The sequence below is a fragment of the Schistocerca piceifrons genome, chromosome 1, assembly GCF_021461385.2.
Source record: "Schistocerca piceifrons isolate TAMUIC-IGC-003096 chromosome 1, iqSchPice1.1, whole genome shotgun sequence".
Taxonomy (NCBI): Eukaryota; Metazoa; Arthropoda; class Insecta; order Orthoptera; family Acrididae; genus Schistocerca; species Schistocerca piceifrons.
This window is the reverse complement of record NC_060138.1, coordinates 408,768,401-409,298,397: the sequence shown is the minus strand read 5'-3', so window position 1 is coordinate 409,298,397 and position 529,997 is coordinate 408,768,401. Positions and strand designations below refer to the sequence as shown.

Genomic DNA, 529,997 nt, shown 5'->3' with positions numbered 1-529,997 from the left:
AATCCATTTTTTTGCCGAGGACCATACCCCAGAATTTCATAAGGAATAAAAGTTTTCCATGAATGACTTTTCTATCACTTGCAGTAAAACTGTACATCTTTAAGAGAATATAACACTCAGCATTACATTTTTTGTTTATTTTAAGCATGAGAATTTTGTTCACATCCAAGCAATTGATAAACATGCCAAGAGTTAAACATTGTGTGACATTCAACTATGTACTAGCCCAGCAGCCAGAGTGGACACTTGCCTCTTCTGGTTATTGCTTTCAGCAAATGAACTATCCATTTTCATCTCACATTACTTTCTCTCAGCTTCAATTTTGTCAGGACCTGTATCCTATTCTACAAACTGCTGAGTTCTGCTCCTTATGCTGCTGACTTAAAACACTGTGGAGAAAAATTATGTTGCATTGTATGATTCAAGTACAACTTAGGATTGCTTTCAAGAATGATTATGCCACAACAGCATCCAATCCACAGGAGAGTGAAAGTTTCAATCCCTTGTATCAAGAGTGTCTAAACCAATTCTGCATACAATAATGCCTCATCATATTCTTTAATATAGGTGCCACTTCTCACAAGTTTTTTTCTATTCTTTGATTAACCTCTGCTTTATTACTTGTAAACAAGTAGGAAGCCACTTTCTGTTACATGATCGCTATTCTATTTGGCAGTTGGAGAAATTGCAAGAAAACATCTGCAAAATGTGTTTATAAACTCACACCTGGCATAATTTTTCTGCTTTCCATCAGTCGGTGACCTCTTCTTCCAATTGTTTGTCAGAGTGAGTATTAAGGCTACATCTTTGAGTGTCTTATTATACTTCAGAACCTCACCATGAATTTTTTTCTCTCATTGTGAGGCATATGTGCAATGCTTAACACCAGAGTACCATCAACATATCACATCATATTATGTCACAGTACAGGATAATGAGTACTCGAGTAATGAAAGATGAAAATCTAAAGAAGAAAACTGAAAAAAATTTAGACTGGTCAAAGGTTGGCCCCTGTTTAACAGTAACTAAGTAAATACCATGGAAGAGTCCAAAACTAAGGTATGCAATAGTGCAATATTCCAGGAGGAAAAAACTTTCAGATGAAGCAACTATCAAATTATATCAAAACATGAATCCTCGAAGTACAAACATTTAAAAAACAGCAGCCCACAAGTGTCATTACAACCAAAGAATAAGCTTCATCATTCCTTTTTCTCAACACCATTAAGAAGCGAAAAGGATGACTGAATTAAGTAACAAGGAGGACTGAAGATTAGGGTTTAATGTTCCATAGATGACAAGATCATTAGAAATGATATAAACAACAAAATGGGTAGCAGCACTTCCAGAGGTATTTTATTGAATTTTTCAAAACAGAAACAGTGTAAACACTAATATTCAATGAAGGAAGTGGAAGATTTATATTTATTTATTGATGTTACAAACTAGACCTAATGCAAGTTATACAAGAGGATAGGTACCCAAGATATTCATGGAGCCCAGAAGTTAGCTTTTGGCCCTTCACTGATGATGAAAGGAAAAAAAGCCAGGAACAAGACAAAAGGAACAATCCAGTGGCCCAGACAGCGTGGGTGCTAAGTTTTAACAGTGCTGTTGGAGTCTGTTCATCACAGAGATCAACCAAGACTAACAACATGAGAGGATTAAAAGACATCGTTTAGGCCCTTAGGAGGGCATTGTGATCTGTTCGTGTAACAACTCAGTCACAAACACATGTGAGTTGTCCAGCTTTAACTGGATTGACCACTTAGTCTCACATCCCACAGTCAGCCCAGAGACATCAAACTGAAAAATTACCCACAAATTGACACTGAGCATTGCACTTATATGTTTAGGGTTCTAGAACAAATTATATGTAAGGAGAATCTTGTTCACATATGACAACTCATTAACACAATCTATATTAAACATTCTTACAAATGGTTGTAGTATATACATTTAGCCCACAGTACATCATTCTCAAGGAATACTTGTGGTTCCAATACGGCAAATTATTATCACATTCTTATAATAAAACTATCTACAGAAAATGCAGACTCAGTTTAATTAATAAATTTAACCTGACCTTAGTAGACATCACATCACATCTTGAAACAAGGGCATAGCTAACAGCAGCACACAATCCAGTGTCTAACAGCAGTAGAGAAACCCCACACGAACCCGAACTGCCAGTGAATATGAAACACATTTCGCCAGAAAGGGTGTCATTGCCATGAACAAGGATGCTTCCCAAACAGCACAGTTAGCGAACAAGTGCGTAAAAAAGTTCATGAACTGAATATTACGGTAAAGAAAACCAAAAGGCAAGGTGAAATGTCCACGGAAGCAACTTAGCAAAACATGGTATTCCAGAAATGAGACCGAGAAGGGATTCAAGAAAGTAGTAGTAGCAACGACTGCACAAGGCAAAACTCCTTTCTGTAAAAAGAAACCGCTACTAACGTCAAAGATTATAAACATTAAATCAGAAGACATTCATAAAAAGTTAATTGTGAAATCGTGGGTAACAAGCCGGCACAGATGTCATGAAGTATTGTTCTAGTTGGTACACAAACATTTGAAATGTAAACATTTCGATTACGTGCCGATCTAGTAGGGCTCAAATTTCACAACTGACTCACGGTTAGAGCCCGTGATACATGCGTAATGGGGCACTGATCATTCTCCTGCCGATGTTGGACTACATCTAAAACGCCAATATGATCCAAGAGTCACCTAGAATACTTGACCTCAATCTGCTGGACTTTTCCGTTTGGTATCATCTCAGAAGTTGGTAAGGATGTAGAACTTGAGTAGCGAATTTTACGATCTTGTCGAGATGATCCAGGGGTGTCTGAATGCCGCCTTTGACAGTTGCGCGCATACCGTCATTTGTTGCATGTAACGTTCTGAAGCAGTATTATATTTCTTGTGAAGGTAGTCTATGGCTGAAACTAGAGTCGAATTAGATGAAGAGGTAATTGAAAAGTTTTTGTTTCAAATATGTTTGTATTAAATAAGACAATAGTTCATGTTGAGGCCAGTGGAGCCTTTTTCCGGAGCTTTTAGACTGATAAATGACAGGATTGGTGAACAGTATGAAACAAGCCTTGCAAGGAAACACCATGAACATGACTACGTATTCTAAGGAGAAGTAAACACACTAGCAAGATTCAGCACCAACAGTCTACCCCTCGCGAAAATTTGGGCTGTAATTTTTATAGTTCGCAGTTATGACGTTATGAAAGTACAGCTTCTAAACATTGCGTGCGCCGTTGTTTGTCACTCGCTGCTTCCCACTGCAGCCGCCTAATGCCCGTTTGCGATGTACTGAATAGCGGTCGTTCTTCATAATTGCCGGCCGGTGTGGCCGTGCGGTTCTAGGCGCTTCAGTCTGGATCCGCGTGACCGCTGCGGTCGCAGGTTCGAATCCTGCCTCGGGCATGGATGTGTGTGATGTCCTTAGGTTAGTTAGGTGTAAGTAGTTCTAAATTCTAGGGGACTGATGACCACAGATGTTAAGTCCCATAGTGCTCAGAGCCATTTGAACCACTTTTTTCTTCATAATTTCGGTGAACAACGCAGACAAGATGACTGGAAGGCAATTAACAATATCGCAGACAATGTATCGCGAGCGTTACGTGCGGCATACAAACAGGAGAGACCGTATGCTAGAATAAGACAGGCTCCACATCTGACGTTCGCAGCTCGTGGTCTCGCGGTCGCGTTCTCGCTTCCCGAGTACGAGGTCCCGGGTTCGATTCCCGGCGGGGTCAGGGATCTTCACCTGCCTCGAGATGATCATTCATGACGGAGGCGAGATTGGACTGAGCAAAGGTTGGGACTTTGTACAGGCGCTGATAACTTCGCAGCTGAGCGCCCCACAAAGCAAACATTCTCATCGTCATCCACATCTGACAGATCAACAGTACATTGGAAACGACACCGATACAAACATAGACACGGAATCGGATGCTTTATCACACACAGGAAGTGAAGACGAGATAAACATAGCAAAAGTAAGCTAAGGTTCTCCAACACTAAATCGAATCATTCTGAAAATGTAACACTCTATGTAACTGGTTGTTATACCATTTCATAGCATGTAACACTATCTGAAGACGTGACATTTCTTCTTCTTTCTTTGCATCAGGTGTGACTGTCTCGAAGTTTTACCGAGTCCTCTCACTTGATGCAGCTTACTATGACATTTTACATCATCTCCCAATCTCCACTGTTACCTTAAGTTCGGAAACGCGTTGTAACCTAATTAATCAATACATTATTAGTTAAGTATTACCACACAGCATATGAACAGACAGAACCATACACATAGAAGATATAAAGGGAAGAACTGCCGTCACTTGTTTCTTCCATTAAATATACCTTTAATTTTAATTTAAAATACATCCACAACCTATAATGTTTTTTATTGATTATCATTAGCTAAGTTAGCAACAAGTTTAAACAAAAGTATGTAAATGAATTTGTATATATATATATATATATATATATATATGATCCTTTTGTAAAATTTTAAAAAAATGTACCAGTAATAAAACTGAATTTGTATGATACAACACGTAAAATCACAAAAGGTACTACCTGCTATATAACAATAACAATAGGCAGCAGGTCTCTTTACCTGAAAAATAAATAAATAAGAACCGAAACGCGATAGTGTCAAGGCCGGCCGGTTTGACCGAGCGTTTCTAGGCGCTTCAATCTGGAACCGCGCGACCTCGGTCATGGATGTGTGTGATGTCCTTAGGTTTAAGTAGTTCCAAGTCTAGGGGACTGATGACCTCCCATAGTGCTCAGAGCCATTTAAACCCTTTGATAGTGTCAAAGTGTGCTGTTTCCGAACTGTACCGGGTGTCAGAAACCTCTCTGCGTTGAACGCTTTCATGTTGTGTTTCACCAAATGCAGCGTAAATTAATAAAATGTATGAGTGCATCGTTAAAGAAGTAGCTTAGCACCATTTCATTATCAACATCGTTTTTTGCGTTATTTTCTTTGGACTGAAAAACTGATAGTGCTAAAATGAATGAGCTGCGTTATTCTTCACCGTGACTGGCATGATTAAATTGTAAATAGGAGACCCTCACTCCATTTCCTAATAACTCGTCAGCTGCTTAGGTTTCTTCATTTTGATTTTGAAACGTAGTTTTCAGCTTAACATGTGCGTGAGTTTCACGTAGTACGTACTCTTTTTCACGTTAACCAAAGAAACAGTGCGTTCTCGAATGAGGTTTCAAAGCACGTTCGCCAGACGTCTTTCCCGACTCCCTCGCCTTCAGCATCCCGCGAATAGGAGTGCGCTGGCTGTCACTTCGCTGTACCGTACTTGGCGCTCGAGCGTTAGGCGGCTGCAACGGGGAGGAACGAGTGACAGACAACCGGCGCGTGCATAGTTTAGAAGCTGCACTTTCAAAATGTCGTAACAGCGAACTGTCAGAATTACGGACCTAATTTTCGCGCAGGATCGATTCCTGGGGCTGATATCTTGCAAGTGTGCTTCATTTTTTTTTCTCCTCAACCCTTCGAGTCCCCAACAACACGATAAACAGTATGATTTTAATGTATGTATGTATGCAGTCTGAAGCGACCAATGAAAACTTGTACCATTTACCTGCTCACTAGGTAAATGCGCTAGCGATTACGCTAGCACAGTGGCTTTACAGAACTGCACGGGCTACCCTGGTAAGCCTTCCTCCTCAATCTAATTTCCCATTCGCGCCTCAGCTTACTTGGTATTCCCCCCAAACTCGAATACAACTGCAGGGGCTCTCCGAACCGTGTTGGAATAGCACCTCAGCATCGAACGAAATGAGGGCTATTGCCTGAAACGCAGACACAGGTGCTTTGATCAAATGAAACTGTATGTGACTTTCTCAGGTCTGAAACATCTATGATGTACATACGCAGACTGAAGCGACGAATGAACATTTGTACGAAGGCCTGGATTCGAACTCGTGTCTCCTGCTCACTAAGCAGATGCGCAAACCACTACGCCATCGTGGCACAGTGGCTTTGCACAGTTGGACGGACTATGCTAGCACACCTCCCTCCTCAATACAAGTTCCTATTCTCGTCTCATCCCTGTTTCGTTCGATGCTGAAGTGCTATTCCAACACAGTTTTAGAGCCTCTGCAATGCTGTTCATGTTTAGGGGAAATACCAAGAGGGCTTAGGCGTGAATCGGCATTTGGAACGAGAAGGGAGGTGTGCAAAGTGGTTAGCGCATCCGCCTAGTGAGCAGGAGATACAGGTTCGAATCCCAGCCTTAGTACAAGTGTTCATTCGTCGCTTCAGTCTGCATATATACATCACAGATGTTTGAGGCTTGAAAAGATCTCTGGAACCATATAGCTGCATTTGAAAACCATTTTAAGTTTTCTTTTACAAAATTAATGTTTCTTGTCATATTAAGCAACGAACACAGGAATAAGTTGGCAAAAAGTAAACATTTGACTGCTTTAGAAGGATAGTTTCACTTGGGAGCAACTGGGACATACAGTTTCCCATCGTTCATCATTTCATGTGATGTATTTGAAAGCAGTTTCGGCTCTTTGCTAGACACAAACCACATCTCGAAACTCCCATGAGCTCATAATACCTGAAACAAATTATAGTCCTAAATAACAAGCAAAAACGGGCCTAAAATTTAATAAATTTATATCAAAAGTACATACTACTACAGTGGTTTCATTTTGAAACCGCTCATAAAAGCAGTAGTAAAAACTAAAAATTACATTATTACGCTATCGATGATTTCCTCAATAAGATCACTACCAGAAAAGAATTCGCAAGCTCCTACTACCACACAGCACAATCTCTGCGCCAACTGTTGCTTTGCACTGTAGATGACTGCAATAGTGCACTACGTCTGCACAAGTACCTCAGTGTACGATTAGATGTCATTGTCTTGCAATAGACTCGGCGGTTTCGTGCGAATGCATTGGTACTTCAAATAAAAAAACTGATGTAGTCTGAGGCAGAATTCATTGGTACGCAAGTTTTTGGTGTTTCCTCGTCATTGTTGTTCATCGAAACGGCATTCTGTCTTCCCAATATTTATTAGTATACGACACATGAAAAACTGCATTATATAGGGGAGACCGGGAATAGTAGTCACAGCGGCGGGCTGGTATTCCAATAGTTAATAAGTAGGCCATCAGATGTCACGCTGTATTGGAACGATTTTGTTGAGAGTGGCAGCATTAACTGAATCTGTTGTGTGAAGTTTCAGTTGTTTCCGTCGAGCGACCGAGGAGCCATCCACATTTTTCTGTTACTAATGCGAGTGAGCAAAATTTAAAGCATTATTATCGTTCGATTTAACTACAGAAAATTTTGTTAAACTGATTATCGGATTCTACAGTCATGTAGCCTATAATTCAGTATATTATGTAAAGTCTTTCTAAACTGGTATAAAGCACACTGTGCTGGATACTAGCTAAAGTTTTCAAGATAGCGTTTCGGACTTGCTTGTCACACAACCAACGGCGATGGCTGTCACGCAGGGACAACCATCCCGCGAAAATATTTGCGTCTCAAATTCTGATACCATCCTATCTTTTTGTTCTTTTCAGCATCAAGAAGCCTAGAAATTTCGAAAGAAAAACAGATAAAGGTCTGACATCCTCAGACACTATGCTGAAAGCGCCTCGAATGGTGAAATTGGAAAATAAATCCATATTGAGTGCTGCCAAAGATTACAATATAAATTACCGGACACTGGCTCGTAACTGTAAAAAGTTTTCTGAAGACCTGCCCTTCACTGCAGGTAGACTACTTTTCTAATAGACTTATTCTGACAAATGCTCTTGAAAATTTATTGGCAGAATGCACCAAACCTGCGTCTGACTATATTTCGGTATCAGCCCAAAAGAAGAGTGAAAGTTGTTTTACGAGTTAGCTTTTCCTAATGGGCTAGAAGTACCTGCAAAATGGATGGGAATTCGAGGAGCTGGGGCTTACTGGATGTCTGGGTTCATGAAGAGACACAAGGAATCGTCAGGTACCAGTCCTGAAGCTAGCAGTTTAGCCCGAGCTCCTACCTTCAGCAAAACAAACGTAGGCGCCTTTTTCAATATCCTAGCCTGTAAAGAAACGATACGGCTTTGAACCGAAACACGTTTGGAACATGGACGAGACTGGCATTACAGTTGTCCGAAAGCCAAATCGAATTGTGTCACGAAAAGTTTTCAAGCAAGTTGGGTCGGTCAGTCTGGAGAATGAGGTAGGCTAGTTACCTCAGCTGCTGCTGTTTCTGCTAATGGAAATTCTATTCCACCATTCTTCATTTTTTTCCAGGTGCACTTCAAAGACCATTTTATTCGTAATGGACCAGTGGGCTGCCGTGGAGCGAGTAACCTTTCTGGTTGGATGAGGGGAGAACATTTCTGTAAAGTTTTGAAACACTTTGTTGCTAATGCACAGCACTCTAAACAAAGTCCGTGCTTTCTTCTCCTTGATAATAGTAGTTCTCATCTGTAGATTAATGCTCTCAACTATGGGAAAGATAACTGTATTATTTTTATTGTCATTTTCTCCGCACTGTTTCCACCGATTGCAACCATTAGATCGGACAGTATATGGACCACTGAAGAAGTACGTGAATACTGCTAGTGATTCGTGGATGTTAAAGCACCAAGTTTCCACGATGACAGTATATGACATTACAGGTATAGTGACTTCAGCACATCCTTCCCGTTTACGCCATAAAATATCCAAGCAGGACCCAAGACTTTGGCAACCATGCATATGCTCCTGCTTTGGTAACAGATCTACCAAATCCTGGTAGATCAACTGCTTCAAGTGCTGACACGATAGAAGATTGAGACAATCAAATTCAAACATTGGAGGTCTCCAAAAACCAAATTAATGACACAGGAAAGCCGCCTGAGTCCCAGATTTCTTGCAGTGGCTTGCAGAGTGTTCACTGTAGGCCTACTATTGTTTCTCCAAAAGATCTCAAATCTTTCCCTAAAGATGGAGAAAGAAAACAACAAAGGAACACCAACATCACGGACACTCTTATTGAATAGAAACTCAAAAGGAAAAAAAAGCAAAATTCCACGGATGTCAAGAACTGTCTTTTCCCAGCTGAAAAATATAAACTAAAAACCAGAAAAACAAAAAAAGCTCGAAGCAGTAATAGTGAAGACGAAGACTCTACTTGTATTGTATGTCGTAATTTATTTCCCAACTGCAGGTCAAGGAAAATGTGGATACAATGTACAGACTGCAAGAAATGGCCACACGAGAAATGTACTTTAGGAGGTGCCCATTTTGTATTTAAAATTGCCAGATTAATTTTTCAGATTAATTTTCTAGAGTTATAACATTTTTTTATTTTAGAGCCGTTATCAATGGACAATTTTTACTGTAGGCCATTATTGTAGGCCCATTATGTTAGCTTTTATGACATTTTTCCCTTGTTTATGTTAAATTGCTGACCTTTTTGTGTACAATAATCAGAATTATTTTGTTTGTCTTTACGTTATTAGGGTTATGTTTTAATCTTGAATGGTCCTTTGGCTCCAAGTGATTTACACGAATACAGGAAGGATTCTGTTTCTTCAAACACCAGTATTTTTCACAAAATATTAACATGTGAGAAGCAACCTCAATCCTTGTGACAAACATCACAGTCCCAGGAATGCTAAACATAACCATCGGATAATAGAAAAAGGAATGCTAATTTTACCACAATAATTATGAAGTCATAAATTATTTTTATAAACCATCTTAAAAATATAGACTACCTTTTTGTTAACAAAAAGTGCAAATATTGATGTTGGTGACGGTGTAAAAAAATTTAAATAAAAAATTTGACAATCATACCTGATCTCCCCGACACAGCCCCCCAAAAATTTTTTTAATGCTTCCTACACTTTGTCAGTCAAACGTCACTAATTTTTGACTGATAAAAATGAATATGATGAAGGAAAAACTTTATTGGTTCTAGTTTCTGTGATCTACCATAGGTTGTACTACTCTAATGGTTTAAAAGAAAGTGACACATAAATAACATATACCAACAGTATTGAAAATCCATTTTACTTTTTTTTTTAAACAGTTACATCAGTGGGGGAATACGTGGCGGTTAGTTGGGTGGAAAGAGAATTTTGTGATGGCTTTATGAGATCGTTGTCTATTGGTTTGGTTTTTGTGAGAAAGTTCCGGAGCCGCCCTCCACACACAACAGCAGTAAAATGTAAATGTCGTGTGATTAGGGCCTCCCGTCGGGTAGACAGTTAGTTGGGTGCAAGTCTTTCGATTTGACGCCACTTCGGCGACTTGAGCGTCGATGGGGATGAAATGATGATGATTAGGACAACACAGCACCCAGTCCATTATAGGAGAAAATCTCCGACCCAGCCGGGAATCGAACCCAGGCCCTTAGGACTGACATTCTGTCGCGGTGACTACTCAGATACACGTTTCTGTGGCATTTTAATTTAACAAATTTTACACTTCAAAAATCACTTAAAACCCGAAATTGTGCACTAATTACGACATAAACAATATAAAACTCAGTCACAGCAACGCTAATAATGTTTATTACATACATACAGCTGCAGAATATAGTGTTTTTACATTTAAAACGAGTGACAATTGCAAAAACAAAATTAGTCCCAAACTAAAAGTAGACTGGGAAAAATGACACGTCATTATGTCTCCAAGGCAAGAGCTAATCACTCTTTTTTATGGTGATTTTTGAATTCAGAAGTCAGAAATACATGAGCATCAAACATTTTCATTGTTGGGCAGTGATATCAACAATGTTCTACGGTTGTAATGAACAGTGCATGTATGTAGATAGAGCAATTCGTCAGGTATACAGGGGGAATACTAATCTTTTGCCAAACATTATAGAAATGTTTGACAGTGGTAGAGCAACATGCGACACAATAAATGCCACAGAACTAATAATGCAAGATAGGTATACAACCAAGAGCGAAGTATGCAGCAGTAATTTGGGTGATAATAAATAGTAAAGTATTCGTAACACAAATTTTGAAACAGAATATAACAGAGAAAGTGTGTGTCAGATACAGTGAGACACGATAACTGGTTTCCAACAATACAATAACAAATGTAGAAATAGAAACAGCATATAATTAATAATAGATAGGGGAAGTTTTGTATCCTGGGACATTCTCATGTCTAGCCAGCTCTGTAACAAAAATTTAACGTATTTCCTTACTACATTTTAAATGATAGCATTCGGTTTTAAAGTGTTGCAGACTTTTTTCTGAAATTACAAAAGTTACTCAGGGAAAGAAGGGTTTTCCAAATGCAAAAAAATGGTCCATCATACAAAATGCACATGTAACTAGAACAACTATATATGCTTTTGTAAAAGTGCTAATAGCAGAAGGTATAAAGATAACTATAAAATTAGTCAAGATAATTTGAAATAACTAAATGCTACGGCTCTTTTCCTGTTGTGGTAAAGGAACAGCCATTTGTGTGTGGAAAAACGTACCATAGGAAAACAGCATATAGCGGTTTGGTAGCAATCTAAATGTTAGAGCAATAGTATAAAAAATAAACGAAGATAATAAAAAAATAATATTATAGACACTGCAAACTTAATTTTGTGTTCAGAATAAAAAAAGAAAGAAAGAAAGAATGAATGAAATATACATACATCAAAAAAAGTTTTGTATCAGCCTGGTTCGCAGAACTGAAGATAGATGTTGACTGTGGATATAGTATCACAGACCCAGTCCTTTTGACTGTTCACAGATGTCTCTAAACCCGCCCAAAGATGTAAACAACCATGCATGAGCAGCGCCTATTAGGCGAAGGGGGTCCGAGAGCCGAACAGTTCCAGTCATTCCACCAGGAAGGAGGTACAGACTCATGTTGCCCGTAGTTCAACCATGCCTAGACGGTCAGTACCGCGGTTCGATCACATCCGCTTTGTTACTTTGTGCCAGGAAGGGCTTTCAACAAGGAAAGTATCCAGGCATCTCGGACTGAACCAAGGTATGTTGTTCGGATATGGAGTAGACCAGAGAGACAGTAACTGTCGATGACATGTCTCGCTCAGGCCGCCCAAGGATTACTACTGCAGTGGAGGTACAGAGTACAGATTATGGCTCGGAGGAACCCTGACAGCAACGCCACTATGTTGAATAATGCTTTTCGTGCAGACACAGGACGTCGTGATACGACTCAAACTGTGTGCAGTATGCTGCATGATGCGCAAGTTTTTTTACCGACGTCCATGGCGAGGTCCATCTTTGCAACCACGACACCATGCAGCGTGGTACAGATGGATTCAATAACATGCCGAATGGACCGCTCAGGACTGGTTCAAATGGCTGTGAGCACTATGGGACTTAACATCTGAGGTCATCAGTCCCCTAGAACTTAGAACTACTTAAACCTAACTAATCTAAGGACATCACACACATCCATGCCGGAGACATTTATTAATTTATTCTTTATTAAAAATAATGTATATTGTAACGAAACGTACAAGACAAATTGAAGCCCGTTTGCTAAAATTACGAAGCGTAACCGTTCTGAATCGAAACAAGTACGGGAGAGTGTAACACCTTAAGGACAGTGTAGGAATCCATGATGATCTGAGCTCAGTTTTCAATCTAGTGGCGCATTTTAGAATCAAACGAAGGAAACTAGATACCGTCATAGCCAGTTTCGGCATTTTCTACTTTTTTTGTTAGTGTAAGGCAGGAGGTTGTGTTGAACAAACCATTTACAAATATTTTGAATTATACACATTTAAATGATTTATAATACATTGTGTAATTGGAGTATGTGCAGATATTTCTGTTGGTGACGAGACGGTGCACTGAACAACATTACATCAGTATTTACGTCATTTGCAGACTAATAATTGTAGCTATTAGAGTCGTATGTTTTTAGGCTGGCTAGTACCTCCAAGTAGGTGTAGCAAGAAAAAGCTTATTTCTTCCTAGGGAGAATATCAGGTGTTGACATGTATATACATGTGAACAGAAAACAGTGAATATGTACTGACAGGCATAGTGCACTTAGTGGTGCAATTACGACCATGCAGAAAACATCAGGTTGTAAAGCTTGTGACGTGTTTGTGGGAAGAGTGTTTGACACAGAGGAAAAAACAACCAACACACTGATGTGTGTACATATTATAGTCCGACGTATAAAAATATCTGCACTTACATCCGTTACATGCTACACAGGGTGAGTCACTAACTATTGCCACCTACAGTAACTCCGAAAGTATGATAGCTGAAACATTTGTAGGACAAATGTTGCATGGGACAATGGGGGCTATTATATGACATTTTTTTTGTTCTAGGTGGGGTCGCGTCAGAGGTATGAAGGTGAACATTGTTTTTTTTTATGGATGCTATAGTTTGGTACTTATTTTCTGATAGCGGTTATCGAGACGAATCCAATGATGTGTAACAGTAAGGTATTTGAAGATCAACGAAGGTCAAAAATGTGTTATGAACGTCCATTTACAGAATGTGTTCAGGTAAGTTTACCTGAGAGTTCACGGCCCACTGAACGTTGGCTGGAGTGAGGAAGCACGCTTCTGACGTTTGAGCTAAGTACAGCTATTGACATGGTACACATGTCAATGTAACCATGGAGTAGGTTAGTTTGGATGCAGGGATCCTTGAGCAGTATGCCACTGAGCTTTTTACTGAACATTTTATTTTGCCAAACGAGCAAAGATAAAATTTTCTGTATGTTGGTATATGAACAATAAATTCCGTTGGACCATTAATACAGGGTGTCCCACTCAAACCTCCCTGATTTTAAGGACCCAGGAGAGAAAAACCACAGTAGATACGACAGTGAAAAATGCATCACATTATAGAACATCTCAAAAAATTTATACTCCCACGTCAGAAGTGCCAAATATTGTCGCTAGAGTGCAGCATGCTCGCATGAAGTGAAAATGGCGACTCCACAGCCGCGCGCGCAAGCAATAGTGTGGTTTGCAGAAACAGAATCGTCGATTACTGTGCAAAGAAATTATCGTCGTGTGCATGAATGAGATCCACCTGATGTGAATACAATTAACGAATGGTAGAGGAAGTTTCTAGCATAAGGAAATGTTCTGAAACAGTCTGTCGGTGCACGTTACGGAGTTTCAGAAGAGACAGGGGAGAACATCAGACAGACGTTTCTCAGAAGCCCATGTAAGTCAATTCGTCAATCATCTAGGCACCTCGATGTATCTCGATCAACATTGCATCGTGTAGTTCACCAGCGTCTTCGTGTGTGTGTTTAGAAAGTGCAAATTATGCAATATCTGACGCCAAACGACAAACCATGCCGACAACAATTTTCTGCGGATATGCTGCAGCGTATTGATATGGATGCCAGTTTCCTGGAAAGATGTTTATTCTCAGATGAAGCAACCTTTCAACTATCAGGAAGAGTTAATAGGCATAATGTTTGGATTTGGGACTAGCAAAATCCTGAAGTTGTCACTGAAGATGTTCGTGATAGCACTAAATTAAACGTCTGGTGCGAGCTAACGCACCAATGGATCGTTGCAGCCGGCCGGAGTGGCCGTGCGGTTCTAGGCGCTACAGTCTGGAGCCGAGCGACCGCTACGGTCGCAGGTTCGAATCCTGCCTCGGGCATGGATATGTGTGGTGTCCTTAGGTTAGTTAGATTTAATTAGTTCTAAGTTATAGGCGACTGATGACCTCAGAAGTTAAGTCGCATAGTGCTCAGAGCCATTTGAACAATTTAGAATCGTTGCACCGTTCTTCTTTGGGGAAGAAACAGTGAATGGGTCAGTGTATCTCGACATGTTGGAGCAGTTTGTGTAACCTCAGATGCAAGACTTGCGACCCAACATCATTGTTCAACAAGACGGCTGTTCGCAAGTTCCTGGATAGGAAATTTCCCAATCGTTGGATCGGACGCGGAGGTTCAAAATGGTTCTGAGCACTATGGGACTTAACATCTGTGGTCATCAATCCCCTAGAACTTAGAACTAGTTAAACCTAACTAACCTAAGGACATCACACACATCCGTGCCCGAGGCAGGATTCGAACGTGCGACCGTAGCAGTCCCGCGGTTCCGGACTGAGCGCCTAGAACCGCTAGACCACCGCGGCCGGCCCGGACGCGGAGGACCCATTGCCCGACCACCCCGTTCACCAGACATTACGCCGCTTGATTCCTTCATGTGGGGATTCGTCCAAAGTCCACCAAAGTGGACGATATTCCTACCTTGCGTCATCGTATCACTAATGCGATTGCAACAATAACGGAGGAAATGTTACAAAGAACTTGGCAAGAAATTCGATACAGACTCGATATTATTCGGAGGTTTGAGTGAGACCCCTGTATTTTCAAATACATACCGTGACACGGCTTTGGTCTCCAAACAGTTAACAATTTAAACAGTTACCAAAATTTTCAAAGGTGTCTTATGAAGGGACTTAAAACAATTAAGAATTTAAATAGTCACTAAAAAAATTTGTTTTTGTGTAAGAACTCTACACATCTGTTCCAGACTTGCAATAAGAAAACTCTTTGGGCATTAAGTCAAAATTCAGTTATCTACACTACTGGTCATTAAAATTGCTACCCCAAGAAGAAATGCAGATGATAAACGGGCATTCACTGGACAAATATATTATACTAGAACTGACATGTGATTACATTTCCACGCAATTTGGGTGCATGGATCCTGGAAAATCAGTATCCAGAACAACCACCTCTGGCCGTAATAACGGCCTTGATACGCCTGGGCATTGAGTCAACCAGATCTTGGATGGCGTGTACAGGTACAGCTGCCCATGCAGCTTCAATACGATACCACAGTTCATCAAGAGTAGTGACTGGCGTGTTGTGACGAGCCAGTTGCTCGGTCACCATTGACCAGACGTTTTCAATTGGTGAGAGATCTGGAGAATGCGCTGGCCAGGGCAGCAGTCGAACATTTTCTGTATCCAGAAAGGCCCATACAAGACCTGCAACACGCGGTCGTGCATTATCCTGCTGAAATGTAGGGTTTCGCAGGTATCTAATGAAGGGTAGAGCCACGGGTCGTAACACATCTGAAATGTAACGTCCACTGTTCAAAGTGCTGTCAATGCGAACAAGAGGTGACCGAGACGTGTAACCAATGGCACCCCATACCATCATGCCGGGTGATACGCCAGTATGGCGATGACGAATACACGCTTCCAATGTGCGTTAACCGCGATGTCGCCAAATACGGATGCGACCATCATGATGCTGTAAACAGAACCTGGATTCATCCGAAAAAATGACGTTTTGCCATTCGTGCACCCAGGTTCATCGTTGAATACACCATCGCAGGCGCTCCTGCCTGTGATGCAGCGTCAAGGGTAACCGCAGCCATGGTCTCCGTGTTGATAGTCCATGCTGCTGCATCCGTCGTCGAACTGTTCGTGCAGATGGTTGTTGTCTTGCAAACGTCCCCATCTGTTGACTCAGGGATCGAGACGTGGCTGCACGATCCGTTACAGCCATGCGGATAAGACGCCTGTCATCTCGACTGCTAGTGATACGAGGCTGTTGGGATCAAGCACGGCGTTCCGTATTACCCTCCTGAACCCACCGATTCCATATTCTGCTAACAGCCATTGGATCTCGACCAACGCGGGCAGCAATGTCGCGATACGATAAACCGCAATCGCGTTAGGCTACAATCCGACCTTTATCAAAATCGGAAACGTGATGGTACGCATGTTTCCTCCTACACGAGGCATCACAACAACGTTTCACCAGGCAATGCCGGTCAACTGCTGTTTGTGTATGAGAAATCGGTTGGAAACTTTCCTCATGTCAGCACGTTGTAGGTGTCGCCATCGGCGCCAACCTTGTGTGAAAGCTCTGAAAAGCTAATCATTTGCATATCACAGCATCTTCTTCCTGTCGGTTAAATTTCGCGTCTGTAGCACGTCATCTTCATGGTGTAGCAATTTTAATGGCCAGTAGTGTAAGCTGAACATCGAGTGTTATTCCATTACTCAAAATTTTGAAACCCGGAAACCAATTAGCAGACCATAATTATAAGTACGGCCTGCATCCAAAGTTCGCACTATCTGATCAAGTTTTACCAGTTTAAAAAAAAATATTGACCCAAACTGTTTGTAATTAACAACAATGGATAAAGTGTAGAGCCAGGCAGAGAGAGCGATTCTGCTGAGGCTGGAGCTTCTTCACATGTTCTTCAATTGCTTTCCCGCAGACGACAGCAGCCTCCTCGATGACAGGGTGGAGCAGGGCCTCGTACAATGTAACGTCGAGGTGTGGAGGTCGGGCTAGAGCTTGCGTAAACGGTTTCGTAGCTTGGATGTGCTGGTACCAGGCAAGCGATGATCCAGTGTTAAGCAGAGGCAGCACGCCGATGGCCCCCAGGGGGCAGGGCTGTCGCCGACGTCGACAGGCGGCAGATCTTCTAGAATTGCACGAATTGTGTCTTCGCGCCGTTGAAACTGAGACGTCACTTGACGGTACACCCTGCGAGCGTGTTGGTGGCGATCTGCAGTCGTCGGCGGAGGGTATCGGCGTTCATGCTCTTGTTGTACAATACCGTATCGTCACCGGAGAGAGCTAGCTGGACACTGTCAATCCAGGGCGTGTTTGTCGTATAAGGCGTGCACAGAGGCGGCCTTAAACCGGGTGCTGTGGAACGCCTGCTCCCAGGTAACGAACTGTGCGCAGTCCAGACTCCGCCCTTACATGGATGGTCCTGAGTCTAGGCATGAGCCAGCAGTCTCTGCTCGAGTAGTTTGAACGGGAGGCTGGTGTGCTGCAAGCTTTCAAACGCTCGCGAAACATCTGAGAGCACCGCACCGAAGTACTAGTGGCGTTCCATCGCATGAAGGCATCTTCATCCAGTCGCAGAATTTGATGTTCTCTCGAGTGGCTTCGGTGGAACCTGAAACGCTCCTCAGGTAGCAGATCTTCTGTGGCAACATGGTATTGTAATCACTTGCGGTAGACACGCTCGGAAACATTGGTGAGGGCCAGCAGTAGCCTAATGGGGCGGTAACTTTGTGCAAGAAGAAGTTCTCTCACCATCTTCGGGATGGCAACTACCTTGGCGAGTCTCCAAGTCAGTGGGAAGTAACCAGTGCGGATGATCTCATTGAAGGTCGCTACAAAGTGAGCAGTGGCTGCCGGAGGCATTTGCCTGAAGATGGCGTTGGATATGTCGTCAGGGCTTTCCGCTTTACTAGTGTTTAGCCTACGCAAGATCAGCGAAACTTCATCAGCTGATGTGACATCAGCAGAGTCGTATTCATCCTCCTTCTCAATGTAGCGTGAAAGTCTGTCAGCGACGATTGCATCACGGGCAGTTTCCACTCCATCTTCCATCGACGTAAAATTTTCTTCAAAAGCGTTAGCGAGGACTTCAGCCTTTGCATTAAGCTCGCAAACACTCCGGTTCACCGCCGTGTGCGGCGAAGAAAGTACACAATCAAAGAAAGTTTTGCATCACCTCGGTTCTGAGAGTTCCGGAACCCTTACAGAAAATTGGAATAGAGATCAACATAAGCATTATTTGCACCCTTTTTATTGCTCATGAACCCCACACATTGCATGTTGTACCACTATACAGCTAGACCACCAGCGTGGTGGTCCAGATTGCTGTACACACCGGTGCCTCTAATACCCAGTAGCACGTCCTCTTAGATTGATGCTCGACCGTATTCGTCGTGGTATACTGTCCACTAGTTCATCAAGACACTGTTGGTCCAGATTGTCTCACTCCTCAACGGCGGTTCAGCGTAGATCCCTCAGACTGAATGGTGGATCACGTCGTCCATAAACAGCCCTTTTCAGTCTATCCCAGGCATGTTCGATAGGGTCTGGAGAACATGCTGGCCACTCTAGTCGAGCTATGTCGTTATCCTGAAGGAAGTCGTTCACAAGATTTGCACGATGGGGGCGCGAACTGTCGTCCATGAAGACGAATGCGTCGCCAACATGCTGCCGATACTGTTGCACTATCAGTCGGAGGATGGCAGTCACGTATCGTACAGCAATTACGGCACTTCCCATGGACACCAGCGGCGTACGTCGGCCCCACGTAATGCCACCCCAAAACAGCAGGAACCTCCACCTTGCTGCACTCGCTGGACATTCTGTCTAAACTCTAAAGCGTTCAGCCTGACGGGGTTGCTCCCTGACACGTCTCCGACGATTGTCTGGTTGAAGGCATATGTGACACTCATCGGTGAAGAGAACGTGATGCCAATCCTGAGCGGTCCATTCGCCATGTTGTTCGGCCCATCTATACCGCGCTGCATGGTGTCGTGGTTGCAAAGATGGACCTCGCTACGGACGTCGGTAACAAACTTGCTCATCATGCAGCCTACTGCACACAGTATGAGTCGTAACACGACGTCCTGTGTCTGCACAAAAAGCATTATTCAACATGGTGGCGTTGCTGTCAGGGTTCCTCCGAGCCATAATCTGTACGTAGCGGCCATCCACTGCAGTGGTAACCTCTTTCTTGGTGGAATGACTCGAACTAAATGGCTGTCGGACCCCCTCCGTCTAATAGGCGCTGCTCATGCATGGTTGTTTACATCTTTGGGCGGGTTTAGTGACATCTCTGAACAGTCAAAGGGGCTGTGTCTGTGATACAATATCCACAGTCAACATCTATCTTCAGGTATTCTGGGACTGAGGTGATACAAAACTTTTACTGATGTTTGCATTTGGTCGTCCGTCAGCTCCGAACCATCGTCGAAGTGGATTGTGCAGATCTTTTTCACCCACTTCTGATTTTTGTGTGTCTCAAAGGCCACCTTGATGTCCTGTCGGAGACGATTCAGCAGCCTCTTGGTGGCGGGAAGTCGCGTACGCTGCCATTCCGATACATCCTGTACTTCTCAGTGATTTTGCGTCAGGCTTGCCAGGTGGCAGCTGGCGTGTGCAGCTAATCGGACCGCCGTAAACCTAGCGTCGGTGAAGTGCAAGCGAGCTTCATCGATGCCCGTTTCCGCTGGAGTTGGAGGGGCGGCGAGTGTTTCCGTCATGGCTCCTTGAAAGCTTCCCCAGGTTACTCCCGACAGCGAAATTCCTCGCCGTGGCAGCTTTAGCTGATCCAGATCGATCTCAACTACGACAGGAACATGATCAGAGGGGAGATAATTCCTCGTGGAAGCGGTGATCGCTTGCAGGATGCGCCGGCCGGGGAGGCCGAGCGGTTCTAGGCGCTACAGTCTGGAACCGCGCGACTGCTACGGTCGCAGGTTCGAATCCTGGCTTGGACATGGATGTGCGTGATGTCTTTAGGTTAGTTAGGTTTAAGTAGTTCTAAGTTCTAGGGGACTGATGACCTCAGAAGTTAAGTCCCATAGTGCTCAGAGCCATTTGAACCGTTTCTTGCAGGATGCCCTTAACGACTGCGACGTCAGTGACGTCTGGCTGTCCATGACGGTGGGGAAGATAGTCGGGTTGTTGGGTCCCATCACGGTGGCTTCATGATGTTCCGCTGCTTGCAGGAGGCGACAGCCGTGTTTTGAATTGAATTCGCCGGCAATGAAGAATTTTCTACTGACTGAACATGCCGGATCCAGGGGGTGGCCTGCTATGAATGTGATGGAGCCCATCAATGTCCGCACGGCGAAGCCAGTAGCCTTCACCGAGGCCAAATGCAGTACTTGCAGTTGTAATGGCGAATATATTTGCGGACATAAACAGCAGTACTACCACATGTCGTCAGCTTGTCCGTCCGGAAATACAAGAAGTTTGTTGCTTTGATGTCGACTCCTGGTTTTAGGTAGGTTTCAGTTTATCAAGCATCAGAAACAGTAGCGAAGACATTGGAGAGGTCACTTGGCAGCGACATGGATAACTAAGTGCATTCTGTGGGAAGGTCTTGGCGACTTGACGAAAACATCAGCGTCGGGACTGGGTGTCTGCTTCATCTTCTTCTCTCGCGGTGAACGTCTGCCACCAGTCGGTACGATCGAGGCCCTTCTTTTATTTGTTGGCCTGTCCTAGAGATGGTGGTGTAGTGGACTGCTAGCATTCTGCGTCAAGAAGCGTTGATACCAACGAGTCCTAAACCATGTCCATCGTGTTCCTCGTAGCCGCAGCTTCATTCATCGTGAGTGGGAGGAGCGGATGGGGCTGCGAGGTACGCGAACGCCGCTGGACTGGGATCCGCCACACCCTTCGCTTGTTCAACACACTGGTTCTCACTCGTCCTCGTACATCTCGGAATCGCATGATGACGTTGACGACTGACTCTTATTATCTGGCGACAGTTACTCGTAACTGAACTGTTGCCTGTTGGAGATTGTGCTTCGCCTTCCTCCAGCAGACGTGATGTCTGGATGGTACTTATTTCCTTGATAGCAGCGCCTTCTGTTTGTGATGCCCGCGCTGCTCAGAAGCGTAGCTGGTGACCTCTACATGCGCCTGTAACAGACAGTGAGTCAACGAGCTGTTTTTATACAGTATTGCATCCGCATTAGTCGACCACAATATTATTGCACTTGGAAGAGTGCTTCGGTCTGTTTATCGTGAGTTTTTAATGTGATATTTCACGAAGACACTCTGAACCAATTGACTTTAGCTACAAAAATGTCTTGGAAGCATTCACCGTGCGATGCGTTTTTCTTTATCACCACTGTACCTGTTTACCGTAGCGTCATCGCATGTTCTCCACAACGGCCACTGAAGGCCCAGTGCTATAATAGCGTGGTCGGGTAATAACATGAGATGCTCGTGTTGTATCACTAAATGTTGTGCAGAGGGGAGGCGCCTAAAGGCATTGGGTAGGCAAACTCTCAGGGCAAATTCGTCGGACTGGCAGCGTACGTAGTTCAAAAGGTTCAAATGGCTCTGAGCACTATAGGTCTAAACATCTGAGGTCATCAGTCCCCTAGACTTAGAACTACTTAAACCTAACTAACCTAAGGACATCACACACATCCACGCCCGAGGCAGGATTCGAACCTGCGACCGTAACAGCAGCGCGATTCCGGACTGAAGCGCCTAGAACCTCTCGGCCACAACGGCCGGCCCGTAGTCTTCTAAGACTTTTTCGTCAACATTGTCTCCAGATTCGTTACGGACGGAGAAATTTTCTCCGCGACCGGAAGTTCCCAGTTTGGTTTTCTGAAATTTTTTACAATCTTAACAAATGAATACAGTGTTATTCACTGAGCGAACCTAGTGACGCAGTATTTTATCAGATTATGGTGCTTAGTCATCTCTCCTCAGGAGATTTCCTAGTCTCGGACCTACCTATAAGCTGACACGCTTCTAAGTGTGACGTCTGTATTGGACCTCCCTCTCACCTGTTAGATACGTGGGTTGCCAGGAGGATTGTGCTAATATAACTGCGGCTCCAGAATCAACACCAATTAAAATAAGGTTACCATAGAGAGTCAGACAAACGTGCTTCAACTTTTCAGTGTGTACTGATATTTCATCACAGTACTGAACGTACATGCTGACAATAAATTATCTGGTATCTGCAGTAATAACGTCTACGGCTATGGAGTCCTCATCACTCATCTGAGTGATTTTCGTGTCTTTTGATCCGTTTGCTTGAGGCTATTACTGCCGCCATTGGACATTTCTATTCCGTTATGACTTGAGCTGTTGTGGGCCTGTTAGAAATTCTTCACTGCACTAAGGTTCCTACACAAAAATTGACATCGAATTTCTCTTGTTCCGACAGTTTCTGTAAGTCACGTAGCACCATCGCACTGCGCATTGCATTCCATTGCGCTGTTCGAAATGGCTGTATGATGGGTATGGTGAAAGTAAAAATGCGGCCGTGATTTTGTATTATCAAATGTCATACTTCTACTGTTGTAAAGCTGTTCCAAATCAATTCCTCTTCTCTGCTTTGGCATACTTTTTAAATTAATTCAGTAAGCTTATCCGCGTTAGTCGAAAGGTTCACTTTTTTTTAGTTGAAACTGTCTACTGATTTGGGAACCAGAAAGTGAATTACATTTTCCCATGAGCTATCCCTCACACAATGGACGGCTCAGGGCTATATTTAGAGTAAACCTCTTCTTTAGTCTAAACAAACTGAGCACATCGTTATAGCTACAGTCTTGGATCGCTTAGATTTCAAACAAGTAACTGTCTGTGTGCCGCTCATAATGTTAACAAAACCGCGTGGCAAGTGATGAGATTACTTTCCACTTTTGTGGCGAACAGTTAACTTTGATGATTACAAGTCAGGGCGAAATACCATTTTAATTGCAACTTGCCATAGAGGTCGCCTCTGACCTGCTCATAGTGCTGTTTGTGACAGGGACATTGTTATTATTATTATGCTTACTATCAGGAATATTACTGTGTTTGTGCGCGTGAACTTTTACTGGATATATTAATCAATTAGAACTTAAAACTTCTATTTATAGTCATAGTTCCTGATCCCACTGAAGTAAACAGGAAGTAGCAACATTTCTTTCAATGAGTACATGAAGAAAGTGGACTTGCAGAATGGATATTATGGTCAGTATATTCTCCATCACTTTCTGGCTGACCACAAAAGAGTGTTTAGTCTCTTTTAAAAAGACGGCGAATAAATATAAAAAATTAGTTACCCACCAGCCACACCATTTGAATTAATACAAGTCTTGGTTGCAGTTTATTCTTTTATTCAACGCATTTCACTTTCTTGGGGATTCTTGAAATTATCTTTTACAGCATTTTAAAAACCATTAATCGTCTCTGTGCTAGACTGAAGCAAGCATAGAACCAAATGAACCCACAGCGACGTTGTCAGGCCTGCTGGTGCGACTTTATTAAGGTCTCTGCTGGTTCATCTGATTCGACACGTGCTTCAGTCTAGCACAGAGGCGTTTTATGGCTTTCAAAATGTTGTTAGGTCTCTGCGGGTTCACTGAACTCGACGCATTCTTCAGTCCAACACAAAGCCATTTTACGGTTTTTAAAATGTTGTAAAAAGAAAATTTTGAGATAATCTGAAGATACCCCAGAAGGACGAAACGTGTTGTTGGCAAAAGAATAATTTGTAGCCAAGACTGTTTTTAACCAGACCCACCTGTTAATCTAGTCTGAATCCATAATGAATGCAGTATGGGCCGAATTCCTCTCGTTGCTAAATAATTTGATTCATCTAACCATAATTTATAAAATAATGGTATTTCCTGAACCTTCTTTACTTCTAGTCCGTTGTCAATTATATTGCTACCAATTTCATTGTAGCCATCATCATCGTTTGTAGTTATCTCTACGTCCTTCCCTGAATGATGTGGTTTGAGCTGCTTGTCATCCCTGTGACTTTACATATATTCCTTTCGTTTCTTGTATAACTGCTGATGTCTGAAAGAACTAAAAATATTTTAATCTTTAGCTGTACCAGCGAGTACTGCACATTGAATTTCGTTCAAAACATCCTATTATGCCCAAAGTTATTGATACCTATTATTATTTCCCATGGACTGTACTGTGTTTCTTGTTACACTACTGTCACTACTATTGTCGTTAGTTAGTTTTCATAGCCTATAACTTACTCCGTCAGATTAAGCTGTATCTTATCTCACTTCCCTTGATTTCAAGATCAAATGAGACTGGAAAACGAAAGAACATAAAAGAACTGAAAATTTTCGGGATATCTTGATACACAGGTGGAGTTAGTCATGAACCAAATTGTTCGAAATAGGTGTACGGCGTTTAGAGGTTAGCGATGTTTTACACTAACAGTTGTTCATGATGCTATGTCGTTTTATTTTGTGTGTTCCTTAGATGGTTGTCTGTAAGTGGCACTCCCTGCAGCTATCTCTGGATGGCTTAGCATTAGTTACGAATGTTCAAATGTGTGTGAATTCCTGAGGGACCAAAGTGCTGAAGTCATCGGTCCCTAGACTTACACACCACTTAAACTAACTTATGCTAAGAACAACACACATACCCCTGTCCGAGCGAGGACTCGAACCTCAAGCGGGAGCATTATTTACGAGTAAAAATAGAATATTATTGTCATTGTGTTCTTTTCTGGTATATTTAACTCTTGCTTTTACCCCAAACCGTAAGTGTTGCTAGTATTTTACTGCAATTTGGTGACATCCTTTCCACTTGAAATTTTTCTTTATTCATGATGTTTGTCTCTGATCTAAACCGTTCGCACATTCAATACTAACTTAAGCGCCAGCCCACGATGTTATATAATGTCCTTGCTAATGTTCTGTTCGTCACTGTATCGCATTTAACCCATGTATTGTCTTATTTCATTATCTACAAATCACTTTAAGCAGTATATTTCTTGTTGGGAAGATTAGATGAGTAATGAAGGGAGAGAAACCAAGGAAAAAAAATCGTGAATTTGCTTTCGAAGCAAAGTTTATTTACATGCGTGGTAAAATGCTATATACAAGCTGAGCGTTTGGCAGTATAGTTTTTTTCTGTGGCGGGGTCGTCGTCATCATGGTGGTAGCCGTTTCCGCTGTCGTCGTCATCACCTTCTCCGAGTCCTCAATAAGTACGCTGCAGGTTGTGGTCTCCACGGATCGTGTATCCATAGCCAAAGCCGTCTCCTTCCTGTAATCACAGACACCAAGCAGCAAGTCAGCAGAACTTCCATTCCACTTCACTCTGGCCAATGTATGGTCGATGTGAATTACGTCGTACAGTCTAGAACCGCGAGACCGCTACGGTCGCAGGTTCGAATCCTGCCTCGGGCATGGATGTGTGTGATGTCCTTAGGTTAGTTCGGTTTAAGTAGTTGTAAGTCCCATAGTGCTCAGAGCCATTTGAACCAATTACGTCGTAACCTCGTTGAAAAAAAAAATGCATCATTTAAAGGAGAGTTACATAGCGCCTCTATAACCTCCTCGCTCGAAAAGAAACGAGTAACATATAAACAGGAAACTGAAGCCCGGTAGCGTGTGGTTTGGACGCGTCGTGATGTAGACTGGGCACAAGCTGGCACAACAAGTTCGTTGATAGTGTCGATGTGTATATTTCATCCTTTACGTAACTAAGAAGAATTTAGCGCAAATTTTCAAAAAAGAACTTACGTTACGTGTGCCTCATCAATAAAATTATTACCACACGTGTTCATAGACGCTTCTGAGAGCAGAAGGTATGACAAAATAGCGGTGCACGGAAACGGATTCTCGATGCTGAAAGACTACAGGGAAGTAAACTCAGTTATCTGTCATCTAAGTCAGTGGTTCCCAACCCAGGCATCATTACGCACTGAGAAATAAAATGTTATTTTGTGATGGGTAAAAACAAAAGGGGTCAATTGAGTTTTCATCATGAATCTAAATTATTTTTACAAGATCATAACTATTATCAATATTTCGTAAGGCTGTAGCACTGATTACGTAAGTATCAATAGTTAAATTCTTTTTATTTCAACTACTAGCATTAACGCAAGACAAAATGCGATGGAAATTGCAGCTAGTGAAACGAATGAATGTTCATCTTCCTCACAAAGTCCAACCATTTCGTATTTAGCACCATGCTTCTACGACAGTAAAATTGAGAGACGTGCATCACATACTCTTCAATATTTCGTCAAAATACCTTCTCCGAGTTGTAGGTAGTTCCCAAATAAACCAGAAATTGCTTCATTATTCACTTCCCATCAATAAACGAAATTATTAAGAGCACAACGTAATAGTTACTATCCAATGGCTACTAAACTTCTGTAGATCCTACACAATATTATTATTACTATTACTGTTACTATTATTATTATTATTAGTGAAAGTGGTCAGACGCAAAGCATTGGCAGACTGAAGTCTTCCAATTTCTGACAGTTCAACTTAAGGAGCCCAGGAATAGTGTGGTTTTCAAGCAAGAGACCTAAGTGTACTGCACATCGTTTAATTTGGTTTATTTTTAAATAGGAGAGCGGGGCGTGGGTGAAGCAAGTGTCGCTGGGGAGAGGAATGGTGAAGAGACCGCATGTTTGTAAAAGTGTCCACCCTTAGTGTGGATAATTAGCTTTCTTTTCTGAGGCGTATTTTTAGCTAACAGTCGGGATCCAGTGAGAATTGCTTCATCATTCTGTAAAAAAAATGTCATTAGAAATAAGAGGTACCAATATTTTCTCATTGACTCATTAGTTCATGGTACAATAAAGCACATACAAAAACTAAATGTCATTTATCTTTCATCATTTTAAAAATAAAAGTGTTCATAGAAATTTTTTGTCATACTAAGGGCGCTAATGTAGATAATGGGGGGGAGGGGGGGTAGTACTAATATCTGATTTCACTTAGGGTTAACGGTCACCGAAAGATTGGGAACACCTCATATAAAGGAATCAGTATCGATATTAATGTTAATCTATCATAAACACCGACATATCCTCTAGTTCATCTGAAACTCTTGTGATTTCATGATGCGTCCATGACATAATTGAACAAACTACATGTGAAAGTGCCACACCGCCTATTAGTACGATAGTTTACTCCTGCATAGCAAGTCACTGAACGCTTAAGTATATAAACAAATCTGATGAGGCAAGAAAACAGAAAAACATTTATCCAAGAAGTTCTCTAAATTTGCCCAGAAAATTTTATACAAAGATTTCCATTTAAGCTTCCTAAATAACTCTGTTATTGTAAGCTGTGGGCTGTACCGAACAGTATTGGTAGTAGCAGCACATTCCTGAATTCCTTCGACGTCTGTTTGCGGGTCTACTTGATGGAGACTAAAAAAACTGGAACAATACTCTAGAATGGGCCGCACTACCGTCTTGTGTGCAGCTTCCTTAACTGATGCACTGCGCTTTCCCAGAATGCTCCCAACAAGATCAAGTCTTCCGCAGGCCTCGATTGATTTCATGTGTGTGTCTCACTCCGTATTTGTTCCTAGTAGCATTACCTCGGCTATTTAAGCGCCGTATAACTGGCTCCAGAGGTAAGCGGATAACGTTTTAATCGGATGATATGTGATTGCTTCACTTGCTCATGGGCTTTCTTACCACACTCACTCTGACATAAGTTTTGTATAAACGTTCTTGGCTCTAAGAGACAAATTTCTGAAACTATTCGTTGTAATAGACACTTTTTCTGACAAAATTTACTAGAATATAGCGCTTCCCAATATGAAGACATAACTAAATAAAAGAAAAGGTAGCGCAAAATATCATTTTCCTTCACTTCAATAGCACAAAGCAATTTCTGGAGTCCATGACATAACTCGATACGTGAAGTGATATCCAGGAGTTTCCGAAATTATAATTTTGAAAGAGAATGTTTATAAGTGCATCTAAGCACCGCTATACGTCTCCCTATACAACGTTCTTGGAAAAGGTACCGGTTTGAATGGTTAGCTTTATCTTCCGTGCACGTTTATTTACTGTAGTGTTTTATAGAAAGGTGAATAGAAGAAGTTTTCTCTAAGTTTTATTGTAAACGAAGAAAAACAGCTACAGAAATGCAGAAAGATATTAAAGTAAGGCACTGGTGAGAACATATTGGACCTGAAATAGATTAATTTTAAAGCTAGATCGGGAAGACTGTCAACTAGCATCACACCTGAAACTGTCGTTAAAGAGACGGATCTGATTCCGAGAATTCGCAGGTAGGCTGTCCAGGAACTGCTTGACACTTTGGGATTAAATTACGGTATTGAGACTAATTCTGTGCCGCAACTGCTGCACGATTAACAGAAGAATAACAGACAAAGCCTCGAGCATCATCGTTTATCAGTCAATAAAGCAACTTCAACAAAAGCTTCTGCAGGATCCAAACTATCGAAGACTGCAGAGACGAAGCTGGGTTTATACTCGTACATGCGATCCTGCAACAAACCAGCAGCTGTTGCAGTGGAAGACCGGTTCGTCAGCTAGATCCAAAGAACCAGTATAGGCGAAAAGCTATATAAAGTCTCTGCAGATCTGCTGTCCGATACCATGGACTTTGTCCCTCATGGTCAGTCAATGAACAGTTCCGTAAAGTTGTTGTACGCTGTTCTTAGGGACGACAAGAGGACGAAGTGTTAAATGAAGTGAAGCAAGTTTATATCGGTACGCACTACAGCATACTCACGATCTATAAGCTAAAAGCAGAACGACATTTGTCCTATGTCTGAATGAAACCTCGGTTTTCACGGCATGTCATGTCGAGCTTTCGACAGCTGTCTTCAGCATAGTCATCGGGAATAACAGCTATTAACTTCCAAGGCTGGAGGGGCACCGACAGGAAGCAAAGAAGGATGCTTGGAACTTGTAGAGTAGAGGGAGCAGCAGTTTCATATCTGACGTCATCTGATCTAGCAATCGTGCCGCCCTACCAGAAGCTACACAACTCCCCTTCCCGTACCTGCATTTTGACGCTACTCTGGAAAGTTCCGCCGGCCGGATGGCCGTGCGGTTCTAGGCGCTACAGTCTGGAACCGCGCGACCGCTACGGTCGCAGGTTCGAATCCTGCCTCGGGCATGGATGTGTGTGATGTCCTTAGGTTAGTTAGGTTTAAGAAGTTCTAAGTTCTGGGGAACTGATGACCTTAGAAGTTAAGTCTCATAGTGCTCAGAGCCATTTGAACCATTTTGGAAAGTTCCAGACGGTGATTCCCTTTTTTTCGTGACAGCCCCGGCAGTCAGAAGTTTATACTCCTTATGACGGTGACGGAGACAGCTGCCGAAAGCTCGAGGATTTCACCCCGAATCAACGTCACTTGAAAACCGAGGAGAACATATTCAAAATATAAGTTGTTTCCCAAGCAAACAATTCACCAGATTTAACTCCTTGTGAGTTATTTACCTCTCTCAAGGTGAAAATTGCGTTGGTCGAAGAATATTCGATCCAGTTCAAAAAAGTCAAGGAGAAACTTCGATAGTGTCAAGTAACCTAAGAAAGAGTTACACCTGGGCTGCATTTCAAATGTGGCAGCAGTGTCAAGATCAAAACCCACGCAGATCAAAAATGACTATTCAATAGAAAAGATCACATTTACGCACGGAAATACGACCCCGAAACGCTGCTGCATATGAAAGAGGCTGCCGCAGCTTTGAAATACGCGCTGCCTACACGAGCTGATTATAGCGACGGGCCACGGCTATTTTCGACGGATTCTGGAATACCTAAAGGTCCTGCCTGCCAGTTAGTGGATACACAACCTGCATGCAGTTACCTGCAGTTTTCGAAATCAGCGATCCCGCCTCCCCAGCTGAGAAAATACAAGCAGATTTCTGCGACGGTCCACGTTCAGAAAATCAGTGATGTTCTCTTGTTGTTTTCAGGTGACAGCAAGTTTCAATTGCTACAAGTACAGTAAAGGAGTGGGCCAGTGACTACATGAGAAACTGATACAAATTTACCGCGAAAAACCTCGTTTGTGGAAACTGACACATGAACATTACACAAACAAGGATGTAAAAAAATAGGGCGTACAAAGTGATGGTTGAAACATTTCTAGTAGGTATTCTAACTGTGGGGCAAAGTGCAGTAAAATTTAAAATACAAAATTTGAAATCAAATTTCAGGAAAGAACACAGAATAATTCAGGCCTCTGAAAGAAGGGAGAACGAAGGAGGCGGGGGTTGTATTATATGTATTATTGTACTGCTCATAGCCGTGTTACGTCCATTATTCTACAGGTATTGGGAATTACTGTACATTACAAAGCATCAAGAACGCCCCCTTCCCAGTACATCGAACCTTGACAGTACCCACAGGAGGGCCAGCGATTCTGAAGTAGACATGTATGCCTGAAATGTTGCCTTTTTCGCCATCTATTTCTTGAACCATTTTCTGCGATTTTTCTTTCGAAACATGTATGAGTCCATATCGTAGATATTAACTCCCTGTCGACTATATAAACGAGTATCAGAATCCAAAAGTGTACTAAAAATGTTGCACTGTGCTGCGTACTTTCGGCGAGACGCTGTTGCAAGTACTGAAATCCGTTTGTCTGTTGCCTCTGGCCTGTCGAGCGTGCACCGCAGTCCAGGGTTCACAGTTAAATCACGAAAATCCGCCGGTACACCTACTCACACACAAAGAGACCCCACCTCCAGGTAGACGTGAGAGACTAGATACGACGGGCGATGCATGCCCGTTAGTGGAAAAAGACGAGCCCGAGATGGGCGGGACAGATCCCTCAGAAATACCCGCGGTACTGGGACGCCGCAGAAATCCGCTCGTGTGTGGCCACCTGTTCGATAACGCGACAAGCGGAGTAGCCGCGCCGCAGCGTAAGGCGAGCAGCGGGTCGCGGGATCAAGTGTCGTCGCTTCCCACAGCCTCGTTCCGTTCGCCGATTTCCGAGGCACCGTTAACTCCCGCCAGTGACGTAACCTAGCGGGCTCACATTTCACGCGGCCCAGTCACCAGTGATTTGCATAGTGTCAAGTAGTCGGCAGCTATCAACTCCTACAGAGGCAAAACAGCTCGAATTCGGGACAACTTTTGATCGCCCCACGTGCACCCACCCTCTGAACATTTTTTACCTTCTACCTTGAGCAAATCGAATGAAGCCAATGAAAGTCCAACGAAAGCAGCGGAGTGGTCATCCTGATTTTCCGAAAATGCCATACTGGTTTCTTCAGCAACATTCAGAACGACCTAAGCTAGCGATCAGACTTTGATCACCTCGACATCGACGAGACTATAATGTCTAACTTTCCTTCACTCCGTGCCACGATGATTACTCCATTAAAGTCAGGGTCCATTTCCCCGTCTGCAGCTCAAAAGATACGCTCTTTCAATTGCCTAGGGAAAAATGAAAAAAAAAAAAGAACAAGGAAGGAAGAAGAGACCTAAACTTTCAGCAGAGGTCTTTAAATATTGATTCGAGAAGGAAATCAGCCGTGGCCTTTCGAAGAAACCACCCCAGCATTTTCCTTAGGGAAATCGTTTAAAAACTAAACGAAGTCTCGGAAAAACTGCAACTTTATGGCCGGACAGGGGGAGTTAAACCGTCGTCCTCCTCATTGTCAATAGTTGTGTGTACGTGAGAAGGCAGGCGGCAGGGAGACGTGCAAGAACATTGCATAGTTGATGCTCCAGCTAACAGCATCATTCTGCCGCATCTGTCTATAGCGTGCGATTCGGGTTAAATGATAAGTATTCAGCGCTGATTTTCGTGTTAGATTAACTATAGTGAGGGTACTTTGCCACTGTAGTGTTCATTAAGCATAGCATCGAGCGAACACGATAAGTATCATGTGAACAAGTGGAAGTGATAGTTATCCGAACCTCGGTTTTTGTCTGTGGAGAGGCATAAGGAGAAACAGAGTCCAACATGGCGCTCTCCCCAGCATCGCCAGTTACCAGAATAGACAATGGCTGGAGGGTGTGCGTGAGACAGTGACAATCACAGCACACTATCGACAATGCAAAGTATGCTCCACCTCTTTCTGTAAAACGTAACCTCCGTCCACAGGCACTGGCGGACCCATCAGTACTGATCGACCGCCGTGTTATCCTCCGTCCATGGTGCCATTGAAGGCAGTATGGAGGGGCGTGGAGTCGTCTCACCATTTTCCAAGCGGTGTCGGTTTGGCGACCTGGAGCTGCTGGCCTCAGTTGGCATCACGGGACTTAGTGCACTCCGTTCCATTCCTCCCATCAAGAAAAAAGTCGCTGGCAGTACAGGGAATCGAACACGGGTCCTCCGCGTGGGAGTCAGCCGCGCTGACGACTTGCCTTTTTCTATACAGAACACCTCATGAAGCCGCCTCCTTATCTGAACCCCACTACAGAGAACTTCCATCCGCAATATGTGACGTCCAAAACCTGTAGTATCAAATTTATACAGACGGTAAGTGATCCTAGAGCGAAAAGGAAAACAATGCTCGGAAATAATATTTCCAGCGGTGCAATCTCTTAAGCGAACAGTGCGTGTAAGGTAGGTGTTTCTAAAATGCTTACGTTTGCGTTGCTGACGCAACATTGAAAAACATTACACAGTTGTTTGTGGTGTTTCCACGGCTAACATCATCACGGAATTATCCTCCAAATACATAAATCTATATCTCCTGCGCTCTAAAGCGTCGCTGGATGACGTTTCTAGACATGGGTTCCTGCTCAAAATATTATGTACTCACTCCCCTCTACAAGTCCCAGAAGTTTGTAAAGGGAATTCCCGAACACCCTCTACAGAAGAGGGCTCAAGTAGAGAGTTTTTTGAAGAAATGAAAAAGACACGAAAGTACTGTAATGAACTGAACAAATAAAAACAACAAGTAAATATAAAAATAGAGAAAAACTCTTAAAATGTATCAGTAGACTTATAGGAGGTAGCTATTTTCAAAAGTCAGCTTGGATTGCAGTTGAAATTCGTGTAATTCATTCTAAATAATACACTGTCAAACAGAAACATTACGTGGATAATATGAAAGTCGGATAAAAGAGATTAAAACTTTCAGAACATGATATTACTAAAAGATAGCTACAGCTAAACCATCAGATTAACTATAAATTGAAGAAAATTAATAGACAGGACACGGAAAGAAACGGTATCTCTCGAAAAACCTTATCGATAAATGAAGTATATGGTAACGAAATTCGAGAGAAGAGCAGTTTACATGTAACCAAATATTGACGAAGATAAATTTGTTATATATTGCAGAGAATATTGATTTTGGTAGGCTTTCAGAGCCGAACAGATTATCTGCGAGTCCTCCTTCGATGCTTTTTCCGAGTGAGATGAAGCAGTGGTTAGCACACTGGACTCGCATTCGGGAGGACGACGGTTCAAACTCACGTCCGGGCATCCTGATTTAGATTTTCCGTGATTTCCCTAACCGCTTGAAGCAAATACCTGGATGGCTCCTTTGAAAGGGCAGGGCCGATTTTCTTCCCCATCCTTCCCTAACCCTAGCTTGTGCTCCGTCTCTAATGACCTCGTCGTCGACGGGACTTTAAACAGTAATCCACCACTCGATGTTTTTAACTGCTAGGATGAAATAAATGTCACTCGGCCTCCAGTGAGCTAAAAGCTTTTTATCGTTGCATCACTTTGGTGGCTCCCGTATCAACGCCATTACTAGTTTACTGAAGCTGATTCTCATTTAGCCTCACGAGGCTGAATACAGCTTGTTCCAGAGACTGACACCACAGATAGTCACTGTAATTCGATCCTGGTACCTTCACAAATGCATCCTACGCTACCCACTAACCACGCATCTTTCAGAAACAGCAAGTTATTACACTCGTATGATTCACTGTTTCGTAATTGCAGCCGGATAATGAAGTCATTACCCAAGTCATTTACATGCAACATACTATAACTAACACTGTACTCAGATGTCTGCGTTTGTGCAGGATTCAATATCCGACCAAGGAATAGCCTGCAACTAGCTAGACCGTATCTTCTCCAAACACATTAGAGATCCTTCTACGATATAAGACTGGAATAAGACAAACATAGGTAAAGCGTGGAGTTTGGCATCTCCACAACCGTAGAGTTGTTACTGAGGTAAGAATTTCTTCTGCTATTTTGCAGAGCCTCTGTTCCCATACTGCACCTAGTTTTAATATGTCACGTGTGAAGAACACAGCGAATACTACGCGAAATGATATAAAAATTCGATCTCAATAGTTAAGCTAGAAACCTTGCCGTGTCTGTGCAGTGGGTATCTACATCTACATCCACGCTCTGAAAACCATTTTGAAGATACGTCCCGTTTTACTCTGTATTAAAATTTATTTCTTTTCCGTCGCTAATGGAACCCGATAAATACCGCACTATAATTAGTCTAACCTTGTATTCATGGTCCCTCCGAGAGGCATATACAGGATATCCAAAGAGGAATGGTAATACTCAGGGATACGACAGCGACGGTTATTAGAAGCAAAAACGTCTAGTAAACATGGGCTCTAAAATGCATACCTTAATAGCTGCTAGCATTTCTTCATCTTCGATACTATGAAACAAATCTCTTCTACTTCAATCTCTTTGGTTTCCTTATTTTGAGAGCTGGTAGTTCGGACAAAAACAAGAAAAAAACCGTCTAGTAATGATGGGGTCTAAAGAGCATACTTTAAGAACTATGAACACTTGTTCTTCGGTACTGTTCCATTGAACAAATTTTTGTTAGACAGGCAACCTGCAACTGAATTTGTGCACCATGAACAGGGTTAGCCGTTTAGTAATATAGACACAACAAGCAGAAGAAACGCGCACTAACAGAATCTACGTAAACCTCCACACGCCCTACTGGTCTGCAAGCCAGGAATCTGATAATGGTTAAATCTCGGATGATCAGCCGAATCTCGGGTGATCATCCGAGTGGCGGCTTCGTCTTGTCGTAACATTTCAGTGGATATCGTATCCATCTTCTTCAGGCGTTTGAAGATGATGGCCTCGTTGAAACGTTGCGATAAGGCGAAGCCACCACTCGGATGATTACTCGAGAAGCCGAGAAAGCATGCAATCAGAAGAAGCTGACGCTTTGTCGTCCTGAACGAAAGTTATGGTGCTTGTCCGGAAAAGGCCGGTTCCCTCACCTCTAGGGCTCTTGAATTGGACTATAGTAGAAGGAGGGGGGGGGGGGGTACTTACAAAGTTGACAGAGTACTCCTGCCCAGGCAGCAGTCCCTGCGTCTGCAGGGAGCGGAACTCGGGCCTCGAAGCGTCGTACGCCGCCCCCTGCTGTTGGTAATCCTGCTGCTGCTGCTGTTGGTACTCTTGCTGCTGCACCTGCTGCTGCTGCTGCTGCTGCTGCTGCACTAGGTTGGCACGGGCCGCAGAGTAGGGCGTGGGGAGTGGATAAGGGCCCGGGCGGAAGTCGGCCCTGGAGGCCGCCGATGACACGGTCTGCGCCTGCGACGGCTGCTGGCGGTACTGGTACTCGGTAGAGACCCCCTGGTAGGAGGTCCGCTGCGGCTGGCGGTACTGGTACTCGGTGGCCAGCGGCTGGTAGCTGGAGGCCTGCTGCTGCAGCTGCTGCTGCTGCTGGCGGAAGCGGTAGTCAGCCACGAGCGCCTGGTAGGAGGGTGTCTGCAGCGCGCGCCCCAAGCCGGACGGCCTCATCGGCTGCGGGCCGGCCGGAGCTGCGAACTCGCCGCGGCCGTCACTCACCACCTGTGAGCATCATAGTAGTCGCCGTTCACCCGCACAGCTTCACGGCATCGCTCCAGTTCGTAACGTGACAAAATCGACAGATGTAAACGTAATTTTCGGAGTACCCCAAGGGACTCTTATAGGGCCGTTACTGCTTACAACATCCAGTGGATAATGTTGGATGAGTCATGGTGTTATTTTCGGACGACGTTGCTGCCTGTAAGAAGATTAAAAATTGAATTTCGTATGGCATTATTGGCTGGGAAATCCTACGAGGTGGGTTCAGCTGCCTAGTCGGAAAGGGTATTCTTCCTCAGTGCACGTTGTCTCTTCCTTCGTGATTATGTCTGAGCTGAATCGCATATGAACGTGTGTGATTGGATACGTGTTTAGTGTAGTGTGGTGGCTGTTATATGATTATGACGACGATGAAAAGGGTGAGGGTGAAGCCCAGTGCTGGAACATACTCTACTACTCCCAAACTGCACCAAGAGAGCTGCAGAGCTCAACGTTACCATCTGACGGACGGATCACCACTAACAGCGTCATTGCATGATATACAGAGAAGAGGTTTGGAATTTAAGCCAGGGCATTGGTGCAAAGACTGGTGATAAGGATCCTTACGCCACCACCTCTCCTTCCCTTGCAGGTCAAATACTGGCAGTGAAAAATTCGTCCACCAACAGGATTCGAACTGGCTTACCTCCAACTCGAGTGCCATCTTTCATGTGTGCGTTTGCGACCTCGACTGCGGAGGAAGGTTGCAGCGCCAAAAGACAGTAGCGGAATGCAGAGGCTCGACAATTAGCGACTAAAAACGTAAATAAATGTAAAGTACTGCCCGTAAGTAGGCAAAGAGATGTACCACTGTTCGGTTGCGCTGTTGGCGACAAAACACTGGAAACACTAACTACCGTAACGTACCCACGACTAATCACCCGAAACAACGTAAAATGGAATGACCAGAGAAAACAAACAGCAGAAAGCAGATGGCGCTTAGAGATTCGTTCGCAGCGTCTTCAGGACCTTCATCAAGGAAAGAAGTAGCTCCTTCACCCAGCTCTTCACCATTTTTCATCAGTCTGGGACACTTATTAAGTAGGAGTAATACAAAAGCTAGAGAAGATCCGACGAAAAGAGGCGCATTTCGTCAGGGAATCTCTAAGTTGGTGCGAGAGCATTACGGATGTCCCCAACAAACTCCAGCTGCAGACGCTACGAGGCGGGTGTTGTGCATCACGGAAAGTTCTGCTGGTGAAATTTCGAGAACGTACCCTGCAAGAAGAGTGGGGCAACATGTTACTTCCTCCCACGTACGTCCTGAAAAATGATCACGACAAGAAATCTGTAAGAATTGTAACGAATACGGAAATTTACCGACAATCATTCTTCTCACGCGTCATTCGCTAACGGAACAGCAAAGGCGGGAAAAGATAGTGGTATAACAATTATCCTCCGCTACACAGCTCCAGGTGAATTACAAAGTGTAGATGTAGACGTTAATGTATATCGAAAGTGCTGTAAGTTACGCATTTCGCAACGTTGAAATTTAGTAATACCCTTCTTCAGTTTTCTATTGGACTTCAGCGTCTCATGACCACAGAACTTGATAACCAAGTGTTCGAAACCAGAGGGTAGACTTTCCTAAACTGAGTACTTCAAGAGAAGGAAGGTCTTTTATCGTCGTAAACAACTTCACTGTGATTATGTCGTACCTCATTAGTACGACATAATCACAGTGAAGGGTTCAGCGATCCAGTGTACTGAAACAGAATTTGTAGCATCTATCTTAGGATTGTTTATTTTATTTGATTACTGGTTTCGATTGTGTAGAGCTAAGGATTCCCCGTCAACCAGATTGGAAAAAAGTGTCTGAAATTCTACCATCTTGTTGTAATATGGGATGGCTGCCATGTAAGTTCTCGAGGGAGGAGGAGGAGATTAGTGTTTAACGTCCCATCGACAACGAGGTCATTAGAGACGGAGCACAAGCTCGGGTTAGGGAAGGATGGGGAAGGAAATCGGCCGTGCCCTTTCAAAGGAACCATCCCGGTATTTGCCTGAAGTGATATAGGGAAATCACGGAAAACCTAAATCAGGATGGCCGGACGCGGGATTGAACCGTCGTCCTTCCGAATGCGAGTCCAGTGTGCTAACCACTGCGCCACCTCGCTCGGTGTAAGTTCTCGAGTAGTATGAGTTCAGGAATGGGCAGATCCAGGGTTAGTATGGCAATATGGGGCTACAACAAAGAAGTCTCAATTTCGACTCTGAAGATCAAACATTAAAACATATGCTTCAGTGTCGACTCTATCCAAACAACTACGCGGAAGATGGCACTGCTAGAAGTGCCCAAGTTTTCATCAAATTCTACATAATGTAATATTTGTTAATTGTGTAAATGTGTACAACAATGACTAGTTTCGATCAGTTACGATCTTCTTCACAGCGGCTGCATATGAACCGTGAACGGTGTATGCAACAGGCGACTCCTGTTGGCCTCAGCTCTTCAGTTGCCCGTCCTTGAGCTGCAAGCGCACTAGGCCGACTTTTGCCCATGCAGGACAATTTAATTTATCACAGCTCAGCAAATTTCTACGAAATATTTATAAATTTATACACAATATTTCCTCGTGAGTCGATCTAACTATTAACGGAAACTGTATCAAAATCGCTACAGTCGTTCCTGAGATAAGCTTTTGCATACAGGCAGAACACGCGGTGGTGGATTCTAGTTTAGTAATATGTACATGTTCTTCCCCCATATGCTGCTTAAGAGTGGAAGGGTCGAGAAACAGTGTGAAGGTGAAACTTCCTGGCTGATTAAAACTGTGTGCTGGAGGGAGACGTGAAGACAGGACCTTTGCCTTTCGAGGCAAACCGAGCGACTCACACCCCCTCCTCACAGCTCTGCTTCCGCCACTCCCTCATCTCCTAGCTTCCTACCTGCACGAAATTCTCCTGTGAAACATGTGGCACTAGCACTCCTAGGAGAAAGGACGTCGCGTAGATAGGCTTTGCATAGCCTGGAGGCTCAGTATCGGAGTGTGCGCTGATATGAAACTTCCTGACACACAGTTTTAATCTGCCAATAAGTTTCACATCAGTGCACTCTCCGATGCCGGGTGGAAAAAATCATTCAGTCCGAAAAAAGAAAGTGTGAACTGCAGAGTAGTGATGTAGACGTGTTACCTGGTAGTCAGCCTGCTGCTGGCGGGCGGCCTGCTGCTGGAAGTCTGGGCGGCCCCTCACAGGTGGCTGGAAGCTGGTCCTGGCTGCCACCACGGAGTCGTCCTGCAGCTGCTGCAGCTGCTGTTGCAGCTGCTGCTGCTGCAGCTGCTGTTGCAGCTGCTGCTGCTGCAGCTGCTGCTGCTGCTGGGGGAAGGCCTGGGCCTGGGCTCGCGCCTGGAAGTCTGCGCGGGACGGCTGCGGGGGCAGCGGCGACAGACGCGCCGACGCCGCCTCCACCTGCGAAAGGCGGGCCGACGCCGCCTCCACCTGCCATGGCACGGACGCTCACTCACTCTCGAGCCACCCAGCAACCACCGTAGTACACAGCCGTGTACTACCCTGTTACACACTTCGTATCGGGAAAAATTAGATTTATGTTAAATGGTCTGTGCATTTCGAGACCATTAGAGATGTAAATAGTTAGGATTGGACGAGAATGAGGAATTGCTGGGCCGAAATTTAAGAATAGCTCAGGCATTCAGCTTAGAAAATCTAAATAGCATTGAAGTAGCTCTCAACCCGAAAGTATCCAGTTCGAGTAGTAGTAGTGGTATTAGGACACTGGATTCATATTTGATATGAACAGCCGACATTGTAATTCTGTCAGAGACAGCAAAGGACCTGGAAGAGCAGCTGAACGGAATGGACAGTGTCTTGAAAGGAGAATGTAAGATGAACGTCAACAAAAGCAAAACGAGGATAATGGAATGTAGTCGAATTAAATCGGGTGATGCCGAGGGTATTAGATTAGGAAATGAGACGCTTGAAGCAGTAAATGAGTTTTGCTATTTGGGGAACAAAATAACTGATAATGGTCGAAGTAGAGAGGATATAAAATGTAGACTGTCAATGGCAAGGAAAGCGTTTCTGAAAAAGAGAAATTTGTTAAAATCGAGTATAGATTTAAGTGTCAGGAAGTCCTTTCTGAAACTATTTGTATGGAGTGTGCCCATGTATGGAAGTGAAACGCGGACGATAAATAGTTTGGACAAGAAGAGAATAGAAGCTTTCGAAATGTGGTGCTACAGAAGAATGCTGAAGATTAGATGGGTAGATCACATAACTAATGAGGAGGTATTGAATAGAATTAGGAAGAAGAGAAATTTGCGGCACACCTTGACTAGAAGAAGGGATCGGTTGGTAAGACATGTTCTGAGGCATCAAGGGTTCACCAATTCAGCATTGGAGGGCAGCGTGGAGGGTAAAAATCGTAGAGGGAGACCAAGAGATGAATACACTAAGCAGATTCATAAGGATGTAGGTTGCAGTAGGTACTGGGAGATGAAGAAACGTGCACAGGATAGAGTAGCATGGAGAGTTGCATCAAACCATTCTCGGGACTGAAGACCATAACATCAACAACAACCAGCAGCCGATGGTCATTTAGTGAGTTTTCTGATGTCTCGTCAGTACGAGAGACTGGCATTGTCATAGACTTCCCAGTCCGCCATCAACAATGGAGCATGAGTCTGTCAATGCTGAGCAGTCAGAAAAACTACTAAACGACATCATCCGGAGATCCTGAGATGAACTCCAAGAGGAAGCATGTTCATAGGCGTCCGCAAGTTGTAGGGTGACGAGCGGGTGGGGAGGGGGAGGAACACAGGAGGGGCACTTACCCCCTCCTCAAATCTATCTTCATTCTAATTATATCATTCTCGCGCATTTCTACCAATGATTGTCTGTCATTCTACTAAATCGCAGATGTAGCATCGCCGAGTGCCATGGGAAATATTGTTGTTTTTAAAATTTAATTCTGATTTTGCGCTTTGAGGGATAATAATTTGGCATTTATTTCTGATTTTTTTACAATTTTTTTTTCTGTACAATTGGATTTTCTCAATGATTTTTTTCTGTTTAGGATTTTTAATTTTTGGTGAGTTGCTAACATTATTAACTTATTGCCTTTTGACTTCTGCCTCGGGATTTTCGGCCAACGCTTGTTTAACGATTTTCCTGACGTTTCGGCAGCACAAGTGGGTAGTACTGACGGAGGTTCACGTTCCATTTCTGGTGGTGCATGAAAAAAATTTTTTGGTTTGTAGCTCGTTGAATGCTATCTATGTATTTAATCTTAAGAAGGGTGCAATTTTAGATTGTTGAATCAAAAGGGTGGCGTTCACATTCATACATATTAATAATATTAAAATGTTTATATATAACATTGAAATATGGGTACCATTTCGGTATTAGATTCATTTACCTAAAAACATTGAATGGATACCAGTCAGTCGTTTGAGATACAACAAGTTTCTTGTAGTTCCCCTCGAATTTACCTTTTGTGGAGCTATCCGTTCTCAACTTGGATAAATTTCTGGGGACACCCACGAACACGCTACTTTTGTTTGTTGTAAGAATTAATTGCAAGTTTCTTGAGGGAGAACGTTAAATCCCAGTGTACGTATTTGTGTTGCTACTGGCTGTCTAGCTGGATGCAATTACTTAGAAACATGAGATTTCGACAGTGTCCGCTGCCGTCATCTTCAGCTAATACTCGTTAAATGGCCGTCTTTGCTGTATCGCGCCTTGAGTATAAGCAGAGACGTGATGTATGGAAGACGCTCATTTTACGGGTTTCGCCTGAAGATGACGGCAACGTACGCTGTCGAAACGTCGTACTTCGTTAACGACTGTACCCGGTGGGACGCCCGAGAACAGTTGATTTGCCGCGAAGACATAAGATGACCGTGTTGTACCTGTTGGTGTGCGGCGTCGAGGGCAGTGGCTGTAAGCGGCTGCGGCGATGCCCCGGGCAGTAGCACGACCAGGCGGCTGGCCGGGGCGGCCACGGGAGCAGCAGGTCCCGCCGGGAACGGCAGCAGCAGCTGGTAGCTGGGCAGCAGCGCGCCCGCACCGGCCGCCGTCTGCCACGCGCAGCACCACACCGCCAGCGTCAGCACCTGCGGCGCAACAGCAGCCCGCTTTTATACAGCTGCACACCTGTACCTGCTGTGCGGCCTCCCCTCACGTCACTCAGCTAGGATGACGTCACCACGACGCAAAAGCTTCGTTCAGTTTACCATAGCCCCCAGGGTTAAATAACAATTTATTCAATTGCCGCCGGCCAGAGTGGCCGAGCGGTTAAAGGCGCTACGGTCGCAGGTTCGAATCCTGCCTCGGGCATGGATGTGTGTGATGTCCTTAGGTTCGTTAAGTTTAAGTAGTTCTAAGTTCTAGGGGACTGATGACCACAGCAGTTAAGTCCCATAGTGCTCAGAGCCATTTGAACCATTTTTTTATTCAATTGCCCACAGGTAATGAGACGCTCTTGGGCATGAAGGCAGTCCTAATATAACCAGCCGTCTACGGTTACAGTTAACTTCCCTGGAAGCATACAGTATGTCTACATCTACATTTATACTCCGCAAGCCACCCAAAGGTGTGTGGCGGAGGGCACTTTACGTGTCACTGTCATTACCTCCCTTTCCTGTTCCAGTCGCGTATGGTTCGCGTGAAGAACGACTGCCGGAAAGCCTCCGTGCGCGCTCGAATCTCTCTAATTTTACATTCGTGATCTTCTCGGGAGGTATAAGTAGGGGGAAGCAATATATTCGATACCTCATCCAGAAACGCACCCTCTCGAAACCTGGACAGCAAGCTACACCGGAACTGCTCTTGCAGAGTCTGCCACTTCAGTTTGCTAAACATCTCCGTAACGCTATCACGCTTACCAAATAACCCTGTGACGAAACGCGCCGCTCTTCTTTGGATCTTCTCCATCTCCTCTGTCAACCCGACCTGGTACGGATCCCACACTGGTGAGCAATATTCAACTATAGGTAGAACGAATGTTTTGTAAGCCACCTCCTTCGTTGATGGACTACATTTTCTAAGCACTCTCCCAATGACTCTCAACCTGCCACCCGCCTTACCAACAATTAATTTTATATGACCATTCCACTTCAAATCGTTCCGTACGCATACTCCCAGATATTTTACAGAAGTAACTGCTACCAGTGTTTGTTCCGCTATCATATAATCATACAATAAAGGATCTTTCTTTCTACGTATTCGAAATACATTACATTTGTATATGTTAAGGGTCAGTTGCCACTCCCTGCACCAAGTGCCTATCCGCTGCAGAGCTTCCTGCATTACGCTGCAATTTTCTAATGCTGCAACTTTTCTGTATGCTTCAGCATCATCCGCGAAAAGCCGCATGGAACTTCCGACATTATCTGCTTGGTCATTTATTTATAATGTGAAAAGCAATTGTCCCATAACACTCCCCTGTGGCACGCCAGAGGTTACTTTAACGTCTGTAGACGTCTCTCCATTGAGAACAACATGCTGTGTACTGTTTGCTAAAAACTCTTCAATCCAGCCACACAACTGGTCTGATATTCCGTAGGCTCTTACTTTATCAGGCGACAGTGCGGAACTGTATCGAACGCCTTCCGGAAGTTAAGGAAAATGACATCTACCTGGGAGCCTGTATCTAATATTTTCTGGATCTCATGAACAAATAAAGCGAGTTGGGTCTCACACGATCACTGTTTCCGGAATCCATGTTGATTCCTACAGAGTAGATTCTCGGTTTCCAGAAATGACATGATACTCGAGGAAAAAACATGTTCTAAAATTCTACAACAGATCGATGTCAGAGATATAGGCCTATAGTTTTGCGCATCTGCTCGACGACCCTTCTTGAAAACTGGAACCACCTGTGCTCTTTTACAATCAGTTAACTTCCCTGGAAGCATACAGTATGTCTACATCTACATTTATACTCCGCAAGCCACCCAAAGGTGTGTGGCGGAGGGCACTTTACGTGTCACTGTCATTACCTCCCTTTCCTGTTCCAGTCGCGTATGGTTCGCGGGAAGAACGACTGTCTGAAAGCCTCCGTGCGCGCTCTAATCCCTCTAATTTTACATTCGTGATCTCCTCGGGAGGTATAAGTAGGGGGAAGCAATATATTTGATACCTCATCCAGAAACGCACCCTCTCGAAACCTGGCGAGCAAGCTACACCGCGATGCCGAGCGCCTCTCTTGCAGAGTCTGCCACTTGAGTTTGTTAAACATCTCCGTAACGCTATCACGGTTACCAAATAACCCTGTGACGAAACGCGCCGCTCTTCTTTGGATCTTCTCTATCTCCTCCGTCAACCCGATCTGGCACGGATCCCACACTGATGAGCAACACTCAAGTATAGGTCGAACGAGTGTTTTGTAAGCCACCTCCTTTGTTGATGGACTACACTTTCTAAGGACTCTCCCAATGAATCTCAACCTGGTACCTGCCTTATCAACAATTAATTTTATATGATCATTCCACTTCAAATCGTTCCGCACGCATACTCCCAGATATTTTACAGAAGTAACTGCTACCAGTGTTTGTTCCGCTATCATATAATCATACAATAAAGGATCCTTCTTTCTATGTATTCGCAATACATAACATTTGTCAATGTTAAGTGTCAGTTGCCACTCCCTGCACCAAGTGCCTATCCGCTGCAGATCTTCCTGCATTTCGCTACAATTTTCTAATGCTGCAACTTCTCTGTATACTACAGCATCATCCGCGAAAAGCCGCATGGAACTTCCGACACTATCTACTTGGTCGTTTATTTATATTTTGAAAAGCAATGGTCCCATAACAATCCCCTGTGGCACACCAGAGGTTACTTTAACGTCTGTAGACGTCTCTCCATTGAAAACAACATGCTGTGTTCTGTTTGCTAAAAATTCTTCGATCCAGCCACACAGCTGGTCTGATATTCCGTAGGCTCTTACTTTGTTTATCAGGCGACAGTGCGGAACCGTATCGAACGCCTTCCGGAAGTCAAGAAAAATAGCATCTACCTGGGAGCCTGTATCTAATATTTTCTGAGTCTCATGAACAAATAAAGCGAGTTGGGTCTCACACGATCGCTGTTTCCGGAATCAATGTTGATTCCTACATAGTAGATTCTGGGTTTCCAAAAACGACATGATACTCGAGGAAAAAGCATGTTCTAAAATTCTACAACAGATCGATGTCAGAGATATAGGCCTATAGTTTTGCGCATCTGCTCGACGACCCTTCTTGAAAACTGGAACTACCTGTGCTCTTTTACAATCATTTGGAACCTTCCGTTCCTCTAGAGACTTGCGGTACGCGGCTGTTAGAAGGGGGCAAGTTCTTTCGCGTACTCTGTGTAGAATCGAATTGGTATCCCGCCAGGTCCAGTGGACTTTCCTCTGTTGAGTGATTTCAGTTGTTTTTCTATTCCTTGGACATTTATTTCGATGTCAGCCGTTTTTTCGTTCGTGCGAGGATATAGAGAAGGAACTGCAGTGCGGTCTTCCTCTGTGAAATAGCTTTAGTATTTGAGCTTCACGAGTGTCATCCTCTGTTTCAATGCCATTATCATCCCAGAGTGTCTGGATATGCTGTTTCGATCCACTTACTGATTTATCTTATGTCACGGCAATCGAATCACGACTGAGCAATGCAAATCACTTTCCCAGCTATTTAGTCTGGCTTTCAATTAGGCATTCTACATCTACACTTACATATATATTCCGCAAGCTACCACAGGGCGCATGGCATAGAGTACTGTATACTACTGATAGTAATTCTCTTTCCAGTTCCACTTGCAAATAAAACAAGGGAAAACTGAGTCTGTGTGCTTCCGAACGAGCCACGATTTTTCTTGTTTCGTGGCCCTTGCGCGAGATGCATGTTGGTGGCAGTAGAATCGTTCTGCAGTCTGTCGCATATACTGATTCTCTAGAGTTGCCCAGTTTCTTCCATCCAGGGACTCCCATTTGAGTTTACGGATCATGTCCATAATACTCGCTTACTGACCGGACCTATCGGAAGTGAAGCCACTGAATTTTCTTTAATCCGACCTGGTGGGGATCCCAAACATTCGAGCACCGCTTGAGAATGGGTCGCAAAAGTGTCTCCTTTATTGAGGAGCTAGACTTTCGTAGAATTCTCCCAGTAAAGCAAGGTCGACCTTCGTCTCCCCTACAACTGAACTCTTGTCCTCTTTGCTTTTCGTGCCACTTTGCAACTTTAGACCTAGATATTTACTCGGTCTGACTGTCTCAGTGGCGTACTTTGTTCCCACTTCTAACAATTAAATCCCATAATGTTTCGATTAATATAACAATGTGAAAGACATTTCAACGAATCAAGTCAAATCTACCACTACAACTCACTGCAAAGCATTTTATGAATATCACTGACACCCCTTACACAGAAACTCCGGTCTGAGAATCGCCAACTCAGTCATAGAGGCGCAACAACTGATGGGTTAGACGAACTGGAACGAAATAAATTATTATTAAGGGAAATAAACTCCTGTTGACGCCGCGATCACGATGACCTTTAAGAATAACTGCAGTTTTAGCTAAAGGATTTTTTTAATAATATCATTTTGCGCTGGAAGATTCGGCTCTTGCTAACTTTGAGCACAAAAAAATGGTTCAAATATCTCTGAGCACTATGGGACTTAACATCTGAGGTCATCAGTCCCCTAGAACTAAGAACTACTTAAACCTAACTAACCTAAGGACATCACACATATCCACGCCCTAGGCAGAATTCGAACCTGCGACCGTAGCGGTCGCGCGGTTCCAGACTGAAGCGCCTAGAACCGCTCGGCCACACCGGCCGGCCAACTTTGAACAAAAAGGCAAAACTTCATAGACAAATAACATTGTCAATATATCCGAATCATATGCCACACCAAAACATATAGTTTCGAGATACGTTTCGTCATACGCTGAAGAAGAATTTTGTTCCCGAAGTTATAAATTTGCGTCCGAAAATGGCAAAAGCTGAAATTCTAGCATGAATCTTTAAGCTGTCCAGATCGAATTATTTGAAAATATATCGATCGCAATTTGAAGGAACCGTCGAATCATCCGTGTCGAACGCTAAATCTGGAAGACTAGATAGAAGTTTGAGCCCCACTGGTTCTAAATACAGTCCGGTGCATTAACCAATGCATCGTCTCTCTGGGTCCTGTGTTTTCGTGTCTGACTGGTTTGGAAACAGAACGAGAATTAAAGTCAAGAAATCCTTGACATCCTATTTCTTTCAGTAAACTAGTTTTTAAAATAAAAAAATTTGTAACTGGCATTTGGCTACTAGGACTTACAGCCAGGTTACAAGCGTTGAAGATTCAAACAGTCTTTTCTCCCAACATCCTCCTATCTCTCTCCTTCTCTCTGCCTCCCCCCTCCCCCCTTCCCTCGTTGTTTGTACTATTTTTTCCATCAGGCTTCTGAATGGTAAAATACGGCCCACCGCAAATTCCTCTCTTGCGCCAACTTCCTCATCTCAGACTAGCAATTGTACCCTACATCCACAATTATTTGTTGTATACATCCGAATCTATGCTTTCCCATGTAGTTTTTACCCTCTACAGTCCACTTTACTACTGCAGAAATCATTCCCTGATGTAGTAACACATACGTGTCCTAGCAGCCTGTCCTCACTTCTTGTAATGTTTGCCATATGTTGCTCTCATTCACCGGTCCTGTAGAAAAATCTCCTCATTTTATTTCTTGTCAGTCCATCCGATTTTTCGACATCCTTCTACAGCACCACATCTCTAATGCTTCGGTCCTCTTCTTCTACGGATGTCTTCCATGCACTCATTTTACATTAACGTTACATTTATTTAGAAAAAGGGGTCATTGTACCGTCAGCAGAATACACTGATCTTGCACTACGAACTTGTGAAGCAAGCACAGTACAGATAAATTATGCTATTGATATGACTGGTTTCTGAGCGAACTAGGTCATTTCCATACCTGCAATACGCAGAGGAGCGCAACTGTCACAAGTACCTGCGTAGAGTAAGCGAAATATGCTTGTTACCTTTATTCTAGTTTCCATATTTTATATCTCGGGATGGGATAATGTGGCTGGATTCTGGTTAGAGACTTCATCTCTTTTCTTTTCCGTTTCCAAGCACTGTACACACACACACACACACACACACACACACACACACACAAGCACACATCTAACCATTTCTATCATTTGATTCTTATACTACAGAGAGCACAAAAAGCTTACAAGCTCAATCTCCGAGAGAGTCAAACACGAACCATCCGTTTTACGAGAGGACGAAACTACTTAGACGTCACTCAGGCCGGTGCTTCTTGTGCCTGGATGGCGGAGTGGCGAGCAGAGGTAGAAGCAGAGGAAACTCTGCTGGTACTCACCAGAGATAGAGCCATCACTGCTTGTCCAGTGAGCAGGAATCGAATGGTGCCCTGACCAGTGGCCGGCACCTTCTTATAGACGCCCGCCGGCGGGTGTCGGGTTGCGGTAAGGTGATCCGCGGCAAGGCGATCGGGCGCCGAGACGCTCTGGCGGGCGCGGTGGGTCCCGTTTCGGCTGTCTGGCCCCTCTGCGGCCTTCAGACGGCGCGATTTCGGCACCGGTCAGCGGTGCAACGGGGGCGTGGCCGCGAATCGCTGTGCAACGGGGAGGCCGCGCCACTACTGTGCGTCAATCTCTGCCACTAGGCATGTGAAGGAAGGAAGATTCTCAAGCGGTACCTATACGCAATCAAGTTATTATCAGCATGTACGAGTATGTGCTTATACACTGAAGAGCCAAAGAAATTGGTACACCTGCCTAATACCGTGTAGGACCACCGCGATCACACAGAAGTGCCGCAACACGACGTAGCATGTACTCGACAAATGTCTGAAGCAGTACTGGAGGGAACTGACACCATGAATCCTGCAGGTCTGTCTACAAGTCCGTTAGAGTTCGAGGGGGTGGATATCTCTTGTGAACAGCACGTTGCAAGCCATCCCACGTATGCTCAATAACGTTCATGTCTGGGTTGTTTGATGGCCAGCGAAAGAGTTTAAACTCAGGAGTGTTCCTGGAGCCACTCTGCAGCAATCTGGACGTGTGGGGTGTCGCATTGTCCTGCTGGAATTGCCCAAGTCCATCGAAACGCACAATGGACATGAATGGATCGAGGTGATCAGACAGGGTGCTGAAGTACATGCCACCTGTCAGTGTCGTATCAAGCGCACACGCCTCACACCATTACAGAGCCTCCACCAGCTATAACAGTCTCCTGCTGACATTAAGGATCCGTGGATTCACGACATTGTCTCCATACCCGTACACATCCATTCTGCTCGATAACATTTGAAACAAAACTCGTACGAGCAGGCAACAGGTTTCCTGTCACCAACAACCCAATGTAGGTATTGACAGGCCCATGCGAGGCATAAAACTTTGTGTCATGTAGTCATCAAGGGTACACGAGTGAGTTCAAAATTGGTTCAAATGGCTCTGGGCACCATGGGACTCTGAGGTCATCAGTCCCCTAGAACTTAGAACTACTTAAACCTAACTAACCTAAGGACATCACACACATCCATGCCCGAGGCAGGATTCGAACCTGCGACCGTAGCGGTCACGCAGTTCCAGACTGAAGCGCCTAGAACCGCTCGGCCACACCGTCCGGCCTACACGAGTGGGTTTTCGGTTCCGAAAGCCCATATCGATGACGTTTCGTCGAACGGTTCGCACGCTGACACTTGTTGATGGCCCAGCATTGAAATCTGCAGCAGTTTGCGGAGGGGTTACACTTCTGTCACGTTGAAGGATTCTCTTCAGTCGTCGTTGGTTCCGTTCTTGCAGGATCTTTTTCCGGCCGCAGCGATGTCGGAGATTTGATGTTTTACCGGATTCCTGATACTGACAGTACACTTGTGAAATGGTCGTACGGGAGTATCTCCATTTCATCGCTACCTCGCAGATGCTGTCTAATCCCTCGTGCGCCGACTATAACCCCTCTTCTGAACTCACTTAAATCTTGATAACCTGCCACTGTAGCAGCAATTACCGATCTAACAACTGCACCAGACACTTGTTGTCTAATATAGGCGTAACCGACCGCAGCGCCGTTTCTGCCTGTTTACTTATCTCTGTATTTGAATGCGCATGCCTGTACCATGCTTCTTTGGCGCTTTAGTGTATATATAACAGCATGTTTTTTTGGTTAGATGTATAGTATTTACTTATGATATAAGGTCTTAAATGTTATTTTTCAATTACGATCTACTTTTGTTTTATCATATATGTGTATAACTGCTACAATAAGGTAAGGAACCCTGATATCGTCCCCGCTCCTAATTTCGTCCCCCTGGGAATTTTCGGGTTCTACAGTTGATAATAAGTAGTAAGCTACGCGTACATGAATGACCTTTGTCCATTGTACTGTTGAGAGTGTTTTTTGTGTGGAGCGTGCGTATCATGCGTATACGAAGGAATTCTGTTGTAGTTTCGGTTGTGTAATCGCATAGTCAAGGGGTTCTTCAATGTTGCTGGAGCGACAAATATAATAAACCTGGGGATGTTCGTAATTTCGTCCTGATTTTATTTGCTATTTATAAAGATTACTTTCCTTTTTTGCTAAGGGAAAACGCAAAAGGAGAGTTGTGGATTCGTTGCACGAAATGATTATTTTGTTATCACGTAATGTGTTGTTTATCTACATAGAGAGCAGATCCATACGATATACATTTTTGGAAAAAAATTTGCGTTCGTTCATGATATTCAAGTGAGTCGTGGTAGTGAAACTGCCTGACAATGTTAGAAAGGAAAAATACATTTAAATTAATAGTACTTTAGAGAATTTTTGTGGGAGACGAAACTACGAACACTTTCTTTATATTTCTGTTTTTGTAGTGTTAAGTTTCTGTCATATTTAAATGGTACTTACCTTCAAGTGGAGCATAAATTCAGGGATAGTATATATAAGAATTTGTATTTTTTTCCGTAACCTTTCAGGACTGATACAAGTCCTAACGAACTAAGATGACGAAATTTGGACCCCTTAACTCATAGATTTATGTGTCAGAGCTGTGGTACTTTATTAAATTTGAATTTTTGATTAAAATCAATTTCTATCGTATGTAAGGTTCGGAACTATATTTTGTTCTGAGTTCTATCACCTTCAAGGATTTCGTCGAGCTTAACATATTTTTATTTCTAAGTTCTGTTTGTTCATTTAAAACATTAGTTGGATTTTTTGACAAATATTTGCAGATTTCTATTTCTTCTAAGATGTTAATATATTTTTCTTTTTCTGTTTTGTGAAGAATAGATAGATTAGTCCTTATGTCTAATGTAGTGTCGATTTTGTCGAAGATGTATTCTAAATGTACAGATATTGTTTCGCTTTTTCTTATATGTGTTTTGTATCTTGCAGTGAATTTTTGCCCTATTTATCGGTGCAGACATCTTACAGTCACTATATTTAATTTTATATCAGATACCTATAATCATACAATAACTGCATTACCTTATCTAATATGTCGAGCATCTTCGTTGTACCTTTGCATAACCTAAATGTTTCTCCATCTCCCTCTCCAGCTCAGCCATACCGCTGTGGAACAAATTACTCTGCGTCTTATCCGAAACCACTCTACATTAAAGAGGAGATTAAAGCTTTGTTTTTCGTCTCCGGTGTACCTTCTCCCCCGGCATATTCCAACTTTTTCTTTCTATCCAACAGAAGACCAGTATCTCCGTTCCACTGTACACTATCTGTGCTTTTCTCATCCCTTTCTAGTTTCCTCTCTCTCCATCTCTCCAGCTAACCTTACTTAATTATTTCATGCTCTTCGTACGATCAGTCAGCTTCTTCTCTTCAATGATTCCTTGAATACTGTTGGCATTCCTTTCTGTTAGATGTCACTACTTACATTCGCCAAGAAAGTAATGAGGCAACAGCTTAATGTTAACAAGAATAAAATTTCTTAAATGCTATATTGTCATTACCATAAATATTGTTATTATTATTGTATATTGTCCATTTACATTACAAATCATAATATTTACTTATTAAGAAAGTCTGGTTAGTTGTAAGAGAAGGTCTTAATCGTACTAGGTGAAATAAATGCATAAACAAAATAAATAAATAAAATCATTTACGTTGAGACATTTCACAATAAGCAACAATGTGTCATCAAAGTAACACCCAGTGCAATTACACAGTTAGGTGAGGAAATATTCTATTTTTTACATTGTCTATGCAAAATTATAGCTTTATTCTTTAGTTATTTTTCAGCGATGCATTTTCACTTTTTTTCAGTGATATGCAAAAAGCAGAATGTATAGCATAAAAAACGATATTTTCTTAACATTGGAGAGAGAACTGATGTTGAGCAAGGGTATGTATATTCAGTTAATAGGCGAGAGTATGTAAACGGTAGTGGTGTATAATGGTGGTGCTCAACGAAAGAGATACGATAATATGTTGAAAGGATGAAAGAGGCCGTTTAATGCCACGGATATTAATTACAAAATTTTACCAGGGATTCTGTGAAGGAGAGGAAAATGCCAGTCTTCCAATTTAATTAGGGTACTTCGACAATTTGGATATCCAGTAACACAGGTAAGTGCAGCAAATATTGTCCGCCCCCACTAGCTGAGTGGTCAGCGCGACAGAATGTCAATCCTAAGGGCCCGGGTTCGATTCCCGGCTGGGTTGGAGATTTTCTCCGTTCACTGACTGGGTATTGTGTTGTCCTAATCATCATCATTTCATCCTCATCGACGCGCAAGTCGCCGAAGTGGCGTCAAATCGAAAGACTTGCACCCGGCGAACGGTCTACCAGACGGGAGGCCCTAGTCACACGACATTTACATTTAACAAATATTGTGAAGAGGCAGCTCTCGAAATTTCTTCTATGACTTTAATTTTAAAATAAAGCTTTGAGGATCGCCTATTACACTATGATCCTTACTAGGAAAAGTGTTCAAATAAAAATTCGATGTCCGTGTTAAAGGTCACGCTCGGCACCTTGAAGTTTGAAAATAGTGTAGACATCGACTAATTCCTTTCGAAAGTAATGTACTTATTCTCATCACTTCCGTTATTTTGATATTCTAAGAGAATTTACAGAGACATATCAATGCTACTGCAGCACTTGTTGGAAGTTATTCTAATTTTTTTTCCTGTATTACCTTTATGGCTGTTCCCTCAATGAAACAGATAGCCTTGATCTAAGTGCTAATGTTCTAACTAAAATGTAGAACTGTCTACACAATTATGCTTGGGTGAAACATGGCTTTTAAGAGACCTTATTACAAATCGGCGGAAAAAATAGTTTTTTACCAGCACAAAATACGTTACTGAGGCCCCAAACCTTCAGATGACCGCGTATTATCAATCCGCTATGGCTCCAAACGACAGAATTAAAATTAAAATTTCAAAGAATAGGTAACTGTTCTACCTTATAACGTCATCTGTGATTTTTCTTTGAAAATTTTACCTCAATTTGTACATAATATATCTGATGTACACACCCATTTCCCATCTGTTCCCACATATTTAATGAAATACGGGGCGCAAACAAATGCAGTCATCAGTTCACTTTAAATATTAAGCAATGACCGACTCAGTGCAACTCAGTGTTAACAGTCACTTTAAAAAAAAGTCTGTCATATATAGAAGTTGCTTCGTCGTGTTCTATGACCATACTTCACGAACTCCGTCATAGCGACGTCAATTTTCCAGGTTCTCACACTCATTTCCCAGGTATGTGTTTCTGGGTGACGGCTCGGAGGTTCATTCGTGGCCAGAAACATTGATGTACGCTCTCTCGTTACAGTTTAATGTTTTGTGGGAAATAAAATCAGCGTATATAACATTACAGTTACAATGTGAAAAATTTAAGTAAAATTATGTTTTCGTTAATGATGCATACAGTCTCCGTTAGACAACGTGTTCTTATTTACAAGTTCTGGTGAACTAAGCCATATTGTGAACGAACAGAAGTGGAACAACATTTTTTTCCGAAGATAGTATTAGTAGTATTTGGGTATTCTTTATGCTGTACATCAGTGTCGCTAAAGTTTTGAAGTTCCTGGGGCACAGCACAGTGTTTAAATCGTACTGTGAGCTACCGAAAGAAACTAGAACAGAAATAAGAACTTTTTCAAAGAAATTTACATTTGTTTATTGCTCCTCAATTTACATTCTAGTAAATATGAAATTAATTTTAATTAAACTGTATACAAGAATGGAAATTAAATTGAATTGTACACACGAAAAAGGTGTATTGCAGTTAACAATACATTACAAATGAAGGAACAGGTATTTTATCACACTTATTAACTTTAATGAGAAGGATGGCACTCTTCTTCTCCGTCAATAATTTTTTGTAATGTTTGGGAGAGCAGGTAGTAGCTGCCTCTCGAATAAAGTTGTTCAAGTGTTCATCAGTCAGTCCGCCAGCACTTCTTTAAAAAAAATCATATTGGAGAACGAAACCTTAAATAGATATGTCGAGTTAAACATTTCCTTCGATTTGAAAACAACCTAGACCAAAACTGTGCATTTTTCTTTAGGAACAAGAGGACAAATATTTTCAGAATTTGAAGAAAGTGATTTTAAACATACATCATTTTGGAAACCAATCACTTCCAACTCCACTGCAACATTATCTTCTCGAAAATCTAAATGCTTCATGACACAAGTGGAGAGCTCTTCAGCATCTGTCTATTCAAAAGGCGATTTGACAAACTGTGCAACAATGGAAATGCTTTTGAAATCCTGAAAGCATCTGTTGAACTGACTTCTCAAATCTGGCATAATTTTGAGTATTGTTTGCTGTTATAAAGAGGTGTTGAAGAGCCTTGCTTGTCAAGAGTTTGCTTAGAACAGACGAAGCGTTTGTATTCATCCTGAGTGAGATTTTTTCCCCATAGTACCAGCATTTTTTGAGAATGATTCAACATTTGAAATTGTTCCCCGATAACTTTATACTTACGTTGAAGCTGCAAGTTAGGAACATTTACTTCAAGATGATGTCTGGAGAAAAGCTAACTCCTACCGACAAATCGGATCCTCTAGTTCACGTTCTTTCATAAATTCTGATAAGACAGGAAGCAACTTTTTAAAATGATATTTATCTTGCCTCTACTAAGCCAACGAATTTCCGTATGAAGCAGTAGATCACCATACAGACAACATGTTTTACCAGTCAGTGGTCTAAACAAACCTCTTTGAATTGCATGTGCTCCAACTTCGTTCGATATTTTTGTACTGTTTTATAACTGTTCACATTTAAAAATTTTCCACGTTGTAAATGCTGGAGTATTACGCGATGATAAGGCAGAAATTTCGGAAAGCTGTTGTCTTTACAACACAAGGGTATGGATCCCTTCTCTCCGAACACCAGTGCAGAAGCTCCATCAGATGCTAAACACTTCTTTATAGGAATATTTTCAGAGTTGATACGATCTTTAACTGCTAAAAATAGGTCCTGTCCTGTAGTGCGTCCTGTTTTTGGTCTAATCTTTACCAGCTGCTCTCTTATTTCGAATAATCGAAAGCAATTCTCGCAATAATGACCAACTGCGCTACATCAGCTGTGTCAGTCGATTCGTCAAGTTGAAGGTAAAAAACAGCTGCGACGATCAAAGTCAGTTTTAAGTTCTGAAATAATGTGAGCACTCATAATCTCAACATTCCTCATTAGTGTATTTGCAGAAACCTGTTCTGATTTAATAGCAGACATTATCTCAGTTTTATTTTTGAAACTATAAAAAATGGAGCTTCAGCTTCCAAAAATTCAGTTTTCTTTAATTCATCGCCTTCGTAAGGATTCTTTTTCTGGGCAAAAGCGTTTTGAAACGCGGAATAACGTCTCAGTTGCTCCTTTATTCTCATGTAATGGTTTCAAAAAAGTTGATTGTTGAGCAATAAGTGAGGAGTTTTAACCGTCTTACAGTTTTGTGTTTTTAGAGCAGAATCCAGTAGGAAATCCTTTTCAATCCCTGAGTGAAAATTTTTATAATGACGTTCGAAATTTCCTTTCCTCCCAACTGATACACTCGCATAGCACAGTAAACACAAACATTTCTCCTTTAGTTGGGTAAACAAGTAATCGGATTCCCTATACCGAACGAAAGTAATACTTTTTTTTAATTTTTACTTGAACACTCCATCATTTCAAGAAAGCTAGCTTAGTATCAAACTATTCACGGCAAACCTCAAGTGTATACAGTCAACCATGAGGCTGATGATGTAGTATTCATTTGTGGCAATGACAGCTGCGTCTGAGAAATAAGCTGCTGTTGTCGCGAGCGTGGTCTGAGATAAGGATCAACTCAGGTTAACGAGCCTAGCATTAGCAACCTAGCTACCAAAACTGTTTCCGCGAGATCATAATAGCTCGTGATCGACGGTTTAGCTATCATTGCTCTACACCAACGATCTGCAGAACTGTTTGTTTCGCAGTTTAATCTTTCATGGGTGTTTTATTGTAATCTTGGATCAGTCTGGTATATCTTTTTGCATACAACAGTTCTCTTCTCATTTTTTTTTCAATTTCATTTTTGTGATCATAATCGTTCTTTCATGTTGAGGAATCTTTATGGAGGAAGTCAATGCTCATAGAAAATTTCTCGAGGAAAATGTTTGCATGAAAAATTACAAAAGACGAGAAATCCATATTTGCAAAGGAAAAAAAAACTTTGATGTAGGTTCACTTATCTGGTTTATTTATTTATTTATTTTCCTTTTCCTCTTCTTCACCTTCCTATGTTTGTAGTATAGTTTACGCATCACTTGCGATAACCTCTGTTCAAATATCATCATCATCATCATATTGTGTTGATGAAGATGCTGATGAAGATACAAGTACATTTGACAAACAAAATGGTGAGATACAGAGTATTGACAAGGGTCAGTATTATATTCTATTTTATGCAGAAATCGTTACAACATGAAAAAGTTAAGAAAAATTATACTTTTGGAAATGATGCGTATAACCTCTCTAAGGAGTTATTTCCTAGAGAAGGTCAAATAGTATAGTAGCAAAAATCTAGCGAGAAACTGATTTTAATCCCGTCTCGGAGCGACACATTAAGAAACGCAGGGAGTTTGTGATACGAAACAGCATCTTCATAACGCGAAAGGGTCACTACAGGTGTACCACATGGATCGATATTGGATCCACGCATCTTTGTGATACTGGGTAGTTACAATTAAAGTACAGTCACTCAGGGAGGTCCAGTGTGGGATGTAATTATTGTACAGCAGCGAAGCTTGGTAGAAATGCTAACACATTAATGCGGAACCGAACTGCGCTGGAAAAAATTAGTTTCCATTTTGCCCACGAGGTGCAAATTTGGCGCTGTACGAGTATAACGGTATGACATTCACGCAAGCAATAACGAAAGTGAACAGTACGGCTGTGGAGAAGAGAGACCTAGTGCTGTTATTGAAACTGTTTTATGTGAACGGCAGTAAGTACAGTACTGGATTGAGAGAGCATCGCCGGCAGCAAGATGTGAGGAGATGCCCGATGTCAATAAAGGGTGTAAAGAAGATGATCACGAAATTCGAAAGCACGTGTGACCTTGATGTGGCATCTGTAAGAGACAAGCGCCCTACCCCGCTAGAAGTTATTGGCGAGGTTTCTGTTGCTGTAACTGACCGTGCGTAACGTGCGCCGTGTAGTGCTAGTGCCCGTGCTCGTGAGATGACCAGACCTCTAAGGTCGCTTTCAAGCATTTTTAGGTGCTCCGTATTCCAGGCACACTTGGGCAATGTGGTTCCATTTATTTTCCTCGCCACTGGTATGTTCTGATGTGGAACTAAGGTCGACCCTACAGAGATACGTCTTGAAGCTCCGATGATTAAACTTCACACTTGCAATAACTGTTGTGAAATTTGTGATGTTTTTGTTTTATGATGCCATGGCACAGCTGAAATTATTTGATGTATTAACGTGTAATAGATAGCTATGATTTCTGTTGTTCTTCGCCATTCGTCTTGCCAGTTCACTGACAGCTGGTTTCTGAATATGGGAATCATATCCGTTACCGGGTTTTTCTGAAATTGAAGAGTCTCGTTTCAGACGACTGTTTAGTAAGAACGTCTACGTTTGGTTGCCTGTGGATTCCAGAGTGGCCTTTCGCCCAAGTAATTACGAGTTTTCGATGGTTTCTGTTGATTTAGAACATGATATCAATGAATGCGTTACATGTTGAATTTATATAACTGTTGTCGTGGTTTCTAATTAACTGCAGAGTTGTCGTCACGTTGGATGTTGCACTATTGTTTCCTTAGTGGTCGTCTGCGCAAATATCAAGGGTTCCGATATTGCCATCAGCTCAGCTGTCGTCACAGCAGAGCATGGATCCAGCTTGCACAAGCCTTGTTTAGTTTTTGAGGCCACTATTTGACTTGAACTCATCTGTGTGTATTAGGCAAGTCCCTTTTCTTTGGCAGAGGAATTACAGTTGTTGTGTTGCTGAGGTCGAGTTTCCATGTGGTCTGTCAGAGGTCGGGAAGAGAGTAGCTTTCCTCACGCTGTTCCTTACCACTTGTCACACATATTCGCATAAATACAGCGTCAGAAGGAATATCTTGCATAGAAATGTTCGTTAGTGTTTTAAATGTGGTTTAGGGACTGATGACCTTAGCAGTTTAGTCCCATAAGACTTCACACACACAAATGTGGTTCATTTGTTTTGAGAGGCTCCGACCTGTGGGTAGCCCCCCCCCCCCCCTTCGTTTTTCTCATTTATTTCCTTAATTAGTACTAATTTTAACTCTGATCATTTTTATTAACGCTTGTTTGTTTTTGTGGGAGTAGTGAGTAACATAGAGATTCATATCGCTGCGCTAATGTCAGTCGTGGTCGAGGGAAAGAGAAATTTTATAAAAATGCAGTGAAGGCACGGTTGGGTGGAACGGCAGCCTGGAACTTGGACGTCGCAGAGTCTGCCTGAAAGAGAGCAGTGACAGCAGTCTGCAGCAAGTCCAGGATGGGCTCGGTTCCACTCGAGTCTACGGGCCACATTCACTTCCCACCTGGTGTACTGGGGTCCGGGTGAGGCGTACACTGTGGCAGACGCAGCAGTGCTGCAACAGTACCAGAGGTGGCGGTGGCTGTTGCCATCCGGCAAGCACCACTAGCGGCAGGTTGCGACAGGAGGGCGCGGGTTCGAGTCCAGTCCTGGTATGGGAGCAGCGGCGGCCCGGGGGCCATGGGTGACCAGTACACTCACCTCTGTCAATGGTCGGCCAGAGCAGGCCAAATGGGGCAGAGGGTGGTGAGGACCAGGGACTGCAGCGGACAGCAGTGCGGCGCAAGTCGCAACGCATCGGCAGGCGGCGACCGGGAGAGCGGCGGCTGACTTCCTTCAGCGGGCAGCCTTGACGACAGTAGCAGCGGTGTCGGCGTACCAGGAGTCTGCTGAGCCGGCTGGACTCGCAGGACAGCGCATGGACGGCATGTTGACACTACGCTTCACCCATAGAGTGCCGTAAATTATCGAAATAAACAAATGTTATCGAATACTGCTGTATCACTCTGCACTGCCCCTTGACGCTCTTAAACTTGCTCGGCCTCATTACAAAATACGGCGCAGTCGGTCCCGGCTTCAGCTCTGGCATCTGGAGTCCCGGGTTCGACCTATCGATCCCTCAACAATGTGTATTTGGTTCTTTAATTTGTTTTCTCTAACTATTTAGTTTCATCTCGAATACGTTCTATGCATGACATTTTTAATTTATGAAATTATTATTAACCTTCTATCAATGCAACAAGTATTGACGGTATGGCGGAAGAGGCACAACAGTGCTCAAATAATGAATATTAACTAACAACATTGTACTGCTTCGGGCCACGCTCAGTATGTGTTTCCCAAGTAATCTGAGATGATACAGCGACCGTTACAGGAGCGTTCCATGCTCTAAAACCATTCACACATCTCGGTGCACGGTACTCTATCCCTGCCTTGCTGCTGATGAATGTTCTTGTGAGACTGATAGCAAGAAGAAGTAAAATAAAAATGTTATGTGGACAAAAAATGTGGCAGAGTCGACACACATTCTACAACCAAAAATTTCTTATAAGGTTTTCCGGATTTTCAGAAAACTTTAGAAATTTTAAAATAGTAAAGTAACCTCCAACCCTACTATAGCATTATCTTCACTGTCACATTTTAGGTCCTCACTATTTTATTCTCAACACTGAATGAACTTCTCCCTATTGTCGAAATTACAATTAAATAAATATTTATTTATAACCATTTTTGGCTCCTTGTATTGTAATACAAATTGAATTTGCGTTTAGTAAGATTTCGTTTTGATATACACTTGAAATAATAAAACCTTTTTGATTTTCAATTCACAATACCTGCACAGAACATTTACTGGTTACATATTTTGTGGCTGTTCACAGAATCTTTTGTTGATTTACAGGTGATTCATGTTCGTAATAGCTGGCATCAATATTCCATAGCTCTCATACAATTTAGCTACAGTAACATACATCAGACAACATAAAAATTAGATAAATAAAGCAGACATATTTTATATTACAATGTTCCTGAAAAATTACCCAATTACATAGTTTATAAAAGAAAAAAGAAAATTCTACTATTATACGTATATATTTCATATTTAATTATATTAATTTAATTAAAGATATTTTCCGTTAACTGTGTTGTTTATGAACTTTGGATGACATCTTACGACTTGACGCAGATCGTATATAAAGCATCATCCACATTCCTCTACACAGCGATACAGGCGATCTTGTCATTCCACCTGAAATGCTTTCAGTTCAGTGGCCCAAGCTACATTAAGCACCTCTCAGAACTATTGTTTGCCGCTGGGCTAAGTTTTGTAGTCCAAGCTGCATTCTTACACTTCATCATTTCTTTCATTCTTAACATAACATAAATACGAACTATGACCCACGCACTATTGTACAAACACAGTGTTAAAAAAATTAAATTGGGATTATTCTTTTCCACTATTTACATTACTTATTATCCTTATATTATTATTGTCCCCTGAATCAGTCAGTCTGCCAGCATAACAATAAAACAAATAATGTTCTGTTTACAAAAATTCTTGAGACATACAGCATTGTAGACACCTTTTGACATGTTTATTATGAGAGTCGTTAGTTCTATAACATTGTGAAGAGCAACGTGAACAATTTTAAATGGCCTCTCGTAAATTTCATAATTTTTTTTTTAAATTCATTATTTATTCTTGAAGACTCGGTCCTTGCCTTGACCAACACAATGTCTCCTTCTCTAAATATTCTGGCCGTCTTCCGTCTTCCCTTTGTTATACTTTTCTTGGCCCTTTTCTGCTTTTTATTTTAACCTATTAAGTATTAGCAGTCTGATGTCATCTAATGTCATTTGTGTCTTTGGGGGAAATGTAATGATCTGTTCAAATGTATTTGATGGCCCTTCACCAAAAGTACCTTCATGAAGTGACAGTCCAGTAGTCGAATGTGACAAAAATTTTTTGCTTGCTCGAAATTCTTTACATATTTTCGCTGGCTTGTTTCTTAGCACAATAGGCTCTGAATAAACGACCTATCTCCTTCATCACTCTCTTGGCCATACTTGACAATGGATTATATATAGATCATAAACAATACAGTTAACGGAAAATATTTTTAATTGAATTAATATAATTAAATATGAAATGTATACATATAATAGTAGAATTTTCTTTTTTCTTTTATAAACTATGTAATTGGGTAATTTTTCAGGAACATTGTAATATAAAATATGTCTGCTTTATTTATCTAATATTTATGTTGTCTGATATCCACAAAGTACATATGTTTTGGAATTAAAAATAAATAAAGTATTGGAAAATTTTTTTATTATATACCGATGAAAGCCACACTTCAATACTACTTTTCTACATAGTTGCCATTTAAATTAAGGAACTTATCGTAGCGATGGACGAGCTTGGAAATTCCTTCGTCGTAAAATTCGGCCGCCTGCGCCTTCAACCACGTGGTTACCTCTTCTTGAAGCTGTGCGTCGTCATCAAAACGCTGCATAGCCAACCACATCTTCATTGCTGGGAATAAGTGGAAGTCGCTCGGTGCCAGGTCGGGACTGTACGGCAGATGAGGAAACAACTCCCACTTAAAAGATTCGAGAACTTCACGAGTGGCATTTGCCGTGTGGGCCCGGCCGTTGTCGTGAATCATCAAGATCTTTGAGCCCAACTTTCCCCTGCGCTTGTTTTGTATTGCTCTTCTGAGGTTGTGCAGAGTTTGGCAATACCCTTGAGAGTTTATTGTAGTGCCTCTTTCCAGGAAATCCACAAAAATCGTATTTCTACCGGGTTACTGATTAACCACGTGGTTGAAGGCGTAGGCGGCCGAATTTTACGACGAAGGAATTTCCAAGCTCGTCCATCGCTACGATAAGTGCCTTAATTTAAATGGCAACTATGTAGAAAAGTAGTATTTAAGTGTGGCTTTCATCTGTATATAATAAAAAAATTTCCAATACTTTATTTATTTTTAATTCCAAAACGTAATGTACTTTGTGGATAGCCCTCGTATAATTTGTCTGCTACAGATGTGCGGATTAGCCGCGACAGCAGCTAAAACACCTACTTGGGCATCATATATATATCGTGACTGGGCCAAATATCTCACGAAATAAATGTCAAACGAAAAAAATAACAAACAACGAAACTTGTGTGTGTGTGTGTGTGTGTGTGTGTGTGTGTGTGTGTGTGTGTGTATGTGTTAGTGTTATATTCTACGTTTAACATATACTGCCATACTTTTGGCACAAATTGAGGTTAATTATTACTAATCGGATTTGAACACGAAGCTCTGATGCAACTGATGACACTTTTTTGCGGGTATGTAAGTTTCATCAGTTTTTAACAAGGGGTTTAATTAATCCTGTCACGTTTGTGACTTTTCCAAAATTTTTAAAGTAAACTTTGTTTAATGAAACATGCTATGGCTTTTCCGGTACTCTTTCTCAAAGTATATAGTTTCACACACTTAGATACAACATCTAAAACTACTAACATATAATATTGTATTGTCCCATAGTTGTGGAAGGTCTCTGTTCAAGTCCATGAGAATTATTTACAATACAGAACTTCGAATAACGCTATGTGAAAGCCCTTTCAACTGTTGATTTGAATCTTTAGTTCTCTGGCATAATTCACTGAAACTACAGAACAATACCCCGTCCTTAGTTATGTAGTGCTTCCACAACTGATCCTCATTTCTCATCCTCATTTAGTCTTAACCAGTCTTAGAAGAGATCTTTTAAAACTCTCTTCATATAGTTTTCCAATGGAACATTTTAACACCACTTTTTCATTGTTATCCTTACAGTCAACTTTATCCATATCAATTGGTAAATGAGATAAAGGGTCTGCCAAAACACTTTCCTTTCCAGGTTGGTACCCAATTTCAGAATTATGCACATGTATTAGCACAGCACACCCTTTAAATCGACCATGAGACGAACTACAGTCTTCTAAAAACGACAAAGCTTTGTGAACTGAGTATACTGCTCAACAAACAATCTACAATTTTTTTGAAATGCCCAAACAATGGCTACAGAATATTGCCTTTTCCGTTTATTCAGTATTCTACCCTCACAACTAATTGTCTTTTGTTCACATTCGTCTGTGGTCTTTATTCTCAGAACATTTTGGCTACAATTCCATACTCTAAACTATCTGTAACATTGTTCATATTTTTACAGAAATCTGGATGAGCTAGCTTTATTGTTTCACATAAAGTTTCTTTTATATTCAGACATTGCTGTTTACATTGCGCTGTCCGAACCCAAGGGGTATTGTATTAGTTCAGTCCCTTAATGCTTATGCATTTGTAGCATGATTATTTGTAAATTTTATACAAAAATTACGTAATCCAAGGAAAGCTTTCACATGTATTTTATTTCTGTTTCTGGTGCCTGCTTTATTGTTTGTATCTTTTCAGGATTCATCCTAATACCATCTACTTAAATGACATGCCACAAAACGTAATTGCTTTTCGTCCAAATTCAGATTTTTAATGTTAATTTTAACATTATTATCAGAAAAAGTACATAACACCTTATCCAAAACTTCAGTGTTCTTTCCAACTATTTGGTAGAATCAGTACATCGTCTACCCAACACGTCATTTTCAGTATTAATTCCTGTCCTAGTACACCATCGAACATCCTGATAAATGCTGATACAGAAATATTTAGCCCAAGGGTACCATATTAAAACCACAAGGTTGGCCCAAGTAAACTAAAGCTATGTGTTTTCTACATTCTTCAGCCAGAAACTGCCTGTCAGATCAGTACTAACCATTATCTGAATATCATTAAACTTTTGTATTAATTACTAGTCTATCCACTTGTGGTTTAATAATTTTGTTTATTGCTCTCGTATCCAGCGTTATTCTTACAGATCTATCTTTCTTGGAGAGCTATACTACACTGACCCTACAGAATAATACCACATCCTTAGTTTTGTAGTACCTCCACAACTGATCCTCATTTCTCATCCCCATTTAGTCTTAACCATTCTTTTGTGATCTCTCAATGATGTTCCAGTCCAATTCACATTCCTGCCGCCGTTGGATAAGCAGCTGCAGCAGCAAGTCGTATACTCCTAGCTCACTCATTTGTTACATAATTTAATTCTTAATTTCTTTGCGTGTTTTTGGTACTTGCATTGTTTAATTCATAAATTTCGGGCGTATTATAGTATTTGAGAGTTCTAGCATCGCGTTTTAGTACCTGAATAGTGTAAAATCGCGTAGTCTCCTTCCGCCGCCGAGCAGTGTGTCAGCAGTGTGCAAGTAGCAGCATTACTGCATTTACTAGCCAATTTTGTATTTTAATAACCGTTTAAATTTTGTGTCGATTTGTTTGCGCTCTCTGTAGATTAGTTCAGACGTTCTTTGCACAACAGTTTTTAGCATGGATAGGGACTGCAACTGCTGTGTTCGGATGCAGACTGAGTTGGCATCCCTTCGCTCCCAGCTTCGGGCAGTGTTGGCTTCAGTCACACAGCTTGAGGCTGTTGCTAATGGGCATCACTGTGGGGGTCCGGATGGGGGTTTGTCGGGGACGGCCAGCTCGTCCCACGCATCCCCCGATCGGATTACGACTGTGGTTGCCCGGGATACTGCCCGCATTGAGGCTGATCCCTCACCTGTGGTAGAGTGGGAGGTCGTCTCAAGGTGTGGCAGGGGGCGAAAGACATTCCGGAGGGCTGAACGGAAGGCCTCTCCAGTTTGTCTGACGAACCGGTTTCAGGCTCTGTCTCAGGCTGATACTGATCTTCGGCCTGACATGGCTGCTTGTCCTGTTCCAGAGGTTGCCCCTCAGTCTACAAGATCCGGGCGGTCGCAGAGGGTGGGCTTACTGGTAGTTGGGAGCTCCAATGTCAGGCGCGTAATGGGGCTCCTTAGGGATATGGCAGCAAGAGAGGGGAAGAAAACCAATGTGCACTCCGTGTGCATACCGGGGGGAGTCATTCCAGATGTGGATAGGGTCCTTCCGGATGCCATGAAGGGTACCGGGTGCACCCATCTGCAGGTGGTCGCTCATGTCGGCACCAATGATGTGTGTCGCTATGGATCGGAGGAAATCCTCTCTGGCTTCCGGCGGCTATCTGATTTGGTGAAGACTGCCAGTCTCGCTAGCGGGATGAAAGGAGAGCTCACCATCTGCAGCATCGTCGACAGGACTGACTGCGGACCTTTGGTACAGAGCCGAGAGGAGGGTCTGAATCAGAGGCTGAGACGGTTCTGCGACCGTGTGGGCTGCAGATTCCTCGACTTGCGCCATAGGGTGGTGGGGTTTCGGGTTCCGCTGGATAGGTCAGGAGTCCACTACACGCAACAAGCGGCTACACGGGTAGCAGGGGTTGTGTGGCGTGGGCTGGGCGGTTTTTTGGGTTAAATGGCCTTGGGCAAGTACAGAAAGGGCAACAGCCTCAACGGGTGCGGGGCAAAGTCAGGACATCCGGGGACCAAGTAGCAATCGGTATTGTAATTGTAAACTGTCGAAGCTGCGTTGGTAAAGTACCGGAACTTCAAGCGCTGATAGAAAGCACCGAAGCTGAAATCGTTATAGGTACAGAAAGCTGGCTGAAGCCAGAGATAAATTCTGCCGAAATTTTTACAAAGGCACAGACGGTGTTTAGAAAGGATAGATTGCATGCAACCGGTGGTGTCGTGTTTGTCGCTGTTAGTAGTAGTTTATCCTGTAGTGAAGGAGAAGTGGTTAGTTCCTGTGAATTATTATGGGTGGAGGTTACACTCAACAACCGAGCTAGGTTAATAATTGGCTCCTTTTACCGACCTCCCGACTCAGCAGCATTAGTGGCAGAACAACTGAGAGAAAATTTGGAATACATTTCACATAAATTTTCTCAGCATGTTATAATCTTAGGTGGAGATTTCAATTTACCAGATATAACTGGGACACTCAGATGTTTAGGACGGGTGGTAGGGACAGAGCATCGAGTGACATTATACTGAGTGCACTATCCGAAAATTACCTCGAGCAATTAAACAGAGAACCGACTCGTGGAGATAACATCTTGGACCTACTGATAACAAACAGACCCGAACTTTTCGACTCTGTATGTGCAGAACAGGGAATCAGTGATCATAAGGCCGTTGCAGCATCCCTGAATATGGAAGTTAATAGGAATATAAAAAAGGGAGGAAGGTTTATCTGTTTAGCAAGAGTAATAGAAGGCAGATTTCAGACTACCTAACAGATCAAAACGAAAATTTCTGTTCCGACACTGACAATGTTGAGTGTTTATGGAAAAAGTTCAAGGCAATCGTAAAATGTGTTTTAGATAGGTACGTGCCGAGTAAAACTGTGAGGGACGGGAAAAACCCACCGTGGTACAACAACAAAGTTAGGAAACTACTGCGAAAGAAAAGAGAGCTTCACTCCAAGTTTAAACGCAGCCAAAACCTCTCAGACAAACAGAAGCTAAACGATGTCAAAGTTAGCGTAAGGAGGGCTATGCGTGAAGCGTTCAGTGAATTCGAAAGTAAAATTTTATGTACCGACTTGACAGAAAATCCTAGGAAGTTCTGGTCTTACGTTAAATCAGTAAGTGGCCCGAAACAGCATATCCAGACACTCCGGGATGATGATTGCATTGAAACAGAGGATGACACGCGTGAAGCTGAAATACCAAACACCTTTTTCCAAAGCTGTTTCACAGAGGAAGACCGCACTGCAGTTCCTTCTCTAAATCCTCGCACAAACGAAAAAATGGCTGACATCGAAATAAGTGTCCAATGAATAGAAAAGCAACTGGAATCACTCAACAGAGGAAAGTCCACTGGACCTGGCGGGATACCAATTCGATTCTACACAGATTACGCGAAAGAACTTGCCCCCCTTCTAACAGCCGTGTACTGCAAGTCTCTAGGGGAACGGAAGGTTCCAAATGATTGGAAAAGAGCACAGGTAGTCCCAGTCTTCAAGAAGGGTCGTCGAGCAGATGCGCAAAACTATAGACCTATATCTCTGACGTCGATCTGTTGTAGAATTTTAGAACATGTTTTTTCCTCGAGTATCATGTCGTTTTTGGAAACCCAGAATCTACTATGTAGGAATCAACATGGATTCCGGAAACAGCGATCGTGTGAGACCCAACTCGCTTTATTTGTTCATGAGACCCCGAAAATATTAAATGCAGGCTCCCAGGCAGATGCTATTTTTCTTGACTTCCGGAAGGCGTTCGATACGGTTCCGCACTGTCGCCTGATAAACAAAGTAAGAGCCTACGGAATATCAGACCAGCTGTGTGGCTGGATTGAAGAGTTTTTAGCAAACAGAACACAGCATGTTGTTTTCAATGGAGAGACGTCTACAGACGTTAAAGTAACCTCTGGCGTGCCACAGGGGATTGTTATGGGACCATTGCTTTTCACAATATAAATAAATGACCAAGTAGATAGTGTCGGAAGTTCCATGCGGCTTTTCGCGGATGATGACGTAGTATACAGAGAAGTTGCAGCATTAGAAAATTGTAGCGAAATGCAGGAAGATCTGCAGCGGATAGGCACTTGGTGCAGGGAGTGGCAACTGACCCTTAACATTGACAAATGTTATGTGTTGCGAATACATAGAACGAAGGATCCTTTATTGTATGATTATATGATAGCGGAACAAACACTGGTAGCAGTTACTTCTGTAAAATATCTGGGAGTATGCGTGCGGAACGATTTTAAGTGGAATAATCATATAAAATTAATTGTTGGTAAGGCAGGTACCAGGTTGAGATTCATTGGGAGAGTCCTTAGAAAGTGTAGTCCATCAACAAAGGAGGTGGCTTACAAAACACTCGTTCGACCTATACTTGAGTGTTGCTCATCAGTGTGGGATCCGTGCCAGATCGGGTTGACGGAGGAGATAGAGAAGATCCAAAGAAGAGCGGCGCGTTTCGTCACAGGGTTATTTGGTAACCGTGATAGCGTTACGGAGATGTTTAACAAACTCAAGTGGCAGACTCTGCAAGAGAGGCGCTCGGCATCGCGGTGTAGCTTGCTCGCCAGGTTTTGAGAGGGTGCGTTTCTGGATGAGGTATCGAATATATTGCTTCCCCCTACTTATACCTCCCGAGGAGATCACGAATGTAAAATTAGAGAGATTAGAGCGCGCACGGAGGCTTTCAGACAGTCATTCTTCCCGCGAACCATACGCGACTGGAACAGGAAAGGGAGGTAATGACAGTGACACGTAAAGTGCCCTCCGCCACAAACCGTTGGGTGGCTTGCGGAGTATAAATGTATATGTAGATGTAATTTATTTGTCTACCACTTCCCATTTTGCTGTACAGATAATATGCAGTCTCAATTTAAGTGGACTATAGTGTTTTATACCGAATTGGAAGACATAGCCCCTCCTCCTCAAAGTTTCCTCAACAGTCTACTATCTTATACATTCGACTTGCCCTATTTTGTCAGTAATTATGTCATCAATATTTTTCCGCAATGCCATTAAGTTTAACATCAGCCTACAAATATCAGGCCCACTATTCTCACCAATATTATTTTATAACATTTCTTCCTAAGTAAATATGGTACAAGTCACTGCCGCCCCATCTTCTCCATTTGTACCACCTACATCTTCTACTGTTCCATTTCCAGTTTTCTGAGGGTAATCAAAAAAAAAAAAAAAATGGTTCAAATGGCTCTGAGCACTATGGGACTTAACATCTTAGGTCATCAGTCCCCTAGAACTTAGAACTACTTAAACCTAACTAACCTAAGGACATCACACACATCCATGCCCGAGGCAGGATTCGAACCTGCGACCGTAGCGGTCGCGCGGTTCCAGACTGAAGCGCCTAGAACCGCTCGGCCACATCGGCCGGCTCTGAGGGTAATAATTAACTTTACCTTCAGTACTAAAACTTGGACCTCAAATTATGAACATAGCTTAAACTCACATTTGCAACTGAGGACGTCAAAGACCTTGTTTAACGTTGCGAAGCAAGCTTCTTTCGCTTCCAGTTTTCTTGTGTGATATGTTTTTGGCCTTTTCCCAATTTTTTTTCTGTCTTCTTCAGCACCGTGACTCTCGAATTTAAAGTTGCCTCCACAAAACAACTGTTTGCTAGCCCACACCTTTCAAGCACGTTTGAATGCATATCCTATGCAAGAGTAGCTGTTGTGTAATTCCTGACATTCTCTCCTCTTTGCTCTCTTAGCAGAAGCCCATATTTTACAACATCACGCAGAGTTGCGAGTTCAGAAGACAGCATTTCTCGACCAGTTCCAATGAAATAGCTCTGGTGGAGTGGTAGCTGCCAGTCTTGTCTTTCTCTTACTGGTCATGGTTCCGAATTTTCAAATTCTGCAAGTGGAAGAAACTTTTTGTGTCAGTAAAAAGAAAGACAAGAAAATGTTACTATTTGTACAATATTAATAAAACGACACTCTGCTGCAAATGAATATTGCTAGTTTAAAAAGTTTTATGAGTGGCAAAAAAACGTTTACAGATTTTAAAGTACATTTGTACCCTTAGAGCAGAAGTGCAGACAGAACTAATTATACGAAAACACTTCTTGGATGAAGACAGCTTGCTGCGAACTTTACATGAAACGTCAAAACTGAAGTAGCTGTTTATCAAGCAAAACAAAGTAATTGCCATGTCTTATAAATATAACTGGGAATTGCTAAACAAAACACAGCTTAATGACCTCCCCCTCATTTTTTGGGAAATGCACTCAAAATATTTGACACACCCTAAATTGGAGCTTCCATTATTTTCCTTTTCATTTCCATCGTTTTCTGATTTCTTCGTTTCTGATGTGATCTTATCTTTGTGATCCTGGCACTTCATCTCCAGTAATCCATTTCCATAGCTAGCAGTTGACTTTTTTCTATTTCTTATTTCCCAAACTTCTGACCCATAGATACATATGCATTCTACTATTGTTTTGTGTACAACTTTTTTGGATTTGTTTTTGATCTTATTTCTCCAAAGGATTGAGTTGAACTGCAAATAACGCGTTTCCCTTGTTCACTCTTAGTTTTAATATCTTATACTGTCTTCTCATTCGCATTTATAGTTACGCCTAAGTATATAAAAGAAAATTAACGTTTAGCGTCAAAATTCCCCGCATCTAAATGTTCCTCACAGCCCACTATTTTGTACTAAAGTATTCTTTGTATTTATTTTTAAATCCCACTTGTCATATTCTTCAAACAGCTTTCTTAGCATATAACTAGAGCCGTCACTACCTTCGACAGTTATCACCTGGTCATAAGCGAATGGGAAAGAGTAGAGTTTATCATCTCCCACTGATGTTTCCATCGAGCTATATTTACTTCTCTTTGTCTTTAATACTTCTTCCTGATAAATTTTAAACTGATGAGTCCATGGACAACCTGTACTCCCCTGTCAAAGCATTCTGCTAATTTCCATTTACTCTCACAACACATTAACCATTTTTAGTGAACAGGTGCATCAAATGCATCCACAAGATAATTCTCCAACAGCATTAATGTTTGGTATTAAGAAACCATTTCTGCTAGTTCAGCAAGTACGAAAATGCTATGTACACATGGCAGCTAGGCCCTGAACACGTTTTCGTTATCTTATTTTTAAATGCTTATCAGTTTTTTCTTTTAACAATTACCCATAGAGCCTAGCCACCGTATACATTACATGAATATTCTACAATCCTTTCTGCTTTATTTCTTAATGGTTCAAATGGCACTGAGCACTGGGACTTGACATCTGAGGTCATCAATCCCCTAGACTTAGAACTACTTAAACCTAACTAACCTAAGGGCATCACACAAATCCATGCCCGAGGCAGGATTCGAACCTGCGACCGCAGCAGCAGCGCGGTTCCGGACTGAAGCGCCTAGAACCACTCGGCCACAGCGGCCGGCCATTTCTTAATACGAAGAGCTTTAAATTACTTAAAGATTATATTAATTATAGTATTAACCTAATACACTTGAGACCTTCGTTAGTGACCAGTCCCAGCATTTATCTAAAATTATTATACAAACTGCGAAAAATCCAAATCAAGTTGCTTCACTGATGACGAAAATGGGCCTTTTTTTAGACGCTTCGTCATTTCACTCGATCGCCATCTCGTTCGACGAAAGAGATTAGAGAGTAAGTTTCCGAAGAAGACTAGGAGAGGATGTGGTGTGACCTGACGTTAAGAACTATTTCGCTACTCCCCCATGCTTCGAGCAGCAGCCTGCATCGCCTGGACCGGTGCGATAACATTGCATCATTCACAGCTCTCGTGGATACAGTATCGTTGGTAATCGATACACGCTGAATCAGCACGTAATGCGCTACTGGTTTTCCGTGTCTGTTTGTGAATAGGACCGAGATCTAAATTAACTGGAGCCACTGTCTGTGCATTAAAATTCCAAGAGAAGATATTGAGCCTGAATTCGTAAATCCTTGCCTGAAAATTTGAGCATTTAAAGGTTGGAACATATAGGATCAGATTTGACTACAAGTCAGCAACACTACTTCAAGCTATCAAGCGTTAACGAATTTCCGCTACGGCAGTTCAAATGGTTCAAATGGCTCTGAGCACTATGGGACTCAACTTCTGAGGTCATTAGTCCCCTAGAACTTAGAACTACTTAAACCTAACTAACCTAAGGACATCACACACATCCATGCCCGAGGCAGGATTCGAACCTGCGACCGTAGTGGTCTCGCGGTTCCAGACTGTAGCGCCTAGAACCGCACGGCCACTTCGGTCGGCTGCTACGGCAGTAATTGACATTTATCTTCATTATACATACAGCTGGAATAATTCAGCACGCACTATAAAACTGAGGGTCGAACTGAAAACAAATACGTGGTCTTTGTTTTCGATCAAGCACATGACAGTATTCCTACATTATTATCTGAATGTGTGTCATTGTACTGTTCATTATTAAACTGATATCTGCAATGACCAAAATGCTCATGCCAAATTACAGCCGATAGTTGTGAGTACTTCTGCAGAACACTGTGTTTTCATTAATCTTTATGGCGTCCGTGCCAAGACAGGAAGGAGGAACTCTTGCTACAATAGTGGAACAATTTCCAATTTAGCCTTACCTTGTTCTCGTTTCGATGTCGGTATGACCAGTGTTCGACTGTGTAGGTGACACTCATGTTGTTTCGTTGTGTAGGATTAAAACTTCTTAGAGAAAAAAGATATTTAGCTCTAAAATTCGTCGGACGCATTTCGCACAGCTGTCGTTACCCTCATTTTGATTTTAACTTTAATTCGTCCACAAAGCTTCGATTGAAGCTCTCTCGTTTCGCCGTATCTTTTTACATGATTAATATAACTTTGTAAGTCGATAATCTTGCGTGCATCATACTTACACAGCACGTATTACACATATTTTTGAGTTTGTATGCACTACATATGTTCCTCCCTAAAGGTAAATATTGACTTTCTGGAGGAACATGTAGTGTGAAATGAATCTTTCAGAGCTTTTTTAATGATAAATATTTTCCAATTTCTCAACATTTAGCTGAATAGTAAATTACTGTAGTAGTAAGAGTTTGGACTCTTATCTATATTGTATGAATCTTACCTAACGAATATATCAGTATTTGTAGGATATATCGGGACTTCCAGTGTCGGGAGTTTTTCTATCGTCCAGTGTGTTAAGTGTGAACTAACAGTCTGCACTTGAAAACATGTGCTGTCATTGGTGAAAAATCCTGATTAAATGAGACATCCCTATTGGTCATCCTAACTGGAATGAATGAACTTATCATAACTCATTGTCCTGTATAGCACAGCCCACCTTAAATTAATCTACTGAGCTCAGATACATAAACTAGGAAATGAGGCAATGCAGCAGCACAAACAATTAACACAAACAGAAATGACAAAGAATGCAAATAGGTAAAGCAAGCAGCAGTATATTTAAATTAGCAAAGCAAATCCAACATTACAACTAATACAAGGCAATATGCAGCAAACAAGAAAAATAAATCATTGATAAAACTGACTTAATACAGTACTACAACGTAAAATACAGTAGAATAATGCCTGACAAATAGCAGCAGCAAATGCGATAACTTATACCTTAACATGAGAAAGCCCAAGCAGAAAAAATATTACATTTAAGACAGCAATGCAGATGAAGGAAATGTCTGTTCACATCTTAATGTCTGTCACATCTTAACACTAGAGTGATGCACCACAACAACCCCTTGCCAGAGCGCGAGTCTCCTCTTAAATATGTAGTTCTTGTATCACCTGTGCCAACTGATCTTGTACTTCCCGCATTCCTCTTTTGTACTGTTTATTAATTTGATTCTGATTTTGTTTGAATTTCCTGATTTCCTTGTACTCCTCTGTGTCAGTGAAGGCTACCAGTCTTGTATCATTCAGATCGTCATCTACCTTCTTAGGTAAATCAGTTAGCTGATCCGAAAGTTCGACTACTTTTTCCGATAATGTGCTCATTTCTTCTGTGTGTTTTTCTGAACCAAGTTTTAAAGTATCTACTGTGTCCTTTACGTTTTTTGCAAGTTTTACCGAATCGGTAGATACAACTGAGACAATTTTAGCTTGCAAGGTATCGCTATTTTCGTGCACGATGATCTGCAGTTCTTTTATGGCTGCTTCATGATTCTGTAATGCGTTTTCATGTCACGAAAAAATAGGCTTCAAATGCTCACAAATTTGTGTTTTTACATCTTTACAAACTTTTTGTCATTTAGATTCGATTGTAAGTAACTCAGCAGTTAAATCTTCACGTGTTCGTTCAAGTGTTTGCTCAATTGTGTCTAGCTTTTGAAGCTGTTGCTGTGTTTGTTTCTGATTTTATTCCATTGTGCCTAACTTTTGAATCTGTTGCTGTGTTTGTTTCATTTGTTGCATTAATTGCGATAATATTGCATCAGTGCCTGGGGACTGATGACCTCAGATGTTAAGTCCCATAGTGCTCAGAGCCATTGATCCATTTTTTTTAACCCAACAACTTTCGCCATTGTAGATTCTAAGCTCCCCACCAAACAATGAATTACTCTCACATGTTGTTGTTGTTGTGGTCTTCAGTCCTGAGACTGGTTTGATGCAGCTCTCCATGCTACTCTATCCTGTGCAAGCTTTTTCATCTCCCAGTACCTACTGCAACCTACATCCTTCTGAATCTGCTTAGTGTATTCATCTCTTGGTCTCCCTCTACGATTTTTACCCTCCACGCTGCCCTCCAATACTAAATTGGTGATCCCTTGATGCCTCAGAACATGTCCTACCAACCGATCCCTTCTTCTGGTCAAGTTGTGCCACAAACTTCTCTTCTCCCCAATCCTATTCAATACTTCCTCATTAGTTATGTGATCTACCCATCTAATCTTCAGCATTCTTCTGTAGCACCACATTTCGAAAGCTTCTATTCTCTTCTTGTCCAAATTATTTATCGTCCATGTTTCACTTCCATACATGGCTACACTCCATACGAATACTTTCAGAAATGACTTCCTGACACTTAAATCAATACTGGATGTTAACAAATTTCTCTTCTTCAGAAACGCTTTCCTTGCCATTGCCAGCATACATTTTATATCCTCTCTACTTCGACCATCATCAGTTATTTTGCTCCCCAAATAGCAAAACTCCTTTACTACTTTAAGTGCCTCATTTCCTAATCTAATTCCCTCAGCATCACCCGACTTAATTAGACTACATTCCATTATCCTTGTTTTGCTTTTGTTGATGTTCATCTTATATCCTCCTTTCAAGACACTGTCCATTCCATTCAACTGCTCTTCCAAGTCCTTTGCTGTCTCTGACAGAATTACAATGTCATCGGCGAACCTCAAAGTTTTTATTTCTTCTCCATGAATTTTAATACCTACTCCGAATTTTTCTTTTGTTTCCTTTACGGCTTGCTCAATATACAGATTGAACAACATCGGGGAGAGGCTACAACCCTGTCTTACTCCCTTTCCAACAACTGCTTCCCTTTCATGTCCCTCGACTCTTATAACTGCCATCTGGTTTCTGTACAAATTGTAAATAGCCTTTCGCTCCCTGTATTTTACCCCTGCCACCTTTAGAATTTGAAAGAGAGTATTCCAGTCAACATTGTCAAAAGCTTTCTCTAAGTCTACAAATGCTAGAAACGTAGGTTTGCCTTTCCTTAATCTTTCTTCTAAGATAAGTCGTAAGGTCAGTATTGCCTCGCGTGTTCCAGTGTTTCTACGGAATCCAAACTGATCTTCCCCGAGGTTGGCTTCTACTAGTTTTTCCATTCGTCTGTAAAGGATTCGTGTTAGTATTTTGCAGCTGTGACTTATTAAGCTGATAGTTCGGTAATTTTCACATCTGTCAACACCTGCTTTCTTTGGGATTGGAATTATTATATTCTTCTTGAAGTCTGAGGGTATTTCGCCTGTTTCATACATCTTGCTCACCAGATGGTAGAGTTTTGTCAGGACTGGCTCTCCCACGGCCGTCAGTAGTTCCAATGGAATATTGTCTACTCCGGGGGCCTTGTTTCGACTCAGGTCTTTCAGTGCTCTGTCAAACTCTTCACGCAGTATCGTATCTCCCATTTCATCTTCATCTACATCCTCTTCCATTTCCATAATATTGTCCTCAAGTACATCGCCCTTGTATAGACCCTCTATATACTCCTTCCACCTTTCTGCTTTCCCTTCTTTGCTTAGAACTGGGTTTCCATCTGAGCTCTTGATATTCATACAAGTGTTTCTCCTTTCTCCAAAGGTCTCTTTAATTTTCCTGTAGGCGGTATCTATCTTACCCCTAGTGAGATAGGCCTCTACATCCTTACATTTGTCCTCTAGCCATCCCTGCTTAGCCATTTTGCACTTCCTGTCGATCTCATTTTTGAGACGTTTGTATTCCTTTTTGCCTGTTTCACTTACTGCATTTTTATATTTTCTCCTTGCATCAATCAAATTCAATATTTCTTCTGTTACCCAAGGATTTCTACTAGCCCTCGTCTTTTTACCTACTTGATCCTCTGCTGCCTTCACTACTTCATCCCTCAAAGCTACCCATTCTTCTTCTACTGTATTTATTTCCCCCATTCCTGTCAATTGCTCCCTTATGCTCTCCCTGAATCTCTGTACAACCTCTGGTTCTTTTAGTTTATCCAGGTCCCATCTCCTTAAATTCCCACCTTTTTGCAGTTTCTTCAGTTTTAATCTACAGGTCATAACCAATAGATTGTGGTCAGAGTCCACATCTGCCCCTGGAAATGTCTTACAATTTAAAACCTGGTTCCTAAATCTCTGTCTTACCATTATATAATCTATCTGATACCTTTTAGTATCTCCAGGGTTCTTCCATGTATACAACCTTCTTTCATGATTCTTAAACCAAGTGTTAGCTATGATTATTTTGTGCTCTGTGCAAAATTCTACCAGGCGGCTTCCTCTTTCATTTCTGTCCCCCAATCCATATTCACCTACTATGTTTCCTTCTCTCCCTTTTCCTACACTCGAATTCCAGTCACCCATGACTATTAAATTTTCGTCTCCCTTCACAATCTGAATAATTTCTTTTATTTCATCATACATTTCTTCAATTTCTTCGTCATCTGCAGAGCTAGTTGGCATATAAACTTGTACTACTGTAGTAGGTGTGGGCTTCGTATCTATCTTGGCCACAATAATGCGTTCACTATGCTGTTTGTAGTAGCTTACCCGCATTCCTATTTTCCTATTCATTATTAAACCTACTCCTGCATTACCCCTATTTGATTTTGTGTTTATAACCCTGTAGTCACCTGACCAGAAGTCTTGTTCCTCCTGCCACCGAACTTCACTAATTCCCACTATATCTAACTTCAACCTATCCATTTCCCTTTTTAAATTTTCTAACCGACCTGCCCGATTAAGGGATCTGACATTCCACGCTCCGATCCGTAGAACGCCAGTTTTCTTTCTCCTGATAACGACATCCTCTTGAGTAGTCCCCGCCCGGAGATCCGAATGGGGGACTATTTGACCTCCGGAATATTTTACCCAAGAGGACGCCATCATCATGTAATCATACAGTAAAGCTGCATGCCCTCGGGAAAAATTACGGCTGTAGTTTCCCCTTGCTTTCAGCCGTTCGCTGTACCAGCACAGCAAGGCCGTTTTGGTTATTGTTACAAGGCCAGATCAGTCAATCATCCAGACTGTTGCCCTTGCAACTACTGAAAAGGCTGTTGCCCCTCTTCAGGAACCACACGTTTGTCTGGCCTCTCAACAGGTACCCCTCAGTTGTGGTTGCACCTACGGTACGGCAATCTGTATCGCTGAGGCACACAAGCCTCCCCACCAACGGCAAGGTCCATGGTTCATGGAGGGGTACTCTCACATTATGAAAAAAAATGTGATTTCTAACACTGGGCGGTGTGTTAATATCCACGTACCACGAGCATCACGCACTAATAGCTTCTATCTGCAGAGAATGAATCATTGTGGAGAAGGGTAGTGTTTAATTTGGAAGCGCGTTGAGAACACTTCATCCTTCCACAGTGGCTGAAAAAAGCAACAAACAGACCGACAGTTGGTCTCGGTGACTGTAACGTTTTTTCTCTCACATTCCTTCATTCCCTCACTGACGCATGCACAATCCTGTGCTTCTATAACGAGTTCGAAGTCGAGTTTGAACGTTCTGTGATAGGATCAATCACGCAGACCCACTGGGAGCAACATCCAACAATCAACTGCTGCAAATTTCTACAACGCCTGGTAACTAGCAAAATAACGCAACTTTTCATTGCCTTTCTTGGCGGAGGAGCACGTCCTAGATAGTATGGACAACTTTATCTGTTGAGTGCATGAACTGGAGGTGCTGATGCTCCAGCTACCGACACGAGAGCAGCTGTCAGCAGCCGTAGCATCATTTCCTACCTGCACACAACCTTTAGTTTAGTCATGTTGTTTCGTGCATCTGTGGAGAAGGGTAATAAAACCTCGACTGAGCGCCTGAGCATATCGGCCACCGGCACAACAGATCCGTCAGGCGGGTCCCGAATGGAGTAGGGGCCGGCTTATCAGCCGTCAACCAGGTCATTCCGGCAGCCGCAGGAAGATGTTTACTTGCAGGGAATAAACTATTACGTCTTGAGAATCGTTCCTGTCCGCTGACCGCGGATATAGCAGATTGAGTGTTATCAGTGTTGAGTGCAGTTAATTAACATTTTGTAAAGTTTTGCATTTCTTTCGAGCCTTAGCTTGTGCACGTTGGCTTCTTGGGGTGATGACAGAAGCAATGTAGCAGCAGTACTCAATTTGCATGTAACGACGCCTGGGTTAGTGCTATATTCCTTGTAAAAACGAGCGTGATTTAGTGATGGGTGGACATTGCGCCTGTTGTGTACAGATGCAGGGCGTATTGAACACTGTCCAGAAACAGCTGAATAATGTGTTAGCCGCGATCGACGGATTTGAGGCTGCTGCCCTGGGCTGTTGTAGCGCTGAGACACCTGAGGCAAAAATTCTGCCTATATCGTCGCCTGTAATCTCTGATATTACAGCTTGTACTGTCCAGTTCGCATTCACCATAGCGTAACGGTGAAAAGTGGCAGATTCGAAAACCTCTGAATGGGAGGAAAAAGAGGATAATGGCGGCACGGCTGTTTCTTTAAGCATTAAAATGCGTCCGAAGTCTTACTCATTGCTGAAAGCGTATCTGAGCCAGTACAAGATGTCCCGCCTGTTGAGATGGCGGCCACTCTACCTTAAAAGTCCGAAGAAGCGCAGATTGTGGGTTTGCTGGTCATTAGGAGCTCCAAAGTTACGTGGGTGATGGAGCCACTTTGGGAAACAGCAGGAAGGCTAGTGTTCACTTCGTATGTTTGCTGTGGTTCTTCTCTGAGATGTGGAGGAGGCTCTGTCAGTAGACAACACTGGGTGCACGCGGCTGAAACCTGAGAATCACGTCGGCACCAGTGACGCCTGCCTGCTATCTGCAGTTTCTACAAGCACCTGGCTGCAGTTGTAAAGACTCTAGCCTCGCGTGCGGGTTGGAAGCTGTGCTATCGATTTCCACCATCGTTCCTAGAACGGGTAAAAGAAACTGAAGACTTAAACCAGATGCTCAGACGATTCTGCAACAATACTGGTTGCAGATGTCTTGACCTCTGCTATCTGGTGGTGAATTATAGGGTTCTTCTTTATAGGTAAGTTGTTTACTGCATACAGGAAGCGCTACTAGAGTTGAAGAATACGTGTTGCATGTATATCTCGGTTTTTTGGTATAAAGAAATTCATTGTAAACGAATTACAGCTCAGCTGCAATTTTATTTCTAACACCACGACCAGTTTCAGCCACCAGAGTCTGAGTAAATATATGTAACAATGTTAAAAAACAAGGTATAGATAGAATTTTTTTAAAAAATGGCTCTGAGCACTATGCGACTTAACTTCTGAGGTCATCAGTCGCCTAGAACTTAGAACTAATTAAACCTAACTAACGTAAGGACATCACACACACCCATGCCCGAGGCAGGATTCGAACCTGCGACCGTAGCGGTCACGCGGTACCAGACTGGAGCGCCTAGAACCGCACGGCCACATCGGCCGGCATAGATAGAATACGTTATATGAAAAGAGAAAGTAACAACAAACGTCATCATAAAAATACAGTGTCGTAAAATAAATAACGTATCTCAACTCGTCCAAAATATGAATAGCGTATGAATCTAGGAGCCTAGCGTCGTGCAGTTATACGGATGCAGGCAGGTGAAACATGTGAAGAGGCACTGCTTAACGGGTCCCACATGTTCAATAATATTGTCATACTATGAATATATTGACCATCTGAAAGAGCGTATTTGTGTAATATCAGTACTAGAAATATTGACAAGTAGTATTATTGGACCTCAAAATATTCTCAGTATTGCCAATACATACTGAACCTATGAGGTCAAGTATTGACTGTTTGACAATATTCTTCACTCAGATTCTGCCCCCCCCCCCTGCCCCCCCCCCCCCCACTCCGTCGGAGGTTCGAGTCCTCCATCGGGTCATAGGTGTGTGTGTGTTGCCTTTAGTTTAAGTTAGATTAAGTAGTGTGTAAGCCTAGGGACCGATGACCTCATCAGTTTGGTCAAATAGGAACTTAACACAAATTTCCAATGTCAGATATTCAGAGCTTCATGAACCAGCCACACAGCGTTACTGTGCACTGTATACGTTTTCAGTTCGCCGTTGCGAGTATCATACCCCAGATTCAGCTTTTAAGTACTCCTGTAACACTAAACAACTGTAACTGGCTTATGCGAAGGTAACCATTTTACCTCGTGCACCACTTTATGATTGTTAACGGAAGATTCTCTATAATACTGCTTACTTTATTAATTCGTAAATGTTGCACAGATTGGTGAATTACATAGCAGTTTCAAAAACGCTTCCACTTCGAAAAATACGTTATATAACTACCTGCAACGACCAGTACGAGATGTGAAAAACCCATGTCCATTCCACCAAATTATTACAAAGCTTAAAAAAACGTTTTACGTTAATTGCCTGAACACATCCTTGACAGGCAGATATAATTGCTTCACATTGTTCTACAGAATTTTACTAATTGTGTTTGATGATATAACAGAATTAAACTTCGAGCATTAGAATAATTTGCCTGTCACCAGAAATCTCCAACAGGTCGTCGACTGCAGCAGCTGCAGGTACGAGTATTTTAGAGTCCATAGTCCTCTCCATCCTCTCCACCCCCCCCCCCCCAATCACCCTCGACGTCATCAGATCTCAAAATACGATTTTTCGTAAACGACTCGCACAAGAAACACCACTAGCATTCTAACTTTTAGTTTGTTAATGTCAATAGGCATTGTTCCGTTTAAAAAAGTGTACGTTTGCCAGAAATACACATTCTAAGTATTACTAGTGTCTGTTTATTGGCTAACAGTACGAGTCCCTGGCTGCCAATCCATTCTGTGAAAGCCGCATATCAATAGCACTTTCCATTTCCGCAGTATCTCCGGTGCAAATTTTAGGTGATTCACCCCGTATAGTGTGTTTTACAAGAGTAGCATGTTATTTCTGTCACTGTGTACAAATCTATTACTAAGTTCTATGGTGTTCTGGAGAAGATTAATCAGGTCACAAAAGATGCCGTGCATTATAAGAACGAGTGTAGATCAAGTAAGGGTAGCTGGGATTTAACAAGTTGAGTGCCTGTGGTACATAGAACCGGAAGGTAGGTCTCTGTTATAGCTCCACCACAAACTCCTATTATTTCTCCTGTTATACCTTCAGGCAGTTTGTTCCAATATACGTTGCGGGTGTGGTTTTTTGCATCTTCCTCCCATTCGTTTAGACGGATGTACTAATTCGTCGTGGCTGAGTAGTCTGAAAGGTTTCTGAGGAATGTAGTTCTGATTCTATGCAGGAATAATACAATAATTCACGGTGCACCGAAATTTTAGTGCTTAGGACTGGAGGGCTGGGCTTTTATTAACTGACGAGGCTGAGGTGAATATCATTTATTGGAATGTTTATTTGCGGCAGGTTCAATCCTTCTACACGCTACAGTGGAGCGTCCGTCGAGGCTGTGGGATCACCGGTTTGGCAGGAGGTGCTGGGCATCATAAATGCAACATAAATGCAACATTAATAAATTTGTACAGACTTAAAAATCTAAAATTCACAGATTCTCGTTAAAAAATCAAAACTAATTCCAAAAGATACTATACTCAAAAGACTAAACTTTAATCATGCAATACTGACAAAATTGCGTCGTCTTGAAGAAATAAAACAATTTAAATGGTTCTCTAAAATCCACAGATTATTTTTAAGAAAAAAAAAGAAATAACAAAACCGATTCTAAATGTTAAACTGATTCTAAATGTTATTTCTGAAAAGACTGAATTTTAGTGATGTGTGAATAGGCGCCGGCCGCTGTGAACGAGCGGTTCTAGGCGCTTAAGTCCGGAACCGCCTGCTGCTACGGTCGCAGGTTCGAATCCTGCCTCGAGCATGGATGTGTATGAGTTCCTTAGGTTAGTTAGGGTTGTGTAGTTGTCAGTCTAGGGGACTGATGACCTAAGATGTTAAGTCCCATAGTGCTTAGAGCCATTTGAACCATTTTTTGTGAATACGCACTCAGCTTCTGATTATGTCACTGTTTTTCACTCCACGGTCAAACATAGAACAACTAATGAACCGTGTTTCCCAATCACCACCGGACGCAACTTACACAACACAGAACGACTAGTGCCCAGTGCACCACCTCAGTTGTATGACATGACGCGCTACGCTCTCTGTACCCCAAGGTAAGCAGACCCAGCAATTCATTTCTCATGCAGCGCAATTTAGATAGCTTAGCGCACCTTAAGACAGATTTATTCTACAGCAGATAATCATAACAGCTCTTTGGTTTTCTTCGGTATTCTCATACTAGGGGAATGGAGGATCAGATACAACCAAGAGCTTGAGGAACTATACCAGCAACCCAACATAGCAGGAACTGTCAAAGCCAAACGAATGCAGTGGGCCGGCCATGTGGCCCGGATGGAGGATCACAGATGGCCTCGGAAGCTCCTGGATTTCACACCTACAGGAAAGAGACCGCCAGGGAGACCCAAGAAGCGTTGGAGGGATGGACTCCATGAAGATTTAAAACAAATGTCAATAGATGTGGACGAATGGCGGATAGCAGCAATGGACAGAATACAGTGGAGGGGAAACTTGTAGATGCGTGCGGTCCACTTGGCCTGATCACGTAATAGTAGTGGTAGTAGTAGTATTCTCATACTAGATAACTAATAAAATACACTAGCATAAGGGACAATAGTGCACTACAGTTTACAACGTAAACTTGGTTCAAATGGCTCTGAGCACTATGGGACTTAACATCTGCGGTCGTCAGTCCCCTAGAACTTAGAACTACTTAAACCTGACGAACCTAAGGACATCACACACATCCATGCCCGAGGCAGGATTCGAACCTGCGACCGTAGCGGTCACGCAGTTTCAGACTGAAGCGCCTATAACCGCACGGCCACACCGGCCGGCGTAAACTTAAGATCAGTGGGCGGTCCTATTAAGGCACAAAAAAAATCTTATAATAGTGCTTGTAGTTAAACTGAATACGACATTAAGCAACTGAATACACTACCTGACATTTTTCACCAGAGTGCATAAGGCTTATAATACTTCCACAGTCATTACTCCTAATGAGCAAATCCCTGCCTTTTGTCGCGCGCGTGGCGTGAATTCCAAACACAATAAAACCCTGCCCGATCACCGCACATGCATATATTCTAGAATCAAGTTCCCACACAATGGTATAGAACGCCGCTGTAGAACACCTTCATAGTAGTCAGCACGGAGAGGGAGAATGAACAACCCACAACCTGCTATAAACTCAGGCAAGATAAAGGGAACAACAGCAGTTCCATACAACAACGCTGGAACATCTGACGAGGGCCGCACTCTACGTAAACTCTTCACATCAATTCAGACAACACCGATCTTGCTCCGCACCCTTAGATGGTGCACATGACCCAACACACGAGGTTCGTAATTAGTTTGCGGCGTCTGCTGTCCAAATGTTTCCAGAAAATTCGAGACTATATTTACATGTACATCTATGAGATAACTCTGCAATTCACAATTAAGTGCCTAGCAAAAGATTCATCGAACCACATTCAAGCTATTTCTCTAACGCTCCACTCTCTAACGGGGCACGTGAAAAACGGACACTTAAATCTTCCTGTACGAGCTCTGATTTCTCTTATTTTGTCACGGAGATTATTCCTCCCTATGCAGGTGGGTTCTAACAGAATATTTTCGCACTAGAAGGAGATACTTGGTGACTGAAATTTTACGAGTAGCTCCTGCCGCAACGAAATATGCCTTTGTTTTAATGAGTGCCACACCAGTCCACGTATAGTGTCCGTAGCACTCTATCCCCTATCTCGCAATAATACAAAACGAGTTGCCCTGCTTTGAACTTTTTCGATATTTTCCGTCAGTCCCATCTGATGCGAATCCCACACCGCACAGCAGTGCTCCAGAAAAGAACGGAGAAGCGTAGTATAGGCAGTTCCTTTACTAGACCTGTTGCGCTTCCTGTTTTGCCAGTAAATCGCAGTATTTGTTTTGCTTTTCTCACAATATTATCTATGTGATCATTGCATTTAATGTTACGCATAAATGTAATCCCTAAATATTTAGTTGAATTTACAGCATTGCCGGCCGGTGTGGCCGTGCGGTTCTGGCGCTTCAGTCTGGAACCGCCTGACCGCTACGGTCGCAGGTTCGAATCCTGCCTCGGGCATGGATGTGTGTGATGTCCTTAGGTTCGTCAGGTTTAAGTAGTTCTAAGTTCTAGGGGACTGATGACCACAGATGTTAAGTCCCATAGTGCTCAGAGCCACTTGAACAATTTGATTTACAGCATTCAAATTTGTGCGATTTATTGTGTAACCGAAATTTAGTGGGTTTCTTTTGTTACTCATTTGGATGACTTCACATATTTCATTATTTAGAGTCAGTTGCCGCTATCCATACCTTACAGATATCTCGTCTAAAACATTTTGCTATTGGATTTGATCATCTGATGAATTTACGAGACGGTAAATGGCAGCATCATATGCAAACAATCTAAGAGGGCTGCTCAGATTTTCAACTACGTCGTTTTTGTAGAGCAGGAACAGCTGAGGACCTACTTTGATGAGTCAAAAAGTTGTGACCGCCTGTTTAATAGCTTGTTCGTCCACCTTTGGCACGAAATGCATCAGTGATTCTGCGTATCAGTGATCCGATAGTTTATTGGTAGGTTTATGGAGGTATGTGGCATTAGATATCTACGCACATGTTATGTAATTCACGTAAATAACAGGTCGCTGGTTTGCGTAGGCTGTGATGGCACCAGACAGCGACCCAGCTGGGTCCCATAGGATTTACATCGTCAAAATTTGATCGCCGAGACATCAACGTGAGTTCACTATTATGCTCCTCAAACCACTGCAACACGATTCTGTCTCCGAGACACGGACTATTACACTGCTGAAAGAAAACATCGCCGTCGGGGAAGACGACAAGAATGGAGGAATGCAGGTGTTTTGCAGCTGTCAGCGTGTCTTCTATTATTACGACAGGTGCCACGCAAGCGCAGGAGAATGTCTCCCGTAGCATAATACGGCTCGTACTAGCCTACGTCCTTGACGCACTGCACGTATCGATCAACCGTTCACCTCGATGGCAGAGTTTGTGGAGACGGCCATCGACCTAGTGTAGCAAAAATGTGATTCACCCGAAGCGCCGACGTGTTTCCACTGCTCAATGGTCGAATCCCGATGGTCCCGCGCCAACTGCAATCGTAGCTGACGATGTCGTTGTGTCAGCATGTGAACACGCAGGAGTAGTCTGCTGTGGAGCTACACGTTTAACAATGTACGATGACCGGTGTGCTCCGAAACACCTTCGCGTGCACCAGCTTTTTCGACAGAGACGCCACAGATCACCATCTATCCTATTTTACAGAGCAGACAAACCTCCGACCCCAAGTTCTATGAAGAGCCGTGGACGTCCAACCATTGGCGCCTATGGTAGTTTCATTGTCCTTCTTCCTCTTTCCGTAGATGCTCACGCCAGTAGCACGTGAACATTCGACAAGCTTCTCTGTTTTCGAGATACTCGTTCACAGGCTCTGCGTAATAATAATCTGCCTTTTGTCAAAGGCGCTTATCTCAATGGATTTCCCCATTTGCAGTCCATATCTTCGCCGCTAGGGTGATCCCCCGTCTGCGTCTGCTCCGCTTACATACTTTTGTTATCGCATCATGTGTCCGCAACACCACCAGGCGGCATCCAGCGTCCCGGCTGGAAGTGCTCATGATGTTTTGACTTATCAGTGTATAACACTTACTTGAGAAACGCCAGATATTACTTCTATTTAACTCAATGACTTTCCGTCAGTTTCTACGAACTGTGACATTTCTGATAGGAAACATACGACGATACGAAACGCCAACGCACTCGTGTTACGAAACACAGGGATCCAACATGAGCCGCTAGCAGTGGTGGATGTGGGGAGAGAGATGGCAGAATTTTGAGAGCGGACGATCTGGACGTGTGTCCATCAGGAGGAGTAAATTTGTAATATTGGATATCATGAACTTATATATGATGACTTCTGAACATTATTAAAATTAACATTAACATTCTGAACATTACATTGTTTGTTCTCTACCAAAATCTTTCATATGTTAACTATGCCTATCAGTAGTTAGTGCCTTCAGTAGTTAGTGCCTTCAGTAGTTAGACTCTTTTATTCAGCTGGCAGTATTGGCGCACGCTGTATTGCAGTAGTTCGAGTAACGAAGATTTTTGTGAAGTAAGTGATTCATGAAAGGTATAGGGATTATTGAAAGTCAGATTGCGTTGCGCTAAAAAAAAAAATGTGTGTCAGTTTAGTGATGATCAGAATAAGTAAAGAGAGAAATGTCTAAGTACGTTCAGTTTTCAAATGGTTCAAATGGCTCTGAGCACTATGGGACTCAACTGCTGTGGTCATCAGTCCCCTAGAACTCAGAACTACTTAAACCTAACTAACCTAAGGACATCACACACACCCATGCCCGAGGCAGGATTCGAACATGCGACCGTAGCAGCAGCGCGGCTCCGGACTGGAGCGCCTAGAACCGCACGGCCACCGCGGCCGGTGTTCAGTTTTACTCAGCTGTCTTTGTATCAAATAGCGTAGAAGTTTACTAGCACAGTAACTCATTAATTTTTCTAAGGGGGTGTTTCATGTCTTTAAGTATGGACCTTCTGACGAGCGAGCGGTTCTATGTGATTGCTAAGGACGGAGCATAGTCTGAACAGTTCCTGGCTGATATATAATTCAGACTGGAGTCCTTGCCTTTATTAAGTGGTTTACGCTGCTTTTCTACACCGAGGATATCTACTTCTAAGTTACTCGAGTTGGCAATTGTTCTAGATTCGAATTCTGGAATGTTTGTTTCGCCTTCCTTAGTGAAGAGGTTTAGGAAAACCGTGTTTATCAGTGGCGGCCGCTGAGGCATTCCATTGGTGGTGCCAAAGAAACTTAGTTTGGTAGCATCGAACGTATTACGGAATTCTGTCGATAGTTCATATATTTCATAAGATATTAAATCAAACAAAACATATAGAGAAGCAGAAATAAACACTTATTACAACAGCGCCCTTTTTATGCACAGTAAGAGATCGATATATTCCTGGAGAACATGATAGCAAATGGTTGTATAAGAGAGAGAGAGAGAGAGAGAGAGAGGTTGCTTTAGCTATCTTTTTCGCATGTTTGCATGAGATATAAAACGTAACACTAACTCCGATAAACTCTCTCGCACATACAATTGCACACGCGCGCACTCATATCAACAGCGCAATTCTTCACTACTCACAGGATATGTTCGATCACCTTTACTTGGCAGTCGTAAGAAGGGGATGTTTTGATGTATAGTTGCTTAAGATACCGGTGGAGATCGGGCCTGAACTACCACGTAACGACACTACCAACCTCAGCTAACAATTGCGCTCTAGCCTTTACCAAATGATTTATGTGCTCTACTTTGCTTTGAGCTGTGCTTGCTGGTTGTTTTCTTTTCTTATGTGGAATGAGTGCAGAGAGCAATCTTACTCTGTCACAGAGTTCGAATATGACTCTCACAACACCAGAAGAAATCAGCGATAAATATGTACATTATTACATCGATTGTGCCTCCCCAGGACCACAGAATACGGACGCAGGCTGCCAGCCCTGTGAGAGGGAGACGTGGCTTGTCCCCCCACTCCGCTCTTCTTCCCTCGACAGCCAGAGCTCCTCATTTGTTTTACGTTCGCAGCCGACTGCCAGAAAAGTGTCCGCTACAACGAGAGCGCCAGTGCGAGAAATAATAGAGCATGTATAAATTATTCGAACTTTTGCGAAGAAAAGTCATCAAATTAGCAACATTTAAAACTAAAAGCATTGTACTCATCAAAAGCAGCAACTCCTAGACTTTGGGAAGACAGCTTCAAAATATTAGTAGGAACGATATTGTAAATCGATTCGTCGCTCCTTCTTGTTGGCAAATAAATCCGTCATTTCAGATTGAAATGTTTAATTTTACACACGAACGACTTTTTGCTGGATAGCATCCCTGAGGTACTCAGTCATTCTTGTTTCATGTTGTTTGGTAGGAACGTTTTAATTCTCTTGAGCACTGCAAAGTACCACTCAGCTTATGATGTCGAGATAGGCGTCGTGATTAGCAGTTTCAAAACTTTAACAGTCTCGTCGAATGTGTCACGAAGATCATCCTCTGGAAACAGCGAAAGAAACGGAACTGCTCCATAAACTGCTCTCAACTCAGGGCTAGCGTATAAGAGTTGAAGTTCACCCTTCATCTTTCTTTTTTCCTGAAATGTATATGTATATTTGTCTGGTTTGAGGCGCCATGTTACGGACTGCGTGGCCTCTCCCGCCGGAGGTTCGAGTCCTCCCTCGGGCATGGGTGTGTGTGTTGTTCTTAGCATAAGTTAGTTTAAGTAGTGTGTAAATATAGGGGTCGATGACCTTAGTAGTTTGGTCCCTTAGGAATTCACACACATTTGAACATTTTTTTTTATTAATCTGGAAAATCTGTGATGTATCTGTCAAACTGATTTACATCAAATAAGCTGGCTGCGATTAGGTGTCCAATTAACTTTAAATGTAATTTTATTTCAGAAAATACGGCATCGCACACCTCCAAAACATCTCTTTTTTTATGCCCATCAATAATCCGTGGCTCTTGGCAGGCATCGTTTCGTCATTTTCGAAGCTAATCTCGTTAAGGGTGGAATCAATGTCATCTCTGATGTTTTGCATTATCGCTTCGAAGTTCTGGTTGTCTTGCGTTGCTGTGGTTGGTTCCGTTATCTTCTTATGAAGCTGATTAAAAAGTACGTCTGCACAAGGCATTATCTTATAGAAAAATGATAGCCAGAAAACAAGTTCGTTATCTTACAGTCTTAGTTTGAAGGAACCAGCTTTCTCAGTAGTAGAAGATAGTTTTATGCTCTCACTTGTTTCAGTGACTTCCATAACAGTAATAAGATTTATCCCTGTTTTCAAAAACATCTTTTACTACTCGCGAATGGTAAGTCCATCTCATCATACACACGGGGCAAGCTTTTTTGAATAATGCTATGCAACACTTCCATAACAGTAATAAGATTTTTCCCTGTTTTCAAAAACATCTTTTATTACTCGCGAATGGTAAGTCCATCTCATCACACACAAGGGGGAAGCTTTTTTGAATAATGCTATGCATCACTTTTGATCTTTGTGGTGAGTTAGAAAAGAATGTAGAATTACCTGAAATGTGTGCAAAAAGATGCGGGCTTTGCCATTAACAGAGGCTGCCGTAGACATAAGATTGAACTGATGCGCGTAACGATGGATGTAGTTTGCGTTTGGATATTTGTCTTTAATTAATTTCTGTACCCCATTCGACTTGCCACTCATAACTTTTGCACCATCATAACTCTGTGCTACTAGTTTTGCTCACCCATCGCCAATTAATGGTTCAATTTCTTTCAGAATACTCTCAGCTATAGTTTGAGCATTCTGAGTATCTGGATTAACAAAGTTCCAAAATCTTCCAACACGTTTTCCCTCAGCAACGTAACGCAAAACAATAACCAACTGAAATTCGCAAGACACATCTGTGCTTTCATCCGCGATTATTGCAACATAATCGGCACGTTTTATTTCTTTACGAACTTCATCATGGCACTCTTCCAACGTACATTGCAGTAGTTCATTCTGAACAGTCTTAGAAATGCCTTTGAACACTGACACTTGAATGACATGAACTTGAAGATCTTTATCCAGTTCCGTGCTGAACTGAATCAGTTCGCGAAAAAACCTTGAGAGGCATCACATTCATCGTGGTCCCTGAAGCCAGTTCCAAAGACCACAAAACCGAATACAGTTTACAGTTAAATTCAATGTATATCTATTCTTCGCTACACGTTTGTTGTCGCTATCAATTGTTTGTCTATACTGCGAATCTAATTTCTGCTGAATGTTGGTTTTGCCTAGAAATGAAAAACTAAGCACAATATACATGTGTTGCTTTGACATTTCATGTACTTTTTGTTGTGTTGGCTGAAGAGCCAACACCGTGTTACTATTGGATGCCGAAGTGCACGCGTTTTAGCTCACGCAGGCTGGCGTGAGGAAGGAAGAACTGTACGGACGTGAGGCCTGGAACATGACAAGCGGACGTAATTAGTTTGATACTTAACTTTAATCCATTAAATGATGAACGTCGCTCTTGACGGTACATGATTCACAATATCGGCTCAGAATACATTCGTAGTAATTGAATATGGCGCCTTGCTAGGTCGTAGCAAATGACGTAGCTGAAGGCTATGCTAAACTGTCGTCTCTGCAAATGAGAGCGTATGTAGTCAGTGAACCATCGCTAGCAAAGTCGGCTGTACAACTGGGGCGAGTGATAAGGAGTCTCTCTAGACTAGACCTGCCGTGTGGCGGCGCTCGGTCAGCAATCACTGATAGTGGCGACACGCGGGTCCGACGTATCCTAACGGACCGCGGCCGATTTAAAGGCTACCACCTAGCAAGTGTGGTGTCTGGCGGTGACACCACACTTTTATCTTAGATCATATATGCCCAGTATCAGTTATTCTGGTCTTACACCAAGGAACGTCTCCCCCAAATAACGCACAAGGAAAACAAGTACAGTGTTGCTTTCTACACAACCACAAATCCATTTCTTCTTTTGGTAAATTTCTGGATTGAACTTATGGCTTCGATTTTTTGTTTTCTGCTACAGATTCAGATTCTGGAGTGGCCTACCTATCGTTTTTTATCTGAGAGTCCTGTCGCTAAATGGAGTTTTTAATAATTCATTTACTTTGTTCATGCTTGCTATTTTCACAGTCGACTGAATTTTCCCTTACAGACAACACTGTGAAGACAGCTATATACCTGATCTCGCAATAACTACAATATGTTTGTACAGAATTACATTACACGAACGTAACGAGTATAAGCAGATACTACACCTTTGTTTGGAAAACAGATTCTCAACACGCGGAGAATACGTTAGTTTATTTGTTCTGTAGCAATAGCCGTGGTGTTCTGAAATATACCAATATTGAAATACTGCCTCATAGTTTCAAAATCTAAGGGCATAATTACATTCAAATTACATATAGCTATTCATAACGATATTTAAATGTATTATTTCTGTATTCAATTTAATTAAAATTTAATTTGCACTTAGGGATGCATTAGCATTAACTTGCAGAAAGATTGTAGAACTCTAGCACAAGAAATCTGCGTCCCAATGTATTCTAATACGATCGCTCGACGCATTCTAACATGACCGCTAGATGGTAGCTCGTGCATCTGAAGGTCCTAGAGAGCCTGTATAGGGAGAGAGTGGACAACCGGACGATACGGCGGCCATTTTTCTGCCAAACAGCGGGCGGGACTTTTGAATGGCCAGTAGTGGAGTAGTGGAGTACACAGTCACCGAATCAAAAGCACAAGACAATATGGCGAAATCATTCGTTAAATGCCTTACTTTACAGCTATAATATACTCATAGTAGCCTGCTACGTACAGCACAGGAAAATTTGATACAGTGGCTGTAAAAATTATTCGTTACTTGCATTTATCTTCTTTCAAGTTCGTTTACTAGACATATTGCAATGAAAGTAACGTAAATAAAAAAATATAGTGTATAGCATTTGTTTTGTATCGGAAGTGCATAACGCTAAAGATTTAACGTACCTGTATTACGTCAGATGAATGAAAGTCGTAAGCAGTTGTATATTTGTGACATGCAAAAAGTGTGAGACGTATTAGTACTTCTTGTCACGTCTAGATAACAAACGAAAAAAATTACAAAAATCAGGTAATGTTAAATGTTTAAATGTAGGCTACTGTAATAACGACCAAATATAACAGGAAAACTACTGTATCTCTTCTACCCCACAGTAAGTAGGCCTATTAAAAACTGTCTTCAAGAGTACCTACAATTATTTACTACGAATAATGTTTCAGCAACCACGACAAGTGCGGAAAACGTGCTTACAACTTGCCTGCGTCAACAGTCAGGCAATAATACTGAAACCAAAATAATGCCTACTGTTCTGATTCGGAACGAAATAAAGTCGAATGAGCATGACACAACAATTACAGGAACTTTCCGTTTCCAGCAAGGACTGTCAGATATAAGCTTCAGAAAAGCTTGTGATGCTACCAGTATGCACGAACTGTTAAGGAAATAAGACCTTAAAATTGCAGTAAATTGTGAAGTTCCTGTTTTGCGTGACTAAAAAGATTTTAAAAAACTGACACCTTAAAATCAGAGTTCTCTGAGCAAAGTGAAGAACCAAACATTTTTATAGGTGTTACTAAATAAATATTTCGGATAATATACACCATTAAGAAAGTTGTACCTGGACTTCATTACAAGAGTTACTCATTTCTTCCTGACTCGGCATTTCAGACTGCCACAAGAACTTACAAATTTTGCCAAAGACTACCAAATTAAAGATATTCTTGTTTCTAGTAAAGCAGATATTTGGAACCTCTTTTTCTCACAAATATGAAACGTCAAGTTTCAAGTTTAATATATCAGTAATGAGTAGCAGCCTGCAACCAATCTATGCATTGAATACCTTAGGGATGGCCACGAATTTTGGTCATCTCTCTCTTCTTGTCTCTTAAAAAATGGTTCAAATGACTCTGAGCACTATGAGACTTAACTTCTGAGGTCATCAGTCCCCTAGAACTTAGAACTACTTAAACCTAACTAACCTAAGGACATCACACACACCCATGCCCGAGGCAGGATTCGAACCTGCGACCGTAGCGGTCGCGCGGTTCCAGACTGTAGTGCCTAGAACCGCTCGGTCACCCTGGCCGGCCTTCTTGTCTCTTAAATAATTTGCTAGCCACATGGCCTTTTCCATAAGCACTGAAATATATTCGTTTCATTAGGCCATAGGCCCACATTATGGAGAAAAAGCAGATAAGGAAAGTTCCCTGTCACCAGAAAGAAAAGTCCTTCCACCCATAAATAGTGTGTGATGAAGCACTTCCTGAAATACTTAATTGTGCTGTCCAGCAATAGAGTTACCCTAGGAAACAAAAAATCCTGTAAACATTATACGAATCTTAGAAATATTAAGAACATAGAATGGTTCAAATTTGTCACTTCATTATAACAAAATTATATATAGCATGACACATATCAGTAACAATGCAGGAAATGAGAGACAATAGATTTATTGGATACAATAACTTAAATTTATTTTCAATTAACACATAATTAACAGTACCCATATGAAATAATGTCTATAAAATTCTATAAAAATGAGGATTAGAGAACAGTAGTCTATCAACAAAATGTGATTCATATGCTACTGCCCCAAACACAAATGAATGTCAGAAATTTGTGTGCAATATGGTCATTAAAAAATTCCAAAAGTAACACATTACCACAAAACAAAGATTAGATTAGATTAGTACTTGTTCCATAGATCATGAATACGACACTTCATAATGATGTGGAACGTGTCAGGTTAATAAAAGGTGTCTATACAAGATATTACATTACGCAAAATATTACATGACACTTAATATTTTTAATTTCTTTTTTTTTTTTTTTTTTGGAGTTGGGGAAATTACCCACTTACTATAACCAAAAATTCATCTAATGAGTAGAAGGAGTTGGCATTAAGAAATTCATTTAATTTCCTTTTAAATGCTATATGGCTATCTGTCAGACTTTTGATGCTATTAGGTAAGTGACCAAAGACTTTTGTGGCAGCGTAATTTACCCCCTTCTGAGCCAAAGTTAGATTTAACCTTGAGCAGTGAAGATCATCCTTTCTCCTAGTGTTGTAGCCATGTACACTGCTATCACTTTTGAATTCGTTCAGATTGTTAATAACAAATTTCATAAGAGAATATATATATATATATTGTGAGGCTACAGTGAAGATCCCTAGCTCTTTAAATAAGTGTCTGCAGGATGATCTTCGATGAGCTCCAGCAATTATTCTGATTACACACTTTTGTGCAATGAACACTCTTTTACTCAATGATGAGTTACCTCAGAATATGATGCCATACGAAAGCAAAGAATGAAAATAGGCGTGGTAAGCTAATTTACTGAGATGTATATCGCCAAAATTTGCAATGACCCTAATAGCATAAGTAGCTGAACTGAAAGGTTTCAGCTGATCCTCAGTGTGTTTTTGCCAGTTCAACCCCTCATCAATGTAAACACATAGAAATTTTGAATATTCTACCTTAGCTACCGATTTCTGATCAAAGTCTATATTTGCCGGCCACGGTGGTCTAGCGGTTCTAGGCGCTCAGTCTGGAACCGCGCGACTGCTACGGTCGCAGGTTCGAATCCTGCCTCGGGCATGGATGTGTGTGATGTCCTTAGGTTAGTTAGGTTTAAGTAGTTCTAAGTTCTAGGGGACTGATGACCACGGATGTTTAGTCCCATAGAGCTCAGAGCCATTTTGAAAGTCTATATTTATTAATGGTGTCATTTCATTTATTGCATGGAACTGTATATACTGTGTTTTGTCAAAGTTTAATGAGAGCCCATTTGCAGAGAACCACTTAATGATTTTCTGAAAAACATCATTTACAATTTCACCAGTTAATTCTTGTCTGTTGGATGTGATAGCTATACTTGTATCATCGGCAAAAAGTACCAGCTTTGCATCTTCGTGAATATAGAATGGCAAGTCATTAATATATATTAACAACAGCAGAGGACCCAAGACCGAACCTTGTGGCACCCCATTCTTGATTGTTCCCCAGTTTGAGAAATCACCAGTTTTTTGCATATTATGTGAACTGCTTATTTCAACTTTCTGCTCTCTTCCAGTTAGGTATGATTTAAACCATTTGAGCACTGTCCCATTCATACCACAGTACTTGAACTTATCTAGAAGTATTCCCACTTGATAGATCACAAAAAATCCCAATGGGTGACTTCTGGTTACTCAGAGAATTGTTTTCCACACCGTTTCCCCACCATACTTGAGTTCAGCCTGGATCTGATCTTCCCCAGGTGCCTTATTGGTTTTTAAGGTCTTAATGGCTTACATCACTTCCCCCAGTGTAGGTCCTGGTGTTAAAACCTCTGGTCCATAGTAAGTTAGTTCCACCTGTTCTTTTCGTTCTAACCCTTCTACTTCTGGGTTCAGTAACTCTTGGAAATATTCTGCCCACCTGTCAAGTATTTTATTACTCTCCCCTATCAAATCCCCTTCTTTGTTCCTACACATATTTGTTCTGGCTTGGAACCCAGTCTTTCCTTCTTTAATCTTTTGGTACATTTCATGACCTTGCTTCTCTTCTCCTAGCTGTTCAATTTCTTCCAGTTTTTTCATTTCTACTGCTCTTTTCTTCTGTCTGCAGACCCTCTTTGCTATACGGTGCTTTTCATTATATTCATTCAGATTTGCTCAAGTTGTTCTCTGCAGTAATTTCATTCGTGCTATATTGCGTTCCTCAAGTCTTCTCATACATTCTTCGTCAAACCAATCTTCCTTTCTTCGAGCACGTTCACATCCTAAAACCTCTCCAGTTGCCTCGAGGATTGCAGTCTTACATCGTTTCCACATTACTTCTATATGTTCATTTGATGTGTCGGTCTCATTCTTAATTCTCTCTTCTATTTTCATCTCATATGCTCTCCGTATTTCTTCTAACTTCAGTTTCTTAATGTCAAATTTCTTTTGTTTGTGGCCTTTTTGTTTACTCAATAGTGAGATCCTTTGTCTATATTTAATTCTCACTAGATGGTGGTCTGATTTGCAGTCAGCTCCAAGTTGGCTCCTAACATCCACTATGTCTTATCCGTGTTGTAGGGAAGCAGCCTACTCACGCCATAGTAATTTCACATTAGTCTTTCCATTGTGTGCCAGCCAGTCCGCGGTAACCAGCTCTGACGTCATAAAGGTTGCGCAATACTTTAAAAATCAAGTAAATAACCTAAAATGTTTCTAGCATGTCAGGAGTAATACTAAAGTAATATGTGTTGAATATCAGTTCAATAACTTTAACCATTTTCGAAATTTGGACGTTTTTCTGTAAAAATCATTGGCGCAATTTTATAGAAAAGAGCTAGAGACTTCAAAATTTATAATTAGATTCCTTTTTCATAATTATTTAATAGAAACAGTCTTCTGGATCTCACAAATTAAGATTTTAGTTGAAATTCATGATTTTCTGGTTTTTGTCTTAAAAATTAAGGAAGCAAGATAGATTAAGTAGGCTAATAAATAAGGCTAGGATGTTTATATTTAAGTAGAATGGAGATCCGCTATAACCATAAGGATGTGAGAAGTTTCATTTGAATACCTATAAAACTATAGCGATAGCGTATCTCCAAAGGGCCAGTTCAGAGCTCGTCTACTGCGTGCAGTGTAATTAAAATAATTCTCTCGCCCAAAAGATTTAACTTAGCCACGTCAAATTTTTATTATGATTACTTACCTGTGTGTTGAATGCACATTTAAATTGAGAGCTTCATCGGCCATCAGCAAAAGAAGCTATGATTTATTCGGTAGCTTAATGTGGTGCATTACTAGCCCAGCGGCTAGTCGGGAGAGCCGATTTGATCAGGCGTTCCCTTAGTCGTCCGCACCGCGGCTTTATATATAAGAACGCTGTGCGAGGAAGCAAGGCCCCAGTTCTCTCCAGACGCTGAATAGCACGCCTCTCCATAAATAACATTCTAAATAATGTGGAACTGGTTTAACATTCTACAAACCTAACATTTATAGAAACAACATAAAATTAACATAATTCCACCCGCCGCCCCACATATGGTGAATCGGCCGGGAAGAAACTGAGTAAAGTGAAAGTGATTTTTAAATACTGGGATTCGCGAGTGAAATGCGACACGCAACTGAGTAATAGAACAGTGAAAGTATTACATGTGTATGTGGACGACGCAATTGGATTAACGACGTATCTGGATTGACGGAGCTGGCACTGAGTCTAGCGGCGCTGCCAGCATCGCGAGAAGCCAGTTTCGCCTCACTGCAGTCGTCCGCCGGAGCAGCCGGAGCCGCGCCTGCAGTTGCGGGCCACGCAGTAATCCTGGTACACCACGCCGGCAACGCCATACGTCGTGCTGAAGGAACTAAGTTAAGTGAAAAGCTGTTAAAAATTTTACTAACCTGCACTAAAAGACTGTCGACTATGGAACCGCCAAAAGAAACTGAGGTTAAACTTAAATCAGAACCTATGTCTGTTGAAGGAACTGAAAATCCAGACAACGGTTCAAGTGTAAATATGCATGAAAATAGTAATGTTAAAAAGAAATATGAAGTATTGTCTTCTGACAGTAGTGTGAGAAGGGGCAATGATTCAATAATAGAGACCCCTGTAGTAAAGCAGAAAGCAGAAATTGTTAATTTATTGGATGATAGTTTCTCTGTTGAATTAAAAATGAATCAGTCGACAGAGGTGGTAGTGTTTAAGAAGGAGAAGTTAGATATGACTAACCAATCAGAAGTTTCGTTTAGTTTTGATGAATCTGGTGTTGGAGCTAGTTTTTCGTCACCTGAGTGTGATAAAAAGCCAGCTAGTGAGCAACCCAAAGATGCTGGGGCTATTGATTTAAATGTTATATTACAAGCAATAGCTGCCAGTAATGCTGAATTAAAGTCTGAAATAAGTGAACAGGTCAAAAACAGTAATGCTGAATTAAAGTATGAGATTGTGGCCAGCCAAACAAATTTTAATAAACGATTGGAGGTAATGGACGATACCTTCAAGGCTGGTTGCAATAAGTTGAAGGAGGATCTGGACAGTTTGAACTATAAAATTGATTACAATCATGAGGATATTAAGAAAAAGGTTGCTCAACAATTTTCTGAAATGTATAAACCAGTAAAATCTGAAGTTGCTGAGGTTCGCAGAGACTTCCAAATGGAAGATGCGAAGCTGGAACACAAGTTAACAGAAAAGATCGAGGCGGAATCTGAACTGTGCTTAGATAGGTTTAAAGATGTTAATATAAAAGTAAACATATGTCAAGCAGAAGTAGATGCAATCAAAACTGATACTACTCATATTGTGCAAAGAGTAGATAATGTTGAAATGAGAGTAGAAAATATCAGTACTAACATTGCTAACAGTGAGAGTAAAGTAGCTTCAGTAACTTCTGGTAATGGTAGTATACAACAAGTTGTAGATGCAAACGCCGCTTTTATCGGGTGTCGGCAGTTCCTGCGGTTCGATCCAGATAAAAATATCCACCCGCTAGATTTCTGGAACGATTTTGAAGATGTGATTCCACCAACTTGGTCTGAACGAGAGAAAATCTCATTTATTAGAAGCCATTTAGCAGGTGACGCCATGCAGTGGTCAGCTGATGTTATGTTGAAGTGTAAAACATTAGCGGAGTTTAAAACAGCTTTCATGAATGAGTATTGGTCTAGCAATAAGCAAAATGAAGTGTTGAGAGAATTTTGGAGTGGAAAACGCTTCAATGCAGGCAAGGAATCTATTAAAAGGTTTGCTAGGTCATGGATCTCACGTTTGTCACATTTGGGCGAAAAGCTAAAACCTGAAATGATAATACTAGGTCTTGAAGCCAAACTGCCATGGTATTGGCAAACTAGAATTATATCTGCCCCTAGAGACAATCTGGATCATTTCATTGAGTATTTGGAACGTGTAGAACGTGTTGCTGCCAATGAGGAGCAAGCACGTGATAGCAGAAATGCTAATAACAATAGTAGTAATTTTAAGAACGAGCAGAATGGCAACGTAAACATCAGAACAGTAGGTGTTCGCCATCCTAAGAGAGGCAGGAATTGGAGAAATAATTATCAGAACCAACAATGGCATCCAAATGATAATAATTTTGTTCCAGACAAAATTATGCATGTAAACAACAGTACGGAAAGCAATGCCATGGCAGTTAACTATAATGAAAATAAAGGAAACAGCAGTAGGCCGAGGCAGGAAAACTAGTTCCCGTCTATGAGGACACTGGCGCTCACCAGGCGGTTACTTTTCCTAAGCCAGTAGTTACGGGAATTGGTAAGACAGATCAGAATACTCAGACTGAACATGTGGATGGAGAGTAGGTAGCATCTAAGAATACAGCAGAAATATTAGATCACTCACAGTATTTGATAGATACCGTGTTAGAGACGCTTTCTAAGTGGGAAGAGAAAGAGAAGGCGCAGCAGTGTAACGATAGGGAGGAGCTACAAAATATTGAATTGTCTGGTGAAGAAGCAGAAGAAATTCATGCTTATATTTACGATGAGGATGATGTGCTCTTATCTAAAGTGCCTGTGCAGGATGTTGATAATGTACTAATAGATTTAGGACAGGAGATAAGTGAGAATGTAGAGGGTAGCCTGTTGGGGGTCGATGAACCCAGTAGCTGTGACCAGTTGTCACTTGAGAAGGAACCCGACGATAATGGTGAAAGTGGTTTAGCTGTAACTAGTGTTATGCCCGATCTGGAGGCGCAGAATCGCTCAGACTACAGTAATTTGGGTCATGTTCAGCAAACTAAATGTAATGAAGTCGTGTGGTGTTTCGATTTGAAATTAATAGACCGACTGGAAAAGGCAGCTGAAAATGTAATTCAGGAAACCCCTACACACTTTGACCTAAATGTAATGAAGACAGATGTCGATCGCTTTAGTTGGAGACAAATCCAAAAGGAACTATTGGATGAGTTTGAGGAACCACCTGTACAACCTAGAATAAGCCACCCTATAATAATAGTGAATATGTTGGGTATCAATGTACGTTGTCTCTTAGACAGTGGAAGTGAGGTGAGTGCGATATCTCAGTCCTTCTTTGATGCATTACCTGGTAAAGCCAAGCTTACAGTAATGAGGGTATCAGGACTAAGAATAATTGGTGCTACTGGCAAGGTGTCAAAAATTGTAAAGCAAGAAGCTTTGCTGCCCCTTAACATTAATGGTAATTTCATTGATCATCCATGTTTAATGGTAAACAATCTCAGTATTGAGGTTTTAATTGGCATAGATTTCTTGTCAAAATATCAGAGTGTTGTTGACTTTGAAAGAAGCCAGTTAAAAATGGTCTTGCCGATAACCGGAGTAATTACAGTACCTTTTAGTGATAAACATGTAGTAACTAATGATGAAACTTGGGAGCTTCCTATACGAGTTCTGAAAAATAGGAGATACTGGGACGAAGGTGTTAATCTTAGTACAAGTAAGCTAAACACAGAAGAAGAAGAAGCAATTATTTTGGACAAAATAGAAGCTAAATTGCAGGAAATCGATAAAATTTCAGCTAATCAGAAGGAAGAACTGAGACAGGTTTTAAAAAGGCATCATAAGGTATTTTCAAATCGACCTGTCGTGGTCAAAGGTTATGAATGACTGCTGTAGGGGGGAGGTTGTTCTGTAACCTCTACACAGTGTGGCAGCTGTGCAGTCCCAGCTGTGTGAGATCTTCTTTCCATTTCAGGTCTCACTCATTCTTCATCTTTCCTATCTACAAAAATTTCGACCCCTTCTTTCCAATACGAACATTTTCTGAAACCAATGAATTCTATAGCGAGGAGATTGTTCTGTAACCTCTACACAGTGTGGCAGCTGTGCAGTCCCAGCTGTGTGAGATCTTCTTTCACATTTCAGGTCTCACTCACTCTTCATCTTTCCTATCCACCAAAATTTCGGCTCCTTACTTTGCAATACAAAAATTTTCCGTCATGGCTATCAAGCCATGTGTTCTGTAACCATTCTATCCACCGATTAGTGAAAAAAATACCTAATGTGATAAACCTAACAGTGACATAAACAACAGAGAAGTATGATGTAATTAAGATACAATGTATTTGGATACCAATTATGTATAGAACCCTGGGAATATAGTAAGTACAAAGTGTTGTTTTATTGGAAATGGTCCCACAATAATATTTTAAAAAGATGTACAAATTCGTGTTCAAGCAGGATCTGAAGTGGCAATGAAACCTATTGTATGCTGTAGAGCTAACTAATTAATAGTAAAAGAGATTGCTTAGTGTTATGAAAAGTATACAGATAAGTTGTAAGAATAAACTCACCTTGTGTAGCAAGGAATGGCAGTATAATAGAATTGAGTAGTGTTTGTGGTTGAGACATGAAGGACACGTCCCTGAAGTATTTATAAGGTTGGAGCTGGCCATTATTTGGTGTAGTGTGTGACAGGACACACCTACATGTATTGAGGTTATGAGTTGAAGGCGTGAATGCGACCATAGGTACCCTTATGTTAGATGAGACAGAGCAGCTCATGGTGTCCTATAGGTTTAAGGAATTTAGCATTATGCTCGTCCATAATTACTTGATGCACTTTAGTGGTAGGTCGAGAGAGACTACCTGTGGTTTCAGCGTCCGATCGAGTGGAAATGGATTGCCACGTGAGCAAACTGATCAGCTGCAATACACTATAGATATGAAATAAATGTGCTATCCTATGCTTCAAATTTTAATGGAGTGAGTATTACTTAAGTTCATACACTAGCAAAGTAAATGAATATCATAATGGCAGACGTGAAACATTATTTATAGCTCAGCATAAAAACACTTCGATGAAGTAAGTACATAATTGCAGATGTGGAACTGACACAACAGCAGAGGACCAATAAGTGGATTTAGTAGTCAACTAAACGTAGTGTGTTTTGAACACTCAGAATTGTACTATTACCAAAAGTTACTCTCATGTACAAAGAAGCTGAGAAAACAACCACTAATCAAATATACTCATACTATCTCTAAGAATAAGGTAATCAAAGATGAGTCAGCTAAGTGAATAAAATACAGATTTGTCAGAAATGTACCGAGCATTGGTTCAGTGTTCTGGCCCAGAAATAATAAATTGACATTAAATAAGATTTATGATTGTATGCCTTGAGCATAAATTTTCTCTAGTACGTCACTAACGGCGTTTTAAACCATTTGTTTACCGATTTTATGACAATTAAGTAACCATGAGAGTAATACTGAAGCCGGCCGAAGTGGCCGTGCGGTTAAAGGCGCTGCAGTCTGGAACCGCAAGACCGCTACGGTCGCAGGTTCGAATCCTGCCTCGGGCATGGATGTTTGTGATGTCCTTAGGTTAGTTAGGTTTAACTAGTTCTAAGTTCTAGGGGACTAATGACCTCAGCAGTTGAGTCCCATAGTGCTCAGAACCATTTGAACCATTTTAGTAATATTGAAAAAGTTCTGTTAACTTTGTTCCAGCAAAATATTGAAGGATAAAATGTATATATCCCCATTTCATTGTGACCCACCCATAGATATTAAGTGAACAGAGTCTGAGGCACTCTTTTTGTTTGCTCTACAGGACAAACCAGATAATGGCAGCCTGGTAGCTGCGTGAAAACGTGGAGTGACTTGGACACAACTCACAGTGACCCCTCCCCTTTCCCCATGTAATTTAGAGTGAACGTGAAGGACGCACACCATAGCAACTTCCCCTCCTCTACCCTTGTGAATGGAAGTGTAGGACGCCAGCCAAAGCGGCTACAACCACGTGTGTAAAAATGATTTGTAAAATTCTCTTTCAGGTTTAGAAAAGACTGCTAAGATATAATCATCTGTTTATGTATCATGAATAACTTATTTTCTTTGAATTTGTGTATGTAAAAATGTATTTAATGGATTTAAGATTTTCATAATTTTACATATTTTTATGTGTTTGTTTGTCTAAGGCAATATGTATGCCAAAGTGTTTCATTGATTTTGCTTAAATTTTGAGGGATAATATTGCTTAAGAGGCAGTGAACATGCCCGCAATTTAAATAAGTAAAGTAGGTAATCAGTTTTCCTTTTAATATTTCTATATGTTTACATTTAAATTTTAAATTTTCATAGGGAGTTAAGCTGTACTCTTGCTTCCCTTTTTCTAATTAATTTTTTTTCATTCATTAACATTCAAAAACAAAAAAAATAAGTAGAGGGTGATGAAGGGAAGCAGCCTACTCACGCCGTAGTAATTTCACATCAGTCTTTCCATTGTGTGCCAGCCAGTCCGCGGTAACCAGCTCTGACGTCATAAAGGTTGCGCAATACTTTAAAAATCAAGTAAATAACCTAAAATGTTTCTAGCATGTCAGGAGTAATACTAAAGTAATATGTGTTGAATATCAGTTCAATAACTTTAACCATTTTCGAAATTTGGACGTTTTTCTGTAAAAATCATTGGCGCAATTTTATAGAAAAGAGCTAGAGACTTCAAAATTTATAATTAGATTCCTTTTTCATAATTATTTAATAGAAACAGTCTTCTGGATCTCACAAATTAAGATTTTAGTTGAAATTCATGATTTTCTGGTTTTTGTCTTAAAAATTAAGGAAGCAAGATAGATTAAGTAGGCTAATAAATAAGGCTAGGATGTTTATATTTAAGTAGAATGGAGATCCGCTATAACCATAAGGATGTGAGAAGTTTCATTTGAATACCTATAAAACTATAGCGATAGCGTATCTCCAAAGGGCCAGTTCAGAGCTCGTCTACTGCGTGCAGTGTAATTAAAATAATTCTCTCGCCCAAAAGATTTAACTTAGCCACGTCAAATTTTTATTATGATTACTTACCTGTGTGTTGAATGCACATTTAAATTGAGAGCTTCATCGGCCATCAGCAAAAGAAGATATGATTTATTCGGTAGCTTAATGTGGTGCATTACTAGCCCAGCGGCTAGTCGGGAGAGCCGATTTGATCAGGCGTTCCCTTAGCCGTCCGCACCGCGGCTTTATATATAAGAACGCTGTGCGAGGAAGCAAGGCCCCAGTTCTCTCCAGACGCTGAATAGCACGCCTCTCCAGACGCTGAATAGCACGCCATCTGTGTCGGGAGTCGCGTCGCGTCGGTATCATTGCTACAAACAGCCTCGGATGCCGTATTAAGTTACTCGGAATACGCGTAACCATGAAATCATTTTCAAGTGAAGTGTTAATTCTGGGATGACTTTAATTATCGATCTTCAGTTTGCGTATTGTCGTATTTTCACGTGCCGCCGCGGGACAAACATCTACCATTACTTAGCGTGGCGTTTGATGAACCTAATCATCAAATTATGGCGAGCATTCATTTAAACATTTAATTTGGACATTTATAGTTGCATCAGACATTTATAGTTGCATTAGACTCTGAACTGCTCTGTTAGTTAGATTGTGTGGATTCTTTTGTTTTCATCTGTGACTTTCAGAATACAGAACGTTTTTTCACGACCGTTTTTGATTATAAATCCCAGACAATCTCCTAATTCATCAGAGCTATAAGTTGTAACTATAAGTGTATTCTCAGATGAAGTGGGCACTAGGAATTCTAATTACAGGCTTCACGTTTTGCTAATCACTTTCTGGTTGCCAATATTGTAGTTAGAGAGCCAGTGTTGAGAACGGCGAAAGAGAGCATAAATAACATTCTAAATAATGTGGAACTGGTTTAACATTCTACAAACTTAACATTTATAGAAACAACATAAAATTAACATAATTCCACCCGCTGCCCCACAGTGTCTCCGATCAATCGATACATGGTCTATCTGATTTCTGGTTTGTCCATCTGGTGAAATCCATGTTTCTTTGTGTATTTTTTTGTGTGGGAAACATGTACTGCCGACCGTCATGTTTTTGCTTATAGCAAAATCTTCAGCCCTAAGTCCATTGTTGTTTGATATTTCATGGATGCTATGTCTTCCTATGGTTGACTGAAAGGCCTCTTTTCCTATTTTTGCATTCAGGTCTCCTATTAATAACTTGACATCATGTTTGGGAGCCTGATCATACAGTTGTTCTACCTTGCTGTAAAACTCGTCCTTTTGTTGTTCATCTGCCTTCTCTATGGGTGCATGTACATTTATGAGTGTAATGTTGAAAAATTTTCCCCTTAATCTTAATATGGACATCCGTTCATTGATTGGTTGGAAGCACATCACCACATGTTTCAGTTCTTTAGCGACCAGAAAACCTGTTCCAAAGGTATTCATCCTTCCACTACTATAGAAGATAGTGAAGTTTTCGGCATCCATTATGTCACTCCCCTTCCACCGAATTTCTTGGAGAGCCAATATTTTTATACTGTAGTTGTTTACTTGTGTTAGCAGCTGACGTAGGGCTCCATCTTGGTACAGGCTCTGCACATTCCATGTTCCTATGTACATATCTCTTATCCTTTTTTTGTTTGTTGGGTCGTCATCGAAATATCTGTCCAGCTTATTCCTTTGCTAGCATTCGCAACAATTGATGTTTTACGGGGGGAGATTGTTAATCTTCCGCCCAACCATTTGGGGGGTTGCCCCTTACAGTTCGCAGGGTAGCTAGCTCCATGTTCAGGGGAGCATCCTTAGCCTTTGTTGATCCCTCTACCAACTGCAAGGCAGCAGGTGATTTGTATTGGGTTTACTCTCTTAGGGAGACTGGCTTCACCACGCCTCTAGAGCCCTCCCTGCCCTATGGTGTAGGATGTTAAGAATGATGACAAGGATTGGACAAGAGACAGGAGATAGGTCGTTGAGGGACACACTTCGTCTAGCTCCTCCCCATTGGCCTGTCCGGCATGGGTGGCCCTCCTGGTAGCTACACTACCGCCAGCATAGCCCTCTGGATCCAGAGCACACAAAACCCCCGGCCCGCACGGACAGTGCTACGTTAAGGTGGTGTCCCCTGAGGAGGCAACGTATAATAGTTGTTCCATAATTTCAATGCCAGCCAATGACATAGCACATTGCTTTCCAGTTTCTGTATCATCGCTAAATCACCTCTCCACTACTTTGCAGATACCACATACTAGAGTGCAAACGTTGTTAGATGACTGTGCTTTACATCTATTCGGTCATATATATCAAAGTATACCAGTTGTTCTGTAATTTGAACGCCAGCCAGTGAAATGGTAGAATGCTTCCCAATTTCTGTATCATCACTAAATCACCCCTCCACTATTTTGCAGATGCCATCTACCAGATTGTAAACGCAGACAGACTACTTTGCAGTACATCCATTTGACAATATACTCCAAATTACACCACATAGCTTACTGATGCAATTAGGTTATCTACATATTTCTAATGCATCGATCATCATGCAGAATTTATGATTACAACTAGCTATCTTTCCCTGTGTTGATGGGCATCACAGAGTATTCTCGCATTTGTAGACATGAGAGTGCTGTGGTGATATAACAGATGGTTAAGAAGAAACATATGGTTTATACATAATGGAGCTCCAGATGGATGGAGTTTGAAACATTTCACGTATATCAACCGTGCTATCAATTTTGAAGCGTTATTCCTCTGTCTGGAGTCAGTAACAGGTATGACCATGAGAGAAATGATCATAGAGCACAAACACACAATCTGATGGTTACATGTTTCTGCAGCTAAAAATACTATATTGTTAAAGTATTAGTCATGTGGAATGCAACGCTCTTTGTATTCTAATGCATGATATATTTGTCCAACATCCGACATACAACCAACCTGCACGTTTCCTACCCCATTCACTTCAGTGACAAACTTTAAAATGATAAAACTATTTCCCTCTACACTACTCTGAAGTCCTAATAGGGCATCGTGAGTGTGTATTAACCACTCGAGCAGCTTATGAACCACCTAGAATGAAATCTGGAGATTATTGTTCCATCTCAGGAAATTAATGGATTTTATACATCATTTTAAGTTGGAAATGTACGTATCCTCAATCACACTTCCCTTGTCAGTCATGCTTATCATTAGTAGTCGTAGTATCGGTTTTGATAGAAGCGGCTAAGTCTCACTAGGAAATTGAGTGAAGAGAACCCGACATGAATATTTTATGTAAGTGATTCATTGAGGTACCACCCACACCCTGCTTTACGAAAATGCACATGAAGAAGCAGCAACTTCTTACATGGGAGTAAGCATCACAATCAGTACCTAAGGGAGATGTAACGGTCTTATTGCTGTTTACAGTAGCATCACCAGAGCACTGGTAGCATTCCTCTTGCACTAAGAAGTCCTTTCTGATGTTAGATTCTTTTGCTCATGAGTAGGATAATATACAATTTCGTCCTAACACCACATCTCTCGGGTACACCCCCTCACACCATTAAAGGTGATATATGTGACATTGGTACACTCTCCTATAGAACACTCTTGGGAATGGCAAAAGTCTGATAAACCCATTGATTCTTCTCCCTGATACTTGAGGGATAACATAGTCTGTGAGCATGAGCCATAATTCAGTATCATCTACATTCGACTGTGAAAACACAGTTACGGATTGAGATACATATGTTTTGCTTGCTTTAATATGGCGCCTCTATGTAATACTTATGTCTCCTATGATGGAGTATGTGTTACGAAAACCCACGTAGTTTACAGGGTAAGAGGAGGGTTAAAAGCGAATGCAGCCAGAGCACAATGTTTAAGCATTTCTCGGTCTTCAGTGTCTGGGTACCCCCAAACCACGTAAAATCCCCCCATTTCGTTGTACTTTTTCGCTTATGTTATGTATTCTCAGTCAATTTAAGTAATTTTGCAAGTTTTATTCACGATTTTACATATTTCATCGTATATCCCTTAATTTTACATATTTCCCATCAATTTTTTCATATTTTTTGATATTTTTCCATATGTATAAGGTCATATTGCCGGCATACCTATGCGTTGTTAGATTTTATATGAGGATATTTGCGTGTCCTATACACGAGCCTACTCAAAAAATGCTAAGAGCTCCCCTCTTCTCGATGATTTACATGTAAGCATTTTGGACAGAAAGATCGCGAAAAATATAGGAACACTCGCCTCATGAGACTCATCGAGTGGTGCAGACTGGAAATTCGTAGTCTGTAAACAAATCTGTGTACTGCTATGACACATCAGAGCGCTTGTCTGTAGACTCATGTTGCGATGCACTTTATGGATGCTCAAATTCTGGAACAGTTCTGCACATTTATCTGACTTCCACTCTTCCGTGTAGGGATCTGCAACAGGAAGTTGACCCCTGCTGTTGACAGAAGTACAGTTAGTTGCTGGGCACATGGGGTGAGGTCATCAGAAGGCAGAGCTCCACGATTTGCAGCAGTCAGGGAGACCAACCACCCTACAGCCCTGACCTAGCCCCCTCAGACTTCCACTTGTTTGGGCCATTAACGGATGCCATTTGTGAAAGACATTTTGAGGACAATGAGGAGGTGATTCACACACTGAAGCACAGAGTCCGCCACAAGATCAAGAATTGGTACTGACAGGGCATACATGCCCTTGTTTCGTGCTGGAGGAAGGTCATAGAAGAGGATGGAGATGATGTCGAAAAATAGAGTCTGTAGATAAAATACCATTCTTTCATGTGTGCAATTCTCATTATGTTCAATAAAGAATTGTCGACGAGGAAAAATATGGGGCATTGCCTTCTGGGTGACTGTTGTAGTATATGGTACTCGTACAGTAGTGGAGGGGTGCTTTAGCGACGATGCAGAAATTGGGAAGCATTCTGTCGTGTCAATGTCTAGCATTGAAATTAACGAACTGGTAAAATTCCTAAAACTGATCGCGCTATCAACTGCAGTGTGTATTATCGTACATCATCCCATATCAACAGTGTCTTTGCCATCCCATCTCTCCACTGGTATGCTGTAGATTACCGCATATTGATTGACTGACTCCACTTGGTTGGGATGGAGCGAGCCTTGGCGAAACACTGAATGTCTGCCACTTGTAACTGTGGGGCGTAGAATTAAACACTTTCGGAGAGTTGTTCGGAAGCATTCCTCAATGATGCAGACTCATCCTATTTCCATATGCTGCATGGGATACTCTTTATAGGTGTTTTATTATTCATATGTAAAAAATAGATCACGGATCTTTAGGTTAAAACCTATTTTTTTTCCTAAGCTCCAATTTGCATATAAGTTGGTACTTACGCGTTTCATGACTAACTAAACTGAATACCGTTAGTCCTATAGGACCTAAAATTGCGTATTTCGACGTTGACGTCTAATTTTGCCTATTTCGGCATCAAAATCCTAACAAGGATCTATTTCGTTAATCTGACATATAGAGTTCTTGTGTTTTCAAAGATTAGAAAAAGGAAGTAAACTTAGGGCTTTACGTCTCGTCGAAGGCGAAGGTCGTTAGAGACTATTTACAATTCCTTTGCTTGCCTTACCACCAACAGCACTCGGCACGGTTGAATGGTCATCCATCCAAGTACGCGCCGAGCCCGACAGTGCTTAACTTCGGTGAGCGAATGGGAACCGGTCAAAGATTTGAGTTACACATTAGAATCGAACGTGGGAGTACTAATTGTTATATTTGAAAATATTTCGTTCGTAGGATTCTGGCCAGCTGTGTATTTTCGCAAAGAAACGGTTTCATAGGCGTTAAGCTGAGCACGGATTAAAAAATCACAATGTTAATCGTAGACGCCTTCTATTGCTAAATTACTGCCCTTCGCGCATTTTCTCGCTGCTGCCTACAGGCAGTCCTATCAAACTACTCTGTTTCGTGAAAGGTATTATACGTAAATTTTCCGGTTCGAAAAATAATTTGCCAGCAGTGAGATGTTTTCATCTGAAGCACCGGTAGATTCCATTCGCTTGTTCAGAAGGGGCGGCCATCTGTCTGGTGCCATATGTCCAGCAACGAGTACGGTACTTCCCCTACCGCTCCCATGCACCGCAGAAAAAAAAAAAAAAGTTCTGCAGTGATTTGTGTCATGCACTTGTGGCAGCAAACATCCCCTTTCGGGAACTAGAAAACCCTATTTTCAGAGGTTTTCTTGAGAAGTACTGCCACAGTCTATTCCTGCAGAGTCAACTTTACGTAAGAATGATGTGGATTCAGCTTACAATGCTGCATTGCAAAGAATCCGAGAAGATGTTGGAGAATCCTGTATATGGATTTCTGTGGATGAAACTACTGACAATCTTGGCAGTTACATTGCAAACCTGATTATTGGCAAGCTAGATCCAGATGCTCCATCCAGGGCTCATTTGATTTACTCAAAACAGCTTGCAAAAACTAACCAACAAACAGTAGCACAGTTTGTGAACAATGGGCTTAAGGTGCTATACCCAAATGGAATGGATCAGAATAAGGTGCTTCTGGCCGTCACTGATGCTGCTGCATATATGATAGCAGCGTTTCAAATATTAAAAGTATTCTACCGATTGATGCTGCACGTAACTTGTGTAGTGCATGGGATCAACCGCATAGCAGAGCAAGTAAGGCTAGAGTTTCCTAAAGTAAATAAAGTAATATCTATGGCGAAGAAAATTTTTGTTAAGGCACCATCAAGAATACAGGCATTCAAAGAACAGCTTCCAGATGTCCCATTGCCGCCAGGGCCTGTTGTCACCCGCTGGGGCACGTGGCTGATAGCAGCAGAATACTATAGTATGCATCTCTCAGCTGTCCAGAAGGTGGTTGAAAATATACCGGAGGATGCTGAATCTGTAACTGCAGCAGCGGAGTTACTCAAAGATTCTTCTTTAAAACGGAACTCATCTTACATTAGAGCCCACTACATATTTATGGAAAGAATAATTTCACAATTAGAAGGCTCAGGGAGGCCTCTCTGCGACAAGATTTCCTTGCTTGAAGAAGTGAAAATGAAAATTAATGAAGCGCCAGGTGAAGTAGGGGAAAAATACGGGCAAAAGTGCAAAGGTTTTTGCAGAAGAACACTGGCCTGATGGAGTTGTGTGCAGCTGCCGACATACTTAGTGGAAAATCCAGCACTCCTGACTGCAGCATTCCTGTCCAACATGTGCCGAAACTGAAGTACGCCCCTGTCACATCTGTTGATGTAGAACGTTCTTTTTCAGCGTATAAATTTGTTCTGACTAACAAGTGCCACAGTTTTTCGCTAGAAAACCTAGAAAAGATTTTTGTTATTTATTGTGAAGCCAACTATGGTCAGACTATGTAAACTACGAATGTACACTCCTGGAAATTGAAATAAGAACACCGTGAATTCATTGTCCCAGGAAGGGGAAACTTTATTGACACATTCCTGGGGTCAGATACATCACATGATCACACTGACAGAACCACAGGCACATAGACACAGGCAACAAAGCATGCACAATGTCGGCACTAGTACAGTGTATATCCACCTTTCGCAGCAATGCAGGATGCTATTCTCCCGTGGAGACGATCGTAGAGATGCTGGATGTAGTCCTGTGGAACGGCTTGCCATGCCATTTCCACCTGGCGCCTCAGTTGGACCAGCGTTCGTGCTGGACGTGCAGACCGCGTGAGACGACGCTTGATCCTGTCCCAAACATGCTCAATGGGGGACAGATCCGGAGATCTTGCTGGCCAGGGTAGTTGACTTACACCTTCTAGAGCACGTTGGGTGGCACGGGATACATGCGGACGTGCATTGTCCTGTTGGAACAGCAAGTTCCCTTGCCGGTCTAGGAATGGTAGAACGATGGGTTCGATGACGGTTTGGATGTACCGTGCACTATTCAGTGTCCCCTCGACGATCACCAGTGGTGTACGGCCAGTGTAGGAGATCGCTCCCCACACCATGATGCCGGGTGTTGGCCCTGTGTGCCTCGGTCGTATGCAGTCCTGATTGTGGCGCTCACCTGCACGGCGCCAAACACGCATACGACCATCATTGGCACCACGGCAGAAGCGACTCTCATCGCTGAAGACGACACGTCTCCATTCGTCCCTCCATTCACGCCTGTCGCGACACCACTGGAGGCGGGCTGCACGATGTTGGGGCGTGAGCGGAAGACGGCCTAATGGTGTGCGGGACCGTAGCCCAGCTTCATGGAGACGGTTGCGAATGGTCCTCGCCGATACCCCAGGAGCAACAGTGTTCCTAATTTGCTGGGAAGTGGCGGTGCGGTCCCCTACGGCACTGCGTAGGATCCTACGGTCTTGGCGTGCATCCGTGCGTCGCTGCGGTCCGGTCCCAGGTCGACGGGCACGTGCACCTTCCGCCGACCACTGGCGACAACATCGATGTACTGTGGAGACCTCACGCCCCACGTGTTGAGCAATTCGGCGGTACGTCCACCCGGCCTCCCGCATGCCCACTATACGCCCTCGCTCAAAGTCCGTCAACTGCACATACGGTTCACGTCCACGCTGTCGCGGCATGCTACCAACTGCGATGGAGCTCCGTATGCCACGGCAAACTGGCTGACACTGACGGCGGCGGTGCACAAATGCTGCGCAGCTAGCGCCATTCGACGGCCAACACCGCGGTTCCTGGTGTGTCCGCTGTGCCGTGCGTGTGATCATTGCTTGTACAGCCCTCTCGCAGTGTCCGGAGCAAGTATGGTGGGTCTGACACACCGGTGTCAATGTGTTCTTTTTTCCATTTCCAGGAGTGTATTAATTAAACCATTGCCACATCTTTTTTACAGAGATCTTTATCTTGCAGGAACTCAAAAATATTTGGAGTTATGTTCAACATTAATGTTGTAGATTGCTGTGCTGTGTAACTGTGTAAATATTCATTCTCCTTGTTTTAATGACTAATAAGACGTTCATACTGTCAACACTGTGTATTATAATTTATTTTTATTTTCTCTGCATCATTTTTAATAGAGCCAATTTTAGGTTTTATATAGCCTAAATGAACTACTGAAGGAGCCTGTTTTAGGTGCCTAAAACACACTTTTTTACGACCTAAAAATCCGTGGTCTAGTCATTACATTTGTATAGCTGTTGGAAATGCTCTACAATGTCATGACTCTTCCAGTTTCCATATGTTGCAAATTTCTTAACATTCTTGTTGATGAGAAACATCGCCTCTGTGTTTTATTTCTACCAACCTTTGTGTTGTGGGAGCCACATAGTTTACACCGTGCAATGTTTAGGTTTCTGTGAGAGCCATAGGATCTTAATGTGTTAATGTCAGTATAGCAGCTGACACAGACCTCGCAGTCACGGTAGAAAAACAAAATATATGGTGGTGTACAAATCTGTAGTTGTACGCTGCTTGGATGTGTTATAGCTAAAAAGACGATGTATTAAGCTGCTTATGAAGAACCAATACAAGAACCCTCTCCTGTGATTAATAGTCTGTTGGGTATGATCTTCCTCCAGTACACTCGACAAAACTTTACGCAGATCTGTGCAAGCGACTTCGAGCACTGGCCATGTACTCCCGTGGAGCTGTACGTGTATGTGTCACATCCTCGACGTAAATACGCCGATAGTATTTGTTTTTTCGATATATCGGAAGAGAGAGACACCATAAAATCTTATCGATTGTTCAGTAAGAAGGAGTGATATAACTGATTAAAGTTTGGATGCAGATAGTTGTCACAACACTACACCGATTTTGCTCTTAAAATTGATAGAAATCGGCAGTCATGACTGTTTTTAATATTGTCATTATTATGGCATGTTTAAAAAATAGGTGTTACAGCTGCTCCTGTGTTATTTCATACTTCTTAACAATTAATGTAAGTGGTTGAAAGAGAACGATATGTGGAAGACATCTTAAACGATTTTTGTGTTCTACAAGACAAGCTTTGTTGTAATTATAGTTACTGTGAATGCATTACGAGCTATGTATTTATAATAAAGAAGTGTGTGGCAACTACAACTGATTTCGATTGTAATTTCGGTGTGTGTCCTTAGGGACCACACCCCAAGTACCTCTTTTTTATTTCTACTACCTCACGCATGTTGTGAACAGCACCTTCCAGCAATGGTCAACACTGGAACACTAATCATGTACATGACTGTAAAATGAGGAAACAATGCTCTTCGAAACTGAATGCCGAGACATCTGTTACTCTGTTGCTGTGGAAGCTGAGATTAACTACATATGTCATTACCTTCGGATAGCTGTTGGAAACGCTCTACAATGTCGTAACTCTTCCAGTTTCCATATGTTGCATATTCTTCCACATTCTTGTCAATGAGAAACATCAACTCTGTGTTTTATTTCTACCAACCTTTGTGTTGTGGGAGCCACATAGTTTACACCATGCAATGTTTAGGTTTCTGTGAGAGCCATAGGATCTTAATGTGTTAATGTCAGTATAGCAGCTGACACAGACCTCACAGTCATGATAGAAAAACAAAACATATGTTGGTGTACAAAACATATGAAGAACCAATACAGGAACCCTCTCTTGTGATTAATAGTCTGTTGGATATGGTCTTCCTCCAGTACATTTGACAAAACTTTTTCGCAGATCTGTGCAAGCGACTTCGAGCACTGGCCATGTACTCCAGTGGAGCTGTACAGTGTCTTAACTGTAAGACGGCAGAGTTGCGAGGGGAGTGCGGGGAGAGGAGAAAGCAAGCATTGGCTGGCGAGAGGACAGGAGCCGTTGCGGGGGGGGGGGGGGGGGGGGGTACAAGGCACGCCTACCAGTTGCAGTGCCGGCACTACACGAAAGCAGACGAAAGGCTTGGAAGTGAAACTCGCTTTAAATGTTGTTCGTAAACGAAACTTAAATCGTCATGTACATTAAAATATTCCCATTCGCAGCATTCAATCACACGCAATATAATTTTGCGAGCATCGCTACGTAAGTGTACGTTTACACTGCTTGTGATGCGATGCGACGCGACGCGACGCGATGCGAGGCATAATGGCCAAAGCGATGCACTGCGATGGAGCGTTCAGATTGCACACGACACAGCGCGCCCGCGCACGCGCAATCTGGCCAACAATTGAGCAGTCTCGGCACGATGTCGTTTTTCCTCGACCCAGTAAATTCTTTTTTATTAGAAAACATTGCTCTGAGAATTCAACGCAGTCGTGAATGGGTGCATGAAATCAACAAGGAGAGGAGGGCTTTAGGAAAATTTCATCATTTGTACAGTGACTTGAGAAAAGATGAGGATAAATTTTGGAATTATTTCAGAATGAGTACAGAGACATTTGATTATATAGTGTCGTCTGTTTCAAATAGATTACAGAAGCAAAACACAAATTTCAGAATGGCTATTACCCCTGAAGAGAAAGTTATGATCACCATCAGGTAAGTACACAATATTAAGTTTACAGCAATCATTTTATTATGAAAAATTTACAAATTGTGATAAATTCAAACTTTCTTTTAATAAATTTTGACGTAGTAAAATACATCACAGTTCACTCACTTAAGTATCAAAGTTTTCAGAATCTTGGTGGCTTGAAATAACAATGTCATCAGGTTTAATTTCAGAAATGACTGTTTCAGTTTGCGGATTTCCAGCAATTACGACTTCAACTGGAGTTTCAGGTGCATAGGGTGACATCAACGAATGTGCAGTGGAAGTGGTTGATTGTTCCAATTCTTCCAAAAGAACCTACTGAATTTTTATCCTAGCTCTCAACTGAGCTGCTCGTGATAGTTTTTGCATTGCTGGCAGCAAACTCACTACAAAATGATAGCTGTCATCTTGCGTTTCTGATTTCGATATTTGTTGCTCAATTAGCTTCAACTTCTGCTTCTCTGTATTTAGCAACTCAGAGTTTGTCGATTTCTTGGATCTCTTGTTTTGGTTTGTGTGTAGGGTGGGTGAGGGAGGAGGCATCGAAACGCTACCCTCTGAACTTACAGACAGTCTTGAAGAGCTGGCTTGGTTGGTTTTATCAGGTGAAACACTCTTTCTCTCTGTAAGAGCTGGTGAAAATGGTACGTCTTCGTGTGCGTCGTCGTGTTGCGATGCTGTTCTTTTACTGTGATGAACATTAGTTTTCGTCTTCGGTGGCGTCATTATGTCAGTCAGGAAGGTCATTAGCTCGTACCACGGCCAATTGGATTGGAAAGGCGGCATGCCACCTTCGTCTCCTGAACGTTCAGCACGAGTTTTTTTGAGTTCAGAGCGGAAAGTGTCACGTAGGTTCTTCCATTTATTCTCCAGTACCTCGCCTGAAAATATAGACGTGAAAATATGCGTAAATAATTAAGTGCACTGCATACTTAATACATTTTTTGTCCTTAGCACATTAACTGAAAGTCCTTCGGAGATCCTACACATCCTTCAATTACGCTCATTTCATTCTTTTTCAGATATTTGTCGGTTGGGATGTCTTTCCATGCACTGTCACAGTCGTTTCGGATGGGTCTAACTACAGTCGCACAATGTGTGCATAAAACGTGCGCCACAATATGTGAAATTCTGAGCCCTGTACACCTGCCTTCTCCTACTATACCACTGCTTCAAACCGCTGCAAAACACATGTGTGCCAACTGTAATTTTCCGAATTGTGTAGGGGCCATTGATGGTAGGCATGTTCGGGTTAAATGTCCCCCTCATTCTGGGACAATGTATTACAATTACAAAAAATATTTTTCGCTTGCTTTACTAGCTGTAGCCGATGCTAACTGCAGATTAATAGAAGTTGACATTGGAGGCTATGGCAAGCAATCAGATCGTGGCACATTTAGAGCAAGTAACTTGTACAATAATATTTTGAACGAAACTGAAAACTGGCCTCCACCGAAAGAACTACCAGGTACTTCAGCAAGAGCCCCATTAGTGTTGGTTGGAGATGAAGCCTTTCCACTACTGGAAAACTTAATGCGCCCTTTCCCTGGACTGTCACTGACTGAGGAAGAGAGGTTATTTAACATGAGGCTATCGAGGGCTAGAACGGTAGTGGAACGCACTTTCGGAATTATGGCCGGCAAGTGGCGTCTTCTCCGAAAGGGAATTGAAACTTCTGTAGAACATGCAGACATTATTATTCAGTGCATCTGCGTCTTGCACAATATAATAATCAATAAAGATGGGCCTGACATTTCCCTTCAATTGACTATTGACCAGGACATAACAGAGCACAGTGCTTTAGCAGCATACTTCCAAAATGACAGACCAAACAGCAGTGCTTCAAGAAGAGCGAGGAGTGTCAGAGAGGCCTTCAAAAACTATGTGAACAGTCATTAATGCAAATATATTTCATGTCGAAATGATCAAATACTGTAACTATTGTGAACGTCATTTCATTATCAAAATACTGTAATAGTATCTATAAACAATTAAAATTAGAAAATAAACGAAGTTGTTTGTGTTACTTATTTCTTGGAGTCTTGTAGCTATTTATTTTACATTTTTGTACTTACTGTCTGTTCCACAATCTTCAGCTATTTCATTCCTTGCTTGACGAACAAAATCCCTATTGTGGTAATATTTATTTTTCTGGTCCCACAACAAGGGGCGTTCACGCACATTGTTAATTAGTCTTTCGACGTCCATCGCAAGCAAGCAATTACTCCAGACGCAAGCGCGAACAAGTAATCGCTCCAAACACTCGCGCGAAACGCAAACTCGGTTGCGACTACAGCGGAGTCATCGCATCGCACCGCATCACATCGCTCGGCCCAGCCTGCAGTCTAAACGGGCACCGCTCTGTTGCCACTGTTAAACCAAGCCTGCCCATTGTCACGCGATTTCAGCGCGTCATCGCTCCGCTCGGCTCGGCATCGCATCGCATCGCATCGCGGGCAGTGTAAATTTAGCCTAATACTGGTTTCCTTCTAACCGTAGGTTGGTGACTCCCGAGATGGGCCAGAAACTGCCTCTTCACTCATTTTGATAATGTTTAGAACACTGCACAATAAAAACACGCAGAACAGTACAGCGCAAAACAATAACGAAGCAGACGACAACGGCTACCTTGTACAACACAGTCAGCTATGTAATGTTGGCAGCAGTCGAAACTGCGTTCCTACCGAAGCCTCCCGACGTTTACCGACTTCTACCGATTCAGGACTAGGGAGAGGTCTGACATCTAAAAGTTTACACACTGTACGTGTATGTGTCATATCCTCGACGTAAATACGCAGACAGTATTTGTTTTTTCGATATATCGGAAGAGAGAGAGAGACACACGATAAAATTTTATAAGAGATTCAATACCAAGCAGTGATATAACTGATTAAAGTTTGGATGCAGATATTTGTCACAACGCTACACTGATTTTCCTCCTAAAACTAATAGAAGTTGGCAATAATGACTTTTTATTATTACGATAGCATGTTTAAAATATAGTTGTTACTGCAACTCCTGTGTTATTTCATACTTCTTAACAATTATGAGGTAGACACCACTTGACTTATAGCTCGTTGTGTGACGTAGAGTTTTTCCCGAGATGTGAGTAGATTGAGTGAAACAAGCTGTGATGATTAAATTACTTACAAAACTAGAACGCAAGAATCTACTGTATGATAGAAACTTTACAGACATGTCGGTAGATGTGAGTGATGCATCAAAAATGTCAAATGTAAGCATGCAGATGGTATTGTTTTCGATGTAATGGAAGAGAGAGACATGTGGATAAATCTTACAGGAGGTTCTATCACAAGACGGGCTCTCACGATTTGATTCATAAGCACCAATGTGATATATAATCACATTGGTAAAACGAAATCTGTCATAGTGTACAAAACAGCGAAGTCCTCTTGAATTATAGCATGTTGTTGTCGAACGTAAAATGATTGAGTTTTTTCCGACATGTGAGCTAATGGCATGAAAGATTGTATTCTGTAATGTTAATCACATGTCTGAAATGTCTGTAATACAAACGTGCAAGATAGTTTATTTATAGAGACTGATTTGAACACAAGAGACGCTCTCAGGCCATGTAATTTGTCCATCAAGTTGAAAGAAATTCCTTAAGATGTTCTGTCTTTGGAGTTTAAATTCTCGCATTTTCTTTACTCCGGTTACAGTTTTGAAATAATGTGGACATTCTGCAGTGATCGGTAGTCTTTGCAGCGCAATAGTGGAATTTTTTTCCCAATGTTATGCAGGCTGGAAATGTATTGGCGTCTGCAGTCTGATCATTTGTAATCGGTGGCGGTGCTCTTGATTGGATGTCACAAAATAACGAGATGCGAATTATATCCTGGAGCTGAACATAAAAACTATACCGATTTTGCCCATAAAACTAAAAGAAAATGGACTGTGCCTATTTTGTGGGAAGTCGACCTTTATTATCATCGCGATTGTGCTTTTCTTTTTAATAAACTCTGGATTGTAGTAGGTGCATTGATGTTAAATATAGTTGTTACAGTGAGCTGTTTTCATGGCTGGCACTTGCGTAGTATGGTTTTGGAATGGTCCAGTGTGTACCACTAAATTTCCCGTTTGTGTTAGCAAAGAAATGCTGAATTAAACATCCAGCCATGTGCCCTGCCCTGGAGGTTGCTCCAGCCACAGCTAGTGAAGAATCTGCTCTCAGATATGTCTGGGGCCTTGGCCGGCATAGGCTGCGGAAGCAGTCTGCCTGTTCTCAAAAGCAGTGGATGTTTGGAAACGTGATCTTGAGAGTTCTCCGGAATTTTGTTGTTGTTCCAGAGGGGTACAGTCTTTCTGAGAAATATGTTTAACATATTGCAAGATGGAGCCCCTTTGTCTGTCTGTGACTGATTTCCACGGACTGTAGATGGTACATCAATACCACCAGAAGGATCTCTTTTTAGATCACCAGCAGCAAGATACAACAGGCCTCTATCCACATCTACAGTATCTACAGTGAGGAGAGGGAGGGAGGGAGGGGGAGTGCAGTGGGGCAGTAAGACTGCCTCCAAGTTGGTTAATTCGTGAGTGCTCATTGAGGAGAATGCTCATTCAACTACCGCCCCCTCTGCAGTCTTTTGGGACGACGATTTTCCCCAGCACATGCATTCCGTTATGACCCATTCATTACGAGTGCCAGTTTTTTTCACGACAATTTCGATGTGTAATTAGAACAGTGATGCATTTTCCATCAGTTGTGGTCGCGTGTATTGGCTTTGCTTACCTGGGCTGCAAGGTGAGTGTCGAGCAGACATCTGTAGTGAACTCTAATGTCTAACAGTGATAGATAAATAATGATGGCACCTTACACCAGAGCATTATTCCTGACAGCTTGTAGATGAAGGGTAGAGTTTGAGCGCGCCTGCCACTAGTTTTGAGTGGTCTTGTGAAATTTTTTCCTAGCAGGATAACATCAGTTATACGGCATCGTCAATTTTTGAGATGTATTGCGATTTTTGGTAGTCCTTGTATAGGTCTGATCTTTACTTCAGTTCCCCAACCAAAAGAAATTATACACTAACCTAACTTTTTTCTTCTGCATCTGGGCTGTTTCCATGTGTTCGGTGGTGTACTTGGGCTTTCCACTCAGAAGGATTGGGATTTGAGTCCTGGGAAGTGCAGCACCATTTTTATTTTCTGCAAATTCCAGGGTGGAGGGGGTGGGTTTTGGACTTCAGCACAGACCTGGGAATAGGGTAGGTGGGGGAGAGGGAGGTGTAGAGGTGGGGAAGGTGCAGGGACCCACATGCAGGCTGAGCAAAACGTCATTTAGGAGTGGGTGAGGGTTAGTGGGAGTGGGGATGGGCGTGGTTTGGGGTAATTAATTGATCAATTCACTTAATTTGCATATCAATTTGATATCAAAATTACGCTTGTGCTCCCATCTCCCTACTATTGACAATGAAAATATCTGCCAGACCAGGAGTCAAACCTGGATTTCCAACTTTATGTGAGTGGTCGCCATATCTGACAAATATTACAGCGTATGTTCTAAAAACGCAATATATTATTTTACACCAAGACAAGGCCATGACAATAGTCATGAGTGCGTGCATCACAGCAATTGTGCACGTACAGGACATTGAATGACAGTGACATATGGGAGTTTGGATCAATCATGGAGGTGTGCTCCAAAGGCCACTGCAGTTAAGGTGGGATATCTGTGTTCGTGACCTGGTCCGGTAATGATTTTTACTGTCACCAGTACATTGTGCAGTTGATGTCTGATCAAATTCGCAATTGTGAATTCCTTTTTTTATAAATTTCTGCTATTTACAAGAAGCATGATAGTGATTTTAATAATCAGCTTGTCATCTTTGACAAACGTGGCTTTGAACTTTCGAAATATATCACGTATCTGAAATATGAATGAAATGTATCAGCATCATTCATACCGATTTTATATTTTAGTTGATTTTTTTAAGTGTTATTGTGTAACATAAAAATCGTTTCGGTTTTTAGTGTCAGCATGCCAACATAAAATTTATTGTGGAGGTAAAAGGATATATTGTGTTTTGGTTGGCTGGAGAGCCAACACCGTGTTACTAGAGGAGTCCGAAAGGCACGCGTTTTAGCTCACGCAGGCTGGCGTGAGGTCTGGAACAGGACAAGGAAATTAGAATTTAGAAAAACGGACGTAGCTGGTGGAATACTTAACTTTAATCCGTTAATGAAGAACGTCGGTCTTGCCGGTACATGATTCACAATATCAATGGTAACTGATAATGGCGCCTTGCTAGGTCGTAGCACATGACGTAGCTGAAGGCTATGTTAAACTATCGTCTCGGCAAATGAGAGCGTATTTTGTCAGTGAACCATCGCTAGCAAAGTCACTTGTACAACTGGGGCGAGTGCTAGGAAGTCTCTCTAGACCTTCCGTGTGGCGGCGCTCGGTCTGCAATCACTGATAGTGGCGACATGCGGATCCGACGTATACTAACGGACCGCGGCCAATTTAAAGGCTACCACCTAGTAAGTGTGGTGTCTGGCGGTGACACCACATATTGGTCAAAAGGGGTGGCGAAAATTATGGACACAGCTCGTATCGAAGACCGACACACAAGGACCAGTACCTGCAGAAACTGAGAAATCACCACCCGAGCCAGAAAAGAGGCATGATTAATAGACTCATAATGGGAACAAGACCAATGTGTGAGCTGCAACACCTCAGATGTGAGATGCAACACCTAGAAAGGTTTCTGAGGAACAATAGGTACTCCACCAGTTACATAACAAGTGTCACAGAATCAGTCAGCCTAAATGACACACCGGAAAATGTCAGATAGGCCTTTCTGCCATACATTCTAAGAGTGATGGGCAGAATTGGTCTATATTGTGCAAACACAGTGTAAAGACTATTTATAAACCGACAAAGAAGATCAAAGAGTGTCTCAAATCGGCAAAAGACAAGAAGGACCAACTTGCAATACCGAGAAAGGAAGGAAGATTGGGTTTAACGTCCCATCAACTTCGAGGTCATTAGAAACAGAGCACATGCTCAGATCATGGCGAGGAAGGGGAAGGAAATTAGCCGTGCCCTTTGAAAGGAACCATCCTGATATTTGCCTGGAGCGATTTAGGGAAACCGCAGAAAACGTAAATCGGGATGGCCGGATGTTTGCTTGAATCGTCGATCTCCCAAAGGAAAGTCCAGTGTGCCAAACTATCGGGAATACACCGCATACGCTGTACATGTGGAAAAGTCTATGTTGGAATGACTGTATGATCAATCGACACCAGGATCACTGAAAATAAGTAGCATTGCAGTTTGGGGCAGATAGAGAAATCGGCCATGGCGGAGCACGCGCAGTGAGAGACCGAACACATAGCAAAATTCGCCAACACGATAGACTGGCTCTGAGCACTATGGGACTTAACAAAATGGCTCTGAGCACTATGCGACTTAACTTCTGAGGTCATCAGTCGCCTAGAACTTAGAACTAATTAACCCTAACTAACCTAAGGGCATCACACACATCCATGCCCGAAGCAGGATTCGAACTTGCGACCGTAGCGCCAACACGGTAGATCTTGCTGTAAAGAAGAGCTATGACATCTGCTTGTTCAGGGAAGCTACCGTATACAAACACACAAACATGACAATACCTTCAACAAGAAAGAAGAAAGGAGAGGACCGCAAAAGTAATGACCACGGAAAAGCCCTTGCACATTGGCGCGCCAGGTACATATAATCTGCGTCCGCGAACTCGCTCCAGTCCACCACTGGCTTTGACAATGCCAGACACTCGTGCTTGAGAAACGTCAGAAAAATCATCAAACGTCAGCCAAAGAACCCAGACCAGAAGATAACAGATAATTTGCCAACAAAGATAATAAAGTGTATGTGTTTGTGGTTTAGAGGAGATAAAAAGGATAATACAGGATTTTGTCAAATCTGTACTGAAGTGTGGAAGCGAACGTTAATAATCACTTTCGACAGGCAGGACAGAAAACCCATTTATCTTAAATGCAACCTCAAACCACCCACAGAATCACTAACAGGCAGCAATCAGGAACAAGTTAAACAGAGTGAACAAGATCACCCTTAACGCTTCTGATTACCTGAAAGAGCTAAACAAGTATCATTAAAAAACGGACGCAAAGAAACAGTGGTAGACAACTGCGCTACTATAAAAGTGGCTATTACAGTGACCTACGAGACCAAATTCTCCGGAACAAGTTTCTATTTGCCTCAGAGTCGTTTCTGAAGACTCGATAGCGAATGAGTATTTTATCGGGTTTTGTTCTACGGACAGTACTTCAGCAGAAACGTTATTTGATCTCGTCAAAGACATTTTTAATCCTGCACAAGCTACTGTTCTCAAATCTCAGAAGCCATTGTTACGACAGGATAGCAAACGCATGTTTCAGGATCGCAGTCACGAGCAGGCATTTCACCAGAACCTCGAGTATTGTATGTGCTCATAATCTTAATGTCATCGTGCAGGATGGAACTGAAGAAGTTTTGCCAGCGAGAAAATGTATTGGAATAATGAAATATTTAATTAACCTTGTACGGGACTCACCGAAGCGTTGTACTTGGTTCAAAGAGTTGCAGACTGGAGCTGAGAAAGGAACTTCAGTTTGCCTTCTCTGTCAGCATTGCATACAAAACGTTGCCGGTTTTGTATGACAGTTTTATTGGTAAGGAAGTTGATAGTATTGTGTCGGCCAAAACATCACTATTCTATGATTACTTGTAACGATTCGAGTGCTATTTTAACGATGTTTACTGTAGTTTTTCATCAAACAAAAATTTTAAACACGGAGTTACAGAAGTCAGCCTACGTATAATGGAATCGTGTGAAAAACAAGTAGTTAATGATGTTCCAAGTTCTCGTTATTTTGATACTTGAGGAAATCTAGCATAGAAGTGTTTAAACTGTTGTTGATCTTGCCAAACTTGAACTTAACGCATCAGCACGAAACTCCAACGTCTCAATCAGGATAATAACGAAACCGTCAATTTTAAAACGCCCCAAGAATTTTTAAGTTTTCAGCCACCAGACGGCGTCATTCAGAGTCTGCTCGAAAGTAATTCTGTGTAATTTTTTTAAAGTGTTGGAAAGGTTTACTCTCGGACCCACTGCACACTAAGATGAAATTATAGAATTTTTCAGAAATGATTTTATGGAGAGGACTGTACTGATAAGCAATAGAGACATGTTTTACAGCTTTTGAAGACACAGGCAAAAAATTTTATGGAAGCCTTGGAGTTTTTTTTTTAAAAAAAAAAGAATGAATGCGCCAAAGGACTAATTCCACAGTTTGCGCACTTTGTTCACTTCCTTGTTACGTTTCCTGGATCATCTTGTTTTAATGAACAAAGTTTTTGTTTTTTTACGTCGATTCAACACTTATTTAAGTTCCACAATGTTGCAAAATCGAATCACTCATATCTCTGTTTTGCATGTTTACTTCGACATTAACAGTAAACTTGATTTAGATGATTTGTTAAATATATTTATTTCACAGCATTCAAAGCGCGCACAGTTTTGCACTGTGCAATTGGTTTTTTGTATTGAATAACATTTAAGTAAATAAAAATATGTTAAGATTCATTTTAAATTTTATTGTGATTTTTGCCCCAAAAGTCTCCTTTTATGAATATTTCTTCTATTTAAGTTTTTTGTTTGTGGTCAGGGGTGGGCTGGGAGGAACCCCTTTCTGGACAACCACCCGGTCATAAAAAATATAAACTGCTGAGCCTGATCACACATATGTGTTTATGTAGCAAAATAATTTTGAATCATGATGTATACTAAAGGGGTGTACCACGGACTGCTAATAGCAAGTCATAGTCTGTCACACTGCTCTGGACACTGACAGTCTTTATGTTACAAGCAGAATTTCTTTCACTTCTGTGAGAGACCTTTCGATAAGATTCAGCTATGGTAGTCACTGAGGGATTCATGAATTGCTCTCTTGATCCAGCATCTCTGAATCTATGGCCTTACACTTTGTTTTACTCCCATTGTACAGCAGTCAATCTCTCCTAAGTGTGACATATACTACAGAGAGTCCATCCCATCATGAACAGTCCTACCTACCAGAGTTTGGTCAGCTATTCCTTTAAACATGACAACAGTACTTTAACATGCTCCTCCACAGGAGATACATTTTTAAGAGTTCCTCTTATAGATATATTACAGGATTAGCTCTTTATCTAGCTTACTGAACATGTATATTTTAGCTGCCTTTGTACTTAAATAATTGTTGTTACAACCACCTCATGGTCACTGAATTTTTATTTATTTTGTTTTTTTGAGTCATCAGTCTTCTGACTGATTTGATGCGACCCCACATGAATTTCTCTCCTGTGCCAAACTCTTCATCTCAGAGTAGCCCTTGCAACCTACATCCTCAAATTATGTACTGGATGTATTCCAGGATCTGTCTTCCTCTGTAGTTTTTGCCCTCTGTAGCTCCCTCTAGTACCGTCTGATGTCTTAACAGATGTCCTATCATCCTGTCCCATATCCTTGTCAGTGTTCCCACACATTCCTTTCCATTCTGTGCAGAACCTCCTCATTCCTTACCATATTAGTCTATCTAATTTTCAGCATTCTTCTGTAAAACCATGTCTCAAATGCTTCAATTCTCTTCTGTTGCAGTTTTCTCTCAGGCCATGTGTCACTATCGTAGAGTGCTGTGCTCCAAACGTACATTTCAGAAATTTCTTCCCCAAATTAAGGCCTATGTTTGATATTAGTAGACTTCTCTTGGCCAAGAACGCCCTTTTTTGCCATTGCTAGTCTGCTTTTTAAGTCCTCCTTGCTCCATTCATCATTGGTTATTTTACTGCCACTTCATCTACTTCATGTCTATCAATCCTGTTGTTAAGTTTCTCATGATTCTCATTTCTGCTACTTTTCATTACTTTCATCTTTCTTCGATTTACTCTCATTCCGTATTCTGTACTCATTGTACTGTCTATTTCATTCAGCAGATTATGTAGTTCTTCTTCACCTTCACACAGGATAACTATGTCATCAGCGAACTGTATCGTTGATACCCTTTCATCTTGAATTTTGATTCCACTCCTGAACCTTTCTTTTATTTCCATCATTGCTTCTTTGGTGTACAGACTCAACAGTAGGGGAAAAGAACTGCATCCCTTTCTTCATCCTTTTTAATCTGAGCATTTCGTTCTTGGTCGTCCAATCTTATTATTCCCTCTTGGTTCTTGTACATATTGTGTGGATGATATTTTTTTGACAGTCAGACGGAACATTGCCAGACTCATACATTATACACACCAATGTGAACAGCCATGTTGTTGCTGCAGCCTCCAATGATTTTAGGAAGTTTGATGGAATGCTAGGCATTCCTTCTGCCTTATTTGATCTCAAGTCCTCCAAAGCTCTTCTAAATTCTGATTCTAGTACTGGATCTTCTGTGTCTTCTAAATCAACTCTGTTTCTTCTACTATTAGATCAGACAAAGCTTCCCCCTCATAGGGGCCTACAGTGTACTCTTTCCACCAATCTGCTCTCTCCTATAGCTTACCCCAATTTTTCTCAGAATTTCGAACATCTTGCACCATTTTACATTGTCAAACGCATTTTCTAGGTGTACAAATCCTATGAATGTGACTTAATTTTTCTTTAGGCTTGCTTCCATTATCAACTGCAACGTCAGAATTGCTTCTCTTATGCCTTTACCTTTCCTAAAGCCAAACTGATCGTTATCTAGCACATCCTCAATTTTCTTTCCCATTCTTTTGTATATCAGTCTTGTCAGCAACTTGGATGCATGAGCTGCTAAGTTGATTGTGCGATAATTCTTGCGCTTGTCAGCCCTTGCAATCTTCGGAATTGTGTGGATGATATTTTTTTGACAGTCAGACGGAACATTGCCAGACTCATACATTATACACAACAATGTGAACAGCCATGTTGTTGCTGCAGCCTCCAATGATTTTAGGAAGTCTGATGGAATGCTAGGCATTCCTTCTGCCTTATTTGATCTTAAGTCCTCCAAAGCTCTTCTAAATTCTGATTCTAATACTGGATCTTCTATGTCTTCTAAATCAACTCTGTTTCTTCTACTATCAGATCAGACAAATCTTCCCCCTCATAGGGGCCTACAGTGTACTCTTTCCACCAATCTGCTCTCTCTGCATTTAACAGTGGAATTCCTGTTGCCCTACGATACTTGCTCAATATGAGTTTCTTGCCTACTGCAACAAATACACCAGCTCCATTTCTCATTAGCCTTTGTTAACAATACACAACTTCAATTTACCTGAAAACTTTCATTGCTGTCAATATCAGATTTTAGACAGCATTCTGCACATAATGCAGGGTTTCCCTTTCAAACAGCCCACACTTCACAGGTCCAGAACAAAAAAACTACAACAGATATAAGAACTAGAAAATGATGCAATTTCATTATCTCAAAGAATTTATTTAATAGTCATCAGTACACCTTTACATGTGAACCATTGTTGCAGAAAGAATATCAGGTCTGTAATTAGTTTCTTGCCAAATTCTTTGTAACATTTGCTCTTGTCACTATTGTCATCACATAAGTGATATGGTGCCATAACATAGGAATATTGTCCACTTTGGTAGCATACAGAAATCCAGTAGGGTAATGTTAGAAGAATGTAATGGCTGGGAAAGGGTCTCCCTTGTCTGATCCAGCAATTGGGAAATTTCATATCCAGGAACTTGCGAACAGCTGTTGACCAAAGCAGCAGAGTTATATCTTGTTGAAAGACGATGGTGAGTTGTATATGAGGGTACATAAACTGCTCCAGCATGTCCAGATACACTGACCCCTCACTGTGCTCTCTGCAAATAAGAACTGTCCAACAATACTATCATACATTAGTCCATACCATAAATTCAGTTTAGGCTACCACAAACAAGTTAAATGATAGTGTCTGGATGTTAGGAGCCCAAGATTCAAACATTTTGCTGATTAACTGTTCCTGTTACATGAAAGGGTGGCACATCTAAGAATAAACATCTTTCTAGGAAGCTGGCAGCTGCATATCTGTAGCAAATTGTTGTTGGCATGGTTTGTCATTCAGTATCTCATGTTGCAGAATTTGCACTTTGTAAGCACACAAATGAAGATGCTGGTATACTACATGATGCAACTGACACAGGAATATAAATCCTTTAAGATGCTCTAACATGTGGTGCAATTTCATTATTATATCTACTGTAATTTTTTTGCCTTGTCCTTTCAAATGTGGCAGGTTTGAAAGGGACACCGTTAATTACATAAGATCCACTGATTTTCAAGAGTGCTTCAAATTGTGGGCCTGTGTTGTGAATGATTTGGCACTTGATCACTGGAATTTCAATTGTTTTATCTATAGGAGCCATTTCTTTAAATTTTAACATAGTATTTCGAGATCTCCTATAACGATCATTTTCTGGAATGGATGGAGATTCATCTAGGCTAAAAAAATAAAAAAAAAACATGTCTACTCCAAATTGAGGCAGCCAGATGGATAACAGCTTCTGGCATGTACAACACTACTCAAACATTTCGATGGACCTTACAGTTCTCAAACTTGTGGTACAAGTGCAGGAGGTCTCATCTCAACTCTTCAAAGTCTCTGGTTCAAGCCTTCCACTTAAGTCAAAACACAAGACCCCAATCAGTTACAGGGATAATGCAGCTGATCGTGAGCTTCATGAAACTTCATGATCGCGACTGGTCTTCTCACCCCTCTCTGTCAGTGACTAGAATGACCCAAGTATGACCTTGGATTGTTCATTCCAATATCAGGCCTTGCTCCCACGGTGGCTGCCAAATCAGCCTTTCCAGTACATTGTACAAAGGCTCCAGGCATACACACAAAGCGTACAAAATTAGTCTTCTCATCTCTTGTTGCAATTTTCCCTAAAGCAGGCAAACCAAAACTCACATTCTGGACCAAAGTGAACTGACTGACTGCCATGGAATCCTAAGCCAAGGGCATCACTTGGATGCGGTATGAAGGGGTGGGGGATCAGAACACTCCTCTGCTAGCCATTGTTGGTTTTCTATTCCTTGGAACCACTACTTTTCATTTGAATAGCTCTTCAATTGGCATCCCAAGGTAAGAATGCACCCCGGTTCAATCCTTCCACAAAGGAATAATCCTGCTCAAGAACATCATTCTTAGTAAGGCTGCATACTGATTGGTGCAATGTTTATTTGAAGACTAAATAATTATCCTTAAATTATCCTCACTGATACTGTTTTAATTTCTAGATCTATTGTGTTACAAGGATTGCGGTCTCTCTTTAAGACCTGAAGCAACAACACTCAAGAAAAGTGATATGTGTAAATAACAAGAGAAACACCTGGTGTAATATTAAATGATTTCTGAGAGATACCTCTATTTCTGAATCTTTCGTCAAGGTTATGCTGATAGGCCTCTACAATAGTAACTACTTTTGAGATGGGAAACTAAGTGTGGCACAATATGATTTGTTCATAACACAGAATTGAAACACAGGGTTTGAACTTGTAAGGGCTAAATTTACATAATGATATAAAATTTTAAGCACTGACTTAAAACATGAATGAACAGCTGTGACTGGACTTTGAAATAAACTGTGGTTGAGTGTCATCTTATTGGACTGTAATTTTAGCAGCTGCTTCTTTGGCTGTTAATTCTGGAAACAACTACTTACATGCAGGTAAGAGTGATGACTGCAGTGCTATAAAAATATCAAGATTAAACAAATGATTGACTGTTATACATTTCCAAATCATCACATGTAGCAGATTTTCTTAATCCATTTGTGGACCTGAATAGATGTAGTCAAATATTGGAATTCTGTCTGGTTGCAGGTTTCAGGCTTCCAGCTACCTGCAAGCCTCTCAATTTGACGCCACATCAGTGGTTTCATTGTCAATTTTCACTACTTACTTTATCAAGAAGCTCATCAATTGGTATAATGAGGCTGGGTGAACTTCTTTTAAATCTTTCCATGACAGGAATATGTGAGGTGGTCTGCAAAAATTAGAATCCAGACGACTGCATCAGTAGCTAGCTGGATGGTGGCTGGTTCTCAGTAGCAGTATACGTAAAATGAAGAAATGGAGTGACAAATCTGTTTCCATAGTAGCTAGGGAGGATTCTGTTTGTCTGTAAGACTTCTGAAAAGTTTATAAGCTTATTTTTATGACTTCTGATGTAACATCACAGAGTGCCAAGTCTTCACTGGAGGGAGACCATATACCCATACACCACTCCTGCTTCCAGTTCTCCTGCACTCCATGGGTCTTTCCGGTATTTAAATTTCAGATGTGAGGACAGTCCCCTAAACTTATCCACTGTTCCACAATACTGTCAAGTGATATTTTGCAGAACCCAAAGAAATTCTGTCACATGTAAAGGCTGTTAGTGGCACCAAAGTTAGTGACCAGTCCCTAGTGAATGAGACAGGACTGAAATTAAGGGAAGAAAATCAAAAGCTGAAGTGCTTAACTCCATTTTCAAATGTTCCTTTATGCGAGAAAACACAGGAGAATTGTCTCAATTTAATATCGTACCACTGAAAAGATGAATGAAATAAGTATTAGAGTCAGTGGTGTTGAGAAAGTTATCCACAAAACTACCATCCAATATCCTTGACACTGATCTGTTGTAGAACCTTAGAACATATTCTCAGCTCAAACATGTTGAGGTATCTTGAACAAAATGACAACCGCCAACGCCAACCAGCATGGATTTCGAAAACATCAATCATGTGGAATCCAGCTTGCATTTTTCTCACATGACATGCTGAAAGCTCTGTATCAAGGCAACCAAGTAGAAGCAGTGTTTCTTAATTTCCTAAGAGCATTATCATCTGGTGTATTAAGAAATCTGTGACAGGATTGAGGACTTTTTGGTATGGAGGGTACAGCATGTTAGCACTTAGTAGGGATACGAAATGGAATGATCACATAGGTTCAGTTGTGGGTAAAGCACCTAGTAGATTTCAGTTTATTGGCAGACTACTGGGGAAGTACAAACAGTCTACAAAAGAGATTGCTTACATAAAAATGAGAAATGAGCATGTGGCATTGTTGGCCGGGAGGCCCCATCTGGGAAAGTTCGACTGCCGAGTGCAAGTCTTATTTCAGTTGATGCCACATTGGGCGACTTGCAGACCGGTGATGAGGATGAACTGATGATGAGGACAACACAACACCCAGTCCACGACCGGAGAAAACCTTCAACCCGGCCCGGAATCGAACTTGGACCCATTGCATGGGAGACAAGCACATCAGCACTCAGATAAGATGCTTACAAATTACTCATGAAACCAATTCTTGAATATTGCTCAAGTGTGTGGGACCCATTATCAGATAGGACTAAAGAGATATTGAACATATACAGAGAAGGGCAGCACAAATGGTCACAGGTTTGTTTAATCCATAGGAGAGTTCCACAGAGATACTGAAGAAACTGAACTGGCAGACTCCTGAAGACAGACGTAAACTGTCCTGAGAAAGTCTATTAACGAAGTTTCAAGAACCAGATTCCAATTATCACTCTAGGGATATACTACAAAACCCCTATGTATTGCTCACATATGTATCATGAAAATAGGATTGGAATAATTACTGCATGCACAGAGGCTCTCAGTCATTCTTCCAATGCTCCATAGATGAATGGAACAGGAAGAAACAATAATAAGTTGTGCAGTAGGACGTACCCACTACTGAGCACTTCATGGTGATTTGCAGAGTGTAGTTGTAGATGTAGATGTAATCATTGTGCAGTAGTCTTACATTTTTTCAATAAAGCAAAAGAACTTCATTGACACACACAAGCAAGCAGTAGATGGATAAGAGAAATAACTGGAAAATAATTTTCACAACTGAAATCCTTATATTTAGTACTTATGAGAAGTAAGCAGTCACTCACATGAATGACAACTGCCAAACTTCAAACTAGACCACCTGGTTGCTGAATATGCTGCCCATCACAACACCAACGACTTTAACTGTTACTTAATACCTAAGTCATTTATATCTTCATACCAGCAGCAGCTCCTTTGAACTTCACAGATAGGAACTGTTTCATCAGCATGTGCTTGCAGTGTCTTCACTTAAATCCCCACTAGCCACACTTTTCCACATTCCTTCCCTCACCCTTTCTTTTCCACCCTTTTCTTCACAGTACTACTTTTTCAGCAATCAATCTCAACCTCTTCCCCCCCCCCCCTCCCCCCCCAGTTCCTTCATTTTTGTGATTGTTAGCATAACTAATACTCTCCTTCCCAATGGCACTAAGTGCTAGCAGTGTGGCCCTTCCTTCAACACAGTAGTTCCTTGTCCCTTCTAGTCTCCCATATATTACTTCTCAGTCAGTTTCCATAATAGCCCCCCCCCCCTCCTACAGGGGAGGGAAAAGTGCATAATATCATAATATGCCTTGTGCCTCAGTTTCTCACTCCCCCCCCCCCCCCACTCTCTCTCTCTCTCTCTCTCTCTCTCTCTCTCTGTGTGTGTGTGTGTGTGTGTGTGTGTGTGTGTGTGTGTGTGTGTGTGGTGCGGGGGGTGGGGGGTGGGGGGGCACACATGTGTGTGTATTGTATTTCTCAGTTGTGAGTAGGGTTGTTGTGAGTGGCTCTGTGTCACCCATTAATCAATTGCAGGAGACTGACTGCCTCTCTTTTTTGCGCTCATGGATTATGTTATTAGATGAATAAGCAAAACTATAATATTAGTAACTCTTAGTGTCAATCACTACAGTTGTCATCAAATTAATAATAAGTTTCCAGTTACTTCTACCCACTTTACGAAAAGCATGCACAACTGCTTGATAAATTTCTAAAATATTTTCATTTGGTAGCCTGTCCATGGTCAGGATTAATAGCTTACATATTTAATGCTTTATTAGTATGTCACAGCATGCAGAGAGCTTTTCTATGTAATGGAAGTTCTCTCTGAAGCACCCATTACTGTGATATCTGAAATGACACACAATACATTTCTTTTATATGTGCATGTCCAGTGTAGCCTATAGTAAACTTAACAACATATTAAAATGAACATTTTGCATCCTCAGAACCGAGAAATCTTCGCAACTGATAGAGAATATTTGCAGGATAGGGTTTCAGGTGAATAGGTACAATAAAAAGACAGTTTACTTGAAAAGAAATGTTTGTATTCACAACACAGTCACATATTCATTGTCCTACAACAATGGAAATAATTTGTATACAAAATAATGAGACAATGATATCCACTCCATTAATAACGTCTAGTTATGGTTGTGAAATGGTGAAACTCCATATGACTGAAGCTGCTGTGGAGATCTGCATGAGATAACCAAATTAGTGCTAACTTCAGCTTCAGCCAACACAGAAAAATGTATGAAAAATAATTATCTGCATTACACTCCAGGTTTTACTTCAATGCAATTACTATTGTCATTTTGACAGTTAAATTTCAAAAAATTAATTCATTAACCATTGTACTTTTTCAGAAGAAAATACTATGTGGTGTTACAACTACTCTGTAATGCTATCAGCAGTGATACAGTCACCAGTTATCTGTTTACAGATCTGAACTGGTTTTACTGACCTGATAGCAGATTTCATAAGGTAGTATTCTTGCTTGTAAGGATCAGAAGGCACAAGCTTGTCAGTCTTAATCTGATTCTGGACGACATACACAAATATCAGTTCCTGCACAGTTGTGCCATTCATGCTTTGCACTATACCCTCAAGTGCTGATTGTAAATATAGAAACATGCATATACAGACTTCAATCCATAAAAAGACAAACCACATGATAGAAATATGCTAACTCATTACTGCACCAGATAGACTGCTGCGTAGCAAACTAAAACATTTATACTGCAATAAACAACAGGTATTTAGGTGACTACAACGACTCAACATCAAAGAGTACACACCTTCACGTGCAAGTTAAATGGGCTTATTGTAGTAATGAATGATTAAAAAGAAACATAAATGTCTCAATTTATACATATATACTACAGTACTCCACATTTTATATTAACAACAACTTCAAGGTTTAATGTATTAATATATCTGTCCTTATTCATATGCCACAATGCACTATTCCCTTTAAAGCAACTGCTTAACAGTTCCATTAGATATACTTCAATCACCAACTGATAGCATGAGCTGGACAACAACTACTGCTGTTTATTATTAATTATCATTAAATTTTTATCGGATTTCTAAGTGCAACATTCAGAACAGTTTATTGCTCAACATAATCTTCTACATCAGCTTAATATTACAACCAAATCAAATTATGTAACCTGGGACTGAATCATTTGATAAATGTGAAATAAACAGCATGACTTCATTTACACTCAGCTGTACACTTGTATTTAACCCACTCATTAGATCTAGTACTCTTTGCTCCACACTGAAAGTTTAACTACAAGTTTCTATAAAATCTTACTCTGTTATATGCAGCTACAACATTATATTTGATTAATGTAATGCAGTGAAGTCAACTGCATTGAACTGAGGAGAACTAAATAGAAAATAGTACTTTTTGCATGTGAATTTAGCATTACATTTATACAATTATTACATTTAAATTTCAATCAACACTTTTATATGTAAGCAACAACAAACACTCAGGTTTATCATTGTTTCCAATTTTTATTTCAGTTTTCTTTTTGTATTTCCGTGTTCTGCAGTATTCTGAAACAAATTTTCCCTTACGTAAATGTGAAACATTCTATGGCTTGCCAAGAATACACTTCCAAGGTTTTGTCCTCTGTGATTGTCTATCATATAATCCTCACAATATGAGTCTAATGTAGACTTTTCGGATTTTGTTTTACATTTTATGCTATCTGCAAGCATTTTCACCAATTTTATACATAAAAATGATAACTGAAATATGAAATGTGTATTCTGTGATGTGTTTAGATAACTGTAATAATAAATGCATATTCTGTTATGTGTTTGGAAGTAGGGAAGCAAATTAAATATGTGGTTATCACATCAATTTTGGAAGCAAAACAAATATTAAGCACATTGATTTTGTCAAAATACCACTGAATGCCTTCTTTCACTTTTTCCATGAGCAGATTTTTCATCCACATACCAGTAGTTACTCAGAAATGAAGTGTCTTGCACAAGATAGACTAGCATGGAGAGCTACATCATACCTGTTTTCAGACTGAAGGCCACAACAACAAGATACAAAACTTTCTAAAACTACTGATAAGAACATATACTTGGAGTTACTGCAGAAGGTGTCACGACTTTATCAATTTATAATGTGCTTTGGTAGCAGAATGCTCCAAGTTTCCAAAACAAGGAATTGAAACATACATGCTTCAAACCTATGTGCTATAGGAATGACCATTGGTTTGGTATACCTGGCATCCCACATGCAGTTTTTAACTGGTTTCCCAACATCGTATTGGTAAATATGAGCTAACCCCCATAACAGATATACACAAAGTCATTTAGGTCAAAATTTAAAATTGGGACAATTCACAGAAAGAAGGGATACACAGCTGTCTTTCTCACTTTAGAATGTATGACAATGTGGTGACAGGAATGGCACCTGGTTATAGAAAATAATAACTACAAAATTTTAGAGAACAAGTACAGACACTCTGCACACAAATAATCCCTAGGAAGAGATGGCAGTACAAAGCAAGCAAAATCAAAAGATCACAAAAACTGGAGTTAATACATATGTGTTTCTTAAAACACAGTGAAATATCAACCAGTCTCATACCAATTCAAATCATTAGGTACAAACATTCACAGGTAAGACAGAGCATTAATCAAGTGAAAAGTAATATTATTATCTATAGTGGAAATCGAAAAAATTAAAGACATTTTTGATGCGATGTTAAATGATTTTTTTTTTGTCAAAATCTGAGAAAACAGTAGTTTTTACAGGAACAGTAGACTTTGTTGCAAAGAGATTGTCACATGTATTGAGTAAGACAGCACGATTCTGTTTTATATTTTTCCCACTCCTCCTTCCACCATGCCCCTCCCTTCTATGCCACTGTCTGTTGTTTTTAATGATTCAAACATTTATTTTTATACAGTGGGAGGTCCAGGAAGTAATTACAGCAATATTATGAGAAGGACAGATTACTGCTCACAGTACAGAGTAGGCGTTGACAGACAGGCACAACAGAAAGGATGGTATACATTTTAGTTTTCAGCCCAAAGGTCTTCCTCCAAAGCAGAAAATACACACACATTCACATAAGCATAACTCATACTCATATGAACACTGTCTCTCACCACAATGAACAGAGACAGTTGTCACTTGTGTGTGAATGTGCCTACCTGCACCTCAATGTCTCTTCTATTATTGTGAGCAGCAATCTACTCTTTTCATAATAAACATCTATTTGTAATGTAAAGCACTGCTCTATTTTGTATCTTATGTTGAAAATTTTATAAACAGAATACATTTTAGATGCTCTACACTCTACAGCAATTCATTTGTAAATTTTTTACTTTCCAATGGTTGCAGGTACTCACTATATCTCTAACAAAGCACCAGAAATGATACTAAGGAAATGTGTGTACACTGTATATGAAAACAGTGCACAAACTTTTGTGTTCTACTGAGGCCAAAGCAGAACTTGTATTCACAATCTTTCTGCACATATTTATCATCACAACCAGCAAAGTATCTGGACTGGCAGATCTATAGGAGAGTACCATTGTTTGCCACAGGATGCAAAAATACCGAAAATAGTAAGTGCTATGTAACATTCATTACAACACCACACCTTTAATGAGAAAAGCTGAGCATATTATAGAAAAATCAATTAAACAATATTTAATAACTGAAAACACTAATGCATAGTTCCCCAAGGCATTTGGAGTAATGGCTATCTTCTGTCTTATCTTTCATTAGCAAAGTTAGCACAGCCATAGAATTTCCACTTGGTAAAGGAGATTTTAACTTTATTTCAGTATCACATGTGCAGAACCAAATTATATAAACAGTTCATATAGTGTCTATTAAATTGCCATGAGGTAATCAATTTAATGAGTGGTTTAGTACATTTCTCACATGGTAATTGGATGTTCCTGCAAGGGGCAAAAATTGATCTAACAGTTTTGTATAGTCCCTGAGTGCTTGCTTGGAACGTACATAGTCAGAAAGTTAGACAAGCTATTTGTATGCAACAGCATATATAAATATGCATTTATAAAACTACACCCATAGAAGTTACAGAATGACTGAAATCTGCAATGTGATACACTGCACATGAAACTCTACTGAAAATATTCATTGCCTCAATAATTTTAAATTCCTCCCACACTTAACACAAATTTCCTCTGTGTCACTGTTCTCAGCTGCATGAATGTATCACCGAAAGACAAATTTTCGATGGGATTGCAGCTTTAAGGGCCTATACTGGATACAACTTTCTTATAATTGTTCTCAGTTTGTCATACTTTTCATTTTAACTAGAACAAAATTCATTTGAAATAAAATTTATCTTTTCTGCAGAAAATTTCAAAACTAGGAATCTTCCCTCTATATTTATGATTATTGGAAAAAAGTTGCTAAACAGAATGATGGCTAACATGGTGAATGATTTTCACCAATTTTTTTTTTTTTCAATCACATGCGTTATTTATGTAATCATATATACAGCAAATTGCTAAATATGGATAAGACAAATATATGCAATTTCTGTTATTACATCTGCTCAATTCAACAAACATTTCAAAATCACAAAAATTAATGTATCTTTCGAACTCACACAAAAGTTATTGAAAATGACAGTGAAAAAGTCATTAGGATCTTTACAAGACACTTGATTTCCTAAATATTTCAACATATTTCATAAATAATTACTATGTGAAAAGACAAGAAATTTCATAATAGATGTGACTTTCATTTCTGAAGATGTTTGCTGATAATTCATATGTTGGTTGCCACATGACCTGGCAGGCAGTGCACTCCATGTGACACTTAAGAGTCTATCACTCCTATGGGAGTCAGTAGCAAGAACAGGAAGAAACACAAAACTCCATCAGTTCACTTGAAACAAGTTAATGTATATAATGAATTCACAACTCAAAATAAATTGAGACCCAACAAGTAGATGGAATCTTTTTGAAACTAAACTGTGATGTTCCAGTATCAACAACAGATAAAAACAGAACAGTGTAATATCACGAACTGAACAGATAAAATACTATCAACCTTAAAGATGAAATAATGAGTAACAAAAGAGTAATCTGAACAAAATGAACATTACTTGACATTTTTAATTTCAGCATTGTCTCATATGCTATGGATGTGTGCTCAGTTTGTTTAAGTCAACAAAAGAATTATTTGGTAAAGACTGAAATGTGTTAAAATGGAGAAAACAATGGTGCCTTGTTTCCTTATACACAGGACCTTCACACTTAAGTATAATTTTTGAGCCAAAATAACAAAGATTCTTTCTGTTAGAATTCAACACCAATTAAAAATGGAGTTATCCAAGACAGTTATAACTGGCATGTTTAAGATCTTAACTATCTTTGGATACTGTCAGTATCCTATCAATCAGTCAAGATTTCACCTTTAAAATTAGTACCAATGTCAATTTTTAATACTCTCATTTGTTAATTGTTTACAGCTGATTAATGTTTCAAGAATAACACTGGGTATTTTTGTCATGTATGACCACAGATTCCTCATCAAAGACCACAATGAAAACAAAATCACATTTCTTTGTCTCATAAACGCACTTCTTTCAAAGAATTTGTGACAACTAAACCACATTATAAAAGAAAAAATATTTATTTTAAATATACTTAATGTAGATGTGGTCACTTGGAGTACCTACAGTGCCTAAAGCTGATTATCAACCAGAAAATAATCTGCCATTTGGAACATTATGCTGAAATAAGTTCAAGTAACAACATTATTTTCTTCTCAGATTAATGTAAGGCCACTTACATAAATTACATTTTGTTTCAGTCAGTGAACTGTCAACAGAGACTGGTTTCCAGCTGTAATGGTGGCTGCTACCCTCAATTACCCTCACCAAATTTCTAAATGTGTAGAAAATATTGAAGTGCCAAATGTTTTTACTATGGAAGGCTACCAATGGAAAAATATTGCTTCATATTCTCTACATAAAGTACAACATCTTGCTTGTCACGTACTAAATTTAACAGCTCATTTTTTCTAACCAGGTGATGCATGATTATTGTGCTCAAGCTGTCATAAGATTCTGAAGCTTAAATGGTAATCCAGAATAGTTTAATGAAAACTGTTCAGTCCATACTCAAAAACTTTGATTCTTCTAACAGCTCACTTATTATTTTCAAAGCAATGTGTACACTACATAAGCTCCTAAGCACAATAAAATGGGATATATGATCACCTGCTTTTTCACTATTTTAAAATCAATGGAACCTCAAACATACAAAATCCACTGAATCTATGATTATAAAATAATAGAGAGACATGTCATCCCATCTGCTAATTAAATCTGCAATGAGGTCAAATGATTACCTTTAAAGCTGCTATCCCTTTACATAGTTATGAACCTGTCACAGGATTATTTTTAGAAAATTTAATACAAACTATAAATGTGATGCTGTTATATTATACATTTACCACTGAATTTTATTTATTCTTAAGACATTTTGTGGCAAGCAGCTGTTATAAGAATGATAATTACAGTGTCATAAATCTAAATAAATATAAATTTAAGTAGGTTCGTACACTCAGGAAACAGTGATATCATTTTAATTTCTTGCTTAATTTCATAAAAATATAATTGATTTTGTATTATATAATTTAACAACCACTGATGTTATTCCATTAAAAGAACTTATCTGAAAATATACACGTATCCTTGCCCACATTTTGGGAGTTTTATGTAAAACTGTATTATTGTGCACAAATCCAAAAAATGGCAGAAGGTAAAAATCATTGTGTGAGACCTTTTGTAGCCATAAGAAGTTACCAAAATAATTTTTACATTAATTGCGAGTCACAAGTAAAAAATGCCTTTTCTTAGTATGTCATACTTCACTTGCTGTCAGGTACTGCCTATTAACTGAATTTCGGAGTAATAATTTCATATATTTTGAGATCATTTATCATCAGTGTCATTATCTGGCTTCATTAGCAAACAGAAATCAAACAAGCTAAGAAAGATTTTATGTCAACTGCAATACAATAAATTATATATTGGTACAAAATAAGCTTAAGATAAATATTAATCAATACTTTATAATCGGTGGTACAGTATTTAAAAGTGAAGTGTGGATCTTCACATATTAAGTATCACAGATGCTACAACTATATTCAGAAACTTCTTGTCACAAATTAGTTCAAATTTGTTGATTCATCACATAATATGAAGTATAATGTATGGATTAATTATGACACTTACTACTAAATGCAAGCCTGTTAAGCACCCACATCTGGAGCACAGTTACTGAATGGATAAAATTCGCATGTTACATGCTATGGATGTTACAGAAATTTATTGTATGAGTTTCATAAGCCAGCATTTGTATATATATATAAAACTAAAAAGTAACTGCCAAATACACTAAGAGAGCAAACAATTAATATTAATTAATTGGTGATAAACATCTATTACATCCCAAATAACTTTTGCACAAAAATAAGACACTTGATCTGTTGTGTCATTACTGTTCACCATTGTAATCTGACTGATATTATCAATCCATATTATTTGTAAGGAAACTATATTATTTGTGCCCACAACAGCTGTGGTGTCCTGTTTCTCTGAATTGAATGTACTATTTAAAAGTACTTTTTGTGACACTTTTGCAGATTTTGAAAGCATTAACAAATGATAAAAGAAAGCTTTTATCATCTCTGTTTCAGGTAATAATAGTGATTAGATTTCTTTCTTGTGCAGATGCAGAACTGAATATGGAAGATTCACATTAATATTTCCTTTACAGAGCTAAACAGTGCACACATCAGCTCCAGTTTAACATTATTTATCAAATTCACCACATATGTCTGGAAAATGTTAGTACTAAACAGCAAGATTCCCTGTGTCCTCTTCTGCAAACTTTTAAAAACAAGGTAGTTTGTTTTCATAAAATGAACATATCATAGCATAAGACACACAATACTATTAAATTGGTTTGAGTACATTAGTAGACTTGAGTGGCTGGCAGATGTACTTTGAGAGGTATAAAAACATAGATTTTGTGCTGTTTTGTAACAATAAATCAGAAATATGCTGTTATCCTTCGGCTACAAAAATAGTTGCAAAATTATATGGTTGCAAAATATTACAGCAGCAGCAGTTGATATCACTCCTACATATCTGTTTAAGGAAGAGATTAATGCTTTGAAGTAAAAGAGAGAAATGTACTGGAGCACTGAAATATTTACATCAAGAGTTATCATGAGTAATGTACAAATATTTACAACATAACAGTCTTAACACCAAACAAAACTACATAGAAAAAACAGAGCTGCCCTCTTGGCTAACTTCTAAGCTTGTATGAATAAAGTATTTGCCTCGAATCAGTCTTTCAAGTCATAAAAGTATATAAATCTCTTTAAAACACTGGTTAATATTATATAACATTTCAATGAAATTTAAACAAAAATGTTTTTCAGATATAACAGTTTCCATATTTTAAGCAGGTATCACAAGTTATTCAATATCTAACAATCATGTACGCATACATATCGTACAACACAAAAATGAAACAATGCAATTTAAACTATCACAATTTGTTTTACAGTTACTGGAAAATCTTACAGGCATCAGTTAAATTACCTTTATATTTATGTTTAGAAACAAATAAAAGTATAAATCATCTACAACATGTAGTAGAACAATACATGATAAAACCTCTGTATTTTGAAATATAATATTTATCTATATATGTACATATATATTATGCGCTGTATGATAACTGGAAAGCTGCAATGAATGCTTCACAAGTGAAACATTACCACAAAGCTTGTTATCCAATCCCTTAAAATAATTATTGATGGTTAAAAATAGTAATGTCCTATAATACATTACTGACAAGTGTGTGTAAAATTTTTTTAGACGTAACAACAGATTTCAGAATGAATTACAGTCACTAATATTGTACTGAAAATTCTTTTAAAATATAAAGCTTTTAGATATCAAATTAATATCAAACAAATTTTTAGGAATAAAAATTTAAATTAATGGGTCCTGTATCTACCTTAGAAACACCACTCAAATTAATTTAGTGTTAATTAATAAAATGGGAATTTTACAAAATATATGAAAAAACTGCTGTCTATGTACCAAAAATTCATTTTCTGCATATAAATAATTCTTACAAAAATTAAATCTGCAGACAACCTAACACACATTCCAAGTATAAACCCAATAACACAACTCTTAATGAAGATCTTTTAATATCTGTTATCAACAAATCCTTCTTTTATTTTTCCCCATTCACAAAATAATACACAAGGTATGCTCTGTTTACTGATTCCCCATCTCAGTTTAGCACTTTACAGCAGTTCACCAAAATTGCAGAAGGTAACTCAGCATAACTGTATGTAAAAGTGTTTGTTCAGTTAGTTTGTTAACTCACATCAAATCACTTCATTACATTGCTTCTTTGTTATAGCATCAGCGCAGAGATTCTGTTGTCTGACCTTATTTTCACAGTACTTAAATTTCTTCAAAAATGTTCAATTGGTAGCAGTACACACAAAATTATATGGGCCAGGATTTTATCTCTATAAATGCACTATTTAAATCATATTCTCATGACATTAGTGTAGTAATATCATATTATGAACCCTTTCACTGCCAATTATGTGTAATTTTGTTTAGAACAGCAGTTCTCTCACCACCATGATGTCAAAAATCACACACATTCCATGAACTCTCAACAGTTGTTGAGTAATGAGTGGAACACATAGTCTTGTAATAATTTACAACAATTAGTTCATGGCTTGGTTTTTCTCGTAACTGTTGTGAAATTTCATGGAATGAAACTGAAGCTGACATAGATCTCATAGTAAATTGCAACTCTTTGTGAAGTTGAAGGAAGTGATTAATGTTAGAACCTCTGTTCATTATCTTAGAGTGAGTTGAAGAATTTATCTGAGACTGGAGGGATTGTCAGCCAAGAATTCAAATCAGAAAGAGAAAGAACTTGTCATAAGCCTCCTGTGAAGAAATATCAGATTTCTGACACACAATTATCTAGTTGTAAAATATTACAGCACCAGAAGCTGAAGTCATTTCCACACATCTATTTAAGAAAGAGATTAATGATTTGAAATAAAAGAAAGAAATGTAATGGAGCATTGAAATATCTACATCAAGAGTTTTTATGGGTAATGCATGAGCGTTTGCAACTCAACTGTCGCGCACTCAGTTTGTGAGACAAGTCTGTTACAAATTATTTTTCGTTCCTTCTTTAGTAAGTCTTCTCTGAGTGTATCAATCAGTTTTAAACTTTTACTTATGAACTGTTTTCAGGAAATTTCTTTTTTATTACACACAGTGATGCAAAAGTAGAAAATAAAGAAGACCAGGGAGAAAAACTGTAGTAATTATGAAATGAACATAGAGAAACAGAAAGAGAATTAAGGGTTTGTACTTCTGCACCACCAGAACAGGCAAGTGCAAAATTAGTGGACCTCACAGAATATACCTATTTCACATATTGGGTTTCAGGCGGCAGGTAGTTCACTCCCAATATTAAAGCACTGAAAGAGTTCAGATAACATTACTAAAAACTGAATGCAATATTTCTTCAAACACCAGTTACATTTCCTTGTTCACAGAGTGAGATAATCCACTATATCCAACACCAAATTGCAACACAATAACAAATGTTATTAGGACATGGTTTCCATCTACATCCACACCAATACTCTGCAATTCAAATGGTAGCTGAATTATTTTCATACACATAATTACAATACAGTTCATTCTATTTGCTACCTCAGTAAGTGATACATAAAATTAGCCTCAATTTTCAGAACTAGATAGTTCAACAGACTCCTCCAATTCACCAAGTTGTAAATAAAAAGATCAATGATTTTTGTGACCAGACAAATCCTGGAATCAATTTGGTTTAATTTCAAATCAAGAATGTCACATGCTGGGGCTGCTTTGATGAGAAAAAGGCATGGAATGGGATGGTTCAGGTAGAGAAAGCACGTAGTATGAAAAATGTAACCTTGGATTTACTGTACACAATTGTGTATGTCTCTTGGACTGCCTATTAAATGATATTGTTCTTTTCACTCTTAATAAAAATACTTTTCAAATGGCAATTTAAGTTAAATAATATCTCCATAAACACATTTTGCTATGTGTGTTAACAGCAAGAAGAATTAAAAGAAGATGCAGAGAACCTTTCAGTACTTTAAATAAGAGGGGAAAACTAATTTTGATGGAAAACTACACCATGAAAAATAAGTTCCTCACCATGTTTCTGAAATCACATTTTTTAAATTACTTATACTCCTACACAGAATAAAAATACTTCAATATATAAATTCCAGTGTTTCCTTGATTGTGTTTCCACAATGATGAACGTCAGATTTTCAATTCAAGCAGGTCTGAAGAAGAAGGAATTACATTAGTGACTACTGAGCAATGAAAAAGCATTATTCTATATGGAAACATTAAACTAAGAAAGGGACAAGAAACACATGGTGCACCATGCTGAAATTGAGGCTTACTGCCAATCTAATGAAATATGAACATGACTAGCACAAAATATAAAATAGCAAAGAAGACGAGAAACTAATGCAGCAAATAGGGTGTTAGGTATTGTGCAACATTGGACTGAAGTAGCAAAACGAGAAAATGGAAGACAAGTATTTCTAGATAACGTGAGCCATGGGAAATTAGTAGTCAAGAGTAAAGGATTTTGTAAAACATTTCTGCCTAGCAGAGTTTGCATAGAATGGGATTTTGGGTAATGTTGTTACATTCAGTCTTGTATTTTTTTTTTCTTTCAGAATCATCAGAATTCAAATCTCAGTTAAGAAGGTGCAGAAACGAATCAACTGGATCACAATCATGTAAAAACCTAGATTTCAAAGCTGTTCAGGAATGTACATACATATTTACATATTTAACCAGTCATCAGAAATAACAGGTACAAACATAAAAGCATGTACAAAGTGGACATCAATAATTTCTTTCCCGGTGATTCATATCATCTTGTGGAATTGGGTGTACTTTTGTCTTCTGTTTTCTGTCTTCCCAACACAATATTTCAATGTCGTAACTCGGTGTCTTCATCAGCTGTTTCCTGTGACGGGAAACATCTGGTGAAGATACTGAGTCATGACATCGAAACATTGTGTTGGAAAGATGCTGACCACCAGCAGTACACCCAATTCCATGAGGTAAACACTTTCCAATCTGTGTCCTTGAAAATGAAAGGCATGTATAAATTTTCAAATCTGCATTGTAGCTTCAGCCAAAAGAACAAAATTGATTAGAAACAGACTGCCAATATTTATATGATGATTTCTCCTTGTGTGAGATCATCTGTAATTACAACAAATCATGCTAATTGTGAACTTTCTTCTTCATCTTCAAAACACCAGTTTTCAAAATACTGATCTATAAATATTTGCTGCAGAAATAAAAAGACAAATACATACACAGGATCATTCACAAAACATTTTTTAACTACAACACTCCTTAGAATCTTTCACATTTCGACAGATAGGCATTCAAATATGTGGCAAATGTAATGTTAACAAAGGATTAAGAGTGAACCACATTTTGAACCTACAGAGGCTGTTATTTCTAGGCTCGGCAGAAGCAGTGAAGATGGCCAACGTTCAAAGAATATGTGAGGTAGAGCACAAATAAAGATACGGAAAAACATAGAGAAAAAAGGAGCAGCACTGATAAATGACAGCACCAGCAAGTTACATTAAGGCTGAAACAGAATGGCACTGTACAAGAGTATGCAGATTTAAAACATTGCAGACAAATATTATAGAGGACAAAAAACTTCAAAGAAAAAGTAAGGGATGAACAACAAATGTGTTAATACAACAATTTGGAAGGGAAATCACATCAGAAGTACGTGCACTGTGCAGCACTGTCACATACTTTATGAAATGTGTTAATTATGAATCACATTTGAAGTGATAAAGGGAGACTGATTAAATGACTACTACTGAAATCATAGACAGAACATAACGGTACAGAAATAAAAATAAATGTTCTGGTAATGTATCTCATGCTGCATTTATTATGCTTTCCCTCACCAAGTATTATGCATGCCTTTTGTTGTTGTTTTGTTTTCTTAGTTTCTATTGCTACGCGCTAAAGAAGCAGCTCTGAATTTCAAAATCTTCAAAATGATTAAGGCTGAGAACAGCATTACTTTTTATAACCTACTTCTCTTCATACACAGTGCTTTCTTCTTAGCTGTCCTAGGTTTACTTTTGTCTTACTAACAAGTAATCATCCAAAATTAAACAATTTAAAAGAAGAAGAATTGTCTATTGGTACAGATCTGCTTGCACTAAATTTTTTTACCAGAAATAATTAAGCCTGTTTAAACTGGAGCATCTTTCAGTGATTGCGTACTAAGTTTTAATGCTATGCAGCACATCCTCTGCTTCAGTTTTCCAGTTTCTGATTTTTTCCTTCATAAAAAAGTGAGCCCTTTCTTTCTTAAATACTGAATAATTAAAATATTGTTTTCTACATAGCAAATGGTAAGAAAAAAGATATGGATAGGATCAGAACTACTGACATTATAATTTCATCACATATGAAGCACATAATTCTGCTATCTCATTTCTAAAGTTATACAGTTCTTGAAAAATATGGCATGGGCATATCAAAATTATAAGACCACTGAATTTCAGAGCATAGGCACAGATGTAACTACAAAATAACATGGTTTTCAGGAAATACTTTAATAATTACATATTATGTTCAATCAGAAAACTAAAAGTGTTTATGAAGTTTTGCTAATCTATAGATTTCAAGACATTTTTATACAGAAGTCGAAACTACTTCTAGTTTTGCTATGAAGATACTGAATGTCTGTTACATAAACTATAGCTCTAAAAAGCATCATTCAAACAAACAAAATATCAAGATAATTTTAATCTCAGATTCCAATTAAAACCAATGTCTTTACAGGTTGATCATTTAGTCCAGGAAAACTATACCATAATGCATGTCAGTTTCAAGAGAAATTTTTATATGTCAACGTAAGCCAAAACTAACAATAATAATTGTAGCAACAGAAGCTAAATGCAACAGATGCCTGTAAACAATGGGCAGAAGACACACAGCTAAATCAAGATGTGTCCATGAGTGTTATTAAGTACAAGTTCTCTGAACTTTTACAACAAATTGATACTCCTTTCACTATAACATTAATTAATGCCGTAATTTCAAAAAGAATACTTTTTCCATAATGATTTAGAATATAAGTATTATGGGACACTTCATGAAAATTTTGAATACCCTGTATTAAATATCTCACATGAAACTTTTTGCCAGATCTTATATGTCATTACGATTTGGATACAGGAGGTTAAATAATTATTATACCATTAAAATATTCTTTGTGCAAACATAAATGGTGATGACTATATATGACAAGTTAAAACTTCAAAATCAGATCATTGCCTTTGTCAGGCAGTGTCCAGTCAATTACACCATCCATCACCTCTAACACCAATACAAAGACTCAACTGGTCAAAGTATCTTTCTTTTTTGGTACAATTAATAACATACTGCCTAAAAAAGGCAGGAATCTGAGTTATAATTCTGGCCTGACATGCAACTTTGATTTTGTCACATATAATTGACATAACACATAATCTGTTGAGTAAGAGACTTCGTTCTCATATAATCAAATATACAAAGTAGAATGATAAAAATACCAAAAAATTTATCTCTTATGAATATAGTTACCACAGTCTGATAATAATGATACACCTGAAAGTTAATGACACATTTTGTGCAGTGTTCATCTGATATACATACATTATTTCTGATATATTAACTAAATGTGAATTTCTGTTTTTAGAATTACATGATAACAGTGCCTTACGGTTTGGTGATTTTTGTTTTACAGACATTGGGCCATAGTCCAAAGTGTATTTCTCAGCCTAACATATCATATTCCAATGCTGCAAGACATCATCAGATGCAATAACAGCTCAGATGAAAGCAGTTACAATCTCATACAAGCTCAGCCAGCCTCAGATGACATCTCCAGCACTGAAGATGAAACATTTGGCAGAGAGATATGCCTTCGACCTAAGCCTACCACTTACAAAACAAAAATCACCAAATACACAAATACTGGCCATGAATAGCATAGTTTGATGGAATGTGATATGCAGTATGGTACAGTGATTACTATGTAGCTGAGAGTGTCAGTGAATGGTCTGTACTTCAGAAATAATAATACGCAAAACTATGAATAAGCAATGGATATCATCATTAACGAAAATTGCAGTCAATATCACTTCAGTGACAAGGATATTACAGACGAGTGAGAAAGCAAGAGAATCTTTTCTCATTTTTATGCACATGTTCATACACAAATTTATTGCTTCATAAGATTCCAGAATCCTTATATCCACTCCATTTTGGTTTGTAATAAGTGGTTTGAAACATGAAAATGATGCACATTTTGTGAAAATTTTTTGCACATGTTGAGTCAGTTTTACTCCAAAAAAAGTATTGCTCTGTACAATAGTATACAAATATAACTATACAAACAGCTGTAGTTCACAGGGTTTTAGGTAAAATAATTAACTCAGTCTCTTTCCCAAGAAAATTTCTCTCTTCAAAATGTGGGGAGTTTCATTCTGATGTTAGATCCTGATGCACACTTGTGAATCTGTAGTATGATGAAACACAACTACTTATCACTGTTATAGGGAAATGGGTATAAATTACCCAGTGTATTCTGCAGGTACAAGCAGTTCCATTTTGCAGCTATGTCAAGAAGGTTGAATAAATGTGTCAATTGTCACCATGCATTATCAGCTACAGAGGTTAGAAGCAACAAAAGAGAAACACACTATTTCTACTACAATAAACATGATTTTGATAAGGTGATCAACAAATATACACCATACTTCAAAAAATACAATGCTTCTGATAGTCTGATGATACTATGACAGTGATCAAATTTCTTCATGAACTGTACTTTGTGACATTAAGTCCAACTAAGAATATTTCCATTTAAACTGTATACAAGTTCCACAGCATGGTTAAGACAGAGGAAGAGGCTACTTTTTCAGCAGAAATGGAATTCTTCACACACCATGTACCCACTAAGACATCTCTTTGGCAGAATACAGTGATAAATTAGCTTCACATATGAAATTTTTGTAAATTTGAAAACTGTAAACAGATGTTTATAATCATGTTCTCTCCCTAAGCAGTGCATTATAGTAGAGGAATTGTCACTCATGAAAATCTAAATATTAATCACATACTCCAAAACATGGAGTACCAGAAGTAGTACAAAAAGAGACAGAGATTTCCAAATCAGAAAATGTGAATTATGTAGACCATGTTGCATACTTCAACACTTGCTTTACATTGCACTTAGTTCTAATGACTGAACAAGGCTTATCAGACTGTGGTGGCTCACCAATCAGCAACTATAAGACACTCAAGCATTTTAAAAATACGTATCACTCTGGAACAAAAATCATGCTATTCTAAGGGTAGGTGATAACAAAATAATATAAAATCAGAGTAGCAGACATTCAATATTTTCCTTTGATTACAGTCCTGGTGAAAATGGCTTTAGAAGTACAGAAAGTAAGATATAACGATGGTTAAGTCTTAAAAAAAAATTAAAGTTTGCCTGGCACAACAACATTAATAAATATTTTCTTTCGTTTCTTTTGCACAATCACTATTTACATTTTGAACAATATGTTTTGTGTGCAAGCAAAGACACAGTTTTTATTGTCTTGGCATTAACAGATCCTCGATCTGCATGTTTACTTTAAGGGTGATGTGAAGTGAAACATTGTTTCCTAATTACAAAAGACCTTGGCATCATAAAACAAAGATTGATATAAACAACTTCATCTGAACTGATGTACCACTGTGAATTGATCCATATAATTATGTGTGCACAGACCTGCCATAAGAGCTAACTACTAATCAACAAATATAAATTTTGTTTTCGCTCTGACAATAAAACAAACTATTTTTTAGTCAATTTCTGCGGATTCAAAAGAATTAACATCACAGCCAGTTGTCGCATTTACACAGAGTATTATCTGTTTTCAAACCATATATTATGTATTATGTAACAGCCTGAAAAGTGCATTAATATTATCATGGGAGAATACATCTTTTTGTTTCCACAACTATGTTGACAATATGAGAACTTAAAAGTCATCCAACAAATCGGGTAGGGACAGATGTATCCCTAGCTTCAAATTTTCTTTCTTGCAGGAAATTCTGGCTATGGTGGAGAAGTAACTGCTTTTGCAACTTTCTCATATGTTTGCCTCCCCATATCTAATATATATATTTTTTATTTGTTGTGTACAAACTCATACTGTCAACTGTTCAGCATATTCTTGTTTTACATCAGAACCCATTTCATACTGGCTGCAGTGTTTGTTGTAAAAAACACATCACAATCATTCTGCACAAAATGTCAGATTATAGCCAACAATACACATCATCATGGTAAATCATACTACAGGCTGATCTTTTACAAACTGCCACCATTAATATTCGTTCTCCTACATTTCAGAACTATGAATTCTTTTTCATATTGAAGAGGATTTGAAACATTTTATACCATACCTGAGATGTCATGAAGGCAGCAATAGATATTTTGGAACAAACTATGGACCTAACTAATGATGATGAATATTTACATTTACATTGAATTACAAAATCTTAAAGCTAATAGATGTACACCAAACAAACAGTTTGCTGAACTTTCTACTAAGAGCAACTTTATGAGAATGACTCCACAGACTTAAGTTTGAAAAATGTTGAGCTACTTCAAAGATGCTACAACAAATTAAGCTTGTTGAATGTTTTCATCTGAAATACTCTGCTGCAAAACATGAACTCATTTTGTAGTAAGTTATTAAAAGGAACAAAAGGAACACTGCAACTTCACAAGAAGTACTCCCAAATGATAAAGCTGAATCAATCTTTACATTTGATTTTTCACTTCGGATAAACATTTGAGCACAAGATTACAATGTGTTTAACCTGCAACACAGAACCATGCAATGAATAAGGAAAAATGCAGAACAAAGGACAGACAAGAAATGTTACATCACAACACTCAGACAAGCCCCCAATTCAGTTTGTATGCTATAAATATCACTCATAATTCACTGTCTTTTAACAGTACCATTTCTTCTCTGTTTTTCCTTTGTTAAACACTGCAATTTGCTGCTCTTGATTTCTTCAAGATGTGGTTCACTCTATTATGCTGCCCCATTAGGCCTGTCTCTTAAATATTCAGTTCTGTACATCTAGCACACATACCTAGAGCAAACCACTTACACACATATATGGTACAAGGTAGAGTACTAAAAAATTCTGAAACAAGAGATGAAACACAATGGACAAAGAGGAGCTTCATAATGGTGCGGTTAACTTTTGCTCATCAGCCATTCCCAACATTATCAAAAAATAAACCTATAGTTGGTCTTACACTACAGTGTAACAAATCAATAACATCTAATTCTGAGGATATGTGTAACTCCAATAGTAACAACACTTTGTATTACATGTTATGAGATTTTCAATTTTCCTATGTAAGTAGCAGCCACGGTTGTCTGTAATATATATTTTTGCAGTACTGTGACAAAACTATTAATGCTACACATTATGATACGTAATTACTACATTTTAAAACAAGACTTTAGCTGGAGAATAACAAGTTATTTTGAAAGGATCAAAGAATTTCTGGCAGTATTTTTGTAACTGGGGATGGAAAAAGGTTGTTAAAAACTGTAACTGCACAAAAATGTAAAGTAATTACAACAATTCGAGTAATAAATCCCACATGTACATGAGCATCTTCCAAATGTTTCATTTGTTTAACCAAATGTCAACAGTAAAACTGCATGTCATGAAAATTCTATGAACAATGCAGATACAATTTTAGGAAGCTGCATTTTACTTTCGATAATCTGAATAATGTGCAGACAATGACTGACAAAGGCACGAGATACAGATTGGGTTCGTCACACCATTTACTAGGCAGCTCTGTGTGGACTCCTTCATCGAAAACATGCTTCCAGCATCTCAACAAAGAGTTTATTCATGGGTACCTTTCCCTCACGGTTCACCATGCTCCAGAAGCGTCTAACGACGTGATCTGCTTGACGCAAGGCAGGCAGTAGCAGTAACAGGTGTTGTGTGTGATGTAATGGTGATCCTGGCCTGTATTAAAAGAGAATATTTCTGTCATTATATGAAGAAAAAGGCTCCCTTGCAAAGTTATTTTTATACCTGTGGCTGTACCAACCAGCCCATTATGGAATGGAATAAGCTTTAGAATATTTCTGGTCTGTACAACAACATATCAAAACATGCATGCCAGATAAAAGACAACACATAGGATATTATACTGTGTATTAGAAAGGGAATACAAATGAAAGTTTTTTACTATCTGACAGTTTGGTTCTCTCAGGAAGTACTTGCAGGATTGTGATGAACTTTCACTAATAGTTACCTTCTAAAACTTCCTTGTGAGTACTTTCTGTAAGTGTCTGAGAGTCTTTCTAGAGAGGACATCAAAAGCGTATATGCACAACAGGGTGAAAATGTCAATGAGGGCTGAGAGATCACTCCAAATGAGATTTATCTCTCGTAGTTCTGTGCATGAAGGAAGAGGTCGTGATGGAAGGGCATCAGGCTGCGGCTGCACTTTTGATATTTCAAGTGTCATAGAAAAAACGTAAACAACCATGTTAGTTTCGAATAAGAGAGCAGATTAGGCGGTGGGATGAATTAGGAGTGCACAAGAATCTCATTGTGCAGCTCATGATAGAAAAACCTACAAAAATATCAAAATTTCACAAGAATAGCAGCATTGGTGACAAAAGAAATACTCTTTATAATCGGACCCAAAACTACCAATCTAGATGCTATTGAGAATAATTCCATTAGTGTTAAAGACAGGTTGCTTGTTAAACTAATATTTCCAGCATGGGTTACATTTATTCTCTTTAATATTCAGTAAGGTAACAATTACAATGAGATAATGTTAGGCCAATTTCATCTTGATACCCACAGATATTCAAAAGCCATTAACTCCAAATTGAGTATCTTCAATAACTCTTTTTTTTTAATTTTTGTTAGCTGATTCTTATAATATTTCTATGATGTTATTATATGATATTTGCTGCATAGCATGGTTTAACTCTAGAACTTTCAAAATAGGCTGACTGCTCATGTTGTTCATTTATGAGGTAAAACAAGTGATTTCTTCACTCAGAAATGTGCCATGGACACATATTACGGCTCAAAACACACAGTTTCAGGGATACTTTCATTTAATGCATGCATGAGTACGGCAAAATGTATTACCAAGCTGTGTCAGTGTACAAACTGTGAAATAGGGCACAGATCTGGGACACAACAAGGCCATTCAGCACTCTTCAAGTACTCTCTGCTCTCTTGAAATTGCCGGTACAGTTTTACTTGTCTGAGAGCTATGATGCGCAGCTCTCAAGGGATGGAGGTTGCCGTCTACACGAGACGTCTAATCTCATGGAGCATGATTATCTGAGGTCTCGCCCCACTACTGGACACTGCCAGTGAGCTGACTCTCAGGATTATTTACATGACACATTTACTTGCAAAAGCTCTCTGAGAGTGAAAAACTATCACTGCATATCTACCTTTACAATAAAGAGCAGCAGTGGTGATAATGTTTACACAGAAAGAATAAAACAAAACATGACAGTGATCACAAGATGTTAATAAGGAAGGATAATAGGAGTGAAAATGCCAAAATAAAAGAAAGTTCTGGCAAAATGTAAATAATATAGGAGTAAAAAAGATACACACAAAAACAAACACATACACACACACCATTTGTTACACCCATTCAATTCTCTTCTAACAGAAGTACTAAGCATTTCATCTTCTGCTGGTAAGTACTGCACAGGCATGTCTAGCAATTTAATACTGTAGTTTTCTGAAGTAAATTTTCCTTTTGATACATTCCTATACACATTTACACAGTGATCGAGAAAGCACACAAGTAATGTACCATAGACATTGCAATGCTCCATCATGCAAACATCACCTAAAAACAATAATGTTTTACTGATCTACATACTGGACAGTTTCTAAAAGCAGTGATAAAGGTGCAATAGTTGAAGATTGGTTGGTAATACCTTCACTGCTTCCACATAGCGCTACTCCACTCTAAAAACATATATTGAGACTGAAGTTGGGATTTTCTGCTACCTGGAAACCTTTAAATGGAGCATTAACCTCCATACTCACTATTTGGGGAACAACAAGTGGTTCAAGCAGCACTTTGCAGTACTATTGTCTGATAGGTGTAACATACAACTATTACTCTGATAATGAAGGCAGTCAAGAAATTTTTGTATAGTAACACATATCTTCAAGTATTGTCACTAACCGCACAGACTAAGTTTGTTAGGGAAAGCATCAGACAGTTTGTGCAAATGCTAACAGTTTTATCTTTTAAGAACCATTTTAAGAACGATAGTTCATCTACAAAATGAGGAATGCAAACACAAATTGAAAGAGTCATGACTCAAACATTAATCTCAAATCCAATAAATAAAGGAATATGGGTATGCATAACACACTCACACACACACACACACACACACACACACACACACACACACACATGCGCATATGCACACACACACGCACACGCACACACACACACACACACACACACACACACATACATACATACATACACACTCATGCACAGGTAATATGTCTGTCACAATAAAATGAAAAGAAAGCAGTCTGACAGAAATTTTAGGATTACTGTTAAGTAACATTTGACAAAACTCTGACTGTTGATCACTTATATCCACATCAAATGTCAATTAAGTTAAAGTGAAATAAAGTGCTCCCATTTGCCTCTTGAACTCTCTTTGCCAGAGTGTACATAATATCTAAATTCCTGAATAAACTATAGTATGTTAAATACATATCTGTAACACACAGCCTTACCCAATTTACAAAATTTAATATTGACTATCATATGTTCTACCTAATATTATCTTTTAAAATCAAAAGAGACACCAACATTTTATTTTGTAATTACTTTATAATTACAATATTCTTATTTAATGAGTTGCATAAAGGGCATCCCAGGAGGAATGTTCAGTATTCAGGAGCACACCAGGAACAATCATTTGAAGCAAAAATCTTCTATGGACATATGCCCTATTCTGAAAGGTTTCTGAGAAAGAAAACATTTAATGCACATTTGTTTTTGGGCTAATGGCCTGCATGTATGTATCTCACCACACAACATCGTCGACATTTTATTGTCGCCCTACCTACATTACTGCTTTCAACCTCAGAATGTCTTTCTGCCATTATAGTAACCCGTTGAACACTCAGTTGTCCATGGTGGAGGGCTAGGAGGGGAGGGATAGTATGGTGAGGCTGGGGAACAGTGAAGTGCTGCAGGCAGACAGAAGGCAGAGGAGATGAAGGGGAGGGGGGGGGGGGGGGGGGAGTAGTGGAGAAAGACAGATATAAAAAGATGGTGTGGTGGTGGAATGACTGCTGTGTAGTGCTGGAATGGGAACAGGAAAGGGGCTGGATGGGTGAGGACAGTGACTAACAAAGGTTGAGGCAGACAGCTTGTTGGTTGTCATACCTATATAGAACACAGCGCAGTGATTGCAGCTTAGCTTGTAGATCATGTGACTGGTTTCACAGGTAGCCCTGCCTTTGATGGGATAGGTGATGTTACTGACTGGACTGGAGTAGGTGGCGGTGGGAGAATGTGTGGGACAGATCTTGCATCTAGGCCTATTATAGGGGTATGAGCCATGAGGTAAGCGATTGGGAGCAGGGGTTGTGTAATGATGGACGAGTACATTGTGTAGGTTTGGTGGATGGCGGACTACCACTGTGGGAGGGATGGGAAGGATAGGGGGCAGGACATTTCTCATTTCTGGGTATGATGAGAGGTAATCGAAACCCTGGTGGAAAATGTAATTCAGTTGCTCCAGTCCTGGGTGTTAACTAGTTACAGGGAATCCTTTCTAAAAACCCAGAATCCTAAACCCCTCACCTGGTTCAGATTCATTGAGACATCTTTGCTCTCTGGATCGAAAGTGAGGACACCCTATCCACATTCCTCCAGAACCTCAACAACTTCTCTCCCATTTGCTTCACCTGGTCCTACTCAACCCAACAAGCCAGCTTCCTAGATGTTGACCGCCACCTCAAAGATGGCTACGTCAGTACCTCCATCCATATCAAACCTGCTAACTACCAGCAATGTCTCCACTTCGCCACCTGCCACCCATTCGATACCAAGAAGTCCCCTCCATACAGCCTAGCCACCCATGGTCATCACATCTGCAGTGACAAGCAATCCATCTCGAAATATACCGAGGGTCTCACTGAAGCCTTCACTGACTGTAATTATCCTCCCAACCTTGTATAAAAACAAATCTCTCATGCCTTATCTTTCCAGTCTCTCACCACCTTCCAAAGTCCCACCATCCAGCCACAGAGGAGCATTCCCCTCGTAACTCAGTGCCATACAGGACTGGAGCAACTGAATTACAATCTCTGCCAGGATTTCTATTACCTCTCGTTGTGCCCTGAAATGAGAAATGTCCTGCCCACTATCCTTCCCACCCCTACCACAGTGGTATTCCGTCATCCACTGAACCTACACAATATACTTGTCCATCCTTACACAACCCCTGCTCCCAATCCCTTACCTCATGGCTCATACCCCTTTAATAGATCTAGATGCAAGACCTCCTTTAATAGATCTAGCTGCAAGACCTGTCCTCCCACCACCACCTACTCCAGTCCAGCCACTAACATCACCTATCCCATTAAAGGCTGGGCTACCTGTGAAACCAGTCATGTGGTCTACAAGCTAAGCTGCAACTACTGTGGTGCATTCTATGTAGGCATGACAAACAACAAGCTGTCTGTCCACATGAATGGCCGCCGTCAAACTGTGGCCAAGAAACACTTGGACCACTCTGTTGCTAAACACGCTACCAAACATGATATCCTTCATTTCAATGATTGCTCCACAGCCTGTGGCATATGGATCCTCCCAGCAACACAAGCTTTTCTGAACTGCGCAGGTGGGAACTTACCTTGCAGTACATCTTACATTCCTGTAACCCTCCTGGCCTCAACTTCTGTTAGTCACTGTCCTCACCCATCCAGCCCCTTCCCTGTCCCCATTCCAGCACTACACTGAAGTAATTCAACAACCACACCCAGTCTTTTTATTTCTCTCCTTGTCCGCTACTCCCCCCTCCCCCTCCCCACCTCTCCCCTGCCATCCATCTAACCTGCAACACTTCACAGTCTGCCATCCCCACCATACTATCCCTCCCCCTCCATACCCCAGCCTCCTCCTTACCTCCACCCAGCCGCCACTCCTACCATGCACTGGTGCTCCTGCGCGCAGTGTGGTTTCAGTTGCCTGAGATGCCTGAGACTGCAGTCGTGTGTGAGAGTTGCATTTGTGCATGTGCTTTTGTGTGTGTGTGTGTGTGTGTGTGTGTGTGTGTGTGTGTGTGTCTAGTGTTGATGAAGGCCTTAATGGCTGAATGCTTTGATTGTGAGAGTCTTTTTGTTGTACCTGTGACTCAGCATCTCCGCTATATGGTGAGTAGCAACTTCCCTTCTCATAATACTGTAAACTAGAACAAGGGTTTATTATGGACACCGTAGAGAGATTTAATAACAAAGAAAAACCCTTCTCACTGAAAAATAATAGAACTTTGAAGACACTAAGAAGCATACGCCTGGAACACACAGAGAATAAACATAGTGGGATGTGAAGACCATGTCACTGATAATCCCTAATGAGAGAGGTTATACGTTTGGCATAGCTGATCGACAGGTACGTCTTTGGATATCACTGAAAAGTCACAGGATCTGCTGCGGTGGCTCCTGACCAATCTCTGACTGATGGGCTGCTAAGAACTGGTGTATGAATTGGCCCAGAGCTCTGGTCGAGTGAACTGCCAGCGCGTTGGGTTGCACTGCATTATATAGCCGGGGAATGGAGGAATTTGTGCTGATCCAGTTCCACACAAGTGACACAGTGAAGAAAACAGGTTCCTGGCATGGATGGCCTCTAATTGTGCTTGTCCTACCATCTGTCATCCTTGTTGTGATCATGCAGTATCGGGAGGCAACACCTTGCACATAGGCAAACCAATGATGCTTCTGTCTTCAAGGGGTTCCTGATCCCTTAAGGTGAATGGCTGGTACATGGCAGATATGGTGCATTTTTACTGCTTCTGCAATGGTAGTGGTCCTATTGCAGTTGAAGAATACTATTGGAACTTTACAAGAGATTGAATTCCTGACCAAAGAATGTTTATCAGAGTTTTCAGCACATTGCGTAAAGCAGCTATGCTTCAAAATTCCCATTTTTGTCCTATGTGTGTACTTCAACAACCTGTGCAGAAACAACAGCACACTGTTTAAATGGTGTAGTGTAGTCCTGCTACAAGCATATGATGAATTTCTGCTCATATCAATGTCCCATGAACATTTACCTCACATGCAGAGAACTTGTTCCCATTTCATGTACTGCTTATCCACAGTCTTCACACTGGTGACAATGGCACACAACTTGAATTTTGTCACTGGTTAAATGACAATCATCATATCCTCTGATTAATACTACTCACTGATGAAGCCACATTTCCACAGAACGGAATCAACATCACACATAATAATTATTGATGGACACAGAAAAATCCACACATTACAGTGGAAACCAATTTGCAAGTTCATTTTTTGAGCAACGTTTGGTGCAGCATTATCGGTAACATGTTACAAGGTTCAGTCATTTTATAAGGGCAAATTATGGGAAAGAATTACTTGCATTTTTTGGAAAATTTGTTTGTTGAACACATTGAAGATGTTTCTTTGGCCACATGGGATGCAATGTACTTCAGGATGATGGATCCCCTCTACACTTTACCAGATATGTGACAGAATATCCTAACCTCACTTACCCTTATTGATGGATTTATCATTGTAATACAATTAACTGGCCATCAAGATTGCCTGACCTTATTGCTGTGTCATCCGAACAATGGACAGAAGCCTACTCAGAAGACAGAAGAGCAGCTCTCATGCACTTAGTTATAGATCATCATCCAGGGCTGACTTAGACAGGGAATGTCGTTTAGTGAACTCTTAGAAGTAAATAGACAGTTGTTATAAATTGCATTTGCTATGTACTGTGCAGTTTACCTACAATTATTTGCACTTAGCAATTGAGGGTATTTTTTGTGTTATTTTACAAGCAGTGTTGCAGACTTCATTATTCAACAAGCCATCAAGACAAGTAAACCTCTTTATCTCATTTGTGTGACTTTGTTACTAATTGTTGGAGTGTTGTAGAACCTTCATTCGCCTATCCTGTTATCTGATCCTGGGGGATAGCTGTGTAATAGTGGCAGGGAGAAATTGTCTTAGTGATGTACTGCACCAGAAGCCATTTCACAAACTCACAAATTCGATCTACTGTACCACCAGTAGTGACAAGGCTTTTACAAAACTGGCAACGAGAGTTTACAACACTTATGTCATTAGATATTTGTTTATGGCATTGGGTGAAGTCCAAGGTGTAGAAAAGAAACAAAAGATGAATACACAAGATGGACAGCTTGGACGCATCACAGCACCACTGCCATGATTAGGGAACATTTAGAGGCACTCAGACAAGTAACACAGTATATTCTCCCAAGAGTGCAAAAATGCAATAAAGCTGACAGTGGGGTATTCAGACATTTACAGTGGGGTATTCAGACATTTATTGTGAACTGTGCAATACCTGTAATGTGACATGTATGATAATGCTTAAAGGTGTCTGTATTAAAAATACATTTTTTCAATTGATACTTTATTAAACACACATTGTAAAATTTAATACATGTTGCGTGTATGTACATGTTTAAACCTGACAATGTACTGACTCATAAAGAAAATAAATAAATAACAATGTACAAGGGTAATTTTTAAGTAAGAACTGATAGTGTGTGATGTCCGTGCATCCTGTCATGTGTCCGCAGCTTGTGGTCTGGTGGCTAACGTTGCTACTTCTGGATCACGGGGTCCCGGATTCAACTCCTGGCCGGGTTGGGGCTTTTCTCTGCCCGGGGACTGGGTGTTTGTGTTGTCCTCATCACTTTATCATCATCCTCATTATTTGTGACAGTGGCTAGATTGGAGTGTGAAAAGAAAATTGGACTGTTAAAAAATTGGGACTTTGTATGAGCGCTGATGGCCGCACAGTTGAGTGTCCCACAAACCAAACATCATCATCATCATCCTGTCATGTGAAATCCATCCACAATCTTAGTCAGTCTCTCACTATGCAGTCATTACATTTCACATCTCTGCCATGTTGGTTGTATGGTTATACTGTTTTGCTTGTCACAATATCAATCAGTAATCCTGCTGATTGTGAAGTGCAATCAGTTATTCAGTCTTAAATGCAAAACAGTTTCATCCTGCTGAAATTCACCAGCAGCTTGTTGAAGTTTATGGTGTAGGTATAATAAATGTTGGTAATATGCATAGATAGTGTATGCTGTTTAATAAAGGACGGACAAATGTTCATGATGAAGAATGATCTGGATGGCCTACTGTCACGAATGAATACTTGACGCCAAAAGTGGATGAGGCAGTTTGCCAAAACAGGCACTTAACTATTGAATATCTGCATCAGAACTTTGCACAAGATTCAAAATCATTACTGACAAACTTCACTACAAAAAAATGTGTGCGAGATGGGTGCCAAAAATGTTGAAAAACGAACACAAAACAAACCAAATGGCACATTCTTTGTCCTTTTTGGAGTGCTGTCACAAGGATGGTGACAAGTTCTTGCATCACATTGTGACTGGTGTTGAAACATGGACTACACTCCAGAGAATAAATGTCAATCCAGTGAGTGGCATCATTCAAACTCCCCCAAACTCAAAATTTGGTGTCACAACTTGACGAATGTTTAAATGTTCATGGTGACTATGTTTGAAAGTGAAAAATGTGGATATTGTAGTTTGTGATACAATTTAATTTAGAAATAAAGTTTCTCTTACTCCATTACGATTTAATTCTCACTTTAAAAATGACCCTTGTACATTACTTATGTTCCCCCTCAGAGACCCTTAGGGTAGATGTCCATATGAAGCTTTCTGCTTCAAATGATCATTCCTGTCATATCCCTCAATATTGTCCATTCCTCTTGGGACACCCTTTATAGTAGTCTTAGCTATTATCTACAGACTCTGACTATTATAATTTAGCTGTGGTGATGCAAAATACCAAAAACTAAGCTGACTTTGTCTAATACTATTATTAAATTAGCATGCTATAAAATAATTACCTGATGACTGCAACACAGTCACTCAGTGCTGATAAAATGCTATCACGAAACCTCTTTAGTGACACAGCATCATCCATGTGCACATCCGAATTTGCCAGCACAAGTGCCTTGAGTAGATAATATTCTTCCTTACTGACTGAGACAGCTTGTAGTCGCTCTATAACCTGCATACACTGTCCATCACATAAATAATTTGCTATAAGTTACAAAACTAGGACAACAACACAGAATAAATAATTATATCCTTCAAAAACAATTACACAGCTATCTTTGTATGTACACATCATCAAATAGAGGCATCCAAAATTGTTATTGCCATACAGTTACTGCATTTCCTGGGGCAGCTCATAATAGTTAAACTGCCCTTCCAATGGTTGTGCATGGTCATTTAACTGAAAGATGCTTATTGCAGTTGTTACAGGTTTTAAGACAGATGGAAATGGCTCTATTAAAATTATGTTAAGGTTCTGTGATGAAATGCATAACAACACAATTAAATGACCTGAGAAAGCAGGTGTACTTTGGGGAGGGGGCAGGGGGGGGAGGGGGGGGGGGGAGTTAAGTGCCACTGATCAGATAGAAGCATTCACCTACATTGCATATCTAATTTTTTCTTATTTTACAGTCCCTTTTCCGTGACTCATTATCAACATTACATACTGTGCCACATATCCTTAAATAGTTATTGGACAAACTCATACAGAGCAAGCAACTATCGACCCCATCTACTGAGATACAAAATAAAATAAAATATCACAATTCATTGCAAACTACAGCATCTGAATTATTTCTTGCCATTACTGCCATCCATGTTGAGACACTTGCCATAATGAGATGCCATTCCCAATCTCATTAACAACCTATCAACCTAAATTTCTCACTTGTAAGAAAAACCTCTAGGTGCAAAAAGAGATAAAAATTAATGGTGAGGGAGATAAAGGATTATTCATCAGTTACAGCCTGAAATAAGTCACTGCACTGCCACTTCTGCATGGAGGTAAATATTGTTATGGATAGAGAGAAACAGGCAACCATGTTCCTCTCTGCCCTCTCTCTTAGAAAAAAAGCCACCACACTTCATCATACAACTAGTCTCATTTTTTGGAGTGGTAGTGTCATAACCAATTTTGGCATTATAGGCACTGTATTGTGTATCTAGGAGTTAACCAGTGGGATGGGCACCTTGCCTGTCCCAAGACACCATGCACAGACTTTGACTTTCAGTGATCAGAGCAGGTAGAGTTCCATTTTCCATGGCGAGGACGTGTTTCCACTCAACTGACAGTCTTCTTGTTTTCATGTTTCCACTCAACTGACAGTCTTCTTGTTTTCAAAGTCTAATTAATCACATCTCATCCCCTGTAACAAAATGATAAGTGAAATAATCAGTCTCCTTAGCATACTGTGTCAAAAGCAGTAGTGCGGAGCCCCACTGCTGTGGTCTTCTGTTGTTAAGCATGGGAGCCAGCAGATGATCAGTCTGTCTGGCACAATGTTAAGTAGGAGACACCAGGAAATTTGAGAAAAATTTCACAGCCAGGACCACCTTGCATATCATGACCAGACAGAGTCACCCACTGGGTTCATCATCATACTGGCCCAACTGCTGTTCTGCATTATTTAACTGTCATGTCCATCTCCATACCACTGACAAAATCATATTCTTCTCAATATACACTTCACAAACCTAATGGTGGGTGTCAGTGGCTATTATAACACTGTACATTAAGAAATTATGACCCAACAACCGACTATCAAGCACCTGTGTTTCTGTCATCTTTAACAGAAGCATCTCTGTCCTAGTAATGGGTTCCAATTGTTTGAACTCAAGCACATTGTTGGGGCTGCAATGCAGCAATAGTGTACATTACAAACAAAACTTTCCAAGCCCAATGTCATTACAGACGTGAAATAACAAAGAGCATACATTACAAACAAAACTTTCAAGCCCAATACTATTACAGAAGTGAATTATATTCCTGAATATATGGACATAAATGAAGGGGAATAATTATTAATGGAAGATCTAGTAGTAAAGTGGCAATGGATGTAACTTAATTTTGTCTCACATTAACAAAACATCTATTCTGCACATAATTCACTAGAAAGCCCTTTAGGTGAGTTGCATGTGTATTGCCAATAATCTTAAGTCACAAACAAATAAGAACAGGAAACACTGCACCAGTAGACACAGACATGAACAAATGGGCATGAATTGAATGATGGAAAGTCCAGGTTGGAGCCAGCAGAGATAGTGGTCAAATGTGTGTGAGGTGTACTAGCTAGGGTGAATGTGTGTGTGTGTGTGTGTGTGTATTTTCTTTTCTGAAGGATCCACGGCCAAAAGCTAAATGTGTGAAAATGTCTAACAGTCTTTTCATTTTGCCTGTCTGCAACTCAATTTGTCATCTTTATGGTGAATACCAGTCGATCCTTTTCATAACATTTTCAAGAGGGCACAAAAATATTATATGGCAAAAACAAGGGAGTGTATTAGAGTTAATGGTATTATTAAGGGATTAAGTACAAAAATCACCAACAATATCATATCAGCTTTGAAGGAGATTCAACAGGCCAAGCCTTCTCAACTTACTTCCTGGGTAATGAAAATGACTAGGACACTTTATTTCATATCACACAAGAAGTACTCTTATTCTAGATAATCTAGACTACTTGTTCATGCTTATGGGCACATGCATGTTCGAATGCATGTATGAAGCTCCACATTCCGGCACAGATGGGCAAATCGGGACTGACATACCATCGTGTCATCTTCTGTAAACTGCATCATATGGATGCAATATGGAGGCACATGGGGTCAGCACACCACTCTCCCAGCTATTCATCAACTTTCTGGATCTTGGAGCTGCTATTTCTCATTGAAGTAGCACCTCAGTTGGCATCACAAGACTGAGTACACCACATTACAGCTCTTCTGCTAAGAAAAAAATCCTTGCAGTACCAGAAATTGAACCTGGAGCCTACACATAGCAGCCAGAGAAGGTGACCATTGAGATACAAGGCAGATGTTTACTTTCATGGCTGGTGCAAACTGAGATTTCTTTCTATTACTTATTTAATTTTATTGCTGAATCTTGGACCCTTTTTGTTGTATAGACACTATGGAGCACATTTCACAAAGTCTTCTGTTGTATATATGCAATGATTAAAACAGAAGTATAATAAAAAAAATTTACAAATATATTGCCAAGTTCTTAGGAAAATTTTAAATCATCTTGTTCATTAAATTAATTTAAAATAGCTGTATAAGAAACATATGAAATTAAATTAATTTAAAATAGCTGTATAAGAAACATATGAAATTAAATTAATTTAAAATAGCTGTATAAGAAACATATGAAACCCTGACAGATAGATATGCTTGGTTTCTGGGATTCAGGGAGCCACAATGGGCCCACATCGAATCTATCTGGTAGATTAAAAATTAGGGCTGGTCAGCCTGGAGGTGGGTTTTAGACAGTTTACCACATCCAATTAGGTGAATACTAGGTTGGAGCCCACATCCAGCATCAGGTACAACTTTCGCAAACATTTTTCAAAAGTTCTCATATTTTCACATGGGTAAAACTAGATGCAGAAAGATGAGGTACATAAATTTCATCCATGGGGAAAGGGGTAGTGACATGAAGGGCATTCAGTCATCCGCTATCACTAACACTGTCAAATTTAGAATAACATGTCAACCTAGTGAAGAGATGGGATAAGGCCAAGAAAATGAAGAATACATAAGAAACACATGTAAGGTACTTACATGCTGATAAAGCTCAATGGCACCACAATCACGTGCAGCTTGTTCCTCTAGACTGAAATCCAATGCAAACCTGAGGCGACCACCAGATGTAAGTGATCGAAAGGTCAGTGTTAAAGTAAGGATTTCTGCCCATGTACTCTGAAGTAGCCTCATCTGATCATTCAGTGACAATTCCATGAATCCTAGAACAGCAACATAATATTGTTAATCTTGTATAAAATCTGAAATAATCTGTGAGTAATTAGTAACACAATAAGAATTTGTAGCATCTCAAGAATGGATTATGTAAAATATAATACAATAGGAGAGATTATAAGCCAGCAAGATGATAACTGACACAATAGAAATGAAGCACCTATTGTAGCTTGGGCATTGGATGGTAACAGGTGGCCAAATAAATTTGGACATGGACCCCACAGATGGAAAGGAAGAGAGGGCATCCATCTACAGCATGGAAGGAAGGTAAATAGCATTTTTAATATGATGATAATTCAGGAATTTAAAATAAATCAAAGGATACATTAGGAGAGTGAAACAGCTGCACTAACTAGGTCTGTGTGATATTTTTAATGATAAAAAAGACTGCATTGGTTGTTATGGACCAACATCATTGATAATAGTTTTGATAATTCATGTAAATTAAAACCAAATATATTTCTTTTCCTAGACCTATAATTATAATGTATATAAATCTGTATCTCACTTTGCTGCCACAAAAGTCACTACATTTAAAAGTTACTGTTTTTTTTCTTCAGTTACCATATTCAGCTGCTATGTCATCAATAGCACAGCTGTACATGTTCATTAAAACTGAGGTAACAATAATGGAAATATTTGGATGGAAAAGTACATGAAATAAGGGAACGACAACCACTTACCTATAAAGGACTAATGCAGGGTGCACAGAAACATGTAACAAAACTCAGCTAACACTAGCCTTCAAGCTCTTGCTCTTTTTCTAGTAAGAGTGCACACATTCACACAAAAAACCACAGAGACACACAAATACACACTCGTTGGAGCAGCGAGACTCTGACAACAATTTTTGATAGGAAACTATCATCAATACAAATATGAAGAGTTTTATACAGAAGTACATCTTCTTAAATTTGACGGGCTCTATGATTAATTGACTGAGAATATTCATTCATCTGGTTCTATATATTCCACCACAAAGGAGGACCTTAAGGAATGTGGAATGAGTCAAGGTACACATTAATAAAAGCAGCTTTTAGTAATAGTAAAAAATGTTGTTTAACTGACATCCTTTTTTTCCAGGAGTAATACTCTCGCAAGGCACGCGGGACAATTTATGCAAAGTTTGGAAGGTGGGAGATGAAGTACTAGCACAAGTGAAGCTGTGTGGACAGGTTGTGAGTCTTGATTGGATAGCACAGTTGGTAAAACACTTGTCCACAAAAGGCAAAGGTACCAGGTTTGAGTCTTGGTCTAATATACAGCTCGAATCTGCCAGGAAACTTCAAATCAGTGTAAACTCAGCTGCACACTGAAAATTCACTCTGGAGATTTAACACTATGTGTCACACACAAATGGACTTCAAAGCTGACAAAGAAACTGACAAGGGGAGGACTCAGAATTGGGGATTGGAGAACACAGTGAATAGTGTAGTTTAAGGCGCCAGATATGTCACGCTAAAGCTGCATTTACACCAAGTTTAAAAACCTGTTTCTATTCGCAAAATTGTTTGCAACATGTTGGCAGAAATGTTCATTGTTTGCACTAATAACAATCATTCCTAAATATGTATTCACATTTTCTGCTATGCTGAGCTGGCAGCAAATATTTCGCATTGTGTATGTACATCAAGAGCTACAGTATGACAGGTGAAAAGAAATAATTAATTATATGTGATACTGCATTAATAATACTTGACAAAATAAGCAGATGAAGAAAAAGATGTACTCATTGTTGTTGTTGTTGTTGTGGTCTTCAGTCCTGAGACTGGTTTGATGCAGCTCTCCATGCTACTCTATCCTGTGCAAGCTTCTTCATCTCCCAGTTGATGGACAAAAATATCCGTACAATAAGCGACTGTCCCGGAACTTCAAATCAATTGCATATTGCCTGTCTAATGTCTTTGAGGGGCACAAAAAATTATATTTTCAACATTTCTCATAATTATTGACCAAATTTAAAAATTTATAATGCTGTCATAATACACTCATTAAGAAGTATAATCTGAGATTAAAAATTTAACACAATAATACAAGTATTACAGATAGAAACTGTATGTTTGTATTGAGGCAGCATAACTGATGGCAGGCAAATAATTGGACTTTATTCATCCAATATTTGATAACGAGAGCACTTAGTGACTTCCAGCAAATTTTACACATAATTTCACACTTTTTCCAGATTTCTTTCTTGCTGACAGCCCACATAAAATGATGGATGAAAAATAGTTTATTGCTTACTATATCTTTGCTTTTGCATCAGACATGATGTTTTAATTTATTACTTTTTTTACTAGTACCTTTATTCACAACACAGTTTGCAGACCATATTTACATATACCATTGTACATATCTGCAGGTATGCAGGAGAGCTTCTGTGAAGTTTGGAAGGTAGGAGACGCGGTACTGGCAGAATTAAAGCTGTGGGGATGGGGTGTGAGTTGTGCTTGGGTAGCTCAGTTGGTAGAGCATTTGCTCGTGAAAGGCAAAGGTCCTGAGTTTGAGTTTCGGTCCGGCACACAGTTTTCATCTGCCAGGAAGTTTCATATCAGTGCACACTCCGCTGTAGAGTGAAAATTTCATTCTGGAAACATCCCCTAGGCTGTGGCTAAGCCATGTCTCCACAATATCCTTTCTTCCAGGAGTGCCAGTTCTGCAAGGTTCACAGGAGAGCTTCTGTAAAGTTTGGAAGGTAGGAGACGAGGTACTGGCAGAAGTGAAGCTGTGAGGACGGGGCGTGAGTTGTGATTGGGTAGCTCAGTTGGTAGAGCACTTGCCCGCGAAAGGCAAAGGTCCCGAGTTCGAGTCTCGGTCCGGCACACAGTTTTAATCTGCTAGGAAGTTTCATATCAGCGCACACTCTGCTGCAGAGTGAAAATTTCACTCTGGAAAGATCCCCTAGGCTGTGGCTAAGCCATGTCTCCACAATATCCTTTCTTCCAGGAGTGCTAATTCTGCAAGGTATGCAGGAGAGCTTCTGCAAAGTTTGGACATTAGGAGACGAGGTACTGGTGGAATTAAAGCTGTGGGTACAGGTTGTGAGTCATGCTTGGGTAGCTCAGTTGGTAGAGCACTTGCCCATGAAAGGCAAAGGTCCCGAGTTCTGTGTCTCCGTCCAGCACACAGAATTAATCTGCCAGGTAGTTTCAGCTCTAGGATGGCTGGCACCTTTAGCTGCATCTCCATTCTCAAAGCCCCATCCTCTCATTGTGAGAAACAGGTTTTGAAAAGGCCCCAGAATAAACAAGTCATATGTGTGAATGAAAAATATAATTTCCAAAAAGGCATACTACATTGGATTTATGGCCAAGTAATTTGGATGCAGTATGCAAGGCTGCAGGCCCCAACTGGTAGCTACTGCATACCCATGAATGGATGAATGATTGAAGGATCACTTGTTCAGATGGATTTAAATCCAGAGAAACACAAATGGTGAACCCCTGAAGTCAGTTGGCTGGCAAGTGGTTGGGTGGTGTTCTATGGAGCCACCCTGCAGAAGAATACCAAGAAATCATGATAGTAGTACTTGATTCACAGAGGGGAGCTAGTACCAATGATAGCAGTGCTGTGTATGGCAAACATAGTCGCCACCAGCTACCATGGCAGCTGCTGCAGGGTGATGTCCCACAGTTGTGTTACTGGCAGCCTGGCAGCGCAGCAGCCTGTGGGAAGACACTGTGTGGATTGTGGCTGGACTGCAGGTGCCGTCCATGGTTGCAGCACGAAGGATAGTCTAATTCACTTCCACTTCTAATATTATATTTATGAATATTACTGTTCTCTTCAAATTGTGTTTGATTGTTGACAACAAACTTGACAAGGGATCAAATGTTCTGTGACGCTACTGTCAGTAGGCCCAATTGTTCAAATGAACTTCGTACAAGAGGTGCTGGAATGGAGAGCATATATTATCCTTATTATATGCTTAAGTGCAACAACTCTTTCTTCCTCAGTGGCAAGTTAACTTAGTATATCATACCATAAGACATCTGTGAATGAAGATAGGAAAAGTAAGTTAACAGTTAACTTTCTGGCATTTTTATCTCCAAAATCTGATATTATCTATAAGTGAAAAGCTGCAGAGATGAGACATTCCTGAAGATTGGTAATATCCCACTATAATAGACAGTGTACTTTGAGACATATGAGGGTTATGCTAGAAGGTTTTAGCAGAAATTCATAAAACAATTATTTACAATGTAACTGTTACAAATTTCAAAATGCTCTCCATGACCATTAATACATTTTTCAGTCTTTGAAACCACTTGGGAAATGTCTCAGTCCAAGCTTCTTTATGGAAGTCACTTAAGCACTGTTGTATGCTGTGCTATCTTCTTGATCAGATAACAACTGTTACCAACAATTTTTTCCTTCATCTTTGGAAACACAAGGAAGTCACATGGGGCCAGGTTAGGTGAGTAGGGTGGGTGCAGTAAAATATGCGCTTTTCCCTTCTGTTCTGGCAGCAACATGTGCTGAGGCATCATCATGATGCAGAAGAAGGTGCCCACTCTTCAACTTTGAATACTATGACTGCATATGGTGATGACTTGCAGTAGACATTCAATCACATATCACTCAGCATTGACTATGCAACATGTCAAAGTCACAGAGGTGAGATGACACATCATGGTGAAGAAAGTGACCACCATCTTCTTTTCACATTTGCTGCTTCTCCGGACTTTCTTGGTGGTTCCTCACCTGGAAAGCACCATACTGAAGACTGCCTCTTCAATTTATAGTCATAATGGTACACCCACATTTGGTCACTTGTGACATTATTGCATCTTTGTATCATCCTTCATCAAATTTTTCAAGCATAAAATGACATCATTCTTATGTGTTTTTGGGCTTCTGTCAAGGTGTGTGGCAACCTAGTCACATCTCTCAGTTAGGTCTAAAGATTGTGAATGATAGTCTGTGCCACAATGGATCCAATAATTAATGTGCCTGCAATGTTACCAAATGTGGGATGAGGGTCATCTTTGATTGTTTTCCTCACAGCACCAATGTTTTCTTATGTCACTGCCATCACTGGGTGACCAGATGAGGTTCATCTCATTAGTCCTTGAAAAAACATGAAACCAATTTCCACCAACGGCCCTAGAACGGGAAGACTCACCAAACACGTGTAACAGAGAAGAGTGGCATTCTTCTGCAGTTAACTTCTCTTTATAGTCATAATAAATCATTGCACAAAAATCATGACATGAAAGATCCATCTTGCACTGTGTCAGACTCAGCATTGCCTGCGTCTTCACCTGCGTCTTCACTCACCATTCACAGCATGGTTTGAAATCCAGTGATAGGGTAACTGCCATGCACATGCCCCACGATCAAGAAACAATGCTCTTTCAAACTGAAATAATCCCAGTGTCATCAGACTTCCAGTTTAATTGCTGCTAAAAACTTACGGCACAGCTCTCATAGAAGCTAGCCCACACATGGGCAGTACAGTTATGGTGTATGGTGTCAAAATCTTATCAGATCAGGACGGTCTTTTAGCTGTGTTATTCAGATACTGCTTTCAGTTGAACTTGCTTGAGGTGCTGTGTTAGTGAAGCTCCATTCTTCTTTGACTACCAGGGCACATCTATTCATTAGTAGCATACATCACCCATTATAGAACTTGACAATGGTGACGATGATCAACCTTTTCTACAAAGAGCATTTCTGGTTCTGAGATTTCTTTCCCAGTGACCTAGTGCTCCACAAAGTAACCTCCCTCTCTTCACTTGTGTGTGGCCCACGCAATAATTTTCATTGTTTCGTCCCACATTCAGACATCAGACAGTTATTGTTGGTGCTTATTTCGGCTTACTTGACTTTTGTGTGTACCTTCCTTCCGTTATAAGACATTGTGACTACTTGCTTTTGCTAACTGGTGCTTCTGCATTGCCAATGGTCATTGCATATCACATGCTTTCAAATTCTTTGTTAATGCATATTTTCTGTGGAAGACAGTGCTTGCATGAATTACATGTAACTCACTACTTGGTCTTTGGTCAATGTGCAACACTTCTCACATGTGTATGCATAATTTTTACTCTATCAACATGCAATAACAACATATCATATTTGATTACTTATTTTGCCTGGTTTCTGTTTACTGTATGGTGCAAATTGTTTTGTTGCCAGAATGACAGGGTTCTGAAAAGTTAGAAAGTTGTGTTATTAACTGAGAACATTCAGTTTCTATTTCTTTCACTTGTCAGTTCTGGGAACTATTTCATGTGCATGAAGACTAGAAGTTGTTTGTACATTTTTATGGATATTTGTGAACTTCATCAATAAGGACTCAAGAGTTTTTAGGTTCACTATTCCTTTTGTTGTTTTAGAGGTGTAATTGTCTGCGACAAAACAATGTTCTCATGAGAAATTTAGTCTCTGATAGCTACTGATAGTTTGGTGTTGGTTGGTTTTGACCTTGTGTGTTTGTGTGAACAGATAGACTGTGCACAGATTTTCAGATGAGAATTTGAAGTTCTCAGACATTACATGAAACAATATCCTCTTACTGTGTCAGCACTGTCAAACATACAAATGGCGAGAATGGAAATGTCGTGTGGCTCGGGCCTCCCATCGGGTAGACCGTTCGCCTGGTGCAGGTCTTTCGATTTGACGCCACTTCGGCGACCTGCGAGTCGATGGGGATGAAATGATGATGATTAGGACAACACAACACCCAGTCCCTGAGCGGAGAAAATCTCCGACCCAGCCGAGAATCGAATCGGGGCCCTTAGGATTGACAGTCTGTCACACTGACCACTCAGCTACCGGGGCGGACATGTCGAGAATGAGAGACAGAGATTGATTCATTACATGTTGTGAAGAAGAAAGCTGTCAGCCAAGTTTCAAGGATATTATCCGCTCATTTGTCATGACTGAGCTAGCATTGGAACTGTCACTGACTGAGTTACAGAGCAGCAGACACATAGTTGCTCCACACCATTAATTGCTTGGTTCAATGTGTGGCAGCACCACTTCAAATGTAGGACATGTCTACACAGCTTCTTCCTCAAGTACAGCTCTTACAGCATACCTCTGGGCTTCTCATCTGGCAGCACATCAATCCCAACACTGCCTCTGCTCTAGCATGGATGATGCGATCTCCGTCTCTTCTGGAGTTCAATGATGCCTTGGATTAATGATTCACCTTCCTTGTACAACTCGCACACTTCCTCCTCATCTCTGCATACTGCAAAGAGGGAGTGTCTCCTGGCCTCCTCTGGCAGCTCAGCCTCCTGCGTTGCCTCCTTGGTTCCATCATCTACAGTGACCCCAGCACCACCGCAGGCTCCAATGCCTCCATGGGCTCTGGCGCTTGCACAGGCACTAATGTCACCAGCATCCTTGCCACCCTCTCTAGTGCTTCCTGTGCCCTCAACACTCATCTCCTCCATGAACTCCCTCTCTTCATCCAATGGTGGAGTCACTCTGCTCTCTTCTGACTCTCCTGTCCTTGGGTTATCACCTCCTGACAAGTCATCCTAGGTTACACCTTCCTTGCTGCCAGCTGCCGACACTCAGTCCACATTCTTGGTGCCCTCCTTCCTCTCCTGGGCCTCTTTCCTTCTCAATGTAGGTCACATTCACATCATGCCTTTGCTTTCTTCTCCAACAGGCAACTTCACAGCATGCACCTCACCTTCTCCTCGACCCTGCCCAGTGCCGACCCACCCTGATCACTGTCCCCAGATGTCTCTGATCACGATTGTCTGCTGTGATCTCTGGGGCCTCATACTCTCAGCTGAGTGCCTGTCTCTTCTCTTCAGGGCTCTCTCCAGGGGACACCAGATGGACTTCTTAGTGCTCCTGTTCTCTGGTCTTGGAAGTTTCAAAACAAGCTTGGTCCTGCTGTCTTCATCAACCCCCCCCTCCCTCCCCCCTTTGGAAGGCAATTCTTCTCCATGATGGTTTCACCATCTCTCCCTTGGGGAAGAAAGGGTGATGTATCCTCGGTTGTCATTTACATTACAGCCATCAACCCAGTGAGATGGGTGTGCCGTTTCCTCCATAGGAAGAGGGATGCTGTAACTTTGGCTAGCACCTGCAGCACAACCAACAACTACATAGTAGCTGTGTACCACATTTCCTGCCCTTGCAAGGTGCCAGCAACACAAACATGGGACATCATGCCTACAGCAGCCACCACCACAGTATCTGGTGGCATTATGTTTGCTGTACACAGTGATGCTACAGCCAGCACTAACTCACCACCACAAGTCATGTTCCAGTAGCACAATTTCCTGGTGTTCTTCCACTGGATGAATTTATAGGATGTCTCCCACCTGCAAGCCAACTGACATAAGAAATTCAATGTTTATGGTTTTCTGGACTTAGCACAGACTCCACAATTGGTCACACAATTGGAGCTCCATTTATGAGCACACAGTACCAACCAGCCAAAGCTTATTGTCTTGCATACCGTATCCAAACAGTTGAACCATCACTAGTGCATCAGCTACGAACTACATCTATGTATAAACATTTCCAGGCTACCTCAGTGTTACCCTCCACGGACAGACAATGTACTTTGAGGTATAGAAGCTAGTCCATGTGTGAGCTGCATGGTTATCTTGTATGGTGTGAAACTCTTTTCAAATCAGGCTGATCTTTTAGCTGTATTAATCAGAAGCTGCTTTCTGTTGAACTTGCTTGAGGTGCTGTGTTAATAGAGCTCCATTGTTCTTTGGTTACCTGTACACATCTGTTCATTATAGCATGCATCATCCACAATGGCACTTAACACTTCAGTCCACCTCAGTTTATTCATCCATATAATTCTTTGACAATTTGCTTAGTGATATAACAAATTTAACATATAATAAAATTAACTTAATACACAAACTGAAATCATATTTGCTGGACAACTCCTCTTACATCATAGAAGCATTTTTGAAGCTGTAATAATATAAAGAAAAAGGGACAGAGATGTGTGGGGTGCGGGGTGGGGGTGGGGGGGGGGGGAGACTGAACATAATTAAGTGTAAATCACTTTATATGAAAAATAAAAGTAGGTTATGACAATCATATAAATGGTCAACATATTGCCATACTTTTCACTGGGGAAACTGAACTACAATTATAAAATTGACTCATTCCACATCATAGCAAGAGATGACTCATTCCACATCACAGCAAGAGATCACAATTATGATCCATGGAACAGGCAAATAACTGAATTAATCTACACAAGCTCTTAAAGGCCAAGTTTAGGTCAACACAATACTGGTTAATGACTTTTCCCTCTACATTTGACGTTATGTAATTTTATATATACATATATTATTTACACTGGTAAAAAAATAACAGAAAAATGTGCACTCCATTATATGATACATACCAGGTATCTGCTTAGCCCAGCCAATGATGCCCACAAGCTCACGGTCATAAAGGTCACTAAGGGTGCTTATTGTCCGTAAGTCAGGATCGGATACTGTTGTGTCCGGAGATGCAGACAGCATGTCAGGTTCACAAGCTGATAATGCTTCTAAAATTTTGTTATCTGCCATGGAAGACATAACTGAGATAGGATTAAAAATTGGTAAGCAATACCTGAAATATTTATACTTGATTATGCCATTCATGAGACTCAATTCATTACATTACACTTCAATGTTATAAACAGATGTGAAAACTCTGTAACAGTGAAACAAAAAACAGATGCAGAAATGCCTTACTCTACAATATGTCTTGTTCATATAATATTATTCCAGATTATTAGAAACTGATGTTCTTTAGTATATGATTCTTAATACTAAAATTAAGAAAGAGAGCAGATACACATATATAAATGATCACAGTGAAAAGAAATAAAGTACTACTGCTTATTTAAACTTACTTCACTTTTTGTGTATGGATAATTTCTTTTAAAGTTTTTCAATCCAATATCATGGCATGTGCAGTGCTTCATTCTTGTCAAGCCATTAGTCACTGATGGTATATCTCGTGGGGCAGCTGGGACATTGTAAAAGATGTTCCATATCCCGAACTTCACCACAGTTTCACTTGTTGTTTGCTTCATCTTTGGAACCCCCATTTAATTAGATTTGTTTAGAGCAGCATTACATCCGTTCTGATGCAATCCACTGTTCTCCAAATCTTCTAGTTTGATTTATTGCCACTTAGCGTCTCTTGTGAGGCAGCATAATTCATCAAGGGCCTCATTCAGCTCAGTACGAAGAAATGTCTTGCAGGACTTAAGCCTGGGACATGGACCATAAGTGGCATGTATATTCTGCCGTGGAAAAGCAAAGAGCTCTAACAGTTGTTCTTAATACAGTTGGTTGGGCTACCCATTTACTATTTGTTAGTTTCCTCAAGATGACGTTCCTGGCAACAACCTTCTGGTGGGTATTCTCACAGTGATATTTGTATATCAGTGACTTGCCCTGCATGACACTCTGGTATGTTGGTTTGTCTGTGTGTCCCAAGTTGTTGCCATCCCAGATAACATTCAGCTTTCTTTTTCCTTGTTTTGGTGGAAGAGGAAAGTATTAAATTGTATCTTAAGGTGGTACGGTTTAAGGGAGTTCTCTTGGTAATTTTCAGACATGGTGTTTAACATGTTTTCCAATTTCCCTTTTAGTTCCTCAAAGCTCTTTCCTCGAGCGGTAATAGGGAGTTCACTGACATATAAGAAATAGCTAGTATGGTCTGGTGTTGGTGTATAGATTAAATAAAAGAGAGCCCAGGACTTTGTTCCAGGTGAGACCATTCTTTTGTCGATGCCATTTATTGTTATTGTTGTTGTTGTTGTTGTTGTGGTGGTGGTGGTGGTGATGGTGGAGGTGGTGGTGTTCAGTCCAAAGACCTGGTTTGATGCAGCTCGCCATGCTACTCTATCCTGTGCAAGCCTCTTCATCTCTGAGTAACTATTACAACCTACATCATTCTGAAACTGCTTACTGTATTCATCTCTTGGTCTGCCTCTATGAATTTTACCCCCCCCCCATGCTTACCTCCATTATTAAATTGGTGACCCCTTGATGCCTCAGAATGTGTCCTACCAACCAATCCCTTCTTCTAGTCAAGTTGTGCCACGAATTCCTCTTCTCACCAATTCTGTTCAATACCTCCTTATTAGTCATGTGATCTACTCATCTAATCTTCAGCATTTTTCTGTAGCACCACATTTCAAAAGCTCCTATTCTCTTCTTGTCTAAACTGCTTACCACCCACACTCATTCCATATAAATACTTTCAGAAAGGACTTCCTGACACTTAAATTTACACTTGGTGCAAACAAATTTGTCTTCTTTAGAAACACTTTTCTTGCCAGTGCCAGTCTACACTTTATATCTTCCATATTCAACCATCATCAGTTATTTAGCTTCTAAATAGCAAAACTAATCTGCTACTTTAAGTATCTCACTTCCTAATCTAATTCCCTCACCTTAAACTGATTTAATTTGACTATGTTCCATTATCCTCATTTTGCTTTTATTGGTGTTCATCTTGTATCCTCCTTTCAAGACACTGTTCACTCTGTTCAAATGATCGTCCAAGTACTTTTCTGTCTCTGACAGATTTACAGTGTCATCAGCAAATCTCAAAGTTTTTATTTCTTCTCCCTGGACTTTAATTCTACTCCAAATTTTTCTTTTATTTCCTTTACTGCTTGCTCAATACACAGATTGAATAATATCGGAGATAGGCTACAACCCTGTTTCATTCCCTTCTCAACCACTACTTCCCTTTCATGTCCCTCGACTCTTATAACTGCCATCTGGTTTCCATACAAATTGTAAATAGCCTTTCACTCCCTGTCTTTTACCCCTGCCATTCTTAGAATTCGAAAGAGAGTATTCCAGTCAACATTGTCAAAAGCTCAACATTGTCAAAAGCTTTTGGCCTTCCTTAAGGTCAGCTTCAACTGGTTTTTCCATTCTTCTCTAAAGGATCTATGTTAGTATTTTGCAACCGTAACTTATTAAACTGATAGTCTGATAATTTTCACACCTGTCAGCAACTGTGTTCTTTGGAATCAGAATTATTATACTCTTCTTGAAGTCTGAAGGTATTTTTCCTGTCTCATACATCTTGCTCACCAGATGGAAGATTTTTGTCATGGCTGGCTCTCCCAAAGCTATCAGTATCTCTAACGGAGTGTTATCTACTCCCGGGGCCTTGTTTCAACTTAAGTCTTTCAGTGCTTTGTCAAATTCCTCATGCAGTATCATACCTCCCTTTTAATCTTCATCAACATTCTCTTCCATTGCCATTTGTTATAGAATAAAAAAGTACTCTAAAAGTTGTTCACTTCTGTGGCTTGTACTGAAAGTATTCCATTTTTTTAATATTTCATGACACTGCACACTAAAGTCAATTATTTTATGAGTTTTTTACTATAAAATGTATATTTTGGGGGCACAAATAACCTGAGAATTCATTTTCTTCACGGGATGTAATATTTCACTACTGAGACAAGAATCTCTCAATATGTTTACTGTAAAGTTAAATCCCATTCACAATCAAAAGTAACCAACACACACATAAGATAACACCCACCTTGAACCTGATAATGATTATGAACTTACAAACCTTCAAGTGTTGGTGCTGGTTTCCCAGGTTGCATAGAGAAGTGTTGAGGTTGAGTACTTGGGAACAATGTGTCTGGATTTCGACGGTATTTCTGCCGCCCACCTCGCACTCTGTCTAAACGCACACCTTCCTTCAGCATACCCATTCGCAAGCACTTCTGGAACCTACAGGCTTGACACGCTTTACGTCGGCGCTTGTTTATTTCACAGTCATTTGATGCAGGGCAGGTGTACTCAATGTTACCTGAAATAGTAATGTTTTGAATTTGTAATATTCATCTGAATATGAATCCATTTGCTTACATTACACAATAGTACAACATCAAAACAAGAAAAATAAGCTCTTTAGTATAAATAATATTATTCTACAGTATAAAGGGTGCCAGCATCATTCATTCAAAAGTGAATTTGATAAAAAATGGAGGAACACTAGTTTCATACATGTATCCAACATATCCTATTTTTTTATGTCAGATGCCCACACAATTAACAATATTTTCTTTTACTGAAACTTTAATTTTTCTCAACAGTCTTTGAAAAAGTCTTCAGATCCTCAAACATGGAAACTGAGTAAGGAATACATCTTAATGGAACATACTTAAAGCACCTTCATTTCCACAGAAACACTATCATGCTTCTAGTGTAGATAAACTTCAACAATGAATAGAAGAGCTTAACAGAGCAAGTTTCAGAGTAGGTCTGAGAATTAACTGTAATGAACAAAGACATCAAGAAAAAAGCAGTGTAAATTAATAATGAAGCCACAGAACTAATTCACTATTTTTTGTATTTATAGTACTCAAAGAAAATAATTGGATGGACAGTAAACAAAATATAGGGAAGAGTATTCTGGTCTAGAGTACACTGATCAACTAAGCAAAGCTTCCCAACATAAGCTTCTTAAGTGTCTCCAAACTAAAATTTACAATAGTGTTTATTACCAAAAAACTTAGTGTTGTTCAGTGACCAATGGAAAATTGCACAGTATGAACAACCAGGAAACAGGAAAACAAAGAAATGGACCAACTGACTAGAGTCTAATATGTAATTATGAGAAATTGATATTGAGGTATTCGTGGCAAGTAGTATGCTGAATGAGCTGCAAATGGTCCAAGGAAGTTCTTTTTTGGATTCCAAGAGACAAGAAACCAAGACATCAATGAGATGGAAGGTTACTGGTTTCATTAAAAAAACAAGCAGAAGTATTGCTGCATTAAGCTGCAGATATCATATGGGTAGAACCACTGGCAAAGGAGCTTACTTGCAAGAGAACAAGCCAGTGCTCCTGTAGAATTCATTCATTCTGAACCTAACCATGCACTTATGTCGAGAGTTGCTGTCTGCTCAGCCATTAGCCGCCCACACCAGCCACATGCCGAGTATGTGTTTGGATGCTCCGAACCCCATGGTTCAGTTACCACAGAGAGTTTATTTGACTCAAGGGGTTCTGTTCCCCAGTTGTTAACAAGTCACTCATGGCCTGTGTAGTACCCGTGCCAACTATATTGGGTACCGGCATTTCACACATACTGCAGATAATAAAGTTACAAATGATTTCAAATTACAAGTTTTGCATAACATTTCTAGATCTTTCCTTCTTTCCACCCTGAATTTTTCTAAGAATTAATACTAGAAGCATCCTAAATTATTGTTTCCTGCTCTTCACTGACTGATAGCAGTACACATTTTTTTTTTTTTTTTTGGAGGGTTATCTGTGGAGCAGCCAGACTAACACATGATTCCAGAAGAGAGGCAGTGACCTTTTCAGTAGCTGCTGGGACAACAGTCTCAATAATAGACTGATGTGGCCTTGTAACATTAGCCAACAAGGTCTTGCTATGTTGGTAAGGTGAAAGCAAGGGGAAACTACACCAGCTGCATTTTCCGAAGACATGTAGCTCTACTGTACAAAGCAATGATAATGACTTCTCTTGGGCAAAATATTGCAAAGGTAAAATAATCCCATATTCAGATTTCAGGGTGGCAATTACTCAGAAGGATACTCTCAGAAGGAGAAACAAAACTGGCATTTTGTGGGCCATAACATGGGATGTTAGATCCCTTAATCAGATAGGCAGGTTAGAGAATTTAAAATAGAAATGGATAGGTTGAAGTTACATATTTTGGGAATCAGCGAAGTGTGGTGGCGGGGAGAACACAACGTCAGGTCAACACAAAATCAAATGCACGTAATGCAGAAATGGGCCTAATAATGAATAAGAAAATAAGAATGAAGGTTAGCTACTATTAACAGTACAGAGAATGCATTGTCATAGTCAAGACAGACACAAACTGAACCCCCTCCCCAGTAGTAGAAGTCTATATGCCTAATAGCTCTGCAGATGATGAAGAGATTGAAAGAATGTATGAGGAGATGAAGGAAATTACTTAGATAGTTAAGGGAAACAGAAAAATTTAACTGTGATGGGTAACTGGAATTCAGTAATAGGAAAAGGAAGAGGTGGAAAATAGTAGGGAAACATGCAATGTGGGAAAGAGGAAGACGTCTGGTAGAATTTTGCAAAGAACATAACTTAATAATCACCAATATTTGGCTTAAGAATCATGAAAGAAGGGTCTATTTGTGGTAGTACCCCAGTGACACAGGAAGGTTTCAGAATGATTATACAATCATAAGATGACAATTGCATAACCAGATTTTAAACTTTAAGACATTTCCAAGGGTAGCTGAGGATTCTGACCACAATTTACTGCTTATGAATTGCAAATGACAATTGAAGAAATTCCAACGGTAACATTGGACTAAAACAGGGGAAAGGAATTTCATAGAAGACAAATGGGTAGCTTATAGAGATGAAATAGTGAAGGCACCAGAAGATCATACAGGTAAATGATGAAAGGATAAAATATAAAAATGGGGCAAATGAAGTAGGTGAGAGGGGACTCAAGGCATTTAAAAAATGAAATTGATAGGATATGCAAAATGGCTAAACAGGAATGGCTAGAGGACAAATGCAAGACTGTAGAAACATACATAAGTTGGGAAAAGATAGATGCCACCTGTAGGAAAAGCAGTTGTATGAATATAAACAGCTTAGATGGAAAGCCAGTACTAAGCAAAGATGGGAAAGACAAAAAGTAGAAGGAATAAACACAAGGGCTATGCCAGGGAAATGAGCTTGAGGGTAATATTATTGAGAGAGAAGAGTAAGTAGATGAAGATGAGTTGGGAATTATAACATTGTGAGAAGACTTTCACAAACCTCTGAAAGACTTAAGAAAAAACAAGGCCCCTGGAGTAGAATTTTTGAGATCCCTGGAAGAGCCATGAGAGAACTATTCCACCTGGTGCACAAGATACGCTGTATAAAGTACGAGAAATACCTACATACTTCAAGAAGAATATAATAATTCCAAAGAAGGCAGGTGCTGAAGTGTAGGTCAGCTTGGGGTCAGGAAATGTAGGAACATGCGAGGCAAGTAACACAATCTTTGAAGTTCTGAAGGTAGCGGAAATAAAACACAGAGTGAAAGATTATTTAAAACTTGTACAGAAATCAAACTGCAGTTATAGGAGTGAAGAACATGAAAGGGAAGTAGTATTTGAGAAGAGAGTGGGGCAGGGTTGTAGCCTATGCCCCATTTTACTCAATCTGTACATTGAGCAAGCTGCAAAGGAAATAAAGGAGAAATTTGGAAATTAAAATTTGGGGAAAAAGAAATGAAATCTTTGAAGTCTGGTCTCGGGAAAGTGCAAAATGGGCTTCCGTTTGATAGGGTGCAGGACAAACACTGGACAAAGAGAAAGATAGCAACAACCAGTATTATAGATCTAAACTGCTGCAAGTGTGATGGGAAAGAACCAGAGCTCCAGGTACTAATAGAAAGCATTATAGGCCCTCTGCTGTTCATTATCCATATAAATGGTTTAGGAGACAATCTGAGCAGCCGTGTTAGGTTGTTTGCAGATGATGCTGTCATTTATTCTCTAGTAGATTCACCAGAAGATCAAAACAAATTGAACAACGATTCAGAAAAATTGGGAATTGACCCTAAATAATGAAAAGTGTGAGGTCATCCACATGAGTACTAAAATTAAAACATTAAACTTCAGTTACACGACAAATCAGTCAAATCTAAAGGCCATAAATTCAACTAGATACCTAGGAATTACAATTATGAACAACTTAAATTGGAAAGAATGCACAGAAAATGTTGCGGGGAAGGTGAACCAAATACTGCGTCTTGCTGGCAGAACACTTAGAAGATGCAATGTATCTACTAAGGAGACTGCCTAAACTATGACTGTCTGTCGTCTTTTGGAGTAGCTGTGCAGTGTGGGATCCTTACCAGATAGGATTGACAGAGGACATTGAGAAAGTTCAAAGAAGAGCAGCACATTTTGTATTATCAAGAAATAGGGGAGAGAGTGTCAGTGGCATGATACAGGATTTGGAGTGGCCATCATTAAAACAAAGGCATTTTTCATTGTGACAGAATCTTCTCATGAAATTTCGATCACCAACTTTCTCCTCCGAATGCAAAAGTATTTTTTTGATGCCAACCTACATAGGGAGAAATGATCATCATAATAAAATAAGGGGAATCAGAGCTCACATGGACATATATAGGTGTTAGCTTTTTCCACATGCTGTTTGAGATTGGAATAACAAGGATTATTGAGAAGGTGGTTTGATGAAACCTCTGCCAGGCACTTAAGTTAAGATTTGAAGAGTATCCGCGCATGTGTAGATGTAGATGTAGAACTCAAACTGTTGTAGGCACAGAAAGCTGGCTAAAGCTGGAAATAAGTTTACCTGAAATTTTTACAAATGAAGGAACCATGTGCAAGGATAGATTAAATACTGTTGTTGGTGGACTGTTTATTGTTGTCAGAAATAGTTTACCTTCCAGTGAAATTGTGGTAGACTGTTCTCCAGCGTGGGTCGAGGTTTTACTTGAGAATCAGAATAAACAACTCAGATGATACAGTTGCTGAACATTTCAAAGAAAACTTGAGTCTCATTTCAAATAGGCACCCCAGTCATACAATTATTGTTTGTGGTGACTTCAATCTACTCTCGATAGGTTGGTGAATATTTATGTTTAAAGTCAGTGGTAGACATAAAATGTCATCCAAAATCTTACTGAATGCCTACTCAGAAAACGAAATGGAACAATAGTTCAGCAGCCCACTCAAAGCGTAAATGGCTGTGAAAACATACTTGAGCTCTTAGCGCCAAATATCCTGACCAAATAGGAAACATCATGATAGATACAAGGATTGGTGACCACAAGGTTGTTATGGCTAACCTGAGTACCATAACGTCCAAACCCACCAAAAATAAACACAAAGTACAGTAGAATCCCTGGTCTCGGCAGAGGAGGCAACAGAGTGTTCTGCCAACGCCTACATGGGCTGACAAGGTTAAGTGGGTCTCTCTTAGAGTGGTAAAGGCCTGTTTAACAAATAAAATTTAAACTAAGTCAGCTGCTGGGGCATTGTCTCCTAACACCAGGGGTAACAAGTCAGGGAAATAATGAGTTTGTCACAGTGTGGCTATGTTGGGGCAGTCCACCAAAATGTGAACACTGTGAAACAGGAGCTATACTGACAGTGGGATGTTTCCTCACTATGGAGGAGTTGACCATGAGTCAGCCTAGTATGGCTGATGTGAAGCCAGAAAAGGACATTAGAGTCCTTGTGAGAGACCTCATGAAGGACCTCAACAGATTCAAAGTCTCCTTTATCACCGGTAGTTCATTGAAATTAGAGTGAGCCATTCCATGGGCACCTAAAACTTGACAATGTAATACCGATCGAAGTTCTGTTTCCATAATAGCAATCTCAAGAATCAGGTGGCCAGGCTATCAGTGAGTTCATTCCCTGGGATCCCAATGTGGCCTGGAGTCCAGACGAAGGTCACCGAGCATCCACACTGTTCAGGGCATACACGGAATTGTGGATAGCAATGCAGGGAGTGATAGAATGGTTAAAGAGGTGGTATCACAGAAAATCAGCTCAATTTTAGAAAGCCCCATGAAGGACTGTAATGTACTTGAAGATATGAAATCTCTCAGTGTTGGAGGAACTAAAACCTGACAAACTGCAGACATCTTGGCGTAAGCTTTGGCTGGATGTTATGACCAAAAATGAGCAGATTGAAGGTGAGCAAAATATTGACATGCAAGAAATCATTAAAGATCTACAAACTGTACAACTGAATGTCCCTGCCAGTGAGGTTGAGGAGTGGATTGCCCAATGTGACAAAGACTGCAAAAACAGCGAAGAGCTCAAGGACTGTTGCTGCTGCTTTGTAAAAGAATGGTGAAGAAACTGTGAACAAGGACTCAGACAGTGATGATGATGAACCCCGTACCCAGATTTCATACATCGATACAAAGAGCACTTTTGATATTGCCCTACAGCACATCGAACAGAACTCACCTACAACACTTATGGACATTTTATGGATGAAGACATGGAGGAATAGTGCAGCTAAGTTTAGAATTTCATTTGCTACACAAAAATCTATACCTGACTTACTTCCTATGTAATTTTTTACTAGTGTATAGGCTACCTTCAATTTTTACAGTACAACACATATGTACTGTACACACAGTACAGTACATATATACTGTGCAGTATTGCTCTTTTTCAATATGTAATAATAACAACAGCTTTTATGTAGCTTATTGCAATGCTTTATACATGGACATACAGTATCACCTTTTAGTTCAGAGATTGTTTATTTTAATGTAAATCTGTATTTTTCTGTACATTCTGATAATCTGACCTTTTTTGCATTCTGATCCATGCCCCAATCTCAAAGCTCATGGATTAGAGAGAGAGAGAGGCCAAATTTAATAGAACACAAAATCCCCAAATTTGGTGAAGTTTTACTGAAGCTCAAAATGTAGCATAAATTTTAATGTGAGAGGCATTTAATCATTTCCACAATGAAAGTCTGTCTTGAAATCTGGTAGAAAACCCAAAGATATTCTGGTTGTATGTAAATTACATCAGTGGCTATACCCAATTAATATCTTCACTGCACAATAACAATGGTGATATTATTGATGACACTTCCACTAAGGTAGAGTTACTATACACGATTTTTTGAAATTCCTTCCCAAAAGAAGACAAAATAAATATTCCAGAATTCAAATCAAGAACAACTGCCAACATGAGTAACTTAGAAGTAGATATCCTCAGTATAGAGAAGCAGCTTACATCACTTAATAAAGGCATGGCCTCTGGACCAGATTGCAAAACACTCAGGTACCTTTCAGAGTATGCTGATACCATAGCTCCATACTTGGCAATCGCATACAACCACTTGCTAGTGGAAAGATCCGTACTCAGAGACTGGAAAGTTGCATGAGGCAGACCAATACCCCAGAGAGGAAATAGGAGTAATCTGCTGAATTACACATCCAAATCACTAATGTTAGTTTGCAGTAGGATTTTGGAACATATAATGTGCTCAAACATGATGAATTACTTCAAAGAAAATGATTTATTGACAAACAGCCAGCACGAATTCAGAAAATATCATTCTTGTGAAACACAACTAGCTTCTTATTCTCATAAAGTAATGTGTGCTATCAACAGGAGAAATCAAATTGAATCCACATTTTTAGATTTCCAGAAGGCTTTTGACACCATTTACTTCTAATCAAATTGCGTGCCTATGGAGTATCATTTCTGTTGTGGGACTGGATTCATGATTTCCAGTCAGAAAAGTCACAGTACATAGTAATCAATGGAAAATCATCAAGTAAAATGGAAGTAATATCTGGCAGTCTATAATGAAGTATTACAGGCTCTCTGCTTTCCTGATCTACATAAACAGTTTAGGAGACAATCTGAACAGTCCCTTCAGATTGTTTGCAGATGATGCTGTCATTTACCATCTTGTAAAGTCATCAGATGATCAAACTGAACTGCAGAATTATTTAGACATGATATCTGTATGGTATAAAAGTGGAAATTGACTCTAAGTAATGATAAGTGCGACGTCATTCCCATGAGCACTAAAAGGAATCCACTAACTTTTCATTTAGTGATAAATCACACAAATCTAAAGGCTGTAAACTGAACTAAATACTTAGGGCTTGCAATAATGAATTATTTAAATTAGAATGACTGCATTGAAAACGCTGTGACAAAAGCAACACAGAGACAGTGATTTATTGGTAGAGCACTTTGAAAATGTAACAGGTCTACTAAAGAGCAGGCTTAAACTACGCATGTCCCCATTCTTCTGGAGTACTGCTGTGTAGTATGGTATCTGCATCAGATAGGATTGACAGAGAAATCATAAAAGCTCAAAAACGGGCATTTAATTTTGTATTATTGTAAAGTAAGAGAGAGAATGCCATGGATATGATATATAGATTGTGGTGGCAGTCATTAAAACAAATGCATTTTTTGCTGCGGCAGGAACTTCTCATGAAATTTCAATAACCATCTTTCTCCTCAGAGTGCGAAAATATTTTATTGCCACCCACCTACATAGGGAGAAATGATCATCATAATAAAATAAGAAAATAAGATTAAAAACAGCCGACCAGTTGCAATGGATAAAGTAATCTTTACCTAGGTTTCGACAGATTTAAATCTATCTTCTTCAGAAGGCGGCAGTATTACATTAATATGGAATGATATGTCATTGTCGTTTTTACAAATATCTGCATAGATCCATTAGTCCAAAATAAAAGTTGCAACTTCCATGCACTAATTTTTATTTACATGACAAACCCTATTTTCAGGGCTATATTTTATTTTGGACTAATAGATCTATGCAGATATTTGTAAAAATGACAATGACATATCATTCCATGTTAATGTAATACTGCCGCCTTCTGAAGAAGATAGATTTAAATCTGTCGAAACCTAGGTAAACATTACTTTATCCATTGCAACTGGTCAGCTGTTTTTAATCTTATTACGTGGAACCGTTGCTGTTGTGCAGCTATGTTTAAAATACTAAAATAAGAAAAATCAGGGCTCATACAGAAAGACTTAAGTGTTTGTTTTTCCCATGTGCTGTTTGAGAGTGGAATATTAGAGATATGCATTGTAGGTGGTTCGATGAATCCTCTGCCAGAGACTTAACTGTGAACTGCAGAGTAATCCTGTAGATGCAGATGTAGATGTAGATGCTAATGACATTCTGTCATGGACAGTAAAGGACTTGAAAGAGCAACTGAACAGATTTGATAGCGTCTTGAAAAGAGATTATATGATGAATATTAACAAAAATAAAAGAAGTGCAATGGAATATACTCAAATTAAGTCAGGTGATGTCGAGGGAATTATATGAGGAAATGGGAATCTGAAGGTAGTAAATAAGGTTTGGTGTCTGGGCAGCAAAATAAATGATGTCAGAATACAGAGGATATAAAATGTAGACCAGCTACAGCAATATAAGCATTTCTGAAAATGAAAAAATCTGTTAACATCAAATATAAATTTAGATGTTATGAAGTCCTTTCTAAAAGTTTTTTTGTCTAAGGTGTTACCATGTACAGAAGTAAAACTAGGATGATAAGAAACTCAAACAAGAAAGAATAGAAGCCCTTGAAAAGTGGTGCTACAGAAGAATGCTGAAGAACAGATGGATAGATTAAATAACCAATGAGGATGGACCAAAGCAAATTGGGGAAAAAAGAAATTTATAGCACAACTTGATTAAAAGAAGGGATTGGTTCACAGGACACATACTGATGCAACAAGGAATTGTTAGTTTGGTAATGGAAGGAAGTGCTGAGGTAAGGGAGGAGGGGGCGAGGAGGGGAATTGTAGAGGGAAATGAAATGTAGGCATGATTATAGTAAGCAGATTCAAAGTGATGTAGGCTGCAGTAGTTACATGGAGATGAAGGGCTTGCACTGGGTGGACTAGTGTGGAGAGCTGCATCGAACCAGTCTGTAGACTCAAGACTAAAACAACAACAACAACTTTCTTATAGTTTTAGGTTAAAAAAGGTAGTCACGTCAACTGTTTTGAAATTATTATAGTTTTTCTATAGATGGCACCACCTCTATTCTTCATATTGTTTCAGTTCTGCTGGGTGCAGTTTAATGCTCTTTTCCTTAGTTATCAACATTACAATGATCAGAAGAAACTATATTTGCCCTAATTTACCTTTATACAAATGAATAAACATGAGGGTTGTAGAACCAGATATACAGGGTGTTTCATAATTCATGTTGCACACTAGTAGAGGCTATGGAGGGGACTTAATAGGTCACATTTTAAACACAAACCCATGTTTGGAAATGGTTTGTTTCCATGTTACAATGAACTCAAGAGCTACTTTATCATACACTAGATGTTTCTTAAGTAGTTTGCCTGTTATGGTAGGCAACTCACATCCATGGATGGTATGATGACATGATGTCATGTGATGTCCTCTGTTTGCATCTGCCTTGTTTTCATTCTTCCTCTGATGTGTCAGTTAACATTACGATGATTAGTACTGCAATTACAAGATGCCCAAGTATGCTTTCACAGAGTACACAAATATAGTGTTAATTTATGTTGAAGCTCACCGTAATGGAAGAGAAGCACAACACCTGTACCACAAGTACTTTCCAAATTGTGTGACTCAATCTCATCCTATGTTTGCCAGAGCAGAACAATGGGTGTGGAAAAGTGGGAAATTCTCAGTGATAGAGCAAACTCATGACCCACAAAGGCGGCACAATGCCATATTGGAAGAGAAAGTGCTTCAACAAGTTGAATGGAACCCATTGATGAGCACTCAAGCCATTGCACATCACTTATATGTGTCTCACTTGTCTGTCTAGCGTGTTATGCATTAACAGGAACTCCACTTGTATCACCCTCAAAAGATACACACCATGCACCTGGCAGATTTTGCATCATATGTCAATTCTGTACTTGGTTTTTAAACAACAGTGTGGATTTTCCTCAGTTTCCAAGGCAAATTTTGTTCACCAATGAAGCACATTTCAACAGGGAAGATGTTTTGAACACTCAAAACAGCCACATTTGGGATGGTCGCGTGATTGGGCTGTCCATCCTTCCTCCCCACCTAACGGTTGGCAGGTACTTGATATTCCTGCAACAAGTGCTGGTAGAGTTTTTGCAAGATATGCCATTGAACATTCAACATGAACTGTGGTTCCAGCGTGATGGCATGGCAATGCATTTTGCAATTTGTGTCCGAAACCATTTGAGCATAGTCTAGGGGACAGATGGATCGGTTCAGGTAGACTACTTGCTTGATCAACCGAATCTCCACAGTTAACACCTTTGGACTTTTTCTTGTGGGGCCACATGAAGAGTCTTGTTTATGAGACCCCCGTTCAGTCAGAGAAAGACCTGTTTGTATGGATCACGGCTGTGAAAGAAGTGATTAACCATACACCAAACATGTTGGACACAATTTATGCAAACTTACTGCACAGATACAATGTGTGCACCAAACTTAGTGATCATCATATTGAACAGCTGTTGTAACATCACAGTAAATAAGAATGAAATCTGTACATTTTGCTTTCCTTGTAACATGGAAACAAACCATTTCAGAACATGGGTTCCTATGTAAAACTTGATCTATTAAGGCCCCTCTACAACCTCTAGAAGTGCATAACCCTTCCTTTTCTGTCCAGCATACAATACACCATTCATCTGTATAACAGTTATAATTCAATAATATATTACACTGTTTCAATTTTTGATAACATTTTTCTACTTTGTGTAATTTGCACTTAATAGTAGCTTCTTATTCTGTTTGTCCTATAAATTTTGACAGATTTAGATGCCATATTGCAATATTATATGATCAGTTCTTTGTGTATTTTATTATCAGGTTTGCTTATGAGCATTTTACTAAGTAAGCATACAGTCATGGCACGTAATACTGCAGTCCAGTACTATGCTTTCACATCTAGCAACATATGGTGGTTCTGAATTTCAAATTTGATTTTTGTATTTAAGTCACAGCTCTGTAGCATAAATAGTAAAATAATTTTTTTATATAATTTATTTAGTCCTTTGTGTTTATAGAAGTTGACTTTTATAAGTCATCAGTCTGTTGGATCTTGTACTCCATATTTTCTTTTTTTTTTTTTTTGTCTCATTACATCTACTCTATTTTTTGTATTCCAGTCTTTGTCTGCCCTTACTATTTTCCCCTCTACTCTCCCTTCTACCACTATTCCCACATGTTGTAGCAGATGTCCCACTAACCTGTCCCTTCTTCTGGCAAGGGTTTTCCACAGAGTCCTTTTGTTATTTTGTTACCAAGTCACTAAGAGTATGTTCACTAATTAGCCAGTCTCAAAAAATTAATATAATGATGTATGATTAAAGAGATAAATTTTCTTTGTGTCCCTTTCAATATCTATCCATTCATGATTTTATATAGAATGTTGCAATTAGATATAACTTGACAGTTTAATTCTAAATTCTCTAGCAATTGTTGAAGTAAATTCACAATATTTATTTATCTACCATTCTCACATATTAAGCTTTATGTGAATCAAAATGATGCCCTTGGTTTTCAATAATTTTTATTTATAACAGTCAATAATGATTACCAGTATCTATACACCTAAATGGTATGTCATTGCTTCTATCTCCAATGTTCATTTTAAATTGTAATTTTATAATAAAGGATAGTTGATTAAACAAATATATTCCATCACACTATAGGAGGACACAGGTATATATGCGCAAAGAAATGCTGTTCACAGCACATTTGTAAATGAAGTGCTTTTATGAAGAATGATAGCTGGTTTTTCATTCTTGCTGCAAATACATGTTTTCAGTAAAATTACACCAAATATACTAGCGAGCTGAAATATTTTAGGGCCAAAAATTTCATCTCTACCAATCATGATTTACCCACACTAAAGATTACCTTTAATCCCAGAACTATCTTCTTGGTCATCATGTATGCTCAAGAAAATTCCTACTTCAAAGTGTTAATTATTATTCTTTCTTATCTTGAACATAATTCAGTCATGGATTACCATAATATTGTACTTAATTGCACCCATACTAAAGATTACCTTTAATCCCAGAACTATCTTCTTGGTCATCATGCATTCCCAAGAAAATTCCTACTTCAAAGTGTTAATTATTATGCTTTCTTATCTTGAACATAATTCACTCATGGATTACCATAATATTTTACTTAATTGCACCCATACACAAAGGTAGATTATTACTTTATACATAAGAACTGAAAATAATTAACTACAAATTTGTATGCTATATTGAGATAATAAATCATCATTATGCCTCCACAATACTTTTCTTAAAATATGATGGCCGACTCTAAAAAATGATTGATCAGAAACAGTCTGCAAGAAACATCACTTACATACTCCATAACAAAAATTATCGTATGTTATTAACAACTAATCATCCTCAGAAATCACAAGAATCATTCTACCTAAGTTCACATGTACCTCAGTTCTTAAGTTACAGATTGTTATGATGGATTTAATTCAGATCTAAAAATTGGGTTAATGCTTCACAAAATAATGTTAAATTTAATAAAAATTATAACCTTGAATTGTTCTCTTGAAGAAAGCCTTGCACGCCTCACAAGAGGCAACACCGTAGTGGAACCCTGATGCTGTATCTCCACAAACTAAGCACAGTCTTCTTGGAAGATCCTCCTCCTTCATGCCCTCCTGTGAAAAATAATCAGCATAATAATGCCCAAAATACAAGTTACAGTTCATACTTTTCCCCTCTACTTAATAATTTGCACCATCTAAAAGAGCAGGTAAGTCTTTTTACTATTTCCTTCTCAAAATGGAGAAACTATAATGAGTAAGGATAAAAAATGTTGTATGTACAAATAATATAAACTTTAATGTTTTTACAAATGACTACTTCACATGATAGCAAAGTTCTTTCTTTTACACTCGTATCACTTGTCCCTCCCTTCTTCTCCATTTATCTCTCTTCCGCATCTCCCATCACATTTACTCTCTTATACCCCTCATCGTTTTCTTACTTATATTCTTTCCTTCTCTTACACTATCCTTCCCTGCCTTTCAGTGTAAATCTTCAAGTAATCTTTTATCTCTCCAAATTTTCCAAGTCTTCCTTCTTTTAAATCACATGTATTCAGAATCTCAATGAAGGAGAATTATTTCCTCAGACTTCTGAATATCATATCTTGCCACTTTTTTCCTTGTTTCCTCTCACTTTCTCATCTACATATGGCTTCCTTCTGCAATACTTGAGATCTGATTTCCCTCACATTGCTGTTACTCATATTCTTTTTGCTCAGAAATAAGAGATTGGTAGTTTCTAGATTTAATGTTTATTTTTGAGCATACTCATTGGTCATCTCAGTGGGCAGTTTTATTACACCATCGCGTTGGTGACTCATTTTAGGTTTTACAGTCCATTTACAACTATATCTCTTATAGCCTCAGATACTTAAAATAAATAATATCAGTTAAAAAACACACAGTAGAAAATAACAGAAAACTTCACAAAAACTTTGAACAATACAATTGTAGCTGTCTGATGTTTCATAGCATAAAGCACTATATTGTCCAGGGATATCTAAAACACTTAGCAGCTTATGTTTCATAGAAAGCTTGCTGCAATACTATTGTGGCAACTCCATGCCAATGAGACAGAGGGTGTGTGTGTGTGTGTGTGTGTGTGTGTGTGTTTGTGTATGTGTGTGTGTGATGTGAGAGAGAGAGAGAAAGAGAGAGAGAGAGAGGGGAGGGGGGGGGGGAGAAGAGAGTACATATTATTTAACCACTGATGGCACTATCTTAAAATTAATCACATTTTCAAAGTGTAATGATCAGGTAAAAACATTACCTATAGTCACAATCTTTTACATGAATAGTGGATGCAAAATGCTAGAAAGTGACATGAATGGAAGCTACCATAATAGAGAAAAAGAGTCTGGTGTGCAAAAATCGATGATTATTTCTTTTCAGAACATGTGACAGGGTATAAACAAGATGACACCTGTTGGAAGGAAGGTGCTGAGTACTTATAGTGTATTAAACTGAACAACAATCACGTGAGAAAGAGTTCATCACTATTGCTTATTTAATGCAGACACACAGATTACATTTTCATAATCATGAGGGTAATCAGAAACATCATGGCAGCTGGTTCTTACACTCTGTCAAACACAAAACCATCATCTAGGATATAGGTATCCACAGAAACCACCTGCAATGCAAACATCTAATACACTGTAGCAGAGCACTGTCAAAACCATGGAGCTGTGTTATGACAACTTCATGTTCTTGAAATCTTTAATGTGGCTGAAGGAGGGGGAGGAGGAGGGAAAATATAAATCATGACACTAATCAAATTCTTATTCAAATCCTATGGGACAAATAAGTTGGTGTCAAAAACCAATGCTATCATTACACACTTGCATCTGAAAGGCTAAGATGAGTATAATTGTAATTGTACTGTGTTTTGGTGAAATGCAAAATGCTTTTACAACCTTATTTGTGAAAATACATGTTATATTTATTTGTGCATCACAACACCTCACCATGATGCTGAGAATAAAAGGGCTTGCCGCATGCAAGCATGACAAGCTACCTGTAATAAATAATACACAAGTAGTCCTGAAAAATCATGTACACCAAGTGTAAAGATTAAATAAAACGGAAACCCACTGATGATGGCATAGTGGTGCTGAAATATGTTTGGGACCTTGGAAAAAAAGTTACATAATTGGCGGACCTTACATCCTACAATGGTCATGTTCTTACTGAAGGAGAAGCAAGATGAAATCACATACTAGGCATTGAGTATAACATGAAACAATAAGTAATTTCACAGGGAAACATCGACAGCTGAAAATTGAAGTTGCATCAACGTGGAGGGATAAAGGCATGGACAGAGAAAATAGGGCAACAAATGGAAATAGTCTAGCTGAAAAATTGATAGTGTGAAGATCAGTGATCAAGGTTATGGAAAAATACCCAGTTACTAGAACATAACTGCCTAAATATTTTGCACTCTTTATCTTCATAAAAATTGTTTTGTTTCGTGACAAAGCAAGGTGCCTTTTACTGTTAACAAGTAGAATTAAATATTTCTTAAGAATATGCTTATTAGCGAAGTGACAGGATTGTGACTACGGCTCTAATTTTTTCCACAAAATATACACTATTGATGTGTTCAAAACACCAAGTATCTATTTAAATACACAACCCTCTGCTATAATTACAAGATGTGGATGATTTCCCAACCAAAATATACTTGTAATGACATCTGCAATTAATTCATAAAATTTTACCAATCAACATCGAAGGCTCAGCATCTTTTGTTGTAATGTCTCTACTTTACATGACATTTTACAGTGTAGCATGTACCATTTTTTCAGTCTCAAGTAACATTTCTGCAAACACATGAATATGATGGGATGTACAAGATATAATTTTCTGATTATTTTACTGTGTCTATAATGCAGGTTTTGTTGGCTTGAGAACTTCTTAAAGTGTTCTCATATGCTGGCTTTCTGATCATTTTATATTTAAAATTTCATTTCAAATTACCATTGGAAATGAAGATGAAGCCATCACTTTGAAAATACAACTGAATCAAATTTGATTAGCTATTCTGCAAATGCTGTTGGTTATCCACCTTGCGTATGAGATTTCTGCAGCTAAAGAAAAGTTACATAGTTAGAAATTTCTGAAAATCTTTCTTCTCATAATCAACAATCTGATATTTTTAAGGAGGCAAAAGAATTATTTTAAGTTAGGAGTTGGTCCTTTTTTTTGCACTTGTAGAAAATTCATAACACAAATGTATGAATTATTGAATTATTTGAAGACTTTCCCAAGAAAGTGAATTTGGAAGTTTTTGCTCAGCACATGTGCTTTTAATATACACTAAAATTAATAAGAATTACTTGGTAAACAATGTTAATGATCACAATATTAATAAGGATTACTTGTTGAAGCTACAAATGATTACTGTAGTTTTTCACACAGTATAAGCTACTATGGTGGAAAATCAGAATAATTTTGTAGCTCCAAGTTCATGTTTTGTTACAACTGACAAAATTATTTAGTTTATTCACTGTATGATAATAGTCACAAGACTCCTCTATTGTGAAACAAGTACTTGTCTCACTCTTCGAAGTGTGTTCAGACTGCTTAAGTTCTGTACATCTTGGGGCCTTCTGCTTTTCTTACCTACATCTGTTTCTGTTAAAGTGGTATTGTAACCAGAAAATAAAGCAACTAACTGCTGTATCATAGACTAATTGTCTGAATTAAATTTAAGCATAGCTCCTCTTCAATAAAATAAAGTCATTTAAGCTGAACATTGATGTCAGAATCAGTTGTACAAGAACACGTGGAGGAATAAAGCAGGCTAAAGGAAAGAAAACAAAACCAAAGATCTTTGTGGCTACCATATATCATGATTTAATTGTACCTCATATGAGACTTTAAAACTTATTATGAACCAAGATTAAATTTATTTACTGTAGGGAGTAGTTAACTGAGGAAGTAATGTTTGATTACAAATATTTAAACTTAAAAATTTCAAGTAAGATTTGAGAAGCTAGATTAACACGCTGTTGCTTTCAGTGGATGATGATGTAAGACACGACAAATGTTGAGACGTGTGAAGGTAAGGTGTGCCTCAACAGCAATTTGCCAGCATGTAGTCTTAAATATTTATAAATCTAGGGCCATTGCAATAAAATAATTTAACTTGCTGTTTAAGGTCCAAAACATTTTAAAACACCTAAAAACCATTTCCTGTAATTTGAATAGTCTCTACATCCACATAAAATTGTGGGGATCATTAGCAGTAATTGGCAGTAACACACAAACGGCCAACTATTTTGTGGAGATTATGCAGTGTGACTACTTAAATTACAATGGTATTACAACAGAAAAAAATCTGCCAACAGACATATGATTAGCCAGAATATGAGCCACATGACTCTTTCTTCACTGGCCATAAGGAAAATGTAGTTCCAAATGAAACTATACCCCAATAATAAAAAGACTATTTGCCAGGCAGAAACAGATCTACAGATTCTCTTATCGTCATAAAGATAATCTAGTTTCTGAGGCATGTCATTACTTACTGATAAAGTAGTATGGAAAGTGTTAGAGGTGAAAGTGCTTGCAATGATTAATCTGTAAAGTTATTCATGATCTCAAATCATGTGAGACACATTAGAGTAAAGGAATCATAAATTAAGAATGAAAAACAAATTTAAAAAATCACTGCAAAATATCATTCTTTCCTTTTCTGCATCCTTCAATAGACACAGGAACCACAATTTATAATTGGCTATCATATCTTCCAGTTATTGCAAATACATTTTTTTACTGTCATTTATTTTCTTCTACACTCTCTTTCCAAGCATTAATCCCAACTTGCAGGGTCTGCTGTTTTGCTACATTTCCTCCATTTCTCCCTGTCGTTGACATCTTCTGGTCTTAAGCCAACAACGTGCATGTCTCCCCTGATGCTGTCAGTCCACCTCTTTGCCAGTCTACCTGGTCGTCTTGTTCCTCCCAGGCTGATGTGAAGTTCTGTTTTCGCAACTGAGTTGTCTCACTTTCTCATGACGTGGCCGAACTAGCGGAGACGGGCTTCCCTCACTTTGTCGGTGATAGGCGTGACACCAAACCTTTGCCAGACGTCTGTATTTTTTACAGGGTCGCATCGTGTCAGCCACATGGACCATCGAAGCATCTTCATCTCCACGGTGTGTAACATTTGCTCCTGTTGTTTCGTCACAGAGCGACACTCAGTCCTATACGTTGCTGCTGGGCATACAATGGTCTTATATACTTTTGCCTTTAGATACTGAGGCATCTTTTTTATTGCAGAGGACTCCAGTGATCTGTCTCCACTTGAGTCAAGCAGCATTCTCCCTCATTCGAGTATCAACTGTTGTGTTGCAGTGTGAGGTGACAACAGACCCTAGGTACTTAAAGTGCATGGTCTTCTGCAGGTCTTCTTTGCCAATACTTATGGTGCCCATGGCTTGGAAGCCACATTCTAGGTACTCTGTCTTCTGGACACTGAGGTGCAGTCCATTTTCAGCCAGTCTGTCCTTCCATGTTTGAACCTGGTGCTGGAGTTCAAGGCGGGCTTGGTCGGCAAGTAGCACATCATCTGCATAAACAAGGGTCCGAGGATGTGAAGTCTGTACGTCAGCCATTGCTGTATCCATGCAAAGGATGAATAGCAATGGTGAAAGGGCAGAACCCTGATGAACACGCACAGTGATATTGAAGGGCAGAGAAATTCCAGCAGTACTCCAAACAACACTAGTGGAATTACGCTACAAAAGTTGCACCCAGCTTAAATACTCTTCAGGGATGCCATGGCGGTGAAGAGCTCGCCAAATAAGATCATGTGGGATATGATTGAAAGCCTTTTCTAGGTCTAGAAATGCCATGTGTACACTTTTCTGCCTCTCTCTCTCTGTTTTTCCATCAAAAGACAAATGGTGTGGATAGCATCGATGGTGCTGCATCCCTTAACAAATCCACACTGGTTTGGTGTTACAGAGATAATACTTCTGAGGCTGCTATCAAGCACCCATTCAAAGACCTTTAAAGTATGACAGAGGAGTCGAATAGGGCGATAAGTCGAGCAATCATTCACGTCTCCTTTTCCCTTCCAGTTTGGAATTGTTATGCTAGTTGTCCATGCTTCTGGAAGTTGTTTTTCGGCAATGATTCGGTTGAAGAGTGAGGCAAGGAATTCTGAAGCAGACTTTCTGAGCAATTTCCCGATTTCCACTGGTAGGTCAGCTGGGCCAGTTGCCTTTCCATTTTTCATCTTGCTAATGACAAGCATTACTTCCTCAGGCGTAATTGAGAAGATGGGTCCTAAGGTAGGATCAGGACAAGTAATTGGTGGATGTGTAAACTCTTTGTTACTGATGTTATGAAAGTAGTCTGTCCCATGCTGGAGAATAGATTGTTTATCTCTTAGCAGTTTGGCATCAGCTTCCTTGATGTGCATCACATGTCCAATGTCCTGAGTTAAATGATGACGTGACTTAGCAAGATGGTAGATGTTATTGTCTCCTGATGGCGTGTCACGGTGGTCATACAGTGCCTGGTAATACTGGTCTTTTGCTGCAGCTACTGCTCTTTTTGCTGCTGATTTCAGGTTGCGATATTTCTGGAGATCAGTGTCAAGTCATGAGTTCCACCAAGTCTTGTATGCAATATTTTTCTTCCTGATTGCTTGCTTGACTTCAGCTGTCCACCACCAGGTTTATTTATCAAGGTATGGTTTTGCCCAGCGTTTTTGTCGCTGCTTGATGTATTTGTTCCACAGCATCTTTCCACATATCTCCAACTGACTGAGCGGTCTTCACAGAGAAGTTTACTCAGGCTGTCATCAACTCGTTTCACTGGGTGTTCATTTGCCACCACTTAATTTGCTCAGGCCCAGTCTTAGGTTTAGGTTTCTACACTAACCAAGATAAAAAGATCAAATCTATAAAAAGAAGTTAACTTCTCCTGAACAATACCTAATGAGTTGCACTTACATAATAAAATGTACCTGAGGTAATCTTGTAATGTATCTTGCCAGTTAATTTTTCTACTTGAGCTAAATGAGGAACCATCACAGGAAACAGAGTACAACTGGAGAAACTCAGGCAAATGTCTAACTAACACAGCAAACACTTTACGAGAAAATATAAAGATCAAGCACAAAACACCAAGTGATGGTACCAGTGACTGAGACTTTTGAGCACAGCTGGTCCCTGAAATGAATACATGACTGAAGAAGCTTCATCTTAAACTTTAGTGTTCTCAGATTTCTTCAAACTGTACATTTAATACTAGTGAAGTGAAATATTCATGATTATCATGAGCATTTAAGCAGACGTTCTTCCTATGCTTCATATACAGGGTGTTTCAAAAATGACCGGTCTATTTGAAACGGCAATACAAACTAAACGAGCAGCGATAGAAATACACCGTTTGTTGCAATATGCTTGGGACAACAGTACATTTTCAGGCGGACAAACTTTCGAAATTACAGTAGTTACAATTTTCAACAACAGATGGCGCTGCAAGTGATGTGAAAGATATAGAAGACAACACAGTCTGTGGGTGCGCCATTCTGTACGTCGTCTTTCTGCTGTAAGCGTGTGCTGTTCACAACGTGCATGTGTGCTGTGAACAACATGGTTTATTCCTTAGAACAGAGGATTTTTCTGGTGTTGGAATTCCACCGCCTAGAACACAGTGTTGTTGCAACAAGACGAAGTTTTCAACGGAGGTTTAATGTAACCAAAGGACCGAAAAGCGATACAATAAAGGATCTGTTTGAAAAATTTCAACGGACTGGGAACGTGACGGATGAACGTACTGGAAAGGTAGGGCGACCGCGTACGGCAACCACAGAGGGCAATGCGCAGCTAGTGCAGCAGGTGATCCAACAGTGGCCTCGGGTTTCCGTTCGCCGTGTTGCAGCTGCGGTCCAAATGACGCCAACGTCCACGTATCATCTCATGCGCCAGAGTTTACACCTCTATCCATACAAAATTCAAATGCGGCAACCCCTCAGCGCCGCTACCATTGCTGCACGAGAGACATTCGCTAACGATATAGTGCACAGGATTGATGACGGCGATAAGCTTCGTCAGTAAACCAAACGCTGCCCAGCATTTGGTTTACTGACGAAGCTTATTTTTACCTGGACGGCTTCGTCAATAAACAGAACTGGCGCATATGGGGAACCGAAAAGCCCCATGGTGCAGTCCCATCGTCCCTGCATCCTCAAAAAGTACTGGTCTGGGCCGCCATTTCTTCCAAAGGAATCATTGGCCCATTTTTCAGATCCGAAACGATTACTGCATCTCGCTATCTGGACATTCTTCGTGAATTTGTGGCGGTACAAACTGCCTTAGACGACACTGCGAACACCTCGTGGTTTATGCAAGATGGTGCCCGGCCACATCGCACGGCCGACGTCTTTAATTTCCTGAATGAATATTTCGATGATCGTGTGATTGCTTTGGGCTATCCGAAACATACAGGAGGCGGCGTGGATTGGCCTCCCTATTCGCCAGACATGAACCCCTGTGACTTCTTTCTGTGGGGACACGTGAAAGACCAGGTGTACCGCCAGAATCCAGAAACAATTGAACAGCTGAAGCAGTACATCTCATCTGCATGTGAAGTCATTCCGCCAGACACGTTGTCAAAGGTTTCGGGTAATTTCATTCAGAGACTACGCCATATTATTGCTACGCATGGTGGATATGTGGAAAATATCGTACTATAGTGTTTCCCAGACCGCAGTGCCATCTGTTGTTGACAATTGTAACTACTGTAATTTCGAAAGTTTGTCTGCCTGAAAATGTACTGTTGTCCCAAGCATATTGCAACAAACGGTGTATTTCTATCGCTGCTCGTTTAGTTTGTATTGCCGTTTCAAATATACCGGTCATTTTTGAAACACCCTGTACAAACAGAATAGAAAGGAAAATAATATACTGAATAATGGGAAGTACCATCCACCATGCAATTCAGAGTGACTGGTAGAGTAGGGTGTAGGTGCAAATGTAGTTCCAATGAGGAACAAGGAGCTTGTGTTTCTGTGTAAATTACAAGGAGAAAGAAAGGAAGAATAGAGTGCCACATCCCACCAACGATGAGGTCAATACAGATGGAGCACAAGTTTGAACTTGTGGAGGGAGGGAAGGAAATTGGCCACATGCTCCTCAATGAAGTCATCATGAGATTTGGCTTATGAAATCCAGGGAAACCACAGAAAACTTAAACCTGGTTGGCCATACAGGGGTTTGGATCTGAATGAGAGCCCAGTCTCACTACTGTGCAACTTCACATAGACCATGCCAATTACTGGTAGGTCATATATCTTCCTACACAAGTCAGTCTTGGATTGCTCAAAAGAAATAAGATTTTTCTAATTAATGGATTTACTTTCATGATTTTAAACTGAGAGCTGATCACAAGGAAACTGCATCTATTTCTCAAGAAAGAAAATATGAAATGAACGTGATCTTGGATTGTATAATTTGGGAACTGCCTTTGAAAGGATGAGAAAGAACTTTTCTTTACATTCTAAGAAGACACTGTCCCATTGTTAAATGAGAATAAAAGTGGCATTGATGTAGATGAAATTTAGTTTTTTCCCATTGGTACATGTCAAGTAGTAATGTAAGTTGAGTGTCAACTTCATCTGCCGAATAGTTTTATTTGTATATGATGGTAGAGGTACTGTGTGTGTTTCATCCAAAATTGATATATGTACACAACACAAATTAAATTCAAAATAAAAAATTAAAAAAGTGCCCTTACAAAATGCTGGGTAAACAATAGCATCTAGTTATCAATTCCTGGAACAGATCATTTGTAAAGAAAAATATGTGTAGAACATAGGAAAAAGCATAGGTATTACACATAAGACAAAGTTACGACAAATCCAATATGAGATGACATGCAAGATGTTGGTAAGAAATTGGAAGTAAAAATAAACTGTATTATGATTTATAAACTCATTTCGAGTTCTGAGATTTGAAAGCATTAGCATTGGGACACAGATCTAAATAATCTGGGTGGACGCTTGTTGCGTAGCAAAGATTCAGGAAACTATAAGGGTATGACACTCAGTGTTTATGAAATACAAAGGCCATATTGTTTAGAAGTGAAGAAGTTTTAGGAACACATTCAACATTGGTTTGTACAATCACACACACAAAGATTAATGTGCAACTTTTCCCATCCAATGACTTTTTGAAAAGAGAGATTAATTCTTGTACAGCTTTTGGCATCAGTTGTTCACTGCACTGTGATACATGTTGCACATATTATTCCACCTACAACAAAGAATATTTCACAAAGCACCAGCAAAACAATATAAAGCTGATTTCAGATCCATAGAAAACTTACAGACTCCATATCATTCGAAGTCAGATGAAATTTCCTGCCAATATTTAAATGATTTATAGTCAACTACAAAGATTAATGAACACAAGAACACCCCCAATAAAACTGAATAATTACATATTTGACAAATACACATGTTTTGCCAAATATCTATGAGTTAGTATTTTCATGTCCACACAGATTGAGTCTTTCTCTAGACTAAACCTCATTCTATCACAGTCTGAGTAAATTCTATATATTTATTTGTGATTACTGTCATAATTTTATGAGGCACTGGTAATATTTATATTACTTCCAAAATATAATAACATGTTGTGTTCAGAACAACCACCCCTCCCTTACTTTTAGAAGTGAGTATATTAAATGACAATGACAAATAAAATGAAAAAAAAAAAAACAGTTTGCTCCACCAAGTTTGATGTTATCATGCATAAGGTGATCTTCATCTGCTCAGTATTTATGACTGAAAAAAATATTATTGGAAACATGTCCTGGTATACTAGAATCCAAGGAAAAATTTATGTTTAGCTTTTTAGATAAGTCATTTGTAATACAGCAACTTACTTTGGGTTAAAACAAACGTACCAACAACAACAAAAATCACAGTTAAATTTGCCAAGTAATATGACTAATAATATAGCAAGTGTGTGCTTCATTTTACTTCCTTCTCTAACACCTTCTCAAGTTACAAAAGTCAAAAAATAAAAAATTTTGACACTTCAACATCACAGAAAATGATTACTTTAGCTAAATTGCTCTAATAACAATTTTCACTGGAGACAAGTCTCTTCTAAGTGTTTACAGATGTTAGATACCACCATCTTTCCTTGCATTTTTCTTAATTTTTGTAATTCACACTTACTCAAAAAACATTAAGTGCATGGACAAAAATTCTTAATAATTGGTAGCTGTTACAAAGTTAGTTTCCCTCACTGATGCAATATGACACCTCAACCTCAGACACTAAAGCTAATTAACCTTCAAAAATATTACAATATGTCACAAGATTCTTTAATCTATGTTACCTTAAAGTGGATATTAAGTAACTTCAATTGAACAGCATTCTACTAGAAATACATAAACACTTAATTACACAAGTCAGTTATTAACACAGACACTGCAATGCTTCAATACATATCATTTTATGAGGTGTATAATTCAATTTATACTGCAACTTTTTGCAATGTATCATCAGTTACTGGTGAAGTCAGTTTTATATTTATTGTGACTAGTTCCTCATAATCAGATGTGTATCAAATAATTTATTAAATGAAATAAAATAAATATATTATCTGAAGAAGTTCAGCAGAAACAGTTGAAGAGAGGAGAGCAGTCCGCAGACCACCTTCCTGCAAGCACACAATGCTTTTACCTGGGGCCAGACAGCTCACACCTTCCTAGCACGATACCTCACTGCCTACTGGTGGCTGTTCAAGGCAGGAAGCTTATACATAGGCAACTAAGGTAAAGACACAACACAGCCACTTAGAATATTCCAATGATCTGTGTTGGCATAACATCCTGAGATGGAGACAAGAATCATACATCACAGCAACTATCACGGAGCTGTGCCACAGCTGCCACATTACAGGCTTGCGTAACACAGCGTAGTGTCAACATGTATCTCTTTTGAGGCACAAATAATTTTTAGAAAAAATTTTTACACAGTGTAGCAAACTATATGTGATTTCAATCTTTCATTTTTCTTTTTGTCTGTGTTAATGTCTCAAGGGGGAGGAAGAAGTAACAGAAGAAGAAGAAGAAGAAGAAGAAGAGAAGGAAGATGAAAATTTACAAATCAGTAGTTACACCCAGCTCTCCTCAATATTACATTTTTATCATACTGCTAAGTACATAACCAACTTCAGTGAACTGACAAATGAAAATGATACAGTTGATAAAAACTATATAATCACAAATGTTACAATATTAATGGCTATGAGAGATAAGACTTTCAAGCCCCTTCTAATTGGTGTTTTTAAGATGTTGATGACATCACAAAACACTCAGAAATTCACCAAAGTCTTTCATTGGCTATCAACAAAAATAAAGCAAGGATAATGGAACATAGTTAAATTAAACCAGGTGATGCAGAGGGAATTATATTAGGAAATGAAACACCAAAAGCAGCAGATGAGTTTTGCTATGTGGACAGCAAAATAACTAATGATAGGCAAGTAGACAGAATATAAAAGGCAGATGTCAACACCAAGAAGAACATTTCTCAAAAGTGGATTTTGTTAATATCTAATGTCAATTCAAGTGTTATGAAGTCTGTTTTAAGGTATGTACACGCAAATGTAAGGAACGTGAAGTGAAACATGGACGATAAGTAGTTCACATTCAAAGAGAATAGAGGATTTTGAAATGTGGTGTGACAGAAGAATGCTGATGATTAGATGGGTAGAATGAATAACGAATTAATGAGTACTGAATTGAATTAGGAAAAACAGACTAATACAGAGGATCCTTCAGCATCAAGGAATGGTCAGCTGTCAATGGAAGAAAGTGTGAGGGATAAAAATTGTAGAGGAAGATCAATAAGCAGATTCAAATGAATGTAGGTTTATCAGAGATAGACTAGCATGGGAAGAACTGTCAAACCATTCTTTCTATATAAGACCACTTATGTCCAGTAAACATGGGCTCTGAAATAAATACCTTAAGATTTATGAGCCTTTGTTCATCTTTGCTACTGTGAAACACATCTCTTCTCCTGAACAAGTGCTCATAGCTCTTAAGGTACGAATTTTACAGCATATATTTACTAGACAATTTTTTCTTGTTTAGGTCCGTACCAACTCCACTCAAAATATGGAAAGCAAAGAGCTTTTAGTTGAAAAGATTTGTTTCATAATATTGAAGATAGAGTGCTCAAAGCTCTTAAGGTACACATCTGGAGCCTATGTCCACCGGACTTCTTTGCTTTGAATGATCATTCGTGTCATACCGCCGAATTTTGACCATTTCTCCTGCAATAACTTGTAGATATTTGGTAATATCTGAGTGTAAATATTTGCAAGGACATGAAACATGATGATCACATAAGCTCAGTCATAGGTAAAGCAGATTGAAGACTTCAGTTCATTGATAAGATACTGGGAAATGCAATCAGTCTATTAGGATTGTTTACAAAAAACTCATGTTACCCATCCCACAATATTGCCCAAGTGTATGGAACCCATACCAAAAAGGACTAATAAAGGCTACTGAACATATACAAAGAAGGGCAGCACAACTGGTCACAAATTCATTTGACCCATGGGAGAGGGCCACAGGTATGCTGCAAAAACTGAACTGGCAGATACCTGAAGATAGATGTGAAACATCCTGTAAAATCTAATTGATAAAGTTTCAAGAACCAGCTTCAAGTGAGGGATCTAAGAATATACTAGAGCCCTCTAAGTACTGCTGCCGTAGCAATTACAATAACTAGGTAGACTAGTTACAGTGCACACAGAGTCTTTCAAACAATCATTCATCCAATGATCCTCATGTGAATGGAACAGGAAGAAACCCTAATAACTGGTACAATGGGTTGTATCCTGTCCCATGTACATTGCAGTGGTTTGGAAATGTAGATGTAAATCTGCATTCAGGTCTTTCGCCTAACAGTCATGAGTCACATTTCCCCTCATTTCCCTAAATCACGCACAGGAGTTGGTAGGGTGATTCATTAAAAAATATCATCATCTGTTCTCGGTCTCATACCTGAACTGATTGTCTATAACAACCTTGTTGATGAAAGAACGTCTTACCCTTACCAGAAAAAAACACATAAAAAATGTGATAGAGAGTACTGCTTAGTGGCAAAGTTAAGGAAAACTACAGACATAGCTCCACAAAAGATCACAAAATTCTGGCTTACAGATTCCTGTCCTTGACTCAAGATGCTGAATATGAATAACCCTACATCATTTGACACTTTCCTCTCTTTCACTGGATGAGGAAGTGAATGAATCAATGAATGAATTATATAGCTATTACTTATGCTGCCTTTGGTTTGTGCCTATATTTTGGCACCTGTTACAGTGAAGTCACTCTACATGTATCCGGAAAAGGCTGTGCAAGTGGAATTATAAGTTAGAAATATAGATGTGGTTTTCAAATTTACAAGTTCTAAGATTGAAAACTGTGCATTTTTTTAACAAATTTTCACATGTGGTACATTAGATTTAACATATTACTTGCCACTGGAAGAAACTGTATTTTGTAAAATACTTACTTCAGCATTGCCAGGACCAGGTTGTGTTGTGGAGCTGCAGTATTGCCTGTCAGGACTTCCTCCACTTGGTGAACACGTGCCTGAGACATTGTACCTCTGCCCCTCTTCTTCACAAAATTCTACCTACAAAGAGGAACACACATGCAGCTCAATAAATAAATCCAACTTCTCTGAGAAAATATTTAACTATGCTAACAAACTAATGCTGTTATAATCACCAGCTATAATTATAAAACAGTTTCTTTGGTTAACAAAGGTTTTCACATACATCTAACAAAAACATTCAACCGTTTGTGGGGGAAAAAGTAAAAGTTCTCAGGCAGATACAAAGATGACATTTACATAAATGATACGTTGTTTGTGTGATGTTGGTGCATTCTGCATAATAATTAACTTAAGTGTCAACTTGATCTGTGGAATAGTTTTGCTTATGTGGCTTTTTGAAGTAATTGTAAATGAATAAACTGGAATATCACACTAATATAAAAATTTTGTTGTGTAATGTGTAGTTTTGTAATGAGTCTCTCTCTTCATTTTTAACATTTAAGAACTGGGTGACCAAGTTCAAATTTTGTCATCTTCTCTTTAAGCTGGTCCTTCAATTGATGACCCACAACATGCAATCAGTTCTCAACAATGGTTGCATCAAATTAAAAATAATGCAAGTGACTATGCTCCTATTTGTCACCATACTTAGAAGTTGGTTGATCATTTCAAACTAGAAATGTAACAGTAATGAAAACAGGTGGCAGAATCCATTGGCCATGCTTCAAAAATACCATGTCAGTTCCACCTGTCAGAAAGGATATACCTGCTGTTTTCTGGTACGGGAAATGGATTGTTCTTACTGATTACCTTGCACATGATAAAACAGTAACTGGTGAATGCTACATAAATCTTCTGATGCAACTGGATAAAAAATACTTAAGAATGGATTGCAAAAGAAAATTATCTTCTAGATAATGCGGTTGCTCTCCAAGAATTTTTAGGAGTCAAAGATTTAAGCTATGAATTGCTGGAATATCAACCCAATTTATGACATTTGATATCATCTACCATCCACCTATTCTCACATATAAAAACATTTGTGGGAAGACAACAATTCACACCCATATCTAGCAATCCAGATTTAGGTTTTCCATTATTTCCCTAAACTGCTCCAGGCAAATGCCAGGATGGTTCCCTTGAAAGGGCTTGGCCGATATCCTCCCCCATCTTTGACACCACCCAAGCCTGCACTCTGTCTATAATGACCTCGATGTTGATGGGATGTTCAACTCAGCCTTCATTCCTTCCTTTTTTAAAAACATTTGTGGCTAGGGAACATTTTGAGTACAGTGAAGAGCTTATGGTTGTAGAAAGGTATTTGGTAGATTTTGTAAGTGCATTGTAGACCTAAAAGACACAGAACACCCAATACAAAGATGAAAAGTTTTTGATTGAATTTTCTCATGCTGAGAGGTTGTACCTTATACATAGTCTAAGGTGAATATTCAATGATTAGAACACATCCAGCTAACATTAATAGATGTGCTAATGTGTATTTTACAACATACTGTTTTTTTATGGCATAACCATCAACTGTGAGTGCTATGTACATGGACATGGTCATGTGTACAAGGTGCTTCTTGATTTTAAATGTTTTATTTATAACAAACTTTTATATTACATGCTACATTTTATAACATAACAACATGGTATGAGGTCCAACTCAAAATGAACACATTTTATAACATAGATTTTTGAAGATATGTAAATGTACAGCTCCATTACCATTTCTTGTAACATCTAAGTAAATTTTTTATTTCATATATTACATCATAACTCATGATATGAGATATATTCCATGTACATGCACTATGTTACAGACCTGAAGATGACAGCAAAGTCTGTTGAGACCAGTTGTTTTTAAATGAAACATTTATGTGATCTTGGCTTTAAGAAGTTTTTTCCCATGGTAACTATTTGTCTTCTCTCTGCAAAAGCACTTATTTCCCTTTTTAAGTCAATGGTATTTCAAGCATTTTGAGATGGCATCTTCCATTTACTGGCATCTTTCTATCTAGCGTTTATGTTTAAACATATCTCTTATGAATCCAATATTCTCAATTATTTGTTTTATGTTTAGGGGAGATTGGTGATACTGAACCTTGAGGTTAATTGGACCATCACATTAATTAGCAATTGAAGAGTGATAATTATTTCTTTAGGCCCACAAAGTTGTTTTCTTAGGCCAAGTATAGTTTGAACTTACATGGTTGCTGAATGTAAGCTAAATACACACATAAATGTGAAATCCAGCGATAAGAGTTATTTTTTCTCACATCTAACAAATCCTCTTAAAATTTTAACTATCAATAGTACACAATGTTGTTTCTTTGATTTAAATTCCATGTTTATTGCATTATGATATTCCATGAAATATAATCTGTGCATGGAGCCATTTTCCCACTATTTTGAATATTTTTGATAAAGTGAAGGTGGAGTTAACTGGACCACTAAAGTTTGGAGTTAGGTGATACTGCTCAGTTTAGCCCTAGAAAGCTGGCAATGAATGAATATAATGAGTAACTTCATAGAAGCACTTGCTGGTGTCCCCAGAATTACCATATAAGACTTTGCAACCTTGTAAAGGTAGCATATCCTTTGGATTTTACTGTCTCCAACGTCTCGAAAGGCTTTATTGTCAGTGATATTGAACCTTTCAATTCAAACATATTTACCAACCATGATTTTGTTTTCATCAAATACAATTGGCAGATCTCTACAAATTCAGCAACAGCCATTGACTCACTGGAAGAAAATGCTAACAAACCTACAGATCACACTGTGGGGAATGCTGAACATCAGACAAAATCAGCAAACGGAAATTACACACCCTGTGCAAGTTTTTGCCCAATTCTAAGATTAGTGCAAGGAAAACAACAAGAGGTAGAAAGGAAGGAAAATCATCTGTCCTTACCAGATACCAGTACACAACTGGTAGAGGCAGCAGCAAAAGATAGAAGATCAAAGCAGCTGCCAAAAAAGCATACATTCAATGATTTACAGCCTTCAGTCAAATGCCAAATGTTGAAGAGAGCAGCAGCAACTCTGAAGATGCTGATTTATGTCCAGTACATCGATTCCTCTATACACAAGCAGTGATGAAAATGTTGAAACAGTGAAGAAAGGGACTTCATTGTAGTCAAAATAGAAGGGAAAACTGCCATGAGTGGTCACTGTTGTATTGCTCAAGGCTTTAAAATGTGTACAATGATGGCTGTGAAGTAAAATGTGTTAAAAGAGTTGTTTTTATGACAAAATTTGAAGCTGCAGAAGAAGATGATACTTTCTTTGCTTCAAATTAGATAATTGCCAAACTCCCAATCCAATACATGGCCCTAGGGCTTGCTATGAAAATACAATTTGGTTCTAGATTTATGTCACTAAATTTATAGTGCACTAATTTTGTTATTTCCACATTTTTCATTAATATACTTATAAAGCTGTGTTTAGCATTGTTATTAATGTTTTCACAATACATTTTTGGAATTAGGGTCTTGTAATTCATTTATTTAATGAGAGGTTCAGTTACTTCTGACATAGGATTCACTTAATCCAGCAAATGGGGTTAAACAGACAAAAAGTTGGGTCAAAGTGTTTCTCAAATTCTGCAAAATCTGTGTGAGATAATGCAAAAATGAAAGTTCCTGTTGCTTTTGTAAACATTTTCCTCCAGAGTCACGAATAAAAGTTTTAGGAAGCCCCATCGGTAAATAGGTCACAAACAGGAATTTCAGTAGGTATGATTCTCACTACCATCATAGTAATGCATTGAAAATAGACACCACACATGTTGATTCCTGAATGGAGTATGTAGTCCCAGCAATACGTCTAAAAAAAGTACTTGGCCTCATTTGAAGAAAAAATACACATAATTTAACTTTACCAATGTTATAGAGCCTGAAATAGGTTCACTATCCAATGCAATTTCCTCATCATGGAGATGTGTCCTTATATTGGAAACACAAGGTATCTCCAATTATGAATAACTTTTGTGTGTAAGAATCAGGTGTAAAGGAAAGATCTGGCAGTCTTAAGATCCCAAAAATTCTTCGTTCACACAAAGTGAGTCATTGCAGAAACCCCCAGGTTTCTAAATTTAACACTACATTAACATGTCACCAAATTTTATGTTTATTAGTTATAGCATGTTTCAGAATCTTAGTTATAAGGATAATATTATTGGATTTTAGTTCATCAGCATAGTTCTTGGGAACATGATGCCATTATAATTTCTAAAATATAGAATTTCCCTTGAAGTACATAGAATAATAGTAATTTATGACTGGGTGAACACCTGCAGTGCTGTCTTAGCCACGCTGTGCATAATCTTGGTGTGACATGCATATGACCTACAACTGACAATGATAAGGATGAAAGATAACACCCTTTGTACAACCTATAACTTCCAAATATTCAAACATGATTTTACACAGAAGTGAGAACATATTTTACTTTATGATTACAACAAAACTTGCACAGAATTTGGAGTAATAAACTGTGAGTTATGGGCATCGTGTGAACGCTTAGCAACATTTTCTGGTTTACGTATGTGCCTATTAACTACACAACACCTCAAATACATGGTGAGCTGTTAACTTTACTAATTGCATTATTTATATGCCACCATGGACTTTCAATTTCCACATCTGTTTTTTTCCACGGAAGTATTACAGTGAATTCTTATGCAGAAATTGAATACCTATGTACAAATATTCTAATGATGTATTTTAGCAGTTAACGTCCATTCTTGCTGGAGCCCTCTATGACTTTTATGAATTCACTAACTAGTTTCCCGGTTAGACTACAGGCAAGCTACATTTAGTGATGCTTACAGATTACAACCTTATCTAAGATATTTAATCTAGGATCTTCATGTTGAGTATATAGTATGGCAAGTACAGTGTCAACATTTTCAAACTCTGTTTTGTTCGATTCAGCTGAATTGCAACCGGTGACTTTTTCATGTGAGAATGTTTGCTATATCCGCTGTCAAAATCCCTTCCTATCTGTCCAGTGTACAAACATCCATAACTGCAGCTGATTTTGTAGATTATAGTTCACCTGCAACCCTTCTTTTTCTCTTTTTGAACAGTTGTGTGTGAAAGGTTCTGCTTTAATCTACCCTTGGTAGAGAAAATGATCAATTTCATATTTCTTAAGATTTTTGGTTATATGGTACAAACTACTTGCCATGAAAGGAATGCTGTGAATAGAAGGTCCTTTAGGGTAAACTCTTTTATTCTTTGTCTTTTCCATGTTGTGTTTTGTCATCTACCAACTTATATTTTTAATCATGGTCTCACTGGTGATTGTTTATACTCACATTTATGGATACTTCATTGTACAGCTCCTTGCTTGAGAGGACACTTTGCTACAGAAGCAGTTTCAATGCTGTGTTGATCATATTCTTGAGAGCTGTCAATTTATGTGACTCGGCGTGCTCTCTTTTATACGGATCTCTGAATGATTTGTGTAGGATTTTTTCCCACGTGTGGGCAGTGTTACTTCAAAAGAAAAAAAAAGTGTTACTGATTAATAATAAAAGAAGAAAGGAAAATTTGCTTTACGTGATTTAGGGAAATCAGGAAAAACCTAAATCTGGATGGCTAGATAGGGATCTGAACCATTGTTCTCCCGAATGCAGGTCCAGTTTACTATTCACTACACCATCTCGCTTGGTTCCATGACATAAGGAACAAAGCACCAAATTTATCATCTTAAAGCACAAGTTGCAATGTCACAGCATAAATTTCATAAAGAAGAATATATAAGACCACTCTTCAGGACCAAAGACACCCTCCACAAGAAAACAACAGAAACCTTGAGGCTGTCCTATAAAGAATTTAGGCCATACAAGAAATAGGATTGTCACGAATAGCAACACATTTTCCTGGACAATTTCTCATAGTCATGTTCTAAGAGTAGTAAAATGAATGTGACATGCCTCTGATGTCTACAAAATCAAATGGTCTTGTGATGTTTTTCCCCCTTGTCTTCTTTTACATTGAACAGGCAGGAAGGGGATTTATAGCTAGATATGACACATGTTGTAGACGATATTAACAATATGCTTACCCTTAAACATAAACATTGTGAACTATGTGGCTGAGTAGAGGATGATTAGCATGGTACCACATGTTGGGGTTTCTTCCCATTCCAACTGCATATGGAGCATGGGAAGAAACAATGCTTAAATGTTTGTGCGCGTGCTGTAATTACTCTAATCTTTTCTTCACGATCTGTATGGGAGCAGAACGTAGGTGACTGAATGAGATCCTAAATTCACTTAATTCTGAATCTTGAAATACTGTAAGAAGATTTGTGGGATAATTTGTATCTACTTTCAAGCAGCTGCAATTCAGGTTTCCAACATTTCCATGATGCTCTACTGTGAGTCGAACAAACCAATGACCATTTGTATTTGTATATTTTTAGTATCTTCCAATAATTTTTGCTCAAATATGTTGGACCCACATCAAAGAGGGATATAACAGGGCACAAGTAATTTGTAAACAGTTTAGTTTGTTGACTGACAGCTTTTTCCCAGTACTCTGTCAATGAACCAAAGTAGCTGCGACCTGCCATAAATATGACTGAGCTTAAGTGATCATTCCATTTCTTGTTACACCCAGAAATTTTATGAGTTTTCTGATTCCAATTGTGAATCATTGATATTGTAGTCAAAGTTAGGTCTACTACATTTTTGATGTTTTGTGAAGTGCATAATTTTACATTTGTGTTGATTTAAAGCAAGTTGCCAATCTTTACCAATTTGAAATTCAACTGACTATTTCTTCTACTTTTTTCAGAGAGTGCTTCAGTACAGGTAACTACATCATATGTAAAAAGTCTGAGCTACTAATGTTGTCTGCCAGATCATTAACAGACAACATAAAACAACTCAGACTTGCCTGTTGCACGGCCGAAATTACTTTTATTTATGTCAGTGGCTCTCCATTCAACATAATCTGCTGCACAGTCCCTACCAAAGCATCCTCAACCCAATCATAAATTTTGTTTGGTACCCCATATAGTCGTAATTGTAAAAAAATATTTACTATTTAGAGAAACCACGGAAAACCTAAAAATGGTTTACTGAGACAGGAGATAAAACGAGAGAGAAAAGGTTTCACCAAGAATTTTAAATTAAATCCCCCTAGCAGATCTATATAGGAATATTAACACAATTGAAAGGGGAAAGTTTTACACATTTCCCCTTATTGTAAACAGAATTATATAAACTGCACAAAAAATTTAAAAGATCGCTGTTAGTAAATACCGTAGCCTATACCATATTGCATTCAAGACACAGTTATAATCAATCATTTCGAGATAAATTATATACGGCACTGCTAATAAGCCACCATAAATATTTCGCTAGACTGTTGCAGTCAGAACGTGCAATCTGTTCACACGTCATGGAACAGCCATCTTTGAATCTTTGGTATGAAGCCATTGTCAAATGGGAAACTTACGCAAGGGACGCGCGGCTCAGCAAGAATGTGCTGATTGCGGCCAATCTGCAGGTATTTGTTAAGCATTCCTTGCAAAACAGCCTATTTATGTCGTACATCAATGTTGTGCTATTCTATTCAATTATTTTAGGATCTGTAACAGAATTATGTTCTCAAATTCTGCCGGTGATCAAAGGTCAAGAACTGTATCAATGGCACAGGTAGCTAACACGTTATCACTACCAAAAAAATTCCTGCGGTTTGTAGATCTACAGACGTGAAATTTCTCATCAGATTTTCATATTTCGGTAGATAACGTTGTCATATATTGATACGAATGCTGTGCAGATCGACACCATAGAGGCCTGCTCCCAACATCGCGTGACTCACGCCTTGAAGGTGGGGCCATGTTCTCCGCCCACGACGAAAATTACGGTTCATTTCCCACATTGTGATTTAGATGAAACTAGCTGATATTTCGATCTTCCCTAACAGTTCTACGTATATGATTGTGACAATGCTTCCGTGTACTTTTTTTATACATCTACTTTCAAGAGAAATCACGTTGCGTTAGTGTCCAATGATTTTAACAGCAAGTCCACAATTCATTGTCCGCAGCAGCATGTAGATGTATTTGTTATTTCCAGCGTCCAGATTATAACTGTTTTTCGTGCACTGCTGCACACGAAATTCTTACGTTTTTATCAACAAACAAAAGAACATAACTGCTTGTGATGTAGTTGCCCCAGGCACGATGTTCGCAACTGTTAATTCGACTGACAGTTTCTTGAACAGGCAAATGCATTTCGTACAGATTTTCGTGCACCAATTTCATAGTTAAATGCTACTAACAGTTACTATCTTGAAAAATGTCAGTAATTTGCAATAAATTGTTACAACTTAGAAGGAAACACATAAAATTAGTATGTATAAGGCATCTGGAATTAAAGGTGTAAGGACCGTTATGTTTCAAACAAGAGTGCCCAAATTATATAATCTGTCGGGGGGGGGGGGGGAGGGGGGCTAGATCTGGGGATATGGAGTATATTTAACATTTTGGAGGAAGAAGAGTGGCGACTTGCAAGAAGCCATAATAAAGTTCCAGTTCCGACCCCGTTGCAAACCTGCTTAATACCGACCGTAAATCATTTTCTTGGAAGGAAAACTCCTGACTACACTATATTTTTTCTTCTCCCCGAGAGCTAGAGGGGCGGCCCCACCTTGGGGCCCTGGATATGGGCGCCCTTGGCTGCAAACGAACACTTACGCATTATTAAATTACCTGCCTTCACGAGTTGAGCAGGAGGCGCAGTGTACCTAGAATAAATAATATTGCCCTTTTATTTCTTAAAACATCAACAGTCCTAAATAACACTGGGTGCTAAAATTTTGTGATTAGTAATGGGAAATAAAAAGACAATGTAATGATCACATAATTTGTGTAATTTTGTTTTTGTGGGCGTCCACAGCCTCAACACCTTTCAGAATGAAAACATGATCCATGTAGGTTGTTTATCTATATGTGCAATTGGCCAATTCCATAGGTCATTTTCAAGCAACTGTAATACGTTCAGAAATGACGACGTTGGTTTATGCATCAGTTGTCTACAAGCCCCCGCAATTCAAGCTGGAAGCTTAAGATACATAAGTACTTTGTATTATAAAGCATACGTATATGCGAGAGCTTGTAGACAGTTGACATAGATACCAATGTCACCGTTTTTGAAAGTATTACAGCTGCTTGAAAATGAGCCGCAGTTGAAACTGAACAGTTGCACGGATAATAAAAAGCATGCAACTTACTTGTATCACGTTTTTATTCCCAAAAAATTATATACATTACCTATAACTCTTTTTAATGTTGAATCGATGAGATTCTTGATTCATTGTAGTCAACAATTACAGTCAATAAATAAAAATCAGATATGGCATAAGTCGATCGAAATATAAAAGAATTTTCGCAAACGTAGCGCATTAAAGTAATTTCTTTATATGGGTAGACACTAGTTGGGAATCATAGTGCGCCCAAAAGACCGTTAGGGAATTTAGTGGTTGGAAAACGTGAATATAAACATAAATTTATGATTTTTGTCCCATTACTGTACCATAGCCATAAATTTATGTGTGATTTCCAATAGCGTGAAACACTAAATAAAATATAGAGTAGATAACAGTTATTGGGTTCCTTAGTGCACAAACTATCACCACATTTTAAGGTCTCTTAGAGGACGATAGACTATACGTTTAAAAGTTATGGATTAAGAGTATCCAAGTTAGTTATCTGTACTTATTAATACTGTTCAATCATGCTCATGATCGTATTCTCACGAAACAGTTGCATTATCGTTGTCTGTCGCATCCTGTTCACACGGTTCTATCTTGGCTGATAGGTTTATTACACGACCACTACTCAAAATTTTTATAGGCGCTTAGGTGACTCCATCACTTTCATTAACACTATTCCCATAAATTATTGATTACATTCCCGAGCACTGAATTTCTCTGCTGTACGAATTGCATTGTAATTAGGGAAAAGATACTAAATTTTTCTAGTTGGATCTTTTGATGGACATATGGAGCACTATAAACTCGTAAACGTTTCTTGTTAAATCTCTCCGTGGACATATGCCGCATCATAAACCAGCATTAGATTACAAATTAATCGCGAAAAGCATTAAAACTATATTCTAGAACAGAAAATTAATAATAGCAGACCTATAACACTTCTCTGTGACACTCCTGAAGATAACCTTGCCTCTGACGAACATTCCCCATCGAGGAGGACATACTGGGCTCTATTACTTAAGAAGTATTCGAGCCACTTACATATCTGGGACACTATTTGATGTCCTCGTACCATCTTTAACAGTCTACAATGAGAACCGTGTCACATGCTTTCCGGAAATCTATAAATGTTGAATCTGCCTGGTGTCCTTTACCCATGCTTTCCGGAAATCTATAAATGTCGAATCTGCTTGGTGTCCTTTACTCATTCTCAGTTTATCACATAATCTTCCTGATTTCAAGAAAATTTGTTATATTCGAACTAAGACTATATTCAAGATGTCTGCAGCAAACCGATGTTAGGGACACTAGTTTGTAATTTTGTGGATCCATTCGCTTGCCCTTATACACAGGAATCACCTTTGCTTTTTTCCAATTACTTGGAACTCTGTGCTGAGAGAGAGATTCGCAATAAATGCAAGCTAGGGAAGGAGACAATGCCGTAGAACACTTTGTAAAACCGAACTGGAATTCCATCTAGACCTGGCGATTTATTTGTTTTCAACTCTTTCAGTTGTTTCTCTACGCCAGAGATGTTTATTGATTCGTACATACAAGTCTGTTCGATGGTCAAACTGCGGTATGTCTGTACGATTCTGCTTCGTGAACGATTTCTTAAACGCGAAAATTACAACTTCGGCTTTCGTTATGCTATCTTCAACTGCCACGGGAAACTGGTCAACGAGTGATGGGTGGAAGCCTTAGACCCGGTTAGCAATTTTACATAGCAGTGAAAATGAGTTTCAGTGGTCTGTGATGGCTTAAATGGCAACCAAAATACAATGTTTTCACCATATGGCCATGTTATCAGGCGTACCTCGGCATACAATTGCGATGTGGTACATTTGATAGTGGGCAATGTGAAGATCCACAGAGAATGCCGTGTAACCATGTGACGATGCTGACAACACAACAGAGTTTTGAAAGGAACATCATTATAAATCTGCATCTCCTTGATTGGTCGAATATTATCATGTGTGGCGTTCAGATTTGACACTGGACAGATAATGGATTGATTAGAACATGAGGATGTTCTGGTCGACCAAGTCTGGCCACAACAAGGGATCTGTGTAACCGCTTTACACTTGTGCCTGCCATATTGGTACAAGTAATGTACTTGCTGAACGATCCCTGGATCGCCATCCGTAGCGCAAGCAGCCATTAACAACACAACACAAGTGGCTTCGTTGGCAGTTGTGCTGCAAACAGAAAGCATTGGCAGCTGATGAATGGTGTTGTATCAATTTCAGCAATAAATCGTCTGAAAGCATGGCGCCATTGAGGAGGGGTCAGGGAGGCAAACATTCTGCAAATGTTATGGCGAGACATGCTGGTGTCATATGTAGTCTCATGGAGTGGGCAACCATTATGTACCACCTGAGGTCACTTGGTGGTGATTCAAGGAACTCTGATGACAGAGTGGTACAGTAGAGACATCTTGCATCCACATGTGTTACATTTGATGAGACATCATCATGAAACTATCATTCAACAGAACAATACTCATCGACACACGTCAGAAACGTCTATTAACAGACTGCAAGAATCTGAGGTATTCCTTTACGCCAGCAAGAACCCTTGACAGAAAATGTGTGAGACCAGCTCCGACATCAGCTCCATAACAGTGCCAATATCCAAGAAATCAAATGCCAGTTACAATAGCTGTGAACCATCTTAGCATGAGAATGGATGCATCAGTCGTATGACATCCTTACCAAGCGAAACTGTGCACTTTCCTCTTGTATTCACTGACATAAAACTACATAAACTACCAACAAGTCAAGTTTCCTTTCACATTCTCCTCTTCTGAGAGTCACAGCCATCGCTGGCTCATTTTAATTTCTCTTGAATGTCAGTTGACATTATTAAGACACATTGTTCTACGAAACATCTGGTTTCAACTACCGAGATACTATACTTACAATTAAAACATTAGCACGTGTACTGCATATTTTACATTCCTCCACATGCTGAAACACTGGCGCTGAAATGAACTCTAGAAACAACCTTTGCCTTGGAATCACATATAATAAATAAAATTATACTTTTGAAAAGGTTTAGGAATTTGTATTTCATAATTTGGGTCAGGGAATAATGAAATAGAATCTGGTTATCAAGAGGTTGCACAAGTAACAACAAACATAAGGTGTAGGACAAATTAGGCAGTAGTCTATCTGTTGCATGCATGCCTGCGTACCTGTCCAGACATTCCAGTCTGATCTTTTCCTATATCTGTGAAATGCAAGCGCCACAATCACAAATACTTTGCTGAAAACAAAGGTATCCATTACTTTCTGATTTAACCTCACACGAAATTTGTACTGATAATTTTGTTTGCACATGGTTCCACAACCCCAGTATATTTTTCAAAAGAAAACGTTGTGCGTCATGGGTTAACACTGTAAATTCTCTGTAATGGTACAAGCAGCTGGTTCGACTGCCACAGGACAGACTGAATCTGACTAGTCGGCTGTGAGCCGGCGTGAATGTTTTGTTAGGGCAGCCAGCTTTCAGAAGGACGGTGACAGGCGACGGTCTGATGCTAACAACTACCGCCCAATCTCACTTTTGACAGTTTTATCCAAAGTTCTTGAAAAAGTAATGTATTCAAGAGTAGCATCACATATTCGTAAAAAGGAAGTACTAACAAAATGTTAGTTTGATTTTCAGAAAGGCTTTTCAACAGAAAATTCTTTACATGCTTTAACTGATCAAATATTAATTGCGTTGAATAACCGAGTATTACCCATTGGGATATTTTGTGACCGTGCAAAGGCTTTTGATTGTGTGAATCATGAAATTCTTCTAGTTAAGCTTAAGTATTGTGGTATGAGTGGGACAGTGGACAAATGGTTTAATTCATATTTAACTGAAAGAATGCAGAACATTGAAATTAACAGTACAGACAGTCTGCAAAAATCAGTCGAGTCCTCCAACTGGGGAGGTATCAAGAATGGTGTCCCACAGGGTTCAGTCTTGGGTCCCTTATTGTTCTTAAGGGGACACTGTATGTACTATGCCGCCAATGTTAAAATTATCGAATTTTGTGACCTATTATCTTGGAAACTTTTTAAGACACCAACTTACAATTTTCCATAATTATTGAATGCAGCTTTCTAGATACATTGAATTAGAATTATTACTAAAATTGTATTGTGGGGCATGTTATCTTTTTTTTTCAAACACTCAATTTTTTGACAGAATTTTGTATATAAATTAACGTAAAAACAAAACTACTCAGGATATTTTAATTATTCTAGTTCCATATGAGTTGAATCTCACACTTGGCATGCTGTGAAAATTTCATGTTTCTACCATCAGTACATTTTTAGAAAACGGGTCATTTACTGCAAAACATGTAGTTAAGAGATAACGAGGTTTAAAACTTTTTTATTACAAATTCTTATACAGACTTACATTTCTGCGTCTTTTATGCACTAGAATTACCCTGGCCTATAGTCCGTGTCTTCTTCAGTGCCACAACAGCCCAGTGCTTACTTCCTCCTTTTCTTTCTTGTTTCTTCTGTCATTTGCTGAGCAGATAATTCTGCTTCATGTACACAAAGCTCATCCAGTTGCCGCAGTCCTTTAGCTGTCTTCTGTCCAAAACTTACCCCTAACTTCTACAGAACCTTAAGTCTTTCGTAGTTCCCACTATTAAAAGTTATTACAGCATCAGACACTGCTAAGGCCGACAAATACTTTTTTTTAGGCACGTAGCACACCACAACATTACTGAAGGACTCATTCACAATCTGGGTCTTCCCATGTAAACACTTCTTTAGTAGTTCAGGATTTGTCAAATCTCTGTAAATAGGTTTGATTGCCTCCATTACTGCCAAAGGAAGAGAATGTTTATGTGTAAATTCATGCAGGGTTCCAGAAAATTCAGCTTGCCTATGTTCACACCAAGTGTTTGGTGGAGGTGGACAAAAAGCATGACATGGCTTTTCATCGGTTGATATTCGATGAAAGAAAGTGCTCCACACAGCTCTTTTCATCTTCTTTATATTGTCACAGTTATCTCTAATGGCCTTCCTATAATATTCCTGTAATTCATCGATTACTTTGTCCGTTAGTCTTCCAGCACATTTTATTGTCTTGCCATCAGACAGTTTTGTGTTACCTAGCTTGGTTTTTAGATTAGGCAGACTTGTTCTCATCCTTTTCTTGACATGTCCTACACACTCACGTTTTTGTATAGAAACATCATATGGCTTACTGTTTTGTACTGCAATGAGAGCATTGCTGTCTCCATCACCTAAGTAATTCACATATCAGACACCTCTCTCCTTCTGCGAACGCTGGAAAATGTTAAGTGCCCCTTTTACGACCATTCCTCCGCTTGTGCCATCATATCTGTTACCCGCAAATTTGCGTTTCTTGAAGTTACTTTTACGCTTAGTCATTTTATTTACGTATAAAAAGCAATAGAAGTTAGCTTACTACAAAAATAGCCGATAATCACACTACTTTCAACGAAAACTAGTATCAGAAACAAAGGACTGATTTGATTATTCGTAATGCCAACTTCTGAGACGTAGCAGTAGGCACAAAACAAAACAATTCACAGCCTTCTAGAGTGTGTAGTTCCCAAGATATGACTGCTCAAATGTTGCAGCATATGCGTTGCCGCGAAATTTGACAGTCACACCTCAACATTCAAAATATTATTTGAAGGTCTCACAATTGTCTGATTTTAATGTATTACATACCAAAATATTGAGGAAAGTCCAAAGTACATTACGGAGTAGAAAACAGAAGATGATAAATTTCAACGAATTTCACATACAATGTCCCCTTAATAAATATTAATGACTTGACACTTTATATTCATGAGGATGCAAAGCTAGTTCTTTTTGCTGGCAATACAAGTATAGTAATCACACCCACCAAGCAAGAATCAGCTGAGAAAATTGTGAATAATGTAACAACCGAACCCATCACGAAAGTCACAATTGTGATACGCTAGTTGAAAGAGGATAATGCTGTTTTATAATTAACAGGTAATATTTCTAATTAAACAGTTTAGTTTATTACGTACATAGTGCAATAACTATGAAATCCTCCATAGAGACGCAAATGATGTTATTAGCGTGAGATTCCGTCTTTAATATTCCAATAACCTTCCATAGTTATAGTTGAGGATTCCAAAGTAGAGCAAGTTAGTATTTTGATTCGAGTGCCGTGTGTAGCGATTTAAATTTTTTAGATTTGTTTAAAATTGTTGAAATAGTCTATAAATGAGTTTATTAAGAGATTGCAAAACGACTGGAAAGATTTCTATACGTTTTATCATAAGTATTTATATGAAATTATTGTGCAAATTACGAATGGTGGTCAGGATAAAAGTACCTGCGCTGAATCGAGGAGTGGACTTTTGACCCAACCTTTAAATAAGTCTGCATGGCAGAGCTCAGGGTCTTTCGACTTTTTTTTGGGGGGGGGGGGGGGAGATAATTTCCATTGGTTTCGCCAGAGGTTGGTAGAGTTATAGGCGGTATTTACGTCGCGAATGTCATTTTCGTGTACCAGGACTTTTTCATTATTATTTAGCACATGCTTCTGGGTGTAAATGTTGTGTCTGCACAAAGCAGTTCCAAATTTTGCACAGGTGATAGATGTGGTGCTTTTTAAAATAAATAAGAGGGACTTATATCAAAGTTAAAATGATCCTGTTTTGAGCATGTTATTATCCTTTGGGATTTCAGCCAACAGATCTAACCGCAGTACATCTTTTATTAAATTATTCGTTAATGTGTCACTGCTAATATAAGACATTGGTCAATGTGTTGTTGGACTAAAGAGCGACAGTGTACGGCTACCCCCTGTCGATGACGCCGACCCACGCTCAAAGATAATGGACGTATATTGCCCACACTATGGCAGAATTTACTACTGTGTCGTAATTGTTTGTATAAGAAAGGCGGTACATGACGTGAGAAGTAGGTGCCAGAACTCAAAGCAAGTTGATTGGTTGGGTTGGCTCCTCCTGTCTTGGACTGCTTTTCCGTTCTATTGTGAATGATTTCGGGATTGGTTGACCTAGAATCCAAGCTATAGTAGCGAGCAGTTAGCCTGGGGGCTTGCGAGTTTCTTTGTAGTGCGACAGTGGTAAATGTAGCAGCAGTAACAGCGCACTTAGTGCAGACATTAGACGTAATATCGCGTTAGTAACAAAGAAAGCAGGTGTTTACAGATGTGAAAATTACCGAACTATCAGTTTAATAAGTCACAGCTGCAAAATACTAACGCGAATTCTTTACAGACGAATGGAAAAACTGGTAGAAGAAGACCTCTGCGAAGATCAGTTTGGATTCCGCAGAAAAGTTGGAACACGAGAGGCAATACTGACCCTACGACTTATCTTAGAAAATAGATTAAGGAAAGGCAAACCTACATTTCTAGCATTTGTAGACTTTGAGAAAGCTTTTGACAATGTTGACTGGAATACTCTCTTTCAAATTCTAAAGGTGGCAGGGGTAAAATACAGGGAGCGAAACGCTATTTACAATCTGTACAGAAACCAGACGGCAGTTATAAGAGTCGAGGGGCATGAAAGGGAAGCAGCGGTTGGGAAGGGAGTGAGACAGGGTTGTAGCCTGTCCCCGATGTTATTCAATCTGTATATTGAGCAAGCAGTAAAGGAAACGAAAGAAAAATTAGGAGTAGGTATTAAAGTCCATGGAGAAGAAATAAAAACTTTGAGGTTCGCCGATGACATTGTAATTCTCTCAGAGACACCAAAGGCCTTGGAAGAGCAGTTGAACGGAATGGACAGTGTCTTGAAAGGAGGGCATAAGACGAACATCAACAAAAGCAAAACGAGGATAATGGAATGTAGTCGAATTAAGCCGGGTGATGCTGAGGGAATTAGATTAGGAAATAAGACACTTAAAGTAGTAAAGGAGTTTTGCTATTTGGGGAGCAAAATAACTGATGATGGTCGAAGTAGAGAGGATATAAAATGTAGACTGGCAATGGCAAGGAAAACGTTTCTGAAGAAGAGAAATTTGTTAACATCGAGTATGGATTTAAGTGTCAGGAAGTCGTTTCTGAAACTATTTTTATGGAGTGTATCCATGTATGGAAGTGAAACATGGACGATAAATAGTTTGGACAAGAAAAGAATAGAAGCTTTCTAAATGTGGTGCTACAGAAGAATGCTGAAGATTAGATGGGTAGATCACATAACTAATGAGGAGGTATTGAATAGAATTGGGGAGAAGAGGAGTTTGTGGCAAAACTTGACAAGAAGAAGGGATCGGTTGGGTTGGTAGGACATGTTCTGAGGCATCAAGGGATCACAAATTTAGCATTGGAGGGCAGCGTGGAGGGTAAAAATCTTAGAGGGAGACCAAGAGATGAATAAACTAAGCAGATTCAGAAGGATGTAGGTTGCAGTAAGTACTGGGAGATGAAGAAGCTTGCACAGGATAGAGTAGCATGGAGAGCTGCATCAAACCAGTCTCAGGACTGAAGACAACAACAACAACAACAGTAGCAGAAAACGACGGCCACTCGGTAAATTGCCGATGCAGCAGTCCAAGTGAGCAAAGTCACCGAGCAGCAGAGGCTGCGTCCACACGTCCTCTCACGTTGGCGGCATCGCATTGGCGTTGAGCTACAAAGGCGGTGTCTTCACAAGGCGTCACACACGCGGGCGACAGCGCATCGGCACCAAGCAGCAGAGGCGGCGGCACCACACAGCGTCACAAGAGGCAAACGGCCGTCCTCGTTCCGGGCGATATTGCGTGGCATCGGACCAAACGCAGAGCAGCAGAGGCTACATACGTCGGCGAGAAATCGCAGAGTAACTACAGTCAGGGCGTTATTAATTTGCTTTATCGTAATCAGCCGTGGCCGATGAATTTAATAATTCGCGAAGTGATTGTACGTGATATTAGTAGCAATAGCATGCCAGGGAGGGAAGAAACAGGCTGCGTGCCAGGAAGTGATTTGAACGCAATTTTTGAAACAATGAGTAAGAAGTTAGGAAAGATAGATTTACAAATGGGGAGAATAACTTCTAGAACTTGCAGAGGTATGTGAGTACATAATGTTTTGAATAGGAACTCATGTCTGGAAACATACGGTTTCCGTTCTACGGCGGCTTCAATACAGATGTTTAGCTCGTCCATTTCTGCTAGAGGAATTGAATTAGGTGTGACGTACTACTTGGCAACGGCCTTGCCGCAGTGGACACACCGGTACCCGTGAGATCACCGAAGTTAAGCGCTGTCGGGCGTGGTCGGCACTTGAATGGGTGACCATCCAGGCCGCCTTGCGCTGTTGCCATTTTTCGGGGTTGCCATTTTTCGGGGTGCACTCAGCCTCGTGATGCCAATTGAGGAGCTACTCGACCAAATAGTAGCGGGCTTTGGTCAAGAATACCATCATAAGGGCGGGAGAGCGGTGTGCTGACCCCACGCCCCTTCTATCCGCATCCTCCACTGAGGATTACACGGCGGTCGGATGGTCCCGGTAGGCCACTCGTGCCCTGAAGACGGAAGACTGAGTGAGTGACGCATTACTTGCATTGGGTAACAATTCGGAAGGAAATATAAATAAACATCCATTTCTCACTCTAGCACACTTGTTTGTATTAGCACTTAAACATTACTTGTTTACATTGTTCCTAATCAAAAAGGAACCCAGCATACTGCACGTACAGAACAGTACTGATGCATTACAACAGCGCTCGATGTGGCGACCACCAACGTTGTCACAGACATTGTACCTACGAAGCATATTCTGGTACACACTCTCCATGTTACCTGGTGACTCTTCGGTTTCCAGTGCAGCGGCCAGAATATGTGCCAGCAGATCTTTCTCTTTCTTTACAGGAGTCTCGCAAAGTAAACTTCGCATATGGCCCCACGTAATACACGTCATCCTGTCTACCCTGTTGAATACCAGGACAAGTAACTCACAGACTTTTCTCTTTCCCTCAGCAGACGAGGACGTTACACATCTGAATTGAAACCGTCGTAGAATGGAAACGGTAAGTTACTAGGCTGGTTTCCTACTCAAAATATTATGTACTCACTCCCCTCTACAAGTCTTGAAAGTTCGTGACGGGAATTTCCGAACACACTGTAGATTAAAAAATGGGCAGTGTAAAAACTAAAATAGTTGTGAATATAGATAGAGGGAACGGAATCAAAGCTTCGCGATGATTGAAATGAGTGGAAAAGTTGAATCAGCTAGGTATTAAATTCACTGACATTACAAATAACGTTGAAAATACGGTTAAATGGTCGAGAGAGCTGAAAATGTCGAAGAGGGATTGGTAGCCAAAGCGGAAACTATGGAAGATCACCTTATGAACCGAATTCAGGCACAAAAAAATTATGAAATAAACACAAATGCAACGTTTAAATCAGTGAATGTAGGCATTGCTGAATGTTATAAAAGTACAGGTGAAAAGCTGGAAAGGGAAGATAGCAAGAGAGAGAAAGAGATAATGAACTGAACACATCAATAAGTAATGTAGCAGTCGGGCAAAGGAATGTAATGATGGAGCCTCCCTTGGGGCAAGGATTGTGTACAAAATTATTCAGTAGTGGAGAGGATAAGTTCCATGCAGTGGACTTCTTAGCTGCACGTAAAAATAATTTTGTTGCTGGCATGAGTGAAATGGCTAAAATTAAATTTGTAAAGAGGCAGTTAGAAGGGGAGCTCAGACATGGGGTAATCAGCATGCAGTGCAATTTGTTGATTTCAGGAGTTTTGGAATGTTTTTCTTGAACACTGGGGCAAGCTAAACAAGATACAAAATGAACTTTTCAATGGTCCAGGATACAAGAGCAGTAAAGACCATAAGGGAATTTTATGCAAGAGAATTAAATAAATTAATACATTTGGATACGCCATTATGATTGCTTACAGATATCTGTACATTAAAGAAGAGACTTCCAGAATCATTGCAGTGGGAAACCATCGACAGCCCTATTGATTTGTAGAGGAGTTTCTGGATTTCATAGAATACATGGATAGGGCTCTGTGTTAGGAACGAAAATTTGTTGAGCAGAGGGATATTAATAGAAATCATGATTGGTAATTAGAATAATAATTTCAGTGGAAATCATAGGATTGGAGGAAAATAAAAGGGATGGACCTCATAATCACAATAGAAATTGGAGAGATAATGGGAATTATAATAAAAGAAGGTAAAATATTCAATTGAGGAAAGAGGCAGTAAGGCAAGGGCCAAGATATAAGTGCACGGGGGGCAAATTTTCATGGCAGACAGTTGGAAAACTAACGGGAGCCTCCCTCGAGGTCCACAGGGGGCAAATGGAAACGTAAATAATAAGACCAGACACGGTTACAAACAAAGAAGAGAAATTGCTCTATGCAACATTGATGCAATAATAGGTAATGAAAATTTGTGGGAAGGGTTTAGTAACTACAGTAATTTTAATAGGAAGAACAGTATTAACAACACATGCCGTATGAGTAAATGTAACAATGATAATTCTGGCTATTAGGTTGGGGAACTGTTTGCCAGAAATTGAAGGGTTGAACTGGAAGATGATGAAGAAAATAGTGTGGGTTTAGCTTCAGTGAAATTACAGAGAAATTTAAAACAGAGACAGTGGCTCTTTCAGAAGCAGAAATGTGGAAATGAGAGGCAAAGCAAATAATAATGAAATTATTTGTAGCAAATAAAACTGAAATTATTTGTAATTAGGTTATTATGTGAACATGGAGATGATTAATGATAGTAGTTCTGTAAAATTAAAGTAGGTGAGCCTGCTCAAAGTGGAGCATGTGTTATTAATGATAATATTGATAATGTGCCTGTAACAGGGGGTGCAGATGGTAAAGTAGTAGGTAATGATGTACATGGAATTGCTGTATCAGTGGGCGCACCTGAAATGCTGTGTTTGATAATAGTGAATTAGTGAGAGAAAGATGAGATTGTCTGCAGTAATGTAAAAGTTGAGTTTTATCCTGTGGAAGAAGTTGAGCCACAAGTGTTTATGGAAGTTAGTCAGATGGTTCTGGATAAGAATATTAGTAGAGACTGAATGGGAAAAGAGGAACCTGAGTATGATGTTAATGACTGGATGGCTTATGGTAAGATCCATAAAGTCTTAATTTCTGAGGAATGGGATATTTTAAAATTCAAAGATGCTAGTAAAACTGAAGAATTAGAGGGTGAACAGGATATAATTGAAGTGGATAAGCATTTGCTTACGGAAGATGCAGATATAGAATATGGGGATATGTATAAAACAACATTTTTGGAAGGTGACTATCAAGAGCCGTCAAGTAACATACAAATTGCATGTCTGGCCGTCAGCCACTTTTATTTTAAACCCAAATATCAACCAATTTCAGTCTTGGATCATTTTCACAGAGAAGGGTTAAAATGGTGTACAGCTCCACATTACATTTGTCATTACTTAAATAATGAGTAGAGCATGCCATGAATAATAATATACGACAGGACTTTAGAAGCAAACATACGAATACTAAATGTGCAATCTGTGTACATTTAGTATTTGTATGTTTGCTCCTCAAAGTCCTACGTCGTATATTGATATTCATGACATGCTCTACACATTATTTAAGTAATAACAACTGTAATGTGGTGGCTTAAACCATTTTAACCTTTATCCATGAAGATGGTCCAAGACTGAAACCGGTTGATTTTTGGGTTTAAAATCAAAGTAGCTGATGGTCAAACACGCATTTTATACATGTATAAGAGTGTTTGGGTAAGGATAGTGACATCAGAGAAGAAACTGAAGCAGATCTGTTGGAAGAGACTGAATTAAAGAGGATAATCATTGAAAAAGTTCAACCAATTATTAATGTCAAAGCGGGAAATGTAGGAAGTATTGCACTATTACGTTGTTGACCTAGTGTGTCAGCTGTATCTGATCATTCTGGCAAAAGTTAAGAACCAGAGATTCGGTGGAGTTTACTGTAATTGGAGTTAATTTTAAGACTGCAACTGGGAATGTACAGGAGTTGAATGGAAAGTAATGCCTCGCCCTTCGTGAATTGGGTTTGGATGGGAATATTTGAATAAATCAAAAGCAGAAATAATCCTTAGAATGTGATCTTTAATTACCAATATTCACTTTTCCACGTAATCACCAGCCAATTTTATACATTTCTGCCAACAGTGAACAAGTTTTCTGAAGCCGTCACAGAAGATGGTCGACACTCTGTTTCCGCAACCACAGTCTCACAGTTCTCTCAACGTCTTCATCAGAGGCATATTGATGTCCCCACATATCGTCTTTCATTATCGGAACAGATGATGCTAAATCTGGACTGTATGGAGGATACCGTACAATGGTGAGATTCGGTCTCTGAAGTTCTGCTGTGGTGGAACGTGAAGTGTACGGTTTGGCATTGTCACGCTACAGGAAAACATTTCCCTTTTCCTTTCGGACCCTTGTTAGCCGTCGTTTCAGAGTTAGCAGCGTTGTGATGTAAAGCTCTGAATTTATTGCTGTTCCACTATCAAGGAAATCAACATGGATAAAACCATTTGCATCCCAGAACACTGTGGCCATGATTTTTCCAGCTGAGAGCTGCGTCTTGACTTTCTTTTTCTGGGGTGAGCCTTTGTGCCGGTATTCCATAGACTTACGTTTCGTCTCCGGGTCGTAATGGTGTACCGACGTTTCGCCTCCTGTCACAACTGAATGGAGAAATGCGTCACCTTCATTCCCGTAACGCGAGAGGAATTCCTTACATATTTCAAGTCTGTGTGCTTTCCAAGTCTGTGTGCTTTCATTTTAGGAGTCAAAATCCGGGGTACCCATCATGCAAAGACCTTACAATAGCCAAGCAAAGCAATAATGTGACCAACACGTTCGTGTGGAATGGCTATTGTGCTTGCAATTTCTCTCTGGGTGATACGACGATCGTCCTGAATCAGTCTGTCAACATTTTGCTTGTGAAACTCGGTGGTTGCTGTCACAGGCCGTCCAACTCTTTGTCACGCAGGTTAGATGTTCCCGCCTCAACATCTTTAAACTTACTCGCCTAACGACGCACAGTATTCACATCAACACAGTCACCATAAACAGCTTTCATTCTCTGATGAATCTCCTTTGGCGTGACACCTGCTGCCAAGAATTCAATGACTGCACGTTGCTTAAATACACTCCTGCAAATGGAAAAAAGAACACATTGACACCGGTGTGTCAGACCCACCATACTTGCTCCGGACACTGCGAGAGGGCTGTACAAGCAATGATCACACGCACGGCACAGCGGACACACCAGGAACCGCGGTGTTGGCCGTCGAATGGCGCTAGCTGCGCAGCATTTGTGCACCGCCGCCGTCAGTGTCAGCCAGTTTGCCGTGGCATACGGAGCTCCATCGCAGTCTTTAACACTGGTAGCATGCCGCGACAGCGTGGACGTGAACCGTATGTGCAGTTGACGGACTTTGAGCGAGGGCGTATAGTGGGCATGCGGGAGGCCGGGTGGACGTACCGCCGAATTGCTCAAGACGTGGGGCGTGAGGTCTCCACAGTACATCGATGTTGTCGCCAGTGGTCGGCGGAAGGTGCACGTGCCCGTCGACCTGGGACCGGACCGCAGCGACGCACGGATGCACGCCAAGACCGTAGGATCCTACGCAGTGCCGTAGGGGACCGCACCGCCACTTCCCAGCAAATTAGGGACACTGTTGCTCCTGGGGTATCGGCGAGGACCATTCGCAACCGTCTCCATGAAGCTGGGCTACGGTCCCGCACACCGTTAGGCCGTCTTCCGCTCACGCCCCAACATCGTGCAGCCCGCCTCCAGTGGTGTCGCGACAGGCGTGAATGGAGGGACGAATGGAGACGTGTCGTCTTCAGCGATGAGAGTCGCTTCTGCCTTGGTGCCAATGATGGTCGTATGCGTGTTTGGCGCCGTGCAGGTGAGCGCCACAATCAGGACTGCATACGACCGAGGCACACAGGGCCAACACCCGGCATCATGGTGTGGGGAGCGATCTCCTACACTGGCCGTACACCACTGGTGATCGTCGAGGGGACACTGAATAGTGCACGGTACATCCAAACCGTCATCGAACCCATCGTTCTACCATTCCTAGACCGGCAAGGGTACTTGCTGTTCCAACGGGACAATGCACGTCCGCATGTATCCCGTGCCACCCAACGTGCTCTAGAAGGTGTAAGTCAACTACCCTGGCCAGCAAGATCTCCGGATCTGTCCCCCATTGAGCATGTTTGGGACTGGATGAAGCGTCGTCTCACGCGGTCTGCACGTCCAGCACGAACGCTGGTCCAACTGAGGCGCCAGGTGGAAATGGCATGGCAAGCCGTTCCACAGGACTACATCCAGCATCTCTACGATCGTCTCCATGGGAGAATAGCAGCCTGCATTGCTGCGAAAGGTGGATATACACTGTACTAGTGCCGACATTGTGCATGCTCTGTTGCCTGTGTCTATGTGCCTGTGGTTCTGTCAGTGTGATCATGTGATGTATCTGACCCTAGGAATGTGTCAATAAAGTTTCCCCTTCCTGGGACAATGAATTCACGGTGTTCTTATTTCAATTTCCAGGAGTGTAGCATTGACCGACGTCTGCGCAGGGTTACATACTTTACACTGTAACAACACAACCGTTCAATGCTAAGGCTTCCCGCCAACTGGAGCTGTAGAGAAGAGACTACGGAACAAGACAGTATCTGCCGCATACCAATGCTGCCAACTATTGAAGAGTTACGAAGGTGGAGGGAGCCATTACTTTTCAGTCGACCCTCATAGCAAGTCAGTAAAGAGGACTGGGGATTAGTGTTCTGATATAATTGCCTTGTGGCACCTATCCGTGCTATGAATATTATCCTCGGGATGTATTTTCTTAGCAAGTCAATTGTAATATTATTGTAAGAGATAGTTTTCTGGAACGTAATGATGGAGGTAACAGAAAAATAGTTAAATTTAAAAAGGAATGGACAGAAGGTAAGGTAATGGCTGACCGAAAAAGAGAATGAGTATAGTAGGGAGACATGTTCTCTACAGCATATAAATGACATCCAACATTTATCCAAGGATCAAAGCCCACAGCTCAAGGAACTATTGAGTAAATATAAAGATGTGTTTTCAGATACGCTTGGGAAAGATTTTAAATATCGTTTAAAGGTAATGCCCCCCACATATTGATTAGTGTTAAATGTTTCACTATTGCTGTGACAGACAAGGACGCAGTAAGGGCCAGAATAAAATAAATAAGTAAATAAATAAATGCTGGATTGGAAGGTTAGGCAGGTGTGAGTATGGTAACCCAATTCTTACAAATAAAAAGAAAGATGCATCTGTGAGGATTGTGTTAGATGCAGGGAGACTAAACAAAGTAACTGTATAAGAGAGTGACCAACCAGAACATTAATGAACTTTTGCAGAATTTTAACAATATACACCTTGTGTCTAGTGTAGGTTTATCTTCATGTTTCTGGTATGTGAGATTAGCTGATGGTTTTGGTCAGAACGGAAGAAAAATCTAGTGAAACTGATTAATAAATCAAAAAATTATTTGAATTATATCCTGGGCCATTTGAAGTAACAGAGTGGCCACACACCTACAGACTGGTGTACCCAGTATCAAATAAAACTTTGGGTCTGTGAAATATAACTGAGCTGAGCAGATATAATGAAAAGTGAATGAAGAGAATACAATGTACCCAAGTGTATATAAAGTGTCTATTTACCATGTTCTGTAGTTGGAAGTATGGTGTATATATGTTTATGATTTGCACAGCTGATATCAGTGGAATTGATGTTAGAAGTTTCATTTATATCAGGATTATAGGAATTTTACTACTCATAAGATATGCATGGATGTACTGTATAAGTGAAAAATACAAGTGATTTGTTATTGATAAATGTGCAGACACAGGGAAATTTAAGTTTGTATTGTCAGGTGGATAAATGTTAGATATTATGGAAAGGCAACAGTGGCATGGGAAATAACTCATGGGGGTCAGTCTAGGCAGTTGGGGTGAGATTAGTAGTGGGGTGTACAGTACTTTGATTGTTCTGTGTAGTGCTAGTAGGTAAATGTAATCTTCGATTTAGAATTATGGAAATCAATGGATTCGGGATTACGTTAATATACTTTGGTGGCTATTGGCGCAGAGGAGAAAGAAGGACTTTGTTTTGTGGGTATAATGGGTAACTCAAGGGATGCAAAGGTGTCTTTTCAAAATTTTAAAGTGTTGTAATATCAATTAATATTATAGGAATATGCAGCTGTTTTACTCCATAGTTAATCATTTGTATTGTTGTCTTGATAAGTCTCACTTGAAATCTAAATGCAGTGGACACATGGTGAACTAGCGAAGGGTTTCTATAGCCTGATCACTGGGTCATTATGGGTAAAAGATATTGAGCACTCACTCATTGGAGCTTTTGTCTGAACACTTTGATAGGATATGGCTTGGCTGGCAATGGGTGGCACAGCACTGTTGGCGGTGCATTGATGAGTTTGCAAGGTGTACAATCTGTTATGTCCTAGCCAGTAATGCCAACCGAGCCCGCTACCAAAAGGTTGGCAGCATCAAAGTCCGGACGCCGTCCGCATAAGCAGCGCCAGCGAGACAGCAAATCGCCGCAAGTCTGCGCGCGCCACCGCTGGCTTCTGGCTTCTTAAGCGCTGGAGTCGCGAGCGCTAGGACAGTTCTGTATTCGCCGCTCAGTTGTATACTCGCCACCGTATTGTGTACTTGCTAGTCAGTTGTGTGTTCATCGCGGCAGAGTTGTTGTTTGTCGTTAGCCGACGCTGACCTAGCCGCTCCGACTTGAACTAGACAGATTTCCGTAGACACGGAGTTCACGACCTTGTTTCTGTATCTTAGTGAATAAAGATAAGTACCGACTTTTATTTAATATGAGTGTTTGGGCTTTCCTCTTTCTGTTCACTGTTCCAGCGGACCGGTCGGCCCGCTATTAAAAGTGTGGCGGTGACTTCGTAAGCCATTTCTACAGCCAAGTGTTTGTCGCTACGAACACCGCCACAAAACAATCTAACCGTGAAAGTCTTAGACACAAGAATCCAGTTGTACCAACTCGATGCAGGTAGGAGAGCAACTATGTGTGTATAAAGAAAAGTGGTAGTGTTAACATATTATAATCTTACGTCTGCATTTATTTCATGTAAAATGATTCAGTTGGTAGACCAGTCAAAGACTGATTATCAAAATTTTTATACAATACTTAGGTTAGCTACATCATTTATATTTTAGTTAATGTGTGTATATGCTTGCTATTTATAATGTTCATGTTGATTGATTACCTGAGTTTAGGCACAGTTAAATGTCTGGAAAAATTGGTATTACATAACTTTATGTGGATGGTGAAGTATGGCGCTACTTCATATATTACTCAGCATGTGAGCGATATATGAAGCTGGAGTGTGTAACGTTACAGCAGCTGGTTTGACTGCCACACGACGGACTGAATCTGATAGGTTGGCTTTCGGCCGCCATAAATATATCTTTGGGTGGCCAACTGTCAAGATGGATAGCGACAGGCGAGCTGAGCGCAAGTGAAGACGGCTAGCAAGCCACGAGCTCCAGCGGTCATGTTTCCTCAGGACGTGTTCCCCCCGGCATGGTTGTAGGATGAGCTAAGATGGAGGGGCCTGTGACTTGGAGTGCCATCATTAATATACTTTTAATGAAAATACGTAAACTTCGTTAGTGGTATGCTACAGAAAAACCAATTAAAGTTTTCGAACAGGGGCAATGGGGCAAACTCATTGAACATAAGTCCATGTCTGGAGCAGCAATAGTTAAAAAGTTTTATAACATTATTACTGTTACCGTTTGTAATAAATTGAAACAACTGAACCCATCATGAGAGCATGAGTGTCACACTTGTGATATGCCAGATGAAAAACATAATGGCTGCAATATAAGGAACAGGTTATTTTTCAGATTAAACAAATAAAAGAAAGTATTCAATTTAGTTTATTGTGTAAATACTGCAATAACTACACAAAATACTCCACAGAGACAAAAATGATCTTATCGGCATGAGTTTTTGCCTTTCATATTCCGGTGGCTTTCATTAGGTATTTAATTGTAGTTCTGATTAATAAAATAGGTCGAATTAGTGTTTTGACTCAGAGTCGGATGTGTCTGAGATGTGTTTAAAATTGTTGAAATCGTGTTATAAGTGAGATTATTAAGAGGTTGCAAACGACTGCAAAGACTCCTATGTATTTTATCGTAAGTATTTATATGAAATTATTGTGAAAATTAAGAATGGTGGTCAGGATCAAAGTATCTGCACTGAATCAACGATATTTTAACTGTCATCTTGCGTCTGGAGTTTTGTTGAGGTAATTTCGTCTTGGTTTCGCCTGGAATCGATAAAGTTATGGGCAGTGTATTTGCTGTTAGTGTCATTTTTGCCTATCAGCACTTGTATGTTATTATGCGGCAGGGTACAAAAGTTGTGTCTGCACAAAGCAGTTCCAGATTTTGCACAAGCGACGAATACTGAACAGTTATTTGTATGTGGCCATCAATCACATACATTTTGCTTTTTAAAATAAAGACTTATATCGGAGTTAAAATCAATGTTATTATCTGTCAGGGTTTCAACCATTAGATCAAACTTCAGCAAATCTTTATTACTCAGTAAAGTCTCACTGCTAATATAAGGTTTTGGTAGTAACATTATCATGTTATGTTGCTGGGCTAAAGAATGACAGTGAATGGCCAACTCCTATTGATGATAGAGAGCCACACTCAAAGTTAATGCCTTACTTTTCCCCTACTCTGGCGGAATTTATTACTGCATCTTAATTGTCTGTATCAAAAATGAATAAGTTTTTTGTAATCCGAACACAGTACAGAAGGTTATAATGCGAAGAGAAATTATAGTGTTGAAACGAGAGCTTGAGTCGATCGTAAAGGTACACTAACGTTAGTGAAAAATGCAGCATCATAAATTGGATACATAACGCTCAAATGATTGCAGAACTGTATTCTGTCTATCAGTGTAGGAATTCAGTGTGTTGTGAAGCACCCACATACTGTAGTCAATCTCGAAAGGTGGCCTTGTATGATCCTAGTGAATATCCCTCCGTGTCATTCGTATGCAGGCAGGTCCACAAAGCATCGAAAGTGATTGATGGACAATCTTAACGAACAAACTGCCGACCAACCACATTTTCGAAATGTTGTATTGCATGCAGTGGTGTCCCAAACCATCATACATAGCTTTTTCTCTCTACATCTCAGGTCAGTGCAGACTGCAGTGATAATGGTATGATTTAACACGCATTCAGTCTCACTACAGAGCAAGCTGTTGTGGCGCTCACCTTAAATCACTTCATTTTGTCTCTCAGCATACTAGTGACAGGTTCCCGTACCAGCTGCAATCTGTGGAGGTTATGTTATTTTTAAAATTCACATGTGGAGGTTATATTTCTATAAAATGGATGCCAACAAGCATTGGCAACCTGGAGGTGACTGCATCAAACCATTGATGCAGGCAGGTCCGCACCTGTGGCTGTGCTCCAGTGTAGAATCAACAATGTCAGTTCGACCATGCAGACAAGACGTCTTGTTGTAGTCTTACTGGGTGGGTCAGTATCCGCTCAATGGCGCGTACAGTATTCATTTACCAACTGGTTTCACAGACACATCACTGTCATTACAGTATACTCTGTAGGAGGGAGGCGACAAACACCAATTAGTCTGATCTATTCAACTTGCTACACGTATAAGCCTTTTTTCTACAATATTAATCACTTATTGCCAATACTCTGTCATAAACGTACGCTGAGTTTGGATTCAGTTGGGCCATCCTTTCTAAATGTTTCATTTTTCATAACTGTTACTGTTTACGCTTTTATTTTCATCATAATCATACGTTAACACAACTAAGACATTTTACGTGGACAGATAAAATCTTTAGTGATTTGTATGTGGCTGATTTCAACTGTTCCCAAAATTTTGAGCAACAAGCCTTCGACTTTCGCCATTGGAGGGAAGTGAATGCAATTTTCTCCATATGCTTCAACGTTTGAGATTATCCATCAAATTATTTTTTCATGCTGTCTCAATTTTCAAATTTGTAGTCGATATTTTGACACTTCTGCAGCTGTCATTTAACATGTTGTACAGCAGCAGTCGCCATGCTTATGAAGCTTCTAAGCTAATGGCTCTTTTTAAATCCTACTGTCAGCTACCAAAGAAACAAGCACAGAAATAAGAACTTTTGTAAAATATCTTTAATTTGTTTATTGCCTACAAACTTACATTTCTAATAAATATGAAATAAATTTTAATCAAACCGTATATAAGACAAAGAAATTGAATTTACATAAGAAAGAAATTGAAGTGTAATTAGTAATGAATTATTAACTTTAATGAGAAGGATGGCACTCTTTTTTGTTAAGTCATTTTAATGTTGGGAGGGTGGGTATTAGGCTACCACTTGAATACAGTTGTAAAAGTTTTCATCAGACAGTGTAGTGCGGAAACACTTTCAGTTATTTATTCCATAAGAACCAAACATTGTACAGATATCATAAATATGTCATTTTGAAGAGAAACCCTGATAGTTTCCCCCCCCCCCCCCCCCCTTCATGTATACCGCTACAGAGTAGTTTCGTAATTTGCCGATAGTCAGCGCTAGTCGCAAACATGGCGAGTTCAGGTGCAGAGCGAGCTTTCTGTGTGTTAGACTTCATCAAATGGCCTGCCTTATCACCAGATCGCACTCTGTGTGACTTTTTTCTATGGGGACACATTAACGATCTGGTGTATGTACAGCCTCTACAACGTGGTGAAGCAGAGCTCCGGGAGAAAATACGGGAAGCGACTGTCGCAGTCGACGATGCCATGCTGGGACGGGTATGGCAAGAATTCAATTACCGTGTTGACGTCTGCCGGCTTACTCATGGTTCGCATATCGAATGTTTGTAAAAAAAACTTTCAGAATTTCTCTTCAAAATGCGATATATATGACAGCTGTACAGTGTTGAGTTCTTATAATTGAAAGTGTTCACGGACTTCGGACTTTATGTACACTATAAGAAACCTCACACAGATATGTTTAGCTGAACATTGCCTTCACATCGAAAATAGCCTGCCGGCCGGAGTGGCCGTGCGGTTAAAGGCGCCACAGTCCGGAACCGCGTGACCGCTACGGTCGCAGGTTCGAATCCTGCATCGGGCATGGATGTGTGTGATGTCCTTAGGTTAGTTAAGTTTAAGTAGTTCTAAGTTCTAGGGGACTGATGACCACAGCAGTTAAGTCCCATAGTGCTCAGAGCCATTTGAACCATTTTTGAAAATAGCCTGGGCCAAAACTGGGTACTTCTCTTTAGGGGCACAGTAGTTTCTTCTTGAAAATCAAAGTGCTCCATGACACAAGTAGAGTATTCTTCAGCATCAGTCTCTATAAAAGTCGATATGACAAACTGTGCTACAATTCAAAGACTTTTGAAATCTTGGAAGCGTTTGCTGAATTGACTTCTCAAATATGGAAGAATTTTGACGCGATTGTTCGTTGGTGTAAGGCGTCGAAGAGCCTTGCTTGTGAAGGGCTTGTTTCAAACAGGCGAAGTGTTTGTATTCGCCGTGGATGATACTTTTTTCCTCGCACAGGTATAAGTTGTTGAGATTGAAACAATGTCCGAATGCGTTCCACCAGTATCTTTATCCTTACCTTGGAACTGCAAGTTAAGGATACTGATCTTTTCAGTGGTCTCTGCGAGGAAACCAAAATTCTGCAGCGAAACGGGATCTTCTTCAAAAAGGAAGCTTAAGGAATCTGCAGCTTCTAAGATGCAGTTTTGATTAATTCACCGTCTTCGTACGGTTTCTTATTCCGTCCAGTAATTTTTGAAACACAGAATGACTCCTAAATTCTGCTTTATATTTGTCTAATGGTTTTAAAAAAGTTGATTTTTGAGCATTAAATATGGATTTTAGTCGTCTTACCTTTTCTTTCCTTAGAGCCGGTTTCGACATTCCCTTTCTTCCCAACTGACAACTGCAAGGTTCTTTTTTTTTTTTTTGAACATACTATCAGAATAACTGTAGCTAAGTATCAGTGCATAAATCAAACTATCCACGTTAGCTAATACCTGACACATACACGGAAAACGTTACGTGCACAGACTTATGCGCTATATAATCATCTGTAAGGCTGAGAATTTAGTATTGTTAACTGACAGTGACACTTGGCTGGGAGAAATAAACAGTTGTCGTGAGCTTGGTTAGAGCTCACCTGTCAGTGGAACATTTCAGGTTAGCCAATCTGAGCGTTACCACGATCTACAGAAAACGTCCCTGCGAGTTACTATAGTCTGATTAAAATCACTTAATAGTTGACACTTCATGGGTTGGGGCTGGTTTCCTTTGATCAGAGCGCTCAGTGTCACCCCCGAACCGTTTGCTGTTGCCAAACTGCCAGAACAGTTGGTCGGTTCGCTTCAAATTACTTGGACGGCATTCTTTCTTGGTGTGTTTGGATCCTTAATCATGGGTCTGGCACTTTTATTTCATACATAATAATCACACCACAAGCAACAAACATACATATAACAACACTAATGAAATGCACATGTTTCATACACAGCACTAACTAAACACGCTGGATACTTTCGCACAAGACGTGATATTCAGCATCATTTATGCAGTTAACATGATCACAGACATCGGCTTACGTTCGATAAACTTCGCATGACATTGTATCAGGCTGGAATTCATCATTGCGACTGGGTGACTACAGTCACAAATATAACATTGTGGTTCAGTGTTGTACGTTAATGTAATGATTAGCATAGTAACTTACCATTTCGAAGGTTGTAGGCTCGAACCTCGTCAGATTTAGGGATTTTTTATTGGTAAATCTATTCAAAAGAGTTTGATTATCATTCTTATTCATCTAATCGGTTTAAATGTAATTTTTTACTATGACACTTCATTTTCATCAATGTATTGACTTTTATTTGCTCTTATTTTTCTACCTACCATTCTTTTTTCATCTGGAATCTGCCTGTGTCATCTATAATCTGCAACCAAATGCCAACCAGGACAGCTTATAAGTAGGTAACGCGGCAACTTGTGTAGCCAGTGAGAGGGTAGTTTCAGGTAACCAATGACAGCGACAAATTACAATTTGCTTTTAGCGGGCTGAAACTGAACTTTTTCTGATATAATTAAATTTTCCTGAAGCTGTTTGAGTTCATCTTTATCTGTGATCATGATGGAAGCTGAAGATATGAAATTTGTGCCTTGGCTAGGACTTGAACCCAAGTCTCCCTGCTTACTAGGCAGGTATGCTAGCCATTACACTTGCACAGCATTGTAGCTAACTTAGCTGCACGGACTACCATAGTTCAATGCCCTCCCTAATAGTATCACACACCTGAGGCAAAGGCAGGATTTCCCCATTACGTCCAACACTGGGGTGCTATTCCAATACCGGAGAGCCTCATCAACAGTGACAATCTAAGAAGGGGAAAATAAGCTGAAGATGTGAATTGAACTTTTTGTAGTAGGCAGTGCGTGTAGCTATGTTTACTGTGTGCTGTGCTGGTGTAACGACTAGCATAACTGCCTAATAAGCAAGGAGACTTGGATTCAAATCTCGGCCATGACACAATTTTAATTCATTTCTTCAGCTTCCATCACGAACTTTTACTGACTTGAGTTTGCTCGTAGAGGTTAGCCTTAAACGCCGTGAACAAAACGGTCATGAGTTTAGTTCTGCCGCAAATATATTATTCTCAGATGTATTACATCACCAATTTGTGGTTAGCTTGAGACATGGGCTTCAAAACTCAGAACACATCGTCTGCCGCAGTTCAGTTATTGGGCAATTAAAATCATCTGTTAACAGAGCATGTTGCAATTCAGACTACGTTGTGGCATCCAACATTGCTCCACTTTACACTTGAACAACATTTGTGAAGTGACTTGCCATGTTTGTGTGTTATATAAAAGACGTCAACTATCAGTTAACTTTAAATAGACTATAGTAGATTGCGATTGGTTCAGTTGAAAAGCGTGGTCGTTATTTTTGTAACATGTAACCATACACGCAATAAATCACATCTTGGTGCAATAGCTGGTCTTCAACCCATCTTCATACAAATGCCACGGAAAATAAATAAAAGCTGGATGTATTTGCATGTAACTATTGTGGGTAAGTGAACTTGTCCCATGTTCTTTCAACTGACTCTAACCCAACGCTTACCATACACATTTCATTGTTAGCAAAAATATTTCTCACAAGGGAACCTCCCCATCGCACACCGCTCAGATTTAGTTATAAGTTGGCACAGTGGATAGGCCTTGAAAACCTGAACACAGATCAATCGAGAAAACAGGAAGAAGTTTTATGGAACTATGAAAAAAGTAAGCAAAATATACAAACTGAGTAGTCCATTCGCAACCTAGGCAACATCAAGGATAGTGTGAGCTCAGGAGCGCCGTGGTCCCGTGGTTAGCGTGAGCAGTTGCGGAACGAGAGATCTTTGGTTCAAGTCTTCCTTCCAGTGAAAAGTTTACTTTCTTTATTTTCGCAAAGTTATGATCTGTCCGTTCGTTAACTGATGTGTCTGTTCACTGTAATAAGTTTAGTGTCTGTGTTTTGCGACCGCACCGAAAAACAGTGCGATTAAGTAGACGAATGGACGTGCCTCTCCAATGGGAACCGAAAACATTTGATCGCAAGGTCATAGGTCAACCGATTCCTCCACAGGAAAACAGGTCTAATATATTCTATACGACACTGGTGACGGCATGTGCGTCACATGACAGGACGCACGTGACTCCTACAACGGTTCGAATGCTACGACACGGTCGCTGCTATTCCAAGTTCACTCAGATGACTTAACGAAGTCGTTAGCACACTTGGCGAATGGGTAAAAAGATTCTTCTACCTTGCCCGATTTAGGTTTTCTTGTGGATGTGATAATCACTCCCAAAAAAGTGATGAAAACATAAGAGTTTGTCACATAAACTGCAACAAATGAATGCAACAGTTTCACAGTCGCACAGTTTTCCCTGTGCTCTGTCAAAACATATGTTTTTAACGTTTTCAAAGTTTTCTGTGTGTAGACCGTCAAATCCTGCATATGTCCAAGCAAATCTGAACATGTCCTGGAATTTTGGAGAGCGAAGTTGATAATGTGTGAGTGCCTGAACTTTGATAATTGTCTGAAAATAAAAAAAATTAAACTTTCCACTCGAGGGAAGACTTGAACCAAGGACCTCTTGTTCCACAGCGGCTCACGCTAACCACGGGACCACGGCGCTCCTGAGCTCACACTATCCTTGATGTTGCCTATGTTGCGCATGGACTACTCAGTTCGTATATTTTGCTTATTTTTTTCATAGTTCTACACAACTTCTTTCTGTTTTCTCGATTGATCTGCGTTCAGTTTTTCAAGGCTTATCCACTGCGCCAACTTATAACTAAATCTGACGGGGGTGTGATGGAGAGGTTCCCTTGTCAGTGCTCTTCCCAGAAGCTATAGAGAACTTGCTGAACTTACCTGTCCTTAATGCTGCGATCAACTCCCACGCTTCAGTGAAGTTCATTGTCGTACTTTTTAAATACAAAAGCAGCGTGCTGTAGTCTTCGAAATTAAAATTTTCACGAATTAACGAAATTAAAATTTCCACGAATTAAACGGAAAACTTAGAAGTTTATGTTAGGATGCAACTTAAGTAGTACGGAAATGGAGATACAGCAAAATTGCTTACAAGGATATGGTTTTAGTTACTCCTCTCTCTAGAAACATTCAACGAACATTGGTAATTGGTATTTTTACAACGATTTTCACGGCTTCATCTTTGAGGTGAGAGATGGTCACTTTTTTGTAAAGCTGTATGCATGCTGTCCTGGATTTTGAATGTTATTACCTTTACGCAGGCAGGCATATCGTTCCTTGCCACTGGTTCATCAGCAAGCTACGGAAGAGAAAAGAAAAACTTGTAACCGCATTCTTTCTCATTTTACGATGATGCTGCAACAGAAGTATGTATCACATACATTTAACATTATTGTTCTCCATTGTAATTAAGACAAGAGAACGAGAAAAACGCTCTCCACGATAAGATAGAATAATAAAGACAGCTGTTCATAACAAATGGAACACCATGAAGGAAGCACACGACTAGTACGACTCTTCCAGGTCCTTCAAAGAAAGGTGTCGAACGCAAATATATACGAAGGTTGGAACTTTAATAGCGGCAACTATTTATTTACAGCTCGTACAAAATAGATACGTGTTTAAATGTTTTACTGGCCTTCAGAGTAGTCACCAGCATTGTGTATAACCCGTTGCCAGCGATGTGGAAGTCGTAGGATACTCTTAGCAGTGTCAGTTGTGTTGAGAGTTCGAGCGGCGCGCTCTGTTGCCCGACGAATTTGTAGCAGTTCTGAAGCGAATGCCGTGAAGTGTTTCCTTCAGTGTAGAAATCAAGTTCAAGCGAGGGCTTAAGTTAGGGGAGTGCAGTAGGTGGTACAGCACTTAGCAGCCCTATCACTCAAACAAATCAGTAACAGCTTGCACTGTACGTGCTTGAGCATTGTCCTGCAAAATGATGGTCAGGTCCTGCAGAATGTGTCATCAACTTCTGTCTCTAAGCTGGTCGTAGGTTGTGTTCCAAACATGAACAGCATAGAGACAGAAGTGATGACACCTGACAATCATTTTGCAGGACAATGCTCAAGCACGTACAGTGCAAGCTGTTACAGATTTGCTTGCCTGATAGGGCTGCTAAGTGCTATACCACCTACTGCAAACCCCTGACTTAAGCCCTCGTGAGTTCAACTCGATTTCTAAACTGAAGGAAACAGTTCACGGCATTCGCTTCAGAACTACTACATATTCGTTGGGCAATAGACCGCGCCGCTGGAACTGTCAACACAACTGGCATTGCTAAGAGTATCCTACGACTTCCACATCGCTGGCAACGGGTTGTGCACAATGCTGGTGACTAGTTTGAAGGGTAGTAAAACTTTGAAAAACGTATCTATTTTGTACCAGGTGTAAATAAATAGTTGCCACAGTTAAAGATCCAACCCTCGTATAAATACGTATCAGTAGTGAATCTGGGAGTTAAGCCGGAATCACACAGGCAACAAAAGTGGCTCCACAGCTAGTGGTACACTGCAATTGCATGTGTGAACTTTGTTTTCTTAAGAGACGCAACTTGTGTCATGCCAAAAAAAGTTCAACTTGGTTGTACTGTGTTACGCTACTTTCCTTGCTCCATTGCTCCTTGGTGGCAGTATTTCAAAACATGAACATTCTGTCGCAATTAATCGTGAAGTAATTGCTGCTGTAGAGGCCTACTCCATTCGATTTCGGTGCGTTTTCACTTTATTACCGAAAAAGTCAAAACAGTTGTCGGCACGTACACTTTCGCAGCTTCTGGAAGTCAAAAAAACAACTACTTATGCTTAATTTTTTGTTGCAGTGTGTGTCTGTGAGGGGTGGGGGTGGGGGGCGACTATTTTCAGATCAATGTACCGCGCGGTCTAAGGCGCCTCCCCACAGTTCGCGCAGCTTTCCCTGTCGGCTTCGAGTCCTCCTCCGCGAGCGCGCGCGCGCGCGTGTGTGTGTGTGTGTGTGTGTGTGTGTGTGTGTTGTCTGTGGCGTAAGTTAGTTTAAGTTAGATTAAGTAGTGTGTAATCCTAGGGACGATGACTTCAGCAGTTTGGTCTCATAGGAAGTTACCACCTCCAAATCAATGATGTAGCCCAAAATGTTGAAAGATTTTTGGATGAATAAATAGATAAAATTAATATGTAAGAGAAACTTCGCGACTTTTGAAACTAAGCAGTCTGCATTCTGGACTATATGCCTAGATCAACGAATACAATAAGATTCTAAAATCTTGGAAGAGTGACGTGTCTGCAGGCGATATTTACATGCCACTGTTGGTTAGCTTACCATAGCATCCAGCATTTTCGTCTTCGTATGTTATTTCTTTTGCATATGTTTGTAGGATTGCCACAGGTTCTGAAAGCCTCAGTAGATGAAATGGTTGGTTTACTGAGATGTCACGCATCGTCATTGGTTGGGTGCAAGCTGAGCACGTGCGCCGCTTCCCTCCTCCCTCATAACTAGTGCTTCTGCCCTCCTTCCAACCACTCCCCTCAGTTTGCAGTCGTTGGTGCCACCATTTGTCGCCGCTAGCATGGCAGCTGCAGATGAGAGGCGAGGAGGCGTGAGGAGTGATTCGTTTGGATCGGATTCTCAGAGACTGTAGAAAAGTGCCTGCTCAGCGATCATCTTTACGGTGTGTTACTACCTATCCTCATTACACTGGTCAACACTCATTTTCTTGCCAAGGATATTTGAGTGGCTTTAGGATGGGTTAGTGGTGCTGAGGACGAATATAGCAACCATTTATGCAGTTTGGCTCTAGTTTTTGAGATAATGCATGATTTATTCAAAAAATTAGAAAAAATTGCTAATACTGAACTCGAGCGCTACAAACTACAATGAAAAAAGAAAATAATCTTTATAAATAGCTTCTATGAAAACCTGATAGGCATTTGTCCACGTATAAAACATAATTGAAAAGTTTCTCTATAAGTATATCATTTTCCGTCCATGACGAACCGCTTCCTGCACGCTTTCCTTTTATAGGTCTCTTCAGAACAGGCACGTTGCAGATTCCAGCAATAATCTGCCATCATATGCCTGTCCCATCTTCCTTTATATCTTTCCTCTATTCCTTTCATATCTTGATGGAACCGCTCTCCTTGTTCCTCACTGAAATCACCTAGATTACGATGAAATCGATCCAAGTGGCTGTGAAGGAAGTGCAATTTTATGCTCATGTTAGCTCCTAAGTTTTGAAAGTTAGTGAGCATGTTTTTGACCAGTTCCTCGTAATTGGGAGCTTTATGATTGCCCAAAAAACATTTTACAACAGCGACAAAACTGTTCCAGGCCGATGCTTCAGTGACAGTCATGACACTTGTAAAATTGGTATCGTTGATGAGCCTGCGAATTTGAGGACCATCAAATATTCCTGCCTTAAGTTTTTCACTACTGAGTCGAGGGAACGTATTGCAGATGTATGTGAAGCAATTACCATTTCTGTCTAAAGCTTTGGTGAATTGCTTCATTAGTCCTAACTTAATATGTAATGGTGGAAGAACAATCTTGTCCCTACTAACCAGAGGTTCATTAATGATGTTTGCTTCACCAACAGCCATATGTTCCCTTGGAGGCCATGTTTTCTGCTTCCAATGTTCGTGCTTTGCCCTACTATCCCACATGCAGATAAAACATGGGTGCTTTGTGTATCCACTTTGTTGTCCAAGCAAGAAGTTCACCATTTTCAAATCAACACAAATCAACCACTGGTACTGCATATACTGAATTTTCTGCAGAACCATCTTGATGTTAGCATATGCTTCACAAAGTTTTGTTGAGTGGGCAATTGGAATAGATGCGTAACGATTGCCATTGTGTAGGAGAACACATTTTAAACTTCTAGTGGAACTGTCTATGAAGAGACGCCAGTCCTCTGGTCTATATTCCGGCAGCCCCAATTCAAGTAAAAGTCCAGGTATATTGCTGCAATACACTATAACCTCTTCTTGGTTGAAGTATGGAAGAAGGTTTTCTTCTCTCGTCCGGTAAGCTGTTATTTTAACACTTGGATGAAGACAGTTCTTTTCCTTAAGCCTGGATGCTAAGAGTTCTGATGCTTGCTTTGAAAGATTGAGTTCTCGTATCAAGTCACTGAGCTCCTTCTGGTCGAACTGCTGGGGTTGTGTCTCACGTCCTTCGTATTCCGAACCACTACTTGTACATTCCTCGCCGTGCACATCGTCATCTGATGATGTTAGCGTGGGTAATGTTGTGAAGGTTGGTACAGGAACATCGTTGCTGTGCACCACCGGTCTTCTTGCTGACTCCAAATCGGGATATTCCCACTTTCGTTTTTTGAACCTATTAAAACCTTTCACATTAACAATGCAAAAATAGCAATCATCTGTATGGTTCTTCTGCTCTCGCCATACCATAGGCACTCCGAAGTTTAAGCTTTTCCTTTTTCGTTTTGTCCACTGCCGTAAGCACTCCACACAGCATTTACAAACTTTATGGGGTGCCCACGCCTTGTCTTGATCTCCAAGTTTAATTCCGAAATATGCCAGATACGCTTCCTTCACAAAAGGAGTAATATTCTTCCTGTTCTTTTGAAGAACGTATTCACCACAAATGTAGCAGAACTCATCTGGATGGTTCACGCAAAGACGGCGTGAAGAACTCATGTTTTCCTAAAACAAAATTGCACAAATACTACATATTAAGCAGAACTTTCTTGTATTTGCATGTCAGTCACATCCAACAAACATCATTAATTGTTTTGTGTGAAATGAATACTCACCTCTTATTTGCTACGTCACGATGAAAAGGTTCTATCTCCTTGAAGCTGCACTGCACATGTGTGTGACTTTCGACCATCGCCATTTTTCTTGTTTACACTGAACGCTACCTATCGGCTGTTGCGGGGTTACCTCGGCCAACAAATGAATGTCGAGTACCGCCGAATTCAAATCTGCACAACCCTCAATATCTTCAACACACGCACCGCACAACAGGACTGAACACATGCTGACAGTGTGATGTTTGCATGATGTAATCCTCAACCACACAGATGCACTCCCTGAGCACAATTGTTTAATAAAGATAGTACAATATCACTAATTAAAAAACAGGTAGCAAATACATTACACCATATATGGACCCTGCAGTCGATATTATCCACATGAAACTCTCATTTCCACAAATAACCTATATCTCAAAAACCAGAGCCAATTTGGAAAAAGTACAAATATACTCGGAATGAGTATCATAACAATATCCCATTTTCGTTCAAACTTCCCTGGCAACGAAAAAAAAATTTTATTTTGTAGAGCTGTGTTATTATTGATTGTCACAGTATTTGCACAAGATGTCTGCTGCATGGATTGATCACCGCAGTCCCGTTTATCAACATGCTGTCTGTGACTCCTGAATAGGTGGCCACATTAGTGGATTTGGGGTCTGTTTGTGTGTGGCATAATGCAACGGATTTTCTTGGTTTATCCATGGACCCAGGACTGTAGTGCTCCTCGGCAGGCCAGAGGCCATTGGCGATGGATTTAAGAAATTGCTTGTCTCATCGCAGACACGTTGTAAGGTGTGGCGTTTTATAGACATTTTATTTACTCTAGTACATTTTGGCACTTCAAAGTAGTTTATATATTAGAAAGTATGGACGATAAGAAGAAGAAAATTGTGGCAGTCGCTGGCGATTTGTACGCTATGTGCTCATATTTCTCGAAAGAGAAGCCACATAATACCTCTAAAATAATAGATGTAACACAGTGGGTAATAACTGACAGCAATGAACATAGTAGAACCAATATTTTATTGGTGGTCACCTATGTTATTGGTTTACACAACTCTCCCCTGCCTTACACTCTTCTTTCAAGAGGCCTATTTTTTCTGAGGTTATTTCTGAACTCAGTGAAGATATCTTAAATCTGCCTTGCGACTCCAACAAAATGCGTATTTTTGTCATCAAATGTCTTTCGTTTTATTGAAATAAAATAACATCAGTGGCCTTAGTGAAGCACGTATACCATTTGGCTTGCTTTCTCCATCTAAAAACAGTTAATTACAAAAGATGTTGATGTTAGTGTCTAAGATTTTTGCTCACTGTAGGAAACGCTTGCAACTTTCATTTAGACTTTTCATCGTTTGGCACTATTGTTTCTTGTACGGTAGCTGCAAAGATGGATTATCAACTTACGTCTTTGCTTACCCTTGAGATCTCAAAATCTTTCAGGGGAAAATGCTAAAACTTGTCTGAAAATCAGGGAATTTCACTGGGGATACTTGTGGCAACCCTGGTTTGTGGCCCCCGATTTATCCCTGAGCGAAAACTGTCTTCGGATTTAACATTAAGGTTTCTTGTTCCTTGTGTTTACCTCTTGTCCCAGCTCTAATGCCATGATCGTCGCTATAATATAAATACCCGCCCATATGATTTCAGTTGACGCCGTGTTGAAAGCTGTGCAACTACGTAGAGTTTGCGGCGTCCTCTATGAACTTACAGAAAGCCACAAGTTGTGGCGTCACATTAGTTGCGTGTGCGAACCCAGCTTTATGCAGTGTATTGCGAAGGAGACCATGCACAATAAGTAAAAGGTAAGCGCAGAAAATTTTTGTGGACAAAGTACTGGATTTTTTGCAGAGATCTGGTACTCTGAATTGAGTTTAGGCGTAATGGAATTATGAAAGGAAGATTAGGGTTTAACCAATGATTTTACGCCGTAGCCAAAGATAAAAATTACAGGTGACATTACTACGTCTCATCAATAAAAAAAAGGACGTGATATGGAGGGTGCTTCACAAAGATTCGTCTGATTTCACAAAAATATATCTTCTACAGGACTAAATATAAAAACTTGAGGTACATTTTAACTTGTACATGGAAAGAGGGGTAACTTTTAATTTCTGTATCGAAACTACCTTTGCGCCAGTTATAAGCTGCTGGTTCATGTGGTTGCCGATGGGGGTCTGATGCAGCTAACTACTAGTTAGCTCGCCGATTCGTTCCTTACCGACGCATACCTCGAGTCGACGTGGTAATCAACACATCAACAACGAGCGTCCGTTTGAAAAGATGCAATTCATATACAATAGTGCTTGCGTGATTTTCGTGGAGAAAGTGCGCAGTTACCACTGCGCAAGACAAGATACCCACGACATCAGACCGAAGATCCCTCAAACGACATTAGTTGCTATGAAATTGATGCCACCTCCCTGAGTGCTTTACCTCACGTCAATGCCGAATGAATGATCAACGTTATAATGTTGGCGCCATTGAGTATCATGAATGAACCTACCCAGTATTGTGGATGCCCTCAATAATCAACATAACTGATTTGTAGAACTTTAATTCATACCGCTCTACGATAGATGCCGTTGACTTTCCTTGCGTGCCTATTCAAGAGAAACGTCTCCCGCCTAATAGGCCTGATATTTCGTCTGTTGGCGATTCTCTCGTGAAATTCGTCTATTACTTAGTACAGCGGAATTTTTGGACTTCAGTAGTACCTATATGGAATGACCTTCCTCAGTGTTATTCAACAAGTGTGTAATCTGATGTCACAATGTATAGGAACTTTCATTGCACTGCTTGGCAGCATCACTAAACAGTAGATCTGAATATATATTGCATTATTAGGTTGTTAATTTAAATTTTTTTAAAGTCACTAACACATTCATGTACTAAGTTTCATTCAGGAAATACTTTGCTTTGGAAAAAAAAAAACATGAAGTCACCACTGCAGGTGTGTCAACAGTATACGTTTTCTGGATATGGAGTGCCTAGAAAGTGATGGGAAACATTATTCATCGAAAACTGATGGTGGTGTAAAATGAGTTAATAACTTTGTTCAATAATAGGAGTGAGTCACAGTACAGTAAGAACTAAACTGACACAGGACATATTTAGTGTCCACTAAAATTGAACAAAAAACGAAAACGCTTGAATAGTGCTCACATGATACCAGAAATAGGATTAAAAAGGATAACATGTTCGAGAAATACAAAAAATGTGATCAAGGATAATTAATTGCGCACTATTCGTATGCAGTGCTGAAACAAGTGATATATATTAAATTCATGCTCTGAGACCTAGGGCAACACTGAAAATTTCACTCACAAAATATTTTACAAAATATAGACTAGTATGGGCTTTTTCGAATTATTCCCTTTGTCATGATCTTCAGAACCACCACTGTCTTCTACAGATAAGTCTCAATAGATTCAAAATGCTTGTCACACAGCTCCAATTTCAACCCAAACGAAAGTAAATTAAATAAATTTAGCATTCTGGGCACCAGTTCGGGATCAATGGGGGCATTATTTTCCTTATGCAAACAAACTGGCTACTTGGCCTAGCATCCACATACACTCCTGGAAATGGAAAAAAGAACACATTGACACCGGTGTGTCAGACCCACCATACTTGCTCCGGACACTGCGAGAGGGCTGTACAAGCAATGATCACACGCACGGCACAGCGGACACACCAGGAACCGCGGTGTTGGCCGTCGAATGGCGCTAGCTGCGCAGCATTTGTGCACCGCCGCCGTCAGTGTCAGCCAGTTTGCCGTGGCATACGGAGCTCCATCGCAGTCTTTAACACTGGTAGCATGCCGCGGCAGCGTGGACGTGAACCGTATGTGCAGTTGACGGACTTTGAGCGAGGGCGTATAGTGGGCATGCGGGAGGCCGGGTGGACGTACCGCCGAATTGCTCAACACGTGGGGCGTGAGGTCTCCACAGTACATCGATGTTGTCGCCAGTGGTCGGCGGAAGGTGCACGTGCCCGTCGACCTGGGACCGGACCGCAGCGACGCACGGATGCACGCCAAGACCGTAGGATCCTACGCAGTGCCGTAGGGGACCGCACCGCCACTTCCCAGCAAATTAGGGACACTGTTGCTCCTGGGGTATCGGCGAGGACCATTCGCAACCGTCTCCATGAAGCAGGGCTACGGTCCCGCACACCGTTAGGCCGTCTTCCGCTCACGCCCCAACATCGTGCAGCCCGCCTCCAGTGGTGTCGCAACAGGCGTGAATGGAGGGACGAATGGAGACGTGTCGTCTTCAGCGATGAGAGTCGCTTCTGCCTTGGTGCCAATGATGGTCGTATGCGTGTTTGGCGCCGTGCAGGTGAGCGCCACAATCAGGACTGCATACGACCGAGGCACACAGGGCCAACACCCGGCATCATGGTGTGGGGAGCGATCTCCTACACTGGCCGTACACCACTGGTGATCGTCGAGGGGACACTGAATAGTGTACGGTACATCCAAACCGTCATCGAACCCATCGTTCTACCATTCCTAGACCGGCAAGGGAACTTTCTGTTCCAACAGGACAATGCACGTCCGCATGTATCCCGTGCCACCCAACGTGCTCTAGAAGGTGTAAGTCAACTACCCTGGCCAGCAAGATCTCCGGATCTGTCCCCCATTGAGCATGTTTGGGACTGGATGAAGCGTCGTCTCACGCGGTCTGCACGTCCAGCACGAACGCTGGTCCAACTGAGGCGCCAGGTGGAAATGGCATGGCAAGCCGTTCCACAGGACTACATCCAGCATCTCTACGATCGTCTCCATGGGAGAATAGCAGCCTGCATTGCTGCGAAAGGTGGATATACACTGTACTAGTGCCGACATTGTGCATGCTCTGTTGCCTGTGTCTATGTGCCTGTGGTTCTGTCAGTGTGATCATGTGATGTATCTGACCCTAGGAATGTGTCAATAAAGTTTCCCCTTCCTGGGACAATGAATTCACGGTGTTCTTATTTCAATTTCCAGGAGTGTATAAACAGACCAGTGTAATTTATGGACCAAATGCAAACAAACTGCTCACTTGCAATTTTAGTTACCGTAATTTAAGACCCAGAATGGTCATCACCCTCGCAAGTTATATTTATTCAAGTGTAAACTTAATTATCAAAAATTATGATCCAAAATGGCAGCATTCCCTCCCTGCTCATGTAGTGCATATCTACTGGTGTACTAGCACCAGCCACACAACCAACACACTTTGGAATGTCAGCATCATGAGGTTGACTTAACATTCATGCTATGTACGTCGGTCAGTCAACAGCAGCAGCAAATTCAGGTGATATTTACGATTTTTTAAACACAGTTTACAGCATAGTATTCTGTCTAAAGGCATTTCTGCAACAACATCAACATATGACTATATCCCTCCATTGATATTTACAGTTTTGGGACGATTTGTCGCAATTTACCGATTTTCTCACAGACTTTCAAATACCGAAGCTTCCAACCTAAGACACAGTTATGTTCTAATTTTCTGCAGCATTGTGCATCCCTTTTTGTGCTAAAGACAACCTTAATGTGGAGTAATGAATGTCATTTTTCCTTCTGGTATTGTTGTTATGTACATCACTGTTCCTTTTGAACTGCAATGGACTATTTACAACAAATTTTATGAGGGAATAAATACATTGTACAGCAATATTCGGAATGCCCAGCTGCTTAAAAAGATGTCTACAGGACGACCATGGGTGAGCACCAGATATTCTTACAGCATGCTTTCGAGCAATGACGACTTTCTTTCTTAAAGATGAGTTACACCACACAATTATTCCATATTACTGAATGAAAATAAGCGAAATAGATTAATTTACTGATTTGTCTCTTCCCACCATTTGCAAGTGCACATGTGGCTGAACCAAGTTGTTGTAGGAGTTACAAAATATGCTTTTTCCTGTTCAAATTCTCATCAATATGGGACCTAAGAATTTTCAAGTTTCCAACCCATTTATTATCTCATTGCCACGTGTTATTCTTCACACTGTTATAGAAACCCTAGATGCCCAGAACTGGATGTGCTGACTTTTTAAAATTGAAAGTGAGATCGTTTGCAGAAAACTAGTCAAAAGTACTTTTAAGAACATTGTTTACCATTTCTTCAGTTTCTGTATGTATGCTTGGATTGGTTACAATACAAGTGTCAACTGCAAAAAGAACTAATTCTGCTAGTTGTGTATTAGATGGTAGGCTGTTTCCATATATGGAGAATACTATGATTCACCCAAACGCCTTAGACAGGTTACAAAAAGTACCAACTGGTGCTAGTTTGTTATTTAATGCTTGTAAAATGTGGTGAGTGAACATGTAAATCGCATTGTCAGTAGAACAACTGAGATACGCTGAGGATATACACGACTTTAAGTGTTTCACAATTACCATAGCGCAATATGTTAATAAATTATACTGATATCCTGTGTTAAACGATTTCTGCAATGTATTATTTAACAACAAAAACAGTCCTGCTGCATACCTTCTACAAGCACACTGAAGCATGACCACCTCCTTCCACTGCAATTTATAATTTTGCGGCAACTCTTTACATTTTTGTCAAATTTCTCCCATTATTTCATAGACACACACATAAATACAAGTCTTTAAATATTATATAGTTATCACAGTGTAATATTTAAACAAAGTACACCAGTGTCCCACATTAAATTTCTAAGGAACTTATCCCTGCGTTATTAGTATGTTACAAAACAATGACAGCAGTATCAGCTTGCCTAAAACGAGTCAAACACTAAATGATTATAGTGGACTTATGAATGACAGCAGGAATGTTTCTATAGAAAAGTATATAAGTCGCTAAATTACACTAATTTCCCTAACTTGTTATGTGTGGGATAGAATGTGGGGCACTCATGCCTTTATCTAAGAACACGTAATTGCTAGATGTCTCTGCCACTGTCCGCCTTCAAGGTCACCCCAGCACAACAATCTGCCAGGATCATCCTGTCTCTGCGCAGTATACGCCCCCCCCCCCCCCCCCACGCCAGTCACAGTCATATCACTGCTACCACCCCAAATTACCACTGTTGCAACGAAAGAGAGAACTTTTGAATACATAGTGGGAGCAAACAGTGATCAATGTTATTACTAATATTTACTATCAAAAACAGTCTTGATCACAAATAATTTATTCCAGTGACCGGTTTCGACCACAACTGTGGTCATCTTCAGACCAATGAGCAAGAACCTCTCTTTCTGATTTACCATGAGAAAGAGGTTCTTGCTCATTGGTCTGAAGATGACCCCAGTTGTGGTCGAAACCGGTCACCAGAATAAATAATTTGTGATCTAGACTGTTTTTGATAGTAAATATTAGAAAATAGAGAACACTTCACAAAACTTATTTGAGAATTTGTTCCAGTTTTAGCAATGAGCTAACTCACCAAAAGTAGCTGGACACCTACTAGTGGGAATTAAAATGAGATCTCTCTCTATTGATCAAAATGCATGCCCAACTTAAAAAGAAAATCATGATTGGAAAGTTAAAGAAATGCACATGGGATTTGCGTTGCACTGTGACTGTTTCGCTTTGAGATATTATACGGTAATATATCCTCCAGGAATTCAATCATGTCTCAACAGTAGCATTTTGAGGTTGCTTAATGTATTTAATCTTCCAAATAACCTCTTTATACAGGCTCTCCCTCCTATCATCACCTAGGCTTTTCTTCCGCGGCAAGAGCAGTACAGTAGCCAGTTTTACTGAGTGGGAGATGTCGACAACGTCCATGGTGTGGCAGAGTGCACATGCATAAGCATCGCCCCCCCCCCCCCCCCAACCTCGCACTCCAGATTAAATATGCAGATGCGTTCGAGCATCATTCCACCCCATGCCATATTGGATTAAGCAAGATGTGTTCTCACACACAGTCTTACATTGTAATTTTATAATATGGCCTCATAATCATTAGGAAGGATACTTCGTTATTAACATTCTAGCATCCTGACATACTAATCATACATGTGTAAAGCTATATACATTCCTTGGTCGCAAACTATAGGGGAAGGCAAATTAATGATGTTCCACAGCAGTGATCAAGTAAGCTTGCTTCTGCAACTTTCATTATACTGTACTTAATATAGTGTGATATCGACTCCACATAGATACTGCACAAGCGTGTCTCATTTTAGTTGCCTGATAGTGTGCTGTGCGATATATATTATACATGTGCTATCTGATCAAAAGTATCCAGACATCTACATATGTTATTAGGAACTTAAACAGAATTCCATGTAAGAAATACAACACCTTTCAGAGAAGATACAAGTGTGTGTATAGGTACTGCACCGAGAAATCAGATTCTTAACACCAACATGCCACTTCTCGGTTGTGGCAGAGAGTGCATTAACACTCATCCTTCTCCATTTGCATGGAAAGAGTGGCTGCCAGTAAACATCCGTAATTCCTCTTGGTAGCCACTGCGAGACATGTGTGCAAGGGAGTAATTTATCATCTACACCGTACTCTCAGACTGGATTTTTTTTTGAAAGGTGAAAACCTCTCCATGTGCACAATCCATCTCTCATAGCTTCTACCATAGAAGCTCACTGTTGACTGTCTATGTAATATTCTCGCACAGACTAAACTATCCTATGATGAAGCACTAACCCCTTTATTAATTCAACATTGTGAGGGCTCCAGCAAATACTCGTAAAAAAGATTGGTCTAACAGGTGTTTCCTAAACCACTTGTTTCATGAATGATGATGAAATACATTCCTTAAGCGTCCTGCAAATTAACCCGAGCCCCAACGTAGGCTTATAAGTTCTAGTCAACTGCACTAGTAATCACCGAATGCCTACAGATATTCCTGGAATTCACTACTGCCTTCTTACAGACCACTGCATCATAGCAGTATTATAGACCTCCCTACCATTACACTCTAACACACTGATAGAATGGAAAAATGAGTGTCTATATACCTCCCTACATGCTGTAATCCCTCTTATGTTTTGCGAGTTACATACCTGAATGAAGCATACCGACCTAATATGTCAGCCACAACCAGTATATAAGTAGTACTGTTTTGGGAAACGTATCTTTTGTGAATGATTACTTTTGTCTCAACCTTATGCATCCATTCAAATTTAGGTTGGTAACTCCAATGTATTTCTGCAATTTGCTATGGTCTACTGGCATTGTTATCTTCTTATAGAGAACTCCATCCTCCCTGAGCAGCCTCTTGCATATCACAGTAAAAAATATATACTGCAGAATAGCCTTTCCATAGAAGAATCAAAGTATATCGCACCAACATTATAATTAACGTAGCATTGCAACTCTCTCATATGCTTATAAAAAACAGTTTATGGCCTACTTCCATTTCTGTCAACAACTCGCCTTATCGCATGAAAGGAACTACGTCAAGGAAATTCAAAATAGGGCTCCTCCCTGCCATTTCATCCAACTTGACAGGCTGAATCGATGTTGAGTCCACGTTAAAAGACTTTTTGATGACGTTGTGAAGTGTGTATTGGAATGATAATGATGATGTTGAGTTATGTAACTGTATAAGTGTATGTATTGAAAATTCAATAGAAGATAGAAGTCATATTCCAATAGGTTTCAATATAATATAAGTAGAATTCAAAGCATAAAAAAACAACTATTTTGCGAAATATTGCTGCATGACTAAGGATTTGATGTGAAATGAAGAATGACTACGTCTTAAAGTTGCAATGTATGCATATTGTTATCGCTACGTCAGAGCATTATATATATGAGATAGCTAGCTAAAAAAATAATAAATATTTTTACAAATTGGATATTGTTATGTCTCCTAGGCAACAGATGTAACTTAACACAGCATAATACCGTACTCTTTACTCAGGAAAATGTACATCAGGATATATTTTATGAGATGACTGCCTAATCGTAAATCTCTGTGCATATCTCAACCAAATAGTAAATCTCTGTGCATGTCTCAATCACATCTCAAGTATCGTGTAGACTAGTGTTTGTTGCCATATGCCATATGCCACAAAACACTCGGTTGATGTGGGAATGACAGCACACACAACTTATTACTGTGCAGTTTTGTTGCTGTGAGAATATGGTTACTGTCAATAAGAAGCTTCTGTGGTAGAGACTACTAGTGAAGTGTTGTGCATCATGGAGAGGATTTTACTGTTGATAAAAAAATCCGGAGGAGTATTTTATGGGCGACGTGTTACTCCCTCACATACACGTCATGCACGATGACTGTAACGAGGAATTACATATGTTTACTGACAACCTTTCTTTCCATGCATACCGCTAAGTAACATGTCAGTGTTATGAATGTGATTTCTCAGTACAGTCCCCGTATAGACACGAGGAGAATCTCAAAAAGCTGTTGTATTTCTTCCATGGAATCCTGTTAATTTCCTAAAAACATATGTAGGTGTCGGGATACTTTTGATCTCATAGGATATGCACAATGTTGGTCACACCGCGCACTATCGGACAACTAAAGGGGGATCAATTTGCCACATGGGGGTGAATTATACAGTATTCTAGGCAAAATATGATATCGCATGGCTACTGTGTCCTCTGAGTCTTTCGTCATGGCTTGCTTCAATAAAATCTCCTCAGTTTACAAGCGCCCTCACTTCAAAATAACCACTCAAGCATTCAATAGCTGTCTCCTTCATCATCAACAGGATTTAAAACCGTAGACCCATGTCTCATCACAAGTTGTGATTCTCGTAACGAACATCTCGTTCACATTTGCGCGATCCAAAAGCTCTTTACGAGTTGCAAGGCGAAGGTCTTTCTGGTCTTCATTCATGAGCGGTGGGACGAACTTGGCGACAACACGATCTCTTGGGCAGTCAGTCTTCGATTGGCACGCACAATTTCGTTGACATTCCTGTCATTAGCGTCGTCGACAGAAGTCAAAAGGGCTTTCTGAACGAGGCTCATCTTTCTTTAATTTCCGTCTGGCAATTTTTAAACCATCTGAACCATTCGTAATACCGAGTACGGCTTAAGCACCACATCACCTTAGGCTTCCTGCATCATTTGGTGTGCTTCTTTTAAGGGGTCTTTGAGTTTCAAGCAAAATTTAATGCAGACGCATTGCTCCTCTAACTCTGCCATTTCGAAGTTGGCAAACTGTGCTACACAACGCTCTACCCAATACAGCGCTGAACAATAACTAACAAAAATACAACAATGAAACTTCCAGCATATTCACATTAAACACGGCGCGTGCAGGGATGCCAACCGCTTCTCGCTCCAATACAGCACTGGCGCGAAATTACGAATGTCCCGGAATTTTTTGAACAGACCTCGTACTTTAACCACGGTAACAAGCGAACAGTTTACGAACTTATCCGTCCCGGAAATGTTCCCACCCTTGGCCCTAAAGCCAATGATCATGCCCGTCCGTCTGGGAGTAGTAATTGCACGTTTAAGTCGAACACAGGCGTTGGGCACATTAATACGAGTGGACTGTGTAGAATTCGAGTCGTTCTTGTCTGTCATCATTGTTAGCGGTCATGGTTACCAGCTGTAGAACACTGCAGTATTCCATTAATTGCAATACTCCGGCAGCCAGCGAGGCGGTTCATCGACTACCGTCCGAATGTGCACAGGCTGTCCAATATGGAACGCCAGCGCCCCATTATCATGTGATGCCGTGTTCAGATTATACAGGTGCACATGGGCTCGTCATGACCACACCAGTTTGTTTTCACTCGATAACAAGGCCAGCTCTGATATATTTCGGCATTCGGAAACCAGTTAATGCTGTCATACATTCTCATTTAACATTACCCATACACTTTTAATCTGCCATTTCTAAAGAAGTCAGACATCGCAGACAAAGACGTGAGCCCTATTTCCACACAGATGACACTGTTACTGTATACCAAGTACAGTGAAGATCAGTGAGATTTCAAATATACGAGGGACGTTCAATTAGTAATGCAACACATTTCTTTTCCGAAAGCATGTTGCCTTTATTCAGGCTTCCAGTACACCATAGTATTCCTCACTCTTTAGCTACAAAGCCGTATTTTTCAACATACTCTTCGTTCAATGCGACGGCTTTACGCCACCTTATTGGGAGGGCCTGCATTCCTGCATGGTACCACTCTATTGGTCGACGTCGGTGCCAATGTATGACTTCATCAGTATATCCCCATCACCAACGTACTGTTTCCCGTGGAGTGCATACTTTATAGGATCAACCAGTTGGAAGTCGAGAGGTGCGAGATCCGGGCGGTAAGCTAGATGAGGAAGAACAGTCCAATGAAGCTTTGTGAGCTCCTCTCGGTGCGCCAACTTGTGTGAGACCTTGCGTTGTCATGGAGAAGAAGAAGTTGGTTTGCATTTTTGTGGCGACGATCTCGCTGAAGTCATTTCTTCAATTTCCTGAGGGTATCACAATACACATCACAGTTGATTGTTGCACCATGTGGGAGGGTATCAAACAGAGTAACCTTTTCAGGGTGCTAGAAGACTGTTACCATGACTTTACCTGCTGATGTTGCAGCTTTGACCTTTCACTTTAGAGGAGAGATGGTGTGGCGCCACTCCATGGATTGTCGTTTTGTTTCCGGTTCGAAGTGATGAACCTATATTTCACGCCTTTGACGATGTTCGGCAAAAATATTTCAGTCAGCCTCGTAACGCGCAAGCAATTCAGCACAGATGGTCATTCGTTGCTCTTCATGGTCTTCAGTTAGAGGGGAGGAACCCAGCAGGCACACACCATTGAGTACCCCAACTGGTGGATGAGTGTGTCAGCACTACCAAGAGAGAAGTCCTGTTGTGGAGCGAGTTGTTGGACTGTCACCCGTCGATTACCTCGAATGAGAGTGTCCGCACGTTCCAACGCTGCATGGGTCACAGCTGTGTGCGGCTGGCTGGCACGCGGGAATCGGACAGGTTTGCTTGACCTTGTTGCGATGATGACAGACGCCTCGCCCAACGACTCATCGCTGTTTTGTTCACAGCCATGTCTCGTAGACATTCTGCAAACGCCTATTAATATCTGCGATGCTGTGGTTTTCCCACTCTGGCCACTCTCTGTTTAGAACGCGTCTCCGTTACAGACGATATTTTGAAGGCTACTTATACCACGGCCACCTATGAAACGAAATTATATGGAGTGAAGCGGGCATATTCCACGACGTCGTACAAGAAATTCCGCCATTCCTGAACCGAAATTGGCAGAGTAAAAAAAATGTTGTAGTAGTTATTGAACGCTCCTAGTATTTCAATTCAATAATGTATTCGACAGCATACACAAATGTTTTATGTGGACCATGACTGCGATGAGACGATACATAAAATAGTTAAGATCGCGGCTCAATAGAACAATGACAAAACTTCAAAAAATTAAAAAGGTACCATAGCGACCAATGTGTAATTCGTCAAAATCTTCTATGATTTGTGCATTATTGGTAAAGCATAGCAGCCCCAAATATCAAACATGAAATTCTAACGCATTTTCTTATTTATGATAAGATTGAAACTTAAGAAACATAAATTTACACTGTATGACTTCACGCAGAAACATAAATTTACACTGTATGACTTCACGCGTTAAAACATCCTGCATCATTAATATTGATTTAGTATCTCGAAGGAAACTGATTTCGAAGAAGAGAGCCTGTGAAGATTAAAGTGCGCTGATGGAAACTGACTATTTTTCTGCCTCGTTACTAAGTCAAATTTACTGCCTCTTTACTAAGTCAAAATCTACCGTATTCATTGCCTTTCTGTGACTTTGTGATCGCAGGCAACTGTTAGATAGCCAGACTTTTTAAGAAACTGAACAAACAATGTCCCTCATTTTTGAGAGGGATGTAACTGTCTACGTATGTTGACTTATTGATGAAATGAACCTTGCCAAACCACAGAAAACCACGGCGTGGTTAAATGTGGATGTTAGGACTGCTGATATTTTTTTTTAAATATCCGGAATCTGAGGTATCGATATTTAAAATATGTCGTTACCGGCCCTCGATATCGAAAAAATTATAGATATGTAAAAAATATTGACATACCGGCCAAAAAAATATCGTCTGCACATAGTAAATATACTGCCAGTTTTAGAGCTGTATATTTAACTATTGGTTTATTATTAGATATTCTGCACATCAACTATCTAGCAGCCTGCTTATCCCCCTTAGAGCGAGAATTGAAGAAAATGATGCTTTTCACGCTTGGAGATAACCATTTTGTTTCTGTTGGTAGTGCAGCGCCGATTCGTTAGCATTTCCCCTCACACGTCTCCGCCCATCGCAAACACCAATCTTATCATTTAGGTTTTTGTTCATCATTTCCAGCAACTGTTTTCGAAGAATGCCAATGGAGTGAAATAGAACACTAGTTGCGTTAAAAGTTGTTTATTAACGCAACTGGTGTGCTGTTACTTCACATCGGATTTCTTGTTATTCGACTTCCCCCCCACCCCCCCACCCCCTTCCTCACAGTGCAATCATCGGACTACTTCTGCTTCACATAGTCAAAGAGAAAGATTGGACGCGATGGAAGATCAAACAGATGGAAGATCAAAAAGTAGTAAGACTACTTCACATAGTGAAAGTAAAATTATGTTCTACTACAATTTCAAACGAACCACTCCAAATATTTATCGAAAATTGCGAAAAAAATGTAAAATAAAAATATAGGCACTCAATATTTTCGATATCGATGTATCGGTGCGGAAGCTACCGTCCACATATATTCGATAACTTTTGTGGTAAATATCGATACATCGATATTCTTTGTATCAGCCCTAAACGACATGCAAACCATTCCACACGCGAGGAAACTGTTACAATCAAGGAAACACACATACTAAATACTGCACGATACGAAGATAAATAGCAGATTAGTTTCTTCCCTTTCTCTGTCTCTTTTTATGAACGGAGGAGGAAGGTTGCCTGCGTGAACACTTAACTTTTCAGTCATTATGCTTATCCTCTTTATGTACGACGCAGGAACATACTCACTGAGTCGAAGTATGAGATAAGAATTTTAGTCTGGTGTCTAAGAAAGTTAACGACCTTAATCTTCCCAAAGATACGCTAGCAATGATTTTCGAGGTAAAAAATTGATAGTTAGTCATATGAATTATGTAAACTGAGTGAGTAATATACGAGACGGAGAGATAACGTAGGATGTTTTGTAAGGCAAAACTCGTTTACATTAGCTACTGACGTAAAGTAAAGGAGATTTTGGGGTAAAATATTTGAGGTGTTGACATGGAGAATTTGCTTTTCATGATTTGGTCCCAAGTCATGAAAAGCAAATTTGACTGGAGAAGAAAAAAAAACGGTTCTGAAGTTGTATTTACAAAATAGTTAAGAAACTCTAAATTAACTTTACAATTATATCTACAGCAAGGTATCACATTTGTGTAAGAAATATACTTATGGTGTGAAAGACTACGGTAAAATGAATGATATTTGATGCCTACGTAGTCCAACATTGGCATGAGGTCTTTTCCTTAGCATCATAATGAGGGGTCTTCGTCTAGCTGGCGGCACAGAACGAACTGCAGAGATGTTCTTGTCAGGTTTATCCTGTTTCAAAATGTTGTGCTCCCTCCATGGTTCCATTTCATTGAATGAATTTTTTTATTTCTACGATGGGCAGTTTATCCCTCACAATTCTAATCCAAGAAGCAGAACTGATATTTGCTGATGCTGTATTATACAGACCGAGGCGAAATCATACAAGTCTTTCTCTGTCTTATTTACAACAATGAATGGTTGTTCACTCCTTGCATCTATAATTATCTAAGTATTTCGTCAGGAGTCATTGGTTGTGAAATCTTGTTTCTCTTCTATTATGCTGAAATTTCTGTCACAAGGCATATACGAATCGCCCGACACTAGAAATTTCAAACTGATATTAAAAACTATACTGTTTACCGCCGCGAAGATTAAAGACATTAAAACCAGCTAATTTTTATTTTGGCCGGCGTAGTTGTCACACCACACCGTCATAGTCAGTAACAGATATTTGGCTTCTACTCAAAGCAGGATCGTCGGTATCACGCAGCCTTCTTTCGTTTTATCTGCACTATACTGATTATACGAAAAAGAAAATTACTTTGACTTATCCAGTTTCGATTCCAAAACTCTGAGTGCAGCTTCCGTACACCACTCTCTTCAAAACTACGGCAGTTATGTTTGCGCTTACGAGTAACCTGCACAAAGGAAGTACACAAATCGGTTACGCCATAACAGACGCAATTAACTAGGCGTTACCACTAAATGTAACCAAGTATATTTCATTGCCGAGGGAAAATAATGAAGTTACTAATTTGTATTGAACTTGTTTCGGAGGCATACTAACAACTCCCAGTAACGTTACTACCGAATCAATAATGAACAATTGGTTATAGAGTAAAAGTTGGTAATTCGGCAGCTTGTCGACTAATTCCCATATTTATGCCACCTGACGTGATGCTGCCACAAGGGCCATCTTGTGTTGTTTTTACGAACGCAACCGCTCGGGATTTTGACATCCTGCTACTTCTGTGCCAACGGCGCCATATCTACGTACCTTTTCCATAAAAAAATCTGAAAAATGATTTGTTTTGACTTACTACCTTTTCCACGTCAATGCCTCATTCAGACTTAGGCCTTTTGCCTAGAGGACAAATCGAGAGACACACAGGTGAATGCAGAAAGTTCTCTCTGTCACATCTAAAGTGGCTACCCAGCAGCTGAAACTGGGAACGCATTCTCATGTCCGTCGCCATTAGTGAAATGTGTATTACATAAGTCATATGAGTCATCTGTTCGCAGTATGGCACGAAGCCAGGTGCGGTGTTTTGAACAGGGACGTGGCCGGGAAACACACAAGGTTAACCTGTAGCCGCCTCACGCATTCTGTACAGTCCAGCCGTGTTTCTTTAATTTGCAAATAAATTCATATGTTTTGGGTGTTACTTTTATATTTGTACAGTATCTTCTTTTTCAATTTTTTAAACTGTGTAATACATACTGAAGTAGCATAGTATGCCGGTTGGGATGGAGATGGAGTGATACTTCCCCCCCCCCCGCTTTTCCTAATCTTGGCACCACCTGTACATATAAAGCTCTCGGGACTGTTTCGGATGACCCTTACAAAATAAACCATTTACTGTAATTCATGAACGGAGTTACTACTGCAGCAGGGAGCAGGGAAGGCGAATGGTCGACTTCGGTTTATTGGGAGAATTTGAGGTAAGTGTGGGTCATCTTAAAGGAGACAGCGTGTAGAGCACTAGGGCGACCCATTCCTGATTACTTCTCGAGTTTTTGGGATCCCCACCAAGTCGGATAAAAAGGAAGACATCGCAGAAATTCAGAGGTAAGTTCGATCAATACGCATGTATTACAGAAATGCTTTGGGAACTCAAATGGGAGCCCCTGCAAGGAAGGAATATTGTTGAGAGAAATTAGGTACCGCATTTGAAGCTACTTCAGAACGATTATAATGCCGCCAACGTACATTTTGCGTACGGACCAAGTGGAACAGGAAAGGAAATGACTAGTATTGGTACAAAGTATCCTCCGCCATGCACCATAAGGTGGCTTGCGGAGTATGTATCTAGATATAGATATACAGAGGGTGGACAGAAATATGGAATCACCAAGAAAAACACAACACATTACCATGCCTAATACGGTGTAGGAAACCCACTGACATTCAAAATACCTTCCAGTCGTCTCGGAATGGATAAATACAGGTCGTGTATGCTGTTCCAGGGAATCTTATACCTTTCTTCCCGAAAAATAATGATAAATTCCCTTAACGATGATGGAGGTGGATAGCGATCATGTAACCTTCTCCCCACAGTAGACCGCAAAGGCTAAATAATATTGAGATATAGTGACTAGTGGCCAGGTAAGATGCGACAAATCATCCTCGTGCTCACAAATCCAATCCTGGACGATGGGAGCTGTCTGAAAAGCGGCTCCTTCATCATGGAACACAGTCTCACAATTGGGGAACAAACACTACTATTGGATGGACCTGATCAACCAAAATGGTCACAAAATCCTCGCCAATAATGCGACCTCGCAGAGTAACGATGGGGGCCATGGAATACCACGATATAGCTGCCCAAATCGTCGCCGAATCCCCATCATGTTCCACTGTTGTGACGTAAACTAGGCCAGAATTTGAAAACAAGTGTGCAAAAACATTCATCCGACTAAATGCCTTTCTTCCATTGCTCCATACGTCAATTTTTATGGTTCCGGCACCACGTTTACCTGTTACGGGCATTTGCATCAGTGATGACTGGTTCTATTATTCGACCTTGCTCTGCAGTTCCCTGCTTCTAGAGCTCACCCTTTTTTTGGGAGGGGGGGGGGGGGGGGCTTGGCAGGGTTAGTGAGTGTGGCATTCAGTTTCGCAGTGACTTTTGCAGCAGTCGTTCTTTCGTTTTCGTTACAATCCTGTTCAATAACCGTCTGTCACGATTACTCAAAAGACACTTTGGGTTAGGGGATCATGTTTTTCTCCTGTCCCTGTATTTGGTGTAAATCTTCGGTACGATGCCTCCTGAACCGCCAGACACTTCGGCTACCTCGGTCATACGAGCACCAACACTTCGGCTACTTCTGTTACGGAAACACCCACCATACGAGCTCCAGCAATTCCCACGTTCAGTTCACTTAACTCTTACATAATGAACTCACAATTAGTTAGAAAACTGTTTTGACCACTAGTGCACTTGCAACATTTTGAGGGCGTTGCACAGGTGCCGCTCATGGTCAAATACAACAGCGCAACCTGCAGGCGTGGCTAGCATCTGCATGTATGTTCATGGAAGCAAGCATTTCTCACGGTGTTTACATGTTTTTGCCTTACACCTGTAGGTGGCACGATAGTAAGACACTGGACACATGTAAGACACTGGACACATGTCCGGTAGGACGGCGGTTCAAATCAAAGAGCGATCACTGAAATTCATATTTTAGCTAGGGACCGTTTGCCTTAAGCAATTTAGGGGAATCCCGAGAAACCTAAATCTGTGTGATTGGACGGGGATTTGAACCGCACTTTCCCCTAGAACGAATTAAGGGTCTTCTGCGCCATCTCGCTCGGTTTTTAGCTTAGCCTCTAATTTATGAAATTCGTACAGTGCAGCATTCATTAGGGAACTTATCTGGCGAATTTCCGTAATACTCAAAGAACCGTAAGCGTTGTCAAACGGCAGTTTCAGATATTTAAAAAAAAAAAAAAAAAAAAAAAAAAAAAAATGGTTCAAATGGCTCTGAGCACTATGGGACTTAACATCTTAGGTCATCAGTCCCCTAGAGCTTAGAACTACTTAAACCTAACTAACCTAAGGACATCACACACATCCATGCCCGAGGCAGGATTCGAACCTGCGAACGTAGCAGTCGCGCGGTTCCGGACTGAGCGTCTAGAACCGCGAGACCACCGCGGCCGGCAGTTTCAGATATTCATTGACAGTGACTTCCACTCTGACAACATTGCAATTTTGTTGAGGTTGCAAAAAACTTGTATTCGGTGAGTTTGTGGAAGTCTATTTCGTTTTCCTCTGAATATCTAAGGCAGCGGGTGCCTTAGAACTTTGTTACTTTTGTATGCGAGAATAATGCCAGTGGTTGAATACGAGACGAAGGACAATGAGTGGTAGGGCAACTGACAGCACTGAGTAATGCGTGTTCGTCGTGCTTAGTTATTAGCGAATGCAGTACACAAGAGTGTGCGTATTGTGAGGACTAAGCCGGCCGAAGTGGCCGAGAGTTCTAGGCGCTACAGTCTGGAACCGCGCGACTACTACGGTCGCAGGTTCGAATCCTGCCTCGGGCATGGAGGTGTGTGATGTCCTTAGGTTAGTTAGGTTTAAGTAGTTCTAAGTTCTAGGGGACTGATGACCTCAGAAGTTAAGTCCCATAGTGCTCAGAGCCATTTGAACCATTTTGTGAGGACTAACATGTTGGTGATGCTACCTCCAAGGTTAAGCGTACACAAGATACACGGCGTGTCTCAGCGGTGGTCATCATTTCAGGTGAGCGGAAACTGTCGGAAGGATGCTGAGAACATAGTCTTCATCTTACTCGATCTAGCACAAGCTCGCTTAACGAGGGTTCTGGAGAGAAACTGCTTGTGGCATTCGTATCAGTTGATATCGGTTACAAAGAAAGATTAGGCCTCAGCTTCTAGTTAGTAAAAGGTTATTATAGGAGGTGACAATCTCCGGTGGGGAGGTATGAGGAGGGAAATCGGCCGTGACCTATTCGAGAAGACTATCTTGGCATTCTCCGTGAAAGATTAGGTACGGAATGTCTGGGCCGGAAGTGCCGGACGTTATTTGGAAGCCGTGTCCTCCCGAATGCAATTCCATTGTCTTAACCATTTCGATATTTTGCAGTGAAGACGCGTAAAATCTGTATCACAGGGATTTGAATTAAGCGCGTAAACTACGGGAGATGTGCGATCTCGTCTAAAACTATAGCTCAGGAAATCATAGCGATGCCTGAGCATGAGAAACAGAAGTTACACGCGGTATGTGGGAAGGCAGCAAAGAGAAAAGGAGCCTGTGTCTGTCACTACTCCTTGACGCACGAAAGGAAGCCTGGTGGCTTGAGGAAGGCGAGACGCAGCCATGCGAACGGCTCCAGCATTTCGTTGACAATAAACAAGAGCTTATAGTTTATTTCAGTCAATGCTCACTAAATTGTTCAATAACTATACCGGTTTCAAATCACTAGTAATTATCAATAGTCCATTAACATTTCTCAGTCGAAGTTATGTCAAAGCAAGCTAGGAATCATAATCTCCATGAGACGGAGTCCTCTACTAGGAGCTTCGCGTGAAATAAACGTTACAATTAAAAAATAATTTACTCACCGAAATATATATCTGCGTATCTGAACGGGGAGCTGAATTGCAACATGTATCTTACGACTTCTTTAATAAAACAGTTTCCATGCCAGCACGGCGAAACAAGGCACACGTCAGTGTAGAGTATGAGGGAAATTCCCCCTCCCCCTTTTTCCCTGGACCTAACCGATAGAGTTTCTCGTGTCTTATACGGTGCGTCAGTGAAGTACCCACTTGATTGTTAATTGTTTTTCTGCATCTAACAGTCTTTCCACAAGCACATCACATAATTTACTACATGATTTTTTTCTACAGAGTTGTAACGGCACCGTGAACTGAACTACGCCTGTTAGTATAGATTAACCGTTTTGCGTCCATAAATACACGACCTACTGCCCACGTGAAAATTAACATTAATGGATTGCTTGTGCCAAGTTTACTTGGAGGTACTAACCAACCTAGAAACATACTACTCGCAATTGCTTTAATTATTAGTTTGCTAGTGAAGAAAATACAGGTGTACTGTTGTTAAGTACACTGTCTGCACTTATACCCCCAACACCCTGTATTTAGAGAGGAGAGATCAATCGGATGATGAGCGATACAACCTAAGATGGAAGCGAAAGCCGAAAAAGAAACTATTCTAATAATGACAAAAGTACTTCATTCAACGCTGTCCTCGCCCTCTGTCTGGCAGAAGGACTCTTAAAATCGCATGTATTTTAGCTCTACATAAGACTGTCAGACAAATTTATTATTCGCTCTGATATATTTATCGAGCGATTTATTCTGCTGTCTCAAACATACGGCACAGATTTACAGTGACGCCAAGTTACAGTTGAGGTTCGCCTTCCTCAGCATACACAATATATCTTTATTTCGCTCAACAGTAAAATCCTAAAAGATGTTCAATGTTTTATGGCTTTCGCACTTGACTATAGAGGCTACACTATTATGAATAGCATGCAAGTTAAAGCCGGTAGCTGCGGTAGTAAGCAAATAAATTTTCAGACTGTTGGCACAAATTCAGTATTCAAGCTGCCGCAAGTGGAAGTGTAAACTGAAAGGCATTATTTACGTCCCGGTGTAACCGCGGCAGAGAATACTTCTGGAAGGCAGTGACAAATCCGTTTCAAAGTGATATAATGGCTCCCATTTTCTTTTGGTGAAAGGTAACGGAAGTAAAGTATTCCATGAGAGACACGTCAATAGAAGAGTATACCATGACAACGTTCTACTACCCACAATTTCGTCAACTGAATGAACTACATTCCGGCGCCTCTGTAGCTGAGGTCGCTAAAGCATGCTTGTGCAGTGGTACTTAGCTCTACCGAAGCCGGATGGAATCTTGGGGCCAGAAGAAATTTTCAGCGGCAGTGTCATACAGGCAAGGACAGGAGGTGTGGTGGTACAAAGTTTCTGATCACCAGACTTGGCGGCCGAAGGTCCTCGATTAAATCCCAGTCTTCAGTGTTATGTCTTGCCAAGTGAGTGCATGTAACACCATCGATGGTCGACCGTTTATTGGATGCGACCTTAAGTCGACGGCCTCGTTTGTACTCTTACTATTCGAGAAGAGCCTAGCTTCGTGCCGGCACCATGTCTCACATTTATGCTTCTTTTCATACGTAACAACACAATACTGCACTGAATCGTCCATGTGTTTATCTCGGTCATTAGGCGGCGCGAGGGAATTAGACTGGGAAATGAGGCTCTAAAAATATTAGGTGAATTTTGCTATTTGACAAAAATATATCTGGCAGTGGCTCAAGACCAGAGGGTATAAAATTCAGACTGGCAATAGCAAGAAAAGTGTTTCTGATAAAAGAGAAATATGGCAACACTAAGTATAAATTTAATTTTTAGGAAGTGAAACGTGGACAATAAACAGTTCAGACAGGAAGAGAATAAAAGTTTTTGAAACATGGTGCCACAAACGAATGCTAAAAATTATACGGATCGTGTAACTAGTAAAAGAGTTCTGAATCAAATCGGGGAGAAAAGAGTTTTAGGGCATAACTTGAATCAAAGAAAGGGTCGGTTGATAGCACACATCCTGAGATGTCAAGGAATCCTGAGACTGGTAGTGGTGGGGAGTGTGGGGGGTACAAACTGTTAGGGGTCTATAGTAAGCAGCTTCAAATGGGAATACTTATGCAGAGATGAAGAGGCTGACACAGAATAAAATTGCGTTGAGAACCGTTCTTCAAGAGGCTGACACAGAACAGAATAGCGTTGAGAGCTGTTCTTCAGCTAAGCCTACATAATTACTCTGCAATTCACAATTAATTGCCTGCCAGCCCGTGCTATCTCATTTCTCTCACTTTGTTATGAAGAGCATTTTTCTCTGTGTAGAAGGGCGCCAACAAAATATTGTTACAGTCTCAGGAAAAAGTTGGTGAATAAAATTTCATGAGCAGGTCCTGCCGCAGCGCAGAATGCCACCCCAATTCGTGTATCATATCCGTGGCATTCTCTCCCCTAATTCCCGATAATACAAAACGAGCTGCGTCCTTCATTGAACTTTGTCGATGCCCTCCGTCAATCCCGTCTGATGTGGATCCCACACTGCACAATAATATTGCAGAAGAGGAGGGACATGCCTGCTGTAAGCAGTCTCTTTCGTAGACTTTTTACATCTTTTAAGTGTTTTGCCAAGAAACCGTGGTCTTTGGTTTGCTTACTCCACAAAATTATCTATGTGATCGTTCCAATTTAAGTTATTCTAAGTTATTCGTAATTGCAGTCCCTAAGCATTTAGTTAAGTTTACAGCTTTTAGATTTGTATGTGCTATCGTGTAACTGAAATTCAACAAATTCTTTTTAGTGCTCGTGTGGATGACTTCACACTTTTCATGACTTAAGAGTGAATTGGCCCTTTTATATCATACGGATATCTTGTCTAAATCTTTAGCAATTCGTTTTGATCATCTGATGAATTTGGACTGAAGAACACCACCACCACCACAACAACAACAACCACGCTGCAATATTCCAAAACAGTAGCAATGCTTTAACTACCTCGGCTACAGAGACGGGGGAATATGGTCGCTGACAACTAAATCATTGCTTTCCTGTTCCTGCGCTCGTTAAACAGACCACAGTTCGTGATTAATGGTATGCTTGCGCATTGATCTCTACAGGTGTGACAGGAGGAAAGCAAAGGCACACTTTTACTGTAGAGCAGTTATAGCTCTAATGCTAACATTCTAGAAGAAACTACGCAGTTCAGGGCCTCGTTCTTCGTGGTTCATTACCAGCATTTTCAAGCAGTTAGGGTCCCTACTTTACATGTTCTATACGTACGTCACTGTCGTGACATACATCACGTGAGTAGCAATGTCGCGATGCAGAAACGCTCCTTGCCGCTGGCCTATACTCGTCGGTGGTTACATTCGGTTTAGCGTTGACAAGGCGTAATGACCCCCCCGTGAAGAGACTGCAGCTGTCAACGATATATTACTTGTCTGCCGCCTCAAGAGCCTCCAGCGTAACAGAGCTCACGCAGCCATCCGGCGTGGGTTATCAAAACCAGGCACACGAATTCATTCTGCATTTACAGTCCTATGTACTTCTTGACGAAATCTTTCTTTCAGCAGCGGGGTGTATTGTACTATCTAATTGTAATGTATGCCGGAATGGGAATCTAACCCAGTCGTTGCAATTCGCGGGCACTGTTCTTGCAGCATGAGCTGTATAGCCACATCTGGCAGATTGATGGCTCAAAGCAAAGCTGAGACGTGTGCCTGGGTAGCACAGTCAGTAACCACATATCCTCGAAGCTCAAACGTCCAGGTTCGAAACACGATACAGCACACAACTGTAGAGTCATTCGTACTGCTTACTACGTTATGCATTTACTGTAAGCATCCTTTTCTTTTGCTGATACCTCCATGGAGTTATAGTTAGTACAAATAGAAATGTATGTAAAACGTTCAAGCGTCATGGATGACTGTACAATCAGACCTGCACTATCAAAGAATGTTAATTATTGAATTGTCAGTTATGACTGTCGCGAACAGCAATAAGTTAATTACAATACCACACAACGTCCTTCATATTAGGTTCATATGGTTCATATGGCTCTAAGGACTATAGGACTCAACATCTGAGGTCATCAGTCCCCTCACATTGGGTTCCACAAAATTATTATTTTAGTTCTACCTATGTTTAGAGTTATGCTGTGGTACTATAAAATGCCCTACTTACTGGAAATCTTGGTGTTTTGAAAATAAACATTTTGTGGGAAATAGACTTCATTCGAAAAGTGTGCCAAGTCATTTGGCAGTGTTTCGGAAAATACTTTTTAATCTTCACTGCTAAAACTAGTAACTTATAACCTTCTACAACAAGAAAACAACTTTCTTGGAGCAAATCCTCTTTCTGAATAGCCTACCCCAGGCGATTTGTTTATTGCAAATCTGTTCCAGAATAGACAGAGTTATATCTTCGACTGTAAACTACTGGTTTTTATTTACTGTCTGTGCTTCGGTTTTTCATTGAACCAATAGGTATTCCAGATCACACACTCTATCTTCAGGGTCCACAGATTTAATCGACATTGTGCATCACAGCATGGTGAAGCGGCAACACCTGTACATTATAAAAAAATCTGCTTCGCTATTTTTCTATGATGTATTTTCTCTACATTGTTTTATCTCAAGTTTACGTATACTGTCACAACAAAATTATTTGTTCAATTTATATTAACAACAGCGATCTGATGTCTCTCTGTGTGTCGGAAATTAAGCAAGAAAAGAAGTTACGCAAGAAAGGAAATGTGAAAGACGTAGCTGGTGTAACGGTGTAACTGTAGGCTCTAGATTCAATGATTACCTCGTGCTCCAGTTTGTAAAAACAGGTGACAAGCTTAGTAGACATCTTCTATTCGATGAACGGCGGAGGCATGCGATTACAGGGCTGGAGTAGCGGAAGATCTTGCAATGTGATTAAATGTTCGTCGTATCGATTTACCTGTATACGTGAGAGAGGTTCCATGTCAATATTAAACGGCTCACAAAGCTACTGCTGAGGCCAGCCGTATGTAATACAAGCTAGTACTGTCAGAGTTTTGACCAATGGCGGGTAATCGAAGCGAGTAATGTAGATCAAGTGCGGTTGCCACTCATCCAGATCTGCATTCCCGAGTTCCTCCTGCGGGTCCACCGGTTCCGCCTGAGGTATTCCTGCCTGTCGTAAGAGGTGACTAGGAGTCTCCCACCTTTTGGTCCTAGAAGTTCAAGTCCCATTTTATGGTTTGACCTTCCGCTTTTCAAATTATACAGAACTGCGGGCCATTTGGGGAAGGACGCCTTACGTGAAGCTTCAGTTATGCATAGTGCAATTAGATTAAATCTCCTACACCTCTTTTTGTCATGGATTTGCATCCCCAGCTGCAATTCAACTATCTGGGCGACGACACCTTCCGGGGTACGTCATCCTCTTCTATTGTCTCCTGTACTCTTGCGCCCCCATGACAGTACTGGATTTCTTGGCACCCAACATCCAGCATGGTAGCCAGTCTGTTGTGCTGGGGCCATCATGTACCCATTTGGTGGTAGCCCCTAACAACACTCGGATCACACTGCTGATCCCTGAGCTGTAAACTCCTCACATATGCCGAGGAGTAGATACCCATCTTCTAGGGGCATCGGTACTCCTGGCAACGGCCATCGTGCTAGGTGGTCTTTGGGGTGGCGCCCGTGGGGAGAGCCCCTGATCAGAGTGGGTGGCTTCAGGGCGGATGACCCGCAATGAAGCGGACAAAGCTATCTTTTGCTAGGGATCGAATGGCCCCAGCAGCCGCTAAAAAAGGAAAAGTTCAGTTTAACGCTGAGAGATACGACCCCAAATCGTTTCCCTTCCAAGCCACACCACTCTATGAATGTAGTAGATCTATGGACAAGAGAGAGACTTATTCGCCAAGGTATTTAGTCTGCAGCAGAACGGATGGCGCCTCCTTCCTAGCTATGAAGTCTCATTTTTTTTTTTTTTGTTGAATGCCTCGAGAATAAGTTTAGAGAAGTGGCTGCGCTGTCAAAAATGAGAAGTGGGGCTGTCCTCATACAGACAGCATCACCCACACAGCAGGGATGATATTCCCATTTCTGTCACTCCCCATAAAAGCCACTCCCCATAAAAGCCTCAACATGTTCCAGGGGATTATTTTCCATCGCGACCTCCTCTTGCAGTCTGATGACGAGCTTCGCGCCAATTTAGAGTGGTGGGGTTATCATTTCATCCGGCGCGTCTCCAGGGGACCAAAGACAATAGCGTTGCTACTGGTGCCTTCATCTTTGACTTTGAGAGTGATTCATTGCCTGAAAAGGTCAAAATTATGGTTTACCACTGTGACATCAAACCTTACGTCCCTTCCCTACACAGTGCTTTTAAGTGCTGGAAGTTCGGGCACATGTCTTCCCACTACAATTCCAGCGCCACATGTAGAGACTGCGGATGTACACTGCGTCCAAATACTCCATGTGTGCCACCTCCCACTTGCATCAGCTGAGGAGAGCACCATTCCCCCTGCCTGCCAGACTACACAGTACTCCAATAGGAGTGGAAAATTAAGTGGTAAAAGACCCTGCAATGGCTGGATTACCAATAGGCTAAACGTAAATTTGAACGATTGCATCCCATTCGGCTGATATCCACATATGCTGGGCTGATATCCACATATGCTGCAGCGATGTCGACATCACCCTCTCTTATGCCAGTAGTTCCACACTCCCTGCCACATACAGTGGACCCTCTGGGTCACCCAAATACATCTGCTCCCTTGGTGGTAGGGGGCACATCTTCTGTTGCTCCCAAAGCACCTACTTCGGGCCCTCATCTCGTGGTCGTGCGGTAGCGTTCTCGCTTCCCACGCCCGGGTTCCCGGGTTCGATTTCCGGCGGGGTCAGGGATTTTCTCTGCCTCGTGATGGCTGGGTGTTGTGTGCTGTCCTTAGGTTAGTTAGGTTTAAGTAGTTCTAAGTTCTAGGGGACTGATGACCATAGATGTTAAGTCCCATAGTGCTCAGAGCCATTTGAACCTACTTCGGAAGCAATACCCCCTCAAACTCCCAAACGCCCTCCCCTCAGCTGGAAACACAACAGCCTTCTCCGGCCCCTCTTGTGCCGAATGCGTCCCTTGAGACCCTCCCTTTGAATGTCTCTACTAATGCCACAGTGGACACTCGCCAGTGGCTAAAGGAGCCACAAGCTGCTCTTCATCCATTCCTGAAGCTACTTCGGAGATGCACACCCAGCAAGCCCCTACAGAGAAGCGAGAGAACAAGCAAATGAAGAAGAAGTCTACTAAGAAACAGGACCCTCTGGTGGCACCAACACCACCACTCCCTACCAGTTATGCATCGGAGGACGAGGTGGAGATTTTACCATCCCCTGAGGACCTGGCTCTCACCGACGCCTCATCTGCACTGGCGACGGATGCAAATACTGGCGGCGGGTGATTATACGACATAAACTGCCTCCTTGGTCACTACATGTCTTCCCCGATTCCAGAACGCGTCATTCTCCCATGGAACTGCGGCGGTTTTTTCTCCCACCTGTATGAGTTACGTCAACTCATGAGTGTTACACTTGCTTTTTGCATTGTCCTGCAATGTGGGCCCCCACCCTTCGTGGCTGCTGTCGGAGGTACTAAAAATACCGTCCCGCCTGTGACAGACTGTCAGATGGAGTTTGCATCTTTGTCCTTACCTTTGTGTGTAGCGAACCTGTGCCCCTTCAAACATCTTTAGAAGCTGTGGCTGTCACGGTGAGGACAACGCAGGAAATTATAATATGTAACGTCTATATCCCTCCAAACAGTGATGCACTGCCCCATATATTGGCTGCACTCATTTTGATGTTAACGCCCATAACCCTGTGTGGGGTGGAACCAAGGTTACTGGCAATGGCAAAGATGTTGAGGACCTACTAACTCAACTCGACCTTTGTCTCCTAAATGCAAGAGGCCCGACACATTTCCGGGTGGCACATGGCACATATTTGGCCATTGATCTCTCGGTTTGCAGTCCTGGCCTTCTCCCATCTATCCACTGGAGAGCACATGACGATTTGTGTGTTAGTGACCACTTTCCACTCTTCCTGTCCCTACCCCAGCGCCCCTCATGTCGCCGCTTGCCCAGGTGGGCTCTTCCCAAGGCTGACTGGGACACTTTTACATCCACTACCACCACTGAATCTCTGTTGCATGCCACAGAGACCTTAGGTGGGCTCTCCAATGTCATAAGCGTCACCCATCCCTGGAGAATCTCGTTGCCTTCAAACGGCTCCGTACCCAGGTTCGTCTATTCATCAAATGAAGGAATCAGGAGTGTTGGGAATGCTATGTCTCCACCATTGAAACACGAACCTCCCCTTCCCATGTTCTGACAAAGCTCCGCCGACTTTACAGCTATCATATCCCTGCAGGTGTCCCTGAAATTTCCACAAATGGAGCTGTATCTGCTGATCCAGATGTAATTGCAGAGCATCTTGCTGAGCATTATGCTCGCATCTCTGCGTCTGAGAATTATCACTCCCACCTTTCGTATCCTCAAACAGAGGGTGGAACAACAACACCTCTCTTTTGCTCCACACCGCCCTGAGCCATATAATGTTCCTCCAGTGCGTGGGAATTTCTCAGTGCTCTTGCCGACTGTCCTGCACATTCCCTGGCCCAGACCGCATCCATTCGCAAATGCAGAAACATTTGTCAGAGGATTCCGAATTCCTGTCGCATTGCACACTGCAAGGACACGTGTTGCCATCTTATAGGCCGCACTACACGGTAGGCAAGTACATTGTCTCTGCAGTCCAGTACGAGTCTTATGTCACGTGTTTGTTGTTAGTTTGTTATTACAATAGTGCTGAGTGCTCTTCCTCAGTTCAACGCAGTATTTCAATTCCTAGTGTGTGGGGTAGTTTCCGCTGTCGTCCTTTGATATCAGTTGTATTCCAGAATGGTACGACCCTAGTTTGGAAGTAGCTTGCTCAATTTGATTTAAAAAATTAAAAGCGGGACAAGGCACACCACTACAATATTCCTTGTAAGAGAAAGTAAATTTGATTGATATGCCTTTAATTTTGTTGAAGTGCTATAGCTTGGGATAAAGACTAAATCCCTAATTCTGTGGTTGCTTCAGGGTGAAAAATTGATACTGTCCAGAAGCGACTATGCTGGGAAGTCAACTTGTCATCTTTCGCTCTCGCTGTCGCCACACCCGTCTCTTTCGTATTCGTCATCTTTGATGTAGACTACGAGACCGATTTCTGCTTCAGCCTCAAGCCCACATTAATCACGATCTCCTTCTCCTTCACCTTCATTAGAATTTTTCAATCTTTGTTCGAAATCTACTTTTATTACTGGAAGTAACAGTAGTACAAAACCCAAACTCGATTATTTTAGAAACACATTATTTTGAGCGGTTTTAACAGTCAGGTTAAACTGTGGACCAAAGGAACAGGTGCGACCCAAAACCGCTTATTTCAGCAATAACCGACTCCGCAGCAGGAGACAGAGCAGAACACTACCAGTTGTAAAATGATTACGGGAAGGATTATGAAGGCATGATGCAGACTGTGCAGGTATAGTCGTCCAGTTTTTTTTCTTTTTTGTTTCGCTGTTTGCTAGGTTTCTCTGGTAAGTGTACACGTCCACGACCTTAAAGATGTGCACACATGGCTACTTCTCCGATACCACCGGCTTTCTTCACTTGCGAGATCAGTGTTCTTTTCATTTTCATAATACTCGCAAGTCTGACGGTTTAATTCGTCTCAAGCGTACCAACAGTCATTCCATGTTCGTAATAATCGAGTGACGCCTTGCCCTGGAATGTAATAACTATTATTCCTCTTAAGCAGCGGTATTACCCTTCACCTGCCAATCGCTTTTATAGTCTTCTGGGATCGTGGTGTACATAGTGCTTGGAGAAGGTTTGCTTGATAAGTGAACTCCGGTAGACGTGTAGTTTGCATCGTTAGAAAAGGCAGTTTCTTCTTACTCACTGCGATCGTGTTAATGCAGATAAATATGTAATTCGCAAGTAAACATCGATGTATCGAAATGTTTTATTGTTGCACAGTAACTGACAATCAGTTCAACTACTAACAGTAAAAAGTGGTTCACTTAGCGCTGACTGGCACAATCTCAAAATATCTTCCTCCATCATCTACATTTTCTTGTGATAAGTCATCTGGAAAATGGAACGAGGATCACGGTCCGTATAAGACGCGACAAGCCGTTCATAGTAATGACGCATGTATCATGCTTTTTTCCCCTAAAAACAAGCTTATAACTTCAGTTGATCCTAATTTTTTCATTAATCCATTAATCGGTGTTGAAAGTCGTCACCCCACCTCGATTATCCTTCTTGCAGAATAAACGAGAGGTATCTCCGGCAAAAGGCTTCAAAAAAGGCCAGTGCACAGACAGTTTTTCGACTCCGTTTGCGTTTCCTTCAAACAGTACCATCAGTGAAAATTTGCTGTTTTAATATCGCGTATATTTCTCGTATTATGTTATTATTACTATTATTATTTATGTTTGTGCACTATTGGATTATGCACTCAGAATCGACTGTCTTCCGCCAATCAAATCACGTTGCTCCGCTCTCTGCCAAGCCAGCTGTCAAATGATGAATTTGCAGCGTAAAAATGTTTCAGACTGGTCATTCAAGTTGTGTCGTTCCTGCCTCATTTAAGTGACATTTTATTACACTGATACAGATTATTTTTCAAGTTTTAACTTTACAGCGACTTTCGTAGACTCTCGTACCTCAGATTATGTAAGTTTTAGTGTTTCACTAACAACTGCAGTGGATTTGAGGTAAAGACACTGTTCTCTGAGAATCTGGAGGTTAGGTATACTGAGACATAAGCTTTTTCAAAATCATTAAAGGTACAAACTACTTTCTTATTATAATTTTGATGTCTGAGAATTAGTTTCAGACCTAAAATTTGCTTTTGGGCAACATCTGATTGCTCTGAAAGCTGCTTGATATATGCCTATTTTTCAAGCTGTTGTTGTGCTTCATCGAGGAGACAATAATATTTAGTAAGGATCAGAAAGAAGAGAAATCTCTGTATAGAATTAACATCAGTTCTGTTTCCTTTCTTATAAAGTAGATTACCAATGCAATTTTCCAGTAATCTGGAATTTTATCAACTCACCAAATTTTTTGCATGAACAATGTAATATCTTTCAAGGTATCCGCGTCAGCTCACTTCAGAACTTCTACAACTATTCGATCTTAGCCAGGTGCTTTGTCATTTATACCTTTTTAATTCGCGTATCAATTTCCTCTTCATCTAGAGCTTCTGAATCTGGGTTGGTTTATGAATCTCTAGTGCAAACTTGTGTGTACTCAGGACAATATAGCTGGGCAATAAATACGCCTTTTTTTCTAAATTATCTGCGAAGTTCTGTGTAGACTTCTTGATTGTTAAGTGGCAGTTGTCTATTTCCCTACTTGAAGTAGAGATATTGGGTTTGGTACCCATTTAGATTCGTTTTAATGTTTTATAAGAAGTGTCTCTGTTTCATATATATTTTGTGTTGTTCAGTTTCAGGAACTGACTGTTCTCATATTTTGTTCCAGTTTAATTAATTTCATCCATTAAGCTTCTTTTATAATTGCCATGAACGTGTCATGTGCATTTTTTATTTGTCATAATTCCATCTCCTGAATGCCTTGTGTCGAGATTTACTACCTGTTCACAATCTTCATTCCATCAAGTGTGGTTTTTTTCTACTTTCGTAAAGAAAGTTTGTTCTTAGCAGTTTCGATTAACTTTTTAATTGTTCTCAGTTTTTTGCTTGGGGTTTATCAAGTTTGTTTGCTAATATTAGTGATTTGTTTTCATTAATGTTGAATTAAGGAATTATTGCCGTCCCTTTTCTGAATTTTTGGGACATTAAATTTAGTTTCACTCAGGTTAGGTGGTAGTCTATACCAATATTTGCTCCTTTGCGATCAGAAACGTTTGAAATCTCGTTGTGATGTACATATGTGATCGTATTATCGTTAATAGTTTTATCTTACCATCCAACCTTATGTCAACAGCGAGGTCATTCAAGACTGAAGACGTGCGTGGACTAGTTGGGATGGAAGAAGGCCCAGCCATATATTTCCGACATGAACCGCGAGGCAACCGTAAGACGAACTCGGATAGCTGTATTTTTATCCGTGCTCAAGTTCAACGTCGCTTTATGTTACCCAAGATTATTGTTCTGTACCATACCAGTTTATGTTACTGAAGAAATTTCATTTTCATTCATGATGATAACAGGAGTTTCTTTATGATACTTACTGCATCGGAGATAGAAATGAAGCGCTACACGAGGCTGAATATGAGGCTCAACAGCTGTGACGAATGATGGACGCCTTGGTTAAGACGCTAGTCTCATGATTCTCAGGAGATGGGCCCACATGCCTGTTCAGCCGCCAGGATTTGGCTTCTCTGTAACTTGACTATATCGTTTCAGGTATGCTGCGAAATGTTTAACGCCGATCTAAGCCCTACCCCCTCCTCCAGCTCATCTAGTGTTCCATCTCTAAAATCTTCAGTGCAGATGGAATGTCCAACTCTGACTCCAGGCACGCATTTTGATCTGTAACACATGCTCTCGCTTCTGCATCCACGGCCGTTATACCGTCAGAAATGATAAATACACTCTATGATCAAAAGTGTCCAGACACCCATATGTAACGCGGAATTGACCGCTATATATCACGAGAGTTGGATCCGGTAGTACAAAAGGAGGCGTTGTCACTTGAGAAGCAGAATACCAGAACGGGTTGGTCATGAGAGCTCAGTGACTTCGAACGTCGACTAGTCTCTGGCTGTCACCTGAATATCAAATCAATCGGACATTTCAGTACTTATAAACGTGCCCAAGTTAACTGTTAGTGACAGACTGGGGAGTTGAAACGCGAAGGAACAACCACAACTAACCCAAGACCAGACCGACCTCATGTACTGACGGAAAGGGGCAGTCGAACATTGCGGAGGGCGAGTGTAAAAAAATCACATGAAATTTGTCTAGCTAGCACAATGGCTGCGCAAAGGGAGTTTAAAAGGAATGGCATACATTGGTCAGGCAGCACCTCATAATCCACACACTTCTGTAGCCAATGCTAAGCGACACTTGAGGTGGTGTAAAGCCACGCTATTGGACAATGGATGACTGTAAAAGAGTTGTTTGGAGTGATGAATCGCGCTTATATACTGTGGCAACCCGATGGAAGGGTTTGGGTTTGGCGTTCTGGGAAAACATTACCTGCCAATATACACTACTGGCCATTAAAATTGCTACACCACGAAGATGACGTGCTACAGACGCGAAATTTAACCGACAGGAAGAAGATGCTGTGATATGCAAATGATTAGCTTTTCAGAGCATTCACACTAAGTTTGCGACGGTGGCGACACCTACAACGTGCTGACATGAGGAAACTTTCCAACCGATTTCTCATACACAAACAGCAGATGACCGGCGTTGCCTGGCGAAACGTTGTTTGTGATGCCTCGTGAAAGGAGGAAAAATGCGTACCATCACGTTTCCGATTTTGATAAAGGTCGGATTGTAGCCTATCACGATTGCGGTTTATCGTATGGCGACATTGCTGCTCGCGTTGGTCGAGATCCAATGACTGTTAGCAGAATATGGAATCGGTAGGTTCAGGAGGGTAATACGGAACGCCGTGCTGGATCCCAACGGCCTCGTATCACTAGCAGTTGAGATGACACGCATCTTACCCGCATGGCTGAACGGATCGTGCAGCCACGTCTTGATCCCTGAGTCAACAGATGGGGACGTTTGCAAGACAACAATCATCTGCATGAACAGTTCGACGACGTTTGCAGCAGCATGGGCTATCAGCTCGGAGACCATGGCTGCGGTTACCCTTGACGCTGCATCACAGACAGGAGCGCCTGCGATGGTGTACTCAACGACGAACCTGGATGCACGAATGGCAAAACGTCATTGTTTCGGACGAATCCAGCTTCCGTTTACAGCATCATGATGGTCGCATGGTCGCATCCCTGTTTGGCGTCATTGCGGTGAACGCACATTGGAAGCATGTATTCGCCACCGCCATACTGGCGTATCACCCGGCGTGATGGTATGGGGTGCCATTGGTTACCTCTTGTTCGCATTGACGGCACTTTGACCAGTGGACGTTACCTTTCAGATGTGTTACGACTCGTCGTTCTACCCTTCATTCGATCCCTGCGAAACCCTACATTTCAGCAGGATAATGCACGACCGCATCTTGCAGGTGCTGTACGATCCTTTCTGGATACAGAAAATGTTCGACTGCTGACCTGGCCAGCACATTCTCCAGATCTCTCACCAATTGAAAACGTCTGGTCAATGGTGGCCGAACAACTGGCTCGTCACAATACGCCAGTCAATATTCTTGATGAACTGTGGTATCGTGTTGAAGCTGCATGGGCAGCTGTACCTGTACACGCCATCCAAGCTCTGTTTGAGTTAATGCCAAGGCGTATCAAGGCCGTTATTACGGCCAGAGGTGGTCGTTCTGGGTACTGATTTCTCAGGATCTATGCAACCCAAATTGCGTGAAAATTTAATTACATGTCAGTTCTAGTATAAAATATTTTTCCGATGAATACCCGCTAATCATCTGTATTTCTTCTTGATGTAGCAATTTTAATGGCCAGTAGTGCTCATACCGTCAGCAGAGAAGTATTGAGGAGGTGGTGTTACAGTACGTGGCTTTTTCCGTGTTTAGGCTGTGGTCTCCTTACTGCACTTAAGAAAACGTTACGTAAGGAAGGTTATGAACACAATTTACAGTGCTGTGTATGGTCCACAGTGGAGAAAAAGTTCGAAGACGATAACTGTTCGTATCAGCGTGGCAGTGCATCTGGCCATAAAGCAGCATCTGTGAATGGTTTGTGTGCAGTAAGATTCCTGAAGTAGAATGGCCTGCCCAGAGCCCCGATCTGGACTTAATGGAATACCTTTTGCACGAATTAGAAAGTTGACTTCGCTCCAGATTCCAGCGCCCAACATCACTACCTCGTCATGAAGAAGATGCAAGATAGGAATGGCCGGTGTTGTTCACGAGTCAATTGATGATGAGCAAGCAGAGATCCACATATGGCAACCCACTGGTTTTTGTGATTTTGTCGTAAAGCATGCTGTACCCATACATCCGACTTCTGAAACTTCCCCATTGCATGCAAATGTCTCACGATGGTGGAACGACCATGGTTCATCACATCTACCTGTTCTCGAGCACACTGACATTGATGGTAGTGGATTTATGCGTTTAAATGTTCTTCGTCAAACCTGATGATCGTCCTGAATGTGGAGAGTCACTAATGTCAAAACGATTCTTCTTAAAAAGAGAAAACCATTTTCTTGCCGTGCTCTGTCCAGTGGCATTATCGCCATACAAGGGACAAATGATTCTGGCTGTCACCCCTCTATTATACTCCAGCAGAAGAATACGTCGGAAATGTCCCGCTTTCTCCACTTAGTACTCCGTTTTCTAGCGTCCACAGCTCCACTCACAATCTCTAGATGACGAGATAACTATATGTGAACTCAAATAGCAACAGTCAATTACAAATAAATATGACAATCGATAAATAAACCCATAGCAACCGGAATACCAACATGCAAAACAAAAACGGTACGAACTTATGCACCGACCTAATATAAGCTGAGAATATGTATATACATCCGGGAAGGCTTCCCAGGTCCCTTGACTGAATTGAACCAAATTTGATACACTTAACTTCTTACCTCGAGAGGACCAACAAATGGGTGTTTATAACGCTATAGCTCTAATATTTACAGAGATAAAGACGTGTGAATTATTTGCTAGGCCCCTTACGGGCAATCAAGTAGGCAACCCGCCAGTGAGGCAGCCTATACGTCATGGGAGAGACTGGGTTTCCGAGCCCTTCATATTTAGGCTGTGCTGCATGGGAGGCGTGTTGTGGAAGTAGCACCAGCCTGCTTTATCGACATCCTTTGAAGGGGCTAAACGTGCGGATTTGCATACCTGGGGTGGGTTGGCATGGATAGAGGAAGAGATGGAGAGAGAGGGGGCCAGGACGGAATGGATAGGAAGGGACGGGGGCAGGACGGAATGGAAAGGGAGAGAGGAGGCAGGAGGGGATGGACAGAGATGGAGGGGAGGAGCAAATGGACAGACAGAGAAGGTAGGAGGATCAGATAAACAGCGCGAAGGGAGGAGATGGACAGAGATGGCGTGGAGAGGAATGAGATGGGCAGACAAAGGGGGTTGGAGAGAAGGACAGAGAGAGGGGCGAGGGGGAGATGTACAGATAGAGGGGGAGGAGTAAATGTTCAGTGAGAGGGGGTGACGGGGATGGACAGGGAGGGGTAGAGGGAGAGGGGGGAAGGCAAATATGATCGTAGAAATTGGGTGGAAGAGATGGACAGAGAGAGAGAGACAGAGAGACAGAACGGTGAGTACCAGGTGGAGAGATGAAGGTGGTAGGATCAGATGGACAGAGAGACGGGGGAATTTGAGATTTGCGTGATACATGTGTCGAACGCGTAAGCGACTGACGCTGCTGAGAAGAGGCTAGTAATAAAACAATTTAGCGTCATGCTCTTCCTAATCTTTTTAGATATCGATTGAAAACATTCTTTCTCTAATAAAGACGACACTGATAAGAGGTATAACGCTTCTGAGACTTTTTTTCAAAAAGTCCATCATTCGAACATGAACACACACGATGGTCGTGCGGTAGCGATCTCGCTTCCCACGCCCGGGTTCCCGGGTTCGATTCCCGGCGGGGTCAGGGATTTTCTCTGCCTCGTGATGACTGGGTGTTGTGTGATGTCCTTAGGTTAGTTAGGTTTAAGTGGTTCTAAGTTCTAGGGGACTCATGACCATAGATGTTAAGTCCCATAGTGCTCAGAGCCATTTGACAAGCCAACATGTCTCACAGTACGCCATGAGTATTATAATGCTTTCAGTGAACACACAGATATTTTAATAATGATAATTTCAATATTATGCTTCCATTTGGAATGACCGAACAATGCCTTCCACATTGCTTATGCCAAGACCTAAAAATAATTCACTATATTATATGTTCAGGATTGAAATTGGTAAATTTCAGAAATTTTTATGACTTTGTGTTATACGCTGTCGTATAAGAATTTCATTAAAGAAGGGTATGTCTATTTACTTATTTATTTATCCATTTATCCAGCCACCTCCCCCCTCCCCTCTTTTCCAGATCTAATTACTGCGTCGTTCCACGAAACAGAGGGTCAACAACTGACAGTATTACAGACTGTTGGAGGTAAAATTTTAAGAGTCACAGCCACTCAAGTCACTGGCTTAGTAATCTCTGGTGGAGTAATACTTATTAGTTTCATTGCGCTATACGAGAAGCAAAACAAGAATCTCTTTTAAAAATTCTCGCTGTATGTTACTAGTTTCTCAATACTAGTTCTGGCACTAGCATTAAAGCTATATGGATCGTTATTCGAACCTGAAGAGAGTTTGAGAAACGTACATCACTAATATATTTTACGAGCCTGCCTTTTCCCCGTCAGGGAAGGTTTAATGAAGCCCTATGCAACCTGCCAGCATATTATATTTTTTAGAGGAGTGGGCGATGGTTGTGCACAGATACAAGTGAGTGTCGTTCCAAAAAGTATCTGTAAAGTGGGTATATTCGAGAGAATTGAGGGAGCTCTTAGGCGAATCATTGACATTTGACAGCGTTCATAAAAGTCACAGAATCTGTGTGTGAAGGCTACCTCTTTATCCAACGAACTAATATCATTCGTCAGAATGAATATTGCGAATAAAATTCTGCATTTACACGAAAATCTAGTCACACCGACGGTTTCTCAATTGTGATTACTTGTTAAAATTTACACATGATAATAAAAAAAATATTTTGTTTATGTAGACAGTGATCGTTGTGTGGTATTATTGTCTTCCTGTGTGCTGTGGAATGTCTAGGGAGAAACAGAAACACAGAATTGTGGAAAAAGAATTACCCAGTTTACTGCCTGAATACGAGCATTAAAGAACTTAAATTTATTCATAAGACTTCGATTTCTTCTTGTTTTATGTTAATCTGCTTCATCGCACGGGAGATGATTGAAATTTGGTTATTTCTGCGTGAAGTCTAGTGTGATTCATCAGCAGTAATACCCTGCGAAAATGTAATTAGACAAAATATGTTCGTATTATAGTTGCCTGACGATGCCTCGAAGCAAGCATCCTACATAACAATCGCGGAAACGTGATTGCCCTCGATTCAGATGTAACTATTTTGTATGCCAGTGGTGAAAAAGAAATGATCGATGAATGCGACCCGACCTAAAATGGACGGAGTGATCCTAGCCATCAGACTGTGTGCCATTGTCATAAACTGAAATCCAAATGTCTTTGCAGTTTCGTGTGCAAAGAACTCAAAGTGGTGAGGGCTGCTTCATATATCGAGTACCTTCATCTGCATTTTCATCCATAACAACAAGAGTGAGATCAGCAGTAGTCATTAGACTCATTTATAATTACGCAGCTGCCACACCACAATCAGCGCACAGAAATGAAAGGCAGAACTACATCTACGGAGACTCTGGCGAAAGATCAGTGCAATTGTTCGTAAGTTCTCACCACTTTTCATCACTGAGAACATGTAATGCATCTCGAATATGAATATACACTACTGGCCATTAAAATTGATACAACACGAAGATGACGTGCTACAGACGTGAAATTTAATCGACAGGAAGAAGATGCTGCGATACGCAAATGATTAGCTTTTCAGAGCATTCACACTAGGTGCTTACATGAAGAAAGTTTCCTACCGATTTCTCATATACAAACAGCAGTTGATTGCCTGGTGAAACGTTGTTGTGATGTCTCGTGTAAGGAGGAGAAATGCGTACCATCACGTTTCCGAATTTGATAAAGGTCGGATTGTAGCCTATCGCGATTGCGGTTTGTCGTATCGCGACATTGCTGCTCGCATTGGTCGAGATCCAATGACTGTTAGCAGAATATGGAATCGGTGGGTTCAGGAGGGTAATACGGAACGCCGTGATGGATCCCAACGGCCTCGTATCACTAGCAGTCGAGATGAGAGGCATCTTATCTGCATGGCTGTAATGGATCATGCAGCCACGTCTCGATCCCTGAGTCCACAGATGGGGACGTTTGCAGGACAACAACCATCTGCACGAACAGGTCGGCGACGTTTGCAGCAGCATGGACTATCAGCTCGGAGACCATGGCTGCGGTTACCCTTGACGCTGCATCACAGACAGGAGCGCCTGCGATGGTGTACTCAACAACGAACCTGGGTGCACGAATGGCAAAATGTCATTTTTTCGGATGAATCCGGGTTCTGTTTACAGCATCATGATGGTCACATCCGTGTTTGGCGACATCGCGGTGAACGCACTTTGGAAGCGTGTATTCGTGACCTTCATACTGGCGTATCACCCGGCGTGATCGTATGGCGTGCCATTGGCGGCACTTTGAACAGTGGACGTTACATTTCAGATGTGTTACGACCCGTGGCTCTACCCTTCATTCGATCCCTGCGAAACCCTACATTTCAGCAGGATAATGCACGACCGCATCCTGCAGGTCCTGTACGGGCCTTTCTGGATACGGAAAATGTTCGACAGCTGGCCTGGCCAGCACATTGTTCAGATCTCTCACCAAATGAAAACGTCTGGTCAATGGTGGCCGAGCAACTGGCTTGTCACAACACGCCAGTCACTACTCTTGATGAACTCACAGTTCGTGTTGAAGCTGCATGGGCGGCTGTACCTGTACACGCCATCCAAGCTCTGTTTGACTCCATGCCCAGGCGTATCAAGGCCGTTATTACGGCCAGAGGTGGTTGTTGTGGGTACTGATTTCTCAGGATCTATGCACCCAAATTGCGTGAAAATGTAATCACATGTCAGTTCTTCTATAATATATTTGTCCAATGAATATCCATTATCATCTGCATTTCTTCTTGGTGTAGCAATTTTAATGGCCAGTAGTGTATGATCAGTTGGCTTTTGGACCAAAGTAGATCAAAGCAGTGCACTGTAATAACGTAAGAGATGAAGCACTAAAAGGCTTCGGAAATTGAGCAGTATCTAGACTGACTAATCTTATCAATAATATACAGGTGTTTCGAGAAGACTTTACAAACTTTGGGCACACGTTTCTCACACCAAAACAAGAGTAAAACTTCATATAAACATATGTCCCAACATACTTTATTTTCAAGTTCTTGATGAAAGTTCACGTTCGACGGCTTTCCACGTACAACCCAACAACTTCACTTATCTGTGCTACCGTTTAACTCATAGTATCCCAAACGGCGTTGTGACGCCAGGGACGCCTATTTACATTCGTCATTCGTCTGCCTTCAATGTGCTCATTGTGTACATGTACTACATATAATGAGTTGATTGAAAGTCCTCCGCTTGTATATGGCAGGATATTCACTTTGTGAGGTGGCAGACAGGAGTTTCGTGTAGGGCTGCTCGAATGGTAGTGGACACGATGCTGCATCGCTGTATCAACCAGCGTTTCCCGACCGTAGACAGATGACCGAGTCATCCAGCGTGTGGTGCTACTGTCGTCTTGTTGTCCAGACTGTATCCGTAGTACCACAGACTATAGATCAAGGAAGGCCATCTTCTACGAGCTGTCGAAGAAGAGCCAGATATCACCGCAAGACAGGCGGCCCAGGCATTGGGTACCTCTCCAAGTTCAGCTTGGAGGACACATCATGAGCAACTCATGTATCCGTAACATCTCAACGTGTGCAGGGGCCTACGTCTGGCGGCACCCAACACGCGAGTCTTTTGCCGATGATTTGTTGCACAGAATGACAATCCGTTGTTTTTAACTTCAGTTTTGTTTACAGACGAGGCAACGTTTGGAAGGATTCGATAGCTATTCCTTATGCTACAGTACAGGCTGACATCAGCACGAGAGAAGATTACTGTGTGGGCTGGAATTGTAGGTGACTGACTGGTAGGGCCATATGTTCGCCCCAGCGCGTCTTACAGGTGCTGTCTACAGGGATTTTTATCAGATCACCCTGAAAAAAAGAAGAAACAAGTTGTTCATGCATGATGGAACCCCAGGTCATATCAGTCTTAGTGTTCGAGTTGCGCTATCTGCTGTCTACCTTGACAAATGGATACGGAGAGGAGGACCAGTACTAAGGTCTGCACGGTCCTCCGATCTCTCAATCCTTTGGATTATTATCTATTGGGGCACTCTTCATCGAATATCGTGGAAGCCTGCGACACCATTTGAAACCGTCGGGGAGTATTTGAAAGGAGGAAACAGTCTATAATTCAACAAGTGCATGCCTATTTAGAAGCAAGAGAAGGGCATTTCGAGTATTTATTATTAGTTTATGCATTGATGAGCTCTCGTCACCTAAATTGTAAACTTTCATTAATAACATGATTTTCGGACATATGATTATAAGATCTTTTTCGTTGTTTTGGTATAAGGAACCTGTCCCCAAATTTTGCAAAAGTGCTTGTGAAACACCCTTTATATGACTGGTACATTTTATATGAAGATTTATTCAAACCATTCTACTCCCTTTATCAAAGAAACGTGATGCAAAAATGTAAAGATTATAGAACAATTAGTTGTATATGTCCTATTACCTAGGTTGTGTGAAGTCTTGTACTACGAAGATATGAAAGAAAAGTTGCTGAAAACACGCGATAGGACCAATAGGGATTCATGAATGGAAAAGAAACGCGAGACGCCATTGGATGTTTCACGATCAGAGGATACAGAAAGCTAGAAATTAGCAAGGATTTCCTTGAAGAACAGAAACCTGATAGAGGAATTGCAAACGAAACAAAGATTGGTTGTAATGATTGGTGAAGAGGAAAATAGGGGAGTCAAATATTGGAATAGTGTTTTTTGTCAATATTTTTGCTGAAATGAGACAAAGATTAATTATAGTGATTGGTGAAGAGGAAAAGACGGGAGTCAAATATTCGAAGAGGTGTTAGACAAGAGAATTTTTTGTCAATATTTATGCTGAGAAATTGGTAAAGCATGAGAAAGAGCAAAAGATATATACAGTTAAGATAGTCAAGTATCCAGATGATACGGCAGCGTTAGCGGATTCAGAAGAAGAGGGTTGTAAAACTGGGGAAATTCAGTGAAGATAAATGTAGGACAAAACCAAAGTGGTGACAATTAGCAAAACATACAGGTTGCGTCAAGGTGTCAGTAGAAGAAATGCCCTTGAGATAAGTAAAATAGTTTATGGTAGTTATGAAATTCGATAATGAACAATGGAAAGTGTGTGAAGGAGATAAAAAGTAGCTAGATAAGAAGTACCAAGCAGTAGGTCAGGATAGGGTAGAGGACGTCGAATCGAGTAAAATATTCCAGAGAATCACAGATGAAAAATGTACTGTAGTGGAGCTACGACCATAAAACGGCAGCAAACCAGCAAAGAACACGCATTTAAAATAACTTGCACGCTATAATGCTTGTAATACTGAAGAGCGCAGCTGCTTACTAAATTTGTTGAAGATAATGCCTAAACATTCAGCTAGGCATATTTGAAATTCCTTTCTACAGATTGTCGCGTTAGAGCGAATTTTTACTGGACAACACTTGAACTTTAAATCAACAGCGCTAATTGTACCGGAAAACTACTAATTAGTGATACAAAAAACAGCAGTGCATTAAGATAGATAACTTCTGACACCCTAAATTGCAGTATTAATAATAATTAACTGTAAAGGCAACTTACTGTAATGTCTGGTAATTTAGAGAGAGAGCGGGGATTAACTTTTCTTCTTATAAGAACAGCAGATGTATGTACTGAAGCATATTAACCAAATAAACAAAGTACAGTAGATCAGTAAGTGTGAAATAAGACAACAACGAAGAAGAAAACAGAAATTAAATTTTAAGTACTCTTTCTTTCTCAGTCCCATTTTTTTACAGCCAATGTTCGAAATTTCTGCCTGCAGCATCGCCCCAAGTTGTTATTAGAAAAGAAGAGATTGGCGCGCCGGCCGTTGTGGCCGAGCGGTTCTACGCGCTTCAGTCTGGAACCACGGGACCGCTAAGGTCGCAGGTTCGAATCCTGCCTCCGTCATGGATGTGTGTGATGCCCTTAGGTTAGTTAGGTTTAAGTAGTTCTAGGGCACTGATGACCTTAAAAATTAAGTCCCATAGTGCTCAGAGCCATCTGAACCATTTTTTTGAGATTGGCGCACGCAGTTTACTCGGACAAAATCACACCGCTACCCACACCTAGAGACAAACGTTTGCGTGCTCGTTGCTGTTTGGCTTTCATTTTATGGCCATAGCTCCACAACAGTGCATGTCTGACTTACCGTTATCTGGAAATGTTTGCTTGATTCCACGATCCTGTCCTGCTCTGTCCTTACTATAGCTTTATTTTCCTTCACCGTGTGTCGTTGGTAAGAAAGCTGTTGGAACGATGAATGGTTTGTGGACAGCAAAAGAATTTCGATGTAACTAACAAATATTTTCGCGAAATGTTGTTCAAATGGCTGAAATGGCTCTGAGCACTATCGGACTTAACTGCTGTGGTCATCAGTCCCCTAGAACTTAGAACTACTTAAACCTAACTAACCTAAGGACATCAGACACATCCATGCCCGAGGTAGGATTCGAACCTGCGACCGTAGCGGTCGCGCGGTTCAGACTGTAGCGCCTAGAATCGCTCGGCCACTCCAGCCGGCGCGAAATGTTGTACCTGAGTTTAGTATTACATGGTAAAGAATAGTGGAAAGTCAAAACAAATAAGAAAATTGTTGAATAGCGTAAAATATGCTTGTTGAGAAAATATTTAGAGATAAATGGTCCGATACAATGAGGACAGAAAAATTAATTTAAAAATTAGGAAAGAATACAACTGGAAACGCTAATAACGAGGTAAACATCTTGGGTGGGACATAAATTTCAAAAAGTTTACTTGAACGAAGAATGATAGAGAAAGAAAGCTGCTGAAATGGCGAAAGGTTTGTTGACAGCAAAAGAGTTTCTACAGAACTAATATTATAAGAAAGATTTTCGGGAATTGTTTCACCTGGAGTGTTACTGCATAATAATGAATCGTGAAAAAACCAAAGAAAGAAGAAAAATACTCGGAGGGTTTTAAACGAAACTGCGTAGAAAACGCTTAGAGGAAATGGATTGCTTTAATGTGGAACGAGGAATACTAAAAGAAAAGGTGAGAAAGAATACATGCGCAAATGATAAGAATGAAGCCGGCCGGTGTGGCTGAGCGGTTCTAGGCGCTTTAGTCCGGAACCTCGCGACTGCTACGGTCGCAGGTTCGAATCCTGCCTCGGGCATGGATGTCTGTGAGCTCTGAGGACAATGGGACTTAACTTCTGAGGTCATCAGTCCCCTAGAACTTAGAACTACTTAAATCTAACTAACCTAAGGACATCACACACATCCATGCCCGAGGCAGGATTCGAACCTGCGATCGTAGCGGTCAGAAGTTGAGTCCCATAGTGCTCAGAGCCATTTGACCCATTTTTTAAGGAAGAGACGCGGGGCAGGAGAAGTCATGAGCCTCCAGTCGAGACCTGACGTAAGATCTACCAAATACGAGAAGGCTATCGATCTGTCTCAATTTTATTTCAGCAAGCAGCAAAGGTAATTTGAATTGAAACTTCGAGATACTGTACCGACCCAAGTGTCGCCAAATGCAGGTGAACGAGTGCTTGTGGGCTCTGTGTACGAGTCTAGTGTATTTGTACAGATACTACGGTGCAGTTGTTTAGGCTGCTTCGATAGAAAGAAAAGGGAGCGGAAATGCTTGCAGTAGGCCTAATAGAAGTGTAGCGGCGGCGACGAGTGTGCGATATTTACGGCGTGTGGGGCGTCCTGCGGTGGCGGTTGCGGCTGCGGTACTCACGTCGCCGGGCAGCGCCGTCGTGGTGCACGGCGAGTAGAGGCTGCCTCCGCTGTTGGACGGCGAGCACAGCGGTTCCACCTCCTCCTTGACGCGGCCCTCCGCCCGCGACATCATCGTCACCTGCAACACACACCTCACGCTCACTTCTGTCTCTCTTCATCGCAGTTTACGGCAAATGGCGAGTCGGAGCGCGACATAGTCAGGTGTATGTGACAAAAAACACTCTGTCGAGAACTCGCAAGTGGAGGACGCATTCTTAAAGTTAATGGACCGTATCCTCTTACAAGAAGTCACGCCAGGTCAAGGATTTGGCAGCACATACTGGAGAAAACATGAAAACATGAGCCTTTTATGTTCCGTGAATGGCAACATGAAGGGATGCGAAACAGGTCAAGTTGAACATTAACAGGCAGAAGCAGCCACTATTCGTTATCTATATAGGGTAAACTAACAACAAATTATGACTAATGATATACTACTCAGTGTGATGATAATTATAGTAATTACTTCCAGATTACTTCATTATATATTTTGAAGTCCCTCGCCAGGTTTTTCTGTCAGTGTGATCTCAGGAACTATTGTAGGGATTTTGATGCGGTTTTCATCAATAAAATCTACACTGAAGGGCCAAAGAAAGTAGTACACCTGCCTAATGTCGTGTAGGGCTCCCGCGAGCACACAGAAGTACCGCAACACGACGTGGCATGGACTCGACTAATATCTGAAGTAGTGTTGGAGGGAACTGACACAATCAATCCTGCAGGGCTGTCCATAAATCCGTAAGAGTACGAGGGGGTCGAAATCTCTTCTGAACAACACGTTGCAGGGCATCCCAGATATGCTCAGTAATGTTCATATCTGTGGAGTTTGGTGGTCAACGGGAGTTTTTAAACTCAGAAGACTATTCCTTGAGGCACTCTACAGCAATTCTGGACGTGTGGGGTGTCGCACTGCTCTGCTGGAATTGCCCAAGTCCGTGGGAATGCACAATGAGCATGAATGGACGCAGGTAATCAGAAAGGATGCTTACGCACATGTCACCTGTTATAGATGTATCTAGACGTTTCACGAGTCCCATATCATTCCAACTGCACGTGCTCCACACCGTTACAGAGCCTCAACCAGCTTGAATGGTCTCCTGCTGACATGCAGGATCCATGGATTCATGAGATCGTTTCCATACCCGTACACGTCCATCTGCTCGATAGAATTTGAAACGCGACTCGTCAGACCAGGCAACATGTTTCCAGTCATCGACTGTTCAATGTCCGTGTTGACGGGCCCAGACGAGGCGTAAAGCTTTGTGTCGTGCAGTCAAGGGTATACGAGTGGGCCTTCGGCTCCGAACGCCCATATCGATGATGTTTTGTGGAAAGTTTCGCACGCTGACACTTACTGATGACCCAGCATTGACATCTGCAGGAATTTGCGGAAGGGTTGCACTTCTGTCACCTTGAACGATACTCTTCAGTCGTCATTGGTCCCGTTCTTGCAGGATCTTTTTCCGGCCGCAGCGATGGACATTTGATGTTTTATCGGATTCCTGATATTCACGGTATACTCGTGAAATAGTCGTACGGGAAAATCCCCACTTCATCGCTATCTCGGAGGTGCTGTGTCCCATCGCTCGTGCGCCGACTATAACATCACGTCCAAACTTACTTAAATCTTGATAACCTGCCATTGTCGCAGCAGTATTTGAATACGTACGTCTATACCAGTTACTTTGGCGCTTCAGTGTAAGACATTAAAGCGATCCACCACGGAGGAAATATCCGAATGGGAGAAAATCGGTAGATGCGGTGTGCGTATTCGGACAAACAAATGATAACAACTTTAGAAAAATTGAATCACTTATTCAAGAGAAAGAGCTTCACAAACTGAACACGTCAATATGCATTGGTCCACCTCGGGCCTTACCCAAGCATTGCGTTGTTGGAGACCTTGCCCATAATGGCCAAAACGCCCTCAGTTCGGGAGAGATCCGGCGACCTTGCTTACCAAGGCAGGGTTTGGCAAGTTCGGAGACAAGCTGTACAAACTCTCGCCGTGTAGTGCGGGCATTACGTTCTTGAAATGTAAGCCCATGACAGCTTGCAATGAAAGGCAACACAATGGGGCGTAGAATATAGTACCGCTGTGTTGTAAGGGTCCCGCGGATGACAACCACAGGCGTCTAGCTATGAAAAGAAATGTCAACCTAGACTATCACTCCTGGTTGTTGGTCCGTATGGCGGTCGAAAGCCAGGTTCGTATCCCACCACTGTCCAAGGCACCTCCAGACACGTCTTCGTTGGTCATCAGGGCTCAGTTCGAAACGAGACTCATCACTGAAGAGAATTCTACTCCAGTAATGAGATAATAGGTGAAGTCAATTCTACTCTGGTATTGAAAGTCCAGGGCGAAGCCTTGTTACTCCACGATAAACGATAAACGCCCCCCCCCCCCCCCCCCCCCCCGCATTCTGCTACTAGACTGACAAAAAGCACTATACAGGAGTAGGGTTGAGAGCCATTCCACACCCAACTTATTCAACTGATCTTGCGCCGACAGATTTTCAGCTTTTCCTCTCTCTATCGAACAGCCTTAGGTACTTCCTCTCCGGGTGAAAATGCGCTCCGAACATAGCTCGACAAGTTCTTCGCCTCAAAACCACGTGATTTCTACACTCGCGGATTCGAAAAGTTGTCCCAGCGTCGGCAGACTGTTGTAAACAGTGAATGAGAATATATTATTCATGAGTAAAGTCTGTATTATGTGTATATGTTCTGTTTATTAAACTTACGGAAAAATGCTGCAAAGATAGACATTAACTTAATATTTTAGTTTCCCTACTAGGATTTTATTATTTACACAATCAAACGTCAGATCAAGAAAGAAAATTTTTCTTCTTTAGATATGTCAGAAACCAAATTTTTACATAATATATTGCTCTCGCAGTAGAGAAGCCTTTACAGTAACCGAAGTCAGCTGTTCTTAAAAGTCATTTTCAGAAAGATGGCCTAATATTCTCTTGTAAGCTACGTTGTCAGGATATTCATATTGTATACTTCAGTTTTGAAGCCAAACTTGTGGGGTTTGTTCTGACTGTGCTAAGGTAGATATCCAGCACCCCTATTATCTTTATAAGAAACCATAATTTCATCAATTGGATACTCATTTTCTGCATCAAATTTTCGACACCTGCTTACTACAACATTCAGACAGGTTTAATTTTCACCAGCTTGCCCCTAGACTGGCAGAATTATTCGAAACGTAAAGGTATCTGCGGAGTTTCTCGAATCGGTTCGGACTCGTAACACTGGAGTTTTTTCTATAGTTGTAGAGTGAGTCCAGTAATAGCTATACGAAGGCAAATTTATTATATCCATGCAAATTAGCGTGGAAACGAATTTCTCCCTTTCATTTATACTTATATTCAATGATGACGATGTCTGATGCACAGAATATAGATTTCCCTCTTCATAATCAGCTTTATTGCCTCAGAGTCAAATAGTTCTCCGAAATATTGTGAAGGAGCTTCACTACATGATTCACGTAACTCATAAGACAAATCTGAAACCACAATCATAAGTTCTTGGTTCACCCATTAGAACTGACTTGCTGGGTGAGCTCTGTTTTGGTGGAAGGTTCTGGTATCTCACTAATGTTACATAGCTAATGCGGTATACTTCGTCTGTTGTTACTTCATCGTCTTTAGAATAAGTGTCTGGTTATTTTGAATGACATCTGAGGCTAGTAATCCGGATCTTTACTAGTACTTCATTCAGGTGCTTGATAAAAAATTTCGACGCAGCTAGATTGGGCACTCTCCAGAACATCTCCAGCCTCAATAAAATGGCCACGACGAGGCTCGGACTTCATCACTTCCTTTATCACTTCAGACAATTCATTATAAGGAACAATCAAGTCCCATGTCGCTCAACGTCGCTACAAGACTAATGAAGAAGTTTACAAAATTATCGACGAAGCAATCCGAATCATAACTCCTCCCTTAAATTGTCGCACGAACGTATTCTACTGAAATCACTCAACAGGGGAAAAACCACTGGACTTCGTGTGATACCTACACGATTCTACATAGAGTATGCGAAAGAGTTCTCCCCTGTTGTAGTAACAGTAGTGGTTGGTCGTAAGTTGCTAAAGAAGCACGGCATTCTTAGTGATTAGGAAAAAAATGCAGGTCATTCCCTTTTTAAGAAGGGTTGTCGGACAGATCCGCAAAACTATAGGCCTATGTTCCTGGCGTCAGTATGTTGTATACAGTTGATGCCATGTTCCTTAACTTCCAGAAGACTATCGCGACAGTTCCACACTGCCGCCTAAAGAACGAATTACGAGCGTGCTCAATATCACACCAACTGAGTGAATGGTTTGAAGAGCTCCTACGAAACAGAACGATTCTACATAGAGTATGCGAAAGAGTTCTCCCCTGTTGTAGTAACAGTAGTGGTTGGTCGTAAGTTGCTAAAGAAGCACGGCATTCTTAGTGATAAGGAAAAAAATGCAGGTCATTCCCTTTTTAAGAAGGGTTGTCGGACAGATCCGCAAAACTATAGGCCTATGTTCCTGGCGTCAGTATGTTGTATACAGTTGATGCCATGTTCCTTGACTTCCAGAAGACTATCGCGACAGTTCCACACTGCCGCCTAAAGAACGAATTACGAGCGTGCGCAATATCACACCAACTAAGTGAATGGTTTGAAGAGCTCCTACGAAACAGAACACACAATGTCATCCTTAACTGGGAGTAACTTTCACACGCAAAAGCAATTTCGAACGTGCCCCAGGCGAGCGTTATAGGGCCATTGCTTTTCATGATATACATATAAATGACCTAGTAGATAACGTCTCAAGTACCACGAGGCTTTTCGCGGATGATGCTTTTGTATATAGAAAAGTTGCAAATTCAGAAAATTGCAGCGAAATAATAAATAAAATGTTCCGGGCTATTATGCCGCGGTCGAACGGATTTCTGCGAACAAAAATCAAAATATTTGGTTCCGGTACGTGGATGATACGTTTGTTTTGTGGCGACATGGCAGGGAGGAACTGGATCGTTTCCACAGACTTCTCAACGGGATCAATCCGAAGATTCAGTTAACCACGGAGAAGGAGGCAAGCGGGAGATTGAATTTTCTTACGTGCTAGTTTTCAACAAAGAAGATGGTAGCTTGCTCCACACGATTTACCGAAAACACACGCACACAGATCATTACCCACACCGGGATTCGAACCACAACCCACAACAAAATCGAGGCATCATGAAAACGTTGGCGAATAGGACAAGGAAAATCTGCTAACCAGGACTGCTTAACGCAGAATTAAAACATCTCACTAATGCATTGCTCAATAACGGTTATTCGTTCGCTGTATGTTGTTCTTAGCTTAAGTTAGATTAAGTAGTGCGTAAGCCTATGGACCGATGACCTCAGGAGTTTAGTCCCATAGGAACTTACCAAAAATTTCCAATTGTTCACTGAAGCGAAAAAAGCGCTAAGACCACCGCGTAGAAATCATGGCGATGGTCATTACGGACGTTACTGATCGCGTAGGAAAACTCGTGAAAATGAGAAACATCGCAATAATCGACACACCCACGCAGAAGATAAAAGATCACCTAAAATCGGCCAAGGATGCTCGCCAACCTCTGGAGAAAGCTGGAATTTATAGAATTCCTGTAGGTGTGTGGAGGTGTACGTGGGTACTAAGAAAAGAATGGTCAAAATACGGCACTCAGAGCACAAGGTCAATTACAGAAGAGGGGAGACTGACGGATCAGCTGTTGGCGGAACATGCTTTGCAGCCAGGAGACCATCGCATTTATTTTGTCAGCCGGGGGGGGGGGGGGGGGGCGGGAGGGGGGGGGCTGGTCTAGGCGCCTTGCCAAGGGTCGCGCGGCTCCCCCCGTCGGAGATTCCAGTCTTCCCTCGGACATGAGTGTGTGTGTTGTCTTTAGCGTAAGTCAGATTAAGTAGTGTGTAAGCCTAGGGACCGATGACCTCAGCAGTTTGGTCCCATAGGAATTTACCACAAATATCAATTCATTTTGACAGGACCCAACTATTGGCAGCCACAAGTGGATATCATGAAAGGTTTTACAGAGAGGCCAAGAAATTTTGAAACACCCCAGCAATTTCAATACGAAGGACGAGGGTGTGAAACTGAATGACATTTGGATTCCAGAGCTGAAAAAGAGGTATATTAGTCTTCCACCACACAGAAATAATCGCAGATAAAGCTGATGCCAGACAGATTCATTGAAAGAATCCTCAGGAAGTGTAGTCCATCGAAAAAGAAAGTACCGTAGAAAACTCTCGTTCGACCAGTACTGTAACATCGTTCGTCAGACGGATAGAGGAAATTAAGAAGATCCAAAGAAGAATAGCGCATTTCGTATAACAGTTTCGTTTAGTAAACTCAGCCAACTTCAGTGGCACATGCTATATTGCATTTCCTACAACTCCAGTGGCACACGCTATACAGCTTTTCCTACATACATCTCGCAAGAAGACCATGAAGGTGAAGTTAGAGAGATTCGGGTTCACGCGGAGGCTTACCAACAATCGCTCTTCCTACAGATCATTCGCGTCTGGAACAGGAAAGGGGGGAAGTGAAAGTGGTACGAAGATTATCCTCCACCAAACACTTTAAGGTGGCTTGCGGAGTACAGATGTAGATGCTCCGCAAGATGTCAAGAACGACATGGACACGTATAGACGTCTGTGTTATGCACGATCGTGCTCATACAGAGCAGGTGGATACAGGTCTAAGTAATTGAAAATATTCTATTTTGACGCAGGGGTACGGAAACTTCTCAGACACGCTGTGTAGTAGTCTTATACTATTGTTACCCATTACAGCAGTACTGACTTCCACACAGTTATCGACACGCACCACTTGGGTGTCTAATGGCGAGTGTGAGGCGCTTGTCCAATAATAAGATTTTACTACAGGGAGCTGGACGGTTTGATCCCTGGGGATCTGTTGTATATCCTATATCACCACGCAATAGCATCAATTCCTATAATGATATTCTGTATGCCACCGGCGGAGGGCCATACACTTACTAGGGCACGCAACATTTTACACTCTAAGACACAAAAACGACCACACGAAGGAATTATCCGAATGGGGCGGAAGTCGGTAGATATACACTGATCAGCCAGAACATTATGACCACCGACGTACTATCGACGTAAATTCGTCATGGCTATAGCAGCGTCACCTGGCGAAGAATGAATGCTTGTCAGGCTCGCGTCGGTGGGTGTAGTGTCAGTGAGCTTGCTGTCCGTGTGTAGAACGGGGAAGGCGCACCATCTACCTGAGTTTGGTCGAGGGGAGGTTGTGATGGCTCGGAGGCTCTGCACGACTATTTCGGAAACTGCACGTCTTGTCGGTTGTTCGAGGAATGCTGTGGTGTCTTCAACATGTGACAAAACCAACGTGAAAACGCATCCAGACGTCATGGTGTTGGCTGATCACACCTCGTTACAGATGTCGGACGTCGTAGGCTGGACAGGCGGCGAAATGTGGCGGAATTAACATCAGACTTAAATGCTGGGCAGAATACAAGTGTGTCTGAACAAACAGTGCACCGAACACTCCTAAAGATCGGCCTCTGTAGCTGACGACCCATGCATGTGCAAAAGTTAACATCACGACATCGACAACTACGAGGGCGGCGGCTCCGTTATGCTCTGGGGAACATAGACGTGGGCATTCACGGATCCAGTGGCGCCCGTGAAAGGCACCAGGAGTATCCTGCACTGGTTGCAGACTACGTACATCCCTTCATGACGATTATGTTTCCCGACGGCAGCGACATTTTTCAGCAAGATAAAGCGGCAAGTCACAAGGCCTGGAGTGTGATGCAGTGGTTCAAGGAATACAGCGGCGAGTTGCAGTTGATGTGCTGGCCCCCAACTCGTCCGATCTGAAACCGATCAAACTCATCTGGGATGTGATAGAATGTGGCGTTAGAGTGCATCGCCCCCTACCCAGAATTTATGGGAATTGAGTAACTTGTGCGCGCAGGTGACTTGTGTGCGACCCACCAAGGCCTCATGGCTTCCATGCCACGACATACCGGCTTTAAGATAGGTGGTCATAACATTCTGGCTGATCAGCGTAAATGTGGCAGCAAACAAATGATTACAATTTTAGAAAAATTGTACGATTTATTCAAGAAAAAGGGCTTCACAAATTGAGGAAGCCAATACCGCGTTGGTGCACCTCTGGCCCTTATGCCAGCAGTTATTCGACTTGGCACTGATTGATAGTGTTGTTGGATGTCCTCCTGAGAGATATCGTGCCAAAGTGTTGCCAATTGGCGATTTAGATCGTCAAAATCCTGAGCTTGTTGGAGGTTTCTGCCCATAAAAAGTTCTCAACTGGGGAGAGGTGTGGCTACCTTGCTGGCCGATGTAGGGTTCAGCAAGCACGAAGACAAGCAGTAGAAACTCTCGCCATGTGGGGGCGGATATTATGCCGAAATTTAAATCCAGGATTGCTTGTCACAAAGGAGAACAAAATGGGGCTTAAAATATCGTCGACGTACCGCTATGCTCTTACATCTTACGGTGCCGCAGATGACAACCAAAGCGGTCCTGCTATGATACGAAAAGTCGCTGTAAACCATCACTACCGATTGTCGGGCTGTATAGCGGGTGACAGTCAGGCTGGTATCCCACCACTGTCCGACGCATCGTCTCCAGATGCGTCTTTGCCAATTCTACTTCAGTCAATCAGATTCCAGGCCGAAGGCCTGCTTGAAGAAGCCTCAAACAACGGTGGCATACCAACCTGACTGTCGCCGCCATACGGCCAGACGAATAGGAATGACGTTCTGGTGTGCCATTCCTTTTCAAAGCTGGATCCCTTTGGTAGTCATCTGCGGTACCCTTGCAGCACAGCGGTCTGTCGACAATATTCTACGCCCCGTCTTGTTGCCGTTCTTAGCAAGCCATCCTGGGCTGACATATCAGCAAGATAATGCCTTCTGGCACACAGCGAGAGTTTCTGCTGCTTGTCTTCCAGACCCTACCTTGGGCAGCAAGGTCGCCAAATCTATCTCCGGTTGGGAACGTTTGGAGCCTTCCAACTAGCTCAGGATTTTCATGATCTAACAATTCAGTTGGACAGAATTTGGCACGATATCACTCAGGAGGACATCCAACAGCCGGCCGAAGTGGCCGAGCAGTTCTAGGCGCTTCAGTCTGGAACCGCGCGACCGCTACGGTCGCAGGTTCGAATCCTGCCTCGGGCATGGATGTGTATGATGTCCTTAGGTTAGTTAGGTTTAAGTAGTTCTAAGTTCTAGGGGACTGATGACCTCAGATGTTAAGTCCCATAGTGCTCAGAGCCATCTGAACCATTTGACATCCAACAACTCTATCAGTACATCTACATCTACATTTATACTCCGCAAGCCACCCAACGGTGTGTGGCGGAGGGCACTTTACGTGCCACTGTCATTACCTCCCTTTCCTGTTCCAGTCGCGTATGTTTCGCGGAAAGAACGACTGCCGGAAAGCCTCCGTGCGCGCTCGAAAGTCTCTAATTTTACACTCGTCATCTCTTCGGGAGGTATAGGTAGGGGGAAGCAATATATTCGATACCTCATCCAGAAACGCACCCTCTCGAAACCTGGACAGCAAGCTACAACGCGATGCAGAGCGCCTCTCTTGCAGAGTCTGCCACTTGAGTTTGCTAAACATCTCCGTAACGCTGTCACGCTTACCAAATAACCCTGTGACGAAACGCGCCGCTCTTCTTTGGATCTTCTCTATCTCCTCCGCCAACCCGACCTGGTACGGATCCCACACTGATGAGCAATACTCAAGTATAGGTCGAACGAGTGTTTTGTAAGCCATCTCCTTTGTTGATGGACTACATTTTCTAAGGACTTTCCCAATGAATCTCAACCTGGTGCCGGCCTTACCAACAATTAATTTTATATGACCATTCCACTTCAAATCGATTCGCACGCATAATCCCAGGTATTTTACAGAAGTAACTGCTACCAGTGTTTGTTCCGCTATCATATAATCATACAATAAAGGATATAATTGATTGCATAAGGGTCAGAGGTGGACCAACGCATTATTGGCTTGCAAATTCGTGATGTTCCTTCTTTTGAATAAATCAATTTTTAAATTGTAATCATTTGTTTGTCTGTACATGTACGCCACATCTACCGATTTCCGTTCCATTCGGATAATTCCTTCGTGGTTCGTCCTTCTTTGTCTTAAGAGTTAGGCCGTATACCTCATTGTTGCGTGGATCCCTTAAGGTTCTAGAACTCACGGAGAGTGCACGTTCGTTTCACTGGAGACGTGAGGTGGCACGGTGACACAGAGTGGTGAGCGCTGCGAGCTCTGTGGCCTGGCAGGCAGCGCAGCACGCTACCGCCTCAGTCGCGGCCTGCCCGCGGCCAAGGCCAAGGCCGTTCGCCTTCCTCCTGCCAGCCGGTTTCACGCGAGCAACACGCTCAGCCCACGATATACGAGCAGCTATCGGGCTTCACTCCACGTTACCCACTTCGGCGGCGACGATCCAAAACTAAGCTCTGCAGAAATTTCTTGCATATAAACGTCCAATAACGACCTTTCGTAACTATTAATTAGAACTTTAGATTCTAATACCTAGTATTTGTACACTTGCTTCTGTATCCAAGGTCGCTAATTCACGCTAGTGCAGTGCAGGTTGAAACCGGGGAAGGTCGGTGCGAATCCTGGTAGTGGGTGGAATTTCCATCAGTAAGATTTGGCCGGGAGGAGGTAGCGTGGAATTTCTGAGCTGTAGGAGGTGCGTCAGTGTCCTCGGATAGCTCCCAAATCTAGTTGCATGTTTCATAGTTAGAGCATGTGCCACTGTTGGTGTTGATCCATCTGTCGGGCGAAGACGTTAACTCGGCGGCTCCCTTGATTTTATCGTGAGGATGAAGTTAATTCGTAACAACAGGAACAGAACTACAACCATACATCATAGTCATCCATTCGATGCAACAGATTGAAAATCTCTTTATTATTCGTCTACGAGTAGGTGGCTATACGGCAAGCTACTGTAGCAGTTTTCTAATTTCCTGTGCTCAATTGTTATGCAGCCTATGTGTCTCAGCTGAGGTGTTACTGAGAACACTAGAACTGATTCTGCCAATTATGTTAAAGCTCAACCAATCGATTAAATCTTCTGAAGTAAGAGAGTAAAGAAATGGAAAGCCATCCTTCGACATTTTCTGTTCTAGAATGCGTGAGACGGCACTTTTGGAAGGCAGTATCAACTTCGGATTTGCCTAATGGCGAAATGATTTTCTGCTTGTCGAAGACGTACGTTTTCTTAAGATGGTAGACCAGAGTGACGCTCGGTTTTGGAACCGGTATTAACGATTTGTCCAATAAAATAACAAACATATTACAACATTGACTTTCGTTAGACCTTCATTGCACACCTTTGAGGTTGTTTAATGGATTTTTTTAAAGTAAAAAACTTGCACGCACTGGACACTATACGGCATCGACGAATGGCCTTCGCGGAGTGCGAGGGCAGTTGGTGGGAGCTCTGAACACCACAATTTTCAATCTAAATCAAAACCTCAAAAACTGCTTTGAAAGTGATGACACTGTCTAACGTAGAACGTAGGGATATTTAAAAAAAAGTTTTTAAACAAAATGACGACATGGTGAAATAAGTCAGTTTTTCGACAAAAAAAGTCGTTTTAAAAACGGTGCTTCAAAAATTGAAATTAAAATATGTCGCAAAGATTCTACGTACTACAGTAGATAAAACGCGCCGACTCACAAGTTTGGCTCTGAGCACTATGGGACTTAACATCTATGGTCATCAGTCCCTAGAACTTAGAACTACTTAAATCTAACTAACCTAAGGACATCACACAACACCCAGTCATCACGAGGCAGAGAAAATCCCTGACCCCGCCGGGAATCGAACCCGGGAACCCGTGCGTGGGAAGCGAGAACGCTGCCGCACGACCACGAGTTGCGGACACTCACAAGTTACAAGAAGGTATAGTGTGATTGCATCTATATTTCCATGAGTTATAGCTCCAACTTGAAAAACATTGGTTTGAAAACACAAGCGTTTAAAGTTTCAACTTGTATTTTTTAATCTTGAAATTAAACAAATCTTTAATTGGTAATGCAAGCACCGTATATTTGACCTTTTTTTCGCCCATGTCGGAACACTCTCCTTTTGACGATATTATATCGATTAATATGTTTCCGTTTGCTAATGAAAGCGTGTTTTGCACGATTGGGATTACGTTTCGAACCTTTTCTATCGGTATAAATAGACTTGTTTGTCGTTTTCAAGCACTCATGTTTGAGTTCGTATAAAAAACAAGCAAAGTGACAAGTTAACCAGACGCAAGACGAGCACATGCTTTTACCAAAAGAGTGATGCTATGAAGAGAAGCCTTGTTGAGAATAGTACTTTAGTTGGTACTAGACAGTACTTAACACAACAGTCTTTCATCAGCCTGCACCAATAATCAGTGGGCTCTCTCCTGCTATGATAGACTGACAGATTTTGTAAGATACTGATCACTTTATCTTGGAATATATCTTTGTAAAATGAAAACACAGACGCAGAGATCCAAAATAATCTCAGATGCAGCAGTGCTGCCTTCATACAACTTGTATAAATATTAAAAGCGTTCAAATGAAGTAGTATATCTAGACAGCCACGGAGACACTTAACAACTTCAAGGTTCTGAGACTTGGACCACTTAGAGAAAGCATATGATGAATACTATGCAAATATTGATTCATGTTATACAAGAGGCATTCGAAGGTATCCTATCCTCTTTTTGGGTGTACCTGCACAACCTGGATATTACTAATTACGACTGGTTCTAACATGGCTCAAATGATATTTGTGCTTACTAATTCTTGCTAAATACGAAGTGTCATGCATTCTACTCATCCAGGCTAAAGGCGAAAAACTAAACATCATTGAAACACTCCAAATATACAAACGCCGAAGACAACAAACGGAGTCCATTCGAAATGATAACACACACACACACACACACACACACACACACACACTTCGTGACATAATTATTTCATATGCTATGTGTTTTGTTTTGCAATGTGTTTTTCGCAGGTATTACATTTTACATGCCACCCTTGATCCTTTCAGTGTTTACAAAGTGTGATGTTGATATGTGATATAACATGACAGGAAAAGCAGCTTGTGGACGCTGGAGCTGGAGTTATTTTTATTTTTGCTTTCACATTTATATATTCGTTTAAGCTTTCAGTGCAAGACCTCCACGTAACTAATTATAAGCTATGTTCATTCTACAAGACAGTGTCGTCAGAACTTAAACCAAAGTCATAATACAACACATACATGCTGTAATAATCCACATAAATCTACTTGATAATGTAGATTTCAACTACTGAAACGCGTCGTGGAAATTAATAAATAGTGATGGGTAACAGTAAACTAGTTGTTTCATGCGATCGCGTTATTGCTAAATATATCTGGTCTAACAATAACTAAATATTATTATTAAGTGCTAGGCGTCCTGCTTGCTCACATTATTCGCTTCTTTTCTGTTCTCATTTTGTCGTATAGGTACTCTGTGTTAAGCCTTATTTAAAAACTAGCGACCTGCTCTGGCTTGCACGGATAGCACTAAGTGTCTATGGCCGGACGACTTTCCGTCGTAGGGGTAGTATATTATATACACAAAACTTCCCCCTGAATCAGTCTGTCTATTAGTGAAAATCTTATCAAAATTTATAGTGCTTCCTGAAATTAAGGCTTCACTGAAAAACGCGGCGGGGTACTTTAATTCATATAACATATACCGAAAACGCATACGAGTATTTGAAAAAAATTGATTGATTAATAAAGACAGTTGTCTTCCCGATATTTGCGGGCATTGGTTTTCTTCCTAGATTATTTCTTTCCATTTCGTACGGGGTTTATTGTTTTCGTAATTTGACAAATTTATTTTGTCTTTGTCTCTGGATGTCAGTGGTCTTTCAATCCAATGGAGGCAAGTCTTGTGCACCATCTGTCGTCTGTGAATCACGTAAACTTTGTTACGTGTGTCATCGTTTTTTAACTGTTTGTCATTATATTTTAACTGTTTGCGTATCATATTTTCTAAGGCGCCAGCCGTTTGCCGAAACTAGACAATATAAGGCTGCCTGAAACCCATCCTCAGCGGCAGATGTACCAGACCAACGGACACTACCCACCGCTAGGATTCACGATTCTTGCCGCGGAAGATTCACGGTTTCTGTAATGGAAGCCAGCGCGCAGCGAAGTGGGCTATGCGGCCAGTCAGGATTTCGCCTACATTATGCATTCCTAAACTGGAAATTTATTACGATCTCACTGTAAGCTATTTAGATTTCTGCACAACATTTTGTATTATGTTGTAAGAGAGGCAAAAACAGGTTGTGTGCACTTACCGTGCACGCAGCAATACAAAGGTTTTACTCAGTCGCCATCAGGGTGAACGTGAACAGCAGAAAAACATGGCTCCCACTATCGGCACTCACTTTTCTCAGAACCACAAGTTTCCGTAGCAAGAACCGCATTGTCGGTAGATCCCACTCCGAAACACAGCGGAAACTGTACTCAAAAAGACTGGCCCCCGGCACCATGCACGCAGCACATGTCAGTTGTTTATCAAGCTGTTCTGCCAGCCAAGTGACGCCCGCGCGACTCAGCGTTGATAGAACGTAATCAGCTGACCCGATAGCTTCCGACGACTGCCCACTCCGCACAAGGCCATGTCTGACTGGTTGATCATATTTATGTAGTTTACTTCTCCACAGGGTGCATTTTATGAGTGAAATACACAAGGTATCCTCCTGGATTCGAATGGAACGATAAAGACATCGAAGTTGACATTATAAACTAGCTAGTCAGAAAATGATATGGCCGTAGGTCAGTCTTCGACAAGGTTTCTTATAGTACAAGTACTCAACCTGCACCACCGGTAAAAAGTTATCAAACTAGGAGTAACAATATTTGAGTATATGAAACGATAACAAGATGGGGAGACGATATTCTTTGCAGAATATATAGCGGGTTTCAAACCTCTAGGGTCATAGCTACGCTACCCAGTTACCCAAACTGAGTATTTTGAGATACGGAACAGATTCAGAAGTAATATTTCAGACGGTATGTGGTCCATAATGAGTAATGCGTGTAAGGCAGATGTTTTTAAGCCTCGTATGTTTCCTTATACACGACTGCTTGCCGCAGCAGTGTTGGTGGCGCTACCTTTAAAATCAATACACTATCGTCTGCGATGCCTCTGTCTGTGGTGAAATTTGCCGCCGTTTACCGTTTATGGCTTTCTGTCGAAGTAGGACATTCATCGTTGCAGAAATTTGTATACATACATTTAATGCATGGTGCAACACGATGCACGGCCAGGAAAGACGAAAAAATGGCCGCGCGGGCTTAGCCGAGCGGTCTTGGGCGCTGCATTCATGGACTGTGAGGCTGGTGCCGGCGCAGGTTCGAGTCCTCCCTCGGGCATGGGCGTGTGTTTGTCCTTAGGATAATTTAGGTTAAGTAGTGTGTAAGCTTAGGGACTGATGACCTTAGCAGTTAAGTCCCATAAGATTTCACAACATTTGAACATTTTTTTGAACGAAAAAATGTACAGAGAAAAGTTTCGCAACAGGCGTAATCCTAGCTGGAAGGAATGTATCACCGTGGATATAAACGTACAAGAAACTGCGCCGTTCAAGTTTCAGAGATCTGGTCAAGGTTATTGAAAAAGAATTATTTGCAAAGTAGAATCTGTCTTGGAAGCTGAACTTTATTCAACACAACTAGTTTTGGGTATGGCCCATTTTCACTATCTATAACAGATGTGGACACATCGTTCTCACCTCATCACACATGCGACTTTTGCATGACAAGACGAAAACGCTGTATCCACACCTGTTACAGATATACTTGAAAATGAACTATGCCCAAAATTAGTTTTGCTGAATAAAGTTCAGTTTTAAACTACAGCCCGGTGGAAAAATGTCTTTCCTGAAATTTATCAAGACTGTGCTGCCCACACAGAAGAAAATCGCAAGTAATTTTGAATCTAGAATTCAGTTCCGTCTACGGATTTCGTTGTGGTGCGTGGATTATGGCTGGCAGTCATCACTTTGAACATTTGCTACGAACTTAACTTTTCGTTATGAGATTTAAATCAGTAATGGGACCAAAACTACTAAATATTGCGTTCCGGCTCTTGGCTCCTTATCTCAGAGTAATTACAATCATCTGTGAGCTCTGTAATTTTGATCTTAAAGGCTTGGGACACGCTGCATGTTGTATTGATCATTCGTGAGCAGTCAAACATCAACAGCTGTCTTTTCTGGCGGTTGCTATTCCCAATGAGGCAGCAGAATACAACAGACGGACCGACTCATTTTAACTTAACTCGGGAGGAACGGGGACAAATTAGTGCCTTTCGGTCTCTCTAGACTGTTCTCTGATGAAACAATACGAAGTATCTGTTCGCAAAACGCATATCTCTGGGTTCGGCCTGCAGTGTGGAACAGAGTTAACCTGTCACAAACTACCAATACTTGCAGAGATTCGGTCATGAATAACCCAGTTGTGACACTTCTTTACACAGACATTACAGCATGTCTACTAAACAGTTGTACTATCTGGATTGGGATAGGATGCGCACTTGAAGAGGTGAGGCAGGGGCGTAAAACACTGGACTCGCATTCGGGATGGCAGCAAACCGAATCGGCGTCGAGCCATCCAGATTTAGGTTTTTTTCGTGTTTGCCCTAAATAGCTCACCGTAAATGGTCCCTTTGAAAATGCGATCGGTTTGTTTCCCAACAGCTCTCCAATCTGATCTTGTGCTCCGTTTCTAGTAGGCTTTTCGTTGACGGGATGTCAAAAAAATGTTCAAATGTGTGTGAGTTCTTAAGGGACCAAACTGCAGAGGTCATCGGTCCCTAGACTTACACAATACTTAAACTAACCTATGCTAAGAACAACACACACACCCATGCCCACGGGATGTCATATAGCAATATTTTTTTCCTTCCTCCTGTGAGGAGCACATTACGTCCTACCAACGGGGATACTTAATGCAAACAAAAACAGGGAAACATCATTGGCTCAATTTTATTTGGTTCGCGGTTGTATGTTACAGAAAAAAAGCCAATTACACTTCGAAAATCATTTACAAAATTTCAGGCGTTAGCTTTCCAAATTCCCATACGTATTTCTTTCGTAGCGATCGCTTAGGCAATAATTACTACAGAGACACACAAATATCGGCGTTGTTATTCTGTCATCTTCCAACATGAATGAAACGGGAAGAATACTCGCAATACGGAACTGGTCAGTTAGGCAAGACAAATATCGTCGTCAGTGTCTGTTGTTCCAGATTTAAGTTTTCAGTGGTTTTTATAAATCATTCCAAGATATTTCCGAAATGGTTGCTAAAACAAAATATGCGACCCTTCTTTATTTTTCTCGTCGATAACTGATAGGATATGTAAGATTTTGGCATACACTAACTACTTAGGGAATATGTCATGCGTTTTTGTTAGAAGTTCTGCCATATCTTATGAAAAGCTCGTATTGAGCAGAACATTTAACTACAGAACAAGTATTAATTTCGCGTAACATTATCTGGCTTATTTCCATGAGCTGACATCGTATTTATCTATTATCACCAGGATTCGGGAGGACGACGTTTCAAATCCGTGCCGGCCATGCATATTTAGGTTTTCCGTGGTCCGTAAATCGCTCCTGTCAAGAACTAGAATGTTTCCTTTGAAAGGGCACGGCCGATATCCTTCCCCATCCTTGAAACAATCCGATGTCTAACATTCATTAGCTCGACTTCTAACAACAGAGCACATCAGTGTCGGCTTGTGCGAGGGAGGGAGAGAGAGAGAGAGAGAGAGAGAGAGAGAGAGAGAGAGAGGTACACAGATCGGGTTTCATACAACGCAGACAGATCGTGACCCGAAAGCATGCGCCATTTGTCACATTGGCATACGCAAATAATGCACAAATGTTTTCTGGAAAAGGCAACTCATAGTTCTGTAGAACATTAATGCACCAATCCCTGTTCAGTGCTGTTCACGGGGCACGCTTTTTATCATTATACATAACGGGGCTCATTGCAACAGATCTAAAACGTCGTGCGAGAATATAATGAAACCATCCGTGAAGAACATGTGCATCCTAGTCCAGGTAACAGGACTCAAGTCAAAGCATGGAAAATCACGCAATGTTCTCTGACTTGGAGAACGCCTGGAAAACAGCCCATACATTCCATACACAGATATAATACAGATGTACGAGCGTTGGTGACGAATCTTACGAGTATAAAAGGAAGATATAGTCATCGGACGATACACTACATTTCCAGTCCTCTAAGAGTCCATTTATAGCAATAGTTAGTGTCAGAAAACCTTCACTTGCGTTCTATTGATGATTAGATTTAGAGATGTTGCAAGGGCTTTTAGAAAGTTTTCCTGTCTACAGTGGTAACTTGTGCGCCACAGGACTAGTTAAGTTATGCAGAGAAGAAATAAGAAATTGGCTGTTCGAGAGAGAAAGTTGCCACAGAATTCAATGAGACCTAAATCAGATTACTAAGGAAAGCAAGGAGCAATATCAGAATTCAAGAACGGGCAACGTGGTGCAGCTGTAAGGCGCTGGACTCGCATTCGGAAAGACGGTAGTTTAAATCCACTTCTGGCCATCCACACTTAGATTTTGCATGATACACACAAATCTTTTAGGCAAATACCAATATGATTTCTCTGTAGGGGCACAGCCGGTTTCCTCCCCTAATCTGAACTTGTCTACAAAGACCTCGTCGTCAACGGGATGTTGCAATCTAACCGACCTCTTTTTACGTCCACTCACACAGACGTGGCATTAGTTCAGAAGGACACAGACGCGGCACCAGCTCAGAATGACTAGTCTGGAGAGGATATTGATCGCGATCTTTCCAAAAGAACCATCTCGGGATTTTCCTTAAGTGAGTCAGAAATACCGTGTAAAATCATACATAGGGATGGTCGGATAGGGATTCGAATCCAGCTCTCCCGAAAGCGAGTCAAGAGCCTTATCCACTGAGCTACCTTGCGCGATTAAATAAACAACGCCATGTCAGCGTTTCAGCGCAGTTTCTCCCACACACTATTCAAATGAATTGCCTCTACTGTTGCTCGCTTGTGACGATAAAACGTGTTACTGTTATCACGATTACTATTAACACTACACACCTAAAGTACACACACATATATTTGACACCTCAAACCAAACACCGCCAAATGCTTAAAACAATTATTCTGTAATAACGTTGTTATGATGTAATTCTTTGCACTTTGCGATTATGTCTTCTGCGATTATGTCTTCTCTTCTGCTATACGAACCTTACACCCAGCTGATTCCAGACGCCATATTTGTTTACAAATGTGGCAGTATACATGTGATGTGTTACGACAGCAAAAGGAACCTGTGACCACTGAAGGTACTCCAGTTTACTTATTTAATGTTTACCATTAGATATCAGTTTAATTTTTTGTCAAAAGTAATCCTAAACCATATCCTGGAATAGTGTCTTGTTTCTCCACTAGGCAGTGCCACAAGTTCCTCCAAAATCGTAACACAACACACACACAAATGTAATACTTACTAATGTAAATCCACCCGATGATGGAGGTTTAAACCTTCTAAACGCGTCGTGGAAATAAATAAAACGGTGACTGGTAACAGTGAACTTGTTGTTTCATTTAACTACACACTATGTGATCAAAAGTATACGGACACTCCCAAAAACATACGTTTTTCATATTAGGTGCATTGTGCTGCTACCTACTGTCATGTACTCCATATCAGCAACCTCAGTAGTCATTAGACATCGTGAGAGAGCAGAACGGGTTGCTCCGCGGAACTCACGGACTTCGAACGTGGTCAGGTGATTGGGTGTTGAATCACTTTTGAACCATGGTCGAGCTCATAAGCCACACATCACGCCGGTAAATGCCAAACGACGCCTCGCTTTGTGTAAGGAGCGTAAACATTGGACGATTAAACAGTGGAAAAACGTTGTATGGAGTGACGAATCACGGTACACAATGTGGCGATCCGATAGCAGGGTGTGGGTATGGCGAATGCCCGGTGAACGTCATCAGCCTGCGTGAGTAGTGCCAACAGTAAAATTCGGAGGCGGTGGTGTTATGGTGTGGTCGTGTTTTTCATGGAGGGGGCTTGTACCCCTTGTTGTTTTGCGTGGCAGTATCACAGGACAGGCCTACAATGATGTTTTAAGCACCTTCTTGCTTCCCACTGTGAAGAGCAATTCGGGGATGGCGACTGCATCTTTCAACACGATCAAGCACTTGTTCGTATTGCACGGCCTGTGGCGGAGTGGTTACACGACAATAACATCCCTGTAATGCACTGGCCTGCATAGAGTCCTGACCTGATTCTTATAGAACACCTTTGGGATGTTTTGGAACGCCGGCCGGGGTGGCCGAGCGGTTAAAGGCGCTACAGTCTGGAACCGCATGAACGCTGCGGTCGCAGGTTCGAATCCTGCCTCGGGCATGGATGTGTGTGATGTCCTTAGGTTAGTTAGGTTTAAGTAGTTCTAAGTTCTAGGGGACTTATGACCACAGCAGTTGAGTCCCATAGTGCTCCGAGCCATTTGAACCATTTGTTTTGGAACGCCGACTTCGTGCTAGGCCTCACCGGCCGACATCGATACCTCTCCTCAGTGCAGCACTCCGTGAAGAATGGGCTGCCATTCCCCTAAGAAACCTTCCAGCACCTGTATGAACATGCCTGCGAAAGTAGAAGCTGTCATCAAGGCTAACTGTGGGCCACCACGATATTCAAATTCCAGCATTACCGATGGAGGGCGCCACAACTTGTAAGTCATTTTACGCCAGGTACCCGGATACTTTTGATCACATAGTGTATCTCCGTAATGAATGCTTGGAAAACCAGTTGTTTATCCACGAAAACCCTTGTATGTTCAGACGTTTGAGAAAATATTGCGATATTCCATTAAAGTTCTGTTTTCTAAATAATAATAACTATTACACCAAAGGAAATTACTACATATTGTTTAGTCGCATGAAAATGTTCTTTTCTATTGTTGCATAGAAACTGCGTACGAAAATAAAATACGAAGTATGCAACATTTTCATTAGCTATATGAATGTTAAAAAACTCATATCTAAAAGTAAATACGGTAATTTTTGTACATGAAGGTGTGAACTGAGCTACCTTGAGAGGACTTAACACCGAGTAGCACCTCAGTCCTTACAGTCTTCCTGATCAAAAAAAGTGAAGCAGCCAGAAGGCATGGTCCGATGTCAATGTAATCTAGTGCACGTACTTACCATCAGAGGGTATGTAAATGATTAGAACGGTAATGCTCTACGTGAGGTAGTTCGGCCACCAGAGTGCATTAATGTTGTTCGTATTCAGTGTTCTTACCAGGCTTGATATGTACACAAGGGGCTTGAACAGTTTGAGACGTTGACTATGCACTGTGAAGGACACGGAGATTTCGTGTACTCGTATGAGACATCGTTATCAACTCCTGACAGAGTTCAAAAGAGGGCTCATTGTGGTCCTCCATTTGGCCGGCTTGTCGAAACGTACAATATCCAGATTTTATGAGGCATTCTGATGAGACACCGGGAACGTGGAGGTAGGACAACTTGTCGTCAAGGTTACGGTCGACCACGCCTGACCAACACAAGGGAGGATCGCCGTATGCAGCACCGAGCGCGTCGTGACCCGTTCACACCCGCGCATGCTATCCGGGAACAAGTAATAGCCACCCTGCAACATTCGTTGCCTTTCTGCACCATTGGTTATACACTAGCAGCAGCCGCATTAGGGAATTACTGTTCCAGGCATAGGCTGCCGTTAACATCACAACACAAAAGGCTGCATTTGGAGTGGTACCATGACAGGAAACATGACTATTGATAAATAGTTGTCGCATTGTGTTCAGTAATGAACCGCGTCAAGAACATCCTGAGTTCTCGTGTCTTACCTCTTATGCGACAGTATCTTGGTATCACTTGTAAACAGAACAATACTCGTCCGTCCACACATGGCATGTATCTCTATGAACTGTCTGCATGGTGATGAGTTGTTCCATGGTCAGCAGGAACTCCAGATCTGTGCCCGATAGAACCTGCGAGGAACTAGCTCGGACGTCAACCCCATCCAGGATATCGAGGACCAATTACAGTGTGTTAACTGTAAGACGGTAGAGTTGTGCGGGGAGTGCGGGGAGAGGAGGAAGCAAGCATTGGCTGGCAAGAGGACAGGAGCCGTTGGGGGGGGGGGGGGGGGGGGGTGTACAAGGCACGCCTACCAGTTGCAGTGCCGGCACTACAAATTGCGCGTCATGCTTACACGAAAGCAGACGAAAGGCTTGGAAGTAAAACTCGCTTTAAATGTTGTGCGTAAACGAAACTGAAATCGTCATGTACATTAAAATATTCCCATTCGCAGCATTCAATCACACGCAATATAATTTTGCGAGCATCGCTACGTAATACTAGTTTCCTTCTAACCGTAGGCCTACCGGTAGGGGTTGTTGGTGACTCCCGAGATGGGCCAGAAACTGCCTCTTCACTCATTTTGATAATGTTTAGCACACTGCACAATAAAAACACGCAGAACAGTACAGCGCAAAACAATAACGAAGCAGACGACAACGGCTACCTTGTACAACACAGTCAGCTATATAATGTTGGCAGCAGTCGAAACTGCGTGCCTACCGAAGCCTCCCGACGTTTACCGACTTCTACCGATTCAGGACTAGGGAGAGGTCTGCCATCTAAAAGTTTACACACTGTACAACACCTGGGGGCCAGCTTGCGTCAGGAGAGGATACAATGGCTTTACGACACCCTTCCTAAGTGGCCAGTGGGGGCGTAACGTCACACTGATAAGTTGGCTCTCACTGCCAAGTTCTTTGTAAATTCGACTCGATATTCTAAATCACTGAAATAACACCACATCTCAATACGCTAACTTTCACTTCGTGTCCTCCTTCTGTCAGGGAATTCACCTTTTTTGTCACACAGTGTATAGCACATCACATAATGTATAACGGAGTACGGTAACTTAATACAAAAACCAAAACCTAACGCAGACATTATGGACAATAGAACAGCTTATTTTTCTAATGTCTAAGTCTTCTGGCGCAACGATGTTGTTATTTGAACGTAAAACATGATCCAAGTGCATCAACAAATAAAGTAAATAAATATCAAACTTTGCAGTAGCATCCCAGCTCGAGCTTAGCAAACTATAAGCCATAGTAGAGGATGACTTCGAACTGTCCAGTTGTTCAGTGTTGCCGGTGGACACGTGTTTTGTTCTTGTAACTGGTGACGTTTAATTATCTACTGCTTTCAACTTGTGACTGAAAAAATTTAAAATATATATTTTTACCCGCAACTTAAGTTACGCGCATTTAAGAACAGTGTATCTATCTGAATGCAGAGATTACTTTGTTTACATCCAAATGCATATTCACTTTTTCAAGCACATGTTCCATATGATCATTTGGTGAATCTCAAAAGAAGATAAATCATCAGTTATCAGCACCATCATTATATCTGAACTACTGTTCGCGTATTCCCATCTTATACAATTTTTATGTTACGACATAACTATTTACCGCTTTCGCGTTGTTAGATTTTCGATCGTGTATACATGTCGCAACGCCGCACGCAGTTTGACCGCTCGTCTTAATGCGATGCCATGTAAGAGGACCACTGATACGGTATGGTAATTGTATACAGCGTATAAAATATTCCACTGCGTGTTATAAACGACGGCCATCTTAGAATACTGATGTCTTGACGCTCTTAACTATTATAAGCGTAGTCAGCTTCGCGGATTGGCAGATGTTATCAGCTAGTGCGCTCGCTTCTTCCTGCAGATACACAATTATAAAACTATCGGCATTCCAGAATCACCGAAACAAAACATATGAAAAAGTTGAATACATACTAACGCAGACAGACTGTGTTATAATGCAGCCGAGTGTACGACCGTTGGAAGCTACCAACAACGAAGACGTAACAAACAGAATCTATACCGTTACGTAGCTGGCATCAGATTTCATTCTTCTTATATATGTATTGTCAGACATTTCACAAGTCTGCATATATGTAGTTGTAAGATAAACGTATTTTCGTGAACGCTTGATCCTGGATCGATCAGACAACAGTTTCCCTACACAATAACGTAGTCTTCACTGTTAAAATGTAGTATCTAGGTAGAAAGTTCTTCACGGAACATAAGAATAAATCTCCAGGAAACTGGAATCCTCTACCGTTTTTTTTTCGTTTATGTATTCGTAATTTGTGATTTCGAAGCAATTCCTGGAAAGATCATAAAGGAATCACCTATTTGGAAAAAAGGCTCTTCCAAAGCAGAGTCTTGTTTATTAGAAAAACAAGTTTTTTTTCCATTTTATTCTACTTTTGTTTGTGAAGGATTTTCCCGATCCACGTATGTCTAAGCATAACTGGTTTCAAGGAAAAATGGAAAAAAAAGTTTCCTCGATGAACCACGAAGCTCTGATTCCAATAATCCAGGTGGCTGCAGTTTAAAGATTACAAAATCAATTAGATATGCTGATCAGTTTCACGCAACACAAGGCGTTTTCCTCTCCTCCGTCTTCATGTTACTGCAATAACGTGTTCGGGAATCTATGGCAAACATATCTCCTAGTGGGCAGCCCATCAACAAGTACTAAGATAGAGTAATAATTTAATTCGTAAGAAGACTGAAGACTAGTCTCAGTTCGCTATAACAACACAGTATCGCCGGAAACAACACCATCTGTACAACGTAGTACAAGGGCCGTTCACTAAGTAATGCAACACATTTTTTTTTTCCTCTGCCAATTTCGGAATTCGTTGTGGGACACTGTGGAATACCCCAGCTTCAACCCCTTTAGTTTCACGAAGTTCCGACAGATGTCGGCGCAATACACAGCCTTCAAAATGGCGTCTGTAACGTAGCCATCGAGCCAGAGAGCTGTCATTGACTTTCTTTTGGGGGAAGACCAGAGCATCGCAACCGCTCATAGGCGCTTGTGGAGTGTCTGCGCACACCTTGTAGTGAATAAAAGCACGGTCAGTCGTTGGGCGAAGCGTCTGTCATCATCGCAACAATGTCGGGCAGAGATGTCCGATACCCACATGTGTGATTCCTGCAATGGTGGAACGTGCGGACACACTTATTCGAGATGATCGAAGGATCACAATTAGACACTCCGCTGCACAAATGGTCGTCTGTGTTGGTAATGCTGACAAACTCGCCCGCCAATTGGGTTACTCAAAGGAGCGTTCCCGCTTGGTTCCTCGCCGCGTAACAGAAGACGCATAAAGAGCAACGAGTTTGGCCCAATAGAGGATGCACTCCGCGGGAAGCAGTACGCGGATGATGGGGAGGATACTGATGCAGCAAGACGTTGGCCCCGGCGTCGACCAGCAGAGTGGTACCATGTGAGCATATGTGGCACTGAACGGAGATTATGTTGAACAATAGGGTTTTACGGCAAGAGTGGGGAATAATATAGTGTATTGGAATCCTGAATAAAATCAACCTGCTTTCAGAAAAGAACGTATTAAATGCCCTTCGTACTCGTAGTAACCAAAATGCGAGATCAACACAAAAGTGAATCACGTTTCAAAACTTCATTAAAATGTAACTGATAAAAATGGAAAGTACCCTAGGCTTAACAACCTACGTTTTGGTCAAGCAGTCAAGTGTGAGCCTCAAAGTCACATAACAATGACCAACAAAGCCGCGCCGTATAGGCCCGGGACTCCTTCAGCATTGCTAGTTAAAGGGCAGGTGACCATTTCTTCTAGAAATGAATGTTTCAGTGAATGCGCTCAAAACGGCTACTGCTCAAAAACGACAGCAGTAAGCTTCTCTGGAGACCTGTCGTGGTTACGAATACCAAGCGCTTCATATTTGTCCACAATTAGAATTCCATTGGCGCTAAGTCCCAACATATTGTTGGTAGTCAGTACAGCGCCGGTGAAAAATATAATTTACACGGTTCCTAAGCAGCGATGAAATGCTCTAGTGTTGAGAACAATTGCAACACTGACAGTTCTGTAACAGTCAGCGGGATATTGTGCTATAACTCTGGTAACACTGTATATAGAAAAACAAGATAATTTTGTTCAAAGAGCGTGTTGTACAAAAGGTAACGCCCCGCGGGTGGTACTTACCAAGTACCCCTAGCAGGTAAATGATGCATGTGATCTGTCAATGTTGAAATGTTTTACATGTCTTTTATTCACACCGCTATAGTATCTAAATAGAATTTCAGCACACAAACAGATGAACAGTGCGTAATTTTGCATCGCATTTACTACACACAGCCGTCTCCAGTTCTGTTCTGATGTGGTTCACGCACATGTCTCACAGTCGCTTTCATTTCCAGTTCTTCCCATCCACAAAACTACATTAACTCTGTTCAACGTCAACAATTTTTCCAACTGTTTGCGTCCCCATCGTAGGTGTTACATAATCGTGCTATTACACAGTTCTGTTCTGCATACTACCACTGATAAATATTTGCTAAGACTGTAACTTTCTCAATCTCTTGGCTTATTACAGTTTTATGCCACGATGTCTTTTTGAATGCTGTGTTTAGTCTCTCTCCCTTGGCAGCTCGGTTTTTCCGTATAAACAACGAACAGCAACAAAGCCAAAAATCATCAAACGAAATCTCTTATTTATGTTCCGAACAAAAAAATTGTTCTCTGTTTGTGATTGACATGATGTTCTCGGAGCAACAAATAGTTCTATTAATTTTAAATATTAACAATTTATGTCTGAATTAAGCAAGTACTGCACAAATCCTACTAGTCGTCACGAATTCCTGATGCTACATTTGATTAGATTTTAGGGCATTTAGAAACACTGTGACTTGAATTTTCTGTTCTCAGATCATTTCTAATCTCTTATCCACGTAGCAGTAGAAAATTAATTTCTGAATGTACGTAGTCCTACATAGTCCACAATCCTTTCATTTGCTGTCTTGCGAAGAACACATTAAACACCAGAATATCCAGTCAGTCTCGCGTACAGTCCTTTGTGATTAATTTCTGGCCACATGTGTTTCCTTTAAAGATGTACAGATTATTTTTTGAGATGCTTTATGTCTTCACGAAAACGGAATCCTGTCAGGCCACTGAACGTAGTACACAAAATCAGGGCAATCACGCTGGCCGGTCCCATAGTGCTCAGAGCCATTTGAACCAGGGCAATCACAACGAGAAATTCTGTATAATCTCAGTCACACCGAAAATGACCTCCTTCCAACTTGCAAATTATTGCCCACCACATTAGAGCGTGTGTCACTCACGCAGAATTTCGTTTGGTTTATTTCCAAGTTAACAGTATAAACAATTCTGTATAATTTAACTTTCCATATTCTTTTGCCTGAAAAATATCGCCAGAATTTACTCCCATGTTAATACAAGTTATGTCAATAGAGACTCTGAAATCAAAGCTACTATCTCTCATTTGGCTCTAGTTTTATGGTTCTCTTAGCAGAGGTGGTAGGCAAGATTCTGACTAGATTATTTAATGAACCAGTGGCGGGATAAAATGATACTAAATAACCCACGTCTGTTTTAAAAAGATGATGAGGAATACACAATAATTACAACTTGTTAGCCCTTATTGGGGGGTCAACAGTCGTAGCTAATTATTCATGATAGTATTTTCAAACGAATGTTCCTAAAAGCGAATCTTTTTAGAGAAACAGCAAAGCAACAACACCGGATCTTTGTCAAAGGGCATCTTTCTACATAAACAGAGAAGCTGTCAAGTGATCTTCCTGAAAGTGGATGTTTTCAGACAAATATCACAGTAACTATAAGTTGCTCAGCAGTTGCATGAACACCGAAAGTACTGGTCAAGGCGCTGAACTAGCTGTCGGAAGCAGCGAGGTCAGATCCGCGTGAGACGATCCTGATGCGTCAGACGATCCTGATGTACGTTTTTCGTAGTTCCATCAAACTATTATAGCAAATGGCGGAATGGTCCTTTTAAAGACTCCACCGACTTCTTTTCCCCTCCCTCTCCTCTCTCAGCTTGCCGTGCTAATGCCTCTGAGGAACGCATTTCCGATAGATTTGGATCACGTCGAGAAGAGTATCATGGCGTTTGTAACCATCATGGTATCCAGTTTCATTTCGTATTTGTGAATGTACACACATCCACAGATATATAAATAACAAGAGTCCTTCATAAAATTTATTGGATTCCAGTGGACAATATGCTCAGTAAACTTACCACAAATTCATCTAACTGAATGTGGTGAACACGTCATTCGAGATGACTGTTACATTTTCGATCTCTGGCAAATGTATTCATACATACGACGCGGACGAGAAAAATAGCGGGCTAGAATGTACACCGTCGGTTTGAGCAGCATCGGTCATCTGCTTTAATTTCTGAACAGAAGTCTGTGAATGGTATTGCATATGGACCAATAGAAATAATACGAAAAATTAAGGTGGCTATAAAAGAAAGAAGTGAAAGTATTCTCAATCTTCTTGAGGAAGGAAACTCTTATTGTAAGAGTCGCAAGACTGCCGAGGAGGCAGGAAATAGGTGAATGCTTTGTCAGACTTACTTCTTAACAGGAGAACAGAGTTACCTGGTAAACATTATCCAGACACTCCAGAAAACTTCGAAAACATAAAGTAGTGGGCCACTGGGGAAGTATTACAATTTGGGAATCTCGTATTGGTCCGTGAGGAAAGTAGTGTGAGACATAATTCAAGTGTTTCTACACATAAACGACACATTAGTAAGTTTAATTGCATTTTACCACGGAGCGCTTCAGCAAATGTACTGTTTCTTTGGATCAAGTTCTATTTACAGATGACTGTAAGTCTAACACGTTCCATAAAGAGGCAGATTAATAGTGCGTAGAAAGCTAAACAGTAATTCGTTGGATGAGAAGAATAAGTAAAACATGGGGATGGCAGTGTAATTCTATGCAGTACGAGACGGCCTCGTTGCATCCACAGGTGGCAGTACGATACATGTCAAAGTATAAGGAAACAGTAAAAGAAACCGCAAAACAATACCGAAAATTCTGGGATTGTGAAGACAATGATCCGAAGCACATAGGAGAAAGCGTCATTCCTGGCAGCTGCCAGGACGAGTGACAAATGTGTTGGTCACATGCGCAAAAGAGGTTAAGCATGTCGCATTAACGAAGACCTGTCAGATATTTTGGGGTTTTTGTGGATTTATATTCAAGAGTATATGATCCCGTTAGTAGAGTCGCTTTTCAGTGTTCTTGTGGTGTCCTGCCCACTCATCTCTTATAGTGTGCCTAAAGAATGCTGCTTTCTCGGATAGCTAAACAACAATTGAAGCAAATTACATTATTACATTTATTACAATAAACTAAACTGACAATCTTTAACTCTGAGTCGCAAGCAGTTGCCGATATGTAAATAATCAGTGTCCTTCGCTGTATAAAATGCCCATATAAGTGATTCACACAAGTTCATAGAGATCACAAATCACGGCTCTTCTAGTGCTCTCTTCTAGTCCCGGTCTAGTAGTGTCTGTCTTGCTAATGTACGACCGAGGCTGGCAGGAGCGGCGCTTATATTCTCTTCAGAAAGAGGCCGCTCCTGTCGTGGTTCGGTCCTAGACAGCGTGCTAGTGGCTGACGTCGTCCCACAGCCTTCTCTGCTCTTGCGTTCTTCATCTTCGTGCCGGCGCTTGTCGTTACGCCGGAACAGTCCTCCTGGCTTTTTTCTGAGCGTCCGCTTATCATCACTGTAATGTAGTATACAGTGTGATGAAGTAACATTTATTTAATTCAGCGATCGGTTTCGGACGTCCAAGCGTCAGGAGTATTTGCGGCGCCCTGAAACTGTGTCGTAATACTAGCTTCATTTCCAATGACAATACTCCGGCCGTTGTGGCCGAGTGGCTCTAGGCGCTTCAGTCCGGAACCGCGCTGCTGCTACTGTCCGAGGTTCGAATCCTGCCTCGGGCATGGATGTGTGTCATGTCCTTAGGTTAGTTAGGTTTAAGTAGTTCTAAGTCTAGGGCATTGATGACCTCAGATGTTAAGTCCCATGGTGCTTAGAGCCATTTGAACCATTTTTTTTTTCAATGACAATACGCTTTGGTAAACAAACGAGACTGTATACTACATTACTAAACTCTAACCACTTGCTGCTGTTCCGTGTCACCAAGGAAAGCGTAATACAGTTGTTGTTGCTGAAAAAAGCACCTGTAATCCATTCTTCTATCAAATGCTACCGAGGTTAGGTCAGTGTTTATGTCTGCGGTATTACGAGCACGTGAAGCGGTAAGGAAAGTATGTAAGCAGAGGAGAGACAAACAGGAAATGATTCTAGCGACGAGACGGGCCGCAAATGGGGGAAAACCTGTGACGTAAGTAACAAAAGTGTTATGACGGAAACGAGAAAGCTGGTTGGCTGTTCGCGTGCTACCATCGTGAGCATCTATGTAAAGTGGTTGAAAGACACTGAAACCACGTGTAGGCGACAAGGTGATGCTCGTCGACGCCTCACCAAAGGATGTAGAGGTCAAAGAATTGCCCGCTCTGTAAAGAAAGATAGCCCGCGATCTGTGGTAGATCTAATGCCGAGTGTAATGATAGGGCTAGTGTTTCGGAGCACACCATTCAGCGTGCGTTATTGAAGATTGGGCTTTGCAGTAGACGCGACAATCGGTATCTTTTCCCTTGTTCACTCAACGCCATTGTCAATTACGACTGCGAAGACTACGAGGTCGTGGGGATTGGACCGTGGAGCAATGGGAACGTATCGCCTGGTCGAATGAAGTTTCTTGTTACAGCAGGTCGAAGGTACTGTCCGAATATAAATCCACAAAAAACCCAAAATACCTTACAGTTCTTCGTGAATGTGACATGCTTTACCTCTTTTGCGCATATGACAATTACATTTGTCACTCGTCCTGGCCAGTATTCCTCCATTCTTGACGAGTTGCTTTTTTTGTGCAACTGCCAGGAACGGACGCTTTCCCCTATGTGCTTCGGATCATTGTCTTCACAATCCCAGAAGTTTCGGTATTGTTTTGCGGGTTCTATCATTGTCCCGTTATACACTGATGTGTATCGTACTGCCACCTGTGGATGCAACAAGGCCGTCTTGCACTCCATAGAATTACACTAGAATTGTATCTCACGCTACTTTCTTCACCGGGCCTCGGCTGAACGGCTGCTCGAAGGCTGCACCGCGTCACGGACGCAGGCCGGTGGAGCAAGTATTATACTGTGAGGGACATTCGTCTGGACTTTCATGCGACCTTTGGTAGTAATTGAAGGCACCATGACAGTTGTATACTACGTAACGCTACTGAGGACCCCCCGCACCCCTCATACTTGATGTCTTCTTGGACGACGATGACATTGAGGAGCGTGATAGTGAATTCGGGATGGTGTCTTGGCCGCCAAATTCGCCTGATCTGAACCCAATGGAACACATCTGGGACGCTATCAGGCCCCATCACCGCGGCCACAAACCACCGGCCCACAATTACGGTAACGGGAATTGAGTGACCGTGCGGAAACATCTAGTGTGACATATCTCCGAAAATCTACCAACGACTTGTCAAAATCGCTGCTGTATTGCGTTCCAGAGGTGGAACAACATTCTATTAAGCAGGTAGTAATAATTTTTTGGCTTATCGGTGTAGTTTGCTGCATATATCTGGCTCTTTGGAACCGCTACGAACTGCGGGGCATAGGATTTCGTGCAAGAAAGAAAATGTTCAAATGTGTGTGAATTTCTAAGGGACAAAACTGCTGAGGTCATCGGTCCCTAGACACACACACTACTTAAACTAACTCATGCTAAGAACAACACACACCCATGCCCGAGGGAGGACTTGAACCTCCGACGGGAGTGGCCACGCAGTCAGTGAAATGGTGCCTCTAACCGCGCGGCTTTGTGCAAGAGATGAGGTGATCAACGACAATGAGCGCCCATATACAATGAAAAGAACAAAATAACGCTGCGAGGTGTCTGTTGATCGTATAATACTGATCATTCTCCCGGTGAGTGCCTCATTACTTTTCAGAAAGATATTTTTCGGTCAGCACATACAAGGTGACGAAAAGGCGCTTCGTGGTAAAATGTAGTTAAACTTACTAATGTGTCGTTTATGTGTAGAGACACTAGAATTGCATCTCACACTACTTTCCTCACTGGGCCTCGGCTGAACGGCTGCCATAGGCTCGTTTTAATGCCGACAGCAATATTCGACGCACAGGGATACAAAAGACGACCCGCCCGGCGTTACGAGTGCTCCAGTACTGGAGGCAAATTTGTTGCCATGTAGTTGACCGATTGCTGTATCCGTTCCGACAAACATTTCTGTGAAACCTTTCTTTCTGTTTCTAGTCTGAGGGTTAACTTACTTTCTGGATGATCCTAATAATTTCTAGAGCACAACATTTTGTTCGACTACAGTGAGAGTTACTTTTCCGAGGTAATGGGCACTGATGGGCAATGATCTCGCGAAACTGATTCTGTGGCGTAGCTACAGTGTCGCTTGTAATGTGGTATAATGAGCGTAGCGCCTCGTGATGCAACACGCCGCCCGCCGGGCTCGTAGCGTCACCGGCGGCCTGTCCGTCTTATACAGTGGCGGCTCCACAGCTCTTATCTACACGCAGCGCAGAATGGCCGATTCACTTTACATCGAATCACATGGCACGCTAGCCCTTCTTTCGCAACAGGTCAGGCGCCGTTCAGTTCGCATTGTTAAACAGGGCGCTTCGAAAAGATTCTTCCGATTTCATCGAAAAGATTCTTCCGATTTCACCTCCTGTACTCGAGGAACATTTCAACCTACACATGGAAACTAAAAATTTTCTTCGCACCAGATGTAATTTATCGCTTTTATGTGGTTGCCGGTAGGGATATTCCTGGTGTAGCTCCCTCGCTCGCTCGTTAATCATACAAAGTGCGTCGAATCGAGATGGCGATAGGACAGCAGTTAAAGGCGATTTGCGTTCTCTGTTCCAACAGCTACCATTTCGTTACGACTGGGCAGCGTCGTTATCGCCTGGAGCACGGCACTGCACCTCCTACAGCTCAAGGCATTCGACAACGGAACCAGCAGTTGCAAGGTACTCCATCTTTATGTAAGGGGAAGTCCACAGGTCTCCCCCGTGTGCTCGGCCATGAACGTGATCAACGGAGGTTTTTTGTTCTTTTTTCCCCACGCTCAGTCCACAGAGGTCTGCTCACCATGCCAGCCGAGAGTTCGCCATTCGTCATGTGTCTACATGGCATATTTTGTGGCGTTTTTATTTCAGATCACACAGGATTCAGTCGCTGTAAGCCCTTTATGATTGTGGTAAACAGTCACATGTGGAGTTTTGTTGCTTCGTTGTGGACTTGGAGAAAGGTGACCATAAAATTTTCCTTCCTTAGTGATGTGGCTTCTATTTATGTGCGCCGGCCGCTATGGCCGAGCGGTTCTAGGTGTTTCAGTCCGGAACCGCGCTGCTGCTACGATCGCAGGTTCGAATCCTGCCTCGGGCTTTGATGTGTGTGATGTCCGTAGGATAGTTAGGTTTAAGCAGTTCTAAGTCTACGGGACTGATTACCTCAGATGTTAAGTCCCATAGTGCTTAGAGCCATTTGAACCATTTGAATCTATTTATGTGCAAAAGTGAACCGCTGCAACATATGAACGTACGTAACACACACCATAGTCGATCACGAGAAAGACTCTCGAAAACTTCATGTTTCTGCGCCGTAACCGAGAAAGATTTTGCATCCTATTCTTACTGTGAAAAGACGGTAACTGGAATCACGTACCTGGATATGTTGGAGATCTGGCATTTACCACAATTATGGGAACGTATCGCAAATTTCATTTTTCAACAGAACCGAGCACCACCGCACTGGAACCTACATGTAAGAGCATTTCTTAGAAAGACGTCGTCTCAACGATGAATCGTCCGTAAAGGGTGTACTGGTCATGCATTGCAGTATGGACCTTCAAGGTCGCCTGGTCTCACATGACATTTCTGTGAAGGCTTATTCCCTCCATGTGCCTCTCCCTTAAAATAACTTCGGATGAAGCACGACGATGCAGACAGGCTCATAAATATGAAGCGATAACGATTTAGTCACAAAATATTAAAATACAAGACGTAGAAGGTAGGACACTAAGGGCTGCATCACATGTCGAGCTGTGGTACCATCAGACTGAGGCGCCCGCGTTAGCAATTGCGGCCAGGTGAACGTTACACCAAAAGTGCCATCTAGTGGCCGCAAATACAAACCGGCTACTTAACATTCGAAATACAGACAGGTGAAATGTTTAATACATGAAGTAAGAGGCAATATTTTATCTGACAGCAGCAGCCATGCTAACAATTTGTCTACATAAGAGCTTAGAAGTACAGTTTAAAGGCTGGAAAACGCCATTATAGAATTACAAAGGGAGCTGAATAACTCAGCAGCTAGTAGAAAAACGGTATAACATGAAATGTAGTTAATATAAACCATTTAATGAACAAACAATTATGAATCGACTTAGATAGAAGAAATACTTCGGTAACTGCACGAGGGAACGTGAAATCAAATATCAAGTAGCGGCTTTATAGCGCTGAAGAAGCTTTTATTACGTAATTGTAGCAGCTCATTAAGAATGAGGCCATCAGTTCGAGAAAGATGTTTAAAAATTTCTATTTCCTCGAGAACATCTAATCTACGCTCTTTCTTCTCAGTGTGCAAAATGTTGATATCGTGAACAGCTTTAGGCGCGTGACCTGTAAGTAGAAGGTGGTCGGCAGAAGACGAATTTTGGGTGCTAGCACAATTTTTTTCTTAAAGCATGTTCTTTGTATTGCTCAGGGGTGCCTACATGCTTCCTCTGTAATGGCGCAAAAGCATGGCTCCCTGTGACGTCACCCTTGGGCTCCGCGACGCTTCCAGCAGCAAGGTGCCGACACATGCGAAAAAAAAGGCCACAGCTCACAAATTCATGTGAGATGTAACGTGATGTCACATTGGCACCAAGTTTCATCACTATTATGCTCAACGGCGCCGTGGACGTGTCGCACGATGACAAGGTCGCCACAACCCCTCTTACCCACATTTCACCCCTTCTATTGACGTCTCTGTGATGTAGGTCAGAGCGGCGACTCCCAGCGTTGGAACCATACGGTTTTCTTATCGGTGGCCGAGAAAAGTTTCAGAGACATCGCCGCTATTAGTCGACATGAAAAGGCCTCAGCGGGTGGCATGATGGTCGTTGATTCCCACACATTTCGCGGTCGAAAACGATAGTTCGCACTGCAGTGGGCAACAGGAAGATGTTCCGGCCGGGGTGGCCGAGCGGTTCTAGGCGCTACAGTCTGGAACCGCGCGACCGCTACGGTCGCAGGTTCGAATCCTGCCTCGGGCATGGATGTGTGTGATGTCGTTAGGTTAGTTAGGTTTAAGTAGTTCTAAGTTCTAGGGAACTGATGACCTAAGATGTTAAGTCCCATGGTGCTCAGAGCCATTTTTATACTTCCGCGTCGTTAGTAAACGTTGCTTCATCGATAAAGAGCAAATGTTGGAAAACCGTAGGGTCGTCTCTCAGTTGCTGAAAGGCAAACCAACGAAATTCTGTACGACGTCCAAAATCTCGCTCGTCGAGTGCCTGACTTAGTGACAGATGACAGGGATGAAAATTCTATGGGTGCAGGATGCGAATGACACTCGTCTGGCAGATTCCACATTCCTTGGCAATATGTCTCGTACCACTGTGCAGATTCATTAGCGTCGTAGCCAGGACAGCTTTGTAATCTCTGTCAGTTGCAGTCTTCTTTATTGTTCTCTTTTTGACGTTCAGGCAGCCAGTCTGTACTAGCGTCTTAATAATTCGTGCAACTGCCTGGCGCGTCGGACATTGGCGATCCAGACAGATAGCCTTATACCGCTGTGCTGTTTTACGGCATTTCTTTTACATTCACCACATAAAAGTGGTATATCCAACTTCTCCTCGTTGGTGTACATATCTGCGCGCAACGAATGTTGAAGCATAAATGAGCAGCATGCAGTGCAGCCAAGTAAACAGGCAAATGTGTTGACATTCTGACACAGCGTAGCACGAGAGCTGTGCTTGGCGGCGTTTGCACTGCTAATGCCGATTCCGGCCACCATGCTCTCAAATTCTAGGACATTTCTCACATTTTTTTACGATAGGTTTCAACGTCAACCTTAACAAAAACTATATCACTGTAACTGTCTTCTCAAGAGCTATCGAATGCAGTTGAAAAGTATACGGTTCCATTAAATAACGTACTTGCTTCAATATATCCGTTGATACCAGCGCTAAAAACATTAAGCAAACAAAAAAATACTTGCCCCTCGACGCTCTAACATCTGCCGAAATCCGCGTTTAGAAATGTGCAACTGTTCACGAAATAAAAGGAGTGTTACGTCTTACGTGACTCAACCTGTATACTTGTACTTCGCACAACGCCATCATATAGGCACACCCAGACGTAGCTGTTCGACTTTATTCGAGACATAAAGTTTGCTGCCAATAGCCAGATGCCGCTTACACACCTACACAATTTCTTTTATCGTTGACGTGCAGCTTTAATGAGGCAACTCTGGGATCAAATAGACGTCAAGGTCTTCTGCTCTTGCATAAGTTAACTCACTTAATTGAGTTACAAGTATGTGTTTATTGCAGGGCTACTGCATGTAATTGTGATAGTTTTCAGTGTGCTGAACACAAGATCCACGCCGGCCAGAGTGGTCGAGCGGTTCTAGCCGCTACAGTCTGGAACCGCGCGACCGCTACGGTCGCAGGTTCGAATCCTGCCTCGGGCATGGATGTGTGTGATGTCCTTAGGTTAGTTAGGTTTAAGTAGTTCTAAGTTCTAGGGGACTGATGACCACAGATGTTAAGTCCCATAGTGCTCAGAGCCATTTGAAGCAGTTTCAGCTTGTACCGCACCCTCGACAAATAAGTGCAAATTGTCAGTCTCAAATTAGTTCGTCGTCAAATAAATCGAGTGTATTGTGATGCCTGTGACGTCACGGAACATTCAATACATATAATATAGCGATTGCGGAATTAATGGATACGCACCTGCCAAATCTTTGAGTGACAAGTATGAGATTACTTCTGATATTAAAAGTGATCAAGACAGGAGTGAGAATGCTTAATTATGTAACAAAGTCTGTCCTCCAAGATCTTATTAGGCAATCCATAAGGTTTTTTTTAGCGTGACTGACGAATGGTGCGCTATGAGCCGAGATGTTGATTCTATTTTTCCGGCTGATATTTCGACGACCAACCAGTCTTCTCCTTCTTCTTCTTCTTCTTGTTCAGATGCTTCGCTGTTATTATGCGTACTCGCTGGCTGGACTCCAAGCATTCATAATTGCTCTACAGTTTACAAAAAGAGGATATTCCTCTCTAACCATCTCAGCTCTTCAAAACTCCACAATCACTCTACTTCGGGCAACAGTGAAAAATAATTCATCGAATCTTTATGCTAACGTAGTGCAGGAACAAAGTTTCAGTAGATAAACTGTCTGGGCACATCTCTGTAAAAAAAAGATAAAAAGTTAGCATAGTTTTAAATCTTAAACTTAAAGATAATCATGCTTGAGTTTCATATGCAAAAACACTACGATTATGTTGGCATTACCTTTCATCATTTGACCTAATTATCAGTTGCACTCCTACAGCCTACTTTTATATAGAGCAAATGCGGCTTCATTGAAAGTAACAGTTTTACGATTGATTAAAAGCAAAAGAAAATAAATAGTTTGATTCACAGCCGCCAACATGCCGCACAGGGGATGAATCTGATGTCTTACACTCTCCTTAGATGAAAGTCACGTAGTGTTCGGAAGCCGCAAAGTAATCGACTTGCATTAGGTTACTTTGATTCTCCAGAGTCACCCTTAAGTAACGGCAGGAATATCAAGACAACCAACTTAAAATCAAACTCTGCGTCATCAACTATCCGCCGATCATTCTAAAATCACACAGGTAGTTACCATGATCTGCAACTAGTGAACAAGAAAGCATACGCCCTTACCATTGTCAAAGGATCGATTGACATTTATTCGTACCTGAACGTTAGTTCGGGCCACGGATGCCCTTGCAGTACATCGTGCTCTTACGAATAAATATGACGGCAGCTGTACGAGTTTACCTTATCGATTGTCGATGCCAGGCGCATTCAAGCCGTGCTGGAGGGCGTAGTAATAATTTGGGACGCCATTCTGTATCTTTGTTACCTCAGTTACCTAGGTCATTGACTGAATTTATCGCCTTCTTCTTATTGCCAAACGTAACGCCAGCAATAAAAAAATTTGTATGTTACTCTGTATGCAGCACTTAGTTTCAAAAATCTTCGGAGTCTGGTACGTCACAGTCGGCCAGTGATACAATTTACTTACAGAGTCATCGTCAGATCTGATTTGTATTTGGTTCAGTTTCTTAAAACGCGAGAAATACAGGCTTCCTTCGCTCCATTTGTGAAGATAACAGGAAATGCAATGACCGTCAGTGATCCGTTATACGCGCCGCTGTGCACAATGCAGTGACTTGCGGAGTACGTCTGCATATGATAAAGAAAAACTAAACATGGCGACAGGAGGGCATTGAGAGAATTATTACCATTGATAAGTTTAACATTCGTTAATGTCAACGAAAAATTTAAGACTAGAACTACACAAACATTCATCGTACAGCTGTTATTGCCAAACTTCCTGTTAACAATGTGATTGCAAGGAGAGGCAGCAATGAGGAAGGAGAAAAAGATTTGATTATCCGTAGAGTAAATTATGGTTCGACGCCAACAGTTACTTTTTTGTGTTGTGTGCTTACTTTTCTAGCGGTGTCTACTGCAAGATATGCTTGAGAATAAAAACAGAAGGGGAAACGCACAATCCGTCTGTGTTCTTCAGACTGTGCAAAATCGTGGGCGCTTTGTAAAGGTTTGGTTCTATGATTAAAGCAAAAAGAAAAGTAACTACTAAGGTCAAAGCCAATAACGTTAATTTAACTGTATACGCGTTGTGCCTTTAAAAATTTTTTTAAAACTGTTTAGAGTTCCGACATCAATGAAGTGATTAGTGACGGAGCACTATCTCTGACTGAGGAAGGCAGACCCTGTCCTTTCCAAAGGGACCAGGCTAGTATTTTCCTCAAGAAGAACTTCTACCCGGATGATTAAATTTGACAGATGATGGCGGAACATAACGGTACTCATCTTTTATTACACAATTTTGTATTCAGTACCAACGGAAACTTATTCATCTATGACGAGTTTGGCATTTCTGAGTAATTATCATCCAGTCCGATTGTGGACCTTAATCCGCCAAACCACAACTATCTGACGTTCGTATCCGTGTAAGTCTGCGATTGGGGCTGAGATGAAAACTGTTTTATTGTGTCCTGACGATCGCACGGAGATGTGAACTACCATCCTCTGGTATGCGAGGCCAGTGTCTTACCCCTGCGCCACCTCGCTAGGTGTATATATTTCAGGTTGAGGGTAACAATAGGCATTTTCTTTGTGATGGCTGATATAAAACCTTATGAACAATTTAGATTTGTATGCATTTATCAAGACGATGCACTGCTGTATCAGTGTCTGTCAACCGCCCAGACTCTCAAATTAGAGACTTGGGTGGTAACACATCCGCTATTGAAAAACTAAGTCCGACTATTTTAGTGAACACGGCACCAGCCACTGAAGAACTAATTCCAGTTAGATTTTGTATTGAAAACGCCTATTTACCAGTATGATGCGTTGTGATACGTTTTTGAACTGGTCTTGAGGAGAGGTAGTACATTAGCGAATAAAAAAATGTAGGGTGCTATTTAAAAAAAGTGTACTGAGGTGGCGAAAGTCATGGGATAGTGATATGCATGTATACAGACTGCGATAGTATCACCTCCTGTATATATGCATATCGCTTCCAAAACGTATAAAAGGGCAGTGCATTGGCCGTGGCGTCAATTGCATTCAGGTGATTCACGCGGAAAGATTTCCGTCGTGATTATGATCGCAAAACGGAAATTAATAGACTTTGAACGCGAATTGGTAGTTGGAACTAGACGCATGGGACATCCCATTTGAGAAATCGTTAGGGAATTCCGAAATCCAGTGTCTCAGAAGTGTGCCGAGAATAACAAGCATCAGGCATTAACACCACAGACAAGGCAGTGGCCGACGGCCTTCATGGAACGACCGAGAGCAGCGGCGTTTGTGTCGAGCTGTCAGTGTTAACAGACCAGCAAAACTGCGTGAAATAATCGCAGAAATCAAAGTGAGGCGTACAACGAACATACCTATTACGACAGTGTGGCGAGATTTGGCGTTAATAGGTTACGTCATCAGACGACCGACGCAAATTCCTTCGCTAATAGCACGACATTACCTGTAGCGCCTCTCCTGGGCTCGTGACCATATCGGTTGGACGCTAGACGACTGGAAGTCCGTGGCCTGGTCAGATCAGTCCCAGTTTCAGTTAGTAAGAACTGATGGTAGGATTCAGCCGAAGTGGCCGACCGGTTCTAGGCGCTACAGTGTGGAACCGCGCGATCGCTGCGGTCGCAGGTTCGAATCCTGCCTCGGGCATGGATGTGTGTGATGTCGTTAAGTTAGTTAGGTTTAAGTAGTTCTAAGTTCTGGGGGACTGATGACCTCAGAAGTTAAGTCCCATAGTGCTCAAGCCATTTTTTTTATGGTAGGATTCGAGTGTGGTGCAACCCCACGAAGCCAAGGGTCGAAGTTGTCAACAAGGCAAGTGGTGGCTCCGTAATGGTGTGGGAGGTGTTTACATGGAACGGACTGGGTCATCTGGTACAACGGAAATGGTTATGTTCGGCTACTTGGAGACCATTTGCAGCCATTCGTGGACTTCATGCTCCCAAACAACGACGTCATGTCACCGGACCACAATTGTTCGCTATTGGTTTGAAGAACATTCTGGGCATTCCGAGTATGGTTTGGCCACCCAGATCGCATTACATGAATCCCATCGAGCGTTTATGGGACGTAATCGTGAGGTCAGTTCGTGCACAACATCAGCACCAGCAACCCTTTCTGTGTAGAGGCAGCACGGCTCTGCATAGAACTTCCAACTGCTGATTGAGTGGATGCCACGTCGAGATGATGCACTACGCGGGGAAAAAGGAGTGCCGACACAGTATTAGGAGGTATCCCATGACTTCTGTCACCTCACTGTACTGCTTTTCATAACTTACAGTCAAGCTGGTTAGCGTCCTCCTGGTAGCTAAAAAATGGCTCTAAGCACTATGGGACTTAACATCGGAGGTCATCAGTCCTCGAGAATTAGAACTACTTAAACCTAACTAACCTAAGGACATCACACACATCCCTGCCCGAGGCAGGATTCGAACCTGCGACCGTAGCAGCAGCGCGGTTCCAGACTGAAGCGCCTAGAACCACTCGGCCACGGTGGCAGGCCCTGGTAGCTAAACAACACTTGTTCGATACTCTTCTTTTGTTTTGTTTTGATACTGAACGAGAAGTTCAAGATAACGGAACACACAGGCAGTTTATGGTATGCAACCGTACACAGTAGAATGTAGATGCTGGCAACGCTCTGTGGAACACCTGTAGGTGGTGTGCTGTGCAGGCAACGACGTCGTGTGGTGCGGCGGCGCAGTGTGTGTCGGTGTAAACAGCGGCCGCAGCGAGTAGCGGGCGGGCCGGGCGCACAAACGGCAGCTCACCGCTGAAAGGGACGGGCCGGGACGCAGCACGCCACGCCGCACCTCGCCGCGCCGAAGTCCAAGGCCGCATAAGCAATCGCTTCAAGGGGAACAGCGCGGGCGGCGCGCGCCAGCTGCCGCTTAAAGGGGAAGCCTCGCCGAGCACTAGCCGGCGTCAATACCGCCCACATCTGGAACACGCCGCTGCACTGCGACAACCGCTCTTCTCACGTCTCTCTCTTCTACTTTTTACCCCTAGAAAACTTTTGAGTTTGCTCCGACAGACCACAATTGCGTGATTTTATAAAATGTTCCCAACTTTCCAACCGCAACAGCTAGCTGTTTATCCTAATTTATATTTATTATTGGAACGCCTCTTATAGACAACTTACGTTATTGATAACTAATAATATAAAGCATTCACATGAACGAACAGTTCTAACTCTACGTCTCTACTCCGCAATCCATCTAGCGGTGTATGGCGGAGGGTACTTGTAGAACCATTGTATTTCCCTCCTTCCCCCCTTCCCTTATCTATTTTCTAATGGTGTGTGGGAATAACGGCTGTCCATAAACCTCCGCATGAGCTCCGATTTCTCTGATCTTCTCGTTGAGGCGCTGCAGTCATGGACTGTGCGGCTGGTCCCGGCGGAGGTTCGAGTCCTCCCCCGGGCGTGGGGGTATGTGCTTGTCCTTAGGATAATTTAGGTTACGTAGCGTGTAAGCTTAGGGACTGATGACCTTAACAGTTAAGTCCTATAAGATTTCACATACATTTGAACATTTTTTCTCGTTGTGGCTACGTGTGTCGTAGGAAGTAATATGTTTCCCGACCCCTCTTGAAATGTACACTCGCGAAATACCAGCAGTAAACCTCTTCGTGGTGCACAACATCTCTCTAGCAGCGTGTGCTACTGGAATTCCTCGAGCATCTCCGAAATACTCTCGTTTTAACGTACCGTCCTTCTTGAAATCTTTTCTATCCCTTCTATTAATTCAACTTGATAAGATTGCCAGACGAATGAGCAGTACTTGAGAGTCTGTCGAGCAAGAGTTTTGTGAGCCACGTCTTTCATGGATGAATTATATCTGCTCATGACTCTCCTAACGAACCTCAGGCCGGCACCTACTCTTCTTACAGTTTGTTTTACATTGTACCGAATGGGAACTTCGGGTATTTTGCTGTAGCTACTTTGCAGCGTCCGCCTTCTTAGCTGAGAGGTCTGCGCAGATGACTGCCAAGGGGGAGCCTCGGGTTCGATTCGTGGTACTGCGAAGGATGTTTTCTTGGTTGAAAGACTGGTACGGGCCCCCTCATCCTCTTGAATCCAACTTCGGACTTACTCGACCGGCTAGTAGCGGTTCCGACGTCAAGAAACCCGAGAACGACTGGGAGAGCGTTATGATTAGCACGCACCCCGCATCCGATGACGCCTCTGGCACAGGGTGACACGGTGCTCGGTCGGGCCCGATTGTCCCGTCTTGGGCCAGAACGCGGAACATACATTTGGCACGCTTTTCTAGTAAATTCGTGTTAACGGCGGGTTTCCAAGTTCAGTAAAGACATAAGCCATCTTCTCCTGTAACAACGACATCGTTCGGTGTCTCCGCGCTTTCGGCCGAATACTCTCGTCAAATCGTAACTACGGTAATTCTCGATTGAGACCTGGTGGAGTTTGAAGCAGTTGACGAGGCTTGAAGTCGGAGAAGATTTTATTAAACTGTATCGCTGCGACGGTACGCATTCGTCCAGAAAAATGTTGTTACCGCTCACCCGAAGACTATTTGAAAATAAGTTTGCCTTCACAGAGACAGAATTGTAGTGCTAAACGTAGATTCCTTCTCCTAGTTACTTCCTTGGAATTTTATTAGTTTTCTACGGTAACTAAGAGTACTGCTACTAATCTGTATTTATCTTAGTCGTCGGCCAAGAAGATATTTGTGATACCAGAAGATCTCTCGTTTGCAACAAGATGACTCTAACTGCAGCTTATGGTAGATAAACGAACTATTTTATCGTTAAGCTCTTAACCTGCATTGCTTCCTTCCTGGCGTTGTATCGCCGGTCAGGCTCCGATCTCGTTGGGTCCTAACTCACGGCGGATCTGGAATTTGTTTCAGTGGCCGGATGCCGTCCACTACAGCACCATATCGTCACCTCAATCTACGGGGAGGAATGTCGCGCACAAAAGCACCGATGGGAGTTGGACTTAAATATAGACATCGAGCTCATCAGAGACGAAGAAATATTTCATCTGGACAAGACTGGGAGGAGATCGGTGGTGGCCACACTGAAGGAACCATCGCAGCACGCACCTGAAGTGATACATGAAAGCCGCGGGAAAGCTTAATTGCGATGGCCACAGGGAGCTCACACCGAGGTCCTACAAAATGCAAGTTCAGTATCTTAAGCGACTGTGCCATTGTGTTCGGTTCCATCTCCGTGCAGATCTGACGTGTATGCCAGCTGTCCGAAAGTCATGGAAATATCTATAAAATGTACTTCTATAAAATGTACTTCTGTGCTTGTTTGTACGTTGCGTTTCTGAGTCGGGAAAAGGGGCACAGTACGATATTTGCGGGTGGGCGATAAACCACTCGAAAACGACACACAGACTGGCCGGTGCAAAACAAAAGCGAACGGCAGTTTGGCTGATCCAGGTCTGGCTAATCTTCCTGCCTCACAAGACGGTATTTTTCCTGTTGCACTACACGAACTGGTACAATCACAAATCCTATTTACGTCGTCACTGACTGATTGACGTTCCCACTGTCTCCCTTGAAGCATTGCGAAACGTAAAAACACGCAATTTAAAAACTGTATAAAAATTATATTTTTTACTATATTAATGAATAGGTCTCACTTTAGACACCGCATTCGTCCAAAGTTACATGAAGTTGTTCATTCAAATATTGCCAATTGGGCCTCCTCTGTCAGCTTTTTAATAATAAGTTTACAATAAAAAGCCACGCGCAAACAGAATCTTAGAAATTTTGACAGGAACAATCTTGACTCTGACGTAACGCTAAACTCTAAATTTCACCCTTTTTTTGAAGACTGAAAACGATGTAGCTGCCCAAGAGAGGTGGCGCATTCAAAAACAAAATACGGATTTGTGTTTGGATGGAACTGAGATCGCCAAACTGATTTGAGTTTTCAATAAATTACTATAAGCGGGAACGAATCATTTAGCAATTCGTTCCCCTGCTCGCTAGAATAGGGCAATTTCTCCGATTTGCCGGCCGGAGTGGCCGAGCGGTTCTAGGCTCTACAGTCTGGAACAGCGCGACCGCTACGGTCGCAGGTTCGAATCCTGCCTCGGGCATGGATGTGTGTGCTGTCATTAGGTTAGTTAGGTTTAAGTAGTTCTAAGTTCTAGGGGACTGATGACCTCAGTAGTTAAGTCCCATAGTGCTCAGAGCCATTTGAACCATTTCTCCGATTTAAATAATCGTTCCGTCGGCAGAATGGCAAAGCATAAAGAAAAAAATGTATTTAAAACCCAATAAGAGAGTTTCGGGTTATGTAGAACGATTTTATTCTTTGAAGAACCACAACATGTTTTCATTTTTTTTTTATTGGAGGTATTCGTACTTTCCCAGTTGCTACATAATGTGATGATCAGATAATTTGAAAACTAACAGAAAAAAACGAGTGGAATCACCAGGAACTGTTGTTGTGGACTGTTGTGAAATGAAAATGTTCTTAATATTTCTAGTAACATCAATGAATTATATATCCCTATTCAGAAAGCCTTCTTTGTTCTCCCAAAGGTGTCGGCAATACTAAACTATGAACATGCGAAATCACAAAATAAACGTCTTTGACGTTGACCTACCACTGTCGTTCAACATTTATAATAACGCAATTCCGGCGGGGAAAGGCATACGAGTCTGTTAATGTAAAGCCCTAAACGTCAGAATTCAGTGTAATCTGCTACCTTCTCACATGACATCAGTCTTCGAGGATTGTGGTCGGGAATGCTAGTGAAAGTGAAGCTAAAAACTTAGCATCTTTAATAAATAAAAAATAAAAAAAACTTTGCACAACCCAGGCTGAGTGAAACGTGGTTGCAACCTTACCTGGCTAGCGTAGTACAACAGTGTATTGGAGCAGTGGCCGAAAATGCTAAGACGAACGCTATCTGAAATTATACACTAATGACGAAAAACAGTATGACCACATGTTTACTAGCATGTTGGTCTAGCTTTGGTGCGCAGTGCAGTAGAAATTCTGCGTGGCATGAATTCGACAAGTCCTTGCTATGTTTCCGGAAGCATATGACACGAGATGCCTCCGATCACACGGGTCGTGCAGTTCCAGTAAATTACAGACGGGTGGTTTGTGGGTGCGGAGCTGGCGCCCGATAGCGGCCCAGGGGTGTTCCATCGAGTTCAGATCAGCCGAATTTGGTCGTCAATACATCAACGTGAGTGAATTGTCGTGCTCTTCAAATAAGTGCAGCACTATTCTGGCCCTGTGACACGGACAGTTATCCCGCTGGAATTTGTCATCGCCAGCAAGCAGGAAGGGATGCAAGTGGTCCGCAGTAATGTTGACATAGTGCACAACTGTCATGGCGCCTCCAATTACTGCCGCAGTTCATAAGGAAGCCCCTGTGAATGTCTCCCATAGCATAATACTGCCCCTATTGGCCTACGTCCCTGGCGTGTTGCATGATTCGAGAAGCCGTTTGCCTGACTGACAGCGCATACGGAAACGACTATCAATCTGATGTAACACGAAACGTGATTCATCCGTCCAGGCGACAGGATTTCATTAATCCGAAATCCAATTTCGATGATACCGAGCGCTACGGAATCTCGATTGACTATGTCCTTGAGTCAACATGGGAACACATAGGAGTCGTCCGCTTGGAACCCCGTGGTCAACAATTATGCCTGCACCAACACTGTACGCAGTCATCACGTCTGCCTGAGATCGCCATCTATAATGCTTTTCAAATCTGGTAAGCCTCCGACCTCCACGCTCTGTGAACGTCCAACACCTTGTCGCCTACTCGTGGTTTCACCGTCCATCAACCACTTTCCGCAGATACTCACGACCGTACCATACCCCCGAACAGCCCATCAGCTCCGTTCTCAGGTGCCATGCCATAACTATCTGCCCTACATCAAAGTCTGTTATGTCTGTAGATTAATCACTATTTGCGGCCCTTATCGTCTAACCGAAAAGCATCCAGTTACCAATTTGAGTAATAAAGTCATATTTCACCGGCTGCATGACTTTTTTGAAGCGACCTATTCGGCTCCAATACAATACCATATTACAAAGAAGTCATCGTATTTTTGCTCGTCCCTGTAGACCAGTAAGTTGGTGTCCCTAAATGTGTCTGCTGTTGATCACCTATAAACGGAGCTAAGAGGCTATCGAGGTCCTAGGAGTACTTCTTTAACATCTTCGTACTTTCGACAGATTACTAAGAATTTATATGTTTAAGCAACAGGAAAAAGATCATTTTTATATTACGGTGCTTTCTGCGAAATGACAACTATACCCAGAAAGAAAGAAAATGTTCAGGGGAAAATATAAAAAAGCTTCACGCTGTCGGTTTAGTAGCGACAACAGGTAATGTAGTATACTGCGGAATAAATACAGGATGATCAGTTTGTTCCGCTAAGACTACGTCATTACTACTTGGTTAGTTGCTTACCCGACGATCCGAGCCTCGGTAGCTGTGCCGTTGTTTGCATAAAAGGCAACCCTGCATCACGAAGCACAAAGAAGCACTTGTAAACCAATTGGTACTGCTAGACTTAGTGCCGCGAGGGGCAGAAGCTTGGAAGCGGCGTTGAACGAGCTACCCTGCTATGTTAGTCACACGTTAATATGGCTGAGCCAGTGAAACTGTTTGCAGGGAAAATTACAAGGGCCGCGATAATTGAGTGGACAAACCTCTTCAGCATTGAGCAAGGCGCGCGTCCTAGAATGGACGCTTCAGCGGCTCACTGGTCGAACTAGTGTACACAAGAGGTGTCGAGGTCACTGGGCGTGTCGAGGACTGAAGGCTCCGGAGTTTACACGGATGCTGAACTGCGACTAGAATGCGTGCTTCGCTGTCAGAAACGCTGGCAAGGTCAAGGTCTGCTTTACTTTCAGAAGAGGATCGCTGTAAATGTTGCGCAGTCGCCACATAATACGAAATTCACACTGTGTACAGGAGCGAGCGTCATGAGCTAATTTTTTAGTGTAAGTACAAATGCCATCAACCGGAAGCTGATTTCAGAATTATAATTAGTCTTTCACTTTGTTACCGTCCACTCTCATGTGCCAAGACATAGCCTTCCTTCGATCCAAAATACCAGCTCAGAAAGCTCGACAGAAGCAGGACCGAAATTTTGCTTGGAGTTACTCCGTACAAATGCCTTTCACAGATGTGAATCCACAAAGAAAAAGGAAGCCGCAGTGCAAAATTACAGCTTTTAAACGTGGATCTTGAATTATGCTGCTCTTACAATTAATCAAATAATATAAGAAAAATTCAAAACATGTTTCAATAACATCGTGCTGTCCATATGTTAACCAAATAATATCAGGAAAATTCGAAACATATTTGAAATGCCTTCATTAAATTCTCGTCAATAATCGATAAACGAAAGGTATCAGCAACTGGAAGGTTGGTTTGAACACAAATATCTTTCCAAGAATGGTCCTATTGGAGGAGGTGTATCCCTATATTCCTCCGACTTTAGACCCTTTTCGCGTGTCCACTTTTAGGAGGCCTACAATTTAAAGCGGAAGTTAAATCATTGTTTGCTGAACTGTTGTATGCACGGACAGAACTGCCACTATGAAACTGTTTGCAAGGAGAATTACAAGAACCGCGATAATTGAATGGAAAATGGGTTCGAGAAATTTATTTCATTGTCAAGAAGAAAATTCCAGAAAGAAATGCTTTTAATTTAATGCTTGCAAAGTCTTGGAGAAATTTCATCCCACTGTGAGCAGGACAGTTTCCTAAAACATACACAGCTCCCACTGAGTATCGTTCTTGCTGACTTGTTATTGAACCATTTAACTCAGGAAGAGTCCTTATGTATCTCACTACCTGTTGTTACAACAGTTCTTCATTCTAGAGATGTTCTGCCAAGCGCATGCTCATTGACATTGTTTGTTTTATTTCCATGTGACTAATCTGCGTTCGAACGCGACTGTAGCAGTTTTCGTCTGCTTCAAATGTTGGTCTAGCGCCAACTACAGAAATGAAATATCTAATGCTAATTATAGCAATGAAATACGAAGTCTCAAGAAAAAGAAACTTGACTGCAGTTATTTGTCGTGGTTTATTTGTATGCGACTGGTTTTCGATCTTGAATTTTTAAGCTGTGACAGGTTCCACAAAATTCGAAAAACTGACTGGTAGTCGACGAGCAGTTTACTACAGATTCGTTATTTTGCTCTGACGGAAAATGTATTGTATCCAATCTATAGAGGTGATTTAAAGATAAGAACAGTGATGTTCATACTTGCAACACTAGAGGGGAAAAATGACCTGTAATACCTATTATTAAAGCTATCAGTGCCTTAGAAAGAAGTTCAATATGAAGCAACAAAAATTTTTGATCATTTTACCAACAGCATGAAATGTATGGTAGTAAAGCAAGTTTCAAATGTGACCTAAAATCGTTTCTCCTGGATGACTTCTTCCATTTCATTGACGAATTTTCGTTTGAAAACTGCTAGTCCGTAAAATAAATAAATAAAAAGCTCTACTTTTAAGTGTAACTGCTTGAGTAGTACTAAAAATAATATATTCATTAACGTTAACACTAATCATTTATCCATGTGCTACAAAACCGGTTCGTTCCACATGATTTAGATGGCAGGATCGTTGAAACGATGTATGGAACATGTAACTATCTAACTAAGTCACTGGATTCGCATTCGACAGGAGGGCAGTCCAGATTTATGTTTTCCACGGTTTTCCTAAATCTATTATAGAAAAGCCAGAATGGTTCCTTTGAAAAGGACTCGGTCGATTTTCGTCTCATCCTTCCTCAAACCGATTTTGTGCCCCATCTCTGATGCTCTCCCCTTGAAGGAACGTTATATCTTGGTCTTCGTTTCTGGGACGAAAAGACACGAGATTGATGCTCCTAATCTTTGTATTTATCAAATTTGTTCAATTAGTAATGGCCGCCTTCAAAATATGGCCCATTTGAATCCAGAGAAGTCTGTATTTGTTTTTTCCACTGCTCAAAACATTTTCACTTGCTTTTCTTTGGCCTGTTGCGCATGAGGTCTGCGCCCTCTTGCCTTCCAGCGGTGCTAAGAACACATGTGTAGTAAACTGTTCGACTGCTAGTTCTAAGTTGATCATTTTGTTGACACTTGCCTTCATGTTAAGGACACAGTTCAAGATCAAGATACCGGCGCACGTATAGGCAGAGATATGTGTTTCGTTACAACGGAAACTTCAAATCGCACCTCCCTCGATTTTAGTTGTAAAATGGTTCATGTCAAAAACTGAACATAGATCAAGCATGAAAACTGGAAGAAGGTGAACTGAAATGTGAAAGAAAGAAGCAAAATATAAACAGTCAATGATTAAAGCTCAAGGTGTGCAACATCGAGCGCATTGCAAGAGCAACGGCGCCGTGGTTGAGTGGCCGCGGTGTTGGACTGCAAAGCGGGAGATCCATGTTCGAAGCTCCTCTGTGCCCAACTTCTTTTTCACAAGTTTATGAACTGAGCGAGTAGTCGTTTACGTGTCTGCTCTCCTTCCGTAATCTTGGCAATTTTCATACCATAACTGGTTATAAAATGTCATGCGGTGAGAATATATTACCGTCGCAAGTAAATGTGTTGATCAGTGAGACCAGGCGAGAAACCGCATAGACCACTCACAGAAATGAAAACAACAAATAAACATGTGTGAAATGTTCAAGGGAATTTAAGAGTCAAAATTTCCAAAACGGAACGCAAAATTCATACATAACATGTGACAAAAAGAAAAAAAAAAGAAAGAAATGGAAATGAGCGTATGGCGTCGTTGGCCTGGAGGCCCCATTCAGGGAAGTTCGGCCGCCAAGTGCAAGTCTTATTTCATTCGACGCCACATTGGACGACTTGAGAATGAAATGACGATGAAGACAACACAACATCCAGGCCACGAGCGGAGAAAATCTCCAACCCGGCCGGGAATCGAATCCGGGCCCGCTTGCATTGGAGGCAAGCACGTTACACCCAGCTAAGCAGGCGGACATAACACGTGGCACTTATGTGGTACAAATAGGAGGTACGTACGTCTGGAGGTCCCTTCCTTACACCTCGCTTTTGCAAACAGACGTTACACCACGGCACAGACACAAATTTGAACATAGCGAGCAGACACGTCAATGACCGGACGGACAGCTCTTTATTGTAAGAAAAAGAATGAGGCACGAATGAGACTTGAACACGGTTCTCCCCCTTCGCAGTCCGACACCAGCGACCACATAACCACGACGCCGTCGCTATTGGAATTCGCCTGATATTGCACTTTCTGCGCTTGGACCGTTCACTGTTTGTATTTTGATTCTTTTTTCACAGTTCAGTACACCTTTCTCCTGTTTCTGTGTTTGATCTGTGTTCAGTTTTTGTCGGTTTCTCCATTGCGGCATCTTACCACTAAATGTGAGGGGGTACGATGTGGAGTTTCCCTTGTTGGTAATGCGAGCAATCTGCTTCTCTCTTTATCATGGTACTTCCTTGGAAAGCCAACGCTTGTGCATCTCCAGATTACCGTCTGCTGTATGATGATGTGCACGGTTCTTTCGGACCTCCGACTGTTGTCGGAATAGATAGGAGCCGCCTCGGCAAACGACAAAGCACGTGAACCCCACCTAGCAGCAAGTCCTTAAATCCGGTGTCTTGCTGCGCCCGTGACGCATTCTCGCCACTCCCCGTCATTTATTTACGTGAATTTAGGGGCTCTGTCAGTACTCCAGAACAGCAGTCTGGCCACTGGAGCGACGCAAAAATAATTAGGAACTATGTAGCCAGATTATTTACACAGGAACACGTGTAGTTGAGAGCCTCCTTGACTTCGAAATGCCACACTTCAAAATCGAACGTTTAACGTTATTCACAAAAAACAGAACGTTTAACGTTATTCACAAAAAACAGAGACGCCGTTCTCTCAACAGGAAACGCCACCTGTTATCAATATTAAATCACTGTCAGCTTACTGTCGCATAGACGCGAGAGTTACAGAGATGCTGAACAAACACGAATGGCAGGCGCTACATACAAGAGACGCGTTGTGCATCACGGAGTGTTTTATTGTTGACAGTCCAAGACAGTACTTCCCAGGAGGAGTCAAGCAACATACTACTTCCTCCCATTTACGTCTCAACGAAATGATCACGAGAAAGTCAGAGAAATTAGAGCTCGTACGGAGGTTTATCGGTAGTCTTTCTTCCTACGCAGCATTAGTGAATGAAATTGGGATGGGAAGATAGTGGTACCAGAAGTACCCTTTGCCACGCACCGTAAGGTAGCTTCCGGTGTATAGATGTAGTTAGTAGTCCTGATTTTAAATGTTCCTTCGGTGTCGTCTCTATGTTATAATACTAGCGAGTTGTAGATGTAGAAGTTGTTGTTTAAATATTTTGTTCTGATTTAAAAACAGGGGAAAATTATGATAAACTGTAGAACAAAGTTCCACGCAACGGCGATTGTGATGGACCTGTAATTATCCAAGTGAATACTAATGATGATAAGACGTCTGAAGAAACTTAGACCGTTTCAGGTACGATGCACAGAACAGATGCCAAATGTGGTAGAAGAAACCCTTGGACATGTGAAAGAATGATTTATCACATAATCTGAGTTCGAGCTCTAGTTACTTATGTTGTTTGTTGTTGTTGTGGTCTTCAGTCCTGAGACTGGTTTGATGCAGCTCTCCATGCTACTCTATCCTGTGCAAGCTTTTTCATCTCCCAGTACCTACTGCAACCTACATCCTTCTGAATCTGCTTAGTGTATTCATCTCTTGGTCTCCCTCTACGATTTTTACCCTCCACGCTGCCCTCCAATACTAAATTGGTGATCCCTTGATGCCTCAGAACATGTCCTACCAACCGATCCCTTCTTCTGGTCAAGTTGTGCCACAAACTTCTCTTCTCCCCAATCCTATTCAATACTTCCTCATTAGTTATGTGATCTACCCATCTAATCTTCAGCATTCTTCTGTAGCACCACATTTCGAAAGCTTCTATTCTCTTCTTGTCCAAACTATTTATCGTCTATGTTTCACTTCCATACATGGCTACACTCCATACGAATACTTTCAAAAATGACTTCCTGACACTTAAATCTATACTGGATGTTAACAAATTTCTCTTCTTCAGAAACGCTTTCCTTGCCATTGCCAGCCTACATTTTATATCTTCTCTACTTCGGCCATCATCAGTTATTTTGCTCCCCAAATAGCAAAACTCCTTTACTACTTTAAGTGCCTCATTTCCTAATCTAATTCCCTCAGCATCACCCGACTTAATTAGACTACATTCCATTATCCTTGTTTTGCTTTTGTTGATGTTCATCTTATATCCTCCTTTCAAGACACTGTCCATTCCATTCAACTGCTCTTCCAAGTCCTTTGCTGTCTCTGACAGAATTACAATGTCATCGGCGAACCTCAAAGTTTTTATTTCTTCTCCATGAATTTTAATACCTACTCCGAATTTTTCTTTTGTTTCCTTTACTGCTTGCTCAATATACAGATTGAACAACATCGGGGAGAGGCTACAACCCTGTCTTACTCCCTTCCCAACCACTGCTCCCTTTCATGTCCCTCGACTCTTATAACTGCCATCTGGTTTCTGTACAAATTGTAAATAGCCTTTCGCTCCCTGTATTTTACCCCTGCCACCTTTAGAATTTGAAAGAGAGTATTCCAGTCAACATTGTCAAAAGCTTTCTCTAAGTCTACAAATGCTAGTAACGTAGGTTTGCCTTTCCTTAATCTTTCTTCTAAGATAAGTCGTAAGGTCAGTATTGCCTCACGTGTTCCACTGTTTCTACGGAATCCAAACTGATCTTCCCCGAGGTTGGCTTCTACTAGTTTTTCCATTCGTCTGTAAAGAATTCGTGTTAGTATTTTGCAGCTGTGACTTATTAAGCTGATAGTTCGGTAATTTTCACATCTGTCAACACCTGCTTTCTTTGGGATTGGAATTATTATATTCTTCTTGAAGTCTGAGGGTATTTCGCCTGTTTCATACATCTTGCTCACCAGATGGTAGAGTTTTGTCAGGACTGGCTCTCCCACGGCCGTCAGTAGTTCCAATGGAATATTGTCTACTCCGGGGGCCTTGTTTCGACTCAGGTCTTTCAGTGCTCTGTCAAACTCTTCACGCAGTATCATATCTCCCATTTCATCTTCATCTACATCCTCTTCCATTTCCATAATATTGTCCTCAAGTACATCGCCCTTGTATAGACCCTCTATATACTCCTTCCACCTTTCTGCTTTCCCTTCTTTGCTTAGAACTGGGTTTCCATCTGAGGTCTTGATATTCATACAAGTCGTTCTCTTATCTCCAAAGGTCTCTTTAATTTTCCTGTAGGCGGTATCTATCTTACCCCTAGTGAGATAGGCCTCTACATCCTTACATTTGTCCTCTAGCCATCCCTGTTTAGCCATTTTGCACTTCCTGTCGATCTCATTTTTGAGACGTTTGTATTCCTTTTTGCCTGTTTCACTTACTGCATTTTTATATTTTCTTCTTTCATCAATTAAATTCAATATTTCTTCTGTTACCCAAGGATTTCTACTAGCCCTCGTCTTTTTACCTACTTGATCCTCTGCTGCCTTCACTACTTCATCCCTCAAAGCTACCCATTCTTCTTCTACTGTATTTATTTCCCCCATTCCTGTCAATTGCTCCCTTATGCTCTCCCTGAATCTCTGTACAACCTCTGGTTCTTTTAGTTTATCCAGGTCCCATCTCCTTAAATTCCCACCTTTTTGCAGTTTCTTCAGTTTTAATCTACAGGTCATAACCAATAGATTGTGGTCAGAGTCCACATCTGCCCCTGGAAATGTCTTACAATTTAAAACCTGGTTCCTAAATCTCTGTCTTACCATTATATAATCTATCTGATACCTTTTAGTATCGCCAGGGTTCTTCCATGTATACAACCTTCTTTCATGATTCTTAAGCCAAGTGTTAGTTATGATTATGTTGTGCTCTGTGCAAAATTCGACCAGGCGGCTTCCTCTTTCATTTCTGTCCCCCAATCCATGTTCACCTACTATGTTTCCTTCTCTCCCTTTTCCTACACTCGAATTCCAGTCACCCATGACTCTTAAATTTTCGTCTCCCTTCACAATCTGAATAATTTCTTTTATTTCATCATACATTTCTTCAATTTCTTCGTCATCTGCAGAGCTAGTTGGCATATAAACTTGTACTACTGTAGTAGGCGTGGGCTTCGTATCTATCTTGGCCACAATAATGCGTTCACTATGCTGTTTGTAGTAGCTTACCCGCATTCCTATTTTCCTATTCATTATTAAACCTACTCCTGCATTACCCCTATTTGATTTTGTGTTTATAACCCTGTAGTCACCTGACCAGAAGTCTTGTTCCTCCTGCCACCGAACTTCACTATATCTAACTTCAACCTATCCATTTCCCTTTTTAAATTTTCTAACCTACCTGCCCGATTAAGGGATCTGACATTCCATGCTCCGATCCGTAGAACGCCAGTTTTCTTTCTCCTGATAACGACATCCTCTTGAGTAGTCCCCGCCCGGAGATCCGAATGGGGGACTATTTTACCTCCGGAATATTTTACCCAAGAGGACGCCATCATCATGTAATCATACAGTAAAGCTGCATGCCCTCGGGAAAAATTACGGCTGTAGTTTCCCCTTGCTTTCAGCCGTTCGCAGTACCAGCACAGCCAGGCCGTTTTGGTTATTGTTACAAGGCCAGATCAGTCAATCATCCAGACTGTTGCCCTTGCAACTACTGAAAAGGCTGCTGCCCCTCTTCAGGAACCACACGTTTGTCTGGCCTCTCAACAGATACCCCTCCGTTGTGGTTGCACCTACGGTACGGCTATCTGTATCGCTGAGGCACGCAAGCCTCCCCACCAACGGCAAGGTCCATGGTTCATTGGGGGGGGGGGGGGGGGGGGGTTAGTTACTTATATCGGTATTCAAAGAGAAAAATGTACTGAGAGCAAAGTGACAAGTCGCTGAATATGAATGAAAATTGACTGAAAAAGGTAAAAAGTGGTTACAGGTTCAACTGAATGAAGAACTCTTATGCGGCAACAACTGAAACCAAAGCTTATGAATAAGGTCACAGATTGAAATGAAAAACATTGCCGAGAAAAATAGTCATGGTACAGGTTTGTTGGAACAAGAGGACTATGCTATAAAGTGCAGAAAAGGAATCTAAAGGTACACCGTAGGAGAAGCCTGGGCAGAAGGCGAGAGAAAGAATGGGACAAACGGGATTCGTTTTGTGCTGGAATCAAGACGTTATAGAATAAAAATTCAACAACTATAAAAAAGATTTGTCACTGGCAAAGTAATGCAGCAGCAATATCTTCGACACGCAGGCAAGAATGGAACCATCCAATAGATAGTAGAACATGTCATGTGGATATGAGTTAGTTATACAGCGCGTACTTTCTCGGTATCGCACAAACATGACGCATCGAACAATTGCAGTAGGCAGTTTGAATTATTCCAGGGGACAATACTACGGCCGCTTTGAACCACAACTACTTACCTTCGTTGTGTAAATTATTCCATTGTTAAAGATAAGACAGATAACCTTTAAGACCCTTGACTCGTTTAACTACGTGTGCAGAAATCGTAGTTAGTGAAAACTGTGTCGCTTGGAAAGACTAATAAAGGATACATATTTTGCTACATATTTCTTTCGTATCTGGTTTGTCAGTGTGACTGATTGAAACCGGTGGTAAGGAAAAGGCATACCGAAACTTCCTGGCAGATCAAAACTGTGTGCCGGTTGAGTTCGAGTCTCGGTCCGGCATACAGTTTTAATCTTCCAGGAAGTTTCGTACCACCGCACACTCCGCTGCAGAGTGAAAATTCCATTCTGGAAAAGGGGTACCGTTGGGCTGATTTCACATACGACTTTTTTCATAACTTTAGGACACGTCCGCCAAGCAAAAGCGCGCAAAGTGAAACATGTCGGGTCTACTGATCTAATGGTAAAGCAAGTGCATGGAGGCTGAAAGTTCGCGGTATCGAATCCCGATCGTACTACATAATACAGGGTGTCCATAAAGTTCCTTTACAACTTCAAAATTTTATTACAACGGCGGTTGTTGAAATATTTTAACAAAATTACTTTTATTGTAATCACTGTTTACTAAAGTTTTATACATACTAAAATTTTGTGTTTCAGACACTCTGTTCATGGAAGGAACTGAACCTCTATAAAATGGCAACTTCTCAAGAGAAGGCACAATGTGTGTCTTCGTTTATTGAGACGAAATCGGATCTTCAGACAACGAAACTTCAGAATAAAGTTGGAGGAGATCCACCATCGCGCCCTTCAGTCCGTGCATGGCACAAAAAATTTATCGAGACAGGAACAGTGTTGGATAAAGGGAGGAGCGAGCGACCAAGAACATCCGAGGAAAACATCGATCGTCTTTTAAACGTCTTCACTCCTTCACCTACGAAGTCCATCCACACTGCTGCCAGACAGTTGCAACTACCACGTTCAACTGTGCATACGGTCCTCCACAAGAACTTACGGTTGAACGCTTACAAAGTGCAACTGCTACAGACACTTGAACCAAATGACAAGCCAAAACGGACAGAGTTTGCACTCAGCATGCTGGAACGCGTTTCGGAGGATGAAGCATTCCTCAAGTGAGTTTGTTTCAGTGACGAGGCAACTTTCCATGTTTATGGGACATTAAAAAGACACAATGTGAGGATCTGGGAATCTGAACACTCCCAGGTGACTAGGGAACTTCACCGGGATAGTCCAAAAGTGAATGTGTGGCGTGGAATCATGTGCAACCGAATAATTGGTCCATTTTTCTTCAACGAGTCAACAATTACTGCAAATGTTTACCTCGACCTTCTGACCAAATATGTAGCACTACAACTGACTGACTTACAACCAACTATCATTTTCCAGTAAGATGGTGCACCACAACATTGGGGACTGCATGTTCGTCGGTTCCTCAGTGAAACATTTCCAGGCAGATAGATTGGGAGGGATGGGCCAATTCCTTGGCCACCGCGTTCGCTAAATATCACTCCTTTGGACTTTTTTTATGGGGTTATATACAAGATTTCGTGTACCAAACATAGATACGGGACATTGCTTACTTGAAGCAAAGGATTCGTAGTGTCACTGCCACCATTGATGACGCTGTGCTACAGCGAACATGGCAAGAAATCTAGTACAGTCTTGATGTGCTTCGTAAACTAAAGACGCCCATATAGGGGTCTATTAAACACTGTTAAAAAAAACTTTTATAAACACTGATTACAATAAGAGAAATGTTGTTAAAATATTTCAACAACTGCCGTTGCAACAAAATTTTGAAGTTGTAAATGGACTTTATGGGCACCCTGTATCACAGACTGCCTTTTATCTACACTTCACCTCTCAGTGACTTGAAGATTCAACAGGAACGACATGGTTTGGATTCCACTTTAAACAACACCGCTTTCTCCGCATCTTAAGCGGTAGGTCCACTTTCTCCGGTAAGATTATAGGGGTTGGTTAGGGCTACCCAAGTAGCCGAAATGGTGTCCAAATGAAAGACCTGCACCAGGCTGTTGAGCCACAAAAAATTATTGTCAGAGCGAAATGACTGCACGAAAACAATAGGGATATTTTCTCAGTATCTCTAGAATTATCAGAATTAACTTAAAAACTGATAACGATTTTGAAAGCAATAAGTAGCATTGTTATTCCTAAGATTTACATCTTAACCGAAAAAAAAGTTGTGCAACAAAATTTCTTGGGACAAAAACATAGGCGCATAGATTGCGGCTCTTGGAACCGATGTAACTCAGGGAGATGAAACCAGTTCAGATAAATATGGTACTACGTGCCAATTATCCGATTCGTATCAGCCGCTATATTTGGCACAAAAATAGCATCAACAGTAGTAACTCGTTAAGCTGACCAATGCTCAGCCATAAAGCGATGAAATGTGCTTGGGAAGAACTGTCAGAAATAACGCCGTTGACTGTTCGCAGCGCTCAAGCAATGCGAGTAATCGAGCTCTTGTTTTCCAAATCAGCGAACAACCACTACATTATAACTGTGTGCTAGTTCCGACAGGGTAGCTGAAAGCGACGATTGAAGTTGTTCATGACGTCGCTGTCACCTAAAATTATCCCTGTATTGCATTCACCAGCCCGACTTTGCTCCGTATAATAGTTACGACAATCACTGTTCTTCAGAAACTCCTGAACACAGTTCTTTTCTTCTGTAAATAAGGTACGATGTAATCGGTATTAAATCCACCAAGGCGACTCGTACAGGGTCCACTCATCTATAACTTCTGCATAGAGACAAGGGAAGAAAAAAAGTTAGGGTTTGACGTTAAGCTGACTATCGCCTTTGCCGGCCGGAGTGGCCGTGCGGTTCTAGGCGCTACAGTCTGGAGCCGGGCGACCGCTACGGTCGCAGGTTCGAATCCTGCCTCGGGCATGGATGTGTGTGATGTCCTTAGGTTAGTTACGTTTAATTAGTTCTAAGTTCTAGGCGACTGATGACCTCAGAAGTTAAGTGGCATAGTGCTCAGAGCCATTTTTTTTTTTGACTATCGCCTTTAGAGACGAGGACAAGATTGCTTCACCTGAATGGTTCTTTATTGTTGTTTGGTCCCTTGACCAACATAATTATCTCCTTTGTACTCGTTTACATAAAATAAACACTAACAATAACAAGTTTAGTTGCCGAAGAGGTCCCTGAAAAGCAGTTGTTGTTGTTGTGGTCTTCAGTCCTGAGACCGGTTTGATGCAGCTCTCCATGCTACTCTACCCTGTGCAAGCTGCTTCATCTCCCAGTACCTACTACATCCTTCTGAATCTGCTTAGTGTATTCATCTCTTGGTCTCCCTCTAAGATTTTTACCCTCCACGCTGCTGCCCTCCAGTACTGCCATTGGCGATCCCTTGATGCCTCAGAACATGTCCTACCAACCGATCCCTTCTTCTGGTCAAGTTGTGCCACAAACTCCTCTTCTCCCCAAGTCTATTCAATACCTCCTCATTAGTTGTGTGATCTACCCATATAATCTTCATCATTCTTCTGTAGCACAACATTTCGAAAGCTTCTATTCTCTTCTTGTCTAAACTATTTACCGTTCATGTTTCACTTCCATACATGGCTACACTCCATACAAAAACTTTCAGAAACGACTTCCTACACTTAAATCTATACTCGATGTTAACAAATTTCTCTTCTTCAGAAACGCTTTCCTTGCCATTGCCAGCCTACATTTTATATCCTCTCTTCTTCGACCATCATCAGTTAATTTGCTCCCCAAACAGGAAAACTCCTTTACTACTTTAAGTGTCTCATTTCCTAATCTAATTCCCTCAGCATCACCAGACTTAATTCTACATCTACGTTTATACTCCGCAAGCCACCCAACGGTGTGTGGCGGAGGGCACTTTACGTGCCACTGTCATTACCTCCCTTTCCTGTTCCAGTCGCGTATGGTTCGCGGGAAGAACGACTGTCTGAAAGCCTCCGTGCGCGCTCTAATCTCTCTGATTTTACATTCGTGATCTCCTCGTGAGGTGTAAGTAGGGTGAAGCAATATATTCGATACCTCATCCAGAAACGCACCCTCTCGAAACCTGGCGAGCAAGCTACACCGCGATGCAGAGCGCCTCTCTTGCAGAGTCTGCCACTTGAGTTTGTTAAACATCTCCGTAACGCTATCACAGTTACCAAATAACCCTGTGACGAAACGCGCCGCTCTTCTTTGGATCTTCTCTATCTCCTCCGTCAACCCGATCTGGTACGGATCCCACACTGATGAGCAATACTCAAGTATAGGTTGAACGAGTGTTTTGTAAGCCACCTCCTTTGTTGATGGACTACATTTTCTAAGGACTCTCCCAATGAATCTCAACCTGGTACCCGCCTTACCAACAATTAATTTTATATGATCGTTCCACTTCAAATCGTTCCGCACGCATACTCCCAGATATTTTACAGAAGTAACTGCTACCAGTGTTTGTTCCGCTATCATATAATCACACAATAAAGGATCCTTCTTTCTATGTATTCGCAATACATTACATTTGTCTATGTTAAGGGTCAGTTGCCACTCCCTGCACCAAGTGCCTATCCGCTGCAGATCTTCCTGCATTTCGCTACAATTTTCTAATGCTGCAACTTCTCTGTATACTACAGCATCATCCGCGAAAAGCCGCATGGGACTTCCGACACTATCTACTAGGTCATTTATATATATTGTGAAAAGCAATGGTCCCATAACACTCCCCTGCGGCACGCCAGAGGTTACTTTAACGTCTGTAGACGTCTTTCCATTGATAACAACATGCTGTGTTCTGTTTGCTAAAAACTCTTCAATCCAGCCACACAGCTGGTCTGATATTCCGTAGGCTCTTACTTTGTTTATCAGGCGACAGTGCGGAACTGTATCGAACGCCTTCCGGAAGTCAAGAAAAATAGCATCTACCTGGGAGCCTGTATCTAATATTTTCTGGGTCTCATGAACAAATAAAGCGAATTGGATCTCACACGACTACATTCCATTATCCTTGTTTTCCTTTTGTTGATGTTCATCTTATACCCTGCTTTAAAGACACTGTCCATTCCGTTCAACTGCTCTTCCAAGTCCTCTGCTGTCTCTGACAGAATTACAATGTCATCGGCGAACCTCAAAGTTTTTATTTCTTCTCCATGGATTTTAATACAACCCTGTCTCACTCCCTTCCCAACCACTGCTTCCCTTTCATGTCCCTCAACTCTTATAACTGCCATCTGCTTTATGTACAAATTGTAAATAGCCTTTCACTCCCTGTATTTTATCCCTGCCACCTTCAGAATTTGAAAGACAGTATTCCAGTCAACATTGTCAAAAGCTTTCTCTAAGTCTACAAATGCTAGAAATGTAGGTTTGCCTTTCCTTAATCTTTCTTCTAAGATAAGTCGTAGGGTCAGTATTGCCTTACGTGTTCCAGCATTTCTACGGAATCCAAACTGATCCTCCCCGAGGTCGGCTTCTACCAGTTTTTCCATTCGTCTGTAAAGAATTCGCGTTAGTATTTTGCAGCTGCCACTTATTAAACTGATAGTTCGGTAATTTTCACATCTGTCAACACCTGCTTTCTTTGGGATTGGAATTATTATATTCTTCTTGAAGTCTGAGGGAATTTCGCCTGTCTCATACATCTTGCTCACCAGATGGTAGAGTCTTGTCAGGACTGGCTCTCCCAAGGCTGTCAGTAGGTCTAATGGAATGTTTTCTACTCCTGGGGCCTTGTTTCGACTTAGGTCTTTCAGTGCTCCGTCAAACTCTTCACGCAGTATCATATCTCCCTTTTCATCTTCATCTACCTCCTCTTCCATTTCCATAATATTGTCCTCAAGAACATCGCCCCTGTATAGACCCTCTATATACTACTTCCACCTTTCTGCTTTCCCTTCTTTGCTTAGAACTGGGTTTCCATCTGAGCTCTTGATATTCATGCAAGTGGTTCTCGTTTCTCCAAAGGTCTCTTTAATTTTCCTGTAGGCAGTATCTATCTTATCCCTCGTGAGATAAGACTCTACATCCTTACATTTGTCCTCTAGCCATCCCTGCTTAGCCATTTTGCACTTCCTGTCGACCTCATTTTTGAGACGTTTGTATTCCTTTTTACCTGCTTCACTTACTGCATTTTTGTATTTTCTTTTTTCATCAATTAAATTCAGTCTCTCTTCTGTCACCCAAGGATTTCTACTAGTCCTAGTCTTTTTACCTACTTGATCCTCTGCCGCCTTCACTATTTCATTCCGCAAAGCTACACATTCTTCTTCTACTGTATTTCTTTCCCCCATTCCTGTCAGTGGTTCCCTTATGCTCTCCCTGAAACTCTGTACATCCTCTGGTTCTTTCAGTTTGTCCTTGTCCCATCTCCTGAAATTCCCACCTTTTGCAGTAAGTATTTAAATTCATCTGTGACACAGTCTCGTTACCAGGGTAATGACCTAATGACACGACTGCAGGTTGAACGGAGCTTTGTGCTGCTTTTGTTCGCAGCGGCAGTGTCAGGGAAAGGGCGGCGGGAACATCGCTCCTGCGGCCTTGTACCACTGGGATACATCCCCAGTACTCACTTGATAGCGCGCTGAGTGGCACTGGGGCCGTCAGGAAGGGACTGGAACGAGGATAAATATCCATCCCTTTGCTGGGATTAAACATAGGAGTCTGTGCTGTATCCGTTCAGACCACCATGACCACTTTCAGATAGTAAAAGAACGATTATTACGAACTTGTATCATTTCATAAACACTACATCTATTTCTCTAAGGTTTTCGTGGCGCGACTGGTTACTGGTGTTCTTCCGAGTTGCTGTTTCCATTTCATGCACAATATTTCGTCGACCGAATCAACCGTCTTATTCAGGTGCTGGGAGTTTATACGCTTGATTTGTAAAGAAAGAGGTTCCGGTTCTGTGACCTTCCAAGGGATGTTTTTTTTTTTTTTTTTTTAATTTAGACTTCTTGCAGATGCACTGTACGGCGTACCGTCACAAATCAAGCACTAATATATATGCACTGACAATGTAATTTTTATTTATTTATTTATTTTTTGAGATAGTTTATCACTAGGTCGGAGACTGTAATTACTCCTGATCCAAACAGAGTGCTGCTGGACATAGGAAGAGATACATTTTCCATTATTGGAGTCTTAAGTAGCTGTTTTCCTTCTGCATCCTTAAGAGGACAAATAAATAATACTTAGTAAAAATTGGCAACTGTTCCATTTTCGCAGTTACAGCAGAGTGTACCAAGAAGTCCAAGGCGGTACAAATGACTTGGAGAATTTCCTTACTCATCCTTATGAAGCTTGAGATGCGTCTTCTGCTGTAATTGGTTTCACGTGATCAAGGTTTCGATGGCATCTTGCCTTGAACTTGTTGATTGTGACTGCCTTTTTTGCCTTGTTAGTTTTTACTCTTCTTACCAAACGTTGGTTTTAAAGGTATAATGTTATAAAATTCTAAAGGGAGAAATGATAACTATAATAAAATAAGGGAAATCAGAGCTCGCACGGAAAGATATGGGTGTTTGTTTTTTCCGCGCGTTGTCCTAGAGTGGAAAAATAGAGAATTATTGTGAATGTGGTTCGATAAACCCTCTGCTAGGCACCTAGGTGAGATTTGCGGAGTATCCATGTAGATGTAGACGTGGTGTATCGCTGTTAATTGTGCTTCCTTTGTAAGAACACAGACTCGGCAGTGTGCTTTGTCCAAGTCAGTTCTATGAACCCTTTTCTGTATGAAGCACAAACTCGGACAGAACAGAGACGGGGCAAGAAATTGGCCTTCTCTTTTACAAGCAACTACTCCGGTACTCGTCATACATGACGTGGAGAAATATATGCACAACAATACAGATGTCGGCGGTACGAGCTGTATATTTAATTTGAAAACGTGCTTGTCCCATTCACTCACGCACTTGCTGTTGTCAACAGTTGTGCCCACTTGGCTCTTAATCGCCAAGCTTGCATTCTGTACTGCTCGGCTCCGTCCAGGGTTTGTTTTTTCCCGGAAGCGTTGGTTGTAGGTTAACGGCGACACACGGTAGTATGGATAGGTTTATTAATGAAGAGTTGAACAATATGCACATCTTGTACAGGTTCGCTGAATGCAATGAAAGAGCCACAATGACATTATACTGAGTTGCTCCTACAGTCCGGCAAACTCATCACCGTACTTTTGCATCGCCTGAGGGTTGTTGCATTATTCTTGCCTTTTGTGTCCCCGTTTCGCTGCTGCATATTGCAGGCATTTACACTGTTGTGAAGGAACTATCACAGAAACCACATGTAATTGGGCTAAAAAACCGAATACATCGTAATTACATTAGGAATTCAACTTTTTGGAAAATACCATCTCCTTCACAGACGAGAAAGACATACTAAATAACTGAGAGGCTCAATTACATTAATGTGAATCATATATATCAAGGGTAAAATTGTGAGGACAGAAACCTCAATTAAGTTCTACAAAACACACTATACTTTTTACCAGGGAGACTTGGGATAATAATAGCTGTAAATGAACGAACGCTACACACACCACCAGGGGATCCCGAATTCACATCTCCTCACTGCTTGCAATTCTGATCGGACCGCGCATCTTTGAGCCGCTGCACTCAGGAGCTCCGCCTCGGATTATCCTCACATTATTTTCAGATCACGATTAACACGCGGAAGACTTGCAGTGAGACATTAAGAACCTAGCTCAACGCTATTGTTTCTCCGGCTGCTAGTGAATGTTGTAATACATTACTAGGGCAGTAGAGAGACTTCAGAGAGACTCAAGGATATAAAATTATTACGCTTAATACTGTATACATTGTAAACAAATACATTTTAATCATTCTATAAGTTTAATGTGTTCTGTAGCGTTCATCCGCCTCGTGACACGGACGGACACAACAAATACAAGCTGCTAAAATGAGGTTTGTAAGGACAGCTGGCTGCAGACTATCTGATATGATATGGAGTACTACAGTTGGACAAGAAGTAGGACTAAAAAGCATAAATAAACAGTTCAAGGAGTATAGAAATAAATGGAGATACCATGCCACAAGAATTAACGGAAGCAGAATGCCTAAAATAGTAAATAATCATCGAGTAATGTGACTGGATCAATAGGTAGACCAATAAAGAGGTGAGGCAGTGGAGTTAAGCTTCACCTAATGAAAACAGTCTGTCTGGAATCGAGGCACATCCTCACCTCTTTTAGGAGTAAGACGCTACCGTATTTCTGTTACCACTATCGGTGCAGACGAATTTTAGCGGTGAGTTAACGTATGTAAAATTGTCGATATGAATTCATTGTTGCGATAATCTTACTCGGTAGGTAGTTGAGCGTGTGATGTTTCCTAGGCGCACAGCGCTTCCCGAACCGTGTCCCAGTGCCACAAATGATAGCATTTGACCTCGGCAGGGAGCAACACACTTCCGTCTGACACAATACTGCGTTGGCGTCATCAGAGACTGCCTCGGGCCAAGCCCTGGCGTGACGCACGATGCAGGGAAGTTGTCAAACACCGGGCAACCTGTTCCCCTGCACCCACGCAGTTTCAGAAAGGAGGCCACTGTCCCACGTGAATCAAGGCGCCACCTATAGAACGACGCACACACACACACCGCTGCCGGCCGCGGTGGTCTCGCGGTTCTAGGCGCGCAGTCCGGAACCGTGCGACTGCTACGGTCGCAGGTTCGAATCCTGCCTCGGGCATGGATGTGTGTGATGTCCTTAGGTTAGTTAGGTTTAAGTAGTTCTAAGTTCTAGGGGACTGATGGCCACAGCAGTTGAGTCCTATAATGCTCAGAGCCATTTGAACCACACACCGCTCGAAACCGTACAAGGAGTGAAGAGCCGCTGCTCGAACCGAGCGGAGAAATGTTCGTGCATCGCTCAGAAGCAGCGTTGACTTCGTGTATGTACGTTGTAACACTTCTCTCCCTCGCAATATTTAAAATTTTAATTCTGTGGCCGCACATTTAATCAACACCATCGGAAAATATTTTGCAAGGCGAAAAAGTTACATACAGGTGAACAAGAAAAGATTGATCTGTGACTGTGTGACCATTACCAATTTCGTAACCCTGTTTCGATCTTTTACTGCCCTTGTAAGTATTGTGCATTGTAATTTAATAAATACAATAGTATAATGATAAGGGTTATATTTTCTTACTTGACCAAAATGGCCAAGTTAAGTCACTTTTTATTAGATATTGATTTACAGCTAACTATACTTCAGTCTGCACTCACACTCCTCATTATCTTTATACAGCTATTTTTACTGTAATTAATGTCACTCTGGACTACTTCCCATGAAAATAGCTGAATCTTTACAGCAATTACCATTTCCCAACATGTGCGCGCTACTGTTAATGTTTAGTTAGATTAACTTGAATCCGCAGCAACTTCCTTTATAACTTTTTATATTACCTTCCCCTGAGTTCTTTAATCAACGTGTTTCGTTTCATCTCACTTCCACTTCCTACCCTCCGTCGACATTTATATAACTTTTAATATTCACGGTATGTAATATGATTTTGTTTCACTCAAGGATCTCTATTCCTTTCCTCGCCCTACGCTTCAGTGCTGGATTTTCGGTTTGTGCTAACTCTTTAAAAACGCACGAGTTCTCCTCGAAAAACTCGCATTTTTTACATGCAACAAAATTTATTAATGACTAACAATTATTGTTAATAGTGATACTATAACAAAAAATTAATATTTGGAAGTATAATATAAATTTTATGTTGTGTCGTATAAGTGGTTTTTTCCATCATACGCTCGCCACTTTGAAACATTTCAGTCTTAACCGACTATTGTTGCGGCTTTCTTTTTTTATTGTGGTATATTCCATATTTGTAATCTTATAATAAGGTACGTAATAAAATTACAAAGTAATAGATAGGACAATTATCTGAATTATTAATAATAGGTAGAGACTGTCAGAGATGACTCCACCGGCCACTTTGTGCCCTAGTTATGGTGGTGTGATCTTTATGTTTAGCATGCTGCCAAATAATTCTGCACAGTTGTTATGGAATCTTACTGTTTGATGTTCCGATTCTACGCATGTGTAATAATCGTTGTAAGAGCTGCTCGATTGTAAATTATGCAAGTAGGCGTGTGTCCGATCATTAAAATCGCTGCGTTGTTTTTCTATTTTGGGTGTCGCAATTTTTGCTGCCATATCATTTTCATTATGTAGATAAAGTTTGAGGCTGTGCGATCTATCATCCCAAGCCTCGTTGGAATGTAAGACCGGCTCTCAGTTTGTGAATTACATATCAAGTGAAAGTTGTGCTCTCAGTTTGTGAATTACATATCAAGTGAAAGTTGTGCTAAGGTAGGTGTCGTATAATTTTTCGTTAGTTGTTTTTCTTTGACGATCATACACAACATGGCTTTAATATTAGATGGTACAACATTGCTGTGTCGATTCCTCCAGATAATATTCCAGTTTCTATAAAGATAGATTTCTTCTAGATTGATTTTCCTTTTCTTTTCCTTTTTTTCCTTCGTAACAGAAATTTTTGGATTTGTTGGTTTATATATATATGTATATGACCCAATATGTTTTCAAGCTCTTGGTATCTTTCTTATGTCGAGCGCAGCTATTTGGTTACGGGCTCCCAGCTGTTGACTGCGGTATTTATGGCTCCCGTTTCCCGTACTTTTGTGCTTGCGGTTAATCCAAAGAGATTCGTATTTTTGCCTTACGTCCCTTAGCTTTAAACCATCCCTCGTGGTTGGCAGTGTGAAGGTGTCGTAAGGTGCTTCACAAATATTTCACATAATGATAGACCAACACAGTGTACTTGTTGCATATTACCTGCTATGTCGACACGCACTGGAAGTACCTGTGTCAAGTAACTCAGCTTACTTATTATCGGGAATTTTAGTGTTTACTCTTTTTGTAATAGCTTTAGCTGCCTGTCGCAGAACTATTTTATGTTGGTATCCTGGTGGACGTGGTACACTTACGAAGTGCATGTCATTATGTACCATTTCGAGAAAGTTGTAAACCTGTTAGTGGCAGTATTGCAAAACATTAACTGCGATAACTTCATGCAAGAACACGGATACGTTATACGCCAGTAATCCTTTTCGAATCCTTTTCCTGTGCAACTCATTTCAGTCAGCTACAATAACATACGATGGAAATTTTCCAACAACCAACTCCGTTTATGACCTTTTAATTTAGGTGATAGGGAATCTTCCCGCGATACTGAAACAAACGAGTGTCGGACAACAACAGAAAGAAACCACAGCAACACCTGAAGCATGTTAAAAAAAGGTAGGATTTTTTGAATTGTAAGCTGGTACATTCACGTTCATCTCTAGCTGCAATTGATTAATGCCCATATCTCCTAAATAGTTACCGCATCAGAAAACAAATTGTACAAGGTGATTCAGTTGCCCAAAACGATGTCGTTTTATGCAACCCGCAATTCTGTACCTGACCTTCAGAAACCAGGCGCGAGATTTTCATATTTTCTCGCTCGCAACGCGCAATCTTTTTTGTAGGACATTTTATGTAATTAAATTTTGTATTGGGATATGTTTTCGTTAGAGGCCGTAGTTTACGTGTTGTTAAAGAGAAACTTACAAAAGTGACCTTCAATCATATCCCCACACTCAGTCTCCACTGGTCAGGATTTCTAGTATAGTGATCATAGCACTCCTTTCTACCACTGTACAAAATTTTGCGATTATTCGAATTACTTCCCACATTCGACATTCTTTTGTCTTCACTGACTGGCCTTATTAAGCCACCGGATTAGTCGAGTCCTTATAAATTTTAAAATTGGCGTTTGTGCAAAGTTTGCCTAACAATTTTTTTAATTTCAGCAGCATAAAATACACAATTACATTGTTGTATTCGTCAGGCCTGCTGGCTACGAAACTACTGTGCTCGTAAGGGTTAAGTTAGGATCGAATTGTCAACATAATTAGTTTTATCGTAACGTTTACGAAAGTCATCTTTCTTTCAGTACCCTCAAGGGTACGTTTAAATTAATAATATTAACGAAATAACCGACTACGCTGGTGGCATAATAGTCCAATGAATAGAGACCAAAAAAGGTCGGATCTCGAGAATACACTCCTGGAAATTGAAATAAGAACACCGTGAATTCATTGTCCCAGGAAAGGGAAACTTTATTGACACATTCCTGGGGTCAGATACATCACATGATCACACTGACAGAACCACAGGCACATAGACACAGGCAACAGAGCATGCACAATGTCGGCACTAGTACAGTGTATATCCACCTTTCGCAGCAATGCAGGCTGCTATTCTCCCATGGAGACGATCGTAGAGATGCTGGATGTAGTCCTGTGGAACGGCTTGCCATGCCATTTCCACCTGGCGCCTCAGTTGGACCAGCGTTCGTGCTGGAAGTGCAGACCGCGTGAGACGACGCTTCATCCAGTCCCAAACATGCTCAATGGGGGACAGATCCGGAGATCTTGCTGGCCAGGGTAGTTGACTTACACCTTCTAGAGCACGTTGGGTGGCACGGGATACATGCGGACGTGCATTGTCCTGTTGGAACAGCAAGTTCCCTTGCCGGTCTAGGAATGGTAGAACGATGGGTTCGATGACGGTTTGGATGTACCGTGCACTATTCAGTGTCCCCTCGACGATCACCAGTGGTGTACGGCCAGTGTAGGAGATCGCTCCCCACACCATGATGCCGGGTGTTGGCCCTGTGTGCCTAGGTCGTATGCAGTCCTGATTGTGGCGCTCACCTGCACGGCGCCAAACACGCATACGACCATCATTGGCACCAAGGCAGAAGCGACTCTCATCGCTGAAGACGACACGTCTCAATTCGTCCCTCCATTCACGCCTGTCGCGACACCACTGGAGGCGGGCTGCACGATGTTGGGGCGTGAGCGGAAGACGGCCTAACGGTGTGCGGGACCGTAGCCCAGCTTCATGGAGACGGTTGCGAATGGTCCTCGCCGATACCCCAGGAGCAACAGTGTCCCTAATTTGCTGGGAAGTGGCGGTGCGGTCCCCTACGGCACTGCGTAGGATCCTACGGTCTTGGCGTGCATCCGTGCGTCGCTGCGGTCCGGTCCCAGGTCGACGGGCACGTGCACCTTCCGCCGACCACTGACGACAACATCGATGTACTGTGTAGACCTCACGCCCCACGTGTTGAGCAATTCGGCGGTACGTCCACCCGGCCTCCCGCATGCCCACTATACGCCCTCGCTCAAAGTCCGTCAACTGCACATACGGTTCACGTCCACGCTGTCGCGGCATGCTACCAGTGTTAAAGACTGCGATGGAGGTCCGTATGCCACGGCAAACAGGCTGACACTGACGGCGGCAGTGCACAAATGCTGCGCAGCTAGCGCCATTCGACGGCCAACACCGCGGTTCCTGGTGTGTCCGCTGTGCCGTACGTGTGATCATTGCTTGTACAGCCCTGTCGCAGTGTCCGGAGCAAGTATGGTGGGTCTGACACACCGGTGTCAATGTGTTCTTTTTTCCATTTCCAGGAGTGTATTTCGTGTAATGGGAAACGTTTGTATAGTGGCAGAAGAGAGTGCCACGAACAACATACTAGAAATTCTCGTGAGGGACAAGTGTGGAAATGGAGGTGCGTATTAAAGTCACTTTTGTACGTTTTTCTTTAAGAACTCGAAAACCGCGTTCTCCAGCAAGAACGTATAGGAATACAAAATTTGACTACATTATATTTCCTACAAAATGGTCCTGTTCATTTTTTCGGTAGGACTAGTAGTTTGCGTAGCGATCGAGAGAACATGAAAATCACGCGCGTGGTTTTTGGGGATCAGATATAATACTGCAGGTTGCATAAAACTCTATCGGTACGGATAACTCAACCACTCTGTGTAACAGAGACTGGAAATGGACCGCTGTTGGACAAACATCTAGAAACTACCTTGCCTCATCAGTATCATGGTGAAATTCTTAGTGCAACAGAAAAATACATGTCGCAAAAATACATGTCCTTGGCAGCCTGTGTCTGTAAGCATTCTACGTCTGTCCAGAACAAATCGCCGTGAAGTGCGTTGCAGATGGTACTCACATTGAGACGACTATTCGATTTCACTCCTCTCTTATGAGTCTAATGCGGTGGCGTTGTATACGCTGCAAAATGTTATTAAATCTCCCAGTAAAAACCCGCCAAGGCCCTGTATACAGATGCCTCATTAAGCAACACACTTACTAGGATGGTACTGATGCTTCCATCGAATATGTCTCCTCTACAAGCAGAGCTAACGGTCCTTCGACAGGACCTCCAATTCGCTTACCTGAAAATAAGAGAATTTCAGATCAGTGTTTACCCACCAGAGGCATGTACGTTTTTGTACGCAGTAGAAGAAATTACCCACTTGCGTGCAAAATACAGTAACTGCTAAAATTATTCCACAGCTGTCAGCAGGACTTAAGCATTGGCTAGAATCTAGATGAAGACATATTGCAGTATTTAGGGGGAACAAAGCGGAAGATGGAAATTGTGGAATTCCAACTACCGATTTTGTACGATGAGTTAGAACTTCAGACGGGGCAGCTTGGACCTAAGAATGGCAGGGTCCTCTAGAAATATGGGTAGAGCTTGGGCACAAATACAAGGTTATTCAAAAGGTTGCGCACAAAAGTAATTCGGAGGCAGTGAAAACTTTGGAATCTCAAGAACAATGAGGACAATGAATTCATACGCGCCTTACGTTCAGCAGGGATAATGTACTGTTTGATCGACGATGTTCTACATCATAGAAGGCGTTCAAAATGGCGACCACCACATTCAGTATAGGAATAACATCTTCTCAGAAAAATCTGGCGCATTCTATGGCGTTCATTAGATATTGTACGAACGTCATCACACGCTGTAAATACCATGGCGACAAATGTTTCTTCGCCAGGAACTGGTGTCACGTACACCAGGCTGCTGACATACCCCATAAAACAAAATCAAGAGTCCATTTCCTTCAATTTGTACGCAATTTACTGAATCGCTCAGTATGACCTTCCCTAGCAGTGCGTCACTCACGTGACAACTGCCGACGTTGAAGAAGCTTCTGTAGCAACGTCGCACAATTGAGCTTCAATCACGGCTGCTTCTATAAATATTTGCACCGCATCGGTCTTTCACTACCCCGCGGTGTGCATATGCGGTGAGGAAGGAAGACATCAATCGTATTTTCTTCGTTTGTATTAATCAGCGCGATACCACAAATGTTCCATCGCGAATTCTTCGAAACTGATCTGCCCCTTTTCGACACCAATCATATCGCTGTTTTCTGAGAAGAACTACAAGGATTACAAATGCTTTATATGTCTTCAGGAAACTTGTAATATAAATCTATACAGTATTGCGTATAAGTCATGGTGTGAAACTGATTTACCAATGTTCATTTTATTACCTTGTATTAACAGTTGTCAGTATAAAACACCTAAGATAAAAAAACAGATCACCACAGTGTTAAGTACCTGTCTGCAATATGTCATGCCGTGAACCATGTGGCACTCCTGATGGGGACCCGTCCGTCCTATGGGGACGCTTGGTGTCACGTGAGAGGAGCAAACTATCTGCCGGCACCGATTTTTATTCCCTCTCTTTTTTCGTCTTAATCAATAATTGTTCCATAAAGTAGTAGAGAGGTACTACACACATTCATACTTTGCGACGGAGAGGAACCAAATGGTATGAAGAAAGAGCGAAATGTCAGTTCTTTAATCCTGCAGTTCAAGGTCAGACTAAATGTCTTTGCAGCTTTTTTTTCGATGAACAAGTAAGTTTATAATCTGGTGACAGTTTTAAAATTGCAACGATAATGCTGCCTGTTAAATTATAAATGAACAAACTTAACATGCTATGTACATCAAGAAACAAACACGAATATGACCATCATCGAGAGATTTTTCGGTATATAACGCATCTTTCAAAATAAAAAGTTTGCGAAGTCACTGTTCGAAACAAGCAGCGCGCCACGGACGCGGACCGGTAGGAGCAGTATTTGTTATGGGGGACATTCACATGGGCTTCCATGGAATCTGCGATAGTAATCGAAGGCACCATGACAGCTGTGGACTACGTGAACATTATTAGGGACCACATGTAACCCATTACACTTGATGTCTTCCTCAACAGCGAAGGCACCTTCCTTCAGGATAACTGTCCGTGTCACAAGGCCAGAATCGTGTTGCAATGGTTTGAGAAGCATGATAGTTAACCCACGTTGATGTCTTGACCATCAAATTTGGCTTATCTGAATCGATGAAGCCCAACTGGGACGCTATCGGATGTCAGCTCCACGACCACAAACCAGCCGCCCGTAAATTACGGGAAGTGTGCGACCTGTGCGTAGGCATCTGGTGCCACAGACCTCTGGAAACCCGTCAAGTATTTGTCGAATCCATGGCACGCAGAACCACTGCTGAATTGCATTCCTGAAGTGGACCAATACGCTTTTAAGTAGGTTGTCATAATGTTTTGGCTGATCAGTGTATGTTGTGGTTCAAATGGCACTGAGCACTATGGGACTTAACATCTATGGTCATCAGTCCCTTAGAACTTAGAACTACTTAAACCTAACTAACCTAAAGACATCACACAACACCCAGCCATCACGAGGCAGAGAAAATCCCTGACCCTGCCGGGAATCGAACCTGGGAATCCGGGCGTGGGAAGCGAGAACGCTACCGCACGACCACGAGCTGCGGGCAGTGTATGTTGTGCACAGAACCTCAAATGCGTAACAAAAGTCATTACAAATATACATAACGTGGATATACATAAGGCTTTCCAAAAGTATCAGTACGCAAAGCCTTGAGAGCGGCTATACTTGTTTAACTTTTTTATCTGAAATAAATTGAAGCACGTGTGTGTGGGTTTTCTAAGTGAAATGATGCTGTTCCTTAAACACAGGAGAGCACTTGAAAAGAAGTACAGTGACGTGCGACTTATTAAAGTTACTTTTTGCAAAAGTTACAGGGACTACTTGTGAATTTGAGGAACAGAATAATCAACAGAGAAGAGCTATTTTTTTAAACATTGTTCCAGGAAAAGCAGCTGTCTATTACTACTATAACTTATTTACTAAACACAGTGATGATCGCGTTTAAGTTGTTAATTTTCATTTTGTAGATGACCAGTTTCGATCTTTCAAAGCGGTTATTATCGGATCTACATTCGTCGACACAGTAGGAATCGCTAGTGCGGAGTTGCTGAGCAATGTTCTCCATGCCAGCGATTCCTGCTGTATCAAGGAATGTAGAGCTGATAATAATCGCTTTAAAAGATCGAAACCGATCATCTACAAAATTAAAACTAACAGCTTAAACGCGATCATGACTGTGTTTAGTAAATAAACTAACTGCTATGTAAAAATCGTACAATATGTAGCAGTCTTCATGTCTACACTATTTTCTGGCTATTTTTGACCTAAAATTTCAGTGCTGACAGTAACAATCAGTGCTTCGAATGTCGTTAAATCAGTACAACATTCTAGTTTTATTTTAATCATAGATCCTTCAAAATATCTTGGCAGCAGAAAAAAATAATGTCCGCCTGCTTAGCTGGTGGTAACGTGCTTGCCTCCCATGCAAGCGGGCCCGGGTTCGATTTCCGGCCGGGTTGGAGATTTTCTCCGCTCGTGGACTGAGTGTTGTGTTGTCCTCATCACCGGTGCGCAAGTCGCCCAATGTGACGTCGACTGAAATAAAACTTGCACTTGGCAGCCGAACTTCCCCGAATGGGGCCTCCCGGCCAACGATACCACACGTAAAAAATAATGAATATAGTCCAATTGGAAAACTTTTTACTATTTTGAGTACCGTCACTTGCCAAAACCCCATTTTCCCGTATCTTCACCGGTTTACTAGATGTTTGGTGTGTCAAAGGTACGCGGAATACCTTGTCCAACACGGTTTCTCCTTCTTTTCCTTTTGTTCTGAAGCGGTTGTCTCATCCGGCGAAGTCCACCATATGGACCGATTTCAGCGGTATCTACATCTCAAAATCCAGTCTTCGGCAATGTTGTGTACCTAAATGGGAAACTTTAAGTGACTGCTTGAATGTAAAGAGTAAATCTAAATAGGAACAGTTATATGATCAAATGCTTTTGAGATTGAATGGGCATTCCACAGATGTCTCGGTATTTGGAATGCCATGCGTAACAATGTTATACACAAAATGGATACGACTATTTTCATTATAACAACCGCGATATATGAATCATTTAAAGCAAGGGATGACTACCCAACTTGACATTAACTTCAACTAGCCCGTCAACGATAGTTTTTACACAAGCAGATATATTCTGTTATAGTGATAAATGTAGCATGGCTAGTAGGACAACTTAAAATGCATCGGCGAAAACCTGTACTGAATACGTAGAAAATTACCATAAACTATTTCTGTGTGTAAACATTAATACATCAGAAATATTAACCGCTGAATTAGCCATTAAGGAAGGAAGAAAGATTAGAGCCTATTGTTCCGCCCATGACGAGGTCAATACGGAAGCCGCACAAGTTTGTACTGGGAAAGAACAACTGCCTTGTGGCTACGAAGGCTTTCCCGGCGTAATAATTGATAATATTCTTCTCGGGTATGCAGCCGGGTCCTAACGTCTTCATGACACAATATTTCCGCCGTCCAGCTGGCCGCCATCTTCAGGTGAGAGTGCTGAAGATGGCTGAAGATGGCGGCCAGCTGGACCGCGGAAATATTGTGTCATGAAGACGTTATGATCCGGCTGCATACCCGAGAAGAATATTATCAACAACTGCCTTGTCCATCTCAAAGGATTCATTCCAGCATTTGCCTTTACTTATGTACGGAAAAGAATAGTCGGATTGGAATTTAATTAATCATCAAAATCCAATAGAGCAAGAAAAAGCGGTACTTTCAGAAAAAATTAATGAAAGAGTGTGCAGCATAAAAGAAATTTAGTAAGAACAATATCGCGAGGAACGATGAAATGAAATATTTTATATACTTGTTTTATTCCTGCGAGTCCCGTTATGAAAGCGAGCGATGTGAAGAGGGCAGTAAATGTGCGCAGAAAGTGCAATGTGTTACTTAGTACATAAATACAAAATGAAAATTAAAGGATGAACATGAAATAAATCCCGAATCGCGCTGGTGGCTCCATAAGAGTCAAGCAATACACTGCTTCCTCGGAAAGCGCATGAAAGTAAAATTACAGAGATTCGAGCTCACACGAAGGCTCGCCGACAATCGCGGCTCGAACAGGAAACAGAGACGTGACGGAGTGGTACGTAAAGTACCCTCCGCTAGACGCCATAAGGTGGCCTGCTCCCTTCACTACAATCGTCAGTATAGAGCAGGAGAAAATTCAACTTAATACTTACAGCGGCAGTACAGAAGACGGCGTGGAGCAGCGAGGAGCGGCTCAGCTGCAAGAGTTTATCAGCTGTCACGTTTTACAGCCGGCGCTCGTGTTGACAGGAACGCCTGTTCGCCTGTTACGTGGCACTTTCACATGAGATATCGAAACTATTTCCGTCCCTGTGAGGTGGTCCAGATTCCAAGTTCTCATAGCCTCTACTCTGATAACACGATACCGTGTGGTGGTTTACTTCCCAGCATAATCAAACCGAAATTTTTACGGAGATGTTGCAGTCGCACAATGATAACGGAGGTGTCAGGCCTCGTCCCGTACACAACGCGTCATCGGATATTCAACGAATTTGCAACCAGTTAGGCATTTGAAGCTCGATAGGCTCGTTATGTCAACAGCTCCACCTTCAAGGGACGTGAGAGCACTGATTGAAGCCAGTTCAGCGACGGTCAATGGCTATAAGATCTTTTGCGAAGCGTTTCATTGTTTAAACGTTTCGCAGTCGTTTAGTTGTTGCAAAGTAGCAATTTGTCTGGAAGAAGGTCCGAAGGAGAATCATAAATATTTAAACTTCAATAATCATCAATCTACCGAATGATCTGAGCATCATACTGTTTTTTAGCATGATGCGCTGTTTCAACTTGTAGGAGCTCTAACGTAAGCCTTATTGACTGGCCTGCACTACAAGAAGGCTCACAAATAATTCCGTTACTACCTCCTTAAATCTTCATTGATGCTCACTTCAGTCTCGTAGCGTACGTAACGCACGTTTGTGTAGTAGTTCTCGACTCTGAGGTGAGCATTTCGGATCCACGCAGTCGAAAAACTTTTCCATCGCCCTCATTTGGATGGTTAGGAGAGGAGAAGTCGTGTCGTAAACTCCCTGATCACCAGACTACAAGTCAATATTCTAGATTAAATTCAGAACCTCCTCACGGTGACTCATGGAATAAGGGAACGTATTGCTTCTATTCGAGAGGTGTAGGCTGTGGACCGGCACCAACACAAACACGACATACATCCATCACGTCACTTACAATTAACCGCCACAAAACACACAAATTGTACAAATTTCGCGAAACAGAAAGATTCCTACAGTGTCAACATCCACAGCTTCCTTTTTGTTCGTTTACAATGACGGAATTTAACAACGATAACTGCTTTTAAGCCACAGACGGTATCACTGATGGACCAACAAGTGTCCGCTGACAAAGGAACCTCCCCATTGCACCCCCCTCAGATTTAGTTATAAGTTGGCACAGTGGATAGGCCTTGAAAAACCGAGCACAGATCAATCGAGAAAACAGGAAGAAGTTGTGTGGAACTATGATTAAAATAAGCAAAATATACAAACTGAGTAGTCCATGTGCAAGATGGGCAACATCATGGACAATGTGAGCTCAGCAGCGCAGTGGTCCCGTGGTTAGCGTGAGCACCTGCGGAATGAGAGGTCCTTGGTTCAAGCCTGCCCTCGAGGGAAAAATTTAATTTTTTATTTTCAGGCAATTATTATCTGTCACCACTGTCGTATAGAATATATCAGACGTATTTTCCTGTGGAGGAATTGGTTGACCTATGGCCTTGCGATCAAATGTTTTCGGTTCCCATTGGAGAGGCATGTCCTTTCGTCTACTAATCGCACGGTTTTGCGGTGCGGCCGCAAAACACAGACACTAAACTAAACTTATTACAGTGAACAGAGACGTCAATGAACGAACGGACAGATCATAACTTTGCGAAAATAAGGAACGAAAACTTTTCACTCGAAGGAAGATTTGAACCGAGGATCTCTCGTTTCGTAGCTGCTCACGCTACCCACGGGACCACGGCGCTCCTGAGCTCGCACTGTCCTTGATGTTACCTATCTCGTGCATGGACTACTCAGTTTACATATTTTGCTTATTTTTTTCATAGTTCCACACAACTTCCTCCTGTTTTCTCGATTTATCTGTGTTCAGTTTTTCAAGGCCTATCCACTGTGCGAGCTTATAACTAAATCTGAGGGGGGTGCGATGGGGAGGTTCCCTTGTGAGTATCGGCGCTATGTCGACGTCTCGTTAAGGTGGTTTTTGATGTTAGCAAAGAACGAAAGGATCTCTTACCTCATTGGTTGCAAACACAGTTAGGAGCTGTCCTTCCAAACTAAAGGCTGAAGGTCCACCAACAAGCAGTAAGAGATATATTCGTCCCTCGAAATACAGAACAACATAAAATGTAAGAAAAACACGAGTCTCGTAGAAATAACCTTGCGAAATTGTCAGAAGTTGAATTTTCGTACGATCGAAGTCAGAATGTTTAGAGTACAGGAAGATGCCTCGATCCTTCAGACGTCTGATGTGCAGCTTCCTGTTCAAGAGAAAATACCCACAGAAATTATATTATTGAGCAGGAGAGGAGCTGAGAAGTCGTTCAAAGGTTTGCTGTACAATACACCACGACATCCACTATATATGTTAATTAGTATCTCATTCTGTACCAATCTATGCAGAGTGTTATCTCTGAATGTCAATGTCAACAGTGTAGAGAAATAGCTGGAAGGTACAGCTAAATGTTGCACATAAAACATTTTTATATTCATTGTGATTTCCGTCTTGCGACCGATAGAAGGCTGATCGAAGGCTGAAAAATATAGCCCACGCACAAACTGATTGCAGTAGAAGGCGCAAAGCAAGAGTTACACTATTGCGATTCTCTGACAGTGTATTCAAATCTCTCTCCACTGCCAGCCTACATTACAAAATGACCCTTACAGCTGAGAGGTATGGTGAACAGAGTATAATATAGTCATTTTCTGTCACGTTTGAACGACAGCTTTTATTCCGGGAATGGATCATTTGTTTCTCTAAATTACTGCCACGATACTTCGTTATTTGGCGTTCCACTGATGTGGAAGTGGGCTTGATTACGAAGATCTTCACATTCAAGCCACTATAATTTAATTAACGTACCTATATATGATGAACCTAGTTTCTTTGTTCTCCCTCGGCTCCTTGCTTTTCTTTATGGAAGTTGAACATAAAGATTCGTTTACGATGGTTGGAACTCTAATAGTGGCAACTATTTATTTACAACTTATACCAAATAGATACCTGTTTCGAAGTTTTACTGATAAGTAGTAAACGAGCATAGTGTACCCGTTGCCAGCGATGTGTAAGTCGTAGGATACCATTAGCGGCTCCAGTTGCGTTCATAGTTCAAGTGGAGCGATCTATTGCCCGACGAATGCCATGTCATGCAGTGCTTCCCCGAATTTAGCAATCAAGTTGAAGTCACAAGGGCTTAACTCCGGGAGTATGGTGGCTGATACAGTACACCCTTGCCCCATCGATCGAACAAATCTGTCATAATTTGTGCAATATGCGCCAAAGCACCGTCCTGCATAATGATGGGCGGTCATGAAGAAAGTGTTGCCGCTTCTTTCTCTCATTTTTTGGAACGTAGCCAGCGACCAGCTTGGAGAAAGAGGCGGCAACACTTTCTTCAGGACCGACCCATAATTTTCAGGACAATCCTCGGGCGAATATGGCACAAGTTATGACTGATTTGTTCGATCGGTCGGGCTGGGGTGTACCGTACCGCCCACCACACTCCTCGGACTTAAGCCGTTGTGACTTCAACTTAATCCCAAAATATAAGGAAGCACTTCAGGGCATTCGCTTCAGACTCGTCGGGCAACAGACCACCCACTTGAACTGGTTACAGCTGGCGCTGCTAAGGGTGTCCAACGATTTACACAGCGATGGCATCGGGTTATGTACGATTTTGGAGACTACTTTCAAGGACAGTAAAACCTTGAAACATGTATCTATTTTGTATTAGTTGAAAATAAATAGTTGTCTTTGTTAAAGTTCCAATCGTCGTGCAATCTAAGTATTAAATTGACTTGACGAGAACTTTTATTCTACAGTTATTCTTCCCCTGTTTGAGGCGAATGGTCATTCTCTTTACAGAAAGAGTCGCGCCTGCAGAAGAGCTGGAGACGCCACCGGCTCCCAGAGTTTGTGATCCGTGTGTGTGTGTGTGTGTGTGAAGGACCGCAGAAGAAGCGGCCGGAGGAGGGCCCTCGCCAGCTGACAAGATGGCGGCGGCGGCGGCGCACCGGCCTTGAACCCGGACCTTTGGCTGCGAGCCGCGCTGGCCCAGGCGCGGGCTGCCCGCCCGGTCTATCGGGCAGCGCCGCAGCGTCCAGGAAGCTACCCAACCAGCTCTCTCAGCCCGAGTCGCTTGGAAAAAGGCTCATCTGTCGTATACACACGACCTAGTGCAGCTCCTGCTTGACGAGTACACATGCTACACAAACATAACGGAGCAATTTCCGAATCTTAACTTGATTACATATTGGATTTAATCGACGAAAGGAGACAACATAAGAACTCAGCAACTGAGGCAGGAAAAAGGGAACACTGACGTCTAAAAATTACTTCGACAGAAAGCCCAAAATGGCAAGGCAAGAATGACTAGACGACAAACGCAGGGCTATACAAGCATGCATGACTGTAGGAAAGAAGATGTCACGTATAGGAAGACTGAAGAGACCGCTGCAGAAAACAAATGCATCTGTGTGAATATCGAGAGATCAGACGGCAAGCCATTCCAGAGCACAGAAGGGAAAGTTGAACAGTGGAAGGAATATATAGAAGGGCTATACAAAGGAAACGAACATGAAGACAGTATTATGGAAATGGGGGAAGACACCAGCAGCAGACGGCATTCCCTCAGAATTATTGAGATACAATTATTGAGATCCTTGGGAGAACATATCATGGCAAAGCTATTTAATCCAGTGTGCAAGATGTATCAGACAGGCGTAATAGCCTAACACTTCAAGAAAAATATAATAATCCAATTCCGCAAACAAGTAAGGTGCCGTCAGTTGTAAATACTACTGAACCAACAGCTTATTAACAATGAGAAAGACAACCTGCTATAGCATTTGTAGATTTAGAGAAAGGTTTAGGAAACATTAACTGGAATACACAATGAAATTCTGAAGGTGCCAGGGATTAAGCACAGGCGTTGAAAAATTATCTTCAACTTGTACAGAAACTACACCGTACTTATACACTGAGGTAACAAAAATTATGGGCTACCTCTTAATATCGTATCGGACCTCCTTATTTCCGGAGCAACTCGACGTGGTATGGACTCAACAAATCGTTGGAAGCCCCCTGCAGAAATACTGACCCACGTTGCCTCTACAGTCGTCCATAATTGCGATAGTGTTGCCGGTGCAGGGTTTTGTGCATGAAGTGACCTCTCAGTCATGTCTCATAAATGCCCGATGGGATTCATATCGGGCGATCTGTCTAGCTAAATCATTCGCTCGAACTGTCCTCAATGTTCTTCAACCCAATCGCGAACAACTGTGACCAAAGTGACAAGTCCATCGTTCTCTGGGAACATGAAGTCCATGAATTGTTGCAAATGGTCTCCAGTCAATGATTGGTTCAGCTGGACCAGTGGACCCAGTCCATTCCATGTAAACACGGTCCATACCATTATGCAGCCACCACCGACTTGTAAAGTGCCACGTTGACAACTTGGGACCATGCCTTACAGGGGCTTGCGCCACTCCCGGGACTCACTTGCCCAGGCCACGGTTTTCCAGTCGTCTAGGGTCCAACCGATATTGTCAAGAGCCCAGGAGAGGCGCTGCAGGCGATGTTGTGCTGTTAGCAAAGCCACTTACTTCTGTCCTCTGCTGTCATAGGCCAATAACGCAAAATTTCGTCGAACTGTCCAATTGGATACGTTTTTCGTACGTACCACTTTGATTTTCGCGGTTATATCACGCAGAGTTGCTTATCTAGCACTGACAACACGACACAAACGCCGCTGCTCTCGGTCGTTAATTGAAGGCCGTTGGTCACTGCGCTGTTCGTGGTGAGAGGTAATGCCTAAAATTTGGTATTCGGCACACTCTTCACACTGTGGATCTCGGAATATTGAATTTCCTAACGATTTCCGGAAAGAATGTCTCATGCGTCTAGCTCCAAGTACGATTCCGCTTTCAAAGTCTGTTTATTCCCGTCTTGCGACCATAATCACGTCGGAAAGCGTTTCATATGAATCATCTGAACACAAATGACGGCTCCGCCAATGCACTGCTCTCTCATATCTTGTGTACGCGATACTACCGCCATAACTTTTGTCACCTCAGTGTAAGTGTCGAAGGACTTGAAAAGGAAGCATTAGTTGAGAAGAGAGTGAGACAAGAGTCGTAGCCTATACCAAATGTTATTCAGTCTGTACACTGAATAAGCTCCGGAGGAAACCTTGGAGAAATTTGGAAAGCCAGTTACATTTCAAAAAAATGTTCAAATGTGTGTGAAATCTTATGGGACTTAACTGCTAAGGTCATCAGTCCCCAAGCTTACACACTATTTACCGTATTATCCTAAGGACAAACACACGCACACACACCCATGCCCGAAGGAGGACTCGAACCTCCGCCGGGACCAGCCGCACAGTCCATGACTGCAGCGCCTTTAGACCGCTCGGCTAATCCCGCGCGGCTACATTTTAGGGAGAAGTATTCAGAACTTTGGGGGTTGCCCATAACATAATAATTCATTCAGAGACAGCAAGTTCAACAGAAGTACAGCAGGGTTAACGGAACGTTGCTGAATTAATTCACGCGATACTGAGGGAATTGGATTAGGAAATGAGACACTAAACGTAGTATATGAACTTTATTACTTGGGCAGAAAAATAAGTGATGAATGCCGAAATAGAGGGAATACAAAATGAAGATTTCGCAATCAGAAGAAAAACATTTTTAAATAAATTTTTTAAAATCTCATATAAATTTATGTGTTACGAAATCTTTTCTGAAGTTATTTTGTTTGGAGTGCAGTCTCATACGGAACTAAAACGTGGACGGATAAACAGTTCAGACAAGACGAGAACAGTTTTTGAAATGCGGCGTTGCAGAAAAATGCTGAAGATTAAATGGGAAGATATTGAACTGGATTGAGAGGAAAAGAAATTTACGGCAGTCGTCAATTTCTTAATTTGGGAGATAAGAAGTGCAAAAGTAAGGATACTGGACTGGATGTAGGTTGTCTAGTAATCAGAACGCCATGGGCCTCGGTTTCGACAGCAATGATGGCCGAAGATTTTTAGTATAAGGAGTCACCCTCGTTCAGCCAACGGCCTTGTGAAAGAGAGCGAAGGAACGGACAGAGTTTCAGGGCACCCGCTTGCTCTTGCGTTGGGACATTGCCCCTAAAAAGCGGAAGAATCAGGAATGATCAACGGCACGAGGTTGCGTTAAAGAAACACAAGGTGTATCTATCGGAAATGAGCCCTATAATTAAAATTCGTTGCGGGTCGCATCATGCCAGTCAGAATAATAATAATAATAATAATAAAAGAAGTTTGCAGTAACTCTGCAGAGATGAAGAGGTTTCCACACTATTGACGACGGTGGAGAACTGCATTAAACCGATCTTTGTAGTGAAGACCACAACAAATTGATTAGTCTAGGCGGCAGCATATTATTGATTGACAATTTGACAAAGGTATATCACAACCCTACTGGATACCATCTTCCACTATCTACAAGCAAAAGAGCAATGATTTAAATAGTTGGTTGATTGTTGTGTAAGGGACGTAGATTTTTACTATCTACTATGCCACTGAGCGCAGGCTCAGTAAGTTTAAGAATGAGGAAGACAGTCGCCCTTCGCTTTGGTAAAAGGTAAGATGGAAGATTATGGTTTAACGTCCCGTCGAGACGGACCACACGTTCGGAATGTTTCAAGGATGGGGAAGGAAACCGGCCATGACCTTTGAAAGGAACCATCCCGGTGTTTGCCTGGAGAGATTTAGGGAAATCACGGAAAACCTAAATCTGGACGGTCGGACGCGGATTTGAACCGACGATCTCCCGAGTGCGTGTCCAGTGTGCAAACCAGTGCCCTTGTTGAAGGAAGTATCCCATAACTGAGGGTTTGTAGGGAAAGGACGGAAATCCAAATAAATGTGTGTCGTCGGATGGGTATTTGTACTCTGCAACTCCGAAAAAAAGAGTCCTTTCTCCTAATTACTGCGCTACTTCGCTGAGTAGCGAAGAAAGAAGTACCGGCGCCTGACGCCTCTCCTCACAATCTTCGCGCAACTGTCGCAGATACCTGTAACTTTTATTAGTTTCTTTCTTTTCGCTGACTAACGTTGACTAATCATTGAGGGAAAAATTGGTTTTTGCGCAGAAGCATCGAATAAGAATAATGCGTGGTGTCCATTGTAGAACATCTAGGCAGTTGAACAAACTAACAGCAGCCTAAAAAATGGTTCAGATGGCTCTAAGCACTATGGGACTTAACATCTGAGGTCATCAGTCCCCTAGAACTTAGAACTACTTAAACCTAACTAACCTAAGGACATCACACACATCCATGCCCGAGGCAGGATTCGAACCTGCGACCGTAGCGGCCGCGCAGTTCCAGACTGAAGCGCCTAGAACCCCTCGGCCACCGCGGCCCGCTGTTCATTGTACTACTACATTCGAGAGATAAAAGTAACTTGTTTTTTTTATTTCTCTAATTTGAGGCCATTCACTCAGTTCATTGGATCCTTTCGAAATCTCGGTCATAATTCTTTTTATATTGTATATTTATTTTTTTATGTACAGGACACATTGTGTTTTGTTTTGAAGACACACGATACATTGTTGGAATCAAATCTCTTCTGTAAACAATGAGATACACAGGGCATGTGTAGGGGTGGAATATCACGTCATTGCGAACAGCTTTTGTTAGAGACAAAGTCGTCGCGTGCGCTTCACGTCGACGCTAGGCGTCCTTTAGTATTCGCCAGTGAACGAGATTTCATAAAACCAGTAGGGTCTACTAACCAGACGTGCATCGTACTTTCTACACCTAGAAATTGGGAGGGAGATTTTCAACAAAAAACCCTAAAAATGAGTGTCTTTAAGCTGAGAATGTTATGTTAGAAACGATCAGAAACTTAAAATTTGCTGGGCCTACACCCTTTCATACGACGCAGATGACGGGATGATAGGCAACGCACCAGGCATATGCGCGCCGCAGAGTGCCTATGCCGTGCCGCCTCTCAGGAGCATAACCGATACAAAAGGGCGCCCATTGTTGCCGGAAAGCGTCAGCGAACATATTGTCTCACACAAAAACTGTTCCCCATGACGTGGTCTATCACTGTTAGTCGTCTGAAGCAGATACTTTGAAACACAATAGCTAGCATTAAAGGTACAATATCAACAACCATTCCTGTCAAAGCGTAATTTTAAGCTCCGGCCTCCAGTTCACAAGATGGTGATGATATTCCGAGAGTATGGTGTCCGACTGCATACGCTGTTAATAAGTGTGCTGCACGCACTCATTAACAAATCAGATGACGCTAAGCTTGGAGCTAGCTCAGTCTTATCCTTGTCTGCGTGTGGAAGATTGATTCACAACACTTACCTGAGTGGTTTTTTCCCGACCTACACCGAGGTACATTCGTATTCGAGAAGAGGTGTTTTGAAATCCTTATAAGACGAGCTCGAGCAAATGTAGTGACGGTCCTTTCAACTAAACCATGAGCGCTTTCACTATCCGTGACCGATGTCACCTACTGTTCCGTCTATAATGACCTGTACGTCGACAGGGGGTTAAACTGCAATCTATCTTTCTTCCAGTACCCGATCGATAAGTGACAAACTGAGTGGCCAAAAGTGACAGGAAGCGATTTCCCACCGAAAGATGTTCCATGTATGACGCCGGAAAATGGAAGATATTCCGTGTATGACGCTGGAATGTTGCGGCATAGATGTCGCGCATAGCGGTAGTGTAGACACGGTATCCGAGCTGTCTGTTATAGGCAAATTTGTAGTGAACACGGAAGCACGTCGCTAGTTAAGCAACTCTGAACGTGGTATGCTAATAGCTGCAAAACGTGCATCAGACATCAAACTAGACTTTGGACTTCCGTGTTCAACAGTGTTTACGATGGATCTTCAGTATCCCAGAGACGTTTCCATACTCATAAACCGCAGCCCACGACGACCACTACTGTTAGAGGAATGGACGCCAATGTGCGTCCGCGGAGCCGTAGGCGCGATCGACACTAAACTGTGTCATATCGTCGCCGATCCGAATATGGGGCGACAGGAACCCATTTATACCAGTATCGTACGGAGACAAATGCACATCATTCGAGAAATTAGAGCCTGTACGGAGGCTTACCGACAATCATTCTTCCCAAGCACTATTCGCGAGTGCAACGGGGTTGGAGGCATCAGATAGTGGTACGGAAAGTACCCTCTGCCACACCTCATTAGGTGGCTTGCACAGTATAATGTAGATAGGCTTCAGCAGCTGACGACCGACTCGTGTCACAATGTCTTCCTCCCACGGCACTTTGTGACTCAGCCTGAATTACCGTCTATCAGGCGTTTCGCTCCTTGTTGGTGCCAGCAAAAGTATCGGCTATGTTATTAGAAAAATTGAAGGTTAAAGTTATGAAGCAGCCGCTGAAAACTAGACTCAGGTGTTAGTTGTTAAACTGTAGAGAACACACTTACTTTTAGAGACTGCAGACCACCGGAACGAATCCCCCATGTTACATGTCCAGAGAGAAGAGAATAAGTACTACGTTTACCTCTGCGTCTACACGCAGTGACCAAGGAATGCAGCAGGGGCCAGTGGGTCCGCGCGCTAGACGAGCTGCGGAAGTGGGCGTGTTACTTACGTGTAGCGTGGAGAGCGCTCGTGGCGGCGGTATTCCAGCACCCTCTCACTTGGCGTCGCACAGCGTGAGCGCCTCGAGCTGGCGTCTAAAATTATCCCCGTTGGCTTTTGCGCTGCTGACTGTTGCTTCGTTTCTATTCTTGTTTGTGCGCCCTCCTTCTTATGGTACATTCTTCGCCTCGTTAGTGACATATCGTGTTGCGACGGAAAAAGCAAACAAAAATAATGTTTTATTGATTCTCTGTTTATATACACAGCGTGTTTGTTTTAACTTTGAACAGTTAAACAGCTCCAAAAATACGCATCGCAGGGGAAAAAAATGTTCCAGATGAAGAGTCAATATTTTCAAATGGGACACTTTCGCTAAAACTGCTGACGCTCTAATCCCCCCCAAATAGGGGTGTCAACATTTTATTTACACATGGGAATCCTCATTTTTTTGTGCAGATTCGGATCCTACAGCAAAAAATACCTACGCTTTATGTGAACGATTCTTCTCCATTTGTGGTAGAATGTGCTGTAATCTGCGGGAAAATTAGCGGTTGGACAGAAGTACACACCGTAATCAGTCGCCCTGACGGTGAGATTCGAGAGGACTCACCGAAATCAAGCATCCTGATAATGTGGGTACTCACCAAAATCAACCCCGAACGGAACAGAAAACTACGTCACGTTAAATGTAGCTTACTTACCTGACTTTTAAATGTCTAAAGTTAAAGTTTCATTGTACAGTCAAATCTTCAAAAGTAAATTTTTTAACAATAATGTCAACTGCTTAGAACAAAAATGGTTTCATTTTTACTGAAAATGTAAAGTATACTCAAACGACTCATTTCTTAATCGCAAAAACCGGTAAAACTGAGTTTTGTTGATGACCACCTACGTATTTTTTGGCGTAGACTGCAAATCTGCAATCAGGGTTTCCTTTTGAAAATAAATAGAGGCTGGGTTTAGGAGTGGACAGTTTTAGCACAGACAGATGTCCTCCTTGAAGATATTAACTTTGCATCTAAAACATTTTCTTTCGTACGATGCGTATTTTTAGAGATATTTAGTTGCTTTCAAGTTAGAACAAACACCATGTATACTCGGCAATGCACTGGACAGTGCATGGTGGAGGGCACTTCGTACCAATATCAGAGAATTTCTGTCGTATTGATGCATTGAGCGAGGGAAGCATGACTGCCTATGTGCCTCTGTACGCGCCATAATTTCCCTTTCTTATTCTCATTATCCCTATACGAGGCATGCGATGGAGCAAGCATTAAGGCTACACAGGCCTTTTCGAAAACGGTTGCTCTAAATTTACGCAACAATTTGTCACGAGAGCTATGCCGTCTTTCTTTCAAGGATTGCCATTTCAGTTTCCCGAGCGTTTCTCTTACACTTGCGTATGGGTTTCATCGAACTGTTACGTAGCTAGCAGCGCGTCTACAAATTCGCTTTATGTCTCCTGTCATGCCTACTGCAAATAACGGAACAGCACTCTAGAATTGGTCGCACTAGCGTCTTGCATGTAGTTTCCTGTACATATGTATTGCATTTTTCCAACAATCCTTTCAACAAATCTAAGTCTTCCGTTCGCCTTCTCTGATGCTTATGCCATGCGATCTTCGCATTTCATATCCCTTCTCAATACTACCTATATGTTCTTACATCATGTCACGTGCTCAATATGATCACCACTAATCTTCTAATCGGATGCTAGCGGGTTGTTAGTCTTTTTTACAGACCTTATGTTGCATTTACCCACAATTAAAGAGAGTTGCTGTTCATTACACCAAATGGAACTTCTATCCAAGTTCGTTACGACAGTCCAACAACGGTACTTACCTATACACAATAGCATCCTCGGCAAATATTCTCATAGTGCTTCCTGCTGATTCTGCGTGGTAAGTCGACTACGTATGCTGAAAACACTAGAGGTCGCATCACGCTTCCATGGGACACACCCGATGTTACTTTTGTTTCTGTGGAACACTCACCGTCCAGCATAACGTACTGGGATCTGTTACTGAAACATTACTCGAGCCAATCACGTGTCTGCAAAGGTACTCCGTATCTTGCATAGTAGTCGACGATGTGGTGCCATAGTGTCGAAAGTCTGTTGGAAATCCGAGAAGAGTAAAGCTACTTGTTCGCCTCCTTCTAATCTTTGCAAGTGCCTTGTATGTAACAGAACCACGTGCGCTTCACACAGGTGATTTTTTTCTGAAGAACACCCATGTCTTGTACGCACATAGCGTCCATTACAAATCCGTGAAACTTACATTTAGTATGTTGCATTTACAGAGTTAAAAAAAGAGTGGACCTCCATTCCCTCATTGAAAACTAGTACTTTCGTCCACATTAATAACTCCCATGCCTGTTTTATCGACCCTATAAGTGCACTCGCATGGTGCGTCACCGTTGTTTTAAAACGGAGTAATTGAAACTTCCTGGCAGATTGAAATTGTGTGGGGTCCCGTACTCGAACTGGGACTGATGGAAATAGAGCCGTGAGGGTGAGTCGCGACTGTGCTTGGATAATTCGGTCGGAAGTTCACTTGTCCGCGAAAGGGAAAGGTCCCAGACTCGAGTCATACTCCGGCACACACAGTTTTAAACTGGCGAGAAGTTTCACATCAGAGCACACTCCACTGCAGAGTGAAAATTCATTCTGGAAACCCAGTAATTACTCGAAAAATTTGATGGAGGAAAGTTAGAGGTCTTTGAGACGTCGTAAATGTTGCACAATGTCTGTGATTGTGATGTTATGGGTCAGTTTCAAACATCACCAATATCTAGAATACGATTAACGTAGCCGTTAAGTTTGTGTATCGGACATAAGGGCTCAGTTAGAGAGAAGATCATTAATGCATTGCATGTCGGATTTTAGGAACATCATGTATATATACAGACGGAAATGTGAAGTGTTACACCAAGAACATCGTGGCGTATCGCTATCAAATCTACACTCGAGTATTTGCATGACTGTCCGATGTGTTGATTAAAAACATCCGCGACAGAAAAAGCCCTTATTACAGATGAAGATTGGTCTGATTGGGTGTGTCCTACGTTACTGTGACTTTTGAGGTTGAGACTGCAACATAGCATGCCCAAAGGACGTGCACATGCAGCTTACCTTCATCATTCGGACTTTGATAATGGTCGAATCATTGGCATGACGGGCGTGAAGGATGATACGAGCAGCTCGCACACACAGTTGACGGCAGCAGAGCAAGCGGTGACGAGATGGACTCAGACCGTCGGTGTAGCACGAAGAGTAGGCCTGGGTCGTTCCAGTAGGTGCACACCACGAGAAGATCGTAAGACTCTTCCACCGGCTCTGACGAATAGACGAACGACAACAAATGACATGAAGGAAGACGTTACAATTCCACCACAAGCCATCGGGAACAGATTGGAGCTAAGTTGAGATCTCTAGATGCCATGCGACATTTACTGATGACGCCATACCCCGTCAACTGAGACTTGCATGCTGTAGAGCCAGGATCAAATGGGACGCTGAATGCCATTCTATGCTTTTCTATAATGAGTCTCGCTTCTGCTTGTCGCGAGCAAATGGATACCGACATATCTGCAGACGACCTGGTGAAAGATCGCAAGAAGCAGCAATTCTCGAGACCCATACCTCTTCAGTGTCTGGAATCATGGTGTGGGGAGCTGTTAGATATGATAACAGAACTTATTTGGCAATTGATTACGGGAGACTGAATGCCGCCAGTACGTGGAAAAACGGTAAACCCTGATGTCACTCTTTGTGATAATGGCGCCAAATGGCATATTCCTGCAGGCGGCACGCCACTAACACCTTGAACAATGTACGGATCCTTGCCTGGCCTGCCCGGTACCCATACAGCGTGTTTGGGATGCGATGAGGAGATGTGTACGTACTTTAGTACCAGAATCCAGCCAGCGATCTTCATGAGCTGACATAGCATGTGTCCTGGCCAACACAGCATGTGTCCAGGCATGGCAAGGAATTCCTCAGAACGACATTCGGAGGCTGTTTGCTTCCATACCACAACTCATGCAAGTGTGTATTCTCACCTATGGGGTCACACCAAGTACAAATGTTAATGAGCGACATGAGTTCCGAATGGAATGCAAGTTTAATCATTAAATACGCATTATGTGACGAACATCTCCATAATATTTAATAAATTTCACACTATATGCACCAGAGCCACTTACACTAACAAGACTTGAGATCTTGAAAAACTGGAAAAAGTTGGAAGAGGAACTCTAAGAAAAATACTGGGACATAGAAGTAATAGTAATGTTGAATGCAAATTAAGATCAAACAAAGAGCTCTATTTGAAAATGGAAAAGCTAACTGATGTAATGAGGAAAATAAGACTATAGTTTTATGGACACACACGTCGAATGAATAATAACAGAGTAATCAAGCAGATCTTCAACTTACTAAATAGCTACAAATCCACACCCACAGGCTCACCGAAATTGACAAAGATATGAAAACCACAGTAATTAGAATGGACATAATAGAGAAGCAACACAAAAGGCAGGACATCAGGGAAGAAAATGGTCGGCAAAAGGAAAGAAGTGGGCACAGGAAGAAAAGGAAGACATTCTCGAAGGACGAAGTAAGTCTGGGAGCAACGAAAATTAAACACAAAGATGCAAAACCAAAGTTGATTTATTGTACCCTGCAAAAGGTTCATTCGAATAAATAAATAAATAAATATTGTAATGGTGTTTCATGCTGTAACAGTTTCCATTTCTGTCTGTGTAGATACATGGACTTATAGAACAGAATGTCTGGATATTTGTTACGTGACTCAATAATTCTAATATCGATTTAAATTTTTCCTGAAGAGAACATGGATAGAAAAATTCAAAACACATGTATCGAAAGACACACACACACACACGCACGCGCGATGGCGAGTTCCAGATCCAGTACTTGTTTCGAAAAGCGAAACTGAGACTGTGCCAAAACCTATTATTTCCTGCCGTATACATTTTAGCAAAAATATTAGTTGTCGAATTCCATTGCACCTTTTGGAATTCAAATGGTTCAAATGGCTCTGAGCACTATGGGGCTCAACTGCTGAGGTCATTAGTCCCCTAGAACTTAGAACTAGTTAAACCTAACTAACCTAAGGACATCACAAACATCCATGCCCGAGGCAGGATTCGAACCTGCGACCTTAGCGGTCTTGCGGTTCCAGACTGCAGCGCCTTTAACCGCACGGCCACTTCGGCCGGCTCACCTTTTGGAGTTTTTACTTAAAATAAAGGTAGTGTGCGCATTTCATCAATATGTATAATGACGAAAGACGTGAAATCTGCAGCATTTCTCGTCGTATGCGCTGGATAATCACAAACTATGATGACAGAGTCCGATAAGCCCATGGAAACATTATCTGAATTCCCACCAACTTCGGATTATAACTCAGAAGGTGTGGTGTCGCTTCGCCACTCAGCGCGCATAATTCAAGTTCGCCATGTTTCTTTCTTTCCACTAATTAATACAGATACTGGCCTGTTCACTTCTATGGTCTGTATGTATTTCCCTTCACTGTAGTTCTTACAAAAAGAACTGTGCTGTGGCTGCGCAAAGGGACTGGCGTGTTTGTGATTGTGTACATTAGATTCCCCAATTAATAGATGACGGCAGGACCTGAAGTAACTCTCCAGTTACTTTACAACGGCGAATAAGGGCAGGCGTGCTGAATGATAATGGCTGAGCTGGTACTCGCCACAATCCTACATACTAAGAATCCGGCGTTAATGTTAGGTGTTTGGAAATGACTGTAATGAAAACACCGATTATATTTCTCGATCTGTAGTTACTGGCGTGTAAAATTTCTCTCATACTGCCTACAAGGTGTTAAAGAGAGTATGTATATCTCTCACTACCACTAATGCTCCTGTCAGAGTGAAATAACAAAACAGTGGAATAAATACAGTTTAAAGAACTGTTAAGTGCGCTGTTGTCACAGCATGTACTGAGGCCATTTGGCGAAAAATTCAGAGGTCGGCAAAACAATAGTTACGTCGTTGCAAAATAAGCCACGATGGATAATATTGTCAGTGTCCTTTACCTACAGACGTAGTGCGCCACTTGGAAACGCTCCTCGTCATGTCAAGTTATTATTATTGGATTTCCTTAAGCCGCCCACAAAAAGGCCTAAGATTGTTACCAAATCTATTAACTTGTGAGTCACTCTTAATAGTGTCAGGGATACGAAAGTAGCTTTACAATTTTCGGCAAATACCGCCTGAATTGTCCTGAAAAAGTGAACTTCTTTAATGGCACGCACCAGATATGAGAAAAAGAATTATGTATTGTCACAATGTTGTCGTAGCAGCTTTGTAATGCTCAGTGCAATTCGCTGATTCATAAGATCCTCTTCGCAGTATTTAACATCGATCTCACAAAATACGTCCGCTGGACTGGAGCATACTGCAGTACCTTCGGAGCCCGAAATACAAGTAATCTTTGTCAAGTCACCTCTTCCAAGCCCACGAATTTAAGTGTTCGGACCTGTGCTTAAAAATGTGCGACTGCTTAGAGGGCTGAAGTTCTGTTTCACATCAAGATCTGGTAGCCAAAGTGGGGCCTGTCAGAAAAATGTAGGCAACCTTGGATACGGCTCCCCACATCCACGTTTTCCCCATTTAAATTACCTCACGATTCCCGGTACTCTTGAGTGGGGATTCCCTCAGCACTTTCCTCCATTCCTCCACGAACACCTGAAGGCGCGGCTGTGAGCTATCACAAAAGTATACTCATGCTGTAATACACATTTCCTGTGCTAGTGTCTCTATGAACAAATACTGAAGAAAAGTGACAGAAGCACGTTTGACACGCAAGTCAGAACAAGGGTGGACACAGTGCCCATAGTTTCACAGCACTGACTGTAAAGAACTTAGAAAGTAATTTACATTGCTTAATGTTATACTTCATCTTAGTGATTCTCATTTTAATCACTATGGCATCAGTGAACAAAAATATCACACGTAATATAATAATGGGCTCAAATGTCCTTAATGTGACCCTTATTTACGAATTTACTCGATAAGAAATTTGCCAATATAGTGTGCAACAAGGCTGAAGGCTCTCATATCAGTAATTGATGTGATCTACTGACAGTGAACTCTGTAAAAATAAGAGAGAATATAATGTTATCGTAATTATTTGGTGTCACATAGCAAGGTCACTAAAATCGACAACAGCCTAAATAAGAAACTTGCCTGACCTGATTACCCAAGCTTCGTTCGTACTACTAGGACGTCAGGTACTATTTCTGGAAACTTCTACTGACGCTGCAGTATCGGGGTTGAAACTTCATTGGGGAAGACTTACCCAAGAATCAGTGGCAAGCACTGAACATATTACATTCAATGGTGAGGAGCAAACGTAATGGTGTTACTCTCTCTATACCGTGACCTCATTCCTTCGGTACTGGATTATGGTAGCATTTTGTTAAAGCAACGTCCCAAGGTATGCCATCAACCGCGCTGCTAAAATTTGTTTAGGCGATACATAATCCACCCCGACAAATGTGCTGCTGATTAAAGCGAAAGAAACGCCGTTGAAAATTTGTAGACATTAACTCAGAAATTTAGACTTCGCAGAGCAGCTGCATCACCATATCCACGTTTTGAGAGACTCCGGATGCTCAACGGGATTTACGGCGTGGCAAAGAAATGCTACTATTAGGTATAGTCAGCTACAATACATCATTCCGCTCATACCGAATGATGTGACACTTCCTATGTTCAGATCTGCTTATGTAATCATCTATCTGCTGCTAATAATCTATACTGTATCAGCAAGGACGTTCTCCACTTCTTGACGGAGACGCCGACAACTATTGCAATATACACTGACTGACCTAAGTTGATTGAAGGAACAGAATTTGCGTACTTCTGTCCTACTACGGAAATCTGATGAAAGGAAGGAAGAATACAGTGTAACGTCCCGTCGACAATGAGGTCGTTAGGGGCGGAGCAAACGCTCGGATTAGGGAAGGATGGGGAAGGAAATCCGCCGTGCACTTTTCAGAGGAACCATCACAGTGTTTGGAGCAATTTATGGAAATCGCGGAAAACATAAATCTGAATGGACGGATGGGAATTCGAACCGTCATCCTGCCAAATGGGGGAGTCCAGTCCAGACCACTGTCCCACCTCGCTCGGCATGGTGGTAAAGGTTGTAGCAATAAGAAGGCTCTCAGATATCAGTGAAATTTGGATAATATCAGATTCACTGAGCGCCTTCGAAAAAGTAGATCATTAAACCTGGAGCTCGAAAACGAACCATTCACTTCTTCTGTGTACAGAAACTAATCTACAATTGAAAGGACAAAACAGTGTACGGGCTCAACAGTGAATTATTAAGAGAACGAGACATTCAAATTAAAAATTTCACGACGACATGCCGTATCTGATATGACTCCATAGGTGCACATCAGCGACTCCATAGGTGCACATCGGCAATTGCTATCAGAAGAAGAAATCGTATGTGGTCATTTTACAACTAATTATTTGTGTACAGTGTTAATTACTCACACGATTAGTTACTTAGTTTCAATAATGATTTCCATAAAACTTATTCGTGTGAAAAATGATTTCCAGTTATTAACATCCTCATCAGCACAAGAATAAGAAAGTTTATATTTTTGCGTTATTAGTAGTAATAATATGTAATTAATAAATAGTGAGATGTATCGAAAAGCCGCTATTATCGTAACAGATTACATGTAATTGTAGTATATTAAATAGATGTAACTGGCTAAATAAATGGTCAGCTAGAGGCCAAACAAATAGGCTACATTACAAAAAAAACTCACTAGCGCTCTTGGAATACTAAACAGATCTTATGATAATCGACAGCACTCAATGACAGCACTCAGAATTATGAATAGTATTAGTAGCGATTGGAGTGATTTAGAGAAACAACATACAGCTGTATAGTGCGACATATTATTTTAACCACAACACACCGTATAATGTTGGCAATATTGCAGTGAAATGCACTGAAGAAAACCAAGGAAGGACATGTATGCTGGGAAAAGGGACACAACATCTTTTTATAAGTTTTCTTTTTGGGCAGGTGCGCTGTAAATACAAATTTTACTACGACACTATTTTATTTCGTCATGCAGTTGACCCCGAGTTCCATACACTGATAGTAACTATTAAGCAGTGTTTGTTAATTTTTTTTAAAAAAAACGTCGCAATCTGAAACAACTAATACAGCTACAGATTGTTAAATAACTAGTCATATAAAAAATTTCCATGCTGACTATACGAATTTCCAAAGCTGTCACATACTATCCACAATACATAATTATGAGTCGAGGTGACTAACAAAATACTGACTGCTGTGAGAAAAAGAAACACGCACTTCAATCGGGATATGCCTAGAAGCCTAAATCTGAAATCCGTTATTAATTCCCTCATATTCTGAAACCCTCTACCTTCTTTTAAAAAAAAAATAATAAAAAAATAAACGAAGATTCTTGTAACATAATATGTACGTTTAGTTGGTACCCTTCCGAGTGCATCTGCTTTCATCTTATCTGTACACTATTTTTCTCTATTCGAAAGTAACGGATCGACCTAGCTCACTCCGTTCTGTCTCAGTCGCACGAAGTCCTGGCAGAGCCATAAGTAACCCAGAGCAGAATGCCGCGCCCTGCTTTCCGCATTCACTACATCCGTGCGTGTTTTGCTGCCTGTCCTTTTTCTCCGTTTTTCTCCTGTTGGAGGCTGCAGCCTCGCGAGCCAAACGTAGACGAGCAACCGATGCTAGCGGCGCGGCTCGGAGTGGCCTTGAACTTGACTTGCTGCGCGCGCAGTCAAGGTCGAGCCGTGCCGAGCCGCCGCGACGCGATGCGATGGCGTAACGCGGCCTGGCCGTGGCGAGCCGCCAAGCAGCAGCTGGCCGTGTTACAGACGCTAGGTAACAACGATGCGCTTCGTTTCGCGCTGTCAAGGTCTAGTTGCAAATATATCAAAGGTTCTCGATGTTAAACACTGTTCCTTTTAGTAGCCGCAGCTTACCAGCTCCACTGCCTGAAAGTACTGAAGCAATGATAAGACTTTGATTCATGTCAACGAAGTGTGTTCAGATAGCTGCCGTGCAGTCTTGATTACCTTTTCCACCACTCCCCTGAAGCACGTTGTCGTGAGGGTTCCTTGAAAAAGGCCTGTCGAGAACGAACGACCATTTGTTACGAAACAGTTGCGCATAGTTTCTCGAAAAAGTTCCTACTTTTTGAATAACCAGTCGAGAACGTTTTTGCACAAAAGCGACTTGTCATTTGGCGCCCGCTGTCCGGCCCCCGTTTCCCTCGTACACTTTCACCCATGTCGACGGTACTAATTGTGATAAGTATTGCATACAAATATTGCACTTCGGTGCCCCTGACGCCCCTAGTAGCTTGGCGCCAAGCGGCCGCTACTAATTGTGATACGACCTTTATAGAAATCTTTGTGGCACCGCTGGCTCCCGTCTTAGCTTGGCGTCTCAAGAGGCAGCTTGGGTCACTTGGGCCTTAAACCGACCCTGTGGATAATATACGTTAACACTCAAGTATTGTCTAGTTCGTCACAGCTGTAAAGCGTCACGGAATGTATTCATACAACCTGCGAATTATTTCCAGAAAAATGTTATACGATAAATCATGTAGCGTAGGTTTTACGTGTGAGTTCTGCCAATAGTTATGCAGGAGGAATTAGCACGGCTGTTGCCGGCTCTAAAACCTATCGCAGACGCTCGATAATGGTAAAAAAAGGCGTATGCATAAGTAAGAGAAAGTTTTTGCAATTCATCTATATGGTCGTTAAATGACATAAACAGTGTTAATTGATGCACTCACTGGCTATAATCACAATCTATGATACATCTTGCACTCAATTATTTAATATGCCGACGCAATTCTCGTCCTTTTAAGGCAGGGGTATGGGGTCCAAAGCAAGTATCAAAGCGGCTCAAGAACTGAGCACCTATAAAAAAAAAAAAAGTCATTTGCGTAGAGTTATGATAAATGAATATTTTCAATCATAAACTCCCGCTAAACGATGTTATTCTATCATTGGTCCATTTTGTTCTTAACACTGCTATACTTTAAACGCCCCGATTTTCGTTCTTACAACCGGCCTATCCGCGAGACGCAATTTATCTTCGGTTACTTCAGTTTTAGGCTACTTCAATTGCAACTGCAAAGCTAGAGATTTAGAAATGTTTAATGAGATTTATTTATTGATGTGGTAGGAAATTCTGTGCTATTTCTCTACAATATTGTTGTAATGAACCTTTTTCACCTTAGATCTGATCTTAACAAGGCGGCAGAAGTTAAGAAATCTTCAGATGGATTGCAATTACTGCCAATGTGTGCCATTTAAGAGTACTGTAAATCCGTTAAACAAATTTAATTTTATATTATATCCATTTCAATAAATAAGAGCCACATTTAAACACGAATGTCTCTATAATGAGCTTTCACAAAAGCTTTTTACTCTCGTGTGCAATTTCTACCACAGCAGATCATCAACTGATGAGCTTTACTTCAGTTCTTCATTAGACAGTCCACAGACTAACTTCCTATAGGAATGAATCACCGTCAAGTCGCAGTAATTCCTAATAAGTTTGGATGCTGGGATGGTGATATCGTGCGTTTTATAGAAGTAAGGCGGTTCAATCAAGGCCAAGAATTTACAACATAATTAAAGAAATCAAATTGTTCATGACATCAAAAGCAAAATCTGTGCCAGAACTTTACGATGCCAACTGGGTGGAAGAATTAGCACTTTGGGTACATTTGACTGCTCATTTAGGTGACTTAAACAAGTGTATTCAAGATAGAAACCTAATTGTCAGTATATTGTTTCAAACAATAAATGCGTTCCAAATGAATCTGAAATTATGGCAGCACAAGTAGATACAAACAATTTTTTTCATCTCAAGATGTTGATGAAACAATCATAAAGACAGGATGATACACAGCCATACTTTTCGATGTGATGTAAGAATTTGAAACTCAGTTTCAGGATTTTAGGAAAAATAATAATTTTTTTATATTTATGCAACATCTTTTACAAACAATATAGAGAAGTCGCCAGAAGATTTTCAGATGGGATGCACAGAGCAGTAGTCTGACATCCAATTGAAAGAAAAATACGATCATGTATCTTTGTTGGACTTTTACAAATCATACCTACCCAGAGGCAAAAAACATCTTGCTGCATAGTCATGTGTTGTTTTATACGTCTCCTTTCTTTGGAAACTCGTACATTCGTAAACAGTTATTTTCAAGAGTAAAGCACACAAAGATTATAACTAGAACCAAAATTGCAGATGAAAATCTTGAGAACCCCTGAGAATTGGAACGACTTAGATTGGCTGTGCTTAATAGATTTTGATACACTGAATACGAATACCAAGGTTAAAATTGTCTTCTAGCTCTGGTTTACAAGTAAATAAACTGTCTACGTTTCACAGTCACACGCACAGGTTACTGTAATAGCTACGAGTAAAGGCATTGTGACAAAAATAAGCACTTCCAATACAGTTCGGCAACGCTGCTTTACGCCATTACTCATGTGCGCACCATCCAGTCACGTAAGCTTTTCCGAAACCAGAAGCGACTGTAACCGTCGTTTTTCATGGCTGCATGCTCTTGTGTTGCGTTAGTTCACTGGTTACTGAAATGAGTGTCGTGGCGATTGTCGGTGAATGTATGTGAGGTGAAGTGCCGAAGTTGAAGAACTGTGTTACTCTGCATGTGTGCACTTTCACAGATATGTCAGTAACAAACCTGCTAACTTTTGTTACATTTGTGCAGATATTATTTGTAGTCCAAGAAAGTGACCATGGGCTAAATCATTGAAACAAGCATACGCCTGGTATTTCAGCTGTCCAGCTGGAGACCCCAAGATAACTCGTGGGTGCCACAAATATTACGCCTCATGTTTCTCTACAATGAGTGCTTGGATGCTTGGTAAAAGTGTCTCCATGAAGTTTGGTGTGCCTGATATCTGGCGCGAACTCACAAATCATGCATTGGATTGCAGATTTTGTATGTTAAGCTCCTTAAGGCAAGGAGTCAACACCAAGAGGAAGAAAAATATTCAATACCCTGACCTCCCATCCGTCATTCACCCTGTCGCTCATGGTGAAGGCTCATGGTGAAGGACTTCCAGTTCCAGTTAAATATATACTACCATCAAGCAGTGATAGCGATGATGCTGTACTGACATGTACAGCAGAAAAAGTGCAACCATCTGCCAGTGAGAATGACCCTACATGTACACCAACATAGTCATCAGCCACACAAAATCACACAATGTGAACTCACTGGTCTGTTTACAGATTTGGATCTTCCAAAGTGTAAAGCTCAACTCTTGACCTCAGTGCAAAGCTGAACTCTTGAACTCACGATTGCAGCAATGGAATGTCCTTACTGACACAGAATGCGTGTCTGTGTTTCAGAAGGGTCAGAAAAAATTTGACATTTCAGTACTGAGAGCGGCATTACATTCTGTAGTGAAACTGATGGTTTGCTGAAAGAATGAAGCATTACATACAAACCAGATGAGTTGAGACTTTATAGATGGCTCCAAACGAGGACTGAAGATAGAACTGTCACACAGTAGTAATGAAAGGCCATCCATCCCTGTCGCATATTCGGCTTTAGCTAAGGAAAGTTAATTACAGTAAGCATAAATGGCTGGTAGGTGGAGATTCAAAGTCATTGCGATGCTGTTGGGTTTGCACGGGAGTTACACTAAGTGTTGCTGCTACTTGTGTGAGTGGAACATGACATAAGATAAAAACACTACAAGAATAGCGAATGGCCTCCATGAACAGCTCTCATGCAGAAGTAAAAAAATATTTTCGAGAACCTGTAGTGAATCCAAACAAAATTGCACATTGTGTTGGGACTCACGGCAGCATTTGTTAAGGCTGTGCACAAAGATAAAGCACAGCATTTCAGTATTAGTGTAAGAAGTTTCCACGACTCAGCACAGAGAAGATCACATAGCGGATACTCACTGGTCCACAGATATAACAGCTGTTGAGGGAGGCACACTGTGAATCCACTCTAACCCCTGACCAGCTGCTTGTGTGGCATTGTTTTCGTAATGTGACAACATTGATCTTGGGAAATAGGAGAGGCGAAAATTACAGGGACCTTGTGGGCGAACTCAATCATGCTTATAAGGTCATTGGATACAACGCGACCCCGTTGACGCAGTTTCTATACTTGCACCTCGATGCGCCCCAGGAACTGTGGTGCATTAAGTGATGAGTTCATTGAGAGGTTCCATATGCTGGCTAATTACTGCTGGATGTTACGATCCAGTCACCATCCACAAGCAGAAGGAAAAGAAATGGCGCGAATAAACCGGATAAGTTTAATCAACTTATATATGTTATTGATTACAGTAGCAATATATTTGAAACCTGAAGTTTCAACTTACTTGTAACCCTGAGCTATGAGACAAATATACTCGACCTCTTCCAATGTGGCCCAGGTAAACTAAAAGGTTGGACACCCTTGTTTTAAAGTAATAATAGCACCAATACCTTGACTGTCCACGAATGAGAATATTTTGTTAGATGTAACACAGATAACTGGAGTGCTGTAGATCTTTCGTTTTGAGATGGCTCAGTATCTTTAAGTTGCCCCAGGTTTGATGAGTACTAATTTAATGCCTTGTTCACCACAACTATTCTTCTGGAATAAAGTATGCATGTGCCTAATTTAGGAGTTCAGACGATCCATTGTGAATCTATATGTGCTGAAAATTAAGTGGAATGATAAGACAAAAAATTATGAGTTTCTCCACAGAAGCAACGAGGAGGGGAACATGTGAAAACACTGACAAGAAGAAGGCATAGGGTGGCAGGACATTCGTGAAGAAATCAGGGAATAATTTCCACGGTAGTAAGGGAATTGTAGACAGCAAGAAGTGTAGCGAAAGACAGAGATTGGAATAGAGCCAACAAATAATTGGGAACATTGAGTAAGTACCGCTCAGGGATGAAGAGATTTAAGCAGAGGTCACACCAAACCACCGAAAGACTGATGAACGTAGGAGTACCGAAAACCATTCTATTCTGAATCAGATGATTTAAGCTCTGCACTTGATATGTGTCACCTTGCAGCACACACAATGCCCGAGCTATTCATCAATAAAAACAGCAATTTTCTTTCCCTTTCTATCTTAACTGCAAAGTTTATAACAGGGAGAATGTGCAGTATCACGTATCGATACAACCCCACGGGCGTCATAGCAACAGAATTGCAAGTTTGCGTCTGACGCCGATAGCGGTCACATGGGATCTGGCTGAACCAATGGCGCACAACTGCTGACACACGCCTCCAGCGGCTCTGTACCGCGAGCGTCCTCTGTCGCCACGATACACTCGTAGGGGCCGGTGCCGTCCTCTCAGCCACTTGCTCTTGGAGCCTCATAGCTACGATACCATTATTCATGCTTAGTACAGCAAGCCTGATCCAAGTTGCTATTGCATAAGCTGGACCCTTAATTCGTACTGCAATATTTGTAATGAGTCTTCACACGTTTGGTGAAATACAAGCCAAGTAAATCTTCTGTTTGCTGTGTTAACTTGATCGCTCATCATTTATGCTCCTGTCCAAGCTTTCCTACAATGACAGTTAACGCACCTCTTTGTGCCCATCTCTCCTTACCGTTGTGTACGAAGTCATACACGACAGAGAATATTATCTCAGATGAGATGATCGATCGGTGGCTATTTTGGGTTATAGGGAGAGATACTGGCTGCGTGGGGAATCAAAGGCTACCGGAGGAATAATCCAATAGCGCAGTATTATGGACGTACACGGTACTGGCAATTTAATGGAAGTATTTTAGAGAGTTCTAAGGAGAGGCCATATTAACTGCTGAAGGCAGTGGCGGAATCGATATCTACTGTACAGCGTCATCTTACAACAGGCCAAGGCTGTTTTAAACGTGTTATATCCAGTGTCTTACTGTCACCACGAATGTTCACTCTTCCGCCAGAGAGGTTACGTGAGCCATAGTCAGCAGGTTTCCGTGTGTGTGACACTTCCAAAGTGCGGGCGCTCCGCCACTCTCTACGGACCTGTGGCTCTCTGACATAATCCTCGGACCGAAAGCGATGCTGTGGGCACCTCAGCTTTACCCCTCTCTGTGTTGCCGTCGAAACACGGCACGCGCTATTCTCCTGCAACTACCTGCCAATCTGAAGGCTCTTGCTAGCCCTCTCAGGTCTTACCCTTTCAGCTACCTACAAAGACGTCACTGTCACAGGCTGTGCTTAAAGCCCTTCTCAAGTCCGCAAGTCGAATTGCTTTTCAAAGATTGGACCACGGCATAAAAAAATAGAATAAACAAACAAATTGCCTTATTCGTCGTAATGTCTACTGCTAACAATATATTTTTGGTATCGTTTATGAAGATATTGGAAATCGTGAACAATGACTTCTACTGGAGTCAATCGAGGCACTACGGTAAAACGGTCCTGGGTATACATCAAAAAGTAGCGCAGCCATCAGCTCTGATCTACGAGCCTTACGCTTACGTAATTCTACAGCAGATCAAGCCGATAACACCTGGCAGGTATTATAATTCAGCTGCTAAAATTATATACACTACTGGCCATTAAAATTGCTACACCAAGAAGAAATGTAGATGATAAACGTGCATTCATTGGACAAATATATTATACTAGAACTGACATGTGATTACATTTTCACGCAATTTGGGTGCATAGATCCTGAGAAATCAGTACCCACAACAACCACCTGTGGCCGTAATAACAGCCTTGATACGCCCGGGCATTGAGTCTAACAGAGCTTGGATGGCGTGACAGGTACAGCTGCCCATGCAGCTTCAACACGATACCACAGTTCATCAAGAGCAGTGACTGGCGTATTGTGACGAGCCAGTTGTTCGGCCACCATGGACCAGACGTTTTCAATTGGTGAGAGATCTGGAGAATGTGCTGGCCAGGGCAGCAGTCGAACATTTTCTGTATCCAGGAAGGCCCGTACAGGACCTGCAAGATGCGGTCGTGCATTATGCTGCTGAAATGTAGGGTTTCGCAGGGATCGAATGAAGGGTAGAGCCACGGGTCGCAACACATCAGAAATGTAACGTCCACTGTTCAAAGTGCCGTCAATGCGAACAAGAGGTGACCGAGACGTGTAACCAATGGCACCCCATACCATCACGCCGGGTGATACGCCTGTATGGCGATGACGAATACACGCTTCCAATGTGCGGTCACTGTGATGTTGCCAAACACAGATGCGACCATCATGACGCTGTAAACAGAACCTGGATTCATCCGAAAAAATTACGTTTTGCCATTCCTGCACCCAGGTTCGTCGTTGAGTACAAAATCGCAGGCGCTCCTGTCTGTGATGCAGCGTCAAGGGTAACCGCAGCCTCAGTCATGGTCTCCGAGTCGATAGTCCATGCTGCTGGAAACGTCGTAGAACTGTTCGTGCAGATGGTTGTTGTCTTGCAAACGTCCCCATCTGTTGACTCAGGGATCGAGACGTGGCTGCACGATCCGTTACAGCCATGCGGATAAGATGCCAGATGCCAGTCATCTCGACTGGTAATGATACGAGGCCGTTGGGTTCCAGCATGGCGTTCCGTATTACCCTCCTGAACCCACCGATTCCATATTTTGCAAACAGTCATTGGGTCTCGACCAACGCGAGTAGCAATGTCGCGATACGATAAACCGCAATCGCGATAGGCTACAATCCGACCTTTATCAAAGTCGGATGGTAAGCATTTCTCCTCCTTACACGAGGCATCACAACAACGTTTCACCAGGCAACGCCGGTCAACTGCTGTTTGTGTATGAGAAATCGGTTGGAAACTTTCCTCATGTCAGCACGTTATAGGTGCTGTCACCGGCGGCAACCTTGTGTGAATGCTCTGAAAAGCTAATCATTTGCATATCACAGCATCTTCTTCCTATCGGTTAAATTTCACGTCTGTAGCAAGTCGCCTTCGTGGTGTAGCAATTTTAATGGCCAGTAGTGTATATATCTACACCATACTGAGGTAAACAAGAGGGATAAGTGCAGAACTTCGATCAGTACATTCGACTCTCTGAGTCACTAACAGCTAAAACACTACTCTCTGAAATAGGAGAGAAAATGGTGCAAGGAAAACAACAACAAAATCTCCACAACGCAGCGAATTACGAGTATTACCGTAAACTGAAGGCTTCACGAGGTTAAGGACCATGTATACATAAACGATTTTTTTTACATTTAATATTATTAGGCTTTTCTGAAAACAATACAGTCACATAAAAGTGCTCATTAAGTTTACTGAGGACAGTTAAAAATGAGACGTACACTTATTTACAAATGTAAGTTTACTGGTGTGCAAAACTGAAGGGCGGAACTACCAAGCAACATAGGTCAATGAAACTTGGACGGTACATATAAAGAAAGAACTGCTACGCTATTGTACGGAACGTAACTGAAAGAAATCCGCAATGAGACGAACAGAAATGACACTTTCATCCAAAGATAATAATTACGCTCACGTCACAGTGATTGATACAAAAGGTGGGACATGGTTCTTAATAGGATACGTAATCGCCACGCTCTTCAACGTGCTCTCACTCTGGCCACAAAGAAGGCAAGGAGTTCTTGAGCAGGCCGTTCCATTTCTCCACCAGCGCGGGCTGACATCTGCTGGATTGTCGTTGGTCCATGTGGCCGTGCTGCAATACTTTCATGACGCATCCCACACGTACTCAATGGGCAATGCGATTTAACTCACTGGAACGGACAGACCATCCATTAGTGAATATCCTTTCTTTTCAAGAGCTCCTCCCCATGCGCTGTTCGATGCGGTCGCGCATTGTCATCCGTAAAAACAGTCACGGCAGAATGCAGCCCTGAAAAGACGCACAGGGGAAGGAGTAAAGCACACAACAACGCTGGTTGGTGAGTGTAACGTGTTCAAAGATTTGGTGGTCAGTAAGCCTATGTAACATTTAACCCTCCGATAGTATTACATCTCGCAGAATTATCAAGTTCGACAATGTTCGCACCCTCATACGGCGCGAGGTCGGAAGACAAATGTCCTAAGGAGCCAGGAAAATTTTCGAACATGATCGTTTTAGTAGCCAGGTGCTATGGTTTGAGGAGGCATAACGTTACATGGTTGTACTGACGTCCCAGTCTTTGAACACGGAACCTCGAAAGGTAATTTCATTGTTAAGTTTTGCACATCATTGTATTTGATACATCAGAGTCTTGCGCGCGCTTTGGGTAACGTGTTGTTAAACTGTTAATTTCGAGAATGATCGGATTCATTAATATCTGTCATGGAATCCGCATTTTCGCGACGTTTCCTCATAGTGTATTTTGGTGGAGCACGAATATGGCGTGGTTTAGATCTTAGTCGTCATCTGGATGTTCACTGCATGGCGTGTAGTGTATCATTCCGATCCCATAGACGTGAAGAGGAAAACACTCATGTCCCAACTGTATTCGTCTCACTGACGTCATATACCTCGTCAAAAGATTCTTGTGGCTGTACCATGATACTGTGTTTACGGTGTGCTGGATTGAAGAGTAACGTATACTCCCTTTTCTGCTGTGGCCGCTGTTCCCGTTGCCAGATTGCCTCTTTTCAGTGACACTTATTATAGAAAAAGGTTTAGACTAAATTCATTGTTGTTGGTCACATGAGTGTTCGTGTGACAGCAAACACATTTTAACCTCTCTGACATTTCAACGCAGCGATTCCTGTCGGGTTAAAAATCTACCTCCATTGACGAGACATGACACTTGTCTTCGGAAGTTGTTGGTCAGAACCATTTTACGCCATGTTATGTGGTGTGAGTGATACACTAGTCCTTGTAGATACACTCCTGGAAATGGAAAAAAGAACACATTGACACCGGTGTGTCAGACCCACCATACTTGCACCGGACACTGCGAGAGGGCTGTACAAGCAATGATCACAAGCACGGCACAGCGGACACACCAGGAACCGCGGTGTTGGCCGTCGAATGGCGCTAGCTGCGCAACATTTGTGCACCGCCGCCGTCAGTGTCAGCCAGTTTGCCGTGGCATACGGAGCTCCATCGCAGTCTTTAACACTGGTAGCATGCCGCGACAGCGTGGACGTGAACCGTATGTGCAGTTGACGGACTTTGAGCGAGGGCGTATAGTGGGCATGCGGGAGGCCGGGTGGACGTACCGCCGAATTGCTCAACACGTGGGGTGTGAGGTCTCCACAGTACATCGATGTTGTCGCCAGTGGTCGGCGGAAGGTGCACGTGGCCGTCGACCTGGGACCGGACCGCAGCGACGCACGGATGCACGCCAAGACCGTAGGATCCTACGCAGTGCCGTAGGGGACCGCACCGCCACTTCCCAGCAAATTAGGGACACTGTTGCTCCTGGGGTATCGGCGAGGACCATTCGCAACCGTCTCCATGAAGCTGGGCTACGGTCCCGCACACCGTTAGGCCGTCTTCCGCTCACGCCCCAACATCGTGCAGCCCGCCTCCAGTGGTGTCGCGACAGGCGTGAATGGAGGGACGAATGGAGACGTGTCGTCTTCAGCGATGAGAGTCGCTTCTGCCTTGGTGCCAATGATGGTCGTATGCGTGTTTGGCGCCGTGCAGGTGAGCGCCACAATCAGGACTGCATACGACCGAGGCACACAGGGCCAACACCCGGAATCATGGTGTGGGGAGCGATCTCCTACACTGGCCGTACACCACTGATGATCGTCGAGGGGACACTGAATAGTGCACGGTACATCCAAACCGTCATCGAACCCATCGTTCTACCATTCCTAGACCGGCAAGGGAACTTGCTGTTACAACAGGACAATGCACGTCCGCATGTATCCCGTGCCACCCAACGTGCTCTAGAAGGTGTAAGTCAACTACCCTGGCCAGCAAGATCTCCGGATCTGTCCCCCATTGAGCATGTTTGGGACTGGATGAAGCGTCGTCTCACGCGGTCTGCACGTCCAGCACGAACGCTGGTCCAACTGAGGCGCCAGGTGGAAATGGCATGGCAAGCCGTTCCACAGGACTACATCCAGCATCTCTACGATCGTCTCCATGGGAGAATAGCAGCCTGCATTGCTGCGAAAGGTGGATATACACTGTACTAGTGCCGACATTGTGCATGCTCTGTTGCCTGTGTCTATGTGCCTGTGGTTCTGTCAGTGTGATCATGTGATGTATCTGACCCCAGGAATGTGTCTATAAAGTTTCCCCTTCCTGGGACAATGAATTCACGGTGTTCTTATTTCAATTTCCAGGAGTGTATATTAGGCAGTCCACGTTGATATATCACGAAATCGGTAAACTCATTTAGGGTGTGCTTCAAACATGACAACTGCTTTCTGCCAGACTGGTACATCTCCACGTCGACGCATCTTACTCCCCTGATTCTGTACAACCGACCGGCACGTGTACACACCTTCACTGCAGTGACTTACGTCAGCGGTGAAGGGTCACGTGATCGCCTGGTACCACCACCTGTACAACTACAGTACCGTAATGCATACGGTGTGCTGCTTTCAGGGGCTGAGCAATACTTTTCCCGTAAGCTTAATACTGCTACAGAACAGAAAACTTTTCTGTTCGCTTTGCGCGCCTTATAAAAACTGCGTGGCCACTTGCCAAATTTATGTACGGTGCTCCTGTCAGCGCTCCTTGGCGCAAATATTCATCCAAGCGATAACACGAGAAGCAAGCCTCAAATTCATCCGACTCATCAGTGTGCCCTATTGCTTTTGTGGTACACCAAAAGGCTGAGGACACAGAACTGCATTCTGACTGCCTGGAGAGAGTATTTCCCTGTTACAGGTTCTGCCTTCTTCATGGATTGACGAGTGGTCGAGGTTGACAGAATGACTCCAAATTATTTATGAAGGCAGAATGTCAACGTCTTCTAAAAACCACTTTAAAAATTTACTATACACATTCGAGTTGCACGGGGCTTGGGTCCCATGTTCACACCACCGGAAAAGTGAACAAAGAGAAATAGTTTCCGATTAGCACAACTTCACTACTTGCTAAACATTAGTATTCTGCGAAACTGCTGCAGGGTTTGCTCACGGTGAAATCATGTCATTTTCTAGTGGGAGACCATATTTTCTGTTACGCTTTGTTAGGGTGATTACGAACAGAAATTAATTTGCAGTATGTCTACGACAGAGGTGGTACCAAATGCAGAGGTGGCGTCTTCATGTGACCCGTGTCTGTGGTCCTGCGCCAGGATTTCGCAATTCGTGTGTCGTGACGTTTCCATGTTGAGAGTTGTGGGAAATGGGTCGCGATATTTTGTTCTACTCAGCGCACTAAACAAATATACGCTTATAACAAGATGTTTTTTACTTATTAATGTGAGTTGTAATAATTTATAATCAATTTCGAGGCAGGCTGCATAAGCACCTTCAATGGCGACGGACAACTGTCAGATCTACGTTCCCGTAATTCTAGAGACTGCATACGGCCAATGTTGACAGTGTTTCAAAAATGTTATTTCAACTTTATGAAGTAGAGACTTATTGTATGTAAACGGTAATTTCTCGTCATTTTTATATTTTCTATCGTCCCTCAATCGCTTCCATTATATTATTATTATTATTATTATTATTATTATCTCCTTCGAAGAGTGGTCCGTCTATACCACTAAACATAAGGTGATTTCTTTTACACCAAACAAGTTTCAGTTCCATTTATTTACGATTCAGTGTTTGTTGTTTGCATGTGATATATGTGTTGTATAATGATTATAGATATATTGTTATATTGCAATTTTTTTGTTCTGTTCTTATTGTTAGGTAAGAAACGACTTTTTGAAGCGCAAATTTCGTAAGATTAACAGAATGGTTCTGCTTACGACTCTTTGAGGTGTTGTTGTCATAAGCGTGTCGCACATTTCACCTAAACGCTTCACTTCCACTGTGTGTATTGCTACGAGTCCCTGTCGCATGTATGTTTTTCATTATTGGTGTTGTGATGTCTATATGCAGATTTGTATGTTTGTTATGCGAGTGTTATTTCATGTGGTCGAGAATGTCCTGGGCAAAACGGGAGGAGGATGATTTGAATTGAGGAAATCTCATTTTATTTATTTATTTTTTAATGGAAGTGTCAGTGGCGGGGAGACTGAGTAAGTTAATTTTTACTCTAGTTTTTCTACATTTATGTTTGTTGTTGTTTTGATGGCTAACGTAATCAGTGACTTGTTGCTTATATCAATTTGCAATTTATTACTTTCTTGTTCATGGAAAGGGCTTCTTCTAATGTTATCAATTTTTGTTGTTGTGATTGTTCATTCCAGTAACATTCAGGCACTGTTAAATTTCAGACGGTTCGTATCCATGCTATATTAGATGTTTAGCTAAAGTAGAATGACTATTTCCATACTTCCAGCTTCTTATGTATTCTTGATATTTAGTTTTAAAACTTCTTTCTTTTATCCGCGGGTACACTGATTTAGAATCTTTACATTCTAACTGGTCTACACCGCCTGCTTGGTATTTCTCTGGCTTCTTTTAATGTGACTGGAATGTGTTTCTTGTTCTGTGTGCTATTTATAATCGTTGTTTCTTCAGTATATTTGCTTGCTATGCAATTTCAGTTCAAGAGTGTACTGTGACCATGTGGTTTCTTAAACAAAGGAGAATAGTCGGTGCTTAAATTAATGAAATAAAATTTTATTTGATGTTACCGTTACATATTATATTGAAGTAAAATAATACATTTAAAAATAGGAGCACATAGAATTGTGTTTCCGCAAGTTCATCAGTGCTACTGGCCCAGCGCGGCCATTAACCTGACGTGCTACAGAACAAATAGTTGGGCTTTGTTATAGGACACGGCAAAAGAAGGGTGCTGAGCGAAGGCTGCGACTGCGTCTTCTACAGTGTCATCCAAGAAGCTGTTGCTGCTGCTATTGCGAACACCCTCACGTCTCACCACGGGACGACAGCTGATGATACTTACTGCTCTTTGCTCCAACATTCCAGTCGTCCACCCTTTATTGAAACCAAAATGCAAGCTGAAACATGAGCAACTAACATCTTGGATTACGGGCGAAATCGTACAGAAACTGGCGGGAGTTATGGCAACAGGCCGTGCTTTCGCAGGAGTTCCCCTTCGTCTTAAGATTTGCAGTTATGGCCGGACAAGCATTATGCGCTTCTGCGGCTAACGTTTTGTTGCAACACATGATGAATGTTCAGAAGGCGGAATAGAACCACCAGCGATTCGGCTTTCAAACTACACGAATTCTCGACAGAAACGGCTATCTCGGATTCTTACAGAGGCCAGAACAGTAACCTTCCTTCTCAAGGCTTTTGGCGCTGTACCAGATTATATGTTATTCGCAGTGTCAAGCTTTGCAGATACGGCTTCTTCTTTAGCTTAGTCGCTACCCAGCGACATCTCGTGGATTGACTCTCGACAACTGACTTCTTCAGTTTGCTCTCGTAATCGGTACCAAAGAATTTTAGACTACCGAATTAACATAATACCAAGTGCTCTCTCTGATGATGACAAGACGCGTGAAAGTTTTAATTCTACTCGTTACAGTAACAGTAAAATACTGTAATTAAGCTATATTTGTATCCCTATCAGTCGTATGTACAGCATTTTTTTTTCGCCGTCAGTTATTCTGTTGGAATAAGGAGACAGAATACCTATGCAGAAAACGTACAAGTTGATACTGTATTTTAAAAAAATAAGGAAACAACTCGAGGACAACACAGAAAAAAGGAAGGACCTAATCTCTCCTTACTCTTGATAGAGGAAAAACTTGGTAGTAATCAAATCCCTCAAAGAAAAGAAAGGAAGCTGCTGGACTGGATGATGTATTTCTCGAATTCGTTAAAGGGGTAGGAAGGAAAGTACGACAGTGACCAAAATCCTCTCCTGTGCCAACGTCTTCGTTTCACACTAGCTCTTGCACACGATGTCCTCAATTATTTATTGGATATATTCTAATCCCTATCTGACCTAACAGTTTTTACCCTCTACAGCTCCCTCCAGTAGTACCATGAAAGTCATTCCATGATGTCTTAACATATGTCCTGTCATTCTGTCCCTTCTTCTTTTCAATGTTTTCCATTGTACTTTTCTTTGCAGATTCTGTTGAGGCCATCCTCGTTCGTTTTCTTATCAGTACACCTAATTTTCTACATCCTTCTATAGCACAACATCTCAAATGCTTCTATTCTCTTCTGCTACGGTTTTCCCTCAGTCCATAATCCATTACAGTACAATGATGTGCTCCAAACGTACGTCTCCAAAATTTCTTCCTCAAATTGAGGCCTATGTTTGATACCAGTACACTTCTTTTGGTCATGACTGAAGTCTTTGCTTTGCCAGCCTGCTTTTTATGTCCTAGCTTTGTTCTTCTTGTTTGCTTCTGAGGTAGGTGAATACCTTCACAGTCTTCTTCGTGGTCCTAAATTTAGAAGTTGAGTTTATCGTTAATGTCGTTTCTACTATTCCTCATTACTTTCTTCTTTCTTACTCGCAATCTGCTCATTATACAGTACACTCCATTCGACAAGTACTAAAATTCTTTCCTCCATTGAGGATAGCAACGTCAGTGAATTTTATCCATGATATCGTATCACCCTGAACTTTAATCCCACTCCTAAAGCCTTTATTTTTATTTCCGTCGTTGTTTCTTCGCTACTAGCGGACAGTTTGATGAACTTTTTGAAACTGAATATTTTAAGGCTCAATACTTATATTCGGTTCGACACTTAGAAAGTAATTGGGGAACAACGCAACAGCACAGAACATTGATAAAAATCTCAGCATAACCAAAGGTACGTCTGAAGACAAGGTAAAGCAATTAGCATACACATTATGACTTCATTTATGACACTGCTATTAAATTCTAGTCGACAAGGTCAGTGTTGAATCAAGCACGCCAGGAGAATTTTACGCAACAACAAGCGACCTCAGCACCACTTAGCGGCGACTTTACTGGATTCTTTGAGCAACTGGTTCGATAACGTACAAGGACGTTTAGTTCGGAGGCAGTCAGCTTCGCCGTCTCTTCAGACCTGTTCTTTGCGTTCTTCGTGCACGAGGTGTAGCACTACACAAACGACTAATTTCATGACGAAGATCAAAATGAGACTACATCGGATTATTCAATAAGATTCACTTAGGAAGACAGCCACACGACTTGCTACATATTATACCAAGCAACCATGTTGCTGAAATGAAGAGAACAGCCGTGATTGTGTTTGCCACGAAACGAGAACGTGATTGCCGAGCTTGGTTTCTTAAAATAAATTTGTCTTGGGTGTAGGAAGCACGGTCTGATTGAAGGTGATATGCCCTAGCCTTGTTACGAACTGGATATGCCCTAGCATTCTTACGAACTGCGAGCTGTCTAAGCGGCAAGATATGAGTTGGGACCAAAGTAATTTAAAGTGAAATACGAGCTACGATACAACCCTGTATCTTTCACACATACGAAATACTTCCAGGGTGACAGAAGTGACAGAAAAAATTACCTAGGACCAAGTGGTATTACAACCCAAAACCTTTGCATTTGTAGCCTGACGTGCTGATACCAACTCAGCTACCGAAATGCATTTGCATTTGTAGCCTGACGTGCTGATACCAACTCAGCTACCGAAATGCACCTTATCTTGAACTGGATTCAGAATTCTTCTGCACACTCCCAGTGAAAACGATGTTGTTGAATGTAGTTTTTCCTTTCTTTCACATATGAAGATCTTTTTCGAGGTAGCATTTTTTCTGCGTTTCTGGTGAGGTTGCGAATCCTGCAGTGCAGTACTGGGTAATACCATTCCAGTATACGGTCTTGCCGTTTCCAGTAGTCGCGCACATTACTGACCTCATAGTCTTCAGCCGAAGGACTGTCCCACGTCGTCACTCCATGAGACGTCCGCCTGCTCAGATGGGTGGTCCCGCGTTTGCCTGCCATGCAACGGGCCCGCGTTCGATTCCAGGCCGCGGGAAAGAAAGAAAAAATTACATTCAACAACCTCGTTTTCACTGGGAGGGTGAAGAAGAATTCTGAATCCAGGTCAAGAGAAGGTGCATCTCGGTAGCTCAGTTGGTATCAGCACGTCAGGCTGCAGATGCAAAGGTTGGGGGTTGTAACACAAGTTGATCCTAGGTAATTTTTTCTGTCACTTTTCACGTCTTTCATCTCCGGAAATGTTCCGTATGTCTGAACGATACACAGAGTTGTGTACTGGGTGTTGTGTTGTCTTCATTATCCTTTTATCGTCACCAACACGCAAGTCGCCCACTGTGGCGTCACCTGAAAAGAAACTAGGCGGCGGAATTTCCGTGGGTAGGGATTCTCGGCCAACAGTGCCACACGATCATTTTTTTTCTCCATGAGACAAGCGACGGAAAATGGAATTTAGCCAACGACACTGTGTCAGAGTCTGATGATCAATGACTTTAAGCGAATATTTTTCCACCTTCCGTCCGAGTACTGAAGAAGAAAATTTTGTTCCATTGCCAAATCTAACCGGCTACTTCCGGACTAACCGTCACCTCACTGACGTGTATTTGCAGAGCTAGGTTAAGCAGGCTGTTCGTCAGAAAGGATAACCCTTGCAACCAGACATGTTTCTAAAATTATAACAGGCAGCATTTATGTAAATACGGAAATCTACTAATGTGAATGTAAAATTCGTGTGTTTTTTGTGTTGTAATGGATAGGTTATTGAAACGAATCAGAAATAAAAACTTAAGTTATTATTACAATTTTTCAAGTGGCCTCATATTTTGAAGAGAACGGAACAGCCAATCGGAAACTTACCTCATGCCTCTATTCCCATTTCTTTTCTCTATACACCATCAATGGTATTTCGAAGTCTGATTGCCTCTTTTCGTAATTTGAATGTTACTTATGGATTTCTTCCTTTATAGCTTTAATTACTTACAGCAGTCTACGTTACTTTTTCAGGCTTCGTTCATTCTTCCATTTGTTCAACAGTCTTTCTTTACGTGATAGACTACGATTACAGGAACACCGGAGTCAATTTTCATTCCATTCAGGAACTACCGTCCGGCACTGGCACTAATTCGAAACTGTCCGTCACTGCCTGATGACAATATTACTGCGCTGGTGGCGCGCTAACGAGGATATTCAAAGATGTAAATCGTAGTTCCAAAATCGCTGAAGCCAAGGATTTATATTTAGGTACGCTTCACAATGGTTGCCTGGTGAAACAACAAGCTCGTCGCAAACACTTCAATGAGACCGACGAATCTCAGCATACCGACTATACAAGGAACAATATATTGCTTAAGCTTATGTAGGTACATAGCTGATCCAGTAACAGTCGTTTCATTCGAGACTGGTCATTGCTCAAATAATACAATGTTAGTATGAACTCCTGCAATGACCTACCTGGACCTCTGGGGCCTTATACGATAAGCACTCTGGCACGTTTGGCTTTCCTGTTCTCAATGGTACGCTTATATCTAACAGCAGCTGACACAGTTACATGGCTTCATCTTGGACTGATATGAAGAAACTGTTGGCGCGAACATATGAGTAAACCACGAGCAGCACAGAAAAAGAAACAACTCCCGCGCGAATACGTACGAAACAAACGATGAAACAGGAAAAAATACTAAAACACAGGTTTATTCGTCATTTAATGGAGACCTCTATTTAGCTGGTTGCGCTGACATTGTGCTTCAGAAGCGTTACCGTTTCAGCATTTTCCTTGACTAGCCTCCAAACTCGTTAACATTCAACGTTCGTGGTGACTGATACCCTGGCAACGTCTCTCCAGAAATCTCTCCAAAAACACGTATCCATAACCAGTACTGCGCTCCGAGCTCTGTGAGGCAATACTTATTCTTTGGCTTCATACGACAGAACCGAAGAAACGGCTATCGTATAGCTTTGTCACGTCCTATCTCGCCAGAATTATCAAAAGATAGTGTTACTACGCCTGTCCTGCGCCTCTGAACTAATTAGCAGTGTTTTCAGCCGTACTTCCGGCAACAACTGAAGTAAGCACAAATGCCCTATCCTATGGCTCTGAGGCGCGCAACTTTCTGTGTCACCAAATGCGAGATTCTTGACGACAGACTTTACTGATGTCACAAAGTTATTTCAGTTGCTCACATTACTCAGCTGGACGGCGAGGTGAAAAACACTGTAATCTTCATAGTGTTCTGCCTATTGATAGGTTCCTGACACCATGGCTTTCTTCGTCTGGCCATGTTCCAGGTGGAGAGTGGTGTTTTCCTCTTTTCACTTCATTAAGTGCGCTGGATTTGGAAGCTACAGTAATAAGCAAAACCAGTCTTGGTGTTATACTTTGTCGCCCTGGTCACTCATTTTGGCGACTATTGGAGAGCTTCTAGCTAGACGGTTAAGCATACGCCAGTTAAAAAATTAAGCATTGCAAGGTAATAGGTGCTTACGTACGGACGGCAGTATCAGCTCTACCTTTCGTCGAGCCTTAAAGCCGTCCTCTCACGGGACGTGAAAAGACGCGTGGACAAAGAGCTAGTGCCGTCACAGCGTAAAATTCCGCATTGTGGAGCATGAAATGAAAAATCTGGCAAGTCAGATTTTCGCGTCTTGGATAGGAACGTGACCAATGAGGCGCGACTTCGTTCTGAGTCACAAGCAAACCTTATGAGCCACCATATCGTACTGAGTTAAACTACATATTGGTAGGTTTTCTCCAACACGCAGTAGATGGTACGAATAAAAGATTTTTGAATCATCAGTAAATTGAGGGAGACTCACAGACACATCATCTTAGCTACAATTTGTTATAATAAAATGATGGGAAACTACATATCGGCAGGTAAAGGCTGTATTTAATGTTTCTACTGTTGTAACTTGGGTGCAATTACAGTATACCGTTTCAGCGCTACGGTACAATGATGACCTATGAAAAGCGCGTCGTTTTCATACAGTTTCTGATAGTTAAGTATCAAATAATGACGTTTGTAGATCCACATTTACTCAGTGTATACCATATACGGAGGCCCGGTTGCCATTTTGCAGTCGTAATTGAATCGATGCCGTCGTGATCTGTGAACCGAAAGGTAGCGAGTTAGTGTTTACCCACTACCAATTTTCTTTTTCACTTTTTGTTTTCCAATAGATTCTGGGTCTTTCTTATTAATTTAATGGAATTATTACCCGCTGTAGTCGATGTTAATAGAAATAATTTATTTGCTGCAACTATTGGGGTGGGTTGTTTGGGGGGGGAGAGACCAAACAGCGAGGTCATCGATCTCATCGAATTAGGGAAGGATGGGGAAGGAAGTCTGGCGTGCCCTTTGAAAGGAACCATCCCGGCATTTGCCTGGGACGATTTAGGGAAATCACGGAAAACCTAAATCAGGATGGCCGGACGCGGGATTGAACCGTCGTCCTCCCGAATGCTGCAACTATTGTTGCAGAAATCAACGGCTGGAATATTTCCCCAGAGGCCAGAAATCTTAACGTTAACTGCCACTCTATATCAGAAAGTAAACACAAGTTACACACTCGAAGTTTTTGCTATTATGAAACTTTGTGTAAAATATACGATGGTTGGAACTTTGATAGTGGCACCTATTTATTTACAGCTCGTACGAAATAGATACGTGTTTCAAAGTTTTACTGACCTTCAAAGTAGTCACCAGCGTTGTGTATAAACCGTTGCCAGCGATGTGGAAGTCGTAGGATACTCTTAGCAGTGCCAGTTATGTTGACAGTTCGAACGACGCGGTCTATTGCCCGACGAATATGTAGCAGTTCTGAAGCGAATGCCGTGAAGTGTTTCCCTCAGTTTAGAAATTGAGTTGAACTTACGAGGGCTTACGTCAGGGGAGTGCAGTAGGTGGTATAGCACTTAGAAGCCCCATCAGTAAAACAAATCAGTAACAGCTTGCACTGTACGCGCTTGAGCATTGTCCTGCATAATGATTGTCAGGTCCTGCAGAAAGTGTCATCACTTCTGTCTCTACGCTGTTCATTTTTGGAACACAATCTACGACCAGCTTAGAGACAGAAGTGATGGCACTTTCTGCAGGACATGACCATCATTTTGCAGGGCAGTGCTCAAGTATGTACAGTGCATGCTGTTATTTGTTTGACGGATGGTGATGGTGTAAGCTGTTACTTGTTTGACTGATGGGGCTGCTAAGTGCTATGCCACCTACTGCACTTCCCTGACATAAGCCCTCGTGAGTTCAACTCTATTTCTAAACTGAAGTAAAACACTTGACGGCATTCGCTTCAGAACTGCTACAAATTCGTCGGGCAATAGACTGCGCCTTCGAAATGTCAACACAACTGGGACTGCTAAGATTATCCTACGACTTCCACATCGCTGGCAACGGGTTATACACAATGCTGGTGACTAGTATGAAGTCAGTAAAACTTTGAAAGAAGTCAGTAAAACTTTGAAACACGTATCTATTTTGTACGAGCTGTAAATAAATAGTTGCCACTATTAAAGTTCCAAACTTCGTTTTATGGATTGCCTCATAGTAGTATTTTGCCGGTAACTATCGTTTTCAGTGATAGTGTGCATCTTCGAAAAAATCTCCTCTTCCATGCAGACGAAATTACGAAACGAATCTCCATCTTGAAATCTATGTGATGACGTACATTACTTCAGAGTGAAGGTAGTCAATGCAGTACCGTGAATATGGATACTATGTATGCGCAAACTATATACCGAAGGTGGGATGAAGATTCAATAGAGCTGGTATGTATATCGGATCGTTGAACAGCACTATTCACTCTTGAAGCCACTGACGTGTCCAAAATCTTCCTCGCTGTTTCCTCCGCTCTTCTTCGACAGTCGCTAACAGAGTTAACGTAGCAATTTTACGTTCGTCCGTTTTTGGACAGAAACAGTGTGATTCACGCGGCAGATGCCACCGACTGCCGCTGGAGAGAACGCAAATCACGTTAACCAGCTCGTCCCATGTGCCGACGGCGCTGTTTCTCGTAGGTGGGATGTCGCGTCCACGTCGACGTCAACGTTAGCTGCCTTGTCCCGAGTGAGGACGGCTTTAGGAGTAAGTTCTGTTGCAGTTCTAGGGGGCGCGTCACGACAGGTTCATCAGCCACTAGGCAAGCAAGTCTCGCAAGAGAAAGCAGAGTAAATAGAGGATGGCATTTATTTAACTATATTTTAAAAAACTTAAATTAGGTACAAACTACAGTGTGCACACACTTTATTCGACTTGTAAAAGCTGCTGCAGATACTCGTATTTACGTTATGACATGTTCGATATGCCTGCCATCATTGGCGATGATGTTGCGAAAACGAATATTGCATGACCCGTTGAGCTGTCGGAACATCGATGCTGTCAATGATCTCCTGAAGGGCTGTTTTCTGCTCAGCAATGGTTTTGGGGTTATTGCTGTACACCTTGTCTTTAACGTAGCTCCGAGCACTATGGGACTTAACCTCTGTGGTCATCAGTCGCCTAGAACTTAGAACTACTTAAACCGAACTAACCTAAGGACATCACACACATCCATACCCGAGGCAGGATTCGAACCTGCGACCGTAGTGGTCACGCGGTTCCAGACTGAAGCGCCTAGAACCGCACAGCCACACTGGCTGGCTTTAACGTAGCCCCACAAACAGTAGTCGCATGTGTTCAGATGCGGAGAATATGGCGGCCAATCGAGGACCATGCCAGTGGCCTCTGGGTACCCCAGAGCCAGAATGCGGGCCCCAAAGTGCTCCTCCATGACATCAAACACTCTCCTACTTCGATGGCGTCGAGCTCCGTCTTGCATGTACACATCTGGTCGAAATGTGGGTCACTTTGGATGATGAATATGAAATCATCTTCCAAAACCTTCACCTACTGAACGGTAGTCACCGTGCCATTGCCATCAAGGAATATCGCACCGATTATTCTGTGACTAGACATTGCACACCACAGAGTCGCCCGTTGAGGGTAAAGATACCTCTCGATCGCGAAATTTGGATTCTCACCCCCCTCCCCCAAATTTTGGTTACTGACGAACCCATTCAAATGAAAGTGGGATTCGTCGCTAAACCAAACCATACTAATTCCCTTCATGCCCCGTGGCCAACCGTACAGTTTGAACGTCCTAACGCAAACCGTTCAGAAGTTATGACGATTTTATTTCATATAGTTCAATAATTGTCATCCTGTATTTTCTAAAATAATTCATTATCGGTAATAATCAAATGAAATCGTATTTTCCCCTTCCTTTCTAGCATTTTTTGCTAATACTAAGTATGTAATAAGGACTGTTGTTGACCACTGTCTCCTTAAAACTACGTAAGCAACAACAACTGACAATGTGACAACTGACACTTTCAGAAATCGGGAATAAACTAAAGCTGTTACACTCACAAGCGGTCACAGACATTCTTGTTACGTTCTGGTACGTGTAGTAACTCCTCTGTCGAGTGTATGGGCAATTGTGTTCAACCAAAGGCATAAGGTCATCGGACAAAATACATAGTCACTCCCTGAATAGAGCACACTTATCGCTTTAGAGCGCAGTAGAAAGTATACAGCTGGTGCTAAGCAGGCGTGTCAGCATCTACCGCTGGATTACGTCAGTGCAGTGAGGTGGTGTGTACGTACCGGTCAGTTGTGTGGAATCAGCGCACTAAGATGTGGAGATCTGACAGAACAGTAGAAACGAGCTGTCGTGTTCGGACGTGTCCCATGGTCACACCCTGATTGAGTTGCTCGATTTCTTGGTATATCAACGAGCATTGTTCAGCATGTACCACTTACAACTATGTAACAAGGCGGAAGACCAATGGCACGAAGATGAGTGTCACGCCTTGTCAATGGAAATCAGTTTTTAACCAGAGAATAATCACTGATGTCAGTGAATAGAGGTCCCGCTCAACCAGTTTTGGAGCGAAAATTGCGAAGGGAACTGCGCATGCAATGGATCAGGTATCTCCCAGTAAGTTATTTCTCACAGTGGGACACAAAGTTGCACGAGTTCAGTGGCCAAAACAAAACAAACACAGTGTGTATAAGTTCGTAGGCTTCCACAGCCAGTGCCATTTTGGGTATTAGGTCGCGTCACTGTAAACACTAAAGCATGTAAACTTCCGTCGTTTCGACCGACTTGCTGAGGCCCCATGACCAGCGAAGACGTGTCTGGAGAGGCCCTGGGAAGTGATGGAATAGCAACCGGACACTCGCCTGCCATACGGCCCACAGGAATGATGGTCTCGGTTGACAATTCTTTTCATAGCTAGACTCCTGTGGTCATCGGCGGGACCCTTACGCCCCATTTTGTTGCCTTTCATTGCAAGTCATCATTGGCCTACATTTAAGCAAGATAATGCCTGTGCGCACACGGCGAGAGTTTCTAATGCTTGTTTTTGTGCTTCCCAAACCCAACCTTGGTCAGAAAATTCGCCGGAATATCCTCAGGATAATACCCAACAACTCTATCAATCAGTGCCAATCCGAATAACTGCTTGCGTAAAGGTCTTAGGTGGACCACCGCGTTATTGACTTGCTCAGTTTGTGGAGCTCTTCTTCTTGTATAAATCATCCATTTTTTCCTGAAATTGTAATGATTTTTTTGTCTGTAAATGAACACCGTGTTTTTCGTGCTATGAATTTGGCCCACTCATTCAGGATCCCATTAACACAAGCCTGGATGTTTATTTCACCATTCTGGGCAACCAGATGCTGCCCTTCCTTCTTCACCTTGTGAAGAGTATGTTATGGACACTCCTGTCTTCCAAGACAACTGCCGTGTTTACATGGCTGCACACGTAAGTTCCTAAGTATGACGAACATTCATACACTATCGCTCCTCGACTGGACCGCTGAATCGTAATCCCTAGCAAATGCCTGGGATACACTGTCTGAGGATAAAACTTACGCACACATGGGGGAGGACGATATAAAATGAGATTTCACAAGTTGGTAGAGTATGTGGAGTTATTTCAGTGATTACAAAATTGAATCAAATTTTCAAAGAACTTGGCAGTATGAGTCCTCTTGGCAGTATGACGATGCGTCCCGAATGGCCTGGATTCACGCACTGATTGTGTATGGAAGGGTGTCATAAAACCATTGCAGCCCTCCTGAGGTAAGTCATTTCACAACTGTTATAACTGGGCTTTGTTATTTGGCATACTGGCCCTAGGACAGAGTTGATGTCCGAGCTGGTCCCACACAAGTTCTATCGGGGACAGATTTGGGGATCTCACTGACCTCGGGAGTACCTCAGCATCATGCTCTCAGTTCATGTGCGGAAGAGCATTGCCCTCTTGAAAGACGGCACCACAGTACTGTTAAATAAGATGTAACAGATGAGGACGCAGGACTTCCGTGGCGTGCCGCTGTGTCTTCAGAGTTCCATAATAACTAACAGCCATCACCTGAAGTCATACCTAGTGGCTCCTCACTCCATGACACCAAAAGGTACAGCGCTGTATTCTCAAAAAAATTCGAAGAATTGTCCATTTCACCAGGTCGCAGCCATCCTCGCTGGGGATGGTCATCCTGCATAGTGCAAGACCATAATTCATCGCTGACCACACAGTGACGCCATTCATCAGTAGTCCATGCTTTCCAGTCAAGGCTCCACTGCAAATACAGCCGTTTGTGTTATGGCGTTAACAGTAGCCTACACAAAGGACGGTAATTCCCTAGTCCAGCTGTTGCTAGTTTCTAACCACTGGTGCGAGGTGACAAAGAATGTTGCAGAAAGTCCCTTACTTGTTCTCAGATGGCAAGTAGAGATGCGAAGGAGTTAGAATGTGCTTGGTCCACAATACGTTTATTTCCCCTTGCGGTGGTCAGATGTGGTCGACCAGAATTTTGACAACCAATATGCCTGTCCTCACTTTTCTGTGCAGTTTAACACTGGGCCTCTGTCATATATGAATGCCTCACAAATCTGGATAGTGTACGTTTTCACAAGCCAGCCAAATGGAGGCCCACAATGACTCCTCTCTCAAGCTCTGTTAGGTGCTGATAACGCTGTTTCACACGATACACGTCATCTCCTTGCCCTTCACAGTGATGAATCAACATCTGACACTGTTCACGACCCATATATAGGTGTAACAGGTATAGGTGTAGATATTTTTATATGTGTTATCTTAATATGTTCATCCATCTGTGTGTTGGTTGTTTTTTCTCCGAATCGAACAGCCCTCCCACTAACACATCACATAATTTACTACTTGATGTTCCCTGCACGGTCGTAACTGCACCAGTTACTGGACTACGCTTGTCAGTTAGACTAACCGTTTTGCGTACACACTTAACCTCTGAGCTGAAGCCCAGGAAAAAAATAAGCATTAATAGCTTGCTCTTCCCACGTGTACTGCCCAATCTAAAAACATACTACTTTAATAGCTATAATCATTAGTATGCGAATGACGTAAATACTGATGTAATGTTGTTCAGTGAACTGTCCTCAATCACCAAGAGAAATATCTGAACTTGTACCCATTACGCCCTGCACATCCTATAAGGCCTGTTAACACTACTAAATACGAACAACAGTAATTCACTCTCGTGGTCATTGTACCTGTCACAGAGAACAGCTCTAATAATTTACAGGCTCGTTGATGGTGTGTATGTGTACGAAGTTATATTTAAACCGACCACGTTTTCTGCGTGCTTCACTTATTTGCTCAGTCAGTGTAATTTGGAACAGGGGATGGAAAAATAGTTGTCAACATCCTCGCAATTTACTAGCTCTACAGAATCTAATCAGCAGCGAGTGCTTTCAACTTGATGTCGCATACCTGAAGATACGTGTGGACTCTATTCCTCGTCGAATTGAGGTTATAATCAATGCTAGAAGAGGCAGTGTCACACGATATTGGTATGTCTCCAGGTGGTGACTTAACTTCTGTCCGGTGACCTTTTGAGGTACTAAAATAGTGAGCCACGGAGGAAGTCGTGCCCTTATCCAAAGCTCAAGAATGGGAGATCATATAAATATCACCCGCGAAATGGTTGAGACGACACATATCGCTCACCACAAGCAAAAACGTACTTGAAATAATTTTAGCTTTAAATATATGTAAAATATACGCTCACTGGCTTCCAACAGTTGTGATCAAAGATCAAACAAATGCCTGGCTGATTTGAAAATTTACGCCGTTCTTAACCGAAGTCCATGCCATACCGATTATTGAGTACTGTTCATCAATCTGGGATCCTTACCTAGTGGGCCTGATAGAAGAGATAGAGAGGATCCAACGAAGACCGATACTCCAGGACAGACACTGAGAGACGTTGTGCATCACCGAGAGGTTTACATTGAAATTTCGAGAGGGCACTTTCCGGGAGGAGTCGGACAACATTATTGTCTCCCACATACATCTTGCGAAATGACCACGACAGCAAAATTCGAGAATTTAGATCTAATACAGAGGTTACCGACAACCATTCTTCCCACGCGCCATTCGCGAGTGGAACAGGGAAAGGGGAAGGGGGAATCTGTTAGTTGTGCCAGAAGAACCCACCGCCACACACCGGAGTATGATGTATATGCTCAGTGTGTTGAGAAAAGAGGAAGATTAGGACGAGGTCCTGTATTTACATACGACGGACGGATCACCACCAACGGTGTCAAAATTTCTGTCGCCATGAGAACCTGCGCAGAAATTTTGGATGTAATTCATAACATCTGCGCGAGGTTTGGAGTCTTTACACCGCTATCTCTCTCCCCCACTCCCCCCTCAGTACCGCCGATGAAATTTTCCAAACTTTCTTCCAACAGAGGTATTCGAATCTCCTACCTGAGGGACTACCAAGCACTAGGCTGCGTTAGCGCACTTTAGATAGGGAGGCGATTGCCGTTACGAAGCAGAAGCTTTCTGTGGGGGAGTAAATATTGGTTTAAGTGTTGACTCTGTGATGAAGAAACGCTCCGATCAGCAAACGTGAAATAATTTCAAAGTTCAGCTAGCGGCAATGAAACCGATGTCAACCTAATACTGTACTTGTGTTTTTCCTCAATAAACATGATGTCACGTACTGCGGAACTGTGGGTAGACTGCTTGCTACGAGGAGATGGCCTGTCAAACACCTTTAACCTTCCCGACAGCAAACATCATGATATGTACACCATGAACTCTGCACATCTGCCGTCACATCGTGGAAGTGGATACATAACAATGTGGCTCGACAGAGCTTGTTTCAGACTTTGTAATATGTGTCTATATTGTTTGGATCCAAACCGTATCACTTGTTTAATCTGTCCAAGACCGTGCAAATAAGCGCCGCTGAGGACTTGCCACGGTTAATGATATGGGAAAGCGAGAGCTGATGCTCTTGAAGTTATTCATTGTTAATAATCAAAATGAAATATTTACAATACTATACACTACCAAATCAAAAGTATCCAATGGACATTAATATAGACTATAGAGTGACCACCCTTTGCTTTTATGACGGCTCGAACTCTACTGGGTACACTTTCAGTGACGCGTCTGAATGCGTGTGAAGGAATGACAGCCCATTCTTTCTCACGAGCCGAGACCATAGAAGATAGTGAATTTTGACTCTGGCTTTTTGGAGCAAAGTCGGCTTTCTAACTCGTCCCAAAGGTGTTACATTGATTTCATGCCGGGACTCTGGGCAGGCGATTCCAATTCAGGAACGTTATTGTCCACAAATCATTGCCTAACAGATACAGCTTTATGACTTGGTACAGTGTTCTGCTGATACAGTCATCATCTCCGAACTGTTCCTCTACTGCAGGCAAAACACAATGCTGCAATCCGTGCTCGTCTCCTTGCGCATTTAGCGAGTTCTTAAGCGCAGTAAGGGAACTATGCGCTAACCACGAGAAACACGCCCCATACCACAGCACAACCTGATTAGAACTTCACTATTGGCAATGCTCGTGATGGCAAGTAACGTTATACAGGCATTCGCCAAACCGAAACACTTCCATCAAATTCCACAGGATATACCGTGATTCATCACTCCAAACCACTCTTTTGCCTATCAACCACTTTTCAGTAGTGTTGCTCTTTCATCATCTCAAGCGCCGCATAGCACTGACCACAGAAACTTGTGGCTTATGAGAAGCTGTTCGTCCGTTGCACCCCATTCTTTTTAACTCCGTAAGCACAACCACTGGGCTAGCTGGATTGCTAGTAGCAGTATATAGCTATTTGGAACACACGAATGATGTCTTCCGCTGATTTCATGTGACTGTTAGGGTCACCCCTCGGAATGCTCGATAGTCCCTGTCCGCCAATACACGAGGACTGTCTGCATGGCCTTGGTTGTTCCTTCGCGTTTCCGCATCACTATCTTATCACCAATAGCTGACTTGAGCAGCTCGTAGAAGGGCTGAAATAATCCTGACGGACTTATTAATCAGATGACATCCAATGACTAGTACACGTTCGAAGTCACTGAGCTGTTCTAATCGACCCACTCTGCTCTTACTGCTTCTCTGCAGACAACACAATACTCCCTGCTTCCTTTATCCTGTCAAGTCCGTCTCTTATGGCATCTAGAAGTCGATTCCACACAGTGGTGCCCCGATACTTTTAAATAGGTATCGTATGCTGCAGCACCAGCGAGCGGAGCCTCGCCTCGAGACACGAGCAAGGCCCTCCAGGCAAGGCAGAGCGGAGAGAGAGGCGCGTGGTTGTGCTGGTATGCCGGTGACCGCCTTCTGGCACCGGTCGATCGCTCTGCTCTGCCGGGGAAAACTCGCCGGCTACGGCGCTGTTCAGTTTTCTTACCGCGCTGAGCTGCTCTCGCAGTCTCTAAGAAAGGCGCCGTTTGGATGTACAGCGTTGACAACTGCAGATGTTCGGAGTACAATGAGTAACACAGAGGGAAAATCAAAATTTGTCTACACAACATCTGTAGCTTCAGTTTATCTTGACTACGACTGATCGTAGGTCATCCTGATTACCGAGAAGTCCGAAAATTGTGGGAAAAATTAAAAAGAGCAGTGGTAAAATCCTGTAAACATGTTGTTGTTGTTGTTGTTGTTGTTGTTGTGGTCTTCAGCCCAAAGACTGGTTTGATGCAGCCCTCCATGCTATTTTATCCTGCGCAAACCTCTTCATCTCAGAGTAACTACTGCAACCTAAAGCGTTTTGAATTTGCTTGGTGTATTCATCTCTTGGTCTCCATCTACGATTTTTACTCTCTACGCTTCCCTCCGATAATCCCTTGACGCCTCAGAACGTGTCCTACGAACCAATTCCTTCTTCTAGAGAAGTTGTGCCACAGATTCCTCTTCTCCCGCCCATGTTTGTCTTCCATACATGGCTACACTCCATACAAATACTTTCAGGAAAGACTTACTGACACTTGAATCTATATTCGATATTAACAAATTTCTCTTCTTCAGAAACGCTTTCCTTGCCGTCGCCGTTCTACATTTTATATCCTCTCTACTTCGACCATCATCAGTTATTTTGCTGCCCAAATATCAGAATTCATATACTACTTTAAGTGTCTCATTTCCTAATCTAATTACCTCAGTATCACCTGATTTAATTGGAAGAGATTTGCCGATGACATTGTAATCTGTCAGATACAGCAAAGGAATTCGAAGAGCAGTTGAAAGGAATGGACAGTATCTTGAAAGGAGGATATAAGATGAACATCAACAAAAGCAAAACGAGGATAATGGAATGTAGGCGAATTAAATCAGGTGATGCTGAGGGAATTAGATTAGGAAATGAGACACTTAAAGTAGTAGATGAGTTTTGCTGTTTGGGAATCAAATAACTCATGATGGTCGAGGTACGGAAGATATAAAATGTAGACTGGCAATGGCAAGAAAAGCTTTTCTAAAGAAGAGAAATTTGTTAACATCGAGTATAGTTTAAAGGGTCAGGAAGTCCTTTCTGAAAGTATATGTATGGAGTATAGCCATGTAAGGAAGTGAAACATAGACGATAAACAGTTTAGACAATAAGAGATAGAAGTTTTTAACATGTGGTGCTGCAGAAGAATGCTATTGATTAAATGCTAGATCACGTACCTAGAGAGGAGGTACTGAATAGAATTGGGGAAAAGAGAAACTTGACGAGCAGAAGGGATCGGTTGGTAGGACACGTTCTGAGGCATCAAGGGATCACCAATTTAGTATTGGAGGGCGGCGTGGAGGGTAAAAATCGTAGAGGGAGACCAAGAGATGGATATATTAATCTGATTCTGAATGACGTATGTTACAGTAGTTACTCGGAGTTGAAGAGGCTTGCACAGGATAGAGTAGCATGGAGAGCTGCGTCAAACCAGTCTTAGGATTGAACATCACAACAACAGCATTCCATTATCGTCGTTTTACTTTTGTTGATGTACATCTTCCTCCTTTCAGAACACTGTCCCTTCCGTTAAACTGCTCTTCCAAATCCTTCGTTGTCTCTGACAGAAATACAATGTGATCGGCCAACCTCAAGGTTTTTATTTCTTCTCCTTGGGTTTTAATTCCTACTCCAGATTTTTGTTTTGTTTCCTTTACTGCTTGCTGAACATACAGATTGAGTAACATCGGGAATAGGCTACAACCCTGTCTCACTCCTTCTCTACCACCGCTTCCCTTTCGTACTCCTCGATTCTTATAACGATCATCTGGTTGCTGTACAAATTGTAAACAGCCTCTCAATCCCTGTATTTTACCCCTGCCACCCTCACAATTTGAGAGTATTCCAGTCAACACTGCTAAAATCTTTCCGTAAGTCTACAAATAGTAAAAACGTAGGTTCGCCTTTCCTTAACCTATCTTCTCAGATAAATTTAGAATTTACTCTAATAATAATATATTCTCCGGAAAATCGTGTTTGTATTGAAGACCATTTGGCGTTCCTCTGCAAGTGGCGCCCGGGGCATGACAGACCCTCACCTCCCCCCCCCCCCCCCCCCTCCTCGCTACGCCACTGCTCTGGGTAAACAAGGCTCCGCTGTAGTTTGTTTCAATGCCTGTCCTGTTTATACTGCCACATTATTTACTTTCTAACAAAAACAATTGCTGATAACATGTTCCAATCGGAAATGCTGGCTCAACAGTTTCTCATATCTCTTCACGAATAACCGGTCGTCTTTGATTTTCACGATTAAACAACAGAGTTTTTATAATTTCGTATTAACGCTCATCTTAACAGCTTTTGGGAAATCTTCGCTATTCAAAACTGAGCAAAGCACCCCGTTGACACCATGTTGCCTGGATGCATATTAACCTCAGCAGTCAGTTTCGTGGGCGTGTTTCTGTAAGGATCCCGTCACTATCGCCCCGTGGAGCTTGACTCGCAAGTTTCCTGTTTAATTGTTGGTGGTGGAAGATGTACTCACCGCCAGTAAGTAATTGACCGACAAGTGGAAGAGAGGTGATGGATAATGTCCCTGATCACCAAACTTTGCACCAGTTCCTTGGATTAAATTCCAAAACTCTATGCAGTACGTCGTAAAGTGAGGGCGTGTGACACTGTCGATGGTGAATCGTCCGTCGGATGGGGACTTTAATCTCGGCTTCACTCTCGATGATATTTGAAAGAAATAGTGGCATCGTGTTTTAGCCTCTCCCTTCTCTCATCACACAACTCCGACATCACGCCACACTATACATACAGCCATTACAGCAGCCTACACTCAGCAGATGGCATCTCCTCGTCTCTCGCCTCGTTCCAGGTAAGTGGGCGGGTCCTTCAGTTGATTTCACTTCATCGTATGTCGACTTGGCCCGACTTTGCTCGTAGCCTACACTCAGCAGATGCACTTACGATACAATTCCCACATTTCTGCGAGAAACAGAGCCACTGAAAGCAGAAGAAGAAAAACCTTTTAGAATAAGCAGGAACCTATCACTCGGGATCTCCCATCCAACAATGCAATATAAGCGGCTTCTTTTTTCCTTTAAGAGGTACCAGTTGTCTCTGTCAGTAAGTTTGTTACCTGATTTCGTTAAATAACGGAAGAGTGAAAAAACAACAGCTAAACGAAAATTTGTCACGTGAAAGTTCAGTGAACAATTTGGAATCCGGACTACGCTCAGCCGGCCGCGGTGGCCGTGCGGTTCTAGGCGCTACAGCCCGGAACCGCGGGACTGCCACGGTCGCAGGTTCGAATCCTGCCTCGGGCATGGATGTGTGTGCTGTCCTTAGGTTAGTTAGGTTTAAGTAGTTCTAAGTTCTAGGCGACTCATGACCTTAGATGTTTAGTCCCATAGTGCTCAGAGCCATTTGAACCATTTTTGACTATGCTAAACCAAGATCCCATGGATTATTGTCCCGCGACGTTTAACACGCTTAAACCGGAATAATTTAATTCCAAGTACTTAAAACTCCCGAGCTCGTTGCGGTTGGTGTCTAGGCACAACCGTCGCACTACGATGACGTTTCTAGAAAGACAGCTCACTCAGCAGTCTAGCTTTACGCAGTTTCCGGATAGTAAAACGATGGCCTGTTCAACCTGGACAGCGGGAAAGAGATCGAGAAGTCCGTATCTCTGACAAGCAGCCACTCGGCTTGTTTGTTAGCAGCTACAGCTAGGATAGGACACAATAGCTCACTCCGGACTATTCTGCCTTGGACAATTTTTCTACGATGGGAACCTGTCGTGTCACACAGCACCCAACAATAGCAATATTTTTTTTCATTTTTCACCCTAGCGTGACTACTGTACAACTAAGATCATTGCCAGAGCAAGAAGTCACGGCCAAACGGAGACACATTTGTCTACCGGAACTAACGAGCGTCATTATGCTGGCTACTGCATGTACGGTACGCCAGAAGAAGTAGTCACCGTTCATGACGAACGTGGGTGTACCTCAACTCGTGTTAACTACGAAACGGCAAGAACTATCTGTAGCAAAAGTTTCCGTCGAGAGTTTTCTTTTCTCCGACCTCTGTTTCGTTCTGAGAAGAGCTGTGGTAAATTCGACCAGCCCAGGAAAGACCAACGCAAGCGTAAAGTTGTAACGTCGCGTCGACGACTTGATGTTTCGAGATAGGGAACAGATTAGGATAGAACAAGGAAGGAACAAGGAAACAGTGCGTGGCTTTTTGAAAGGAACCCTCCTTGCCAGTGCCGTGAGTCAGACACACTACGCAGAATTTAATGGGGATGTTTGAGCGGAATACTTGGTAGGATCTTTACCACTGCGCCACTTCGTTCGTTTGGAAACTCACGAACTTACTGCTTTCTCAGATATCAATGTAACGGTCTGTCCAATAAAGTTTCCGTGATGTAAGCGACGTGCTCTTGGGTATTCGCTTTTATTTTATTAATCTCCTTGTACAGATCTCAGGACCAGGTCGTTCAAATTGGGGGACGCTTGCTGAAAACCACCAGTGACTGAACAGCATCTGAAACGAAACAAACAAACCCAAATTGAGTAGTCTGAATGTTTTACGAACGTACAAGGCAAGTTCTAGGCACACTCCTGGAGGGCGCTTCTACATATGATGTACATATGCAGACTATAGCGACGAATGAAAATTTGTACGAAGGCCAGCTTTCGAACCCAGGTCTCCTGCTCACTAAGCAGATACGCTAACCACTACGCCACCTGGGCACAGTGACTTTGCACAACTGCTCGGACTAACCTAGCACGCCCCTCCTCAACCCAAATTCCCATTCACGCCTCAGCCCATTTGGTAAACCCCCTAAGCTCGAACAACGTTGCAGAGGCTCTGCAGCTGTATTGGAACAGCACCTCAGCATCGAACGAGACGAGGGATCCTGCCAGGAACCCTAGCATAGGTTCTTTTATTCAAATGAAACTACGTGGTTCCAGAGGCCTTTCCAACTCTCGAACATGAGGTACACACAATATGTCACTTTTATTACCGATACATGTTGCAAAACAATACGAATGATTAATAGATTCTCAAGCGAAAAAGAGAGAATTACGCTTCGTCTCTGTCGTAGAACTGGACGGATGACAAATGCCATTCAAAGTAAGGAAAGGGAGGAGAGAACGACGATCGTACAAGGCATCTACAGCGTGTTTCTATCATTCAATCCTTCAGGGTGGTAAGTGCAATTACTTAGCGAACCATTATTCACTAAGAAAACAAAGACCTTTTGAAATCCTAGAAATCCACATTTGAATAAATCTATATCTGTATACATATTTCGCATTGCCCCTGGCAGTGCAGAGCGGAGGGTACTTTGTGCGAATGTAAGGTATTTTCTGTGTAATTCTAATCCAATATGGAGCGAGGGAATAATAACGCGATATAATTTCTCTTACATTATCATCGTGATCAAGGAACAACATACATACACGAGACAACACAACTACCATACTTTCTTTGTAGAGGATCAATTCTTTAAATTCACGCAACGTGGTTTCGCAAGAACAACAATGCATTTCTTCCAAACGTTACTAAAAGTTCCCTCAACACTTCATTGTCGTCTGGGCTACACTAATCAGTTACGATCATAAAAATGCGTTCATGCCTACTTGATGAAATGAAATGGTCTTGTGGCCTGGGATTGGTCGGTAACCTGAGACTTTCTGTCGGACACCGCTTCGGCGACTTGCTCGGCCGATGAAAATAAGAAGGCGTGATTACGACAATTCATACAGCCAGCGAAGGAAATGTTCGACCCGGCCGGGTGTCGAACCCGCGGCCCCGTGATCTATATGTAGCGACAGTAATTAATACACCACGAGCTGATAACTTGCCTGCTTGATGAGTCCTACGAACTTGCTTCACCCTACAATTGTGCTCTGTACTTTGTAAGAGCCCCTCGAAAAATCCTGGCCTTCGCCAACTCTCCTACTAATGTTCCCGTGTTTTTTGCTTTGCAAATCAGTTTCTAGAACTCCACCTAAACTTTTCAACGACATAACGGGCTCCGGAAGTTTACCACTAATCAGTTATAATAGTGCTGGTCACGGAGCGAAATTGTCAGAGCTGGAGTACTCGACCCAGTTTCATCGGAGACTTCCACTTGCTCCGATTTAAAAGGAGGAGCGGTAGTTTCAAACACGAAGACCGAACTTATCTTCTTCTGTTTTCGTCAAAAATAAGATGGAAAAATCTGCCAAGACGAGTAATTACTTGTTAATAACAGATCGTAACTAAGACCGGACTTTCTACATTAGACGATCAAATAACGTCGCCGTCTCGTCAGTATAATATCTAAACGTTCTAATCGGTAATAATTGACTTAATGTGATGGGATATGCCTGCGGAATCTCGTTCTGTTGACAGTTATTGCGAAAGCCGCCATTCAAATTACAGGGAAAAATGCTTGGCGCAACGTGACGTGAATCGAGCTTCAACTTCAATTACCTGACACCAGAATGCCAACCTCAGATTTGCAGCTCTATTTCTTCGGGTTTCATCTGCGTTTATATTCTGCAAACCATTAGAAAGTTCATGGCAGTTTTTTTCTATTGTGCCGTATATTGCATTTACAGCTGGAGCGTAGGAAGAATGGTTTCCAATTTACAAGCATGTGTGTTTGTTGTAGTTAGTTTGATTTTGTCCGTCTGATTTCAGGGAGAACTATACGTCCTGTAAAAGTGCCCTTCAAATGTTCTAAACTGAATTTCCCGGAGGCGGAAAAGTCTGTGACCGCTTGCGCTGCCGTTATTTCTGTACACTCCATGTCCTTTGCTAATCCGACACTCGATCCTGATCCAGTGCGATTTGTGCAAATCTTTTGTACGTAGCTTCTTTGCAGACAAACTGCAATTCTTCATTTTTCTAACATTAAATCAGAGCGTGCCATTCCCTTTATCTGTAACACATGATATTTCATCGTTTCACTTAATATTGTCGCGCATTGGTACTCTCAAATATTTGTATGTCGTGACTGCCTCCAGCTGTGACTCATAAATCGTGCAATTGAAGCCTTGCAAGACTACAACTACCAAAATACTGTATTCAAACTAACCTTTGGCTTGATAACTGCTTTAACTTACATTAAGAGCTGCTTTGCAGACTTTCTACTAGACACCTATTTTTAAATGTGTGTGGTGCAGCAGAATAATGCTAATGATTGGACAGGTGGTTTGAGTAACTAATGTAGAGGTACTGAATTCGGTAGAAAATAAATTTATGGCACAACAGTCAGCTTCAAACGCCGGCTTCCTACGTTTTCTAGATAGTGTTCCTGGAAAAGAACGTCGCATCCCCCCCCCTACTCCCCCCATTTGAGTTCCCGTAGGATCCCCGTAACACTGCTGTGTTTTTCGTATCAACCGGAAACGAATGTAGCAGGCCACCTCTGAAATGCTTCGATGTCTTCTTTCAATTCGACCTGTTGCGGATCGCAAACACTAGAGCAGTACTCAAAAACAGGTCGCACTAGCGTCGTACTTGTGGTCTCCTTTACACATGAACCATACTTCCTAAAATTCTCGCAATAAACCGAAGTCGACCATTCGCCTTCCCTAATACAGTTCTCACATGCTCGTTCCACTTCATATCGCTTTGCAGCGTTACGCCCACATATTTAAACAACGTTACTGTGTCAAGCAAGGCACTACTAATGCTGTATCCGAACATTGCGGGTTTTTTTCCCTACTCATCCGCATTTACTAACATTTTTCTACATTTAGATGTAGCTTGCATTCTACTCTTCCGTATTAACTTACATTTTTCTACATTTAGATCTAGCTTGCATTTATCACACGAACTACAAATTCTGTCTAAGTCGTATCCTCCTACATTCACTCAACTTCCACATCTTACTGAGCACCACAGCATCATCAGCAAACAACCGCAGACTGCTGTCCACTCTGCTCGCCAAATCATTTAGGTATGTAGAGAACAACAGCGGTCCTATCACACTCTCCTGTGGCACTCCTAACGATACCCTTGTCTCCGATGATGTCCACCGAGTCAATTTCACTATTATAGGCCACTTTCCCAGCGTAAAATATGGCAACACTTGATAACTTACACGATTACACTACCCCCCCTCCCACATACACACGCTGCTACACGTTCAGAAATCCTTCTGTACAGTAGAAGGAGTTGTTAACCAGATATGATTTCAGGTTGTATCAAAAGTTAATCGTATTATCTGTTAAATTCTTTACTCCAATGGGTAGGTGGTCCAAGATCTTTGTGGCTAAATACCTGATACCTTTCCGTACCACATTTTTCCTTCTAGCGTTATATTTTTAAATGTTATTGTTGTTTTCAGGCAGTGATTAAGTGTTGACGACAATAACGGAGAAAATGTTTTGTGAGGCTGCTGTCAGTTTGTCCAACTGCCTAGAAGATGTTCTACAATGGACACCACACATTATTCTTATTCGATGCTTCTGCGCAAAAGCCCATTTTTCCCTCAATGATTAGTCAACGTTAGTCAGCGAAACTAATAAAAGTGAAGGGTATCTGCGACAGTTGCGCGAAGATTGTGAGGAGGGGTGCCAGGCGCCGGTACTTCCTTACAAATTATTCGATCGCCTCCTTTACCATTTGTTTGTTGTCTGCCTTTAGAAGAGTAAACTGCTCCGAGAAGCCAGCCACTAACCACACAGCGCCGCGAGTGCAGTCTAGTTACCGGCGTGGCGTTGTGCCGGCCGGCTGGGCTCCATCCGTGTGTGGCTGGCAGCATCGCGTCCAGCGCCGTTGCCGAATGTTCCTCCTCAGCTCTGCCGCTCCACTCCTGCAGCACAGCCCTCCTTGCGGCAACAGCCACGCACACACTTGTCGTCTGAACAAGTAACACAGTCTCTCGTGCTAGTCCACGCCAGAACTGGCTCGCTTCTGGCGTCCGGGATGCTATGGCGGTGTGCCTATACGACATTCTCCATTCTGTAATTTATGTTACAGAAGCACCATATGGCTGTGTACCCGTGAAAGCTTCTACCTCAGTTTAGGTTTCAAAGTGGCTGGATTGGTGCTCTTGGTTATAGCTTAGCTTGTACATGTGATCTATACTGGGTTTAACATAAATTATCTAACCTCAGTTCGACTTATGCCTGGACGGGTTCGAACGATTGTTGGCAACTCTGTGTACTAAATTTCGCACCCCGTATACTCCCAAATCTGTGAGTGTAGAGGCAGGACCTTCGAAGGAAGTTTCGGGATATTGGGTTCGTAATGAGTGGCACAGATCGTGTGACAAAACAAGACCCTACCTGAAGAGCTTCTCTCATTTCTGTTTGTTGGTGTCATAACTGCATAGTTTGGATTAAAGGTTGCCACTGAGGCTATGAAGTATTTGGCATGAATTGGCCAGCGTCGGCTGGAGTGTGCAAGTTCCCGACTTTCTCTTCTCTTTATTTACCACGGTGGACCACAACTATGATACGTGAAGTACTTTTGGAGAAACAATCCTCCCCCGTCCCCCAGCCGCACTACCACATTCTTGAGTGAATGCGCCACTTTTAGGTGGGGCAATAATTCTTTCAAGATCCGTGAATCTTCTCGCAAAAAGTTTTGAATCACTGATAGAAACTATTTGGACCACTGCAGCATTTATTTTTTATAAGTTGTCTCAGTGTGACTTACGGACCATCGCCAGATCTAGTACTGCACGAAGCAATTTATGCAGCAAAGAAGTACAGTCGGTTGCGCATTAAGTCCTACTACGCATCAATGAGAGCGGGGATATGTTAAGATATCCATTTATTTGAAACTGGCAGTCATGCGAAACGCAATGATGTGTTTCTTCCATTTCATATTTTCGTCAATATATACATCCAAACAGTTGAACAATTTGCTGTATTTACTGACTGCTGTCGTGAGCGTACATTGGTCCTATTCTTTTTGTAGCACAGAACTCAATAAATAGTCTTTTTTTCTAAATTAAGAGCGCGTGCTCGTTTACAGACGCTCACTTGATAATTGTCTGAAAAAATTCGGAACAATTTCTACTGTTGGTATTTTTCTAAGAGGGTTAATTTTGTAGTTATATTATGTGACCATTTAAAAATTACGAACGCTGCTTGATGTATGTCTGCTGGAAGATCATTCACATATGTAAAGAATAGGAGCCGATCCAAAATTGAACGCTAATGCCCTCCGACAGTGCTTAATAAAACACCTCCGATTGAAAGTGAAATGATTTGTGTTTGAAGGAAACGTAGCATCGCTAAGGAGTGACCTGAACACCTCGTTAAATCTGTTACGTCTCTTCCGGAAACAGCAAGTTATTTATGATCAGATAATTTTCTGTTATCCGAAAGGACAGCGTGGCAACGGGGAAGCAGCTATTTTTACCTTTTTAGTCAGCAGAACGGAACAGGTGGTAAAGCGGGAGGCCTAACCGGCGCTTGAAGCGGGCGCGGATCTGAATGCAAAAGAAAGCTGCAGACCTTGGGTGTGGGCCACGCCAGCATTTACCTTGGCCGTGCCATATGGCTGATAGCGCCGCGGTACTTGTTCTCGGAGGCGTGTAAGCCAAGTTATCTCCCGGCACTCACGAGGTTCCTCTTCCACTTGCCGATAAGATACTCGAGCCCTCCTGTGCTAGTCAGGCACTATGTTTCTGCTCACAACACACGCTGCCGTTGGTATTCCAAATACATTGCCGTAAACTAGAGCGAGTGTCTAAGAAGTTTGGTGAATGGTATTACAACGCAAAGAAAACTTGCGTTACAAACAGAATCACTCTATTCGTCCTCCAAATAATGTCGACTGGTCACAGGACACGTTCGACACGAATTATAAAGCTGCTGGAAACTGCTGACAATTATATTCCTGGAATTGAAAGACTTACTGGTGTTCTATGTCATTGGACATCCATTGAAGTGTGATATAAACAACAGAACACCGCGAGGGTGATTGCTACTTACCGTACTCCGGATCAAACGTACAACATTATGTATTACCTTGTCTGATGATAGTTTGTAGAAGGGGAGGATCTCCGATCCCACGTCTCAAAATCGAAAGCAATTTTCTACCGCTTTATTTCTGCTCGTAATCCATAAATTTGTGAAGCTCTAATCGGACACCAGTCTTCTGCCTATCCAAATTAATCTGAATGATGACGTCAATATTCGCCTTGTTGATCCTCAATTCTTCCGAGTGTAATCTCGGAGACAGTCACAGATTTCATGCCACACCTAATACACTTACTTATCTCACCTATGGAGGAAGGCAGAAATTACACGACTTTTATTTATTTTTTAGCGAACCCAGAAATGCTTCGCAATTGTTAAATATGTATATGAATTGAATATACACCCTAAATTCCGTGCCCTCCCCATGCCCATGTTCTCCTCCGCCTCCTCCCCCCCCTCTTAGCGCATAACCTCCTCCCCCTCACTCTGTTCATTTCCGTCTGAATGTTCAGTAGAGTACGTGTAAAAATGTGAAGTAAATCCGTCAAGAACTTTTCAAGATTTTTGGTAACAACGTTTCCTTCCCTATATATAAAATATATACGCATATATTACAAAAATACATAGCCTATCTGCCTATGTCCGTCCGAATGTTAGAATATCGAGGAAAAATTTGTAGTAAATCGGTCTACAACTTTTACAGAATTTCGGGACGTTTTCTGTTTATACACATATCAAAAAAGCTTTTGCATCACCTCGGTCCCACGAATTCCGGAACCTGTAGAGAAAATTGAAACAGAGATCAACATAAACATTATTTACGCCCTTTTTATTGCTCATGGTTCAAATGGCTCTGAGCACTATGACTTAACCTCTGAGGTCATCAGTCCCCTAGAACTTAGAACTACTTAAACCTAACTAACCTAAAGACATCACACACATCCATGCCCGAGGCAGGATTTGAACCTGCGACCGTAGCGGTCGTGCGGTTCCAGACTGTAGCGCCCAGAAGCGCGCGGCCACCCCGGCAGGCTATTGCTCATGAAAACCACACATTGCTTGTTGTATCACCACACAGCGAGACCTTCAGAGGTGGTGGTCCAGACTGCTGTACACACCGGTACCTCTAATACCCAGTAGCACGTCCTCTTGCACATACTATCCACAAGTTATCAAGACACTGTTGGTCCATTGTCCCACTCATCAAAGGCGATTCGGCGTAGATCCCTCAGAGTTGTTGGTGGGTCACATCGTCCATAAACAGCCCTTTTCAATCTATCCCAGGAATGTGCGATAGGATTCATGTTTGGAGAACATGCTGGCCACTCTAGTCGAGCGATATCATTATCCTGAAGGAAGTCATTCACAAGATGTGCACAATGGGGGCGCGAATTGTCGTCCATGAAGACGAATGCCTCGCCAGTATGCTGCCGATATGGTTGTACTATCGATCGGAGGATGGCATTCACGTATCGTACAGCTGTTACAGCGCCTTCGCCATGTACCGCGCTGCATGGTGTTGTGGTTGCAAAGATGGACCTCGCCATGGATGTCGGGAGTGAAGTTGTGCATCATGCAGCCTATTGCGCACAGTTTGAGTCGTAACACGACGTCCTGTGCCTGCATGAAAGCATTATTCAACATGGTTTCGTTGCTGTCAGGGTTCTTCCGAGCCATAATCCGTAGGTAGCGGTCATCCACTTTAGTAGTAGCCCTTGGGCGGCGTGAGCGAGGCATGTCACCGACAGTTCCTGTCTCTCTGTATCTCCTCCACGCCAGAACAACATCGCTTTGGTTCACTCCGAGACGCCTGGACACTTCCCTTGTTAAGAGCCCTTCCTGGCACAAAGTAACAACGCGGACGCGATCGAACCGCGGTGCTCATGTATGGTTGTTTACATGTTTGGGCGGGTTTAGTGATATCAATGAGCAAAGGGACTTTCTCTGTGATACAATTTCTACAGCCAACGTCTGACTTCAGGAGTTCTGGCAACCGGGGTGATATATATATATAAGAATTTTTGTTTCGAAAATATGTGACAGCAGAACTGTCGAAGTGAACGCAATTTTAAAATTTTTGTCATACCAAAAATGCCATTACTATCCACAATTACGAACACAACAAAACAAAACAAAAAAAATCTACCAAATCGGTCGAGCCTTTGATTTTAATTTCCGACTTTGCAGGAGGATTTTCCAAAAATTTTCTTTCCTACAAACTTTGTCCTGACAATAACGAACGCAAAAAGAAATCAACCAAATCGGTCACGTCGTTCTCAGTTGATGATCTTTCATACATATGACAAGTGATTTTTAGTTATTTAGATTTATTTATTATTGGTTTCTAGCATACATACTTTTTAGCCATCAAAAATTAAAATGATTGAAGAATACAGCATGACAACATTTTATCTTCATCATACACACATTTCAGGGCATACATTCGTAAACTTATCTTCAGATTTAAAATGTTGTACGTATTCACTTGGGAGGACGACGGTTCAATTCCGCGTCCGGCCATCCTGATTTAGGCTTTCCGTGATTTCCCTAAATCGCTCCAGACAAATGCTGCGATGGTTCTTTTGAAAGGACACGGCCGACTTCCATCCCCGTCCATCTCTAATCCGATGAAATCGATGACCTCGCTGTTTGGTCTCTTCCCCCAAACAACCCAACGTATTCACTTAAACTACAACACGTAGTTGACAATAGACACACGTCCACTTGTTTGTATTAAAGCAATTAATTCAGTTTGTGAATTAAGTTCAATGGCCACCTTTTCTTTTAGATTTGGATGTCTTCTGTGCTCTAAACTTGGCTACGGTATCGTAACCACTTCGTGTTGTCTCTCGAAGAACTGGGATGGTGCAAAGTGGCTGACAGTAGCCAAGTCTCGCTAGCTCCTTTGAAAATTTCTCTCTGCCTTTCTCACAGCGCTTGCACTGATACAGGATGTGATTTACATCAGCAATTTTTAGTTAAACACATCGACAGTAAGGTGGCTCCAACACATCAGGGGTCCCACATCACTCCAACTGCACACGCCCTACACCGTTACAGCGCCTCCAGCAGCTTGAACAGTGCCCTATAATATTCCTTTGGCGTACTTTCGAGAAACCTGTCGATTTCATTTAAAAAATGTTCAAATGTGTGTGAGTTCCTAAGGGACCAAACGGCTAAGGTCATCGGCCCCTAGACTTACACACTACTTAAACTAACTTATTCTAAGAACACACACACACTCATGCCCGAGGAAGGACTCGAACCTCCGGCGGGAGGTGCCGCGCAATGTCGATTTCGTCCCGTTAAGAATGACTTGTAAAGTACCGTCTCTATAGGAACTCCCGAATCCAGTGGCAAATCTTGTCCGATATTCCGCAAGTTCGTATTTTGTCCACTACGCGACAGTGCAGAACTGTAACGAATGCCTCCGGAAGCGATTGCATAAAGGTTTATTTCCACAGAAAACTTTCCGCCGTTGCACGGCGGTTGGCCTTCGCGCGCCTTCACGTTAACCTCGGACATCAGTCGCAAGTGGAGCTCCTTAGTTGGCAGCCCGAATATTGATAGTAGTGCGGTTAGTCCACCGGCGATACATTTTCACGAAAGCGGAATGCCACCAGTTCACAAACACAGCTTCAGTGACACTGCTTGACCTGAAAGCCGGAGACCAACATTCTCTGCTTCTCAAATAAATAGTTTTCTTCAGCCATGGCACACACGGGGGAAATGTATACAAACAAGCTACCAGTGTTTTTCCGTAGCTACTTCACGTGGCATACGTGATGAGTAACGTCTACGAGGTGGTCGAAATTTCAGCAACATTGAATAACTTCATGCACCAGCACTAATCTAATCTCTTAACACACTACGAGATACCGTTGAAATCCCTTCACCATCATAGTACGATGTCCTGCTTGCATTCTGACGATCTTCCTCCGCGCTACGTGCACTCCGAGCGACTCATTCGATTTAAAACTTCGCAACAAGTGAACATGTCCACAAGTGTTACTTAAATACAAATTACATTTTCTGGAAAGGTGCGCACAAAAGTTAGTAAGCAGTCGCACCTTTACTTCTTACATTGATCAGTATACGGGAAACAAAATTGGGTCCTTCAGAATGACTGCTAACGCACAAAAAAGGCAACCTGCTATAAATACGTGACATTTACTACGAGCATGACATTCTTAACTCGTTGCCATCTGATTATAAAGTTAAAAACTCACAATAAAAGGCTCTTATGTTTCAGTTCTTCCATGCGGGTCACCGGTAAAACCCCGACTAAGGGTCTCGAAGAATTATGTTTAGACTTGATGGGAACAACCAGATTTAGCTTTCAGTGGCTTACAGAAGTCATTCTAGTCGAATGCAGGCTACTTGTTTCCAGTAGATAACTGCCAACTATTTCCCATATGTTTCTACAGACGGGGTTTCTGAATGTAGCTGGCGCTCTGCAACGAAAGCAGATGGTAGGAGGATTGTCGCAGCCACAATCTGCTCCTCAAGAAAAGGTGAGGTGGCAGCGATCAGTTCCGTATCGTGTAGTAGTTTCGTAGCCAAAATTCAAACCTCATCGCAGTAACTTGTGGAGCGAGGGGATAAGTCATCCTGGATTCGGAAGACCCAAAGCTATTTCCAGGAAAGCAATGCAGTATGTGGAGTTTTTCACAAAAGCTCTTTGGCTTTCTGCTTTTTTTAACAAGTAGTCCTCTCCCGCTTTGCAAAAAAGCTAATCTAACACCCAACACCTAATGATCTCACTATTCACTAGGCGCGAATAGGCACAAAAAAATCGTTTACCGAAGAGAGGAGCAATAGACACTGAAACGTCTAAGATAAATTAACAGGAGCAAACAGTAATTGTATCAATTAAATAGTGATGAATATCTGTTTTACAAGACGATGCTTATTAGGGCACATTGTTTGTATCTGTTAGTGTCACGTTCACCACTCTACACGCGTATTAAAATTATAGCGAAAGAACGGATAATGAGTTTGTTTCGGACATGAAAAATGGTCAAAAAGAGAAATGTGAACTGAGAAGAATAGTAAACTAACCGAAATCAGCGTGAAGGAAAAACTGTGGCAATTGGTGGAGGGGGGGGGGGGGAGAGATAGGGGAATTCTTTAAATATATCATAACGATACCGTGGATTCCTAAAAACTTTAAAAACACACACGCGCGCACCCGCACGCACGCACACACAGACACACACACGCACACGCACACGCACACACACACACACACACAGAGAGAGAGAGAGAGAGAGAGAGAGAGAGAGAGAGAGAGAGAGAGAGAGAGGGGGGGGAGAGAGAGGGAGAGAGAGAGAGAGAGAGAGAGAGAGAGAGAGAGAGAGAGAGAGGGGGGGAGGGAGAGAGAGAGAGAGAGAGCATTACCGAAATTGATAATGGGACACCCGGCCGGAGTGGCAGAACGGTTCTAGGCGCTACAGTCTGGAACCGCGCGACCGCTACTGTCGCAGGTTCGAATCCTGCCTCGGGCATGGATGTTTGTGATGTCCTTAGGTTAGTTAGGTTTAAGTAGTTCTAAGTTCTAGGGGACTAATGACCTCAGAAGTTAAGTCCCATAGTGCTCAGAGCCATCTGAAGCATTTTGATAATGGGACATATTTGCTTTCCTCTGCTAATAATGAGAGCATCTACATACAGTTTACGCGTGATTCGAACCGTGCCACAAACACACTTTCTTATATTCTGAGCATCATTCATTGCCAGTATTGAAAGCAACAGATTAAAAATCTTAGCGTTAAGTGGGGATCCGAAGGACGAATATACATCTGTAGCCTCTCAGTCTTGCACTAAGCAAAGTAAACTACTGTCTATAATAATACAACGTGATTCAAAATGAACGGAACGAAAAGTATTCCTTTGACTGGAGTAATGACTTTATTTCAGAAATACACTTGTACACTGAAAGATTAACTCTCACAGTTCCTTTGATCATTCACAGATTTCAGTGTAGACTCCGTTTGTGACACGGCAGATGTCTATGCAGTACTATATTCCCTGCCAGTTCCGTTCCAATGTAGTTCGATCATCGTTGTTAAACGCGGTGACTATAAGGTGCCTTAGCTGCTGAAGTCCTGTGAAAATGGGGGCGTAAACCATGTCCTTACACCTCCTGGGTGTAAGGTCAGGTGCTCTAGGGAGTGCACAACGTAAAAGGCACAAAATTCGACCCAGCATGACCAGCCCAACACTACGGAAGACATTAGTTGGTGTGACTACGTGATGAGGTTGTGCCAATGTGGCGGGGCTACTACAAAATGAACTCGGGTATCCCTTCTGCCAAGTGAGACAACAACGAGAGAGAAAGCATATCGACATAGGTTAAGCCTGTAACGATAGATTCTGCTCGTATTCCCGAATTATGCCTGTACACTTTGCCACTTAAGTGAAGTGTGGCTTCATCAGAGAACACATGTCTGCGAAATCATCCTATTCTATTCATGCTTGAAAATCAGTGCATAATTGTCTCCGTTTCTTGGTTTATGCGTTGATTTTAGCGCCTGCAAAATTTGAATTCTGTAAGCTTTGAACAGCTGACGCTTGTGCTAACGCCACACTGTTGATTGTGACACATTCACTTCTCTCTCCGGGCACGAGGCGTGCATTTCCTGGCGCTCATTTCGTAGATTGTACAAATTTGCACTTCATTCTCAACAGATGGCGTCTTGCAATTTTCTTCTTGCGTTTGCATCGTGTCTCAAACTGTTTTGTCCTTCTAGCGACGTTTTTACTGTGTGGTGTTACCTAACCAAACCTGGTCCAAAACACTCTTTGAACAACGATTACTGATGATGCTTTTGCGTATTCTATGACACAATACGACGGGTTGCCACCATTTTGAATGTTAACGCCAGCGATGAAAAACAGCGGCCGTTTTCCATTATTTCACTGTTGCCAATCAAAACTCCACTCCATATGTGTATTTCTGAAATAAAGTATTTTACTGTATTACTGTAGTCACAAGAATACCTCCTTTCTGTCCCATTCATTTTGAATCAACCTGTGTTTTAATTGTTAAGTAAGTTGGAATAACATATCGACGTACGTCGGAACATCAGGGGCAACATGTGGTCTTGCGTTATCTTGTTTAAAGGTAACATCACGGAAACCTCGAAGGTAGGGTACAGCCACCGACCTCCACACTTTAGAAATGTAACAGCTGCTGTCCAAAGTACCTTCTATGCGAACGAGAGGTGATCATATTGTGTGCCCAATGGCAGGCCATTCCATCAGGCCAGGTGCTGGGCCCGTATGACAATGATAACTGCGTTCGTTCTCTCGTGGTCTCTTTACATGGACACGTCCATCGTGATGCTGTACGCTGACCTGGGAACCATCGGCAAAGACGACGTGGGGCCACTCCTGTGTCCGGTGCTGCAGCACATACCAATGCCAGTGCGCCTCCCTCTGCTGCCACGTTAATGGCAGCCACGCTCCTCATGAGGATACTTGGCTTGCTGCAAACGAGCCTATTTCCAGGCTCGAGACACGTGGCGTGGCTGTACGATCCAGCACGCTCGAAGGAACGAGACATCTGAATGTAACTGGTGTACTCCTGCTTACATTGTGCTGTTGCAGCGAAATGTCGATAATTTCCACGTCGAAGCATGTAGTACACCTAATGCCAATTTGACTTTTGTTGCATGCCGCGTCCACAGTGTTACTTTTCCGACTCTGCACTGTAGTGCTGCAGTGAGGTGACAGAAGTCACGCGATAGCGATATACATATATACAGATGGCGGCCGTAGCGGTTACATAAGGTGTAGAAGGGCAGCGCACTGGCGGAGCTGTAATTTGTACTCAGATCATTCATGCCACAAGGTTTCCGACCTTATTATGGCCGCACGACGGGTATTAGCGGACTTTGAAGGAGGAATGGTAATTGGAAATAGATGCCTGGGGCATTCATTTCGGAAATCGTTACGGAATTCATTATTCCCAGATCCACAGTGTCAAAAGTATGCCGAAAATACCAAATTTCAGACATGAGCCCTCAACCACGGACAACGCTGTGGAGCAGTGGCATTTTCATAGATTGTCAGTGCTAACACACAAGCAACACTGCGTAAGGTAACTACAGAAATCAATGTGGGACGTAAGACGAACGTATCCGTTAGGATGATGATGATGATGAGTCCCATACTTTATAGAGCGTAGGGGAGCGACGCGGGAGACCCGCGCCGCCTTACTAGGCAAGGTCCTAGTGGAGATGGTTGCCTTCCTCCGACCGTAATGGGGATGAATGATGATGATGAAGACGACACAACAACACCCAGTCATCTCGAGGCAGGAAAAATCCCTGACCCCGCCGGGAATCGTACCCGGGACCCTGTGCTCGGGAAGCGAGAACGCTACCGCGAGACCACGAGCTGCGGACTATCCGTTAAGATACTGCGGCGACATTTGGCGTTAATGGACTATGGCAGTAGACGATCGACACGAGTGCCTTTGCTAAAAGCACGACATCGCCAGCAGCGCCTTTCCTGGGCTTGTGACTAGCTGGACCCTACACGACTGGAAAACAAAGGCCTGGTTAGATTGCAGTTGGTAAGAGCCGATGAAGGGTTCGAGACCATGGACCCTAGTTGTCAACACGGCACCGTGCAGTCCGCAGCTCGTGGTCTAGTAACTAGCGTTGTTGCCTCTGGATCACAGGATCCCCGGTTCGATTCCCAGCCAGGTTAGAATTTTGTTCGCCCGGGGACTGGGTGTTTGTGTTGTCTTCACCATTTCATCACCATTCGTGAAAATAGCGAGATTAAATTGTGTAAAGATTGGGAATTTTAGGGGCGCTGATAACCGTGCAGTTGAGCGCCCCACAAACCATACATCACCACAAACCAAACGGCACCGTGCAAGCTGGTGCTGGCTCCATAATGCTGTGGACTGTGTTTACAAGGAATGGACTGCGTCCTCTGGTCCCACCCAACCGATCAATGACTCTAAATGGAGATGTTCGGCCACTTGGAGACTATCTGCAGCCATTCATGGACTTCCTGTTCCCATGACAATGAACCATGTCACTGAGCCACAATTGTTCGTGATTCGTTTGAAGAACATTCTGAATAATTCAAGCGAATGATCTGGCCACCCAAATCGCCCAACATCAACTCCATCAAACCTTTATGGAAGATAATGGAAAGGTCGGTTCGTACACTAAATCCTACACCGGTAACACTACCGCAATTATGGACTGTTACAGAGGCAGCATGGCTCAGTATTTCTGCAGGGGACTTCCCACGGCGTGTTTAGTCCATGCCACATCCAGTTGTTGCATTACGCCGGGAAAAAGACGGTCCGACAGTATATTAGGAGGTATCCCATGACTTTTGTCACCTCAGTGCATATCAACACTCTTCCCTCACCTGAGACCATCAGCGATTCCTAAGAACTTCAACCGACGGAGACCGGGGTGCGGAAACAACTTCACGTGTCGAGACTCCGATCAGCCGACAATCTGCAGCTGCGACACCAGCGATTTGCCTCCGCCAGCACCATCCTACGAGCTGTGTACGGTGACGGCCTGCTGGCTGCTGGCAGCAGGACAGCTGTGGTGCCGCCAGCAGCAGCAGCAGCCGCAGCCGGGCGCGGCCTTGACCCAGGCCGGCCGCCCAAGGCCGGCGCCTCGTCCTCCACCAGACCCTGGACCCTGCCTTACTGACTCGCCAGTCGACCGCGGCAGATGCGCTGCGCTTCCACATATTCAATCCACTCGCTTGCGTTGCGTTGCGCTGCGCTTATGTACCGGGTGATCAAAAAGTCAGTATAAATTTGAAAACTTAATAAACCACGGAATAATGTAGATAGAGAGGTATAAATTGACACACATGCTTGGAAAGACATGGGGTTTTATTAGAACAAAAAAAAAAGTTCACAAAATGTCCGACAGATGGCGCTGGACAGCAAAACGTCAGTGACTGCAAATGACAAACGTGTGTAAAAGGATCTGTAATGAGAGAGAGGATCAGATGCAACAGCAGTCGCAGCATGTTGACATTACCTGAAAAGGCGCTTTTAGTGAAGCTGTATTATCAGAATGAGGAATGTGCTAGTTCGGCGTTACGATCCTATGGCCATAGGAAGGGGATTCGAACGGGTAAAGGTCAGTTGACAAATGCAGCTGTGGCGAGAATGATTTCGAAGTTCGAAGCCACGGGTTGTTTCGACGATAGATCCCATAGTGGCCGACTGAGCAAAAGGCGTAATGCTGCTGAGACAGTTCAGAAAGAAATGGAGACTGTAGCTGGTTCGTCTATGCACGGGGAAGTCAGCGCTCGTGCAGTTGCACGTCGCACCGGCATTCCATACACTTCTGTTTGGTTGGCACTTACCCGTACCCTCCGATGCTATCCGTACAAAAAACATCGGCATCATGACCTGTTACCTGGCGATTTAGTGAAGCGGAGGGCATTTGCGGTGTGGGCGTTTCAAAACATGGCGGAAGATGACGATTGGTTGAGTAACGTGTTGTGGACCGACGAAGCTCATTTCACGCTCCGAGGGTCTGTCAGCGCCCACAACTAGAGAATTTGGGCTACCGAAAATCCTAGAACTGTCGTTGCACGACGACAAAGTCACGGTATGGGATGGATTTACCACGTCTACCGTTCTCAGCCCTATTTTCTTCGAGGAAATGCGTGATTCTGGTTTTGTAACTGCTACCGTGACGGGTGAGAGGTACGCCGATATGTTACAGAATTGCATCATCCCCAGCCTGGCTGATAAACACCTGTTGGAACGTACGATGTTTATGCAGGATGGCTCCACCTCACATTGCTAGACGCGTGAAAGATCTCTTGCGCGCGTCGTTTGGTGATGATCGTGTGCTCAGCCGCCACTTTCGTCCTGCTTGGCCTCCCTGGTCCCCAGACCTCAGTCCGTGCGATTATTGGCTTTGGGGTTACCTGAGGTCGCAAGTGTATCGTGATCGACCGACATCTCTAGGGATGCTGAAAGACAATATCCGACGCCAATGCCTCACCATAACTCCGGACATGCTTTGCAGTGCTGTTCACAACATTATTCCTCGACTACAGCTATTGATGAGGAATGATGGTGGACATATTGAGCATTTCCTGTAAAGAACATCATCTTTGCTTTGTCTTACTTTGTTATGCTAATTATTGCTATTCTAATCAGATGAAGTGCAATCTGTCGGACATTTTTTGAACGTTTGTATTTTTTTGGTTCTAATAAAACCCCATGTCATTCCAAGTATGTGTGTCAATTTGTACCTCTCTATCTACATTATTCCGTGATTTATTCAGTTTTCAAATTTATACTGACTTTTTGATCACCCGGTACACCTGCTTCGGGTACGTATTCTACCGTACCCACTCCTCCTCTGTCGCCGTTTGGACAACTGCCGAGAATTCAGTACATATTTGATCGATCGATCGACCATGTTGCTGCACCGCTTTCCGAAATGTCAATTGGTGATGCTACAACATACAAATGGCATATGTCGCAGTGAACCGTCCACAAGCATAAAACCGGCACGTTTCATGAGCACAGATGTACAGTTGTCCACATTCGCAACTGTTGATGTGTTTGATAACGGCTGTAATCACCGCGGTGCCTGTTCCTTAGGACATACTTGCATGTCCGTAGGAACATTGCATCATACTTCTGAACAACAGAGACACAGCAGTATCGAAATGGGAAGTTTACACCGTGAAACTCCTATAAAATATTTATCAAAATTGGTGGAGATGTTCAGCACATAACGGGCATTCAATGATTAAACTTGCATTCGACTCGGAACTGATTTCCATCAATATCAGTCTTGTATTCGTTGTGGCGTGGAAGCAAACTCTCTCCGATTGCCGACTTAAGCCTCAAATGCATGCTGCATCAGTTCATGAACGTCGTTGGCTAGAGGTTAGTATGAGAGTACAGGTCTTCCCATCACTTGCCACGTATGCTCTGTGGGTGACAAATCATGTGACCGGGCGGCCGCTCAATGCAACTGTGGTGTGATTTGCATTGTGTGGTCTTGCATTATCCTATTGGTGTATGTCATTTGCTACCCTGGTGGTCAAGATATCACAACAGAGTTTTATCATTCTTGAACATACTGATGGGCATTCAACCTCCCTATAACACTTACCAAATCAGTCCTGTTGCCACAGCTAACAGGTCCCCGCATCAAGATTCCAGGAGTTGGAGAAATGTGGGTCTTGAGAATTGCTGCTACCTGTGACCTTTCTCTAGGTCGTCAATCGACACGTTGGCGTCGATTTGTCAGCTACTAACAGAAGCGAGGCTCATCACTGTATACCACGTGTCCTTTGACTCTGATTCTACACCACGCAAGACTGTTGTCTGTGGTATAGTGACAGCTGCATATCCCGCGTGGCAAGTCAAGATCTCGACTTAGCTTCTAGTAATTCGTCTCGACCATTCGCGGCGAATTCTGCCTGTAAAATCCGTCTATCCATCACAGCCATCCCAACCGCCCTACGACCTTCTCGTGGCATAGCCCTTGTGGAAGGAGTCGTGCCTACTCTTGTTGCCACAATTTTCTGCTGAGTCCATCTCGTCACCACTCGTGCTGCAGTCATTGCACTACATCCAACTGTCTGTGCAATCAGTCGTTGTGATGCGCAAGGATGAAATTTTAACAAATATATCCCACATGCATCGAAATGCTGGAGTTATCAGTTGCATAGCCTCGGCCACATATTCGATCGTTGTGACGCATGGATATTCGTGGCGAAATATTGATATGAGGTTCCAAGCATGAAGCACTGTGCCGTCGAATATTACTGTGTAATGGTACCCAGTGAGAGACGGCACCATTGCCAACAGTACAACAGCCTTTATTTTGCTTTTGAATAATCTCTCTTAACATTGTTCATGTCATCTACGAAACACGGACAGTAACTAATCAAATAAAGGTTGTTGATTGACGGTGGCAGGCTGTTTGCTTAATTGTTATTTCTAGCAATCATCTGATTCAATATAAGAAAATCAACTGGTTACAGGGACACTGAGTATTAACTTCCTTGGATTTTACACCAATAACAGAGGTGGGTAGCTAGATATAAAAACAGATCTACGGGATTTTCGCATGGACTTCTACCTAAATACACTCTATGGGAGAAAAGCGAACCACGAAGAAATTATCCGGAATACGCTAGATGTGACAAACATGTGCAGACAAACAAATGATTACAATTTCAGAAAAATTGGATAACAGATTCAAGTGAAACATCTTCACAAATTCAGCACGTCAATAACGTGTTGATCCATCTCGGTCCCTTATCCAAGCAGTTATTCGGCTTGGCATTGATTGGTAGATTCGGTTGATGTTCTCCTGAACGATATCGAGCCAAATTCTGTCGAAGTGGCGTGTTAGATGGTCAAATCCCGAGTTGGTTGGAGACCCTATCCCTAATGCTCAAAACGTCCTCAGTTGGGGAGAGATGCGGCGACTTTACTGGCCAAGGTAGGGTTTGACCAGCTCGATGACAAGCAGTACCAACTCTCGCCGTGTGCCGGCGTGCATTATCTTGCTGAAATGTAAGCCCAAGATGGCTTATCATGAACGGCAGCAAAACGGGGCGTAGGATAATCGTCGACGTACCGCTATGCTGTAATGGTGCCTCGGGCGAGAACCAAAGCGATCTTGCTATGAAATGAAATGGCAGCCCAGATCGTCACTCCTGGTTGTCAAGAACCTTTGGAGCATTATGTGCTGGGCCCTCCAACCAGATCGTGACTTTGACGATCTAACGGGCCAAAGGGACAGAAAGGAGCACGATATCTCTCAGGAGGCCATCCAACAAATCTATGAATCAATTCCAAGCCGAGTAACTGCTTGCATAAGGGCCAGATATTGACCAACACGTTATTGTCTTGCTCAATTTGTGAAGCTCTTTCACTTGAATAAATTATCCTATTTTTTTTTCTGAAATTGTAGTCATATGTTTGTCTATAAATGTACGTCACATCTCGTGATTTGCGTCCCATTTGCATAATTGCTTCGTGGTTCGCCTGTTTTTCTGTTTATAAGGGGCAGTCAAATGAAAACGAGATAGATGGGAGGAAAGTAGAGTGTTTCTTATTTCAAAAGTAATCGCCATAAATGTGTACACATTTATACCATTGTGGAGTAAGACTGTGAATGTCTCGATGGACAATTTCCCGTTGCATACGGAACCATGATTTCACCAGACGGATATCTCTCCGTCCGAGAGGTCGACTGCCGCGAATGTTTTTCTCCAGTGCTTAAAAAACATGGAAATCGCATGGAGAGAGATTAGGACACTACGAGCGATGTGTAACGGCTTCCCAGCGAAAGTTCTGCACCGCACTATGTGCTCTTCTAATCCTTATTATCTTCGTTTAATCCTGATTACTCAGATTTGATCTGGTGGCGGAAAAAATGATGTTCCCATCGGTGAATCGTGAAACCAGTACGACAAATTCAAGTAAGCTGGTATGTGTTTCAGGCAGTACTGTTTCAACATATCCAGCTGTTAAATCAACATATAGCCAGAGTGGGAACGGAAGATTATAAATAAGTACACGAGACTCAGTGCAAGAACTCAAGTGCAGCCGCTGTCTTCCGTCTCTGTTGTTCTGCTGTCTTGGGCACGACGACACCTGAAGTACATCCAGCTCATTTTCAAGTTCACGCGTTTTTTTCTCACTTGTTAAATTTGATCAATATAAAAAACAAACAAGATTGCTACGTTAAGCAGCCAATAAAATGTTCAGCTCACTTGTTCATGAGAGGCAGAATGTAATTTTACTGGTGTAACCCTTTGCCAGGAAAGTTCTACCACAATGTTTTTTAGTTCTGAATTTTCAATGCTAAAAAGGAACAAATGTTGTTTTTAGGCTACCTGGTATGTGGGTCCTTGAAAGGACATTGGCCATGTTTCTCCGCAAACTCAGTGGTGACAGGTCTTTTCTTAGCAACACACTATTTGGGCTTTTAGCGCATTGGTTACGGTGACATGATGGATGCTGATTGTGAGCAAAGAGTGAACATTAAGTTCTCAGTTACGCTCGGGAAAACCCCTAGAGAAACGTAGACAATGATTAAGCAAGCACATGCAGGCGAGGCACTTTCAGGAAGTCGTGTTTTCGAGTGGCAAAAAGGCTTCCTGAAGGCAGAGATTCAATACAAGACGATCCCAGAGTCGGTCGGCCACCTGAAGCATGTTGTTGTTGTTGTTGTGGTCTTTAGTCCTGAGACTGGTTTGATACAGCTCTCCATGCTACTCTATCCTGTGCAAGCTTCTTCATCTCCCAATACGTACTGCAGCCTACATCCTTCTGAATCTGTTTAATGTATTCATCTCGTGGTCTCCTTCTACGATTTTTACACTCCACGCTGCCCTCCAATACTAAGTTGGTGATCCCTTGATGCCTCAGAACATGTCCTACCAACCAATCCCTTCTTCTTGTCAAGTTGTGCCACAAACTCCTCTTCTCTCCAATCCTATTCAATACTTCCTCATTAGTTACGTGATCTACCCATCTAATCTTCAGCATTTTTCTGTAGCACCACATTTCAAAGGCTTCTATTCTATTCTTGTCCAAACTATTTATTGTCCATGTTTCACTTCCATACATGGCTACACTCCATACAAATACTTTCAGCAACGACTTCCTGACATTTAAATCTATACTTGATGTTAACAAATTTCTCTTCTTCAGAAACGCTTTCCTTACCATTGCCAGTCTACATTTTATATCCTCTCTACTTCGACCATCATCAGTTACTTTGCTCGCCAAATAGCAAAACTCATTTACTACTTTAAGTGTCTCATTTCCTAATCTAATTCCCTCAGCATCCCCGACTTAATTCGACTACATTCCATTATCCTCGTTTTGCTCTCGCATTCGGGAGGACGACGGTTCAATCCCGCGTCCGGCCATCCTGATTTAGGTTTTCCGTGATTTCCCTAAATCACTCCAGGCAAATGCCTGGATGGTTCCTCTGAAAGGGCACGGCCGACTTCCTTCCTCATCCTTCCCTAATCCGATGAGACCGATGACCACGCTGTCTGGTCTCCTTCCCCAAACCAACCAACCAACCAACCTCGTTTTGATTTTGTTGATGTTCATCTTATATCCTCCCTTCAAGACACTGTCCATTCCGTTCAACTGCTCTTCCAAGTCCTTTGCTGTCTCTGACAGAATTACAATGTCATCGGCGAACCTCAAAGTTTTTATTTCTTCTCCATGGATTTTAATACCTACTCCGAATTTTTCTTTTGTTTCCTTTACTGCTTGCTCAATATACAGATTTAATAACATCGGGGAGAGGCTACAACCCTGTCTCACTCCCTTCCCAACCACTGCTTCCTTTCATGTCCCTCGACTCCTATAACTGCCATCCGGTTTCTGTACAAATTGTAAATAGCCTTTCGCTCCCTGTATTTTATCCCTGCCACCTTCAGAATTTGAAAGAGATTATTCCAGTCAACATTGTCAAAAGCTTTCTCCAAGTCTACAAATGCTAGAAACGTAGGTTTGCCTTTTCTTCATCTTCCTTCTAAGATAAGTCGTAGGGTCAGTATTTGCCTCACGTGTTCCCTTATTTCTACGAATCCAAACTGATCTTCCCCGAGGTCGGCTTCTACCAGTTTTTCCATTCGACTGTAAAGAATTCGCGTTAGTATTTTGCAGCCGTGACTTATTAAACTGACACTTCGGTAATTTTCACATCTGTCAACACCTTTCTTTGGGATTGGAATTATTATATTCTTCTTGAAGTCTGAGGGTAGTTCGCCTGTCTCATACATTTTGCTCACCAGATGGTAGAGTTTTGTCAGTACTGGCTCTCCCAAGGCTGTCAGTAGTTCTAATGGAATGTTGTCTACTCCCGGGGCCTTGTTTCGACTTAGGTCTTTCAGTGCTCTATCAAATTCTTCACGCAGTATCATACCTCCCATTTCATCTTCATCTACATCCTCTTCCATTTCCATAATATTGTCCTCAAGAACATCGTCCTTGTATAGTCCCTCTATATACTCCTTCCACCTTTCTGTTTTCCCTTCTTTGCTTAGATCTGGGTTTCCATCTGAGCCCTTGATATTCATACAAGTGGTTCTCTTTTCTCCAAAGGTCTCTTTAATTTTCCTGTAGGCAGTATCTATCTTACCCCTAGTGAGGTAAGCCTCTACATCCTTACATTTGCCCTCTAGCCATGCCTGCTTAGCCATTTTGCACTTCCTGTCAATCTCATTTTTGAGACGTTTGTATTCCTTTTTGCCTGCTTCATTTACTGCGTTTTTATATTTTCTCCTTTTATCAATTAAATTCAGTATTTCTTCTGTCACCCAAGGATTTCTACTAGCCCTCGTCTTTTTACCTACTTGATCCTATGCTGCCTTCACCACTTCATCCCTCAAAGCTACACATTCTTCTTCTACTGTATTTCTTTCCTCCATTCTTGTCAATTGTTCCTTTATGCTCTTCCTGAAACTCTCTACAACCGCTGGTTCTTTCAGTTTATCCAGGTCCCATCTCCTCAAATTCCCATCTTTTTGCAGTTTCTTCAGTTTTAATCTACAGTTCATAACCAATAGATTGTGGTCAGAGTCCACATCTGCCCCTGGAAATGTCTTACAATTTAAAACCTGGTTCCTAAATCTCTGTCTTACCATTATATAATCTATCTGATATCTTCTAGTATCTCCAGGGTTCTTCCATGTATACAACCTTCTTTCATGATTCTTGAACCAAGTGTTAGTTATGATTAAGTTATGTTCTAAGCAAAATTCTACCAGGCGGCTTCCTCTTTCATTTCTCTCCCCCAATCCACATTCACCTACTATGTTTCCTTCTCTCCCTTTTCCTACTCTCGAATTCCAATCACCCATGACTATTAAATTTTCGTCTCCCTTCACTACCTGAATAATTTCTTTTATCTCATCATACTTTTCATCAATTTCTTCGTCATCTGCAGAGCTAGTTGGCATATAAACTTGTGCTACTGTTGTAGGCGTGGGCTTTGTGTCTATCTTAGCCACAATAATGCTTTCACTATGTTGTTTGTAGTAGCTTACCCGAACTCCTATTTTTTTTATTCATTATTAAACCTACTCCTGCATTACCCCTATTTGATTTTGTATTTATAACCCTGTATTCACCTGACCAAAAGTCTTGTTCCTCCTGCCACCGAACTTCGCTAATTTCCACTATATCTAACTTTAACCTATCCATTTCCCTTTTTAAATTTTCTAATCTACCTCCCCGATTAAGGGATCTGACATTCCACGCTCCGATCCATAGAACGCCAGTTTTCTTTCTCCTGATAACGACGTCCTCCTGAGTAGTCCCCGCCCGGAGATCCGAATGGGGGACTATTTTACCTCCGGAATACTTTACCCAAGAGGACGCCATCATCATTTATCCGTACAGTAAAGCTGCATGCCCTCGGGAAAAATTACGGCTGTAGTTTCCCCTTGCTTTCAGCCGTTCGCAGTACCAGCACAGCAAGGCCGTTTTGGTTACTGTTACAAGGCCAGATCAGTCAATCATCCAGACTGTTGCCCCTGCAACTACTGAAAAGGCTGCTGCCCCTCTTCAGGAACCATACGTTTGTCTGGCCTCTCAACAGATACCCCTCCGTTGTGGTGGCACCTACGGTACGGTTATCTGTGTAGCTGAGGCACAAGCCTCCCCACCAACGGCAAGGTCTATGGTTCATGGGGGGATGCAAAGGTGGAGCGTGTAACACTGTTATTGCAAGAAGACCGTCTTGTAACTGTGCGCGCGATATCAGAAGAACTTAATTTGACTCGTGATGTATGTCATAAGTTTTTACGCGAAGATTTATGGAAAAAAAACTTAATACAAAACTCGACCCTCACACACTACCAGACGAAGAGGAAGAGGGAAGACGAAGAATTTTGGCAGAACTACTAGACAGAGCCAGACGCTATCCCACATTTCTGTCAAAGGTTATTGCTGGGGATGAAAGTTTGTGGTACCAGTATGACCTCACACGAAGTGTCAAAGTGCTGAATGGCGAAGTCCTGGATCACCAGCCACGAGAAAAGTCAAACGACAGCCTTCGAGAACAAAGACAATATTGATTGCATTCTTTGATAGTAAGGGGATATTTCACCATGAGTCTGTTCCTTCAGGTCAAACAGTGAACCGAAATCTTCACATCAAAGTCTTGAAACATTTGCGACAAACAATTCGATGTCCCCGCTTTGATTTGTGGCATTCTCTGGACTGGTTCTTACTGCATGTAAGACCCCACACTGCTTCATCTGTCACCGAGTGTCTGGACAGGCACTCTGTTATTGCCATCCCCTAACCGCCAAATTCGCCTGACCTCTCGCCTTACGATTCTTTCTCATTTCCGCGAGTGAAAGGCGACTGAAAGGAAAGATTCGTCAAGATATCGCGGACATTCCACGGGCTGTAACAAATGAACTTACAAGCATCGCAGTTGGAAATTTCGAAGACCTCCAGAAACATTGGCAACTCTGTATAAATAGCCATGTGGACTACTTCGATAGGAGCTAAGTTCATTTTTTAGTAAGTGCAGTTTCCCCTTTAAAAAAAAAAAAAAAACTGTCCCTGAACTTTTCTGACAAAGAGTTCGACCTCAGAGGCAACTTTCACGTCCGTGCGGATGGTAGTGTTCGATTCAAATTGAAACTGCTAAGTCGATAAATTTATCTATATACATGCAAATAACGGATAGATGTATATTATTTATATGTATGTAAATTACTGTATTTAGTGTGTAAATAAATTACTGATTATTTTAAGAGTCCAGTTCTTTTTTACGTTTAACTTCAATGCCGACATTGAGAGGCCAACATTTTGGTGGAACAGCATTGGACGACGTCGCATTCCTGTTTCGGGTATAATTATTCCAAATGTGTGTTTATGCGTTTGACACAATTGTATTCGAGTCAAAGCGAAGCATACGCGTACTTCTCGAACACCATAATCGCCTAACGAGTTTTTTTTATCGTTAGATATTTAAAACCACACTACGAGGGAAAATAAAGGCACACAAATTGGTCCTTCTTTATATGGGGGATACAATTTGGCCACGAAAGTGGTGGTGTGATTGCTCGTCAACGCTAGCCACAAATAATCACACAACAATTTACGCTATTAGAAGGCGTATGTGTTGCAATAATAAATGAGCTAACTTCGTATTTTCCTCATTTAAATCAAAGGGACCGGCAAATTCTCTTAATCTGTTTTTACAAGAACAGTATCGATGTGATTTACAAAGGTAGATCGGTATTTAAGTGCATAGTATCCCATCCACTGTGATGCAGCACGCTTTAAGTACAGGAAACAAAGATCGTACAGCCATACATAGACAAGGAAGAATGAATGTTTCTGAATCACATGACAATTCAAGGACGGAAAGCAACAAGAAAACTATGAACCGCTGACAAACTCTCTCATGAGTGAGCGGCAGGCGGGAAATTCCGACGAGAGTGCTGGTAATCTGACAAACATACTACGCCAGAGCCATTCCCTCACGCTTTTGCACTGCACTGATTTATTTTTATTTCCTACTTGTATAGCTGAAAGAAGCTCTGCCGTGCAACCGCCTCATTTAAGAGAAAAATGACAGTCTTTGCCTCTGAACACCGAATGTTTGAGGCCAAATGATGAGACGAAATGATTCTCGGCAAGATCAAATCCGATCCAGTACAGCCACAATCAAACATTTTCACTGGACATTCCACATTTTCTTATTATGAGACGTGTTCAGGGTATCTCTCACGACTCTAAATTTTCGCAAGAAAGAAAATATAAATGAGAAATATTGAAAAACTACGGAAATTCTGTACTCCGTCCATCGAAATGAAGGTCAACGGAGGTAGTACAATCATTAACACACTGGACTCGCATTAAGAAAAATTCACTTCCGCCTGTGCACATTTAGACTCCGTTGGTTTCTCTATAGCGTTGTAACAGGAGCCGGGATGGTTTGTTAGATAAGAACTCAGACGATTTCATGCCCTATCCTCTCCAATCTGAGCTTGTGTTCTGTGTTTAATCACCTTTTCAACGGCGCTAAACTTTCAGGTTCCTTTACTTCTTCGAAAGTAAGCTCTCCTTAGCTGCCGATATTGATTCACTATCAGTTTAGATATAGTCTTTTTAATTCCTGGAAAAACTTGACGATAACGTCCGACAAGTATAAAAGAGAAAGGAATAGATACAATGTTTTCGACAGTCGAGTGGAAATAAACAAATATTTCCTTCCGGCTGATAGCTACCAGTCTCATTACTCGAGAAATGCAGTAAACTGCAGTCTTTGATTTACTACTAATGTCTTTTTCCCAGAGGCAACTTCTACTGCAGAGTTACTAGCTGTCAGCAACGCCATATGGAGGTAGCCAAAGGATTTTCAGAAACGAAAGTGAATTTGGCTACAACGGCTGTGGAAATTAACTTAAAATGCTTCACTTCTAATTAATTTCTGTTCAGGGGATCACAGGAATTTTGCAGTAGACCAAGGTTTTTGACATTGGATATCTGAATCTATGGAAACAGATGAGTACTCTTAAATGTACACTTTGAAAAAGTCTGTAAAAGACATGAGGAATGATAGTTTCCTTGGGCCGTATATGAAGGGTTCTCCTTCCATTCACGGGCGGAGCATTGGACGACTGATTCTTACATGTTTCTTTGCGAGCTTTAATGAACCTTATCTTAACTTGACCGACCTTGGGCAGGCTTACATAAAAATCTAACGGATATTACCGGACTTCATATTACCAACTAGTTCTTGAAATTATTCAATAGGTATATTCTCCGACCTTTTTCGAGTGTAAGGCAAGTCACATATTTCGGCATCTTTGTCATACTATCTCCTAGGGAATATGGAAACAAAAGAGATCCCAACGACACTGTCCAGACAACGGCATTGCAATATAGATCCCACAAGTGTTATAAAATCAACTCCTTTCATACGTAAAATGCAAGCTAAAATGCAAGCCTCCAATAGTCAGCAGGATTACCCAAGCTTGTTAAATGTGTTACCTGACACGGAAAACGAGCGTCGCTGTATTTTATAATCCCGCTCTTTACTGTGACTCCTCGTGTAAGCAAAGGAGACTATACTTTAACAATGTGAAATTTTGTTCAAGTGGTTATGTGCGATGTTTTCTTCCATGAAAACGCTACATACGTACATGCACTTCAGTTCCAAAAAGTCTAATTTTAATATTTGAGCGCATAAGAAAGCGAAGCACACTCGCACCTACAACAAAGCTTAATGTGTTCCGGGAAGGCTCCGACGAATAAATAAAAAAAATAATATCTGGGAACTCTTAATACTGTGTTATTCAAAAAGGAGCATATTTCAAAACTCTATTTCTCACAAACTACAAAGAAAGCACGTGCCAGCATACCTGCAAACTGTTACGTTCTCAGTGTGAGTACCACATGATACATGCCCCAAATGTCAAAACGGCAGCTCATTCCTCTCCAAAAACACCAATCAGCTGGTCCCTAGTTATCGAATTTATAGCCTTAAATAATTCGATGACGCAGATCATCACGAGTAGCAAAATGGGACAAAATCGCCTACTTTTTTGTATTTCCACAGGTAAAAACCACAGAGGGTGGTGACCTGCTCATCCTCTTCCAAGTCAGGATCGGGGAGTGGTGTTAATCAGGTAATATCGGAAATGGTGTACTGCTTACTCGTGTTGTGGATTTCCTAGGGATCCTTTCACGAGTTACACGGATACGCTCGACATTTTTATCCCATGTGTATCGACGATCCTTGCTTATCCGTTTGCAGATGCAACCATGTTCTACGAATTTTCAATGCAACTCATAAATCTGCATATGGCAAAGAGGCTCTTTGTGCATTTGTCAGCAAAATGGACGTTGCACATTAACAATGGATTCAAACCGTGGTAATTACAGCACATAAAACGGTGATTCCTGTAGTGTCACCATTTTCCTACAAATAAGCAATGTGTGCTACTACGGCTGTGAACTGAACGTCTACGCGTACTGTTCAAAACTTTCAACTTTCTCTGTCTGGGAGCGTGATTTGTGATGAGAGGCAAATTCTTCAGATCTGGTCCTTCTTTTTGAATAATTCTGTATAATACACCAAGAGTAGCACGCTAGGTGCTTTTTTTTCTGCTACACCTGAAATTAGTTGGTTGGTTGGTTTGGGGTATAAAGGGTCCAAACTACAGGGTCATCAGTCCCTTTTTCCTGACGCAAGCAAGGCTCAATGTACAAAAATACCCAACACCACACCTAAAAAGAAAACGAATGGAACGAACAAAAAAACGGGGAAAACATACACCATAAGGAAAAGTAGAAGAAAGTATTAAAACCATAGAGCATATGGTCTGGGCTGGATGATCACAATAATAAAAGAGGATAAGCCAGCTACTCTACAACACATTAAAATGTCCATCCCGAAAAGACAAGGCGAGATGATTACATGTACGGAAAAGACGACCATCAAGACAAACAAATGCAAAGAAAGTGCGACAGAGTTAAAATGGAGGGAGGGTGACGACCTCACAGAGAAGGCTAAATGCCCAACCTTAGATGGTACGATAAAAACCCTCCTCACGAATAAAACGTAAAACTAAATCTCCTGTTGAGGTATTGTCGCCCAACACCGAAGGTAGGGTGTTTGGAAGGTTAAAAGTCCGCCGCAGAGCGGCTAAAAGTTGACAGTCCAGCAATATGTGGACGACAGTCATATGTGAGCTGCAGTGACACCGAGGTGGGTCCTCTCGACGGAGGAGGTAGCCATGTGTTAGCCATGCATGGCCAATGCGGAGTCGGCAGAGAACCACAGAGTCACTGCGAGAGGCCCGCATGGAGGTCTTCCACACATTTGTAGTCTCCTTAGGGCACACAGTTTGTTCTGCGTACTGAGATTATGCCATTCCGTCTCCCAAAACTGAAAAACCTTGCGGCGTAATAATGATCGCAGGTCAGTTACAGGGATGCCGATCTCCGGAAGCGGTTTCCGTGTAGCCTGTTTGACCAGCCTGTCAGTAAGTTCAATTCCTGGGATTCCGACGTGGCCTGGGGTCCACACAAACACCACAGAACAACTAGACCGTTCCAGGGCATAGATGGACTCCTGTATGGTCGCTACTAAAGGATGACGGGGGTAACACTGGTCGATAGCTTGAAGGCTGCTCAAGGAGTCAGTACAGAGAAGAAACGAGTCGCCAGGGCATGAATGGATGCGCTCAAGAGCACGAGAAATGGCCGCCAGCTCTGCAGTGAAAACACTGCAGCCATCTGGCAAGGAGTGCTGTTCAATATGTCCTCCATGAACATATGCGAAGCCAACGTGACTATCAGTCATCGAGCCGTCAGTGTAAACCACTTCATGGTCCCAGTACATGTCAAGAATCGAGAAGAAGTGACAACAGAGAGCTGCAGGGTCAACTGAGGACCATGTGAAAGATCCAGGCGAAACTGGTTCAACTGGCTCTGAGCACTATGGGACTTAACTTCTGAGGTCATCAGTCCCCTAGAACCTAGAACTACTTAATCCTAACTAACCTAAGGACAGCACACACATCCATGCCCGAGGCAGGATTCGAACCTGCGACCGTAGCGGTCTCGCGGTTCCAGACTGAAGCGCCTAGAACCGCACAGCCACACCGGCCGGCAGATGTACGTGAATTGACCTCGAGCATAGGTGGTAAAGGCAAGGACTCCACTTCAGATAGAAGAGATCGGACGCGAAACGCAATCTTAAGCCCTGACCTGGGCCTCCGATGCGGGAGATGAACCGTCGTGAATGGGAAAAGGAGACGATAATTCCGATGCTCAGGAGAACTATGAATGGAGAAGTAACCTTCAATGGAGGGACTCCGGCCTACAGTTCTTGTAATATCCCTTATAGCCGCGAAGGGCAGGGGTCCGCGTTGCCGGGAACCAGGTTTCCTGGAGGGCAATGCAGAAAGCAGGTGTAAAGCTTTTAACAGTTGCGGTAGCTCAGCCAGATGGTGGAAAAAATCGCAGCAATTCCACTGGAGGATGACGTTATCGTGAGGCTGGGAAGGCATGAAGCATGCAAGAAGGTAGGTTACGCCTCAGGGTCACCTGCTGCCAACGATTGAGTATTTGTATCCATTCCAATTGTAAATGAGGCATCAGTGTGATCCAGGTCCTGAGGGGACGATGAGATCTCCACCCCATCCGCAGGTGTAGAATTGGTAGGGAGTGGAGGTGTTGGGGCCACCGGAGGGTCCTTATCCTTAGCAGACTTCTTTGTTTGGTTGCCCTTTCGCTTCTCTTTAGGGGCTTGACGGGAGAGGACTTCTCCGAAGTAGCTTCACGCATGGAGGAAGACCGTAAAGCTCTTCGTCCAGCAGCTTTTGGCTCCTTTAGCCATCGGCGAGTGTCCGCTATAGCATTAGTTGAGACCTTGGGAGAGAGGGTCCCAAGGGACCCCTTCCACACGAGAGGAGCCGGAGGAGGCTATTGCTTCTCCTGCTGGAGGGAGAGGACTGATGTCCCCTGCATTTGGGGGGGGGGGGGGGCTTGCTCCCAAATCCCAAAGTAGGTACTTTGGGAGCAACAAAAGGAGATTTTCCCCCTACCACCAAGGGGCAGATATAATCTGTTCGTGGCACAGAGTGTGGTACGACTGGTACTTGTGACAGCGATGGTAATGTAGCTGCAGCATATGTGGACGTCAACCAAATGGGGTGTAATCGTTCAAATTTACGTTTAGCCTCCCGGTAAGTAAATCGGTTTAGGGTCCTGTACTCCATGATTTTCGCTCCTTTTGGGGTACTGTGCACTCTGGCGAGCAAGGGGAGTGCTGCTCTCCGCAGTTGATACAAGTGGGAGAAGACGCACAGGAAGTATCTGGATGCAGTGGACGTCTGCAGTCTCGACATGTGGCGTTGGAAGTGCAGCAGGAAGACATGTGCCCGAATTTCCAGCACTTAAAGCACTGCAGAGGGGGAGGGACGTATGGTTTAACGTCACAGCGGTAGACCATCACCTTGACGTTTTCACGCAATGAATTACCCTCAAAGACCAAGATGAAGGCACCGGTAGCAACCCTGTTGTCTTTGGGTCCCCTGTAAACGCGCCAGACATAATGAACACCCCGCCGTTCTAGATTTGCGCGGAGCTCGTCGTCAGACTGCAAGAGGAGGTCGCGATGTAACATAATCCCCTAAACCATGATGAGGCTTTTATGGGAGGTGAAGGAAACAGAAATATCACCCAGCTGGTCACAGGCGAGAAACGCCCAGGATTGGGTTGGGGATGCTGTCTGAATCAAGACTACACCGCTTCTCATCTTTGACACCGCTGTCACTTCCCCAAACTTATCCTAAAGATGTTCAACAAAAAATTGAGGCTTCATAGGTAGAAAGGAGTCCCCGACCATTCTGACACAGACTAAATACCGAGGCGAATATGGCTCTCTTCTTTCTGTAGCCCTACGTTCCTACTATGGCGTAGCGAGGGAGGGAAACGATTTAGGATCATATCTGTCAGCATTTTACTCAATTTTGCTCTTCATTGCGGGTCATCCGCCCTGATGCCACCCACTCCGATCAGGGGCTCTCCCCATGGGCGCCTCCCAGCCCCAGCAAAGGCCACCTGGCATGATGGGAGTCCTGATGCCGCAGGAAGACAGGCATACGTTAGGAGTTTACAGCTCAGGCATCAGCAGTGCGATCCCTGTATTGTCGGGGGGCTACCACCAAATGGGTAAATGACGGCCCCACCACAATGGACTGGCTACCGTGCTGGATATTGGGCGCAGAGAAATCCAATACTGTCAGGGGGGCGAAAGAGGACAGGAGACAAAGGAAGAAGATGACATACCCTGGAAAGTGTCCTCGCGCAAATAGCTAAATTGCAGGTGGAAATGCTAAGCCATGACAAGAGGTTCAGGAGATCGAATCTAAGGGCATTATGGATAACTCATCCTCCACATTAAGCGGCCTTCCCCATATGGCCCGCACCTCTGTAGAATTTGGAAAGTGGAAAGTCAAACCATAAAATGGGACCTGAACTTATAGGGCCAAAAAGTGTGAGACTCCTTTTAGTCGCTTCTTGGACAGGCAGGGACACCTCGGGCCTGTTCTAACCACGAACGCGCAGGGGGACCTGAAATTAGTAGTACTATCGTATGTCTCGATGACAGTCCTTCAGAACAACATGCTGCCTTGTGCATGTTAAAAAAACTCATCCTTCCGGTTACACATCTCGCGTGATATCTCAAACGAAAGTATGCTCTTCATTGGACGTTGATGGCGCACTGAATATAAAGCTTGTAGAGACAAAGAATATACTTCCTTCCCTCTACACACGCGCTAGAATACTGCACCTGCGATGTGATCACGTCTCATAAGCAGTTTGGATGTTGTTAACGATTTTGAGATTGTTGATACAACATACACCGAGATGACAAAAGTCATGGGATAGCAATATGCACATAAACAGATGGCAATAGTATCGCGTATACAAGGTACAAAAGGGAAGTGTGTTGGCAGAGCTGTCGTCAGTACTCATATGATTCATGTGAAAAGGTTTCCGACATGATTATGGCCACACGACGGGAATTAACGGACTTTGAACGCAGGATGATAGAGCTAGAAGTATGAGTCATTCCATCGTTAGGGAATTCAATATTCCGAGAGCCAGAGTATAGAGCGTGCTGAGAATATCAAATTTCAGTCATTACCTCTCACCACGGGCAACGCTATGGCCGACGGCCTTCAGTTAACGACCGGGTGAAGTTGCTTTTTCAGAAATTGTCAGCACTAACAGACAAGCAACACTGCGTGAAATAACCGCAGAAATCAATGTGGGCCCGCATCTCGTGGTCGTGCGGTAGCGTTCTCGCTTCCCACGCCCGGGTTCCCGGGTTCGATTCCCGGCGGGGTCAGGGATTTTCTCTGCCTCGTGATGGCTGGGTGTTGTGTGATGTCCTTAGATTAGTTAGGTTTAAGTAGTTCTAAGTTCTAGGGGACTGATGACCATAGATGTTAAGTCCTATAGTGCTCAGAGCCATTTTTTTAAATCAATGTGGGATGTAAGACGAACGTATCCGTTAGGACAGTTAGCGAAATTTGGCGTTAATGGACTATGGAAGTAGACGATCGACGCGAGTGCCTTTGCTAAAAGAAACGTCGCCTGCAGTGCCTTTCCTGGGCTCGTGACTAAGTTGGACCCTAGACGACTGGAAAATCATGGCCTGGTCAGACTGCAGTTGGTAAGAGCTGATGAAAGGGTTCGAGTGTGGCGTAGACCCCACGAAGCAATGGCCTCAATTTGTCAACAAGGCAGTGTGCAAGCTGGTATTGGCTCCTTAACGGTGTGGACTGTGTTTACATGGAATGGAGTGTGTCCTCTGATCCCATTCAACCGATCATTGTTTGCAAATGTTATGTTCGGCTTCTTGGAGACGTGGACTTCTCAAACAAGGATGGAATCTTTAGGGTTGACAATGCGCCGTGTCACTGGGCCACAATTGTTCGCATTTGGCTTCGAAGAACATTCTGGACATTTCGAGGGAATAATGTGGCCACCCAGATCGCCCGACATGAATACCATCGAACATTTATGGTACATAATCAAAAGGTTCGGTTTGTGCACACACTTTCGCAATTATGTAAAACTACAGCAGTAGCATAGCTCATTATTTCTGCAGGGGACTTCCAACGACTTGTTGAGTTCATGCCACGCCGAGCTGCTGCACAACGTCGGGCAAAAGCAGGTGCGACACGATATTAGGAGGTGTCCAATGACTTTTGTCGCCTCAGTGTATTACTGTTTGTCATTGTTTCAGCATCACTGCACATCAGGTAACTGGATTGACAGTTTAACCGCCTTAACGAGAACTGACACCCCAGAGGACCACAACAGGATATTGCTGAGCTTCACTGTCTAATGCGGTCAGTCTCCAAAGCACGCTGCTTACAGAACACTCGTGCTAGAGTACTGCTCATGTGTGTGGGACCCGTACCAAGGAAGACTAATAACGAACACCGAACATGTAGAAGAAAGGCAGCGCGAATGGTCAGAGGTTTGTTCGATCGATGTGAGAGCGTCACGGATATACTGAAAAACCAAACTAGCAGTCGCCTGAAAATGATCGAAAACTGTCCCGTGAATGCCTACTTACATATATTCCAGAAGCAGCTTCAATTGAGGAACCTAAGAACATACTAGAGCCGCCCCTCCCCCCTGCCACGTATCGCTCCCATTGGGATTGCGAAGACAAAATTAGACCAATTAGAGTGCGCATAGAGGCGTTTATTATTTATTTATTTAGCCTGTTCCGATCAGGGCAATGAAGCCCTTTCTTACACGGGACCAGCGTTCCGCACATACAGTACCTTTTCAACATCATAGTTACCTAATAAATAACAATTTGACTATGACAAATAGTACTGAAAACTGAAATCATTTGAGCCTCTGTGATGGCAATGTAAGTAAATAATACTGAATATGAACTAATAAATACTGGCGGTACTTGTACTACTGCAGCTGCTGCCACTAATTTTGATAATGATAATAATAATTACATTAATAAAGAGAATAACAACAACAATGATAGTGGCAGATACAAAAAGAATTTATACTGTTCAAGACAGATGGTATCTGACATAGCGAGTTATACGGAATGAGTCGGCCAGAGTGGCCGAGCGGTTCTAGGCGCTACAGTCTGCAACCGAGCGACCGCTATGGTCGCAGGTTCGAATCCTGCCTCGGGATGTCCTTAAGTTAGTTAGATTTAAGTAGTTCTAAGTTCTAGGGGACTGATGACCTCAGAAGTTAAGTCCCATAGTGCTGAGAGCCATTTGAACCATTTTTTATGCGGAAAGGAAATTTAAGGAGACTGCATCAGCTAAGAATACTTAGTAGATATGTCATTAACTGTCTTCTGAAGCCGGAAATGTTATTCAGTTCTCTATTGTAATGCGGGAGGTTATTCCAATGTAAATGGATGTAAATTGTCGATAAAGCCAAGGTTTTTTCTGATAACACTTGCTGTAATACAGTTCTGCGAATACGCGCACCGGAGTCAGACAACGTGTATTTCCTGAAAGGCTCCACAGTAAAAATAATGTTAGCGCATGTACAGCACAAAAAAGGAGCATATATATCCCATTTCTTAACGTTGGTTGACTGTTACATGACAACCACGGCTTTCATTACGTTCACGAGTCCGCAACAGACATCACACAAGGAAAAAGTTGCACAGGTGTGGCGCTGTGCCGGCTCCACAGTACTGCCGCGCAGCGCGCCTTCCTGGGGGCCCCTGTCTCGTCCCCTCTCCCTCCCACCACCCTGTTACGTGCTCTTTGCTCTCACAATGGGCTCGCCATCGATTGCAGTCCCCCGGCACTGCACTGCATTTCCTCCAGTGTCTGCCACAGAGTGCTCTCTGTGAGTAACATTGCACATTCGCACTAATCTGGTTCTATTATGGAATCAACTCTTTTTTCGTATCAGAGAAAAACTGTCGCGATAGCATCAAAAGCTGTTGCGCTGTTCACAACTACTAGACCTACATTGACAGACATGGAGGAATATGGATCTATATTTGGTTACTCAATTACCATACTTTCATTTGGTGTAAAAAGCCCAGTAGTAATTAATTATGCCTAAAAGCGAGATCGGCTAACACCGATTAAGTAAATATGATGCTTCAAGATTTACTGAACGCGATGAACGATCAAGGTTTATGATAATAACAATCACTCGACAAAACGAAGACTTATTGTTTTCTACGCCCCAATCTGCCACAATGTACAACTTTTCCAGTACCTAAAAGCAATTTAACGGATTGATAAGTTGAGTATACATTTCACCAGTTGCGACAGTACGCAAAAATGAAAACACTCAATGTAATGTTAATGATTATAGAATAAAAAGAAGCGGGAGAGAAATGGAATTCAAATGGTTCAAATGGCTCTGAGCACTATGGGACTCAACATCTTAGGTCATAAGTTCCCTAGAACTTAGAACTACTTAAACCTAACTAACCTAAGGACATCACACACACCCATGCCCGAAGCAGGATTCGAACCTGCGACCGTAGCAGTCCCGCGGATCCGGACTGCAGCGCCAGAACCGCACGGCCACTTTAAGGTATTCTATACAAAATAGAGGTCAGGAGTCAGTTGTTTTTAAGACGCAACACGACACATAAAAAACCTCAGAACGGAAAGTGGCTTTGCATTAGGAAAATGCGACGAAAATGGTGAAGAGACCTATTAACGCCACGTCACACCTTGGAGTGGAAACGCAAAATGAGCGTTACTGAAAGACAGTGAAGCGAGAAATTTATGGGAAATTTGGCGTTATTAATTTAAAATTAGAAACAGTCAGGATTTATACGCGTGTTCCTGTCGCATATAGCCCGAGAGTTCTTCGCCGTGACACGTGAATGATAGGCTGAATCTCGGAGTTTCTGACTTTAAAAAAAAATAGTTTTAATAAAAGAAATATAATTATGAATCACGTGCTGAATAAACCCATCATCAACAGCAAAGTGCTACATTACTTGAGACACGGAATTCGCATTCGGAATGAGGGAATTCAAATTTGCGTAAAACCATCCTGAACGTTTTCAGTGGTTTCCCATAAACACCAGGATGGCTTCCTTTAAACGCCAGGATTAGTGTCCTCAAGAAATATACTGACCATTCCTTCCATTTACCTTGCCAGTTAAAGTAGTCCTCTGTCTCATCGAAATCGAGGGGTGTTTAGACTCGTTTCCTTTAAAAGCATGTTCCATTAGTGGGCAGATGCAACCAATCTGTGTCACTCGAAGCTGTTAATTAGGACCAAATTATGTAGTTCCGCAGTTCACAGGAACAACTTAATATGACTGATGCGCGCATTGTGTGGCTGTTTCATCGAACGAGAGGGCTATGAGGTAGCTGCCTTCTTTCCCGCGGAGGTCTACAGGCTACTCGTCCTGTGGACAGGTGAGAGAGTACACGGCGGTATACTTGCCACATTACGTAAGGAGGCGCCATTGCCCAGCCGGCGCCACAATTCGGTCTTCAAAGGCTGTTGACGTAACGCTGGAACCGCTCCGTCGGAAAACAGCGGCGATGTAGACTTCATATAACTGTGGTTAAGCAATATTCGGTTATTCCATTCAGTTATTACGTTGTGATTAACATAAAAAATACAGTAAACCCTCACTAATTCGGGCTTCACTAATTCCAAATTCTGAATAATTTAGACTTCTTTTATCGCGTAGTGAAACAGTATCACACTGTACCGGTCACCATTCGTGCGATGCTCAGCTGTTGTAAAATGTTGACGCATCTTCCTCACCTCATTCAGTAGGTGGCGGGGAGTATTGTGTTAGTACGGAAGCAGTAACAGCAGAATCCGTCGATCAGGAGAACTCAGTGATATCGAAAGTGGACTGGTCACTGGTGTCGGATATCGAACGTGGACTGGTCACTGGTGTCGCCTGAGTAATAAAGCCATCAGTACCCCATCCTAAAGCTGTTGATGATGTGATTGTGAAGCAGAACTAAACCAAGACCACGAAGATCTCATGTACTGACGGACAAGGACCGTCGAACACTGTGGAGGGTGGCTGTAAAAAAATCGCATGAAATCATGGAAAGGAACTGTTCATGAGTTCCGATGTGCTACCAGCAGCCCTTCTAGCGCATCATCTGTGGATAAGGACTTATGAACTATGGAGTAGAATGGTGAAGCTGCTCCCCAGACAAAGTTCTGTAGGAAATGCTAAGCGGCGCGAGGTATCGTAAAGGGACGCCACTGGACAGCGGATAACTGGAAACAAGAGATTTGGAGCGATGAATCACGCCATACCTTGTGGCAATCCGATGGAATGACTTGGGTTTGGCGAATGTCTCGAGAACGTCGCGAGCCACTGTGTGCAGTGCGAACAAAAAAGTACAGAGGAGGTGGTTTCACGGTATGGGGCTGCTTTTCATGGTTAGGGTGTGGTCACCTTATTGAGTTTAAGAAAATGCTTAATGGAGAGAGATGTGAACACATTTTACAGGCCGGCCGTGGTGGTCTCGCGGTTCTAGGCGCTCAGTCCGGAGCCGCGCGACCGCTACGGTCGCAGGTTCGAATCCTGCCTCGGGCATGGATGTGTGTGATGTCCTTAGGTTAGTTAGGTTTAAGTAGTTCTAAGTTCTAGGGGACTGATGACCAAAGATGTTAAGTCCCATAGTGCTCAGAGCCATTTGAACCATTTTTTGAACATTTTACAGTATTATGTGCTGCATACAGTAAAAGTTCGGAGACGATGACTGATTGTGACACTATGACAATGCTCCCTGTCATTAAGCAGTATGTAGTCTGGAATCGCGCGACTGCTACGGTCGCAGGTTCGAATCCTACCTTGGGCATGGATGTGTGTGATGTCCTTAAGTTAGTTAGGTTTAAGTAGTTCTAAGTTGTAGGGGACTGATGACCTCAGATGTTAAGTCCCATAGTGCTCAGAGCCATTTGAACCATTAAGCAGTATCTGTGAGGCAGTGGTCGTGGGCAATAACATTCCTGAAACGCACTGGCTTTCCCACATTCCCGACGTGAAATCAATGGATACGTCTGGGTTGAGTTAGAACGTCGACTTCGCTCCAGATCCTAGCGTCACACATCTTCCGGAAGAATCCTCAGTAGTGTTGAAGCCGTCACAAAGGCGAAGGGTGGGCACACCCCGTACTGATGTCCACTAATGGGCTTCGGTATACTTTTGATCAGATAGTGTCTGTATCAATGTTGGCCAAAGACACGCAATGAAGTCAAAGCCAGCTCAGATCGTTTGTCGAAGCCCAAATGAATTGAATTACATTAAAGAGCAGTAATGTGTACATCAAGCTTGTTCGAAGTAACCTTTAAATATGTATGTAATTTTAATTTGTTTAATCCTATTGTTTATTAGTTTATTATTATGTTATAATTACATTAGTCGCTTTTGCATTAAGTGTACTGTACAGTATTTCACATAGTATTATGGTTCGTCTAGTTTCTGTTTAACCACTACATACAATACATGTCATATCACTAACTGTAGCTTTACATAACTACATTAGAAAGCTCTTCTGTAATTCGGACTGGAACTCGCTCCAGTTGCGGGAAGTCTTTATTGATGAGGTTTCACTGTGTATGTTTAACCGTACTTTACTTAGTAAGTGTACAAAATGAAATTTGCCACTTGCGTTAGTGATATGGGTAATTAGTTATTATTCTCGATCAGTTGTTCCGGATTTGCTACATGTTGACAAGCTTGAAGTCATTCTAATTAATGTGAGCATTTGCTCTTAGAGGGACATAAAAACTGGCGTGAACGGAAAATACACACTGTACCTTCCTTCAACCAGTCATTGCGAAATCATTATGTGAATTCAGATAATTTTTTTCCCCTCACTCTGCATTATGACTACTAGGGCCTACCATCTTATTACTGTATGCAGGCCGTAGCGCTCCAAACACACCTTTTAGCAAGACGTACGGCCCCCATCGCGTAGCAGAACACCTGTGCTGCGCAGTTGAGGCCGTGTGCATTGTTGCCCATGCAGCACCACGTGGACATGGGGCTCTTTTGTCTGCACTTTGGCATTATATTTTATTTACTTACAGAAATTATAATTATTTTTTAAAAAATTCATGAATTCAGAAGTAGTAAATTGTAAATTTACGCCAGATTTTAAGAAGAGAACAAAAATAAAACAGGAAGGAGTAGATATAGATGTCCCTTCACCAACATCATCTGGGGAAGAGGACCTGGTATTGAACTTCAAGTCCAGCGTCCCCGTCAGGTGCTACCTGTGATAGTATTATCCGCATGAACATCACTCCACGGGAAAATTCGATTTGTTCAGCACATGCAGATCTGATTTCATATACAGGGTGAGTCACCTAACGTTACCGCTGGATATATTTCGTAAACCACATCAAATACTGACGAATCGATTCCACAGACCGAACGTGAGGAAAGGGGCTAGTGTAATTGGTTAATACAAACCATAAAAAATGCACGGAAGTATGTTTTTTAACACAAACATACGTTTTTTTAATGGAACCCCATTAGTTTTGTTAGCACATCCGAACATATAAACAAATACGTAATCAGTGCCGTTTGTTGCATTGTAAAATGTTAATTACATCCGGAGATATTGTAACCTCAAGTTGACGCTTGAGTACCACTCCTCCGCTGTTCGATCGTGTGTATCGGAGAGCATCGAATTACGTAGGGATCCAAAGGGAACGGTGATGGACCTTAGGTACAGAAGAGACTGGAACAGCACATTACGTCCACATGCTAACACCTTCTTATTGGTCTTTTTCACTGACGCACATGTACATTACCATGATGGGTGAGGTACACGTACACACGTGGTTTCCGTTTTCAATTACGGAGTGGAATAGAGTGTGTCCCGACATGTCAGGCCAATAGATGTTCAATGTGGTGGCCATCATTTGCTGCACACATTTGCAATCTCTGGCATAACGAATGTCGTACACGCCGCAGTGCATCTGGTGTCATGTCGCCGCAGGCTGCCACAATACGTTGTTTCATATCCTCTGGAGTTGTAGGCACATCACGGTGCACATTCTCCTTTAACGTACCCCACAGAAAGAAGTCCAGAGGTGTAAGATCAGGAGAACGGGCTGGCCAATTTATGCGTCCTCCACGTCCTACGAAACGCCCGTCGAACGTGTACCTTACCCCTCATGGTAATGTACATGTGCGTCAGTGAAAAAGAACAATAAAAAGGTGTTAGCATGTGGACGTAATGTGCTGTTCCAATCTCTTCTGTACCTAAGGTCCATCACCGTTCCCTTTGGATCCCTACGTAATTCGGTGCTCTCCGATACACACGATCGAACAGCGGAGGAGTGGTACTCAAGCGTCAACTTTAGGTTACAATATCTCCGGATGTAATTAACATTTTACAATGCAACAAACGGCACTGATTACGTATTTGTTTATATGTTTGGATGTGCTAACAAAACTAACGGGGTTCGATTTAAAAAAACGTAGGTTTGTGTTGAAAAACATACTTCCGTGCATTTTTTTATGGCTTGTATTAACCAGTTACACTAGCCCCTCTCCTCACGTTCGGTCTGTCGAATCGATTCGTCAGTATTTGATGTGGTTTACGAAATATATCCAGCGGTAATGTTAGGTGACTCACCCTGTATATGTTGGTGTTCTTTGTTAGCGTGCAGTGTGAGCTGATATTTGTTAAATGATAACTAATTGAAACCCTCAGCTGCCGACAGGTGTTGTTGATATACCTCAATGGGGACAGCTGAAAATGTGTGTCCCGACCGGGACTCGAACCCGGGATCTCCTGCTTACATGGCAGATGCTCTATCCATCTGAGCCATCGAGGACACAGTACTACTCTATCTATCGCCCTGTCTTTATAAAGTACGTGGGATAAGGGCCGTGTCCAATCAGAAAATGAACCATGCTTCCATTAATTTCTTAGTTGTCGCCTATGTTTTGTGTGCTGCCCAGTGATGTGCAACACTCTCTCAGGTCTACCCGTCTTCAGTCAATATGTTGCAGCCATGTCTGATGGTAACATCGATCGAGTATATTACAAGTACCACATACAATGACTTTTTCGGTACCGATGATGTGCCGAATGCCCCACACACTCCTCTGCCCCCGCCTATCAGTGATCTTTAATGTCGCTTGTTTGTAACTAGATAATAGTGACATTCGGATCTTTCTCTAGTATGAGTAAGTTCACGAAGCCAGTTACTGTTTTAACGAAATCGCAGCTTTACTACATTCACAGGAACTAGCATTTCTGTACAACGGCAGAGCGACATGTGGCAGCTCCTGCGGTAAGATATGCTGATCCTGACTTGCGACGAGGCTGCAGGTTTTATTGTTCTATCCGACGAAAACAGTTTTCAACATTGGCGGTGGTGGTGGTTAGTGTTTAACGTCCCGTCGACAACGAGGTCATTAGAGACGGAGCGCAAGCTCGGGTTAGGGAAGGATTGGGAAGGAAATCGGCCGTGCCCTTTCAAAGGAACCATCTCGGCATTCGCCTGAAACGATTTAGGGAAATCACGGAAAACCTAAATCAGGATGGCCGGAGACGGGATTGAACCGTCGTCCTCCCGAATTCAACATTGGCTCTGAGCACTATGGGACTTAACATCTGTGGTCATCAGTCCTCTAGAACTTAGAACTACTTAAACCTAACTAACCTAAAGACATCACACACATCCATGCCCGAGGCAGGATTCGATCTGCGACCGTAGCAGTAATCTTCAACATTAAGCCAGAAAATATATCCCTAACGTCTGATCCTGCAATCGAAGTTCCAATCTGTGACGAAAAGCTATTTTTAATAAGCCCAAAAGATAGTGTTATGCAAAATTGTCTTCTTCTACTTTATGATCAGCTCATAGGTTGATTTTGCAGTACTTTGGTTTTGCAGTATCCATTCGCCAGAATGTTCTGCCGTCAACTAGTATCTTCAATCCATTGGAACCGCAGCAACCTGTGACCTCTGTCAGTCGGGTAACGTACTTTAATTTAGATGGCCAAGTGCTGTTCATCTCTTAAAAAATTATGTTCATCACTCCTTCGTGTCTTAGAATATGTCCACTTATTTCTCTTTGCAGTTGAAGTGTTACACAAGACCATTTTCACCTCCAATCTTGCCAGTTCTTCTTCGTTAGCAACTTCTTCCAAAAACCACATTCTTAACATTCTGTGCTATCATGCCACAAAAGCTGACATTTTCTTGTCTGTTTCTCCATTATCCGCATAATAAACTACTACCAGTAATGTTAAATTGGTAGCTCTTAAGGGTCTACAGCCATTACCGAGGGATGGGACACCGGATGGCTTATATATGAGCAAACAGTACAATTCTCTTGGTTGCTGTACGATCATCACCACCGATTCGTCCATCAACGGAATCCCAGGGAATGGATGAAACGTCACGTGGAGCCGCCAGGCCAGGGCAGAAGTGCCGTGTATCATTCAGAGACAGGATCACGAGCATCCCTTAGACCACGTGGACAAGTGTGAAGTATGGGGCCAAGATTACTGCCATCTATAACAGTTCTCCAATGTTCTCCTAACACCTGTATGATACTGTGCGAGCCGTCCATCGCATACTGAACAGGTGTCTGTCACTCCGTATACACGTCAAATGTGTAGATGGCTATCACGTTCAATTTCGTAACTTTGTCAAAGGTGCTCTTTGGTAATGACGAGGTGCAGAGTTGTCAAACTCTAATGTTTCCTGCTAGCAGACAACGATACAAAGTGTTCAACGCTCCTCTACAGATGCTAATTCACTGAAAGAAAATGAAAAATCATTATCCCCGAAGACATGATGCTGGAACACCATAAATGTATGATGGACTGATAGAAGGTATAAAGGGCAACAGTTCAAAGCCCCGTGCTGTGGAAGGGTCAGTAACTACACACTATGAATGAAACTACTGGGGACATAAAAATTTATCTCTTTTTCTCGAAGAGTGGTCTACCGTTTCGAACATCGACGTCGTGCATAATTCGTGAAGTCTGTGAATTCTTGCGAGTCCGTGTTGTGGGGCAGAAGGCGGCTTGATAGACCCCCCAATAATTGCCCTAGACGTTTGGCACAGTATCAATGTTTGTGCTGGTCGTATATCCATCGCCCTGTGTCCGGACAGTAGCTGCATAAAGTTTCGTGCCATATCAGACGAGCAGACTATGCCGATCGCACAGTACCATACCGAAAATTATCAGTTTTGCACCCGAAGTGTCAACTAGGACAGCAGGAACCATTTACTGGAACTTTGGCTATGGCCAAGGCTAATCGTTTAATTGCCATGCTCCGCTATGAATAATCTGTAAGTTTCATGTCATTTTTCCGCTTCCTTTATGGTACGTTAACAGTACTGTAAGTATTTGATCTCAAGCTTTAAACAGTGTGTTAAAAGTTTCTGTTTGTAAATTATACTGTTACATCGTCCTATACCAGTGCGCTTTCCTGGCCGAGTCGAAGTAATAAAAACATAACACATGTGCCGCGGAAGTGTCCTTGGCCTTTGAAACTTGTTGCGTGTGAGCAGTCCTTACACGAATTCACTTGCATGAAAATCCGTCGTCGCAGAAACTATGACTATCGAATGAGTGTTTCAAAAAGATTAAGACACATGTACTGGATAACTGCCAGTACCTTTACTTTTCATTATAAATTATGCTGTTGGATAAGACGTAAGAGAAGGCGTCGCTTCTGCGAAGAGAAGCTGACGTCTGTCGCAAGTAATACGATTTTAATACTTGTGCCCTGGTGAAGCGGGAGGTAAAAGTGTCTATATTAGTTTCTCCTCATACAACACGCTTTCGCGGATTGAACATCAAGTTTTGGTTATAAAGTATAAAATTCTTGCGTCAGCAAAGTATGCAAGAAAAATTCCTCTATCGATTTTTTTTTACGTGGGAGGACATCCTTTTGAAAGATTTTACAGAAAATGTGAGAACTAACTGAAACAACACGATGACGAAATTTATGTTCTACATGAACCAACTACTGTATACTAACTGCCAAATAGCATTTCATAAACCACAGAAAAAATTGACGAAATTTTTCAGAGTACTGCTGTAAATTAAAGAGCTCATCGTGCAAGATAACGTGACTTTGACCTAGTACTGCCTGGTACAAACTTTAAACGATAGAGGAATTTGCGACAGTTTACAAACTGCATGGGCGTCCAGAAAAGTAATGCATCCGAAATTTTTATTCTGTTCTCAATATCGGTTGACGTATTATGTGTCTTGCATATTACTCGGTCGACTTTCCAGCTTCGCTGAAGCAAGTTGTCAAGTTGCAAAGCAGGTTGGTCCTCATTGTAGCAGTAACAAAGCGGTGTGTAGCGTAACTGTGTCGATACGTCACCAAGAGCGTGGTGTAATCGAGTTTCTAACCGTCCCCACATGGGGCACCCCATCTTTCAGCATGACAATGCCAGATCACACACGAGCGCTGCAATAATCCGGCGCCTTGGGTTCACTGTCATCGATCATCCTCCATACAGTTCCGACTTGGCTCCATCTGATTATCATCTGTTCCCAAAACATACAGAACAGCTCCGAGCACTTCACTTTGATAGCGATGAAGTGGTGCAAGCAGATAGGAGATTGTGGCTCCGTCAACAAAGTCAAGCGTTCTACAGTGACGGCATCAAGTGAGGTCTCGTTGGGAGAATGTGTTTGTCACAAGGTGACTATGTTGAGAAATAAATATTTAGACATGAAGAATAAAGTAGTAGAATGTTAATAACATCTGTTTTATTTGAAAAGCTTTAGGAATTTTTACAGAAAAATCGGAGGTTTTACTTTTTAGCACGCCCTCGTAGTAGTAGCAGTCAAAAGCGAATTTCGCGCCAATGCAACAAACTCTTTTGCCTTCATTCGTTGTACTGAATTTCACATCGTTCATGCACAGACCCCAACCAAACGTCAATGGGCTGTGACCTCGACTCGCAACACAACATACTCGCTATCCAAGAGGTCACATAAGAAGTAAATCCCGTTACCAACTTATCTCATAGCTGAAGTAACCTAGAATGTAGGCAAACAGAGCTCAAAAGTCAGACTTCAGTGTCGGTTTCTAGTCTCTTACCTCATTTCCTTCAGAAAGCTAACTAGAGCTGCGAGGGCTGCCGTCCAAATGGAAGGAAAGGCAGTGGCGTCATCTTTGTTCCGAGGAATATAGAGCATTTTTATTGTCCTATATCGGGTCAGACTCAACTCTACAGCATAATTGTTGTTGTGGTCCTCTACAAAGATTGTTTTGGTGCAGCTCTATCCTGCGCATATAACTATCAACCAACCACTTTTGTTATTTCACGTTTCTCTCTTTTATCAACTCCAATTTCGATGCTTATTGCCAAATATCACGCTTTCCAGTAGTATACCTGGCTTGTGCTGTTTTGTGTCCACGTTGTGCCATTGTCTACAGTTGGCCTCCTTCTTTTCTTTATGTTTCACAGTGTATGAACGCAAGAATACAGCAGGAATTGTTGCACTTTTCTTGCTTTTGGTGACACTACGTTTTATCCATAAATTGATTAAAAATACGATTCACTGATTTTCTTATGACCTATCTCCTAAAATATCCCGAGCGTCTTTTACAGGGCATCTATAAGCAATCAGCTCGAAACCGGTTAAGTCATTAAAAGTAAGTGAAATGAAAAGGCCACTAGCTGCACATGATTTTCTACATGTTTGAATCCAAAACGCTTAATTATACCTTACGGTGCAGAATTTAATCGATGATAAACATGTGATTTCACACAAGGCAGTGAGCCAAGAGAGAACTTTCCTGCGTTGCGATGCTGGTCAAATGGCTCTGAGCACTATGGGACTCAACATCTTAGGTCTTAAGTCCCCTAGAACTTAGAACTACTTAAACCTGACTAACCTAAGGACATCACACACACCCATGCCCGAGGCAGGATTCGAACCTGCGACCGTAGCAGTCCCGCGGTTCCGGACTGCAGCGCCAGAACCGCGCGGCCACCGCGGCCGGCAATGCTGGTCCTGACTCACCTGCCGCCCTTCGCGATGGTTAAAAAAAAAAAAAAAAAAATCTTTGCTCAAACAAAAGCTTCGTCATTTAATTTACGACACTGTCTAAATTACCGTGGCTCTCTATTTCAGGAACGACACCCACATATATTGTTACCGTCTCTGTCTGGTTATCACCCTGTCGCTAGATTCTCATCAACACGAATCAATATTGTCGACGGGACTTTCCATTTTGGAACACAGTGACAAGCAAGAAGCATCAAAACCACAAAAATAACGCACATCTACATCACCTACGTGATTACTCTGCTATTCACAATAAATAGCTTGGCAGAGGGTTCAATGAACCATCTTCAAGCTTTCTCTCTACCGTTCGACTTTCGAATGGCGCGCGGGAAAAACGAGCACTTAAATTTTTCAGTGCGAGCCCTGTTTTCTCTTATTTTATGGTGATCATTTCTCCCTGTGTAGGGTGGGTGCCAACAGAATGTTTTCGCAGACGGAGGAGAAAACAGGTTATTGAAATTTCATGAGAAGATCCCTTTGCAACGAAAAACGCCTTTATTTAATGATTGCCACTCCAATTAACGTATTATGTCTGTGGCACTACAAAACGAGCCGCCCTTCTTTGTACTTTTTCGATGTCATCCGTCAGTCCCACCTGATGCGGATCCCACACCGCACAGCAATACTCCAGAACAGGGCGGACAAGCGTGATGTAAGAAGTCTCTTTAGTAGACCTGTTGCACCTTTTAAGTGTTCTGCCAATGAATCACTGTCTTTGATTTGCTCTACCCATAATATTATCTATGTGATCGTCCCAATTTAGGTTATTTGTAATTATAATCCCTAAGTATTTAGTTGAATTTACAGCCTTCAGATTTGTGTGACTTATCACGTAATCGAAATTTATCGGATTTCATATAGTACTCATGTGAATAACTTCACACTTTTCTTTATTGACGGTCAACTGCCACTTTTCACACCATACAGATACCTTATCTAAATCATTTTGCAATTCGTTTTGGTAATCTGATGACTTTACAAGACCGTTACTGACAGCATCATCTGCAAACAATCTAATAGGGCTACTCAGATTGTCCCCTATGTCGTTAATATATATCAGGAATAATAGAGGGCCTATAACACGTCCTTGTGGAACGCCGGATATTACTTCTGTTTTACTCGATGACTTTTCGTCTATTATTACGAACTGTGACCTTTCTGTCAAGAAGTCACGAATCCAGTCGCACAACTGAGGCGATATTCCACAGGCACGAAGTTTGGTTGTGAGAAACGGTGTCGCAAGCTTTCTGTCGACAGCACTCATTACTTCATGAGTATAAAGACCTAGTTGTGTTTCACAAGAACGGTATTTTCTGAATCCGTACTAAGTGTCAATAATCGTTTTCTTTAAGGAAATTCATCCTTGTGCGCACTATTGCAACATATTGCGCAATAAGTTAGAGCACAAATGTATTCTAGTGTGACAACAGCAACCTTGCTATGAGTAACACTTGTCCTTTGGCTCACGGAGGATCGATATACGAAATCTTTTTTCGTATTTTCGCAACCGCGAGTGTAAAAAATCGTGGTGCGTAGAGCAGTGTTGGTGTGGAAAGCGACTGTACTGTCCGTCTAGCCGCTGTCTACGGCGCACCTACGGCCGCCGCTCTGACAATGCCAAGGATGCAGTAAAAGTTGATTCACTGCCTACCATGAGCCACGCCGCAACCATGACGCTCGCCTCCGACGCAAAGTGGGGCACAGGCGCTTCCTGGGCAATGCCGGCTCTTCTGCGGTAGCGAACTGCAGTTAAATTACGAAACAAACATTGCATCTGAATTTGAACCTTCCGGTCAGGTATCCTGAAGAGCAGTCCACTTCCATCTATAGCTGAACTAGGCACGGATGTCTACCTGCTACGCGATGACTGGACATCAATACACACGGCAATGGAAAAACAACTTGTTCTGTAGTGTTCTTTTATGCAGCGTAACACGAGCTTATACATTTATTTACTTTTATCTACATTTAACTGAATGAAGTCAAGATCTTCACCTGCCTCAGAAACTAACCTTGATATCAAACTTAGCGTTGCATTATTACTGCAGGTTTCCTCGCATGATGTGTGAAGTTCTTTTATCGCTCTTTTGGCTACTTACAGGTTCTTTGCCTTCTGAATATACCATATTCGAAGCAAGAACAAATCTAAAATAAACGCATTGAAACGATTTTTTTTATTTACTAACACTTAGTTACTTTATCTGCTTTAAATGCGTTAATTTATCTATTTTAGTGGTTATTAATCTCCGTGGATTATACTATTTTAAGAACTACAGTAACCAGGCACTTTTTTACGTCCTTTTATTTATATCAATACGCGTTTCGAGCTCTTCAATTGGCGTAATTATATATTACGTCAATTAAAGATGGTCGAAAGCCCGTAACACGTATTGGTATACAAGCACATAAAAAGTCGTCGGTTGACATACTTCTTAAAATGTTTTAAATGTATTTTCTGTCCTTAAATCAGAAGTCTTGCTTTTTTTAAAATTCAGGTCTGACGAATCAAAAGAAAGGACACCGGTATTGTCATGCTTCTCACCCTAATCTTTCTTTGGTGAGTAGTGTTCATTAATAAATGTAGCGCTAAATTATTATGTTGGTGTTTAAGAACGAACACCATGCATCAAGTATCTAGTCATATTTCTTACCCTACTCTATTCTACATAACTAGGAAACTTTTGACAATGTGACTGGAATACTCTCTTTGAAATTCTAAACGCAGCATGGGTAAGACACAGGGGGCGAAAGGTTATTCACAACTTGTACAGAAACCTGTCGACAGTAATAATATTCAAGCGGCATGAAAGAGAAGCGGTACTTGAGAAGGGAATGGGACAGGATTGTGGACTATCTCACACGTTAGTCTATCTGAACATTGAGCAAGCAGTAAAGGAAGTAGGTACTAAAGTTGAAGGAGAAGAATTAAAAACTTTTTGAGGTTTGACGATGACATTGTAATTCTGTCAGAGACACCGAAGAGTAGCTGAGTGGAATGGACAGTGTCTTGAAACGAGGATATAAGATGAACATCAACAAAAACAAAACAAAGATAATGGAATGTAGTCGAATTAAATAAGTTGATGTTGAGGCAATTAATTCGAAAACGAGACACTTAAAGTATAAGATGAGTTTCGTTGTCTGGACAGCAAAACACCCGATGGCAATGATATAGACTGGGAATGGTGAGAAAAGCGTTTCTGAAGAAGATACACTTCGAATATAGATTTAAGTCTCTATAGTCGACATAATCGTCCTGAGATATTCAGCAACTGTTCAGACAATTAAGATAATCGTTATTTAGAAAAAGTTGAATTAAGTGAGCTTCTAGAAGTGACATCCTATAACTGTTTCATGTTTAACGGTAAAATATACCATCAACCTGAAGGGGTAGCCATGGGTAGTTCCCTAGACTGCAATAGCCAGTAAAGTTCTCTACTACTACCGCTGTTTTGATGATGCTATTTTGTTGGTTAGAGAAGATCGAAGCGATATTGTTGACATAGCGGAGAGCATGAGTGCTATTCAGCCAAAAATTAGGTTTACAGTTGAGTACTAAAATAAAGGAACTATCAACTATCTCGACATTACGGTTACAGGCGAGGCGGGTAAACACCGTTTTAGCGTGTACAGAAAATCGACCTGTGCAGACATTATTATTGACTCAAAGCCTTGGCACCATGAAAGGATCAAAGTAGAATATTTTCGATCCAGGTTATTAAAACTGCCACCAAGCAAGCGTGAGAGGAATAAATAAATCGCTATAATACAGCAAGTTGCAGTGAGCAACGGTCATCCAATCTCAACAGTAACTAAGTTACGGTATAAAATTAAAAGAGAACAACGGCGTAAAATCAATGACAGCACGCTAACAGGTGAACAGGGAGACAAGAAAGTCGTGTACATGCCCATGGGTTATAAAGGACGTGTTTAAGAGATTACTGCTAGGCATTTTCGCAATACCAATTTGCTTATTGGGTTTAAAACTAATGACGTTATTCGCTTCAGACTGAGGGACCGTGTGGATAGAAAATTCTTGAAATACATAGCAGCAGGTGTGTATAAATGTAAGTGTGGAAACTCTCCAAACGTTAACGTATGTCACACAGGCAGGAGGTTTAAAATACGCTTCAAAGAGACGCTTAAAATGGTTCAAATGGCTCTGAGCACTATGGGACTTAACATCTGACGTCATCAGTCCCCCATACGTAGAACTACTTAAACCTAACTAACCTAAGGACATGATACATATCCATGCCCGAGGCAGGATTCGAACCTGCGACCGTAGCAGCAGTGCGGTTCCGGACTGAAGTGCCTAGAGAGGCTTCAGTTGACAGTAATAAAACAGCGATTGGTGAGCATCTTCTAACATCGAAGCATGCTATTGGAACTATTGATACGCATTTGGAAGTGCTGCTCAATGAACATAAGGGACACCACCGGACAAGTTGAAAGAAATTTAGATTTTTTACACTCCGTCTTCAAGAGCCTGACAACACGTCACATCGGCAGAACGACTTTAACAGTGCATTCTTAGAAACTTTGAAAGTCTCTTCCAGCCGTCCACCTCGCCGCAGCGCCCATGTGATCAACGGCCCCACTCACCGAGAAGAGACAGCAGCAGCACATCGGCTCACACATCGTAGTAGCAGGCCGGCGTGCAGAGTGGCTTCAGTGCACACACTGCAAAGCTGCGCGCCGTACAACGCCACCAAGCAGAAGCAAATACAATTAACTCAATTAACTATATCGGGCACAATCTGTCCCGTATAACTTTAGTTGCTGCACATAGTTTTACTTTTATAATTTATTGCTTTATATTTTTTACTGTTTTATACTTTCAGTTATTAAAAATTCATAATATTTCATAACATTTTACCCAGTTCTAGCCCTCAAAATAACCTCACTTCCGTAATTTTACGATCTTTATGTCTCTATAAATTATACATCCATTGTTGTAGGCCAATACTTCTAATATTTTAACGAAATAGAACTACACAATTTTATTTTTAGGGTTTGAGACGAAGAACTTAGTCTTTATGCTTTCAAAGGTGCGCGTTTTAAATATCTCCAGATACTAATCCAGTTTTCGCTTCTTTATTTCCACTTCTATAATCTACTCTTTTATACCATTCTGGTGTCTTAACCCGCACTTTTTTTATATAATTTATGTTTCTCAATTTTAGTTTAACATTCCTTTCTTGTGAAACCTGAGCATTCCTGCCCCTATACCTCCTCCACCACCACCACCCTCCCTTGCCCTCTTTGCCCCATTTTCAATCCCACTTAACTCCATTTTATAATTTCATTATTTTATGTCGTTCGCATTTTACATACCAATTGTTCTACGCTATTAGTGTTCAACGGTAATTTTTACATAATTATACGTTCTATAATTTTAGCGCGACCTTTCTTGTTGAACTCATGACACCGTTACCACCACCTACCTGCTCCCTTTCCCTTCCCCGAATCAGTCTCAGTCCATTTCCCCTTCCCCATCCTCCCTATCTCCAACATATACCCGTTTTAAACAATGGCCGCAGTTGCAAAACACAGTACTCTGGTATGTGATTCCGAATAAATAACACGGGCTGCTGACGCAATTACTTGAGTAAATTCAACTTTTATGTACAATTTTTGAAGTAAAGAATAAAATATTTTGAAATGTGTTGCTACAGAAGAATGCTGAAGATTAGATGGGTCGATCACGTTACTAATGAGGTGATACTGAATAGAATTGGGGAGAAAAGAAATTTGTGGCACAACTTGGCTAGAAGAAGTAAGCAGATTAAGAAGGATGCAGGCTGCAGGAGATACTAGGGGCGAAGAGGCTTGCGCACTGTAGAGTGGCATGGAGAACTGCAGCAAACCAATCTTCTGGCCGGATATCACAACAACAACAATCGTTCTTTACGTAAATAATGTTCACTAATAATGTTCACTACTAAATGTCCTGCAAGGGTATTAAGTAGCCTATGAACGGACACCTTTCATCCATATAATATTTCTTACAAACAGGAACAGAAGCTTCCCTCATCTGATGACATACGTTTGTTACTGATCTGAAATGAAACTGTGCCAATCGAATCGAGGATTCCTTTGCTGCAATACTGTACAGAATTAAGATGGAAATGAATTTAGTTCTCCTTTGGTTTATTGCGAATGTCGCAATCTTTTTCCAAGACTTCCACGTCAATCAACCTGTAACCGCCCATTTTAATGAAACCGTAAAATTTTGGACAACTTTGAAGCACTAACTAATAAAATCGCTACATATAATTACTGAACTCAAAGAGCGTAACCTTTTCCGTGTCAAGAACAATACACTTGCAAAATTTTGACAGCTACATGACACACGTGCAAATCTAGAGAAAATTTCGTGCTAGCTATAGTACACTGTTATTTGCATGACCGGTCCCTCCCAAAACATTCCTAGTAATACACAAAAGAATGGGAACCACCTCAGCTCCACTAAAATTAAAATTTAAATACGAAATAATTTTTGTACTGTTCTAGCAGAGCAAAAAAAAAAAAAATAGTTCAAATGGCTCTGAGCACTATGGGACTTAACTTCTGAAATCATCAGTCCCCTAGAACTTAGAACTACTTAAACCTAACTAACCTAAGGACATCACACACATCCATGCCCCAGGCAGGATTCGAACCTGCGACCGTAGCGGTCGCGCGGCTCCCGACTGTAGCGCCTAGAACCGCTCGGCCACTCCGGCTGGCTCTAGCACAGCATGTACACTATTGCAAATAATGGTACATGGCTTGGAGAGAAAATGGAAACGCCACTAACATAGCACATTATCATGCCTGATATGGTGAGAGGAAAATGTTTGCATTCAAAACAACTTCCTGTCGTCTAGGAGTGGACAAATAAAAGTCCTCTAAGGTTTTCAAGGAAATATTATACCATTCTTCCTGCATCATAGTACAAGTTCAGGTAACGATCTTGGAGATGGACAGCGGTCACGCACCCTTCTATCGAAATTAGGTTACAAAGGCTCAATAATATTGAGATCTGGTAACTGGGTGGCCATTGGTGGGACGACAATTCATCACAAAGTCAGTCCTGCATAATGCGAGCTGTTTGAACAGGGGCCCTGTCGCCTTGGAACACAGCATCATCAATGGAGAACAAGCATCTTACCTTGGCATGTACGTGATCAGCCAAAATATCCACACAATCCCTGGCAGTAATGTGACCTTGCAGAGCAACCATGGGGCTCGTGGAATACCACGATACGGCTGCCCTAATCATCTCCGAACCCACGCCATGTTTCCCTCTTGTGACGTAAACTCAGCCAATAAGTTGCAAATAGTGTGAAACTAACTTCCTTCCATTGTTCCATATCCAGCACCACGTTTTCCCGTTACGGGCATTTGCATCACTGGCAAGTGGTTTTGGAATTCCAGCTCGCTCTGCAGTTCCCTGCTTATGGTGCTCCTCTCGTGCTGTTTTGGCACTAACAGGGCTCGCGGGTGCGACATTTAGTTCTGCAGCGATTTTTCCAGATGTCGTCCAATAATTTTTCGTAACAATCCTCTTCAATGGTCGTCCGTTAGGATCACTCACCACACACTTCCGTCCGTGTTGTGACTTACCGGATGATGTATGCTGTATAAATCTGCGATACAGTGCCTCTTGAAGCCCCAAACACTCCGGCTCTCTTGCTTACGGAAGCACCCACCATAATAACACCAACCATACGCCCACGATCCAACTAACTTAGCTCCGACGCCGGCCGCTGTGGCCGAGCGGTTCTAGGCGCTTCAGTCCGGAATCGCGCTGGTGCTACGTTCGCAGGTTGGAATCCTGCCTCGGGCATGGATGTGTGTGATGTCCTTAGGTTAGTTAGGCTTAAGTAGTTTCTAAGTCTAGGGGACTGATGATCTCAGATGTTAAGTCGCACAGTGCTTAGAGCCATCTGAACCATTTGAACTTAGCTCCGACATAATACACTCACAGCTACACAGAACATGTTGTGACCATTACTGTCACTTGCAACATATTGAGAACATTTCACAGGCGAGGTTCGTTTTCAAATACAACAGCGCAACCAGCAGACTTGGCTAGCATTTGCATTTATGTTCAAGCATGAATTTCTCGCGGTGTTTTCATATTTTTGTCTAACTCCTGTATGTCGTGTAGTGAGATATACAGGGTGTTTCCGTAAGAGCGTGCAAAAATCTAACAGGGCACAGAGAATGCTCCACTTGACAATTTGATGTAGGGAACCTGGGGTTGGAGAAGCCAGCTTAAGGAGTAATAGGAATAAAATTACATTACTGTGTACTTTTTATTTGCATTAGTTACAGTTAACTGCAAATATTGTCAATGACACAATGAACGTACCATTTGTACTGTATCTTACAAAATGTGCTGACACTGACGGCCATCGACCTCAATGCAAGGATGCCATCGGCGAACAAGATTCTGACGCACACAGACAAATATCCCTGGTGCATTTCTAATCACATCATAGGCAGCAAACATTCTGGCAACTGATTCCATCTCTGTAACCACTGGGGTCTCATACGGAATGACTTTAGATATCCCTACAGGAAATAATCAAGGGGATTCAGGTCAGGTGACCTCGCAGGCCATGGACCTGGATGGGATCGTCACCGAACATCTCCGTCGGCTACCACATAAACCCCTGGTCCTATTCAGCAGTATCTTGAACTGTTGTTTTCAGAGTGGCCTTTTCCCTTCGCAGCGGAAACAGGCAAAGCTTACTGCGATTCCAAAGCCTTCTAATAACACTACGGTCCCTACCAACAACAGGCCCATCAGCCTTTTGAACACCATGGCGAAGGTTCTGGAGTCTCTCATACTCCACTATATTTCCCAGCCTCTGGCAGCAGCTGGGACGATCCGTCCCGAACAGTTTGGGTTTACCTCACACCTGTCCGCTGAATTGCAAGTTCTCTGGATCAAGGAGCACATAAGCAAGGCTTTTAACTCCAGCATGTCGACGGCAGCGGTCTTCTTGGACGTGCAGAATGCTTATGATAAGATTTGGTAGGGCAACCTGGTGTATAAGATGCTGACGCAAACGACCATCCCTGACATCTACGTTAAGATTGTGGATGATTTCCTCCACCACAGGACCTTCCTCGTTGCTCAGAAGGGAAAGCGCTCCAGTGTACGCCACATGTCGATGGGTAACCCTCAGGGCTCTGTGCTGTCCCCTCTTCTTTTTAATGTCTAGGTCAATGACATATCCGCTTACCGCCACTGCCATTTAGCAAAATACACCGATGACACAGCGCTTTATACGACCGGCCGCAACCCTGATCAACTCATTGCTCGCATCCAAAGGCAAGTGGACGCACCGATCACCTGGTGTCGCTTCAATAAGATTGCCCTCAATTCCGCCACACCTACGGAAGTGTATTTCACTAAATGGCGCCCTATACTACGCCACAATGTCTCAGTCGGGGGCGTTCGGGTCCCGTGGGCCCAAGATACCAAGTATCTCGGGGTCTGATTGGATAAGAAACTTTTCTTACACCGCCACGCAGAATACATCGCCCATAAAGGGTTAAAGTTGACTAAGGCCTTGTACCCGCTCTCCAGCCGAGAGCTGAATTTAGATACCAAGCTCCGGCTGTATCACTCCGTTGTACTACCCTCACTAACATATGGTTCCTCTGCGTGGGCCAAGATTAGTAAGTCCAGGATGCAGACGCTCCACCGCCTACAGAATAAAGTTCTCCGGTGGAATCTTCACGCCCCTCCGCTCACCAAGATTGTCACTCTGCATGAGGAGACAAATACGGCCCTTCTCAAGACGACCATTCGCTTTAAGGCTCGACAACTATACAGTAAAGTGGAAGCCCAAACCATCGGCACCACAGTTCCACGGCGCTGGCACCGACACCCCGTTCCGCTCACCATCCTGGAGGACTCGGATTCCGGCTATGACTGACGCTAGGCCCAAAACGACCATTTTTTTATGACCGTTTCGTACAATCACTAGCAGTGGCTTGTTCTCGTCCAGCCACTTTTTTCCTTCACCGTAGAGCTGAAGCATTACTGCACCCCTCCTCTGTACTTCCACCGTCGGAGGGTGGCACGGAACTTAAAATTTCCACCGCCACTCCTTCAAAGTGCTATGCTCGGCTGTTATTCAGCCGTTGCTTTGAGTTTCCTCTCACTTGTCCACCAAGGCAGTTGGACCGTATCTGAACCGGTGACGCTGTGTAACAGTAAACTGCCAAAAAATAAAAAATAAAAGCCATGGAATAGGACCTCCCCCTCCCAACATAGCGACCAGGAAATACTGTATCGATACTGCTCCATCGTATTGTACTGTACGTCTCTGAATAGCACTAAGTAATTAATCCGTCTGTCGTTGATTCATGTCATGGGACTATATAAATACAACAGAGCCACGTTACGGACACGTAAAGCAAACAAAACCTGCATCATAACTTCCTGGTAATCAGGCTCGTGCTCCTTGGTTCCTTGTACAAAATAAAGAATGTACGTGTACATAAACAGCACAGTACATGTAAACTTGTACACATATTATTTGTAAATAAACTGGGAGACCGTAATGCTGGACAAGTTTACTTCCATATCTCCGACTCCTGGTTCTCTACTTCAAATTGTTCAGTGGAGCATTCTCTATGTCCTGTTACATTTTTGCAACGCTCTTATGGAAACACCCTGTGTACGACTCTTATATGCCGTTAGCGGAAAATTAAGAAACGCTCGCTGCTTTGCAAATAGCAGACAAATGAGCGGCCGTTGGTGAACCGAGAGACCGAAAAGCCAACAGAAATTCACGCGAGGACGTTGAGTTATCATACGGACTCCCGTTTGTTGTTCGAGGGAGTGTATGTTTAGGCCTGGTGATCTAGCGGTAAATTGTGTGCCTGGAAAGCGAGTCGTCGCGCGATCGAATGATACATAGTGCTTCGCCTTTTTCTATTCGTTTCACACGCGGCAGAAAGGATGTGAAACGAAAGAAGTCCTAGCGCTTCTATTGTCTAAAAGAAGTTCGCGTTCACCTATGGTACATATATTTACCCGGAATACTCTATGAACGCAGTAAACGACGGCACTGATGTAATCAAAGACGGAATACCAATTAAGTCAACCGAGGGTGGGAAGAGAAATCGGTACGACTTGTGTGAGAAGAATCTCGCGCACTTATCAGTAGTGATTCAGAAAAACTGCTGTCTACCTAAGCCCGGATAGCTTCAAGTGGATTTGAACGACGTTATTTACGAATCAGTATCTTAACAGCTACCTCCACCTCGCTCGGCTGTACAAGCAGAGGACGCAACATTAAAAGTGAGCTGTACTGACTGACAGCCACCCGATGCATGTCGCTATAACAAAATAATCTCTCGTACAACCACTTCAATAGCACAAAACAAGTGTGGAACATCGTTTGGAGTATTAATGTTCAATAAACAGGATTTGCTGTTACATGTTTTGTGTTTTAAAGGCAACATTAGGTTGCCGGAAGTTCTGCTCTGACGATGAAGGGAATAAAGTGCGCACTCTGTATTTATTTATTTTTTTCAATCAGAATGAAAATGCATTAAAGTGAAGAAATATTTTGTGTCGAAACGCACGCGATAAAAATTGTAAACGGATACCGCCTCTCAATAAACAAGTAAGCTGTTACAATAATCCATGAGTGTAGAACTTAGTATCAACAACAAAAACCACAACGTCGAGTGCACGCCATGGGACAAGCGCGGAAACAATAGCTTCCGTTCAATGTGAACTGCTGGACGTTTCGCAACAAATGACAGTCAAGGTTAGCGAATGCTACGTCAGCTGAATTCCTGCCATAACAGACACGTGAACCGATTTAATACGCGGGAGGAACTGAATTATGATTTTTCCAGAAGTTCAACAATACATCATTATGAACAAAATTTCGAGTTATTCACTGAAGTAACATAACATTTAAAATGAACGATCCTAAGAATTAATTTCTTAAGAATGTTTCTAGTTTGCTACCGGGAGGTGTTTTCATGGTAAAAAGGGCCAACTGTTGCCAGTTACCATAGCCTTTTGCAGGACACGGCCTTGAAAGCTACTCTCGGACGTCTTCTAACTCGTTACCGTGTTTCATTACTGCGTTATCAGAATGGGTGTCGCTAAGCGATCCGTAACGGCCTGGTGCCTACATTATCATTCAGCCGTGTGATTGCGAAGTTCAGGACTAAGGAGAAGATACAAAGAGTGAGGTTTTGTGCGACCATTCTCAAATGACAACTACTTACACTAATGCAGGACCCCTGTTAGTGACTGATACCACAATGTCTCAAACCGGCGATGGGACACACTGGCTGCTTTACATCACTACAATTTTCCGCCAGTCGAGGTAAATCAAGGAAGGAAGGTCAGTATTTAACGTCTCGTAAACAACCGCGGATAGTACAGGGACGGGGCAGCAACTTGTGTGGGTCCTTTCCAATGGAACCAACCTGCAATCCGCGTCTACTGATTTCGAGAAGCCATGGAAAACGACGCTTTTATTACGTCCAGTGTTTCAACAACAGCGCCACGGCGATCAGTCCTGTCATTTTGATGTCGGAGGTAGTCACGACTGGTAACCGGTAGAAATGGATTTCGTAAGTGGGTGGGAAGACGAGGCGTGGCGTCTGCAAGCCCATCAAGAATTTCTATTCCCGCTACTGCTTGCCAGCATTTCGGTCAGAGTGCATAGCTGGCTTTTTAATTTGGTTAAACAGAAGTAACTGAACACATTTTATTAGCTTATTTACGTCTGGAGAGCGCTGTTGCTCCTCATCTGTGTACTGAATTGCTGAATGACCACTCCATTTGCTGTAAAAGTCTTTGCTTCTCTCCACGAGCGATTTAGGGTTTTTATTAAAGGCATTTCCTAGTTGAGTCTGAAAATGACATTGCAAAAGCAACTAAATTTTGTACATAATGACTTAATGAATATTTAAACAGTTTACGTAACAGGAATGTAGGAATTTCGACGTAAAAGGTTTGAAGTTTACACGTCGTACATTGTATTGTGGTGAAGAAGAAGTCAGAATAATTAAGAAAGTAGAAGTTAGGTGAATTTGTAAGTGATTTGCTCAATAATATCGTAGAAAAACATGGACGTGTCATGATTATAAAAGCTGTACATTTTGATGAATTAAAGGAACTACCATTATTTTAATGTTAAAGCACGCCAATACTTTTAATTTATCGATATATACAGGTTTCATACTCATGACCCTCCCATTTCTCCTACGGTATTATTGGTCAGATCACTCTTAAATCTACCCGACTTTTACTTTCTTAATCATTCTAACTTTTTCTTCACCACAGCGCAACGCAAGCTATTTCTCATTTTTTCTGTACGTATACCGTACATATGTAGACAACTTTTCTTAGCAACTGGAGAGGCTATTTATCAGTTAAGCACATTTTATTAAACGCAATCTCTGCCAGTAAACACATTGTTGTATAGTGCGACAAAAAGCGACCAACTGCGACCTTACGTCAGGTGACATCGTCAGACTAACGATCATCATTTCGTGTGTTGCGAAGCGCGACAAACGAGTCGGTGATAGCAGGCACGGGATGAGTTTCACTTTAAGACGTGTACCACGAATATGACCTGCGATAAACATAGTTCAGCTGCACGAACTACGTTAACGCATGTTGTTAAAGTACACCAGGAATCTTCACAGTACATGAAAGATAGCACCATGTGAAACAGGATTAATGAGGAATACCCTGCCCACCTACGCAAAGCGTACACTACAAAAACGTGAATTTATTGCGCTTATGAGGAATCACTACTGTATAAAGTGGCCTACGTTATCTCTTACTGTCATTTATTTCGTCATTCACGATGCCATCCTAAGTTCCTGAGTACATATGAAATGAAGTATCATTAAATTCCTGAAAAGACTAGAAATACTTGTTCCTTCATTTATTAACGAGATGACACGTAATCGATTGGCAGCTTCTTCCACAGGTTTTAGCATGCGTGCAGGTAGAATATTTAGAAGTTTAAATACAGGCGAGAGATATTCTGTGCGTAATTGTAATCCTTTTAAGGTATGACTTGACATTCCCGTAGTATATTTTACCAACCAAAAATTGAAATCACCGACATCTAAACCTACTGACGAAAAAAAAAAAAAGAAAATGCAGCTTCAATCACTTTCTTTAATAAAAACGACAGAAATAGACTTGTGATGGCAAGTTTCCTACTGCGCACATCCTTATCACTGGCAACAAAATCAGTGTCATGGGTTATGCCTCCTTCGACTTTTAAGACAGATAAAGGCTGACATGAAATTAGCAAAGTGACCTACATACAGGGTGTTTCAAAAATGACCGGTATATTTGAAACGGCAATAAAAACTAAACGAGTAGCGATAGAAATACACCGTTTGTTGCAATATGCTTGGGACAACAGTACATTTTCAGGCGGACAAACTTTCGAAATTACAGTAGTTACAATTTTCAACAACAGATGGCGCTGCAAGTGATGTGAAAGATATAGAAGACAACGCAGTCTGTGGGTGCGCCATTCTGTACGTCGTCTTTCTGCTGTAAGCGTGTGCTGTTCACAACGTGCAAGTGTGCTGCAGACAACATGGTTTATTCCTTAGAACAGAGGATTTTTCTGGTGTTGGAATTCCACCGCCTAGAACACAGTGTTGTTGCAACAAGACGAAGTTTTCAACGGAGGTTTAATGTAACCAAAGGACCGAAAAGCGATACAATAAAGGATCTGTTTGAAAAATTTCAACGGACTGGGAACGTGACGGATGAACGTGCTGGAAAGGTAGGGCGACCGCATACGGCAACCACAGAGGGCAACGCGCAGCTAGTGCAGCAGGTGATCCAACAGCGGCCTCGGGTTTCCGTTCGCTGTGTTGCAGCTGCGGTCCAAATGACACCAACGTCCACGTATCGTCTCATGCGCCAGAGTTTACACCTCTATCCATACAAAATTCAAATGCGGCAACCCCTCAGCGCTGCTACCATTGCTGCACGAGAGACATTCGCTAACGATATAGTGCACAGGATTGATGACGGCGATATGCATGTGGGCAGCATTTGGTTTACTGACGAAGCTTATTTTTACCTGGACGGCTTCGTCAATAAACAGAACTGGCGCATATGGGGAACCGAAAAGCCCCATGTTGCAGTCCCATCGTCCCTGCATCCTCAAAAAGTACTGGTCTGGGCCGCCATTTCTTCCAAAGGAATCATTGGCCCATTTTTCAGATCCGAAACGATTACTGCATCACGCTATCTGGACATTCTTCATGAATTTGTGGCGGTACAAACTGCCTTAGACGACACTGCGAACACCTCGTGGTTTATGCAAGATGGTGCCCAGCCACATCGCACGGCCGACGTCTTTAATTTCCTGAATGAATATTTCGATGGTCGTGTGATTGCTTTGGGCTATCCGAAACATACAGGAGGCGGCGTGGATTGGCCTCCCTATTCGCCAGACATGAACCCCTGTGACTTCTTTCTGTGGGGACACTTGAAAGACCAGGTGTACCGCCAGAATCCAGAAACAATTGAACAGCTGAAGCAGTACATCTCATCTGCATGTGAAGCCATTCCGCCAGACACGTTGTCAAAGGTTTCGGGTAATTTCATTCAGAGACTACGCCATATTATTGCTACGCATGGTGGATATGTGGAAAATATCGTACTATAGAGTTTCCCAGACCGCAGCGCCATCTGTTGTTGAAAATTGTAACTACTGTAATTTCGAAAGTTTGTCTGCCTGAAAATGTACTGTTGTCCCAAGCATATTGCAACAAACGGTGTATTTCTATCGCTGCTCGTTTAGTTTTTATTGCCGTTTCAAACATACCGGTCATTTTTGAAACATCCTGTATGAGCACAGTAATCAGTATATGAATCACAATTTCATTTATTCCACAGGTTTTCTAACTGACGCGCTACACACAAAATGCTACTTCAGCACACATCTAGTTGATACGAACATGAGGAAGCACCGCGATTAAACATCAGTGTCCCAGAAATAAGTACAGGACAATTTTCATAAATGTCAAACTTCATGATGAACGAAGATGTCCGACACAGGTGCACACGCCAATGTACGCACTGGCAATATGATATGAAATTCCCGACCTAACTGTTCGTGGTACTAACAAGTAGGCGGGGTGACGTTCGTAACTAGTCGGCTTCAGAGCGCACAAATCAACTAGGTATCGTATCATGTAGTTCCTCCGAAATCTTCTACTTTTACCAGAGTGAGGACACGCCCCGTTTAAATAAGATGGACATGTCTGTCAATGTGAAGCAAAGTAAGTAATGTCACTACTTCTGACAGACGGTATGTTTACGACGTTTCAGCCTCCAATTCTTCGTACACAAACTATTCGAGAATGCTGCGTCAATGACGTAAGCCCTAGTTCAAACATTCAAGCTTCTTCAATTTAAAACGTACAAGCTCCGTTCACTTACTCAGATAACTACTGAAGTTTTATACGTTACGGTAGAATGAATAGTGAGTATAATTGTTTTTCTTGTCTTTCGTAACGTGTTCCGTGACTACAGAGTGTTCCAAAATTATTTTTGAAATTTAGATCACATATACACACATCAAAAAAAGTTTTGCATCACCTCGGTTCTGAGAACTCCGGACCCTGTACAGAAAATTGGAGTAGAGATCAATATAAACATCATTTCCGCCCTTTTTATTGCTCATGACAACCACACATTGCATGTTGTACCACTATACAGCGAGACCTTTCAGAGGTGGTGGTTCAGATTGCTGTACACACCAGTACCTCTCCCAGTAGCACGCCCTCTTGCATTGATGCATGCGTGTATTCGCCGTGGCGTACTATCCACAAGTTCATCAAGGCACTGTTGGTCCAGAAGGACCCACTCTTCAACGCCGAATCGGCATAGATCTCTCGGAGTGGTAGGTAGGTCACGTCGTCCATAAAAGCCCTTTCCAGTCTGTCCCAGACATGTTCGATAGGGTTCATGTCTGGATAATATGCTGGCCACTCTAGTCAGCGATGTCGTTATACTGAAGGAAGTCATCCACAAGACGTGCGCGATGGGGGCGCGAATTGTCGTCCATGAAGACGAATGCCTCGCCAATATGCTGCCAATATGGTTGCACTATCGGACGGAAGATGGCATTCACGTATCGTACAGCCGTTACGGTGCCTTCCATGACCACCAGCGGCGTACTTCGGCCCCATGTAATGCCACCCCAAAACAGCAGGGAACGTCCACCTTGCTGCACTCGCTGGACAGTGCGTCTAAGGCGTTCAGCTTCACCGGGTTGCCTACGTGAAGGCGTATGCGACACTCGTCGGTGAAAAGAACGTGATGCCAATCCTGAGCGGTCCATTCGGCATGTTGTTGGGCCTATCTGTACCGGGCTGCATGGTGTCATGGTCTCCATGGACGTCGAGAGTGCAGTAGCACGTTAAGCAGCCTATTGCACACAGTTTGAGTCGTAACACGACGTCCTGTGGCTGCACGAAAAGCATTATTCAACATGGTGGCATTGCTGTCAGGGTTCCTCGGAGCCATAATCCGTAGGTGGCGGTCATCCACTGCAGTATTAGCCCTTGGGCTACCTGAGGGAGACACGACCATTTCCCGTCTCTCTGTATCTCGGGTTTAGTGACATCTCTGATGAGTCAAAGGACTGTGTCTGTGATGCAATATCCGCTGTCAACTTCTGTCTTCATGAGTTCTGGGAAGCGGGGTGATGCAAAACATTTTTGATGTGTGTATTTCAGAAATGGTCATAGGTAGAAAGCTGCGGTTTGCGGCTTAATGCTCGAACTTACCTAAACTTTTGATTTGTTGACGAATAGACTTTCAGTGCTGATTAGGAACTGCTTTATCAGTTACAAGAAACAAATGCCACAATGTACTGATTAAACTATTAATTAAATACTCGATTAAATACACTAAAGAGCGAAAAAAACTGGTACACCTGCCTATTATCGTGTAGGGTCATCCGAGCACGCAGAAGTGTCGCAACATGACGTGGCAGCAGAAGTGCCGCAACATGACGTGGTAGGCACTCGACTAATGTCTGAAGTACTGTTGGAGGGAATTGACACCATGAATCCTGCTGGGCTGTGCATAAATCGGAAAGAGTACAAGGGGGTTGAGATCTCTTCTGAACAGCACTTTGAAAGGCATCCCAGATATGCTCAATAATGTTCATGTCGGGGAGTCTGGCGGCCAGCGGTAGTGTGTTTAAACCCAGAAGAGTGCTCTTGGAGGCACTCTGTAGCAATTCTGAACGTGTGGGTTGTAGAATTGTCCTCCTGGAATCGCGTGAGTCCGTCGGAATGCAAAATGGACATGACTGGATGCAGGTGATCAGACATGGGTGCTTACGTACGTGTCACCTGCCGGAGTCGTATCTAGACGTATCAGATGTCCAATATCACTCCAACTGCATACGCCCCACACTATTACAGAGCTTCCACCAGCTAGAACAGTCCCCTGCTGACATGCAGGGTCTATGGATTCATGAGGTTGTCTACATACCCGTACACATCCATCCGCTCGATACAGTTTGAAACGAGACTCGTCCGACCAGGCAGCATGTTTTCAGTCATCAACAGTCCAACGTCGGTGTTGACGGGCCCAGACGAGGCATAAAGCTTTGTGGCGTGCAATCATCACGGGTACACGAGTGGACCTCCGGCTCCGGAAGTCCATATCGAAGATGTTTCGTTGAATGGTTCGCACGCTGACACATGCTGATGGACCAGCATTGAAATCTGCACAAATTTGTGGAACTGTTGCACTTCTGTCACGTTGAACGATTCTGTCCAGTGGTCGTTGGTCTCGTTCTTGCAGGATCTTTTTCGGGCCGCAGTGTGCTGTTTTATCGGATTCCTGATATTTACGGAACACTCGTGAAATGGTCGTACGGGAAAATCCTCATTTTATCGCTACCTCAGAGATGTTGTGCCCCATCGCTCGAGCGCCGACTGTAACAGCACGTTGAAACTCACTTAAACCTTCGATAACCTGCCATTGTAGCAGCAGTACCCGATCTGACAACTGCGCCAGACACTTGTGTTATATAGGCGTTGCCGACCGCAGCGCGGTATTCTACCTGTTTACTTATCTCTCTATTTGAATAGGTATGACTATACCAGTTTCTTTGGCGTTTCAGTACAAATTCCGCTACGAGTAATATTTGCTGTCTAGAACGCAGCTACAAGAACGTATTCTTTCAGGTGATGACGCTGAGTTGGGGAGCTGCGGCGGGACAGAAAAGTTAAAAATTATTATGTTGTCTTGAAAACGACTAGAAAGAAATTATGTCGCAACCAATGGGAGGTTTTTATTATTATTAATTTTCTTAAAGGTTGAATAAGGTGTCAAGTTCACTAAAAAGGATAGGCAATTACACTTGACCAGTACTGGACTGTAATCTCTTTAGTGTGGAACCATTTTACCGTTTGCTGGTCTGAGATAGAAAAACAACGGCACAGGAAAACAGTGATGAGTATGGGGTTCGAACCGCAGTCTTCACAATTTCGCGTTGTACATGTCATAGTCACATTTATGCCTGTGCCCACAGCCACAGCGGTAAGGCAACTTTAGACAATATTCGCAGTTTTCTCAACATTACTGGATATTATTACCGAGCGAGGTGGCGCTGTAGTAAGCAACTGAACTAGTATTTGGGTGGACGGCTGTTCACGTCCCCATCTTCCCGATGTCCTCAAGTAGGTTAAGACAAAATGCCTTTGAAAGACCACGGCCTATTCTCTTCCCCAAACCAAGCTAGTCTGTCGGGGCGTTGTCCCACAATGTCCCGTCCTTTCGAATATTATTCTAATTCCACTTATTAAAGTTTCGTGCAAATAACTCTAAGTTAAAGGCCCGCATGACAAGGAAATCCATTAATTAATTTCCTTCAGCCTTATGTTGGGCATATGCTTAGACACGACAGGAAAACTAGTAACTGAGATGTTTATAAAAAGAATTTGCATTATTGTAAATGATATTATAAAAATCCTCCTGGAGGTTAACTGCTGTTTATTTGAGAATACCTTAAATACTCCATGAATAATTTCTTTAGAACAACTACTACTGTTATGCTTTATTATTAATTTTTTAATTTAATTCATAAATACCATGTTTAACCCGTGCCATTTGAACGGTTCACTACAGACATAGGAACCGCTCTCAACTACAGTAAAGCAGCGACCTAAACAAGTTTTTCTTTCTTGTTCTGATCAACACATTACAACTGTGTGGCCACAATCCGCAAACCGAAGTGGTGTGGTGATTAAAACACTGGGCTCTAATTTGGGAGGTGCCAGGTTCAAATCCCCATCGGATCATTCTGATTTATCTTGTGCTTGGTATCCTTACAACACAGCTTGTGAAAGCTGTGATTATTCACTGAGGAGTCCACGGCTCGTGGTCTTGCGGTAGCGTTCTCGCTTCCCGCGCACTGGGTCCCGGGTTCGATTCCCGGCGGGGCCAGGGATTTTCTCTGCCTAGAGAAGACTGGGTGTTGTGTGTATTTCATCCTCATTCACTCGCAAGTCGCCGTAGTAGCGTTAAAGAACTTGTGGAGCGGCGACCGAACCGCACCGCGAGGAGTCTCCCGGCCACCAATGCCATACGCTCATTATCATTATTATTATTATTCACTGAGGAGATTATAGACATTTCCTTCCCTTATTTTTACAATCCGAACTACCGCCTGTCTCTAATGACCTCGAAGTAGACAAGGCGCCGAGCTCTTAACTTTCATTTCATTCATCGAATGCGGCAGAAGAGATCACCATGCCGCCCGAAAAAACTTTTACACGAGCTGCAGTTTTCCAGTAGCAATACAAGGTACCACAGATTGGCACCTGATTATAAGAGATAATTCATTACCCCAGACAATGTTCTTGATCGAATATCTTCATAATTATAAATGAAAAGCGCGAAATTGTCGATGTTCTACAATTTTAATTTATTTCGTTAATAGTTTTTCGGATTACAGGGCCATCATCTGAACTTAATATCGTCGTCAAAGAGGACACAATACTGGGGAGCAACACGACATAAATGACATTTACTTTGTATTTGTACCTCAATCTTCATGTGTAATATCTTTTGCTGTGTTGCTCTTTAAAGTTGTCTGTTAGAAGTCCGATAATGGCCTTGTACGCCGAAACCCGGTAACGAAACAAATTAATACTGTAGAAAATATACAGTTTTGTGCTTTTCATTTAGAATTAGCCTGAATAATTCAGAGGATCTATGCATGTAAATCCAGAGTAGTGATCAATGAAAAATAATACTGTATCTTCCAAAGGATATGGTCCTAGATAAAATTTATCTTAAAGAAACCCTTCCCGTTCCTTCTCAAACAAATCACAACAGTGCAAAAAGACCTACTGCGGCAACTATAAATCAGAAGAACTATGTTAGTCCACCTTATGCTAAAAAGAGAGAGAGAGACAGACTTGAACATTTACAGCCGCGTAGGTGGAGGAATCATATCATGGAAGATGTCTCGCTGGGAACAATTTGTCGCTAAATGAATGACGTCACTTAGAATGGTTGCAGTTGATCGGTCAAAACCGTCAAAGAACCTCATACACCTTGCTTCAGAGTTTTTAGTCTCTTCAATAGCGTTCTTCATGTCTAAACACTTCTCACAAGGAAAAGAGTAAAAGTATGCTCTTCCCACCGCACTACGTGCTGGAATCCTCTGTATTCAATCATTATTCAGGAGATCTGAAGAAATGAGCTCTACCATTAATGGTTTGTTTATACACGCAGGCCCCGTCGTAGTGTTTTCGTTGACATGAAAATTAAACTAGGCACTCGATTTCGTAGTAGTGGTCTTCTTGTAACTGGAAATAACCATCCTCACTTACCTGATATTTCTACTGGGAATTTCTCTTTTTCTTCCATGTTGTGGTCAGCAAATGAAATTTTCGCAATATCTCTGGAAGCAGTTGTATCAAAAGACATCTCTAGTAAATCAACAAATTTCGTCCGAGTTGTAAGCCTGCAGTCGGATAATACCTTTATTGTCAGAAAACTCATGAACAACATTGTCGAGGATTGTGTTAGCACCTCTAGAGGACAGAAATGTCGTCGACGATGACGAGCATCTATTCTGGTGAGGAAGAATGACAGTCTTCGGATATCTGAAATTTTCGATGGATTTATGTGGTAGGTAACTGTTTGTTTATGTATGTTTGTAACTCTCCATGTATACTGCGCACAGGCAATTGTGTGTGATGTTTAGCATGTGTGAAATTCTGCACAACTTACAGACAACAGAATCATGAAGAATCTCATTAATCAAAAACATAAAAAAATGGCATAGTACACAGACAAAAACGCATTTGAAAATGGTAATCATTTCCAGAAATGCGTCGTGCGAAATATTAATAAAAGAAAATCGTTACTGGTAGCATAAAAGTTATTTATAAACAAACCCATTGTTTCACACTTGCAGGCTTTCACAAACCGTTTCTAACAGATCAGACCATTAAATCAGTGTTTACAAGTCCCAGTAAAGAGTGTTTCTCCATTTTCGACTATCATCATCAAATGTAATCTCCATCATGGGCACATCAAGGACGACTTGTATTGTTTTTCAAGATTGCGCCACCATTGTCACTGCAGCTGGCAGTTGTTTACGAACACGTGCATCACACGTGTTCCCCATTCAAGATCCAGTACCGTCTGCACAATTTTTACCCTAAAAGTTAAGGCCAATCTGTGTAAATGAAAGAAGTATCTTTTGACTCAATACCTCATCAAAATCATTCAGTATTTTATGGCAGGGAGGACGCAGGCTGTTATCCTGGATGGAGAGTCACCGACAAATGCTGAAGTAGTTTCAGGTATCCCCCAGCGAAGTGTAATGGGAAAGGTTTTCGTCCTTAGAAAATACCGGTATCTATGACGAAGTGCTATCTGGGACCTTTGCCTTTCGCGGGCAAGTGCTCTACCAACTGAGCTACCGAAGCACGACTCACGCCCGGTACTCACAGCTTTACTTCTGCCAGTACCTCGTCTCCTACCTTCCAAACTTTACAGAAGCTCTCCTGCGAACCTTGCAGAACTAGCACTCCTGAAAGAAAGGATATTGCGGAGACATGGCTTAGCCACAGCCTGGGGGATGTTTCCAGAATGAGATTTTCACTCTGCAGCGGAGTGTGCGCTGATATGAAACTTCCTGGCAGGTTAAAACTGTGTGCCCGACCGAGACTCGAACTCGGGACCTTTGCCTTTTGCGGGCAAGTGCTCTACCAACTGAGCTACCGAAGCACGACTCACGCCCGGTACTCACAGCTTTACTTCTGCCAGTACCTCGTCTCCTACCTTCCAAACTTTACAGAAGCTCTCCTGCGAACCTTGCAGAACCAGCACTCCTGAAAGAAAGGATATTGCGGAGACATGGCTTAGCCACAGCCTGGGGGATGTTTCCAGAATGAGATTTTCACTCTGCAGCGGAGTGTGCGCTGATATGAAACTTCCTGGCAGGTTAAAACTGTGTGCCCGACCGAGACTCGAACTCGGGACCTTTGCCTTTCGCGGGCAAGTGTTCTACCAACTGAGCTACCGAAGCACGACTCACACCCGGTACTCACAGCTTTACTTCTGCCAGTACCTCGTCTCCTACCTTCCAAACTTTACAGAAGCTCTCCTGCGAACCTTGCAGAACTAGCACTCCTGAAAGAAAGGATATTGCGGAGACATGGCTTAGCCACAGCCTGGGGGATGTTTCCAGAATGAGATTTTCACTCTGCAGCGGAGTGTGCGCTGATATGAAACTTCCTGGCAGATTAAAACTGTGTGCCCGACCGAGACTCGAACTCGGGACCTTTGCCTTTCGCGGGCAAGTGCTCTACCAACTGAGCTACCGAAGCACGACTCACGCCCGGTACTCACAGCTTTACTTCTGCCAGCTAGAAAACTTCGGTTGACTGGGAGAATTCCGGGAAAATAGAATCAGACTACAAAGTAGATTGTTTACAAAAAAAACTCGTGCAATCCATCCACTGTTGGGCTCATACTAAATAAGACTAACCGGGGATACTGATCCTATACTAAGAGGGGAAGCACGAATGCTCCCATGTTTGTTTGACTCACGAGAGATCGACACGAAAAAGCTGAACTGGCAGATGCTTGAAGACAAACGTCAACTATCCCGCGGAAGCGTACTTACAACGCTCCAAGCACCGTACCAAACGGGAACCTAGGCACATATACTACAGGCTTCGGCATATCGTTTCCTCACACGGGACGTGTTTCTCATTGTGAAGCACACCAACGGTGGCTTCCAGTGCAGTGTACACTCAGAAAAGAGCTGGTACAGCATACGGAACTTCGTCACCAACGTGATCTGCGAAAGCAGCGCTCGCCATCTGCAGTCAGCGCTCGCCATCTGCAGTCGTCGGCTACACCGTTCACCATGAAACATGTTATGCATATTTACAAATTTTTTCTTTTTTTTTGGCGTTCGTCTGGAGTCATAAGCTCTGGCGTAATGTGTTTTAATTTTTCAAATACGCTCGTTTACAAACTCGAACGCTCTTATTCATTTGCAGCACTGAATCGCTATAAAGACAGGGTTGATACGAAAGATATAGTACAATATCTGCAACATACATGTATGTAGTTCTTGCAATGAAATTTTCGCCCACTCTCCTCGTATCGCTCTTTTCAGCTCACATGCCGCCTCAAATTGCCTTCCATGCGATAAACACGCCTTGCATTTATTCTCCAAAGGTTTTCCATCGGTTTCAGATCCGGGCTTCGAGCAAGCCAGGGCAAGAAAGCGATATCTTTTATCTTCAAACCACATTTTGGTTGTAACGCAATCATGCACAGGTGCACTATCTTTTAGAAACATTCGACTTTCGTACCATAGTATACATGTTAGAGTTCATTCTAATCTCCCGCCACGCAATGCGTGACTTATCTTTTAGTGCACAAGGGTTCCTAAATCATAACACTTCCACCACCAAAATTTCTGCTCATTCTTACCGGCTGCTCTGTCCTTAGATCACGCCGATAACATTGAAATCCATCCAGACCATCTAAATCGAATTACTTATCGTTACTGAAGATCACTTTATCCCATTCTGAAGTTTCAGTGTGGCCTGTTCAGGTTTGGTTATTAGAGCAGATCTCTGCAGTCGTTTCTTGAATCCAAGTTGTTTGTCATTTGATAAAATTTGCCGTACACGTCGGGCAGTTACTGGCGACTGTAAATCAGCAACATATTAAGAAGAACAACGGTTTGTGACCCTTGGTTTGCGCAAAAATAAAAATTTTCGATGCCTCAGCTAATGTTCTACGTTGCCCATATTTTCCGCTCCGTCCATATCCTGCGCCCAATCTAACTAAATTATGAACCAATGTCCTTGAACGGTTCAACTTCTTGGCGATTTGAACGATTGGACAGTTCCATTTCCTTGAACGCATCCATTTTTGCTTTTTCATCTCATGATAAACTGTTTTCCGTGTGGCACTGTCGCAATCGTAGTTTATGTACATAACAGGCATTATCACTAATGGTGTCTGTTTTCTACCTGCAGCAAAGGCATATACGCGCACTCTAATATCACACAGAGCCGACTGCATTTATAAAGAGTTGCACCCTCTACAGCTGAAACATTGATGTCTTGTTATATACTGCACTACTGATGTCCAAAATACCATTTGACTGCATTCGTCGGTGTACTGGATCTCAAGCTACTGCATATGCACTGTGCGCAACTGCTCCTGTCCACAATGTTTACTTTCCTACAAATATCAATGCCTTTACCCTGATTTCCACTACGTCACTGAAGGACATACTTTTATCAAATTAATAAGAGAGCTCCAGAGTCATTTAGAAAATATGGAACTGTACATAAAATATTTGCAGAAAGCGAACCGGCGACATTCCAGTGCCCTGTCGGTGTCTATATATGTTACATTGAAGTTGACGGTTGTTATATCAATTTCTGTCTTTGGTCTTACTATACCCAAAATGCTTTAACTGCCGATTTTTGATGTTGTTGTTATGGCCTTCAGTCCAAACAGTTGTTTGTAGCAACTATCCATGTCACTACTCTACGCTGTACAAGCCACTTCATCTCCAAATAGGTATTGCAACCTACATCTTTTTGATCCTGTTTACTGCATTCATCTCTTGGTCTTCCTCCATGATTTTTACCCCCAACACTCCCCTCCAGTACGAAATAGTTAATCCTTTGTTGTCTTAGAATGTGTCAACCAATCCCTTCTTTTAGTCAATTTGGGCCACAAATTTCTTTTCTCCTCAATTCTGTTCATTACCTCCTCATTAGTTATATGATCTACCCATCTAATCTTCAGCATTCTTCTGTAGTACCACATTTGAAAAGCTTCTATTCTCTTCTTGTCTGAACTGTTTACCGTCAACGTTTCAGTTCCATGCAGGACTACGCTCCATATCAATACTTTGAGAAACGACTTCCTAACACTTAAATCTATGTTCAATGTTAACAAATTTCCCTTCTTCACAGACTTTTTGTTGCCGTTGCAACTCTAAATTTTATATCTTCTCTACTTTGTCCATCGTCAGTCATTTTACTACCCAATTAACAAAAGTCACCAGCTACTTTTAGTGTCTCGTTCCTAATCTAATTTCTTCATCACCGCCTGATTTAAGTCGACTACATTTCATTGCTCTTGTTCTGCTTTTGTTGAGATTCATCTTATATTCTCTTTTGAATACAGTGCCCATTCCGCTCAGCTGCTCTTCCAAGTCCTTTGCTGACTGCGACAGGAATAGAATGTCATTACCTGACCTTTAATTATAACAATCAGTTCTGATGCAAGTTCGTAGCACGCAAGTTATAATACAAAAAGCACGAATTACTAATACCCTTTAACCTTTGATACGATGTTTCGGTCAGTTTATTATAACAAATAGAAATAAAAACGACACTTTTTCGAAGGATCCTCAACGTGTGTGCTTTGAAACAGAATATATTTTTAATGCGCACACTATTATAGTAACCGTAGAGTACCTGCTTCAACTGCAAAATACGTAATCTGTTATGGCGTCTCCCGAGTACCGCCTGTGACGTAAAAAGCGATCTTGCATGTGATACGTCACGTTCTTCTCCAGAAGCAAATTTATGACTTATCTGAGTCCGTCTTTCTCGCTTGAGAAGCTCCGCAACATGAAACTCCACGTTTTGACGTAACAAAACTCACACAGCTCCACGTCCACGATCGGTTTCCTGTCCTCCTGTCCTGTGTGTGTGTGTGTGTGTGTGTGTGTGTGTGTGTGTGTGTGTGTGTGTGTGTGTGTGTGGAGGGAGGGGGGGGGGTGGAGTGCACGGATCGAGTGAAGAGAAGATTAGACTAATTACAGCACGCTCGAGGGCATTTAAGCAGTTATTCCTCCTGCGCTTCATACGCGAATAGAACGTGATTATCTGAATACGTTGTACAATGCGAAGTGCCTCTGTCATGGCTTATACAGTGGTATGCAGAGTACGGATGCAGGTAAAGCTGTGGGAAAAAAAGGACAGCCGTTGGAGCTCTGAGCAGTTCTCTCACGGGACGTCACAAGCAGAACATAGGCGCAGCCATATTGTATAGCGTCAAACACGGTATTTGGTGGATTTTCTTTCTCACGGATTAGGCGGTATGATTCAAGCTGTTTCAAAGCATCAGAAAATTGATCTCTCGAATAAGCGTGGTTTTAGCTACGATTTGTGTTAATATAATGACAGGAAACCATACACTGAAGATCCAAGGAAACTGGTACACCTGCCTAATATCGTATAGGGCCCCTCAAGCACGCAGAAATGTCGCAACACGACGTGGCATGGACTCGACTAACGTCTGAAGTAGTGCTGGAAGGAACTGACGCCATGAATCCTGCAGGGCTGACCATAAATCCGTATGAGTACGAGGGGGTGAAGATCTCTTCTGAACAGCACGTTGCAAGGCATCCCAGATAAGTTGAATAATTTCATCTCTGGGGAGTGGCCAGCGGAAGTGTTTACTCAGACGAGTGTTCCTGGAGCCACTCTGTAGCAATTCTGGACGTTATGAGGTGTCGCACTGTCCTGCATTGCTCAACTCCGTCAGAATGTACAATGGACACGAATAGATGCAGGTGATCCTACATGATGCTTACGTACGTCTCAGATGTCAGAGTCGTATCTAGACGTATCAGGGGTCCCATATCACTCCAACTGCACACGCCCCACACCATTACAGAGCTTTCACCAGCTAGAACAGTCCCCTGCTGACATGCAAGGTCCATGGATTCATGAGGTTGTCTCCATACCCGTACACGTCCATCCGCTCGATGCAATTTGAAACAGACGTTTCCGATCAGGTAAGATGTTTCCAGTAAACCGGCCAGTGTGGCCGTGCGATTCTAGGCGCTTCAGTTTGGAACCGCGTGACCGCTACGGTCGCAGGTTCGAATCCTGCCTCGGGCATGGATGTGTGTGATGTCCTTGGGTTAGCTAGGTTTAAGTAGTTCTAAGTTCTAGGGGACTGATAACCTCAGAAGTTAAGTCCCATAGTGCTCAGAGCCATTTGAGCCATTTGTTTCCAGTAATCAACAGCCCAGTTCCGGTGTTGACGGGTCCAGGCGAGGCGTAAAGCATTATGTCGTGCAGTTATCACGGGTACACAAGTGGGCCTTCGGCTCCGGAAGCCCATATCGATGATGTTTCGTTGCATGGTTCACACGCTGACACTTGTTGATGGACCAGAATTGAAATCTGCAGCAATTTGCGGAAGGGTTGCATTTCTGTCACGCTGAACGATTCTCTTCAGTCGTCGTTGGTCCCGTTCTTGCAGGATTTTTTTTCCAGCCGCGGGTATGTCAGAGATTTGATGTTTTACCAGATGCCTGATATTCACGGTACACTCTTGAAATGGTCTTGCGGGAAAATCCCCACTTTATCGCTACCTTGGAGTTGCTGTGTCCCATCGCTCCTGCGCCGACTATAACACCACGTTGAAACTTACTTAAGTCTTGATAACCTACCATTGGTAGCAGCAGTAACCGATCTAACAACTGTTGTCAAACACTTGTTGACTTATAAAGGCGTTGCCGACCGCAGCGTCGTATTCTGCCTGTTTACATATCTCATTTGAATACCCATTCCTATACCAGTTTCTATGGTGCTTCAGTGTATATCGGTCGGTAACGGCTTCCTGTAGTTGATATTTTTAGTGTTGTAACTTGTGCGCTCCGAAAGTATACCGTTTCGTTACTATGGCGCAATATGACCTATCAAAAGCGTGTGTTTTTGGTATAATATGCACATTATATATCAGACAATGACAATTTAGGTACAGCCTATACACAGTATACCTATACCACATACGGAGACCTGTTTGTAACGCCAATGCTGAAGCGCCATCGATAGCGTCGTGAGCTCTTCAGTTGTTCATTGAAAGGTAGCAGGTACGCGTCGCTCTCCTTCCAAAATCTTTTTCATCCCTTGCTTTCTAAAAGATTCTGGTTCGTTCTTATTAATTTAATATAACTATTATCTTAAAAGTCGATGTTAATTATTATAAATAAAGTATTTGCTGCAATTTCTTAATGTGTCCCCAGTGGCCAGAGATCTATGTACGTGACTAGCAATCTATGTCTGAAAATAAACACACGTTACACATTGAAAGGTTTTGCTATTTTGAAACTTTCTATAAAATATAGATACACCTATATCTAGATTAATCTACTGGGCCGTCCGCTGTGGCCGAGCGGTTCTAGACGCTTCAGTCCGGAGCCGCGCTGCTGCTAAGGTCGCACGTTCGAATCCTGCCTTGGGCATGGATGTGTGTGATGTCCTTAGGTTAGTTAGGCTTACCTAGTTCTAAGTGCACTGATGACCTCAAATGTTAAGTCCCATAGTGCTTCAAGTCATTTGAACCATTTTTATCGACTGACTCATGTTTATATCTTGCTAGTAAACATCTTTTTCAGTGATGGTGGGCAACTTCGAAACAATCTCTTTCACATTCGAATGAAATTACGAAACAAATCTCGACCTTAAAATCTATGCGATACAGTACGTTATTTCATAGTGAAACAACGGTCTTGGTTTCAACACAGTATTTTTATTCTACTTACATTTCTATGCCGCGTTTCACCTTATACAAAGCATCTTCAGATTAGCCTACGAGAAAAAAATACGAAAGTTGTATTTTTTCCCCGCGGGCCGATCTGAAGATGCCAGTATAAGACTAAACGCGCCATCGGAGGATAAATAAAATAAATAATTCAGTTTTGCAACCAAGGCTGTTTGTTCTTTCATATTGTTACCGCTGGTCGTTGTAATACACCGCCACGGATTGGAAAAACGTTGTTTTATTTCAGATTGTTGGTAGTGAATATAACATAGAGAATATGTATATTGTGCATGCGCAAACTGATATTAGACTTTACACCTTTACCATAAACAACTTTAAATTGAAAATGAGATGGGGATTCAGTTGAGTTTGCGAATAACTTCTACTAGTATGTATCCCAGCTCGTTCTAGGGGATTATGTAATGTTCGTCTACCAGGAGATCGCAGTTCGAGCCATCGACGAGTCCGAAATCTCCTTCGCGTTTTTCTCCGCTCTTCTTCGGCAATCGCTCACGGAGTTAAGACAGCTATTTTACGCTCGTCCATTTTCATAACGAATCTGTGTAGTTTGCGAGCCAAATAAAGGCGAAAACTGCCGCCGGAGAGCGTTGAGAGCACAAAATATCGTTAGGTCGGATGCCTCGTCACGCCTAGGTCAGCGTTAACTGGCTCGTCCCGTGTGAGGAACGAGCTCTGATAACGTTACTTTGGCCGACCCCTGTACGATGACGAGGCGAGGAACTGTCGGAGGGACGTGGCCGCACTGTGCGGGCAGGTTTTCGCGAGCGCGAGAGGACCAGGGGCAAGCGCAGGCGGAGGCAGGCAACTCTTTGCGCACGGCGGCGAGGTGCAGGTAGCAGGCTGAACCCGGACCAGCCGCTCGCGGTACAGTCCGTGCACAGCAGAGCCACCTTCTCATCCGCCAGCTCCGCTCTGCTCCGTCCGGCGCGACTTCGTCGTGGGTGGAAAAAATCTTGACAGCACAAAAACACGGGAAACTGCTAGACAGCTGGAAATGCGAGAGCATTTAAAAGAAACTTATTCGGTTCGGGACAGTTCAAAGCACATGCTACCGCTAGTAAATTACACCGTTATCTAGCGCGCCTTCGATTTCCGCTGGAAGTTACTGCCGAAGACAATTACCGTACCGTTCTCGACGACAGCCTGTTGCTTAATTCATCTCTTACGAAACCGATCACTGCCTTCGCCGTTACAACGCGCGTTACACAACACAGCCTCTTGACTAAGCATGGTTACATGAATTTTGAAGCATTACCGATTGATTACCTCCGCATGAAATTTTTCGTAGCCTCGTACGAAATAAAAACACACGTCAGGCAGAATGCTGTGTCTTCTCTGTCCAAAATGAGCTCCTGCTTTGGAAAACTCCGCTGCGCAGTTACGCAGTGACCATTACGTGACAACGTCCTCAAACTCAATGCAATCGCGCACCTTTGAAGTGAACATCATCATGTATGCATAAAACTAATGTGCGTTCGAGAGGAGTCTTTCTAATATCCGCCCATCCACCCAGAAACATATATTTCGTGATTTCCCTAAATCATTTCAAATGATTGCCAGATGACTCCTCCGAAAACGCCACAGCTCAGCGTCTTTCCAACACTTGTGCAGTTTTACTAGTGTTCAGTCTTAAATGACCTCGATGTCGACAGGATTTTGTTCGTTTTAAAATTACTGCAGTATTAGTAACAGACATTCAATATTAGCTCAGAGAACATGTCACAACAGTTCCTCACTCGGTGCGTGCAAACGTTTTGAAATTTATGAACTCTCTAATAGTGGAAGAACGGGGCGGGCTATAGATAGTGGTACAGCCCTTATTACACGCGGGAATAGTATGCAAATCCATGCAAGAGAGAAGCAATGTACTGTCATCATCAGTAACGCAATAACGATGTATTATAGGTATATCATCTTCATACAGCGCTCTCCTCACGTGTTTTCTGTGCTGATCGATCAGTTTCGGTGCCTACTTAATGAGATCGTTTTATGCAGCACATTAGTTTAGCGCATGGAGTTGAATCACATGGTAATGTTACAAGAGCACACAAACTTCCAACATACTGAAGTAATTGCAGGGCAGCAACTTGTGCTAATCAATATAAGAGAAAAACAGCCAAAGATGCAAATTTCACTTTCGTTTACTTTATGACTGTTTTCGGGTCGGGAACCACTTTCAGATCATCTATATAGTCAAAATGATATTCCCCAAAATACAATAACCACGTCAAGATAATAAACGTATATCTATAATATATTGAACAGGGTTATCTGTGTGCTCTGAAATTGTTCATTTGCAGTTTGTTAAACGTATATGTTTGATATCCTGACATATGGCTCTGAGCACTATGGGACTCAACATCTTAGGTCATAAGTCCCCTAGAACTTAGAGCTACTTAAACCTAACTAACCTAAGGACATCACACACACCCATGCCCGAGGCAGGATTCGAACCTGCGACCGTAGCAGTCCCGCGGTTCCGGACTGCAGCGCCAGAACCGCACGGCCACCGCGGTCGGCTATCCTGACATAGTTCTTATATTTGGAAAATACCATTTTGACTATCTGGATGATTTGAAAGTGGATCCCCACCCGAAACTAGTTTATCAAGTAAACGAAAGTGAAATTTGCAACTTTGACTGTGCTTCCGATGTACTTATTATGTTCATTTTTGACACTTTTGGTTTGCTAATCGGAGCTGGTGGTTGCATTCTACTTAACCTACGCGGAAGCGATTAAAACGCGATTATACAATATTTAAACCGAGCGAAGTGGCGCAGTGGTTAGCACATTGGACTCGCATTCGGGAGGACGACGGTTCAATTCCGTCTCCAGCCATCCTGATTTAGGTTTTCCGTGATTTCCCTAAATCGTTTCAGGCAAATGCCGGGATGGTTCCTTTGAAAGGGCACGGCCGATTTCCTTCCCAATCCTTCCCTAACCTGAGCTTGCGCTCCGTCTCTAATGACCTCGTTGTAGACGTGACGTTAAACACTAACCACCATCAACCACCACCTACAATATTTAGCCTGCGACCTTTGATTGAAACGCAATCGTACAGTATTTAACCTGCGTCTCCGGATTTAATAAATAACTGATGAAAGGCCGGGTGACGCAGGTATCAAACGCCACAAGTTTAAGATTAGTGAAACCTTGACAAGAAAGTATATGTTTATCTGAGTTTAAGATTGGTGCACCCTTGACCAGAAAGTACATGTTCATCTGATCTTTCCTTTCAGAATGGTCCAAACTGACACCGCTTTACGTACGGCCGCTTTCTCCTTCAACATCATCTAATCGCAAAGGAACAGAAAAGGAAAACCTTACATACCAACTCCGACAACACTTCGATGCTTTTCTGTCTGTATGTTATTGGCAGATGCCTAGTGACCGAACAATTTATGACGGACTCGTTAACTTCTGAGATTTAGCGTCGTCCCTAGGAGTTTGTCGAACGGTAAATGGCTGACCGACGACACAGGCGCTACATCTCTCTTCGTAGGATGGTCAGTCTTCCTCGCCATCCGAGAAGCTGACCATGACAGCAGCACGGCAGCAGCACATGAAGGGCTTCAACCATGCCCTGCACCAAGTCCCTTGCCCGCGGCTCAAGGCGCTGCTGCTTCCCCGGTTCGTCGCGCTTACAAATGGCAGTATGACCGGAACAATGGGAAGCGAGAGGACGCTTCGTGCTTGCGTGAGGAAGCAGTTGCGCAGTTTGTGCCGGGCGGCGACTGTCTGGCGGCGGAACGTGGGACAGGTAACGCAACAAAAAGCTCGCGGCACACTGCCCGTCGGCCCAGCGGATGTGGCTGCCGCATAAAGCGCCGCCTTCCAATTCCTGCAGTTCCCCCCCTCCCCCCCACCCTTCCTTGCATCGGCGTCTGGCCTCCCCACAGTAACCCATCTCGCATCCCCACGGTAACCCAGCTGTTGGTTTCCAAGGGTTATGCCTTCCTGCTTTTAGACCTTCGGTATGAAGTTTCGCTTTCTGACCACAAGGCGCCACATACGATGAGCCGCTCCCAAACACATTTCTCGGACTTGGTAGTGTGTGGAGAAACGTATCTCCCACGAAATGAACACAAAAAGGAAAATATGAGATTAGTCGCGCTCCACGACAGTGTTAGACGAAAAGTACTGCTCTGGAAGTAAAGTGTTTCGAGTCAGGGAAACAGGAGACATCGAGTGCATACAAAGAAAGGCTGCGTATGGCCACAGGGTTGCTTGAATTCCACAGTGTGTAACAGAAACTTTGAAAAGCTTAGCTTGTAGACACGTGAAGAAAGATGCCATACATAACGAGGAGAACTTGCTTACTAGTGATGGGCTAAACTGCGATTTTCCGATATCAGTGATTTCTGTGAATGCTACTTTTCAGTATCTGTTATTCTTAACTGTGATTTGTCGCAGTTAAGAGTCGCAGTTAAGGAACCTAAGTCGCGTATCCCTCCGCCACTGCTACTTCTGCTACTTCCGCGATTTCTGCGACTTCTGCGATTTCTGCTACTTCTGCGATTTCTGTGACTTCTGCTACTTCTGCGATTTCTGTGACTCCTGCGATTGCTGCGACGTACCACCGTATGAAAAAGTTACATCTGTCCACACAGAAAATTGCATCTCAACAAACCTGTCATTGGTAAGTATGTTTTACGTTTATTCTTCCGTTGGCTTTAATTTTGTATTAAAGAAACAACTGTGAAAATATTAATAGTGTAATTAATATGTAAGTAGCCGCACAGTACCGTAATAGTTCGTGTTTAGAAAATGAATTCTAACATATTGTTATGTTCATAGGTACCTGAACTACATTTCAGTCACTCAGTAAAGTGATAATTCAAAATATCATTGTCAACAGATCTGAAGAAATTGCCAGTCTTTAGACCGTTTTCGTCAGACGACAGGTTAGTTTCTAAGCGTTTTGATGGACTTAATTACTTCAGTGAGATCGTTCTTGCGAATGTGATATAGCAAATATTAGCAAATGTGATATAGCAAATATTAGCAATCTACTCTGTCAATTATATTGCTAGTAATTAGTGACAGCAAAAATTGTTTAATAATCCTTGTGTTTTTGCAGACGCAGTTCTGACTGATTACTGGTTGCTGTACATATCTATCCACATCAAGGCTGTTGAGAGAGAATCGTGAAGATTCAAGACAGCTCTTAGAGGATTTGCAGTTTAAAAGTGAAATAATTATGAAATAAGTGTATGACTGATTAAAGTGTTTTATTGAAGTTGTTGTGCGATTTTAAAGGAATAATAAATGTTAAATACATTGAGTGAATAATAAAAATCTCATTTTCCACATGTTAAGCCGTCCTATACCCGTAATTTTCCGCCACTTATTTATTGGTAAACACTTGTTGGAGAGTGACATGCCGCCCCCCCCCCCCTTTCTCCACAATCTTGGTGTGACACTGACCTGTAACATATTCCGAAGCCTACAATATGCATTTTGAGGCTGTTGATATGAAAGTGGGAAGTACAGATCTTCCAGTTAAATCAGGAATAGCTTAAGTGCATTACTTGAAAGTGACACAGGAAAAGCTTACTTATGTAGGTGGTAGTAGTGTCGGTAAAAAGTTCTTGTGTGTGAAGTTGCCATGTAGAACACCAGGTGTAAAACTTTTCTCCCGAGTCTTGAACTGTGAGGCATTCATATGACTGTTTTCATTTCTCTACACTTATACAGATGTCTGTATTAACGAAAACTGTCATATTGGAAGCAGAATCAAACATATTTGTTACGTTACTCGATATTTTCAGGAGAAAAAGGCAATGTCGCTTCTTATTAATATTATACATTCAGAGTCACAGCAGTATTTGACCAACCATAACTGATGCTGAATGTGCATGTCGTCATATAATATGAAGAGCTTATTTCAATAGTGGTACAAGTCCATTACCTACATTTTTCTGTCTATAATGCTTCTGAAATTAGTGATCCAAACAAACATAAATAAAGGCTCATCTCTAGCAAGAAGCCATATGGTGAATATTTCTGGTATCTCAACTGCAGATTTTTCAGCACTCATTTAACTTTACGACTCTATATCTCAAAATTAACAAAAATGGACTTGTACCACTATTGAAATAAACCCTTCACATGCACACACAGCACATCGATCTCGTGAGGCACAAGGCTCTCATAACGTACATACGTCGGTCAACAGATGACACTAGGAGAAGTATGTTAACTGCGCTTTTTAGTTGCTACCTGCGACTCTTAGTTGCGATTTGTCACAGAAATCGCAGTTTGACTCGGTAGCGAATAGCGTAGTATGAACTTTGCTCAACAGATGGCAGTGCTAACTGCGCTTTTTAGTTGCTACTTGTGACTCTTAGTTGCGACTTGTCACGGAAATCGCAGTTAGACTCCATAGCGTATCGCAGAGATGGACGTAGTACGAACTTTGACCCACAGATGGCACTGTTAACCGCGCTTTTTAGTTGCTACTTGCGACTCTTAGTTGCGACTTGTCACGGAAATCGCAGTTAGACTCCATAGCGTACCGCAGAGATGGACGTAGTACGAACTTTGACCCACAGGTGGCACTGTTAACCGCGCTTTCTAGTTGCTACTTGCGACTCTTAGTTGCGACTTGTCACGGAAATCGCAGTTAGACTCCATAGCGTATCGCAGAGATGGACGCAGTACGAACTTTGACCCACAGATGGCACTGTTAACCGCGCTTTCTAGTTGCTACTTGCGACTCTTAGTTGCGACTTGTCACGGAAATCGCAGAAAGCAGTGCTAAATTCGACCAATAGATGGCTCACGTCTTTCAATGTGAAATACTACTTGCGACTGCTAACTGTGACTGAAATCGCAGTTAGATTCTGTAAAGTTGCTACTGTGATATCTGTGACTTCTCAGTCACTGTGATTTCTAACAGATACGCGATTTCCTGCCCACCACTATTGCTTACAAAACTCCAGGAATGGTCTTTCAAGGCAATTCCAGACGCTTTCGTCGCGTATAGGACGTGCACATATAAGCACCTAGCTCAGAGGAGTACAAGCAGTCATTCTTCCCATGCTCCATCCATGAATGGAACAGGAAGAAATCGAAATATGTCGCGGCCGCTGTGACCGAGCGGTTCTACGCGCTTCAGTCCGGAACCGCGCTGCTGCTACGGTCGCAGGTTCGAATCCTGCCTCGGGCATGAATGTGCGTGATGTTCTTAGGTTTAAGTAGTTCTAAGTCTAGGGGACTGATGACCTCAGATGTTAAGTCCCGCCGGCAGGTGTGGCCGAGCGGTTCTCGGCGCTTCATTCTAGAACCGCGCGACCGCTACGGCCGCAGGTTCGAATCCTGCCTCGGGCATGGATGTGTGTGATGTCCTTAGGTTAGTTAGGTTTAAGTAGTTCTAAGTTCTAGGGGCCTGATGAACTCAGATTTTAAGTCCCATAGTGCTCAGAGCCATTTGAACCATTCGGAACATGTGGTACAATAAAAAGTACCCTCAGCCGCGCACTTCGTAGAAATTCACAAAGTATAGCTGTGGATGTAGATGTAAACGAAGCCATAGGTGTAGACTACGGCGAGTTCACAGAGAGTGCAGTTGCTTACTGTCGTTTCGGGAATTACGGAAAACCTATTTTGGGTAGCGCAAGAGATTTCAAATCAGTCTCGGCGTATTATCAGTCAATCAGTCATTCATTCTGCTGGTACGTTACTTCGAACTTATGAAACTGTTTCAACTATTTAAGTAATGTACGCAGAAGCTGTGCACAGACTTAAAAATGTCTTCACAAAACAAAACTTTCGCCTGGAGCACGCACTACGTGATTAACCGGTTCCTTATGAAAGTTCTACTATTTTCGTAAGAAGAGCAAGTCTGCTCCATGGATAACCTTGAGAATGGTATATCGTCTGTAAAACTACGTATGCCTACCGATTACCCCCTTTGATTGTCTATATAGTATTAGTTTCAATAGGCATAAAAATACGATGCACCATTCGTAAGTCTGCAGCGGTTGCAAAACGAAATGTTCCGAGAGTTAAGGTACATTCGTAATATGCTGGACACGAAATCTAGGGGACCGTGGCACGAAACTCTGTGTTGTCATACCCGTGAATATCTTCTGTGGATCAAAATTAATGTGCTCATAGTACATTAAACAAGACCGTACATCATTCCTTCTCTCATTCTTCGTCAACACTAAATTGATGTTCCAGATCTAATTATCGTTATAAAACTACACCTTTACAAATAAAGAAAACAAACTCGCTGTCGTGTATGTGGTCCACTGTATATACAATTATCAACTCTCCGGATGACAGCGGTAGTTAGTTTGAGAATTACAAAACCGGCTACCCAAATGAAAGTGTAAACGTATGCGATTAGTAAAATAAGTAATGGAATCATCAATAGGAAGATTGACGCTGCAGACTATGTCTTTTACATGGAACTGTGCTACTGAGATTAATGCGCGTTTACCTTCCTTCGGTATGTGAACCAGCTCAGTTATCAAGTCATTCGGGGAGAAGAGCTACAGTTTAATTTGCAATTTCGATCACGGCAGAAATTTTTCACGCACACACTGTCATGGCTGAAAGTCACGTTAACTGCATGAAAATGAGTGCTGTAACCTACTGGGAATCGAACTCCAAACACTTGGAACTGAAATCTCACTGTGTCACCTAGCTACGTATAGTAGCACTCGCCCCTACAGCGTGCACATCACTCATGAAAGCCACGAGCGTTTTTTGTTTCTGTTCTCCTCAGGTATTATATTGCCACTGTGAAAACTACGCCCGTCTTCTCGTAGATTATTTAGTCTCATTTCCCCCAGAGACGAGAGTCGGAAGTCCTCGCTGAGCGCTAGCTAGGTGGCTTGTCTCCCTAGCAATCCGTGTTTTCCTGCTTTGCGCGCATCTTCGCCTCCCACTACGTGCCTTGTCGCGATCTCCTTCGTCTGTTTATTTTTGTACCTTGCAAAGTCGCTGCTTACAGCCTGAGGGCAGCAGAACGCATGTAGTAACAGAAAATTAAAGTTCTTCTGCTTGCACCATTGATCTAAAACAGAGGACAGTGTTTTTACGGAAACACTAATCATGTTATACATAAATCACACGTAAATGAAACGACCTGAGTCATCAGCATCGCATTCTGGGGACTAGCCTTTGTCATTAGATCGGGACACAATGCCGGTGCACGGGTATTACGTTTTTCTTACACTTCTGTCTTCGTACTAGACATTAGATGCAGGTACAGAGGTACGAAGAAATAGGAAGGCGTGATTTGCACATATCACCACCCCTAACTCCCCACAATCTCGATTCGGTACACGCGCACTTCATCGTAACAACAATGGCGTGTCTTTGATAGCAGGGGAAGCAGCAAGTATTTTATAGCCTTTCTGCACCAAGGTCGTGCGACGCGCATACAGTACGACAAAAAAGAGGTACGTCAGAGTTGTACCGGCAGCTCCTGAGGGAGCAGCGCGTCCGGTACCTACCATATCGTGAACGTCTTTGGCGTCGGCGGCGCTCCAGCTGGCATCCACGGCATGCCACTGCACGGGCGGGTTCACCCAGGTGTCCATGGCTTCCATGGCGCGCTCATCGCATGCCGGTGGCCACCGTCCCGCGCACACACTAAGTGCAGACTGGGCGCTTCCACCGCCGCCGCCGTAGACACCGGCGGCCTTCGCGGACCACGTGGTAGCCGCGCCGCGCCGCCCCGGGTCGCTTCTCGGCCGCAGTGCGCATGCGCCACAGACGCCGACTCTCCATTTCACTTTGAAGTGCCGCGCAACATCACACAGGTACGTAGCGTAGTTGGTGCGCTCTCGACGTTAGGAGCGGGAAGAGACGCCTGGAGGTCCGCTCCGTACTCGGTATACACTCTCCGTTGTCCGGCACACGTACACTGGCTTCTCAATATACTAATGATTAAAAAATTCAACACTCCAATAACTCTGATACACTACTGGCCATTAAAATTGCTACACTACGAAGATGACGTGCTACAGACGCGAAATTTAACCGACAGGAACAAGATGCTGTGATTTGCAAATGATTAGCTTTTCAGAGCATTCACACAAGGTTGGCGCCGGTGGCGACACCTACAACGTGCTGACATGACGAAAGTTTCCAACCGATTTCTCATACACAAACAACAGTTGACCGGCGTTGCCTGGTGAAACGTTGTTGTGATTCTTCGTGTAAGGAGGAGAAATGCGTACCATTACGTTCCAGACTTTGATAAAGGTCGGATTGTAGCCTATCGCGATTGCGGTTTATCGTATCGGGCCTTTTTTTCTGCTCTCGTTGGTCGAGATCCAATGACTGTTAGCAGAATATGGAATTGGTGGGTTCAGGAGGGTAATACGGAACGACGTGCTGGATCCCAAAGGCCTCGCATCACTAGCAGTCGACATGACAGGCATCTTATCTGCATGGCTGTAACGGATCGTGCAGCCACGTCTCGATCCCTGAGTCAGCAGATGGGGACGTTTGCAAGACAACAACCATCTGCACGAACAGTTCGACGACGTTTGCAGCAGCATGGGCTATCAGGTCGGAGACCGTGGCTGCGGTTACCTTGACGCTGCATCACAGACAGGAGCGCCTGCGATGGTGTACTCAACGACGAACCTGGGTGCACGAACGGCAAAATGTCATTTTTTCGGATGAATCCAGGTTCTGTTTACAGCATCATGATGGTTGCATCCGTGTTTGGCGACGTCGCGGTGAACGCACATTAGAAGCGTGTATTCGTCATCGCCACACTGGCGTATCACCCGGCGTGTGATGGCATGGGGTGCCATTGGTTACACGTCTCGGTCACCTCTTGTTCTCATTGATGGCACTTTGAACAGGGTACGTTACATTTCAGCTGTGTTACGACCCGTGGCTCTACCCTACATTCTATCCTTGCGAAACCCTACATTTCAGCAGGATAATGCACGACGCATGTTGCAGGTCCTGTACGGGCCTTTCTGGATACAGAAAATCTTCGACTGCTGCCCCGGCCAGCACATTCTCCAGATCTCTCACCAATTGAAAACGTCTGGTCAATGGTGACCGAGCAACTGGCTTGTCACAATACGCCAGTCACTACTCTTGATGAACTGTGGTATGTTGAAGCTGCATGGGCAGCTGTACCCGTACACGCTATCCAAGCTCTGTTTGACTCAATGCCCAGGCGTGTCAAGGCCGTTATTGCGGCCAGAGGTGGTTGTTCTGGGTACTGATTTCTCAGGATCTATGCACCCAAAATGCGTGAAAATATAATCACATGTCGGTTCTAGTGTAATATATTTGTCCAAGGAATAACCGTTTATCATCTGCATTTCTTCTTGGTGTAGCAGTTTTAATGGCCAGTAGTGCATTTGGGTCCAGTACGATTAAGATTGTAACGTAGCTGCGATGACCACTCCGTTGCATTACAATATCATCATGCGAATGTCGTATTTAGGGTGTACTATAAGTCCACCGACAGAATTGCCCCACCCTGTATTTTCACAACAGTGAAAAAGGCTGTGGATGCGATCGCGTAAGGGTCTGTCTTGTCGTACGCGCCTGTGTACACAAGCAAAAGTCCTGTCTCGTGGTACAACTTAACAAAGCACCTTTGTGCCATTGTTCCATTGGATTCAGTCCATCCATACACAATGTGCAATGCATCCATACACAATGTGCATAACGGCCAGCCGGCCGGTGTGGCCGTGTGGTTCTAGGCGCTTCAGTTTGGAACCGCGTGACCGCTACGGTCGCAGGTTCGAATCCTGCCTCGGGCATGGATGTGTGTGATGTCCTTGGGTTAGTTAGGTTTAAGTAGTTCTAAGTTCTAGGGGACTGATGACCTCAGAAGCTAAGTCCCATAGTGCTCAGAGCCATTTCTGCATAACGGCCAACTCTTCACCAGTAAATCTATCCATACTGCTCACTGTTAACGTACGACTAAGAATGCCGACAAAATTAACCCAAGACAGAAAACAGCGGTACTGAAAGAGGACGAACTGTACAGTGGGCATTACTATTAACAACGGCAGGTATCATGAGTGAATGGAACAAGTCTGGTTCCAAACACGCAGCACATACCGTCTACCAGATATCATCAGTGCAGGAAAGGTACAAAGATAAGTGCAGGTAAGAAATCACACGTAACGCAATTACTATGTAACGAGCCGATGGAAAAAGTGGAAATTTGTGGTAAGTTCCTATGGGACCAAACTGCTGAGGTCATCAGTCCCTAGGATCTACACTACGTAATCTAACTTAAACTAACTTATGCTAAGGACAACACAGACAGCCATACCCGAGGGAGGAGTCCAGCCCCCAAGGGGGGAAGTCGAACCTCCGACGGGGGGCGCACTAGACCTAGCCGCTACCCCGCGCGGCGAGACACTGGAGACCACTAGCCCGTTATACTAATAGGGTCAGGAAATGGCGCTGAATACCCTCTGAAACATAGTCGTTGGAATTCGCGTTCACCAAGTATTATACAGGGCGTTTCAAAAAGAATGACCTGATTTATGGACGGTAATAATCACGAAAGTTGGTATGTTGCGGCAAGGAAATGTGTGTTGTTTGAATGAGCGTGGTCTAGAGTTAAAGAAAACCGCCGTTAGATATCAGTCAATGCGTCTTCTCAATTTGCAGTCAGTCAGAAATAAGATGGCGTCAGCTCAACAGAAGGCGTTTTGTGTGCTGCAGTTTGCAAAGAGTGAGTCAGTGATTAGGTCCGGCGTGCTTTTCGTGGGCGTTTTGACTATTATCCGCCTGCAGCAAAAACATTCGTCATTGTTATCGCCAGTCCGAAGAGACAACACGCTTGTGCAAAGGTAAGACCGAGCGATGTGGCGCAGTGGTTAGCACTCTGGACTCACGATTCGGGAGAACGACGGTTCAAACCAGCGTCCGGCCACCCTGATTTAGGTTTTCCGTGATTTCCCTAAAACGCTTGAGGCAAATAGCGGGATGGTTTCTTGGAAAGGGCACAACTAGTGCGAGCTCTTCTGGATGGTGGTAAAAGGAAACGGGTTGACTTCAGCAATGCTCTGCTAGAGGACATGGACGACGATACATTGCCACCACGGTTAATTTTGACATTTCATGTTATTGGTAAAGTAAATCGACATAACGTGGGTAATGGGGACCGCAGAACCCTCATGACATTATTGAGCACGAAAGAGACTCACCTAAAGTGTGCAGAAGTACTACTTCTAACAACCAAGATCGCTACTGTATTGCATTTATTGTGATGACCGGTTTTAGCAAACTACGTTGTCATCATCAGATCTTCTGCAGTACACTGAACGTTGATAAAACGCATATTATACCGTGTCATGTCATAGAGCGACCTAAAGTGAACGTTTTCTCGTGAAAAAGTGTACGGTCCCCTTTTTGAGAAAAACTGTGATTGGATCGAGCTTTCTACAAACGAATGCAGAATTGGCTTTTTCCATAGCTTCAGGATAACTCCGATGACTTTATTTTCTAACGTTCGTCAGTTTCTGAATGACACCCTGCCTCAACACCGGACAGGGCGCACGGGACTCTGAGACACTGCCCTGCATTCTTGGCCTCCAGGATCACCAGACATGATCGCATAAATTTTTTTCTTGTGGGGATATGTGAAGGAAGGTTTGTTCATCTCCCGTTTACCTCGTGACATAGAACAAGTAAAGAACAAAATAACAGCAGCCATAACTTCTATAAAAACAGATACATTGTATAAAGTTCAGGACGAATTTAGTTATCGTCTAGATGTTATTCGTGTTGCTGCTGGTGGACACATACAGCATTTGTAACAGTATAGCTAAAACTTTAAGATTTTGTAAGTATTTTGCAATTCATCCAATTTCGTAGTATGTTTTTATCAATAAATAAGGAGTTTTATAATCGTATCATTCTTTTAGAAATACCCAGCATTCCTTAAAATTTTTTTACAGTTGTATAAAATATTTTTCAGTTGTCACTGTTAAAAATAATAGTAATTCAGCATTGATACGGATAAGTGTGGAAAGACGCAGAAAACAGCAGTCAAACTATACCATGTACCACACTAATTGGGGTTATACTACGAGACAAGACCAAATGACTGATGTTCCGTTCATCTATTGACGCTCGATATTTATGCTCTACCATGAGTTCGGTATCATGCGAAGAAGAAGTAAGATTAGGGTTTCACGACGATGTCGTTAAAGGCGGAGCACAAGCTCTTAATGAAGAAGAGAATAGGACGTGTCATTTTTCAAAGGAAAAGCGATTTACGAAAACGCGGAAAGCGTAACATTGGATGGCTGCACGGAAATCGGAAATCCTGTCCTCCCGAATGCGAGTTCAATGCCCTTAAACGATGCACGACTCGCTCTGTTGATGGTTTAGCACCGTCGCCGCATTCGGACACCGACATCTACATGAACGTACCACCATTGGCCGGCCACAGTCGTACGGCTTCACTGCTGTGACACTGGCGGCGTGGACGCCACGTCAGTTGGCAAGGCCGTCTGGAGGCTTAGGCTAGGCGGAAAGCGCGCGCTTTCCTCGTCCATTGCGCGCTTTCCTCGTCCATTTGTGTTGTATCTGACAAGGAACCCTTTGAGTGCGAGGTCGCAAGTTCAGTCTTTAGTAAGACTTATTTCGAGGTGTTGTGTTAGCAATAATAACAGGAAAAATATTAGCTGCTGATGACTCGAATGTGCATCAGGATGGCGACCAAAAATAAGTGCCTGGCAAATGCAGAGATCAACCTTCTATGGGATGTATGTATTACACTTCACAAAATGGACATCGTTAACATTCAAAAAATGTTCAGAACAAACCATTAACTTGCACAATGAACACTGCATGTAAAATGGCACGCCACAGTGATCACAAAGGTTTGCACCATCGAGGTGGAAGCCGAAATCCTTGGGAGTTACAAACCGTGCAGGACGTTCAGCTATGTATCCACTCATAAAGAAGAGATACAGAATCATATTGGTGTAACCGGGTGATGAGAACTGATGGAATGTGATGGCGTGCAACTGAATACTAAATTATCGTAAAACTGGCTATCCTTCAGGGCGTAACTGGGGATAGTGCGATATGTTTTATAGGCACGGAAATAACAAACATCGAGAGGCTGAATTTGTCCAGTGGTTCCAGGTGGAATGAACTGCAATGCCACACATTTTTCAGGAGTGATAGTTTGCTCTGAGGGAGTATATTTTTATACGCAGATTGGGAATCAAGCAAAAGCAAGTTATTTTGACCAGCTATTGGCCAAAAGCAGTGCTCATATCGCAGTTGTAGCTCTCTCATGCCCATTTTGCTAGTCTTGCTTCTGTGACGTAAATATTCCTTACTGCGCTTGCAAAACCCTGCACACGAGAAAGAATCGTAGGGGGCAGAGCACCTCTAACTTCTCACAGCACAATAAATAACTTCCCAGCCAATGCACAATCCAGATTAACAGTCAGCATAATTGTGTACGAATGCTTTAAGACATTGATGTTACAAGTCCCTTGGTACTCTGATTTCCAGGGTTCCTTTCACACGCATTTCCTTTTAAAATCCCGATTGCTCGGAGTTGAAAACAAATTCCTTACTGAACGACAGGATAAGTTTGCTTATCTAATATGCAAATTTTCTGGCCAATTCTGCAGTTTGCTGTACATCGTCAAGTTGACGCTTTGTTTAAATTTCGTTATCTTACTTCTTCCAATTCTGTAGTACTGTTTGAACTTTTGCAGCTATCCACCTCCCAAGAAATCAATGTAATCTATGTCGCGTACATAATTATGTTTAGTACACGCTGCTTGTACCATTGTCCTTTACTACGTTTCACTGGAGAGAAGATTTGTGGCTCCCTGTCCGCCATGACGGTGCGACCTCGCGCTCAAGGGGTTCGTTGTGAAGCTTTTCGACCGCCGGCGTTACTATTCGCGCAAAGTTACACACTTGCTGTTGGTTACTTCTTTGTGTTTATTACTTTAGTTTTGTTCATACGCTATAGACAATTCTGTGGCTTTCACGTTTGGATTTCTCTCGGTTTGTACTTTCACTTTTGTGTAGGATTTGCCTTCGTTCATTTGGTCCTTTCTGCCATCCGCCGATTTCTCAGAAACCGCCTAGCGGCAATCCCACACCTGGGTAATTGGTTAATAAAGGTATCGTGCGAGTTCTACTGTAATTTGTAAAGACCTAGCTTGAAACTATATGACCTATTTATAAGTGAAGCAACTGTAGCTATTGAGGGACTTCCACACGGTATACAATGCAGGTAATCACCGCCGGTATTTACATGCTTGGTGATTTCTTTTTTGCCGGCCGTTGTGGCCGAGCGGTTCTAGGTGCTTCAGTCCGGAATTGCGCTGCTGATACGGTCGCAGGTTCGAATACGGCGTCGGGCATGGATGCGTGTGATATCCTTAGGTTAGTTAGGCTTACGTAGTTCTATGTCTAGGGGACTGATTACCTCAGATGATAACTCCCATAATGCTCAGAGCCATTTGAACCAAAACGCGAGCCCGACAGAGAGAAAGGGGGGTGGGCAGTAAGATAGGACGGGAGGAGGATAGGAATATGTCGTGAGTGGGAGTGGTGAATCTAGTTGCACGCTGGTAAAGTTAGGCGTAACGTCGTTATGACGCGTACTCGCTATATTGAAGACGAGAGAGGCCTTTTGTCGACTTTTGTGATTGTTCGAGACATTCAACCATTTTTGCTAACTAATTAAAGGAGGGGTTCATTGTATCGTCAATTGGTGTATTCACTGCAATTTTGATAGCTATTAATTGATGTCTTTATTTTCGTTGGAAGCGTGAACCTGCCAAAAAACGACCCCACAGTGAGGTATCCAAATGGTAACATTGGCTGTATTGGAAGCAAAGTCACCATGGATGAGTCAGTTAATTGCAAAAGTATAGTGACAGAAGGTCTGTGCTAGAAACTATCGCGAGTATGAATTTCTTTATTAATGCGAAAATTGCAGCCATTTAGCAGCATGGTACGGAGTAGGCGTTAAATTCGACACAAGTAGGGAACTACCTTCAAAAATGATTCAGTTGTTAAAATGTCTAACGCCAAAGCAGAATTTGACAGATGTCCTCCATATTGTCAACTAATTACACATATCGGTATCATTGAAGAACTGCATCAGTGTGTATGAAATTGTCCTTGTAGTTATTTACTACCGATAAGGATTACTGAATCTGACCTTCAGACAAACTGACTAGAAAGAAAGACAGGTGCCAGTCGAAGTTATTCGCCGTGAGACAATTTTAACAACTGAATCATTTCTGAAGGTAATTCCCTACTTGCGTCGAGTTTAATGCCGACTCCGTATAATGCTGCTACTTGGAGGCAATTTTAGCATTTAAAATGTTACTCGCGGTAGTATGGAACACAGGACTTCAATCACTCTTGCTTCTGCAATATCTGACTGAGCCACAGTAACTTTCCTTCCCATACAGCCAATATTGCCATTCAGATAGCTCACTGTGGGGTCGTTTCTTTCCAAAAGTTGGCAGGTTCACACTTTCAACGAAAATGAAGACATCAATACCTTTCAAAATTGCAGTGAATACACCAATTGACGGTACAATGAACCGCTCCTTTTAATCGTCTGCAAAAATAGCTACCACAGTTTAGCGTCTCGAACATAACAAAAGTCGATAAACGGTCTCTGTTGTCTTCAATACAGAGCATACACATCACTGGAGTAGCTCGACACGTCATAATGACGTGACACGTGACTTACCAGCGTGCAAGGAGAGACACACTGAAAGAGAGCCTCCACAGGCGAAGGCTGAGTTATTGAAATGTTGCTCACATAAATTTAGGGGACGAAGAGTTGACAGGCGGGCCAGGTAGGGAGTGGTGCTAACAAAACAGCGCAGACGAGGTTCACGGCGCCTAGTATGAGAAGGGGCCTGAGAAGCACACTGAGGTGTGCACACAGATGAAATAACGATTTGTACCACGAAGCATCCCAGCATTCACCTCAACCAGGCATGGGGAAAGTTTGGTGATCCGCGGGCGTGATTCACATACTTGGGGTAACGCACCGATACGAATGGCGCTCCTTTCCAAACATGCCATGCGAACAATTTAAACTTCAAAACACTTGCTTTTGAGAGTACATTAATGTTATCTTCTCTCCATCATGAGGTGTTTACATTTATTTACGCGTCATGAACCTTGTTTATTTAATTACGACTTATTTACATTACCTATCTTAAAAACTTCCATTGAAAAATTCTGCAGCACCTCGCTCTCTCTCTCCGTTCTACTAGTTTCTTCCGACCACCGGTTGCCCACCCGTGATCTGAATGACTTATAAAAACCCATAAACTAAAAACTGTGCGAGCTGGTTGGGACTTAAAACATCGCACCACGGTAATATGACATTAGTTCGTAATTCTCGACGCCTGTAACTGTCTCATTGTCGTGCTCCAACAATATTAACTGTATTTTACAGCTAATATGCGTTCTAGCCATTAAACATTTCCGGTAAGCTGTAAAGCTCACCTGTATAACTTCAAGTGGTTTAGGAAACGTAGATATAATACTTGATCCCGTCGTTTGATCGCGCGTACGAACTCACTCATTTGAGGCATATAATGCCACACAGTCCACACCGGCAGTGCGACGGTGTCTGGGGCAGTGCGACGTCAGCACAGCGATCATTGTTGCAGATCTCTCCACGCGGCAGCAGACTGTGGTGCGCCCAGCACCGCCTTTTCGTCAACACCTGTTTCTGCGTATAGCATCACGCAGGACGTATGCATGATTGGAGGCTAAACTGAGAACGAACGTTGTCGGACTGCATTCGACATTGTCATATGGTCCCTGGCAGGCAGATGGCGTGCTGGTACGAAGTGCTATTAGGTACACAACACTAGCAAAAATGGTTCAAAGGGCTCTGAGCACTATGGGACTTAACTTCTGAGGTCATCAGTCCCCTAGAACTTAGAACTACTTAAACCTAACTAACCTAAGGACATCACACACATCCATGCCCGAGGCAGGATTCGAACCTTCGACCGTAGTGGTCGCGCGTTTCCAGACAGTAGCGCCTAGAACCGCTCGGCCACTCCGGCCGGCAAACAACACTAACACCTTAGCTTTGCACAGCCGTTAATTTGGACAGCAGGTATGTCTTTCTTGACATGTTAAGGTCGGTGGCTATGTCCTGTCTTCAGGCCGCACGTTGCCCGTGCTGCCACGTGCTACCCCGCTACAGAGGGTGTTCAGTTGTTGCCCTAGCCAGAACAGTCTTCAAATCTCTCTCACCAACTGACAAATCTGGTCATGGGTTGCAAAGTGACTAGAACGCCACCACTCGCCAGCAGTTATGACAGTTGAACTTTGGCACAGAAGTGAAGCCGCATGGAATGGCGTATCGGTATCTGTCATCGAGGCCCAATTCGAATTGATGCCCAGTGTGGTTAGAGGAATTGTTGCTGTCTGTTGTGACAGTTCTGTGCACTAGGTTGGTTGATTTGGGGGAGGGGACCAAACAGCGAGTTCATCGATCCCATCGTGTTAGGGAAGGATGGGAAGGGAAGTCGACCGCACCCTTTCAAAGGAACCATCCCAGCATTTGCCTGAAGCGATTTAGGGAAATCACGGAAAACCTAAATCAGGATGGCCGGACGCCGGTTCGAACCGTCGTCCTCCCGAATGCGAGTCCAGTGTGCTAACCACTGCACCACATGATCGGTGCTCTGTGTACTAAATTTCGCACCTTGTACACCCGCACATCACTTACAAATTTCACGTGTTCCTCCTACTATACTGAATGTGCACAACAAGTAAAACTTCGTAACTTGCCTTCCTTCCTGGTGTTGCAGTTGTAATGGCCAGCAATGTATATCAATAGTAGTTTTGGTGTACATAAATACTGCAGACAATAACTTATAAACTTTAAGTGAATTTAATGAGAACTCTGCAGAGAAAATGTCTTGGCGCAGGAATATTCGACACGTTATCTGTCACGAAAAGCGTACCTGTGCTACATCACATTCCAACAAACGACTGACACATGCATATCGCTTTAACAAAACTGATCTTGAAGTACTTCCGAGTAAAATATATTGGGCGCCGTTACTTTCAGATCTAACTTCACAAGCAATAATAGCTGCTGAAGACACCGAGCCAAGGTCAAGTTCAAACAAGTTAATACCGAAGATGGTAGGCTCTGTTTTCTTGACAATAGAGATAAGAGCATGACAGCTGACTTATACCCCGCTAACTTGCCAGTCTGTTAGCACCAGCAAGATGCAACACTTTAGGTCATGGATACACTAGGCAACTTCTGTTACTGAAAAATCATTCAATAACTGAATGCCAACATATGTTACACAGTGCAAAAACGTCCAGAAGCACACATCACGATGCGCCGCCACGACCACAATACGTCGAAGCAAATTTCTCTGCCACTGTCACTCGAACGTAATTACTGTGAAGATTCATGTCAGAGCGCAATGTAGCAAGGCATTACCAAAAACGGTGACAGGGACATTTCAACCCTTTTAAAGCTGCCCAAATCGACTGCTGGTGTTGTGGTTCTTAGGTGGAAACGCTAAAGAACAATTACGGCTTTTACCACGACGAGGCAGACCTCATGTATCGACAGACAGGGACCGTGGGCGTTGTGGAGGTTTGGTTGTAAAAAAACTCGCATGAAGTCATCAGAGCTTATCACTCATGAGTTCCAGAGTGCTACCAGCGTTCCAACTGGCAGAGTCACGACGTGGAAGCAATGGAACACAACTGAGATGGGCTAGAAAGTCGACCTTGCCCCAGATCTCAGGGTCCAACATCCTTATTTTCTCTGGTTTCGGTTTTTGAGGAATAACAGGCTGTCATTTCTCTACACACATTCAGACATCTCATTAAACGTGTCCCCACCCGAGTTCAAGCCGTCATAAAGGCGAAGGGTGGTCACATCTCATTTTAATCTTAACCAACAGATGGCGGGAAACTATTGATCAGACAGTCTATTTGCAACAGAAGCCATCAGCTAAAGTGCTTGTACATGATACCGTGTTGGCAGGATTGGTGGGAAACTGTTCATGAGGCACAACATTTGGGTCGATCGCCAAGAATAATAAAAATAACAGCGAGCAAGTGTGACAAACCCTAGCACAAAATCGGCAGCTGTCTCTGAGGATGATACAGAAGGAGTTGGGAATCAGAAATGCCAACATTAATATCGTCATTCCGAAAGATTTGCTGCACCGATCTATTGACGATCTTAAAAGAAAACAGGAAAAGTGGCGAGCTTTCATTTACACATGTGGCTGAGAGCCACACTTTCTGTAAACTGTCATCATAAGGGATGCGATACCTGGTGCTGCCAATTGGCTCAAAATGCCATTAGGAGGACCCGGATTCAGTTACCGGTACTGCTTGCGGCTTTCCTTGGTCGAAGGATTGCAGCAGGGTGCACTCAGACGGGTGAGGCCAAATGAGGAGCTACTTGAAAAAGGAGCAACTCCCGAGGTCGAAAAGCGGACAACTGGTGAGGGTATAGCGTGCTGGCCACGTGCCCCTCCATGCCGTATACACTGACGCCATTGGGAAGAGAATGACTGTTCGGAATGGCGTGAACTCCAGGACCTAATCAGGGAGTTAGGTTTTTACTTGGTACTGTAGATGTATTACAGCTGTGAGCGCAGGGACACGTTAAAATAAGAGGGAATCGTCAGCCTATACATTCTATACGAATGGGAAAAAGACTAACGCAATAACTTTGGTCGGAACTATACGTGAATATGACAAATAGTTTTGGAGTATGTTAAGTGGTAGCGTTTAACTCCCATTATAGCTGTAATATGCAGTACTGCTTTAACGCAGAGAAGGGCGTCCTTATTTAAGAAACAAGGCGCTGGGGCGAGGCGACAATAGTCGCTGCAAACTGCGTCATTCAATACTTCTGTGATCGTCCGAGTCGTCTGTCCAGGGCTAATAAGAAAAACGATGAGACGCTCTGCTCATTTCAGTTACCACGTGAAATCTCTGTCCCTGACACCACGGTCGAAAGTTTTACTCAGGTGACGAACAGATACAAAATTGTGTATTGAGAATTCTAGATTAACGCCTGTCACGGACGTCACCACACGCATGCGAGTTGTTAGGGCAAAGTTACCCTGAAGCGTCAATAACTGCCCATCGTCTAGTGTTTGCACGTGCTGAAAAGTTGAGTAGCAGTTGAGTATTAATAGTTGCCAAAGCAAGGGTAACACTCCTGTGTGTGCCTTAACTGCTTAACAACCGTGTTAACTGTTAATGTGAATCCGTGATGTTGTTGACAGCTGAATCACGGCATTTGGAGGGGAAGGTCTCGCCACGGGTTATCTCACTTTCATTATCCAACAGCTTTTCTTATCGGTCAGCTCATATGTTATCAGTGACCACTACACACGATCGCCTCAAGGCCGTTCTAAACGTATTGACGAGTTTGTTCAACAACTTAAATTACTGCTATCTACTCTGTAGCCGATTACATTTGATACATACACACCACTAACCTTGGCATAGAAACTGTCATCGTAAAACAGCCACTGCACACTCCACAAAATTCTAGTCTAATAATAAATTGTCACTGTGTTGCAAAAATCTTTTCAGGATAAAAATTAAAAGGCTATGTTGCTCTAATGAGAACGTCCCTCGAAAGGGTAACGCAGCACACGGGTTTGAAAAAATGATCTGGACCCATACTGCAAGCACCTCATGTCCCTAACTTGTTTTCTGACTTATATGTGATGCTGATTGAGTTCGGCAACCAATTTCAGCTAGTAACAGAAAATACTGTGTTCAAGAACTACAAGAGAAGAAGACCCCGAGATAGGCAAGATTGCAGTTAGATTACACCACGGTCAGACAGAGATTCCGAAATCTGACACTGGATTGTAAGGCGTATCCAGGAGCAGATGGAGACTCAGATCACAATTTAGCAGTGATGAGGAGCAGGCTGAATTCAAGAGACTAGTCAGGAAGAATCAATGCACAAAAAAGTGGGATACACAGTAATAAGGAACGAAGAGATAGCTGGAAGTACTCTAATGCTATAGCTGCTGCCATAAGAAATAGCTCAGTAGGCAGTTCAGTTGAGGACGAATCGACATCTTTAAAAACTGCAATCACAGAAGTCGGAAAGAAAAACATACGTACAAAAAATGTAAGTGCGAGGAAACCATGGATAACAGAGGATATACTTCAGTTGATCGATGACAGAACAGGGAAATTCAGGAATGTAGAAATGCAAGTCTTGAAGTAAGTAGAAAGTGTAGCGTATAGAAAAATCAAGAGAGTCTTCGGTGAAATTAAAAGCAATAGAGGAAACATTATGAGTGCAGTGGGAATTCCATCGTCAAATGCAGGGGAGAGTGTGGATAGATTGAAAGAGTACACTGAAGATCGCTATGAGGGGAAGACCTGTCTGATGTGGTAGAACAAGAAACAGGAGTTGACTTAGAAGAGATATGGGATGAAGTATTAGAATCAGAATATAAAAGAGCTTCGGAAGACTTAATGGCAACGGCCTTGCCGCAGTGGATACACCGGTTCCCGTGAGATCACCGAAGTTAAGCGCTGTTGGGCGTGACCGGCACTTGGATGGGTGACCATCCAGCCGCCATGCGCTGTTGCCATTCTTCGGGGTGCACTCAGCCTCGTGATGCCAACTGAGGAGCTACTTGACCGAATAGTAGCGGCTTCGGTCAAGAATACCATCCTAACGACCGGGAAAGCGGTGTGCTGACCCCACGCCCCTCCTATGCGCATCCTCCTCTGAGGATGACACGGCGGTCGGATGGTCCCGGTAGGCCACTAGTAGCCTGTCGACGAAGTTTTTTTTTTTTTTTTTTTTTTTTTTTTTTGAAGATTTGGTATTAAATAAGGCAGCAGGGGGAAGTGGGGGAAGTGGGAACAAAACGACTTTTAACGTTGGTGTGTGGAATGTATGAGTCGGTCCATATACCACCTCAGTTTCAGAAACATGTCATCCACAAGATTGCAAAAGCCGACGAGTGTGAGAATTATCGCACAATCAGCTTAACAGCTCATGCATCAAAGTTGCTGAGAAGACTGGAAAAGAAAATTGAGACGACGATCAGTTTGGCTTTGGGAAAGGTGAAAGCACCGTAGAGGCAGTTCTGACGCAGCGGTTGATAAAGGAACCAAGAATAAAGGGAAAAAAAAACATTCACAGGATTTGTCGACCTGGAAAAAGCGTTCGACAATGTAAAATGATGCAAGATGTTCGAAATTATGGGAAAAATAGCGATAATCTGTAGGGAAACGCGGGTAACATCTACAACAGCCAAGAGGGAACAGTAAGACTGGAAGACGAAGAACGAAGTGCTCGGTTTAAAAAGGTTGTAAGAGAGGGATGTAGTCTTTCGCCCCTGCTGTTCAATCTATACGCCGAAGAAGCAATGACGGAAATAAAAAAAAGACGTAAGAGGAGGTTGAAAATTCAAGTTGAACGGACATCAATCGCTTATGGCAGTGCAATGCTCAGTGACAGTGAAGAAGAATTACAGGATGTGGTTGTATGGAATGAATAGTCTAATGAGTACAAAATATGGACCGAAAGTAAATCGATGAAAGACGAAGGTAATGACAAGTAGCAGAAATGAGAACAGCGAGAAACATAACATCAGGTTTAGTGATCACGATGAAATTAAGGAATTGTATCTAGACACCGAAATAATGTGACGGACGGAGCAAGGAGGGCACCGAAAGCAGACAAGCACTGGCAAAAGGGGCATTCCTGGCCAAGAGAACTCTGTTAGAATCAAACATAAGCCTTAATATGAGGAGGAAATTTCTGAGAATGTACGTTTGGAGCATAGTGAAACAGGGACTGTGGGATAACCGGAAAAAAGCGAATCGAGACGTTTGAGACGTGATGCTACAGAAGAATGTTGAACTGATAAGGTAAGGAATGAGGTGATTCTTCACAGAATCGGCAAAGAAAGAAACACATGCAAAACACTGACAAGAGGAAGGGATAGGAGGGTAGGACATCTGTTAAGACATCAGGGAATAACTTCCATGGTATTAGAGGGAGTTGTAGAGGGTAAAAACCGCAGAAGAAGACAGAGACTGGAATATACCCAGCAAATAATTGATGAGGTTGCAAGTGCTGCTCTGAGATGAAGAGGCTGGCACAGGAGAGGAATTCGGGAGAGGGGGTGGGGGCGGGGGTCGCATCAGGCCAGTCAGAAGACTGATGACTAAAAGATATAAAATAAAATAATGAAAAATGGGATACACTGACGGTTCCATTTGTGTATCCCTCGTAACCATACGAACGTTTCGAGCCGCAAGTACGACTATGAAAACGGATACGGTTGTCATCATCTTAGAAAACGGGAGTGTCTTCAGCATTACTCTTCATAAAGATTTAGGCGTAAGGACATTTGGTCACCGAGAATGATGAAATAAACTTTCTGGTTCACGTTCACGTTGACATGAGGGAGTGAGACCAAGTCATGATACGAAAAACTCCCCCATAACATCAGACAACCACCTCCGGCCTAGCCTACACTCTCTCCACTGTGCGAATTAGACGTCCCATTCGGTCGTCGGTACACTCGCCGCCTCGTATCATTTGTACAGAAGCAAAATTGAGACTTGTTGAGCAACACTAAGCGTCTCAGTCAGCTACCGTCCAGTTTCTGTGTTGTTTGGCCCACTGAAGACTTGCAGATTTTCGTGCCGCTTTGTGTATTGATCTTACGCGAGACATCCTACTCCAGATATCCATTGTGGTTCCCTTCACAATCTTCTCTCAGAACTGGTCGTGATGGACGCGAATTCAGCATTTCCTGTCTGGTTTTAAACCGACTGTTACTCAAAAGGCGTGACAATCGTCTCCAGTTCCTATTGGCTAGGATATTTAGACCGATCTTCTTACGCCGTTCCTTACAGACGTTCCTTACAGACATGTTGGACAGTCCACGCTAATACAACTGCTTATCGGATAACTTCATCCCTGGTGTGGCCTTGGCACGTCAAAACATTATGACTTCTATTGGCCACTGTATAACGTCTCTACGTCTACTCAACTTACTACGCTGATTTCCTGCAACCGACTAATTTCAGCGATGGATGGTCACATGGCCCCTGGTACCAGTTCCAACCACCTACAGCGCTCTAAAGCGATCACTGTGCTCTTTTCTAGTATTTTACTGACACGCAATGGCGGAAGAAATAGATTTACTATTGACGGCAAGAAGCGATGGTAGAGCATTATAGTCATTACTAAGAGGACCATTGTAATGGACGTGACTGCTGAGTTTAACATGCTTCTGGCTTAAGCTAAACAGTGTTACGCAAACAGAATAAAGAAAAGTCTGATGTCGAAATACATTCTGGCTCTATGTTTCTCTACGGCAGAATATGCTCCACCAGTCTGGCGGAACTGCGCACAAACCAGGCACGTTGACACAGCTCTTTACGAGACAAGCTGCATTATAACTGGTTGCCTACCTTCAACCCCAACTGACAAGCTACCATTTTACAGGGATAGCACCCCAGGATAATTGACAACGAACAGCGGCAGAGGTTGAAGGGAAAAAGTGAGAGAGGGAGAGAAAACACGAAAATGATTCCAGGCGTGCCATGTTTGGAAGCGAACCATCATGTTCTATGCTGAAGTCGAGCAAGAGCTTCCTTCGAACAACTGAAGCCATTAAATCATAATCTTCCGCTCTCCGAATAGAACTGTGGTGAGACAAGGTAACTAGAAGAGTAACCAAAACCTAAATGAAGACCCCTCTGCTGGTTTCCAACTACCCTACCAGATGCGGAACACTTTGAACAGACTGTGAACTGGAGTGAAGCGGGGCAAACAAAACTAGAAGCGGTG

At 42.0% G+C, this 529,997-nt stretch overlaps 2 protein-coding genes, 2 non-coding genes and 2 pseudogenes across 7 annotated transcripts; 2 read left to right on the top strand and 4 right to left on the bottom strand.

Annotated features, from left to right (window-relative positions):
• Positions 1 to 25,312: 25,312 nt before the first annotated feature.
• On the bottom strand, positions 25,313 to 48,402 carry LOC124711244 (adenylate cyclase, terminal-differentiation specific-like). The gene is made up of 5 exons (XM_047241214.1): positions 48,363 to 48,402; positions 41,887 to 42,090; positions 39,152 to 39,457; positions 35,459 to 35,980; positions 25,313 to 25,528 (listed from the first exon to the last, which is right to left on the bottom strand). The coding sequence occupies exons 1-5, from the start codon at positions 48,375 to 48,377 to the stop codon at positions 25,463 to 25,465; spliced, it is 1,113 nt and encodes a 370-aa protein (XP_047097170.1). The 5' UTR covers positions 48,378 to 48,402; the 3' UTR covers positions 25,313 to 25,462.
• Positions 48,403 to 146,608: 98,206 nt separating this feature from the next.
• Positions 146,609 to 512,787, bottom strand: LOC124788942 (steroid hormone receptor ERR1-like). 4 transcript variants are annotated; one of them, XM_047256232.1, is made up of 10 exons: positions 512,635 to 512,787; positions 293,053 to 293,172; positions 242,784 to 242,831; positions 206,615 to 206,737; positions 192,030 to 192,156; positions 178,517 to 178,759; positions 175,317 to 175,478; positions 165,776 to 165,957; positions 162,004 to 162,176; positions 146,609 to 152,810 (listed from the first exon to the last, which is right to left on the bottom strand). In XM_047256232.1, exons 1-10 carry the CDS (start codon positions 512,728 to 512,730, stop codon positions 152,648 to 152,650), a joined length of 1,437 nt encoding a protein of 478 aa, XP_047112188.1. In that variant the 5' UTR covers positions 512,731 to 512,787; the 3' UTR covers positions 146,609 to 152,647. The 4 variants fall into 4 exon arrangements, with proteins under 4 accessions (XP_047112188.1, XP_047112207.1, XP_047112200.1 ...); XM_047256251.1 differs by lacking the exon at positions 512,635 to 512,787 and adding an exon at positions 307,506 to 307,680; XM_047256244.1 differs by lacking the exon at positions 512,635 to 512,787 and adding an exon at positions 307,596 to 307,648.
• Positions 225,081 to 225,198, top strand: LOC124718211 (annotated as a pseudogene).
• On the bottom strand, positions 467,719 to 467,793 carry Trnat-ugu. The gene has a single exon. It is a non-coding gene; the product is annotated as a tRNA-Thr (tRNA).
• On the bottom strand, positions 496,248 to 496,322 carry Trnal-caa. Its single transcript has one exon. It is a non-coding gene; the product is annotated as a tRNA-Leu (tRNA).
• A 13,866-nt stretch (positions 512,788 to 526,653) lies between the features above and the next one.
• LOC124718755 lies at positions 526,654 to 526,770 on the top strand (annotated as a pseudogene).
• The last annotated feature ends 3,227 nt before the right edge of the window (positions 526,771 to 529,997 follow it).

Bases quoted from the DNA above. Each gene is read 5' to 3' on its own strand.
- LOC124711244 (XM_047241214.1), bottom strand. The intron at 39,458-41,886 runs GTACAACACGGT...GTGCCATGGCAG, and splicing joins TCGACGCCGCACACCAACAG to GTGGAGGCGGCGTCGGCCCG. The intron at 25,529-35,458 runs GTAAGTACCCCC...CTGTGATTACAG, and splicing joins AGGAGTACTCTGTCAACTTT to GAAGGAGACGGCTTTGGCTA.
- LOC124788942 (XM_047256232.1), bottom strand. From the start codon at position 512,730: ATGGAAGCCATGGACACCTGGGTGAACCCGCCCGTGCAGTGGCATGCC. The intron at 192,157-206,614 runs GTAAGTATTTTA...TATTTTTCACAG, and splicing joins CTGGTCCTGGCAATGCTGAA to GAGGGCATGAAGGAGGAGGA. The intron at 165,958-175,316 runs GTATGTATCATA...TTGCTGTTCTAG, and splicing joins CTGGGCTAAGCAGATACCTG to GATTCATGGAATTGTCACTG.